The 521,184-nt window shown below is 43.5% G+C and overlaps 3 protein-coding genes, 1 long non-coding RNA gene, 2 other non-coding genes and 4 pseudogenes across 26 annotated transcripts; 4 read left to right on the forward strand and 6 right to left on the reverse strand.

Annotated features, from left to right (window-relative positions):
* Positions 1-705: 705 nt before the first annotated feature.
* MAP7D2 (MAP7 domain containing 2) lies at positions 706-139,599 on the reverse strand. 11 transcript variants are annotated; one of them, XM_089324912.1, is made up of 19 exons: positions 139,336-139,474; positions 82,774-82,927; positions 64,430-64,507; positions 62,844-63,007; positions 49,144-49,255; positions 48,248-48,346; positions 46,174-46,284; positions 44,237-44,359; positions 41,594-41,745; positions 39,006-39,133; positions 19,739-20,106; positions 18,971-19,103; positions 12,030-12,249; positions 10,997-11,101; positions 9,558-9,614; positions 8,716-8,794; positions 8,029-8,215; positions 5,314-5,589; positions 706-2,235 (listed from the first exon to the last, which is right to left on the reverse strand). In XM_089324912.1, exons 2-18 carry the CDS (start codon positions 82,793-82,795, stop codon positions 5,340-5,342), a joined length of 2,388 nt encoding a protein of 795 aa, XP_089181038.1. In that variant the 5' UTR covers positions 82,796-82,927; positions 139,336-139,474; the 3' UTR covers positions 706-2,235; positions 5,314-5,339. The 11 variants fall into 11 exon arrangements, with proteins under 11 accessions (XP_089181038.1, XP_089181039.1, XP_008270651.1 ...); XM_089324913.1 differs by lacking the exon at positions 82,774-82,927 and adding an exon at positions 131,680-131,932 and having other exon boundaries at positions 139,336-139,470; XM_008272429.5 differs by lacking the exon at positions 82,774-82,927 and having other exon boundaries at positions 139,336-139,597.
* Positions 94,077-94,180, forward strand: LOC127485006 (U6 spliceosomal RNA). The gene has a single exon (XR_007912215.1). It is a non-coding gene; the product is annotated as a U6 spliceosomal RNA (small nuclear RNA).
* Positions 139,600-147,819: 8,220 nt separating the features above from the next.
* On the reverse strand, positions 147,820-170,530 carry EIF1AX (eukaryotic translation initiation factor 1A X-linked). Of its 4 annotated transcripts, none has more exons than XR_011385631.2 (8): positions 170,294-170,530; positions 165,695-165,778; positions 162,229-162,332; positions 161,043-161,093; positions 157,960-158,041; positions 154,024-154,115; positions 151,188-151,463; positions 147,820-148,561 (listed from the first exon to the last, which is right to left on the reverse strand). XR_011385631.2 is itself a non-coding variant. In XM_070067186.2 (7 exons), the coding sequence occupies exons 1-7, from the start codon at positions 170,307-170,309 to the stop codon at positions 151,458-151,460; spliced, it is 435 nt and encodes a 144-aa protein (XP_069923287.1). In that variant the 5' UTR covers positions 170,310-170,530; the 3' UTR covers positions 147,820-151,457. The 4 variants fall into 4 exon arrangements, 2 of the variants coding, with proteins under 2 accessions (XP_069923287.1, XP_069923288.1); XR_011385629.2 differs by having other exon boundaries at positions 147,820-149,629; XM_070067186.2 differs by having other exon boundaries at positions 147,820-151,463.
* A 297-nt stretch (positions 170,531-170,827) lies between these two features.
* LOC149119539 (uncharacterized) lies at positions 170,828-183,959 on the forward strand. The gene is made up of 2 exons (XR_016228487.1): positions 170,828-171,224; positions 179,494-183,959. It is a non-coding gene; the product is annotated as an uncharacterized LOC149119539 (long non-coding RNA).
* Positions 172,337-178,493, forward strand: LOC149119540 (far upstream element-binding protein 1 pseudogene; annotated as a pseudogene).
* LOC127485021 (U6 spliceosomal RNA) lies at positions 176,844-176,944 on the forward strand (annotated as a pseudogene).
* RPS6KA3 (ribosomal protein S6 kinase A3) lies at positions 180,941-293,204 on the reverse strand. 8 transcript variants are annotated; one of them, XM_070067183.2, is made up of 24 exons: positions 293,094-293,204; positions 267,392-267,485; positions 266,426-266,526; positions 260,249-260,305; positions 234,258-234,374; positions 225,106-225,187; positions 215,394-215,474; positions 214,535-214,614; positions 213,836-213,942; positions 210,932-210,969; positions 210,599-210,741; positions 209,928-209,998; positions 203,864-203,952; positions 203,622-203,686; positions 203,445-203,547; positions 202,921-203,045; positions 199,588-199,713; positions 195,903-195,992; positions 193,286-193,444; positions 192,454-192,615; positions 190,890-190,966; positions 189,800-189,917; positions 187,007-187,147; positions 180,941-186,493 (listed from the first exon to the last, which is right to left on the reverse strand). In XM_070067183.2, exons 4-24 carry the CDS (start codon positions 260,288-260,290, stop codon positions 186,371-186,373), a joined length of 2,139 nt encoding a protein of 712 aa, XP_069923284.1. In that variant the 5' UTR covers positions 260,291-260,305; positions 266,426-266,526; positions 267,392-267,485; positions 293,094-293,204; the 3' UTR covers positions 180,941-186,370. The 8 variants fall into 8 exon arrangements, with proteins under 8 accessions (XP_069923284.1, XP_069923283.1, XP_008270658.1 ...); XM_070067182.2 differs by having other exon boundaries at positions 266,426-266,462; positions 293,094-293,140; XM_008272436.5 differs by lacking the exon at positions 293,094-293,204 and adding an exon at positions 292,660-293,075.
* Positions 217,859-217,965, reverse strand: LOC127485107 (U6 spliceosomal RNA). Its single transcript, XR_007912281.3, has one exon. It is a non-coding gene; the product is annotated as a U6 spliceosomal RNA (small nuclear RNA).
* Positions 293,205-312,831: 19,627 nt separating the features above from the next.
* Positions 312,832-313,260, reverse strand: LOC100338435 (large ribosomal subunit protein uL29 pseudogene; annotated as a pseudogene).
* A 64,698-nt stretch (positions 313,261-377,958) lies between these two features.
* On the reverse strand, positions 377,959-380,610 carry LOC103351816 (high mobility group protein B3 pseudogene; annotated as a pseudogene).
* Between the last annotated feature and the right edge of the window lie 140,574 nt (positions 380,611-521,184).

A 521,184-nucleotide genomic window follows, 5' to 3' on the forward strand; every position in this document is an offset into this window, starting at 1 on the left:
TGGACAGGCAGAGTGGACAGTGAGAGAAAGAGACAGAGAGAAAGGTCTTCCTTTGCCATTGGTTCACCCTCCAATGGCCACCACAGCTGGCGCGCTGCGGCTGGCGCACCACGCTGATCCAAAGCCAGGAGCCAGATGCTTCTCCTGGTCTCCCATGGGGTGCAGGGCCCAAGCACTTGGGCCATCCTCCACTGCCTTCCTGGGTCACAGCAGAGAGTTGCCCTGGAAAAGGGGCAACCGGGAAAGAATCTGGCGCCCCTACCAGGACTAGAACCCGGTGTGCCGGTGCCGCTAGGTGGAGGATTAGCCTAGTGAGCTGCGGCGCCGGCCAAACCCAGGTACTCCTAAAGTGGGCTATGCATGTCTTAACCACTAGGCTAATGTCTGCTCCTCCACAAGTGTTTTAAAATGTCGGTTTGGGGGTGGGTATTGTGGCAAAGTGGGTTAAGTTGCTGCTTGCGATGCTGGCATCCCATATCAGAGTACAGGTCCAAATCCTTGCTGCTCCACTTCTGATCCAGCTCCCTCTAATGCACCTGGGAAAGCAGCAGAAAATGGCCCAAGTGCTTGAACCTCTGCTACTCACATGGTAGACCCGGGTGGAGCTCCGTGCTTTAATATTTAAAAACACCCACCTGGTTTGGTTTCAGTGTACTTCTTCATGGAGCTTACAGAAACAAACAAGACACTACTAGCAAGCCATTAGACTCTTCAATGAAAATGTATTTCACATTTAGACAGAATGTATACATCATGCAAATGAGGCATTACCACAGTGAAAATGGTACTATGAGGTACAACAGATCACAACAAATGGGACATTTAGCAAAATAAAGCTCTAAGAAAAATGGCAAGGCATATTTTGAAGATCAGACCATGCTATCTTTTCTGTGTGCTTGTCATAAAAGGGATTTTCCCCTTGATACTCATCCAGATCAGTGGCACTGCATTAAGGGAGGCACATGTATTTTTATTTAGTATATACACATACACAGACATACACAAGTTTCCATAACTGATATAATTTTAAACTATAGCTGGCTTTAAGAGCACATGAATAAGATTACTATTGAGACTTCTTCATATCTCCGGGTTGCAAACTTTCCTCAGAACTATAGATCTTTCCAAACTCTTTACTACAGAAGTCAAAAAAAAAAAAGCTTCAATTAAGAAAAGGTCATTTAAGCTGAGTCACATTTCACCAGAAACAAAATTTAGAAAACAGCATTATATGGCATAGAATTTGCAGAGTATACATTCTAGTATAATTTGTATCCCTATTCAATTTTTCTTCATGTTATAGTCTCTCAAAGTGATATACTGAGACAGATTGAGGTCGTCTTCTTCCAGAGCACTGTGATTTTCATTTGTGCCTGGTTTCATCATAGTTGAGCAAGCACAGGAGCAAACAAATAGTTAAAACCCCCAAGACCCAATAGATAAATAGCAAAAACAGGAAAACTAGCCACCTGCACATGAGACACATGATTTGCTCAGTTGGACAGCCACTTGATGGTGTGGGACTATAGCTTGCAGATTTTTAGGTGTGAAATGAAAGGCTTCTGGCTAGATTCAGTTGCCCATGTATATAAGAATACACCTAAGAGAACAGAAATTATTACATACTGCTTACTTCCTTACTCAACCAGACTTATTACTTTAACCCCCAAAAGAGTAATGTGAGGCAATGCATTTTGCAGGTGGCAAAGCTTAATAATAAAAAAGGCTTCTTGATGGCACCTTTCAACAGAGAAACCCCCATGCCAAGGCAGCTTAGGGGAGGGGAGAAAGCTCCTCAATTTCTCCTTCTAAACAAAGACAGGGAGATACACAGCCAAAGTTGAGCATATCTTTAACTAGAGTTTGGGCAAATGTCTAGAATATTTTATGGAAAAAGACATCTAAATGTTTATGTGCTCCAACTTTGGGAAGAAGCATGGCTATAAAGAGAATTTCTGAGCTTGAGTCACTCAGGTTATTCAGAGATCACTACCATAATAGAGAAGTACAGGAGGTGCCTTAGCAGCAGCAGAAGCTTGTAAATAGTACTGTAAAATGAAACTGCTAAAGCCCGACAAGGCAGAAGTCTCAGGGTTTCTACCAAGAGTGGCCAGTGTTTGACATACTACCTAGGAAGACAGTTACATTCCCATCTAATAACTGGGAATCCAGAGGTTAAGGATGATAGCAGCTTCTTCAGATGACACAAGGAGCTTCACAGCTTCCAAACACCACCTGTGTTAATTAAAAAACAAAACCAGGTTGAGTTAATGAAAACACTGAGTATTTTGCAGTTTGTAGCTTCTATTCTCTCTCACTGACACAAAGTATGGTACTTACTGTCTCTCTATTTTCACTGGCTCATACAGTATTTCTCAATAGAGAACAAACAATATTTGACATAGGATTATTCTTTTAGGTGGGTCAAATTTTCCTTGTTTGAGACTTTCCTAAAACCTGCAGATGTTAACGTTTTAAGCTTTGCCTTCAGAATGCCCCCAACCATTGTGACAACAAAACCACCAATACATTTCCATATGCCCCCTAATACACTTGAAAATGTGAGAACTAGATTAAATAAAAAATTAAAATATGTAAGTAGTGTGAATAAAATGATTTAGTCAAGATCTTTTTTCTTTTTGGACAAGCATTTTGCAATTCTTTTAGAGATGTAGGAAATAAATCTGAAGACCTATGGATACTCTCCTAAATTTTGAGGATTTTCTGGTTTTTATTGGATAGTGAAGTAAGTGAACGCAAGGGAAACTAATTAAATCAAGGTATATTAACCACAAAACAGACTTCTCCATAAGCCATGGAACTGTTGGAGAAAAATAATTCTGAGTTGAATCAATGTTTTCAGTATCCAAGAAGGCAGCTGCTTTTCCAAACCAGGGATACAGTTCACCCTAAATTCATTTGTCATGCTTTTCCCTCTCACATATCAAAAGACTGCAACCACCTTCCAGAGAACCAAGAAAAGTATATTCTAAAGTCTGTCAACAGGCAAGAGTTGAGGTCAGATACAAATAAGTACATGAAACACAGTGACCTTGGCAATGGGATCTCCCCAACCTATTTCCTCATCTGAGAATTCAAAAGGTTACATTAAATCATTTCAGGAGTCAAATTTTTCTTACTATAGGAGTAGAGCATCATAAAATATAAAGTGACAAAGAATGCTATGAATATAAAAATGTTTTTAAAAGTTTGACATGAGGGGCTGGTGCTGTGTTATAGCAGGTAAAGCCACTGCCTGCAATGCTAGCATCCCATCTGGGCACTGGTTTGAGACTGGTTGCTCCACTTCCAATCCAGCTTCCTGCTAATGTGCCTGGGATAGCAGAAGAGGATGGCCCAAGTATTTGGGCCCCTGCACCCATGTGGGAGTTCCAGAAGAAGCTCCTGACTCCTGGCTTCAGCCTGGCCTTTGCAGCCATTTCAGGAGTGAACCAGCAGATGGAAGATTCCCCACCCCTCTTTCAAATAAATAAATAAATATTTTTAAAAAGATTGTGACATGGGAAGACCACTTGGAATTAAGCTATAAAAGGATGTGGTGAGGAGCCAGTACTGTGGTGCAGTGGATCAAGCTGCTGTCTGTAGTGCTGGCATCCCATATGGGTGCTGCTTACAGTTCTGGCTGCTCCACTTCTGATCCAGATCCCTGCTAATGCACCTGGGAAGGCAGTGGAAGATAGCCTAAGTCCTTGGGCCCCTGCACCCACATGGGAGACCTGGAAGAAGCTCCTGGCCTTGGCCTGGCCCAGCCCTGGCAGTTGTGGTCATTTGGGGAGTAAACCAATGGATGGAAGATCTCTCCCTTCTCTCTCTCTGTCTCTTCCTCTCTGTTAATTCTGACTTTCAAATAAATAAATAAATAAATAAATAAATCTTTTTAAATTTGAAAGTCATAGTTACACAGAGAGAGGGGCAGACAGACAGATACACAGGGGATCTTCCATCCACTAGTTCACTCCTCAGATGGCCACAATGGCTGGGACTGGGCCAGGCTGAAGCCAGGGGAGCCAGGAGCTTCTTCCAAGTCTTCCACACTTGGGTAAGAGGGGCCCAAATGCTTGGGCCATCTTTCACTGCTTTTCCCAGGCCATTAGCAGGGAGCTGGATTGGAAGTGCAGCAGCTAGGATTTGAACTGGTGCCCATATGGGATGCTGGTGTTGCAGGTGGCAGGTTTAACCCTCTATGCCATGAACAGCCCCATAAATAAATTTTTTTAAAAAGGATGTGGTGATAGACTCCAATTATGTTTTCATCATTCATAATCAAATAAACCCCAAACTCAAATAAAACAAATGTTAAGTATGTTTAACAAAGTCTACATAACTGCAGAATATATGTAATCCACAGATAACTCTGATTCAAATAAGAATAGCTTCTAGAAGCATTTTGGCAGGAAAAAAGGCCAAAGGTGGTTGAAAACCTTCAGGGCATAAACTACAGTTCTCCTTTGCCTCCCTCAGGTATGACCAAAGAACTGATGTCTGCTTTGGAAGAATCAACAGAACAGTAAATCATATGGTTCAACATTCCTCAATGTTTATGAATGATTCTAGAAGAAATGTGGGATATCACTGAGGAAACTAAGGAGGGAAATGTATTTTGCTTGCAACACCATTAGAGCAATCTCTCCTTGGCTTTAAAAAAGGCGCTACTCGGGGCCAGCTGGCGCTGTGGCATAGCAGGTAAAGCCGCAGCCTGCAGTGTTCACATCCCACATGGGTGCTGGTTTAAGTCCCGGCTGCTCCACTTCTGGTCCAGCTCTCTGCTATGACCTGGGAAAGCAGTAGAAGATGGCCCAAGTCCTTGAGCCCTTGCACCCACGTGGGAGACCCAGAAGAAGCTCCTGGCTCCTGGCTTCAGATTGGCCCAGCTCCAGCCATTGTGGCCATTTGGGGAGTAAAGCAGCAGATGGAAGACTTCTCCCTCTCTCTGCCTCTGCCTCTCTGTAACTCTGCCTTTCAAATAAATAAGTAAATCTTTTTTTTAAAAAAAAAAGGTGCTACTCTAGTCAGGGAGTGGTTAAACCTTGAGCCTTGAGCCAGTGCTTCTCAGCCTCCCTGTCCACACACTCCAGAAGACAGGGGCAGGCAGCTCAGGCACAGTGTTGAAGACTCCCATACAAAATGACTACTTGAAAGCTATCTCAGTTCTTATATATGCCACAGTATATGCCACAATATATTTGTGTTTACAGTTTTCACATAAAATTGACCATCCAGAAGGCTCAGTGATACCAATCCTATCTTCACAAACCCCAGTTGGAGATTTAGAATAAGATCAAAAGACTGTACCTTTCATTAAAGGGATGCTGCATTAGTCAACAGAAGGTGTTCAGAGTAGTTTCTTGGCCAGGACTGTTAAATCCTTCAATAAGGTTTTTATTACAGTCATCCAGGCTGAGATTTTCACTGGATCGCTTGGGGAACATGGGGGGCCCAGTGAAATCTAAGAGATCTTGAAGTGCACGGGCATTACCAGTTCCATTTTGGTCTAGAGACACCCCAGGAATCATTTCATTCACTGGTGAAAACTCTGGTATGGATATAAGTTCTTCTTTTGAAACAGGACTAGTAAACAGGACAGAAACATAGACATATACGCCACACACACACACACACACACAGAGAGAGAGAGAGAGAGAGAGAGAGAGAGAAATATGAGAACTAAGTACAACATATTTATCCTATTATTCCATGTGTAATACTGTGTTAAAATACTCTTCTAGAACATATATTTTTTACAGTGTAATACACTGTAAAAAAAAAATCGGGTTCACATTTGAGAAGTTATACCTCCACGGATGAGAACAAGGGAAGCAGATTGAGCAGGGCTGTGAAAGCCAAAGGGTAAAAGGAAGAAACCCCAGGGGCACTAGCATTCTATACGGAGAAGCAAGGCATTTCCAGAACTTTCAAAACGGGACATTCAAACAGAGGGCAAATGCTAAAAGTTCAACAGAAAGTGAGGAAGGGAACAGTGAGGGGCAGGTGGGGTTCATGTGGTGCATTTCTGGCAGTGCCACCTTGGGGAAGCTGCTTTTCCTGGGCGCCCTCCTGGCTGTTTCCTACGTGTAAAATGGGAAGAGTCCTACCATCATTTATTCCTACCAGGGCTCCTGTGAGTATGAATGTGATCACGCTGGAAAGAGTTTATGTGGAACCACCCAAAGGAAGTACTCAGTTAAGGTAACATCCATCTAGTCACCTGCGGAGTGGATCTCACTGCTTCCTCTGTAAAACCAGGCTTTCAATGCACCCTGACTTATCCAGCTCCTGCTCAGCTCAGCCTGGTTTTCTCTGTCCCACCTCTATCCCTAGAGATGAAAGCAGGCATTTCATCCACTTTATCAGTTACAGGCCTACCAAGAGCTAATCCAGGCACAGAATGGTAGGCTGGGAATTGAGGGCCTATCCCTAGAAGTTTCTTAACAGTCAGAGTAAGGCTGCTGCCAGCTTCTTTTCCTCCTTGACAAGATCTTGGAGAAGAATCTAGAAAAACCAGCTGACCTGCAGAAGCTCAGCAGCTCTATCTCCCTGGCACCTACGTCTGGTTAAGGGGCAGAAGCTGACCTGACACCACTGGGCTATCCAGAGGCTGGGCGCACTGCCTCATTAGCAGAAACACCAGCTGCATCTTCCCCTTTCTCCACAATGAACAGTTGGTCAGAGCATGGGGAAGACAGCATGCCTCTAGGAGTTACCTCTCTCTAAATTAAGAGGTGGCAAAAGTGAGAACTTAGTTAACACAGAAAGCCCTTTCACTTTCTTGAATGCCAGGCCAGTGGTGCCATGTCTTACCCCTTTCCCTCCCCTAAAACATAAAATAGGCATGGTTGGCTTAATATGGGGCTGGGGATATGCTGTGTTAACCCTTAAGGTGCCAGAGTTATTTTCTACTGGGGGCAAAGTAGCACCAGTAAGGTAAGCCTGCTGTGATGTCACAATGCGGGGGAATGGCAGGTAGAAGATCCAGGTAAGAGCCGAATGTGCCTGCTCTCAGTCTGCACAGGACTTGCTCTACTGGTAATGGGACTGTTGGACCCTGGATTTTCACGTGTCTGGCTCAAATCCAGGGTAGATGAGGTGGGTACCTAGAAGCAGCATGCTACAGGAGGCAAGCACAGACCTACGCAGGTACAAAGCTGAGAACTCACAGCCAGGAAGAGAAGGTTAAGCTCTAGCAGGCTGGAACTCTGGCAGAGTTTTTACAAAATACTGTCATTCCCTCCTGACTGAGACAGCCAACCCGCACTCCAAATGCTTTGCCCAAAGCTGCTGTTCCAATGTCTCTGTCCCAGTCATTCCCAGGTCATGTCATCTACAAATATAATACAAGTTTAAGAATTCCTGAAGATTGTAGGATCTGGAAGCCAATACTAAGCCTTTACTAAGCCTCCAATGACAAGTTTATTAAACACTAGACACAGGGCACAGTGGACCCTGTTGGTGTCTCACCCAGATGCCCTTTTACCTTTATGCATCCAATACCTACCCCCATTCCACTGCCCCACCTCAGAGAGAACTGACTGCTCAGGACCCAAAAGTGGTCACCTTTCCTCCAGACAACCACCTTTAGCTGATGGGGGACTCTGTGTCCACAAAGTTTGACCTGCATCTCCTACCCTGGGGTGGGGGGTGGGGGCACAGCAATGACAGACACAGTGGTGCAAAAGCCACCTCCCTTATTCTTAATCTGACAATACTTGGATGGAAAGTCATCTTCCAGAGCTCCATATAGGATGTTTGCTTGGTGACTTCCCTCCCTCTCCTTTCTCCTGAGGGTTCTCCTCCAATAAACCACGTGCCTAGAAACTCTATTCCAGGCTCTGCTTCTAGGAAATCTAACCCGAGACACTGGCTTTATACTGCTGATAACTTTCCTGTACTGTCAACCACAACCCGCTTTAGGTGACTTCATTGTGTGAGATGAAGAAACCAATTTAAAAGACAGTGGCAGTGTTTGGAGAAGAAGGAAAACTTAATGAAATATAAAACAAGTTGACATACCTCACATCCATAGACTGAACTTCTTCAGTTGAATCATCTAAACTGTTTGATTTTCCATCAAGGGCATCCAGAAGGACGAGTCCCCCAACTGGTTTAATCCCATTTGAGAAAATGTCTTGAGGAAACGTTTCTGGGGCAGTGTGCCCAATGCCATCAACTTCCTGGCAGGTGTTCAACCCACTGATTTCTGATTGAGAACACAAAGTTCTCATGTCAATCATAAAATATCCACAACAATGAAACAACAGGAAATACACGTCAAGACAGTTCATTTAATCCTTTGCATCACCGACAGTGCAACATCTTTTGTGTAAAGAACCACAAATAATGCACGTCATCACCTTCACACAGGGAAGAGAACCAGTTACATCATCAGCATGTGTGTGGAGGCCCTGGAGAAGAGCAGAGCCACGTCTCAATAAAACCTGAGCAACAGTCGGGCCCCTGAAAAGCACCCTAGGCCAGCAGAGAGCAGGCCTCTGACGCTGGGGTTGTTAGAGTAACTGAGGAACCCTGTGGTTCTCAAATGGAGCTGACAGCCCCTGTGCTAAGGAGATGTCCCAGAAGGGAAAACTGCACAGGCCCTGCTGACAGTCACTCTGGGGATTCAAAGATGCTTTTCCCTACTAGAAATCTTATGAACTCTCACCGCTGAAAGGAAGAACCCAAGCAGCATGCATCGCTCACCTATTTTGTTGGGGACAACTGGTTTTATCTTATTTTCCACATATACAGGAGGCTGAATCTCTACTTTGGGTTCTTCTTTCTGAAACCAAACAGATGGTGGATGACAAAAAGGAAGGCTGATGTTATACAGAATTTTTTGAAGTGCTTTTTTTTTTTAAGATTCATTTATTCACTTGAAAGTCAGAGTTACACAGCGAGAGTAGGAGAGACAGGCAGAAAGGTGTGTGTGTGTGGGGGGGGGGGTCCTTCCATCTGCTGGTTCACTCCTCAATTGGCCACAATGGACGGAGCAGCAACGATCTGAAGCCAGGAGCCAGGAGCTTCTTCCAGGTCTCCCACATGGGTGCAGGGCCCAAGAACTTGGGCCATCTTCTACTGCTTTCTCAGGCCATAGCAGAGAACTGGATCGGAAGTGGAGCAGCCAGGTCTCCAACCAGTGCCCGTATAGGATGCCAGCGCTGCAGACTAGGGCTTCAACGCGCTGCACCACAGCACCGGTCCCAAAGTGCTTTTTAAAAGCATCAGAGTATATTTGGAGCCCTATTGGAGCATCATCCTGTTTTATGGTAATTTTCTTGCTATCATGTCTCTTTTTTATTCATGGGCCAAGGTGGCTCTTCCTGCCACCCTACCCTTATTTCTCTGAGCTCTTTCACATCAGTGAAACTGAAAAATTCCCTTTTAGGCACAAATATACTCCTTAACCTAGCCAGGAACAAAGTAGGTAGAGTCCATTTTTTTCTGGCTAATTCTGAGACCTACAATTTCATTCAGTGAATGAAATCCTGCTCTCCTTTTCTAGTCAGTGCATAAACTATTAAAATGGACAACTGAATTCCTACCTTTACTTCTACAGATACATCACTCTTCCTTGTTCTCTTCATGATTTCATCTATCCTCTGGAAAGCAAAAAGAATCAAGTAAGATGTCCATCAGACCAAAAACATATACAAATAGCTGGATCTATAGGCAATTCCACTTTTCTCAGAAAACTCATACAAGACAAATGTCAGCAGAACACAAAAAGTACAGAAAGGTTTTCCATTGGTTTTTGCAGATGTCCACCTCTGGCCCTACACACACTGTCACATGCTTGAGAAGTGAAGCAGTACATATCTGAGAATCAACATTTAACTCAGCCCATCTTTCTTAGGTTCACTATAAACTAACAAATCATCACCCACTGTTCAAGGGGAACAACCTCCAGAAAGCAAAGTCGGGGTACAGCTCAGGAGGGAAGGCCACAGGCTGGTCTCCCAGATCCTAGACCTACTGCAAAACAAACCCAAAGCAGGGCCCAGGACACATGAGAATGGACCTTTATAATCAGCCACTTCCTTAAACCCAACTTTATCTATACGTACATTAAATTTAAATGGAACAAAGATCCCAATCAAAAGAAAAATACTGTCAAATTAGATTAAAATAACAAATCCTGACAATATATACTGCTTACAGGAGATATACCAATAAAGAAACATAGTTTAAAACAAAAGGATGTAAAAATCTATTATGCAGATACTAATCATAGAAAGGTCGCAAAGGCAAATTTTTTTATTTTTTTATTTTTATTTATTTATTTGAGAGGTAGAGTTACAGACAGTGAAAGGGAGAGATAGAGAGAAAGGTCTTCCTTCCGTTGGTTTACTCCCCAAATGGCAGCAATGGCCGGAGCTGTGCCGATCCGAAGCCAGGAGACAGGTGCTTCTTCCCAGTGTCCCATGTGGGTGCAGGGGCCCAAGCACTAGTGCCATCTTCTACTGCTTTCCCAGACCATAGCAGAGAGCTGGATTGGAAGAGGAGCAGCCGGGACTAGAACCGGTGCCCATATGGGATGCCAGTGCTGCAGGCGGAGGATTAACCTACTGCGCCACAGTGCCGGCCCCGCAAAGGCAAATTTTAAGACAAGAAGTATTTCTAGAGATAAAGAAGGCCATTTCATGATAAAGGGGTCAACTGAACAGGAAAAATATAATAACCTGTAATGTATATTTACTCAACAATGGGGCTTCAAAGTATTTGTATACTTTGAAACAAAAAATGATAGAACTAAGAGGAGAAATAGATAAATCCATAATTACAATAGAGCTTTAAACACTAATCTCTCAGGAACTCAGACCCCAAGATGAGAAGAGCTAAGATACAGAAGATGTGACCACTCTCCACATCCTTGCCTTCATTCCCAATTCTAAGAGCACTCTCTCCGATTACTGCGGAACAGAACTGGATGCCCTTCCTGCTCCTGCTTCATCCCAAATCCTCCTGATCCCTCATCCCTTACCTTCTTTCTCTCCAGTCGCTCCTGCTCAATCTGCAGCATGATCTGTTCTCTTTCCAGACGCAACTGCTTAGCTGCCTCCTGGGCTTTTGCTTCTGCTGCTTCTTTCTGATAGAAACAAGGAAACCAAGGCACAGTAATTCCCTGGACTTTACCTTATCACCTGCTCTGATATTCAATGTGGATTTATACAATCTATTTTGTGACACAGAAGACATAGTTGGGCCTCATTCATGTACCCTTGGTCCACCATGCAAAAGTACCTGCAGACAGTTCCCACAGATGGCTGATATCTTTCAGTGTCTGTGGGCAGACTCTGGCCATAAAGTGTGCATGTGGGTAGAAGTTTCGGGGAGTTAATTCCTTAAGGAGCGACCTTCTTCAGTGAGGGATGGGAGCTACTAAGTAGTCTCATTTCTTCATCCTACAGAGGGACAATTCTAAGCCATGATCTACAGCCTTTTTTTAAAAAAAGGCTTATTTTTATTTATTTGAAGGCAGAATCAGAGAGAGAGAAGGAGAATGAGTGAGATCTTATATCTTGGGCCATCCTCCACTGCCTTCCCAGGCACATTAGCAAGGAGCAGGACTGGAAGTAGAGCAGCCAGGTCTCTAACTGGTGCCCATATGGGATGCACGCATTGCGGGCAGAAGCTTTACCTGTTACACCACAATGCCTGCTCCTATCTACAACCTCTTAAGAGGGTCTCAAAAGGTTTGAATTCCAGCTGCCTATAGTAATCTGCTCACCAGTGCACGGATACTGACTTTTCTTTCAGTCCTCTACCAGCTTCTTAGGACTCCCTCCCCCAGAAAAGTGCTGAACCCAAATTCTTATCCCAGAGTCTGCCTTTGGGGAAACCCAAACCAACAGATGACAAGCATTACCAACTTCCCTTTGACTGTCTCAGTAACTTATATTTAAGAACAAGCCCAGCAGTTTAAGAAAAAATGTCAAATATTGAGTCACTCAAATTTAACAAAATTTTCCTAGTAGTAACTAAAGCCCTTGAAAAACAAGGAAAAGCTGCAGTACCTGCTTTTCAATCATGGCTTTTTCTTGCTTTTCTTTTTCTTGTTCTTCCTGTTCTTGCTTTTCTTTCAACAGCAGCTCCTCCTCAGCCTTCCGCTTGGCTTCCTCTCCCGCCTTTCTTTTCTCTTCTTCCTGCTGCTTCTTTTCCTCTTCCAGCTTACGGGCTGCTGCTTCTAGGCGAAGCCTTTCTTCCTCTGCCTTTCTTTTCAGTTCTCTCTCCAGCCTTTTGAGAACATAATTGTTGTTAGAAGATGACACACTCAAAAGGCAAACTGCCAAAGAACTGTGTGCTGGCAGCAGAGTAATGCTGAATACATCAACAAATACACGCATTTGCAATCGTATCCACCTAATAAACTGATTCAGCCTTCCCAGAAATCCATTTGTCTATACAGTTATCAAAAAATATTAATCAGGCTTGACTTTTAATTGTGTAACACAAAGACTTAAGGATGTATTGATCTGGAAAATATGCTGTAGTGAACACACACATATGCTCTCCAGTCAATCTAGAAATTACCACAATAGCCAAGAAGTCAAGCCCCATTATTCTTATTTTAATAATTCTTAAAGAAAAAAACTAAGCAAAATAAATATTTAACATCAAGTTAAGCTAGATAAAATAGGAAGTGTCACGATGGCCACAAATGTTCTAGTCAGCAATGTAAGAGCAGGGACTATAAAGCACAAAAAAATTCACTTTGGGTTCTAACTGGTATGACTTGTGCAGTAGAAAATGGGAGAAAACACTCAAAAGAAATTTGACATTTAATACAGAAATCAAAGCATGATTTCCAATTTGTTTCAGCAATCTTTAAAATCTATTTTGGCTTCTATTCTTGCTATCCAAAAAAATCAAATGATGTTTATACATTTTCATCTATAGATGAATGGTTCCTAAACCGCAGTGAGGGAAAATTCTGTAAAGTCTAAGCAAGGTTTATTTTTATATTTCTAATGTTCTTCCTGCTCACATATGAGTTACTTTCCTTGGGTGATCACTGGCAATATGATATATGGGTAAGACCTAAACTGCATTCCAACTGTGCCAATTCACTGTGTCATACTTAGAAAGTCACTCAACATTTCTGATGCCCATTTAAAAAAATGGGAATAGTTATACTACTATTCCATGGCATTACTGTGAAAGCTAAATGAAACAGTGAATGGGAATGCCTGGTTCTAAAAGATTCTCAAATGTTAGCTTATTTTATGATTTAAAACAAATCCTCCCTCCAACCTCCAAAGTCCTTAAGTACAATCTAAACATCTGTATGGTTTTTAGAAATTACCTTTATTTGAAAGCATGTGTCACTGACTTATTGGGGTGTCGTTTTATGGTTATAAACAGGTCAAGACTTAAAAAGAATATCCTTCCATCCTAATGGTCAGCTTCAGGAATCATGGAAGCTAATAGCCTATGCATCATCAGAGAAATAAAAGCCATCATGGTAAGTGGTAACATACCCTGTGTTAACAGAGATCACAGTGCCTACAAACACTGCGAAACAATTCAAAGTATTCATAGATATTCTGGAGAAGAACTTTATTGAACCTAATCAGAAAGAAACTCATCCAACACAGGCTTATAAAAAATAATTGTGTTGATAACAAGATTTATCCAAAAGTGAATCACAGCATTGTTTCACTTCTTATCCTTTTATAAAGGATCTGTGATTGTCTTAGAGAAATTAACACACAAACTACTTCACAAAGGATCTGTTATCTTCATCTCCCAGATCTGAGAATCCAGTTTTTTCCACTTTTACCTTCAGGACCTCAGAGGTGCCCAGACACATATACACACAGTATACCCTTATGGCCCCTAAATCTCTATCATTCTCATTATCACCCTAAACATAAATCCCTCCCCACAGGCCTTCAGCCCCTGCTTGTCTTTTCCATGGTACCTCTATGGAAATCCTGTCCTTTTGGAAACTTCTCTCCCTTAACCACACCTTGCTTCTCTCAAATTAAGCAAAAAATTGGCTTTCCCCATGTGAAACCAGGTCCCTCACAAACCTCTCCAAAGATGAACACTGTTTTTCTGCCTGCTTAAGAAACCAGAGAGAATATTATTTCACCATTTTCCCCACCAGCCCTCTGCCATAGGCCACAACCAGTCCACTGCCATTGCCATCATTACTAAGTTCCTTTCAGAGTTCACCAGACCTACATGCAATGCTGTTACCCTCTCCATCCTGACATTCCCCAAGCCCACCCCTGCTTTCTCACCGACTAAGTAAAAAGTACCATAAAACTGTGCATCAGTATCATCATTTGGTACTTAATGGATGTATTCCTTGTCCCTGTCACTGGTGATTAGTGGGGGTCTTTGTATAATGGCCCTCTCGTCTTCACTCCCTCTTCTGTCACACCCTGTGGTACCTTGCTCATATCACTGACACGTGTTCCACTTTGGCTTGTTCAATCTGGTAGATGAGTATGTGGGCTTCACTGGTCTCTTCTTTATTCCTATGTGCTTAAAAGTCAATTTTTAAAAAGGCATAACCATCAACATTAACCTTGTTTAATCTCATCTCACTACATTCTTCCATCTTTTTCTCCTTGACCTTCTCTGGTTAACACCATGAAGTTCACTTGTGTCTACTATGTTCTTTTCTCTCAGTGACCTCCAAGTTTCGGATCCCCTTCCCAGCATTTCTTAGGTGGCACCGAGATCACTCTGATGTTCAACTCGAGGCTTTGGTGGTCACAGGGACAACTCATGCTCTTCCTGAGCTGCCAAGCATTGGTTATAGAAAGGTGCAAACATTGATGCTATCACCAGACCACTTTGTAGAGAAGACAGAGGGGACTTGAGCTGAGTTTCTTAAACCTCTCTTCTCTGTAGGATTACTTTTCAGAAAATCTCCCTTTTCCCTTTGCTTAGATGCAAAGGATCACAAGCGCCACCATGTGTGCTATGAATGCCACATCCTCCTGCCACTCCATGTTCCTCCTCCTAGCCCCCTCTGCCAGCTTCACCTTTCTACTTGCACAATTCCATGGCCTACCGAAATACACAGATCTCAGGCATCCAAATGAACCATCTTCATCTTTTCTCACCTGCTTTCCCCTTATATTCAGGGCCTCCACACTCTTACCTCTCTTAAGCTGCTTTATGTCTCCTCTTCTCAACAATTTCCCTCCAAAATGTTTGTTCATCTCCTGAACTGCAAGACCAATAGCTTTTTTACAGCCTCGCCATGTCTCCTAGGTGCCAAGAGCACTGAACATCCCTCCCATATGGTCCTCTATAGCCCTGTGCAGTGGAATGCCATGTTACCCTGCCTCCCTCCTAATACAAATGGGACGGGCCCTTACCTGCTCTAGGTCACACCAAAACCACCTGTTACCTGGAAGCTCAGCCAGCGAGAAGGTCTGAGCAGCTCTGAGGACTTCTGCCTGCAGTTCCAGAGCTGGGGCTAGCTCTTGCTTCGATACTGAGCATCAGCCTGGCTACATGATGTTGCTCATAGGGGCTGCCTTACTTGAATATTCTCTGATGTGGGCCCCTAGCAGATATTTTGGCTTCTTCATGTCATTTAATGTGATCTTTGAATCCCAGTAAGATCTCTTGCTTGTTAATTTCTGCCACTGCCTTCCCCATGTAGACTTGGAATTTCAGGTTTGTTATCTCAGCTCTAAGAATTGTACTTTATATTTTGGGTCACCCTTAAGTCCAGGGGCTGACCTTGCTCTGTGTGCTTCTGAGAGAGCCCTGATGCCACTGTTAGTTGGGAATGGACTAGCTTTTAGGGCCTAGTTGTTCAGACTCTTGGTCAGTCCTTCTATTAAGGGGAGTGTCTCCTATCCCTGACTTGGATGGCACTTCTCTCACCAGCTGGTGATAATAATTGGGCTTTCCACAGTTTGGCTCAAGTATCTTTATTTTTCACTATATTCTCTCATCTGGCAATCACATTTCTGTGGCTTTAACTATTGCCTCTAAACATGCAACAGGTGTGAGGATGATCTTATTCCAAGAGGAATCCGCTGTGTTCCAGCCCCAGGTTGTCTGGTACTTGCTTTCTCACCTCCCAAGGCTTCATATTCTGGCAAGAGAGAGGAAAACTGATTTTGGGTCAAGTGTATTGCACTCATTTTTTTTACGTTTGTCCCAGGCTTCGATTCCATTTCCAATCACCTGGATATTCTGTAAGCACCTTAAATTTAGTTTATGGAAAATCAAACGGATATTCTGTATATTTGAAAATCAGTTCCTCCTGCCCTTCCTTCCTCTGTTATTGAGTATACCGTTCTCCTAAGTCCTTAGAATCAAACCTTAACATTAACTTAGAACCTGCCAACTTATTTTTTAAATATTTATTTACTTTGAAATTCAGAGTTATGGGGTGAGGTGGGAGGAGAGAGAGAGAGAAAGAGAGAGAATGAATATCAATCCCCAGGTGGCCAAAATGGCCAGGGCTGGGCCAGATTGAAGCCAGGAACTTTATCCAGGCCTCCCATGTGGGGTAGCAGGAGCCCAAACACTGGAGCTACCTTCTGTTGCCTTTTCCAGGCTATTAGCAGGGAGCTGAATCGAAAGTGGAGCAGCTGGGACATGAACCAGGGCCCATATGGGATGCCAGTGGCAGCTTTACCTGCTATGCCGCAATGCCAGTCCCCTGACCACTTTTTTTTTTTTTGAGCTATGGAAGTCAATATACTCCCCCTAATGCTATCCAATAGAACTTGCTATGATGATGAGAAAATTGTTCTATAGACTTGCACCATTCAATACAGTAGCTACCAGCCACATGTAGCTACTGTGCATTGAAATGCAGCTAGTATTCTGAAGGAAATGAATTTTACATAGTTTTCCTTAATTTAATTTTAGTAACCATATGTGCCTACAGGCTATAGTAGTGGACAGTACAGCTCTAGACAGAGCCCAGGCCATAGCCACAGAGTCAGGGAGACATCCATCAATATGCAAGTGTTATTTAGGACCCTCCTTTTCCTAGAAAGTATACAAGGTTTATAAAGTAAGCTGCAATTAGCTTCAGAAATAGATGATATACATGAAGCAAAGGGAAAATGAAGGTATGAAGGGAGATGGGAAGAGTTGGCATAGCACATCAAAGGATTAACAGTAAACTGTTGCATGAGAAGTGACCCTTAGATCTTTTGAAGCCAGAGGAAACTGGCAGCACTACAGAGACAGTGGCAGAGCAGGAGAGAGTATTGGGAGGGCTTGTCAGGCAAGAAGCTGGTCAAGGGCTGAGGGCCAGGAGCCCAGACAACATTTAAAGGGATGAAGAGTGAGGAGAGCAGGGACTGGCGCCATGGCTCACTTGGTTAATCCTCCGCCTGCGGCACCGGCATCCCATATGGGCACCAGGTTCTAGTCCCGGTTGCTCCTCTTTCAGTCCAGCTCTCTGCTGTGGCCTTGGAAGGCAGTGGAGGATGGCCCAAGTGCTTGGGCCCCTGCACCCGCATAGGAGACCAGGAGGAAGCACCTGGCTCCTGGCTTCGGATGGGCACAGCTCCGGCCGTAGCAGCCATTTGGGGGGTGAACCAATGGAAGGAAGACCTTTCTCTCTCTCACTAACTCTGTCTGTCAAATAGTTAAAGAAAGAGTGAGGAGAGGAGACTGAGAGGCTAGAGGAACAATGGCAAGCTTGACATGATCAAGGCCAATCAAGAAATCAATTAGGAGTTCAGTAGATGGAAGAATATCAGGTGTGAGAAACACTGAATTGAACTGAGGAAATAAGGAGAAGATGTACAATCAATTCAGGAGCTGGGTGTGAAGGAAATGTAGTAGCTGGAAGGCAAAGAACTTCACCTTCTTCAACACACAGCAACAATCAAGTTACTCACCTGCTTAGAGCCTGTATAATGTCTCCAAAGTCTGTGATTACCAAAGGCCTGTCACTGGAGGTCCAGTGATTCATCTTCATCTCTTGTGACCCCCCTTTTACACATCTATGGCCTACCCAAACCAGCTGAAATATACTACACAACAAAATAAAAATCTACCAATATTGACCAAAAGCCTGGAATTTGCAGAAGGGAGTTAGTTACCTCTCACTCTTTTAAAGAAATTCATCAACAAACCTGTACTCAGAGACCACAAAGACTTGCCTAGGCCACTAAAGGATTATTCAAAATTTAGTGCTGGCCTTGAAGTGCTACAGTATCACTTGCTATCATGCTGATTATCTAAATAGTACTGACTGTACGCTATGATTATCCTAAGAGCTTCCTTTACCAATTCAATGATAAAAATCTACCTTGTTCACTAGCATGTACTCCTCTCTGAATACAGACACCAGAAAAGGCAAGACTGGACGGTGACGAAGTGCCCTTGTATTAACACCGCAGTGCTTCCCAAGCACGGGCAAGCTCCTGAAATAGGACAGGGTTCAGGCCCATGTATTTTCACTGTGTTCCCTGGGACGATTCTGATACCTTCCAAGGTTTAGGGACCACTGCTATGTCTTTTAGCTTGCTCCAGGATGGCTCTTCTTGGCTCGCTGCTCATGGACTATGAGGTTGACACTGCCCCCCCCCCACACCATCCCCTGTCGCTCTGGAATGCAAAATAGGATAATTGGGGGAGAAAACAATTTGAGGAGCAGAATCAAGACCTCTATATACAGAACGTCCTATCTTTCCAGGGAAAATCTTAATGTGTAAACAAAGCTTAAATCCCCCTAAAAGCTTTTATGAGGACTTTGAGTCTCAAAGTCCAATATTTAGATCCAAGAGCTGTAAGTTTCCAGGTTCTCTGAAAACAGTAAAGTTCCCTTGCTGATCATTATATCTAAGATATGATACAGATTCCCAAGCACCTTCCAGGCAGAGCAGGATTTTAGGTTCCAGTATTTCTGCTCAGGTTTTAGCATTACCGAAACTGTAAAAAGAAACACAAGTTGTTCTTTCTAGCACAGCCTTTACACAAGACCAGGACAAAACTCTGCGCACTCGTGTACCTGTTTTGTTCTTCCTTCTCGAGTCGTTCTTGTTCCTCCTGTTCTTTCTGCAGCCGGGCCTGTCGCCGTTTTTCAGCCAGGATCTTTGCAGCCTCTCCTGCATCAGTGGTGCCTGCTGTGGGCTTCCCCAAGGCTGTGTCAGAGGAGAGGTATCAAGAGCAAACGATCAAGAAAAACAAACCTAATGATTCCACGTACACAGAATGTGCCAATGGGACATGAAAAACCCATCCCAGCGTGATGAAGGGAAACACTGCCAGGACCAGCACAATCAGTCATGGAGCAGGAGAAGCTGCAATAGCTTGGCTGTAGCCCTGGACAAATTTCACAGCAGAGGGTAGTGGAAAGGTGAGAAGAGACAAGGTCACTGGCATGTACCACAGCAGCCACTATCTGAGTCAACTTACTACATCATAGAGGCAAGTGTTAAGGACTAAAGAAGGTCATTATCTTCTTTAGTGTTTCTTTTTGCAGTTTTCATTATCAGGAAGTACAGATGATGGCTGAATGAGCCTGTCTTAACACTCTGTGAGCTTTTACAGCCAAGAGTAGAGTCAGCTCCTAGGTCTCCTCTGGGGGGTTCTCAGGAAACTGCGGAGGACTCAGAAACAACAGGCACGCCTGAGAAAGAAGAATGAGGTAATGAAGTTGTTCCGGGGGAAAATTCCTCTCTGTCCCCAAGTATGAGAGAATGGCCTGTGCATTGTGCCAGAGGGAGAACCATCTAGGATAAGTCTAGGGCCAGTGGTAGCGTCGACAAAAGTCTACCTGTACTAATCTCGGCCTTTCCTCCTGCATGCTTGTCTGCTATGTGCTTCTCACTGATGTGTTTCTCAGCCATGTGCTGCTCGCTGGCACGTTTATCAGCCACATGTTTCTCGCTGGTGCGCCTGTCGGCCACGTGCTTCTCACTGGAATGCTTATCTGCTATGTGTTTCTCTGGGGCTTCCTCCACGTGCAGGGCAGCCACCTGCTGACCCAAGGCATTTTCCCTTTCCTTGTTGCTCTTCTCTTTCTCTGCTTTCTTCTTGAGCACTTCTTGGCTGGGAAGGGCAGGAAAGCGGTATCTCACGGGAGACCCTAGGTATGGTGGCTTCATCGTTTTTGGAGATGGCGGATATGCTTTTGAAGTTGTCCTGGAAAACCAAAGACATGCTGTAAGATGATTACCAGGCCTCACCACAGAGCTCTATGTTCTTAAGACGCCTGGTTCCACAAAGGGGAATAACTTCATCCTTCTGGAGAAACAAATGTAAGGCTCAGCACATCCTCAAAAGTCTTTAAAGTCTTCTTACCCTCCCGGGACATACAGTATTTATAAGATAGCTGTGGTGGAAAGGGAAGTATTGTAGTAAGACTAGCTGGTGAGAACATGTCCTAATCTCACCTAGGTTCAACCATAACCTAAGGATGGGTACTGTGGTTTGGATATGGTTTGTTTCCTAAAGTTACATGTGCTAGAAGACTGGTCCCCAATACAACAATGCTGAGAGGTAGTCAAATCTTTAAGAGGTGGGGCCAACTGGAAGGCGATTAGGTCATTAGGATTAATATCTTCATGAATGGATGTCTTTCTTGAGAGATTCGGCTAATTCTTTGAGAGCTGATTAGGTCACTAAGGGAAGCACATTAGGTCTTGTAGGACTGAGTTAGTTATGAGAATGGGTTTAGGTTAGCCACCCTGGTCTCACACATGCTCTGCTCTTTGGCTTGTCTTGTGCCTACTTTCTTTCTGCTTTCTGCCATGAGATGACACAGCATGAGGCCCTTATCAGAAGCCTAACAGATGCTAGTACAGTGCTCTTAAATGTCCCTGCCTCCAAAACTGTGGGCCAAAATAAACCCTTTTTCTTTGTAAAGTACCCAGTCTCAAGTATTTTGTTATAGCAACAGAAAACCAACTAAGATAGATGGAGTGCCAGGCATTTTTCCACTACTTTTTTCTTTTCTTTTCAAAATTATTTATTTATTTTCACTTTATTTCAAAGGCAGGAGAGAGAGTGACAGTGTTTCCATTAGTTGGTTTACTCCTCAAAATAAATGCAATAGCCAGGGCTGAGCCAGGCCAAAGCTTCAAGCTCAGAATTCAGTCTGGGTGTTCCACATGGATGGCAGGGACACAACTACTTGAGTCAGAGTTTGCTGCCTCCCAGGGTGTGCATTAGCAGGAAGCTGGATCAGAAGCAGAGGGTCTGGAACTGGAACCAGGCACTCTGATACAGAATGTGGGCATCCCAAGTGGTGTCCTAACTGCTGCACCAATTACCTGCCCTTCTTGCAGTTGTCACAGAATAATACGTAATATGTTAACATTATCTTTAGTCACCTGACTACGCAATAGCACACCAGAACTTCTTATTCCTATCTAATTATAACTTAGTACCTATGAATCATCTTTTCTCAATTCTCTCCCATCTTCCCTCCTCAGCCACTGGTACCATTATACTCTTAACTTCTACGAGGCCACCTTTTCAAGACTCCACATATGAGTGAGAACATGTGCTACTTATGTTTCTGTGCTTTTCTTACTTCATTTAACATAACAATCGCCTGTTGCATCCATGTTGCAAATATCAAGATTTCATACTTTTTTTCCTCAGTAATATTCCACTGCATCCCATTTTCTTTATCCATTTGTCAGTGGATGGGCACTTCGGTTGTTTCCATTTCTTGGCTACTGTGAATAGTGATGCAATAAACATGGGAGTGCAGATGTCTCTTCAACAGGGTAATTCATTTCACTTAGAGAAATACCCAGTAGTGGGTTTGCCAATCTACTGGAATGAGGTGATATCTCATTTGATATGCATTTGCTTGATCATTAATGATGTTGAGCCTATTTTTTCATATACCTATTGGCTATCTGTACGTTTTTCTTTGAGATACGTCTGATGAGATCTACTGGCTTTTAAAAATGGGGTTGTTTCAGGCCGGCGCCGTGGCTCAATAGGCTAATCCTCCACCTTGCGGCGCCGGCACACCGGGTTCTTGTCCCGGTTGGGGCGCTGGATTCTGTCCCGGTTGCCCCTCTTCCAGGACAGCTCTCTGCTATGGCCAGGGAGTGCAGTGGAGGATGGCCCAGGTGCTTGGGCCCTGCACCCCATGGGAGACCAGGAAAAGCACCTGGCTCCTGGCTCCTGCCATCGGATCAGCGCGGTGCGCCGGCTGCAGCGGCGGCCATTGGAGGGTGAACCAACGGCAAAGGAAGACCTTTCTCTCTCTGTCTCTCTCTCTCACTGTCCACTCTGCCTGTCAAAAATAAAAAAATAAAAAAAAATGGGGTTGTTTCTTTTGCTATTGAATTGAGTTCTTTGTATATCTACCACCTCTTTCTATATGAACACAAGGGTTGGATCTGGCTTCCACATACAGCAATGGGTTAATGGGTTCCTTTTTTGAAAACTGTGATAAAATATATATAACTTTACTTACCGTTTTGACCATTTATAATGAATTAATTTATTTTGAAAGAGTTACAGAGACAGATGGAGATACAGAGGGAGAGACACACACACACACAGAGAGAGAGAGAGACAGATCTTCCATCCACTGATTCACTTCCCCAGATGGCTGCAATGGCCAGCACTGGGCAAATCCGAAGCCAGGGGCCAGGAGCTTCTTCCAGGAATCCCACATAGGTGGCAGGGGCCCAATTGGGCCATCTTCCACTGCTTTTCCCAGGCCATTAGATGCTAGAGTTTCAGGAGGTGGCCCAATCCACTATGCTACAATGCTGGACCCCCTTTTTAACCATTTTTAATTGGAAAGTTCAGTGGCATTAAGGACATACACAGTGCTATGCAACTATCACCACCATCCATCTCCATTAAATATAAACTCCTCATTCCCCCTACTTCCTGTCTCTATGAAATTGCCTATTCCAGGGGCCGGCGCTGTGGTGCAGCGGGTTAACGCCCTGGCCTGAAGTGCGCCAGCATCCCATATGGGTGCTGGTTTGAGACCCAGCTGTTCCACTTCCCATCCAGCTCTCTGCTATGGCCCAGGAAAACAGTAGAAGATGGCCCAAGTCCTTGGGTCCCTGCACCAGCGTGGAAAACCTAGAAGAAGCTTCTGGCTCCTGGCTGCAGATCCGCACAGCTCCGGCCATTGTGGCCTATTAGGGAGTGAACCAGCGGATGGAAGACCTCTCTCTCTCTGCCTCTTCTTCTCTATCTGTGTGACTCTTTCAAATAAATAATAAATAAATCTTAAAAAAAAAAAGAAACTGCCTATTCCAGCTACCTCACATAAGTAGAATCATACAGTATTTGTCTTTTGGTGTCAGGGTTATTCCACTTAGCGTAATGTCTTCAAGGTTCCCAGTATGAACAGCTCAATAGCAGAAGGTAATGGACCATGATGAACTCACATCTTCAGTGTGGTGGGAGCCTGAAGGTTCTGTTAGATCCATTTAAGGATGAGAGTACTTCAGAAAGTTTGTGGTGAGATAGAATTAAAAGATAAGTTTATTTTGGTACAAAATACATTTTATACCCATGCACAGGTTTTTTATAATATGCATTTTCTATGAACTTTTTGAAGACGCCTATAGATAGAAATGTCAGGAGTATAATTCTAGGGAGAAAAGGTCAGATTGGCCTGAGTGGGGGAGGTTCTGACAGCCTCAAGTCACTATGTCCCTGAGCAGCTTTGCTTCGACTTGTTTTAACAGAACAGTCATGTGTAGGTTCAGTTCTAACATATTGCAAAGTTCTATTCTAAATAAAACTAGGCCAATTACTCATGAACACACATTTAAGAATAACTTCTCACTGAGAAGTAATGGTGGATTATTCAAGATAAAACTCATTAAGAAGTGTTTACATTCCCCTACCCATGAATAACAAAATAAATTCGAAAATACACAAAAAGGTATAGACACTCTTACATACAATACGAGGGGGTCTTCCATAAGCTCATGAAAAGGCATATAATGGAAAAATTACACATAGATTTAAAATTTTTGCACCAAACTAAACTTATCTTTTATTTTCATTTTCCACAAATTTAACGTTAAGTCCCCTTGAACAAATATGACCTTCAAATTAGAGAAGTGTGTACCAAGTCATAGATTTTTTTCTAACAGGGAGTAACTAAAAACAGAATAAAATCTTCAAAGTTCTACAGTTTAGCTACCTATCTGTAGTTTCCTGCTCCTCCTGCCTTGTCATTTGCTTACATGCACCCAGCACTGTGCAAGCTGCCTTGTAAGAGCTGTTAGGCACAGGCATCTTGAACAAGGCAATGTGGGTCTGGCAAGCCCCATGGCTCTCTAGCCAGCCCGGCTCATCCCATCGTGAGCAACTGAAGTCTGGCAAAGTAATTTTATTTTAATTTGCCAGAAATAAGTATCCTGGCTAATGAAAGAAATTAGACATAAATTAATCGGGGTAAATCACTGTGCTTTTTATAGATTTTTATTTTTAAGTACCTTCTTGTCTTTCTGATTGCCACAATAACCCAGTAAAGTAGGTAGGAAATTACTATTAACCGCATTTTTGATGAGAAAAACCAAGTCCTAAGTGCTTTAAATAACCTTTCCTAAGAGATGCAAATAGGCAAGAGTGTCAGAGCTGGCACCCAACCCATCTGTCCTTTGCCTTGGTTTTTTTGGCTTTTCCACTTTAATTCTTCCAGGTTCAATTAGAAATATAACAAAGGGGATTCATAAGGTTAGTTTGGGGTGGTAGAACTAGGCCTTCCAAGAGCATGAAGAAGGATTTTATATCCTTTTAAGTTCCATGAGCAGCAGAAAGTATGAACAAACACTTCTGTAAGCGGAGTGGCAAGACTCTCGGGAGAAGGCTATCATGCTTTTAAATGTGAGCAGACTAACGAGTGGAACCCAAAAAGCCTTTCTTCCTCCATATCCTAGAATCCAGTTCTGTGTTCTCCAAAGCAACATGCTTCCTTCCATGCTCGGTGAAAGACCACCCACTGACGGGAGGGTTCTGTGGCCTTACCAACACAGCTCAGCCAACGTTCTGAAAGTCTACTACTTCCCAGAGAGAAAAAGCAATTTCATAGCTGAGAAACCCTGGGTACCACCTTAATCCAGATCAAAGTTAGTATCACCAGTAATCAAACAAACTGACATCATGGCTTCCTGACATGAGGCCTTGAGAAGGACCCAACATCTGTAGTAGGGGATTCCTGCCTCAACTGCACAACCTGAATCTAATCATGACCAATCCAAATTGAAGGACAGTCCTCAAAATAACTATAGGTCTATGTGCTTTAAGAAGGTCAAAGTCAGGATAAGAGGAACTGTTCCAAGGTTAATGGAGACTAAGCAACCAGGACAACTAAATGCAATGTTGATCCCTGAGTTGGGTCCTGGACCAGAAAAAAAATATGCCAAAAAGGATCTTATTGGGACAACTGGCAAAGGTTGCTTATAGACCATAAATTAAGTAACAATATCATGTCAAAGCTAAATTTTCAGATTTTATAATTTACTATGGTTTAAAAAAAAAAAAAAGTCTTTGTCCTTAGAGGTAAAGGGGCATGATGCCTGTAACTTACTCTCAAACAGTTCAAGGACAACTCTGTATAAGTATGTGTGTCCATCTATGGAGGGTGAATGTGATAGACTATGAATGAGTAATGGGAAGATGGGAATGATGACGCAAATGTGGCTAAATGTTCACATGGGATGGAAGGTGTACAGGAGTTCCAGGAGTTCCCTGGGGTCTAGTCTTGCACCTCTGTGAGACTGAAAGGTTCTAAATAAAAAGGCTCAGGGCTGGCATTGGGGAGCAACACTGGCATCCCATATGTGTGGTTTGGGTCCCAGCTGCTCCACTTCCAATGTAGTTCCCTGCTAATGTGCTTGGGAAGACAGTAGAAGATGACCCAAGTACTTGGGCCCCTGTGACCTACATAGAAGACCCAGATGGAATTTGAGACTCCTACCCCGGCCATTGCAGCCATTTGGAGAATGAACCAGCAGATGGAAGATGCCTCTCTCTAACCCTGCCATTCAAATAAATTAATAAATAAAATATTTAAAAATAAAATAAAGAGGCCCAAAAATTTATTTAAACTCAAATTATCTTCTGATAAAACTGGTGGGAAAAAACCAGCAAGTTGTCAGCACAGGAAGTCCTGAACCACTATAGATGCTCATCTCAGGGAAGCAATAACCATCCCATGTATATACTAGAGAAGCCTATGAGAAGGATACCCATTAATAAGTGATTAAATGTCCTGAGACACAAAGGGAAGAAGCTGGGTCTGGTAAACTTCTATGAGCCTGTGATTTAAAGCAAAGTAGGAGATGCTTATTTTGAGCCATCCAGACAACTTCATTCTAATTTTTCCCTTCAAATGGAGTATCTGTTTTGTCTCCAGCACATGATAAAATGAAATTAAACTTGGTTCCTGATACAAAATTGATGTCAGCTATGAACACTCTCCATAAATCATTGTCTTTGGCACACTGCATTTTTCCAAATATGTATCTCCCATCACAGGTAATCTTTTTGAGTTTATTTCTCCATCCCATTGCACCTGGGTTGGCCCAACTGCTTTGACCAATAATAATATAACAATATACAGCAGAGAAGTAATGCTGGCCTGGCAGTTTCTGCTTCTGTCCTGGGAGATACTTACCTTTGGAGTCACCACTTCCTTTTGGAATTTAGCCACTGGTGTGAGACACCTAAGCCATATAGAGACCATGCAGGCACTCTGGTTGACAGCCCCAGCTGAGCTTCCAGCCAAGAGCCAGTATCAACTGCCAGCCAGGTGAATGGGCCAGCATGGATCTCCAGCTCAGCTGCACCCCCAGCTGACACTGGATTGCAACAGCAAGGAAGACCCTGGGTGAGAACTACTAATGAGCCCAAGTCAACCCGCAGAACTATTGCTCCAAAGACCCCAGGAGGCCCTCTTTCTGTCAAGCCAAGTCATAGCACTGTGATAATTAACAATAAGCTATCATCCTAGAAGGATCAGGCCATCAAGGAGACAGGCACCTTTCTCTGAAGGGAGGAAGGAACCTCCACTGTGATACGGCCTTGACTAAACAAGTTCAGAGTCGGTGAACTCAAGGGGCTTCCATAGCCTGGACAGCTCATAGCAAGAGTCTCGGGTGATTGCTGACGTCATAAATAAGAGTGCCAATTGTTAAATCAACAATGGGAGTCACTGGGTTCATGCTCCCCACGCAGGATCTCTGTCCTTAATGTGTTTAACTATGAAACTCAAAAACAACACTACTAGTCGAACAATACCCTATACCTGGTTCGGTTGTGTGAGTGCAACCTGTTGAAATCCCTGCTTAGTATATACTAAGTTGATCTTCAGTATATGAAGGTAATTGAAAATGAAACGTGATAAAGGGCGGGATGGGAGAGGGAGTAGGTGAGGGGAGGGCCACGGGAGGGAGGGAGGTTGGGGGGGGAAGCCACAACAATACAAAAGTTGCATTCTATATTCTACTTAAAACTATTGGTTGAACTCTAATTAATACACAATTACTCTTAGGTGTTTAATTAATGCTATAACTAGTACTCAAATAGTATTTTACACTTTGTGTTTCTGTGTGGGAGCAAAATGTGGAAATCTTTACTTGATATATGCTAAATTGATCTTCTGTATATAAAGATAATTGAAAATTAATCTTGATGTGAAGGGGAAGGGGAGAGGGAGTGGGAGAGGGGAGCATTGTGGGTGGGAGGGAAGTTACGGGGGGGAGGAAGCTATTGTAATCCATAAGCTATACTTTGGAAATTTATGCTCATTAAATAAAAAAAAAAAAAACAATAAGCTATCATCCTAAGCCACTAAATTGGGGGAGGGGTAGCTTACCATCAATAGATAACTGAAACATTACTCATCAAAATGACCAAACTGACTTAGAATTTGTTTCTAAGAATATAAAACTATTAGATAGGGGCTAGCACTGTGGCGTAGCAGGTAAAACCACCACCTGCAGTGCCAGCATCCCATATGGGTGCTGGTTCTAGTCCCAGCTGCTCTACTTCTGATCCAGCTCTCTGCTATGGCCTGGGGAAGTGGAAGATGGCCCAAGTCCTTGGGCCCCCGCACCTGCGTGGGAGACCTGGAAGAAGCTCCTGGCTCCTGGCTTCGGATCAGCTCAGCTCTGGCTATTGTGGCCAATAGAGGAGTGAACCAGCGGATGCAAGATCTCTCTCCCTCTCTCTCTCTCTCCACCTCTCCTTCTCTCTCTGCGCAACTCTTTCAAATAAGTAAATAAATAAATCTCTAAAGAAAAACTATTAGAGAATAGTTCTCACTGAAGAACTAACGGGACAAGGCAGCAGCAACACTCAAAGGCAGAGGCAGGCTGGGTATATCTACTTGGCTACACTTGATTTCTTCTCTCTAGGTTACAGCAAGAAAGCTATGCTCCATCCATGTCTTTCAGAGTGTTGCTGTAGCTAGTTTTCTAAAACCCATACAAATACCTAACAATGCAAACAATGAAAATAAACTGCAATGCTTAAAAAAGCAATGCTATTAATATGCACAGCCACCCAACTGTGGCTTAACATATCTGAGATCAGGGAGAACAATGTACTGTCAGAGCCTAGGAGTTCACAGTAAAGGGATCATTAATCACATGATCCATCTAGGCTTCTGGATGAAAGTTTAAAGGGGCTATCTACACCCTCTTTGAAAGTCACATCATTTCTAGCGTGCTTTAAAAATCACACACTTTGTATGCAGAGAGGGAGCATCAAAAACGCCAGTTTGGGTGGGGTTTATTTTTTTGTGACACCATTTTAAAAATCAAGTGTATCTTTTTTATTGTCTTTCTTCAATATTGAGTATGCAAAAGAATAAAGAATGATATAACAAATGTCCATCCACCCCCTAGTCCAAAACAAAGACATTATCATTATTCCGGAATCTCTTTTGTGTCCCTCCTTTATTCAACCCCCTTCTCCACATTGGAGGCCATTAATGCCCTGAATTTCATTTGCCCCATTTCCTTTCTTTTTATAAAAAAAACTTAATCACATTTATATTTTTAAATACACATTATTTAGGTTTGCACATCTGAAAACTCAACATAAATGTAATGATTCTGCTGAATTTCTGAAACTTGCTTTTTCCACTCAACACTACTTTGCTGAGATCCACCCATGTAAGTTGTTGGCAATCCACTGTGTTTCACCACTATATAGTTGGAAATTTTTCAGAATTGACATTTGCTCTATTTAGATGCCATGTTTCTCAGAACTGGTCGATACTCAATGTGGTTCAACCACTAATTTTCACCCAGGGAGAAACTGTCTTTCTTTCTGAACATTTTAAAATCAAGAAGTATTTGCATCTCCTCTGACATCTCAACTCAGTAATACTAATTTAGAGGTCATATAGCAACTTCTATCCCCAGATTCTCGTGTTTTTCATGGTACACAAGGAAGCCAGCTCAATGACTATTTTGTCCTGCCTGTATCAGGAACTGCTGAGCAGGAGAATAAGCTGATGATGGCCCAGACGACAAGGAAGGCAAAGGGCCAGAGCCCAGGTTGGGCCCCACCATTTCCCCTATCTGGCAGCTGACCTCATTCCCACCCTCTAGGCTCTCCCTCTTTTCTTGCTTTCATCCTGCAGACACTGCCCTGATCTGAATGTCTGTGCCTCTTAAAATTCTTGTGTGAAACCCTAATGTCTACAGTGATGGTATTAGGAGGTGGCACACTCAGGAAATGACTTAATCATTGGGCAGAGCACTTATGAATGCAGTTTAGTACCCTCATAAAAGAGACTACACTGGGGCTGGTGCTGTGGCGTAGCGGGTAAAGCTGCTGCCTGTAGTGCCAGCATCCCATATGGGCACCGGTTCAAGTACTGACTGCTCCTCTTCCAATCCAGCTCTCTACTATGGCCTGGGAAAGCAGCAGAAAATGGTACAAGTCACTGGGCTCCTGCACCCGTGTGGGAGACCCAGAAGCTCCTGGCTCCTGGCTCTGGATTGGCGCAACTCCAGCTGTTGCAGCCATTTGGGGACTGACCCAGAGGATGGAAGACTTCTATGTTTCTCTCTCTCTCTCTGCAGCTCTGACTTTCAAGTAAAATACATAAATCTTTAAAAGAGAGAGAGAGAGACTCCAGAGAACTCATTTGGTCCTTTCTCCAAATAGGGTACATCAAGAAGACGGTCAATTATGCCCTAGGGCACAGGCCCTCTCAGGACACCAAATCTGCTGGATTTGGATTTCTTAGCCTCCAGAACTATGGGAATTCATTTCTGTTGTTTATAAGCCACCAGGTTATGGCATTTTGTTATAGTAGCCTGAATTTACTAAGACAGACACATACTGAGCACCTACTGTGCAAAGATAAATCAAGACAGTCCCGATCCTCAAGGCAGTCTAGCAGGACCACTAAGCGAATGTAAAATGCTAATGTCGGTATACTGCGATGAGGCACAGATCAGTGTAGCCTGCCCTGTGCTACATGCAGGACTCTGCTCCAACATCACCCATCCCCTCAGGGAAGTCTGCTGATCACAGCAGCTAGCTGCTCACTCCCCTCCACCACTGTGTCCTCTGCACCAGTTTAGTTTTTCTTCATAGCACTTATCGCCTGATATTATATTTGCTGTTCATTGCCACGTAAGCTCCACGAGGGTAGAAACTTGCCACCTTCACTGTTGCGTTGTCAGCCTTTAGAAGAGCACCAGACACAGGAAGGCACTCTACAGGTCAAGTGGATGAACGATAGAGTATGCACATGATGCTATGTGAACACAGAGCAGGGGTAAATTCAAATTTGGAAGTTTCAGAAAGTGTGAGTCCTGAGGGATTAGAAGTCGGGCAGCCTGTTTGTCATGTTGTTTTACTTTGCTGTGTATATAATGTATACATAAAGGGCAAAAAAGTCCTATTTACAACATCCAGCCTTCCTAGATGTTAAAAAGTTTGCTGGTGCATGACAAAAGTAAAGTTGGTAAATGAGTTAGTAACTTTACGTTAAAACTCATAGGAAACACTGTTCTTACAACCACTTATGGAAGTGAAATTGCTAAAATTCCCTGTAAGCATTACAGGTGCTTCTACCTGGGTTGTAGATTTGTCCACTGGGTTGGTAGAGATGGGAAGGGAAAGGTTTCTAGGCCAGAATGTTCTTGTTGAGAAGACATTCACTTAGAGCCTTTGTTACATGTGTGGGTTTTTTAGGGGCTATTGCGTGTTTAGTGGGAAACTGAAGTCCATACTGGAAACCCCTAGTCTCTAGGAGTTTAAACAACTGAGAAGAAGCCATAGCCTTCTTTCTTGACAGGCAGAGTGGACAGTGAGAGAGAGAGAGAGAGAGAGAAAGGTCTTCTTTTACCGTTGGTTCACCCTCCAATAGGCGCTGTGGCCGGCACACCGCGCTGATCCGAAGCCAGGAGCCAGGTGCTTCTCCTGGTCTCCCATGGGGTGCAGGGCCCAGGGACTCGGGCCATCCTCCACTGCACTCCCGGGCCACAGCAGAGAGCTGGCCTGGAAGAGGAGCAACCGGGACAGAATCTGGCGCCCCAACTGGGACTAGAACCTGGTGTGCCGGCACCGCAAGGTGGAGGATTAGCCTATCGAGCTGCGGCGCCGGCCAATTAAAGATCTAGGAGTTTAAAAGTAACACCTGTTTAAGTAGTTTGTTATCTCATAGCAGTGGTTGCATTTTTGGAATGGCATTAAACTCGACATCTTGGAGAGAATGCTGAAGTCACTGGGTGGTGGGCGGCAGCGGCGGGGGTAGGGAGGGTTGTAAGGAAGTATGCATAGAATGGTTACCTTCCTGTTAGATTGCTCCGATTGTCCATTGTCATATACATGCATTTTAGTTATTATTGCTGTGTATTAAAGATACATCAGTCAGGGCCGGCGCCGCAGCTCACTAGGCTAATCCTCCACCTTGCGGCGCCGGCACACCAGGTTCTAGTCCCAGTCGGGGCGCCGGATTCTGTCCCGGTTGCCCCTCTTCCAGGCCAGCTCTCTGTTGTGGCCAGGGAGTGCAGTGGAGGATGGCCCAAGTCCTTGGGCCCTGCACCCCATGGGAGACCAGGAGAAGTACCTGGCTCCTGCCATCGGATCAGTGCGGTGTGCCGGCCGCAGCACGCAGGCCATGGCGGCCATTGGAGGGTGAACCAACGGCAAAGGGAAGACCTTTCTCTCTGTCTATCTCTCTCACTGTCCACTCTGCCTGTCAAAAAACAAACAAACAAAAAGATACATAAGTCCTGGGTCCGGTGCTGTGGCCAGAGGGTTAATGCCCTGGCCTGAAGCGCCGGCATCCCATATGGGCTCTGGTTTGAGACCCGGCTGCTCCACTTCCTATCCAGCTCTCTGCTGTGGCCTGGAAGAGCAGTGGAGGATGGCCCAAGTTCTTGGGTCCCTACATCCATGTGGGAGACCTAGAAGAAGCTCCTGGCTCCTGGCTTCGGATCGGCGCAGCTCCAGCCATTGTGGCCAATTGGAGAGTGAACCAGTGAATGGAAGACCTCTCTCTCTGCCTCTCCTTCTCTCTCTGTGTAACTCTGACTTTCAAATAAAATAAATCTTAAAAAAAATGACAACAAGGCAATTTAAATTTAAAAAGATACATAAGTCCTAATGCCCAAGGGATGTTAAAGGAAGAGGTAATAAGATAATCCCTATATAAATGCCCCTTTTGGAAGTTTTTAGGAAGGACTATCTGCTGGGAGTGACCCTTGCTAGCCCTCCTCTGGGAGGGAGATGTCACAGTCCTGGGCTTGGTCACTGGAATGGTGGAAGGGGAGGGTGAAGGGAAGGGCTCATTACTACTAGTATCTCCATATCTAGAAGATGCTTTTAGATTAGGCCACTAGGTGTATATGTGCATTTTTTGGTAAATACCCATGTTTACTGTGGACAAAGTTCATTCTTTACAACAGCTATACCTTACAGATGTCTTGGGGTGGCAATGTATGATAAAAAGCAGAGCTTCCTGGAAGAAGTTCTTGGCTCCTGGCTTCGGATCGGTGCAGCTCCAGCCGTTGTGGCCATCTTGGGAGTGAACCAGCAGATGGAAGACCCCTCTCTCTCTCTCTCCCTCTCTCTCTGCCTCTCCTTCTCTCTCTGTAACTCTGACTTTCAAATAAATAAATAAATCTTTTCTTTAAAAAAAAAAGCAGAGATGGTGAATTAGGCAGTTTGCATCTTTTTGCTATAATTGATAGAAAAGATGCATCCTGGACCTGGAATCCTTAAACCACCTCTGAGCAGTCAGCATGTATCAGAACTTCCTCACTGGGCCGGCAGCAGAGGGGCAGAAGGAAGTACAAAGCGAGAGGTAGCCTATCTACATTTTGATGATAGCCACTGGTGGATGTGCATTTCTTTTGGCTGTGCTGTAGGAGTACATTAAGTAAGTGAATGCAAACATGCCTTGTTGCTAATATTCTGATAATACCAATGTGATCATGAATTCTCTTAGAAACAGAACACTCAGTACGCAGCGTTGCTGTGTGTATCAGTGTAGGGCAGTAAGGGAATGCAGTGTCTTAATTGTAACTCGGACAGAACTTGTATTTAGAGACCTGTTGCTATTTTTGTCTTTTACAAAATTTTTGTTTCCAAGAAAATCAATTACATTTTTCCTAACAGACTGAGTTGATGTAGTATATTTCTGGTTATCATAATACTCATACAGCTTTGAGATTTTGAATTGGTAAATATTCATGAAGTATGAAAAACCATGATCCATATATTCCATATCTCAGCCACATAAAAGCAGATGCTGTGTGTGCACACACGGGACCCAGAAGGACATGTTGAACTCAACTGCTTGTGATTGCAGATGACTTTGTTCTTTGCTTCTTGTGTTTTTAAGTTTCCTGTGGTGCACTTACTACACTTGAGAAAATAAAGGTTATTTTAACCGCCCTTCCCCCCAAAAAAAGAAGTTGGGAAGCCCTCTGGGCTAGGGCCTCCATTATATTCATTGTGTACATATCTCCCTCCTACCTCAGTCACGATTCTTTCAAATAGAAACAGTTCTCACTCATCTGGGGATTCTCAGTACTGGGCACAGTGACTTGCATTCATTAATTGCACACATATTTAAAGACCCTACTATGTGTTGATTACTATTACTAGATACAATGGAAATTTAAAAATTTTCCCTAAAGTAAACTGTGTACGAAAAATCTGGGATTTTATTGAAGCCTCTTTGGACAGGGAGAGCTTTGATAAAACTCAAATTGTGGGGGGGCAGTGCTGTGGTGTAGTGGGTAAAGCCACCGCCTGCAGTGCCAGCATCCTATATGGGCACCAGTTCATGTCCTGGCTACTCCACTTCGGATCCAGCTCTCTGTTATGGCCTGGGAAAGCAGTGGAAAATGGCCCAAGTGTTTGGTCCCCTGTACCTGCACGGGAGACCTGGAGGAAACTTCTGGCTCCTGGCTTCAGATCAGCCCAGCTCCAGCTGTTGTGGTCACTTGGGGGAGTGAACCAGCAGATGGAAGACCTTTCTCTGTCTGTCTCTCTGTCTATAACACTACCTTTCAAATGAATAAATCTTTAAAAAAAAAACTCAAATTGTCGGGCAGATAATCAGGCATGAGTGACTGGGGATGGGCCACACAACCCTCAACCAGGGGTGAAATCAAGGACCCTGTTCTCTGTAGGGATCTACCCAAGACTGCCCACTTGGTGGTTTACCTTGTGGTTAAGGTGTTCTGATAATACGAGAACTCAGACAAACCAGAGAAGTCTAGTATGGCACGTGTGCAGTGAGGCCCAGTTTGACACTGGGCATTGCGGTTATGCTCCAGGTACTCCCTACCCACCCACCTCCGTGAGCATCGCTGATGCATGCTGTGAAACACAGGCACAGAGAGCTGCAGAGCTCAAGGTATGTAATCCCCAGATGTAAATGAAAGACGCCAATTACGGGCATCAAAGCTGCATCACCAGTCACCACTCACACTTTAGGGATAAAGCCCCAAACCAGGGAAAAAAATTGCCATGTTTCTTCTCAACTGGTCCATTTGTCCCTTGGAATGTACTTTATTTATGTATGTATTTATTTAGTTAGTTAGTTAGTTTTCAAGATGTATTTTATTTGAAATGCAGAGTTACAGAGAGAGGGGAGAGGCAGAGAGACAGAGATTGTTCATCTGTTGGTTTACTCTCTAAATGGATGTAATGGCCAGGAATGGACCAGGACAAAACCAAGAGCCTAGAATTCAATCCAGGTCTCCCACATGGGCAGCATCTTCCACTGCTTTCCTAGGCACATTAGCAGGGAACTAGATTAGAAGCTGAGCAGCTAGGTCTCGAACCAGTGCTCAGACGAGATGCTGTTGTCTCAGGAAGTGCCTTAACCAGCTGTGCCACAGTGCTGGCCCCAGGAATATACTTGAATAAACTTTGCTTTACTATCTCTAGTTTCATCTCTCCAAACTGTAATTCATTATTCTGTTGGGGAAAAAGAACTGAGGTAAGCCACCTGTGGCTTAAAATACAAGATAGTTTTAGAAACACAATCTTCCTTAAGATTTTCAATTTCAAATTCTCATCTCTATTGAAGGCAATAACATCCATGGTTCAATTCAGTGAAATTTACAACAATGATGATGAAATTTGCAAGTTACTATCCACCCTGGGATCCTGAATCAATTTCCAGAAAAAGAGAAGGTGTAAAAAAGCCCCAGGATAAACTAGGTGTCGCTCCCCCTCTTCGTGGAGGAACGACACAGGACCCTGCGCTGTTCTTTCGTCTGCTCGGCCCTCCCCGGGTTTGCTGCTGGTTCTTCCCGGGTTGGCTACTATCCCTTCCACCTCCGTGGAAGGGCAGTTCCCCCTGGCCGCATTCCCCACTTCCGCAGGGGAGCGGCACACCGCCGGCCGGCTTTCTCGGGGGCTGCACGGGTTCCCTTAGATGTTCCCCATAGATGTTCCCTGGTGCATGCCGTCTCTCTCCTCCTTTATAGTCCTCCTCCGCCAATCCCAACTCGGCTGCCCACACGCCGAGTACGCTGCTCTCCTCCAATCAGTAGCAAGTCCTACAGTTTATTAGTTGAACTGGAGGCAGCTGTGCGGAAGCTGTTTACTTCTCTCCCAGCGCCATATTGTGGGAGAGCAGATGCATAGAATAAGTCTTAATTCCAGTAACTCAGTCTAGTCCGGTTGCTCCCCACAGATCCCCCTTTCTTTTTATTTTTTGGCGTTGATACGCGCCTGTCTTCGGTGTCCCGCGGCACACACTCTGCTCTGCTTGCTAGAGTTGCCACAGGTTCTTACAAGTCCTATCAAATCAGGCAAACCGAATCCGGGTCCTCTCTTCGCCATATTGTGAGGAGGTTTTTAGGCGCTGATGCGTGCCTGTGTTCGGTGACCTGCGGCGCATAAGCTGCTAGCCGCCGCAGGTGCTCATCGCCTCACTTAATCAGGCAGACCGAATCCAAGCTCTCTCACTGCCATGTTGAGGGGAGGCCTTTCTATTTCTCTATTTCTCTATCTCCGGGCATTCCTACTTCTCCCATTTTACTTCCATCTTCCAGCATTCCTATTTCTCTCACTTTACTTCTAAACTTCTGTTTCTCTTATCCCCGCAGCTTCCCGCTCTCATTCTTATCCCCGCGGCTTCCCGGCTGCGCCCGCCCCGAGGCTGCTTCTCGGCAGCTTTCCAGCTCTGAGCCGCTTCAGCCCGCGCCTCTTTCATCTGCGCAGCTTCCCGGCTTTGCGCGGCTTGGCTTCGCGCACTCCGCGGTCTCCACGCCTTCGCGTCTGCACCACGGCCTCGCGCCAGCCCCGTTCCCTATCTATTCACGCCCCGTGCTCTCTCTGCACGCGGCGGCTTCCGCGAGTAACACAGCGTAGCTTACGTGTCCGCCACTAGCATTCAATCTAAGTTCCCCGGGCTAGCCTGGCGAATTCAACCCAGCATACGTCTCCGCCCCACGGTTTGGCTTCCCGTCCTTTGCTCCCCGGGCTAATCAGACGGATCCCAATCTGGCTTACGTTTCAGCTTCTGGTTTCAACTTTTCGCCCCCCATTCCCGGGCTAACTTGAGAACCCCAAAGTGGCTTTCGTGTCCGCCTTGGCCTGCCCCCCACGGCTTCAATTTCCCTAACATTTTTCTCTACCCGGTATGTTTCCCCAAACTTTCCTCCAACGATATTCCTCCCTCATTTCTCCTGGCCTCTCCCCACAGTCCGCGTCCGAGTCTGTTTGTTCTAGCTTTCACTTTCGCTTTCGACCTTAGAGATTTCTCCCAGCTTCCCCCCGTAGTCCGTATCTGAGTCTATGCCTAGGCTTTCAATAGCTTCTTCCGGCACCTTTTTCGTCCGGCTTTTCCCTAGGCTGTTTGCTAGTCTCTCTCTCCGGTAATTTCCCTAGGCTGTTTGCTAGTTTCTCTCTCCGATATTTTCCCTAGTTCTTCCCGTTTCTTCCCTCCTAAGTTTTTTATCCGTCCTAGGTTTCCTATCCAAGCTAGGTTTCCTATCCGAGTCACGGCACCATTATGTCGCTCCCCCTCTTCGTGGAGGAACGACACTAAACCCTGCCTAGGCTTCATATCCGAGTCACGGCACCATTATGTCGCTCCCCCTCTTCGTGGAGGAACGACACAGGACCCTGCGCTGTTCTTTCGTCTGCTCGGCCCTCCCCGGGTTTGCTGCTGGTTCTTCCCGGGTTGGCTACTATCCCTTCCACCTCCGTGGAAGGGCAGTTCCCCCTGGCCGCATTCCCCACTTCCGCAGGGGAGCGGCACACCGCCGGCCGGCTTTCTCGGGGGCTGCACGGGTTCCCTTAGATGTTCCCCATAGATGTTCCCTGGTGCATGCCGTCTCTCTCCTCCTTTATAGTCCTCCTCCGCCAATCCCAACTCGGCTGCCCACACGCCGAGTACGCTGCTCTCCTCCAATCAGTAGCAAGTCCTACAGTTTATTAGTTGAACTGGAGGCAGCTGTGCGGAAGCTGTTTACTTCTCTCCCAGCGCCATATTGTGGGAGAGCAGATGCATAGAATAAGTCTTAATTCCAGTAACTCAGTCTAGTCCGGTTGCTCCCCACACTAGGCTTTCCTTTCTGTTAATATAAAGGTCCCAGATTAACACCAGAATACGGCTAGAAGCTGAAAAGGCTCAGAAATAAGACAATGAAAAATAAAGATTGTTGAACCAACATTACAAACTTAAACAATATGCATGAGAGTGATACCATAAACAAAGACAGGCAATACTAGACCAGAAAAGACACAATGAACTACAAACAAACCAACCAACCATACTATTAATTCAGTGATGTGCAATGGAAGGATTTTCCTTTTGGGAGATGGACACACCAATAACAGGTATTTGTAGTGTATTTGTAGTTGAGCATTTGTTGATATCTGCAACCCACATTGGAGTGTCTAGATTCGAGTCCTGACTTTATTCCTGACTCCAGCTTCCTGATAATCTATACCCTGGAAGGCAGCGGGTGATTGCTTAAATGGTTGGGTCCCTGTCACCCATTTGGGAGATTGAGTTCCTGGTTCCCTACTTCTGCCTGGCCCAGCCCTGGTGGTTACAGGCATTTGGGAAGTGAACCAGTGGATGGAATATATCTCTCCTCCCTTCTCCTCTACTCACCTCCCCTCTCCTCCCTCTTCCCCTCCTCTCCCTCCCTCCCTTTCTCTGCCTTTCAAATAAATAAAAATGTGCAAATAAATGCAAATAAAAAACAAGCAAACAAAAACCATAGTGCTGTTCACGACTGACAAATTATTATTTTCTCTGTCTGCCTGAAAGACAGCCAAGGTGATGGGTAGTGCAGGCAGATGTCCACACACAGTGCAATCAATTAATTCCTCACAAACCTGAAGAGAAAATGCTGAGTACACCATCTCAGTAAGAGTCCTATATTTACCAGGCAATACACCCATTAGTAGCTTACCAGTTACCCAGAAGATACACAGTCAAAGGAGATGGCTCAAAGGCCAGCCTTTCTCCCGCTCACCGCCTCTGCCTGGCCATGCCTCATGAGGGAGCAGGAGCCGCAATACTGGAGGACACAAGCCCCACCATGATTCTTGGTCATCAGACTGGCAAAGGGAACTATGCTTACTTGGATATCACAGGAGAAGATGGCCTCTCGGAAATTCCTTTTGGAAAGTCACATCTTCTCAGAGGGGATCCATGGCCACTGGTGGGAACCGAAGTTGTCACTCGTTGCCCTCTCTTCACCTTGTCCACCTGTACGGGACAAAGAACAGGACAGTCATGTCCCATGACTGATAGTACTTTCAAAATTTTTAACAATACTCCCAATGAAAATGGTGCTTAGCTTTTTAAAAAAAGATTTATTTTTATTTATTTGAAAGTCAGAGTTACACAGATAGAGAAGAAGAGGCAGAGAGAGAGAGGGGGGTCTTTCATCTGCTGGTTCACTCCCCAACTGGCTGTAATGGCCAGAGCTGTGCTGATCTGAAGCCAGGAGCCAGGAGCTTCTTCCAAGTCTCCCACGTGGGTGCAGGGACCCAAGCACTTGGGCCATCTTGTACTGCTTTCCCAGGTCATAACAGAGAGCTGAATAGGAAGTGAAGCAGCCAGGACTTGAACTGGTACCCATAGGGGATGCTGGCACTGCAGGCGGCGGCTTCACCTGCTACACCACAGCGCTGGCCCACTTAGCTTCCTTTTATAGGTCTCCATATGAAGCTTCACATAATGGGGAACTTTGCAGGGAGGCACCATGGGGTCATCACATTATGTTATCCAGTTAAATTCTTTTGAGCCTCAAACTGAAAAGATTTCCTTCTCCTTGTTATACTGCAAAGAACTAACAAAAGAACCATATTGTGGTCCAAGAAATATAGGAACTAGAAAAAATACAAAGAGATACAATCCTTACCATGAAAATTACAGATGGGTGAAAGTGTGGTTATAACATGCAAGACAATGAGTGAGCTGTGCACCCTGATTAGCACACATGATATAATGAGGACTCTAAGTCCACCCATTCCTGTCTTTCCCGTTGCCTCCCTCAGCAGAAGGCAGAAGGTCATGGGCATCAGTGCCTGGCCTGAAAAGGCATTCCACATAGCTAGTCCCCTTCCCTCTCTACTGCAGCAGCTTAAGCTGCCACCTGTAGTGCCAGTATCCCATAAGGGCACCGGGTTGAATCCTGGCTGCTCCACTTCCAGTCCAGCTCCCTGCAAATGCAGCTGGGAAAGCAGAAGATGGCTCAAGTGCTTGAGCCCCTGCTGCCAACATGGGAGATCCTGATGAAGCTGCTAGCTTCAGCCCGGTCTAGCCCTGGCCATTGCAGCCATTTGGGAATAAACCAGAGGATGGAAGCTCCATTTCTTCCTTTCTTTCTCTGTAACTATGCCTTTCAAATAAATAAACAAATCTTAAAAAAAAAAAAAACTTTAATTGATCCCACATCCACTTCCACAGCCCCTTTTGGCATCTTTCTATCCTACAATAAAATCTAAGAGTCAGAATATTCACTCCTCTTTGAAGAGCTGCAGGCCCACAATGGAAAAAAATGGTATTATAAAATGCTCAATAGTACAGTGATACACAGAAGTTTAAAAATAAGTCCACGTGTTATTTAATACTTCTCACTTCAAGAAGCAGAGTTTAATTCTTCTCCCCTTGAGTGTAGGCTGATCTTAGTGACTTGTTTTTAATAGCATGTGGCAGATGTGACAGGTTGGGCAAAAACAAAAACAAAAACAAAAACAAAAGGCATTACTGCTTCTCCCACATATTCCTTTCTTGAATCGCTTGCTCTGGGGGAAGACAGTTGTCAAGTCACTTGGACACTCAAGAAGTTTTATGGAAGGCCCATCCAGGCACTAACTGAAGCTTCTTGCCAACAGCCATTTGAGTGAGCATCTCAGAGGAGGCCCAGTCAAGCTTCAGGTGCTGGATGCAGCCCTGGGTCAACATCTTGACCACACCCTCATGAAAGACCCTGTACCAGAAGTCTCCAGTTAGGTCACTCAATTTCTGAACCAAAGAGCCTATGAGAAAGTGTTTGTTGCTTAAATCTGCCAAGGTTTGGAGTAATCTGTTATGTAGCAACTGATAACAAAAGTAGTTATGGCACACAGAATTTCTAAGTATGCATACTTGTATACATAATTGGAGGTACTTGTTCAACATCTATTTTACCTGACAGTGTCAGCATTTCACCAAAACTTTTTTTTTTAATTTTAATTTTAATTTATTTTTTGACAGGCAGAGTGGACAGTGAGAGAGAGAGACAGAGAAAAAGGTCTTCCTTTGCCGTTGGTTCACCCTCCAATGGCCGTCGCGGCCAGCACACTGTGGCCGGCACACCGCGCTGATCCAATGGCAGGAGCCAGGTACTTATCCTGGTCTCCCATGGGGTGCAGGGCCCAAGGACTTGGGCCATCCTCCACTGCACTCCCTGGCCACAGCAGAGAGCTGGCCTGGAAGAGGGGCAACCGGGACAGAATCCGGCGCCCCGACCGGGACTAGAACCCGGTGTGCCAGCACCGCAAGGTGGAGGATTAGCCTAATGAGCCGCGGCACAGGCTTCCAAAACTTCTTTAAAAAGCTTATTTATTTGGAAGGCAGAGTGACATAAAGAAAGGGGGAGAGAAAGAGATTTTCCATCTGCTGGTTCACTCCCCATATAAACCACAATCCAGAAGGGTGAGTAGGTGATTTAAACCTTACCGGGAAGGCCTCTGCTCCCGCGGGGGCTCCTTTCTCAGCATCTCCAACGCCAGATGTATATACAGCCTTCTTCTCAATTGTTCGAGTGGGAGAATATTTGTAAGAAGATTTTAAAGGGCCAGCAGGAGCTAAACGAGGACAGGTAGGGAACACTAGAGAGTTACAGTAAAGCAGCCAGAAAGACAGGGAGTGCAGACGGAAAAAGTAGGGGTAGTTGGGAAGAACATCAGCACTTTATTAAAATGTGACATGAGCAATCCATATTCTCCAAATCCTGTACTTTTTCTATTGCATATGATAGAAATTAATCTTATCCTAAAAAGGCTCCCAATACTAAAGTCAAGTTCATTTCAAGGGTAAAAATCTTTTGCTTTGGAGCCAAACAGACCTAGCACTGTCACATCATAACTGGATCACTTTGAACAGGTTATTTAACTTCTCTAAATCTCAATTTCCTTGAGAAGGAAAACTTCACACAGCAGGCCTGAATATTCTCCTTGGCAAGGTCTGCTTACAAGGCTGGCCCTTGACTGGCATATAGGAACTTCCATTTTGGAAGGCTTCCACTATTAACTGGTAAGTGCCTAAACTGCTGGTGTAAATAAATGGTTTATGCTGAATACCTGCTTTCCTTCTGGGAGTCTGGAATTTAGATATGTGCCTAGCAGCAGGGCCCACATGGCCAGCTCTGAGTAAAACCCCTGGGCGCTGAGTCTCTAATGAGCTTCCTCAGTTAGTGACTGTCCACACACATCACAGTTCGTTGCTGGAGAATTAAGCATGTCTTATGTGCCTTTTCTGGGAGAGGCTTCTGGGAAACTTGTACCTGATTTCCTCTGGACTTAGCTCCATGTGCCTTTTCCTTTTGCTGTATATCCTTCTGCTATAATTCATAGCCACGAGTGTGACTATGGTGAGTTGTCTGAGCACTCCTAGTGAACCATCAAACCCTGGGAAGAGGGGTCTTGAGGAATCACTTACACAAACGATGTCAGGAGAGTGAATCACTAGAAATGATCCTAGAGAATTATTTGGGAAAAGAAATGATAAAGGGGCAGAGAACAATGAACCTGTGGTGCATGGGTGCCTAGAGTCATCTATGGTATAAAATGGAAGCCTATTTACTGTCTGTTTTGAGAGGTAAAATTAGCTACGGAACTTGAGGGTATCTGATGAAACTCCAAGAGACTTGGTTCAAGGGATTCACTGGTTGACTGGCAATGCTAGATAAAATGAGCAAAAAGTGCAGTCCACGTAATGCCCTTGGTTTTTGTTTTGTCCTCCAAGCGGGACACACCCTCTTGGCTTTTTGCCATCAGTGGGTGGGTTGGAAGTTAAACTCCCGAGTATTACAACCCAAAGTTTCCATAACTGATAATATTTTTTGATGACTCTGGCCTAATAGAACCTCTAGAAAAAGGAAGATATGAAAAGTCAGGCAATTTCCAGGCAGAGATATACTTTGAATTTTAAAAATCAACTAGGGACCACTGCAGATATAGAACACCTCTCCACAGGCCCGTAAACTGTGAAAACATCCTGGATGCTGCTGAACTGTCCAGGCCACATGTAAGTGTTCACAGGAAAGGGCTTGCCTTCTGATGGAATCATCAGAAATCAAGATGCTCACTGGTTCTGTATTTCTGATGCAGATCCTCATTATATTCCCAGCTTGCAATTCTTGGAACAGCTGCAAATTAGGCAAGGAACATCGCAGGCAATGCAATCCCTTTATGCACTCCTCACAGACTGAACTCCACCCTTTCTGAGGAGCATGTCCCTGCTGCTGACATCTTGTGTCTGACTTTTTTGAGTGGTTGCAGTTTATAACAACGGACTAAGAGTCCAGCTCTACTTTCTGTATCACTGGATCAGGTTGAAAGGAATGGAAAGTGATTAAAATCTATTTTGAAACGTTTTGAAACTTTGGGATTTTGTTCTAATATTTAAATATGGCATGTTTTGCCAGCGTTTGTTAATCTCAACATACTGATTTGATCCACTTTGGTAAAGGAAGGGCTTCGATGGTATGGTCCAGTGTTTCTCAGACTTCCGTGTGCAGGTCTGAAAGCAAGTCGTCCTAGCAAGCTAAGCTCTGAGAGGGTGCCACCACTGCTGTCTCACAGATCACTATGAGTAAGAAGGCTCTAGACCTTTGCTGAGCTCTTACTCTGGGCCAATCATTGTGTTATCTCATTTACATACATTAGATAATTTAATCTTCACAATAATTTAAAATAACTCTATTTTACAGATGAGCAAAAGACTTAGAGAAGTTAATTAACTTACTGAAACTGGTAAAAGCTTTGAATGGTTCAGTTGTCTATGGGACTTCAGAGACTGGTCTAAAGGCTACACAGCCAAATAATTTAAGAAAAATATACTAACTTCCACAGCTTATCAAGTGAATTTTTCCTCTAATATACATGCCCTCAAGTCACAAAAGAGTTTACTCACCTTTGAGACACTTAAAAGAAATGGTAACAGCAAAAATACTGCTGGGTAAAAAATGTTATTAATCACTGAAGACATTTCACAAAGCCAGAAAATGGGAAGCAAAAGAAAAAACTGAGGAATAAATCCCAGGCCCACCAACACCACTTTGGGGATTTTCCTTGGTGTCACCAGCTTAGCCTCTTTTACCTGAATCACTGGCCTGCTCAGAGAACATGAGTGTACTTCTGCTTCTGGCTAAAGAAGCCTGTGTGGGTGTCAACAGTCGCATAACAAGAAAGCTTTCCATGGAACTAAGGTGCATGCGATGAGCTAAGGGACGGAATCAAATGAAAATTTTAAAAAGCAAAATAAAAATAAAACAAAATGTTTAAATGATATAGTGCAAGATGCAAATTAAATTTGAGGTTGCAAAACAAGTGTGGAAAATAAAAATATCTTAATGAAGGATGGCTATGGAGTCTGACATAGTAAAAGAAGACAAATGATATGTTATTTAGAGTTTGGGAGAGTGCACTAATTCTCTTGGGATGCTAGAATCCATACAATACGCTATTAAAGTACAGTGACCTGTATCAATCAAAGAGAATTAGCCCACTTCCCAAGATGTAATCCAGACTCATGAAACCACTTACTCACCAACCAGATCTAACATTGAAAAAAAAAAAAAAGATTATACCTACAAAACCCTTATTTTAGGTCCTCTGTTAATAAATATTTATAACACAAAATTCTAAAATGAAATGTGTCATCTTATAATAGCATCAAAATACACTCTTTCATACTTTTCCCATGTAAATAAGGGCAAAAAATGAGACGCACAGAACTAGTAACAGCCAACTGATTATAAGCCTTAGTGGAAGATAGTAATATTCCTAATTTAAAATTCAATGACCAAAATATTTGGATGGCTTTGGAATGTATTATATGGCAACAGATTAACTTTTCCATTACTATGTTTTTTTTGAGTGCCTATTAACTAGCAAATAGTTGAGGATTAAGATTTTTCAATTTATCATCCACAAGTAGATAATTCAGTTTTCAATAATATTTAACAGCATCGTTTTTCCATAGTAATTAATGAAAAATGAATTTAATGTCAATCTTTAACCATGTGTTAATGAAAATATCTGGCATACACTCATTAATGGAATATAGAGTTAAGAGTATGTAGGTGCTTTCTCATCCAGCTTTTAATTACTTCAAGGTTCCCTGCATTTACTTATGAAGTGCATTTGAGATCAGCAGCATTGTGACATTCACAGAATATCTGACATACATGTCATGCCTCTGGCTGGGATGAAGGGGCAAGGGCAGTGCCAGTGAACAACCACCAGGAAGAAACGCAGGCCTCTTCCAAGTCACAAACATCCCCCTGTGTGCCCTTGGTGACAGCTTCATTTGCTAAGTTTTCCACTGGCACGTGATACTCCTTTGGTGATACTTTAAAAATATATTTAATGGTAGGAAAGCTTTCCGCCGTTCCTTAACCTACATACTCAGAAAGGGATAAATCCAGACTTTCAGTTACTTATCTGAGCCTCCACTGGAACACAAATCTATTCAAGGTTCTGAACTGGCACATGTCCTATTCTCATCATGTCCTTCCTCAAAACAGAGTGCCTAAAATGGCCACCTATCTTTGTCCTCCTCTAGAGGCCTTATATTAGTTTTGTGCTTGTGTTTTCATCTACAAAACAGCTACAAACCACAGGCAATATCCCCAATTTTTCACGTATCTTTATCTCCCATGTAACTGACTCATAAATTCTGCTCATTCTGGCTAATCAACTATATTTTGCCACTGACCAGCTACTTTATTAACAGTCACACCTCCCCACTGCTTAATGAATTCCTGGGCAGGATAACTCCTAAATGCACTGTGGAAAGTAGAACTGTCTCTTCAGACTGAGAGAGTATCACTATTTACTGTCCTTATTTAACAATGACCTGGATCTAAGGAGCGATGCCACTTTCCAAAGTTCTATTTGTGAGACCCTGGGCTCCCACATTCAAACCACAAGGGTGGTATCTGCAGAAAGCTCAAGAGAGGGCTCTCACAAAAGCCAACGTTAAGACGCTAATACCAAGCAAACTGGAGAGACCAGGTCTACACGTGCACTTGCCTCGGTCTGGGGAATAGGATATTGCCGCAGTGGATGAAGACAGGCGCTTACTCATGGGAGGCTCCGTCTGCTTTGGCAAATTCATAGTTGATGTTGAAAGTTTGTCACATGCTGCAGAGAAACGCATTGAAAACATTGATACTCGTAGCACTGTGGACTGAGAAACACACATCTCCAAGTGTCCTTCCTGTCCTCATCCAGACACTCTCTAACCACCATGGCACAGCACACTCTGCTTCCACCATATCTGTCCCCTGGTGTGCAGCAAGATCTCTAATTTCTCCACTGTGTAAATCTCTTCGATTTCAAATGTTCAACCTTGCTCAAGAGGTCAACTGAAGACATGCTAATCCCACCAGCAAATCATTCCCTTGTATCCAAGGATTTTTGAATATATTAACAATACACAAAAATGAAACTAACTTGGACCCAGAGATAAATAACGGAAAACATTCTATAGCCTGAGTCTGTGTGCTGAAACTGAACTTTTCCTGTAGGTTATCTATTTGTAGCTCAGGTTGGAGAGAGATGTAATTTGTAATGCAAGCAGCTGTATTTACAATAGAATGACCTTTAGCAGTTGGTTTTCCTTCTCTTATAAAAGATGGGGTTGGGGCCAGCGCTGTAGCATAGCAGGTAAAGCCACTGCCTACAGTGCTGACATCCCATGTGGGCACAGGTTTGAGTCCTGGCTGTTCCACATCCCATCCAGCTCCTTGCTAATGCACTTGGGAAAGCGGCAGAAGATGGCCCAAGTCCTTGGACCCCTGTACCCATGTGGAAGACCTGAAAGAAATTCCTGGCTCCTGGCTTTGAATTGGCACAGCTCCAGGTGGCCATTTGGAGGGAGTGAACAAGCGGATGGAAGACCTCTCCCCGCCCCTGCCTCTGCCTCTCTGTAACTCTGCTTTTCAAACAAATACATAAATCTTAAAAAAAATGATGTCATGAATTTAACATTCCTACTTTTCAATTTTCCAATATTTTTAACTACTTTGATGTTCTGGGGAAAAATTAATCATTAGAAATGACACAAAAATATGTATAAAGGAATGCACATTTTCCCTTTTGACTCAGGTTCTGATCTGCACAGGATTGGTCTGCTGAAATTCAGTACTTTGTTACTGGTTGTTTTGCATTAACTTTTTGAAAAATATCACACCAAATTTATTTGATCTGGATTACTGTACTTTTGCTGCCTCCTTAAGCACTCACCTCACCCTGTTCCAGCCAGCAATTCTACTCTACCTGCACTCCTCTGTAGGGGAAATCCAGGGCTGACACTATATTTAACTTGGCCATGCAGTAAAATCTGATCCTAAACAAATTATTCTTTGTCAAAGGAATGCCAGAAACTAAGGATATTTATTCTCACTGCCAATATGACCCACATTGCTGGTAAATACTGCATTCCTAATTTTACATGTTATTTTCTCATTGCCAGCTGAAGATGTGTTGCATTTCTAAAGTCATTATTAAATAGGAACAAAGTTTTGCCAGTTCTGTCCTTGATGTAGACCTTAAGAACTTCCCAGGTCTGTATCCAAAACAGATAGCCTATTAGAGAGATGAAATCAAATACAAAGCCAAATTATCTAATTATTGAATTCCCAGTGTTAGTAGTGATAGTCTCCCTATCACTCCCTCTCAAACACTTCTTCATTCATTACATTAACACCAAGCCCATGTATTCCATTCAGAACTCTGTGATGACAAGTTTTGGTAACCAGAAGTGATGGGAATGTCCTACTACTTAATGCTTAAGACAGATGATTAGTGAGATTATTAAAGAGCTAAATATATAAAAATCAAATACTGACAAGATTTTTCCAGGCAGAAATTATCGAGCTGAGGATGAAATGTCTCCAGGGCACTAAGATGTAAAGCATGCACAGCTCCATAATGACAGAAGAACAAAGAAATATGGGCATGTCATTGACATTTCTAGAAAAAAGTTTTAAGAGATCAGACCAAGAAACCAACTGTATAAGTGCTTTAGGCAGACACAGAGATGAAAGAGGGTGATCAGAACAGTTAGCACAAAACGCCGTGGCACGGTGATGCTGGGATATACCGTTGGCGGACTCGGCAGCGGTGGCAGTAGTCCCTGCATCCGGAGAGGCAGTGCTGGCTGCTAAGCCTAGAGGAGGGGGTGGGGTATTTTCTGATTCACCTACACAGCAAAAAATCAGAGCAAAGAGAGGTAAAAGAAAAATGTTCCAATTTGTTGTTGTATTTTAGTTTCTAATTAGCAAACTAGAAAAGTAACTGAAATGGATTGTTAACTTCTCAAAGAAGAAGAACTAAAGTCTTTTCACTGCCAAAAGGTTAAAAGCACAATTCAGCAAAGTAAAAGAACTGGACTCTAAACATTTGCTCTCAGAAAGAGCTAGTATATAACTCCTGCATAATACAATGCTGAGATCACTGAAATGTAGTCAAACACTGAAAAGAGGAAAAAGCCACACAGAAACTACTTACAGTAAATTAAACATTTGAAAATTTAAAGATGAGTATGAACTGGATAATGAATAAATAAGTCACCTTCAAAACAAAAATCAAAAGAGCAACAGAAATTCTTAATGAGAAAGGAAAAAGCCTATTCCCTGCTCTGCTGTTTCTGGTCATGGCTGGAGCGGTGACTGAGCCTCCTGCCATTTCCTTTCCCTGAAATCAGATCACCCCTGGGTTTGCCCACTGAGTAACCAGGTTCTGCATTCACTTTCTTTACATTTTTTTCTTTGTTTTGGCTCAACCTCAAAGCCCAGTAATTATATCAACCACTGTTTGCTAGCAAGAAGAAATGCATAGTTCCTCTTTATAGAAATGTATACACAGGAGGCTTGGCAGTTTTAAATATCACACCTGAAAATGATACTGTAGAACTGTATAAAAGCATCCCCCAGACCCGAGCTGTGCCCATGGTCTCCACACCAGGGTCCTGCAATGCAGGGATAGCCCTGAACTTACCATCACGTCCTCCAGGCCCTGCAGCCAGGGATGTTCCCCACGAGCACTTCTTCTTCAGCTCCAGCTGCTGTGTGCGCTCCAGGGACCGGCGCATCATCGCCTCCAGCCGCTCCTGCCCAGTTCACACCAAGCGTCAGTGTCAGCGAAGAACAAGCTCGATCACCCAGCCCCAGCACTGCACTGCTGCCTCTGCGCAGGATGAGTCACCACATGAAGCTTTCTGTGCTCAGCCTCCAAACCCAGGCACACGTGCTCCCTCTGCTACACCAGCGCCTTTTCTTAGTGGATGGAGAATAAACAATGCAGTTAGGCTAGCCACTGCTCCTCAATGTGAACACTGTGTCCTGGTCCTGTCCTTTCCCCGCTCTCTGTCCCCTCCCTCCCTAGGGAGAAGCTTCCGCTGAGCCAGGCCTTGATTTGTTTAAGAATAAAGCTGGACAAGCATTAACTCCTTGAGGCCTGTCTCAAGCCAGTTTTGCACCATTCAGCAGAACTGGCATTTTGCTCCAAAATGAACTGCATCCCTTCTAGGTGAAAGCCCAGAACATTCTTATCTGAGAAAATTTAAATTAAAATATAGTTTCAGTTTTTATAGCCTTAAACCTAACTTTTTTGGTGATACTAACTTTGAAATCTATTTTGCAAAGCCCTATTTTCATCTTAGAACTTCTTAAAGGGGAATCAATTGTTTTATATATTGTAACATTTTTCTGCCATAGTTTTCTGGGGATGACACTGCACATTTCAAAATTTAAAAGATACATGAGTACAGAACATTCTGGCCACAAAATAAAGCATTCATGCTTTCCAGAGTTGGGTAGGTTTGAGGACTGAAGGAAGAACCAAACAATCTTAATCAGAAGAGAAAAACAACAATCAAGCTTGCTTTTTAACAGGAATTATCGAAAGCACTCTTGTATTAGCCAAATCGTTACTTTCATAAAGTTGTCCTTGGCCCGGGAGTGAAGGTGCTCTAATTCTGCATTCCCACCCCCTAATGACACTGCAAATACCAGCTCCTCTCTGGGCCTCCACTAGAGAAGGCCTGAAGCAGGGCTAGCAGCTTCACTGACACCACTTAGTCTTCATAAAACCCAATCCTGGGGCCAGCGTTGTGATGCAGCAGGTTAAACCTTGACCTGCAATGCCAGGCAGCCCATGAGCACCAGTTTGAGTCCCAGATCTCTCCTCTCTCGCCTCTCTTCTCTCTTTCCCTTTTTCTTCATAACTCTGCCTTTCAAATAAAAAAAATCTTTAAAAAAAAATCCCGAGGTGCTACAGAACTGGGCTAATTCTGGCCTGACTCTGAAACAAAAAGCTACAACTTGCTCAAGGCTTCAAAAACTAACCAAGCCAAGTTAATTTAGGACAATATCAACTAGGTAACCATGACTTAAGGACAGGAAAAGGCTCTTTCATTTCAGTTACTAGAAACACATACAGGCCACTCATCAGGTATCTGCATTGTCTGGGTTTACCCCCCCCCCTTTTTTTTTTTTTTTTTGACAGGCAGAGTGGACAGTGAGAGAGAGAGAGAGACAGAGAGAAAGGTTTTCCTTTGCCGTTGGTTCACCCTCCAATGGCCGCCGCGGCCGCCGCGCTGCGGCCGGCGCACCGCGCTGATCCGATGGCAGGAGCCAGGAGCCAGGTGCTTTTCCTGGTCTCCCATGGGGTGCAGGGCCCAAGCACCTGGGCCATCCTCCACTGCACTCCTGGGCCACAGCAGAGAGCTGGCCTGGAAGAGGGGCAACCGGGACAGAATCCGGCGCCCCGACCGGGACTAGAACCTGGTGTGCCGGCGCCGCTAGGCGGAGGATTAGCCTAGTGAGCCACGGCGCCGGCCTGGGTTTACCCCTTTTATCTACACTAGAAGGATAAGATGAACATTTTTGCATAATTTTCCTCTGAACAGCACTTTGCTAAAAGACTTTTGCCAAGCGTTGCCCAGGAGCTTGTGAGCAGGAAGGGGAATTTTTCCCTCTTTGGTAAGTCTCAGATTTCTATTGGCTATTACCTGTGCTCTAGTTTTGGGCTGAAGAACCTACCATGAGTTTGCATTTCCTGGCAGGGTCCTCTCCTCAAGATCCTGGCCCATTAAATTCTGATGACCAACCCCGGTTGTCTACCAGACAAAAGTTATGATCTGGGGGCCTGTGTTGTGGCACAGTGGGTCAAGCTGTCTGTGGTACCAGAATCCCATGTAAGCACCAGTTACAGTTGTGGCTGCTCTACTTCCAATCTAGCTCCCGGATAATGGGCCTGCAAAAGTAGTGGAAGATGGCCCAAGTGCTTAGGCCTACACCCACGGGAGACACTTGGATAGAGTTCCAGGCTCCTGCTTTGGTCCAGCCTAGTTCTGGCCATTGTGGCAATTTGGGGAGTGAACCAACTGATCAAAGATATCCCTCTCTTTCCTTCCCCCTCTTCTCTCTGTAACTCTGCCTTTCAAACAAATAAATAAATTTTTTAAAAAAGTGAAAATAAGAAAAAGTTAGAGCTTAGAGTAAACAGAACTTCTCCACCATTTGATGCCTGAAGTAGGGTCACTCAAGACTGGAGCAGAATGGTACTTCATTATATGGATTTAACATAAAAGTATTTAATGAATGGCCTAATACAAATGTTGAAATCCTTCACCCTGGAATGGTTTTAGCATGGGGTAGTTTATGCTCAATTTCCTATGTGCCAGATGGACCTCACAAGATAGTCCTTCATCTATGAGGAAATCAATGAGAACAAAGACTGAAATTCATGAAGCCAGTCTTACCACTGAGTAGCTTCATATCTAAGGGGTTAAATACAATCATTTTGTATCACCTACTTCTGGACAGATGATGAAAAACAAGTGGTAACCAAGCTCTAAGAGAAGGGACTTAGGGAACCCAAAGAAGTCAGAATGGGGTGATTCAAACTCATCTAAAATAAACCTTCCCTACACTCCTATTAGAGGCCAGTTCACTATAGGTCAGTATTGCTTAATGTTTATACCTTTCTGTCTGTGCATGTGATGAAATGAAATATTTATAGATTTAGAGTCAGAAGATCAGATTCAAATTCTATCTCTGTCTGCCACTTTTTTGCCCATAACTTTGATGTAGTCATTTTACACTCTTCAGCTGCAGTTTTCCCACCTATAAAATGGGATGATACATAGATACTTCGAAAAGTGAATTTAGGGGCCGGCACTGTGGCATAGCAGGTAAAGCTGCTGCCTGCAGTGCCAGTATCCCATATGGGTGCCGGTTCATGTCCCGGTTGCTCCTCTTCTGATCCAGCTCTCTGCTATGGCCTGGGAAAGCAGTAGAAGATGGCCCAAGTCCTTGGGCCCTTGCACCCACGTGGGAGACCCGGAGGAAGCCCCTGGCTCCTGGCTTTGGATTGGCGTGGCTCCGGCCATTGCGGCCAATTGGGGAGTGAACAAGCAGATGGAAGACCTCTCTCTCCTGCCTCTCCTTCTCTCTCTGTGTAACTCTGACTTTCAAGTAAAATAAATAAATCTTTTTAAAAAAAAAGTGAATTTAAAAGATACTGTGCATTTTCCATGAACTTTCTGAAGACCCCACATAGTACTTGCACCACCAGATCACTCTAAGGCTCTGCACAGTACCTGATGTGTTCAGGCCCTAAACCAATGCTAATTGAATCTGAAGAGAAGGATTAAGAAAGACAGTTTAGAGTAGTGGTTCTCAAACCTGAACATGCATATATCAGAATCCCATGGAGGGCTTGTTAAAACAAATTCTTGGCCGGCGCCGCGGCTCACTAGGCTAATCCTCCACCTAGCGGTGCCGGCACACCGGGTTCTAGTCCCGGTCGGGGCGCCAGATTCTGTCCCGGTTGCCCCTCTTCCAGGCCAGCTCTCTGCTGTGGCCAGGGAGTGCAGTGGAGGATGGCCCAGGTGCTTGGGCCCTGCACCCCATGGGAGACCAGGATAATAAATACCTGGCTCCTGCCTTCGGATCAGCGTAGTGCGCCCACCGGAGCGCGCTGGCCACGGCGGCCATTGGAGGGTGAACCAACGGCAAAGGAAGACCTTTCTCTCTGTCTCTCTCTCTCACTGTCCACTCTGCCTGTCAAAAAATTAAAAAAAAAAAAACAGATTCTTGGAACTGAAAGATCTCCGCAATGAAAATTATCAAACATTGATGGAAGAAATCATCAAGGACATACAAAAAAGATCTTCCTTGTTCATAAATTGGAAGAATCAATATAATTAAAATGTCTATACTACCTAATGCAATCTACAGATTCAATGTAATACCTATCAAAATACCAGTGACATTTTTTACAGAATTAGAAAACACAATCCTAAAATGCATATGGAATCACAAAAGATCCAGAATAGACAGGGTGATCCTGAGCAAGAAAAATCAAGCTGGAGGCATCACAACACCTGACTTCAAAGCATACTACAATGCTATAGCAAATAAAACAGCATGGTACTGGCATAAAAACAGACACATAGATCAATGGAACAGAACAGAGCACAAAAATTAATCCACTTTTGACAAAAGTGCCAGATCATGTATTAGATAAAGGATTATCTCTTCAAAAACTGGTACTGGCAAAACTGAATGTATCTATGTAGAAGAATGAAATTAGATTCACACCTCTCACCATATAAAAAAAGTCAACTCCAGATGGATCAATGACCTAAATTTATCACCTGAGACTATGAAGTTGCTGGAAGAAAATGTAAGGGAAACACTCCAAGACACTGGTGTAGGGGATGACTTCTTGGTCAAGACTCCCAAAGCACACACAAGCAACAAAAGCAGAAAAAAAAAAACCAAATGAGACTATATCAAACTCAGAAGCTTATACACAGCAAAGGAAATGATCAATAGAGTGAAGAGACAGACAACAGAATGGGAAAAAATATTTGAACTATCAATCTGACAATATCTAGAATATCTCAGCAACTTTAAAAGCTTAACAACAACAAAAAACAACCAATCCAGATAAGAAATGGACAAAGAACCTCAATAGACAATTCTCAAAAGAAGAAATACAAATGACCAACAAATATATGAAAAAATACTCAATATCACTAGCCATTAGGGAAATGTAAATCAAAATTACAATTAGATATTAGCTTACCCCTGTCAGAATGGCTCAAATCCAAAAGACATGAGAGTAACAAATGCTGGCAAGGATGTGGACAAAAGGGAACATTTATACACTATTGGTGGGAATGTAAATTAGTGCAGTGTGGAGATTTCTTAGAAACTAGAAATAGAGGGGGTGGCGCTGTGGCCCCCTTTACTGCAGGTAAAGCCCCCGCCTGCAGTGCTGACATCCCACATGGGTGCTGGTTTGAGTCCCCATTGCTCCACTTCTGATCCAACTCCCTGCTAATGCACCTGGGAAAGCAGTGGGAGCCCTGGAAGAAGCTCCTGGCTCCTGGCTTCAGATCGGCGCAGCTCCAGCCATTGTGGCCAACTGGGGAGCAAACCAACGGATGGAAGAACTCTCTCTCTCTCTCTCTCTGACTCTCCTTCTCTCTCTATGTAACTCTGACTTTCGAATAAATAAATAAATCTTAAAAAAAAAATAAAAGAAGGGCCAGCGCTGTAGCATAGTGGGTAAAGCTGCTACCTGCTATGCCGGCATCCCATATGGGCACTGGTTCGAGACCCGGCTGCTCTACTTCCCATCCAGCTCTCTGCTATGGCCTGGGAAAGCAGTATAAGTTGGAACAAGTCCTTGGGCCCCTGCACCCGTGTGGGAGACCTGGAAGAAGCTCCTGGCTCCTGGCTTCGGATCGGTGCAGCTCCGGAGACTGCGGTCATCTGGGGAGTGAACCAGTGGATGGAAGACCTCTCTCTCTCTCTGTGCCTATCGTTCTCTCTCTGTGTAACTCTTTCAAATAAAATAAAAATAAATCTTTAAAAAAAAAAGAAAAAACTAGAAGTAGATTTGCCAGATGATCCAGCAATTCCATTACTGCCTACATTCCTAAAAGACATGAACATGTGGTATCAAGAGATACCTGCAGCACCATGTTTATAGCAGCACTGTTTACAATAGCCAAAATTTGGAATCAGCCAAGATGTCCATCATCAGATGAACAGATAAAGAACATGTGTGATATATGCAAAGTGGAATACTATTCAGCTATAAAAAAAAACAATAAAACTCTACCATTTGCATCAAAATGGATGCAAATGGAGAACATCATATTGGAAATAAGCCAAACACAGAAGGACAAATATTGCATGTTCTCCTTTATATGTAGGAGCTAAAATGAAAAAAAAAAAAAAAGAGAGAGAGAGAAAGAAATGCCTATATGTATCAATACTGCTGCGAATATAATTTTGTAAAACTCTGTTTTTGAAAAAGAATTATTTATTTATTTGAAAGGCAGAGTTACAGAGAGGCAGAGGCAGGGGAGGGGGGAATCCATCGATCCTCCACCCATTGGTTCACTCCCCAAATGGCCACAATGACCAGAACGTGGCTGATCTGAAGCCAGGATCCAGGAGCTTCCTCCAGGTCTCCCACATAGGCGCAGGGGCCCAAGGATTTGGACCATTTTCCACTGCCTTTCCATGTGCACCAACAGGATCTAGATCGGAAGTGGAGCAGTCGGGACTCGAACCAGCGCCCACATGGGATGCCAGCACTGCAGTCGGTGGCTCTACCTGCTACGCCACAGTGCTGGCCCCAAAACTCTGTTTTAGACCTTTGTCAAATCAATGGTTAATAATGTTATACTACTACAGCTTCAGTGGTCTGTGATTACTTTAGAACTTACTGTATATGGGTGAAATGGTCATTTTTCCAATCAATTAATATTTACAGGCCTCACCTATGGTCCTACTAAACTAAGGTCTTTTTGCTTTTTAATTGTTAAACTTTTTTTAAAGATTTATTTTATTTATTTGAAAGACAGAGTTACAGAGAGAGGTAGAGACAGAGAGAGAGGTCTTCCATCTGCTGGTTCACTCCCCAGATGGCCGCCAACGGCCGGAGCTGCGCCAATACAAAGCCAGGAGCCAGGAGCTTCTTCCAGGGCTCCCACGTGGGTGCAGAGGCCCAAGGACTTGGGCCATCTTCTACTGCTTTCCCAGGCCATAGCAGAGAGCTGTGCCACTTTGATAAAATAACCAGTGTTTATAAAGCTAGCTGCTGTCTTGTTCTGTGTTGGCAACTTAGAGGAAAGAACACTGTATTGGCTGACGCCATGGCTCACTTGGCTAATCCTCCACCTGCAGCGCCGGCACCCCAGGTTCTAGTCCCAGCTGGGGCACCGGTTCTGTTCCAGTTGCTCCTCTTCCAGTCCAGCTCTCTGCTATGGCCCGGGAGTGCAGTGGAGGATGGCCCAAGTGCTTCTGCCCTACACCTGCATGGGAGACCAGGAAGAAGCACCTGGCTCCTGGCTCCGGATCGGTGCAGCGCGCCAGCCGTAGCGGCCATTTGGGGGGTGAGCCAACAGAAGGAAGACCTTTCTCTCTGTCTCCCTCTGTTACTGTCTAACTCTGCCTGTCCAAAGAAAGGATGAGGGAAGGGTAAGACAATTTTTAAAAATTTATTTATTTATTTGAAAGTCAGAGTTACATAGAGAGAGGAGAGGCAGAGAGAGAGAGGTCTTCCATCCAATGGTTCACTCCCCAATTGCCACATGGCCGGAGCTGCGCCAATTCAAAGCCAGGAGCCAGGAGCTTCCTCCAGGTCTCCCAGGCAGGTGCAGGGGCCCAAGGACTTGGGACATCTTCTACTGCTTTCTCAGGCCATGGCAGAGAGCTGGGTCAGAAGAGGAGCAGCCGGGACTAGAACTGGCACCCATATGTGATGCTGGTGCCTCAGGCCAGGGCATTAACCCACTGTGCCACAGTGCCAGCCCCTGACAAATTTTTGTTCCTAAAATTTCCTCCACTGGATGAGGCTTAGTGGAAAGAATGAGAGGGTCTCACTCTTTACCCTTTGAGCTCTGGATCTCCAACTTCCTGGATGAACTTGGAGAATCATAACCAAGGTGACCACTGAGGTGGTCAAGCAGTATAAAAGGCCTCCAACAGGGCACAGCCTTAGACACAGACAGAACTCCCTGGAAGGAGAGCACAGCAGAAGTGGCTGTGCCTTCTCCACTGCATTTACTACACGTGCTCTGGGATGACACTGCAGTGATAAGCCCTCAGGAGTCCTCCGGAGAGCTCCCTGAGGAGCCTTTCTCTCCACAGAGCTCTATGCCTGAGCACAAAGCCAATTATGAATTATTCAGTATGGTACTTCGCCAGCCAGTGTCCTCAGAGACAGTCAGCCTTAAGCTGAGTAATGTTTTTGTTGTCTTGGGTTCAGAAATTTCTCGTTTTACACCTATGAAGAACATGGAGTTGGCTTCTCCAAATTCCATTTCTAGGCCACCGGTTAGAAAGCAACATTTCGCTGAGTGGAGAACATGTAAGCACCGTGTTGTCAGCACTAATTCAGTTAGGTGACAGACAGGAGCTTGTTGTAGTACCTTGATACTGGAGAGCTCTGAGACATGTGAAAGTTGTAGGAATCTATCTTAAGGAGAAGAGAATTTCAGCAAAAGAATGAGTTCAAGGTCAGGTCTCAAGTGGATAGTGGACACCCTTTCCCTCGTATAGGCCTGACCAGCTTATGTTACTGCTACTTCTTGAGACCTCTGGGATCCATGCCATTGGTGATACCCACTTCTGCTGTGGTACAGACATAGGGGGTCACCAAGAGTGACATCATGGCAACCATAATGACATGAAGGCAGGACAGGGCTGGGTAGTGGTAGTAGTTAGCAGTGGTGGTAGTGGGGTCATTGCCCTCTTAGGGGCACCTAAATATCACATGCAAGAGAGGCAGGACTTACTGGGCAACACAAACAATAGCCAACAGGCTAGAGAAGAAAAATGACCCAAACAAGATGCACAATCTTCCTGCTGAAGCTTTTCTCTGCTTGACAGAGACACAGTGTGACAAAAAGAACTCAAATCTGGCACAGACATGATTGAAACACTCCGTAGCCACCAGCTGTTGAGCAGGCAGCAGCCCTCTCAGAGCTCTCCCAGAACCAGGGGGACAGCCTCAGCAAAGGACTTCCACAGTATACACCTAGCTCTCCTTCCTAAATATCACCTATGATAATGCCAAACAGGCCTCTACACTGACAAATACCCACGCCAATATAGTTAAACAGGCAAGCCTGTATGTATAAAATTCTTATGCTACTTCTGAGTCTCCCAAGGCCCTGAACGCAGGAGTAGGTGGCAGAGGAGGAGGATGCCTTGTTGAGTTGCTACACAACCACAGGAGGCCCCAGTTCTCAGTCTTGCCCTGCTGTGCCCAGCGAGAAGAAAGCAAGCTCAGCTTATGTTTGCGTTGATAAGAGTCAGGCAGCATCCACACCAATACCATCACCACATTAAGGGTGCAAGGAAGCCCAACACCAAAACAAAAATTATCTAGAAGCAAAAGCACTAAAGATCCAGCTGCATCGGGACCAATCATCTGCAAGAAGGGGGAGTCTGCCTGCTTAATTTAACATGCCTCAATTACTAATATTCTATAAAAGAAAATGAACAGATAGGAACTACCTAAAAAGGAGACCCCTAGGACACTGTAGGATGTGTGGGAGCACAGGAGGTGCCTAAATGACTTTACAGTGCCCCTTCCTGGAAGCAGAAGTGACAAACTTCCTCTTGAATCAGCAATTTCTATAGGATGTCAAGAATCAAAATGGAAACACAAGAGATGAAGAAGATAAGTGCTAAGTCATCAAGGAAGAAAAGCTGGGAAGAAAATGGGCAAGTCCAATGATTCATGACAAATACACAGACTGGGAAAGAGGTAATCTTTCCCAACGTACTGAAATCATCTGTCACACTATGACTTTTTTCTTACCAATTCTTAAAAATATTTTAAAAATTTATTTGAAATGCAAAGAGACACATACAGAGAGACAGAGATCTCCCATTCACTGGTTCACTCCTCAAATGTCCACAACAGCCAGGAAGGGACAGGCCTAAGCCAGGAGCTCAATCTCTACTGCTCACATGAGTGGTGGGAACCCATCCACTTGAGCCATCATCTGCTGCTTCCAAGGATGTGTATTAGGAGGAAGCTGGAATCAGTAACAGAGCCAGGACTCAAATCCAGGTAGTCACATATGGGATGTTGGCATCTCAAGCAGTACCTTAACCACATCAAATGTCCCTACCCTTCTCTATAGCTGTGCCATTATCTTTTCTAGGTAGCGCTCCTCTTTGTTAAAAAAAAAAGGGGGGGGGAGTGAACGAGAGACAGAGACAGAGGGATTGATTTTCCATCTGCTGATTCACTCCCCAGATGCCTGCAATAGCTGGAGCTTGGGCAGACCAATGCCAGGAGCCAAGAACTCCATACAGATCTCCCATGTGGGTGGCAGGAACCCAAGTACTTGAGTCATCACCTGCTGCCTCCTGGGGTCTGCATTTGCAGAAAGCTGGGTCTCAAGTGGGGGCAGTCAGATATGGGATGCATTTGTCCCAAGCAGCAGCTTAACCTGCTACACAACAATGCCAGCTCAGGTAGCTACCTCTTAATCCTGCCTCAATCAAGGTCAGCTGAAGTAACTCAAGGGACTCTAATATTTCTGTGTGATTACTCTGTGCTAGGTGCTTTACTGGATGCTTTCACAAAAGTCACCCTCTTCAATTCCTGTAACTAACTCTGGGGCAAAGGACAGTTAGAGGGGTTGTGTGATTTGCCCCACGCCACCATGTGCTTAGTGGTGGAGCTGGGATTTGAACTGAGAGATGAAGCCACAGCAATTAGACTGCAGCCAGTAGGTACAAATCACAGCTAAGACTCTTGTTTAGTCCTTTATTCACTAAGAGATACAAAAAAACTATCATAAATGGGTGGCTTCCTAGGAAAAGATGGGCCTAATTTTGTGTATCTACTTTTTAAATTAAGAAAGAGGAAGGAGTAAACATATATGAGAGTTCTTCAAAAAGGTCATGGAAATACATACTATAAAAAAGTATGTACTTCCCATGATGGATCGTTCTCTCCCTTTTTGATTCTATCAGCTAGTATTAGCAGACACTAGACTTGTTTGTGTGATCCCTTTGACTCTTAGACCTATCAGTGTGATCAATTGTGAACTGAAATTGATCACTTGGACTAGTGAGATGGCATTGGTACGTGCCACCTTGATCGGATTGTATTGGGATCCCCTGGCATGATTCTAACTCCACCATTTGGGGCAAGTCCGATTGAGCATGTCCCAAATTGTACATCTCCTCCCTCTCTTATTCCCACTCTTATATTTAACAGGGATCACTTTTCAGTTAAAATTTAAACACCTAAGGGAAGCGGGATACACAGTAGACTCATAGAATGGCAGATGTCCTAAATAGCACTCTGGCCTCAGAATCAGCCCTTAAGACATTCAGATATGGCTGAAGAGCCCATGAGAGTATTTTAGGCATGGAAAACCAAGACACCCTGAAAAAAAAAAGGAATACCTAAATGGAAGGTCTCTGCAAGTGAGATCCCAGTGGAAAGAACAGGGCCATCAAAGAAGGAGGTACCTTTCTCTGAAGGGAGGAGAGAACTTCCACTTTGACTAAGACCCTGTCTGAATAAGATCGAAGTTGGCAACTCATGACTAGAGCCTAGGGAGATTACTGACGCCATAAACAAGAGTGTCAAATTGTTAAGTCAACAACAGGAGTCACTGTGTACTTACTTCTCATGTGGGATCTGTCCTTAGTGTGCTGTCCAATGTGAAGTAATGCTATAACTAGTACTGAAACAGTATTTTACACTTTGTGTTTCTGTGTGGGTGCAAACTGATGAAATCTTTACTTAATATATACTGAATTGATCTTCTGTATATAAAGATAATTGAAAATGAATCTTGATGTGAATGGAATGGGAGAGGGAGTGGGAGATGGGAGGGGTGTGAGTGGGAGGGAAATTATGGGGGGGAAGCCATTGTAATCCATTAACTGTACTTTGAAAATTTATATTTACTAAATAAAAATAAATTTAAAAAAAGTATGTACTGATTTCAAATATTTTTGTACCAAAACAAATTATCATTTAATTCCATTTTCCATGAACTTTTTAAAGTACCCTTAAATAGTGATAAACAACTGCTTATAGATTTAAAAAATAGTAAATCTACATGAGCATGTTCATATTCTATGGTGCTGTAGATTACCCAACTGCTGTTGTTCATACTAAAAGATGAGTCATACCTATGAATAAAAAATGATCATTATCGGATACAAGATATGATCCTATCCTTAAAATGAACTTGTTAAGAAAATATATTATCTAAGAGTGTTAATTGTTAAAGGAACAACAGAAGTCACTGTGCACTTACTCCCCGTGTAGGACCTCTGTCCTTAATGAGTTATACTATCAGAATCGACTGCAAATCTTGTTCTCAAACTGTACTCTATATGTTGTGTTTGTGTGGGTGCAAACTGTTGAAATCTATGCTTAGCATGGAGTTGGTCCTCTGTATATAAAATCAAACTAAAAATGAACCATAATGAAGAAGGAGATGGGAGAGGGAGAGGGAGGTGGGATGGGAGTCAGGGTGGGAGGATGGATATGAGGGAAAGAACCACTATATTTCTAAAGTTTTATCTATGAAAAAATGCATTCATTAAATAAAAACTTAAAGTGATAAAAAAGAAAATGTATTATCTAAATATGTTTTCTAAATACAATTTTGAAAGTTTAGTAATAATAGGATTTTGTAGAGGTAACTGCATTCCATTTCCTGTTAGAAAGGTAACTAGAAAGAAAAGATGATTAAAGCAAGAAACTGCATTAAAATTTAAATACACCTGGGGCCGGCACTGTGGCGTAGCGGGTAAAGCCGCCGCCTGCGGTGCCTGCATCCCATATGGGCGCCGGTTCAAGTCCCAGCTGCTCCACTTCCCATCCAGCTCTCTGCTGTGGCCTGGGAAAGCAAGAGAAGATGGCCCAAGTCCTTGGGCCCCTGCACCCGCATGGGAGACCCAGAGGAAGCTCCTGGCTCCTGGCTTCAGATAAGCACAGTTCCAGCCACCGTGGCCAACTGGGAAGTAAACCAGTGGATGGAAAATCTCCCTCCCTCCCTCCCTCCCTCTCTCTCTCTCTCTCTCTCTCTCTTTGCCTCTGCTTCTCTGTAACTCTTTCAATAAATAAATAAATCTTTAAAAAAAAAATTTAAATACACCAGTACCTTTGTATCTGAAGATAGACTTATTTTCCAGTGGTGATTAACAGGATCATATTCTTCTCAACCTTCATAGCTCTTGTTCTGACCTTGTGTTTGCCCTGGAGGCACAGTCTGCTGGCCACCTCCAGGTCTACATCTACACCACCCAGTCCCTATTCATAATTCCCTATGAACCTTAATTTAGAGTAAAGGTTAGTCCCAAAAGGCTTTGGAGACCAACAAATGCAACCCCCTCACTTCAAAGACAAGCAAATCAAGGCCCAGAGAAGTCAATCAGTTTGCCCAAGGTTACAGGGCAAATTAGCACATGAGCTGAACACGTTAAGTCTCTGTTCCTATTACAGTGCTACTTCCAATTTACTGGATCATGCCGCTGAAAGAAGACATGGTAAGCCACTGGGGAGAAGGTGTGGGAGTCTTTCCCAAACCCCGGAGCCATGCAGGGTGCCCTGAGCACTAAACATGGTGTGAGCTGCGAGATGGCTAGAGTGGGGGTGAGGAGCGCCAGTGACCTCACCTCCTCCTCCCGGAGCTTCTGCTTCCTCTTCTCCTCCACAGCAGCCCTCTTCTGATCCTCCCGCTGGCGCTGCTCTTCCAATTTCCGCCATCGTTCCTCAATTTGTTTTTCATACTGGAGCTTGGCTCTTTTCTGTTTCTCCAGAATCTGTTGTTCCCGGGCAGCTGGAAAAGGAAAGCCAAAGAGATGTGCCACTATCAGAGCACCCCATGCTGTCTGGATTAAGATCAGAAACAAAGAACCAACAGTGGAGACCAAAAAGGAGCCTGGTAGGATCCTAGGATGCACTGATTAAGATAAAGGGCTCTGGCACCTCTGCTCCTAGCTGGGTAATCCTGGTCTTGTTAACTATATAATCCTTCTGTCTTGGTTTCCTACTCTACAAAGTTGAGACAGCCATGTCTGCTACATTACAGTGTTGTGAAGATTGAATAAGACAACACATGTAAAACACAGATTAAGTGCTCCCGTATATGGGAACCATGATGACTACTGCTATCATTAAGTCAAAACAATTGCTGGATTGAGGAATAATATTTGTAAGGGTATATCAATAACCGTGACTTCACCATGCACCAGACACTGATCCAGGCATGGTGGTAAAATCACTATTTTTCTCACAGTACCATGTGGTGAACACTCTACTTATCTGCCTATATCTTGCAGGAGGTAAGATAGGCTTTTTCAAACAGGGCGCCCTGCTCTCTTACAGAAATGGACATAAGTGTCAACTTTCTCAGTTCTCCAAAGGATGGCCTTTCTAGTGCCCAAGAGAGAGTCCAAGTGAGTGCACATGGTAGACTCCTGAGGGCACCACGATTTCCCTAGCTTAGGGTGTGGGGAGCAACTCGGACTAGACTAAGTTACTGGAATTAAGACTTATTCTATGCATCTGCTCTCCCACAATATGGCGCTGGGAGAGGAGAAAACAGCTTCTACGCAGCTGCCTCTTGCCAACTTGAGTGATGACCTCCAGGAGCTGATCCTGCTCCTGATTGGAGGAGAGCAGCGTACTCGGCGTGTGGGTAGCAGAGTTGGGATTGGCGGAAGAGGACTATAAAGGAGGAGAGAGACAACATGCACAAGGAACATCTAAGGGGAACACCTGTGCAGCCCCCGAGAGAGCCGGCCGGCGGTGTGCCGCTCCCCCGCGGAAGTGGGGAATGTGGCAGGGGGAACCGCCCTTCCACGGAGGTGGAAGGGACAGTAGCCAACCCGGGAAGAACCAGCAGCAAACCCGGGGAGGGCCGAGCAGACAAAAGAACAGCGCAGGGTCCTGTGTCGTTCCTCCACGAAGACGGGGAGCGACATTAGGGGAACCAACTGTGTCTTTTTCTTTGCCACCACATCCATGGTCACAAACATAGTGCCTAGAACACAGCAGAGGTTCAGAGCTTGCTAAGTGAGTGAAGAAACTGTTCTGAGAATTATGTGTTAAATATGGCATTTGCAGCATAGGACCACCTACTCTTCATATTCATCCAGCAATTATCCTAATTCTCTTCACATTCATTAATCTAAGGATCTTTAGAAAAGACACTGCCACATCTCAAATCTCTTGGACTTAAACAAAGCCCACAACTTACCCAGACATTTCTCTCTTTCTTCCCGTCTTTCTTTGGCTAATCTTTGTCTCTCATCTGATTTTAAAAATCCATCCATACCTACAAGAGAGAAAATATGATGATTTTTCTTTCTTTTCCCTACATGTTGAATGCAACAGGTAGCTGGGCAGGTACCCTAGGGCTGGCCGCAAGTACATGTCATCCATCATGAACACTTAATCTATAGGAAGTCCAGTCTAACACCTTCCATCACACATAGTCAGCAGCCAATAGCCCAGAGGCAGCAGCCAGGGCTCCATCCCTGCCAAGTTGTGCTGTAGTGGTTCCAAGACCAAACCCAGGGGACCAAGTGCTTTCTCTAATTCTCTGTCCCCTTTCCTAACCGTGCAAGGGTCAGAAAGCACAGAAAGGGATAGTGAAGTCTGACTATATAAAGATCCTCTCCAGGCTTCCCTCAGCTTGGTGCCCAGACCTGAGGCAGGACCACCTTGGGGAGCAGAGAGGCACACAAGTAGACAAAATTCTAAATATCAATTATACACAGATACAAAACATTTCACTTTCTGAAAGGAGGAAAATACAGATAGATACACAAAGGCTCTGAAGGTGAATACTGTGAAATTTAACACTGAAGTTTCCTCCAACATCAATCTTAGTATGCTAAAATCATGAAGAAGACAACCTTACTATGTGAAAATTGCAAAGAAGATAGCAATATAATATACTCCTGTTTATTATCAAATGTCTGCAACAAGTAAGATGGAACAGATGGCAACTTCCTCCGATGGCAACTTCCTCCAAAATATCCAGGAAATATCCTTGAAGTTCCACATCTCTACTGAACCACTGTGGGACTCTAAATGACCGTCAAAGATCAAATGGATTGGGCTGGTGCTATGGCCTAGTAGGCTGGGCCTCCGTCTGCGGTGCCAGCATCCCATGTGGGTGCCCGTTCATGTCCAACTGCTCCTCTTCGGATCCAACTCTCTGCTAATGGCCTGGGAAAGCAATGGAAGATGGCCCAACTGCTTGGGCCCCTGCACTCATGTGGGAGAACTGGAGGAAGCTCCTGGCTCCTGGCTTTGGATAGGACCAGCTCCGACAGTTGCAGCCATTTTGGGGAGTGAACCAGCAGATGGAAGACCTCTCTCTGTCTCTCCCTCTCTCTGTCTGTAACTCTACCTGTCAAATAAATAAAATCTTTAAAAAAATCAAATGTATCTTTATGTAGTTTTTTTTAAAAAAAGATTCATTTATATATTTGAAAGGCAGAGTTTCACAGTGGCAGAGGTAGAGACAGAGAGAGAAAAGAGAGGTCTTCCATCTGCTGGTTCACTCCCCAAATGGCCACAACGGCCAGAGCTGCACCAATACGAAGCCAGGAGCCAGGAACTTCTCCCAGGTTTCTTTTTTTTTTTTTTTTTTTTTTTTTGACAGGCAGAGTGGACAGTGAGAGAGAGAGAGACAGAGAGAAAGGTCTTCCTTTGCCGTTGGTTCACCCTCCAATGGCCGCCGCTGCAGCCGGCGCACCGCGCTGATCCGATGGCAGGAGCCAGGATCCAGGTGCTTTTCCTGGTCTCCCATGGGGTGCAGGGCCCAAGCACCTGGGCCATCCTCCACTGCACTCCCTGGCCATAGCAGAGAGCTGGCCTGGAAGAGGGGCAACCGGGACAGAATCCGGCGTCCCAACCGGGACTAGAACCCGGTGTGCCGGCGCCGCAAGGTGGAGGATTAGCCTATTGAGCCACGGCGCCGGCCCTCTCCCAGGTTTCTGATACCTGCACAGGGGCCCAAGGACTTGGGCCATCTTCTACTGCTTTCCCAGGCCACAGCAGAGAGCTGGATTAGAAGTGGAGCAGCCGGCGCCGCGGCTCACTAGGCTAATCCTCCGCCTTGCGGCACCGGCACACCGGGTTCTAGTCCCGGTTGGGGCACCGGATTCTGTCCCGGTTGCCCCTCTTCCAGGCCAGCTCTTTGCTGTGGCCAGGGAGTGCAGTGGAGGATGGCCCAAATACTTGGGCCCTGCACCCCATGGGAGACCAGGAGAAGCACCTGGCTCCTGCTTTCGGATCAGCGTAGTGTGCCCACCGGAGCGCGCTGGCCACGGCGGCCATTGGAGGGTGAACCAACGGCAAAGGAAGACCTTTCTCTCTGTCTCTCTCTCACTGTCCACTCTGCCTGTCCAAAAAAAAAAAGTGGAGCAGCTGGGACTCAAACCAGCACCTACAAGTGATGCTGGCACCACAGGCAGCAGCTTTAACCACTGCGCCACAGGCCAGCCCCTCTTCATGTAGTTTTAGGATTAGAGATAATTTACTGTGCTCTGTTATAATTGGTCATTCAAGAGGATTATCTACATAATGTATAAGCAAACTTCTCTGGAGAAATCAATTTTAGTGTAACACAATCAGATTCACTTTCCCTGCACCTGGGTTTTCCTCTTTGGAAGCATCTTCTGCTGACTTCACAGTGTGCCTTGCTGTCATAGCAACCTGCACTCCCTCTCCAGGGAGATTCATGCCATGTCCAGGAGAGGGGCCCAGAAATCTGGCCTACACTGTAAATAGTAGGAATGTGGAAGGGGAATGACATGACAAACACCAGATTGTCACAATTTCCCAGATGTCTCTCATTTTACAGCCAGGATTACATATAATGGATATTAAACCTCAAGAGAAAAGTACAAGAAAATCAACCTTTGGTGCCATTCTTCATATTTGTTTTTAGTCAACCATTAATAATTATGATGCTACCAACAATATGAATGTCATCAAGAATTTAAAGACCCCTGGTGCTGGGTTTGTGGCACAGCAGGTAAAGGTGCTGCCTGTGATGCCAGCATCCCATGTGGGTACCAGTTTGAATCTTGGCTGCTCAACTTATAATCCAGCTCTCTTCTAATGGCCTGGAGAAAACAGCAGAAGATGGATCAACTACTATGGCCCCTGCCACCCAAGTGGGAGATCCAGAAGAAGCTCCTAGCTCCTGGCTTTGGCCTAGCCCAGCCTTGGATGTTGTAGAAATCTTGGGAGTAAACGAACACACAGAAGGATGATCTCTCTTTCTCTCCGATCTCCCCCTCCCCTGCCACTGTATAACTCTTTCAGATAAATAAATCTTAAAAAAAAAAAAGGCATGGGCATGTGTGGCAGCACTGTGGTGTAATAGGCTAAGCCTCTGCCTGTGGTGCTAGCATCCCTTATGGGCGCCAGTTCATGTCCTGGCTGCCCCTCTTCTGATCCAGTTCTCTGCTTACGGCCTGGGAAAGCAGTGGACGATGGCTCAACTGCACGGGCCCCTGCACCCACGAGAGACCAGGAGGAAGCTCCTGGTTCTTGGCTTAGGATAAGCTCAGCTCTAGCCATTGTGGCCATTTGGTAAGTGAACCAGCAGATGGAAGACCTCTGTCTCTCCTTTGCTCTGTCTGTAACTCTATCTTTCAAATAAATACAGAAAATCTTAAAAAAAAAAAAAAAAAGAATTTAAAGACCCAAGAACTCAGCTCATTGTAGGTCACCCACAATCTGACTCTAAACCTTCTTTCCAACTTGACCACAGCACTGCCTTTTCTCCCACACACCTACTGGCTCATATCACTCCTTCCTAAACCCCACAATTCCCCCATACCCATTCTGCTTTCCAAAAGAGTTGCCACTCTGAAACTCTGCCTCCCCTAAGGGGATCTAGAATGTGTGGCTGACACATTTCTGTATCTGCCTGAGAGCTCCAGCCACTGGCCCTCACATGGTGGCCCCAAGGTACACACAATGCTCAAAGACAGGCACAAAGTCAGTGGAAGGGGAGCCTGGACTGAAGACTAGGTTTCTCTTTTCTAGTATCTACTAGTTTTAGTATCTACTTCAAGTCTGATTAGTAAGAATTATCTCTGTGTGAAAAGCTACAAAGAGGGGCTGATGCTATGGTGTAGTAGGTTAAAGCCTTCATCTGTGGCACCAGCATCCCATATGGACACCAGTTTGAGTCCCGGCTGCTTCACTTCCAATCCAGCTCTTTGCTGTGGCCTCGGAAAGCAGTAGAAGATGGCCCAAGTCCTTGGGTGCCTGCACTCACATGGGTGACCCGGAAGAAACAACTGGCTCCTGCTTTCGTATTGGCCCAGCTCCAGTCATTGTGGCCATTTGGGGAGTGAGCCAGTGCACAAAAGACCTCTATGTCTCTCCCTCCCTCTGTCTGAAACTCTGCCTCTTAAATAAATAAATCTTATAGAAAGAAAGAAAGAAAAGCCTAGGACATCTGGACGGATGCTGCCATCAACACCAAAATGAACTTGCCCATCCAAGTAGGACCTCAACTTGCTCTGTATTGCCCACGTACCCTCTAGACATTAATAGGCTCACTCCATAATGAAGGTAAGCTTGAGAACTGCTGAGAATGTTCTTCAAGCAGGAAAAAGAAAAGCAGAGAAAAAAATAGTCGAGCACAATTGAAACTGCCACAGCCGGCGCCACGGCTCAGTAGGCTAATCCTCCGCCTTGCAGTGCCAGCACACCGGGTTCTAGTCCCGGTCGGGGCACCAGATTCTGTCCCGGTTGCCCCTCTTCCAGGCCAGCTCTCTGCTGTGGCCAGGGAGTGCAGTGGAGGATGGCCCAGGTACTTGGGCCCTGCACCCCATGGGAGACCAGGAGAAGCACCTGGCTCCTGCCATCGGATCAGCGCGATGCACCGGCCGCAGCGGCCATTGGAGGGTAAACCAACGGCAAAGGAAGACCTTTCTCTCTCTCACTGTCCACTCTGCCTGTCAGAAAAAAAAAAGAGAGAGAGAGAAAGAAAAAATAAAAAAAGAAACTGCCACACTACCTTGATGTCTTTTTTTTTTTTTTTTAAGAGTTGGGGCTTGGCCAGGCTGAAGCCAAGAGCCAGGAGCTTCTTCCAGGTCTCTCACGTGGATAACAGGGGCCCAGGCACTTGGTCCATCTTCCACTGCTTTCCCAGGCCATCAGCATAGAGATGGATTGGAAGAGGAACAGCTGGGACATGAACCAGCGCCCATATGGGATGCCAGCATTTCAGGCAGCTTTACCTGCTAAGCTACAATGCTGGCTCCTACCTAATGGATTACAAGAGTAGGCTGCTTATTCCACAGATATGCATGATTTCAGGTTGCCCCCTTGTGGCAAATGGAAGAGTCACACCTTCAAATCATTTCCAGAAAATCCTTACCATCAGCGCTAGGGATGACACAGGCACTACCTGTAATGCCAGCATCCCATATGGACACCGGTTCTAGTCCTGGCTGCTCCACTTACAATCCAGCTCTCTGCTAATGGCCTGGGAAAAGCAGCAGCAGATGGCTCAAGTTCTAGAGCCCCTGCCACCGATGAGGGAGACCTGGATGAAGCTTCTGGCTCCTGGCTTCAGCTCAAACATGTCATCATCAGTAGCATAACAATAGGAGGTAACAATCAAGTAGTTATTATGGCTCAGCTCAACTACCCTATGATGACAGAGGTACTAATATGATCCTTATCTTAGATAAATAGTCACAGGAACACAGGCACAAAGAGATTAACTTGTCTTATGTTACTCTGTGAGAAAGTAGAAAAGCCAGATGCCAAGATAAGAACCTGAGTCTAGAACCTACATTCTTTAAAAAATATATATATATATATATATATACACTCTTAACTGCTGCTTTCCTTTGGATATTCTCCATCAAAGCAAGAAATGTAACACTGTTTTATTTGTGTTATAACCCCATAGTACACACAGGGAACAAATTCCATCCTGGTCCTAAGAAGGAGACTGCAGGAGCAAGCATTTGGCACTGTGGTTGATATGCATGCATCAGAGGCCATCATTGTGACATAACAGGTTAAGCCACTGCTTGCAATGCTGGCATCCCATAGCAAAGAGATAGTTTGAGTCCTGGCTGCTCTTCTTCTCATCTGTCTTCCTGTTAATGTGCCTGGGAAGGCAATAGAAGATGGTCCAAGTACTTAGCCCCTGCCACTCACATAGGAAGTCAATATGTAGTTCTTGCCTCCTGGCTTCAGCCTGGTCTAGCCCTGGATGTTGCATGTATTTGGGGAGAGTGAACCAGTGGAAAGAAGATCTATCAAATAAATAAATAAATCTTAAACAAAAAGAAGCAGCAGCCTGCATCCCCTGTCAGAGTGCTTGGGTTTGAGTGCTAGCTCTGCTTCTAAGCCCAACTTCCTGTCAATGTACACCCTGAGAGGCAGAAGGTTATGGCTCAAGCGATTAGGTCCCTGCCACCCCCAAAGGAGACCCAGACTGAGTTCTGGACTTCAGGCTTTGGCCTGATTCAGCCCTAGATGTTGCAGGTATTTGAGGGAGTGAACCAGTAGAGAGAAGTTTTCTCTCTCCCTTTCAAATAAAATGAAAATAAACAAATAACTTTTTTAAAAAGGAGCCTGCAAACCTGGAAAGCAGAAGTACAAGTCTAACTCATGAGGTAAGCATCAAGTAAGCAGTACTGTGACCTAAGCACTGGCCCAGCTGGGCACAGACGCCAGGAACTTCCCAGGCAGGCTAACTATTGTTCTTCCTCAAACTGATGCTCAATGACTGTTTGAGAGAGGCTGATGTTCTGTCGTGAAGAACAGTGCCAGAGGACCCTGGGGAAAACTACAGGCCTCCTCTTGCTTATGCCAAGCAATTCAGCTTTGCCCCACTGAGAAGGGTCAAGAGACTTGAACAACCCAACATGAGTAACCACGAATCTCAGTGCTGTCCATTCGTCAGCCGTGAGCCACACAAGACTATGTAAAGTGATCAAGATTACATACAATTAGCAGTTGAGTTCCTCAGTCACGTAAGGTACATTTCAGGCCCTTAGCCACATGGGGCGGGTGGCTACCATACTGCACAATGTTGACTGAGAAGTTGGCAGCTCACTCACATGACTTTTTCCCTTCACATTTGGCTGCTCTGGGGAAGATGTGAACAAAGAAGATCACAGAGTTCAATCAGGATTAAGTTTTGCTGTGTGCCTAAAGCTGAGGTAGGGCTTCCTCCTTTATTCCTTATAGAAACTGCCTCTCATGCTGAACTGTCAAGCTAACATTCCAAGTATGCCCATTCCAAGAAGGGCCAAATACTTAAATCACATTTCCAGCTTTTACCTTCTGATTCTTGATGACCTCTGGAGGTTACAGAGAGGCTCCTGGCTCATTTGGAGGCACAGAAGGTTGGAGTTAAAAAAAGGACAGCCCCTATTTGTTAGGGGACATTAACTTGATTAGTTACTGCCAATTACCACAACATAGACTGACTTATACCAGAGGAAGTGAGGCAGACTATCACGAACACTAACACCAGGAGGCAACCTCTAAGATACAGTATACTCCAGCATTAATGCTGAATTTGGTTCCAAAGGAAGCCTTCTTTCTGTATAGCCTGAAATTCCAAAGAGTTTAGTTTTCCTACCCAATCATTTTTGTCTCATATGCTCTCTTTTTAAACCATGGACCCAATTTTGTCTTTGAACCTGGCAACCAGTGGAGAATAGATTCATGCTTGCAGGGGTCAAGGGGACAGGAGAGACAGAGAACAGATCTATTTTTTTTTTCAGATTTATATTACTTGTTTTCAATTGAAGCACAGACAGAAGGATAGAAAAAGAGAGCTATTCCATCTGCTGGTTCACTCCCCAAAGACCCACAATCGCTAGGGCTGGGCTGGGCCAAAGCTAAGAGCCAGGAACTCAACAGAGGTGTCGTACATGGGTGGCAGTGACCCAAGTAGTTGAACTACTCTATGCTGCCTTCCAAGGTAAGTATTAGCAGGAAACTGGAATCAACACAGAGCTGGGACTTGAATCGAAGTACTCCTGGGATAAGGGTGGCTGAGGGTATCCCAAGTAGCACCTTAACTGTACCAAAGGCTGCCCCCTCTCTAATATTTTTTTTTGGACAGGCAGAGTGGACAGTGAGAGAGAGACAGAGAGAAAGGTCTTTGTGGGGAGCAACTCGGACTAGACTAAGTTACTGGAATTAAGACTTATTCTATGCATCTGCTCTCCCACAATATGGTGCTGGGAGAGGAGTAAACAACTTTTACACAGCTGCCTCCAGTTCAACCAATAACCTGCAGGAGCTGATCTTGCTCCTGATTGGAGGAGAGCAGCGTACTCGGCGTGTGGGTAGCAGAGTTGGGATTGGTGGAAGAGGACTATAAAGGAGGAGAGAGACAACATGCACCAGGAACATCTAAAGGGAACATCCTGATAACATCTGAGCAGCCCCCGAGAGAGCCGGCCGGCGGTGTGCCGCTCCCCCGCGGAAGTGGGGAAAGTGGCAGGGGGAACTGCCCTTCCACGGAGGTGGAAGGGATCGGTAGCCAACCCGGGAAGAACCAGCAGCAAACCCGGGGAGGGCCGAGCAGACAAAAGAACACGCAGGGTCCTGTGTCGTTCCTCCGTGAATGGGGGAGCAACAGGTCTTCCTTTTGCCATTGGTTCAACCTCCAATGGCTGCCACGGCCGACACACCGCGCCGATCCAAAGCCAGGAGCCAGGTGCCAGGTGCTTATTCTGGTCTCCCATGGGGTGCAGGGCCCAAGCACTTGGGCCATCCTCCACTGCACTCCCAGGCCACAGCAGAGAGCTGGCCTGGAAGAGGGGCAACCGGGACAGAATCCGGTGCCCCAACTGGGACTAGAACCCAGTGTGCCGGCGCTGCAGGCAGAGGATTAGCCTATTGAGCCGCGGTGCCAGCTCCCCTCTCTAATATTTCTTATAGGTACATGTGAATTGACAATGACTTCAAAATAGAAAATTATTAAAAACCCCTCCGGGGTAGATATTTGGCCTAGCAATTACAACACCCTTTGGGATGCGTGCATCCCTTATCCTAGTGCTAGGGTATTAATCTCAGTTCCAGTTCCCAATTCCAGCTTCCTGCTAACATGTATCATGGAGGCAGCTGGTGATAACTCAGACAACTGGGTTCCTGCCACCCACATGAGACACCAGGATTGAGTTGCTGGCTCCCTGCTTTAGCCTCAGGCTCAGACCCAGAGCCAGTCATCGCAGGCATCTGGGGAGTGAACGAATGGGTGGGAGCGCTCTGCTTGATATTCTCTTTCTTCCTCTCTCTCTCTCTCTCCCCCTTTCCCCACCCCCCCACCCCCAGCCTCCATCAACTTAAAAAACAAAAAAAGCCAGGATCAAGTGTGAAACCCTGGGAGCTCGCTTTCTCCCTTTCTCCCTCCCTCCCCCCCTCCATCAACTGAAAAAAAAAAAAGCCAGGATCAAGTGTGAAACCCTGGGAGGACCTGAAGACAAACAGCAGGGCACACTGTCACAAAAGTTCCCTACCCAGGAAAAGGACCTGGGAAGCCATGTCAGAGCCACACCTGTACCACAACTGGCACAATAATGCCTTCCAGGGAAAAAAATCAGATGAATGTTCACCTCTGAAGTAGAGGGTTTTTTTCCTGGGCAATTCATTTCTATAGGAAATTGAAAACAGGGATACTGAGAAGGCAAAAAACATTTTATGTTAACAGAATAGCATAATATCTCATACTTCTGCTGAGTTGCTCTTGTTGGAATTCCTGTTTATACTTGGGCTACATTTTTTAAATTAATTTTTAAATGAATTTTATTATACTGAAGCTTTCTCCTATTAGAATATTAATGAGCTGGGGCTGGTGCTGTGGAGTAGTAGGTAGAACTGCTGCCTAGAATGCCCATATCCCATATGGGCGCATATGCCCGCAGAGTCGAGAATGAAGAGCTCCACGCTGTCGCCCGTGTCGGGAACTGGCACCGTCTTCACCACCAAGTCCACCCCCGTCGTCAGGGTGTAGTTCTTCTGGAAGTGGGCCCCGCCACTGCGGAGGGTCTGGGCCAGCACGGTCTTGCCCACCGCGGGGTCTCCAGCCATAGTCTGGGCTCTGCACTCCCACTCTCAGCCCAGGGCCAGCTCCGTCCAGTGCCCCAGTCCAAGTCCAAAGCCTGCCAGGCTTTATCTGCCAGGCAAAGCCCGGTGTCCTGTCTGTCCGTCCCCGGGTGACCGAGGTGCGTCCTCCCTGGAGGCACCGTCACCGTCCCCCACGTCCCAAGAAGCAGCACGTCACAGCACCTCAGGGCGCAGACTCACGACCGATTCCGTCACTTGCTAGCTGTGTGACTGTGGGTCAGCCCCTTAGCCCCTCTGTGCCTCAGCGGCCACAGCCATCCAACGGGCCAGCAGTAACACCCGCTTCCTCAAATTGCTGGGAGGATTCCGTGAGTTAAAATGCACATTTTTTTGGGGGGGGGGGGGTTCTCTGCTCCCTTTATTGAAAGCTGTTGGGATGCTCTGGCAGCGCAGGAGGCGAGTCCACCGTTCTCGTGCCTTCCACGGAGCAGAGCCCGCTGCGGGGTGCCCGGCAGCACTGCCCGGCCGGCTGCACCGTCCGCCCAGCCCTCACACCAACGCCCGGAAGGTCTCCACCTTCTCCCGGTACAGGCGGTGGAACTGCTGGGCCAGGCAGTGGAACGGGGCCTCGTAGTTCTCCTGCTCCTTCACGGAGGTCTCCAGACACTCCAGGCCTTGGCTCAGTGCCCACGCCTGGGCCTGGGCGGGGTCCACGGCTCGTCTGCTGGCCAGGTCTGTCTTATTCCCCACCAACACACCTGGGAGGGAGACGCCAGGGGCCAGGGAGCGTGCCTTCTCCAGCCACCGGCCGCAGCTGTTGAACCACTGCTCGCTGGTCACATCATACACCAGGCATAGGACGTCAGGACTCTCCCACAGCTTATCCAGCATGTCCGAGAACAGCTCCTTGCCCTTTTTTTTTTTTTTTTTAGCTCCAGTGATGTTTATCACTAAGCCTGAGCAGGAGTAACATCAGACAAAAACAGCAGCAGCCTCTGGCTTCACAGAGCCTTTGTACAAGTCTTCTTTGCTTTTCTGTCCACGCCAGGGCAACTGGTGCAGGCAGCCCTGGCCACCCCAAAGTTTTCAAGGGAAGCCAGCTGCATTTAACTTTAAAAGTTAAACGTTACTAATTTGAAAATAATCTTCCCAGTCACACTCACGTGTGTGCAACTGCAATGTCCAGAGAAAAGGCAGGAAACCAATGGTGAAGAGTTTCATCCAGTAGGAAGTGCAATGAGAGCCATGCACCTCATCTGGGGCGCCCTCCCCTGCTCCCACACTCAACCCCCAGGCTTTGAACACTGACTTTTTGTCATCCAGCAATGATGCCGTTTGTAACTATGATGATATTTCTAAGCATATGGAGATTACTATTTCTCAACTTTGGCTACATACGGGAAGATTTTCTTTAAAAGAATACAGATATCTGGGTCTTCCTTCAGATTCTGGTCTCTTCAGTCACAGGTATGGCCTAGGCCTTGGTGCTTTAAAAGTGCCCCATGGAATTCTAATGGATAGGCCTGAGAACTGTCCTGGAGCCAGCATTGTGATATAGAGGGTAAATCTACTACATGAAGTGCCAACATCCCATATTGGTGCCAGTTCGAATCCCCGCTGCTACACTTCCAATCCAGCACCCTGCTAATGTGCCTGGAAAGCAACGGAAGATGGCCCAAGTCCCTGGGCCCCTGCACCCACCTTGGAGACCCAAATAAAGCTCCTGACTTAGGCCTGGCCCAGTCCCTGCTATGGTAGCCATTTGGGAAGTGAACCAGCAGATGGTAGGTCTCTGTCTCTCCCTCTCTCTGCAACTTTTTCAAATAAAATATATAAATCTTTTTTAATAAAAAACTGTCCCAGTCCACTGCTCCACACACTTGAGTGTGCAATACAACTACAAAGAGGGCTTGTGAAAACAGACTTCTGAACATCACCCACAGTTTCTGACAGAATGAGTGTGGGACAAGACAGAAAATCTACCTTTTTTTTTTTTTTTTTTTTGACAGGCAGAGTGGACAGTGAGAGAGAGAGACAGAGAGAAGGGTCTTCCTTTGCCGCTGGTTCACCCTCCAATGGCCGCTGCGGCCGGCGCACTGCGGCCGGCGCACCACGCTGATCCGATGGCAGGAGCCAGGAGCCAGGTGCTTCTCCTGGTCTCCCATGGGGTGCAGGGCCCAAGCACCTGGGCCATCCTCCACTGCACTCCCTGGCCACAGCAGAGAGCTGGCCTGGAAGAGGGGCAACCGGGACAGAATCCGACGCCCCGACCGGGACTAGAACCCGGTGTGCCGGCGCCGCTAGGCAGAGGATTAGCCTAGTGAGCCGCGGCGCCGGCCCTCTACCTTTCTTTTTTAAAAAAAATATTTATTGAGCCGGCGCCGTGGCTCAATAGGCTAATCCTCCACCTTGCGGCGCCGGCACACCGGGTTCGAGTCCCGGTTGGGGCGCCGGATTCTGTCCCGGTTGCCCCTCTTCCAGGCCAGCTCTCTGCTATGGCCAGGGAGTGCAGTGGAGGATGGCCCAGGTGCTTGGGCCCTGCACCCCATGGGAGACCAGGAAAAGCACCTGGCTCCTGGCTCCTGCCAGGATCAGCGCGGTGCGCCGGCTGCAGCGGCGGCCATTGGAGGGTGAACCAACGGCAAAAAAGGAAGACCTTTCTCTCTGTCTCTCTCTCTCACTGTCCACTCTGCCTGTCAAAAAAAAAAAAAAAAATTTATTTATTTATTTGAAAGTCAGAGTTACACAGAGAGAGGAGAGGCAGAGAGAGAGAGAGGTCTTCCATCCGCTGGTTCACTCCTCAATTGGCTACAATGGCTGGAGCTGCACAGATCCGAAGCCAGGAGCCAGGAGCTTCTTTCGTGTCTCCCATGTGGAGACCATGTGGAGGCCATAGAAGAGAGCTGGATTGGAAGTGGAGCAGCAGGGTCTCGAACCGGTGCCCATTATGGGGCCGGTGCCAAGGCTCACTTGGTTAATCCTCCACCTGCAGCACCGGCATCTCATATAGGTGCCGGGTTCTAGTCCCGGTTGCTCCTCTTCCAGTCCAACTCTCTGCTGTGGCCCAGGAAGGCAGTGGAGGATGGCCCAAGTGCTTGGGCCCCTGCACCCACATGGGAGACCAGGAAGAAGCACCTAGCTTCTGGCTTCAGATTGGCACAGTGCCAGCCGTAGCGGCCATTTGGGGAGTGAACCAACAGAAGGAAAACCTTTATCTCTGTCTCTCTCTCTCATTGTCTATAACTCTACCTGTCAATTAAAAAAAATAAAAAAGGAAGTGGAGCAGCCGGGTCTCAAACTGGCACCCACATGGGATGCCAGTGCTTCAGGCCAAGGCATTAACCTGCTGTGCAACAGTGCTGGCCCCTACCTTTCTTTTTTTAAAGATTCATTTATTTATTTGAAAGGCAGAGTTATAGGGATAGAGGCAGAAAGAGAGAAAGAGAGGTCTTTGATCTGCTGGTTCACTCCCGAAATGGCCACCAACAGCTGGATCTGGGGCAATCCAAAGTCAAGAGCCAGGAGTTTCTCTCAGGTCTCCCATGTGGGTATGGGGGCCCACAGACTTACATTATCCTCTTTTGTTTTCCCAGGCCATGGCAGAGAGCAGGACCAGAAGCAGAGCAGCCGGGACTCAAACCAGCACCCCTATGGGATGCTGACACTGCAGGCGGCGGCTTTACCCGCTCCTCCACAGGGCCACCCCGAAAATCTGCTTTTCTAACAAGCTAGCATGTGAGGCTGATGCTCTTGATCCAGGGCCTATACCTGGCTGACAAGTGTTTTAGCCCTCATTGATTCTAGAGAACAAGCCCCTTCTCCCACAGCTCCTCTCTGTATGTCAGAGCCTAACAGCGAGGGTCTCCAAACCTGTCTGCAGAAGGAATGATCAACCAACCTCCTGCCCATACTCAGTCACAGTGTTTCCTGCCCCACATGCTACAGTCAGGGTCTGTTCATTTGACCCTTGCCCTCTAAGCTCTTGCCTTATCTCTCAATCTCTAGCACAAATGAATTGCCCACTAAGTTCCATCAGCACTCTGTCACTCAGGCCTTCTTCCTCTTCATTTCACACTGAGGTCCTTTCTCTCTGGTTCGTGGTCTTCAAATACAGAGAATGCCATGCTCCATGAGCTCGCTCTGCTCACCCTCCTATAGAGCTCACTGATCAATCAGGACAAAAGCTTCTTAAGGGCAGGGCCTACGTCCCATTTCTTCTTGGAGTCCCTAAAAGTCCTGGCAATGTATTATATATACAGTAAGCACTCCACAAACGCCGAGTTCAAGAAGGAGTGACAGTAACACATATTGAGCATCTACTATGTACGAGGCCCAAAGTTAAGTATTCAGACACATTTCCTTATTTCCCACAATCCTGTGACAAGGACTATCACCCCACTGCATGTGTATAACCCCATCCCCTTATTTCAATCTTTGAAGCTTCAGTTTTCCATATTTAAAAGAAGGATAACAGTGCTGCTCTCAAACACTAGCTCTCGGGCCTACCCTCTGGAATGCCTCACTATGCTGTGAGAAGGCCTCATGCCACAGGTCCTGTGGGATTGCAGCTCTGGGAGAACAGCTTCCCTTAGCAGCCAAAGCTGAGTTCTGAGCCAACAGCTACCACCATGGTCCAACTCCCACTGCCACCTCAGGACAGACCCCAGTGAGACTTACCCCGCGAAGTGCAGGCAACACACAGAACCCTGAGAAAGAATGTGGTACTGCACACTGCTGAACCAGGGGTAGTCTGTTACACAGCAGCATGACCAGAAGGCCTGTCAACTGATGAACCTTTTCTTGTTTTAAAGATTTACTTATTTGAAAGGTAGAGTTAGAGAAATAGAGAGAGAAATATTCTATGTGCTGGTTCATCATAATAAAATCAGGGCTTCCTCATACCAATGTGCAATACACAAAAAAAGAAAACTCTAGGAAGTCAATCTAATATATTATTGATCCTTTGAAAATCCCGAATCTCAGAATTCCAGGAAGAGCACTCAGGAGCTCGTTCAGCCAGAGAGATGAGTTTGCTCCATCTCTCTCCCCATCAGAAAGAGAACTCCAGAGGCTAGCATTGTGGCATAGCCAGTAAAGCAGCCACTTGCAGTGCCAGTATCCCACGCAGGCACTGGTTTGTGTCTGTCCTGGCTGCTCCACTTCCAATTCAGCTTCCTGCAACTGGCCTGGGAAAAGCAGAACATGGCCCAGCTGCTTAGGCACCCACATAGGAGACCCAGAAGAAGCTCCGGCTCCTGGCTTTGGTTTGGCACAGCCCCAGCCACTGTGGCCATCTGGGGAGTGAACCAGCAGATGAAAGATCTCTCTCTGTGTCTCTCCCTCCCTCTATGTAACTCTTTCAAATAAATAAATAAATCTTTTTCAAGAAAAGGGAACTCCACCTTTATCTTCTTGGGTTCTTCCACTATGCCCATCTAGGAAGGGGAATCATTCTTGGGCTTTTACTATGCAAAAGGATAATGTGGATAGAAAGTTTCAGGACAGCAAGACGTGAATCAGCTTAAGCAATTGCTGCATGGGTGGAGGAGAGAAGGAAGTATCTATTTGGGATATTTATTTTAGAAACAAACACCAAGACAGAAACTAACCTTAGGAGACTCAGGGTTATAAAGAACTGCAAGTAGCCATGCAGTCCATTGTCTGTCTCTGAAAAGGGTAGAAACAGATGGCTTCCACTTGAAATTTGTAATTCAGACTTAAAAAAAAAAACTGTGTTTCAGAAGGTGTCATTTTTCTTTTACCATAGGTTAATAACTCTCCTGATAATTTTTTCTTGGGGTTAGATTCTTTTTTTTTTTTTTTTTTTTGACAGGCAGAGTGGACAGTGAGAGAGAGAGACAGAGAGAAAGGTCTTCCTTTGCCGTTGGTTCACCCTCCAATGGCCGCCGCGGCCGGCGCACCGCGCTGATCCAAAGCCAGGAGCCAGGTACTTATCCTGGTCTCCCATGGGGTACAGGGCCCAAGCACTTGGGCCATCCTCCACTGCACTCCTGGGCCACAGCAGAGAGCTGGCCTGGAAGAGGGGCAACCGGGACAGAATCTGGAGCCCCAACCGGGACTAGAACCCAGTGTGCCGGCGCCGCAGGTGGAGCATTAGCCTAGTGAGCCGCGGCGCCGGCCTCTTGGGGGTAGATTCTGAACCAGCTATTCTAAAGCTTAAACAAACATCAGAAACCCTTGGAGATCTTATTTAAAATAGATCCTGAGTGAAATAAGCCAGCCACAGAAAAACAAATATTGTCATGTTCTCCCTTTTATGTGGAAGCTAAAATTTAAACAGAAAAAAAGAATCAAAAACAAAAACAGAGAAATGCTTGTGTGTATCAGCATTGTTGCAAATTTAGGTATGTCAAACTCTGCTTTTTCTTTGTCAAGCCAATGTTTAAGAATGAGACATTACTACAGTTTTGGTGATATGTGACTATTTTGCAATTTAATATATATGAATGAAAGCCATATTTTCATTTGATTCCTATTTATAGCCTTTGCCTATATTCCCAATGAACTAAGGCCTTTCTACTTTTTACTTGTTGAACTCTCTATTTAGTGGAGCATGAAGCCTTTGACTATAATATAAATTAAAAATGTTACCTCAAAAAATTAAAAAAGAATGGAAGGAAGGAAGGAGAACAGAATGACAGACATCATTATATATATATATTTTTTTTTTGGACAGACAGAGTGGACAGTGAGAGAGAGAGACAGAGAGAAAGGTCTTCCTTTGCCGTTGGTTCACCTCCAATGGCTGCTACGGCCGGCGCGCTGCAATCAGCGCATCGCGCTGATCCGAAGCCAGGAGCCAGGTGCTTCTCCTGGTCTCCCATGCGGGTGCAGGGCCCAAGCACTTGGGCCATCCTCCACTGCACTCCCTGGCCACAGCAGAGAGCTGGCCTGGAAGAGGGGCAACCAGGACAGAATCCGGCGCCCCAACTGGGACTAGAACCCAGTGTGCTGGTGCCGCAGGACAAGGATTAGCCTAGTGAGCCGCAGCGCCAGCCTCATTATATTCTTTTATTTTTTATTTATTTATTTATTTTTTGGACATGCAGAGTTAGACATTGAGAGAGAGAGAGACAAAGATCTTCCTTCTGTTGGTTCACCCCCCAAATGGCTGCTACAGCCAGAGCTACGCCAATCTGAAGACAGGAGCCAGGTGCTTCCTCCTGGTCTCCCAAGCGGGTGCAGGGCCCAAGGACCTGGGCCATCCTCCACTGCCTTTCTGGGTCACAGTAGAGAGCTGGACTGGAAGAGGAGCAGCCGGGACAGAATCCGGTGCCCCAACTGGGACTAGAACCTGGTGTGCTGGCACCGCAGGCAGAGGATTAGCCTAGTAAGCTGCGGTGCTGGCCCAACTATTTCTCATTATAGGATAGGAAGACTTAATATTGTTTTTTATTTATTTATTTTTTAAAAAATTTTGACAGGCAGAGTTAGACAGTGAGAGAGAAACAGAGAGAGAGTTGAAGACAGTGAGAGAGAGACAGAGAGAAAGGTCTTCCTTCTGTTGGTTCACTCCCCAAATGGCAGCTACGGCCAGCGCTGCGCCAATCCGAAGCCAGGAGCCAGGTGCTTCTCCTGGTCTCCCATGTGGGTGTAGGGACCCAAGCACTTGGGCCATCCTCCGCTGCCCTCTCGGGCCACAGCAGAGAGCTGGACTGGAAGAGGAGCAACCAGGACAGAATCCGGCACCCTGACCGGGACTAGAACCCGGGGTGCCGGCGCCGGAGGTGGAGGATTAGCCTAGTGAGCCTATATTCTTATAACTGTATTTATGAAGTACATTGATTTTGTTCTCTTTGTATTAATGTTACATTAACGTGAGAATTTATGAGAATTATATTGTAGTAATCATTCATTTGCTGTGACCCAGGGACTCTAATGTATTAAAAAATTCCCTAAATAAATTTTTAAAAAGATGAAAACCAAAAAAGAGAGAAAAACAGACACCAGGGGGGCAGACATTTAGCCAAGAGGTTAAGGCTTTACTGGAGATGCCTGCATCCTATGTTGAAATGTTTGGGTTTGAGTCCCAGCTCCATTCCCAATTCTAGCCTCCTGCTAATGTGTACCCTGGGAAACAACGGGTGGTGAGTATTTAGGACCCTGCCACCCACGTGAAGACCCAGAATGAGTTCTGAGCTCCTGGCTTAGGCTTGGCCTAGCCAGGCTGTTGTGGGCATTTGGGGAATGAACCAGCTGCTTTAAGATCTTGGTCTGTTTGCCTGTGTCACAGTCTGTCTCTCAAATAAATAAAAAATAAAACAAAAGCCCAAAACCATATACTGGACTCTACCCCCAAGAGTTTCTGATTTAGCAGTTTTGAGGTGGGGCTTGAGACTTTTTATTTCTAAATATCGAGGTAATGCTGATACTGCTGATCTGGGGACCATACTTTGAGAACCATTAATCTATTTGTCACCTATTATATTTGCTTAAATTCTCTTTGATTTTGAGAAAAAGGCACTATCACCACTCAATTCATTACTTCCAACATACCTCTTTTCAGGAAAGATGTCATAATTTGTACTTTTGAATGAAGTAGGACTGGAATTTGCAGTTGAGTTCAGTAGTTACTGATTACTAAAACAAAGGTGTAGACTGAGGTATCAAAATGCATTTTTGTGAACATGAATACAGATGTCAAAAAGCCCTGGAAAACAAATAATTGGAGAAATAGGGAAGTACTTTAAGAAAATACATTTCAACAGGCATTTGGCACAGCAGTTAAGATGCCTCTTGAGATGCCCACATCCCATAATAGAGTGCCTGGTTTGAGTCCCAGCTCCTCCGCTTCTGATCCAGCTCCCCGCTAATGTACACTCTGGGAGGCAGCCGGTGATGGTTCAAGTATCTGGCCCCCTGCTACCAATGTGGAAGACTCAGATGGAGTTCTATGTTCCTGGCTTCTGCCTGGCTCAGCCCTGGTTGTTACAGGCACTTGGGGGGTAAACCAAAAGATGGGAGATTTCTGTTTGTCTGCCTTCCAAGTAAAATGGAAATAAATTTTTAATGATATAATATTAATTTTTAAAAATATATATATACAAATCAGAATAGGCATTTGGAGTAGCAGTTAAGATGCCACTTGGGGCTGGCGCCACAGCTCAATAGGCTAATCCTTAGCCTGCAACGCTGGCACACCGGGTTCTAGTCCCGGTCTGGGTGCCGGATTCTGTCCCAGTTGCCCTTCTTCCAGTCCAGCTCTCTGCTATGGCCCGGGAGTGCAGTGGAGGATGGCCCAAGTGCTTGGGCCCTGCACCTGCATGGGAGACCAGGAGAAGCACCTGGCTCCTGGCTTCGGATCAGCGCAATGTGCCGGCTGCAGCGTGCCGGCCGCGGCAGCCATTGGAAGGTGAACCAACGGCAAAAGGAAGACCTTTCTCTCTCTCTCTCTCTCTCACTGTCCACTCTGCCTGTCAAAAATAATAAAAAAAAATTTAAAAAAAAAGATGCCACTTGGGACATCCACAACTCATACAGGAGTGCCTTGGTTAAGAGTCCTCCTGGCTCCATTTACAATTCTAGCTTTAGGCTAATGCACACCCTGGTGGGCAATAGTGATAGCTCAAGTAGTCCAGACCCTGATACCCACACCACAGGAATCCCATATTGAATTCCAACCTCCTGGCTTCAGCCTGGCTCAGCCCCAGCCATGACAGGCATTTAGGGAGTGAATTAGCAAATGGCAGTTCTGTCTGTCCCTCTCTCTTTCTAATAAACAGAATATATTAATTTAAAATATACACAAATCTATAACATTATGTTTAATAAAATATGCTCACTAAATTCTTAGAGGTTTCCTTTGAAAACAGCTAACTAAATTATTTTCCAGAAAAACTCAGATGTGTTAAGAGTATTACTAATAATTCAAATGATTCTTAAATCTTTTCTTAAATCATAATTGTACAGTTAAGAAAAGGATGAGGTTTGCCTTTTCCTCCCAAATGTAAAAAGTGAGTCAAGTCAAAACAATACAAAGAGCACAGCACTTTGACATCAAGGTCAAATAACAACAAGAATGGACCACTCTGCCTGCCCCCAAATCTGGCATGCAATCATTGCCTATCTGCCACAAAGTTCTCTGTATAGGGTTATTAGAAAAACACATAACAGCAAAGTCCCCCAAGAACTGCTCTAAGCTTCCTCTTCAATAAATCAGAGATAAGAGTGTTTAGTGAGAATTAAATGAGATAGCTTAGGAACTGCTTAACTGTATCTAGCACACAGTAGGATCTCAACAAATGGAGCTCTTCCAGTGCACATACTCCTACTCATTACTCTCCATCTTCCACCAATAAGTTTTCTGCACACATGCCTGGAAACCAATCAGGCTACCTTTGTGTTTTTTTTTTTTTAAGACCCCCATCTGAGGTCTTCTATCTGCTGGTTCAGCCCCAAGATGGCCATAGCGGCTGGAGCTGGGCTGATTTGAAGTCAGGAGCCAGGAGCTTCTTCTGGGTCTTGCACGCGGGTACAGGAGCTCAAGCACTTGGACCATCTTCTACTGCTTTCCCAGGCTTGGCAGAGAGCTGGATCGGAAGAGGAGTAGCTGGGGTATGAACTGGCACCCATATGGGATTCTCAGGCTGCAGGCAGAGGTTTAGCCCACTATGCCACTGTGCCGGCCCCTAGACTGTCTTTTTCTAATCCAACGGTATCACTCCTGTACATATATATCCTGCTAGGTACTAGCTCTACAAATGTTATATAATGCTCAGAATGATCCTAGGATGTAGGACATACCTTCATGATATAAATGAGGAAGCTGTGAATCAGAGAGGTTAAGAAATCTGTCCAAAGTCATATAGCCATTAAGATCAAAGCTTGGATTTGAGGCCAGTCTGGCTGATCAATACTGAGAAGGAAGGCTGACTAAAGGAAGGAGCACTGACCTAGGGATCTAGGTGTTTGGAGACTGGTAGCTATTCTTATAGGGATGCACAAAGGAAGATATGAAGAAAAATGAACGGGCCCTTCCCAGCTCAGCCAAATCCCTGCTCAACATGTATTAACAGTGTGACTCTTGGGAAAGGTACTAAGCCTCAATTTTCTCATCTGTTAAACAGGGGTAATAATAAAACCTACATCATAGAGTAATGTGAAGCTTGATGATGATAATCATCACTCAGATTGACTCCAGGACACTCTGTGGATACCAAAATCTGAAGATGCTTAAGTCTCTCATACAAAATGATACAGTATTTGCATATAATGTATGCACATCCTTCTGTATACTTTAAAATCATATACAGGTTATTTATAATATCTAATACAATATAAATGCTACATACATGTTGGTTTAAGATACTGTTTAGAGAATAATGACAAGAAAAATATGTACATGTTTATTACAGACACAGTAAAAATATTTTTGATTTAAAGTTGGTTGAATAAACAGAAGGAAGAACTCTCTCTCTCTCTCACTGTCTAACTCTGCCTGTCAAAAAGTAAATAAATAAAGTTGGTTGAATATGTGTTTGTAGAACCTGTGGATACAGAGGGCCAACTATATATGTAAAGCTCTTTGCACATATTAAATTCCAAATAAATGCTAATGCTATCATCATCATCATCATCACTACTGGTTCAGATATGGCTCTTTTTTTTTTTTTTTTTGACAGGCAGAGTGGACAGTGAGAGAGAGAGAGAGACAGAGAGAAAGGTCTTCCTTTTCCGTTGGTTCACCCCTAAATAGCCGCTGCGGCCGGCGCACCGCACTGATCCGAAGCCAGGAGTCAGGTGCTTCTCCTGGTCTCCCACGCGGGTGCAGGGCCCAAGCACTTGGGCCATCCTCCGCTGTACTCCCGGGCCACAGCAGAGAGCTGGACTGGAAGAGGAGCGACTGGGACAGAATCCGGCGCCCTGACCGGGACTAGAACCCAGGGTGCCAGCACCACAGGCAGAGAATTAGCCTACTGAGCCTCAGCGCCGGCCCACATATGGTTCTTAAATGACAACACATATGCCAAGTGCTTAGGACATATCAAGCACTCAGAAAGCAACACCATTAGCATTATCACACCACCATGTATACTACAGTGGAGAGCTAGCCTTTGACCTTCCCTGATATTTAAATCCTGCTTTCATTCAGCATTGTTTTCACTTACCCCAAGTCTCTAGTGAGAGGACTCATCGGGCATCTCAATTTCTGCTTCCTGCCTAGGGCCCTGGCAGGTTGGGCTCCCAACAGTTTGGGGACTAATGTGTTCATGAGGGCCTGGGCAAACGCAACAAATGTATCTGCTAAAACTGAACAGATGGTACACTTAAAATCTGTGCATGGTAGAGTATATAAATTATACCTATTTGTAAAGCTATTAACAACTACAACAGGGGCTGGTGCTGTGGCGAAGCAGGTGAGGCCACTGCCTGCAGTGTGAGCATCCCATATGGGCACTGGTTGGAGTCCCAGTTACTCCACTTCCAATCCAGCTCTCTGCTATGACTTGGGAAAGCAGCAGAAGATGGCCCAGGTGTTTGGGCCCCTGCACCTGCATGGGAGACTCAGAAGGGTCTCCTGGCTGCTGGCTGCAAATTGGCCCAGCTCTGGCCGTTGTGGCCATTTGGGGAGTGAAGCAGTGGATGGAAGACTTCTCTCTCTCTCTCTCTCTCTCTCCCTCTCTCTCTCTCTCTCTCTCTCTGCCTCTGCCTCTCTGTAACTCTGCCCTTCAAATAAATAAATAAATTTTTAAAAAAGGACAACTGCAACAAGTAGAAAAGGCAAAAATCAGGGCCGGCATTGTGGTGCAGTGGGTAAAGCTACCACCTGCAATGCCAGCATCTCGTATGGGAGCCAGGTCAAGTCCCGGCTGTTCTGCTTCCAATCCAGCTTCCTGCTGATGCACCTGGGAAAGCAGTGGAAGGTGGCCTAAGTGCTTGGGCCCCTGTACTCACATCGGACACCCAGAAGAAGCTCCTGGCTCTGGCCCAGCCCAGTCCTGGCTGTTATGGCCATTTGGGGAGTGAACCAGTGGATGGAAGATCTGTCTTTAACTCTGCCTTTCAAATACATAGAAGGAGAGATAGAGAGAGAGAGAGATAGAAAGCAACATTCAGGGCAGGTGATCTACTATCTGTTATTAGTGCCCAAAGCTACAAAGAATAATCCTGCATCTCTTGGGTAATCGTATCTTTATTGTGGATCTATGAAGAGGTAGGGGGATTCAGATTTGAAGAACAGACTGAGAAACAGGAGGTTTGCTCCTTACCAGGGTCAGCATGGGAACCAAATTCATCTACAAAGGCCAGGGATTGGTTGGAGCTATAGTGATTTATAAGATTTATTTTATTTATTTGAAAGGGAGAGTTACAGAGAGAGAGAGAGAGAGAGAGAGAGAGAGAGAGAATGAATCTTCCATCTGCTGGTTCACTCCCCAAGTGACTGTAATGGCTGGGGCTGGGCTAGGCTGCAGCCAGGAGCCTAGAACTCCATCCAAGCAGTTGGGCCATCATCTGTTCCTTTCCCAGGTGAATTAGCAGAAAGCTGGATCTAAAGTGGAGCAACCAGGACTTGAAACAGAGCTCTTATGGGATGCTAGTGCCAAAAACTGTGCCACAATGTTGGCCCTAGCTGCAGTGATCTTGAAGAGTATGGCAAAAAACCCTAACCTTGCTGGTAGAATCCAGGAGATAAGGAGGTCTTAGAAGCTGGTTTTGGGGCCACTGCTGTGGTGTAGTAGGTTAAGCCTCCACCTGCATTGTCAGCATCCCATATGGGCACTGGTTCGAGCACTGGCTACTCCACTTCTGATCCAGCTCTCTGCTAATGCCCTAGGAAAGCAGTGGAAGAGGGCCCAAGTATTTGGGCCCCTGCATCCATGTGGGAAACCTAGAAGAAGCTCCTGGCTCCTGGCTGTTGCAGCCATTTCGGGAGTGAACCAGAAGATGGAAGACTCTCTCTCTCTGTCTCTCCCTCTGTGTCTCAAATTAATTAATTAAAAAAGCTGGTTTCTTGGTTCTGAACCCTTCCTTCACAACCATTCTATTCCAGGGTCACTGTGAATCTGCCTTTCTCATGCCCATGACTATCCTCATACTACATTCCAGTTGCAAATGTCCAGTCTAGTTCTTGCTACAGCTTCCAATAAAACTGTTCCTGAATTGCCTCTCCATGAACCCATAAAGCTCAGCCCCCTTGACCCTGAGGGCCTCTTGTGAGCTCCAACTATATGGCCTATACCCAACTGTATTCCAGTCAAGGGACCTTGGGTAAGTCTTATAACATATCAGAGCTTTCCAGTTTCTCTTCCACAAAACAATAACATTACTATCTACTTTCCAGGATTGGGTGGGATACTGTAAAAATGCTTGGCATTGCAGGAGAATTCATAGTTGGTTCCCTTCCTCTGAAGATATTTGAGAACATCAAACAAGGTGTGGCACATGCTCACTGGGCCCTTGAGTCCCAGGCTACAGAGTCACTTCCATCTGCCCAAGAAGGCCACAAAATTCCCCCAGAAAGCCTCCCACAACTTTCTAAGAGGTTATAGTTTCTGTTCTAAGATTTGCTCTGCCAAGCTTATACCTAACTTAGAAGGTAAGATGAACAAATTCAATGGTAGCTGATGATGACAAAACCTAGAAAAATTGATTATCTACTGGGCACCATGATGCAAAACTTAACTCCTCATCTGGGAAGCAAGATTTACCTAGGTTACTGTGTGTCTACAATAAACAAAATACACATATGTATAATTTCAACAGGGGCCAAAATGCACAGCATACTCTATTTACAGCAAGATTTTCTAGCTAAATGAAATCTACAAAGCTAAGCACAGAGATCCTTAGGAAACTGCAGTAGTTCTAAGGTCATCTCTCTTCTACCTCCTGATTCCCTTGCTCTCTATGTTTATGGTCATCAAAGAATTATTTCCGCATGCCTGTTCTTCAGCTACAAGAATTTGGACTCTACCTATTCTGTTGGGGATGATCACAAAAAGCAGGCAAGCTGGGCTGCTATCAATTAAGGAGTGAATATGGACAGCAGAGCAAATACAGAGGTTTCGGCCATGGACAGAGCATACAGGGCCAAGCAGTCAAACGTGGCCTGAGGTCCTCTTGAGATGGGAATGCTCCAACACATGGGGCTTTGGTGTGAGCATCTGGAGCCTTACATGATGCAGGGCTCTAATCGTGCGGACAGCATGACCTGTGAAAAGCCCTCCCAGAAAGAAGTGGTCACCAAAGAAGGAGGCACTTTTTTCTGAAGGGAAGAGAGAACTTCCACTCTGCTTATGGCCTTGTCTAAATACTGAAGGAGTCTGTGGATTCAAAATGCTTCCATAGCCTAGGCAACTTATGTTAAGAGCCTTGGGTGATCACTGATGTCATACAAGAGTGTTGATTGTTAAATTAACAACAGGAGTCACTGCACACTAACTTCCCATACAGGACCTCTGTCCTCCAAGAGTTGTAATATAATAATGTCTAAGTGCTCACAAAAGATGTATCATTCTCGGGTACCTCTTTAAAGTTAATTAAGTTTCTGGGGCTGGCACTATAGCATAGCAGGTAAAGCCGCCACCTGCAGTGCTGGCATCCCATATGGGCACTAGTTCAAGACCCGACTGCTCCACTTCCATTCCAGCTTTCTGCTATGACCTGGGAAAGCAGCAGAAAATGGCCGAAGTCCTTGGGCCCCTGCACCCACGTGGGAGACCTGGAAGAAGCTCCTGGCTTCTTACCTTGGATCGACACATCTCTGGCCATTGCGGCCAGTTGGGGAGTGAACCAGCAGATGGAAGACCTCTCTCTCTCTGCCTCTCCTTCTCTCTCTGTGTAACTCTTTCAAATAAATAAATAAATCTTTAAAAATAAATTTAAGTAAGTTTCTAAAAAAAAGAAGTGAAATTAATTTCAAGATGCAGTGACTTTTTTTAAATTACAAAATCCCTTTTTTATTAACAAATTATACATTGCAGCTGAAAAAGGTGACATCAGAAATCACTACTACATCAAACACACTAAAACTTGAAGGAGTATTATAGAGCAATTAGCCCAGACCTTGTTTACAGATAAGCAGCTAAAACCAAAAGAAACAAGGAATTCATTCATGCTCTCTCTCAAGTAGTTAATGACACATACAAGTGTGCCGTTACAGTATCAAACTCTTTTATTTTCTTGATTCCCACATACTTCAATATTCTTCACTACAGTAACTGGCCCTATGACAGAACACCTAATCCAACTATAATCGAAATCTCTAGATGAGAGGTCAAGATGCTCAGGTCACACAGCAGAGTATGTGCTCTTCCTTGCAGCCCTGCACGCACTGCAGTTCTGTCTGCACCACCCAACCCCCCACCTTTCCATGCAATGGAAAAGTAAAATGCCCATGGTTCTGCCACTTGGAATCAGCTCCAGCATCCCTGCAGTGACCTTTAACTAACCAAAAGGTTACTATATGAAAATATCATGACTGACACATATTCTCCCATCATGCACTTGATGCCATGACACTTCCAAAGGGCAGGAAATTGGATAGTACTGCAGACATTCCCAAATGCTGCCAATGCAATGACTGAACAGCCCTTGTCTTGACTGTTGAGGAACAGTTTTTTTTCCCCATGCAAATTGTTGAACTCTTTACTTAGTATAGAGTTGGTCTTCTGTGTAGGAAGTTAATTGAAAATGGATCTTACTGGGAATGGGATAGGGAAGAGGAGGAGGGGTGGGACGGCGGGTATTGTGGGAAGAATCACTATATTCCTAAACTTGTACTTACGAAATGCATGAAGTCTGTATTCCTTAAATAAAAGGTTTCTTTGGTGGAAAAAAAAAGCCCTCCCAGGCCCCAGCAGGTAGAGAGAAGGCAGCTGAGTTCAGTGCCTGGGAGCAGACGCTCCGGAGCCAGACGGACTGAGCTCCAGTCTTACTGACTGGACTGGAAGGAGCACTAATGGGGTTTGGGGGGAGTGTGTGTGCACTGCTCATAACACAGTCTGCTACACAGTCACTGACCACCAAATGTTAGACATCATTATTGCTAACCCTAACCCACCCAGTATTTTCCTTCAGTGGTGAGGCAGAGGCTGCTTTCTAGGGAAAATAGTTGCTTACAGTGTGTCATGTGAAAAATACAAGCCTCTAAGTCACCATTCCAAGATGAGACTTAGAAAGGCCTTGGGCTTCTGGAAAAAGGTTCAGACACATGGAAAAGATAACTTTGATTATTTGCTTTTTTCAGCAACAACACACAGGAAACTTGGGAACATTGCTCTGAAACTGTGGACAGAATCTAGCAGGTAATAGCTGCTAAAGAGAAATTACTGTAGCATTCCCATTGTTAATAGTGTCATTTGATTTTTTTTCAGGCTTTTGTGTATGTTTAATGACCATGAAAGTAAAAGATATGCCGGCGCCGTGGCTCACTAGGCTAATCCTCCGCCTTGTGACGCCGGTACACCGGGTTCCAGTCCCGGTCGGGGCGCTGGATTCTGTCCCGGTTGCCCCTCTTCCAGGCCAGCTCTCTCCTGTGGCCAGGGAGTGCAGTGGAGGATGGCCCAAGTGCTTGGGCCTTGCACCACATGGGAGACCAGGAGAAGCACCTGGCTCCTGGCTTCGGATCAGCGCGATGGGCCGGCCGCGGCAGCCTTTGGAGGGTGAACCAACGGCAAAAGGAAGACATTTCTCTCTGTCTCTCTCTCTCACTGTCTACTCTGCCTGTCAAAAAAAAAAAAAAAAAAAAAGTAAAAGATATGTAAAGGGTCCCAAAGGGTCTAGCCAATCTCCATGCTACTCCCAACCCAGCTGGCTATAACATCCCTAGTTCCTATAATAAGTATGGCTGCACTCCCGAGTATGAGCAAGGCAACCGGAGAGGTTATTGTCTCAAATTCCTTATTTTGTTCTTGTTCCAAGTGCTTCTGAACACTTGACATGCTCATGTTAGCATGGGGTCCCGCCATCCTCATTGTTACAGGGTTGGAAAGTCTTCAAAACTCTTCCTTGAGGACAGTCCCTTATTGCCATGCTGACCACTCCTCCTTGCCATTTCTCTGGGGCCCAGATCTGAACTTAAACCACTGCTGAGCAACTCAAACCACTAACCCTCCTGGCCCTGCTGCTCCACTTCAGTTCAAGGCAATTCCAGCCTAGTATCAGAGATGGCCCCAGTTAAGAGTTGAGGGGCGGCTGTCCAGGCTACTGACACAGAATCCAAGTTAGTATGACAATCAGGCCTGTGCCTCCTACCACTGGCCTCAGTTCTAGGATTCCTTAGTTTTAAAACAAAATCCAAAGAAAGAAATAAAGAGGTTCTTTGTATTGTAATTTAGAGACATAGTAAGATTGATATTGAAAATTACAACCCCTGTTCTATTTCTCTCTGAAAAGTATACCCAGAAGAACTACACTTCACCTCAGGACTATGTAGACCTGTGTGTCTAGCATCCTCAGCTCAGCTACAATACAATTTTTTTAAGAAAAGGTTCATCCATTCATTTTCAAAGAGAGAGAGAGAGAGAGAGAGATTCCCCATCCATTGGTTCACTCTACAGACAGCTGCAATGGTCAGCACTGGGCCAGGAATGAAGCTGGGAGCCAGGAGCTTCTTCTGGGTCTCCCACGTGGGTGTCAGGTGCCCAGGGACCTGGACCATCCTCCACTGCATTCCCAGGCCATTATCAGGGAGCTAGATCAGAAGCAGAGCAACCAGGACATGAACTAGCGCCCACGTGGGATGCTGGTGTTGCAGGCTTTACCTGCTATGCCACAATGCCAGCTCCTACAATACATTCCTTAAATAAGAACAACCTTCAAGGACACACTGAGGCCTTGGAGCAAAAGCAGTTTCCTGGCACAGATTCTTTTTAAGCTACTCAACATCATTCATGGCAGTCAGCTAGGCTCTAAACAGTTTTTTAGATATCCCTAATCTTGCCAACTGAATTTAGCCCCACCCTTGCTAAAATCTTCCTTGGAAAAACAAAAGAAGGAATCAAAGTTCTACTTATTGCCACTAGTGGTCAAAAGCTTATTTTGAAAATATAACATTAAAGATTGATGCTGAAGACAAAAGACAAAATGAGGACATTTAATATTTGTTTCTGGTTAGCAGATACTAGACTTGTTTATGTGCTCCCTTTGACTCTTAGTCCTTTCATTATGATCAATTGTGAACTGAAATTGATCACTTGGAATAGTGAGATGGCATTGGCACATGCCACCTTGATGGGATTGAATTGGAATCCCCTAGTATGTTTCCAACTCTACCAATTGGGGCAAGTCAGCCCGAGCATGCCCCAAATTATACATCTCTTCCCTCTCTTATAACAATGGGGCCTTCAGGAGTGAAGTGCCAAGGTTTATGGACATATCTAGGCTTTCTTTTTGGCTATTTAACAGAAAAGGTCCCTGACATTCAAAAACAACACAGAAGAAAAGTACTTTTTGTGCACTATAGTTATGCCTGTGCAATGTGCCTTGACAACTGGCTGGCTGTCACTACTCCTTACCTTGTTTTCCATTGCCAGAAGAGAAAAACTGATGATATACACATTTTCAAATCCTGCATGTTGCCTTTCACCTTTAGAACTCATCATCAGAGGACAACAATATGCTACTGCTATTTAAGTATGCCAGTTTATCAGAGTAATCAGGTTTTGAATTCATCTCTTTATTTTAAATTAGCCAAACTATCACACTTAAATGTTACCACATAAATTTCTGTTACAGCTGACCAAAAACTAGTGCTTTAAATGACCGGTGCCTCTAAAAATTGCATGGTACACAATCCTTTTACGCTAATACATGGTTGTCAATCAGGAGTGATTGTGTAGACATTTTAAACTGTCACAACTGTGCTTGCATCAGCAGCACATATACTAAAATTGGAACGATATAGAGATTAGCATGGCCCCTGCACATGTATGACATGCAAATTTGTGAAGTATTCCATATTTTCAAAAATAAAAATAAAAAAACAAACTGTCACAACTGCTAGGGGGTAGTGTGACTGGCATCTAGTGGGTAGAGGCCAGAGATGCTCCTAAACATCCTATGATTCACAGGGCAGTCCTGCCTCCACTAACAAAGAATCATCCAGCCTGCAAAATCGGCAGTGCCAAAGGTGAGAAAGCCTGCTGTAGTAAGCCATACTGCATGTGACAAGTAGAAAATCTTCTTTATAGCAAACATATCTTATCACAGTGGTAAGCGGAAAGGCTAGAAAATGATAAACACTATTTCCATTAGTACAACTTTGCTAAAACAGTAGCAATTCATAGCAATATCCTCATGTTTTTAATTTCTTTATCAAAAGACAGAATTAATAAATTTCACATAAGTGTTTGATAACACCAATGGGCATAATTTGTTCCCCTAGGAAGGACTATGACTAAATGCTTTAACAGTAGTGGTAATTTTTTTAAACAATCATTATGGGGGCTGGCGCTGTGGCGTAGCAGGTAAAAACACCACCTGCAGCACTGACATCCCATATGGATGCCAGTTCAAGTCCTGGCTGCTCCACTTCTGATCCAGCTCTCTGCTATGGCCTGGGAAAGCAGTACAAGATGGCCCAAGTCCTTGGACCCCTGCACCCACATAGGAGACCCAGAAGAAGCTCCTGGCTTAGGATCAGCGCAGCTCCAGCTGTTGTGGCCAATTGGGGAGTGAACCAGCAGATGGAAGACCTCTCTGACTCTCCTCTCTGTAAACCTGCCTTTCAAATAAATAAATAAATCTTTAAAAAATCATCATGGAAGTAACTGCCCCAACTCCACTTTCCTAGATAGCAATACAGTAAAACTATGGTGGCAATCTGCAATGGAGGATATTAACACAGAATATATCCTTAGTCATAAACCCTATACATGGAAACAATTCACTTTGTGTGTTCTAACAAATACCTGTCCACTTATTTTGGGCACTGTAGAGAAGAAAGGGATGGAAACAGCTTTCATCCTTTAAAAACCCATAAGCATTTGAAAACTGGATTTACTTTATTTGATTATTATGAAAAGGAAGTCTTAAGTGATCAAAATTATTAAAAAGTATAGCATTTCCCCTATGGAATGTTTTTACCATAAAGAATAGGTAAAATGTAGGTTGCTTCACAACTGTAGTCACTGCCTCCCTTTTTATAGTAACAGGAAGGGCAAATATGTTCCCAAGGTAACCTGAGGTTTTGCTCATCAATAAAGCAAATACTTTCATTAAGCATAGTATCAGTCTTCTGACATTTCAAAACTGGGAGCTCTTTGCTAAGGAAAGGGCATGATGGTTCCATACACCATGTATACTGAGATGGTCACCAAATGTAAGGAAAAAAAGATAAAAACAGTTACTGGAGTAAAATACTTTCTTGAGTTTTTTCCAATTGGCCCAATTTACTCTAAAACCTTCATTCTAGGGGTTGGCACTGTGGCATAGAAGGTCAAGCCTCTGCCTGTAGTGCTGGCATACCATATGGGCACCGGTACAAGTTCCAGCTACTCCACGTCCAATCCAGCTCCATGCTAATGCACCTGGGAAAACAGCAGAAGATGGCCCAAGTGCTTGTGCTCCTGCACCCACATGGGAGATCTGGAAGAAGCTCCTGTCTTGGACCTGGTCCAGCCCTGGCCAGTGCAGCCATTGGAGGAGTGAACCAGTGGATAGAAGTTTCATTCTCATTACTCTCACCCCCCCCCTTCTCCTTCTCTCTCTGTATCTCTGCCTTTCAAATAAATAAATACATAAATTAAAAAAAAAAAACCTTCACTCTATGCAGAGTGGAACCCATAGAGGAACATATAAAGGCTAAAGGCATTGCACATACAGAAAGGTTCTGACATATGACATGATCCTTCTCAGAGACCTCTCCCCACTGTCCTTTCCTTGTCCTGCCTCTCACACTACTGAGGTCTACCTTATACTCAATCCTGTCCTCCCATCTGCTCCTGTTGTAGGGCTGGGACCACAGAAACCTCACCCCCCCCCTTTCAGCTACATTGCGAGAAAAGAGTTTATGAGATTCTGAGTGGAAAGGAAAGTACGAATTGTAGCATGGGGAAGTAGACAACAAACAAATAGGCAGCTGAATGGAGGTGGGCAGGACAGAGTCAAAGGAGATGTGAGGTTTTGTACCCGGATAGCTGGAATGCAGGGGTTGGCACCATCTGCAGAAATAGGAAAGTAGTCTCAGGAGACTTGGGGGCAAGATGATGAATTTAGTTGCTGAGGAATCTGGAGAGCTTAGAAAATGATAGATTTCACCAATAGCCAGTTCATATAACAATGATGAAAACAAAAATAATGATGATGATGACAACCCACATCAGTTGTGCCAGGTATAGTCCTTACTGCTTTACATGTCTAAAATTTAATTTTTAAATTTCCCCAACAAATCTGTGAGGTAAGTACTATTATTGTCCCCATTTTTGAGGTGAAGAAATTGAGTGGTTGACATATTCCTGGGGCTGGCATTGTGGCACAGTGAGCTAAACTGCTGCCTGCAATGCTGGCATCCCATACTGGAGCACTGGTTCAGGTTCCAGCTGCTTAGCTTTTTTTAAAAAAAAATTTATTAGATTATTTTTTATTGGCACACAATAATTGTACATATTTATGGGGCAATATGTAATATGTCCATGCGTGCATACATTTTAATGATCAAATTAGGATAATTAACATCCATCACTTCATATATTCAAGATTTCTTTGTAGTGTAAACATTCAAAAGTCTTTCTTCTAGCTATTTAGAAATATACAATGCCAGCGCCGTGGCTCATTAGGATAATCCTCCGCCTTGCAGCGCCGGCACACCGGGTTCTAGTCCCGGTTGGGGCGCCGGATTCTGTCCCGGTTGCCCCTCTTCCAGACCAGCTCTCTGCTGTGGCCAGGGAGTGCAGTGGAGGATGGCGCAAGTGCTTGGGCCCTGTACCCCATGGGAGACCAGGATAAGTACCTGGCTCCTGCCATCGGATCAGTGCGGTGCGCCGGCTGCAGCGTGCCGGCCGCGGCGGCCATTGGAGGGTGAACCAATGGCAAAGGAAGACCTTTCTCTCTGTCTCTCTCTCTCACTGTCACTCTGCCTGTCAAAAAAAAAAAGGGGGGGGGGGCCCGGCGCCACGGCTCACTAGGCTAATCCTCCGCCTAGCGGCGCCAGCACACCGGGTTCTAGTCCCGGTCGGGGCGCCGGATTCTGTCCCGGTTGCCCCTCTTCCAGGCCAGCTCTCTGCTGTGGCCAGGGAGTGCAGTGGAGGATGGCCCAGGTGCTTGGGCCCTGCACCCCATGGGAGACCAGGAAAAGCACCTGGCTCCTGGCTCCTGCCATCGGATCAGCGTGGTGCGCCGGCCGCAGCGCGCCGGCCGCGGAGGCCATTGGAGGGTGAACCAACGGCAAAGGAAGACCTTTCTCTCTGTCTCTCTCTCTCACTGTCCACTCTGCCTGTCAAAAAATAAATAAATAAATAAATAAAAATAAAAAAGAAATATACAATGTTATTGGTTTTTTTTGTTTTTTTTTTTTTTTAAAGATTTATTTATTATTTATTTGAAAGTCAGAAGAGAGGAGAGGCAGAGAGAGAGAGAGAGAGAGAGAGAGAGAGGGAGGGAGGTCTTCCATCCACTGGTTCACTCCTCAATTGGCTGCAACTGCTGGAGCTGTACCAATCTGAAGCCAGGAGACAGGAGCTTCTTCTGGGTCTCCCATGTGGGTGTGCAGGGGCCCAAGGGCTTGGGCCATCTTCTACTGCTTTTCCAGGCCATGGCAGAGAGCTGGATCGGAAGTGGAGCAGCCAGGACTAGAACCGGTGCCCATACGGGATGCCGGCGCTTCAGGCCAGGCCGTTAACCCGCTGCTCCACAGCACCAGCCCCTACAATGTTATTGTTAACTACTGTTATCCTACTGTGCAACAGAACACCAGAAGGATTATTTTTACAATAAGGAAAACATATTTTTAATTCAATGAAAGTAAATCTTTGAGGTTAATTTATATTTTTTAATTTTTTCATTTTTAAGCATTTTTTTGAGAAACTTAATTAACTCTGAAGAATAATCCACGAATGCTATATCTTTTGCAAGCACTTAGACATAACTATAGCTTATAGGACATAAGAATATCCTCTACTTAATATACTAAAATGAGGTAAATCTTTGAGAACAAGTTTTACTTCCTGCATGGGAAGTTTGTGCACAGTGACTCCTGTTGTTAATTTAACAATCAATACTCTTATCTATGACATCAGTGATCACCCAAGGCTCTTAACACAAGTTGCCAAGGCTATGGAAGCCTTCTGAATCCACAAACTCCTTCAGTATTTAGACAAGGCCATAAGCAAAGTGGATGTTCCCTTCAGAGAAAAGTACATCCTTTTTTGATTACCACTCTTTCCACTAGAGTCTCACCCACAGAGGTCCTAAATGTAGGATACTTTTTGCCACAGTGTTTTGGCCTTCCATGCCTGAAATGCTCTCATGGGCTTTTCACCCAGACCAGGATGCCTTTGAGGGCTGCTTCTGAGGTCAGAGTGCTACTTAAAGCAATTGTCATTCTGAGTCTGATGTGTAGACCACTTCCCATGTTGGAACACTCATTCCTTTTTAATTCTATTATTATTACCAAACACTTAATCCTATTTTATATGATCACTTTAACTTTTTTTTAAAGATTTATTTATTTATTTGAAAGTCAGAGCTACACAGAGAGAGGAGAGATAGAGAGAGAAGTCTTCCATCAGATGGTTCACTCCCCATTTGGCCGCAACAGCTGGAGCTGCACTGATCTGAAGCCAGGAGCCAGGAGCTTCTTCCAGGTCTCCACAAGGGTGCAGGGGCCCAAGGACTTGGGCGATCTTGTACTGCTTTCCCAGGCCATAGCAGAGAGCTGGATTGGAAGAGGAGCAGCCGGGACTAGAAATGGCACCCACATGGGATGCCTGCGCTTCAGGCCAGGGCGTTAACCCAGCCCCTTACTTTAAGATTTAAAATGCTATTTTTATCACCCAGCTTAAAGGGGATTTGGGGTCCGATCACAAGTTTTTAAACTGTACCCTTAGAAGTAATTCCGTGGGAATGTATGTGGAATTATGCAGTTTTACATTTACAAACGTTATACATTTCACAATTACAACTTTAGGAACACGGTTGTTTAGCTTCTGATCCAGCTACCTTCCAGTGTGCCTGAGAAAGCAGCAAAGGATGGCTCAAGTACTTGGGCCCCTGCCACCCACATGGGAGACCCAGATGGAACTCCAGGCTCCTGGCTATGGCCTAGACCAGCCCAGTCATTGTAAACATTTGGGAAATGAATGAGAGAAAGGAAAACCTGTCTCTCTGTCTCTCCCTCTTCCCCTTCAAATTAACAGATGAGTATTAAAAAAAAAAATACTCTTTCCTGAGGTCACAGACCTAGTAAATGGCAGAAGTAGATGACAACTTAGGTAGTCTGATTTCAAAATATAACAAATTGGGGCATGTGTGTGTCTGTGTGTGTGTGTATGTGTGTGTCTATGAGGCAGCTGCTTAGAGATGAAAGGTAAGGCCTTGTCTTAAAGGCATAGGTTGCAGAGAAAACTATATTCCACATTCACAACAAAAACCTACAACAAAATACTAAATTGTGAGCCTCTAAGGAAAGGACTTTTAGGACCTGCCTTGGACATTAAACCTTCAAAAAATCTAGCCCTCTTGATTTCTGGAAATTATGGTATTTCAGACACACATGACTGCTGCTGAGTAAAATATTTACAATCATTGTGGAGTTATTAATGACCCAAAAAGTTAAGAAACCTACTTCAGAGGAATGATATCTAGGAAACTGCATTGAAAACTTGATGTGAATCACCTAGGAATACTGTTATACTGCAGATTCTCTGCAGTAGATCTGGGATGGGCCTGAGACTGCATTTTCAACAAGTTCCCAGGTGATGTTGACATTGATCTGTGAACCTCATTTTGAGTAGAAAGGATCAGAACACAAATTGAGGCTGATTTGTTGATATTAAACAGATTTAGGATGATCACTGTTGGAAGGGTCGTTAGCAAAATCCAGCATAGTGTTTCTCAAATGTATACGATTATGAGAACATTCTTGGGGTGCTTATTATAAATATAGCTTCCAATAATTGAGACAATGTGGTATTGGCATAAGGACAAAGATCAACAGAACAGAATGTACACCTCAACTCACAATAGCGAAGATATGGAATCAACTCAGATGCCCATCAATGAACGACTGGGTAAAGAAAATGTGGTATATATACACTACGGAATACTACTCAGCCATAAAAAGAATGAAATCCTGTCTTTCGCAACAAAATGGATGCAACTGGAAATCATTACACAGAGTGAATTAAGCCATTTCCCAAAAGATAAATACTAATATGTCTTCCCTGGTATGTAGTAATAAAAAATTTAATGTATATGAGTGAAATTGGCATTTTGAGAATTGATTATTGTTTACAGCCCTTGTCTTTACTGTTGAAGAACCATGTTTTTTTCCTTCCATCTGTTGAATTCTTTACTTAGTGGAGGGTTAATCTTATGATCATAAAATAAACTGAAAGTATGTCATTGTAAAAATTAAAAGAAAGAGTAAGAAAGAAAGGAGAAATGAGGGCAGGAGTGTGGGTGGAAGGGAGGGTAGGGTGGGAAGTATCATTATGCTCCTAAATCTGTATATATGAAATACGTGAAGTTTGTTCACCTTATATAAATAAAAGAATGAAGAGTCCAAAAATAGATCCACACATAGTATATAAGCAACTGAATATTTGACAAAGGCCTCAAAGGAAAACAATGGTCTTTTCAACGGTGTTGCAACAAGTAGACATCTGTAGGCAAAAAATAAGCCTTGATCCATAACTGTATCATATATAAAAATTAACTAAAAACTGAACTAAATGTAAAACAGAAAGCTATAAAATTTTTATGAGAAAACTCTTCATGATTTTGGGAAGGAAGTATTTCTTAGAACACAACAAGCTCAAATTAAAAAAGTAAAAGATTAATGAATCACATGTCAAAATTTACATCTTCTGCTTTTCAAAAGACAATATTAAAATAAAAAGGTTGGCCGGCGCCGTGGCTCACTAGGCTAATCCTCCGCCTCGCGGCGCCGGCACACCGGGTTCTATTCTCGGTCGGGGCGCCGGATTCTGTCCCAGTTGCCCCTCTTCCAGGCCAGCTCTCTGCTGTGGCCCGGGAGTGCAGTGGAGGATGGCCCAAGTCCTTGGGCCCTGCACCTGCATGGGAGACCAGGAGAAGCACCTGGCTCCTGGCTTCGGATCAGCGCAATGCGCCGGCCGTAGCGCACCGGCTGCTGCAGCCATTGGAGGGTGAACCAACGGCAAAGGAAGACCTTTGTCTCTCTCTCTCTCTCTCACTGTCTACTCTGCCTGTCAAAATAAATAAATAAATAAATAAAAAGGCATACAAAATGAGAAAATATTCACATTACAAATGTCAGAGAAAGAATTTATGTCCAGAATATATTTAAAAATTCTTCCAGAGGTGGACATTTGGTTTAGCAATTGAGACACCAACTGAAATGCTCTCATCCCATATCAGAGTGCCTAGGTTTGAGTCCTGGCTTCACTCTCCATTCCAGCTTCCTGCTAATGTGCACCCTGAAAGGTAGCAGATGATGGTTCAAGTACCTGGGTCCCTGCCTGCCACCCAGATTTAGTTTCAGGCTCTTGGCCTCAGCCTGGCCCAGCTCTAGCTGTTGTGGGCATTTGGGAAGAACCAGAAAGTGGAAGCTACCTTTCTGACTCTCAAATAAAAAAATTTAAAAATTCTTTCCCAAAACAGCACTTGAATCTCACATAAGGAAAACTACTGATCACATTTCTTCTGAGAAAAGGTATAAAAACTGAAATAAATATAAGCAAATAAAAACTATTCAAATAGCCCTTAAGGCATTCTGGTCTGGCTGAAAAGCCCATGAGAGCCTTTCAGGCATGGAAAGCCAAGACACTGTGGCGAGCCGGCGCCGTGGCTCAATAGGCTAATCCTCCACCTTGCGGCGCCGGTACACCGGGTTCTAGTCCCGGTTGGGGCGCCGGATTCTGTCCCGGTTGCCCCTCTTCCAGGCCAGCTCTCTGCTATGGCCAGGGAATGCAGTGGAGGATGGCCCAGGTGCTTGGGCCCTGCACCCCATGGGAGACCAGGAAAAGCACCTGGCTCCTGGCTCCTGCCATCGGATCAGCGCGGTGCGCCGGCTGCAGCGGCGGCCATTGGAGGGTGAACCAACGGCAAAGGAAGACCTTTCTCTCTCTGTCTCTCTCTCTCACTGTCCACTCTGCCTGTCAAAAATAAAAAAAAAAAATAAAAAAAAAAAAAGACACTGTGGCGAAAAATAGCCTACATGAAGGACCTTGGTGGATAAGACCCCAGGGGAAAGAAGTGGTCATCAAAGAAGGAAGTACTTTTCTCTGAAGGGAGGAGAGAACTTCCACTTTGCTTATGGTCTTGCCTAAATACTGATGGAGAGTGTAGACTCAAAAGGCTTCCATAGCCTTGGCAGCTCATGTCAAGAGCCTTGGGAGGCCGGCGCTGTGGCAGAGCGGGTAAAGCCGCCGCCTGCAGTGCTGGCATCCCATATAGGCACCGGGTTCTAGTCCCAGCTGCTCCACTTTCGATTCAGCTCTCTGCTATAGCCTGGGAAAGCAGTACAAGATGGCCCAAGTCCTTGGGCCCCTGCACCCACATGGGAGACCTGAAAGAAGCTCCTGGCTTCAGATTGGCACAGCTCCAGCCGTTGCGGCTAATTGGGGAGTGAACCAGTGGATGGAAGACCTCTCTCTCTGCCTCTCCTTCTGTGTGTAACTCTGACTTTCAAATAAATAAATAAATCTTTAAAAAAAAAAAAAAAAGAGGCTGGCGCTGTGGCTCAATAGGCTAATCCTCCGCCTGCGGCACTGGCACACCAGGTTCTAGTCCCAGTTGGGGCGCCGGATTCTGTCCCGGTCACTCCTCTTCTAGGCCAGCTCTCTGCTGTGGCCCGGGAGTGCAGTGGAGGATGGCCCAAGTGCTTGGGCCCTGCACCCGCATGGGAGACCAGGAGAAGCACCTGGCTCCTGGCTTTGGATCAGCACGGTGCGCCAGCCGCAGCACACCGGCCGCAGCAGCCACTGTGGGTGAACCAACGGAAAAATTAAGACCTTTCTCTCTGTCTCTCACTGTCCACTCTGCCTGTCAAAAAAAAAAAAAAAGAAAAAGAAAGAAAGAAAGAAAGAAACAAACAAACATTGAGTGAGGGGCTGAAGCAGTATCTAAAGATGCCTCTGGGAGGCAACTACTGCCCAGCCCTTGCTACTGGGGAATTTAGCACCCTACTCCTGTAGGCTCTCGGAGCCCAGAGGTCCTCCCAGGCTAAAAGAGACACATGACTTCTATCATCAGAATACTTAGCATTTCCTGTTTTAAGAAATAAAACAGGGCCAGCACTGTGGCTCTGCAGGATAAGCAGCGGTTTGCAGTGTTGCATCCCAATTGGGTGCTGGTTCAAGTCCCGGCTGTTCCACTTCTGATTCAGCTCCCTACTAATGTGCCTGGGGAAGCAGAAGATAGCCCATGTGCTTGGGTCCCTGCACTCATTTGGGAGACCTGGATGAACCTCCTGGCTCCTGGCTTCAGCCTGGTCCGGCCTTGGCTGTTGCGGCCATTTGGGGAGTGAACCAGTGGATGGAAGATCTCTCTGTCTCTCCCTCTCTCTCTGTAATTCTGACTTTCAAATAAATAAATCTTTAGAAAAAAAAGAAACAAAAGCACAAATTTCCTCCCTAAACAGCAGCTTATTCTTTTTCTACCAATCAAAATATAACCTGCAACACAAGGAAAGACAAGACAGATCGTGTATGAAGAGTACACTATGCTTCTCTCTCATTTGGCTCAGGAAGTTCCACAGCATGGGCCTTCTGGTACTTGTTCCAATCCCATCATAATGGAGAGGTAATGGAACGGGAGATATATATAGTATGCCCAAGAACAAACACTGCTGATGTCTTTTTAATACCAAAAGCAATTAGTAGTCTCATTAAGTAGGACGCTGACTACCCTTTTTGATCAAGGTTATTTGTTTTGAAAAAGACAGTTTGGGGGGGTGGGGCAGCGCTGTGGTGCAGTGAGTGAAGCCACTGCCTTCAGCGCTGGCATCCCATATGGGCGCTGGTTTGAGTCCCCGATGCTCCACTTCCGATCCAGCTCTCTGCTATGGCCTGGGAAAGCAGTGGAAGATGGCCCAAGTCCTTGGGCCCCTGCACCCACGGCAGAGACCCAAAAGAGGCTCCTGGCTCCTGGCTTTGGATCAGTGTAGCTCCAACCATTGAGGTCATCTGGGGAGTGAACCAGTGGATGGAAGACCTCTGTCTCTCTGTCTCTTTCTGCCTCTCCTTCTCTATCTCTGTAACTCTGACTTTCAAATAAATAATTAATCTTAAAAAAAAAAAGAAAAAGATGGTTTGCTTCAATTAAAGTCACCAGTGGCAATAGTAAATGATAAAATGTTTTAATTTATGCACAAGAAATTACAATACTGGGGCAGGCATTTGACCCAGTAGTGGACATGTTAGGATGTCCTGTCATATATCAGAATGCCTGGGTTCAATACTTGGCTCTGCTCCTGACTCTAGCTTCCTGCTAATGCAGACCCTGGAAGGCAGTCATGATGGCTCAAGTGACTGGGTTCTTGATGCTCACATGGGAAACCTGGATTGCATTGCTGGACTCTGGTTTCAGCTCTAGACAGGGAATGCTGCATTATTTAGGGGGTGAGTCAGTGGATAGGTTCTTTGTGTCCCTGTTTCCCAAATAAAAAAAAATTTTTTAAATATATACTTAAAGAAGAAATTACTGGCCGGCGCCGCACCTCAATAAGACTAATCCTCTGCCTGCGGCGCCGGCACCCCAGGTTCTAGTCCCGGTTGGGGCGCTAGATTCTGTCCTGGTTGCTCCTCTTCCAGTCCAGCTCTCTGCTGTGGCCCGGCAGTGCAGTGGAGGATGGCCCAAGTGCTTGGGTCCTGCACCCACATGGGAGACCAGGAGAAGCACCTGGCTCCTGGCTTCGGATCAGTGTGGTGCGCTGGCCACAGTACACCGGCCACAGCGGCCATTGTGGGGTGAACCAATGGAAAAAGGAAGACCTTTCTCTCTGTCTCTCTCTCACTGTCCACTCTGCCTGTCAAAAAAAAAAAAAAAAAAAAGAAAAAAAAGAAATTACAGTATTTTCAATTCTAAGCAAGAACTTAATCTTAGCCAAATCTTTCTTATGTCAATGTCTACAATCACCAGTGTTTGTGAAAATTTGTTTGTGATTACTGTACAGAGAAAGCTCAAATTCCATTCAAGGGGCTTTAGTTTATTCACCAAAAACAAAACTGGTGCCTTGTATACAGCAGGCATACAATAAAATATGGCCTCTTAATAACAACTAACACTCAATGAGCTCTTGCTCTGTGCCAGATCCATGTAAAGTGCTCTCCACAACAACTTCATGAGGCCAGATTTATTATTCTCCTGTTCCACAGAGGAGGAGAGATGGCTTCCCGAGAGGTTAAGTGACTTGGCTCAAGGTCATATGATTAGTAAAAGTAGCAGAACCAGGATTCAAACCAACGGATTTGGCTACAAAAGCAAGCAAAAAGCTAAACTGAATCTATATTTTCTCACTACCAATAATAATGCTTCCCATGCCAAATACTGATATTTGTAGATGTTGAAAATACACTTTATTGAACATTGTTTCTGAGAATAATCATGTTGAATTTACACATTTAGAAGCCTTACATTTGGAAAGTGAGCATTTGACTTCTGTCCCAGAACTTGCTCACACCAGACACACACTGAAATATCAATTCATGCTTCCTAGATAATGACGTCAGTGGTCAGTCCCCAAGGTACTTCCATCCCACTCCCACACACTGGCCTAGCTCTCAAAATCTTTACCGCCCATCCAGTGAAAAGAAAGCCAGCCAGCCTCATAATGACAGCATGAAGGCAGATGCATTAGAAGGCCATTCTAAAACTCAATTACACTATCTATTCACCTCTGCTTTTTTGGACAAATTCTTACAGCTGTGCCTTGTCCACCAATTCATCCAGTTGGGGAACTGTTTAGGGAGGATTTACAGCTAACCTGCTAATATAAGAAGAGAGGAGAGAGGGAGGAAGAAGAAAAAGAGAAGAACAGAACAGGGAGGGAAGGAAAGGTTGGAGGTAATATTATAGAGGGGAGAAAAATCACTGTTAAACAAGAATGCAAAAAAGAAAAACAGACCAAAAAAATCTATAAAGACAGAGTAGCTTAGTGGTTGGGCTGCCTAGAGCTGGGGACTAGGAGAAATAGACAGTGACTGCTAATGAGTGTGTGCTTTCTTTTTGGGGTGATGAAAATATTCTGGAATTGATTAGGGTGACAGGTGTACAACTGCATGAATAACCTAAAAACCACTAAACTGTATTCTTTACATGTATAGTACATTTAAAAAGAAAATAAAAATGGGCGGGAGAGGGGGGGCTCTGGTATAGTAGCTAAGATGCTGCTTGGGAAACCCACATCTCATATCAGAGTGTCTGGGTTTAAGTCCCAGATCCACTCTTTTTTTTTTTTTTTTATTTTTTTTTATTTTTTGACAGGCAGAGTGGACAGTGAGAGAGAGAGAGACAGAGAGAAAGGTCTTCCTTTTTGCCGTTGGTTCACCCTCCAATGGCCGCCGCGGACGGCGCGCTGCGGCCGGCGCACCGCGCTGATCCGATGGCAGGAGCCAGGAGCCAGGTGCTTTTCCTGGTCTCCCATGGGGTGCAGGGCCCAAGCACCTGGGCCATCCTCCACTGCACTCCCTGGCCACAGCAGAGGGCTGGCCTGGAAGAGGGGCAACCGGGACAGAATCCGGAGCCCCGACCGGGACTAGAACCCGGTGTGCCGGCGCCGCTAGGCGGAGGATTAGCCTAGTGAGCCGCGGCGCCGGCCCCAGATCCACTCTTGATCCCAACTTCCTGCTACTGTACACTCTGGGAGGCAGTGGGTGGTAGCTTGAGTATTTAAGTTCCTGCCACCCATGTGGGAGACCCAGATTGAGTTCCTGGCTCTGACCTGCCTGTTGTGGACCTTTGGAGAGTAAACTGACAGGTGAAAGATCTCTCCCCTTTCCCCTTTGTTTTTCAAATAAATATAAAAACTTTTTTTTTTGACAGGCAGAGTGGACAGTGAGAGAGAGAGACAGAGAGAAAGGTCTTCCTTTGCCGTTGGTTCACCCTCCAATGGCTGCCGCGGCCGGCGCGCTGCGGCCAGCGCACCACGCTGATCCGATGGCAGGAGCCAGGTGCTTCTCCTGGTCTCCCATGGGGTGCGGGGCCCAAGCACTTGGGCCATCCTCCACTGCCCTCCCTGGCCACAGCAGAGAGCTGGCCTGGAAGAGGGGCAACCGGGACAGAATCCGGCGCCCTGACCGGGACTAGAACCCGGTGTGCCGGCGCCGCTAGGCGGAGGATTAGCCTAGTGAGCTGCGGCGCCGGCCTAAAAACTTATTTTTAAAAAGGGTAATAAAACTGGCCAAGTATCAGAAAAAAAATAACAATACAACCATGCCCAAAGCATAAAACATTAAAAGCACAACTACATGATGAGAAAAAATAGAAAGCAGTGCACCCTGGTATGTATGAATGGCACATAATAGCAGAAGTGGTTGGGTTTTATTCTTTGCTCCAAAGCATAGCAATATGAACCTGAAAATCAAATGTTTAAGGCATTTATTATAAATGACTTTTTTTTTTTTAAATAATTTGTCTGAAAGGCAAAGTTACAGAGAGGGAGACACATTATCTTGCATGTGCTGGTTCACTCCCCAAATGGCTCCAACAGAGGCAATGGGCCAGGCGGAAGTCAGGAGCCCAGGACTCTGTCCAGGTCTCCCACATGGGTGGCAGGAGCGCAAAGCATTTGGGCCATCTTCTGCTGCTTTCCCAGGAGCATTAGCAGGGAGCTGGATCAGAAATGGAGCAGCTGGGACTCAAACCAGAGCTCGTGTGAAACGCCGGCATTGCAGGCAGCGCCTTAACCAGTTGTGCCAGAACACCAGCTCCTAAATGACTTGTTTTATGTTTGGAAATCCAAGTAGCCACAGATTTTGGGATCGGAACCAGAGAAAGAAAAACAACTCCAAGCCAGGGAAGGCCTTCTAACAAAATGAACGTGACATGAAAGCCTCTGTCTGCTCCTACAAGAGGCAACCTTCCAGAACATTGCTGGGCAATCTGATCCATTTGTGAGGTTTTTCAACATCAAGTTCCATAAAACAAAGCCTCATGAGTAGCTGAAAATATGTCAGACAGCAAGGGAGCCTTTCTGAACTTCAGGTCTTTGTAGTGGGTAGAATGTTCTTGGTAAAGGTTGTATGGCACTTCATGGATTCGGTACAAACAAAACTTTTCTTTTTTTAAAAAAAAAAAAGAAACTCATACTAATACTGAAAGCGTCCTTCTTACTCCTAAGCCACTCTCCAGATTCTCTCTCCATCTCCCCCTATAAAAACTAGTGAATGTGTAGATGACTGTACAACCTAGTGAAAACAGTGGAAAAAAGCCACTGAACTGTATACTTTACAAGGGTGAAACTGACATTATGTGCATTATATCACCATAATTTTTGATGTCTTTTTAAAAAATGAAGGCCAAACACAGATTTACCATACAATCCAGCCATTCCACTTTTGGGTACATACTAAAAAGAACAGAAAGCATGGACTCAAAATATATATTTGCATATTCATGTTCATAGCAGCATTACCCACAGTAGTCCAAAGGGGGAAGCAATTCCCAATGTCCACTGACAAACAGATAAGCAAAACACAGTATATCCATACTAGAAAAAGGTATATCCATACAATGAAATGTTAGCCTTATTTTAAAAAGCAATTAAATTCTGATATGGGGGCCGGAGCTGTGGCATAGCAAGTTAACGCCTTGGCCTGAAGCGCTGGCATCCCATATGGGCGCCAGTTCGATACCTGGCTGCTCCACTTCCAGTCCAACTCTCTGCTTTGGCCTGGGAAAGCAGTAGAGGACGGCCCAAGTTCTTGGGCCCCTGCATCCACGTGGGAGACACGAAAGAAGCTCCTGGCTCCTGGCTTCGGATCAGTGCAGCTCCAGCCGTTGCGGCCAGTTGGGGAGTAAACTAGCAGATGGAAGATCTCTCTCTGCCTCTCCTCTCTCTGTGTAACTCTGACTTTCAAATAAATAAATAAATCTTTAAGAAAAAAATTCTGATATGTACTACAGTACGAATGAATCCTGAAAATATTATGCTAAGTGAAATAAGTCACAAAAGTATAAATACTGTGTGTTTCCACTTACTTCAAGTGCCACAAATAGGCAAATGCACAGAGAGATTAAGTAGAATGGTAGTTACCAGGGGCTGGGCACTGTTTAACAAGTATGGAGTTTCTTTTGTTGATAATCAAAACATTCAGGAAACAGATAGTGGTAATGGTTACATCATGAATCTGCACTGTTCAATTCCGTAGCCACTAACCACGTGGGCTACTAAGCACTTGAAACATGGCTAGCACAACCATGGAACTGAGTTTTAAATCTAATTTTGTCATCGCTGAATTATACACTCAAAATGACAATTTGTTTATGTATATTTCTTTTTTTTTAGCGATTTATTTTATTTATTTTAAAGACAGATACAGAGAGAGGCAAAGACAGAGAGAGAGGTCTTCCATCTGCTGGTTCACTCACCAGACAGCCACAATGGCCAGAGCTGCACCAACCCGAAGCCAGGATCCAGGAGCTTCTTCCAGGTCTCCCACGCAGGTGCAAGGGCCCAAAGATTTGGGCCATCTTCTACTACTATCCTAGGCCATAGTAGAGAGCTGGATCGGAAGAGGAGCAGCTGGGACTCACGCCTAAGTGGGATGCCAGCGCTTCAGGCCAGAGCTTTATCCTGCTGCACCACAGCGCCAGCCCCGAGTTTTATGTATATTTCTACTACAAAAAAAAATTTAAAGAACAGGGTCCTCACATCTAAGAATCCACACTTGATACTTTGGAATTCTCCCAGAATGTGTGACCCCAAAGTCTATCTCTCTGGCATATTTCCAGAAACTGAAGGCAGAAACAGCTCTAAAAACTGGTAAGCAACAGTAGCAAATGGAGGTGTTTCTCTTCCATGTTCCACCTTACCTTCCTAAAAGGATCCAAGAAGGATTACCTGGGAATTTTTATATGCATAATAAGACAAACCTTTGTTCATCATGAATTCTTCTCCTCAACCTCTCAGAGCATGTCCTCACTTCTCCCCAGAAACCCCTGGCTTCTATTTTTTTCTTTCTGTAATACACAATGATAAAGGGGCTAGCTCTGTGGCATAGCAGGTAAAGCCACTGCCTGCAGTGCTGGCATCCCATATGGGTGCTGGTTTAGATCCCAGCTGCTCCATTTCCAATCCAGCTCTCTGCTATGGCCTGGGAAAGCAGCAGTAGATAGCCCAGCTCCTTGGGCCCCTGTACCTGCGTGGGAGACCTGAAAGAAGCTCCTGGATCCTGGCTTTTATTGACACAACTCCAGCCATTGTGGCCAACTGGGGAGTGAACCAGCAGATGGAAGACCCCTCTTTCTCTCTCTGCCTCTCTGTAACTCTGCCTTTCAAATAAATAAATCTTTTTAAAAAAACACAGAATGATACATAAACTTCAGCAGTTCGGTCCTTTCTTTGAGTCTCATTTACTTTATCTGTGGTTTCTGTGCCTTCACATGAAATAAATTTCATGGATATTTTTCCTATTAATCTGCCCACTGTCAGTTCAGTTCATAGACCAAAATTATCGAACCTTCAGAGGAAAATGAGAAAATGTATAACTTGCCCATGATACCTGCTAAAAAAAGACTCCAGAGGGCAAGCATCTGACCTAGCAGTGAAGACCTCTGCATCCCACATCAAAGTCCCTGCATTCAGATACTCAGTTCCTACTCTGTCTCCTGACTCTATCTTCCTGCCAATAAATAATAGACTCTTAGAGGCACAAGTGATGGCTCAAGTAATTGGGGTAGTTGAGTTCCTGCCATCCACGTGGGAGACCTGGATGGAGCTCCAGGTTTTGCCCCCTGCTCCTAACCACCATCTGGGGAGTGAACCACTGGATGGAGCTTTTTCTTCCTGTCTAGTAAATAAATATTTTTTAAAGTTTGTGGGAAAATGGAATTAAAAATAACTTCATTTAAAAAAAAGACCCCAGAGGCCAGCACTGTGGCACAGTGGGTCAAAGCCCCAGCCTGTAGTGCTGGCATCCCATATGGGCACTGGTTTGGGTCCCGGCTGCTCCACTTCCGATCCAGCTCCCTCCTAATGTGCCTGGGAAAGCAGTGGAGGATGGCCCAAGTCCTTGCACATGGTCCCTGCATGCATATAGAAGAACCAGAAGAAGCTCCTGGCTCCTGGCTTCGGATTGGCTCAGCTCTGGCCATTGCAGCCATTTGGGTAGTGAACCAGCAGATGGAAGACCTCTCTCTGTATCTCCACCTCTCTCTGTAACTCTTTAAAATAAATATTTGAAAAAACAATCAATGCAGCACAAATGAACTTCTATGTTTTCCTCTGCATTAAGTAGCCTACAATTGTAAGCCAACCCCCTAGACTATGCCTAGCCCATGCAACACTCTACAATGACAGAAATGTTCTGTATCTACATGGTCCCAGTATAGTAGCCACTAATGACATGGGCTACTGAACACTTGAAACATGGCTAGTACAACCACAAAACTACATTTTAAATTTAATTGTAATTAAATAACCATATAAGGCTACCAATATGGTTACCATGTTAGGCAGACAGAATCTAAACTCTTCAACGTAAAAACTTAACAGCACACTATGCAACTCTCTTCTAAGAGCCAAAAGGAATGTGCCGTTTCCACAGTTCTAGAAAGTAAGCTGACTTTCTCTTGACCTCTGGGTCGATGTGAGGGGCAAAGCATCTACCAGTATGTGTGTGACAAAGAGGGATAGGGCAAAAAGTAAGTGTTCCTCCCTTCCCCACATCTGTGGAAATATACTAACTGTACAAAGTAGGAAGAGAAAGCTCAGTTAGAACAATGAGAACTAGGATCTAAGACAAGAGACTCTGACATATGAAACCTAACAATGGAGATGCATTCTGGGAAATGCACTGTTAGGTAATTTCACTGTGCAAACATAAGAAAATGTACTTATACAAATCTAGATGGTATAGCCTACTACACACCTAGGCTATGAGCTATACAGTAAATGGTATATACTGCTGGATCTGCAGTCTATTGCTATGTGGTGTGTGACTGTACATACAGGAAAAGGAAAAGGAAGGCCACTGGCCTAACAGTCTGCTGAAAAGGGCCCAACTGTATACTTTAAGAATTTCAACATATAAACTAAGCTCTGAATTATAGAAAAAAAATCATTCCTATGCAGAAAATGGAGAGCTTGGCCCAAGACATCAGCCTCCAGTAATGATATGCTGAATACTTGTCAAGGCTGTCCCACTAACTACAAGGCACCCAAGTATACATGGCTGTCTATCCCAAAGAAATCACTAGCCATGAAGACATATAAGCAAAAACTGACCCAACTCCTTAAGTCAGAATGAACTGTTTGCTGGTCAATGGCCTTATGATCCTTTTTTTTATAGTCATATATCACAAAATGACATTTCAGTCAATGAGGGACCATATATAATATGGTGGTCTCATAAGACTGTTATCACTAGTGACATTACACCCATCTTAGTTTGTGTAAGTATACTCCATAATATTTGCACAAAGACAAAAATTCCTAGCAATGCATTTCTCAGAACATTTCCCCCTTATTCAGCAGTGCATCACTGTATTTCCATTTATGGAACTCTTCGGTTCTACATTTGGATTATAGGATTATAGTAAATTAGAGACAGCCTATATCACTAGGTCATCAACTACTCAAAAGGCCAGGACTATATATAAACATATCAATATTGATATAAATGTGTACAAAAATATTTTTTAAAGATTTATTTATTTATTTGAGAGGCAGAGTTACAGAGAGATGGAGAGACAGAATGAGAGGTCTTTCATCCACCAGTTCACTCCCCAAATGGCCACAACAGCTGGGGCTGGACCAAAGCAAAGCCAGGAAACAGGAACTTCTTCTGGGTCTCCCAGATGGGTACAGGGGCCCGATCACTTGGGCTGTCTTCTACTGCTTTCCCAGGCCATTAGCAGAGAGCTGGATTGGAAGAGTAGCAGCCAGGACACAAACTGGTGACCATATGGCATGTTAAACATTTACCATGCATTAACTCATATCTTTCCATCAACCCTGGGAGGACTTTCAATTATTATCCCCATTTTACAAGTAAAGAAACAGACTAGAACTGGCCAGGACACTAACTTGCAGCCCCATAACTAGTTAGTGACAAATTAAGATTTTTTATTTTTATAAATCTATTTATTTATTTATTTGAAAGGCAAAGTTACAGAGAGGCAGAGAGTGAGAGAAGTCTTCCATCTGCTGGTTCACTCCCCAAATGGCTGCAACAGCCGGAGCTGGGCCAATCCAAAGCCAGGAGCCAGGAACTTCTTTTGGGCCTCCTACACGGGTGCAGAAGCCCAAGGACTTGGGTCATTTTCTACTGCTTTCCCAGGCCATAGCAGAGAGCTGGATCAGAAGTGGAGCAGCCAGGACTCAAACCAGTGACCATATGGGATGCCAGAACTGTAGGTGGCAGCTTTACCCACTACACCACAGCGCAGGCACCACCAATTAAAATTTTTAGTGGCAAATGCTTAACCAAGAAAGAGGTGAAGGGGCTATGTTATGGGCAATTTGTGTACAGGTTAGAGAAGGGAAACACTAGTGTTGCAGGAATAAATGCCAAACAAAAAGCAACATCAGAAGGGTTTAAGGAACTTGGAGTAATAATAGTCCACAGAAGAGATTTTGGTCACCATGATATAGAGACTGGGAGGGTTTACAAAAAGGACACCAAGTGGTTGTCCTGCCTGTCCACAGAGTGCAGCGAGGGAAGAAATATTTGTATCAACATAAAGAACTTCCTGGGGAGTGTATTTGTTTAAGATACCACTTGGGACACCCCCATTCCATATACCAGTGCCTGTGTTGATGTTCTGGTTCTGCTCCTAATTCCAGCTTCCTGCTAATGTAAGTACTTGGGTGCCTGTTACCCATGTACAAGACCTGGATGGAGTTCCCAGCTTCTGGCTTCAACTCGGCTCAGCCCCAGCTGTTATGGGGATTTCAAAAAATTTTTTATCTATTTATTTGGACGGCAGAGTAAGAGACAGAGAGAGACAGAGAGAGAGAAACAGAGAAAAGAAAGAGAGATATCTTCCATCCACTGGCTCACTAGGAGCCTACGACTCCATCCAGGTCTCCCACATGGGTGTCAGGGATCCAAGCACTTGGGTCATCTTCTGCTGCTTTCCCAGACACATTAGCAGCAGGGAGCTGAATTGGAAGTGGAGCAGCCTGGACTCCAACTGGAACCCATATGTGATTTGACATTGTAGGCGGCAGCTTAATCCACTGTGCCACAATGCTGGCCCCTGTTGTGGGGATTTAAGGAGTAAACTCATGGATGGGAAATTTCTCTCTGTGTATGTGTTTGATGTGTGCCTTTCAAATAAAACAAAAACTTCTTGACCCAGGAGGTGAGGAGCATCTCTCCAGCCTCAGAGACCATGGAACTGAGATCCAACATCTGTCCTGGGGAAAGTGAACACCTACGTATTTACAGGGGGCAGCTCATCCCACATTTTCTGAGGTGCCTTCCAGACCTGGAGTTCACAGAGGTGAGCTCCAAAAGGCCAATCCCTTGACCTCCTGGATTCAAGATGACATGGAGCAAAGAAGGAACTGCTCCAAATCCCGGAGGATCAGTTCTCTGCATGAATGCAGCCACCTGACCTTCACAAGTCAAACACAATACACTGAGAAGAATGAATGTCTAAGTCATAAGGATTCCACAAACATACAGCCACAGTCCAGCTCAGCCTGTCCCAACTCTTGCGGTATGTGTACCCGCTACACAGTACAAGGTCTAGCCATGCCTCCATTCTGGCATGTTTCGGAGCATTCTGTGTGTGAGTCATACATGTAAAATATTCAGATCATTAAAGCCATGACACTGTCAATGTCTTTAAACAGAGATCAATAACCCTGCACAATTCATTAAAAAGCTTTTGTATTGATGCATGCCATTTATTAGTGATTGTCTGCTTTGGTAATTTTGAGACCTAATATTGGTTGTTTGTGGGGAGCAACTCGGACTAGACTAAGTTACTGGAATTAAGACATTCTATGCATCTGCTCTCCCACAATATGGTGCTGGGAGAGGAGGAAACAGCTTCTACACAGCTGCCTCCAGTTCAGCCAATAAACTGTAGGACTTGCTCCTGATTGGAGGAGAGCAGCGTATTCGGCGTGTGGGTAGCAGAGTTGGGATTGGTGGAAGAGGACTATAAAGGAGGAGAGAGACAACATGCACCGGGAACATCTAAGAGGAAAATCCGGATAACATCTGAGCAGCCCCCGAGAGAGCCGGCCAGCGGTGTGCCGCTCCCCCGCGGAAGTGGGGAAAGTAGCAGGGGGAGCCGCCCTTCCACGGAGGTGGAAGGATCGGCAGCCAACCCGGGAAGGACCAGCAGCAAACCCGGGAAGGGCCGAGCAGACAAAAGAACAGCGCAGGGTCCTGTGTCGTTCCTCCGCGAAGAGGGGGAGCGACAGTTGTTTTGTTCATTTTGGCTTTTACAAATAAAAGTATTTAATTTTAAAAAATAATAACCCTGCATAGACCCATCATAGAATCTCCTAACCTGAAATATTTTTCTCCAAAGATTTATTCCCTTTTGTTTCAAATACCAACCAGCCAGGTTTGGTCTACCACACAGATTTCCTGTGAGGAAGGAAGGAAGTCCCCTGTCATACTGCAGTTTCTCTCTCCCCCTCTCTCCCCCTTTCTCCCTCCTTCCCTCTCTCTTTCTCTTTCTCTCTCTCTCACACTCTCACACACACACACAACCACACCCTGAAGGGTCAAAGTAATGCCAAGCCAGGGAACACTGCCAACCTCTGTGCCTGGAAAGATAAGACTAAAGTCCTGAAACCTTATAGTCCTCACGAAACCAGGTGTGTGCCCAGCAAAGTTGAACTAGGGAATGAAACAGACATGGAAAATGATTTCTAACATCAGATGTTCCCAAATGAAATCATGACCTTGTCTGCCTTTTGTCTAACACTAATCCTACCTCCCAGGTTTCTCTTTTGAACACCAAGACATCTGCACCCACCACTATACAGGGACATCAGAAATTCACTTCTACTCTGGTATCACCTTTCGCAGCCATTCCAGCCCTAAGTTTCCCCAAGATGGGTCTAAATCTACACATATTAAACTCCCAGAATCAAAAGAGTACTACTTACCTTGCAGTCTTTTCTTCTGTGAGTGAAAAGCTGCAATGTGTGGCTACATGAGCAGAGCTCAGCAAAAAGGAAACTTTGAGTCCCTAAGAAAGGTCCAAGATCACGCTCCCAGAAGCCTGCCAGAACTGCATTTCCACTCATTTACATATACAGTGAAGTCATTTCCAACCAACGCCCTCAGGAATTGAGGCCCGAGTATCCTTCTAGGGCAGTACTCATCTATACATTAACTTATCTTGTGAAATATAACAAGTGTGCAAAACCTAGAAACCAGTTTCTTTTTTCTGGTCCTATTTTTATTTGGGAAAAACCTTGTCTACCTCAGACCCAGGTGACTGAAGCAGATGAGACTGTAAGCATGGGCTTTAATTTACATCTTTAGCTCTGCTAAAAACTGCCCTCAGTTAGAGCTTGGCATCCAATAAATATTTACTAAATCAGCTACCATATACCCTGTCTCATGAAGCAGGTTCACCTTGACCAAGACAGAGTCACGTAAACAAATATCCGTAACAGAATGCTGATAACCGCCAATAACGCTATTATTGCAACAAAGGAAGATACACTGCCTGGGACTGTGGCCATGGATGTGCTCCCACGTGGGCACTAGAATGCTTATGATAAAAAGATGGATAAGGGAGGCAGCATTGTCACGTAGTGGGTAAAGTTGCTGCCTGTGATGCCAGCATCCCATATGAGCAAGGGTTCATGTCCCAGCTGCTCCACTTCTAATCCAGCATCAGGCTAATGGCCTGGTGTGGGGAGCAGGGTCCATCTCCCGCAACATGGCACGGCACCCGGGAGACAGGTAGGTGCTGAGACTGTGGACTGAAACTAGCTCTATGCGTCTGATCTCCCGCCATGTGGCGCTGAGAGGGAGTAAACAAATCTGGCACAGCTGCTTCATCAGTTGGCTGATTCCTGATCCAACCTCTGATTGGAGGAAGGCGGCGTGCTCAGCGCGCGGGCAGTGGAGCACGGATTGGTGGGAGAGGACTATAAAAGAGGGAGAGAGACAACATGCGGGGCCCCCCTAAGAGAGTAGGTCGGAGAGCTCGTTGGTGCCGCTCCTCCGCTGAGGCGGGGGAGCGGCAGCAAATCCGGGAAGGACCAGGGAAAGAAAACAGCGTCCGGTGTCATTCTCCCGCAAGCCCGCGGAGGAGCAACAGCCTGGGAAAAGTAGCATAAGAGGACCCAAGTATTTGAGCCCCTGCTACCCATGTGGGAGACCTGGATGAAGCTTCTGGCTCCTGGCTTCAGCTAAGCCTGTCCCCAGCCATTACAGCCATCTGGGAAGTGAACCAGTGGATGGAAGATCTTTCTCTCCATCGCCCCTGCCCTCCCTGTCTAACTGTAACTTTGAAAATACATAAATAAATCTTTAAGAAACTGATTAACAAGGGGGCATCATTGTGGCACAGAGTTAAGCCGCCACTTGCAATGATAGAGCCCACATTGGAGTGCTAGTTTGAGTCTCAGTTCCTCTGCTTCCAATCCAGCTTCCTAATGTGACTGTGAAAGCAGTGGAAGATGGCCCGAATACTAGGGTCCCTGCCACTCACATGGGAGACCCAGATGGAGTCCCTAGCCCCTGGCTTCAGCCTGGCCCAGATCTAGCTGTTGAGGCCATTTGGGGAGTGAACCTGCAGACAGAAGATCTCTGTGTGTCTCTCCTCTGTCACTTTGTCTTTCAAATAAAAAACGAATTCAAAGACTGACAATACCAAGTACTGACAAGGATGCAGAAGAACTGGAACTCCCAAGCAATGCTGGTAAGAATGCAAAATAATGGCTGCCCAGAGATGTCCACATGCTAGTACCTAGAACCTATGACTATGCTACTTCGTGACACAAGGGTCCTTTGCAGATGTGATTAAGTTAAGGCTCTTGAGATGGGGAGATTATCCAAGCTTTTCTAGGTGGGCTCAAGGTAATCACAAGGGAAGAAGGAGAGTTAAGCATGAAACATGTGACAACGGAAGCAGAGCTCAGAGACAGAGATTGGAAGATACAGTGCTGCTGGCCTTGAAAACAGAGGGAGAGGACCATGAGTCGAGGCACGCAGGTAACCTCCAGAAGCCAGAAAGGGCAAGAAAACAGATTCTCCACTACAGCCTCCAGAAAGGCTCTGCTAACACCTTGCTTTTAGGATTTCTGACCTCCAGAATTTTAAGATAATAAATTTCTTTAGCTTGAAATCACTAAGTTAGTGGTAGTTTGTTAGAGCAGCAATAGGAAACTAATATAACCCTCTTTGGAAAAGTCTGGCAACATCTGCTAACATATGCCTATTCTATGACCCAGCAATTAACTCCTACATAAATATCCAACTGAAATGTGTTTCTATGGGGGTGGGAGTTTGGCCTAGCACTTAAGATACCTATGTTCCACCTCAGAGTGCCTGGGTTTGACACCTGCCTCTGGCTCCTGACTCCAGCTTTATTCTAATGCAGACCCTGGGACACAATGGTGAAGCTCAGTAATTGGTTCTTGCCACCCACATCGGAAACCTGGATTGTATTCCCAGCTCCTGGCTTCAGCCTTGACCCAGCCCCGACCACCGCAGGGATTGGTGGAATGAACCAGAAGTTGGGGATTCACTCTCTGTTCTTCTGTCTCTCTTTCTGCCTCTTAAATAAAGTTTAAGAAAATGCATTTGTGAGGCCGGCGCTTTGGCGTAGTGGGTAAAGCTACCGCCTACAGTGCTAGCATCCCATATTGGTTTGAGTCCTGGCTGTTCCACTTCCGATCTAGCTCTCTGCTATGGCCTGAGAAAGCAGTACAAGATGGCCCAAGTCCTTGGGCCCCTGCACCCGCGTGGGAGAACCAGAAAAAAGCTCCTGGCTCCCGGCTTCAGATCGGCGCACCTTTGGCCATTGCAGCCATTTGGGGAGTAAACCAGCAGAGGGACAAACCTCTCTCTCTCTCTCTCTGCTTCTCTGTAACTCTGCCTTTCAAATAAATAAATCTTTTAAAAAATGCATTTTTATGGGCACCAGGATGTATACAAGCATCATGTTCATAGCAGTTTTAGACAAAAGAATAAAAAACTTGAAATAACTCATCAGCAAGAGATTCAGTAAAACAAATTGTGCTACAGTCACATTATACTAATACTAGGAAATAAAAAGAAATGAACCACTGATACTTGTTACAACATGGGTGAATATTACAGACATAAAGCTGAGTGGAAAAAAAGGGGGAATGAGGAGCAGGTATTTGGTGGAGCAGGTATTTGGTAGAGCAGTTAAAGACACCACTGACTCCAGCTTCCTACTAATGTGCACCCTGGGAGACCACATGTGAGGGCTCAAGTACTTGGTTCCCCGCCACCCATGTGAGAGACCCAGATGCAGTTCCTTGGTCCTGGTTTTGGCCTGGCCCAGCCTCAGCAGGCATTTGGGGAGTGAACCAGCAGAAGGAAAATCTCTCTGTGCCTGTGTCTGTTTCTGTCTCTGCCTTTCAAATCAGTGAAAATAAATAAATAAAAATTAAACACACACATCAAAGCATATACTTGATGGAAAAGTTGTGGAGATATTATGTGGTAATAGTTGCACAACAATCTGAATGCACTTAATGCCACTGAACTGTACACTTAAAAATGGTCAATTTTATATTATACATATTCTATAATAAAAAAAGTATGGGGGCTGGCGGGGTGGTGCAGTGAGTTAAGCCACCATCTGCAGTGCTGGGATCCCATATGGGTGCTGGTTCAAGTCTTGGCTTCTCTACTTCCAATCCACCTCCCTGATGATGTGCCTGGGAAATCAGCGAAAGATGGCCCAAGTGCTTGGGCCCCTGCACCCACTTGGGAGACCCTGATGAAGCTCTTGGCTCCTAGCTTCGGCCTGGCCACTGCAGCCATTTGGGGAGTGAACCAGTGGATGGAAGATCTCTCTCTCTCTCTCTCTCCCCCTCCTCTCTAATTCTGACTTTCAAATAAATAAACCTTTTTTTTAAAAAAAGTATGTACTATATAAATCTATTTCAATTAAGTTCAAAAACAAGCAAAACTAATCTATGACAAAAAGAAGTGAGAACAGTAGTTACCTTTGAAAGGAAACACTGTCGTGGAGTAGGCACAGAGGAGCCTTCTGAGTACTATAAAATTTAATTCCTTCATCTGGGGTGGTTATATGGATATATACAAAAATTCATTAGATTGTACATGTAGGATTTATGCACTCTACCTTCTAAATGGCAGCCCCAATTTTATTTGCACATGATTTACTTGTATTAGCATAGTCAAAACTGTAATGAAAAATGATGGAGGAGAAAAAAAATCAGAAGTATATGTGATCAGAGAAGTCTTCAGGGAAGAGGTGAGATGTGAGCCAAGTACTGAAAGATGAAAAGTGGAAACAAGGACAAAGATGGCAGACACAGAGAGAGGAAGGGAATTCTGGGCAAAGAGCATAGCACACACATGGGCAGTCATGTATAAGTGGGTGTGAAGCACACTAAACACTTGAGTTGGGGGTGTTTTGTGGACAGGTAAGCAGGTAAGGCAGAGTCTCATCCCAATACCCCAGTAGTTTAACTATATTCTCTAGAAAGCATCATGCGGATATCAGAGGAGGCTAAAGAGAATGACATGACTGATCCAAGACAGGGAAGCGTAACCAGGACAAAGGGGCAAAGATCCCTAAAATTCTTATGATACTGCTCACGCTCAAGATGACAGTGTCTGATATATGGCACTGGCCACAGAGATGAGCTCATGAGAGACAAAGAGGCAGAATTCTCTGCTTGCCTGTGAGAAGGAAGAGGGGTAGGGGTTCCAAACCTACCTGGTTGCTAATTCCACTAACGTGATGCGTTAACGTACATCCTTCCTCAGTCTTCGAGGCTGGCATGACAGATGATAGCATCACAGACTTGGTCATCAATAGTGAGATCACCTTTTGCACCACCTCATTTTAGAAAAGCAACTGAGTCAGAAGGGCCATGGGGGCTGGTGCTGCGGCACAGTGGGTAAGGCTGTTGCCTGCAGTGCCGGCATCCCATTTGGGCACCAGTTCGAGTCCCAGCTGCTCCACTTCCAATCCAACTCTCTTCTATGGCCTGGGAAAGCCGTAGAAGATGGCCCAAGTCCTTGGGCCCCTGCACCCACACGGGAGACCCAGAGGAAGCTCTTGGCTCCTGGCTTTGGATCAGCACAGCTGTTGTGGTCATCTGGGAAGTGAACCAATGGATGGAGGACCTCTCTCTCTCCCTCTCTCTACATCTACCTCTCTCTGTGTAACTCTTTCAAGTAAATAAATAAATCTTAAAAAATAAAAAAAAGAAGGGCCACCCCTGAGGCCACAGTTTGTGAGGAGCAAGCTGAAAGAGGAGGCTGAGGCTTATCTACTTTAGGAAGCACATCCTCAAGAATAGGGAACATGACTAATTCAGCTGTGCTGCTCAATGACTCCAAATGCCTTCACCAATCTCACTTTCCACCACAGGGTTCTCTGGCCTAGGCCCATGGTCCGGTCTTTGTCAGCTGTCCCAGCCAACATATTGCTGGAAAAGTTCTCTTCACAGCTTACTCAAATCCCATATAGTCAATGGTTTCATCTAATGGTTTGGTAAGGCTCTGCAAGTCCATCTGTGTAACCACAGAACCTGTTTTCAGTCTTACTCTTCAGTGATGCCAACTTGATAAGGTGAGACAGGGAGAGAAAAGGGTTGGCTGACTGTGGGCACCCCAAAGTCAGAAAGAGCCAGAAATACATCTTGTCTGATAGTTCCATCATCACCCTACAGACCTGATATGGACCACAGGAGCTAACTGCCAGTTCTGTTCTTGATGGTCTATGAGTATTTACAAGAAGCTGAATGTGAAGTGCCAACTACCAGAGCTCGTACAGGAGAAACCAAGAATAGATGGGTCTGAAGTAACTTGTTTGAGGTCTTAAACTAATTTCTCAGGTCTGATCTTAATCTGGCAAGTTTAGTGAACATCTAGTTAACTGCACAGTCCAATACGGGAACCAATACCACATGTGGCTATAGAAATGTATATCTGTAAAAATCAGAGACCAGTAAGAATTCAGTTTCTCAGTGCTCAGAAACCACTAATTGTCGCTCCCCCTCTTCGTGGAGGAACGACACAGGACCCTGCGCTGTTCTTTTGTCTGCTCGGCCCTCCCTGGGTTTGCTGCTGGTTCTTCCCGGGTTGGCTACCGACCCTTCCACCTCCGTGGAAGGGCGGTTCCCCCTGCCACTTTCCCCACTTCCGCGGGGGAGCGGCACACCGCCGGCCGGCTCTCTCGGGGGCTGCACAGGTGTTCCTTCAGATAGATGTTCCTGGTGCATGTTGTCTCTCTCCTCCTTTATAGTCCTCTTCCACCAATCCCAACTCTGCTACCCACACGCCGAGTACGCTGCTCTCCTCCAATCAGGAGCAGGTCCTGCTGCTTATTGGTTGAACTGGAGGCAGCTGAGTAGAAGCTGTTTCCTCCTCTCCCAGCGCCATATTGTGGGAGAGCAGATGCATAGAATAAGTCTTAATTCCAGTAACTTAGTCTAGTCCGAGTTGCTCCCAGTTGCTCCCCACAAGACACAATTCTTCTTTAGAAAAAAATTGTAACTGACAAAAATAAAATCAAGTGAAGTGGAAACTTAGGTGAGTGAAGAGGCGAGGTAAAGGACAGCAGGAAAATGTTTTCTACAAAGAAAATGGGAGGACTGGTGTTGTAGCCTAGCCACTTGCAATGCCACCATCCCATATGGGTGCTGCTTTGTGTCCAGGCTGCTCTACTTCCATTCCAGCTCCCTGCTAATGGTCTGGGAAAAGCAGCGAAAGATGGCTCAAGTGCTTGGGCCCTTGCCACCCACATGGGAGATACAGATGAAGGTCCTGGCTCCTGGCTGTGGCCTGATCAAGCCCTGGCTGTTGCGGCCATCTGGGGAGTGAACTAGCAAATAGAAAGTATCTCTCTCTCTCTCTCCCTCTGTCTCTATAACTCTGACTTTCAAATAAATAACTAGACCTCAAAAAAGAAGAAAATGGCAATTAGAATTAGTAGTACAAAAGCAGTAACTAAAAGTGCTTAAATACTATTGATTATCTAGCTAAGGAAAATAATCACCATTACATTTTGTTCAAAATACCTATCTCCAACAATGGGAGTCACTGTACACTTGCTCCCCATGTAGGTTCTTTGACCTCAATATGTTGTACTATGCAAATTAATGGTAAAACTACTACTCAAACAGTACTTATACTTTGTGTATCTGTGTGGGTGCACACTGTTGAAATCTTTACTTAGTATATACTAAGTTGATCTTCTGTATATAAAGATAACTGAGAATGAATCTTGATGCTAGACAGTGCTAAGTAGTGTGATGGATGTAAACGAGGTTTTTAGGAAGTGTGGCAGAATGTTGGCTGTGACAGTAACACGGTGTAGTCAGCTGCCTCTGACGAGGCCTTCTCTGTCTGACTTGGTTTAAAGATGGAGTAGAAGGTGGATTTGAAAATGGTTTGGGATGCAATTAGGTTATGCTATTTGGACAATAAACTCACCTTGACCTAAAAAAAAAAAAAAAAAAGAAAATGAATCTTGATGAAGAATGGGATGGGACAGGGAGTGGGAGATGGGATCGTTGCAGGTGGGAAGGAGGGTATGGGGAGAAAAGCTGCTATAATTCAAAAGTTGTACTTTCAAAATTTATATTTATTAAATAAAATTTAAAAAAATAAAAATAAATAAAAAATACCTATCTCCACTGGAGGAAAAATTACCCAAGTTCAAGGAAAGCAACCATTGAGATCTATTATGATATTTTACTACCAAATGTCATCTCTGACTGGTACTAAGAAAACTGAACAGTATGACCAATAGGTAGAAAAGAGCAAACCCCCTAAGAGATGATACTAATCCCATGTACAATGCTTCCCTGCTGGGGCCAGTGCTGTGGCACAACAGGTTAAGCCTCCACCAGCAACGCATATGAGTGCTGGTTCCAGTCTCAGCTACTCTACTTCCCATCGAGCTCCCTGCTACTGTACCTAGGAAAGCAATGGAAGATGGTTCAAGCACTTGGGCCCTGCCACCATGTGGGAGACACAGATGGAATTCTGGGCTCCTGGCTTCAGCCTGGCACATTGCAGCCATTTGGAGAATGGAGAAAGAGATGGAAGATCTCCCTCTTTCTCTCTGAGTGTGTGTGTGTGTGTGTGTGTGTGTATCTCCCTCTCTAACTCTGCCTTTCAAATAACGTAAATGCTAAAAAATAAAAATTAAAAATTATTTTTTTAAAAAATTAAAAAAATATAAATACTTCCCTCCTTAGTATGTGAAGTTCTGAAAATGCACACCTAGCTGTTGAAGGAAAAAAACATACAGGAATCACATTGGGAGACATGGTGGGGAACTTAAAAAAATAAACACAGCAGAATTCTATTTTGCCCAGTTTACAATTCAGATGGTTACTTCAAGTTAATGGCACATATTAAGGTGCAGTTTTGAAGCAGAGATACACAGAACTGCTTAATAAAGGGACTTGGGCATCCTAGTGACAGACTCCAGCTGCAAGAACACTTGTTGGTTTGTATTTATTAATTTCAGGTATTCATTTATGCTCACCCCCCTCCTTGCTTCAACAAGGGATTAATACTGCTGCATAAATAAAACAAATAAATATGCAAAGTGGGTAAGTAAGGGAAAAAAAGAGTAAGGCTGGAAAACCTGAGCTGAGAAGGAAATTAACTCAATGTATCTACCATAGTAATTGAGATATCACACTGGTTGACCTGCTTAACCAATAGCCAATTCTTTTTTTGTTTTTAAAGATTTATTTATTTATCTGAAAGAGTTACAGAGGCAAAGGCAAAGAGAGAGAGAGAGATCAATCGATTGATCGATCTTCCATTTGCTGGTTTGCTCCCCAAACGGCCACAACGGCCAGAGCTGGGCCTACCAGAAGCTAGAAGCTTCTTCCGGGTCTCCTACGTGGGTACAGGGGCCCAAGGACTGGGGCCATCTTCCACTACTTTCCCAGGCCATAGCAGAGAGCTGGATCAGAAGTGCAGCAGCCAGGAATTGAACCAGCATCCATATGGGATGCTAGCACTGCAGGCGGCGGCTTTATCTGCTATGCCACAGTGCCGACCCCGTCCCACAGTTTTTTATAAGAAGCTTTTTTTTTTTCTAAGAGTTATTTATTTAGGGGCCAGCGCTCTGGCATAGTGGGTAAAGCCGCAGCCTGCAGTGTCAGCATCCCATATGGGTGCCGGTTCGAGACCTGGCTGGCTCCACTTCCGATCCAGCTCGCTGCTGTGGCCTTGGAAAGCAGTGGAAGATGGCCCAAGTGCTTGGGACCCTGCACCCACATGGGAGACCCAGAGGAAGCTCCTGGTTCCTGGCTTCAGATCGGCCCAACTCCGGCCACTGCGGGAGTGAACCAGCAGATGGAAGACCCCTGTCTGTCTCTTTCTGCCTCTGCCTCTAACTCTTTCAAGTAATAAATAAATAAATCTTTTTTTTTTAAAGTGCCGGCCCCATAACATGCTTTTATCAAGGACAGCTGAGGGGTTGGCACTGTTGTGTAGCAGATTAAAGCCCTAGCCTGGGCCGGCGCCGCGGCTCACTAGGCGGATTAGCCTTGCGGCGCTGGCACACCAGGTTCTAGTCCCGGTCGGGGCGCCGGATTCTGTCCCAGTTGCCCCTCTTCCAGGCCAGCTCTCTGCTGTGGCCAGGGAGTGCAGTGGAGGATGGCCCAAGTGCTTGGGCCCTGCACCCCACAAAAGACCAGGATAAGTACCTGGCTCCTGCCATCGGATCAGCGTGGTGCGCTGCCACAGTGCGCCGGCCGCGGCGGCAAAGGAAGACCTTTCTCTCTCTCTCACTGTCCACTCTGCCTGTCAAAAAAAAAAAAAAAAAGCCCTAGCCTGAAGCACCAGCATCCCATTGGGTGCCGGTTCGATTCCTGGCTGCTCTTCTTCTGATCCAGCTCTCTGCTATGGCCTGGGAAAGCAGTAGAAGATGGTCCAAGTCCTTGGGCCCCTGCACCCACATGGGAGACAGAGAAGAAGCTCCTGGCTCCTGGCTTCAGATGGGCACAGCTCCAGCCATTGCAGCCATCTGGGGAGTGAACCAGTGGATGGAAGACCTCTCTCTCTGTCTCTACCTCTCTCTGTAACTCTTTCAAATAAATAAAATAAATCCTTTTTTTTAAAGGACAGCTTAGCAAGTAACATGAAATCAAGCCCACCGACAGATCCCCAAGCCAACCATCTGTGTCAAGGATCCTACTAGTCAAAGCGCTAGTACATTCCACTTGCTCACACTGGGGAAACCAAAATCTGCTTCTCCTCTCAGGAGTCTACGGATCTAGGCCTGCATTGTCTCACTGCAGGGGAGTCCATTCTATTAAAGTAATTTTTCATTTCTACTAACTTCACTCATACAAAAGAGATCCAAGTTTGACTTGCTATAACAGCACATGCTATACTTCACACCATAGTCCACAGCACAGAAATCATACTTAAATGTCACAGTACACTAGTGCTCACGAGGCTGAATCTAGGTAACTCAACTCTTGGCCATGATGAAAACTTTCTAGATGAGTGCATACAAGACAGCAACCACTCTGGCCAGTGTTGTGTAGGAGGTTGCTTGCGACACCAACATCCCATATCCTGGGATACTGGTTCAAGTATATACCACTCCACTTCTGATCCAGCTCCCTGCTAATGAGGCTGAGAAGGCAGCAGGTAACAGCTCAGTACTTGTGTTCCTGACAGTGACGTGGAAGACCCAGATGGAGTTCCGTGCTCCTGGCTTCTGCCTGGCCCAGACCTGGCTGTTGAGGCTACTTGGGGAATGAACCAGCATACGGAGGATCTTTGTCTCTGTCTCTACAACCCCCCACCCCAACAATCACCTTTCAAATAAATAAATCAATAGTAAATATTAAAAGAAGAGAGAGAGAGTAGCCACAGCTGACTGCTGAGCAATGGAGACATGGCTAGTCCAAATGGAGACGTGCTGTAAGAGTAAACTATACACTGGGTGCAAAGACTTAGTGCACGAAACACCACCTAAGTTAGTTCATGATTCTTTATATTAATTACACGTTAAAATAATACTATTTTGGATATATTTGGTTAAATGCATTGTATTTATTAATTTTACCTGTTTCCTTTTTCTTTTTTAATGCGGTTACCAGAATATTTAAGATTTACATATGGTGCCAACATTCTATTTGTTTTTTAAGATTTATTTTATTTTATTTGAAAGTCAGAGTTACACAGAGAGAAGAGAGAGAAAGAGAGGGAGGGGTCTTCCATCTGCTGGTTCACTCCCCAACTGGCAGCAAAGGTCAAAGCTGCGCCAATTTGAAGCTAGGAGCCAGGAGCTTCTCCCAGGTCTCCCACATGGGTGCAGGGACCCAAGGACTTGGGCCATCTTCTACTGCTTTCCCCAGGCCATAGCAGAGAGCTGGACTGAAAGTGGAGCAGCCGGGTCTCAAACTGGCACCTGTATGGGATACCAGCACTGCAGGTGGCAGCTTTACCCACTATGCCACAGCGCCAGCCCCAGCATTCTATTTGGATTAGCCAGCAGCAACCTACAATATTATTTACTATTTTTAAAAAGGATTTATTTATTTGTTTGAAAGACAGAGTTACAGAGAGAAGGAGAGACAGAGATCTTCCATCCTCTGGTTCACTTCCCAGATGGTTGCCAACAGCCAGAGTTAGGCCAGGCCAAAGCCAGGACATTCACCAGGGTCTCCGATGTGGACAGCAGGGGCCCAAGCACTTGGGATATCTTCCACTGCTTTCCCAGGTGCATTAGCAGGAAGCTGGATCAGAAGTAGAGTAGCTGGGACTTGAACCCACACCCATATAGGATGCTAGCGCCACAGACAGTGGCTTAACCCACTGCAACAGGACACCAGCCCTATAGTGTTTTTCTTTGAATGAATTTTTTACTTTTTAGTCATTCTACAAATATTCATGACACTATAGTTTGACACATTTACCTGCTGCGGTAAATCATCTCCAAAAGGGCCACTATAAGTGCTCTTATCCCATTAGGTGCATGCTACTCCTTACATCAAGAGGTGGGGTCTCTACAGCTTACAACAATTTGTTATATATTTTATAAAGAACTAGAAGAGGAGTTTAAAGGTTCCCAAAGAAAAGAGATGATAAATGTTTAAGGAGATGGAAATGTTAATTATACTGATTTGATCATTACACATTATATACATGCATCAATCACAGTGTACCTCATAAATATATACAATTGTCCTGTCAATTAAAATTTTTGAAAAATTAAAAACAAAAAGTAGACTCTATTTCACCTCCCATTGAATCCGGTTTTGCATGGTTACTTTTTTTTTTTTAAGATTTATTTATTTATTTGAAAGAGTTACAGAGAGAGAAGGACAGACAAAAAGAGAATGTCCATCCCCTGGTTCACTCCCCAGGTGGCCATACCAGGTCAAAGCCAGGAATCGGGAGCTTCTTCCGGATCTCCCAGATGAGTGGCAGGGGCCCCAGGACATGGGTTATCTTCCACTGCTTTCCCAGGCCACTAACAGGGAGCTGGATCGGAACTGGAGCAGTCGGGACACGAACTAGTGCCCATATGGGATGCTGGTATGGCAGGCATCAGCTTTGTTTGCTATGCCACAATGCCTGCCCCATGGTAACTTGTTCTGACCACTGAATACAGCAAAGGTAATATTCTGGGACTTCTATGCCCTGACCTTAAGACAAATGGCAAGTTCTGCTTCCTTAGCCTTGAAACAGGGCTACCACACTGTGTGGAAGTCCAGGACAGACCTCCTATGACTACACACCTGGATAATGAGATGTTATCTGGGACATTTCATGCCCAAATGAGCTCATAGCTGACTGCAGTAAGTACCATGAGTGACTCCAACTGACCTCAACTGAGCCCAGCCAACCCATAGAATTGGGAGAAATAAATTTTAGAGCGGTTTGTTACACAGTATAGGTAACTGAAGCTTCTCTAAAATGAGGATAGTGTGCAAAGTGTGGCTGTGAGAAAGAAAGTAAAATAAGGTATGACCAGTGCTTATAAAGGTGCTTGGCACACAATTGTTCAACAATTAGCAGCCATTAGTTCTTGGGGAGCTATAATTAACACATGGCAGCATATGACTGCATACTGCTGGGGAAAGTTACACTCAGGCTCGAAGTATTTTTGCAGGCCTTGAGGAGTAAGGATGCAAGCAGGTGAAAAGGCAAGGCTTTGGGGTGAATTCAAGTCTCAGATCTCCAGGATAGGGTGTACAGAATGATGGTTTCTAAACCTATGATGCACGAAGAGCCACACACAGACTTCTAGGTCACTGCGATGTGTGTATGCAAGAAAGGCTGAAAACTGCTGTGACAGCAGCCTAGAGGTCTCTACATACAGAGTAGATCACTGGTTTTGCGGTGATGGGGAATGAGGAATGATGGCTAATGGGTATGGGTTTCTTTGTGGGATGATGAAAACATTCTAGAACTATGGCGATGTCTGTACAACTCTGATTATACTACAAACCACTGAACTATGCATTTTAAATGGGTGAAAATGTATGGAATATGAATTGTATCTCAATAAGGCTGTTACTAAAGAAAGGGGGGGGGGGCACAGACACAAAGAGGTTGAGATGACAAAGGAACACAAAGCATTCCAAAGGGTTATCTTGGGGTTATAAGGCCCCACCCTATTTGGCAGCAAGAGGAAAAGCAGGTATTTCCAGATGGTGAATGAACCCCGTGCTAGCAAGAAGCTATGAATCCTAGGAATAGATCCTGCCGCTCTAAATGATCTTGGGCATTTGGCATGGCTACTGTTTCCGCAAACCCTTGTGTACAGCTTACTCATGACTGTTTTCCTTTTGTTTAAATCACAAGGCTTGGGATCAGTGCTGTGGCATAGCAGGTAAAGCCACTGTCTGCAAAGCCAGCATCCCATGTGGGTGCCGGTTCAAGTCTTGTCTTGGCTGCTCCTTTTTTTTTTTTTTTTTTTTTTTTTTGACAGGCAGAGTGGACAGTGAGAGAGAGAGAGAAACAGAGAGAAAGGTCTTCCTTTTGCCATTGGTTCAACCTCCAATGGCCGCCACAGCCGGCGCACGGCGCCGATCCAAAGCCAGGAGCCAGGTGCTTATTCTGGTCTCCCATGGGGTGCAGGGCCCAAGCACTTGGGCCATCCTCCACTGCACTCCTGGGCCACAGCAGAGAGCTGGCCTGGAAGAGGGGCAACCGGGACAGAATCCGGCGCCCTGACCAGGACTAGAACCCGGTGTGCCGGCGCCGCAGGCGGAGGATTAGCCTATTGAGCCATGGCACCAGCCAGCTGCTCCTCTTCTGATCCAGCTCCCTGCTAATGTGCCTGGAAGGCAACAGAAGATGGTCCAAGTATTGGCTCCTAGCTTAGGAATGGCCCATCCCTGGCTGTTGTAGCCAGTTAGGGAGTGAACCAGCAGATGGAAGACCTCTCTCTTGCTCGCTAGCTCATTCTGTAACTCTGCCTTTCAAATAAATAAATCTTTTTTTTTTATTTTTTGATTTTTTGACAGGCAGAGTGGACAGTGAGAAAAAGAGACAGAGAGAAAGGTCTTCCTTTGCTGTTGGTTCACCCTCTAATGGCCGCCGCGGCCAGCGTGCTGCAGCCAGCGCACCGCGCTGATCCGATGGCAGGAGCCAGGTGCTTTTCCTGGTCTCCCATGGGGTGCAGGGTCCAAGCACTTGGGCCATCCTCCACTGCACTCCCTGGCCACAGCAGAGAGCTGGCCTGGAAGGGGGGCAACCGGGACAGAATCCGGTGCCCCGACCGGGACTAGAACCCGGTGTGCCGGCACTGCAGGTGGAGGATTAGCCTAGTGAGCCGCGGCGCCGGTCATAAATCTTTTTTTTAAAGATTTATTTTATTTATTTGAAAGAGTTACAGGGAGACGTAGCTTTTTTTTTTTTTTTAATGAGGCAAAATAGTCCTAGGCAAGAAGAAAACAATTATTTCCCGTTAGAAAAGTACATCAAGGCTTGCATTCACACTGACCTCAGAGGCAGCTGCAGAGGATCCAAACGTCTAGTCCACCCCAGATCATTAGATGAGACAGCAGTCTCCACAGACGAAGGCTGCCTCCTATGTGAGGTAGACAGCGTGCAAACCCTCTCCTAAGCCAGGAGATCCCAAGGGCAGCCACCTTCAACCACTATCTTCTTTCTTCTTCTGGTTTTAACTCCTTTCAAAAGAAGGCGGAGGGCAAGGCCTCAGGAAGTTCTGAAATCCCAGAACACACACATGGCCCCTAAAACCAGGCAATGCCACTGTATTAATATTAATATCAAATGAACCCAAATCCTGCCAACAAGGCCTAGTATCTAGGGAATATTTAACAACATCTCCTAGAAATGTCTATTTCTTTCTGCCCAAATTAAGCTGTGAATCCTTCCACTTAAGTCTCTCAGTATAACTATTACAGAAGATGAAGTATTCTTTTAAAAAACTAACCATTACAGAAGATGGGCCACCTGAAAGATAGGAAAACATCCTTTAATATTTGAGAGGAAGAAGGATTAGAAATAGAAATGGGCGAGGCCAGCACTGTGGCACCATGTGGGAGCTGGTTCTAATCTCAGCTGCTCCACTTCCTATCCAGCTCCCTGCTATGGCCTAGGAAAGCAGCAGAAAATGGCCCAAGTGCTTGGGCCCCTGCACCCACGTGGGAGACCCAGAAGCTCTTGGCTCCTGGCTTCAGCAAGGCATAGCCCTAGCTGTTGCAGCCATTTGGAGAGTGAACCAGCGGTTGGAAGGTCTCTCATCCTCTCTCTCTGTCTCTCCCTCTCTGTAACTGCCTTTCAAATAAATAAATCTTAAAAAAAGAATGAGTTTTTTTTTTAAAAGATTTATTTATTTGAAAGTCAGAGTTACACAGAGAGAAGGAAAGGCAGAAAGAGAGAGGTCTTCCACCTGCTGGTTCACTCCCCAATTGGCCACACGGCCGGAGCTGTGCTGATCTGAAGCCAGGAGCTAGGAGCTTCCTCCAGGTCTCCCACGTGGGTGTAGGGGCCCAAGTACCTGGGCCATCTTTTTCTTCTTTTTAAATAAAGACTTATTTATTTATTTGAAAGTCAGAGTTACAGAGAAGAGAGGAGGAGAGAGAGAGAGGGGTCTTCCATCCACTGAATCACTCCCCAGTTTGCGGCAACAGCCGGAGCTGCGCCAATCCAAAGTCAGGAGCCAGAAGCTTCTTCCAGGTCTCCCAAGTGGGCGAAGGTACCCAAGGACTTGGGCCATCTTTTACTGCTTTCCCAGGCCATAGCAGAAAGCTGGATCAGAAGTGGAGTAGCTGGGACACAAATCAGCATTGGGCCATCTTGTACTGCTTCCGCAGGCCATAGTAGAGAGCTGGATCAGAAGTGGAGCAGCAGGGACTTGAACTGGCACCCATATGGGATGCCGGCACTGCAGGCAGCAGCTCTACCTGCTACGCTACAGTGCCAGCCCCAATAAAGAGTTTAAATACAACTTTGAAAAAGAACAAAGAACTCTGATTTCTTTTTTTAAAAAAGATTTATTTATTTTAATTGAAAGTCATAGTTACACACACAGAGAGAGGGAGAAGCAGAGAGAGAAAGAGAGAAAATCTTCCATCTGCTGGTTCAGTCCCCAAATGGCCGCAAAGGCCGGAGCTGCGCTGATCTGGAGCCAGGAGCCAGGAGCTTCTTCCAGGTCTCCCACGTGGGTGCAGGGTCTCCCATGTGGGTGCAGGGGCCCAAGGACCTGGGCCATCTCCACTGCTTTCCCAGGCCATAGCAGAGAGCTGGATGAGAAGTGGAGCAGCCGGGTCTCAAACTGGCGCCCATATGGGATGCCGGCACTGCAGGCATTAGCTTTACCCGCTACACCACAGTGCCGGCCCCAAGAACTCTGATTTCTTAGAGATCTAATTCTCAGCCTTTGCTGCTGGTCCCACCCTCCTTGGAACTCCTGGGGGAGATTTTTCTGAACTTCCAGTTTGTATTGCCTACATCCTGTGGCTCCAAGGCAGGGGATAAGAGACATGCTGGTGGAAGGAGAACTGGCAACCTCATCTTGCCTGAAAGCAATTCCCTCCTTTTTTAGCAAACAATGGGCAAATGAGTTTCCCTCAGTAAGAAAATATTATCCCCCCTCCACGCCCCTCTGACCGGAGGTTTTTGATTCTAATAAGTCCTTTTAAATCTCAAAAAAGAAACAAGAAAAGAAAAGAATTACCTGCAGAATGCACTGGAAAGCTCAACAGGCTTCAGAAAACATGCCTGCAGTTCTGTTATCTCAAACTTCTTGACTGACACCACTTCTTTAGTTCAACTCATGGGTATTTACTGAGTACTCAACCCAATGTAGCTGCTCCCAGCATAATGGAATCGGCAAACATCCCACCATGACATAATTATCAAACACTGCACACTTACTGTGTGCAGAAACTCTGAAGAGAGATAGGATGACGATCCAGTCACTCTCTGCACCAGGTGGCACTGAGGGAGACCCTTGTAACTTGGATCCATGCCTTGTCCTCAAACTAATGATCTGATAGAGAAGACGCACGCAGCTAATAATGGTTAACCAGCTTGGACACTTACTATGTGTCACACTATTTTACAGATAATAACTCCCTATCCTTAGGATAGTGCTCTATTTCCCAGTGTTGTTCTGAAGCTCATTTTAATGGTGAGAAAATTGAAGCACAGAGATGTCAAATAATTTCCCTGCAGGTGGCACTGGACAGTGAGGACCATCTGGTACCCACGTCCTTGACTTCACTTCAGGAAGGAATTCAGGACTGAGTTGGAGAATAGTGAATAGCAAGCAACAAGCATTTTATCAAGAAAGAACATACTCATTCCACAGGGTGGAGCCTACTTGGAGAGAAGTGGCACTGTCTGCAAATTGTGTTTAATATTATATGGGTTTCTCAATAAAAGGGGATGTATATTCTAATAATGGAAGGTATATTCTAATGAGGGGGAGGAATATTTCCTGGATTCTAGCTCCCACCCCTTTTGGCTACTTACATGCTCTGACGTTTCCTGTCATGGCAGCTGGTAGGTGCATCATTTCACATGCTAACGTATTACAATGAACATATAATGAGCCCTAGGTCAGTCTAGAACAGTCTTGACCCCCTAAAGTGATGTAAGCCTGGTTTAGCCGGGATGGGGGAGGGGGGGAGGGGGTAGTGTCTGTTTATCTTCAGAGCAAGAATCAAATCCTTATCCTGTAGGTTGGGGAGGGGAATCTTTTGTCTGCCAAGGGTCATTTAGATATTTATAACATCATCCACGGGCCATATAAAATTATAAACTTAAAAATTAGCCTGCTATGGATTTACTGAATTTCAAGTTCCACAGGCAGTTGTCATGGCAGGGCTAGACCAAATGATTTCACAGGCCTTACATGGCCTGCAGGCCAGATGTTCTCCACCCTGCTGTAAGAGCTCGGATACCAGGAAGCGTTATCTCCAGGTGATTCACCTGCTTCCTCTGCCTCCCTGTCTGAAACAGTAGAAGGGGAAAGCTGACATTCACATCGCAGGCTGGACCTCAGTTTACTCAGCTTTAGTGACAGTGATAACCACCAGCACAGTCTGGCATACAGTAGGCACTCAATGAACACCCACCTAGCAGAACTCAAACATTACTGTAACACAGACAGAATAAAAAATATTTTGCTGGAGATACTACAAGCAAAGACAGGAGGAAGTTCATTCACTTCCAGGCTCACTAAGAGCCTAGAACAGGTGAACCCTTGAAGGGATAAGGGGAGAAAAAGGCATTTCAGGTTGAGGAGAGCTTAAGACCTGTGTAACAATGATGTAGTCTGATAGGACAGTTGCCATCTAGCAATCCTATTTGCTGGTTATAGATTTTTTTAAAAAAGATTTATTTTATTTATTTGAAAGAGTTACAGAGAGAGGTAGAGACAGAGAGGGGTCTTCCATCTGCTGGTTCACTTCCCCAGATGGCCGCATCTGAAGCCAGGAGGTTCTTCCAGGTCTCCCACATGGGTGCTTTTTTTCCACTGCTTTCCCAGGCACATTAGCAGGGAGTTGGATCAGAAGTGGAGCAGCCGAGACTCCAACCGGCACCTATATGGGATGCTGGCACTGCAGGTGGCAGCTTTACCTGCTATGCCACAGCACTGGCCCAGGTTACAGGTATTTAAACAGACCAAAACAGGCATTCATTCATTTGTTACACTGTGCATATAAAACAAGTACTAAAAAGAACAACACATTCAGTAATTTCCATCCCATAGGTAACTAAAAGGAAATAATAGGCACCTCCCAGAGGTAATAGGGAACAAGCTGCATGCATATATGTATGTATGACAAGAACCTGATCTTAGAGGAAAAAAATCTTGTCCACAAAAGCACCCAGGAAAATCACTCACCCACTCACACGCCCAAACTGTACCAATATGTCATTCAGCCTAAACATCTCAGGCTTTTCTGTCTTTTGCAGCCCTTATGGCACTCAGCAAAGCCTGACAAACAATAGTTGATCTCTAGAAAGACAGGCTAATTCTCATTAGTAATGGATCCCAAATCTAAGACTCTGGGTGACCAAAAATTATCAGTATCCTGGGCAGATTATAGTAAAACTGAAAGAATCAAGATTTTTCTGAGGATTACATTTTTCTAAGTACCTGAGATTCACTAACCCTCAAAAGAACAAATTGTGGTACTTAAATGCAATGCTCCAATTTTGCCACACCAACCTTAATGTACAGAGAAGTTTAATGCTTTAAACCTTCACACCTTCTTCCATATTTCCAATTTCAAAGAAAGAAAACAGCTTCAAGCTAATCTTAGGATCAGCAGAGTATATTAAATGATTCTATAATAAAGTTTTCAAACCTAATTTAGTAAGAATTCCCCTTCAAATTCCTTTAAACAAATTTAAATTCCAGATAAATTAAAAGTCCAACCATAGAGCCCCCCTCCTCTCATTAGTTTGACAAAAATCTAAATAATCTACTATTTAAATTCTCAACCAAACAAAATTGTGGGGTCAGCACTGTGGCACAGCAGATAAAAGCTCCCACCTGCAGCACCAGCATCCCATATGGGCTCCAGTTCTGATCCAGCTCCCTGCTAATGCATCTGGGAAAGCAGCAGAAGGTGGCACAAGTGTTTGGGTCCCTGCACCCACGTGGGAAACCTGGATGAAGCTGCTGGCTGGCCCAGCCCTGGCCGTTGCAGCCATTTGGAGGAATGAACCAGTGGATGGAAGATCTCTTTCTCTCTGCCTCTGCCTCTCTGTAACTCTAACTTTCAAATACAATAAGTAAATCTTTAACAAAGAAAACTGCAGCCTCTCCTTCCTGATATTTTATTCTATAAGGTCCCTCTGCCAGAGAGGGCTAGCTCTGCTGGGTGGGTTCTGGGTTCTTCCCCAGCAAGATGAAGATCAAGTTTTTCAAGTAAAACAGATGAAAACAGAAGTACATATTTAATAAATAGCTATGTGTACCACTACTCTGTAGTATTTATGGAATTCTGCCATTGGAAAAAATGCAACGAAAAACACAAACTGTAAGTGATTTTAGTCATCCCTTCCTTCTACAAATGATGCAAGGACAGGTTAAATGACTAAAGAACACTTCCCTGGGGCCAGAGCTGTGGCAGAGCAGGTTAAGCTGCCATGCCTGTTCGAGTCCCGGCTGCTCTACTTCCAATCCAACTTCCTGCTAATGCACCTGGGAAGGCAGTTATGGTTACGATGGCCCAAGAGCTTGGGCCCCTGCCACTCGCAGGGGAGACCTAGATGGAGGTCCAGGCTCCTGGCTCCCCCTGGGCTGGGCTGTTGTGGACCTTTGGGGAGTAAAGCAGAGATGGAAGATCTGTCTCTCCCTCTCTCTAGAGTTCTGCCTTTCAAATAAGTAAAACAAATAAATCTTTTTTTTTTTTTTTTTTTTTTTTTTTTTTGACAGAGTGGACAGTGAGACAGAGAGACAGAGAGAGAAAGGTCTTCCTTTGCCGTTGGATCACTCTCCAATGGCCGCCGCTGCAGCCGGCGCACCGCGCTGATCCGATGGCAGGAGCCAGGATCCAGGTGCTTTTCCTGGTCTCCCATGGGGTGCAGGGCCCAAGCACCTGGGCCATCCTCCACTGCACTCCCTGGCCATAGCAGAGAGCTGGCCTGGAAGAGGGGCAACCGGGACAGAATCCGGCGCCCCAACCGGGACTAGAACCCGGTGTGCCGGCGCCGCAAGGTGGAGGATTAGCCTATTGAGCCACGGCGCCGGCTCAACAAATAAATCTTTACAAAATGTATTTTTAAAGATTCATTCATTTATTTGAGAGGTAGAGTTACAGAGAGAGGGAAAGACAGAAGTCTTCCATCTGCTGGTTCACTCTCCAAATGGTCTCAACACTGGGGCTGGACCAGAAAGAAGCCAGGAGCTTCTTCTGGGTCTTCGACGTGGGTGCAGGGGCCCAAGCACTTGGGCCATCTTCCACTGTTTTCCCAGGCGCATTAGCAGGGAGCTGGATCAGAAGTGGAGCAGCCGGCACACCAAATGGTGCCCATGTGGGATGCCCACCAGCCCTTACAAAATGTACTTTTTAAAAACATTTCCCTAGAATCCTTTCCATTCCTCCGTTCACTTTATAAAAAATACTCATATCTTCTCTATGTGATAATTCATCAATTTTCTAAGATTTTTGCAGGTTTTTTTTGACGGGGTGCATGTTAAGACTGAGGTAAAAACAATGTTTAAAAATAGTGCACATTAATTAAAAAAAAATGTTGCCAGGAAAAAAAAATAGCATGAAATTGGTTTCCCCCACACTACCTGCAATCACTTTACAGAGAACCAGAAGACTGGGAGACCTGCTTCTCAATTCTACCGAATTTGGTTTACATGTACTGAAATACTGCACTGTACCCCCATAAAACATCCAAGTACGACTTATTAATCAAAAATTTACAAAACAAATTCTATCGATTATGATCTCAATCTCACCCCGGCCTCGCAGGTTTCTGGGCAGCCAGTACGGGGACCAGCTAGCTCTACATGGCTGCAGCCTCAGCGGCTGGGAGACGCTTCCGCCGCGCTGCACGTGAGGGGGCCGCGGCCGGGCCAGACACCTGGGCATCACACCCGAGACCGAGGAGCGCGCCTCGGCGGGGGCAGGGGGACGCCAGCCCGGGGCACACGCTGCCCGTCCGCGCCGGTGGTGCCCCACCCCCACCCCGCTCCCCGGGACGCCACCTGCGCGGCGGGCGGCGGGCTGCGGCTGCCTCACGTTCGCATTTCCCAGGATGCAGAGAAGGCGCGCGCAGGCTGGGGCGACCCCCTGGAGCCCGCCAGGTCCATCCCAGCCCCCCACACGGCGGCTGCTCCTCGAGGACTGGGGCCAACCCTCCAAGCCTCAAACCTTTAAGGCACCAAGCGTGGGCCTCGACACCTCCATCCCACTCTTGCCCATCCATCCTAAGCCACCCTCAAGGGCACCCCCTCACTCAAGCCACCCCAGGCGGGGACCGCGCGACTCGCACAGCGACAAGAGGGGCCCCTCGGTCCCGCGCCCAGTCGACCCCAGTCAGGGAAAGGACGTTTACGCCCCGCCCCCGCTTCCAACCTTCGAGGACCCCCCCCCCCCGCCCCGCCTCCCTGGGCGCCCGAAGCCCGCACGCGCTCAGGGAACTCTGCGGGCCCTACCAGGTGGCCGTTGGTTGGGAGGCGAGGTTCGCACCGCGCTGGGTTCGGCCAACCTTCCCAGGAGCAAGGTGCCCCGCGCAGCCACCTCAGCTCGGGCTCCTGACCCAACACCGCCACCGCGCTCCATCGGGCTGCGCCGGCCGCACAGGCGCACTGCCCGGCTCTCCGCGCCGCACCGGACCCGCGCGCGCCCGCATGCGCAAGCGCTCTCACACGGTGAGCGCCGTCCTTACACCAGCCCACCGCGGCGCACCGGACCCTCGCGCACCCGCATGCGCACAGCTTCCCACACAGAGCGCGCACAGGGCGTGCATGTGCGATGTGCGTACTGGGTTTTTATGCAGCGCACGCATAGCGTGCATATATTGTGGGCACAGCAGTCCTCACGCAGCGCGCACATGCATCCTTACACACTGCCGAACAAACACAGTGCATATACACACCGGTGCATCCTTCCAGGGTGCGCATCAGTAGGAAACTGGATTGGAAGCGGAGGAGCTGGGAATCAAACCAGGCACTCCAATATGGGATATGGGCATGCCAAGCCATGGCTTAACTGCTGTGCCAAACGCCTGCCCTTCAATTTCTTAAAAATGAAGCTGCAACTCTCAGGAACCAGCATTCGGACTCTCAGTAAAAAGCTTGGAAACAGTTCCTTTCTGGCACAAAAATGTTTCTGTGATTAATGTGTTCCTGACACACCCAGAGGTGTGCCTGAAATAGGGCGCTGTAGTGAGAAAGCCAGAAAGGGAGTTAAGATAGACACAAATTAGCAGGGAAACGGGCAAGTCAGGGCTCGTGCCTGGAGTTGTAATGTTCAGTTCAGTTTCTAACCCAGTAAGATAGAGTCAAGTCAATGTGACAATAGGTACTATCACTTTTCCCTTCCTTTTCTTAGGGATATTGGGTACTAAATTTAATTCTTTCAACTAAAGTTCATGACCTGCTGATATCTCAGTAAATACTACTTTTTTTTAAGATTTTATTTATTTATTTGAGAGGTAGAGTGAGAGGGAGAGAGAGAGAAAGGTCTTTCATCTGTTGCTTCACGCCCCAAACAGCCACAACGGAGCTATGCTGACCCGAAGCCAGGAACCAGGAGCTTCTTCCAGGTCCCCACGCAGGTGCAGAGGTCCAAGGACTCGGGCCATCCTCCACTGCTTTCCCAGGCCACAGCAGAGAGCTGGATCGGAAGAGGAGCAGCCGGGACTAGAACCGGCGCCCATATGGGGTGCCAGTATCGCAGGCGGAGGATTAACCTAGTGCGCCATGGCGCTGGCCCCAGTAAATACTTCTATACTTTTTAGGGAAATATCCCATCTGCTGATCCCATGTGATTCCTCACATGTCTACAACAGCCAAGCACTTGGGCCTTAACCTGCTGCCTGCCAAAGAACAGGAAGCAGGAATTGGGAACAGAGCTGGTACTCCAACCAAGGCACTCCAATATGGAATATGGGCATCTCAAACCAGCAGCTTACCCTTAGACCAACCACCCATCCTCTTCTCTAGCTTTACTTAAAAAAAAAAATCTGCTTTTATTTTTACTCCCTCTCCCTAGTCATAAACACTTTTTCTCATATATGTGAGGCTCTAGTTTTGAAAGATAGTGTTGTGAAGATAGGCATCTGTTTTCTTTTTTAAAGATTTTATCTATTTATTTGAAAGGCAGAGATACCCAGAGAGAGGAGAGAAAGAGAATGCTTCCATCCTCTGCTTCACTCTCCAAATGGCCCCAATGGGGTAGGCCAGGCCAGGCTGAAGCCAGGAACCAGGAGTTTCTTCCAGGTCTCTGTCCTCCCCCACTTTAATTTTTGCAGTGACATTTTTAATTTACATTACAGTCAAGGGCTTAATATTCCACCAAGTAAAAAGTTTAACACTTTTTTCTTGTTGATTTCCAGGAGTTTCCTATATTCTAGGTACTTCCTGTGAGTCTAAGTGTTGCAGATCCTTCACCCTAATTAAGCTTTTATAAGATCAGCAACTTTCCCTAATTTTTTTATCCAAAATCATTTTAATATTTTAATTCCATCATTGGGTCTATTACCTTCCTACGTCTTTTTTTTATCCTCAATCTTTGACAGTATGTTATATACAAATACTTCCAAGTGTTTTTCCTGAGATTAAAGACATTGTCTTACATGACCAACCACACTACTTACCAACTCCACTAAATTTTAAGAGCTAATTTTAGCTGGCGCTGCAGCTCACTAGGCTAATCCTTGTCCTGCGGCGCCGGCACACCGGGTTCTAGTCCCGGTTGCCCCTCTTCCAGTCCAGCTCTCTGCTGTGGCCCGGGAGTGCAGTGGAGGATGGCCCAAGTGCCTGGGCCCTGCACCTGCATGGGAGTCCAGGAGAAGCACCTGGCTCCCGGCTTAGGATCGGCGCAGCGCGCCGGCCGTGGCAGCCATTTGGGGGGTGATCCAACGGAAGGAAGACCTTTCTAACTCTGCCTGTCCAAAAAAAAAAAAAAAAGAGCTAATTTCACCAAATTGGCTGCCAGCTTCTTCACTGCAGAGGTACTGTTTTTCCCTTGCAATAAGCAAGCTCTGGGGAGGCATGTTAAAGTCATCGTCAAAACTTCATCTCGGCCGGCACCGCAGCTCACTAGGCTAATCCTCTGCCTAGCGGCGCCGGCACACTGGGTTCTAGTCCCAGTTGGGGCGCCGGATTCTGTCCTGGTTGCCCCTCTTCCAGGCCAGCTCTCTGCTGTGGCCCGGGAGCGCAGTGGAGGATGGCCCAAGTGCTTGGGCCTTGCATCCCATGGGAGACCAGGAGAAGCACTTGGCTCCTGGCTTTGGATCAGCGCGGTGCGCCGGCCGCAGCACGCCAGCTGCTGCGGCCTTTGGAGGGTGAACCAACGGCAAAGGAAGACCTTTCTCTCTGTCTCTCTCTCACTGTCCACTCTGCCTGTCAAAAAAAAAAAAAAAAAAAGCTTCATCTCAAAGTGATGAGCATTTGGCAATGGTTAAGACACCACCTGGGTGGGAGACATGCATCCCGTATCAAAGCACCCAGGTTCTAGCCCTGTTCTCCCAAATCCAGCTTCTGCTAATGCACACCCTGGAAAGAAGCTGGTGATGGCTCCAATTCTTGGATTCCTGCCACCCCCATTCTACCCCCATCCTAGACTGAGTTCCCACTTCTCAGTGTTGGCCTTGCCTACTTCTGGCTGTTGAGGGCATGTGGGGAGTGAACCCCTTTCAAATAAATGAAATTTCTCTCGGGGCTGGTGTTGTGGTGCAGTGGGTGAAGTCAGCCTGTGACACTGGCATCCCCTATGAACACTGCTTTCAGTGCTGGCTGCTCCACTTTCCATCCAGCACCCTGCTAATGCGCCTAGGAAGGCAGCGAAAATGGCCCAACTACTTGGGCCCCTGCACCCACATGGGAGAACAGGATGGAGTTCCAGGCTCCTGGCTTCGGCCTGGCCCAGTCATGGCCATTGCATCCACTTGGGGAGTGAACCAGTGGATGGAAGACCTTTAACCTTCTCTCACTCTATCTTTCAAAAAAATAAAAAATAAAGCTTAAAAAATAAACTTTTCTCAAGTCTGAACATCCACTGTGGCTCTTGCTTGATCCAATCTTTCTCATGAAAATTATAAAAGGATAAAAACCCATCAAATCTTCACCTTATGGTCTGTGCTTCAACAGGTCTTGTTTAATACACACCCCTTAGCTCCAAGATCATCAATATTTTCCTCCATGTTTACAAATCTACCGGTTTTGTTTTTTTTTTAAATGACGGAGTAGACCTCCTGTCTATTATGGCTTACAAGAGAGCAACCTACTATCTGTTTCCTCTTTGCACTTTAAAAATTGTCTTAGACATTCATAATTCCCATATCCCAAATGTTTTCCTAACTCCCCACTCCCAGATCTGGCTGTAGTATTAATTTGAATTATATTGAAGTAAAAAATTAATTTGGGGAGAGCTGGCATTTTTATAATCAGACTACTCATGAATACGATATCTGAGCCTTTTTAAAAAAATGACATTAAGTAGTTTTCTATTTTTTTTCTATTATACTAACTTCCTAAAAACCGGTAGGTACAGTTAAATAGTGTCTTAGAACCTACTATATCATTTATAGTATAGTGTTAGGCTGCCACAGCAATCTCCAATTTTCTGGTCTCAAAACCACTTAACGGCAGGGATCAGCAACCTAAGGTCCATGGGCCCAACACTGTCCTCTGTTTCTGTCAATAAAGTTTTATCCAAAGTGGCCATGCTCATTTCTTTATGGCTGCTTTTGCACTACAATGACAGAATGGGGTAGTTGTAACACACACCACACATGGCCTGTGAAGCCTGAAATAATCACTACCTGGTCCTCCACCCCAAGTTTGGAAATTCCTATCTTATATTTAAACACTGAGAATCACAAAGAATTTTTTCTATCTGCTAATGGTACACAGAAATTAAAAACTCTAATTTATTTGATAAAGTACAAATATATCATTGGTAACATATGACAAAAATGTCATTTTCTTTGAAATGGTAAGCTCACCTGCGAGCTGTATCAACCTTGACTGTATTAGAAATTTCACAAACTGATTAGTACTTAATAACAAACCCAATACATTAACATCAGTAACACAAAATCATGCATTGCTTGACATGAGTCTATGTCCTGAGAAAAACAATGTTAGGCGACCTCATCCCTGTGCAAACATCATACTGTATTTACACAAACTAAGCTGGCCATGACATCAGCGTGAACTACGCAATACATGATTGTACTTTTAATGAAAACTAATAAAAAACTCAAAATTTGAAATGGCACGGTTTCATATTCTCACAAACATCTACTCTGGCTTAGAAGACAGTCTTAAATCTGCTTTTGGATTCAATTTGTTGTGACATGTTGCTTTGATGAAAACATGAAAAAACTTTGCCTCAGAGGTACTTATTTGGAAAACGGAGTATTTTAACCAAGTCCCAAGTTTTCAATTCTGTGACTATTTCCACGACAGAGTTACTTCAAAGTTATCTTAAGTGCTATATTTACTGCTGTTTAAGTCTTTATTGATGTCTTTGCTATAGGTGGATGGAACATATGGGTGAATAGTTACGTTCTTTGATGCTACAATCTTTTTCTAAGATTTATGTATTTGAGAGGTAGAGACAGAGAGGTCTTCCATCCACTGGTTGACTCCCCAATGGTCGCAATGGCCAGAAGCCAGGAGTTTGTTCTGGGTCTCCCACGTGGGTAGTGAATCGTTGCCCATACAGGACACCAGCAATGTAGGTGGTGGCTTTACCCACTACGCAACAATGCCAGCCCGATGCTACAATCTTGACAAGCGGAGTTTCCTAAATTTGTAGTACTTCCATTACACTTATGGAATCTAATGCTCAATCCATGAACTTTTCACACACTTATATTAAAATTCATTGATCTATGCTTGCTTTAGCAACATATGTACTAAAATTGGAACAAGACACTAGCACAGCCCCTAAGCAAGGATATGCAAATTTGTAAAAGGTTCTATTAAAAATTGCTCTATTTTGAACTTTGAGTGGAATTTCTAACATTGTGCATATTGAAAATTTAGAAAATACTGGTTGATAAGAGCTATCCAAATGTTGACACATTTCATTCTACAACATTAAAAAGCTGCATTCATTACTATCATCACTCATTTCTTCAGTCTGTAAGCTTCTGCAAAGCTGTCAAGCTAATGGTAGCAGGTATTAGTTTTCTAAAACTCAAGTTCAAATTTTATCACCAGCAACAAATATCATACTGTGAATATTTTTTAGAGTGACAGTTTCCTTTAATTTTGGCAAAAATGTTAGCACAAACTCAAATTTAAATAACCAGTGTCGGCTGTCCTCCCAAATAAAAATGGTATTTCATGAAACGTCCACTACTGTTTGCAACGCAAATAATCACACGTTTTTCATTGAGACTACTGTATTTCAGCATGCAACAGAAGTACTTTATGTAGTACCTTTCACTATGTCGCACAAAGTATTAGAAAGATGTGAACCCAAAGTCTGGGAAGCACCCAACTATGAGACTAACCTAATCTCATTAATTAACCTTGTGATATTGCAAAATGCTCTTCATCCCCGTTTCCTGGCATACAACCCCTAATATCCTTGCAATCTTCAAAGCGATGTCTTTCTGTATGCTAGGGTGTAAGTAGGACGGCTGGCAGTCTCTAGGTGAATTGAAGGTGGGCACAAGTCACCACAAACACCAAGGCAAGATTAAAGGTTTGGGACTTCCTGCCACACCTTGCACCTGCAGAGGACAAAGGGCTGAAGATTCAGCTGATCAACGGTGGTCAATGACTTCTAGCCTGAGATAGGGCTCAGAGCTTCTGGACAGTCACCACATAACGGCTCCTGGAGGATATTACACAGCAGAAGGCATGGAAGTGCCACCTCCTTTCCCCCGGATCTCCCCCATCCTTTTCTTTACCTGGTGTCCATTTTTATCCTTTGTAATAACCTCTATTAGAAACGAAACCAAACCCAGCAGTGTTTCTGAGTTTCCAGCAAATTGATCAAACCTGAGGGGTCTGAGGTAACCACTTATTAACCGATCAAAACCTGCAGCTCGCACTGGCATGGGGGTACAGAAGCAGTTGTGAAGACTGAGCCCTCAACCTTTTATTTCCAGGTATATCAAAATCAAATTGAAGAGCCAGAGCTGCAGCATAGTGACTTGAGCCAGTCTGTGATGCCTATGGGAGTGCTGGTTCCAGTCCTAGCTGCTCCACTTCCAAAGGCAGCAGCTTGCCACCCATGTAGGAGACTAGGGTGGAGTTCTTGCCTCCTTTTATCCTGGCCTAGACCTGGCTGTTGTGGGCATTTGGGGTGTCAATCAGCAGATGGAAGATGTCTGCCTGTCAAATAAATAAAAAAAAATCTTAAGAAGAAAAATTGGAGGACCCCCTGACTGCTTGACTGGTGTCTAGATACAAACGTATGCTTACAGATGTCTTCTGTGTTGATCATTGTGGGAAAGCACAGAAGTTTGATTTCTTCCTCATTAACAAACTTTATCAAATTAAGAAAACTTTCATTATACTGATTTTTTAAGATTTACTTGCAAGGCAGAATACAGAGAAGAGATTGATCAATCTTCCATCCACTGTTTCACTCCCCAAATAGCCACAGCTGGGCCAGACCAAAGCCAGGAGCTTCCTGTGGGTCCTCCACTTGGGTGCAGGGGCCCAAGTATTTGGGCCATCTTCCACCACTTTCCCATGTGCACTAGCAGGGAGTTGGATCAGAAGTAGAGCAGCTGGGACTCGAACCGGCACCCATGTGGGATGGCGGCACAGCAGATGGAGGTTTAACCTTCTATGCTACAGTGCCAGCCCCTATCCTAAGATTTTTATGAGTTGTTTAAAAATCGTAACTATGTACTGAACTTAAACCTGCAAAACCCTACTTCATGTCTGACAGTAGAGAGATTAGTAATGGGGTTTGACAGATTTTGGCCCCACTTTTGGCCTACCATTATCAAACTGTGAAGGGAAAAAACACTGCAGGGCCAGCACTGTGGTATAGTGGGTACTGCTGCCTAGGGTGTAAGCATCCCCTATGAGCACAGGTTGGAGTCCTGGCTGCTCTATTTCCAATCCAGCCCCCTGCTAATGCACCTGGGAAGGCAGTAGAAGATGGCCCAAGTGCTTTATCCCCTGCCACATACACAGGAGATGCAAAAGAAGCGCCTGGCTTTGGATCAAGCCAGCCCTGGCCATTGTGGATGGAAGATTCTGTCACTCTGCCTTTCAAGAAATAAATCATTAAAAAAAAATTAGAATGAAGACTGGCCTTTTAACAGTGAGTAAGTTGGCCAGGAGTATAAATATCTACTGCCTCTGGGGCTGGCACTGTGTCACGCCCTGGCCTGAAGCGCCAGCATCCCATACAGGGGCCAGTTTGAGACCTAGCTGCTCCACTTCCAATCCAGCTCTCTGCTATGGCCTGGGAAAGCAGTAGAAGGAGGCCCGAGCCCTTGGGCCCATGCAACTGTGTGGGAGACCTGGAGGAAGCTCTTGGCCCCTGGCTCTGGATCGGTGCAGATCTGGACGTTGCGGCCAATTGGGGAATAAACCACTGGATGGAAGACCCTTCTCTCTCTCTGTAGCTCTTTCAAATAAATCAATCTTTTTTTAAAAAAATCTACTTCCTCCATAGGTATCCAGAGTATAAAAAAGTCTGTTTGAATGAGATTTTGGCAATTTCAGGTTATTCTGACGAACTGATCTACCATTAGAAAATGTCTTCTTCAGCAGAGGTCTGTAGCAAGTTTACTCACCAAGAAAATATAATCCTGTATTTGGAATATGACTAAATGGATTCATTCAGATCAAACAAGCAAAAGGAGACAAAAATAAAAACTATATTCAGCCTCTAAAATCTCAGATTTTCAAAAAACAAAACACCAAGAACAAAATGTAAGAATTTAAAATGTTATAAACAGCTTGTAAAGAATCAAATTGTATACACTGTTGAAAGTCGTTTCATATTTTATTTTCTAATTGCACTAGTTTGCATGTGATTTCTTTACATCATTTCCAAATGATGGGAAAGGAAACTTGCAAATCAGTCAGCACTAATGAGCTGTCATTAATCTATATAGTAAAAGGACATAAAGGGATTCATTAAAGACTTAAAAATGAAAATGTTATCAGAGCTATTAATATTAATAAACTTTAATGTACTATAGAGCAGCTGAAATTCTGGAAAATATCTTCAAGCAACTCAGGAACTTCCATCTGTTAGTCTCATGTTTAATTAAATGAAGCTGGTAGCAATTAAAGATCGTGTTGACATGAATGTACTATATTCCACATGTTCCTTCTTTCACAGGAATCAGACTGCAAATAAACAAATGGCAAAGAGAATATAGAAGACATGCATCTTCTATCACACACAATCGTGGATAACAAGTGAAGAGGCAGACACTGCTGTAGGTGTTACACATCCAAAAAAAATCTATAAATCATGAATCCTCCCCCATAATTCTGTGAGGCAGTAGTGTTCTTATCTCCATCTTACAGGGTTTGGGGTACAGGCTATCTGAGCCCAGGACCCACGTTCTTCTTTCCAGCACACTGCCTCAGAAATACCTGGCAGCTGGGAAGACAAGTCCAATACACTCTCCAAATTGTGGTACTCATTTGATACCTGAGAGCCTAGTATCTTTTCACACTTGCAGTAAGACTTGATTCAGATTTTGTTCTTTTTTGACTAGGAAGAAAAAAAAAGCAAGGATAAAAGGATGGTGGTTGAAAGTAAACCAAAAACAAAGTAGTGAGCAAAAGTTCATGTGCATCCCAAAAGTCTAAGTGAAACTTATCCTTACTAAGCAGGATAACAATAAACATCATACCAACACAAATCCTTTTAATTATGACAGTCAGATAACACAAAGAACCTTTCATTTCTGATACTTTTAACTGTCAAGCCAGTCAATACTGGATGTTAAATCTGTACACAGTAGAAATCTAGCTAGGTATTTTATTCAAAACATGCTTTTATCTATTTGACTACTCAGAATTATTCTGAAGTCAATACTGACAGCAGCTTATACTTATATTAAAGATGTCAACATCATAACTTAATGTTTATGTAAGACAGATGAGATTAAGCTAAAGTACAAGTCACAAAGAGTTTTATAAGCAACTATTTAGTCATGATTCCAGAGATGTGATGAGTAAACCAATGGCCATTCCTCACTAAAAGAGAAGCAATTCCACCATGCATAGTTTACAGACTCTTGAGGATACTTTTTAACGATAAGAAGCCTCTTTAGAAGATGGATGTTCAAGAAAGATTCAACAAACAAATCAAAGTTAAACAATCAAATCTTGGCAAGTCTTTTTACACACAAATGCTTGGTTTGGTTATTTAGTCACTTTAGTTAAACATATTTATATTGTAACTGGAAGTGGGAACAATGCACAAAAAATCCAACCTTCTCAAATTCATGAGTAGTAACTGTTATACCCTCTTAGGAGTAAAACCATCATTCTTAAGATTTCTCAAATATTTTATTCTCTTTCTTAGCATTATAGTATATTATAGGAGCCAAAGAATATAGCTAAAAAAAAGTAAAAACAAATTCTTGAGGACCACTTCCATTCCTTACTTGAAGTACAATCTAATCAATAGAACTATAAAATTTCCACATCAAATATATGTTAGTAAAATAATTCCCCCAAGTAGTGTTGCATGAGCTACAACTTTACCTCAACTATTTTAATCATGATTTGAGATTTTCCAGGATGCAACAGCACTAGACTGGGTGGTTACTACCTAGACAAGAAAAAATATATCACCAGCAAATACATGAATTGGGGTCATAGTCATAATTTTAAAAACTCTCTAGATAAACCATATCTATTACAGGACTGAAGTAGAGAAACTAATGTCCGACTTATATTATCCTGAATAGGAACTGTATCACATATGCAGAGATCAAATACTCTTGATAAAATAACTTGGAAGGATCTATAGATACCATAAAATTTTCAAAATACTTTTATGTACAGGAGCCTAAATATCTTGGCTTTAGGTTGCGGGTGAAGACAATCGCTAAATAAATCTTTCAAGGCTGGTTTTCCATGAATATTAAAAACCAGCCGTTGGCCTCAGATCCATTCCACCTAGGTAAGTGTTCAGACATTCCAAAGAAAAGCAAACAGGTGTTACAACTATACATTCTATTCAAATTGCCATTCTTTAACTTAATGCTTTACAGTACCTCAGATTTTGAATCCAGAGTCTGCACATTTAAGAAATCAGAGCAAGAGTATGATTCAAGAAGATTTGCTTATTTTTTTGAAGGCATGTGAAGGTATTTTGAAGCCATGTATGTGTTTACTGCCTTGTGTATTATATTTCATTACTGAAAAGTTCTTTGGAAATCAAGAAGAAAAATTCCACAATCTATACAATGTAGGTCTTTTTTTCAAGTTGCACATGATTTCAGTGTGGCTGAATAATTAGTCCAACCTTAACTTCATTTTTTGAGTTGATATCTAAAAACTGAATAAGGAAGCGTAAACAGAAATTCCCAATACAAGGGAAAAACAAAAATCTGTCCAAGTAAAATGTATCCTTAGCACAAAGTAAGGGCATAATGTAGTCTGCAGCATAATATTTTATTGTATTTCTCTTCCATTCGGAAACTGGAGACCATTTTTTTATTATTTCCTTCTCTTTCCTTAGCTTAGGGATAGGTTGAAAAAGGTTTAATTTGTACACGTTGTCACAAAATTAAAATCTCATTTATATATACTTTAACTGTTTATAAAGCACTCAAAATTGTAGCTTACATGTATATGACGTCTGAAAAATAACACTTTTAACATAATTTTTTGTTCTGTAAAAATATTTTACATACATGCACATAATCAATTTTTTGGTTGGGAAATTTCCTATCCATAGTAAGTTAAAAAAAAAAAGTCAACAATTATATCAATATTTCCAATGATAACTGTGTGCCACCTAGTGATCAATTTCTGTAACTACCAACCTTACAAATTCAAAATTGTTATTAAAACCCAGTTTCTTAAAAACTACATTTTAGAAATGCTTTTTATAGATATATTTATGGCAAAATAAGATCATGAAAAGAATGTGTATGATACCAAAATTAGTATAAAAATAGCCATATACTACTTAAATATGAAAACCAGACTTATCATTTTTTACTTCAAATGCAGATTTCTGTCTTCCTTACATTTTAGGAAACACCTACGTAACTAGAGTATACAGGAACACACTGTACAGACTAGTCAAAACTAGGGCTTATTCAGAATCCATAATGAGTACAAGACAAATGGCTTATTCAAAACATCTATTTACTTACTGGAAGTGGTCAAAGCAGGATAGGCAGTAATGTATTTTTAAATAGATGTGGTCTTCTACCCATAAGCTCCATTACATCAAAAGAACAAGGTAGCCTTAACATCTCACTTAAGATCATTCAACATTATCAGTTTTCAAAGAAATAAATCAGTCTGCCTTAACAAACTGCAATCATGCTAATGAAATTTCAATCTTCTTTAAGGGTCACGGCCAAAATCCAAACTGCAGGACAATCTTCGGAAAAACTGGAATGTAAAATGCTGAGTTCCACTTAGATCTGAAAGAGAAAGGAACATCATAGTAAAGGAAGAAAAATCCTCACATTCCAACGCTACTACCTATGAGGAAGACTTTCACCATCGTAGGCTATCTGGGAAACAAGTCCATGCGCCAGGTTTGTCTAAGTCCCAGCCTGCCATCAATAATCTGTATCATCTCCTTGCTCATGTTATTTCTGATCCGCCTCCCTGCTAATGGCCTGAGAAAAGCAGCAGTAGATTGCCTAAGTGCTTGGGCTCCTGCCATCCACGTGGGAGACTCAATGAAGCTCCTGGCTTCAGCCTGGCTCTGCCTTGGCCACTGCCAGGCATCCGCAGAGTGAACCAACAGATGGAAGATTGACCTTCACTCTCTATGTAATTCTAACTTTTGAATAAATAAATAAATAAATAAATCTTTAAAAAAAGGAAAAGAGGGGCCAGCGCTGTGGCATGCTGGGTAAAGCTGCTGCCTGCAGTGCCGGCATCCCATATGGATATGAGTCCCGGGTGCTATACCTCCAATCCAGCTCTCTGCTATGGCCTGGTATGGCAGTGGAAGATGGCTCAAGTCTTTGGACCGCTGCACCCATGTGGGAGACCCGGAAGAAGCTTCTGGCTTCGGACTGGCATAGCTCCGGCCTTTGTGGCCATTTGAGAGGAAACCAGGGGATGGAAGACCTCTTTCTCTGCCTGTCTCTGTCAGTCTATCTTTCAAATAAATAAATAAATCTTAAAAAAAGAACAGGACAAATGTGATCTAATTCTTCCTAGGTCAATCTGGTTACAGCGATGACTAGGATGCCTATAAACCATCTGGAGAAATAGCTTAGGTTCTCAGGTCATAAGAGAACTCCCCAGATGGCCATAATGGCCTAGGCTGGTCCAGGCCAAAACCAGGAGCCTGAAACCCAGGTTTTCCATGTGGGTGGCAGGGGCTCAGGTATGAGTCACATTCTGCTTTTCCAAGAGCGTTAGCAGGGAGCTGGATTGGAAGTGCAGCAGCTGGGACTGGAACCAGGGCTCCAACATGGGATGCCAGCACAAACTGCAGCTTAACTCGTTGTGTTACAATGCCAGCCTTGTAGTGTTTAAAACTTTAAAATGCATATGCACACTGGGGTGTATTTATGATTATTCTAAATGGTTTAGAGATGCATCAAAATACAAAACAGGATGGGGAGTGGGGATCACTGTGGTACAGTCAGTTAAGATGCTACTTGGGATGCCTGCATACCATATCTGAGTGCCAGGTTCAAGTCCTGGCTACTCTGTACTTTCAATCCAGCTTCCTGATGAAGCACTTGAGAGGCAGTGGGTAATGGTCCAAGTGTACACGTTCCTGCCATCCACATGGGAAACTCAGGTGGAATTCCTGGCTCTAGGCTTTAGTCTGGCCCAGCCCTGGCTGTTGTGGGCACTGCTTTCAAATAAATAAATCAGCCTCCCCACACCCTGCCATGTTCCTGAGTTCCACATCTGCAGACTCAACCAACTGGGAATTATACAGTATAACAACTATTTACAATGTGTTATGCATTATAAGCAATTCACAGATGCAATTTTATTTATGGCACTTGGACATTCTTGGATTCTGGTATCAACAGAGGATTCTAGAATCACTCTCCCTTGCAGACTACACAGCAAAATGTCAATTGCAGAATTTCGGTAGCTCTCACATGTGGTGACTACATCCTATTCCCCCAAGACCAGGTGTGCATTTTTTGAAATCTGGTAATTTTATTGTACAATGTTGGTCAGGAACAACTTCTTTAGGTACTGTAAAACTTCAACTTTGAGGCAAATGAAACATTATTGGAATATATAAGGAGGTGGCTTGTGAACTACATTTTACGTAGAGGGTTGAAACCAAGGACCCAATACAGATCTAAGAGTAACTTATGATATCATCGTAATAATCAAATATTTTATACCACCAGATGACCAAGTTACAATTTCATTCAAATATAAACTTCTGTGAAGCAGAAGTACAGTGAAACATTCACTCCTATGGGCACTATTGCTTTACTGTTAGGAAAAATACTTTCCTCAAAGTAAACACACTAACCAGAAATCAAGAGGTTGCCAACAGTGCATACTCATCAGATACACTAACTGGCAACAGGCCACCATTTTAACAAGGATTTCAGTGTATGTTCTAATTCAATGCTTCATATCAAGTTGAAACAAGATTTTTCTTTCAATATACTAACAATTCAATTGTGAAGGAATGCCCCTTTGATAAGATCTTGTATTTCTCAAGTGCCTACTAAATTTAACAGCTATCTCTTCAGATATTTTTAATTAAACAAGTTATGAATAAAGGGCTTGACATTCATACTGCCAAAGCAATAACTAAGATTTTTCATGAGAAACACTGAATAGGATTTTAAGAATTCTAAAAGTAACAGACTGATCAGCTGGCCTCTAAATACTTTGGAATATTTCAATTCTTTGATAAGACTCAAAATATAGCAGGAAGTCTTTAATTCTTAGAATTAAAGGAATTTAGGGAAAGAGCAGGTTTCTCTCTGGATTTCCACGAACAGAAAGCAGAAAACGTGAGGTATATCTACTTACATCATCAATGTCTTCATCATCATCTCCAATGTCATCAAACTGGATTTCATCATCATCTCCAGGGCCAAATGTATCAGTTTCATTGATTTTCGCTAAAGATACAAACACATGCACTCATATAATTAAGATGTTATTAAAACGAGCATCTGCCCACTTTAAGAAGTGGGTCTGATACTCAATGTCATAATCCTAAAAGGATGCTCTCATCAGCCAACTTGTAACAGTTCACAGTTTCGTTATAAGGAAAGCCTTCCTGGGGCCGGTGCTGTGGTGCAGCAGGTAAAGCCGCTGCCTGCAATGCTGGCATCCCATATGGGTACCAGATCGTTTCCTGGCTGCTCCACTTCCAATCCATTTCCCTGCTAAAGGCCTGGGAAAAATGGCCGAAGATTGCCCAAGTGTTTGAGTCCTTGCCACCCACATGGGAGACCTGGATGAAGTTCCTGGTTCCTGGCTTCAGCCTCACCCAGAGCTCACCATAGTGGCCATCTGGGGAGTAAACCAGTATATGGAAAATCTCTGTCACTCTTTCAAATAAATCTTAAAAAAAAAAAAAAAAAAAAAAAAAAAGTAAAGGAAGAAAGCCTTCCAACATCTACTCATCAACCCTACTATACATAGCAATATACTATACAACAAAATTTCCTGGAAGGTCACTGCTATGTCAAATGGACAGCACTTGTGCTATAATTTTCTTTTGTTCACAAAGACATTTTTGGTAGCTTCCAATTACACTAATTCTGAAGCTTTCACAACTTCCAGGTGGGCTTCAAAGTTTGAGCACATGCTAACATTTTCTCAAGAGAATAGCTAATTCATTAATCAGACTCATCAATCACAAAGATTTAAACAAGACATCTATATCCATAAGCAATGAAAATGAGTAAGGACATGCTAGTCCTATTGCCAATATACTAACTAGCATTTTCTAGAACAGATATGCCAAGAAAATAATTTCATAGTTAGGTAAAACCGTGCTTTTCAGTATATACAAGAAGGGGCAGGCTTTATGGCACAGTGAGTTAAGCTACTACCTGGGATACCTGTATTGTCTCCCTATCAGCGTGCTGGTTTGAGCCCTGGCTACTCTGCTTCCCATCTAGCATCCTGCTAGTGCAATTGGGAAGGTAACAGATGACCGGCAAGTACTTGAGTCCTTGTCATCCATACAGAGACATGAATGGAGTTCTGTGTTTCTGGCTTTGCCTGGCCCACCCTTGGCTGCAGCGGGCAACTGGGGAGTGAAGAAGTGTATAGAAGATTTCTTTCTCTGGCTCTCCCCCTCTCTTATGGTCATTCGAACAAAATTTTTTTTTTGAAAGCATACAGAGTGGAGTCAAAAATATTTGCCAAGTGAAAAATTCAGGCTCACAATATAGTATAAAGTACATTTCCCCTTTAATGAGGTTATCAGAAGCATTTTTGTTTTATGTTTTCTGTATTAAAAATGTATTACTGGGGCCGGCATTGTGGTGAAGTAGGTAAAGCAGCCATCTGTAATGGCAGCATTCTATATGGGAGCAGATTTGTGTCCTGGCTGCTCTACGTCTGATCTAGCTCCCTGCTGATAGTCTGGTAATGCAGAAGAGGATGGCCCAAGTGTTTGGGCCCCTGTCACCCATGTGGAGACCCGGAAGAAGCTCCTGGCTTCGGATCGGTGCAGTTCCAGCCATTGCGGCCATTTGGGAAGTGAACCAATGTCTTTGTCTATAACTCTACCTCTCAAATAAATAAAAATCTTTAAAAAAAAAAAGTTTTATCCAAAGTAGCCATGCTTTTGCACTACAATGACAGAACGGGGTAGTTGTAACACACACCACATGGCCTGTGAAGACTGAAGTAATCACTACCTGGTCCAAGTTTGCAAATTCCTATCTTATATCACAGACTTTTTTCTATCTGCTAATAATGGGATACAGAAATTACAAATTCTAGGGGCAGCACTATGGTGTAGCAGGTAAAGCCTCTGCCTGCAGCACTGTACTTCACTTGTTTTCCCCACTTGGCCACAACGGCTGGAGCTGCGCCAATCCAAAGCTAGGAGCTTCCCACACAGGAAAAGGGGCCCAAAGACCTGGGCCATCTTCTATTGCTTTCCCAGGCCATAGCAGAGAGCTGGATTCGGAAGTGGAGCAGGCGGGACTCAAACAGGCGCCCATATGGGATGCCAGCACCGCAGGCGGCAGTTTTACCACAGCACCGGCCCCTGTACTCCACTTCTGATCCAGGTCCCTGCTAATGTGTCTGGGAAAGCAGCAGATGATAGTCCAAATACCTGGGCCCCTGACATCAATGTGGGAAACCCAGATGGAGTTCTGTACTCCCAGCTTCGGCCCAGCCCAGCCAGGGCTGTCGGCAGCCATTTCAGGAGTGAATCTGCAGATGGAAGATTTCTTTCTCTGTCACTCTGCCTTCTAAATAAATATTTTTTTTTAATTAAAAAAAAAATACTACATTAGTATTTGGAGGGAGAAAACAGAAGAAAACCCTATGAGGGGGGCACTGTGGCACGGCGGGTAAAGCCTGGAAAAGCAATAGAAGACAGCTCAAGTCCTTGGGCCCCTGAAGTCATGTGGGAGATCCAGAAGAGGCTCCTGGCTTCGGATTGACTCAGCTCCGGCCTTTGCGGCCATCTGGGGAGTGAACCAGTGGATGGAAGACCTCTCTCTCTCTGCCTCTCCTTCTCTCTATGTCTAACTCTGACTTTCAAATAAAAAAATAAATCTTTAAAACAAACAAACAAAAAACCCTATGGAGTATGGGTATTTGGCACCACAGTTTATCTACTGGCTGACACTCCTGAATCCCTGGGTCTAAGTGCTGGCTATGTTCCCGATTCTAGCTTCTTTCTAGCGCACACCCTAGGAGACAGAAGGTGACAGCTAAAATATCTGTGTTCCTGCCACCCATACAGGAGACCTTGAGTTCTGGGCTCCTGGTTTCAATTGGATCTAGCCCTGGCTGATGCAGGCATTCAGGGAGTAAACCAGGGGAAGGAATGTATCACAGTCTGTCTCTTCCTTTGCCTTTCATATAAAATGAAAATAAATAAGTAAAATTTAAAAAAAAACAAAACCCTATGGGGGCCGGCACCGTGGCTCTCTAGGCTAATCGTCCGCCTTGCGGCGCCGGCACCCAGGTTCTAGTCCCGGTCGGGGCACCGGATTCTGTCCCGGTTGCCCCTCTTCCAGGCCAGCTCTCTGCTGTGGCCAGGGAGTGCAGTGGAGGATGGCCCAAGTGCTTGGGCCCTGCACCCCATGGGAGACCAGGAGAAGCACCTGGCTCCTGCCATCAGATCAGCGAGCGCAGTGCGCCGGCCGCGGCGGCCATTGGAGGGTGAACCAACGGCAAAGGAAGACCTTTCTCTCTGTCTCTCTCTCTCACTGTCCACTCTGCCTGCCAAAAAACAAAAACAAACAAACAAAAACCCTATGGGATACTGATACAAGGATATGATGGTTTGAAAACTATAAAAATCAACAATACGTAACTGTTTTCCTTCATTTTTAACACAGATGAACACTGACAATCTCTTGAGGAATTTTAAAATAAGTACCACAAAAAATTATTTCTTTGGCACCACACCAAAGTCCAAGGCTTATAAAGTATAACTCCTCACCAGAAGTACATTTATTATGAACAGAATTCTAGCAGTGAGGTACTGTAAGAAAAAAGCTTAGTTTGCTGATCCTTGCCATAAAGGGCTTTTGAGACCAGAAAATTGGAGAACTACTGTGGTAGCCTAACACTATACTAGAAATGATATAGTAGGTTCTAAGACACTATTCAACTGTACCTATTGGTTTTAGGAAGATGGTGTAATAGGCAGTCTTGAAACTGATCATGTTTAGTACAAAAATAGACACGCAAAATCCACAACATTCTACCAATATTTTTTCACCTAACCACAACATGTTAGTATAACTCAGACATTACCATGCTCTGGAAGCTCGCCATACGCCTTCAGACTTCTAGCTTCATCCGCATTGTATTTTAAAATTACGTCAGCTTTGTTATCCTTAAAGAGAGACAAGTAACAAGTAAAACTGATCATGATAAAATGCTATATAAAATTATTTTCAGATTGACAAAGCCTTTTCCATATTTTAAAGTTTCTTCATAACCTCTGAAAAACATCCTTGGATTTAACCAAGAAAGAAGGTTACTATACATGATTGAAAGATGGAACAATAAGCTGAGGAAAGATATTTACAGATCTCATTTTAATAAGAACTATGCACACTCGATCGTTTTGATTATTAACTATTATCCTTTGATTATAAGTCTTTTGAAACATCAAAGTTTCCTGGGACTGTAATTTGCAGGGTGATCAAGCACTGCAATTAAAAAAACCTGAGACTACTATAATGCTCTAAGGAAATACACTTTTCCATGTCTCTGTGCTGCTTAGGGTATGTCAATCAGAATTTCCTGTGGAGCTTTTATATCTCCTGAAGACACATTAGTACATGTGAAGTAAAGACAAGAATCTGTGCTTTAAAAACTTCTTCGGGCTTCTTGACACAAATATTCCACTCAAAAATAATGCCTTAGAATACCCACACTTCCTTCACTTGAAAAGAAAAGAATCTAAGTTGGCCAGTGCCGCGGCTCACTAGGCTAATCCTTCGCCTGTGGCGCCGGCACCCGGGTTCTAGTCCCGGTCGGGGCGCCGGATTCTGTCCCGGTTGCTCCTCTTCCAGTCCAGCTCTCTGCTGTGGCCAGGGAGTGCAGTGGAGAATGGCCCAAGTGCTTGGGCCCTGCACCCCATGGGAGACCAGGAGAAGCACCTGGCACCTGGCTTCGGATAGGTGCAGTGCGTCGGCCATAGCGGCCATTTGGGGGGTGAGCCAATGGAAGGAAAGGAAGAACTTTTTCTCTCTCCCTCACTGTCTAACTCTGCCTGAAGAGAAGAGAAGAAAGAGGAGAAAAAAGAAAAGAATCTAAGTTACCAGAAAAAAAAAAAAAAGATTACTTTAAATTCGAAGGCAGTGGGGCCAGCGCTGTGGCATAGTAGGCTAAACCGCCACCTGCAGCTCTGGCATCCCATATGGGTGCTGGTTTGAGTCCCGGCTGCTCCACTTCTGATCCAGCTCTCTGCTGGATCAGCCTGGGAAAGCATAAGATGGCCCAAGTGCTTGGGCCCCTGCACCCATGTGGGAGACCTGGAAGAAGCTCCTGGCTCCTGGCTTCAGATCAGCTCAGCTCTGGCCTTTGTGGCCATTTGCGGGGTGAACTAGTGGATGGGAAGACCTCTTTCTCTGTCTGTCTGTCTTTAATTCTACCTCAAAAATAAAATAAAATCTGAAAAAAAAAAATTTTTTTTCAAAGGCAGTGGAATTCAGATCAGTACTTCTTAAACTTGTAAAGTATATAGAATTCCATGAACATCTTGTTAAATGCATGTTCTAAATAAGGAGGCCCGGGGTGGGGTTCAATAATCTGCATTTCTGGGGCTGGAGCTGTGGCGTAGCAGGTAAAGCCACCAACTGCAGCGCCAGCATCCCATATGGGCACCGGTTTGAGACCTGGCTGCTCCACTTCCCATCTAGCTCTCTGCTGTGGCCTGGGAAAGCAGTAGAAGATGGCCAAAGTCCTTGGGCCCCTGTACCCGTGTGGGAGACCTGGAGGAAGCTCCTGGCTCCAGATTGGTGCAGCTCCAGCCATTGAAGCCAATTGGGGAGTAAACCAGCAGATGGAAGACCTCTCTCTGTGTAACTCTGCCTTTCAAAGAAATAAATACATCTTAAAAAAAAAAAAAAAAAAAAAAAAAAAGAGGCCGGTGATGCAGCTCAATAGGCTAATCTTCCACCTGCGGCGCCGGCACACCGGGTTCTAGTCCCGGTCGGGGCATCAGATTCTATTCCAGTTGCCCCTCTTCCAAGCCAGCTCTCTGCTGTGGCCAGGGAGTGCAGTGGAGGATGGCCCAAGTGCTTGGGCCCTGCACCCCATGGGAGACCAGGAGAAGCACCTGGCTCCTGGCTTCGGATCAGTGCGGTGCACTGGCCACAGTGGCAATTGGAGGGTGAACCAACGGCAAAGGAAATCCTTTCTCTCTCTCTCTCCCACTGTCCACTCTGCCTGTTTAAAAAAAAAAAAAAAAAAAAAAAAAAAAAAACCACACACCACAACCCCTGCATTTCTAACAAGCTCCCAGGACACAGTGATGTTACTTATCACCAGACTACCCTTTAAATGGCAAAGACACAGAAGACCAATCATGGGAGATTACAAATCAAAAGACTTAGTGCTGGCTGTACTGTACAGCTGGAATGTTACTCCTTTCACAACACTGCCGTCCTTACTGTCAAACAACCGTTCTTACATTGTTGCAATCAAAAGAAGAAAATGAACATTAAAATGCTATGAATTTGAAGCAGGCCTTCTCAATGTTGGGACCACTGATTATTTTGAAGGTCAGAAAATTCTTTGTTGCAGGATGTGATACTATGCATTGTAAGATACTCAGCTTCATCCCTGGTCTCCATCCACTACATATGCTGGCAATGCTTCACCCCTCCCTCAGTTCTGATAATCAGAAATGTCTCTAGACACTGCTAATGTCCTCTGGAGGGCAAAATAACCCATAGTTGAGAATCAGTGATTTAAAGTGAAGCTTTTCATTCTTTATTCTGGAATATATATTTAAAAATCAAAGTAGAATCAAGACTCTAAAAAGAGATAATTACATGGGGATGAATTTTAGCAGGTGGAAATCAAATCGAGTTCAGACTCTCAATGAGTCAGGGTAGAAACCACGAAGGGCAACAACCCTTTTTTCCCTAAGTGCTCATCTAAACTCATAGCACATACTTACGCCAGAATGTACATGATATAATTACTTGTGCCCTTGTCTTATTTTCTCCAATACCAAGCTGTAAGACTAGGTAGAATGAGAGCTTTAAACACTCATCTGTATTGCCTCAAGTAATGGTTCCCAAATTTTGATTAAAGATAACCAAACTAGCTCTTAAGAAACGGCTCTAGTAAACAATGAAAAATTTAAATATAGTATTTACCTGATAGTCTCGAAGACCAACCAATATAATGTCTGAGGTATTTATCCAAACCTATAAAAGAAAAGCCACTGTATGTTATACTTAAAAACAAACATTGGAGCTGGTGTTGCGGCAAAGCAGGTTAAACCACCACCTGCAATGCCAGCATCCCATCTGGGCAACAGTTCAAGTCTTGTCTGCTCTACTTCCAACCCAGTTCTACGTTAATCTATTTAGAAAAGTAGGGGAAAATGTCCCAAGTCCTTGGGACCCTGAACCAGTAGACGTGGATGAAGCTCCTGGCTTCTGCCTGGTCCAGCCCAGCCTTTGTGGCCATTTAGGGAGAGAATCAGTGAATGGAAAATTTCTGTGTAGCTGACTTTCAAATAAATAAATAAATCTTTTTAAAATAAATAAATAAAAACAAAGAATCAAGAAATTTCAGAACAATGACTGGTTTATAAATTAAATTATTTGTGAAGTGGTTATTATCTATTTCATGAAAACAAAACATTATGTGTTTTTATCTTCCCTTTCTTCATACTCCCAACCCCTACAGCTTCCAAAATCTCTTTAGATTGGAAACAGAAGGATTCACATACTAAATTAATGTGTGTGTGTGTGTGTGTGTGTTGGGACTTTCAAACAATCTGATAAATAAATAACACCTACTGTGACAGTGAACTAATCATTACTTTACCAGGCAACCCATTCATGATCACATTCAGGAAATTTAACATTAATTCAACATTTACTTAATATAATTCATAGTCATATTTTCTTAATATCCTTTCCTGCTATCTCCCCAGTCTCCACACCAGAACTGAAACAATGGTCACATACTGTAAACCATCAAATTTTAAGTCTCCTTGAGGCTGGAATAGCTCTCCAGATGTTTTTTCATGACATTTTATTAAAAGCTGGGCTATTTGTTTTATAGAATGTCTCATTATTTTGGATTTATTCCTTCTCCATGATTCAGATTCAGGTTAAACCTTTCAGGCAGGGATACAACACAGATAACGCAAATGATTTTCTAAACAACAGAATTAACACTAAAGACCTTGCTGTTTAACATTATAGGTAAGTCAAACATAGGTAAATCCTCCAGGAACTTACAAAAATGAGGCCCTTGTCCCATAAAACCTATAAAGCATTTTCACCATAACCAATTTTATACTAGAATAAAGCAAATCTCCACACATACCTTTTTTCTCAATTTCCCTCTGATGTGACACAACCTCTTTACACCATCAAAACACATTGCTTCTAATCGTCCATTTCCCAACATTTTGATTACTTGAGCATACTCTGGACAGAGGGCAGGAATAAAAGAGTATGGGATACTGTTCACTTCTGATAAAAGCAACTAAATAACCCAAACAAAACTGACAAGTAAGAACACATAGGTATACTGAATGGGAATAAATATATATAGTAGTAAAAGCATAAATAAATACAACAGAGTTATAAACACCAAGTTAGTTAATGTCAGAATTAAAACCAAGACTCCAGTAGTATTTCACATGTTTGAATTATCTACTTATTTTTAATGAGTAGACTGGTAGTTGTCTTCATGACTGTATTCTCTACCCAAGTCAAGGCGGCTAGTCCAAAAAATGTACACTATACCTCATCAGTCTGTCACATTCAAATCCCTGGCCAGGTACGGGTGTTTGGTGCAGCAGCTGAGACTGCTTGAATACCCACATCCCCTAGGTTCGATCCTGGCTGTTTCTGATTCCAACTTCCTGCTAAGGGAGGCAGCAGGTGATGGCGGAAGTACTTGGCGGGAGATCGACAGAGTTCTGCACTTTTGGCTTCAGCCTGGCCCAACTCTGGCTATTTTGGGCATTTGAGAGTCAACCAGTGGACAGAAAATCTCTCTGCCTCTGTCTCCCAAAAATTTGGGCGGGCGCTGTGGCTCACTTGGCTAATCCTCCGCCTGCAGTGCCGGCACCCCGGGTTCTAGTCCCGGTCGGGGCGCCGGATTCTGTCCCGGTTGCCCCTCTTCCAGTCCAGTTCTCTGCTGTGGCCCGGGAAGGCAGTGGAGGATGGCCCAAGTGCCTGGGCCCTGCTCTTGGCTTCAGATCAGCGCACTGCGTCGGCCATAGCAGCCATTTGGGGGGGTGAACCAACAGAAGGAAGACCTCTCTCTCGGTCTCTAACTCTGCCTGTCAAAAAAAAAAAAAAAAAAAAAAAAATTTAAGAACTCTGCCCAACTGTGACTGGCCTTTTTCTCAGAACCTTTAGAAGAAATCTTACAAAATTTCAATACATTTGGCAAAAGAAAGGGGTGTAAACTTTTAACAACCAAAATCTTGCTAAAAGGGTACCCAGGAATCCAAAGGGTTGACATTTGGAAGTAAATGACTCAGAATACACTGAGCCTAGTACCCTCTCAAGTGCCTTAACGTGGTTGGTGAGAGGGGCCAGTGCTGTGGCATGGCAGGTAAAGCCACGGCCTACAGTGCTGGCATCCCATATGGGCATCGGTTCAAGTCCCAGCTGCTCCACTTCCAATCTGGCTCTCTGCTATGGCCTGAGAAAGCAGAAGGCCCACGTCCTTGGGCCCCTGCACCCACATGGGAGACCCAGAAGAAGCTCCTGGCTCCAGATTGGCCCAGCTCCGGCCATCGCGGCCAACTGGGGAGTGCACCAGCGGATGGAAGACCTCTCTCCGTCTGCCTCTGTTAACTCTGCCTTTCAAATAAATAAATAAATCTTAAAAAAAAAAAAAAAAAAAAAAGTTTGGTGAACTCAGAGGGGAAACTCTTGCAAAGTGGGGAAAAAATATCAACAATTATTAGCTGTCCCACTAAAGACAAATGCTAATAGAGGCAAGAATGACTAAGGCTAATCAAAGGTCTTTTAGCCTAAAAATTTGTTTCATTTTTAGTGGTTTATCTGTACAGCATGAATAAATTCACCAAAAATTCTGTAAAGGGAGTGGGCATGTTTCCTGACGGCTGACATCTATGTCCCCGTATCGGGGTAGCTGGATTTAACACTGGCCTCCAGTTTCTGTCTCGACATGGCTTCCTGCAAAATGCAGACGCTGGGAGGCACTGGTGATGGCTCCTCAAGTATTTGGGTTCCCAGCTCCCATCTCCAACCCCAGCAGTTAGTCATTTGGATATGAACCAGTGGACGGGAGCTCTCTCTACCTCCACTCCAATCCCCCCCTCAAAAAAATGAAAAATACAAAATCAGTAACAAGGTAATACAGTTCTTTGTTAAAGTGCTGAAAATTATTGGGACAGCAGGAGAAACAGGGATATGGGCTATACCATAGATGTAGCTTTAAATTGCCTAAGTATGGTACACAATACATTGAAGTCATGTGCTCTGAGGAGACCTATGATGAAAGAAGTAGCAGGTCTTCAACTAAACAGAACCACATACTGGCACTGGAGAAGGGGGAGGTTTTCAACAACCTCGAAGTCATCCTTCAAAAACCCATGGTCTAATGAACACACTGTGTAGCACCACTTACCAACAAAAAATCCCATCATTATTCCAAATAACAGAATTGTGAAGTACAGCTTTGCAGGCTTAATTCCCTCTGAACTATACAATTAATTCTTAGTTATAATTCAAGTGTCTATAGAAAACAAGGAAACTTGGCTGGCGCTGCGGCTCACTAGGCTAATCCTCTGCCTAAGGCGCCGGCACACCGGGTTCTAGTCCCAGTCAGGGTGCTGGATTCTGTCCCGGTTGCTCCTCTTCCAGTCCAGCTCTCTGCTGTGGCCCAGGAGTGCAGTGGAGGATGGCCCAAGTGCTTGGGCCCTGCACCCGCATGGGAGACCAGGAGAAGCACCTGGCTCCTGGCTTCAGATCAGTGCAGTGCGCCAGCTGCAGTGCGCCACCCGCAGTGGCCATTGGGGGGTGAACCAATGGAAAAGGAAGACCTTTCTCTCTGTCTCTCTCTCCTCTTTGCCTGTCACAAAAAAAAAAAAAAAAAAAAAAAAAAAAAAAAAAAAAAAAAGGAAGGAAGGAAGGAAGGAAACTTGCATGTTTCCAGAAATACCACCAATCCTCAGTACAGACTGAAAAGATCAGGAAATGACCAAGAAATAGAGAAGAGCAAAAGGGACATGAGATTTACTACTAGGATTATTTACAGATTGAAATTCCATACTTAAAAAAGATATTTCTAAAAAAAGTCTTAACAGGGCTGATAGAGTGGTGTAGCAGGTTAAGGTAACACCTGCAATATTGCCATCCCATATGAGCGATATAGTTCAAGTCCCAGCTGCTCCATTTCCAACCTAGTTCCCTGCAAATGCACCTGGGAAAGCAGCAGAAGATGGCCCAAACACTGAGCCCCCATCATGATGTGGAGACCTAGATGGAATTCCTGGCTCCTGGCTTTGTTCCTGCCCAGCCCCAGCTGCTGCAGTCACTTCAGGAGTAAATGAGCAGAAGGAAACACTCTCTTTCAAATACAGAAATCTTTAAAAAATTCCAGAAGGTGGCTCATGTTCTTGGGTCCCTGCCACCCACGAAGGAGACCTAGATGGAGTTCCCTGTTCCTGGCTTTGGCCTGGCCAAGTCCTGGCTGTTGAGGGCATTTTGGGGGTGAACTAGCAGATGTAAGATTTTGGTCTTTCTCTGCAACTTTGCCTCTCCAATAAATCAATCTAAGAGTCTTAACTTGTGAAAAAGCTTACCTTGTCCGTCCTCTTTGAATACCAGCTCTCTTTTTTCAGATTCGTTCTCGTTCTTACCTCTGCGCCTGTTTTTACCTCCTTTACCTAATGGTTTAAAAAAATTAAAGAGGAAGACATTAATTGTCTGCAAAACAGTATGAGGCCGGCGCCGTAGCTCAATAGGCTAATCCTCCACCTTGCGGTGCCGGCACACCGGGTTCTAGTCCCGGTCGGGGTGCCGGATTCTGTCCCGGTTGCCCCTCTTCCAGGCCAGCCCTCTGCTGTGGCCAGGGAGTGCAGTGGAGGATGGCCCAGGTGCTTGGGCCCTGCACCCCATGGGAGACCAGGAAAAGCACCTGGATCCTGGCTCCTGCCATCGGATCAGCGCGGTGCGCCGGCTGCAGCGGCGGCCATTGGAGGGTGAACCAACGGCAAAAGGAAGACCTTTCTCTCTCTGTCTCTCTCTCTCACTGTCCACTCTGCCTGTCAAAAAAAAAAAAAAAAAAAAAACAGTATGAAAAGAAACTAAATTAAGGATTACAAAAACAAAAGTTCAACTAATTTGGTTTTTACCTAATTTGGTTATTTAATCATATTAAGATTACATTCACCAACCATATTAAACATTAATGTATTATCATCCTTCTACCCTCCTTGGAATTTCCTTTTGGGAAGTTTCTGACATAAAATACAACAGCAAGTATTACATAAAGTTATATAGAAAAATATTCCACTTTAGCACCCTCCTTTCCAAAAAAAAAAAAAAAAAAAAGTACAACTCCATACATACTCTTCTAAGTTGAAGTCTTACTATGCCTTTTTAAGATTTTATTTATTTGAAAGGCCAAGTTACAGAGAGGGGAGGAGGTGGAGAAAGAAACATTTCATGCACTGGTTCACTCCCCAAATGGCCACAAGGGCTAGGGCTGGGTCAGGCAGAAGCCACAATCCAAGAGCTTCACTCAGGTCTCCCACATGGGTGCAGGGGCCCAAATACTTGAGCCATCTTCTGCTGCTTTCCCAGGTGTACTGGCAAGGAGCTGGATGGGAAGTGGAGCAGCTGGGACTCAAAATGGTGCCCATATTGGACACTGGCACTGCAGGCTACAGCTTAACCTGCTGCCCCATTCCACCTCCACCTTTCACTCCCTCCACCTCCACCCCTTAGGTGTCTTCTGAAGCCAGGTCCTATACAAAGAACCTGATGCTTCCAAAATAAAGTGAAGGAGTGTCTAGACAAAGAATTCTGGTTTTCCAAACTTTCAGTAGCAGGGTACTATAAATACTGAAATCCCTACTCAAAACAATTTATGCATGAGTGTTTAGCACTTGGGACACTCATATCCCATATCACAGGGGTTCCATTTGAGTCCCAGCTCCACTTCAGATTCTAGCTTCTTGCTAATGTGCACACAGGGTGTTAGCAGGTGATGGTTCAAGTGTAGGGTCCCTCTGATCCATGTGGGAGACCAGACTGAGTCCCAGGTTGCTGGTTTTGGCCCAAGAACCAAACCAAGCATTCTGGGCATTTGGGAAGTGAACCAGCAGAAGGAAGATCTGTCTGCTTGTTTCCCTGCCTTTTAAATAAAAACAAAAAACTTCTTTTTAAGACAAATTTAGTCCTTAATATCTGTTTGTGTTACATGACCACACTGACAACACCCTTAAATACTATGCAATTACAACCTGTGTTTACTCAGTCGGCAAATCAGGGAATATCACTTATTCCTGCCTTACCAACTGAGTTCACTGAAGCTCCGAAGTTAAGTAACTCATCTAAGACTTGTCGATGAGCAGGGATGGCCAGATTCACTCCTAACCCCTTTCTGCTTTTAGCTCCCACCATGAGGGTATTTTGTTCCCATTCCAGAACCTAAGCCACATTGGTAGCCATTTCCAAAACGTGGGAGAAAGCCTGTAAGTGGGAGTGATACCAAGGGACTCATGTCAAGAGCTTGGAAACAGAAGAAATTCACAACTAGAAAGAATCAAGAATATGGAACTGGAAGTGGGTGTCTGGCCCAGGGGTTGATATGCATGTGCTACATGGGAGTCCAGGGGTTAGGTTCTGGGCTCTGGCTCGTAATTCCAGCTTCCTGCTAATGGAGATCCTGTGAGGCAGCAGTGATGACTTACGTGATTGGGTTTCTGCCACCCTTGTCAAAAACTTGCACTGAGTTCCCGGCTCCCAGGCTCTGTGGGTATTTGGAGAGTGAACTAGCAGATGGGAGCTCTGTCTCTTTACATCAATTAATTTTAAAAAAACCAATCCAGATACTACTCAAAAAAATAAAATAAAATAAAATAAAAAGTTGGGCAGGAACTTGGTGTAGCAGTGGGGTGGCCTGCATCCCATCAGGGAGTGCCTAGATGGAGTCCCAGCTAAGCACTTCCAATCCACCTTTCTGCTAATGTGCACCCTGGGAGGCAGCAGATGGGAGCCCCAGTACTCGGGTTCTTGTTTCAGTCAGGCGTAGCCTTTGCTGTTGCAGGCATTAGGGAAGAGACCCAGCAGATGGAAGATCTCTCTCCCTCTTCCTTTCAAATAAAAAATAAAATTTAACTGGTTACTACACAGACAGACAACACCTTGAATCAAGTGCACCTACTCTCTCCTGGGCAAGTGTCACATTGCTCTATGCTACTGACCAAGAAAATTAAGAGTCCACTATCTAAGGCATTCTTGGAGAGAGAAATGTATTTCAAGCCATTATTTTTATCAGATCTTCAGACTATAGAGTAGATGCTCCAAATAGGGGCAGGATTATTCATAACTGCTGTTTATTGATTATATATCCGAATTTAACAATTCTTCAAATGAACCACCTATGAGCAGCCCAAAGGATTGGTGATTTTAAAATTATATGTAGTGGGGGCCGGCACTATGGCATAGCTGGCTCAGCAGCCATCTGCAAGGCTGGCATCCCACATGGGTACCAGTTCTAGTCCTGGTTGCTCCTCGTATGACCCAGCTCTCTGCTATGGACTGGCAAAGCAGAAGATGGCCCAAATCTTTGGGCCCCTGCACCCGCGTGGGAGACCTGAAAGAAGCTCCTGGCTCCTGGCTTCAGATTGGCACAGCTCCAGCCGTTGTGGCTAATTGGGGAGTGAACCAGTGGATGGAAGACCTCTCTCTCTGTCTCTATCTGTAACTCTACCTCTCTAATAAATAAATAACATCTTAAAAAAAAAAAAAAAAAAAGTCCTGTTCCCTTGGAACCAAAGGGGAACCTATTAATTACCTAAGGGTGGAGTCAAAAGAGGGGTGACTCGGTGCAACAAATATTTATTGAGCATCTCCCAGGTGTCAAGTCCTAGCAACTCAATGTGATTAAGACAAATACTATTCCTGCTCTTTAGAACTTATACTGGAAAACTCATCACCAGAAAGAAAGCGAGGATAAGATACCTATTGATGTTAGAAGAAATCAGGATTGCATGGATTAAAAGAAAATTATAAGGCTTTAAAAATACTGTTTATCATCTCATCTTTCCTAGAAATATTAGAAGTCCCTGTCACAAAAAAATCTGCAAGTCAGATTTGTGACGGCAGCAAGGTGGCAATGTCCTGTGGGAACCACACGTGCACAGATCTTCAAGTACCCTCAGGGACAGTGGGTAGCGACAGCTGCTTAAAGGAAATGTCAAGTAGGACAGAACCAAGGAGGCCTGGGGCAGGGGAAGAAGGTCCTAAGGATGAATAATCAAAGATGCCGTCCTGTGACTGTGCACTATGCCCCTCTCCCATGGGAAACACAATGGTTTTCCCACTTCGACGAGCACACTTGTCTTCAAGAAACTGTAAGTAGCATAAAATGACAACCACTACAACTACGGAAAGCATTTCTTTTAGGAGCGCTCTGCTTGTAAAGAGTGGCCCTTCCACTTTGGAAAACACAAACGTCCTGCAGTCTGACCATTCGTGAACGTTTCGCTTCAGAGTGCAGGGAACTTAAAGGTCTTTGTTCCCACGATATACACGTGATCGAAAGCAAAAGTGGAAAACTTGCCTTAAATATGGAGCAAGTCTTCTGGGGGGAAAAATAAAGTTAAACACTGGGAAGGGATGGAGGAGAGTAAATCTCCAAAGACGAAGCTTTTCAAAAACGCATCGAGGTTTCGCCCACGGCTGACAAGGGGCAGGGAGCAGCCTGAACAATACGGAACAAGTGCCTACAGCGAAGCCGATGGAGGAACATGGGATGGTCGCCAGAGCAAGCAACCCCCTTTTAAAGTTCAGAACTGCTCCCGGGGCTGGACTCTCAGGCCCCGTAAGGACACAAGGGCGGATCGGGAAAGCCCAGGCCGCCTCGGGAACATCCCGCCCCTGGTCCCCATCACGCCGCGGTCAGGCTGGCGCGAATCAGAAGCAAAACCCCACGTTCTCCCTCAGGAGGCCCTACAAAAATGGCGTCGGCTCCACCCCACTGTGAGCAAACTGGGAAATACGAGTAACTTTCCTGCTCCTCTCCCGAGCGGAGAGCAGCGTGCGGGGCACCCAGCCTCGGGCACGGAAGGCGAGAGGGAAGGTCACTGCGGCTTGGGCCACCCGGAGGCCGAGGGCAGGCCGGGGGAGGCTCGGCCGAGCGCAGCCGCGGTCCGGGGTCCGGGCGGCATTACCTTTATTCTTTGGCATGGCGGTGACGGTGGCCTCGCGGCGTTTCTACTTTCTTTCCGGATGGCTGTAGTGCGGCGGCGGCGGCGGCGGCGGCGGCGGCGGGGTCTTCTCCGGGGGGCGCGAGGGCCGGCGAGAGGGAGCGCGCGGAAGGAAGCAAGCGCTGGGGAGCGTGTCGCGTGCGCGGGTGTCTCGCGGCCGAGTTCTTCCCAGATCCACCGGCGCCCACGCTCGGCAGCAGCAAATGGCGTCGCCGCTGCTTGCGTAGCTTTTCCCCGCCTCCCGCCGCCGGCGGAGACCGCTGCTTGCGTAGCTTTTCCCCGCCTCCCGCCGCCGGCGGAGCCCGCCTCCTGGCTCTATGGCGCAGGCGTGGCCGACTGACCTTTATTGTTAAGGCCGAGTAGACGCGTTCTGGGAGGGTTCGCAGAGGGCGGGAGAGAACGTGGGGGGGCGGGGCCGGGAGCCCAAAGGAGGAGCAGTCGCGGAGGAAGTGGGCGGGAGCTGCGTCATAGTAAAGGGCGATTTGAGCGGGCGCCCTCTGCTGGCTACCGCCGGCCTCCTGCCGCTTTGTAATAAAACGCGACTCCGGGGCTGACAAGTTGCTGATTCATTAACCTCAAAGTTAGTTGAGTTTTAACGTAGCTCCCAATCTGGGAATTTGACAGCAAGGGCAAGGCCTTTCCTGTCACCCATTACCAGAGCGTTATGCGTGACATTTGTTACTGCTTTTGAAGTTTCTGTCTTCCCTGCCTCACTGCACAGCATTCGAGGCGGAGACCACATCTATTGCTTATCACTGCTAGCACTTTGCAGAGCGTGTGGCACGTAGCAGGTGCTCAATACACACCGGAGGAAAGGAAGTGAGAGGGGAAAGAAGACTTAAACTCGGTGTTCTCGGCTGAATCCTGTCCGGCCCAAAATTCATATGTGGAAATGGTAAGGAATGTGACTGCGTTTGGAGATGGGGTCTTTAGAGAGGTGACTCAGTTGCAATGAGCTCATCAGGGTGGACCCTAATCCAGTCTGACTGGTGTGTCCTCCTAAGAAAACGCTGTTAGGACACAGGCAGGGAGGGGGAACATCACGTGACCAAGAAGGCAAGCCCAGAAGAGAGGCCTGAGAAGAAACCATCCTTGCGGACACCGTGATCCTATAGATTTCTAGACCTGGAACAGTGAGGAAAGAGATTATGTTGCTTAAGCCACTCACTCTTGTGATGCGTCTGTCACCTGTCACGGAGGGGAGGGCAGTTGCTGGAGCGAGTCTCATGGGTTCTTTTGCTCAGCTTAGTATAGAAAGAAAAAGCCTGGAAACAATTTGCAAAGAGACAGAAACTTTTATTCGATCGGCAAGTGACAGAGAAAGCGTCTGCTCCGAGAAGAGCCCAGGCGGAGTGCCCGAGCGGGACACTGGCTTCCAGGAAGTGTCCCGGGTTTTTAAGGCATTGCTGTCTGCCCATTGGGTCATCCTATCGGGGTGCCCATTGGACAGGGGGTTTCACATACATATGTTGATTGGCTTGGGGCTCACGGAGATGGGGGGGAGTCTCCTGGAGACTGTCTCCTTAATGACTCAGACCCCTCCTCTGCTAGCTCTGGGTGAAAGACTGCAGCCGCCCTGAAGGTGTGATTTAAGGCCACAAGGTCACACAAGATAGCCTGGATCTCCTGGAACCAGCCTGACTCTCCCCAGGGGCTCGGCCCCTTCCCCTGCCAGCTGTGGGTGAGACTGCACCCACCCTGAAGGTGTCATTTAAGGCCGCAAGGTCACACAGGCATCACAAGATGCTGTTAGTGGGGGAGATCCAGTTGGCCTGGAGACAGGCTTTGCAGCCACAGCTGGCAGCCTGCTTGTGAAGGACATTCGACCTGTGTGTGCAGGGGCCCACAGACTCCCAGCCCCCCTGGCTGGCCTCAACTTTGTTATGGGAGCCCTAGCAGACTAATACAGCTGATGATGCTGGGCAAATTGCTTCACTTCTAACAACATTTGCTTTATTAAAAATGTGTTCATTGGGGTTGGAGTTGTGGTACAGTAGGCTGCCTGAGATGTCGGTATCCCATATGAGTGCCAGTTTGTGTCCCAGCTGTTCCACTTCCGATCCAGCTCCCTGCTAATAGCTTGGGAAAGCAGCAGAAGATGGCCCAAGTGTTTGTGTCCCTGCCATCCATGTGGGAAATCCAGATGTAGCTCCTGGCTCCTGGCTTTGGCCTGGCCCAGCCCTAGCCATTGTGGCCATCTAGGGAATGAACCTGCAGATGGAAGATCTGTTTCTCACTCTCTTTCTGTAACTTTGATTTTCAAATAACCATGATGAATACATAGATAGATCTGCTATCCCTAAAGACCCACAACAGCCAAGGCTGGGTCAGGCTAAAGTCAGAAGCCGTGAACTCAATCTAGGTCCCTCACATGGGTGACAAAGATCCACTTTGGGGACCGGTGCTGTGGAGTAATAGGTTAAGCCTCCACCTGTGGCACCAGCATCCCATATGGGCACCAGTTGGTCTCCCTGCGGTTCTTGTGATCCAGCTCTCTGCTATGGCCTGGGAAAGCGGTGGAACATGGCTCAAGTACTTGGGCCCCTGCACCCATGTGGGAGACCTGAAGGAAGCTCCTGGCTTCCAGCTTCAAGACCGGCTGTTGTGGCCATTTGGGGAATGAACCAGCAGATGGAAGATTTCTCTCTCTCTAACTCTGCCTCTCAAATAAATACATAAATGTTAAAATAAAAAGAGAGAGAGAGAGCGCCACTTTAGACATCAAATGCTGCCTCCCCGGATACATATTAGCAGGAGCTGGGATCCAGACTCTCTGATAAGGCAGTGTAGGTGTCCCAAGTGGCAACTTGCCCATGGCAGCCAATGCCCACCTCATAAATTTATTTTATTTATCTTTTAATTTATTTTAAAGACACAGAAAGAGGTGGAGAGTGAGGGAAGGAGGGAGAGAGATCTTCCACATGCTGCTTCGCTCCCCAAAAGGCTGCAAAGGCCATGGCTGGTCCAGGATGAAGTCAGGAGCCCAGAACTCCATCCGGGTCTCCCATGGGGTGCAGGGCCCAAGCACTTGAGCCATCCTCCACTGCCTTCCCAGGCTCATCAGCAGGGAGCTGGATCGGAAGTGGAGCAGCTGGGACTGGAGAAGGCACTCTGTGAAATGGGATACCAGTGTCGCAGGTGGTGGTTTAATCCACTGTGCCACAATACAGGCCCTTGTTTTTTTTTTGTTTTTTTTTTTGTTTTTTTTTTTTTTGACAGGCAGAGTGGACAGTGAGAGAGAGAGACAGAGAGAGAAAGGTCTTCCTTTGCCGCTGGTTCACCCTCCAATGGCCGCCGCTGCAGCCGGCGCACCGCGCTGATCCTGGCAGGAGCCAGGAGCCAGGTGCTTTTCCTGGTCTCCCATGGGGTGCAGGGCCCAAGCACCTGGGCCATCCTCCACTGCACTCCCTGGCCATAGCAGAGAGCTGGCCTGGAAGAGGGGCAACCGGGACAGAATCCGGCGCCCCAACCGGGACTAGAACCCGGTGTGCCGGCGCCGCAAGGTGGAGGATTAGCCTATTGAGCCACGGCGCCGGCTAGGCCCTTGTAAATCTATTTTAAATATGTCACCTTTCTACAAATATCATCAGGGTTTTAACATCATCTCTTTAGGGAAATGGACAGACTACATGACAGAGAAATAAAAATATAATATCTAACAGTGGTTCTCTACCAGAGACATTGTGCGGTGTCTGGAGACATTTCCGGTTGCCATAACTGGGAAAGGGTGACAGTGATGTTCCCATCTACTGGGCAGAGGTAAAGGATTCTCTACAATGCACAGGACATCCCCTGTCTCCCTACAAAGAATTACCCAACCCAAAACATCAATAGAGCTGAGGTTAAGAAACCGAATGACAGATGTACTTCTTTTAAAAAAAAAAAATTATTTATTTATTTATTTATTTATTTATTTATTTATCTGAAAGTCAGAGTTACAGAGAGAGAGCGAGGAGAGGCAGAGAGCTTCATTCCCCAACTGGCCGCAAGGGCCGGAGCTGTGCCAATCCAAAGCAAGGAGCCAGGAGCTTCTTCTGGGCCTTTGCACGTGGGTGCAGGGGCCCAAGGACCTGGGCCATCTTCTACTGCTTTCCAAGGCCACAGCAGGGAGCTGGACTCGAAGTGGAGCAGCCGGGACTTGAACCGATGCCAATATGGGATGCCGGTGCTGAAGGGTGGGCCACAGCGCAGGCCCCAGTAACAATGACTTTCAAGTGTCTTTTTAAAAAATCAATTTTGCTTCAAGGACAAATGCTTATGAAATAGGGATTTGGAACTAAAGAGCCCTGCGTTCAGATCCAGGCTCTACAGCAATGCATTACTCTGTGTTCTTGGCCAAGTTATTTAAGCTCTTTGCAGGCCTCAGTTCTCATCTACAGACTAGACGTAGGAATAGCACTTACCTCACTGGGCTCTTGCAAGAATTAAATTGATCTAGGCACTTGTGCTTAGTACATGAGTAATCAGACTCCATGATTAAGAGGCTTCTTAGGGACCCACATTCCACGCCCATGGAGTGCCTGGCTTTGGGTCGTAGCACAGCCTGGGAGGCAGCAGGTGACGATGGTTCAAGTAGTTGCATTCCTGTCACCCATGTGGGAGACCTGGATTCTGTTCCTGACTCCTGGCTTTCTCCTGGTCTAGCCCTGACAGTTGTGGACATTTGGGGAGTGAACCAGAAATGGAAGATCTGTTTGTCCCTGTTTCCTTTGCTTTTTAAATAAAGGGATAAAATGCAAACCCCTCAATACGATTGATGATGATTGATGCCGCCTTCGGTGACCTGGCCCCCGCCTGCCTCTTGAGCCTCTTGCCTTGCTTCTTTCCTTACATGTTAACCTCCAGTCATACCGAGCGTTTTCTCTTCTGAGTGCCTCCAACTCTGCATCTCTGTACATTCCGTTCTCTCCTGCCCCCTTTCCCTTTAATGTCTCCGTTTCATCATGCTCTCCTTAGCTCTGTCCCAATTCCTAGGCAACCCTGTTAACATATTTCTACGGTACCCTGAATTTGCTTTACCTAGCTTTTCCAGCGTGCGTCTGTTCTAGCAATGTCAGGTGGCCTCACACAGAGCTGCAGAAGCATAACCATGGCACATAGGACCCCTCTGTGTCAGCCTGGCTGAGGGTGATTCTGGCAGGCACACTGATGAGCCGCAAAGATGTCCCTATCAGAATCCTTGGAACCTGGCAAAAAGGAATCTAAGCAGCAGATGACTTTTTTTAAAATCTATTTATTTGAAAGTCAGAATCCTCTATCCACTGTTTCACTCCCCAGATGGCTACAATGGCCAGAGCTGAGCCAGAAACCAGGAGCTTCACCTGGGACGCCGACGGTGGCGGAGGCCCAAACACTTGGGCCATCTTTCACTGCTTTGCATTGGAAGTATAGCAGCCTGGACACAAACCAGCGCCCATATGGGATGTCTGTGTCAACGACGGTGGCTTTACCTGCTAAGCCACAACACCGGTCCCCTGCAGATGCAATCCATCACTGATCAGTTGACCTTGCCATGAGGAGATTATTTTCAGTTACGTAAGTGGGGCAGACCTGACACAGGGGAAGCGGCAGAAGGGCTGATTCAGAGAGATGCACACGATGAGGCCTCAACCCAAATTGCTGAATAGAAGGTGATGAAGGGGGTCACCCTTCGAGAGATGGAGGGGCCTTTAGAAACTGGAAAAGGCAAAGAAACCTCCTCTAGAGCCCCCAGAAGTATTGCAGTCTTGCCAACACTTTGATTTTAGGTCAGTGACCTCTGGACTTCTGACTTCCTGAACTGTAAGATAATAAATTGGTAGGGGTCAGTGTTGTGGCATAGTGGGCAAAGCGGCCCCTGCAACACCAGCATCCAATTTGGGCACCAGGTCCGGTTCCAGCCTCTCCATGATCCAGCTCCCTGCTTTGCCTGGGAAAGCAGCCCAAGATGGACCAAATGCTTCGGTCTTTGCCACCCACAAGTTCCAGGTTCCTGGCCTCTGCCTGGCCCAGCCCTGGCAGTGGTGGCCATTTGGGGGAGTGAACCAGCAGATGGAAGCTCTCTCTCTCCCTCTGCAACTCTTTCAAATAAATAAATAAATAAATACATCTTTAAAAAATTAATTGACATCGTTAAAACAATGTTAAATGCTAAATTTGTGCTTTTTTACAAAAGCGGGTCGAAAACAGAGTGCTCATTTTGGCAGCACATATACTAAAATTGGAATGAGGCCGGCGCCGCGGCTCACTAGGCTAATCCTCCGCCTAGCGGCGCCGGCACACCGGGTTCTAGTCCCCGTCGGGGCGCCGGATTCTGTCCCGGTTGCCCCTCTTCCAGGCCAGCCCTCTGCTGTGGCCAGGGAGTGCAGTGGAGGATGGCCCAAGTGCTTGGGCCCTGCACCCCATGGGAGACCAGGAAAAGCACCTGGCTCCTGGCTTCAGGTCAGCGTGGTGCACCGGCCGCGGCGGCCATTGGAGGGTGAACCAACGGCAAAGGAAGACCTTTCTCTCTGTCTCTCTCTCACTGTCCACTCTGCCTGTCAAAAAAAATAAATAAATAAAAAATTGGAATGATACAGAGATTAGCACGGCCCCTGCGCAGATGACACGCAAATTCGTGAAGCATTCCATATTTTTTCCAAGGTTTGCTGTTGGCATTGTTATAGGAAGAAGCGGAGAGATGATCAAAAAATACAAAGTGATGCTGGTGTTCAAATTCAGTTTAAGCCTGATGACTGAGTAACACCTGATAGAACAGCACAAATAACAGGACCTCCGGATCCCGGATCGACGCCAACGTACTGCAGAGATTACTAGGGACCTGCTTCAAAGTGTTCAGGCTGGGAATCCTGGTGCACCTGGACCTGGTGGTCAAGGAAGAAGTAGAGGGCAAGGCAGCTGGAACATGGCACCACCTGGTGGACTACAGGAAGTTAATTTCATTGTGCCAACTGGGAAAACTGGAATAATAATAGGAAAAGGAGGTGAAACTTTTTTTTTTTTTTTTTTGACAGGCAGAGTGGACAGAGAGAGAGAGACAGAGAAAGGTCTTCCTCTTGCTGTTGGTTCACCCTCCAATGGCTGCCGTGGCTGGCGCGCTGCAGCCGTCACATTGCGCTGATCCGAAGCCAGGAGCCAGGTACTTCTCCTGGTCTCCCATGGGGTGCAGGGCCCAAGCACTTGGGCCATCCTCCACTGCACTCCCGGGCCACAGCAGAGAGCTGGCCTGGAAAAGGGGCAACCGGGACAGAATCCGGTGCCCCGACCGGGACTAGAACCCGGTGTGCCTGCACCGCAAGGTGGAGGATTAGCCTAGTGAGCCGCAGCGCTGGCACAGGAGGTGAAACTTTAAAAGCTTAAGTCGGGGGCAAGAATAGAAGTTCAGAGAAACCCTCCACCTAATGCAGATCCCAATATGAAGTTATTTACAATTCATGGCACTCCACAGCAAATAGACTATGCTCAGCAACTCACAGAAGAAAAGATGGGTGACCCAATAAATCCTTTCAGGCTGCCTGTACCCCATGGGCCTTGAACCCCAATGGGACCTTATAAACCAGCTCTTCATAATCCAGGACCACCTGACCCAGCTCCTCATGGTCCTCCAGCTCCATATGCTCCCCAGGGGTGGGGAAATGCATATCCATGCTGCCAGCTAAGGCAGGAACGGATCCAAATTCAGCTTAGAATGCTTATGATGCTATTATCAACAACAAGCACAGCCACCACCTGCAGCTCCTGCAGGTGCACCAACTGCAACCCAAACGAATGGACAAGGAGATTAGCAGAATCCGGCTCTAGCTGGACAGGTTGATTATACAAAGGCTTGGGAAGAGTACTACAAGAAAATGGATCAACAAGGGCAGACGTAAGACTATTCAGAGGCTTGGGAGGAATATTACAAGAAGCAAGGTCAAGCGGTTCCTGCTCCTACTGGTGCTCCATTAGGTGGTCAGTCAGATTATAGTGCAGCCTGGTCTGAGTGCCATAGAGGACATCTTACTATGCTCAGACAAGTCCCCAGGGAATGCCACAGTATCCTCCAGCACCTTAGGACCAATATTAAGTGGACAGTACAGTATTTGCTTCATTGGGTGGGGCAAAAAAAAGTTTGTTAAATATACGGATGCAGGGGCCAGCGCTGTTGCGTAGTGGGTAAAGCCCTGCCTTCAATGCCGGCATCCCAAATGGGCGCCGGTTCAAGTCCCGGCTGCTCCACTTCGGATACAGCTCTCTAATATGGCCTGGGAAAACAGTACGAGATGGCACAGGTCCTTGGACCCCTGCGCCTGCGTGGGAGACCCGGAGGAAGCTCCTGGCTCCTGACTTAGAATCGGTGCAGCTCGGGCCATTGTGGCCATCTGAGGAGTGAACCAATGGATGGAAGACCTACCTCTCTTTCTCTCTCTCTGCCTATCCTCTCTGTGTGACTCTGACTTTCAAATAAATAAATCTTTTAAAAAAATGGATGCAGATGACTTCATGATCTTTTTTGTTTCTGGTTTAAAAGTTTTTTTTAAGTGTACAAAATATCACTACTGATAGGTGGTTAATATTTCTGTGTAGAAATGAAAACGGTGTTAGTATTTAGTATAGATGTACACGTTCCAGCAAATATCTTTGCAACTATTATGTGGTCAGTGCTTTGTGGTATAAATGTACTTTTTCAACGTATACTTTCACTTTAAAATGCTTGTTTTGTGCTTTACAACAAATGCTGTGAAACCTCAAAAAAAAAAAAAAAAAACAAAACCCAATAGAATCAACAGTCCTCCATTGCTTCAGTATAATGCCAAGTGGAGCCTGAAGCTTGCCATCCGATGCCTGCAATCCAAATTCACCCAAGTGGATACCCCTTAACCAGGTGTTCTGAACTGTGTCCTCCAATCCATATGCCAAACTCCCAACCCCCACACTCCAGAATGTATTTACATCTCTTAAAGAGGTGACTGAATTAAAATGAGGCAGGAAGTGGGCATTAGGCCTAGCTCTTAAGAAGCTGCCTGGGACATTTGCATGCCTTTGTCAGGGTGCTGGGCTTCAGCGGCCTACTGCTAACGTGCACTGTGGGGGTGGGGGTGGGGCCTGTCACCTGGAGTGCCAGGCTCCTTTAGCACAGTCACAGCTGTTGCAGGCATTTGGGGAGTGAACTAGCACGTAAGAATTTAGTTTTTTTTACTTTTTAGACGAGGATGTTAAGGCGAAGCCCTAATGCAACACGACTGGTGTCCTTATAGACACCCGAGGACTTGACATGTGAAGAGGCAACAAGACTGGCTAAAATGCAAGCCACGGAGGTCTCAGAACTCAGCTCTGCAGGCACTTCCATCTTGGACTTCCAGCCTCCAGAACAGTGAGGATATACGTCACTGCTTAAGGCACTTGGTGGTATTTCATAATACTAAAAGACATCAACTGGGCAAGAGCGAGCTAACTTCAGGCCTAGATAACCCATTCCCTCTCTACCAAGAATCAGTTTTCCTTTCAAATATTCAAAATATATTTATTAGAGGAAAGAAAATGAAAAGCTGTTCTCTCTGAAGTGCTTTAAGTAAGAAGTACTTGGCCTTTATAGCTGGCTTACTATACAAGAATCTGGATTTTTTGCATGGCTGGCTAGAGACTAGGGGCTCATCACTTAAGTCATATAAACAACAAAGTATAAAAAGCCAATGTTTGGTTCTATTCATGGCTGCTCTGCTTCCAATTCAGCACCCACTACTATGCATGGGAAGGCAGCAGATGGTACAGTGCTTAGGATCCTGCATCCATGTGGGAGACCCAGATGGAGTTCCAGGTTCCTGGCTTAGCCTTGTCCTGGCCCTGGCTGTTGTGGCCATTTGGGAAATGAACCAGCAAACGGAAGAACTCTGTTTCAAACCGCTAGCTAACAAATAAATAAAAGGCAATGTTGCAAATGACTCCCTTTGTTTGATCAAGGTCTCCACATACAGTGCTCAGAAGGAACTTGCCTTTTAATTCTAAATAAAAAAAATACACTGTAAGAGGGAATTAAAACAAGGCCAGCACTATGGCATAGTGGGTAAAGCTGCTGCCTATGGCACTGGCATCCCATATGGATGCCTGTTCATGACTGGGCTGCTCCACTTCTAATCCAGCTCCTTGCTCACGCACCTGGGAAAGCAGTGGAGGATGGCCCAAGTGCTTGGACCCCTGCATCCATGTAGGAGACCTGAAGGAAACTCCTGGCTCCTGGCTTCAGATCAGCCCAGCTCCAGCCCTTGTGGCCATTTGGGAAGTAAACCAGCAGATGGAAGATTTCTCTGTCTCTGCCTTTCTTTCTCTGTAATTCTGCCTTCCTAATAAATCTTTTTTTTAAAAAGGGCAGTTTTAGACATCTCCAAGAAAAAGAAAATTTCATTTCTGCATGTGATTATCCTTTGAATCATTCATCAATTTGATATTAGGAAAGATCTATTATTTATGTGAGTCTCATTTGACAAACCCTTTGAGCAAACCAAGATTATGCACAGAAAAACTTTGCACGTCTTACCTTGGAAATTCCCTTTTTTAAATTTGATCAATCCAATTTCATAAATATACTTTGGACAGAATCTCTTATTATAGAGGGATAAGCATATAATGGAAATGATGTGATAAAAGTGACATACATGCATTTATTTCAAACTTTATTATATAAATTTTCATTTCTTTTAAAGATTACAAAACCTGTTCTATAACAGGAATACAAGCAATATTGTTCCAAGATTATTCATGGATACATCTGAGAAAGCTTAGAATACACATTAATAATATGATTTGCAAATTTCCCAGATTAGACTTTTAAGTAAAACAATTTAAACTATTCAGTGATATTTGATCCTTTACAAGCATTTCATAATTATGGCAGCAGTGCCAAGCATCTGATACGATTTAACCACCAATAAAAGGTACAATACATAAGAACTCATGATACGGTAACTTGGGCTTCTGGCATGCCTTACCTTGAGAGAAACTAGTATAAAGTAAGATCATATATAATAGTAGAAAAATATTTGTGATTTTTTTCTTTTTTAAAAACTGTAGACCCCGCCCATTCCCACCCATGGCCAAAACTGCAAAATAATTACATCCCTTAGGTATATGCCTTCCTTTTTGTTTAGGACAAGAGAAAATAAAGTATATGTCTATAATTTTAAGAGTAAAAAAAAAACCCACAATCATTAAGGATGCTAATGAATGGCAATACTTGAAGCCTTTTTTTTAAATTAAAAAAACAAAAGCTTTATATGGTAAACCACACTTACAGAAACACAAACCGAATTCTTTATCCTTATGCCCTTGCTTGTGTTTAGAAGTTCTATCTTAAATCCTTGTCTGAAAAACTCAGTATACAGTTCATTCAGTACAATAGTGATAATAGGAGTAAAGATGTTCACTTCCATTAGATATTGAACTAATCTACTTAGGACTTTTACAGCAACTCTCTTCTCATATACATTTACATATACTGTACTCACATCGTATGTGCTCTAAAGAGGTGTCCACCTCTGGAACTTAAATCTCTTAAATTTTCCTTTCCACTAATCTCTATTCAAAATGTCATAGGCTTTGCTAATTGCTCTGGGAGAAGTCATGAACATTTGAACAGCTTATCATGCATTTCAAGGTTATATGGCAAAATAATAAGGAAAGTGCCTTAGGAGGTAGGAAGTAGGCTCTCATCCCAACCTTTGCTATGCCCTGTTACAAACAGTTGAAAGACTGGAATCAAAGTGGTAAATGTGAGACTGACAGTAATACTAGGCTTAAGGAAATTGAGTTAGTTACTAGAATTCTTTGAGGACACTTAGTCACATTGGAACCACAGTCACTGGATCACAAAGAATACAGCAGTGTCAAAAATACATAAAGTACACTGTAGGTAAAAATTCGTCTTGGCCATCCACATTTGGGTATTATCGTTCTGTAGATTCTTCACTGAAAAAAGTGGTTAAATGTGGCTCTGTAGAATACCACAGTCCCAAGAAAGTGAATTCATTCCTTCATTACCTGGTCTCCACCAATGGTCACTTGGGGAAACCAGCAAAATGTAAGCAACCTGGGGTTGAAAAGAGGACTATTTTCATTAATTGAAGCAATAATTCCGAATGCAGTCAATTTATCTGTGAATTAAACAGGGCTCAAAGTGTATATCCAATTTAAAGTTAAGTCACAGGGAGCTGGGCCTTTCAGAGGGACAGAACTCTAGGACTAGACTGGAACCTCTAGCTTTAAGCACCAAGGTCAGCCATGGAATCCATAATGTTTGTTAATCACAGAAAACAGACCTTTTCTAACCCTTTATGCTCCTGAGCTATCTGTCCAACACAGCTTCATTAATTTCAAATGCTCAATACCGAAAGACAGAATTTTCTCTACTAAAAATACAGTAAATCTCGCTGACAATTTTAGGCCAATGATAAAGGCCAGGAAATAGAGAGGATCAAAGCCATGTTGAGATGTGTACTGCTGGCCTCCCTTGGTGATTGCGCACATGTGTACCAAGGCCACCAAATATTTCCAATTTTAGTATATGTGCTGCCAAAGTGAGCAAGGCCCCCAAATCTTGGAAGGCTTTTTTGCTTTCACTCCAGACTGGGCTTTCCTACCAAACACACTCTGCCTTCTTTTGAAGCCTTTACACCTACCAATCCTCTATTTAAATCTTTCCTGGGCTGAGGGCATAGGACATAGTTAATTGGACAGTCCCACCTCCCCAGGCCCTAGTAGCAGCCACTTCTTAAAAGTTGATGGGGACTGGGTTGACTCAAACTTGCTCTTTGGATCACACTGCATGTGAAATCTGGGAAATCTACCCTAAACACAGCAAACCCACTCTCCAGACACTCAAAAGTGACTCTTGCCATACATTACTCTCCTGGCATCTTAACTTCATGCTTTGTCAAATTCATTACGTTTCTGGACTTTCAGGGCTGCTTGTGAGTAAGTGCATTCATATCAAATTGGTTGAGGTCAAGGGCCTACAGTATTTAGAAGACATCTCTATAAACTAGAAGGAGCTGAAATGATTAAAAAAAAAAAAAAGACAAAAAAAAACTTACCTTAATTTAACATCATCACTCCAAAGGGAAAACAGAAAACACACAGTAGTGTAACTTGCACTTTTCCCAATATATGCCTGGCAAAGTTAAATGCAATCTATCATTTTGGATATTATTCTGGATTATAAACTAAGAGGATGTTTGTAAAAGAGACCTGATAGTTTAGTTCCTTCTTTCACAGTGAAGTATCTTTAGGACTGGACATCTCCTGGGAGAAGCTCCAGGAACTGGCAGCACTAACTGGTGACCGGCAAAAGCCATCAGGTGCCTCAATACCACAACCCAGTGCCACAGAGTTAGACTCTGAGAAATCAAGGAAAAGTTAACCTAACACAAGCACTACATTTCCAGCACAATGCTGGCCAGGTCAGTCCACTGCAAATCAAAAGCACGGAGAACATCAGAACCACAGATTAAAAAAAAAAATTACTCATAAACTTGCTTTCCAGGCGCAAAGTTTTCAGCTCTGTGAACCATTACTTTTCTCCAATAAAACTGGCAGCTTGACTAGACAAAGAAGGCATTTAATTCTGAAAGAAAGAAACTGGGCACTCTGTACCACCAGCGGACTGCCCCAAGAAATTCATAGTCCTTGAACCTCAGTTACTGGTCAGGCAAAGGTAGCACGGTTTTATGAGTTAAAAAAAAAAAAAAAAAGCTAAATGAGAAGGATCTAGTCTTTAATTTGGGTCTCAGGCTCTTTACATGCAGTATGACCACGTTGGGCCAGATAACTTATTAAGATTTAGGGTATTGGGGCCAGTGTGGTGGAATGGCAGGTTAAGCTGCCGCCTGAAATGCCGGCATTCCATATGGGCTCTGGTTTGAGTCCCGGCTGCTCCACTTTCAATCCAGCTCCCTGCAAACGCACCTGGGAAAGCAGTGGAGAATGGCCCAAGTCTTTGGGCCCCTGAACCCATGTAGGAGACCTAGGAGAAACTCCTGGCTTCAGCCTGGCCCAGTCCTGGCCATTGCAGCCATTTGGGAAGTGAACCAGTAGATGGAAAATCTTCCTTTCTCTCTCTCTTCCTATAACTCTGCCTTATAAATAGAAAATATTTATGGTGTTGACTTCTAATCCTATTATGGACAACATACCTAAGCAATTATGGAATAGCTTCAGTGTCAACAACCTGAAACTAGGTATCTTTTTTTCTGCTCAGCATTACTTTAACATTTAAAGAGTGCCAAGAATTTGGGATGACCATGGTTTGAAACACTGAGTAGTAGAGGGGGAAAGAAAAGCTTCCACCTACATCTTCTGATTTCTCTCTTCTCATACATTTTTCATTTAGAAGGTAAGTTAGATTTTTATGCAATAATCATTTGTGTCACTTGGGTAAGAGGAATGTTATAGATGTCCCCCTTTCTGTTCAATTGCATTGGAGAAATTTAAGAATGACAACTTGCTTTCAAGACATTTAGATGAACCACTCTCCTTCGGCTTTGGGAAGATTTAAAGCTTCTGGCTGGAAAAAAAGACTTCTGATGTAAATGGTTTAGTACATGACTAAGAAAGATCTGTTCGGGCACGTTCTTGATTTGGTAAGTTAAATGACTCTTTCCTTGCTCATATATCTTTTACATTACGTATCGATGTATGCTAGGTAGATTGGCAAAGACACAGGTAATAATGGGCCCAAAAGTTTCTTTCTTTCATTAGATAAAACTGTGGAAACTACCAGATTAGATGAATGTAACAAATACTGCCATCTAAGCAGACCCAGTGGCCATTACGAAACGGAGGTTTTCTGAAATCAAAAAAAGTAATATATGGCTAGAAGTCATCAGGAGGAATCCAGAAAACGCTGAATGTTCACTCAGACTACCTTAGTCAGGAGTTCAGGTTCGAACAGATACTGTTTTGCTCAAGAAAGTTTTATTCCCTAGATTAAGAAAGTTTAAATCCAATTTCATAGAGAGGCCTGTGGCCTTTATTACAATCAAATTAGTGTTTAATATGGAATATCTATTTAAACATGAAATATCCATTAGGACTTCAATTACCTGTGGCTAAATTTTTCTTCACCAATCTCTTTACGATGACTATTAAAGGCTTTTTATGTATATTGGCAAAATCTCAAATAATATGCCAAATACTAAGTATGGATACAGGATTAAAAGTGCAAGGACTACTTCTTTAATTAAGGAAAAAAGAACCCAAAGGAGTTGCAAAGTATATGGGCTTACTTCATAGATGTACTCTTGATTCCATGCCACACATGTATGATAACTTTCTCTACCATAATAGCTCTCTAGGTTAGTCTGACAGAGCACCTGACTTTAAGAAACAAACAAACGAACAAACCAGTGAAACAGACACAGGGAAGATATGTACATTTTGAAAGTTTACATTCAACAGCTGTTTCACAATCTGGCCATTTTTTAGGGCTGTCCAACAATACTGCTAATCCAGGTGAACTATTTAACCAAATTTAATAGTCAATTGGTTAATAATAATAGATTCCAAGTTAAACAAGGCATGTATACATTAAAGAAAGCAGTACAGAAATGTACTGTGTATGAACTGTTTACAAAAACATACAAAATGTTGGATGGCACAAGGGATACAGTGCTAATATAAACGGATTGTTTAAGCTAAGTGCTTAACATAAACTGTCCATCCCTATAACTAACAAAGAATATTTAAGGGACATGAAATATCTCCTATAAAAATAATGCTATATGGTGTAGAGTACTTTATTCAGTGTATTTTAGGTGGTATTCATATGTTCATTGTTTTTCTCATTGATTCAGTGAATATATCTTCATCACGTTTCCACTTTCATTTCATCCGGAGCTCCAGGAAAATCTAACTTGCTAACGATCATTGAAAGCGAGAAGAGACGAAAGCAGGAGCAGCAGCAGGGGCAGCAGCATTATGGGTACCGGCTGGGACAGTGTGTGCTTGCAGGTGTCTCTCAGATATGTGCTACCTGTCGCCAGAACTTGTGCTATCAGCTTACACCATGGTACCAAATCTCTCACTGAGGTCACTTCACAGGGCTGTTGAGGTGATTTTTTTAATACCTCTCCGCTGAGCAAGAGTGGAGCGGCCTACCGGTTCCAAGACTGGTGACTGATTACGGTTTAAAGCAGAGTACGTAGCTGCCATGGCACCCTGAAAAAGGAAAGAAAGGCAACAACAAAAATGACATCGCATAACCATACCTACGAAAATGGGAAACGAAGGCAGTTTTCAGGTAATTTTTTCATATGCAAAATCATATTGGTCACACTCTTTGCTTTAACTGACACCGCCAATGTGGGAGGTTGAGATTCTTATCAGAGAGGACAGGAATGGACTCCTAACAAGCAGTTCTCACTTTTCTCAGGACACACACTTTTTTTTCTTCCTTGAAAAATTCTTTGACACGAGAGGCAGAAAGATATACTCTTTAAGTTGGGAAATCCATGAGTTATTCGTCCTGGCAGTCTCCTTTTATGGAGGCTGCCAGAAATTCAAAAGTCACTCTGGACCAAGCTTTATTGTTGACTTTTTGGCATACCTCGCCTTTCACACTGCAACTAGGAGGAGGCTGAAAGGGAAAGGCTGCTGGGGCACGGAGAGGGCTTTCTGGAGTTTCGGGTGGCCTGCCCCTCCCGGAGACGGCGACCGAACGGCGCCACGCACCTTTACTAGATGTGGCGCATCCTGTCTGTTCAGTTGGTATTGCGGCAGTTGGTCCCAGTGGACGATCCAAGGATGTCTGAGCACCAGAGCAGCAGTCAGTCTCTGATGAGGGTCTACGTGAAGCATCTTTGACACCAGGTCCTATTATGGGGAGAATAAGAACAAACGAAGTTTCAACCTTTTCTCCCCCCTCCTGTTTCTACGGTGCCTGATGCTAGTAAACACTCTTCCTTAGCCGGGATGACCCCATGTTTTCTTGAGGGCAGCCTCTTCAGCTCAAAACAATTTGATAAACATGACAACCTGGGGAGAGAAAACCACTCAGGTCTCTGTCTTTGGCTCTCTCAGTAGCAGTAATTTTTGTGCATGACGAAGGGCCATATTTTCTCTATCTTTATGTACTCTGGCTCTATTTCCCCTTGGATTTTCTTTTTTTCTTTCTAAAGATTTTATTTATTCGAAAGGCAGAGTGATAGAGAGAGAGAGAGAGAGGGAAAATATGAATATCTAATATCTTCTATCTCTGTCTGTTGCTGGCTCTCTCCAAATGGCCACAACAGCTGGGGCGGGGCCAGGCTGAAGCCAGCAGTCAAGAACTCCACCTGAGTCTCCCATGTGGTGGCAGAAACTCAAGTACTTGAGCTATCGTCTGCTGGTTTTCAGGCACATTAGTAAGGAGCTGGATTGGAAGTGGAGTAGCCAAGACTCAAACTGTACACCACGGAAGAGAATTACTGCTTTATGGGGGTGATCTTTAAAAAGAAAAATCTGATAACTGCACTGCTACATAGTTTTAAAACAGTTCCACAATACTCAGAGAAAGCCTACAATCCTGAGCTCAAGCCACAAGGATTTCCACAATCTGGGTTCATCAAGTACCTTCTTCCACGCACTCTGCACTAGTCTTATCAAATGCCCCTCCTGGAGGCATTCTGCTATTCTCATACTATCGTCACCTATATGTATGTGCTACTTCTTCAGCTTGGGACAGACAATATCTTTCTCCTCCTCAAGTGTGCATGGCAAACTACTTCACTGCTTCTAGAAAGTTTTCCCTGAAATCCTTCTGACTGAGCATCATCTGTGAACTTCTTTAGTACAGAAACTGTTCTACTGTTAATTGTACATGGGAGCTGCTGGTGCTGTGGCGCAGTGGGTTAACACTCTGGCCTGCAGTGGCGGCATCCCATATGGGCACTGGTTCAAGTCCTGGCTGCTCCACTTCCAATCCAGCTCTCTGCTATGGCCTGGGAAAGCAGTGGAGGATGGCCCAGATCCTTGGGCACCTGCACCCGCGTGGGAGATCTGAAGAAGCTCCTGGCTCCTGGCTTCAGATCGGCGCAGCTCCAGCCGTTGTGGCCATTTGGGGAGTGAATCATCGGATGGAAGACCTCTCTCTCTCTCTGCCTCTCTTCTCTCTGTATAACTCAGATTAATAAATAAATCTTTAAAAAAAAAAAAAAAGAATGGTGCTATGCTGTGCATATCCTTAAAAAAATAGTACATGGGATACTATACTGTGCAGTTTCTGGTTTTCTCCCACCTAGACTGTGAGCTCCCTGAGATCAGGAATTCTATCTTCATCACATACTTTATCTCTGGGGTCTTCATTTATTAAACATATTGTAGGTATTAAATAATGGCATTACCCAAAGAAACAAGTACCCAGAGAAATGATTATCTGGTTTACGGAATTTTATTGTGAGAAAAAGACAAAGCCAACATTTCACTTTAAATTTGGTTATAAAACCCAGTATTTACAGACATTAAATTTGTTAACTGAGTTTCCACACATGACGCCAAAAGAATCTATATAAATGTTTGCTGTCTTCCTTTTTCCTTCTAGAATCAGCTCAACTCAAGCTTCTGCCTCTAAAAAGTCAGCATTTTTACTAGCATGAGAGCATTTCAAAAATTTCATGGAAAATGTATTTAAAAGATATGTTTGCTTTGGTGTAAAAAGTTCTAAAAGGTATGCATAGGCTTTCGTAATAAGCATTTACATGAAGTTTTTGAAGACACCATGTATGCATGGATTTCAAAACTTTTTGTACCAAAGTAAATTTACCTCTTACTTCCACCTTTCCACAAACTTTTTGAAGCACCTCATAGGTTTCTTATCTCCTCTATGTGTTTCTTATTTTGAAGTGGAAAACTGTAGTCTTTTCAAACAAGAAATTTCTATAAATAAGGTGAAAATGGAGAACAGGAAAGCAAGTCAGGGCTGATTAGGAAATGGCAGATTTTTTTCTGTGAGAAGGACTTTTCAAATTGATTTCAGGTAAATGCTATAAACTCATGGCACTGTTTACTGTGAAAAAGACAAGACCTCTTACTTCATAATATGAATAAGAAATAGAAAATGATGTATTTATTTTGGGGAAGGAAGGTTTTGGAGTCAGATATGTAGTTTGAGACGCTCAACACATACCTGGCATGTAACCATGGACAAGTTTCCACTAAAATTCAGGGCCTTAGCTTCCTTCTGTGAAATGGGGATGCTACCATATCTTCTACAAGGTGGTTAGGAGGGTTACATGAGGTAATGCAGTTAAAGTGCAGAGTGAGGCACACAGTAGGCAGACAAATCATTATTATTCATCATGTTTGTGTCTGTAAGAAAGAGCTTTAGATGTGTAGATAATAAGGCAAAACTAATGTCTTCTGGGTAACCAAAGAACTGTTCCATTTTTGAGTTCAAATTATACATAAGTTTTGAGCTGATAGCATTTTTCCCACTATGGCTCATGAAAAGTTACTCTCTCAGAGACTTGTAATAGAAGTCATGCTTACCTTTGCTGTGTCTGAAACGGAATTCCAGTAACCACCACTGAGTGAGAATTTTCCGCTACCTATTCGTGCCAATATTTCCTCTGGTGTGTCATCAGGACCATTTGCAAATGGAGTGTAGCTAATTTATAATAAAACCAAAATGTTAATGAATAAAACTTCTTTTTTGGTTGCTGATCTTTATATTTATTTACAGTGTCCAATGTTCTCTGTACTCAGTCAATGTAATACTTTACTGAAATCTACCAAAGTGAAAAATATCTCATTAAAATAAAGATCCATAAAGCACCAGGTCAAGAGATAGGGTTATAAAATGTTAGACTTCAGGCCGGCGCCGTGGCTCACTAGGCTAATCCTCCGCCTAGCGGCGCCGGCACACCGGGTTTTAGTCCCGGTCGGGGCGCCGGATTCTGTCCCGGTTGCCCCTCTTCCAGGCCAGCCCTCTGCTGTGGCCCGGGAGTGCAGTGGAGGATGGCCCAGGTGCTTGGGCCCTGCACCCCATGGGAGACCAGGAAAAGCACCTGGCTCCTGGCATCGGATCAGCGCGGTGCGCCGGCCGCAGTGTGCCGGCCGCGGCGGCCATTGGAGGGTGAACCAACGGCAAAGGAAGACCTTTCTCTCTGTCTCTCTCTCTCTCTCTCACTGTCCACTCTGCCTGTCAAAAAAAAAAAAACAAAGAAAAAAAAAGAAAAAAAAAGAAAAAAAAATGTTAGACTTCATATATATATAATATAAATATTTTATGATATGAAACATTATAAAAGAAAATGCCCATATGGGATGCTGGCGTTTCAGACAGCAGCTTAACCCACCACAACACAGTACCAGTCCCATGTACACTTAAGACATAAAAAAAGTAAAAAAGAGGTATGGAAAAATCAATTTAAGACCTCAAGACATTAATATATTATATCATAAAAAATCAGTAATGATAAAGATATAAATGTAGTATTACTGCAGGAAAGTACACACTAATTAGCTTGAAAAAACATGGAAAGAAAGATATTAGAACATAAGGATTAAAAATAGCCATCTGGATCATTTAAGCAAAATATTGAAGAAGAAATGCTTTTAACACATGGCATATACTTACCCAGTAAGCATTGTATAGAGGAGGACACCAAGACTCCATATATCACAAGCAGCATCATAGCCTTGTCGCTTTAAAACCTAGAAGAAGCAAAAATGTAGTATTATGAAACCTCGTTGTTGTTTTTTAAGATGCCAGGTGAAAAGCTTGCATGCCAGGCTCCAGCTTTCTTCTGATGCAGACCCTGGAAGATGGAGGTGGCATGTGGGGATTGAACCTTTCTCAAACAAATAAAATTTTTAAAAAATCACACTAACGTAATACAGATGGCATAGTACAAAATATTATTTTTATAACAAAAGTGTGTCTGAAGTACTATAGGCATAAAGATGAGGAAGCCATTTAAAAATTATTATTTTTTTATTTATTTGAAAGGCATACAGAGAACTCCCATCTGATGTTTTACTCTCCAAATGTCCATAAAAGCTGGGGCTTGGTCAGGCTGAAGCCAGGAGCCTAGAACTCCACATGGGTCTCCGAGAGCCATCACCTGCTGCCCTCCAGGGTACATACTAGCAGGAAACTGGACTGGAAGCTGAGACTTGAACCCAAGGACTCTGATATGGGATACAGACATCTCAAGTGGTAACTTAACCACTGTACCAAATGCCTACCCCATATTTATTCTTTTAAAAAAGTTTTTAACTTGGCTGGTGCTGTGGCTCACTAGGCTAATCCTTCGCCTGCAGCACCGGCACCCTGGGTTCTAGTCCCGGTTGGGGTGCCGGATTCTGTCCCGGTTGCCCCTCTTCCAGGCCAGCTCTCTGCTGTGGCCCGGCAGTGCAGTGGAGGATGGCCCAAGTGCTTGGGCCCTGCACCCGCATGGGAGACCAGGAGAAGCACCTGGCTCCTGGCTTCGGATCAGCGCGGTGCGCCGGCCGCAGCGGCCATTGAGGGGTGAACCAACGGAAGGCCTTTCTCTCTGTCTCTCTCTCTCACTGTCCACTCTGCCTGTCAAAAAAATTTTTTTAACTTATTTACTTACTTAAAAGGTAGAGAAACAGGAAAAAGAGGCACAGAGAAAGAGAGACTGACACAGAGAGATCACCTAGCTTCCTTCATTAGCAGGAAGCTAGAATTGGAGTGGAGCCAGGATCTGAACCCAGGCACTCTGATATGAGATGCAAGCATCCAAAGTGGCATCTTCATCCATGTGCCAAATGCCCACTTTGAAAGGGAAGGCTAGAAGATAGCTAGTCTGCTTACATGGGACCTTTAAGTTAAGACTTCAGTAGCTAAAGGAAGGAGGTGTGGGAGAGTAGAGGACATTCAAAGGGCAGAGGAGGCAAGGAATGGTCAGAACTTCACCTAAGGAATACCAGAGAGATACAAGGGCCTTTATAATATATTGTCAAGGAATTTAGATATTTCTCCTGATTATTTGTTCAATAAGCCTTCAATTAAACAATTACTAACTGTTCTATATTAAACACAAACACGGTTTTTTTCTGTATCTTTTAGGATGCAGGTACCACAGGAGGCTTAGCCTTCTACACCACAGTGCCAGCCCCAACAAACAAGTTTTAAAAGATACTGAAATATTGTAAGAAAACTCTCACACGATTACCTCTGGTGCAACAAAATTTGCAGTATAACAGGGAGTCATGAGAAGACCATTTTCTGCTCTCAGCTGTTTTGCAAAGCCAAAATCACAAATTCGAATAGATTCTGGATTACCAGATTCATCCACATAAAGAATGTTGCTAGGTTTCAAGTCTCTGTGAACCACCTAATTGAAATACCAATGAAAGAACTGCATTAACAATGCATTTCTATTACTCAAAATTCTTTATTCACAAATTGTCCAGCAATTCATTTGAAATGATGACTGCTGAGCTTTAAATTATCCCAACATTACAAAATGCTGATAACATAAGCTAACTCTAATATATATCTGGGGAGAGGAGGAAAAGAATAATATTTACTTACATCCTCTTTGTCTGAGTAATCAAGTTAAGGAGAAATGCAAATGGTATTAATATCTATCTACAGGTTAGTTACCCATTTAGCAATATTTAGTCTATCATGTGCACAGTGTTATCCTTTTACATGAGAATATAAACCAGGATTCTCTGGTTCTGCTTCTAACCTCAAGTGGGCCTGGTTTTCAAGGGTAGAGAACAGCCTAGCAGAAACTGTGTTATGTTTTCTAGGTCAGAATATCTCATGCACTTTTTCTTGGAAAGCGTAAGAATTAAATTCTTATGTTACATAAATAAGCTAGGACTTCCAAGTAACATTTAAAGCTCATTGGGAGAAGTTTATGCAAAGGACAACCTGTAGATTGATTAAGCTAATCACGCACAAATAACTACATTTATAATTTTAGCTCAAGAAAAAGGTATGTGCATTTATATATGCAGACATACACACACACATAAGCTGTTAGGAAGACTTACCCCTTGTGCATGAAGATATTCGACAGTTTTGGTTATGGTAAACAGGACAGCACTGGCTTCTCGTTCAGAGAAAAATTTCTGTCTAAGAATTTTATCCAGTAATTCACCTCCTTTCATAAGTTCTGTTACTACATACACATATTTTCCATCATCATATACCTATAAAATTTGATATCACAATGTAATAAATTATTTGAAGCTTTATGTGTACCTAAAAGAAAGTTTAGCATATTAAGTGGAAATTAAAACATTCAGGAGAAATTTTACTTGCCACAATTAATGGATGATATAACATTTGTAAACAATTTTATACACCTAAGAATATTAAATGAGGAATTGATGGGATTGTCAGAAAAATAACCTGTAATTTCCTTCTGTGAAACCTAACTCATGGCAATCCAAGTAACAATGGGCACTATACATCAATGAAAGGGTCCTGAACTTTTGCTGTTAGGGTTTGTTCCCTTCTCGATCTCTTACTATCTACTGTTAATGACAGAGACAAGCGTAGAGGTAACACTCTTGTGATTTCCTGGAATTTCTGCAATGACAGAACTTCTGTATTGATATACATAGAACTAATCAGTTACTCTGGTTGTGATTAAACCAAGAATTAAGGACAATGTTAAGTAGTAAGAAGAATTCCATCCAAACATACAGAAGTGTATCAGTGAACCTCTAATGTAGAGACATAAAGCTAGGTAGCATTTTGGACTTGTACTCCAGGCAATGCTTAATTGAAATAACCTCTGTATTATTCAGTTCTGGGGCTAGTGTTGTGGCATAGTAGGTAAAGCCATGGCCTGGGAATCAGGCATCCCGTATGAGTGGGGAGCCAGTTCATGTCTGATCTAGCTCCCTGCTAATGGCCTGGGAAAAGCAGCATTAGATTGCTCCTCAAGTGTTTGGGTCCCTGCCATCCACATGGGAGACCTGGATGTAGTTCCAGGCTCTTGCCTTCAGACAGGCTCAGAACTGGCCAATGCAACAACTTGGAGGAATGAACCAGTGGATGGAAGATCTCTCCATGTCTTGCCCTCTCTCTCTTTATCTCTGATTTTCAATTAAATAAATAAGTGCCAATCACCATAGTGTTACTGGAAACCTTTATTTAGTTCCTTAAGAGGTGTCAGGTACTATATATGTGCTGGGGTCCCAAATATGGAGAAAACAAAGGATCTGTCCTCAAATTTTTAATTTTAGTAGAGAAAAACAGATATGTAATTAAAAGTAAAGTGTTGCAGATACTGTAATAAAAGTTTGAGGGTAACTTTTAGAGACCGGAATTTGAAATGAAGGAAGAAACTAAGATGGAAAAAAAATACAAAAATCAAAAGTAACAACCTATGCAGTTTTCAAAGTAAGGTTACAGTTCATTTTTAATTTTCTGTTGGATTCTTTGAGAGTATGTTAATTAAAGAGACACTTATGTTTGCTTCATAATTTAATGTGACTAAGTTACCATTCATCATCTAATAATGAACAGTGATAAATTAAACTGAGGAAACTGGAGTGTTGATAACAACTAGATATGGTCTTTGAGCCTATGTGAACTCTATCAATAAGAGAGGACTTGGGGCTGGCGCTGTGGCGCAGCAGGTTAAAGCCCTGGCTTGAAGCGCCGGCATCTCATATGGGCGCCGGTTCAAGTCTTGGCTGCTCTTCTTCCAATCCAGCTTTCTGCCTGGGACAACAGTAGATGATGGCCCAAGTCCTTGGGCCCCTGCACCCGCATGGGAGACCTGGAAAAAGCTCCTGCCTCCTGGCTTCAGATCGGCGAAGCTCTGGCCATTGTGGCCATCTGGGGAGTGAACCAGCGGATGGAAGACATCTCTCTCTCTGTCTCTATCTTTCTCTGTAACTCAGTCTTTCAAATAAATAAAATAAATCTTAAAAAAAAGTTTAAAAAAGAGAGGACTTAATACTATTTGGGGAGTTCATGTCCTTTGCCAAGACTCTGTTGTAATAATAAAAGCCACAGGAGACATAGGTAGTAGGATAACAAGACAGCCCAGGAAAAGGAAACCTCACTAGTCCTGGGGGTAGCAACAGGCAGGGCAGGCCTCTTGGAAGAAGTGGTAACTTAGCAAAGTCTTAGATGTGTGCTATTCAGCCAGGCAAGGAAGGGAAACGGTGTGTCCAATCACTAAGGGAACCATACCCTCAAAGAGAGCAGCATGAGAAAGTGAAGCATACTCAGAAAACTGTACACACGAGAGCATGGCTAGAGAACATGGTGTGTGAGGAAGTGTGAAAACCACCAAAGTAGCAAGGGGCTGAGGGCCAGGAGTATCATCTGCAGGCAGAGAGTGACCTGGGTAAATATGAGGGTTAGATCTTTCAGGAAGTAAAGTGAAGATAGCTTGGGGAACATGCGAAGAGTAAGACTATTTAGTACTGAATAGCAACAGTAATATTAATATTGAACGTTGGACTATATGTCTAAGTAAATGCTGATGCTAAAAGCAACATCAGAAATACTTTTTAAAGCAGAAGTAGAAAAATGATATATTTCCTTTATAAATGGTACTAAACTTACTACATTAAGTTCTACCAAATGGTATTTGGGAATATTCCAAATTTTGAGACAAAAGATCCCCATGAAAGATCTACTTACGTCCTTTAGGGTAATAATGTTTGGGTGCTGTCCATAACGGAGAAGAATTTCAATTTCCTCAGTTGGATCTCTCTTGCTTTTATCAATAATCTAAAAGGTAAATATTGGTTACAAAACACCATGAACTATATGGTTGTCAACCTTAAAACAGCTATGGACCTGAGGTATTACCTTATACAAATACTGAAAGTATGAGCCATTTATCAATCAGTTTTACTCAGCTACCTGGCCAGACTGTGTCATTAAAAAGTCAGTTGTGGGGGGCTGGTGCTATGGTGTAGTGGGTAAAGATGCCGCCTGCAGTGCCGGCATCCCATGTGGGCCCAGTTCGAGTTCTGGCTGCTCCACTTCTGATCCAGCTCTCTGCTATGGCCTGGGAGAGCAGTGGAAGATGGCCCAAGTCCTTGTGCCCTGAAATCACATGGGAGATCCGGAAGAAGCTCTGGGCTCTTGGCTTTGGATCAGCCCAGCGCCGGCCATTGTGGCCATCTGGGAAGTGGATCAGCAGATGAAAGACCTCTCTCTCTCTCTCTCTCTGCCTCTCCTTCTCTATGTAACTCTGCCTTTCAAATAAATAAATAAATGTTAAAAAAAATTAGTTGTGGGGGGCTGGTGTGGTACAGCGGGTTAAGCCACCACTTGGAATGCCAGCATTCCATGAACGAAGGTTCCAATTCTGGCTGCTTCACTTCTGATCCATTTCCCTGCTAATAATGTACCTAGGAAAATAGTGGAAGATGCCCAGAGTATTTGGGTCCAGCCACAGCCATCTGGGGAATGAACCACTGGATGGAAGATCTATCTCTCCTTCTCTCTAACACCACCTTTCAAATAAGTAAATAAATAAATACGTAGAAAGAAAGCAAGCCAGTCTTATAGATGGAAAGCTGTGAATTCTAACCTATGAGGTTATATTCCTACCAGGTCTCTACAGTGTAAGTTTGGAATAAGTTTAAAACTTGATTAAAGACTCAAAAGCTTCAAGAGAAGGTACCAGCAACACAGTTAACATATATTTTCCTCCATCCTTGAATGTCATAAACATCTGGGAATTTAGTCAACTTCTTTTTGCTATCAATACAGATAATTAAGAGCTTTCTGTTTATATAACACCATCACTAGCATCTGTTTATTGAATTAGCTTTGCTTCATATAAATGCTGTAATGGAATATCCCATTAGTTGTAAGCTATTTATAAAAATTAATAGCTAAGTAGAACTTATTTTTGAAGCTAGGCAGAAAACTAAGCAGAAAAACCACACCTAGAAATTTCCCTTGGCTAGAATTAAGTTTAATTATTGTAATAAAACCCTTTAAAACACTAGTGTAGCTTTTTAATCCCTTTATGTCAGCTGCTTCTTAAAAATATTGCTCGATGTTTTGTTCTGTTAAAGTAACATGACATTTTTAAAAAGACGAGTTTTACTTGCAATTCAAAGGGTCGTCTGAAACAAATTCTGTGACCTCTGCATACTCAATTTTAAAACAGCTTAAAAATTAATGTGTGAATTAAATACCCAAACACTCTAGCAACCTAGAAAAGAGCTTACAACACTCACTACGAACCCAATCATTTATCTGAAATGGATTTAGTTGTAAAACAGTTCTGTATTTGGAGAACAAGGAAGACAAACACAGGTGTCCACTGTAATCAACTGCAAATGACAGTGTGGAATTTGGCAAATGGATGATTATGAGTTGCATATGGAATAAGCTAATTCAAGAGAGATGATCTGGGACTAAGCTTTTGAAAACAAGAACACTCAGGGAGGTGCTATTTTTGGCAACATTTTCTGATCTGCTAATCTGAGGCTCAGAATACATTATCTTCATGACTTATGCTTGTGGGGTCCACATTTATAATAATTTCAATAGAATCCAGTTGTGTTGGGATTGGTTTTATGAATCTAATTTAAATCACAAGAATCTACAAATAGCTTGGAGGTATTCTGAAGGCTTTGGGAATACTGCTTCTGGTTTCTGTAATCCAAAGGGAGCCTAAGACGTTGCTGCTTTTTCAACGTGTTTATGGAAAAAGCACATAATAAAACTCGCCCACCAAGTATGTTATTCTTCTTCTCTCCTTTCATGTAAGCAATTTGGAAATTTCTATGTAATCTGGAGAAAAGAATAAGAGCACAGAAACTTAAATGTATTTCTATGATTCATCATTATATGTGGCAGAAAGCCTTATGGACAATGAAGACTTTCTAAAGTAATTACATCCAATTTTAGAGTAATAACAATGAATGTCACTCTCTCACTAACTAAACATGAGCTACCCATATTTATGAACTAGCCTTAAGGTTCCAGATAAGTTGAAATCTACAGAGAAGATTTGAATTGCTTGAGATGGGAAAGCAGAGGTTACTACCTTAAGAATTCAAAAGGCAGAGACTTGAATATACTATTTGTTCACTTATAGCTAATGGTCTAAATTCAAACTTTTTCACAGAGCTAGGTGTCTTGGTTTTTGGCTCTTTTAATTTCACCAGGTATCTCAAAACAGACATTCTGATGAGATACCTGATGAAATTGAAACAGCTAATAGTGATAAATTTTATGACAGTGGTTTTAATTCTTGTATTGGTTCACAGAGCCTTTTAGATATGAAGGTATGAGCTTTTTGTCAAAAAATATAAACATACACCAATTTGTTATACAGTTTTAGAAATTTTCTGACACCCTGACCAGAAAACGGGAACTTTCAAGTATAAAAGGGGTATTATTAAAAATCATGTGAAAAAGAATATCATGTCAGGGGATAAGTGCCTGAGTTCAAGTCCTGGCACTGCTCCCAATTTTGGCTTCTTTCTGATGCACACTGTGGGAGGCAATACATGATGGTTCCAGTGGTTGGGTCTCTGGCCCCCATTTGGGAGGCCTAGATTGAGTTCCTGGCTCTTGCCTTTGCCCTGGCTCATCTCCAGCAATGGTCAGCATTTGGGGAGTAAACCAGCAGCAGAGAACACTGTCTCTGTCTCTCTGACTGGTCAAATAAAAAGAAATTTTGGGGTTGGCGCTGTGGTATAGTGGGTAAAGCTTCCACCTGCAGTGCTGGCATCCTATATGGGCTCCAGTTCAAATTCAGGCTGCTCCTCTTCTGATCGTACTCTCTCCAACAGCCTAGGAAGGCAGTGGAGGATAGCTCAAGTGCTTGGGCCCCTGCACCTGCGTGGGAGACCTGGAGGAAGCTCCAGGCTCCTGGCTTTGGATCGACGCAGCCCTGACTGTTGTGGTCATTTAGGGAGTGAACCAGCAGATGGAAGATCTTTCTCTTTCTCTTTCTCTCTGCCTCTCTCTCTCTCTCTCTCTGCCTCTCTCTCTGCCTCTCTCTCTCTCTCTCTCTGCCTCTCTCTCTCTCTCTGCCTCTCTCTGACTTTCTCTCTCTGCCTCTCTCTCTCTGCCTCTCTGTAACTCTGCTTTTCAAATAAATAAATAAATCTTTACAAAAAAAAGAAATTATGTGAGGCATACTGGGTATATGGCTACTTCATTTTTAGGCTAGAAGGGGAATCCACGCTTCTAGATCTCTGAAGATCCCTAGTCAGATATTTAAATTTACATTGACTTTTTATAACAAAAGGTTTAACAACAATAACAAAAAAGAGTGTAGTTCTCAACTGGTACTTACATGCATGAGTAAGAACTGTGAGAGTTGTATTTTAAATGTAAAAACATTTACCTTCACTGCAAACTCCATGTTTGTGGCTTTATGTATACATCTCTTGCAAACAGAGTATGATCCAACTCCAATATCTTCTTTTACTTCATATCCATCAGTAAACTGGATACTGTTCCTGTGCAATTGCTGCAAATGAAATGATAAATTGATGAAGAGTTCCGTACTCTTTCTTTTTAGCATACTTGAAAATAGAGGAATATGTTACTGAGTATGCATTGCTGATATTAAGTTAAAATAGAAATGAGTATCAGTAAAAATAAATTATAGCACTAATTCTTTACAAGGGCACTTTTTAGTAAGTTTCTACAATAAAATATTCAGCAAAAAATATACATTTAAAACCACTTATTTTTTTTTTAAGATTTAGTTTTATTTGAAAGGCAGAGTTACAGAGAGGGGTGGGAGGGAGATCAATCTTCCATCTGCTGGGTCACTCCCCAAATGGATGAAAGGGCCAGGGCTGGGCCAGGCCAAAGCCAGGAGCCCAGAGTTCTTCCGGGTCTCCCACTTTGGTGCAGGGGCCCAAGCACTTGGGCCACATTCCTCTGCTTTCCCAGGTGCATTAGCAGGGAGCTGCAATTCGAAGTGGGGTAGCCAAGTCTCGAACAACTGCCCATATGGGATGGTAGCTACAGCTGGCAGCTTTATCCACTATGTCACAATGCCAGCCCCCAGAACGCTTATATTAAAAAGAAGAAACTGGCGGGGCTGGCACTGTGACGCCACGGGTTAATGCTCTGGCCTGAAGCGCTGGCATCCCATGTGGGTGATGGTTCAAGACCCAGCTGCTCCACTTCCAATCTGGCTCTCTTCTATGGCTTGGGAAAGCAGGAGAAGATGGCCCAAGTCCTTGGGCCCCTGCACCCATGTTGGAGACCCAGAAGAAGCTCCTGGCTTCGGATTGGCACAGCTCTGGCCACTGCAGCCAATTGGGGAGTGAACCAGCAGATGGAAGACACCTCTCCCTCCCCCCCCCTCTCTAACTCTGACTTTCGAATAAATAAATAAATCTTTAAAAGAAGAAGAAACTGCGGCTAGCATTGAGGCATAGTGGGTAAAGCTGATCCACTCTCAATCCAGCTCCCTGATAATGATCTGGTAAAAGCAGCAGAAGATGGCCCACCTCTTTGGGCCCCTGCCACCAACGAGGGAGATTCGCATGAAGTTCCTGGCTCCTGGCTTCAGCCTGGCCCAGCCCTAGCCATAACAGCCATCTGAGGAGTGAACCAGTGGACTGAAGATTTCCCTTTCTCTTTCAAATAGTAAATAAGTCTTTAAAAAAAATAAAGAAGAAATTGAATATGTACACCAGAAAAAGCAGAGTTACTTGATAAGGGGTCCATAGCTTTCTCTGTAATTTTGCCCAATTTGACTTCTGAAGCACCTTTGCAAATGAGAAGTCTAATGTCTCTGGTATAGAAGAAAAAGATTTAGGAGGATTCAGAATTAGAATATTTTCACTATTGTTTCAGACGTATCACTTACAGACTGTGTAACCTATTGAGGATTAAATACAAATGGTGTAACATCATTCTGGACTTTCTGTAGTCAGATTCCCTCTTTTCTTACCCTCAGATCACAGCTTTATGCAACTTCTGTTGAAGAAGCTATTCATGGGTTAGGGACAAACAGTAAAATTATTGGTTCCATAAGAGGCTGAGAAGAAAGTCATGCTGCCCTTAACTTTGCTGACATGAGACTCTCCAGACCTATGAGCTTTGTACAGGTTAAAACTTGAATTCTGGAGAATAGGTTTGTGGTTTCTATTTTAGGTATAGAAATTGTAATTTAAAAACTTTCCATATATTCATGTGCTTACTTGGTTAAAGGGACAGACTACTCATACTTCAACATGAGTTTTGCTTAACACTGAAGTTGGTTTTCTTGGATAGCAAAATGAATGTCTCACATACACAAAAAAGATAAGAGCAAAAGCAACTTAATCATGAAAACACTAATGATATCTTAAAAACAATTCAATACTTCAAAAAATTGATGCCATTCCCTCTCTGATTAGAAAGATGAATTAAATTTATATTTCTATAGTATTAGAATGGGAAAAATCAATCTAGTAGACTGTAGTACTTGTGCTCCTATAGCATTATGTACCACTCCAGTCTCTTGTTACGCACTTACCCTTTCCCCACTGCCCATTCCCATCCACATACCTACAATCTGCCCCTTTGGCCTATTATCTATTTTTTTTTTTTTTTTGCCAATTCTGATAAACAATAGGAAAACGAAGCATGAGGTACTCAGCCACTTCTTCCTAATGACAGTGGGGGTTCCAAAGGAATGAAGATGCAAAACTATTATAAGGCATAAAGGAGCCAGGAGACCTTAATCCATCACAGCTGGACTAACAGTCAGAGGATAAAATAAACCAGGCCTGACAAACACTGAGGCACAGGAGGCAGAGAGGCAAGGCAGTGATTTTTATCTCTATTTTCATAAAATTACACTTTCAAGTCACATAGATATCCAGGATTTTGGTTCATGTAACCTTGTCAATGACATATGAAAAGAATTTCTAAGAGTAATATTAGGGGCCGGCGCTGTGGCATAATGGATAAAACTGCCGCCTGCAGTCCCAACATCCCACATGGGTGTGCCAGTTTGAGTCCTGGCTGCTCCACTTCCTTTCTTCTTTCTTTCCTTTTTTTTTTTTTTTTTTTTGACAGGCAGAGTGGACAGTGAGAGAGAGAGACAGAGAGAAAGGTCTTCCTTTGCCGTTGGTTCACCCTCCAATGGCCGCCACGGCTGGCGTGCTGCGCTGATCGATGGCAGGAGCCAGGTACTTATCCTGGTCTCCCATGGGGTGCAGGGCCCAAGGACTTGGGCCATCCTCCACTGCCCTCCCTGGCCACAGCAGAGAGCTGGCCTGGAAGAGGGGCAACAGGGACAGAATCCGGCGCCCCAACCGGGACTAGAACCCGGTGTGCCGGCGCCGCAAGGCAGAGGATTAGCCTAGTGAGCCGCAGCGCCGGCCCTGCCCTGCTTCCGATCTAGCTCTCTGCTATGGCCTAGAAGAGGAGTGCAAAATGTCCCAAGTCCTTCGGCCCCTGCCCCTGCATGGGAGACCCAGAAGAAGCTCCTGGCTTCGGATTAGTGCAGCTCTGGCCGTTGCGGCCATCTGGAGAGTGAACCAAAGGATGGAAGACCTTTCTCTCTCTTCCTCTGTGTAACTCTGACTTTCAAATAAATAAATATTTTTTAAAAAAGAGTAATATTGATACAAAGTGTATTTTAAGCTGTCTAGCTCATGAAATATATTTATACAATGAACTGTACCTCATAACATTTAAAATTTAAAATTATTAGACACGCACTCACCTGAACAATTGAATGTACACCAACTGTCTGCATTGCTTGGCTTTCATCGTCTGAGGTAATAGCAACAAAACTAAACCCCCGAAAGAGCTGGTGTGCATTAGCACTAGGTGGAATGCCGGGTGAATCTGAAAAGAGCAAAAAATTTTATGAAGATTCTTTTGAAAGGTAATTATATACTGACTGCAGTCCAGGATACCTCAGTACTGTATTGGATATGATCTGATCACTTATTGCCACAACAATTCTAACTTCGTTCCCTCAGGGACTAGAAAACAGCCAATTCATTTGAGGAATATAATAAATAGTTACTGGGTTAATGGTATTCAAACATTAACCCTATCCCATCAAACTTCCTAGAATGAAGGAAATTGTCTTTATCTGTGCTGTCCAATATGGTAGCCACTATACACATGTCAATACTGAGCATTTCAAATATGCCTCGTCATCTTGGAAAACATTTTCTGATCAACAAGACAAACATGTATTCATTGTCTTATATTTGGGTTTTCATGTTTTCTCTTTACCTTTGGGAGTTTTTGCAGTAAATTCAGGATCAAAATAGAATGTATCTTCAGGCCTACCAGTTGCAGGTTTAAAAGGTGGATGAATTTCTCTCCTATATAGTTTCTGGAGAGAAAAAAGAGACTTAGACATGTGTTAATTATAAAAATATTTCAAGCAAAGTTCCATTCCATACTTACATTCCAGTCTATTGTTGAGAAAAATGAATGTCTCTTAATCTCTTCAACTCCATCTGGTCCTGCGCCTATCAAAAATTGATTGGGAATTTTTATTTCAAGGATAAATGTATGTGAAAACACTGCACAGAGTTTTACTACTTGTTTGAACATTTAACAATCTCATCACAAAAACAAATATCTATCACCCACCCCTCAACAAAAAAAATCAAAACATGAAAGAAAAAATTAATTAAAATTTTTACCTAATCTGTTGGCTGGATTTCGTTTGAAAAGCATTCGTAAAAGACTCTGGGCTTCAGGACTCAAAAACTGTGGCATCCCAAGTTTGGCTCTAAATAACAAATCCATATAACAAAGTTTCATTTTTTGGAGGTGTATGTATTTTTATTTTTAAATGCTTTGAATTAAATCTTCTGAGATACCTGTAGATAGCCCCAGTTGTATTTGCCATGTGTGTATGTATTTAGTTCTAAGCCATTTTTTAAAAAAGATTTATTTATTTATTTGAAGGCAGCTACAGAGAGAGGGAGAGATAGAGATTGATCCTCCATCACCCTTTATTACCCAAATGGCTGCAATGGCAGGGCTGGGCCAAGCCAAAGCCAGGAGCCCAGAATTTCTCGTCTCCCACTTGGGTGGCAGGGGCCCAAGTATTTGGGCCATCTTCCATGGTCTTCCCAGGCACATTGGCAGGGAGCTGGATTGGAAGTGGAGCAGCCAGGACTCATCATATCTGTGCTCATATGGATTGCTGGTGTCACAGGTAGTGGCTCAACTCATGGTATCACAATGCTGGCCCCAAGTTCTAAGCCATTTCATCACACACATACCGGCTCTTCTATGCAAGTATCACAGTTTATTCAGAAATCTGCCTATTGAAGGATATCTGGATTGTGTCTGGTTTTGGACTATCATGAATAAAGCTGCTATGAATATTCCTGTACAGGCTTGTTCGAACACACAATTTCAGTCCATAATCTAATGAACTTTTTCATTTTTCAGCTTTCTGCAAAGAGCACTACTGTGAAAGTAAGATCATCTGAGTCTTAGCTCTTAGTTCTATTATTAAGAACTTTGTGACCTTTGGAAAGTCAATCCTTTTTGGCCTGTTGCCACTATTTCATAAGAGGACTGGATGCTATGCTAATGGCTCCCAAGCTGTAGCCTTGGAACCCCTTTCCAAAGGGAATTTAAGCAATCCAATATTTACAACTCGTAAGAGAACATGTGCTTCATCTTCTAATTCCCCTTCCTATTTCCTTTCGTAGTTCCTGAGGGAAGGGCAACTGGTGGGAGAAGGGTTTGTGGGACATTCGAGACTCTGACACACAGTCTGAAAACCAGTGGCCTGGATGAGCTTGAAGGCCTCTTTTAGCTGCAATATATAATTTTACTCTTTTCCTAACCTACAAATTAAAGAAACCAAGGATCCTGTAAGTATGACAATAATAACAGAGCTGCTGAAGGTTCCTATTTCAGAAATGGATTCACTTATTATTCAGTGAGCTGTTTCTGCGCTCCTACACTACTTAGTGCTCAGGATGATTCCTGTGGTCAGGGGAAGGTAGATATAGATAGCTCTAGCACAATGAGAGACAAACTCAGAGAAAAATGTGGCAAAAGTGTCAGGGGGTGGTAGGGGTTATCTAATTTAACATGAGAGATCATGACAGGATTTAAATATAATGCAAAAGTTGAAAATGAACATTTATTTACTTGGCCAGCACTTTCTAAAATTTTACTGAATAACATTAATCCTTCTAGATTTTTAGCAACAACAAAAATATTTCATGAGCTTATCAATTTATAGACTGTTATCTATTCTAATCCTTGTTGTAGACAGGAAATAAAATATGCTGCATATAAAAGGCCAAAAAAAGCAGACCCCCCAAAAATGTATTTTCTAAACATGTGCTTGCAGTACCTCTTTTTTAGACAACACTTATTAACACTTTGTAGAATTTAGGGTTCTGCTGAACAAAACTGGGGAAACACTACTGTATTAAGTAACAGGAATGTAGCAGAAGTCTTGAAGCAGGCGACTAACATCACCAAACTGATTTTCAAGAAGGTAATTCCATGGTTGTTGAGAGCAATCTGGAAGGTTAGGTGGTTTGGGTAAGAGGTCACCATGGCCTGAGCAGTTAGCAGTACAATGAGGAAGAAGGGCTAGAACACTGAAACAGTTCGGGATAGGATTTGGAGAGTACCTGGATATACAAGAGTGAGGATGGGCCAGCGCCGCGGCTCACTAGGCTAATCCTCCGCCTAGCGGCGCCGGCACACCAGGTTCTAGTCCCGGTCGGGGCGCTGGATTCTGTCCCGGTTGCCCCTCTTCCAGGCCAGCTCTCTGCTGTGGCCAGGGAGGGCAGTGGAGGATGGCCCAAGTGCTTGGGCCCTGCACCTGCATGGGAGACCAGGAGAAGCACCTGGCTCCTGGCTTCTGATCAGCGTGGTGTGCCGGCCGTGCCGGCCATTGGAGGGTGAACCAACGGCAAAGGAAGACCTTTCTCTCTCTCTCTCTCTCTCTCTCTCTCTCTCTCTCTCTCTCTCTCTCCCTCCCTCCCTCCCTCCCTCCCTCCCTCCCTCCCTCCTTCTCTCTCTCACTGTCCACTCTGCCTGTCAAAAAAATAAAAATAAAAAATAAAGCTGCTGGGACAGCAGCTTTAAAAAAAAAAAAAAAAAGAGTGAGGATGAAATCAAGAATGATGTCCAGATTTCTGGATTGGGATAGAGGGTACACAGAAATGCTGCTAATTGGTGGTTCAAAAAGAGGAAAAGAACATCAAAGTGAGATCAATTGAAAGATGTGAAGTCATGCATGCTGTGTGTTTTGGGACAGCTAGGCAGGCAGGTGGGTAATGGGAAATGCAGGTCTGGTGCCTGTAGATGGAAGAAAGAATACATGTAACCTTGAAGACAGAACATTTAAAAGGTGAAAAGGAACAATTTGGGCATGAAAAATAATAAACGCAAACATATTCACATTGATCACTAAATTCCATGAGTTCATCACAGTAAAAAAAGAAAAAAGGCAAAACTAAATTAAAAACCTAACTCACTGGACATTGCATTCAATGGGAATAACTAGGGCCCAAACGATCAGAATTAACTAAGAAAAGGTTAAAAAGTATTTGTTCTAATTTTCTTTTAACTTGAAATTTATTTTAAGTTAACTAAAAAGACCTGTTGATGAAGGAAAGTTCATTGTCTCAGAAAAATAACTGTTATTTTAATTAAAAATTATCATTTTTAATTCCTTATAAGTGTTTCAAATAATGATTATGAATGAACGAAACCTTAGTTATAAGGCTGACCGAGAACTTTACAATGGCAGGAATTGCCGTAACTACTGAATCCCACCACTTAAGAGTCAGACGACTAGATACTGTAAGCCTCCTGATGGAATGCAACAGGGAGCACAGAACTGAAACTATAAAATAATCTTGCCAAAAAGTTTAACCAAAAACAGGATAGAGGAAAAAGTTAAAATCACAAGAATAAAAAAGTTTCCACACTCCTAGGAAAAGACTGTTATGTAACCATGGTAACAAGAAAACCACCAGCACTGGTTTTTAAACTTTTGATTTATTTAATTTGAAAGACAGAAAGAGACAGACAGACAGACACCTCCTATTCACTGGTTCCCTTCCCAAATGCCCGTGGAACTAGGAACACACTCCAGGTCTCCCACATGGGTGGCAGGGACCCAACTACTTGAGCCATCAACTGCTGACTCCCAGGTTGTACATGAGACAGAAGCTGGAATCAAGAACAAAGCTGAGACTCCAATCCAGGCACTGATATGGGGTGCCAATGTAACAAGCAGAGACCTATCTGCTCTGCAAATACCTTACCCCAAGAATTGATTTTAAATCCTTTCAGTTTTTCTTATTTATTTATTTATTTTACAGGCAGAGTGGAGAGTGAGAGAGAGAGACAGAGAGAAAGGTCTTCCTTTTGCCGTTGGTTCACCCTCCAATGGCTGCCACGGCCGGCGCACTGCGGCCGGTGCACCACGCTGATCCGATGGCAGGAGCCAGGTACTTCTCCTGGTCTCCCATGGGGTGCAGGGCCCAAGTACTCGGGCCATCCTCCACTGCACTCCCGGGCCACAGCAGAGAGCTGGCCTGGAAGAGGGGCAACCGGGACAGAATCCGGCGCCCCGACTGGGACTAGAACCTGGTGTGCCGGCGCCGCAAGGCGGAGGATTAGCCTAGTGAGCTGCGGCGCCAGCCAGTTTTTTCTTTTTTAGATTCATGCCAAGAGGCAGGAGCCAGAACCTTCTTGCAGGTCTCCCACTTGGGTAGCAAGGCCTCAAGCACTTGGGCCAGCTTCTGCTTCTTTCCCAGGTACATTATCAGGGAGTGCGACTAGAAGCGGTGCAGCCAGGACTCAAAGTGGCACCCAAATGGGACACTGGTGCTGCAGATCGTGGCTTAACTCACTGTCTACAGTGCTGGTCTTTTCAATTGGTTAAGTACACTGAATTGGTCAATGATAATTTTTGCCTGGTAAACACTTTTGTAGGCCAACCAGTGATTGTTCTTTGTCTATGAAAATTAGCCAGATAGAAACGGACTCACTTGAGCACACCTGAGTGCCAACAATTCCATCCAAGTAATCACATTCTTACAGATCATGTCAAATCCCTTATGGACCTGAAAATCTGCCAATTTTTGAGCTCCATCCTTCATTAAAACCCTATATAAGCTTGGAGGTCTATACTGCTTCGAAAGACTACCAGAACAGCAGTGTCCTCCGTTAACATTAGCATCAGCAGCAGTAAAATCAGCTTTCTTACACTGGTATACACAGTATCCTCTTGGAAAATTTCACTTTCTGTTGTGTATTAGCTTTTCGTTACTATACCTGAGGCAGGCTACTTAATTAAGAAAACAGGGCTATTCTGGCTCATGGTTCTGGAAATTCAAATTCTAAACAGCATGACAGAGGCCTTAGTGAGGGTCCCTCTTGGCTGCATCATATCATGGCAGAAGCATACATGTCTGTCTCTGTTGGTCTCTTTCCCTTTCCCTATAAAACCACTAGGATTCACTCATTGGGGCTGAACCCTAATGAATAAATCCAATACAATCATTTTCCCACAGTCCCACCTATAAACCATGATTGGATTAAGTTTCCGGTGTCTTAGTGTCATTAACATAAGACTGGGGACAACACTCCTGCTTGAGAGGTGGGCAGCCAATCTTCAAATAGCATGTTGCTATTGTACAGACACGAAACAGATTTTTGTTTATTGACTTTGTAACAATGAATTTTACTGAACTCTTAACTAATTCAAAAAATTTAAATGCTGATTGGATTTCTATGCAGTCATGTTATCTAAGTCATGACAATTTTTCTTTCGTTTTTAAGAAAGACTTAACACCTTTTTTTGTCCACCTTACCAATACTGGCTAGCACCCCACAGACAATGTGACAGAATTAGGAGCATGACTGTTGTATTCCAAATCTCAAAGGTAAAGCCTTTAATATTTCACCACTAACATAAAAATAATATATCGAGTACTCTGAGTCTATGCAGTGTCCTAGTGTTTAAACATGTAAAACCGACGAATTTCTTAATTATGTCTTTTATTACTGCTGATATTCTAACACCTAATTTTTCAGTCCAAAGCATTTATTTTTAAAAATATTATCTTTTGGGGGCTGGCGCTGTGGCACAGTGGGTTAAAGCCCCAGCTTGCAGTGCCAGCATCCCATATGGGCGCCGGTTTGAGTCCCGGCTGCTCCTCTTCCGATCAAGCTCTCTGCTGTGGTCTGGGAAAGCAATAGAAGATGGCCCAAGTGCTTGGGCCCTAGCACCAGCGTGGGAGACGTGGAGGAAGCTCCTGGCTCCTGGCTTCAGATCAGCTCAGCTCTGGCCATTGTGGTCATTTGGGGAGTGAACCAGCGAAATGGAAGACAACTCTCTCTCTCTGGCTCTACCTCTCTCTCTGTAACTCTTTCAAAGAAATAAAGTAATTCTGAAAAAAAAATTACCTTTTGAGTCGGGGAGAACATAAGTACATGCTCCCATCCACTGGTTCACTCCCCAAATGCCTGCCAGGCTGAAGGGAACTCAATCTAGGTCCCCCACCTGGGTGACATAAATCCAAGCACTTAAGCCACTGCTAATGCCTCCCAGTTCGGCAGAAAGCCAGAATCAGGAGTTGGGCATTGAATCCAGGCATTCCAATGTGAGACATGACTGTACCAACTTGCACCTTATTTGCTAGGCCAAATACCTGCTGCTGGAGCATTTAAAATCACAACAAAACATCTCTAATAGAGAGTACTTACTTAAGAATCATAGTCATTGTTTCTTTTCGATCTTTTCCTTGGAACGGTAATGTACCAGTGAGCATTTCAAACTACAGAAAGGCAAAATAATCAGAGTTATTTAGCCACCAAGAATAAAATCTCTAGGCTAATAGTTAAAAAAAAACTTAATTATAACCAAATCTTTTAAAATTGCTACATAGTAAAATAAGTGTTGTATATTTCCATCATATTCACTGCTCAATTTCTTGAGAATTCCTAAAAGATATTTGGGGTATATAGCTCTTTTTCAAAAATCAATTATGTTTTAAATGGCAATTACAGTGTATATAGGTGAATAATTTGAGAGATATGCCAACTTCATACAAACTTATTTTAAGGGTTACTTACTATAAATTTCTGGGGTACGTTCACCCAAACAGTAAACAACATTAATACTTTATATTGTTACTGTTAGTAAAAATTCTAGGTTAACCTATTTTTGCCTTTTCCAATCAGGAAGAAGATAGAACCTATTAATAGGTTCCAGAGTCCTCCATGGTATGCAAGAATTTTTCTTGGTTATTTATTACATAAGCTATAAGATTTATAACATAAAACATCAGTTTCTCTCATAACATTCACTGCTGATTCTCATTTAAGAAACAAAACAATAACTCTCAAGCCCCCAAAACCAAAAACCTAAACCTTACCATTAACACACCAAATGACCACCAGTCAGCACTCTGAGTATGACCACGACGATTAACTACTTCTGGAGCCATATATTCCACAGTTCCACAAAAAGAATATGCCTTCTTTTCATGGTCAATAGACTCTTTACTTAGGCCAAAATCTGTCAAAGTAAATATTTGATTCATAAATATCCTATAGTAATTTACATGGGTAAATTTTCAAGTTTGAGTTCTAACATTTATATTAATTACTAAAAGAACAACTTTTAAGATAATGTATTATTTAATATTTGTACCACAATCAGGAAACTATAGAGTAGGAGAAATATTTTAATAAAATGAGAATTCTACCTGTTAACTTGATGTGACCTTCTTCATCAAGAAGTATGCTGAAAAAAAAAGTGAGATCTTTTGAAACTATTAAATACATATTTTAGAAGCTAAAATTGAAGCCACTTTAGAATCATTCTAAAATAAATGACTTTAGACTCAAAAAAAAAAAAAAAAAAAAGGCCAGGGTAAAACAGGGAAACATTTTAGGCACACATTTATAAAAAAAAGCTAAAGGTAATGCTATAAACCTCTAGGAGCACTTAAAAACTAGTATGCATGAGGCCAATCTGCAAAGGGCTTATAGGCTTCTTCCTTCAGAAAAGGTGTACAGAAATGGAGGGTAAAGACAATCAGATCTGCAACTTAAGAAAACACCACAGGGTAAATAAAGGGCATCTAGTTAGCTCTTTGGCTCATGGTAAAGATCAACAGGAGAATGATGTCCAGGTTTTTGGCTTGAGTAGATACTTGAGCGGAGAGTAATACCATTAAGTACTAAGCTGGGGGCCAGTGCTGTGGCACAGTAGGTTTATCCTCCGTCTGTGGTGCCGGCATCCCATATGGGCACCAGTTCTAGTCCTGGCTGCTCCTCTTCCAATCCAGCTCTCTGCTGTGGCCTGGGGCGGGGGGGGAAGCAGAGGATGGCCCAAGTGCTTGGGTCCCTGCACCCACATGGGAGGCTGGGAAGAAGCTCCTGGCTTCTGGCTTAGGTGCAGCTCTGGCAGTTGCAGCCATTTGGGGAGTGAACCAACGGAAGGAAGACCTTTCTCTCTGTCTCTCCCTCTCACTGTAACTCTCCCTCTCAAATAAATAAATAAAATATTTTAAAAAGTTATTTGTATAAAACTACTGAAATTTGACTTAAAAAAAAGTACTAAGCTGTAGGCCAGTAACTGTTTCTAAATAGGTATTTTACTGTAATGACTTGAAAGGTCAAGTAATAAACTGTTTCTCATGTATATATTTTAAAGATTTACTTATTTGAAAAGCAGAGTGACAAAGATAGAGTGACAGGCAGAGACAGAGTATGAGAAAGATCTTCCATCTAGTAGTTCTCCAAATTCCCATAGCAGCTGCGGCAGGACCAGACTGAAGCCAGGAGTCTGGAACTCCATCCATTGCCTCCCATGAGAGTGGCAGGTATCCAAGTATTTGGGTCATCATCTGCTGCTTTCCCAGGTATACTAGCAGGAAGCTGGATCAAAGCCAAGTAGCTGGGATTTAAATTGGCACTCTGATCTGGAATGTGAGTGCCCCAAAAGGTGGTTTAACCTGCTGCACCACAATGTGTGCCTGCCTCTGTTTGACTTACATTTAAAGCTATCCCATTATACAGTCATTTCCTTTTAATTCTAAATAAAAATTGTACAAGTAAAATGACTTAATACAATTTTACTATGATAAAAAAATACCAACAACCTTTCTACTTTATCAATTCAAACATAACTACTAAAGTTTACCATTGAGGGTAATTCAGTAGGGGCATACTTTCAAATCTCTTTAAAACAAAGAACTTATTTTTGAAAACAACAACAACAACAACAACAATCTGGATGATGTTTGATTAAGATGCAGACCAACACATTTAGGGGAATATAAAGGGCATTATTGGGGCCAGCACTATGGCGTAGCAGGTAAACCTGCTGCCTACAGCGCCAGCATCCCACACATAGGCTCTGGTTTGAGACCTGGCTGTCCCTGCTCCCTGCTAATGGCCTGGGAAGATGGCCCAAGTAGTTGGACCCTGCCACCCACGTGGGAAGACCTGGAAGAAGCTTCTGGGTCCTGGTTTCAGCCTGGGCCAGCCCTGGCTGCTGTGGCTATCTGGGGAGTGAACAAGTGGATGAAAGCCCTCTCTCCCTCTCCCTGTGACTCTGACATTCAAATAAATAATCGATTTTACAAAAAAATAAAAGTCGTGGGAAAAATCACAAAAGTAAAGATTAACACCTGACAGAGGGGAAGAAAGTGAGTAGATTACAACATAAAGTTAAAAATAAAGAGTGGAAAAATATATTTTAAACACATGTCAAATGCCTGAAATCCTTAGTTTGTAAAGTTCTCTTATAAATCAATGAGAAAAGCAATATTCTAAAAAAAAAATGAGCAAAGGACATTTATGAACAGCAAACCTGCCCAAAAATACAAATTGCCATCTAGTCTACTTGTTAAGATGCCACTGTCTGCCGGCGCCACAGCTAGATAGGCTAATCTTCCGCCTGCGGTGCTGGCACACCAGGTTCTAGCCCTGGTTGGGGCACCAGATTCTGTCCCAGTTGCCCCTCTTCCGGGCCAGCTCTCTGCTGTGGCCCGGAAAGGCAGTGGAGGATGGCCCAAGTGCTTGGGCCCTGCACCCCATGGGAGACCAGGAGAAGCACCTGGCTCCTGCCTTCGGATCAGCGTGGTGCACGGGTTGCGGCAGCTATTGGAGGGTGACCAACAGCAAAGGAAGACCTTTCTCTCTGTCTCACTGTCCACTCTGCCTGTCCAAAAAAAAAAAAAAAAAAAAAAAAGCCACTGTCCCAGATCAAAGTGCCTAGGTTCAAAGCTCGCCTCAAGTAATTGGGATCCTGCCACCCATGTGGCAGGCCTGAACTGAATTCCCAGTTCCTAGCCTTGGTCAGGGCCACTGTGGGCATTAGGGAGTGGATGGGAACAACTTCTCTCTCACTTTCTTTCTTTTAAATAAATTACCAATTTACATAGATTTCAACCTCATTAAAAATCAAAGAATGTAAATGGAAACAAGATATTTTTTGATTAACTGAAATTTTAAAAGTCTGAGAATACATAGTATTAGTACAGATGTGAAACACAGGCCCTCTAGTGCAAAGCTGTGGGAAGTTCTATGAAGTTACTCTATTTTTTAAGACATCCAAAATAATATTACATTGTAGTCAGCTTAGTAGCATGATTCCTTACTTTTCTGGCTTTAAGTCTCTATAGATTATTCCCAGGCTATGTAGATGGTCTAAAGCAAGTGCAAGTTCAGCCAAGTAGAATTTGACATCTTCTTCTGTGAACATCACCTGAAATAAAATATTTTTTTTCTGAGTTTATTTTTTCTTTGTGTCTGTGATTTTTATTTAAAGCTTTAGAGTTTAAACATTCATTGAATTTATAAATATGCTAATTATTCACAGCTTTAGCCACAACTTACTTATGAACGGAATTTGCAAAAATTATTTACTCAGTCAACCACAACGATCTACTAAACACTAACTATGCACAATAAGGGGAAATAAGTTTACATATTAAGTAACAATCATATTCAGGTTGTGACACTGTTGGCCCACCACAGTAACATTTCAGAAATTAAAAGTGATGTTGAAAATACTGAATTTCTGTTACTAATTGTTTAAAGATACCTTATCGATATATTATGGCTTTTCAGACAACTATTACTAAAGCTGGGCTAAGACAATGATAGTTTGTCAATTTAAAGTCCTGCCTTCAGAAAAGGTTCATAAGGTAGGAAATTAACTCCTTCTGGGTCAGGTTCTTCAATGTAAGAATCTTGTGTCACTAGAGAACACAATGGCTGTAATACTGAAATACAACAAAACATGAGTTGAAACAGGATGAGTATAAACAGATTAAAAATAGAGATTAATTACATACCTCTTTGGATAATCGTGTAAACAAATCTCCTCCCCTGAGAAAATCCAAAATAAGATACAACTTTCCTTCAGTCTGAAAAGCTGAATGAAGAAATGAAAATTTCCATTTAATCCACCATAGTTTATTTTTCAAGGTTTACATTAGGTTAGTTCATAAATGAGTATTATTTTTAGAAAATTAATGATAATATTATAGATTTAAACTTATTTTTACTTAAAAGGAAACTAACCATTGATTTCCCCTAGTTTGTTCATGTGGAAACACTAAATTAAGTTTTTTTTAAATTTCAGATTTTCTATAGGCAAGAGTCTCTCAGGAATACAATAGCTTTGAACATCATCAGTAAGAAAAACTTGCAACAGAAAGACTTATTTAACTATACAACAAAATAAAAAAAAAAGAAAAGGCCACTAACCACAGGGGGGAAAATGTGAGTTGGTTAGATTTAATCATACACACTAAGGCTCACTAGATCTTTATCCACTGAGAAAAAGCATAAGGCTTTCGGGAAAAGAAAAGTGATAGTTTTACAACTTCCAAATTAGAGATCTTTCTTGCCTTTAGGTTGGGCTAATATACGTGAACTATAATATGCTGGAATACTATTATGATGAAAAAGCAAAGATGATCATTACTTATTCCTACAACTATTATTCAGACAATTTACAATATTTAAAAGGAACACAGTAAGTTTTTAAAGTTTGTTTAAAAAGTAATGGCTTAATTCCCATGAGTTGTGTATCCAATAAACACATAAAAATATATGCAAATATACATTGATACACATTAGTATATCTGAATGCACTTAGGAGTGGGGGATGAGATGAGAGGATTAGGCGAGAGGTGGCTCATAACTTACCATAATGTAACTTGACAATAAAAGGATGATTAACTTCTACCAAAATATCACGTTCCATTTTTGTCCGAACACGGTCTCGAACTATAAAAGATTGTACACATGCTATATTGCAGTATCTGTCAAAGACAATCTTTAAAACAAATTCTTTTTGCGCTTATTTTAAATAAAATTTTTCTTATGCTTATAGAAATGTGAACATTTTGTTTATTGCCACTGAATGTACAAAATAAATACATCTTTTACTACATTATATAATTAAAAGAAACTGTATACTTATAAAGTTATGGAGAGTGGGAAAAAGAAACACGCAATTAAAAAAATCTTAATGAAATATGAAAATACAAAAAGCTAGAGTAGGTTTCAATACTCCAGTAACCCAGTCCAACAAATATTCATTAAGCAACTATAAAATGTGGCAGACATGGTGAAGAATGGATACCCCTAAAATGTCTATTTTGCAGAGAAAGAAGGAAGGAGGAGGAAAGAGCTACCGTGGTACAGCTCAAAGAGCAAAGGTTTTATTGGAGTTAGAAATGTTTGGGTTTAGATATGTGGGATCTTTAAGCAAGTCACTTATTCAAACTCTCTGACCTTTAGTTACCTCTCAAATATAAAAAGGGGGCAACACTACTGTACCTTTAAGGGATGTGTGACCATTTGAGATAGTTTGTATCTAAGTCTGATCTGTAAAGGATATTCAATTAAATGGTAGCTATCATTATTATATAATGTAGCAGTGTGAAAATGATTAAGAGATAAAGTAAATGGTCAATTTAACAATTTATTATCAGTAATGAATAGTACAAGTATCAGTCTTGTATAGAAGGCTAGAGAAAAGAGGTGGATTTAGGGGACAAGATTTAAGACAAAATTTAAGTGGAATTTTAGATGAGTGGGAGGGATAAGGCTGGAAAAGAGGAGTCCAGGTCTGAATTACCAACACAAGTAAAGACACCATGATGTGAATGGCCAAAAGGAAGGAGCCAAATGAGTGTGCAAACACAGGCTTTCCACAAGGGGCCAAGCTCCCTTTCAACAACCAAACACTTCCTGAGTGAAGTCTATGGTAAGCACTAGGGATACAAATACAAATAAGATAATCTTTAAGGAGGAGGTAGGTGTTTGGCATGGCTGTTAAGACAATTGCATTCTATATCAGAGTCCCAGCTCTGGATTCCTGCTTCCAGCTAACGGGCTCCCACCCACTGTGGATATCTGGAGAGTGAACTAGCTGATGGGCACCCCCAAGCCCACCTCTCAAATAAATGAAAATTAAAAAAAGATTTAATCTTTAACATGGTATAAGTAATCTAGCAGAAATGACAGGCAAATAAACGGTTAAAATACATTCTAAGTATTCCAAATAATTGTGTCAACAATTAAAATAGAAGGAATAGGAGTCTTTTGTGGGGTGAATTGGGGACAGTAGGACAGTTGTGTTGGTTTTATTTTCAATGCAAGGTGACCACAGATATTCAAAACACAGAAATAAGACCCCTGGGGAAAATAAACAAAAAACTAAAAAATATCCTATTTTCCCCCATTCTAGCAGTTTTCCACAACCAACTGGGAGGATTTTAGTACCAATTGCCCTTGATGTCCACAAAGCTCTATTTTTTAACTGACTTGCTTAGTTATCATTATCAAATTCAATATCATTCTGTGATTTCATTATATTTTCCTGTTGCTACAATTCTGGTATCTTCCTTATTATATCTTATAAACCCTATTTATCATGAATAAAGTTAATCATTAAGGCTCCTGATAATTATCTTCTAATCCAGTCTAAATATGCCTTTTTTCCATTGTTATCCACACAATCTTGGGTTAGTTCCTATTACCTTAAAGCTGGATTCCAAATTTCTTCCTCTTTCTATAAATATGAAAAGTAAATCCTTTAAAAATCACTCCCTTGCTCAGGAAGCAGTATAAATATGTGCCAACATATTTACTATATACATCCCTCTTTTTTTATTCTACCACAATGAAAGAACAAATTGTTTGGGATTCAAGAAGTATAGTTTAGTGGCTGTACTAATAACTATATGAGTTACTCTGGTCAAGTAATTTCATTAAAGACTTCCTGTTTCCTCCTTTATAAAATGAAAGGCTGGACCAAGATGATCTTTTGATTTTTATCAGCTCGTGAGACAGTTTTCAACATTTCCTTACATGTAACATTGATGAAACCTTGTTGAAAATAAACAGTGAGATCCACTCACTAAAGAATTCCTTGATTTTGCCTGAGGTAGGACTGCATAACAATCCTAATCTGGTTTCTTACTGCTTATGTAAAGACCTAATGGTAAATACAAATTATCTCAATATCAAGACTTTTGATTGGTATATACTAGCTCTTTTTTTTTTCCACAAAATTTGTATTTGTTTATTTTGAGTAAACTTATAATTTATACATTTATATTCCAGAGTGTATCTCTTTTGATAAGCAGAGTTTTTAAAAACATAAAAATATGGAACGCTTCATGAATTTGCATGGCATCCTTGCGCAGGGGCCATGTTAATCTTCTCTGTATCGTTCCAATTTTAGTATATGTGCTGCCGAAGCGAGCACTGTACTAGCTCTTAAGAAGGCATGTTTTATATTGGTCAACTTCTAAGCCTTAAAACAGTTTGTTAATATTGACTCATGCTGGCAAGGCAACTACATTCCTCTAAAATAATTTGTCTTATATAATAGTTATTGGATTTAATCCTTCCTTGACATGAACATGAGAGTGAACAAGAAGAAACGTTGTTTATGTTTCTAGAACTATGTATGAAAAGTTGTTTTACACAATGGTTTATAAAAACATTGTAGGCTGACAGACCACTTAAGATGGCCACAATATCCCACTAACTTGACCTTAATATCCCTGAGTTCCATTTAACTTGATTTACTGTATTAACAGGAACTCTAAAATATAAAGTCTTCTGGTTAAACACAGATGTTTTATTTTTTACTTTCTTCCAAAACCCCAGTGAAATGACAGTAATCCAGTAGCTACCCGTTATCTACAAGCACTAAGTTCTAAGACCTATAGTGGATGTCTGAAACTACAGATGGCACCGAACCCTATATATACTGTGTTTTTTCCTATATATACATATCTATGAAATTGTTTGATGTATAAATTAGTACCAGTAAGAGATTAACTACAATACTAATAAGATAGAATAACTGTAACAATGGACTATAATAAAAGTGAGGTGAATATGGTCTCACTCTCAGAATATCTTATTGTACTTTCACCTTTGCTAAAGGAAGCACTTTATGGCTTCTCTTTGGCATATCTGAATTGCCAGCGTTGTCTTTACTCCTGTGCTTTGGGACCATGCAGTACCATGACAGTCAATCTGATAACCCAAATGGCTATTAAGTGACTCACAGGCTGGTAGCATATAGAGCACAAACTGGACAAAGGGATGATTCATGTTCTGGGCAAGACAGCACATTTCATCACCCAAAATGGCATGGAATTTACAACTTATAAATTTTTAATTTCTGGAATTTTCCATCTAATATGTTCAGAATAAGGTTGACTGTGGGTTAACAGAAATTGTGGGTGGAGGTGGGGACTACTATAGGCATAAACCCACAAGTTCAAAGAGCAGGAGAGGGAGTAATAGAAGATGAGCAAGTTATAAATAACACAACAGGTCAGAAAAATCTAAAATCTAAGCCCAAGGAAGAAAGAGAAATGTGAAATAAGTAAATTCTTGCAATAGAACCCTTTCCAATTAGTTTTTAGTACCTCAGTCTTAAATGAAAAGACAACAAAGATTCCCAGGCATGTGAAGAAAGGCTCTAAATGTGAAAAGCATGAAAAATCAACAGAAAAAAAATAAAAAGAAACAGGAAGAAACAAAACTCAACCTTCTAAATTTCAAAGGTTTATTTACTTATTTGACAGTCTGAGTGGGAGAGTGAGAAAGAGAAAGAGAAAGAGAAAGAGAAAGAGAGAGGGAGAGGGGGAGGGGGAGGGGGAGGGGGAGAGGGAGAGGGAGAGGGAGAGGAGAGATAGAGATAGAGATAGAGATAGAGATAGAGATAGAGATAGAGATAATCTTTCATCCACTGGTTCACTCCCCAAACAGCTGTAACAAGGCTGGATTGCACAGAAGCCAGGAGCCTGGAATCCATCCGGATCTCCTGTGTGGGTAACAGGGACCCAAGTACTTTGGCCATTCTCTGCTGCTTTCTCAGGCACACTAGCAGGGAGCTGGATTGGAAGCAGAGCAGTCAGAACTTGAATTGGCTGCTCTGATATGGGATGCTGGCATTGTAAGCAACACTTAACCTGCTGTGCACAATGCTGGCCTCTATCCTTGTAATTTTAGTGACAGAACAAAAATGATATGGCACTCACGAAATAGGAAACTTTAAATGGAATGGGGTAGGGGGAAGGAACAAGTATTCTTGACAAGTAAACAAGGAAAAAAACAAGAAACAGAGATAGAGTGCACAGATAAAAAGACTTAAAGAGAGATGGCAACCAATTGTAAAGTATAACTTACATGTATGGATCCTGATCAAAACAAATTACATGAAGACAATTAGAAATTTGAATACTGACTCGGCATACATATGCTAATTTTACTGATATCATAGTAGAGCTGTATTATTTTAGGAGTCTATCTTGGAGAGATGTATACTAAAATATTCATGACAGAAATAGTACAGAGTCTGGGATTTGCTTCAATTACCAACAGGGGAAGGAGAATACAGATGAAAGAAGACTGACTATAAGTTGATAAATATTGAAGCAGAGAGGAGGGTATATGAAGCTAACTATATTCTTTAGTTTCTTCCTTAAATGTTTGACACTTCCTATAATGATAAATTTTAAAACATTTTTATTTATATAAGGTGAACAAATTTCATGTATTTCATATACACAGATTTAGGAGCATAATGATACTTCTTCCCCTACCCTCCCTCCCACCCAAACTCCCACCTGAACTCCTCCTTCTTTTCTTATTCTTTTAAATGTTACAGTGACATACTTTCAGTTTATTTTATAATCATAAGCTTAACCCTCACTAAGTAAAAAATTCAGCAAATCGTAAGGAAAAAAACCTTTTCCTGAACAGTAGAGACAAGAGCTGTAAACAATAACCATATCTGAAAATGTCAATTTCACTCATATATATATTTTTTTGTACTCTGTTAGTCACCAAAGATCAAGGAAAATGTATGACTGCTGTCTTTTTGGGACTGACTGATTTCATTAAGTAAATGGTTTCCAGTTGCACTAATTTTGTTGTGAAAGATAGGATTTCATAAAATTCTTAAAAACTGCATAATCAATGATAGAAAATTAAAAATGATGGTAGAAATAAAAGTTTCTAAAAGACCCAGAAGACAGTTGATTATATTTTCCAGAAGTAGAAAAAATAAAATACAGGAGAGAAAAATAAAGAGTAAATAATAATCTAGAGGGTCCAACATGTACAAAATCACAAAATTGAGAATGACAAAAAAACTTTCCGAAATGGAAGAAATGAGTTTCCACATTGAAACATATCACTCTGCTTCCAGAATGACAAATTAAAAAAAAAAAAACACTAAAGAATATACCAAATACGTTTCAGAACACCAGGAATTAAGAGTTATCCGAAGACTTTCAAAGAGGAAAGGTGACTTGACACAAAGGATCAGGAGTCAGAATGGCCATAAGCTTCACCATCACAACACAGGAAACTAGAATACAATGGAAGTAATCTTTTCAAATATCTGAGGGAAAATTACTACGCTCTGCCAAATTACAAATTCAGTGAGGGGAGCCAGCGTTGTGGCAGAGCCAGTTCCAGTCCTGGTTCTTCCACTTCCTACCCAGCTCCCTGCTAACGTGCCTAGGAAAGCAGCAGAAGATGGCCCAGGTGCTTGGGCCCCTGCCACAAATGTGGGAGCCCCAGATCAAGTTCTTTGCTCCTGGCTTTGGCCTAATCCAGCTCTGGCCATTGCAGCCATCTGGGGAGTGAACCAGCACATGATGATCTCTCTCTCTCTGTGTAACTCTATGTATGTGTGTATTAATTTATGTACATATAGAAATTGAGGAGACAGAATACAACTAATTGTACATTCACCTTTTCTGAGGTAACTACAAGAAGATGTGTTCTACCCAACCTAGAAAGTAAACTGAGAAAAAGACACAGACTTTGGGGAATGCAACTGATCAGAGCAAAGATGTAAAGGAAATGTGATTCTGTATACCATCAGTTCTGCTAGGAACATTTATAAAGCTGTAATAATGAAAAGATTCCTGGGAAGATGCCAGAAGGGAAATTGTATGTACGTAGCAGTATGAGATAACTAAAATCTAATATTCTATGTTATAAAGTAAACAGATTATGTCTCCAAATGAAAAGTCAAATCAAGAATTGTATTAAAAGACTGTTGAACTGAGGTACACGGCAAAAGCAGCAGGTAAGGATGAAAGTCCTTGTCATTGGGGGGGGGGGGTCAAGAACTAGCATGGCAGGAGGCTGGCACTTGGAAAGGCAGAAGAAGATGGCCCAAGTACTTGGAATCCTGCCACCCACATGGGAGACCAGGATGGAGTTCCTGGATCCTGGCTTTAGCCTGGCCCAGATCTGGCTGTTGCGACCATTTGGAGCATGAACCAGCAGATGGAAGACATTTCTTCTCTCTCTGTCTCTGTATATCTGTCCCTATGCCTTTTCAATTAAACAAATAAAATCTTTTTTAAAAAAGAATTATCCAGTAGTCTATAATTCCAAAAAATAAAATACTTTCACTATTCTATGATCCCTTCCACAGTTTGTATCTATATAATTCTACATACTTATAAAAGCCCAATCTCTTTTAATTTTTTACTGATACATTTTCATTAAGTTCACCTGTAATTTTATTTAAGACATAGTACTTCATTTTAGTACTATCCTTATATTAACTTTATTCTGAAATCCTTTAGGCAGAGGTTGTAATAGTATTTCCTTTTTCAAAATTTATTTATCTGAAAGATCAACAGAAAAAGGAGGACAGACAGAGACAGATTTTCCACCTGCTGGTTCACACCCCAAATGGCCACAATAGCCAGGTCTGGGCCAGACTGAAACCAGGAGCCAGGAAATCCATCCTGGTCTTCCACATTGATGGCAGGGATCCAGCTACTTGGGACATCATCTGCTGCCTTCCCAAGTGCATTAGCAGGAAGCTGGATTGGAAGTGGAGCAGCCAGGACTTGAACTGGCACTCTGATATGGGATGCTGGCAGGCATTTCAAACACTGGGCCACAACACAGGCCCATGGTATTTCTTATTAACTCTTCATTCCTTCAGCCTTTTAAAAAATGTTTATTTATTCTTCATCTACTTGAAAGGCAGAGTGACAGAGACTGACAGAGACAGATCTGCTGGTTCACTCCTCAAATGTTTGCAACAGCCAGGGCAGGGCCAGACCTAAGCCAGCAGTCAGGACCTCTATCCAGTTCTCTCCCATGGGTGCAGGGGCACAAGCACTTGAGCCATCATCTGCTACCTCTCAGAATGCATCAGCCAGAAGTAGGATCAGAAGTGGAAGAGCCAGGACACAAACTGGCACACCATATGGGATGTGGGTATCACAAACAGTGGTATGATATTCTGTACAACACCTGCCCCTTTTTTTACATTTATTAGTTAGAATTCTACCGCAAGGAAGAGCTTTACCTTATTCCTCATTAACTAACATATCGTGTAACTAATGGATTCTTACTTTATTCAACGTGTTATAATCTATCACTTCCATATGGCAATGTTCAAATTGTCCCAAATTTGGTTAGTAGGAGTCTTTCTTTCTTTTTTTTTTTTTTTTTTTGACAGGCAGAGTTAATGAGAGAGAGAGACAGAGAGAAAGGTCTTCCTTTTCTGTTGGTTCACCACCCAAATGGCTGCCACCGGCGCACTGCGTTGATCCGATCCGAAGCCAGGAGCCAGGTGCTTCCTCCTGGTCTCCCATGCGGGTGCAGGGCCCTAGCAATTGGGCCATCCTCCACTGCACTCCTGGGCCACAGCAGAGAGCTGGACTGGAAAAGGAGCAACTGGGACAGAATCCGTCACCTCAACCCGGACTAGAACCTGGGGTGCAGGCGGAGGATTAGCCTAGTGAGCCGCGGTGCAGGCCCAGGAGTCTTTCTTAGTCAACTTCTATATATTAATATTATATAATATTTGAGAAAGATATTTTCTTTTTTATACTATTTTTCATTGTATGAAAGGTTCAAATTTTCTGTATGTTCATCTACTTGCTTGCACTTTGCTTAATATTTCTTCACAAGTTTCCTAGAGGTGGTAAGTTACATAAAATTCGGTTTGGTTGAATTGGCTACAGTGTAGGCTTTAAGAAGACTCTGATTGTTCTCCTGATTGCTCAGGGGCATTGCAAACAAATTTATAAAATCATTACTTAGATTTTTCATTGCAGTGTATATACTTGCTTTGTCACATAGCACAGCAGGTATTCAATACCTGTATAATAAATACATTAAAGTTAATATATATGTTATACTCTTTTGTTGCACTGGTTTCTATGCCTATGTTATTCCCCACCCCCCAATAACACATTAGGTTACTATTGTTTTAAATAAATTTTCACACCTGGCTAAGCTTATTCACTTCTTATTTTTCTTTTCCAAAATACTCATTGATGTATATGTTTTTCAAATAAAAGTTTGACTCATTTTGTTATTTTTTAAGGAAAATGCAAGTGAAAAAATGATATTAAGCTAACTGGTTGGCTAGAGAAGTGCTGACATTTTTAACAGCAGCGTTCTTTGGTAGGAACTGGGCAATTAGTTCTATGCCTGCTATCTTTTAGGTTTCTCAGAGTGCTCAGCTTCTTTTCCATATATTGTATACAACACAAATCCCATAAAAACAAACTACTTTTGTTACTTTTGTGAATGAATTCTGAGTTCCATCAATGCAGTTTTATAACATAAGATTCATGAGTGTAAAATCATAAAAGTGGTGATAGAAAGTTAGGGTATTAAAGATATAATTTAACTTCCTTGTCTTAGAAAGAATCAAGTGAGTGGTTAATGCCACTGGGGTAGAGATTGGATGGGAAAGGAAATACAATGAGAAAGGGAGAAAGAGATTAGAAACAAAAGATTGTGGAATTTCTGAGGATGGTAACATCCACAGTATATGACTAACTACTATTAACAGAAATAATAAATGATCATTGTAAATGTTCTTTATAAAATATTTTAAAAGCTTTATAAATTAGATATAAATTGAAAAGGAAAAAACTGACATTGGATTCAATATGTAATAGAATTGGAGGTTATTGGTAAAGTAAAATCGTACATTAGATTTTAAGATTATAGCTCAGAATAAAAACCTAGAAACCATAAATCAAGATGATAAAGTCCTTTATTCTATTATTCACCCAGTAAGTTTTTAAAAACATCATAATAATTATATTAACATGGAGATGAATCAAATCCAGTTTTAATCTTCTAAACTTCGACTTGCCTAAAGTCCAAGATAAATTTACAATTCTTCTCTAACAAGTCAACTCCTATTCCTACTTAGCTGTGCAACTCTCAGTGCAGCAAGAATAACTGACTGAAAGTCTGTCTAAATTTAAAGCAGGTAACAGGAACGCTTCAGAAGGTAACCAGACTTCCCGAGTCACATGAGTTCTGCGATCTTTTAGTTTGTTACTAGGACACCAACATTACAAATGGCAGCAGCACTTACCTTTCAGTGTGGCCTTCTTCAATACCTTCATGGCATAAAGCTGTCTAGCATCAGAGCCTGAGATTTTTTTCACCAAGAAAACCTGTATTTAAATAAGAAAAATCAAATAGCCAAGTGTAACAAACTATATCTTTATTAAAATAAGATCCCTGCTGTAATATAGTTTATAATACAGATTCTGATGTAGATTATTTCCTTTAAAATGTATCAATTATAAATATGAAGTGGTTATACTTTTAACAGAGGTATCAACATAAGTGAATACATTTTTTTAGTTTTGTTGTTTTGCCAATTCCCAAAGAGTATACAATACTTTATGACAGAAAATTTAAACTATATACATAGCATTTAGAAGGCAAAGAGCCCAAAGTGTTTACAGTGTAGCACAGTTGGGGATGGTTGTGCTTTTAACAAAACAAAGTCTTCTGAGCCTCAAGACCATTACACAGGGATTCCTTTTGACCAGTTCTCTGTTGATAGAATTATTCACTGATGAAATGTCTTTTCTATGGATAGACAGATGAAAACTACAAGCACATACCACTGCTGGGCAGAAAAACAACACTTAGATTGAAGAATCCTAGTCACAAATACTTGATGTGACTTAAGCCAGAACCCACATCCCCACTTTTATACAATCAAATTATTATATAACCAGAGCATTTAACAAAGTTTATAGGAAAACAGAATTATTTGGTGGAAAAAATTCTGAAATCCATGCAGTTCATGATAAATGTTTTCCATGATCTTTTTAAAGACCCCACATATCCCTAAATATAAAGAGCATAATTCTCAGGTATGTATATTATGCAGTTGTTGATTTTCTAAATACTTTTTATTACTTTCAAGATTGAGTGTGTGGGATTTATGCAAAATGAATAAATTCTGCTATAAATAATTAATGGTCATGCTATAACATGACTCCAAATACCCTTTGCTCATTTTGACCATTAAATTCATGATCCTTTCCATCAAACCTTTAAACAGACCTCCTCAGTGGGTCCAAATTTCAAGTTTCCCCCATAGCCATTCTTTTGTATCAGTGTTCTTGAGCTGCTATAGATAGCAAGGAGAGAAGCAATAACCTAGAATTAACTTTAGAGTCCATTCACAATGATCTGACTTAGCATGTTAGACTATTAGTATAAAATCTATAAAGGATTAATTCAACCGATTCTAGGGCAAGGTAAAGTTTCTCACTTTGAGAAACTGTGCCAAAGCAACGGGCAATGTCTCTAAATCCAGTGAGGAAAACCACAACATGCAGAAACCTTGATGTAGGGGTGATGCTCTCCTCCAATCACTCCCTTCCCCCTTTACTAAGCCCCACTCTAGCTCCTCTCAGCCAATTAGCTGGGAGCCAATCTAAGGAAAGAAAAACATTCTTAGGGCAGTTCTAAGGTAGAATTATGTTCAAATGTTAAAGTCAGAGATGAGTAATATTTTTGAACAGGAACAGATTGCAATTAGGTGGAGATAATTAGGATTTATCTGATATTTATTCATCCTGAAGATTTCCTAATTGAGCTGCTTTGTTCCATTCTGTAAGAAAAATTTTCTAAACTGTCAACAGTTGTATGAAAGTACTCTCAACACTTTATAGAGTGTTTAGTTTGCGAAGTACCTTCAAAAGCTTTGTAACAGAGTATCACAACAATTTTGGGAGGCAGACCTACTATGCAATGCCTAGTTTATAGTTGCCTAAACCAGGACTTAAAGAGGTTAAATAATTTGCCCTGTGTCACAGTGGAGGTACTAGGACAAGAGTTGGGTCAGCCACCCAGTACGGTGCTTCTGCTCAGGCTGTTCTTTTTCTATCTCCTTTGGCTGGTGATCAGCCAAACCCAGCAGGAGCAACAGCAGTCCAGGCTGCCATGGGACCTTCCCCCATCACAGCATTTCTGACCTTTCTTACTCCCGCATGAAGCTATTCTAGGCAGTGACAGGTTATCCATGCTTCCTTGGCTTACAATGTTTTTTTAGGATGAGTAAGAAAGGAGTTGCCCTATTTTTAATGTTTGCTATTTATAGTAAGGTATTTAAATTACTTTTAAAGGAATAAAGGGAAAAGCATGCTAATTCCTAGGAACTTAAATATTGTGTTCCCTGACTATGTATTATATAAAAATAAACCCAAATATTTGGCCTTATGAAGTAAATGATAATACAATTTAATACCAGACCTTATGTACTTGACCTTATATCATTTAATTCTCACTACCACTCTGTAAGGTCACACAATAATTCTTTTCAGAATTACATGCTAGGAACTACACTACTGGTTTGATGCTGAGACAGTCAGTACAAAGCACGGCTCCTGCACTCAGAGATCAGACAGTCTACTGAAGGAGACAGTCAATAAACAAATAATTACACAAATGAAAAATTGAAATTACGCTAAGTGCCACGAAGATGACATACGTGGTGTTCTGATGGTGTAACACAGGAATAGGAGCTGGGCGGGATGGTAGGAAAGGCCACAGGTACCAGAGGAGCTGAGGGGAGCAGGGGCGGGCTCGTGTGTCAGGGGAAGAGCATGCGGAAAGGCTTTCCAGCGGGTTTGAGCCTGGCATGCTTTAAGGACTGGAAAAGAAGGCTGATGCGGCCAGAACACGGAAGGTGGAAAAGTCTATGAACTGGCACTGGAGTGGTAGCGGGGGTCTGACGGAGGGACTTCCAGCAATCTTAATTATTTTCCTTACATAAAAGTGAAGGGAGGCTACTACTGATGGGTTAAGGGGTGGGGGTGGGGCTGTGTATGAGATTAGCTCATGCTGGGTGTCATGTAAATACTGGATTGTACAAAGAATAAATTTAGGGTATAGACTTAGGAGATTCCTTTAACAGACAAAGAGAATGGTGCGGCATATTCTGGAAAGGGGCAGTAGTGGAGAAGACAGGCATGATTTCAGAAATCTTCCCCAGAAGATACAGGAAAGGGACAATGTACACCGAGTAGGAGATTAAAATTTTTGAGTGGACAAACTTTTAGTAACCAAAAATGACTAAATCATCCCAAAAGTCATTAAGGGATGGGAACAGAAAAGAGTAATGGGGAAAAACTGCTGAGCCCAAACTTGTTAAAATGTTTATGTGTGTGCTTGTGTGTGTCCATCCCATCCTTCTCCTCATACACCATGATTGTTTTGCCACACATTTAGAGATTACTCTTTATTACATTTTATTTATTGAATTCTATTAGCTTTCATTTTAAGCATCTGCATGTATTCATTTGGTAAGTTAAAATAAAGTACGGTTTGATGTTCCAAAAAAAAAAAATCTTTACTCAATCAACAGGACTTGGTGACAGATGAGATCAGCCAGGGTGGAGGAGGGGGAGTACTACAAAGATATGTCAAGTATGTCTCCCAAATTTCTGGATTGCTTAACTGCAGTCATAGTGACAGAGAAAAATGAAATAGGGGTACAGTAATATCATGAGTTTGGTCTTAGATATGCTGAATTTAAAGTGCCTTTGAGGCATGCAAATAGGATGAAAAATAAGCAGCTCTACATGAGAATTCAGAGCATGAAGGAGCAATCTAGATTGCAGATATAAATCTGTTACATCATGTGTATGTGAGTTACAAGGAAGATAGTGGGCACAGAGAGGAAATCAGTTAGCAAAGACTGCAGAGGAGATGGAAGCCTAGAATGAAAACTCGCCAACTTCAATGTTTAATGACTGGCTTGAAAAGGAAAACAGGGCTTCAAGAGGTTAAGTAACTTGTTCAAGCACACACAGTGAATAAACAGAATAAAAACAAAAATAAACTGGATCCAAGTCTGGCTTAGGGTCCAAACTTGCAACCATCATGCTCTGCTGGCCGCTTAGTCTAGAGCTGGATTAAAAGCATTGCTTTGGGTTTGAAAGAGGTTAACAATGGTAACAAATTACTTATGTTAGCCAAGAACTGCGGAATAGGCCTCTGGACTTCTCTGGGGCCAGCAGCCAACCGACTAGGGCCCCAGGGCCACAGGCTCAGCTGATGACCATGAGCTCAGTGTCCAACCAGCAGTTTGCAGACGGCTACACCGAAGCAGCAGAGGACATGGCCTGGTTGGCAGATGAGCTGCAGGGACTTCAGAGGGCTGCCATCTGTAAGTGGTTCAATGTGTGTGCAGACTGGGTTTGGCTTCCTGTCTGTGACTGCCTGTGCTGGGGTCGTGCTCAAGTGTGCACACATAGTAAGCTGAACGTGGAAAGCTTCCGGAGCCTGAAGGAGGGTGAAGCAGTGCAGTTCACCTTCAAGAAGTTTGCCAAAGACCTGGACGCCATCCTTGTCACTGGGTCTGATGGGGTATTCTGTACTGGGACTGAGAGGTGGCCAGAGGGGAAGAACATGCAGAAGCGCAGGTCTAAAGGAGACAGGTGCTACAACTGTAGAGGTCTAGATCACCATGCCAAGGGATGCGAGCTGCCCCTGAAGCCCAAGAAATGCCACTTCCACCAGAACATCAGCATATGGTGGCCTTGTGCCCCTTGAGGGCCCAGAATGCCCCCAGCTGCCTGGGAAAGCCAGCCTACTTCCGGGACGATGAAGAAGAGATCCACAGCCCTGCCCTGCTCCCTGAGGCCCAGACTTGAGCCACAGTGGGTGGGGGCTCTTATTTTGCTATCAGGAAGTTTCAAGGAGCAGGCATCAACCACACAGTGGAGACAGGGGGGACAGGGTGTGCTGGGGGGTAGCTGGCACTGCCATGAATCTCAGGCTGGGGTTCATAGCATCATCCCCTTTTCCCCCTTACTGGGAGAAAGGGTGAGGCAAAGGAATTCCAAACCAAGATCTATCTAAATACAAGTAAGGGCCTTGAGGGGGACATCAACCTATAACCTGCATGCTTTACTGGAGGCCCCACATTCAACATCTAGAAAGCAGTAGCTTTAGAAAGTAGCCTGGATGGGAAAGTCATTTTCCTTTCAAGGAAGACATGGAATAATACTTCCCTCGCCATGATGAAAAGATTGGTTGATGGCCCAGATTACTGGACTCAACCCACAAGCTGCTGTATTCTGTAGGAGAGAATCTCTCAGGAGTAAGACAGGGTTTTCCACATCTCGTTTCCTCATAACACAATTCTGGGACAGTGTGTTGGGAACTGTCCCAGACAAAGGGATTGATGACTGGCAAAAAGGGTGGTTAGGGCAAATGCCATAGACCCGCTGCTGCTAAACCCTCTGCCACCCATTTTTGACCAATATGATTTATTTATTTGATCCCCTAGATAACTGTACCTAGGGTGTCACTTTCTCCAGGAAGCCAACTGCACTGTATGCAAATGACATATCTTGTACATTTTAACTTTTTTTCTTAATATAAATATTCTGGTCTTGTATTTTTATATATTTTAACATAAGGCCCTCATTCCTGCACTGTGTCCTCAGGCACATGATAATTTCAGGGATAAGTCGGTAGCAGCTCCAGGTTGCACAGGAAATACTCCCCCCCCCCCCCATGGAGAGCAACAATTTGGAATGCAGTGTGCCAATTCGAGCTGGCTTTTTTTTTGGGGGGGGAGCAATAGTGTCCTCTTGAAACTCCCACCACCTTGAAAATGTTTCATGGAAGATGAGGTGTGAATTGGGTTGCCCCATGACTTGATCTCCTCCTGGAAGACTGAAAATTAGTCTATGTTAAATCAATAACAGGAGTCACCGTGCACTTGCTCCCCATGTAGGACTTCTGTCCTTAATGTGTTGTACTGAGAACTAACGGTAAAACTAGTCTTCAAACAGTACTTTTATACTTTGTGTGCCTGTGTGGGTGCAGTCTGTTGAAATCTTTACTTAGTATAGAGTTGATCTTCTGTATATAAAGATAATTAAAAATGAATCTTAATGAAGAATGGGATGGGAGAAGAAGTAGGAGGTGAGACAGTTTGGGGGTGGGAGGGCGTGTATGGGGGGGGGAACAGCTGTAATCCAAAAGTTATACCTATGAAATTTATATTTATTAAATAAAAGCTTTCATTTAAGAAAAAAGAAAATTAGCCTAAACAGGAAGAAGTGACACAGAGAAGTTAAGAGGCCGAGGCAGAGAGGAAACCATGGTTCGGGCTGCCTGATTCTAGTACACAGGTCTTTTGCTTCACGTAACAGAAGCATCCTTCACCAGATTAGGCCAGGCCCACTACGCACAACAGGGTGTGTGTATGTGTGTGAAAAACGTGAGCTGGTAAGGATGAGTTTGAAGACTAAGACCTCTGTACGTACCCACATGAAGCAAGGATTAAAATCCTTAACCTATCAAAATTCTTGGCTTTCAGGCAGACCCATATGTGAAGGTCTCGCAGCGTAAGGAGCCAGTGTTTTGTCCTGTGACAGTAGTGATTACTGTGTCATGGTAACTAAAGGAGGAAAAGAGGGTTTGTTACATGCTGAGAGATCACCAGAAATCTACCTCACTGTGTTGAAATGGGACAGATGCAACAGAACACACTGGGTGGTGTGTGTCTAATCCTGGGTTCCTCCTTCCCCAAACGCTGCTCCCCTCTGGTTATTCTATTTGTCCGGGCTTTGTAAGACTTCACTGAGTCTCTGAGTTGGTGATTACTAGGTGGCTTTGTTTGTGTAAATGTGTGTTGGTCTTTCTCCATGATCTTTTCGGGCTTCATTGTTTACAAACTTATTTTATATTGTGAGAAAAATAGCCAAGCATCTTGGTAAATTTTGTACAGGCAAAAGGATCTGAAACGTAAGTTGGAGGGGGGGAGGTTCTTCTTGAAGTGGGGACCTTAAGTCATCTTTACTTTTGTGTTCCCCTTCCCCTCTCCTATTTTGGATTTACCCTTAAAACTTGACTCCTACCCTACCCTCTTCTCCATACCCCTTCCACAAAAGGAAACCTACACATCACACCCACACACATAAATGTTCAGTTCTTGAAATATCTCCACAACTCTAAAAGGATTTGTGCAAAATTACTGAATGGGAAACCTTCATCCCTTGTTCCCAATGTCCTGAGGCAAGACTATTTCTTGATGTGATTTATGCCAAAAACTTAAGATACTGATGTATTTGGATAGTTCAAATCTACTTAATTTGTATCCTAAAGAAGAGAAGCAAATGGGGACCTTCTGAGTAGAAAGTGGGGTTTGGAGACCAAGGGGACTATGAGTGTACATCCAAGTCACTCAGGAACTCTTATGTAGGTGGAAAAACTTATGGTAAAGTGGCCACAAGGCTGTTTGATAGGAGACAAATTAACTCCATGTTTACTGCTAGAAACCAAAGCTTTGTATGAAATTTTCAAACATGGGGAGGGAGGAGGGTACGAAAGCTTGTGCCTGTTTCTTCAGACTCCTTCCCATCAGTCCTGAACTGCAAGAGACTAAGCCTCCTTGGCCCCATCACTGGGGTGTGTTTGCTTGATGGTTGATTTTTCTGTACTGGGTACTTCCTTTTCCATTTTTTAGTCACTCTGTAATACATCATGCTAACTCTCGCAATCCCTTTTTTTTGGGGGGGGGGGAGATAATACAATGAATAAATCAAGACTTCTTTGGTACTGAAAAAAAGTAATTGATAAAGAGGCCCACTAAAACACACATCAGAGTTAACTTGGTGCTGTTTTGAATCTGGCAAAGCCTATCTTCAAATGTTTTCTTACTGAGAAGTGATAAGGAATCACTGCACTGTGAAAGTTGAGTGCAATCTTATAATTTCCATCCAGCTGAGAAACGACTAGACAGATCAGGTAGCAGTGATTATAATGGTGTACTTTTCAAAATGAAATGTCCTGAATGTGTGTAGCAGGGCACAAGGACTGCTTAAAGAAAACTGACAAAGATGTTGCATCTTCTGGAGCAATGTTACTTATTTGGGAAAATATTTTTTACATGAAAACAAGAATGTTATTAAATAGAGTGCAAACTTTGCATTCATTTGGAAGACAAGCCATAAGCTGTGGGCATTTGATGAGCAGATTAAGTGCCACTTGGGACACCCATATCCCATATCAGAGTGTCTGATTCAAGTTTGACATACTCTGATTCTGATCCAGTTTTCTGTTAATGAACACTCTGAAAGGCAATAAATGATGGGTCAGGTAACGGACTACTCTCACCCACGTGGGACAATCATTTTGAGCTCCAGGCTCCTGGCTATTACGGACATTTGGGTAGCAAGCCAGTGGGTGAAATATCAAGCTCTCTCTCTTTCTCTCTGACTTTTGAATAAAATGAAAACTAATAAAAATTTTTAAAAAATTCTAGTTGCTGGCATTGTAGCATAGTGAGTAATGCTACCACCTGTAGTACTGACATTCCATATGGGCGCTGTTCGAGTCCTGGCTGCTCCACTTCCAATCCAGCTCTCTGTTACAGCCTGGGAAAGCAAGTCCTTGAACCCCTACACTCATGTGGGAGACCCAAAGGAAGCTCCTGGCTTCAGATGGGCCCAGCTCCAGCCGTTGTGTCCATTTGGGGAGTGAACCAGTGTATGGAAGACCCCTTTATCTGTCTCTCCATTTCTCTCTGCAACTCTGCCTTTCAAATAAACAAAAAATCTTAGATAAAATGAGTACGAAGTGAATACCACCAGTTCACTAAAATTTCAAACATACTTTTCTTTTTTTTAACTTTTATTCAATAAATATAAATTTCCAAAGTACAGCTTTTGGATTACAGTGGCTCCCCCCCTATAACTTCCCTCCCAACTGCAACCCTCCCATCTCTCATTCCCTCTCCCATTCCATTCACATCAAGATTCATTTTCAATTATCTTTATATACAGAAGATCAATTTAGTATATATTAAGTAAAGATTTAAACAGTTTGCATCCACACAGAAACACAAAGGGTAAAGTACAGTTTGAGTACTAGTTATAGCATTAATTCACATTGTATAACACATGAAGGACAGAGATCCTACATGCGGAGTAAGTGCACAGTGACTCCTGTTGTTGACTTAACAAAATGACACTCTTGTTTATGGTGTCAGTAATCACCCTAGGCTCTTGTCATGAGTCCAACATACTTTTCAATGAATTTCTTCATTATCCCACACTTACTCATAGTGAAAAATGTAAACAACATAGAAAATACCACCGGTAGGGAGAATAATAGCATTTCATAAAATATTTGCTCTCCCATTTGTACGAAACATACATAAACTACAAAAACAACTTTAAAAAGCATGCATACATGACTTACCTTTCCAAATGATCCCTGTCCTAATACTTTTAAAAGCTCAAACTGGGAAGGATCTGCCTTTTCATGACCTTCCTTTACATGATGTGTGATTGCAATTTCTTTGATACTGCCTTCTTCCTGCAGAGGCAAATAAACAGGGATAAAACAGACTTAAAGCTACTTTCTATTGCCAGAAATTAATTAATAATTTAGCATAGCATACTAGAAATCCTCAAACTGATATACAGAAGCCACCTTTTACTGACCCACCAGGCAAATAGAAAACATACACCAAGCAAATACACACGCTCTTTAAAAAAAAAAAAAAAAGATTTATTTATTTATTTGAAAGTCAGTTACACAGAGAGAGGAGAGGCAGAGAGAGAGAGAGAGAGAGACAGAGGGGTCTTCCATCTGCTGCTTTACTCCCCAATTGAAGCAAAGGCTGGAGCTGCACTGATCCAAACCCAGGAGCCAGAAACTTCTTCCTGGTCTCCCACGTGGGTACAGGGGCCCAAGGACTTGGGCCATCCTCTGCTGCCTTCCCAGGCCATAGCAGAGAGCCTGATTGGAAGTGAAGCAGCTAGGACTCAAACCAACACCCATATGGGATGCCCAAACTGCAGGCAACGGCCCTACCCCCTACGCCACAGCGCCGGCCCACAAATACACTTTTAAGCAAAATGTCAGAGAAAGAATGATATCAGCTCACTATGCAGGCCAATTTAACATACACATGACACTAGCACTTCCAATTATTTCTTCATACTCCTTATTGGAGATCATTAAAATAAGGACAAGAAGTCTGAAAATAAAAGATCAATCTGTGGTGCTCTGTTGTGTGGTTGTATTAGGAAAAAACAATGCTATATTAAAGAAAAACTCTGATGTCCATCAACTGGTGATTGGATAAAGAAATTATTATATATGTGTATGTGTACACACACTATGGAATACTACTCAGCTGTAATAAAAAAATGAAACCCTGTCTTTTCCAACAAAACGGAAACTGGAAACCCACTATACTCAGTGAAATCAACCAGTCCCAAAAAAGACAGATACTGTATGTTTTCCCTGATCTTTGGTAACTAACAAAGTACCTAAAATGTATGTATTGGAGTGAAATTGTCATTTTGAGATTTGATGACCTTTCACAGCCCTTGTCGCCACTGTTGAGAAGGGTGTTTTTTTTTGTCCTTCATATTATTTTTTTTTAAGATTTATTTTATTTATTTGAAAGACAGAGTTACAGAGAGAGGCAGAGACAGAGAGAGGTCTTCCAATTGCTGGTTAATTCCCCAGATGGCCGCAACGGCCGGAGCTGCGCCGATCCAACGCCAGGAGCCAGGAGCTTCTTCCGGGTCTCCCACGCAGTGCAGGGGCCCAAGGACTTGGGCCATCTTCCACTGCCTTCCCAGACCATAGCAGAGAGCTAGATCAGGGGAGGAGCAGCCGGGACTAGAAGCGGTGCCCACATAGGATGCCAGCATTTCAGGCCAGGGCTTTAACCTGCTGCGCCACAGTGCTGGCCCCTACTATTTGTTGAACTCTTTACTTAGAGTAGGGTTAATCTTAAGAGTATAAAGTAAACTGAAAATAGATCTTTGTAAAAATTAAGAATGGGAATGAGAGAGAGGAGGAAGAAGGGCAGGAGTGTGGGCAGGAGGGAGGGTAGGATGGGAACAATCAATATGTTTCTAAACTTGTATATGTGAAATACATGAAATTTTTATACCATAAATAAAATTTAAAAAATCTGAAGGCCAGTGTTGTGGCATAGTAGATAAAGCTGGTGCCAGTTCGAGTCCAGCCTACTCTACTTCTGATCCAGGTCTCTACTGATGGCCTGGGAAAAGTACCAGAAGATGGCCCAATTACTTGGGCCCCTGCCTCCCACATGTGAGACCTGAATGAAGCTCCTGGCTTCAGCCTAACCCAACCCTGGCCAGTGTGTCTACCTGGGGAGTGAACCAGCAGATGGATCTCGGTCTCTCCTTCTCTCTAACTCTTCCAAATTAATAAGTAAATCTTAAAAAACAAAAAAAAACAAAAAAAAAAACAAAACAACTTGTTCAATCAGGAGAGGGGCTGAAAAATACTCCAGGGTAAACTTGGAGACTTCTATGCTCAGTACAGCCATTTAATTAAGTACACTGAATCTTTATCTGCTTGGAATACTTTCTGTTACAGAATGACCTGGGATCTGCGAGGAGAGAAAGGAGTAACTCCAAAATACAAAATCAGAAAGATTTAACATTTGGATGGCACAGAAGAGAAAAAAAGACTGTTCAGTGTGGTTGAACAGTGAAGGTATCTGGGTTAAGAGGATTTTTGAGGGAGGGTGTTGGAACTCATAGAACAAAATACATATGTATATAGGATTTTACTTATTTTTGTTGAGATCAGAAAATTAAGTAGACCTTATTTACATGAGACACATACCACGTGATAGCCAAAAACTACAATAATGTGAAACCAGAAACATAAGCCTATTAACTAAAGATGATCAGCTCTATTTTTTGAGTGTAATGTTATCCTTTCCTAGGTACATCAGTACTATTAGTAGTATCTAAACGTGTTATACAAACTATTCTGGCTACTATTATATTCCATCCAAACACTTGAGCTCAATTAACATTTTCTGAGCTACTCATAGAAAGTTGGTAATCTAAGGAATTAGCAAGAGTTTTCAAAAAGATGTAACAGGATATCTTACCATGGTAGCTTTAAAAAAAAAAAAAGATTTATTTGAAAGTCACAGTATCAGAGAGAGAGGGGGCGACAAAGAGATCAATCTTCCATCTGCTGGTTCACTTCCCAAAAGGCTGTAATGGCCATGGTTGGGCTAGGCTGAAGCCAGGAACCATGAGCTTCATCCAGGTCTTCCACATGAGTACAGGGGCCCAAGGACTTGGGCCATCCTGCGCTACTTTCCCAGGTACATTAGCAGGGAGCTAGACTGGAAGTGGAGTAGCTGGGACTTGAACCAGTGCTCATACGGGATGCAGGTGCTGCAGAAAAGTGGTTTAACCCACTGTGCCACAGCACCAGCCCCCAACATGGTAGCTTTTGAACAAGAATAGCACAAGGGAGGAAAAAAGCTTCCAGAAGAGGAAAAGAATCCAAGGGTATCGTTTTACTTTCTAAAAGGCTGGACATTTATAGATAATTTTACTATTTAACCTAGGCAGCTTATTCATTCTGAACTCTCTCAAAACTATGGCAACAATAATGAAATAATATTGGTTTAGCTCTTGGTTTTGTGATTTCCCATTATCACCTTTAATTTTCAATAATCCTGTACAGTACATATCAGGGTAGAAACAAGCACTAGCTGAATCTAAGATGTTACCTCTTCCTGGGTACTCCTCTCAAAAAGGGGAAAATGGAGGAGGAGAGGGAGGGAGGGAGGGATCTTCCAACTATTGGTTCACCCTCCAGATGGGCCGAAAAGGCCAGGGCTGGGTGAGGCTGAAGCCAAGAGTCAGGAGCTTGTTCTGGCTCTCGATGTGGGTACAAGGGCCCAGTCACTTGAGCCCTCTTCTGATGCTCTCCCAGGGCATTAGCAGGGACCTAGATTGGAAACAGAACAACCAGAACTCGAGCCTGTGCCTATATGGGATACTGGCATCGCAGGCAGCGGCTTTACTTGCTATACCACAGCACCACTCCCCACTTTTTTTTTTTTTTAAGATTTGTTTTCTTTATTTGAAAGACAGAGTGACGGAGAAGAAGGCAAAGACAGAAAAAGAGATCTTTCAATTGATGGTTCACTGTCCAAACGGCTGCAAGAGCCGGGGCTTGGCCAGGCTGAAGCTAAGAGCCCCTAATGCCATCTGGATCTTTCATTAAGTGGCAGGGGTGCAAGTACCTGGGCCATCTTCTACTGGTTTCCCAGGTGCGTTAGTAGGAAGCTGGATTGGAAATGGAGCAGCTGGGAGTGGCCCCTCTGTTTCAGCTCTCTGAAAATCTTATTTTAAAATAAATTTCAAAAAAGTATCCTTTTTCTTAGTGCTTTTTTTCTTTTAAAAATTTATTTATTTTATATGAAAAGCAGAGAGAGAGCAAGAGCAAGAGACTGATCTTTTTTTATTTTTTTAATTTTTTGACAGGCAGAGTGGACAGTGAGACAGAGAGAGACAGAGAGAAAGGTCTTCTTTTTGCCGTTGGTTCACCCTCCAATGGCCGCTGCGGCCGGTGCACCGCGCTGATCCGAAGGCAGGAGCCAGGTACTTATCCTGGTCTCCCATGGGGTGCAGGGCCCAAGGACTTGGGCCATCCTCCTGCACTCCCTGGCCACAGCAGAGAGCTGGGCTGGAAGAGGGGCAACCGGAACAGAATCCGGTACCCTAACCGGGACTAGAACCCAGTGTGCCGGCGCCGCAAGGCGGAGGATTAGCCTAGTGAGCCGTGGCGCCAGCTAGAGACTGATCTTCTATTCACTGATTAATTTCCCAAAAGCCTGCAAACAGGATGAAGCTGGAGGTGGAAATGCAACCCAGCTGTCCCACATGGGTGGCAGGGACCCAGCTACCTGAGCCATCACTTGCTTCCTCACAGGGTCTACATTAGCAGGAAGCTAGAATCAGGAGCTGGGATTCAATCCCTGGCACTCTGATATCGGAGGCAAGTATCCTAACTGGCATCTCAATCCCTATGCCAAATGCCTGCACTCTCTTTTTCAAAGCATCTTCCTCTATTCCCTACCCTCACCCTCCAAAATTGTTCTGATCATGCCAAACATCTTTGAGGATATAAACCAGAATTAAAAAAAAATATTTTCTAAACTGAGGTTCAGGAGCACAGAAAATTTTCTTGGAGGTAGAGAGATTAATTCCTGTGGCAAGTTTGCCATCGGCCCAAGTTCCAAAAACTTGCCACTACTTTATCCTGAACCTATCTCAATGCCCAGACTATGCTTCATGTCATTAAGTCATTGCCTCATTAGGATTTTAGAAATGTATCTGAGGCCCAACTAGGACATACTATTCATGCCTGGGCAATCTTGGACAACAGGTGGGAAAACAGCAATGTGCTCTTCTAGCTCATACCAGGAATCCAATGAGATGGATGCAGAAAGAACTATCAAGTTTCTGAAGACACAGACCCAAGAACAGACTGACACATGCATGTGACACACATATCTTATGTCACCTGATCACTTGTTCCCAAAATAAATTTGCCACATGAAAACAAAAACTACAACTTGACAGTTTGGAACACTATCGTTTTATCTTTAGTACATAGTGAAGCAGCTACAATTTTACAGAAAAAGAATTTTGTCAAAGTGAAGCATAGATATGGCACATACATATTAATTACTCTGTGAGGCGCAGATGATTTTATATTCTCTGGTACAACTGTATTTTATTTTTTGAAAAGATATATTTACTTATTTGAAAGAGCGTTACAGAGAGACAGACAGATACACACACACATATACACACAGAAATCTTCTGTCCACTGGCTCAACTCCCAGATAGTCACAACAGACAGGAGCCAGGAGCTTCACCAAGTCTCCCATATGGGTGGCAGAGGACCAAACTAAGTAAGCCATCTTCTTCTGCTTTCCCCAGGCTAATAGCAGGGAGCTGAATCAGAAGTGGAGGAGCTGGGACATGAACAGGCACCCATATGGGTGTCACAGCTGGTGGCTTTACCTGCTACACCACAATGCTAGCCCCCAGTGCAACTATAATTTAAATAGTACTTTTTTGGGGGCCGGCACATCCCATATGGGCGCTGGTTCAAATCCCTGCTGTCCCACTTCATATCCAGCTCTCTGTTATGGCCTGGGAAAGCACTGGAGGACAGCCCAAGTCCTTGGGCCCCTGCAGCCCCGTGGGAAACCCGGAAGAAGCTCCTGGTTCCTGGCTTCTGATCGACACAGCTCCGGCCATTGCAGCCATCTGGGGAGTGAACCATCAGTTGGAAGATTGATCTCTCTCTCTCTCTCTCTCTCTCTGCTTCTCCTTCTCTCCTCCTCTGTGGCCAACTGGGGAGTGAACCAGCGGATAGAAGATCTCTCTCTCTCAGGCCGGCGCCGCAGCTCACTAGGCTAATCCTCCGCCTAGCGGCGCCGGCACACCGGATTCTAGTCCCGGTTGGGGCGCCGGCACACCGGATTCTAGTCCCGGTCGGGGCGCCAGATTCTGTCCCGGTTGCCCCTCTTCCAGGCCAGCCCTCTGCTGTGGCCAGGGAGTGCAGTGGAGGATGGCCCAGGTGCTTGGGCCCTGCACCCACATAGGGAGACCAGGAGAAGCCTCTGGTTCCTGGCTCCTGCCATCGGATCAGCGCGCCAGCCGCGGCGGCCATTGGAGGGTGAACCAACGGCAAAAGGAAGACCTTTCTCTCTGTCTCTCTCTCTCACTGTCCACTCTGCCTGTCAAAAAATAAAAAAAAATAAAAAAAAAAGATCTCTCTCTCTCTCCTCCTCTCTGTGTGTAACTTTGACTTTCAAATAAATAAACAAATCTTTTTAAAAAATGGTACTTTTTAAAATTTTTAATTTTTTTGTTTTTATTATTTTTCATTACAACTGCTTTTCACCACTTATAATACACTCCAGATTGTTATTTTTACAGAAATTGATAAAATCTAATTGTAGGCAAAATTTCTAAGCTGGCCATGTGTCGCTCCCCCTCTTCGTGGAGGAACGACACAGGACCCTGCGCTGTTCTTTTGTCTGCTCGGCCCTTCCCGGGTTTGCTGCTGGTTCTTCCCGGGTTGGCTACCGTCCCTTCCACCTCCGTGGAAGGGCGGTTCCCCCTGCCACTTTCCCCACTTCCGCGGGGGAGCGGCACACCGCCGGCCGGCTCTCTCGGGGGCTGCACAGGTGTTCCTTCAGATAGATGTTCCTGGTGCATGTTGTCTCTCTCCTCCTTTATAGTCCTCTTCCACCAATCCCAACTCTGCTACCCACACGCCGAGTACGCTGCTCTCCTCCAATCAGGAGCAGGTCCTGCTGTTTATTGGTTGAACTGGAGGCAGCTGTGTAGAAGCTGTTTCCTCCCTTCTCAGTGCCATATTGTGGGAGAGCAGATGCATAGAATAAGTCTTAATTCCAGTAACTTAGTCTAGTCCGAGTTGCTCCCCACAGCCATGGATCTACATTATGATTCTATACCAGGGTAGGCTTTATTAAGAAGGTGCTATATGAGCAAAGATCTGAAGGAGGTGAGGAAGTCAACCACCTGGGAGAAGCACATTCCAGACACAGGAAGAAGTCAGGGCAAGGGCCAGAATGGGAACACATCTGGAGACCAGTGTTTGGATCAGAGTGTGAAAGAGGAGAAGAAAGAAGTTAGAGAAGGAACGAAAACTCAGGAAGCTCTCATGCTTTGCTTCCTCTTGATTGGCTGGTTCCAATGAAAATACTTCTAACCTATGACATATCATATTGATAGCATTCCTTTTTCTTAGACGGCAATTCAAATTACGAACAAGGTGCTCTACTAAATATTAGAGACACTAAGATAAAGAGTGTCTTGGGGCCGACGCTGTGGTGTAGCGGTTCAAGCCACTGCCTGCAGTGCCAGCATCCCATATGGGTGCCAGTTCGTGTCCCGGTTGCTCCTCTTCTGATCCAGCTCTTTGCTATGGCCTGGGAAAACAGAAGATGGCCCAAGTGCTTGGGCTCCTGCATCCACATGAGAGACCTGGAGGAGGCTCTTGGCTCCTGGCTTTGGATTGGCTCAGCTCCAGCTTCTGCGGCCATTTTGGGGGTGACCCATCAGATGGAAAATCCCCCACCCCCACCTCTGCTTCTCTGTAGCTTTGCCTTTCAAATAAATCTATGGACCTTAAAAAAAAAATAGAGTATCTGCCTTCAGGGGCGGGCATTTGGCCTAGTGGTTAAGCTGCTGGTTAGGATGTCCATGTCCCATATCAGAGTGCATGGGTTCGATACCTACCTCTGGCTCCTGACTCCAACTTCCTGCTAATTCAGACCCTGAAAAGCAGTAGTGATAGCTCAAGTAGTTGGGTTCCTGCACCTATGTGAAAGAGCTGGATTGAGTCCTCAGTTGACAGCTTTGGCTCTAGCTCTTTGTGGACATCTGGGGAAGTAAAACAGTGGCTGGGAATGCTTACTAGCCCACTCTTGTGAGTGCTGTGTCTCACAAATAAATGATTTTTAAAAAGAATACCTACCTGGGGTTTCAAACATTATTATCTAAATATCTATGGAGATATGACCCCTGGTAGGTAAAACAAAGTCAGTTAAGGGAATATAATTTTAGGAATTCTTTTTAAAATGTCAGTTTAGACATTACAGAAAGAACAGAAGGAAATTCATGGACAGGTAGATCTATTAGTATTCTTCCAGTCACAGAGAGGCTACCCTGTGTGATTCCCAGGACAACAAAAATGTCCTTATGTTCATTCTTAAATGGACCTTAAAGCTAACCCTTTAATGAGGAAAAACTAATGCTTCTTTTTCAAGCTGTGAAGAAAAATACAATTTTTACCCTAATATGTGAAAAGGATTAGAGAAATGGAACTACAATTAATGCTGTCTGAGTTATAGGAAACTTAATATTGTAACATGCTAACTAACATTAAGAAAACAAACTGGGTGATATTAACTGATTTTAAAGAATGATTCAACATTTGGCATTATGCCCTGCCTTGTATACATAATTTCCTTTTTCCTCCCCTCCCTTGAGTCAGGAAGTGTGTTCTTGAGGCATTTGTATTTTCTAAATTGTTTTGAACGTCAGAAAATATTATTGAAACTTCACGTAAAATATTTAAATATTCTTTGGTAGAAGTCAGCAAATCAGTATTTTTTATCCGTGGATGTATATTGTTTTTGGGGTTGTACAAATGAAAAATATATACTTTACCTCTTAAATATAATTCTAAATTAAATGTCTAAATTAAAATGTCACTCATTATACAAATATCTGCAATTCTGTAATACATAGTTTTTTATTTTAAAAAGATATTTTAACTTCCTCTTTTTAGATGGTTTAAGATATATAAAAATTACTTGGCTGAAACACAATTAAACTGGTTATTTGGGCCATGCCGCGAAAGCTCATTTTAATTTATCCCAGATTACGATTTGACCAAACGTACTTATTGCTAACGGAATGAAAATATGTACAGCACTTTTCATTTAACCAGAGTCTTTCAGGGCAGGCTATAAGTCAGCTTCTTAAATCTATGTTTGAAAGATAGCATTGCTGGGTCTCCAAACCATTAATTGCTGTGAAAACAGCACAGTTTTCTACCAGTCAGGAATCTCAATTAGCAACTTTAATTCTCCTTAAAGACTGTGAGATAGACCAATTCTCACAGCAAAATAACAGGTTTGATTTTGGCAGGATTTTAGATTAAATGTAATATGAATCATCATCCACTAATTCTATTTTAACGAAGTAATTATTTCAACACTGTGCCTACTCTAAGTCAGATAAAATTACTTCCTTAAGGTTACTTAAACACAGAACTGCTGAAAAACTTTCAAAGTTTTATAGAAACCAATTCCAACAAAAATCTAATTTTAACTTCTTGATGCTTAACACATTTTGCTACTTGCCAAAATATTACTTACATTATAGTAATCCCCTAAACATTAGTAGCTTTGCAATTTTTGTCATGGTTGGTTTAAATACGGAGAGTTAGTCATTTGTTTTGCTTTGTTACACAAAATTAAAAACATTAGCAAACTAAAAATTACTCCAGCATTAAAAATTCAATGTAAAAGTAAAGTGACAAAACAGAGATGAAATGTATATTTACATATAATTGGCTTATTTTTAGTAAACAGAAATATTATCCTTTAAAAGTTCTATTAACACTGGTTTTGAATTTTAAAAAGCTTCTCAAAAGAACATATAAATGGAATAACTAACATTATAGGTAGCTACAACTAAAACATTTCATTCCTTAAGAGAAGTTCAGCAAATCTTACCTGTATAGAGCGAACACGAAAAGACAAAAATTTAAACATGGCTACGAAACCATGACGGTGATAAAGTAATTTCTAACGGTAAAACTTAAGTTAGAAAGGAAAGGCCAAGCCCCTGTAAAGTTTTCTCCTACCAGCTGTTCCGGCAATTAGAAAATTTCCTGTCAGGCGGGTCCTGAAAATGCTAGAAAAAGAGGTCGGACAGTTTTCCTGTGGTAAAAGAAAGGAGAAACCTGCCGGCAGGGTCACTAATATAGCTGATAGGTAGGGAGGCCAGAACAGGAAACAAAGATTTGTTGATAGCCAAATCCTGTGGAAATGTTCTTTTCTCCCAGTCCCCACCAACCCAGACAATTTTCACAACCAGCAACACGGATATTATGATCTTAAAATCCCGAGAAATACTAGTATTTCTCAACTATATGGGCCTTTAAAGAAACGGAAACTAGCCATCACTATTAAAATAATACAAGTTGCCCATGCACATGCAGAATTCTACCCTTTGTAATGTTTATACGCAGATTCAAGACATGGTCTCAAGATGGTTATTATACACAGACATGTCATGAGTATTCCCTGTTAATGAGGAAGCTGTATAACTGGGTAGAAAATGAGTATCACAAAAAACTTTCATTGTGATGGAAGGACACATTCTTCCTATCTTAAGTAGAAGTAAATTATATTCAAATTTTCATTGTTTACAAACATCAATTGTCAACCAGGTTAAAGCCTTTAAGGCTCATAGCTAAAACTCATTCAAATAAAATCTGAATTTTAACAAAGTCCAATCCCTGGGATACTAGTGAGCAAAAAGGAACATTTAGGAAGCCAATTTGGAAAAGAAGGGGGGAGGTCAAACTAACAAAGAATCTCTTACTCAGTTTCATCATCTAATACTACCTTACAGAAATTCTTTCAAGGTCTTTTTGTTTTGGAAACTATTTTTTTCAGGTATGTCAATATTCAGAACATGATCGCTGTAGCAGGAGCACTTAACGAAAGAACAGCACCTTCAAGAGCTAGGGAAAAATACTTAACATAGATTTAACCTGTGTGGAACCCACAAAAGCTCAAGGGTTAATCTACTTAGCTTTTAAGAATTTAATAAAACCACTGATTTTTCATAACCTGAAGAGACTCTAGAGAACACCAAGAAAACCAGATAACTTTATAGACGAAGAAACTACTGGAGCTGACACTGGTACAGTGGGTGAAGCCTCTACCTGCAGTGCCATCATCCCACGTGGATGCTGCTTCATGTCCTGGCTACCCATCTTCTGATCCAGCTCTCTGCTTATACTTGGGAAAGCACTGGAAGACGGCCCAAGTACTTGGGCCACTGTATCTGCATGGGAGACCCAGAGGAAGCTCCTGGCTCCTAGCTTTGGATTGGTCCAGCTCCAGCTGTTGCGGCCATTTGGGGAGTGAACCAGTGGATGGAAGACCTCTCTCTCTGTCTCTCCCTCTCTCTGTAACTCTGCCTCAAATAAATAAATACTTTTTTTTTTTTTAAGAAAAAGGAACTAAGGTCAAGGTAGAACATTCTTGGTGAGAGAATTATCCATAATGGAACCTCAGTTTAGTACTCATTTTTTGAGCCAATTATAGTGTCCATTATGTGCTATAAGTACTATATGAAAAGCCAAGGCTTTTGCTACTATACCAAAATTTTATGGCAAGGTTCTATATAAATAATCCAATGGAAATTGAATACCAAAAGCATTACTTAATTAAAAAAATTATCCTTGGCAGGCAATTTGGTGAGTAGTTAGAATACTGATGGGGGGGGGCAGCGAATATAAGCAAAAGCATGTTCTGTTAAGAATATTTATCGGGGCCAGAGCTGTGATGTAGCAGGTAAAGCCGCTACCTGCAGTGCCGGCATCCCATATGGGTGGCTGTTCAAGTCCCGGCTGCTCCACTTCCGATCTAGTTCTCTGCTGTGGCCTGGGAAATCAGTAGAAGATGGCCCAAGTGCTTGGACCCCTGCACCTGCATGGGAGACCCAGAAGAAGCTCCTGGCTCCTGGCTTCAGAGTGGCACAGCTCCGGCCATCGTTGCCAATTGGGGAGTGAACCAGCAGATGGAAGATATCTGCTTCTCTGTCTCTCTTTCTTTGTGTGTGTGTGTGTGTGTGTGTGTGTGTATAGTGGGAAAGGCATTCTGTTCAAGTACCTGGGCCCCCATCATCGATGTGGGAGACCCAAACTGAGTTACAGGTTCTTGGCAAAAGATCTAACCCAGTCCTGGCTACTGAAGGCATTAGGAGAGTGAACCAGCAGATGGAAGATGGATCTATGTGTGAGCATGCACATGAGCTATGTGCATGTGCTTCTCTGCCTTTCAAATAAGTAAAAATTCATAAATAAAAGATTTTTTCAAAATGCAAGCCTTACAGCCGGCGCCGCGGCTCACTAGGCTAATCCTCTGCCTGCAGCGCCGGTTTCTGTCCCGGTTGCTCCTCTTCCAGTCCAGCTCTCTGCTGTGGCCTGGGAAGGCAGTGGAGGATGGCCCAAGTGCTTGGGTCCTGCACCCACATGGGAGCCCAGGAGGAAGTACCTAGCTCCTGGCTTCGGATTGGCGGAGCATGCCGGCCGTAGCAGCCATTTGGGGTGTGAACCAACGGAAGGAAGACTTTTCTCTGTCTTTCTCTCTGTCTATAACTCTCTCACTAACTCTGGTTAAAAAAAAAAAAAGGCAAGCCTTGGGGTAGGCATTTGGCATAGCAGTTAAGATGCTGTTTGAGACATCTGCATTCCATATCAGAATGTCTCAGTTCAAGTCTTGGCTCTGCTCCTGATTCTAGCTTCCTGCTGATTTAGACCCTGGAAGGCAGTGGGAATGGCACCAATAGTTGGGTCACTGACTTCCATGTAGGAGAGGAATTGAGTTCTAGGCTCTAAACTTCAGTCTGGCTCAGCCCTGGCTGTTGCAGGCATTTGTCTCTCTCACTGCGTTCCAAATAAATAAAATAAATCATAAATTAAAAACTTTTTAAAATGCATGACTCAATTTTCCAGCAAGGAAAGCACTAAGAAAGTTTCCCATCAGAACTGAATTCTCCCATCCCCTCAAAGGAATTCTTTACAATGTTCCAAAAGGGCAGCAAGGTTAGCACAATCATGTATCCCCAACTGCAGTCTGCGCACGAGGCAGTTCTTCAGACTGTGATAGGCAGAAGTGAGGATCACGCTGAATGTGGGAAGGATTAAAGAGCACCTCTACAGAAAGCAGTCAACTTTATTCAAGCAATGCTTTTGAATGGAAATCATGAAATAACTTTCAAACCTAAAGGATTAGTTAAAATTGGCTTTAATTACTATTAGTGCTCAGGTTAGTAAATCATATTTTTAGTGTATGCAATTGATAATTATAAAATTTAAAAAATTCTTTACATAAAAAAACACCATAAACAGAAAGACTAGCTCATGTCACTGGAATTCTTTGTAAGCATAACTCATCACAGAGTGGTTGCTTTATTTGGGTGCGACCATCTCCTAACCAAAATGTAAGCTGTTAAAGTCCCTTGATTCATCTCTTAAGGGCATTTATTATACACAATTACTAGTATATTCCACTGCCTGTATTCCACTGGGAACAGGAATTAAACTTACTGTAGTATTCCCATAGCAAATAGTACATAGGAAGAACTCAAATAGAGGCCACATATGTAAGTATAATATGCTGATATCTGATAGGGACGGTACTTGTTCAGTAGTATACATGAAACAGAGGTACTGTTACTCATACTTTTCCCCACCTTTGTAACTTTTAAAATTTCCTAACCTTACTAGTTTTTCAGCTAATTTTTGTTCATGTTCTATCTTATTAAATTTAACATTTATCATATTATCTACAAAGCAACTTTTTCAATAAAATGATACATGGCCATTATAGATAACTTAGATAATTAAAAAAGAAAAATGAAAGAAAAATATCACTATTTTGGTGAATTTCTTCCCAGTCTTTTTTCTATATACCAGACATACTTGGACCATAGTATGCAAATTTGATTATCATTTTTTCTGTAAAAGCCAAGATAATAAATTCTTTCAGCTTTGTAGGATAAATGGTTTCTGTCAAATTTGCCAGGACAGTGGGAAAATAAATAGGGACTGTGTTCCAGCAAAAATCTACCTATAAATATATGCAGCAAAATAAATTAATAAAACATGTGGGAGACCTGGATTGAGTTTCCAGCATCAGGCTTCAGCTGGGTCCAGCTCTGGGTGTGGTGGCACTGGGTAGTGAACCAGTGCAAGGAGAACTCAGTCTGACTGTCACTCTCTCTCAAACGGGACCATGGTATAGTTTGCTGACCCCTGTTCTTTATTACTAAAAAACCTTCAAAGTATTACTAATAACTAATGCAAATTCTACTAATATAAACCCCCTTTATGGGCATTTGATCTTCTATACCTCTGTGATATCCTAGCCTTTGTGCACAAGCACAATCATTTAGAAATCATTTCTAGATGTAAAATTGCACGGTAGGGGACTGGCACTGTGGTGCAGCGGGTAAAGCTGCCATCTGCAGTGCTGGAACCCCATATGGGTGCCACTTCTAGTCCCAGCTGCTCCACTTCCAATGCTGGTTAGTGTCCTGGCTGCTCCTCTTTTAATCCAGCTCTCTGCTATGGCCTGGGAAAGCAGCAGAAGATGGCCCAAATCCTTGGGCCCCTGCACCCGCATGGGAAGACCCGGAAGAAGCTCCTGGCTTCGGATCTGCATAGCTCCAGCCGTTGCGGCCAATTGGGGAGTGAACCAGCAGATGGAAGACCTCTCCCTCTCTCCCTCTCTCTGCCTCTCCTCTCTAACTCTTGACTTTCAAATAAATAAATAAATCTTTTTAAAAATTGCATGGTAAAGAGTATGCTGCATTAAGATTTTTGATCCTAAATTACTTGCCATGTTCTCTTCCAGGAATAACTTGAATAAAAAAGACATGAACCCATATCTCTTGGGCTGGGGCAAACAATGGCCAGACCTGGGCAGCCAAGGGCCAAATTTACATGTTACCTTTTGCTCTTTTTGCTCTATGATGGCTACCACAAGTAGTTGTAACAGAAACCAATGACACACAAAACCTAAGATACTTATAAATTATGTAGACATAATATGTCTGTATATTATAGACAAAGCTTGCTGGCCCATGATCTAAAGCCCTCAAACAGAACGAGCAGGAGATGTGAAAAGTCCTAAGATAGGATTTAGTTAGATGAATTCGACACAGAAGAAAGATCAGGGTAGCTAGAATGTAATGAACATAACGGAAAGAGAAAGGACACAGGTAGTTTGGTTTCATATTAAGCAAGATCTGCTGATTTAGGCCATCAGATTCAGATTTTATAAAGCTGTACGTATAATCCAGATACGTATATTCAGAAAAGCTCTGAAATCGCAAACATTCCTGGTACAAAGCATTTCAGTATCAAGTTTAGGTTTGGGGCTGGCAATGTGGTATAGTGTGTAGAGCTGCTGCCTGCTGTGCCAGCATCCTGTGTGGGCACCAGTTCAGGTCCTGGCTGCTTTACTTCCCATCCAGCTCTCTGCTGATGCACTTGGGAGGGCAGCAGAGGACGTCTTGGGTGCTCGGAAGACCCAGTCAGGGGAGGGAGGTGCTCCTGGCTTCAGCCTGGCCCAGTCCCAGCTGTTGTGGCCATTTGAGAGTGGACCAGGGAATGGAGGATTTCTCTTTCTCTCTCTCTCTCTCTCTCTCTCTCTCTCTCTCTCTCTCTCTCGGTGTGGGTGGGTGGGTGCAACTGACTCTGTGTTTCAGATAAATTTTTAAAAAATTTTACTTCAAGTGTAATGGGAGTCAATCTTCCCCATTTTAGATAATAAAATTTGTAATATACCCCCCATATCTGCAAATTCTTTTTGGCTCTTTCCTTGCTTATAAAATTTCTTCCCCTTCAAACTTAACCCTTCAACAAATTCTAGTGATTTCATCTCTGATATAACCTTAAAACTATTTCACTCCCAATACAAATTGTCACCATCTATCACCATCAACTTGGTTTTTCTGCTTCCAAAATCTCCCTGCACATTCTTTTCTCTTCACAGCAGCCAGAATAATCTTAAAACAGAAGTCAGAAGAGGTTATAATTCCTCAATGACTTCCCATTACAGAACAAAATCCAACATTCTTATAGGCTATGGAGCTTAAAGAAAGCACCACTAAATGCTACCTTGACCCTGACTTGGGAATATACTCATTAAATGATTCAGATATGATGTGAATATTTGATTTCAGATATAGCATTTTTAAAAAATTTTAAAGGATTTATTTATTTGAAAGACAGAGAGGGGGGAGAGACAGAGAGGAATCTTCCATCTACTAGTTCACTCCCCAAGTGGCCACAATGGATGGGGCTGGGCCAGGTCAAAGCTAGGAGCCAAGAGCTTCATCTTGCTCGGAGGCCCAAGCACTTGGGCCATGATCTGCTGCTGTCCCAGGAGTATCAGCAAAGAGCTGGATCAGAAGAGGAGCAGCTGGGACTAGAATCGGCGCCCATGTGGGATGCCAGTGCTGCAGGCGGAGGATTAACCTACTGCGCCATGGTATCAGCCCCTCCAGTGGTTATATTTTCATCTGCTTCCTATCTGTAGTTATATCCTGTTTGGCTTTCCTAATGTTCTGCATTTGCTTTTTCTACCCAATTTTCTAATTCACTAATTTTGGAATTTATATTGAACTTCTTCCTCTTGATTTTTCTTTGAAGATTTATTTATTTGAGAGGCAGAGTTATGGCGGAGCGGGGAGGGGGGAGGAGACAAAGAGTGAGATCTGCTGGTTCACTCCCAAATGGTCACAATTGCTGGAGCTGAGTTGATCCGAAGCCAGGAGCCAGGAGCTTCTTTCGGATCTCCCACATGGGTACAGGGGACCAAGCACTTGCAGAATCTTCCACGGCTTTCCCAGGGCATTAGCAGGAAGCTAGATCGGGAGTGGAGCAGCTGGGACTCAAACCAGCTGCCCATATGGGATAGCTGCACCACAGGTGGAGGCTTAACCTACTATGCCACAACACCAGCCCCATTCCTCTTTATTTTTATAGGTTTCCTTTGTACTTCTTTTCTAGCTTCTTTCGTTGAGTCTTTACTTGATGAATCTGAATTCTCTCACTTAAGTTTTCTTTCTCAGTTAATTCTCGCCACAGTGAGGTATGTACTATATTAGAGCTGAAGGGACTGAGGCTTAGAGAGACGTTAAATAGCCTGCTGCCCAAGTTCCTACAGTTTGGAAGCAGAAATGGTCATGAAACAGACTTAGTTCAAAAACCAGAGATGCTAAACTCTTTGACAGATTCTGAATTGAACGATTTGTGAATATCTCAATAAAAACTTTTTTTAAAAAGATGCTTGTGTAACATAAACAAGGCACTGGTTAAAAAAAAAAAAACCTGAAGAAAGAATGCTCAGTAGAGTCCATAGAAGAGTTTCTGAAAACTTTTCTATATCATACATCACACACATCTGGCAGAATCCCAAACAGAGTCAAATCCAATTACTAGCCACCGTCATGGCCCCATGATAAGCTGAATCCTGCTGGAAAATCATCCCATATGATAAAATCTAACACTGACATGTACTTAATTGATTCCTATGGATACGTTTTTGTATGGAACACTCAATTATTCAGATACTAAAGGGTTTCATATCTAACGATTTTCATCTAAATGCACACATACATCAACAGTTAAGTGTTAAGGGTCCAAAAGTTTTTAATTAGAAATGGGAGGGGTCGGCGCAGCGGCATAGCAGGTAAAGCCACTGTCTGCAGTGCTGGCATCCCATATGTGCGCTGGTTTGAGTCCCGGCTGCTCCACTTCCTATCGGCTCTCTGCTGTGGCCTGGGAAAGCAGTGGCAGATGGCCCAAGTGCTTAGGCCCCTGCACACACATGGGATATCCAGAAGAAGCTCCTGGCTCCTGCCTTTCGATTAGCACAGCTCCAGCCGCTGTAGCCATCTGGGAGTGAACTAGCAGATGGAAGACCTCTCTCTCTGCCTCTGCCTCTCTGTAACTCTGCCTTTCAAATAAAAAAAATTTTTTAAGATGGGAAATACGCTTCAAGAAGATGGTGGTTTCCTCAAGCACTGAAAAGTGTTGCTGCTTTTTTTTTTTTTTTTGACAGGCAGAGTGGACAGTGAGACAGAGACAGAGAGAAAGGTCTTCCTTTGCCATTGGTTCACCCCCCAATGGCTGCTGCGGCCGGCATGTTGTGGTTGGCGCACCGCGCTGATCTGAAGCCAGGAACCAGGCACTTCTCCTGGTCTCCCATGGGGTGCAGGGCCCAAGCACTTGGGCCATCCTCCACTGCACTCCCGGACCACAGCAGAGAGCTGGACTGGAAGAGGAGCAACCAGGACAGAATCCAGCGCCCTGACCGGGACTAGAACCTGGTATGTCGGCGCCGCAGGCGGAGGATTAGCCTACTGAGCTGCGGCGCCAGCCTAAATGTTACTTCTAAGGCCCTGTTGCTCACAGCACCTCCTGAGGTGAGGGGGCAGTGGCATCGTTACCAGGGGCCTGGATCTTTGCAATAAGCAAAGGGTACTCTAGGTGCCACTGCTCCACTCTGTCCACACGTTTTTTTTCCTGTTCAGCTTGAAGTGCTTTTTATTTAGTTATGTTCATCTAAAACAGCTAAATTATAATATTCATTTGAGTAAAGAGACTGATTTTTGATACGCCAGTGTTTTGGGTTGACTCAACCAACCATTCATACTTGAATCTAACTTAAATCATGTTGCTTTCTCACCAAATATGGAGATCACTCAAACTGAAGGAATGGGTATTACGAGGAACAAACCAGAGCAAAGGCACCACATGAGGGAGGCGAGCCATGATAAAAAGGGGGATTATTCTTTTTAATGCTCTTAGGGATGGAGGAAAGGGGCACTAAGAAGTGAAAAAATATCTCTGAAATAGAGCTAAAAATGCAGCAAAAGTAAACTATACGTGATTAGAAATTTTCCCTGTGTACACATGATCTATTTAATACCACATGCAGTGCTAATTATAATGCTATTTATCTCAGAAATATTTTTCTAAATGGTACATTCTTAAATTTATTAGTTTTAAGCTCTGAGTGCAAAAACACAAATTTTTAAAAGCTTTTATTTAATGAGTGCATTTTTCATAGGTACAACTTTAGGAATATACTGGTTATTTCCAATATGCCCACCCTCCCACCCCAACTCCCATCCCATCTCCTGCTCCCTCTCCCATGCCCTTCTTCATTATGGTTCACTTTTAGTTTAATTTTATATACAGAGAACCAACTCCATGTTAAGTCAGATTTCAACAGTTTGCACCACCCCACACACAAAACATACAGTACAGTTTGAGAACAAGTTTTGCAGTTAATTCTCATAGTACAACTCATTAAGGACAGAGGTCCTACATGGGGGAGTAAGTGCATAGTGACTTCTGTTGTTCCTTTAACAATTAACACTTTTATTTATGATGTCAGTCATCACCCGAGGCTCTTGCCATGGGCTGCCAAGGCTATGGAAGCCTTTTGTGACCACAGACTCTGTCAGTATTTGGACACAGCCATAAGCAAAGTGGAAGTTCTCCCTCCCATCAGAGAAAAGTACATCCTTCTTGAAAACATAATCTCAGAGAGTTAGAATGACAGACAATAATCTATACAATAAGTCAATAAGTGGTATGAGCACTCTACTGTATTTTGCTCTGTGGAATAACTAATTCATGGCCTGTTGTATACTCTGCTGGGCTTTTGTAGTAGGAACCATGTTGCCTTCAAGAGATGTGCAAGTGGATGCTCGACTCATGGTTCTACGTTATCACTTTGGATGTTCAAATTTTAAGTTTTAAGGCAGTTCTAGGAAACTTTCAAGGAAATGGAGGATAAAATCAACAGGATAAATTCCACCAGTAACTTGTTAAGTTCCCTATGCATCACATACACCCTGCAGTCTTATGGTTTCTTTACGAATAGCAGCTGGAATAATGGTATGAAAGAGAGATGGAAAAACTACTACCAAAAGCTCAACTTCAGGGGATTGAAAAAGAACAAGGGGTGGATGTTTGGCCTAGCGGTTAAGATGCTGGTTAGGGGTCAGCACTGCAATACTGGCATCTTGTATGGATGCCAGTTTGAGTCCCAGCTGCTCTGCTTCACATCCAGCATCCTGTTAATGGTCTGGGACAGCAGCAGAAGATGGCCCAAGTCTGTGGGCTCCTGCCACCTGCTACTCATATAGGAGATCTAGAAGAGGCTCCCGGCTCCAGGCTCCAGGCTCCAGGCTTTGGACTGGCCCAGCTCCGGCCATTGCAGCCATTTGGGGAGTGAACTAGCAGATGGAAGATATTCTCATTCTCTCATTCTCTCTCACTCTCTCTCTCTCCTTCCCTCCCTCCCTTTCCCTCTGTGTGTCTATCCCTTTCTCTTCCTGTAACTCTCCCTTTCAAATAAATAAATAAATCTTAAACAAAAAAGATGCCAGTTGGGATACTGGCATCCACATTAGAGTGCCAGGGTTCGTGTCACCTGGCTCCACTCTCAATTCCAATTTCCTGTTAATGTGTCTATGGGAGGCATGGGAGGCAGCCAGTGATGGCTAAAGTGGTTGGGTCCCTGCCATCCATGTGGAAACTCTATAAATGGCTCCGGCCATTTGTAGAGTGAATTGCCGAGAAGCTCTGTTGCTCTGTCACCCACATACATACATACATACAAACATGGTGGGCGGGGGAGAGGGAAAGGGAAAAGGGAGGGAGGGCAAGGGAGAGAAAGGAAAGAAAAGGACAGGGCACTGTTTATGTACTCCTGCCTATTTCCTTTATAGGGGTGCTGTTCTTTAACCTGACATTTTAGATAATCTATAACCTGTTTTTAAATCACTTTATCACCATTACTTTGAATAAGTTTTCTCCAATTCTTTTTTTTTTTTTTTTGACAGGCAGAGTGGACAGTGAGAGAGAGAGAGAGACAGAGAGAAAGGTCTTCCTTTGCCATTGGTTCACCCCCCAATGGCTGCTGCAGCGGGTGCGCTGCGGCCAGTGCACTGCGCTAATCCGAAGCCAGGAGCCAGGTGCTTCTCCTGGTCTCCCATGCGGGTGCAGGGCCCAAAGGGCCCAAGCACTTGGGCCATCCTCCACTGCATTCCCAGGCCACAGCAGAGAGCTGGACTGGAAGAGGAACAACCGGGACAGAATCTGGCGCCCCGACCGGGACTAGAACCTGGTGTGCCGGCACCGCAGGCGGAGGAGTAGCCTATTGAGCCACGGTGCCTTAACAATCATGCACATGACTATGATATGTAAGAGTCATGAAGACTGAGTTGATAAATATAGTATTCTGGATTAAAGTAATATAAATTTACGAAGTTGATGTTATGAGCAATTAATGTTTCATGGTCATTTAGAAACAAATGATGAAGGGAACAGAAGGGTCAAAGGATCAAGTTAAGGAAAAGTTAACTCATTTCACAATTTAGCCTGGGGCCAGGCCTATTGTTAGGCACAAAATTACTGACTACCATCACCCTAGCTCCTCAGGGGGGTACTTTACCCCATGAATAGTCTGAGAAAGCAAGACTAGCCTATGGAAAGGAGGGGACAGGAAAATTAACACTTATTAGGCTCTTACATTGTGCTAGGTACTTATTTGCCTCCATTTTTCAATCCTCACAATGACCTTTGCCTGGTACTGCAAGAACTTTAAAAGAATTATATCCTCACTAAGGAAGAACTGCTTTAATAATTCTTTGATGACTAAGTAGACCTCAATAATCAAGACCCCCTCTTTCTCCATCATGGATCATGCAGAGCAAGGAGTCCTCCAGTCAGCTGAGAAAGGACAGAAAACTCTGGAGTCTAGAAAGCTATCTTGAGGTGCTATATGGGACATTCTACCTTCTGCTAGAGGCAGTCGCTCTCTCTCCCCAGCCCCATGGGGAATCAAGGGTAAAAAAATTCAGTCTCTCCAGTAGGGAACAGAGAACAAAAGATTCTGGCTACAATAAGTTACTAGTGTGAGAAATTCAACAAATTACACATAAGTGTAGAGTAATAAACATTCCTGGGAGGGAGATAAAGTAAGGTGATGAGTATGTGTCAATCTTCTGGTATGGATCAATTTAATTAGATACACTTTCTTATATTTTATGAGATACAATGAGGAAGTAAAATTTTTATATTTTGTGAGCAAAGACAGGAAAGTCAAGAGGGATAACAACATTGAAATTCCAGAAGAAGGAAGAGAAGTGGATCTAAGATACAAGAAAAAGTCAAATTGCGGGATAAAGAACAAAGGTAAGAAAGAGATGAGGCATGAAAAAAGGAAAAATCCAACCAGAACAAAATGGATGTACCATGAGTAAGACAACATAGGGGATATATTCAAGAGACTTCACATGACTAAGTCATATATCTAAAGGGTTTCCGTGTAGGCATTTTATGTTCAGGAGAAATTAGTTCTACTTTATGACTATCCTGGTTAGTTCAACCAATTTAGCTACCTCCAAAACAGCTCAAAACCTCCCACCCCTTTAGTTTTTGTTTATAGCACTTTCCCAGAGAAATGCCCTCCCCCAAATGTTGATATTTACTTCTCAGAATCCTGTACCAATTTTTCAAAACTCAGGTCAAGTTTCATGTCTTCTGTGAATTTTTTTTTTTTTTTTTGACAGGCAGAGTGGATAGTGAGAGAGAGAGACAGAGAGAAAGGTCTTCCTTTGCCGTTGGTTCACCCTCCAATGGCTGCCGCGGCCGGCGCGCTGCAGCCAGCGCACCGCGCTGATCCGATGGCAGGAGCCAGGTGCTTATCCTGGTCTCCCATGGGGTGCAGGGCCCAAGCACTTGGGCCATCCTCCACTGCACTCCCTGGCCACAGCAGAGAGCTGGCCTGGAAGAGGGGCAACCGGGACAGAATCCGGCGCCCCGACCGGGACTAGAACCCGGTGTGCCGGCGCCGCTAGGCGGAGGATTAGCCTAGTGAGCCGCGGCGCCGGCTCTTCTGTGAATTTTTACCTGATCACACCAGTTACAACTACTTAAGTTTTGTATAAAATATAAGTAAATAATAAAGGATCAAAAAACCACAACGGTTACAATGAAAAAGTAGCAATGCCCTGTGCTTTTGCTATCCCTTTTCAGCTCTTTGCATTTCCATTGTTCCCTCTAGTGTTTACTTGTATATGATGAAGAATAACCTTATGCTACTTTCTTGTGGATAGCCCATTACAGACTTAGTTCTCATATCACAAATTTTGGTTAAGTCAATATTTAAGTCTTTACAACTATTCTGATTATGTTAAACATAATTCACTGCTGAAGTAAGGAATGTACTCTAGTTATATCCTTCAGGTACAACTTTTGTTTCTTAAGTTTACAGCTACTTTGTTTTTGAACTGGTTTATTGTTTGTACATATTTTAAATTCCTCCCATTCTGCAACTGCCTCTCAAGTGAATTTTTAATACTCAAACCTACAGGATAATTTGTAACTTCTATTTCCCATACCCCACTGTGCCTGGAGACAGTTTTTCTCGAATCATGATGCTTCAGTCTGGAGCGGGCATTCTGTGAGCCTGCTGAATAAGCTAATCTTCCGTAGCTTCCTTTATTCATTATAATGGAGAGGAACTTTTTCCATCATGCTTGCAGTGTTGTATCCTTTGCTTCCTGAATCTCATGTCTCTTTTTCTTACTTAACAACCCTCTAGAGTTCATGGAACCTATTTTCCAGCAACTGCCTAATATAGGTACGTGTTTGAAAATATCTTGATTGCAAATCATTTTCACTAAGAATTTTAAAGGTACCATTCCTTGTCTTCTAAACTTCAGGTTGAAGAATTGGATATTATATTTACATCTAATTCTTTATATACAATTCAAAAATTGTCTAAAATTATGAAAGAAAAAAAAAGTGGCTAGAACTGCGGCATAGTGGGTTAAGCTGCCGCCTTCAGTGCCGGTATCCCCATGGGCACCGGTTCTAGTCCCAGCTGCTCCACTTCTAATCCAGCTCCCTGGGACAGCAGTAGAAGATGGCCCAAGTTCTTGGGCCCCTGCACCCATGTGGGAGACCGGAAAGAAGCTCCTGGCTTAATATCAGCCTAGCTCCAGCAGTTGCAGCCGATTAGGGAGTGAACCTGCAGATGGAAGACCTGTCTCTCTCTCTGCCTCTCTGTAATTCTGCCTTTCAAATAAAATAAATACATTGTCTTAAAGTTTTAAAAATCTATTTGAGAGGTAGAATTACAGAGAGAGGGAGAGACAGAGAAAAAGGTCTTCCTTCCATTGTTTCACTCCTCAAATGGCTGCAATGACCAGAGCTGGGCTGGTCTGAAGCCAGGAGCCAGGAGATTCTTCTGGGCCTCCCACGTGGGTGCAGGGGCACAAGCACTAGGGCCATCTTCCACTGCTTTCCCAGTCCATAAGCAGAGAGCTGGGTTGGAAAAGGAGCAGCCGGGACACAAACCAGCGCCGATATGGGATACAGGCGCTGCAGGAAGAGGCTTAGCCTACTATGCCACAGTGCCAGCCCCTGTCTACAAGTTTTTTTTAAAAAAAGATTGACTGATTTGATTGATCGATTTATTTATTTATTTGAAAGAGTTGCAGAGAGAGGAAGAGAGAGAAGAGATCTTCCATCTGCTGGTTCATTCCCCAGATGGCTATAACAACCGGGGCTGGGCCAGGCTGAAGGCTGAAGCCAGGAGCCTCTTCAGGTCTCCCATGTGGGTGCAAAGTTCTAAGCACTTGGGCCATCTTCCACTGCTTTCCCAGGTACATTAGCAGGGAGCTAGATTGGCAGTGGAGCATCTTGGACAGGAACTGGTGCCCATTTGTGATGACTGTGTCACAGGTGGCAGTTTTGGCCACTATACCACAACGTTGGCCCCCTGTCAAAAAGCTTTTATGGCCTTCCCTATATTCTTGGTGTTTTGATAATGTCATAAAAGTGGGCCTTCTTGAGAGCATGGCTCTCTTTTACAGGCTTCTGGTGGGATGTTTTAATCCATAGATTCATTTTCTTCATTAGGGAGAATTTAATTTTGGGGTATTATAGTCTTTGACATAATCCTAACAGCATAATTATCACTATATAATTATGAAAGAAAAAATGCTGCCAAATAAAATGTGTCACACCATTAATTATAACAAGCATTCTGATTTCAGGGGTATTAAAATGTGGAAAAAGGTGCAGGTGTTTAGCCTAGCAATTAAGATATTTGCATCCCACTTTGGAGTACCAGGGTTCAATACCTGGTTCTGGCTCCTGTCTCCAGCTTTCTGCTAATTTGGACTCTGGGAGGCAATGATGATGGCTCAAGTAGTTGAATCTCTGCCACCCACGTAGGAGATCTAGATTGGGTTCCCAGCTTCTGGCTTTGGCTTGGTCCAGCCCTGGCTATTGCAGCATTTGAGAAATATACCAATGGATGGGAGCTGTCTGTATCTCTCTCAAATAAATAAAAAATAAATCATAGTAAAGTTAAAATTAAAAACTTAAAATACAGGATTTCCATAAAACAGAATACTGTATAACCATTTGAAAAAGAACTAGATGTATATGTACTGTCATAAAATTGTTCAAGATCTAGAAGGTAAACAGATTAAGGTGCAGAATATACATATTTCTTAAACATAATAACTGTCTTAAATACTCAATAACAAAAGGACTATAACTGAGCTATTGTATGCCAGGCACTAGTGTGATAGAATTCACGAGTGACCAAAAAAAAAAAAAAAGATAAAAAAATGGTAAATATTCACTTTCTATATTAAATATTTCTGTAAAGTAAGACCTTTAAATTTTGAGTTCAACAAATTTATGCTCAATTTAACCTTTCAAAATAAGCTTTAAGGCACTAATAAGAAACTTTCAACAATACAAAGCAATTCATTTTGTCATTCTCTTAAAATCAGTCTCACCAAAAAGTTTTTAGAAGCTCACTGACATATTAAAGGATGTATTTTGGTAAAATTAAAGTAGAAACATCAACAAGTTTCTAAGACTATAAAAAAAAACATTAATTTGTTCAGTTTAAAAACAAGAATAATTTTACAGTATCTGATTCCTCTATACCCCTTGTGATATAGTATTTCACTTACAGTTTGTAGATTAATCTCCTCCTCTCCCATAGGTTCATCCATAATTTGCTGTCCATTCTGTGAAAAGCACAGCAAGTAGCAAGTTACTAAAACAGATTTCATATCAAAGTTAAATGACGATAGATGAAAAAAAACTTGCTGAGGAATATTTTCACCCATGAAGGGCTCTAACGAAGTCGAACCACTATGCAAGTATGCAGTTTGAAATCTACAGCAGGTTGTGCTTCTAAAGTTAATCTGTAAGTTAATTATTTGAGACTATGAAAACATTTTTCCATGGAATTAATATAATAAATGATGATTACCTTTCTAGGTGAGCATGTGAGTTTAATAGTTAAATGCATTACAAATTATCTTATTTAAGCCTCACCAAACATCATTTACACTACTCCATATGCCAAACACATTCTAAATTCCAACTCCAATGATAATTAATCAGGGCAACTGATTAATTATTTCAGAGAAAATTTTTATCTCTACATGAAATTCAAGATCGATTAAACATTTAAATGTCAAAAACAAAGTATTAGAATATATGTGAGTAATACTCATAGGGTCAGAAGAGTAGAAATCATAAAGAGAAAAGTGACATTTAAATGCATAAAAGTTTAAGACTTCTTCTGCCAGACACAAAAAAGATAAAAGACAAACTAACTACAAAAAAAGCAACATATGACAAATAGTTGTTATCCTCAATACATAAAGAGCTTTGTTTTACAAACCTGTAAGAAAAAACGATGAACCTCAACAGAAATGAGCAATAAGGGAAAAAAGAGTTCAGCCTTAGTACTAATCAAAGAAATGCATTTAACTCAAAGATTCCTTTTGTCATTCAAACTGGTAATGATTTACAAAAATAATTAAATAAATAATAACATCCAGTGCTAATAAGGGTATGAGGAAAAGAGTGCTCTGGGTATACTACTGGAGAAAGTGTAAATCAGCACATTTCAGGAAGGCAATCTGAATCTGTATTAAAAAACAAAATCACTACACATAAAATTGTGAAAAGTCCTATCAATTCAACTCCTTTTTAAAAAAACTTACAAGTGTACAAAGGTGTACATAGAAAAATGCTCACCATATTTTTTTCCCAGAAAGTACTCCAAATTGGAAACCTAAATTTCTAACAGAGATCTAGTTAAATATATTAAGGTACATCCATATAATGGAATACTATGTGGTCATTAAAAATGATGATAAAGATGTAAACTTATTGACATGGAAAGACAGTCACATGTAATAAGTGAAAAAGCAGTTTACAAAACAATATGGATTGTAACAATCCCATTTTAAATAAATATATACATATTTCAATGTATATATTTGTATGGGAAAACTCTGGAAGGATATACACCAAAATGTTAACAGTAGCTATCTCTAGATGACATAATTTTAGAAAATTTAAATGTTGTTTTTGCTTATTTGAATTTTCTAAGGTGTCTATAATGTCTTCAATGAGTATGTACTGCTTGTGTAATTAAAAAAACCAAACAAAAAAACAGAAGTCAAGAACACATAAGGTCTTCTTTTATTCTGTCATTGGAAAAAGGAGTAGCCTCCTGATTAGTTGTTAATTCAATAGGTACACAAAGATCTAAACTAACCACCTTTGGAGCATTATTAAGCAGGAAGTAAAAGGCAGTCCATCCATCAGTCCATATTCCACATGAGGCAGCTGCTCTGAATCTGAACTCTCTCTATCCTTCCTATCCCTACTCACTATCCATTCATTCCATTCTGTTCCATTCATTCTGTGTTCTAGGTACTAACCTGGAGATAAAAGGTAAGTAAAACATGGCCCCTATCCTAGAAAGTCCACTGAGCTGTATATACAAAGGGTATTTTCATTTTTCACCTATTCATGCAGCATGTGCCTGGTTAGAGAATGCCTATACAACACTACAGAGCACAGAAACGGTGCCAAAATGCAGGTAAAGGGGGGAGGCAAGTATAAAATCTTCATTTTCCTAAGACACGTTCAGAGACCAGAATATTGCCCACTCCTATGGTAAGGAGACCCAAATGTCTCTAGGATGCTTCTCTCTCCTAAAAGCTACAACCAAATGTTCAACTGACTACTGATTATTTTCATCCAAATGTACCAAACAAAACTTAAACTAGCTTTTAAGAACACTGGAATCACGCACATATATTCAAATTCCTGTTCTTATACTACTAGTTATGAAGCCTCAGACAGGTTAAACCATCTTAGCTTTAGTTTTTTTCATATGAAAACAGAGAATATTATAAAGGCTTATTATCAGAGGGTTTTTGAGAAGACTAAAATATAAAACCCTAATCATAATGTTTGGCACTTAATAAACCATCAATGTTTACTATTCTTATTGTTTAACATTCAATCACCTCATCTGTGGCCCACCAACCTGCTACCTCTCCTATATTTGTTATCTTACTTAATAGTACCATCATTCATCTAGTAGATCAAACTAGATTTTCTCATTAGTTATAAATAGTTATCTTTCAGTAACACAGATATGATCAATGATTCCCCTTTAGTGGGCTTATAGAACTCCTGGTCTAATTTCAGCTATCCTCATATTTTCCATAGGAATAAAATTTGAGAACCATCTGTTCCTTCTGATTTTCATGTATACAACTCAAGTATTTCAACTTGTAACTTACTTTTAAAGCAAATTGGTATAGCAGAAATAGCCCTGAAGAGTTAGCAAACCAGAGGTAGAGCCCTAGGTTTTCTACTTCTAAGCTTTATGATTTTGAGCAACTCAGATATTCTTAGCCTATCACTTTATTCAAAATGCAGATATTTGCTAAGTCTGTCCAAAAGGTATTAGGCTCAAAACAAGTAATTCATAAGAATGCACTTTGGGAAGTGTAAAGAGCTGTGCTAATGCAATTTTCCATTATTAGCTTCATGGGGACAAAATAAAATCCTTTTGATCTTAGAATTAAAAAACTTTAGGATTGATAAGGCTTTTTGAAAGTCTTCTCTTCCGGGGCTGGTGCTGTGGCGTATTGGGTAAAGCTGCTGCCTTCAACGATGCCAGAATCCCATATGGGTAGCTGCTCCATCTCCCAGCAGCTCCACTTCTGATCCAGCTCCCTTCGATGGCCTAGGAATGCAGCAGAGGATAGTTCAGGTGCTTAGGCTCCTGCACCAACGTGGGAGACCCAGAAGGAATTCCTGGCTTTGGATTGGCTCAGCTCCACCTGTTGCGGCATTTGAGGAGTCAATCAGCGGATGGAAGATCTTTCTGTCTGTCTCTCTCTAACTCTACCTCGCAAAAACAAACAAACAAACAAACAACTCTGTCTCTAATTCTGCCTCTCAAATAAATAAATCTTTAAAAAAGAGAGAGAGAAATACTAAAAAGTGATGACTATCATGCCTGTATTCTAGCTTCAAAGTCACTGGAAGTAAATCTACATCTATGACTATAAACCACTCCAAGTCTTATCTTTTCTAGATAACTAAAGCTTATTTAAATATTTCTCTAAGACAGATGAGATCCATCATCATTCTCTTTCCTGAGCATGCTATAATTAAACCTTAAAGGGCAGTAGATGGAATTGGATAAAAATTAACAGTCCAATCTTGGTAGGACCAATGCAGAGTAAAGAGCATATCACCCCCTCCTTGTCCTAGATAATAAATTTATATTAATGCAGTTCACATATGCATTGTTTTTGGGATGACCACAATACACTAATGACTCAGATACAAGTTTTCTATCTTCTTTGTCATTGTCATCTTTACTTATACTGCAACTAAGCTCTGCACCCTGTATCCTATACCTATTATCACTCCTGGTTCCATGAATAAAATCTTGCTTTAAAATTTTGCTTCAACTTTTCCAGTTCTGATCCACTGCCTAGTATCTACTAGACAGATTCTACAGTTGACCTTACCCAAAAGGCCAAGAAGTAATACAGATTGGATTCCAAATCTATCAGCTAGACTACTCATTCTGCTACTTAATAGTATAAGTATATACAAAGCAATCTGAGAAAATAAATTAAGTTAAACATGACCGAGATGGTGTTTTATGTTCTATTTTTTGCAAAAAAACATTGACGTCCTTCCTGAATTTAGAAAAGACTTAAAATTTGAACATATTAATTTTTTTAAAGGCTGTATCAAGTTTTCGGGCTCTGGTTGATGGCATTCTTTTTTTAAAAAGATTTATTTATTTGAAAGGCAGAGTTACAGAGAGGCAGAGGCAGAGGCAGAGGCAGAGAGAGAGAGAGAGAGAGAGAGAGAAAGGGGGGGTGTTCTATTTGCTGATTCACTTCCAAAATGGTTGCAATAGCAGAAGCTGGGCTCATCTGAAGCTAGGAGCCAGGGGCTTCTTCCATGTCTCCCACGCAGGTGCAGGGACCCAAGAACTTGGGCCATCCTCTACTGCCTTCCCAGACCATAGCAAAGAGTTGGATCGAAGTAGAAAAGCCAGGACTTGAACCAGCATCCATATAGGATGCTGGCACTAGAAGCTGAGGCTTTTCCAGCTACACCACAGCACCAGCCCCATATTTTAATTTTTAATGCAGGAAGATATAAAACCTAATGTTATCTTACATACCAGTGAAACTTCACAAAGCCTTTTCTACCAAAAAAGCACCCTTATTCAACAAACCTTTAGGAGAGTCTCATCAAAACAAGGATTAAAATGTAATTTATTAGAAATGAGCATAATATTACTTTTGCAGTTAAACTTCCCATTTGAAAAATGACTCCTGGTTTCATTGGAAATTATCAGTCTGACTCCATATTTGTACTTCGTATAGTTCCCAGAGTTCAAGGAGTAGTACCAGTAGACCAAAAAAAAATTTTTTTCTTCTACTTTCAAGAAACAAACAGATGCATGTGTTCCAAAACTGGCCAGTACCAGGCTTAAATCCCAACTATGTCACCTACTGGTGTAGTGCCCTGAACATGAGCAAGTTACTTAACTTTTTGAGCACTAGTTTCTTCATTTATAAGGTACACATAATATCTACCTCACAGGGCTGCTGTAATGAAGAGGATCCACCAAGGGACAATGGATACTCAGTTAATACTATTTCTCTTTTCCTCTTCTGCCTCAATTGATTGTTATTGTGTAATATTTGCATTTCTTCATATAAACTCTAAAGATGCAATGCAATGAAGTATAGGAGGATGTTGAGACACTTGTTCCACCATTTACAGCGTTACCTCCAGCCACGCAAGGTGGAAGAGATCATTCATAGCTGTATTATAATTTTATACAATGTAGCTAAAGAATGAGTATGGACAAAAAATAGCTTAGGAATGAGGCAAATGTATTTATCCTCTCTCATTCCACCATAATGCCTGCCAGCCAAAAAACTGTGGAGCTTGGCAGATTGTACATATGTAAATCTGATGTGAAATACTGGAAAAGGTTAGGAAATGCTAATCATGCTTTACTACGTTAGTCTGAAATGTGTAAAAAGTCACAAATAGGAATAACCTACAATATGGGTCTTATCCGAGCAAATCAGATAAAGGTGACTGCTTAAGTTTCAGCAGGAACTGTTCGCAAAATAACTTTCAATGTTACATACAATGATGAATTAAAAAATCATCTTCCAGGTTTAAACAGGAAGAATGATTCAATCAGTAATTCTGAGCCAATGTTTCAGGACCTCTAGAGTATTTCCAAGCATTTGAAGGGAAATTCTAACCTGTTAAAATAAGAATAGTGATTAAAAATTCCCATTTTAAGCAACCCTATTAAGCAGATTGTTTTGTTGTAACGACATGTTACAATAATGTATATTTCCAGGCTGCTGTCCAGTACCTCTTAAGAAAATATGAGAATTTCTAACAGAAAACAATAGCCTGAAATAACAAGGGGGAGACAAAAAGGGTCCAGAGCCCTAGTATATTAATAAGCAGACCCAAATTGTAGGAATGAGCAAGGACCATACTTTAAAAAAAAAAAAAAAAAAACAAGCCTCAAGTTTCCGCAAGTAAATCTCTGTCTTCCAAATTCTCTGATATCAGTAGGTTTTCCTGCCCAAAGTAAGAGTTTCATCATGAAGGTGCTGAGTATGAGGCAATAGAAACCTCTCTCAAACTGATTAAGGTACCACCAAATTTTTCAGAATCCAAAGAATCTTCTATGCAATCACATTGAAACAATAAGAAACAAGCATTTTATATTCTTAATAAGGAATGTATATAATCCTTACCAATGTGACAGGATTAAGAATCAGCTCCTCATTTATCCTAAGGAAATATCAGAGATGTGCATAAAGACTTATGTACAGTGATAGTCATCATACTCATTATACTGAAAAATAGAAAACAATCTAAATGACCAACAGGGGACTGGTTAAATAAAATCAAAAGACATCTATTCAAATGTAGGAATACTATGCAATGGTTAAAATCAGGGCCTCAAAGAAAAAAAAGATGCAAAAAATGCTTGCAAGATAGTGAATTAGAAAAGATACAAAACCATAGAGTATGACCACAAGTTTGCACTCCCCTCCCAACACGGGTGCATGTAACTGGCAAAACATACAAAATCTTATCAGTAGTTACCTGTGCCTTAGATTTTTCTTCTTTGAATTGTATTTTCAAAATTGTATGCATTATAATGTATCATTTTCAGAAAAACAATAAAAGTAATTAAAAAATCAGTTCTTTTCTACTTAAGGTACCCTTATGCCTGCTTTGCTATTCGTCTGGCTACAAAAGGCTCTTAATACAAAACTGTTCTATTTTCTAGACTAGTCTGTATCTACAGTTTTAAGAGGGCCCCTTCAGAAGCTTTTTTTTTCTGGTCCTGTGGTTGAGGCCTCAGAAGATAGATAAGTTTCAGGCCTGACTCCACCTCATGATTTTTGAAGTGTACCCCTAAGCGGAATTCTGCTTATGAACAGGAGTATGTTGAGATAAGTATAAAGAAATTAAAACACAGTAGCTAAAATTAAATCTGTGTTGTGAATAGCAAATATTAGAACTGACACTACAGAAAACAGAATCCATGCCACAGAGGACAAACTTGAGTAATGAAAAAAAAAGTAAGATTAAAAAACTATGGAGGACAGACACGGAAATTATCTATGAATAACAGATGTTCCTAAGAAAAACATAGAGCAGTTTAGTCAATCAAAAGTATAAGAAAATTTTCCAGTTCTGAAAAAAAATACCTGAGACTGAAGACTGAGAAGGTTCAACAGAGATCATCAACACCAAGACATGTCCTGGCAAATGTTTTTAAATTTCAAGGATAAAGATATAATCCTATAAGCATACAAGCAGAAAAAAATAGGTTATTTCAAAGGAACTAAAATCGATTGACCTCAGATTTCTCTTCTGCAACAATAAAAGGCCAGAAGACAATGAAGTAATGACTTACAGAGAATTGAAAGGAAAAGTTAGGATCTAAGAATTTTATACCTCATCCTAGTTTTTCATGTACAAAGGTCACAAGAAATTATTCTTAGATCTGTAAAGTGTTATAAAATTTCACCATCCTGGTAGTATTTTTGTTTATATACAAATTGTTCAAAGGTATGTACTTCCATCAAAAGAAAATCAAAGAGCTCAGAAATAATGAGGTAGCAGGAAAGAACTGGTGAAGTATACTGATACCAACTAAATATCTAGAAATAATTGAATAATTAATTCCACTAAAGCAAAAACAGTTACCAATGAAGAATATATATATATATATACACATAAAAGTATATAAGCAATTAAAACAAAAAACATTTTAGGATATTAGGATTTGTAACTTCAAGCTAAATTAATGGGAACTCAAAATAAGAGGTAGTGGGAGTAGCAAAACTTCTAAATTCTGCCTTTCCTAAAAGGATATTTAAAAACCAGTATTTTCAATGATTATCCAAAATATAAATATGGGAATACTTTGAAAACTCATACAATGATGAAGAACATATTTATTACAGTCCAAATTGCTAAAGATAACTGGTGAAGATTAATAGTAATTTATGCAATCATTGCATTCAATCCTAAGAACACAAAGTAGGTCTAATTATCCCTATTTTACAGTTGAGGAAATCAAGGCTCAGTGAAATTAACTAGTGAATGGCAGAAGGATGCAAACTCATGTCTTTCCAGCTTCATAATTCCTTCTACATTTCACAACCTCCTCAAACAAAACATTCCATGCAGCAAGGAAAAGAAAAAAACACAAGAATTTAAATGTGAAATGACAAAAATTCATTCCAAAAGTAGTAATGTAAATAATTCAAAAGTTTAAAATATATAATTAAAAGAAAGTGACTTACTGGATATCAGATGATATTATAGAATTATCGACATTTTATGAACAATGATGGTGTGGTGGTTATGGGCTTTTAAAAGTTGTCATCTTTTAAGAAATAAAATGCAAATAATTGTATCTCAATTGATATGTCTAGGATTAGCTTTAAAATAATCCATGGGGGTTCGGTGCTATGGCTAAGCGGGTAAAGCCACTGCCTGCAGTGCTGGCATCCCATATGGGCGCCGGTTAGAGTCTCAGCTGCTCCACTTCCTATCCAGCTCTCTGCTATGGCCTGGGAAAGCAGTAGATGGCCCAAGTCCTTAGGACCCTGCACCCGCGTGGGAGATCCAGAAGAAGCTCCTGGCTCCTGGCTTCGGATCGGCACAGCTCCGGTCATTGTGGCCATTTGGGGAGTGAACCAGTAGATGGAAGAGCCCCCCCTTCCTCTCCTTCTCTCTCTGTGTAACTCTTTCAAGTAAACAAATCTTTAAAAAAAAATAATCCATGGGAGCTGGGAGTAGGGAGTGAGTGTGAGTGCTGGGTGGGTGGGGGTGGGGTAGAGAAAGGGAGCAGAAATGAAAGAAGATTGTCCATGAGCTGACAGTTCCTGAGGTGTGTTATGAAAATATTGTTGTTCATTATACTACTCTATCTGGTTTGTGCCTGAAATGTTTGATAATAAAAAACTTTGGGTCATGTTACCATTTTCAGAAAGTAAACAATTATGGATTCAAAGAGAAACTCAAACAGGTAAGTAACATAAAGAAAGTGTTTATTCTTTTATGTCAAAAATCAGATGTAAGGCAAAAACATTAAGCTGATTAAAAAGATCATCTTATTGGACTAAAGATATAATTAGTGTTGAACATACATAATAATAATTACTACCATTTATTGATCTCTTGCTATACACCAGGCAAATGCTAAGCACCATTAATCATCTGTGATGCTTCCCACAACTCTGTGAGACATTATCACCAATTTAATAAATGAGGAAATTAAGTCATGATGAGTATGTCAATCTTTTTAAGCAATTATCCCTAGCCCCTAGAGAATGCCTGGCACACAGTAGTTGCTCAATAAATATTTGCTGAATACATGAAAAAGTCCAATATCCTGCGTAAGGCTAATAAGGAGAGCCTAAATCAAACCCAAATCTAACCCTAAAATCCCTACTCTTAATCACATAGAAACCTTTCAATAACATTTCATAGTAAGAGTACAGATATTAATTTCCATCTATGTTTCTCTGATTTTCAGAAATTTCTACAAGTAGCATGCATGTTTTTAACAAGTCATTAAAATAGTAATAATTGTATTGTACAATTCAACCACAGACTAACTACAAAACACAAAAGCAGATGCTTTTGAGGCTGTACACATGGAATAAATGTAAATAAGGAAACTTTAGCACATTAATATTACCTAGCATAATGAACAAAATAAGAACAAAGCATTTGAAAAAATTTATATTAGAACAGACATTGAATTTTATTAGGTAAAAATATGGGTTCAAGCATCTATGAAAATTATAAAAACTGACCATGGTTTAGGCCATGAAGCAGACCTAAAATTCCTAAATACATAAATCATATAGATGACATGATTATGAATAATAAAATTAGTAAGGAATTAAAGCACTCACTCAGAAATTAATATTCTTTTAAATAACTACTGGGTCAAGGAAACTAAAAGTTATAATTTATTCACTTCCTATTTTGTTCAAACTGCAGTGCTATGTTATATATATTCTCTCATTTAATCTCAATCATTATTAAACAGTGAGGTATGTTACAATGTATACTGAAGAAGAAAAAGTTATGTTGAAAGCTAATACCTTGTCCAAGATTATAGTTAACTTTGCAGATAACTGGACTTTAGTCCAAATCCAAACCTCCTACTATTTGCACAGAAATGCTATTAAACCTATCACTGCTAGAATCTACATACAGGGATCCAGCTATAGTCATTTTTCCCTATTCATAAAATAAAAATTTTTAATAAGAGAAAACTTCCTTAATATGTTTCAAAAGTGTCCATCTGTTAAATATGCACTTCTAAGAAAGCTATGGCTGATTTTTCTAACATATTGATCAGATATATTTGAAAACACATTATCTCCTAAAAGGAATTCCTTTAAATATGTTCATATGAGCTCAATAGGACACTGAAAAAAGAAAACACGAAATTAGATAAACAGGGTGGGCATTTGGCACAGTGATTAAGACATCTGCATCCCGTATCACAGTGCCTAGGTTCAAGTACATACTCTACTTCCAATCCAGCTTCCTGCCAACGCACACCCTGGGAGTCAGCAAGTGATGGCTCAAGTACTTAGGGCCCTGCCACCCACTTGGGAGACGTGGATGGAGTTGTGGTAAACATGATTTATAAGGTAAATGATTTACTACTACATTTATTTCTAAAAACCAGTATGGCTTTAGAAAAGACACTTTTTTCCAGGCATTTATTTGCAACCCATAAGAATTTCATGGAACCCTGGCCAATATGGATTTGACTTTCTGCCACTAATTGTGGCCAGGCCCCTAAGCCTCTCGGAGTTGTGGTTTCTTTATCCATAAAATATGTGGCTATTTAAGAGCTCTCCCAGCTTGAAATTTTTATGATCCTGTGACTTTAGGGATTAAAGTTTTAAATTAAGGTTATTTAAGACTTTGTGGGAGTTTTTACACCTGAGGAAATTACTGAGTCTATGTATAAACCTATTTTTATGTTTTTTTCCTAATTCTCTCTCTTCTGCATTCAAAATAGCTTTATGTATACCCATTAGTGGTGCACTTGTTCCACAGTGTAAATAAAGATAATTCCAAAGAATTTATCGCACACATGCTGTCACCTAAAAGAAAAATAACAATAAAAGAAAAGTTTTTCCATGCAGATTAAGAAACCTAAATCAATTTTATGGTTTCCACAACTGAATCTTACTCTTCCTATTGTTACTAACAGAGAAGAGTAAATGGTCAATTCTTTCTAAGCTCCTCTGTCTACTCCTGATCCTACTCCTGTCTCCTCACCTCTTTAGTACACAATGGAGTTGGCAGTATTTCCCAAACTTGTCTGATGATTAGAATTACTTAAAATTCCTGTTAGAGGTATGTTACCTGGCTGTAACCCGGATTGAAACTGAATCAGAATTTCCAGAAATTCTATGGCTTGATATTTTATTTTTCAAACAGGCACCTCAAGGGTGGGCATTTTGTGCAATGGTTAAGAGATCACTTGGAAAACCCACATTCCAGTTCAGAGTGCCCAGGATTCAGGTCCTCGCTCTGTCAATTCTGGTTTCCTGCTAGGGCACCTGGGGAGGGGTGGTGGTGGTGGTGGTGGCAATTCAAGTAATTGGGTCCCTGCCACCCATGTGGAGACTTGGATTGAGTTCCTAGCTGCTGGCTTCAACCTGGTCCAGCCCTGACTGTTGTGGGCCTTTTGAGAGTGAACCAACAGACAAGAGATCTCTGTTTCTGTCTCTCTACCTTTCAAATAAATAAAATAAAAACAGACTCTTTAGATGACCCCTATGATTAGACAAGCCTGGGAAATCACAGGGTAGTGAAACAATCATAGGCTTTGGAGACTGACACATCAAGTTTCAAAACTTGGCTTTGCTTTTTACTATAAGTGTGACTTTGGGCAAGTGACTTAAATATGAGTCTTGGTTTCTAATCCACAACATTTAGATATTAGTTACGTCAGATGTTGTGGTATAGTTCAGGGTATCTAGCCATTTTGACATTTAGTGTTAATTTCTCTTTACTCTTAGTCATCTTTCCAGGGAAAATGGCAAATTTTGAAGAGTCCCATGCTCTATGCAGGGGTGGGGAACATCTAGCCCGCGGGTTTTAAAAGGACTGTGAAATCATTTGGTCTGGCCCTGCCAAGGCAATCACAGGCAGGACACGAAATTCTATAAATCTATAGCAGACTAATTTTTGAGTTGATAATTTTCTATGGTCTGCAAATGATGTTATAAATATCCACATGGCTGTTGGTAGTAAAAAGGTTCCCCACTCCTGCTAGTGGGTCCACTTGCATTTCTACAGCTACAAATGTGAGTTCTAAGATAATCCATGCAATACTTGGGTTGGCTACTTCAAGAGTCTCAGAAACAAGCCCAACGATTTATTCTGGTTGGTTTCCAGAAGTTTTAATGAAGCCTTTCTATCCAAAACAGATATATTATTATGCTAGACTTTGAAATCCAGCTTTTATTTGCTGTTACTGTGGCAAAACCACTTGGACCTCTGTTTTTTCATCTTTAAAACAAGTGATGTATAATTGTCTACTAAAGTGAACTTAAATGGAATTAAAAAATAAGCTCTTTGGGTGCAAAACATTTTTGAAATCCATGCACGTTTCTGAGGTGTTTCCCATGAATGCCTAGAAATACTCCTGCACACAGTCTTATAAACACTCTTATGAACAAAAGACAGCATTAATTAATACAAGTAAAACAAGACAGTGAGATTTGCTCCAATGCATAGTAAACCAGTCTATTTAACAGCATTTGTTCATGTAGTATCAAATATATCTCAATACAAAGTATTTTAGCCAAGTTTTGATATGAATTTACTTAAGAAACAATGCTAATTACTTATTCTAATAGAAATATATACTTAAAAATCACCCTAGAGTGTGCCAGGATGGTCGCACAGTCTAAGGTGCCAGACTCACAATCACCCTAGGTATAAACATAATCTGGCAGTTATAACTCAAGACTTATTTCTAAAAAGATAATCATGTGTAGCTTTTTTTTTTTAAAGACTTATTTATTTGAAAGGCAGAGTAAGAGAGAGGCAGAGGCAGAGAGAGAGGTCTTCTATCAGGTAATTCAACTCCCTAAATGGCCACAATGGCTAGAGCTGAGTTGACCTGGAGCCAGGAGCTTCTTCCAGGTCTCCCACTTGGGTGAAGGAGCCCAAGGACTTGGGCCATTTTCTTACTGCTTTCCCAGGCCATAGAAGAGAGCTGGATCGGAAGTGGAGCAGCCAGGACTCAAACTGGTGCCCATATGGGATGCCAGCACTGCAGGCAGTGGCTTTACCCCCTAAGCCATAGCACCATCCCTGTATGCGTAGTTTCTCAATACAGCTCTGTGATTAATTTTAGCTATATATTTAAACACTAGTAATAGAGCATTTTACTAAAAGTTGTTAGTCTTAACTGTTCACTAAGCTATAAAATAATTTAGAAACTTAAAGAAAAAAATTTTTTAAAAACAAAATTTCTAGCTGTATTAACTCAAGACAGAAGAAAAAGTTACCCTCAATAAATAAAATAAATCTTAAATCCCACCGAAAATAATTTAAGAATCATAGCTTTTCCCTCAAATTTTCAATTATTTTTTAAAGATTTTATTTATTAGAGAGGTTAACAGTGGAAGGGAGGGAGAGACAGAGACAAAGGTCTTCCATCCACTGGTTCACTCCCCAAATGGCTGCAATGGCCAGAGCTGCACCTATCTGAAACCAGGAGCCAGGAGCTTCTTCCAGGTCAAAGGCAATAGGCCACAGCAGGGAGCGGGGTAAGAAGAGGAACAGCCAGGACTTGAACCAGAATCCATATGGAATGCTGGCACAGCAGGCAGAGGCTTAGCCTATTACACCACAGCATTGGCCCCTCAAAATATTCTTTAACGTAATTCAGAAATTTTCTTCATTTAGGTCTTGTCCTTTGCTTGTTATTTTTATTTCCATACATTTAATAATTTTGTTGCTACTTTAAATGAGATTTTTCTATTCTAATTTCTAATTAACAATTGCTAAACAAGAAAACTCATTGACTTGTGAATATATTCTGTGTAATGCTGCCTTACTGGAGTTTTAACAAATCTTTTTAGATTTCCTTAGATTATCTAAGTAGACAATTGTATCATCCACGAATAATCTTTTATCCTTCTTTCAAATACTCTGATTTTCTTGTCTAATTGCATAAGCAAATTTCTAATATGTAAAACTGAAGTGAAAATAGCAGGCATAGCTTTAATGAGAGTGACTATAATATGTTCCCATAAAGTATGATACTGAATATTGGCTTTTTTTAAATATTAAGGGCATACCTTTTTATTCATATTAGTAAAACTGTTAGGACTAAGTTCTTAATTGAGAATGTACAATTGGGGGCTGGCACTGTGGCGCAGCAGGTTAAAGTCCTGGCCTGAAGCGCCAGCATCCCATATGGGTGCTGGTTCTAGTCCCAGCTGCTCCTCTTCTGATCCAGCTCTCTGCCATGGCCTGGGAAAGCAGCAGAAGATGGCCCAAGTCCTTTGGGTCCCTGCACCCACGTGGGAGACCTGGAGGAGGCTCCTGGCTCCTGGCTTTGGATCAGCGCAGCTCCGGCTGTTGCGGCCATCTGGGGAGTGAACCAGCAGATGGAAAACCCCTCTGTCTCTACCTCTCTCTGAAACTCTTTTAAATAAATAATTCTTTTAAAAAAAGAGAGAATGTACAATTAATTTTATGTAATGCTAAACTTTTTTTTCCTTACCTCTTATTCAGAAATGATCACAGAGTTATGAGGACGTAAGTTTTCATTTCTCTTCAGTAAATGCCCAGGAATGCAACTGCTGGATCATACAGTATTTATTAATAAATGGCCACACTATTTTCCAGAAGGGTTATCATTTTGAATCCTCACCAATGATATGAGGTCCAGTTTTTCTGCATCCTCATCAACCTATGATATCGTCACTAGTTTAACATCCACTTGATCACAATATGTAATTCTTATGTATCACTGGATTTGTTTTGCTAATATTTTGAGGATTCAGTGCCTATATTCTTTAAGGATATTAGTCTGTGGTTTTTTGTACCATCTTTGGGTTTTGGTATCAGGGTAACACTAGCCTCATAAAGTGAGCTGTGAAGTGCTCCCTTTCCAGTTTTTAGGAAGAAACTGTAGAGTTCATGTTATTTTTATTCTTTATTTCTGATGTCCCTAGCTTATTTTTCCTTTCAGTTTGAAGAACTATCTTTAACCATTATTTCAGGGTCTTCCATGAACAAATTTTCTTATGAGACTCTTGATTTCATCTTCTTTTCTGAGGATATTTTTCACTTGGCATAGAATTTTGCCCTTCCCCCGTCCTCCCGGAAGTTGAAAAATGGTATGCTATTTCCTTCTGGCTTCTATTGATTTGGATGGGAAACCTGCTCTCATGTAAATCATTCTCTACATATAAGAGCTTGCTTCTTTCTGGCTGCTTTAAAGATTTTGTCTTTGGGGCCAGCACTGTGGTGCAGCGGGTTAAAGCCCTGGCCTGAAGCGCCAGCATCCCATATGGGCGCCGGTTCAAGTCTCGGCTGCTCTTCTTCCGATCCAGCTCTCTGCTATGGTCTGGAAAAGCAGTAGAGGATGGCCCAGGTCCTTGGGCCCCTGCGCCCATGTGGGAGACCTGGAAAAGACTCCTGGCTCCTGGCTTTGGATTGGCGCAGCTCCGGCCGTTGGCGGCCATCTGGGGAGTGAACCAGTGGATGGAAGACTTCTCTCTCTGTCTCTACCTCTCTCTGTAACTCTGTCTTTCAAATAAATAAAATAAATATTTAAAAAATTGTGTTTAATTTTCAAAAGCATCATTTAAAAAATTAGAAAATATAAATAAAATCCACTGTCAATCATTTCAAGTGTACTTTGAAGCAACCACTACCCAAAACTTTTCAGTCTACAATACTGAAACTTTATACCCTAACTCTCTATTTCCAAAAGTTTGATTTATGTGAATAGATTACTTTGTGTTTATCTCATTTGGGGTTCAGTCAGCCTCTTGAATCTGTAGGATTGATTTCTGCCAAATTTGGAAAATTTTCAGCCATTGTTTCATTAGATCCACTATTTTCTTTCTGGGACTCTGATAACATTAATGGTAAGTCTTATGTGGGGCTGACACAGTGGCGTAGTAGGTAAAGCTGCTGCCTGCAGTGCCGTCATTCCATATGGACGCCGGTTCAAGTCCCAGCTGCTCCACTTCCAATCCAGCTCTCTGCTATGGCCCGGGAAAGCAGTAGAGGATGGCCCAAGTCCTTGGGCCCTGCAGCCACATGGGAGACATGGAAGAAGCTCCTGGCTCCTGTCTCTGGATTGGCACAGCTCTGGCTGTTGTGGGGAGTAAACCAGCGGATGATGGAAGACCTCTCTCTCTCTCTGCCTCTCCTTCTCTCTGTAACTCTTTCAAATAAATAAATAATCTTTTTTTAAAAAGTCTTGTGTTAATGTTTTCCAGGATCTTCGAAGCTCTGTTCTTTTTTTCCCAGTCTATTTATAATTATTTATAATTTCTATTGTGCTATCTTCAATACTATAGATTCTTTCCTGTCATCGCCATTCTTCTATTGAGCCTGTGTATTAAGCTTATTTCAATCATGGTTTTTCAGTCCTAAAATTTGATCTTATATCATTTCTAGTTCTTTTCTGATACGTTTTCATTTAATTGACTTCGTGATTGTTCTCTGAAGTACTTTTGATGACAGCTGCTTTGAAATCCTGATCTGGGATGATTATTTGATCTAGCAGTTATGATGCCCATTGGGTATCTGTACCCCACACTGGAGTATCTGGATCCCTTCCCTGGCTCTGGGACATCATTTCCTACTGGTCAAGTCCCTAGGAGGCAGTGCTGATGGCTCTTGTTGGATTCCTGCCACCCGTGTGGGAGACTTAGATTGAGTTCTCAGCTCCTGGTTCTGGCCTGGCCCAGTCCTCATCATTGTGGGTATTTTAGGGGCTATGCCTCTCAAAAAAAATTTTTTTTAATTATCCTCTTTTAAGAATATCTGTTGATGGGGCCAGCGGTTCGAGACATGGCTGCCCCACTTCCGATCCAGCTCTCTGCTATGGCCTGGGAAAGCAGAAGATGGCCCAAGTGCTTGGGCCCCTGCAATCACATGGGAGACCTGGAGGAGGCTCCTGGCTCCTGATCGTCATGGCTCCAGCCATTGCGGCCATCTGGGGAGTGAACCAGCGGATGAAAGACCTCTCTCTCTCATCTGGGAGTGAACCAGCTGTCCTCTGTGTAACTCTGACTTTCAAATAAAATAAATAAATCTTTAAAAAATTAATAATAATATCTGTTGACTATCTTTTCTCATTCATGTGAATTTTAGAGTTCTTGGTATAAGTGACTTTTCAATGTCTAGTGGACATTTTTGAGATTATAAGACTCTGGACACTATTTAGTCTATTTTTAGTAAGCAGTCCCTCTGTTGAGGTGCAGTGTGAAGGCAAGGTGGGTGTATATTTGTATGCTGAACTTCCTCTGGAACCCACCAACACCACCCTACCAAAAGTAGAGCAATGACTCACACTATTTTGTTGCAGATGGGTGGGATGGAAGTTCAGCTCCACTCTTGGTCCCAGTGAAAGTGGGGCGACATTACTTTGTTGCTTCTGTGTAGGGGTGTAAGCTCAGCTCCCTACTGGTTCCCACTGATGACAGGAACGGAGAAAGTGCTAGACTGACTCATACTTCTTTTTTACTGCACGAGAGAGAGTTCAAAAGCTCAGCTCCTCTAATGGTCTGGCTAACAACAGGAAAGAGGAGAGGGGAAGTAGAATACCAGCCTTCTCTGTCACCCACCACTTTAAAGATAAGGCTCAGCTCTCTATGGGCCCCACTAATACCAGTGGTAGTGGGAAGCAGTGTTCAGTATCTCATCCATCTTGTTATGCTTGGTTGATACTGAGGGAAGGTAAAGGCTTAATGTCGAGTAGCCCTGCCTCAAACCGTTTTGTATCACTGCATCTTCCTTCCAGTGGAGGCTTAATTTGCTGTTAGACCCAGCTGACACTACTCTGGCAAGAACACAATCTCCTTTCTGGGGCGAGAGGATCGACTCCCTGTACCATATGCCAAAACCACCAGCAGGGGGAACCAAAGCACTGCCTGCGCTTTCTAGGCAGGGAATGGATAAGGTCCCTGATAACCCAGGCTAATACCATTGGGCTGAGGAGTAAGAGCATGCTTGATTGTTTTTTGGGGGTGAAGTAGGGTTTTTCTGTTAGTATTTGGCTAGGGTAGGGAGGGTATTGCCAAAAAGATTTAGTCTTGTTATGCCATCCTTTCCCTAGTTGTTTAAAGAGAATAGGCTTTTCTTTGAACTTTTTGTCTGTGCCTATTGGTTGCTTCTTGACTGGAGGCTTTCACAACATCATGTCCAGGATACACGGAAGGTAGTTAAGAAAATTCAAGGAACTCACTACTTGTGTTATTCCATGAGGCCCAAGATCCACAGGCAGTCTTTCTTTAATCACTTTTAGAGTACTATGTTATGTCTAAGGTGTTTTAGTTGTGAGGAAAAACCTAGGAGGATTTCTCCAACTTGGCAGAACCAGGAATTTGTGCCAAGTGATTAACTTTTACATTGAAAATAACATTTACTTTCTCATTTCCCACAACATGTTGAAAAATGCACTATGGAAAACTGCTATAACGTTAAAAATTACAATTTTCTCCTGAACATTCAATTATATCTGTTCATATTATCCCTAACTGTCGCAGTATTCAACTGCATGTCCACTCCTGTACTTTTAGACTACACTATCCCAAAGGAAAGAATTGTATTTAATTCATTATTACCTGAACTATTCTATAGATACTTGGAAGAGCCAGGGAGAAAAGATCACTTTAAAACTCATTTATGTGCTCTTATTAATTCAAGGCAAATCTTACTTTTAACTTACTATGACATTTCTCTATTTAAGTACCCTCCCCCTTACTGATATCAATATACATAGTGAGAGTTATTCCTTGTGAATTATACCAATAGCAGGAATCTGAGAGAAAGGAGGCAAATAGGGTTTTCTGTTGTCAGCATTTTTACTTCAAACAAAACACCTGTCTATCTATTCGAAACGTACTCTTGAAAAGAATTCATTTATGTGTATATTTACATTTAAGAGATTTTAGACCTTTTATTTCGATTGACCTTCAATTAATTCCTATACTTTTTGCTTTAAATAAGAAAATAGAGAGTGGGTCTGGCTTTGTAGCACAGCAGGTTAAGCTGCAGCCTGTGACACAGGCATCCCATATGGAAGTGCTGGTTCAAGTCCTGGCTGTTCCTTTTCCCACTACACCACTCCAGCTCCATGCTAATGGGACTAGGAAAACAACAGAAGGTGGTTCAAGTGCTTAGAACCCTGCCACCCATATGGGAGACGCAGATGGAGTTCCTGGCTCCTGGCTTCAGCTTGGCCCAACCCTGGCTGTTGCTACCATTTTAGAAGGGAACCAGCAGATGGAAATTGTTTCTGTATTTTCCTCTCTCTCTGTTACCCTGCCTTCCAAATAAAGAAAGAAATATTTTTTAAAAAAGAAAATATAGGGGCTGATGCTATGGCACAGTAGTTAGGCTAAACTTCCTCCAGCAGCACCAGCATCCCATATGGGCACCGGTTCATATCCTGGCTGTTCCTCTTCAGATCCAGCTCTCTGCTGTGGCCTGGGAAACAGTAGGAGATGGCCCAAGTCCTTGGTTCCCTGTACCCGCATTGGAGACCAGCAAGAAGCTCCTGGCTCCTCGCTTCAGAGCAGCCCAGCTCCAGCCATTGTGGCCATTTGAGGAGTGAACCAGCAGATGAATCTACACCTTTCTCTCGGTCTCTCCCTCTGAATGCAACTCTCTCTCAAATAAACACAACCTTTTTTTTAAAAAAAAAAAAGGAAAGAAAATATAGAGTAAGAAGACTGCAGACACTCTAAGGAAAAACATCATTGTCTTAATCTTTGTTCTCTTTCTCTAACTTTCTATAACCAATCTTTAACTCCTTCTTATGTTCCTCAAGGAACTCTTATCTAGTGGAGAGGAGGGGTGCCCCAGGAAATGAGGTATCCTAAGGCACTTTCATAGAACCTATGGCTCTATTGACAGATGGAAAACCACTATTTTAGGAAAAGCTTGTATTTATCATGTAAAAATGTAAAAAGTCTTTTAAAAGTACATGCCCAAACTAAGTTTTCTAAGAAATAAATATATAAAGTAAGGAATTTCTGTTATCAGCATTAGAGCAAAACTCTAAGTCACCGAATCATTAACAAAATAAGCACACAAATTATGAACACAAATGGACAATAAGCACAGAAAAAGATCCTTAATATTAGTAGCATCAGGGAAATGCAAGATAAAACAATGAGATGCCACTTCATACCCACGATGATGATTAGAGTAAACAAAGAAACACATTGGCGAGGATGTGAAGAAACAAATTCTCATACACGATGGCTAGTAATGTAGAAGGGTGCAGGTGAACTGGAAACCAGTTTGGCAGTTCCTCAAATGTTAAACATAGACTTACCATATAACTCAGCAATTTCACTCCTAGGTACATACACAAGAAAATTAATAACATATATTCACATAAAACATATAAATGTTCATAGCAGCATAATTTGTAATTGCCAAAAAGTAGAAACAACCCAAACATCTATCAACTGATGTATGAGTCAATAAAATGTGATATATTCATGTAATGGAATATCATTCAGCCACAAAAAAAGAATGAAACATTGATATATACCAAAACACAGATGAATCCTAGAAACATTAACACTAAATGAAAGAAGCCAGACACAAAGGCCATATATTGTAGGATTCCATTAATATGAAATGTCCAGAATAGGCAAACTGACAGAGATAGAAGGTAGATTAGTTGCCTTGGCTGAGGGAAAACAGAATGGGGAGTGACTGTTTATGAATATGGGCTTTCTTCTTGGAGTGATGAAAATGTTCTAAAATTAGAAGAAAGTGCTGACGGATGCACAATTTTGTGAATTGTTAACCCCCCTGAACTTTACAAGTGCCATTTTTATGGTATGTAAATTATATCTCAATTAAAATTTTATTTAGGGTTAGTTGACTTAAGAGTTTACAGTTTAAAAAAAAACCCTCAATTATTGTGTAACTTTTCTTTGCAATTTCTTTTTCTTATATTATAGAAACATAAGTGTTAACTTTTAAGGATTGAGCCACATTCTGTTTCCTGGTACTTTGAGGGAACATCATATAGATTTTTCTGAAAAGATGCAAATATAAACAGGCAGTGACTTAATAAACAGCAAGGAACAGATCTCATTTGCTCAAGCATACATCTAGGTACCTCTGTAAGGAGAGCTGCTGTTCCATTTGTTAAGACAGGTGTTTAGATATCTCAAAGCATTTTCCCATACAACGTCAAACACTCCATCTAAGGCCAGCTCACAAAAGCCTATACAACCCACACTGTACTGGGATAGTATTATCAACTCTACTAACGTTTCTAATAAACCACGTCAACCTTGTCTCTATTGTGAGCACCATTCCTAGTTCATGCCGGGATCACATCTTCTTCACGAGAGCTTCCTGGTGCACATATACAAGAGAGCACTTACCTCTCTAGGTCATTATCCTCTACATTCCCACACAAATAGCTACTTAAGCAAACCACCTGGTTGCTTTCCCCCCTGCAGCAGATTTCATCTGGACAGTCACTTATCTAGATGTTGTTCTTAACTAAAGCAGGGCAGTCTAGTGGAAAGTCAATGGGAATTTGGAATTTGCAAAACCGCAAGACTAGGGTTTGAATGCGGGCTCCTCCATTTATTAGCTCTGCAACCATGAGCAGTTTACTTCATTTCCCCAGGCTCTAATTCCTCACCTGTAAATTGAGGACAATTATGTCTACCTCATTCAAGTTACTGTATACAAAGGCATTCAGTAAATGTTCAGTTCCTTTTCCTCCTCACCTGAGAAAGAGCGAGCAATGGTCTTGACATCCCCTGCTACTCACCACTTATTTGCAGGTAGGACTCTTCTCAAGTTGTTTTTGTAAACTAAGAACCAACTGTATTTTTCAGATTTATAAATCAAACTTAAGGCAAGGCTGTATATTACTTTATTTTGGATTTGGGCACTTTGATATAGCAAATGAGGAATTGAAAACAGAAAGAAAGCAGAGGAAATGTAATATTTGTGCTTTTAAGCACTGTGGCTCTTTCAGAATTTGTATTTAAGATATCTGATAAAATCATTTCAAAGTTTTATTAATATATTCTCAATGGCAAAATAAGTTTTAGTGAAATGAAATGTGTTGCACACCCTGGCTCTGACTTTGTCAACACATGACCTGGGGGTGGGTCTGCCTCAATAGGTTCAGTTTTCAAATAGGACAAGGCTAAATTGTTCTTGGCTCTAAAATTCTATGCCTAATTTTAAAAAAAGTCTTTCACATTCCAAGATATATCACTCTACTTTTCCAGTTTTAATTAGCACATTATAGTGAAAAGAACATATTAAACTTACCATGCAATAATTTATTCATCCAATAACACAGAATATAATTATGTTTTTCTATCATAAAATTATCCTGTTTCATGCCTCTGTCTGCAAACTCAGCCCACCAGAGGAAACTTATTACTGCAACATTTTTCGATAGTTGAATTTCTGCCTATGCTTTGGAATTACGTGTCACTGTAAAACCAGTGAAGTTGTAGGAAGAGCAGAATGCTGATTTGAGGAGAACGTATCATAGAGCAAAGTTTACCAAAATCTCCAGGGAACGAAAGAAAGAAACAAGACAAACCTGACTACACATCATTTGAGAAAGCATATGAAAAATTAAAAAAAAAAAATTATTTATTAAAAGGCAGGGTGATGAGGGGGTGGTGGTGGAGCTGGTTCGCTTCCCAAATGACCACATCAGCCAGGAGCCTGGAACTCCATTCGGGTCTCCCATGTGGGTGACAGAAGCCCAAGTACTTGGCCACCTTTTACGCCTTTTCAGGCACCACCAGCAGGGAGCAGGATCAGAAGAAGAGCAGCTTGGACTGAAACCGGAGCTCATATAGGATGCCGGAGCCACAAGTGGCAGCCTAACCTGCCCACCCTTCAAATATTTTTGTTTAGAAAAAGCCTTGGCCTATTAATTTCAAAATACAAGTAATAAAATGTAGAGTTGCAAATACAATAGCATAGAAAAAGGGAGCTCAATTTGCTTAAATTCTGTAATTTAGAACATGGTAGCTAAGAGCCACTGGCAACTACTAAATTTAAATTTAAATTAAATAAAAAAGTCAGTTCCTCAGTCACACATCAGGTGTCCAGTAGCAACATTTGGCTAGTGGCTAAAGTATTAACAATGATGATAAAGAAGCTTTATTTTGTTTTCTGGTAGATGCCTCTGTCTTTAAATGTGAAGAACTGAAATAACATTCTAAGTAGCTAAGGTTTTTAACTATAGGTTTTACAAGATTTCTGGAGTTTAGATTTTTTGTAAACCACTGCACTTGAGATGTACTTCAATCTATTAATGTCAAAATGATCTTTTGCTTCAGGCTATCATTTGACATCTGCTTCTAACACATATCAAATGACTGAACCAAGATTCCTGTAACAAGCGTTGTGGACCAAAGGATTAGAGTTAAGCTCACAGAACTCTAGATGACCAGGTCAGATTTGAAGATGAGATCATCGTCATATGTGAGATTATAAAAATCAATTTATGTGGCAGACAAAACATAACTAATTTTTACAGTGTGTAAGAGACCACAGATCCATTAGTTGAGAAGAGGAAATTTCACTTATGCCATGGATTTAATTCTATTTATACTAATAGAGAATGACAAGACATCTAAAAGTGCTTTTGGATTTTCATTTGAGCAGAGTGTACCTAATATTTAGGAAACTAGCACTATTTCATGAGAATAACAAAAAAGGACTCACAACATAGAGCTCTGACCCCGGCTGGGATAGTCAGCTAGCTTTCTACCTTACAGCTGCCTGTTCTTTAGTTCATTCACATCTTACTTTCTCGCTGACATCTTCAAGAGAGGAGGCAAATGTGCAGAACAGGTAATCCCACTACTTCTGCCATTTTGCTATGATACAACAACAACAAAAAAAGTCACTGTTTATTATTAGGTAATATGCCCAGCAAAATACCCTTGATGCCAGAGCTATGTGTACATGATGGGCAGAGACCAAAAAAGGGGTGATGATGCTATTTTATATGATTTGGAAAATTGCGGCTTTTTCTTAAAGATGAAGTCAAAATATTTCCAAGTTAAAAATGGTTGCACTGTGGCTGGCACTGCAGTGCAGCAGGTTAAGTTGCTACTTGGGACACTGACATCCCATGTTGGGAGTGCCGGTTTGAGTTCTGGCTACCCTGCTTTTAGTCCAGCAATCTGCTCATGTACCTGAGAAGACAGCAGAGGATGGCCCAAGTATTCGGGCCCCTGCCACCCATGTTGGAGAGACCAGGATGGAGTTCCTGGCTACTGACTGAGGCCTAGCCCAGAGCTTACTGTTGAGGGCATTTGGGGAACCAGGGCATGGAAGATCTTTTGTTCTCTCTCTCTCCTCCTTTCCCTCCCTTCTCTCCCTATGCCTTTCTGTCACACTGCCTTTCAAATAAATCAATCTTTAAAAAAAAAAAAAAAAGTTGGGCCAGCACTGTGGCACAGCAGGTAAAGCCACCGCCTGCAGCGCCAGCATCCCATACGGGCACTGGTTCATGTCCTGGCTGCTCCACTTCCAATCCAACTCTCTGCTATGGCCTGGGAAAGCAGAAGGTGGCCCAAGTCCTTGAACCCTGCACTCGCATGGCGGGGGGGGGGGGGGGGTGTCGAAGAAGCTCCTGGCTCCTGGCTTCGGATCAGCACAGCTTGCCGCCAACTAGGGAGTGAAGCAGTGGATGGAAGATTCTCTCTCTCTCTTTGCCTCTCCTTTTCTCTCTGCTTAACTCTTTCAAATAAATAAACAAATCTTCAAAAAAAAGTTGCATCAAAATGTACTAATCCTAGCTATCTTCCTTCTAATAACGTCAAGTTAGAAGCAATTAGTTTAAAAAGGAGAATGGGAGAGGTAGGCATATTGATATCATATGATAAAAGAGAATTTTTAAACAGTATTACAGATAAGATACAGAACAAGTCAATATAAGGGACATTTAGTAGGGGCAACCAGTATGACATTAAAGTAAAATATGACCATTAATGATCAGGTCAACCAAAAATGTTTAAATTTTTAATTTCAATTATTATATTTAAATTTTCAGATCACTATTAAGATAAAAAATTATTACATAATTAAACTTAGATTTCAACTCAAAATGAAACAAAAACTCATAAAAGTTAAAGAAAAAAGCCGCAATATAGTAAATCAAAGGTAACAGCCATTCACAAGCACTACTGGATCATGTTACTGTAGTTATGACTTTCCAAAACTGTGTTCTGCAAAAACACCTGTGTTTTGAGACCTCAATAGGTGGTTCATGAAAAAGAAGTTCTAACACTGAGTCTCAAGTGTTGTGTACTACATCTATACTCCAGATTTATTGTGTATAATATTGCCTTAAAGCTTCTAAGAAGTTATACAGTGAAGACACTAGTTAAATCTTGTTTCACTCCACATTTCCCAAACACTTGATTATAACATGCTCTCTTGTTTTTCTCAGAAGGGAAGATGGTTGTTGGAGGACACAGATACACTTTTAAATATCACATCTCCAGACACTTCTTGGTTTGAAAAATACGTACTATTTTGAATTCATTAAGTACCAACACTACCTAAGAAAGACAAATAGCACCACAAAGTCATAAGGATTACATTTTTAGACAGGAAAATCCAGATATTCAAGTCAGATTCAAGTGTGTTTATTGCAAAGTAGAGAAAGGTATGTCGTATTAATTTCTGTCCCTAAAACTGAACAGAACTGATTGATTCCAAAATATAAAAAGATATGCACATTTTATTTTGGTATGTTTCAGAAAAAAGTTACAATCTTATCTATTGGAGTTATGTATTGACTTTAGCCATTTTAGAAGGACATATTACCTTTAAGAGGTTGACACACAGGATATACCATATTTTATCAATTGTAAGACACTCCCTACGAAGTTTAAGATAAACTACTATTCTATATACTGCTAAGAAAAAAACCCACCAATTAAACTATGATATGCCACGGACTGTTTAACCCCTTCCAATTTGAGTGGTGTTAAAATGTGGGCATATTTCCCTTTCCCCCTCCTTCTAAACATATTCTTCACAGCATTATTTATCTGTTTTTCCCCTTTAATGTTAATTTTGAAGGGAACAATACCAAAGCTCAAGATTTAAGAGATATCTCCTCATGTTAGCCTTACAATTGCATTCACAGATTACAGTGATTCTGTTTAAAGGAATCATATAAATCATTTTTAATTGTTTTGCTTGGGTCTAAAAAAAATTACCTCAGAGGAAAAACAAAGAACTTTCTCAGACAGTTCTGTAAGAGAGGATTGATTTTAACTATTATTTATTAAACACTTTAACCAGGTACCGAATCAAATGTTTTACATTTATTAAAATCTCATTTAATCCTCACCATAACCAGAAGAGGTAAATATTATTTTCATCCCTAGTTTATAGATTAAGATGTTGAAGCAGAGACATTAACTAATTTGTATAAGGTTACAAAGTTATTAATTAGCTGAGCTAGAATTCAAACATCTTTATGGCTCCAAAGCTTATGTTAACAAGGTCCTTCTAAATTTTAAGGTGATAAGTAAAATTGAAATAATTATTAGTAACTAATGTATTTGCTAAATATAGGCCAAAATATACATAAATACATCATTTAAGGATAGATTTAATTATCTTTAATGATAGAATAACGTTTAATTATCTTTTAATGATAGATTTATAATCTGTACCAATTTATGACTAAAACAAAACACGAATTGACTATATAGGGGCTGGCACTGTGGTACAGCAGGTAAAGCTGCTGCCTGCAGTGCCAGCATCCCATTTGGACTCCGGTTCGAGTCCCAGCTGCTCCACTTTCAATCCAGTTCTCTACTATGGCATGGGAAAGCAGTGGAGGACAGCCCAAGTCCTTGGACCCCTAAACCCATGTGGGAAGACCCGGAGGAAGCTCCTGGCTCCTGGCTCCAGATCAGCTCAGCTCTTGCTGTTCCGGCCAATTGGGGAGTGAACCAGCGGATAGAAGACCTCTCTCTCTCTCTCTCTCTCTCTCTCTCTCTCTGCCTCTCCTCTCTGTGTAACTCTGACTTTCAAATAAATAAACAAATAAATATTTTTTAAAAAGTAGACTATATACATTTTATAAAACAGGTACAGGACAAAATGCATCCATGTAATACATCTATATCAAATGTGTCATTTAATCATAAATAATTTAATGAAATTGTTTTATAAGATGTATATAGTCAATTTGTGTTTGTTTTGTTAAAATAACACATTTTACTCAAGAATTAGGATTTATGTCCTCTAAAAAAAAAAGATTTATGGGGTGGGCACTTGCCTTAGCAGTTAGGACAAGATGTTTACATCCTGCACCCTGTAACAGTGAAGTACAGGATTCATACCTGGCTCCAAACCCTGACTCTAGCTTCCTGCTAATGCAGACCCTGGGAGGCAGCAGTGATGGCTCAAGTGACTGGGTTCCTGCCACCATTGTGAAGGACCTGGGCTGAGTTCCTGGCTCCTAGCTTCAGCCCCAGGGCTGGTCCTTGGAGGCATTTTGGGAGTGATTCCACTGCCGGGAGCTCTCTGGGTGCCTCTCAAATAAATTCATTTTAAAAATTTATGGTTTTCTTGTATGCTTTTTCACATGAAATTGATAACCCAGAACATTTGAGATCTAATAACTATTTAAATTGATAGAGGTCACTATCTTAACTACAAAAAAATACCATTGGGGGGGCATCTAATGTTAGGTATTAACATGCAGTTATTTTTCCTATGAAAACTGGAGAATGGGATGTGTAACATATATTGTACATATTGCATTCCAATGCTTTAAAACTCGTTCTCCATCAAAACATCTAACTGAGCACTAACACAATCATGCATTACCAGTGAGACCACCAAGATGTCACTGCTGTTCGTTATAACCTGAACTACTGGGTCTAAAGCACCCAGTGTGCACTGAGCGCACCGAAACACTTTCACCTCACCCCATCATTTACAGCCTGGCAGATCACATGTGTCTCAGCATGGAACTATAGAGCAAGTCTTGTTAACTATCACAATGTCATGAATGTTTCAGTGGATAATTAAAAAAAAAACTTCAGAATAATTCTTTTGCAATTCAGACTTCTGGATAAGGGATCTAAATTTCTGATCATTTTATAATTTACCCAGTGTCAACTCCTTGGTCAGGAGTGCACATCTCAACTATGCAATCTTCTAACATAAATACAGGATGTAGTTATTGGGATTTTCAGAAAAGGCAAAGTTTACCTAAACTCGTTTCTTTAATCTGATAAGTTTATTTATCTTAAAAATTTAAATGTACCCAGTCAGTTTTACAGTTTGGATCTAATCTGTAAGTACAGGGTCAAGCTGCCAAAATAAAGCAAATTTTCCTAGACTAAAATAAAAAAAATGACACATGATAATCACTGAAATCGATGCCCTGTTCAGGAATGTGTCACAGTTCCTTAGTAGGTGACATGTAACGAGCCCTATCCTCTCCCCACATTTTCATTTTGAGGAAATGAAAACAACCCTGAAAAGTGGTAAAAATGAAAAAGGTAAAGAAACTTAAGAAACTTTTTTCAAAATCAAGGATCATACTTTAATAGATTTTCGCTACAGATAAGAAACTTTAATACTGATGCCAGAAATACTATAGAATCTATGTACTATGTTATATATACACTATACTTGTACTACAGGATATTATACCATGCACATTCTCTAAAGAGGAGCTTTAACACAAGGGTCTCACTTTTTCATAATAAAAGATTTATAGTTAATATTTTTCAATGCATTGTGGGTACTAGTTATTTAGAGGAAGTCAAGGTGGCTATTTTTATACAACACATTGTATACAACACATTATTGTGACTATTTTTATACATTTCTATAGCGCAAAAATAACCCCCCTTAATTTTATTAGTTTGAAAATTGCTCATACTTAGATTACCATTTAATCTACATTATCGCTACTGAGAAAAAAAAAGAATCATCTGGTTCAAGCTTAGGATCTAGTAAATATTGTCTGACAGATCGGAAGAGTCACAATTCTTGATATCTGTCTCAAACAGTCAAATATCCAGAAAACAAAGGAGCATCTTTAAATATCTCATCAAATAGCTCTGAATTCACCTAGACCATTTAGGAAGCGATTGTTTTTTTATCTTGCACCAACCCTTACTTTGCTTACATAGTACTTCCTTTATTATCCTAAATTTGCTTCTTTAAACATTCGGCCTAGTTTTAGCCTCTCATGTTATAACCCACGTTTGAGTTCAACCACAAGGGTTTTTTTGTTTTGAACACCATGAGACTCCTGTGAGGTCTCAAAGCAGGAAGGTCGGTGCAGAGGAATGAAGAAACGGCCTGTGTTTTTAGTGAGACACTCAGGTCTTTTAAAATTGTTCATATTTCAACATGAGATCAAAATGATAAGAAGGGAGATAAGATTCCTAAGTACCCTATTCCTGACCTTCATGATTCATTCAGCAGATATTTTGCGAGTCCATAATACGTATGTGCCAGGCATGGTGTTAAGTGCTGAGGATTCGGACAGAAAAGAAAGTATCTGCTTTCAAGTGTTCTTGAAAGTCTATTAGGATTGAGATCATAGATGTAAATGTCTATACAGACCAACCCGGAAATCTTTTAGCCTGGAGAGAAAAATTCTGATGTACTTACTCAAGTAAATGACTATTAAAAACAAAAACAAAACAAAACAAAAACAAAACCTCTGATGTTATTCTGGTACTGTGCAATTGTTCTCCGCCAGAAGCCTGTTGACGAGGAGACGGCATAATAGCGGGTATCAATATTAGAGCCTGGAGTGGAAATTCTCAATTCTTTCCTCACTGGTTCTATTTTTCCAAATGGTATCAGATCATGAACAACCAAAGGAAACAAAATATCGAAAGGAAATTAGTCAAAATCTAGTTTTAATAAATCTAGGCAACATTGGCTCTGTTTGACATACTTTATGACAGAATAACAAGAAAATGGCAAATTGTAGAATTCTATCTGCCAGGTTTGGGAAAACATGACAGTAACTGCAATAACAAGGCTTTAATAAATGAGACTTGTTTCTGAAAAATACAGGACCTCTGACTACTGCTTATGTACTTATAGCCCAAAGTTTTCCACAAAGGATTTGAAGTAGTTATCCTAATATAAAGCAAAGCACCTGAACTGTAGCCACCTGGCTTCAGATGATGGCTCTGCCATTTCCTATTTATAATCTCTGTGCCCTTAACTTCTGAGACTTGGTTCCCTAATTTCTAACAATGGAGACCATAACCTTGTCCTACCAGGTCATATGAAGGAAAAGATCAAACAGAATGTAGCATAGTACCTGGCATAGAGTAGGTGCTAAGTAAATTAATACTAGTGTTGTGCCTACCTCATCCAAATGCATGCTATACAGAAAAAGGATAAAGTAGAATTTGAAATAATCTTTTTTACATATTGAAACATGCCAAGCAGAAATGTGGATCTGAGTTGTAACTTTTAATGTCTATCTAAAAAAAAAAAATCAGTCTGAAGGCAAATTCAAGTTCTTTGCACAAGTTCAGTGCTTTGAGAACATTTATTAACCTTTGCCTATATTTAATGCAAAAACATTTTTGAAGTTAAAGGGAAAAACCAGCCCTCTGGCATACTGTTTTGCACACTATCCATTCAAACGATGATTACACATTCCAAATTTGGCTTGCTTATAAAAGATTTCTAGTATTAGGTGAGCTAACAATTTTAAATGAAATTCTTGTAAATCTGCCAGTCCTAAAAAATGATTTTCTTTTTCTTTCTTTTAGATAATAAGTATCATTGTGTTTCCAATGGAAGAGCAGCTTTTAGTTTAGGTTCTGAAGTACGATCCAAAACACAAAATACTAAGCACCGATCGGAAGCATTATTACAACTCTGCTCGCCTTAAGGAGAACAAGTTAACATTTTTATACAGCAGCGGAGGTGACTGGGGGAAAAAACTGAAAAGCAATTTGAACTGATCCCCCTCCCCCTCCATTATACCGGAGAATGCAAGTGTCCCGCATCTCAGATCAAACTGAGCCTGGCTTTTACTGACGTAACCAGTAACCCTATCCACCTCTCACACTGCAGGGCAGCGGCTGCCGCCAAGTACACCACTCAGAGCCTGCCCCATTCCACCCCCGCGTTTCAGTCATGCTTTCCAGAAATGGGGTCACTCACTAACTATTACACACACGCAGCCTATCATCCTGTAATCCTCCAAAGTCCGCTGCGGAGATAGTAGACAGCAAAAAGTCAAGAAGGAAGAATCACAGACGCGCCACCATCAGGAATTGATTTTCCACTCCGGAGGGGAGCGCGGATACCCAGAACAGCTCTGGTCTGGATTACTGTCGCAGACCCCGAGTTGGTTCTGGGACAGGGGCGGCTGCGCTGCGTCCGGGGAGATTCTGCTCTGCCCCCTCTTTGGGTGTACTGTATGGGTTCGTGGCACTTGGTTGAGTGTCTCGGGGACGGTCACCAGCTCCCGGGAGAGGAAACCAGAAAGCCCTTTACGGCAGCCGCTGATCTCCTTGAATATCACCCTCTCACCTCCATGCCTCCACGCACGGGGAACTCAAGTTAAACTCGCAGGGACCTCAGAAACAAGGGGGAAGGGGGAGACAGAAGACCTTAGGCTTCCACTTTGTCCCCTGCCGCAGCAGAAAGCGCTGGAGCAGAGGAGGAGAGGCGAAACCCTTGGCTGTCCGGCACCCCTTGCCGAAACGCCCTAGGGTCGACACTCATGCCCCGGTGCGCCAGTCTGCCCGCAGCAACCCCCTCCCTCGGCCAGACTCCCTGCTCCCCGCTGAACCCAATCCATAGCCTACCCTCGGCCCCCCGGAAAGTGGCCAAGATCCAAGGAAGCCCCCGACCCGGCAGGGCCAAACTTCCCAACTCCTCGCCTGCCCCCCACTCCGCCTACCGCTTCCCCCCACGCAAAGTTGATGATAATTGGCTTCTTGCACACCCCACGCGCCGCCACACCGGCAGCCCCCCGAGCGAGGGAGGGAGGTGAGGGTGCGAGTGGGAGGAACAGACAGACGGGCAAACAGACCAACCCCAACAACCCAAACCGGAATCCTGGACCCGGGGGAGAGCGAGCGGGAGAAGGGGCCAAGTGGCCAGCTCCGGGAAGGGAAGCGAGACGGCGGGGGCGCGCCGACCCCGGCCGCCCCGCTGCACTCACCTCAGCGCTGTCGGACGGGCTCTCCACAGCCATCTTCTGCCACGGGTCTGCCAGCTGCGCCAGCGGCATCTTCCCCCCCGGCCCGCTGCCTTCACCGCCTCCTCCCTCCCCGCCCGCCCCGCTCCGTCGCCGCCCGAGCCCCACGGCAGCGGCAGCGGCGGCAACAGCAGCAGCAGCAGCGGCGGCCCCGCAGAGGGCTCGACGCCGACACCGATCGCCCGAATGCCTAGCGCCTGGCTGGAGACGCCCGCACGCCGAGCGAGAGCCTTGCGCCGCCGCCGGGCACTGGGTCTCGCCCCTTTCTTCCTCTCCTCCTTCCGCCGCTGGGACTACGGCTCCGCCCCCCGCCGCCGGTTCCCGCGCCCGCTCCCAGCAGAACAGCGACCGCCGCGCGCTTCCCCACTTCCGCTCACAACATGGCGCCTAAGCGATACCTGTCTCTCAGAGCAAGGCTGGGCCGCCGCCGCCACCGCCGCGCGCACCCAGGGGTGGGGCTAGCGGAGAACACGCCCCCGGGCAGCCACACTCCGCTCCTCCCCTTTCCCACCCTCCTCGGTCTTCGCCCCAGCCTCAGCTTCTGGGCCTCGCCTACTTTCAGGAAGGGCGAGCCCAAGAGATCTGGGGGCGTCGGCCGGAGGCGGAGGAAAGAAATGGAAAAGGCAGGAGGGGGCGAAAGGCTGGGAGCTATCATGGGTCCTAGCAGGTCGGAGGTGCCTTGGGAACGACAGAGAACAGTGGCCCTCGCCCAATTGGAAAGGGAGATAGGCAAGGCGCCTGCCAAGGACCCGGGATGCGGGCACGGAGTATCTTTTCATCCTGTCTCCTCCGAGGGTGCGTGCGGGCGCGCCTAGTCAATGGGCACATCCCATAATGACCCAAGACTCTCCCTCCCCAGGGTCACACGCTGGGCATTCACCTGCCCGCTCTCCCCAATGGGGATCTGGAAGGCTTAGTGCCTCGGAACGGCTCCCGGTTTGATACAAAGCTCTGCAAGTTGGTGCTGTTGTGTTAAATTCTTGAGCTTTAGAATTCATTTCTCCTACACAAGTCGTCCTCCACCCCTCCCGCCCCGTCTCCGGCCAACTCCCCTCCCCAAGTGCGCAGAGCGCTCAGGCTTCTGCCGGAACCCTCGAAGCGTCCTACTCCCTGCTACCTAAATCTTCAAGGAGAAAACAGGCAGGCTCCTTAAGGCTGCCCCTCTCGGCAGAGGTTGGGGACTTATTAAAGAATATCTTGTGGGCAAGAGCGCAGGATTCCTGCTCCTCTGTTGACTTTAAATAAAAGATTAGATTAAAATCGGGCTGGCGTGGGTGGAGGAGGAGGAGAGAGAGAGAGGGAGGGGAGGGGTTCTGACTCCTCCTCCTGTCCAAGATGGGGAAGCCCTGCGTTAAGGAAACCCAATCCTCAAACAGCGACAGAGCCTCAGAAGACCCAGAGAGCTTGGAGGGGCAGAGGCCCGGGCATCCAGAGTGGATCCCAGGGGGCTGCGACTCCGTGTTCACCTCGCCAGGTGCTGCGGGTCGCACGCCTGGGCAGAAATGTGTAAAAGTCACAGCGCAGAGTGGAAAGCTACTGCAGCCCCTGGCTAATCGCCCTGCAAGCGGAAGGAAAAAAGCGAAGGGAGATCTCCACGTCGGCCTGCCCCTTCAGTCCCTGAAGCTTCGGCCCAAGCATCATGGTCCTCCCACGCCTGGCGACCACAGCGCGTCCCTGTGCTGTGCTCTGGGGGCACGCCTCTTAACAGCTTCCTTTCATCCTCCCGGAACCCAGACACCTGGAGAGCCCTCGCCTTCCTCCCTAACGCAGGTGTGAGACAGAGATTAGAGCCCACACCCAGTCGACCAGCTCTAAGAGGGCGGTGCAAGGCTTCTCGCTGGGCCTGCGACCAGCAGGTGTTGGGCTCTTTCCGCTGCCTTCACCAGAGCGCCCCTTGGCACAGACTCCAACCCCAGGAGCCTCGTGGTTATCTGAGGAGGCTCCAACTGCTTAAGGGAGCCCCAGAAGGCAGCCGGAAATCCTTGTGGTGCGTCCACTCTCCCAGCCTGGACTCAGGGGGACAGCTCAGGTTGTGCAACATCTGGGCAGGCTCAGCGTGGTCTGGGGACAGATGAGGCCACTTAGCTCCTGCTTTTGCTTCCCGTGACATACTTGATTCAGGTGCTGCAAATCCAGTCTGGGCCCAAACTAATCTGGCTGCACTTTCCCTGTGTAATTCCCGTGCTTGCAGAAATTGGGAGATAAGGAGTTGTGTGTGATTTTGCTTTCTTGTGCAAATTGCCTAATCTTTCATTTACATTGCAGAGCCACATTGCCACGCCTTATAACGAAAGAACTTCACCAGTTTAGTGGGTTTCAGGTAAATTAGCTCCCCAGTGATCAATTGTTCCAGCTAGTATTCTTGCTTTAGTGAAAACATATGTAGTTGAGGAGAGACAGTTACGTGTCTGTCCAGCGCTAATTACTCCCCGCAAAGGATGAATGAACCTTTTAAAAATAAAGCAAACTGCATGTTTTCAGTATCAACTTGTATTCATTTCTGTTTGCCCTGAGAACCCAGAGGAATATGTTTTCGAGCAAAATTAACTGATCTGTAGAAGTAATATGGGCAGTGGTCACAGTGTGGGAATTATACATCAAATGAACTGTGAATAATGAGTTAAAGTGCCACTACCAAAGATATCTTGCACGGAGGATCAACTGGATAAGAATTTCTGAATTAATTTAGAAAAAAACTGTTCTCCTTCCTTGTGCCTCAAAAGAAAACCAAGGGGTGCTTTTTGTTAACAATAAACTTTTTCCCTTTTCTATTTCCTTTATTAAATCTGAGTGGTGCAATCACTCTTTGGTGGGGAGAATTTGGGAAAATCAAATGAGCCTGGAAGATTTTTCTCGCAGGTAGCAGCCAAAAGTTATTTAAACATAGAAGCTGATCTTCCTCTGAACAGCAATACATTTTTTTTCCTGTTTAACAAAGGAGGACTCTTCAAGGGTAGCTATTCAAAAAGCTACCACGGATCTCTAGACCTGGACAGGCTAATATGGTAGCTGCGAGCCGCAAGTGGCTACTGAGCACTTAAAATGGGGCTGGGTGGTTGAAACTGAGATGTGCTGTGTAAGTGGAGAGTTCATATCAGATTTCAAAGAGTTAGTTAAAACAAGAATGTAAAGTATCTCATGAATAATTTTTATATTGACTACATGTTGAAATGATATTTTGAATGAGTATTGCTTTAATAAAATATTTCATTAAAATTATTTTACTTCTTTGAAACACATGAAATCTGTTTTCTTCATATTAAGAAATATACACATTGAATGCCCAATATTATCTTACACATTTTCTCACAATAAAATGCTTGTTTTAAACCATTAAAATTATTTTCTCTTAAGAACTTTTTAAAGTGGAGCCGGCGCCGTGGCTCAATAGGCTAATCCTCCACCTTGCGGCGCCGGCACACCGGGTTCTAGTCCCGGTTGGGGCGCCGGATTCTGTCCCGGTTGCCCCTCTTCCAGGCCAGCTCTCTGCTATGGCCAGGGAGTGCAGTGGAGGATGGCCCAGGTGCTTGGGCCCTGCACCCCATGGGAGACCAGGAAAAGCACCTGGCTCCTGGCTCCTGCCAGGATCAGCGCGGTGCGCCGGCTGCAGCGGCGGCCATTGGAGGGTGAACCAGCGGCAAAGGAAGACCTTTCTCTCTCTGTCTCTCTCTCTCACTGTCCACTCTGCCTGTCAAAAATAAAATAAAAAAAAAAAAAAAAAAAAAAAAAAAAAAAAAAAAAAGAACTTTTTAAAGTGGCTACTGTAAGTGGACTCATACTCACATATGTGACTTGTCAAGGCTCTGTAGGACAAACTGTTCTACAACGTTCTTTTAACACTGAACTTTTTATGTCCTATAAGTCCTATAATGTTAAGTGATATCTTCAGATTCCATTGTCTTTTTGGCCTCCTCAGTGCAAAATCAGCAGAAAGGGCTGATAACAGTTCCCTGTTGTTCTGCTGTCCCAAATCTCTCAGTCAGAACCCAGATACTGGAAAGTTATAACTTGAAACTACAGCAGAGGGAAACAGCAAACCTCAGTAGAAAATCTGAACTAGTATTCCAAGAAATCATTCCTAATGTATGACAGGACAACTAGATTTAACTTCCTCTGTCCCCAACAATTTCCTGCTATAATTATAACCTTTGCATACAAGTTTAAATGGACATTTATTTAACAAAATAACATTTGTTTTAAAATGGAGTTACATCAGTCTGTAAAAGTGGCAAGATGACTAACTATGGCTCATGGGACGATCTCTACCTCATGGACATCTGAAACTCACAGCTCTATACACACAAAGGGGCTTCAAAGTTTCTATGAAATTTGTGTTATCTTTAAACTCATTTTTTCCACACTTTTTGAAATCCATTTGTGTAGGTTAGTTACTACTACAGGAAACCTGTACATCAGCTGGAATCATCATCACCTCCAGAAAAATACTTTCCTTTCACGTTATCTGAAGCATATTTATCTTTCGCAAAAAGAGTAATCACTAGACACTATTTAGCAATTTGTTTCCAGAGAGAAAGAAAGATAAGATTTAGGCTTAACTTTTATCTCATGTTTGACAACAGTTTAACAAAATGCATGATGACATACCTTCTGCACATTTAAATGTTATTTTTCCCTTTGAAATTCCTCAAATAAAAAGTATTAGGAGTATTTTCCTGACTGACACACATCTCAGGAAAGAGAAGTTTCTAAATATATTTGACCATTTTACCTGAGGAAATACAAATTTTGGAAAATATAAGGATTTTGGCTAGGTTTCCCTTCAGATACAAACGTCAATGATTTCAGAGTTGCATGTGATGAGAGACGCTAATAATATCTATAAGGAACTAAGGTAAAGGTATTCTCTGATACAAACGTGTATTTTCTTGAACATTCTTCCCAGTAAGGCAGGATGGGGTCATAGGAACAGAGACAAGCCTGTGTCCAAACTCTGGGCTCTTTATCTCTCAAGCTTCAGTTTTACCTAGTACAGGGACTATCATATAGTATTTGCTTCACAAATATTTGCAGGATAAGCTTTGTTTTCCTCATTTGGAAATAGTGATAACAATACCCAGTTTGTAGGATTGTTGGGAAGATTAAATGGAGATAATGTCTGTAAAGCATTAAACACAGTGTCTTCCACACAGGAAACACTGAGTAAACGGAGCTATTGTTAACGGGGAGTATTTCTGTGTGTGTAATGTAGTTCAGATACCCCACGTTTGAAAGTCATCTCTTTCCATTTGTTTCGTGAGCATTTTGTTGTAGTAATATCAATTTCTTTAGGACACTCTTATATCACAAAAAACACTGCTGTGAGTAACTTCCTGTGGAATTCAAATAAAAGAGCATGTTTTTCAAGCTACATATGAAATGCAAATGATTACAGGTCGGTGCCTCATAGACTATGATCAAAACCTTGTTTATATAATGCTCAAAAGAAACTAACAAACGTATGATTCAAAGTTAACATTACCTGACTCATACTTGTGTAGTGAGGATGGGAGGGACAAGGAAGTATGGAGCCTCTGTCAGACATGCTTTAATGGTTTCTTCTTTTATTGGTTTCCAAAATGTTTAATCCTTAGAGGTGTCATTTTGTTTTGGAGTCATTTGAAGCAAAAGAATTATGGGGCTTTGAGACTTGACAAGGAACTGAGAAGCTATCCTGGGAGCTTTAATAAGCTACTGTTTTCCTTCAGTTTTCATTTTACTAGAACAGAAAAGACCCTGTGAATGTTCTTGCTTATAAACACTAATTCATAAGAGGGAGATAATGCATTAAATTTTCATTTTAAAACTGATATTGAAAACGGCTGCTTTAACATTCAGCAAAAATCATAGCATAAAGTATTCCTTCAGAGGATAAACATTCCCATTTTATAACTATCAATTTACTTTGGTTGGTTAAAACAGTGGTTCTCAAATTTTTTCAGTCCACAAACCATTTTGAAGCAAAAACCAAGGACCACCAGTTCCTACTCAGCATCATAAAACAAAACAAAACAAAACAAAACAAAACTTTGTGGAACTGTAGCTTTAGAGCATGGCTGTTATTGTGGTTATATTTTTTTAAGTTTGTATTTGTACTTTTGAATGTAGGTCTTAGTCTGCAGCTAGAAAAAATACTTTAAAAATTCTGACTCTTTTTTAGTGACTTGTATTTGAGACCAACCATACCCAAACCTCAACTGGAAGTGACTTTGAGGCACTCTATGGAATTAAATGAAACTCTCTTTTGTGTCTACCAACTAAATCCCAAATCTCTATGCTTGGGAAATCTGAAGATTTAATCACAAAACTTTTGTTCATGCAGCAGGGTCAAATTAAGTCCATTGGTGGAAAAACTAGTTGTGGATTAATAATTCCATATTTGTAGATGAAGTACATTTTCATTACATAATACATTGACTATGATTTCAGCAGCTTATTTGCAGGCCATATTGCTGGTAACTAGTAAAAGAAAAATAAATATCTTAGGGAGGGGCTGGCACCGTGGCTCAGTAGGTTAATCCTTCGCCTGTGGCATTGGCATCCCATATGGGCGCTGGTTTGAGTCCCGGCTGCTCCACTTCTGATCCAGCTCTCTGCTGTGGCCTGGGAAAGCAGTGGAAGATGGTCCAAGTCCTTGGGCCCCTGCACCCACGTGGGAGACCCGGAAGAAGCTCCTGGCTCCCGGCTTTGGATCTGTGCAGCTCTGGCAATTGCAGCCATCTGGGGAGTGAACCAGTGGAAGAAAGACCTTTCTCTCTTTATCTCCCTCTCACTGTCTGTAACTCTTATCACTCAAATAAATAAATAAAATCTTTTTAAAAATATCGTAGGGAGCACAAACATTAAGGAATTCATTTTCTAAAGGGAATTTTTGAAAGTTTTTTTTTTTTTTTATCTATTTGAATGGCAAAGAGAGAGACTGACAAGCATCTGCTGTTTCACTGAGCCCCTCTCTGCTAAATACCTCAATAGCCAGGACTGGGCCTAGCCAAAGCCACAAGCCAGGAACTCCGTCTGGGTCTCCCATGTGAATAGCAGGGACCCAAATACTTGATCCATCATCTGCTGCTTCCTAGGGTGTGTGTGAACTGGAAGCTGGATCAGAAGGGGAGGTGGGACTCAATTCCAGGCACTTGGATATGAGATACAAGGGATGGCTTAACCTGGTGTTCCATAGGACCCACCCCAGCAATCTGAATTTAAATGATTTATACCTGCCTACTAGATAAGGGATGGATTCTATAGACTAAATCGCTTTTTTGAAATTTTAAGAAACTTCATCATCTAATAAAATTATATACAAATAGTGAGTTCATGTTTAAGTAAGAATAAGCCAATTAATCAAAAGTAGCATTGGCAATTTTGAACACTTTACCATCTTATTTTTAAAAGACTGATTGATTTACTTATTGATATAGAAAGGGGGTGGGGGAGAGATCCTTCATCTGCTGATTTACTCCCTAAATGGCTAAAACGGCCAGGTATGTGCCAGGCCAAAGCCAGAGTCAGGAACTCTATCCTGGTCTTCCACATGGGTGGCAGGGGCCCAAGGATTTGGGTTATCTTCTACTACTTTCCTGGGTGTGGGCAGCTGGATCTGAAGAACCAGAATCAGTACTCTGATATGGGATGCAGTATCACAAGTGGTGGCTTAACCCTTGCACTACAACAATGAGCCTCATTTCCCCATCTTGTATAATGATGTTTTTTAAAAAAGATTTATTGATTTATTTGAAAGGCACAGGCGTTACAGAGAGGCAGAGGCAGAGGCGGAGGCGGAGGCGGAGGCGGAGGCGGAGGCGGAGGCGGAGGCAGAGGCAGAGGCAGAGGCAGAGGCAGAGGCAGAGGCAGAGGCAGAGAGAGAGAGAGAGAGAGAGATCTTGCATCCACTGGTTTACTCCCCAAATGGTTGCAATGGCAAGAGCTGCGCCATCCAAAGCCAGGAGCCAGGAGCTTCTTCCAGGCCATCTTCTACTGCTTTCCCAGGCCATAGCAGAGAGCTGGATCAGAAGTGGACCTGCCAGGACTCGAACTGGCACCCATATGGGATGCTGGCACCGCAGGCTGTGGCTTTAACCCCTAGGCCACAGTGCTGGCCCCTTGTATAATGATTTTGATAATGATAGTTGACTCTACTTTCTAATCTGGGCTTTGTCAAAGTGTGTCCCACTCTACCACTCCCACCCAAAGTAGGACCTCACCATCTCTGGCCTGAATTAGGACAGCTCCTTTTGAAGCTTTCCTGACTTTCACCCATTCTCCACACTATGGCCAAAGGATATGTGCTAAAATGAGAATATCATCTTGTTCATCCCCTGCTTAAAACCCACAATGGCTTTCCATGGATTAGAATCAAACCCCAACACCTTTGCCGAGATGCAAGACTCTTGCATTTTTTGCTATCCTTCAATGGCAATTAAAAAGAAATAAGGAATATGTTGCCCTTTCTTGTATAAACTGCATTTCAGGCTTCCAGATAATATTAATTAGTGAGAGAACAATCTTTACAAAAGAATTCTGGCTTACAAATGTAGAAAGAATGATAGGCTTAGAAAAATATCATTTTGAAACCAGTAATAAAATAACTGATTCAGGCAACAATCGTAAATGAATAAAGCCATCAGATGAAAGGTGGATGGAGAATTTGAAATTTAAAGGATCCTACTGATCACTCTTAGCATCAATAAAGTGGGACCAGACATTATAAGCATTTTATATCATGTAATAAGTATATGAGAGGTCTTAAAAGTTCATGGAAAATGGAATTAAAAGATAAGTTTATTTTTGTGAAAAAAAAAAAGAAAATCCATGCATAGGGAGGTCTTTAAAAATTTTATGAAAATGCATATTATGAAAAAGCTTTGCATGAATTTAATTTTTTACACCAAAATAACTCTGTCTTTGAATTCTATTTTCCATGAACATTTTGAAGTACTCTCATGTAGTACTATCTGTGAATCATTCTTTGAAAAAAAAGTCTGAAGATGAATTCAATTAGGCCTCTAGAGTTGCACTGTCCAATAGGCTAGATTCTTTTCACGTATAGTTATTTAAATTCAAATGGCAGCATTCTATTGGACAGTAATGCTCTCTGTTAGGCCGTCACAAAACACACCAAACACTGGAGTAAGGGAAAGGGTTTATTGGGGAAAATCCAGCACAACAGAAGAAGAGGCAAAGAGGGAAAAAGGGAGAGAAGGAGAGTATGAGAGAGAGAGAGAGAGAGAGAGAGAGAGAGGAGAGGAGAGGAGAGGAGAGGAGAGGAGAGGAGAGGAGAGGAGAGGAGAGGAGAGGAGCTACCGAGGGGAGAAGAGAGACGAGAGAAGAGAGAGCGAGCAGGAGAGAGCAGAGAGCAGGAGAGAAGAGAGAGCCACATGTTCAGGAACAGGTCCTTTTAAAACTTTGCTGGAGGGTGGGCAGGGAAGTAGGAGCAGCGGATCCCATTAGGATGGGAGTGGAGCTTGACACGGGTGGTTGGGCCATGTGGCCACCTGACTTCCAGCAATGGCGGCGGGGGCTAGAGCTTAAGATGGTGTCAGGGGGTAGATCATGCCATAGATAAAACTGTGCCATTTTCCTAACACTCTCCAGCTAACATCCATGTTTTGGGAAATTGAGGGCCAGAGAAAGAAATGAAATGACACTAGAAGGTCATTTATACAAGTACAGAATGTGATGTATTCTCTAGGATTAGTTGACTTAGTTTCTGCAACAAATCAACAAATTAATTAAAAGAAGGGAGTAATTCTTTCAATGACAAGAGGCAACCAGATGTAATGTGTGACTCTGTTTGGATTCTGACGTAAGAAAACCAATTTTGTCTACCTTTTTAAGGCAACCATGAAAATCTTATTATGAACAGAATTTTGTTGGTTCTAAAATTTCTGGCAATTTGGTATCTCATCTGCATCTCAGATCTGCCCATTTCTCCAAGTTTAACATCTGTGGCAGCTTCAGGTGAGTTTTTTTTTTTTAACTTTTATTTAGTAAATATAAATTTCCAAAGTACAGTTTATGGATTACAATGGCTCCCCCCCCATAACTTCCCTCCCACTCGCACCCCTCCCATCTCCCGCTCCCTCTCCCATTCCATTCACATCAAGATTCATTTTCAATTATCTTTATATACAGAAGATCGATTCAGTATATATTAAGTAAAGATTTCATCAGTTTGCACCCACACAGAAACACAAAGTGTAAAATACTGTTTCAGTACTAGTTATAGCATTACTTCACATTGGACAACACATTAAGGACAGATCCCACATGAGGAATAAGTACACAGTGACTCCTGTTGTTGACTTAACAATTTGACACTCTTATTTATGCCATCAGTAATCTCCCTAGGCTCTTGTCATGAGTTGCCAAGGCTATGGAAGCTTGTTCAGTTCACTGACTTTGATCTTATTCAGACAGGGTCTTAGTCAAAGTGGAAGTTCTCTCCTCCCTTCAGAGAAAGGTATCAGGTGAGTTCTTCAGGTGTGACCACAAGACACCCTGAATATCATGAGCGAGCAAGCAGAGAGCAACTAGAACCAGTCAAATGTAAGCCTACAGAACGGCAGGAGGATTATGCCTTGCCTGGCAGCCAAAGGATAGCCCCATAGCAAACAAGTCCCTAAGTGTGGAATTGGTCACCAAAAAGACCGAGCATGATTAGAAACTTGGGAACTTTCAGCCACCCTCATCCTCCAGTGAGAAGAAAGGAATTGGAGACAGGGTTAGCAATTGATCATACCTACATGACAATGATTCCATTTAAAAACCCCTAAACTGTGGAATTTGGCAAGCTTCCAGGTTGGTGAAATAGCCATGTACCAAGAGGATGGTGCACCCCAATTCCAGAGACAGGAACTCCAGTGCTTGGAACCCAATGTATCTCCTCATCTGGCTATTCATCTGTATCCTTTGGATATCCTTTATAATAAATCAGATGCATGGACTACATTTCGTTTAACCATTCACCCATCAGTGGACATTTGGGTTGCTTCCAAATATTGCAAATATTTCTGCTATGAATATGGGTGTGCAAATCCAAAATTTTATTGTAGACTTTGTGATAGATTGCAAAATAGCCACAAATTAGTGGCCTTTCAGTATCCTTATCTCTTGGCAATGTGACTTTGCAGTTTCTCCCATCACAGTATGTAGTTCATTTTCCTACAATTTACATTTGGGACAGCCAGGTGACTAATTTCAGCCAATGGAATGTGATGGAAAGTAACATGGTACTGGTTCCGAGTCTGAGCCTCAAGCAGTCTTCCACACTTTTGCTTGCTGTCTAAGAATTTGAGTGAACAAGCCCTGGTAAGACTGTTAAAGGATGAGGGAGCGTACGGAGCAGGTGAGCCATCTCAGATGAGGCCTGAAAGATGTGAGTGCTCCACTGAAATCAGTGAAGCTGCCCTCCCAGCTGACTGCTGACATACTAATGGGTCCACAAAAAATCATTACAAACATCCAGTTGAACTGAACCCAAATTGCCAACCTGTGGAATTATGAACCAGATAAGGTTGTTGCCTGAAATGTTTGTGATTTGCTACATAGCAATAGATAACTAATACATATTATTTCTCTTTCAACTGCTAACACTCCTCTTTGGAAATCAATCTAATTTCATATAACTTCAATGGTCACTTCTATATTGAATGACCCAAATTACTCTTCTTAGCCTTGACTCTGACTTTTCACACAGCTCCATTTTGAAGCTGGAACTCCGTCTGGATCTCATCTTAATGAGGGGCAGGCACTGTGGTGCAGCAGGGTTAACATCCTGGCCTGAAGCACCAGCATCCCATATGGGCGCTGGTTCAGGACCCGGCAGCTCCTCTTCCAATCCAGCTCTCTGCTATGGCCTGGGAAAGCAGTAGAAGATGGCCCAAGCCCTTGGGCCCCTGCACCTACGTGGAGGACCTGGAGGAAGCTCCTGGCTCCTGGCTTCATATCGGTATAGCTCTGACTGTTGTGGCCAATTGGGGAGCGAACCAACAGATGGAAGACTTCTCTCTCTCTCTCTCTCTCTCTCTCTCTCTAACTCTGACTCTGACTCTCGAATAAATAAATAAATCTTTTAAAAAAAGTTTCAAACACAGTATATCCAAAGCTGACTCTGCCATCTTCTACCCAAAGCTATGTCTTTCACTGATATTTCTATTTCTGTTGGTGATATTACTATTCTTTCAGGAAACTCTACTTGAAACCTCAGTGCCATCTAATCTCTCTTCTCTCCGTGGTCAGATCATGTCTTTCAAAGTATCTTTTTGGCAACTTTCCTTTCTTTGTATCTATAGAGCCATTGACCAATCAATTATTCCTTACTGTCCTCCCACCTCTGGCCTCTATATTATCAAAGTAATTTTGTCCACTGATTTAAGATTCATGTTTTTAAGATTTATTTATTGCCAGTGCTGTAGTGCCGCAGGTTAAAACCATGGGCTGCAACACGTGCATCCCATATGAGCACCGGTTCAAGTCCCAGCTGCTCTGCTTCCATTCCAGCCCCTTGTTGATGTACCAGGGAAAGCAGTGAGGAATGGCTCATGTCCTTGGGCCCCTGCATCCACGTGAGAGACCCAGAAGAAGCTCCTTGTTCCTTGCTTATTCTGACATTTGGACCATCTCCTTTGATTTGCTTTGCTTTTGGGTCTGGGTCATGTTTTACCATTTCTTCATATGATTAATAATTTTGGATTATATACATCCTGGATGTTGTAAATGAGCTATTTTTAGGGATTCTGCCTTCTCTTCTGTTCCTTCTAAGGAGTATTGGTCTGTTTGTTTCTGCAGGCAATAAACTTGGCTGAGCAGAAATTTCAAACTCTATTTCCCCCATCATGGACAAAAGTTGAAATCTTAGTCCATTTTTTTTTTAATCCTTAGATGGGCTTCTTGGAGTTTGCCCTGTATATGTATCCTTCCAAGAGCAGCAGGCAACAGTTAGATACAGAACTTAGAAGTTCTGTGTGCCTCTTTCTGGCTCCTTCCTTTCAGATAGTTCTGCCTTCTCCCCAATCTCTGTCCGCTGGTTCTTCAAGGCAGTAAGACTGCCAGTTTTAACTACCCTGCTCTGTGAAGACTGGGACTCACCTTGAGGCAAAATGTTATAAAATAAATATGGGAAGCTCATAAATATTGACTCCCTCCAGTATCTGCCTACTTTTATTTGTTTCTCCAGTGCCTTCAGGTAGGGTTTTTTATTTCTTAAACTTGTCCAGTGCTTGAAATTGTTCTCCATAGAAAAATGGTCACATATAGTAGCTACTTAGACATTTGCAAAAAGAGAACCACTCTACACATTAAAAACCTTTCATAAATCTCCACTGGAGTCTATAATTCCAAATCTAGGACCTGATATCTATTATGGACTCTCCCCTAAATGGGTCTACCCATCCCTCCCTACTTACACTAAGCACTTTCCTACATCTGAACTGAAAAGAATTGTTATTTATTTGAAAGATAGGTTGAGATCTTTCATCTGCTGGTTCACTCCCTCAATGCTGGCAACGGCTAGGGCTGGGTCAGGCTGAAGCCAGGAGCCCAGAACTCAGTCTGGTTCTCCTGTGTGGGTGGCAGGAATCCAGTTCCTCAACTCATCATGTGCTGCCTTCTAGAATGTGCATTAACAAGGAGCTAGAATTGGAATCAGTGTGGAGACTTGAACCAATATGGGATGCCAGTGTCCCAGTGTCTCAATTGCTGCACCAAATGCCTGCCCTCTGTCTCTGAGTTTTTGATTATTCTGTCCCTTCCTATTAAATGCCCTTTCCATCTCTCCCTATCAAAGCATTATCCATCTTCAGGTGCCCCAGAACTTGGTCTTAGGTCTCTTTCCTACTCTATCAGCACTTTCTCCCTATTGCTCTTATTTGAATGCAGGACTTCAAGTACTATCTATATGCCAATGATTCACAAATCTCTATCTTTGGTCCTTATGCGTCCATCAAGCTCCAGGTTTGTATATGTAATGGTCAGCAGCTTGGTATCACCATTTGGATGTTCAAGAAGCATCTCAAACTTTATTAACATGATCAAATTAGAATTCTTGTTCATCTGTCCCTCAACTCCACACTCTCTGAGGCCTTCACAATTTCTGTAAATGTCACCTACATTTGTTACCGGGAAAGGGTGGTGAAAGTAAAGTAGGATTTATTTAGATTAGAAGCCTCCTGCCAGAGCGGCAGCAAAGAGGTGAGTTCCAAGAGAGGAAGACCTGCAGGGCTGATGGTAATGAGCTTTTTAAGTGCAATCTTGGGAACCAAACTGTCAATCAACGAGGTGGGAACAAACTCAACTAAACACCCGATTTACAATTCTCCACCCTGTCTGGCTTGCTTATGATAAAAACCATCCCTAAGGGAGGGGGAGGAATCATCACTTTCTTGCCAATCTCATGGTAAATTTGTAAATTTGGGCATTTCTAAGGGAGCAGGACACTTTGATCTGCTAAAAGATAACTGGGAGATTCCTAAGGAAGCAGAATACTTTGATCTGCTGAAGATGAACTTTTTTGTGGGGGAGGGCAAGGCACCTCGAAATCCCAAATTTCTACCTGGGGAACACCCTGACTGCCTACTGCCCATTTAATTCCTTACACATTCACAAGCCCAAAGCCTTCTTAATTCCTGCACTTCTGTTATATCTCACATGCACTCCAATAGGAAGTCCCTTTGGCTCTAACTTCACAATAGATCTCAAATCTATTCACTTTCTCTTGTTTCTTGGCTAGCACTGGGGTTTAGGTCACCACCATCTTTCACCTGGACCCTTTCAATAGCCTCCCACCCTTGGCTCTCCACCATTCGTTCTCTGACCATCAGCTGCGGTGTTCTTCTAAAAATGCAAACCAGGGCCAGCTCTGTGGCACAGCAGGTTAAAGCCCTGGCCTGAAGCGCCGGCATCCCATATGGGCACCGGTTCTAGTCCTGGCTGCTCCACTTCCGATCCAGCTCTCTGTTATGGTCTGGGAAAGCTGTAGAAGATGACCCAAGTCCTTAGGCCCTTGCACCCACGTCGGAGACCCAGAGGAAGCTCCTGGCTTCGGATCGGCACAGCTCTGGCCATTGTGGCCATCTGGGGAATGAACCAGCAGATGGAAGACCTTTCTCTCTGTCTCTACCTCTCTAACTCTGTCTTTTAAATAAATAAAATATATATATTTTTTGGCCGGCGCCGCGGCTCACTAGGCTAATCCTCCGCCTTGCGGCGCTGGCACACTGGGTTCAAGACCCGGTTGGGATGCTGGATTCTGTCCCAGTGGCCTCTCTTCCAGGCCAGCTCTCTGCTGTGGACCGGAAGCGCAGTGGAGGATGGCCCAAGTCCTTGGGCCCTACACCCCATGGGAGACCAGGATAAGTACCTGGCTCCTGCCATTGGATCAGCGCAGTGTGCCAGCTGCGGCGGCCATTGGAGGGTGAACCAATGGCAAAGGAAGACCTCTCTCTCTCTCTCTCTCTCACTGTCCACTCTGTCAAAAAAAAAAAGTAAATATTTATTTTTTAAAAAATACAAACCAGATCATGTGACCCTCCCATTGGTGGTTTCCCAAAGCACTTAGAATACAATCCAAACTGTCTTCTATGACCCTCTAAGTCTTGTATGATCTGAATTATACTTATCCCTTTGCTTTCATCTGTTATTGCTCCTTTTTTCATTGCACTCTGCCCATATTGACTCTATTTCTGTTTCTTTTAAAAATATTAATTTTAATTAAAAATTCAAATTAAAATGTATTTGAGAGAGAGAGAGAATCTCATCTGCTGTTCCACTCCCCACATGCCTACAACAGCCAAAGCAAGGAGCCAGGAACTCAATCTGGGTCTCCGACATGGATGACAGGGACCCAGGTACTTTAGCCTTCACCTACTGCCTCCCAGGGTGTGCATTAAGAGGAAACTGGAATCTGGGAGTGAAGCTGGGACTCTGATCTGCACTCTGATGTAGATGCCCTAAGCAGCATTTTAACTGCTACGCCAAATGCTCACCCCGTTTAGGTTTCTTGATGTCACAAATCTCTTTCTCTTTCCCTGGAACACTCTACCCCCAAATTTTTATTTGTTCATTGTCTGTCTGCCCTGTTGGATTGCACTTTCTGCAGTGGCAAGAACATTTCTGGTAAATTTTTCTTGAAGGAATGAATTCAGCATCCATACGCTTTCTCCACAAAGCTTTTTCTTTACCTCTCTGGTGGAAATACACTATTACTCTCCTTGAACTTTATGCCCATGTCTCTTTTAGCATTCATCACTTCGTATCTCATGATATAGTCCTTGTGTATGTGCTTTATTGTCCCAAGTTAGAAATGACATGAAAATGGGCAGAGTCCCTGCCTGATTCATTAGAGTATTTCCCCCATAACCTACTACAGAGCTTCGCACAGAGCAGTGCTGATAAATGTTGAATGAATGAATAAATAACCAAGTAAATGTTTATTTCTATTGGAGGGAAGTATTAACATGAAAAACAGTGCTAACAATGCCCTTAGTCAGGCTATTGCTAAATTCTTTTTGAATTAATGAAATATAATTTGCTCACGTGAGTCTGTCTTATGAAATGTTTTCTAAGTGGTTCTTAATATTTAAGTGCTTAATTAGAAATGGTGGAAACTGCTGAAATATTCCAATTAAGGTACAGTTGAATAACACTGCCTGAAATGTTCTTGCAACCAGTATATCTAAATGTTATAAAAACACACCAATGAGTCATGACTAATTCAGCCAGCAGAATGCCATGGTTATATTCTGTATAATGGATAGGTAGCAATGATGGGCTCATACTCATAAAGTATGAATGGTGAGTTTTATCAAAATCCATTTAAACAAAATCCTAGTACCTGAAATGGAAAAGTTTTCACTTCAATTACACAAATCTCAGACATGAACCTTAAATAAACTGCTTTTTTATGACCTCATCTTCCTTCTTGGCTTCATTTTACTTTTTCTTTGTTGCTGGACGATGCTTTTTCCTGGGACCATTTCAAGTTTCTACTCAGCATCTAAACTCTTTCACCAAACCCACAATGTCACAACACTTTAACCTAAGAGAGAAATACTCTTTAACATACTTTCATCTAATAAAATTGTTCACAAGTTTGACTGCCAGAATTCTCTGGTCATTTTTGGCCCTTTGAAGTTTTAATTTTATTTGAAAGGTAGAAAGACAGAGTGAGATACAGAGAAATCTCCCATCTGCTGGTTTGCTCCCTAAATGCCTGCAACATCCAGGACTAGGCAAGGTCGAAGACAGAACCTGCAACTCCATCTAGGTCTCCCATGTGGGTGGCAGGGTCCAAAGCTCTTGAGCTATCACCTGCTGCCTCCAGGGTGTGCATTAGCAGGAAGCCAGATAGAAGTGTAGGATGTAGAGGATCTGGAACTCAGACACTCTGGTATAGGATGTGGGCATCCTAAGTGGTAATTTAACTGCTGCATCAAATGATCATCTACCTTTTAGTTCTTTTTACTTGTTTTATTAACGCTTTGTATAGAAAGATCAATGTTTTAGATTGTGGATTATTTATTTCACTTATTTTCACCTTTTCTACTTTTATATTTTACATGTATGGGGGGTCTTCAAAAATTCACGGATATTCCTTTCATGAAAAAGTCATGTAGGGGTTTCACTTTTTTTTGCAACAGAATAAACTTATCTTTTAATTTCCCCATAAACTTTTAGAAGCTTTCTCATGTTCTGTTATATTTTGTACAGTTTCAACCCAGATTTCAATAAACTGAAAAGAGAAACTGGAGCACTGCTAATGTGGGAAAATGTCTGATTTAAAACTATGTGACCAAGGTAAATCAAATGCAATGTTAAGATGCTTCTAATCTTGACCTGCAAAAGACATCCCTCATAACTGACAGTATGGAACAAAGTATTAAATAATTCAAGACCGTTGATGTCATTGTTATCTGCACAAATACATTTGACTGAAGATGAGTAATCTTTCCTCTTTAAGTTATTTTGTAGAAAGGATTTTCTCCTAATACAAAATTTCGATTCTATTCATCTTTTAATCTCAGTGGTTAAGCTTTTATAGAAGTGCACAAAAGCTAATGTGAAATGAAGCTGAAGTATCACCCTTTTGTATTTATACAAGGGGAGCCTTCTCAATTAGGATGTTTTTGACTGTCAAGAACTGAATACCCAACTAAAACTAACTTAAAGAATAGGGCATTTATTTTCTTATATAACCAGAAGACTAGGGGTAGACTAACTGCAAGGTTAGTGAATTCAGTGACTTAGCAATGTCGCTGAGAGTTCAGGATCTTTCCACAGTTTTTTCTTGCCATTCTCAAAGGATTGGATTGGTCCTCTGGTTTGTTCCATCACGGTTGCAAGTTCTGTGCAACAGATCCATATGTCATATGCAGACAAAACAGTAGCTCAAGGAAGAGTAAGGGCATTTCCCCCCTTAGGCCTTTTTTCATGCAGGAAAAATTCCCTTTAGAAGTCTCACAATGTACATATTTCTCCTCAAGTCCCATTGGCAAAGATCAGACTACATGTCCGTGCATTAGTTACAAAGGAATTTGGCAAAGCAACTATCTGTTGTTTGCAGCGTCCATGGCCCTGGATAGTTCTCTGTAGCTTCATTTCCTACCCCTTTCTCCTTGCTCTCTCTGCTTCACACATACTTTCAACCTTGCTGTTCCTTCAACAGGCCATGCGTATATTAGGGCCTTTGTGCATACTATTCTCAGTATTTGGACAGTTCTTCCTCAAGATATCTGTATGACTGGCAAAGGGAAACAAATAGTTGCTGAAGCGAATTGAAACAGAAAAGGTCTGCTAAACTAAATGGGATTTCCTGGTGTCCTATGTGTTAAGTGTTAATTATTGTAGATCATACATGTGTCTGACATTTCAAGTATATCTAATAATCACCTTCCCCATCTGTAGCAGGGAACATGGCCACCTAAGATGAATAATACATTTCTCAGTTTCCCTTGCAGCTTACTGTAGCCCATGAGATAACTGGCAGAAATAATGCCTGGCAGTTTCCAGGAATCCTTCTTAAAAGATAGCTGGTGTTGGGGCTGGCGCTGTAGCATAGCGGGTAAAGCCACCACCTGCAGTGCCATCATCCCATATGGGCAGTGGCAGTTAGAGTCCTGGCTGCTCCACTTTTGATCCAGCTCTCTGCTATGGCCTGGGAAAGCAGTGGAAGATGGCCCAAGTTCTTGGACCCCTGCACCCACATGGGAGACCTGGAAGAAGCTCCTGGCTCCTGGCTTTGGATCGGCGCAGCTCTGGCTGTTGCGGCCATTTGGGGAGTGAACCAACAGATGGAAGACCTCTCTCTCTCTCTGCTTCTCCTTCTCACTCTGTGTAACTCTGACTTTCAAATAAATAAATCTTAAAAAAAAAATATCTGGTGTGTATCCTTTGCCTCTTGTTTCCTTTTCTTCATCTTGCTGCCCAAAGCATAGATGTGATGACTGGAATTCTAGCCACCATTTTAGACCATGAGGATGAGGATGAGGGCCATGTCCTAGAGATGTAAGGCGCTTCGGTTCTTGAGGACTTTGTGAAGCAGGGCTGCTATAAGAGCTCTGGATTGCTTACTTCTCAATTTTCATGGAAGAAAGAGAGAAAAACTTTGTCTTGCTTGCGCTACAGTTCTTTTGAGTCTTTGTTACTAGCTGGTAAATTGAATCCTAGTAGACAGAAGGAGCTTATGCAGTCAACTACTCACTTGACAGCTTGTGACCAGAGAAGCTCCATCACAAACCAAAGCCACCAAAGCAGAATGGGGGTAAAGCCCAGTCTAAAACCCAGTTCACCTCAGATCTGTGTTTCCTATCCTGTGTTTGACTATAAACTACTAAAGTGGTTTGTGACCTGATTTCTATTTTTCCAGTGACTTTACTACACTATTACAGGTATCACCAGTCACAAGTAAACCATCTTTTAGTGAGCTGACTTCAATATTTGCTGAAAAAGGAGATGTTTCTTCTGTCTGTTGATCCCTTAACTGCATGCTTTAAAATTCCAGAATTCTGCTGTTGTTTATGAGGACATTAAATTAGGCTAATACAGTGGATTGTAAGATAATGCTTCACTAACTGGTGGAGCTGTATACAATATGACCTACTCTAACTTGAATATATATATTTTTTGCGATGGCAGCCGTTTTGTTTATTGGCACCACGGGCTCAGGCCTTGACCGCGTACTTCCGCGGGGGGTACAGCCGCTCCTTCCGCTGCTGCTTCTTGGTCTTCAGGCTCTCCTCGTGCTTGTTGAGCCGGTGGCGCATGGCGCGGGTCTTCTTGGGCCGCAGGTCCAGGGGCTTGTACTTCTTGCCCTTGTAGAATTTCCTGAGGTTTTTTTTTTCTGGGTCTGGTTAATGACGGTGAGAACGCGGGCGATGGATTTGCGGACAACTCGGATCTTGGAGAGCTTGGACGCCGCGCCGCCTGTCACCTTGGCCACGTGCAGCTGGGACAGCTCCACCTTCAGGTCGTCCAGCTGTTTCAGCAGCTCCTCCTTCTTCTTGCCGCGAAGGTCCCAAGCCTTGATCTTGGCCATGGCTGCACAACCCCGCCGCCGCGCCGCTCGGAGGGAAAGAGCTTGAATATTCTTTAGGTATAAGTTTAGCCTGATGCCAAAAAAAGCTTCTTATTTTCTCTGTGCCAAGTTCATCAATAAAGTACGTTTTGATGGGCTGCCTAATAAAGGCTAAACAACAAAGTCATGAGAGTTGATGCAGTTTTACCTTACAGAGAAGCTCAGAAGAAGGTATTGGAAGAAATCCTAAACTCAAATATATCAACAATAATCAAGGACAGATACAGGCACTTCTCTACTGAGTTATGATTTTCAGTTTGAAATAGTTTATGCTCCACTTTTTACTGGCATAAATCTTGTACCATCATCGCCAAATGTTTATCAAAGATCACATAGACAATGGTGACTTTTTCCTAATCGAAGACATGATTGGTGCCTCCCACTACAGTAAACGGAACAGTAGTGTATAACTAGAAAAACAAATGTTGCTAAGAGATTGACTATGGAATCCATTTGGGATTATAAATTTGTTAGTTTGAATTGTGATTATTTAGGATTTCTGGGAATTTTACTTGTGTTTAACTTGTACAATTCTTATGTAACAATGTACTGTAGATATATTGAAGGGAATGTATGTTTATCTGACCTGGGACGGGAGAATGCGTCAGGACATAAGCTTTACTGCGGCTGCAGTTTAAGCATTTTGAGGTCAGGACCCTATGAGAACTGTTGAAATTTATGGATTTATCCCGAGCAAGCATGTATACCTAAAGCAGGCACATTTAGGATTGTCTGCTTAGAACCTTCCTTCTGGGAACTGCCTTTCCACCTGCTTGATTATCATAGGAGTCTCAATACTGCTACAATATGAACTCATCCCTGGACACATCTGATTGGTCAGCAGATGACCACCTGTCCCAAGTCAAGCCAATTAGAGTCTGAGCCTCAGACATTTCAGAACTGAAAAGGAGAAAGGAGGGCCAGTCTCTCCTGAGACACCTGAAAAAGTAAGACATAAAGCTCAGAAGCCATTGTTGGTAAGGGGGATGAAAAAAATCTGTTCCTCACCTATAGGTAAGTTCATGGCTTAGACCCACATAACAACAGAGATATTAATAAAAAAAACAAAAAAAATAAAAAACATGCACATTTAATGTAAGCTTTACATGTCATGAAAGGCTTCATAAAGAAATGAGAACTCAATGAAATAAACTCGTGTATTTCTAATGCCATGTTTTTTTGAAAAGTGGATAGTTGTGGAGCCATTCGTTGATAAAAATGTATGGCCTAAACTTAGCAAGGCCTGTTTGTTCTGATTCTTCTCTGTGTTTCTGTGTCCTCAGAATAAGACACATATACAATACGTTTCTTACAGTTACAAGGAAGGCAGCTCTTGCAGAAGGGTCTTATGACCTAGTTCCAGGAGAGGGCAGAGAGCTTGTCCCAGATTCCATGACCTGCTTAAGGGAAGGAGGGCAAGTAAAGGTCAGAAAGTGACCTTCCTGCTTGTGTGGTTTGCTCAAATGCTAATATGCCATATTTGGGAGTAGCATGCCTTGAGCCCCATCATTAGCTGTGTTTTCTGTCACATGGAGGAAGTCACTTTGCAGTAAGGAAGATGACTAAAGCCAATTAGTGAGAGAATTATCAGAGAACACGCCAAATGTGTCTTTTATTCTAGTAGTTTCTAAGGCATATCCAACCACAGATCTGATTTGAGATTTTGTGAGAAATCTTTATCCTAACTTCTGTTTTTCTGCCTGAGCAAGTTTGAGTATTTTTTTCACTTGCTATAGAAACACTACCTAGTATACACAGATACATGTGAACTTGTCCTTGCAATATTGAGGGATTCCCCAGGGGCCAAGAACTCCTCCATGTATTAATGTAACTACTGGTGATCAGATAGATCAGATGGATTTTGCTAATTAGACATGAACAATCTATTGACTGAAGTGAGTTCAACACATCTCATATTTACAACACATCTGTTAGCAGGTTAGGTTATTATATACATTTATGAAACTGTTTCATTTGCAATGTTCTACCACCTAGATGTTCCCTCATTTCAGACTTCTCTATCCACATTCATCAAGATTTTAAGGGCTGGCGCTGTGGCATAGCGGGTACAGCCACCACCTGCAGTGCCGGCATCCCATATAGGCGCTGGTTTGTGTCCTGGCTGCTCCACTTCCGATCCAGCTCTCTGCTATGGCCTGGGAAAGCAGTGGAAGGTGGCCCAAGTCCTTGGGCCCCTGCACCCATGTGGGAGACCTGGAAGAAGCTCCTGGCTCTTGACTTCGGATCAGCGCAGCTCTGGCCCATTGCTACCAACTGGGGAGTGAACCAGCGGATGGAAGACCTCTCTCTCTGCCTCTCCTTCTTTGTGTAACTCTGACTTTCAAATAAATAAATAAATCTTTTTAAAAAAGATTTTAAAACAGTTCCAAGTGCTTTTAACATCAGTGTATTGATTTTTGTTTTGAATATGAAATGAGAGAGAAAAGAAACAGCATACCAGTTTATTTCCTCCTGCTCTGGGAAGCAATCAGGTCTCTGCAAACCATAAAATCAAATTTATAGGTGTCCAGTTTGTGAAGCAGAATGAAAGTTTTATTCATTTAGAGAGGGGGTGTAGACTCTTCTAGGGACTTGAATCAAAGTCTTTTCTCCAAGCTACGTCCTTCCTGATATACCTAGAAACCATCTTATTTATCAGAAGGTCAAGCTGATGAGGATGGAATTACAGAGAGGAAATTGAATGATGATAAGCGATATGGTATCCAGGCTTTGCTAGATGCTAATGAATACTCTTTTCAAAAACAAAATTGTAGTCCCTGGGAAAGTTCTTGATATCCTTATTACTGCACTGAAATGTTTTTTCTTGACAGCTGTTCTGCTTGAGTGATCCTGAATATCATCTTGAATTTTATTAATTTTTATCAGAGACTTGACTTTGCCTTTGTGCAGACTTCTGTCTGATTCACTATTCACCTATTTCTTGGCTTCTGCCTTTACCTACTGTTCCTGTAGTTCTTTATCACTCCTCAGTCCAGAAAGTTTGATCAGAAGAAGGTCTACAGAAAGTTAAGTACTGAGAGCTACTGTATTTCTTATAATAAACTTAATAAAATCAAAAGAAGGTGGAACAATAACTTACTCAATTGTAGGATTGCAGCCTGAGCATAAGCTTGTAACCTAACCCTGAAAGGAGACACTGGGCTCTTGGAGGCTGGAGTCATTCTTCCCAGCCAAGTCTGCTCCCATTTCATTGACATGAGGCCTCCCCTTCTATTAATAGGTGGGTATAATAGCCTCTCCCCACTAAGGGGTATTACTTTTATTATGTTTACAATAGAACAGGCAGCACACAGTTTTTAATTGAAGAAATATACTCAAAATCTGAAGGCTCCTTGTATTTCCTGTTGGAAAGTGTTCATTTTTCCTTTCTTACGATCCTCTTGACCTCATGAATCCTATTGTGTTTCCAGAAGAGAGCACTTACGGCTTTACAAATGTACATGGGCTGTGACATTTGTAGCCAGGTTTCTGACATTTAGATGGGTTCAAACTGATGCCATAGACAGGAGTGTCAATTGGTAAAGTCAACAACAGGAGTCACTGTGCACTTACTCCTCATGTAGGATCTCTATCCTTAATGTGCTGTACATTGAGATTTAATGCTATAACGAGTACTCAAACAATATATTTCACTTTGTGTTTCTATGGGGGTGCAAACTGTTGAAATCCTTACTTAATGCATACTAAACTGATCCTCTGTAAAAAAAAAAAAAAAAAAAGAAAAAAAAAAAAAAAGAAATTATCAATTCCCAACTTGACTCTCACTGGGATTAAACATGACAATAGGTCTGCTCTGATTTCATCATCATTTAAAAAAATCATCTATTATTTTTCACTTTATGTTTCTGTGTGGGAGCAAACTGTTGAAATCCATACTTAATATATACTAAGCTGATCTTCTGTATATTAAGATAATCGAAAATGAATCATGATGTGAATGGAAGGGGAGAGGGAGTGGGAAAGGGGAGGGTTGTGGGTGGGAGGGACGGTATGGGGGGGAAGCCATTGTAATCCATAAGTTGTACTTTGGAAAATTATATGCATTAAATAAAAGTTTAAAAAAAAAAAACAAAAAAACAAAACAAAACATGTCTTTCAAAATTAGCATAGAAGTCAAGGAAATATAGTCAGATAAGTAGCTTTGGAGTTTGACTTCAGGCATTAAAATAAGAATTGGCTTGGGATGTGTGAAATCACAATGTCCACAGCAGGATACTTTGGGGCATTCCAGTCTTACCAGTGGACCCTCCAGCCCCAGTCAAACCTTCAGATGCCTGAAGCTCTGGCTGACATCTTGACAGCAACCTCAAGAGAGACGAAGAGCCAGAATCTCCTAACTAAAAAAAATTCCTAATCCACAGAGACGGTGGGATACCAAATGCTTGTTGTTTCTTCAAGTTGCTAATTTTGCGACAATCTGTCCTGCAGCACTGAGTAACTGACAAAGCGTTAAGGTACTATGTAATCTTGCCCTAGGCTACTTTTCTTCCTGCATCTTCTACCACTGTTTCCATTGCCCACTGTCTCCAGCCATGGTGAGAGTCTTAATATCGCCAAACAAACAGAAACAAAAATACCCAACCAAACCATGAGAAATATAACAGAAAAATAATAAAAATGATTCAGGGCCAGCGCCATGGCTCAATAGGCTAATCCTCCACCTAGCGGCGCCGGCACCCCGGGTTCTAGTCCCGGTCGGGGCGCCGGATTCTGTCTTGGTTGCCCCTCTTTCAGGCCAGCTTTCTGCTATGGCCCGGGGGTGCAGCGGAGGATGGCCCAAGTACTTGGGCCCTGTGCCTGCATGGGAGACCAGGAGAAGCACCTGGCTCCTGGCTTCCGATCAGTGCAATGCGCTGGCCACAGCGCGCCGGCCGCGGCTGCCATTGGAGGGTGAACCAACAGCAAAAAGGAAGACCTTTCTCTCTCTCACTGTCCACTCTGCCTGTCCAAAAAAAAAAAAAAAAAAAAAAAAAGAATAAATGGCAGCTTGGGGCTGGAGTCGTGGTGCAGTGGATTAAGCTACCGCCTTGAAGCCAACATCCTAATAAAAAAAAAAATGATTCAGAACTGCCATGAAAATGCTATAAATTCGAACTGAAGGTCACAAAACAAGATCTGGCCAAATGGAAAGAAATTTCAAATCTTGAGGAATAAGGCAATCAAAAACCCTTCATTCTCTCCAAATCAACATATTCATTAATTCAAGTCACATTTTAAAATGTCTTTTTTTTTAACAAAGAATAAAATACCCATTTTTATTGACTGAAAGAATTTCTAAGGAGAGTTAAAGGTTTTTAGAATATCAGAATAGGAGACACATGTTTTGCCAGATTAGTGAATATAAGGATCAATAAATGATAATTAAATAAGAATAGACATATAGCTTGATAGAAAAAAACTAGGGAGTCCAGAAAAAGATCTCAACATATATGAGAATTTAATATGTCACCAGTAATTCTGCAAGAGGCAGGGATTTGTGGAAAATACAGTGCATTATGGGAAAGAACACAGAATTGGAGGATAAATAAGATAGGCAATTTTGAGAAAGGAGAATTATGAGAGAGACAGGGAATTATGGGAGAGGAAAATTCCTTAAGAAAAAACTGTGGAATAGAACAGAGAATTATGGGAGACAGTGGGAACTGTGTGAACGAATTGCATAAGACAGGGAATTTTCTGAGAAATACACAGAATTGTGAAAGAAACATAGGATTGTGTGATAGACAAGGAGTTACGAGCAAGATCAGAAAATTGAAGGGAGCCAGGAATTGCAGGAGACACACAGAACTGGGGAAGAGACAATGAACTCTGGGAGATACAAGGAATTGTGGTTGAGAATGGACACTTGTGGGTAAGATAAAGCGTTGTGGGACAATTGGACAATTGTGGGAGATGTAAGGAAATGCATGAGTGACAAGGAATTGTATGAAGTACTGGGAGAGAGAAAGGAGACCTGTGGGAGATATAAAGAATTGTTGGAGAGAATGAGAATTATGGGAGAAACCAGAGAATGTGGGGGAGAATGGGGAATTGTGAGAAAGACAGGGAGTTGTGGTAAAGACAAAGGATTGTGGGTGACAATGTAGAATAGCGAGAGAAAATAAAGAATTGTGTGAGAAACAAGGAAAGGTGGGAGCAAATGGAGAATTGTGGCAATGACAGGAAGTTGTAAGAGACAGAATTGAGGGGCCGGTGCTGTGGTGTAGCGTGTAAAGCCACCACTTGCAATGCTGGCATCCCATATGGGCACCAGTTGGGAGTCCCAGCTGCTCTACTTCCGATCCAGCTCTCTGCTATGGCCTGGGAAAGCAGTAGAAGATGGCCCAATTGCTGGGGCCCCTGCACCCACGTGGGAGACCCGGAAGAAGCTCCTGGCTCCTGGCTTCGGATCAGTGCAGCTCTGGCCATTGTGGTCAACTGGGGAGTGAACCAGTGGATGGAAAACCCCTCTCTCTCTCTCTGCATCTCCTTCTCTCTCTGTGTAACTCAGACTTTCAAATAAATAAATAAATCTTTAAAAACAAAGACAGCATTGAGTGAGAGGCAGGAATTGTAACAGAGACTATAACATTGTAGGAGAGACAAAGAATAACAGAAGAAAATGGGGAATTGGGAGAATGTAAGGCATTCTAGGAGAAACTGGAGTGTTGTGGGAAAGAAAAGATTTTTGGGAGAGACAAAGAGCTGTGTAAGAGACCAGGATTGTGGGAGAGAGAAAATGGTGAAACGTGGAAGAGAGCGAATTACAGGAGAAAATACAGTTGTGGGAAACCCGAAGAGCAGCAGCAGGGATACGGGACTGCACGTGTGACGAGAAGCTGCAAGAGACTGGGGCTTGGGAGAGAGAATGGAGACTTGCAAGAGATGTAAGGAGTTGTGGCAGAGGAAAAATGGAGAATTGTGGGAGAGAAAACAGTGACTTGTGGGAGAAAATGCAAAACTCTGAGACAGGAAATGGAGAACTGTGGGAGCAAATGGAGAGTTGTGGAAGAGACAGAGAATTGTGAGATAAAATGGAGGAATTATAAAAGAGAAGGGAGAAGTGTAGGGGAAAGATGGACTATTAAATACACAGGGCAGGCACCAGTCGCCTGAGCATTGTGAAGGAAATAAAGTCGGACCTTATACATTGTAAATACATTTAAAGTGGGTTAAATGCTTAAATGTGAAAAACAGTCTGTTAGGAAATAAAAGAAACTGTATGTGGAGGTTGGAGTGGGTAAACCTTCTTAATCAGAACCCTGCTGAGGTATACTTGCCTTTACAAAAATGTAAAAATGGGAGTGGGCATAGTGGCACAGCTGGTGAAGCTACAGTTTGGGATGCCTGCATACCGTATTAGAGTGCCTGGATTCATGTGCTTCCTCCTCTTCTGATCCAGCTTCCTGTTAATGTGCACTTGCAGGCAGCAGAGTTTGGGCCAAGTGCTTTGGTTTTTTGCATCCATATATGAGACCTAGATAGAGTTCCTGATTCCTGGCTTCTGCCTGGCCCAGCCCTAGCTGTTGAAGCCATTTAGGGAGTGAACTAGTGGTGGAGGATTCTCTCTCTCTCCCTCCCCTCAGTATGCCTTTCAAATAAAATAAAAATAAACAAACATTAAAAAAAGAAAACTAGATGGGAGTGTTTCCACTTTAGAAATGTAAAAACAAAGTCCCACGAAGTTAATGGGCAAATGATATATTTGGTAAGACATTAGCAACATCAGACAAATATAATGATATTTTTAATAAAAGAATTTTTTTTAGGGCCGGCGCCGCGGCTCACTTAGCTAATCCTCTGCCTGCGGCGCCGGCACCCCGGGTTCTAGTCCCGGTTGGGGCACCGGATTCTGTCCCCGTTGCTCCTCTTCTTGTCCAGCTCTCTGTTGAGGCCCGGGAGTACAGTGGAGGATGTCCCAGGTCCTTGGGCCCTGCACCCCCATGGGAGACCAGGAGGAAGCATCTGGCTCCTGGCTTCGGATCGGCGCAGCACTGGCCGGAGCGGCCATTTGGGGGGTGAACCAACAGAAAGGAAGACCTTTCTCTTTGTCTCTCTCTCTCTCTCACTGTCTAACTCTGCCTGTCAAAAAAAAAAAAAAAAAAACACCTTTTTTTAAAAGATTTATTTATTTGAAAGTCAGAGTTACACAGAGAGAAGGAGAGACAGAGAAACAGAGAGGCAGAGAGGCAGAGAGAGAGAGAGAGAGAGAGGTCTTCCATCCAATGGTTCACTTCACTCCCCCATTGGCCGCAATGGCTGGAGCTGCGCCAATCCGAAGTCAGGAGCCAGGAGCTTCCTCTGGGTCTCCCATGCGGGTGCAGGGGCCCAAGGGCTTGGGCCATCTTCTACTGCTTTCCCAGGCCATAGCAGAGAGCTGGATTGGAAGTGGAGCAGCTGGGACTCAAACTGGTGCCCATACGGGATGCTGGTGCTTCAGGCCAGGGCATTAACCCACTGTGCCACAGCACCAGCCCCAATAAAAGAACTTTTGAACTCAGTATAAAAATGAGCAAAAGATCTAAAGAAGCAATTATTTAAAAATCACTCAAGAAAATAGTTTATTAACCTATGCTCCTACTGGACAACTGAAAAACATTCTTAATCTAGATCACCCTGTACTTTATATGTTTCAATTATGTTCTTTGTAGAATGGGCAATTTGAAGAAAACTATTCAAAAATTGCAATATGTATCCTAATCTTGCAACATTTCTATTTTATGCCTCTGATTTCTATGCAAACTGAAAAATGGGCCGAAAAGCAAACCCAGATGGTCAACAATACAGAAAAAGATGCTCTTAGCAAAGGGAAATATGAAGTAACAAAATATTGCCCTATGAACAGGTACAAAATTTAAAAGGCTCTATAACACTATTGCTGGTTGGATGCAGGGAGCAGGACACTCTTACTCACTGCTGGAGGAAATTTGCCCTGCTACAGCGTTCTTCAACACACCTTGGCAACGTCTACTAAACCAAAACTATCAATAACACTTGTCCCAGACATCATTTTCAGATTATTCAACTCCTAGAAATTAAGAAAAACCGTGAACACACACACACACACGCTTGCTTATAGTGATAGAAAATGGTTACCAAAGTAAATGCCCAATACTAGAAAATGGTTGAATAAACTATGGTATATCCATCCAAAGGAATATTGTTCAGTACACTAAAATATGAATGAGAGGTATACCAATGTACTTGAAGACTTACAGATGGTATTTTTGAATGAGGGAGGATGCAGAAAATATGTATAATATAATCCCATCCTTCTAAAACCACCACCAAAATAACTCCTTATATGCGTATGTGTATGTGCAGATACATTTATGTATTTGTATATATACAATTATATGAGCTTGGAGAAAATATATATGGCTAGAGATTACATTGCTATTATAGATTGTTTGGAAGGGAGGTTTATTTGGGAGAAGGAAGCAAGGGAAAGGAAGTGGGTAGCCAACCTGAACAGGAAAAGAAGAAAAAAAATCTGAATGTGTATTATATTATCACGTTTATGCATTTCTTCAAAACAGTATTTGTGGGTAGAAGTGTAAAATGGAAAACATTTTAAATGTGAATACCAGATATTTTAAAAAGGAAACTAAGTGCTCTGAGCTCAGGGCATAATTTGAAAATATTTTTATAAGGTGAATTCCTGCCATGAAATTCCTTTCATTTTTTTCTTGCCTTTTCCTCTTTTACTACAAGCCAAAGGCCAGAAAAAGTGCTCATGCAGAAGTTCTCACTGAGTTCTGGTTATCAGAAACTTTCCCTGAGGAAACAATTGCATTTACCAATATGCCCTGAGATGCCGTTTTGCAGAAAAGAATAAATTTATATTTTTCCAATATGTTCATTAGTATGTCCATGAAATGAGCTTATAAAAATAATCAATGAAATCATTTAATATCTAGTTAATTCTATTTTGGTTGCGATCTTGCCTGGAAACAGATGACACATTCAAACTGGGTAACTGAGGAGGGTTTGATAGAGGGACTACTAACAAAAACATCAGCAGGGATTGGGGAAACCAGGAAGGGATAATATACTATCTAGGGAGTAGGAATATTGAGGAGCAAAGTTTGGGGGGGAGGGAGCTATCAGGATCCAGTCATCTGGAGAGAGCGGTCTTTACCTTAACCCTGGCATTCCATAGAGGGTTGTAGCCAACCCATAGAGATCCTGAGGAGACAGAGTTGAGGGAATCAGTGTCCGAACCTCCTGTACCACCTGGCCTCTGACCTCCAGTTGGTGCCCCCTGTTTTTCAAACCCAGCAGGATGCAATCTGTACAGATCAGCCTCCAGGAGCCCAGAACTGGGTAGAGAGCAGATCTAAAAGGCAAGGATGTTCATCTCTCTCATCCCCAACCGCAGTCTTCAGAAAATTTGATGGTGAAGATGAATCACATTATTTAATCTATGGCTTAAATTAACCTATGGCATTTGGTCTTTACCTGATGGGAATCCTTATCTGAGAAGTTTCCCATGAAGCCACATGATATTACTATCATATAAGTTACTGAGAAGGTCCTCAGTTCAGGACCCAGGACAGGTAAACACTGATAGGGGATGGGAAGGAAAATAGGGAAAGAAAATCTTAAGTTTTTATGAGGAGGAAGGGCATAGGTAATAAAGTTTGGAAGATTAATATAATAATTCTGCCTAAAGTTAGTCTGCTCAGATTTATGTAGTCTTCATATAATCTAAAGATTGCTTGTCCAGGAGTGAGAATCTATCTGGCTTTGGATCCCTGTTACCCCTTCGATACGTGACCTTGGCAAATCTTTTTTTTTCCTCTGGGTGTGTTTCATCTTCTGTATAAGCAGAGGGTAGTACTAGTGATCTCCAAGCCTCCATTCAGTTTTCCACTCTCTGATGATTTTGTTTCACCCAATCAGAGTACCTGGGTTCGGTTCCCAGCTCTCAGCTCCTGACTTCAGTTTCCTGTCAATGTAACCCTGACCAGCAGCAGGTGATGACTCAGTTAATTGGGTCCCCACCATGTGGGAAACCAGGACTGCATTTCCAGCTCCTGGTTTCACCCAGGCCTGGCCAGGGCCTATCGCAGACATCTAGGGAGTGAACCAGTGGATGGGAGCATGTGTGTACTCTCTCTATGCCTTCCAAATAATAATTTTAAAAAATCCAGACTAAGAGTCTAATTAAAATTATGACTTCAAGTAACTCTAATTTTCCCGTTAGGGTACTCACCATAGAATTCAGCCCACTAAGAGACAAGAAACCTCTCTGTTCAAGGAATGCTAAGTTGAAAGTATAATATCCTCAGTTAAAACCATATCATAACATCGGATAATGACAATGAAGTGCTTTAGGAAGAGGCATTAAAAAGGAGGAGGTAATCTCCTTGTATTGTAGCTAAAAACCATTGACTAATCTACATCCTATGTCTTGTAGTATTACAGAGAAATCTCAGAAGAACAAAACTGGGAAGAGGCACAGTCAACCAAAGCCAAAATTAACAAATGCAGTTACATCAAATTGAGAAGCTTCTGTACTGCCCAAAACCCAGTAAATAAAAGAATTATCTGCACCCCCATGTTTATTGCAGCTCAATTCACAATAGCTAAGACATGGAATCACCCTAAATGCTTATCAATTGAAGACTGAATGAAGAAATTATGGGATATGTACACTATGGAATACTACACAGCGGTAAAAAAAAATGAAATCTGGTCATTTGCAACAAGATGGATGAATCTGGAAAACATCATACTTATTGAAATAAGGCAGTCCCAAAGGGACAAATACCTTATGTTCTCCCTGATCTGTGAGAACTAATAGAGCACCTAAAACAAAATCTGTAGAGGTGAAATTAACACTTTGAGAAGGGATGACTTGAGCGGCCTTTGTCTTGACTGTCGAGGAACAGTTTCATTTTTTTTTTCCCATATTTGTTGAACTCTTTACTTAACAGAGTTAATCATGCGTATAAAGTCAATTGAGAATGGATCTCATCAAAAAATGAGGGGGAATAAGAGAGGGAGTAGGAAGTTTGTAACTGTAAAGCTGTATAGTTCTGCACACATTGCTACAGACTTACTTTTAAGGGTACAGTTTTAAAACTTGACATGGGACCCCAAATCCCATTAAGCTGGGTGGTAAAAAAATGCCATCTTAAGTGTTAAAGTGATCATATTAAGTGTTAAAGTGAACATATAGATAGGATTAACTGTTAAAGTAACCATATAAACAGGATTAAGTGTCTGATAATAATAATAGATAGAATTAAGGAGAGACTGTTCCAACATGGGAAGCAGTCCACACAGCAGACTCATAAAATGACAATCACTTTAAGCAGCATGCTGACCTCAGAATCTGCCCCTAAGGCATCCTGGTCTGGCTTAAAAGCCAGTGAGAGCATTTCAGGTATGGAAAGCCAAGACAATGAAGCAAAGAATGTTCTACATAAAGGATCTCTGTGGGTGAGACCCCAGTGGAAATAAGTGGCCATCAAAGAAGGATGTACTTTTTTTCTGAAGGGAGGGGGGAACTTCCACTTTGCTTATGGCCTTGTCTAGATACTAATGGATTCAAAAGGCTTTCATAGCCTAGGCAGCTCATATCAAGAGCCTTGGGTGGTCACTGACATCATACATAAGAGTATTAATTGTTAAATCAACAATAGGAGTCACTGTGCATTTACGCCCCATGCAGGACCTCTGTCCTTAATGAGTTGTATTATGAGTTAACTGTAAAACTTGTTCTCTGTGTATGTGTGTGTGCAAATTGTAGAAATCCTTACTTAGTGTAGAGTTGGCCTTCTGTGTACAAAGTTAATTACAAATGAATCTTAATGGAGAATGGGACTGGGAAGTGGACAGGGAGGAGGAGGAGGGGTGGGAGTGTGGGTGGGAGGATGGGTATGGTGGGAAGAATAACTATATTCCTAAAGTTGTACTTATGAAATTTGTATTCATTAAACAAAAGGTTTCTTTGGGGAAAAGAAAGAATTTGAGGGAAAACAAGCTTGATATTTTTAAGATATAACAGTGAAGAAATAGTTCTTTAGTTTTAGAAACAAAAATTACGATTTTTCAAGCTAGTTCTCAGAATATGAAGCTTAGGCACTGAGATCTCTTATCTTTTAAATGCATTGTTAGAAGTATAGGTTTTGCTTAACTTGAAGAAAATGATTTCTCACTAATAAATTCATTTGTATTTGCTATGACATTCTAAATATGAAAAATTTAATGTGCTTGAATGAATGTAATGCTAAAATCAGTGCTTGGGTACATGGGAAATATGTATATTTAAATACTAGTCAAAATTTAGTCTTTATACTTTTTGTTGTACATGTATATTAAATTATAAAATCAAGGACTCCACTTTACCAAAGTGATCCTGTTTTTGATGAACAAACAAAATGAAAAGAAGAAAAAGAAAATGTTATCAGTTAATGTATTATGGGAAATATATCTTAAAAGGCATAATGTATGTTATAAAGGAATATGCATAATCTAGCCGGCGCCGTGGCTCAATAGGCTAATCCTCCACCTTGCGGCGCCGGCACACCGGGTTCTAGTCCCGGTCAGGGCGCCGGATTCTGTCCCGGTTGCCCCTCTTCCAGGCCAGCTCTCTGCTATGGCCAGGGAGTGCAGTGGAGGATGGCCCAGGTGCTTGGGCCCTGCACCCCATGGGAGACCAGGAAAAGCACCTGGCTCCTGGCTCCTGCCATCGGATCAGCGCAGTGCGCCGGCTGCAGCGGCGGCCATTGGAGGGTGAACCAACGGCAAAGGAAGACCTTTCTCTCTCTGTCTCTCTCTCTCACTGTCCACTCTGCCTGTCAAAAATAAAAAAAAATAATAAAAAAAAGGAATATGCATAATCTGAATAAGTTTCTGTGAAAGAAAAACAATATATTAGAAAGGAAAAAAGTGCTTTTGAAATACAAATCAACCTGCTAACTCTTGTCATTTCTGATTGAGGGTTTAGATTGATATTTTAATTTTTATGTTTTATTTAATCATTTGTTCCAACTTCCCTACAGTGCCTAAAATTCTTTTTCTAATAAAGCAAACCTGTTTTTTGTAAAAAAAAAAAAGTTATCAATATACAAGTATGTTTATTTTAAATATATGAAGCCTAGGAATAGATAATATCTGGAAAGCCAATAGTCTACGACAGGTGATAGTATATGGAGGGAGATGTTTTATGATACAAATACAGCATGACCTGTTACCTTTTTGCTTCCCTAACTTGTCTCTGCTCTGTGAGATTCTTCACATTACCTTTAATAATTCAGGTGAACTCTAAAACAAAGTACTTTAGGTTATTCTCCTTTTAGATTTCTCTCTCACCTCCAAACACTGAAATGTAAAAACATCAAGAACCCCAAAAGAAACCAGGGGCCCACACCAAACGCCAGTGCCACTAGAAACGCACCACTAATGCAGTTGAACAATCACTGTCATTATTCCTCCAGAACTAGCTTCACTCTCTTGAATGTGATATATATTTTATTTGAAAGTTATGTATATAAAAATGCTAGTGGATTCTTGATGATTAGAAATGATTCTTTTCCTTTGGCTCTTACTTAAAAGTGAGAATTACCAAAGAATTTCTCAGGACTCTGTATTGTTGCTTAATGAAACACAATTACTGGTAGAGATGTCCTTGATTTGAGATCAAACAGCACAAAGTGGTAAGCAAGAAGGATTACATCACCCTTTCTGCCTGCTCATGTTTATTACTGAACAATCTGCCTTACATGGAATGTAAATGGGACACCTAAGAAATGGTTTTAGTATCATGCAAAGGAAGCAGCATATTTGCTTGTGGCTGCTTCTACAAATGTTTCTCTATGATCTATGCACTGGATTTTTATTTTAATCTTCTTTTGTTATTTTGTAAAGAAATTTTGGTAGTAAATAAAGGAATGTACACATGAAAAGCAATAATAAGCAACTTGCTCATGAAGAAAATTGAATGCCAGTAGAGACATGTTACTATGGATAATTCGACTAAAGTGTTTCTAACTTACCATCATTCCTTATTATGAAGTGCAGTGACATTTAACTGTACCAGTTTCATTCTCCTGCTTCTCAAAGAATTTCTTAAGATAAATATGCACATATGATTGAAAACAAATTTTTATGTAACAGTAAAACAGTTAAAAAAGATACATCCAAAGAGAGTCTACTGGGATGCTGGAATGTTCTCTACTTAATTTAGTTTATTTTTTTACATATACTTCTATGGGAGAATATAGAGTAATAATTAAGGCATTTCTAAGGAAAAGAACATAATTATTGATTTGCAGTGTCATTTATGGAGAAACCACTAGCAAAATGCATTTATGTCTAGAGTTTATTTTTGTCTAGATTAGGAAGTAACCTCATGAACTTAGTGCTATCACAAATGGATTGTTTACCTCATTTGTCTACTGAAACACTGGTTCTTTGTGGACATGGACTTAATGGGCATGGTAAGTCCCCTTCCTCCTACTGATTAAAGCCTAGAGAATCAAGATCAGTTTTAAAGACATTTTTTTCTCTCTGCAAGAATTGAGCCTCTGGACTATGCTTCCATTTTTGTCTTGTGGAAAAGCAATATGTATATATCATGAGTTAATTTTAGTAATTCATTTATTATTTATCATATTTAAAATATGATTGTATTTTCAGAAGAGTTTATAGTGATTTTATTTTGCAACTTCATCCAGACTCAGATTCATATAAAATGATTGAAATTCTCTGTATCCTGGGGGAAAAAGGCTGGTAAGACATTTGTAATATGTTGGGGGTGTGTGTGCATGTGGCATTAAAACCACAAGATTATAATTGCTGTGACCTCTTTGACTTATTTAGGACACTTACGTCAGAGAGAAGCTACTTCTAGGGTTCAATAGAACCAATGCTGATTTGAAATTCAAAAGGATATCATATAATTTCTGTGGCGGATGTGGCTCTCTCCCTCTTCCCCACCCTATACTCATTTTTGATTTTAAAACTTTTTAGGGGCTGGCGCTTTGACATAACAGGTAAAGCCACCGCCTGCAGTGCTGGCATCCCATATGGGTGCAGGTCTATGTTCCGACTACTCCTCTTCCGATCCAGCTCCCTGCTAATGTACCTGGGAAAGCAGTGGAGGATAGCCCAAATTCTTGGATCCCTGCACCCATGTGGGAGACCTGGAAGAAGCTCCAGGCTCCTGGCTTCAGATAGGCCCAGCTCCGGCCATTGCAGCCATTTGGGGAGTGAACCAGTGGATGGAAGACCTTTCTCTCTCTGCCTCTGCCTCTCCGTGCCTCTGCCTCTTTGTACCTCTGCCTTTCAAATAAATCTTTTTTAAAAAATTTATTTGACAGGTAGAGTTATAGACAATGACAGAGCGAGAGACAGAGAGAAAGATCTTCCTTCCGTTGGTTCACTGTCCAAGTGGCTGCCATGGCCGGTGCTGTGCCTATCCGAAGCCAGGAGCCAGGTGCTTCCTCCTGGTCTCCCATGTGGGTGCAGGGGCCCAAGCACTTGGGCCATCCTCCACTGCCTTCCCAGGCCACTGCAGAGAGCTGGACTGGAAGAGGAACAGCTGGGACTAGAACCCAGCGCCCACATAGGATGCCAGCGCTGCAGGTAGAGGATTAATCAAGTGAGCCACGGCGCCGGCCCCCTAAATAAATAAATCTTTTTAAGAAAAACCGAATTTTTTAACACCTAAGCATGTTCAGAGAAAAAAAAAAACAAAATTCCTAATACCACTACTATTATTTTTATTTGTTGCCTTCTGTTCTTCGCCACACACATTTATATTTTAAACAAATAGCAATTGTAGTATATATAAAATATCATGTTCTTTTTTATTTAAAAATGTTTATTTTTCATTTATTTGAAAGGCAGATAGATACAAGGTTGGGGAGGGGTGGTGGAGAGGGAAAGAGAGGTCTTTCACCTGCTGGTGCACTCCCCAAATATCTGCATCATCTGGAGCTGGGTCAGGCTGAAGCCAGGAGTCTGGAATTCAATCTGGGTCTCCCACGTGGGTGGCAGGGACCCAAGCACTTGAGCCATCATCTGCTGCCTTCCAGGGTGCACGTTAGCAGGAGCTAGGACTTGAAACCAAGCATTCCAATATGGGATGTGGGCATCCCAAGCAGCATCTTAACTGCTACACCAGACACCCATCGCAACATTTTATTTTTTAATTGACGAATATTTATCATGTACATCATGATGTTTTGAATTATATAGGGGCTGGCACTGTGGCACAGTGGGTTAATCCTCTGCCTGCTGTGCTGGCATCCTATATGGGTGCTGGTTCTAATCCTGGCTGCTCCTCTTTCGATCCAGCTCTCTGCTGTGGCCTGAGAAAGTGCTAGAAGATGGCCCAAGGACTTGGGCCCCTGCACCTGCGTGGGAGACCTGGAAGAGGCTCCTGGCTCCTGGCTTCAGATCAGCACAGCTCTGGCTGTTGCAGCCATCTGGGGAGTGAACCAGCAGATTGAGGACCTTTGTTGCTGTCTCTCCCTCTCACTGTAACTGTACCGCTCAAATAAATAAATGAAATCTTTAAAAAAATGAAATATAATATACATTGTACAATGGCTAAATTTGGCTAATACATGCATTATCTCATGTAGTTACCATTTTATGGTGCGGATACTTAAAATCTACTCTCTCAACATTTTTCAAGAATACAATATGTTGGTATTAACTATAGTCTCCATGTTGTACAGTAGAGCTCTTGGACTTAATCTTCTTATCTAAGTGAAATTCATATTGTGATTTTTTTGTCAACTGCTTTGAGAAGAGATCGGGGATTTCTATAAGGAGGTTGCAAAATAAGACTAAGGAAGTTATGTCACTGTTGCTAGGAAAAAGAGAGAGAACATGTGTTGAATGTGTGAGTTTTAGGCTTTTCAAAGGTGATGTAACATTTACCTTAAATTTTGTTAACCAGAGATTTGAACCCGAGTATCTTGGCTTGGAAAAGGGTATGGAATATAATTAAACTAAAATTTGTGAATGAAAGTAGAGCAACATTTTCTTTCTGCCAGATTGCTAATTAAATGCCACAGAAGACTTGCATATTTAATTTTAGCCATATAAAGACTGTGTAATAGTTGGTAGGCAAGAGTTTTGGCCAGAAAAAAAAAAGTATATTTTTAGATCATTTCATTACCCCTGTTAATGTATTATCCGTGATGTAGCTCAAAGAGTAGAAATGGAAGAGTTAGGACTTTGCTGGGCAAAAGGGAAAGGTACTTGAGTGTATCTGCAAAGAATGGCTGGAGTAATGGGCCTTGAGTTCTAGGCAGAAGAGGGAAAGAGATGGAGGCAGGTGAAGGTTGATAGATGAAGACAAAGTAGGGGGTGTCAAGGGGCCGGAGTGCTCTGTAATAAGAACCGACATAGTGGTAAAAATAGAACATGAGAACTGGAAGAATGGAAGGTTGTTCAGCAGGTTTATTAAAACCGAAATAAAATCTGAAATGCTAGCGAGTTGGCCTATTTAAAAAAGAATTTTTTTTTAATGTTGTGAAACATTAGCACAACAAGAGAGAACAAGGTATGGGAACTGAAATCTATCCATTAAGTCACTCATGGATTAATTCAACAAATATGTGATTAGCCTCTCCTGTTTTCCTGACACTACTTTGGGTGGTGGGAAAACAGTAGTGAACAAGGCAGAAACATTTCTGATAGTTTGGAATTTATACTCTACTGGAGGAGCTAGATACTTAATAAAATATCAAGTTGTAATAAGAAAAAGAAATTACAGCCAGGGTGTAGAGGCGTGAGGTCTGGGAAGCTATTTTAAACATGATGGTAAGAGGAGTGAAGCAGAGAAAGGGAAGAGGGGATGTGAAGGAAACGAGGGAGGAAGCAGTGCCCTCACTGGGGAGAAAACATTGTAGGAAATGAAGAACAAGTGTAAAGCCCTGAGAGGGGAATACAGCGGGCAGACCTAGCTCTGGTAGCCAGGAAGCCCATGTGCTCTATGTGTAAACAGCAACAGCTATAAAATACACTGTTATCTTACCTCTTAACTCATGAACTGCAATTTTGATCTGAAAAACTAGGTCCAGATTTAGAATTGTGGGCCTCTTCAGGATTCTGCGCCAGAATCAGACTTCGACTCCCTCCCTGAAGTCACTTGCCCTTTCTCTTCTCACCCAGGACCCTGCCACCACCTGCAGGGGTCTTGCTTGATGCAAGCGCACATTCATGACTTCTGGTCTCTGGAAGACAGACCAAAGAAGGGGCCCGCACAGGCCCTGGAAACCAGCTCTTGCTCATCTGGGCAGTGCATTCTGGAGTTCTGGTACCCAGAATGTGATGTAGATGGGGCACAGCCTCATGACCCCAGTGACTCGTGCCCTGTGGGGCAGGGTGTGCCTGGATGGGGAAGACGGTCACAACAGGAACCTTAACATCTTGGGGTTCAGGGCAAGAGCCCCTTTTGCCGGGACTTAAGGTGGCACTTTTGTTTGTCATGCTTCAGGAGGAACAGGAAGCTATTTGTATATCCTCAGGATTTGAACTGTGATGATGGAGGAGATTCGAAGCTTCCGTTCTGTGGAGGGTCTATAAAAAGTAAAGGAAGGAAGAAAAGGAAACCAGAACGTATGGAGCATCTGTGCTGAGTCTGGCTGCATGAAATACGCTTTTGCTTGTGTGATCTAATTTAATCTTCCAAATAACCTCGGGAAGTAGCTTTGTACCCTCCTGCGTAAGGTTAAGAAAATAAAACCCAGGAGGTCACTTCCTCGTCCGGGGTCCAAAGAGCCAGTGAGCCATGGCTGAAACCCAGAGCTATAGCTTTTGCCACAGCCCATATTCTGTCCACTGTACCACATCACCTTTGGGAGAGAGAGAGATCCTCAGGGTAAGACTTTATCTGTGATGAGAGTGAAGAGCTACACAGAAAGTAAAATCCTGTACTGTTTAACGATGAAAATGACTGCAGGACTGGTTCCTGTCTGGAGGTCCTTAAGTCTCCTGGGAGTCCATGAAGATAGCTAAAGCTGATAAGCCTACATCCTATTTTTAAAAATTGAGGTAGAGGTGGGGGGATAAGAGGGGGATAAGCCGCCACTCGGAATGCTGACATCCCCCTTTGGGATATCTGTTTTAGGTCCCAGCTATTCTGCTTCCAATCCAATTTCCTGCTAACATGCATGGGAGGCAGCAGATGATGGCTCAGGTGCTCCAGTTCCTGCCATCCATGTGGGAGACCGGGATGGAGTTCCTGGCTTCAGTCTGGTCCAGCCCTGGCTGTTGTGAACATGTGGGGGAAGTGAACCACCAGATAGAAGATTTCTATCTCTGCTTTTCGAGTGGATGAAAATAAATATACCCTTTCTAAAAATTGAGTTAAATTTTATACATACTAAGTGGACAAATTCTAAATGTACAATTTAAAGAGTCTAGTTCTTTTGTTTGTGTTATTACAAATAGAAATGCCCATGTAACTTCCACCTCAACCAAGAGGTTTCCTCAAAGAACGTCACTCATGGCAGAAATTTCCCTGCACCTGTTGCCAGGCAATCTCCCTCCTCAGTGAGCAAGCTACTCCCATTTCTATCACTGTGGATTTGCTGAGTGCCTGGTTTAGAACTCTATGTAAACAGAATCACACAGTAGATACATTTGTATCTGGCTTTTTTTTGCTCAGAATTTTTTTTATGTTCATCCATATCATTGGATAAAAGGAGCCCACATCTTTTTGTGGCTGAATAGTATTCCATTGTGTGAATAGTTGCACATCACAATTTGTTTACTGCTTCACCTATTGACAGGCATTTGGATTATTTCCTATTCTGAACTATTATGAATAAAGCTATCAGAAACAGTCTTGTACGTGTTTTTTTTTTGTATTATGTATTATGTTGGGTTTATATCTAGGAAGAGAATTGCTGGGTCACGTGGTAGGTATAGGTTTACAATTTTAAGAAATTGCTGCCAGCGCTGTGGCTCACTTGGCTAATCCTCCACCTGTGGCACTGGCACCCCGGGTTCTAGTCCTGGTTGGGGTGCCAGATTCTGTCCCGGTTGCTCCTCTTCCCGGCCAGCTCTCTGCTGTGGCCCGGGAGGGCAGTGGAGGATGGCCCAAGTCCTTGGGCCCTACACCTGCATGGGAGACCAGGAGGAAGCACCTGGCTCCTGGCTTCAGATCGGCACAGCGTGCCAGCCGTAGTGGCCATTTTGGGGGTGAACCAACAGAAAAAGGAAGACCTTTCTCTCTGTCTCTCTCTCTCTTACTGTCTAACTCTGCCTGTCAAAAAAAAAAAAAAAAAAAGAAATTGTCAAGCTTTTCCAAAGTGGTTCTATTATTTTAAACTCCTACCAGTTATGTATAAGAGTTTCAGTTGATAGGCTTGTTTTTAACTGAAAGTATTTAATTTTGGGATATTCCAAACATAAAAAGAAAGGATAATATTATTAACTGACAGCCACAAACCTATCACTCAGATTTAACATGTTAACAATTTCCTGTGTGTGTGCCAGCTCTTAATAAGTGAGATGTTATAGACACACTTGAAGACTGTCTCCCCCATCTCCTTCCTTTTCTTCCTCTCTGGGGATTAGCATCATCCTGCAGCTGGGGGTAGCCTTCCCATACCTCTCTATTTGTGAACATACAACATGGTATGTGAACCATTTTCACCAAGTCTAACAAAGATGTCATCTTTTTTTCCTGAGATAGAAGTCTGGGCACAGTATTTGATGCAAATGCCATTAAAATAACCAGTCAATTTAATCCATTACACATTGATTTCTTGCTTATTGTGGTTATTTTTTGGTCCATATATATATATGTATATATATATATTAGGTTGTTTACACCTACAACTAATAGAAAATGAGGAATGCTGATTTTTGTTCTGAAACGCAGCTTATAAGACAGATGAAAGTCCTTCAAAGTTTGGAATCTTTGGAGGCAAAGCAATGAGAAGTCCTCAGCAGTTGTGCAGAAAGGAACTGTCGGGCAAATATAGCCTTCCCATATTACGGATAAGGAAACTGAGTGGCACACTAGTTGCGAATTGCTAGGCATTTGTGGCCAAAGAATGCTAGGGCAGTACCAGAACCAGGTCTTCTGATGTCCATTCTAGAATTCTTTTGACCATACTGTGATGACAATCAAGGATGGAGAAGGAGAGAAAGAAGAAAATGTGATGTGGAGGTGGGAGGAAGGAAAAACTTCATAAAAACAAGACAGCAGAAATGTGGTATTTTAAGGAAGAGGTTTGCCCTTCATATGAATGATTCTTGGATTTTGGTGTATATTTTTGGTAGCAGTATGCGGTGAGTCACTAACAAAGAGCTTAAGACAGATGAGTTAACATAAATGGACCAAAATAAGCTGTGGTCTCTAGGCTGAGCAGCTGTTGAACAAACCTGCCAATATTTTATTTCCCAGAGACACTTGCAACAGATTAAAGTGAGCAGGCGGCAAGTGCTTCATTAGAAAATTCTATACCTTTCAGAGTGGCCTGTGCCTGAGGTGTGGCTATGCGAGAGGAAGGGGCAAGCCCTCAGCTGCCCACTGAAGCCGCATTTGTGGAAGGGGTGGCAGCAGGGCGTGCTGCGGGAGGGTAATGCAGAGTACCTGGGCGATCGGGTGCACAGCCCCAACTGTGCCACCAGCTGCGTAACCAAGGGAGACTCCTTCAGCCTTCTCTGTGGCTCTTGTTTTCCACCTTCTGGATGAGGGGTTGGGGTTGGATGACCTCTAGGTCCCTTCCAGGTAAACACTTTGTGGCTCACATTTACTGACCTCTTGCTTTGTGCCTGGCACCTCTGTCAGACCTCTTAGGTTATTGTACTTCCATTTTCCAGATAAAGGAATTGAGGCTGAAAGAGGATAAGAGACCTACTGGAAGTCACATAGCAAGCAGTGGTAGGTCCTGGGCTGAAACCTGAGATTCTCTTGGAAACCTGGCTTCTTAACTATCATTCTGCATTGCCCTTCTCCCTAAGCAGGAAATGAGCAACGAGTTGCCTACATACCCCTCTTCCTCTTCACAGCTTTATATCTGCTTCAAATTGTTATGCTTCAATTGCACTGGAGTGGATTTTTAGGAGCCCCTTGCTGTAGCCACACACTATGCTGTGGGTGAATGGTGTTAAAGATAGTAAATCAAATTCAGGACACACACCTCACACGAAGCAGAAAGAGTGGTGAGTGGGGCACATCAGGGCCACTTGATTCACAGGATCTTCATCAGCATGAATATTTTGTCCCTTCTCGCTAGTGGACACTCTGTACCCAATGTTCCCGGTGATGTCACTGGCAGAGATTTCTTATGAGGTGACACCCTGTTTGAAGAGCCATTTCAGTAACCTCCTCTATCTTGATTTAATATGATATGGCCATGGCAACAGCAGTAATAGTGGCAGCTCTTTTGTCCCCTATTATAAGTGACGCACAATCTAAGCACCTTCTCACACTGCCTCTCTTCCAATGAAGACATCAGATGTAGGAAGAACATCCTTCTCTTGAATATAAGATTAAATGAATAAACTCTAAGACCGGGGATGATGTTATCAAGTCTGTGATCAGCATGAGTCTTTAGTGGTGACTGGTACTCCTGTTTTTAAAGTTTGCTAGATGTATTTATAAATGAAATCATACTTTCCATTGTTCTTTCTTTGATGCATACAGAAATGGAGAACTGAAGCAAATATCTAATAGTTCAAACCAACAAAAGTGGTGCTGCCTATGTTATATGTAAGCACTTGGATGTCTTCAGGCACAGAAACTTGGAAGTGAAAAGGAAAGAGGGACAAGTGTTGTGGTGCAGCAGCTTAAACCACTGCTTAAGATGCCCACATCCCACGTTGGAGTGCTGGTTTGAATCCTGGCTACTGTACTTCTGATTCAGCTTCCCGGGAAGCCGTAGATACTGGCTGAAGTCCTTGAGCTCTTTGCCAGCCACACAGGAGACCTTAATGGAGTTCCTAGCTCCTGGCTTCAGACTGGCTTATCCCTGGCTATTGTGGCCATCTGAAGAGTGAGACAATAGATGCAAGTGTTCTCTCTCTTGCTCTCTCTTTTTCACTCTCACCTTCAAATAAATAAATAAATCTTTTAAAAAGGAAAGAATACATATGAAATCCTTTAAAAAACTTTTAAAAAATTATTTGATAGGCAGATAGAGCAAGTGATCAAGAGTGAGCAAGAGAGACCAAGTGATCAAGAGAGAGAGAGAGCTCTTATCCACTGGTTCCTTCTCCATCTGGGAATGGGATGTGCCAAAGCCAGGAACTCAATTCGATTCTCCCACGTGGGTGGCAGAGATCCAATGACTTGCTGCCTCTCAAGATACACATGAGCAGGAAACTGGAAACAGGAGCAGAGCTGGGGCTTGAACCCAGGCACGCAGACGTGGGATGTGGGTGTTCTGACCTGTAGCCTAACTCCTATACCAAATGGCTTCCCCTGAAAAGTTCTTTACTGATATATGATTGACATACAAAATACACTCAATCTTCTAAGTCAAAAAAAAAAGCAACGTGTGATAGATTGCATACATGACTATTTCTTCATTCCTTCTTGTGTCCACATCCTTTACCATGTGACCTTAATATTTCATTTACTATAGAGGCAGAATCTATTTTCCTTCCTTTGATTCGGGACTGATCTTTGGACTTGTTTTGGGCAGTAGATTGTGATGTAAGTGATGGTTGGCAAGTTCCAAATCTAGGCCTCGAAGGGCCCCGAGTGTTTTTACTTACTGGCTCTTCCGTGTTTGACATCAGAACGCTCTCAGATTATCCTGCTGGAAGATGCAAGCTGAGGACAGAGCTGAGTCACCCCAGTCATCTCAGCTGAGTGTGTCCTAGATCAGCTGAGCTGCTGCTGACTGTAAGACCTGTGAGTGACTCCGGCTGAAATAAGCAGCACTGCCCATCTGAACTCAGCTTGAATTGCCAACCCACAAACTAGTGACCTAAATAAACACTTATTGTGGAGCCGGCGCCGTGGCTCAATAGGCTAATCCTCCACCTTGCGGCGCCGGCACACCGGGTTCTAGTCCCGGTTGGGGCGCCGGATTCTGTCCCGGTTGCCCCTCTTCCAGGCCAGCTCTCTGCTATGGCCAGGGAGTGCAGTGGAGGATGGCCCAGGTGCTTGGGCCCTGCACCCCATGGGAGACCAGGAAAAGCACCTGGCTCCTGGCTCCTGCCAGGATCAGCGCGGTGCGCCGGCTGCAGCGGCGGCCATTGGAGGGTGAACCAGCGGCAAAGGAAGACCTTTCTCTCTCTGTCTCTCTCTCACTGTCCACTCTGCCTGTCAAAAAAAAAAAAACACTTATTGTTAGAGATACTGAAGCTTGGAGTATTTTATTACACAGAACTATGTGGCAACGGATGACTGATAAAGTGAGACTTCAGTTTGTCAGGAAAACACTCGGGAAATATCTAAGGATTGTTAAGATTGCAGGAAGTAGCAAGAATCAAATTGTGATCTAACAGCAATCAAAATCCTTCCAAATCAACATGGTTATAGATCCCCTACCAATGGTAATTCTGCATGCATGCATATACAGAGTCTATTTTTGGCAAGACACCATGCTTGGTAGAATGCCTAGTGAATGGAAGCCCAAGAGAAGCCAGTGTAAATGGTGGAGCCAACTCAGAGAGGCTGGCCCTGGGAATGAAGTTGGGTCAAATGGTTGGTGCTATTTAGGGTAGTAGAGAAGGGTGAATTTAAAGACCTGGCTGTGGGGCCAAGGATAAATGAGATGATCAATACAAACAGGATGAAGTTAAAAGCCTAGATAAAGTAGAAGGCATTGCATCTGTCATGGAAGAAAATATCTATATTAGATAAAGAAGTACAGGGAAATTAACATCTTCAATCCCAATCTACCAGCAACAACCCTCAAACAACAATGAAGGGGTTGGTATACAGCTACTTAAGCTCTGACTCTTGCATGAGATAATTCTGAGGAATATATTTCAGGGCCGCTGCTCTGGCATGTTGGGTAAAGCCACCGCCTGCAGTGCCAGCATTCCATCTGGGCGCCAGTTCAAGTCCCAGCTACTCCACTTCCGAACCAGCTCTCTGCTATGGCCTGGGAAAGCAGTAGAAGATGACCCAAGTCCTTGGGCCCCTGCACCCACGTGGGAGACCTGGTAGAAGCTCCTGGCTCCTGGCCGTTGCAGCCATTTGGGGAGTGAACCAGCAGAGGAACACCTCTCTCTCTCTCTCTCTCTCTCTCTCTCTGCCTCTGCGTAACTCTGTATTAAAGATTTATTTATTTGAAAGGCAAAGTATTTTTTAAAAAGAATGTATTTCATACCTTCCCCATAATGTCCTCCACAGAATTAAGCCCAATCATCTACTATGGTATCTCGCTTTATAACACCCCCTTTATCTGCTATCTTCACTTCCCCCTCACTGCAAGGCCACCAACTCTTCTTTGTTCCCTAAACAAGCCAAGTTACTTCCTACCAAGGGCCTTTGTGGTTCCACTGTCTGCCATGTGCATGGCCAGTTGATTCTTGTCATATAGGTCTCACCCTTAAATTTTAGCTTATTTGAGAAGCCTTGCCTGGCCACCAATTATAAAGTAACTTTATTATCCGATCTTAATTCTTCTCGTTGCTTTTTTCACTTTCAGATTATTTATTTATTTATTCATTCATTTTCCTATGTTTTTTATGAGAGTGGAAGTTGGCAGAACCCATCTAGGAAGGTTTTTGGGCCATATCTACTATTTAAATCCAATAAAGTCTCATTGTATGTCTATTCCATGTGCTGTATATTATACGGAATCAAAGGTGCCTCAATCTAAGAAATATACAACCTATTATAAAAAAGGTAGCATGTAACTAATGCTGTCAAAACAAAAGTTAAAGTGTTAACAGAGCTAGAAAGAGGAAATATTTCTGTTACAGCTTTGGGGAAGTGAGATTCGGTCTAGCCCTGGAACTATCTCTGTAGGTAGGGCTGGAAGAGGAGACAAAGGAAGGGGTGGGCACAAGTAGCAGAGAACAAAGCCCATGAGACAGGAAGCTCAGGTAAAATTCTGGAAATGGAGAAATCGAAAGCAGCTGAAGCAAGGGGTGGACGTCATCAGGGAGTGAGAGAGGAGTGTCTGTCAAAGCAGGCTGGGGCCTGCTCAGAAAGGGCCTAGATGGCTGGACACAGTCTGGCCTTCCCTGCATGCATAGGGATGATGTTTTAAAGCAGAAGAGTAATCTTTTAGGGAGAATTTTTATCTTTCTTAAATTAATATTAAAAAAGTTGTTCATGGGGCTGGACTGGTGGTCTAACAGGTAAGCCTGCCCCCTATGATGCCAGCATTCCATATGGGTGCCAGTTTATGTCCTAGCTATTCCACTTCTGATCCAGAGCCCTGCTAATGGCCTGGGAAAAGCAGTAGAAAATGGGCCAAAGGGCCCCTGCCACTTACATGAGAGACCTGGATGAAGCTCTTAGCTTCTGGCTGTGGCCTGGCCCAGCCCCGGCCATTGCAGCCATCTAGGGAATGAATCAGCAGATGGAAGATCTCTCTCCCTCTCTTTCTCTTCTAGCCTCTAGCTCTGAAACTCTTTACAAATAAAAAAATTTGAATCTTTAAAAAATGTTGATTAACAGAAAAATCTGGTCAGTGTATGTAAAGGATACAACCTGACATAATAGCAGGTATCAGTTCCACATGTCAACTCAGATAATTTTCAAAATGCAGATAAAATTTTCAGATCATCAAATTTACCATTTTAAAGTATGCAGTTTAAAAAAGTTTACAGTTCAGTGGGTTTTAGTGTAGTCACAAGGTAGTAAAACATCACTGCAAAAGAAACCCCATACCCATTAGCAGTCACTCCTTATTCCCCTCTTCCTAACCCCTGGCAACCACTCATCTACTTGGTCTCTATGGATTTTTCCATAGATTATTTTCCATGTGTATATGTACAAACACACACACACATACACACACACGTGTTTCTCTCCCCTCTTCCCAACAAATGAATTTGCATGCACTGCTTAATAAGCTGTATTGACTCGACAGTGTATCAGGAACATGAGGTTAGTTTGTGGAAAATTCGTCTGTGTGGCAGAGCTAAGGAAGGATTGGAAGAGAGGTTGGAAGCAGTGAAATTGCTTAGCCAGGCCTGCAGTAGAGGAGGTCATACGGGCATGAACTTGGACCGAGCGGTGTAGAATGCTGTGCTGTGCTGTGCTGTGCTTCCAAGACGCCCGTTGCAGGACTGTGACGCTCACTACCTCCATGGCAGGAGATGTTGATGATTCACGGCTCTTAGCTGAGTCTCCTTCTGGAGCGTACCCTCACCTGCAGAGGGCTTGCCAGCTCCACATCACACTCCTTCTTAGGGGCAGCTCACATCTAGCGCTTGCTCAGTGGTGGTACAGAGGCCTTGAACTCGTCCTATTTTGGAAACTCATCAAAGAGCCATCTTGCCTCTGGAAATCCCCTTAGGGCCATCTGGGGCTTTTATTGCGACTGTGTTGTAGCCCAACTTTTCCCTCTACCCAATCCTGCTGCCCTGACTCCTGAACAGGTGTTGTTTGTGAGAGCATCCCTAACAAAATTCCTGCATTCAAATCCCTTTCTTAGAGTCAGTTTCCAGGAGTCTCAATCCGTGACAAGCAATGAGGATGGACGAGATGGTGGCATATAGAGATGTCTTTGTGGAGCAATTGAGAAGATAGAGCTTGGTGAATGATTAGAGATGTGGGGTGGGATGGGGAGAGTGAAGAGAAGCAGCAACACAGATACGCATAATTAATATTAGATCATATGCATAATATATATACTCACATACATTATATATATGTCAATATATCCTCAGGCACTTACTCAGTGTCTACTTTGTGCCAAAACCAGTTCTGGCAGTTGAAGATGCATGATGAATTAGTTCTTGGGCTTTTATTCAAAGAATACACAATGTTTTAATATGTACAGAGAAAGCAATTAATTCCAATGTAATTGTTAATATAACTATATTAATATAATTGCATACTATGGGAAATGATAGGGAAAAGTGATAGGAAAATATTGAGGGAGTGAAGATAATGCCAAGGTTTTAGGCCAGGGTATCTAGAAAGATGCCAAAGCTATCATTTGCCATGATAAATATAAAATAACTATCAAGGTTAGTATGAGAGGTCTTCAAAAAGTTCATGGAAATGTGTCTTATGAAAAAACTGCGAATGAATGTCAAAATTGTTTTGCACTAAAATAGACATGTTTTTAACTTGCTTTTTACACAAACTTTGAGGTACCCTCAAATGTCCCTCCAAGAGTTGTAAATACATTTGGAGCTCCCAACAGGTCACGAATGTTTAGGCGGTGTCTACACAGAAATGACAGTTAACACCTCAGGAGTGGATACTACTGACAAGAGAGATCATGGAAGAGTTAACCTTGGGAAATTCTGTAGCAGAGCTGACCAACGTGCGAACTCAGCCCGATCTGTGCTAACACCCATCTCATAGCCTTACAGCCTCTGAATCCTTCTCCATACATAAAGACGGGCAGCTGCCACAGTTAAATCCACTTACCGTTTCTGCTTTCTTCTCCAAGTCTGGGAGTGCTGACCAGGAGCAATTGTAGGCCTCCACGAAGAGTGGTCTGCTTGGTTATGAGGTACAGAGAGAGCACCTGGGAAGACAAGTGAAGTATGAGAGGAGGGGATTCCAGAAAGAAGAGGGGTCCAAGAACATCTGGCAAATGATTAAGTTGAGGACATGAGGAGACAGTGTAATTTGAAGTGGGAGGCCAGTGGTGACATTATGAGGAGTGCTTTCAAGAGAAGTGAGATGACAGACCAGCGAATGGGAGGTTTTTCCAAATGCCAGTCTATAAATGGACTGCTTTGAACCCAGCAGGGGAGCCTGATGAAAATGCATTTGCAGGGTGCAGCCCAGAGCTGTGACTACAGGCTGTACTCTGGTCTCCAAGGGGCATGCTGTTTAGGGTCAGCCACGTGACAGAGTGCTTGCAGGCCACTGGGAGGTGCTCACCGCGGCAGGTGCTCTTGGCGTCCCTTTCACATGCATTCGGCACTCACCATCCGGTACACGCAGCTTCCTTCCCACATCAGCACACGAGGTTCTGCCTGAGGACTTTCGCTGGCACTGGATCACGTTTGGCCTGCTTGCCAGAAATGCCAGAGAGTTCATTTCCCAGTGATCATCCCTCAACCACTGAAGAACAGCAGTTGGTGGATAAATAGCTCCGCTTCTTCCTCTCTCAGGTGGAAGGACTTGGGGCTTATTTGACAGACTCCCAGAAGTCTCGTGCAGAATTGAGCCCGGCATGCCCAGAGCACACTCTGTATTGGCTTCCTCCCCTTCCCTGGTTCACTCTCCTACTGTCCTCTTGACATTGCCCAAGATCAGCTTTCACCTAAACTGTGAGCACCCAGCTCCCTGCCTCAGAGTTGGCTCTTGGGGGAGCTCAAAACCAGTGATGCTTTTCATCTCGTTTTCTTGTCCTGGGCACACGGAACAACTGCCTAACCCAGTGGCTCGTGCCGTCTGGCTGAATCCCTGTGACTGAGTACGATGCATGGGCAGATGCGATATACCCGCCTTCAGGCCTGGCTGCACAGCTCCTGGTGCGATCATCCCTCTGTTTTCCGTGGCGGTTTCTGAGGCCATGTGTTTAGGACGCCAATATCACAAGGTACAGGCTGCCTGGATGCCCGACCCGCCAATGGCAAGAGACCGGCAAAGGCGAGCTGCCCCACCTGTACCACATCAGGACGTGAATGAGGACAACTAGATCTCGCCCAGGTGGAATCACTGAGCATTTTGGGGCTACAGCAGCTAGCACTAATTACGCTGAGTAATACACCTGCTCTCCCGTTACTGCACTCCCTCCTCCTTGAAAAGTTTCCATTCCCTCAGCAGACCTGACAGCATAGCCCAAAACAGCCAGGTGTTAAAAGCAAGGCCAAAGAGGAACGGATTAAAGTGCACTTAATTGTGATAATAAGTACTAAATTAGCTTCTGAAAGAGTTCTGTTTTCCAAAGGATTCCTGAGTGGTAGGGCCTATGGAGAGATTTCTCCAAACATTAGAGCCTCCTCAGCGTCCTTGTCCTTGTGGACTGCAAGCCCACCCCCAGCTGTGTTGTCTAGAAGTCGAAGAAAGAGGGGTCAGCACTTCTGAGAGGTCCCTGGCCCCTAGCCTCTGGAGTAAGGTCCAACCTCCTTAACTTAGCATTTCCAGGGGTCTCCAGTTGGCCCCAAACAGTTCTTACCTTGACCTTTGTCCGATGCCCGGGAAACCTTGCACAACACACTGCTCCGGCTGGACTGTGCTCTTCCACGCAGCCCCTTTGCCTTGCCGTCCCCTCTCTACAGCTCTGCAATTCCAGGTCTCCTACCCATCTGGCTGTCAGCATTTGCTGCTTATCAGCATTTCCATCTGTTTCTGTGTTGGTGTCCTCTGAGTTGGAAATGGACTATCGAGTTGAAGAAAAGATATGCTTATTTCTCTCTTCAATCTCTGTAGTGCTGGGGACACAACTGCTGAAGATACGATAGACAGATAGACAGATACAGCAACGGGTCAAATGCCACCAATGTAAAGTTTTGTCAGGCATGATTTCAAAAAATTTTATTCAGAAATAATTGCAAGAATAAAAATAGTACAAATGACATCTGTATATGTTTTATCTAGAGTCACTTAGTATAAGCATTTTAACCTCATTTCCTACCTGGTTTTACAAACACATGCACACACACACACACACACACAATGCTTTCTTTCTGAAGCCTTTGAGGGTAAGTTAAATACACTATGCATGTTCACTTTGAAATACTTCCACGTGTTTCCTAACAATAGAGGCTGTCTCAGCTAATTGCAATACACTTACCAACTTCTATCAGTTTAGTATTGACACAACACATTTATTTAACTCTTTTAAAAAGTTTTGTCTATTTGAGCAGCAGAATGACACACACACACACATACGCAGAGAGAGAGAGAGAGAGAGAGGGAGGGAGGGAGGGAGGGAGGGAGGGAGGGAGGGAGGGAGGGAGGAGAGAAAGAGACCTATCCACTGGTTCACTCCTCCAAGGCCTGCAACAGCCTGGCCTGGGCCAGGCGGGAACCAGGAGCTGGAACTCTATCCAGGTCTCCCATGTGGAGGAGGAGCCCAAGTATTCTGGCCATCCGTTTCTGCTTCCTGGGATGCAGGAAGCAGGGAGCTGGATGAGAAGCGCAGAGCAGCCAGGACTTGAACTGGCACTTGGATGGGGGACATGGGCATCCGGAGCAGTGGCTTAATCTGGGCCACAATGCGCACCCCACATTTATCTAGCCATTTGTTCTCATTCTAGTTTTGTCAAGTGACCCAGTAATGCCCTTTATATAGTCTTTTCCCTCCACCTCAGGCTACGGGATGGGTCAGGTGTTGTCTCTGGTTGTCATTGCTCTTCAGGCTGCTTCAATCTGGAACATTTCCACAGCCTTTCTTCGCCTTTCATGACATTGTTATTTTTGAAGTTAACCCTTACTCCCCCACGCCTTTTTAAAGAATGTCACAATTAAAAGAACAATCTTCTAGGTTTGGCAGACTGTTTTGTATCTGTACTTGAGGGTGGAGGTGGAGTTTCAAAGCAGTGTCATAATCATTTCCAGCACGAGACTCCAAACCTGCACCTCCTTTTCTTCTCATTCTGAGCTTATAACCAATGGCAATATTTTTAATGCTGCTATCCAGGAACCTTTATTTTATTTAATTGACAATATATTTCTCCTAGTTAAGTGGCATTGGAGTGGAAGAGGAAATTGCAAATCTCTTTCCCCTCCAGCTTCTGCTGGGTTGCAGGCTGCATGGGAGGAAAAGTCGATAGAGGAAGTGAGAGAGTAAACTGAGAAGTCAGAACCGAAGTGGTGGGATGCTGAGTCTCGGCCGGCCGGGGTGTATCTTTCTCTGAAGTCAAAGCATTTTTACAGACAGCATTCAGCCGTAGTTAAATAAAATCCCTGTGCTGGAGAAAGGGAAGGTATTAGCAATTTCCGTTGTCTATGAGTGGAAACAGAGACTTTGCCAGGCTCAGTGGTTTTTCTACTTTGAGTCTGCGAGGCAGTGAGGAATCACGGGAAGAGAACTGATAAAGGGATGAATCCATTCAGGAAATTTAAATCTATTTCTTACCATTCTGCCAAGTTGTTATGTAGTTCAACAAATCACATCCTCCCTGCGTGTTGGTGTCATTATCTATCAAAGAAAGAGTTTGGCGTGGACTGGATTACCTCTGTGCTTACTTCAGTGATTCTGAAATTCCCCACTGATGAATTTCAGCATATATTCAACGCACTTTTGTGGCTACTGGGCCAGATGCTGTAGACATAACAATGGATAGAGTCTAGATTTTGTGCTCAAGGATCTCCTAGTATAGTGGTGGTGGGTGGGTGCGGGGCAAGGCATGTAAGCAAAGAATTGTGATTCAAGGTGAAACGGGACAAGTTCAAGTTACAATGCTCTTACAAAGAAGACAGCAAATGACCCTAGGGAGTGCTTCATGGAGGAAGTAACAGTGGTTGTTGAACTGAGCCTTGGAGCAGACAGGACATTCCAAGAAGAAAGGTACATAGCTGTTTGTGGAATGTACTTTGGGGCTGCTGAAGCACAGTGTGCCAGAAGTCAAGTCAGGGTAATGAGGCTAGAGTGCTAGCTATGCAGGAGCCAAAGTTAGGAGGGCCACTCTGCCAGGCAGAAAGGTGTCAGAGGCCGGGAAGCTGGCACGGGGTTGAGGCTCATGGCAAGCAAATCAATGGGAAATCTGTTGTAGAAAGTAAAGGAATGGGAGAAATTGAGATGAGGTTGCAGCGGGGTGATTGGAGACACGTTTAGGAGAAAGACTGGAGAAGGCTTACCAATTGGTTGTGGGCATTGGAGGGAGAATGTCATAGGAGTTCCTAGTTTCTGATTTGCCCAGTGGACTGCATTGTGGTACTATTGCCTGCAGTTGGAAGTCTCTGAGAAAAGCAGGCCTGGGGAATGGATAATGAGGTCATGGTTAACATGTCATGGGTGTGAACACTATCACCCCAGGAGAGTGTAACTTTAGGGAAGAACTGTGACAGAAAGGGAAGAACATGGGTTTTGTTGTCTGCTGGATCTGGATTCTTAGGAGTATTTGCTGGTATCTTATTAGCTGTATAATATCAAACAAGTGACTTTGAATCTGTTTCTTTAACAATGACTCTAATTTGTAGACTTGTGAGAGAGACCAGAAAAAAAAAAGTCCAATCGATACAAGTTATAAGAGGAGCAGGAAGGGCACCTGGGAAGCATCCTTAGGCTGGAGCTTGATTCATCTGCCCCCTAAAGGTGGCAGGAAGAGCCCTTTGCTGAGTTTCTTGCCATATGAATTTGTTACCAGTCGCATCATCTCTCTGAGCCTTGCTTTCCTCCTTTACAAATTGGAGACAATAACAACTCTTCTGGTGATTTCAGAGAGTTCTTTCGAAATTCAGTGAGATAAGGTTTGTGTGAACCTTGTAAACTGCAAACTGCGATATAAATGCTAGTTGTTATCAATATAAATGGAACAAACAGACTGTCCAATTCGTCAGCATTTTCTATGTTGTTACCACTGTGGAGTATCTGTCAGCATGAACACTGAAGAATGTTCGAACTAGTCAGTGGCAAAACTGGAATAAAACCAAGGGTCTCTGACTCTCGGCCATAGCTGTGCTAATCACTGTGTTAGGCTCTCACTGGGCTGGGATTTACCTTCCAACAGATTAGTGATTGTGGGTCAGGGTAAGTGTAGGTGGACAGGAGGAAACAGAACCATGGATAGAGACCACGGTTTGTGAGACCACCAGGGGCCTGGAGTCCTGCTGATCACTGCTTATTTCTCTGCTGATCCCACAGTGGGCAAACATAAAGACAGTTCTACCCTTAATGGTATGGTTGCAATTCCTCCTAGAACTCCAAATTCTTATCTCCAGGTGGTGAAAGAAAACCCCTACTGTACATAAACAGCAGCAGTAACACACCAAATGTGCTATCCTAGAGCAGCTAATAAGGCATGCAGAGGATGTAGATGAGGGGAGAAGGCAGAGATGGTGATGCGGCTTCATAGTACTCGCCTTGCTTTTCGTACTGATCGTGGCAGTCTGCAAACAGTGAGATAGGCCAGAGGAGCCCGGAGTTGTGGGCTCGCTGCCCATTCAACTCCTTTAAACTTGTGTCAGCATCCAGGAACAACTCAGACAACCAAATAAGGCAGTGGTCTGGCACTCAGCAAGCTCCCTTACTCAGGCCTAAAGCCTGGATTTAGTCCCTGCAGTTCTTGCTGGGGCATGACAGGCAATCGCCTCTTATCTGTGTGTGTTCTGTGGGCCCTAGGAGCTTTTCATTTGTTTACATACAGATTTTCCACAGCAGGCCTGGCCATGATCTGCTGCACAGAGGTAAACCTTACTTCTTCTTTTCCTTCCTTGCCCTTTCCCCTTCCCATCTTTCCTTCTTTTTTGAAACACTCAAAATTTTAGGAACAGTTTTATATTTACAGAAAAATTGAGCTGATAGTACGAAGAGTGCCCATAGGCCTCATTCCCTGTCCCCACCCAGCACACAACCCCTCTATTGTTAACATTTTATATTGGCATGATGCATTTCTTACAATCAGTGAACAATTTTGACACATTGCTAGCCAAAGCCCACAGTTCATTTGGATTGCGGATTTCCTTCCTTCTTACCTAGTATCTTTCTTCTATTTCAGGATCCTATCCAGGACACCACATTCTGTTTAGTTGTCACATCTCCTGAGGCTCCTCTTAGCTGTGACAGTTTCAGACTTTCTTGGTTTTGATGACCTTGATAGGTTTGAGGAGCACCTGCCAGATGTTTTATAGGATGCACTTCTATTGGAATTTGTCTCATGTTTCTTTTGTGATTGAACTGGGATGTGGGTTTTGGGGAGGAAGATCAGAGAAGCAAAGTGTGTCTCCATCACATCATGTCAAGGGTACATACTATCAAGTTGATTTTTTAAAATAATTTATTTGAAAGTCAGTGTTACACAGAGAGAAGGAGAGGCAGAGAGAGAGAGAGAGAGGTCTCCCACCTGCTGGTTCACTCCCCCATTGGCTACAAAGGCCAGAGCTGCACTGATATGAAGCCAGGATCACCTTCTGGGTCTTCCATGCGAGTGCAGGGGCCCAAGCACTTGAGCCATCTTTTACTGCTTTCCTAGGCCATAGCAGAGAGCTGGATCAGAAGTGGAGCAGCTGGGACTCGAACTGGTGCCCATATGGGATGCTGGCACTGCAGGCGTTAGCTTTACCCGCTACACCACAGTGCCGGCCCCTCAAGACGATTTTTGACTTTTGATGTGAACCTTGGTCATTTTGCTGAAGTACTGTTTCACAGTTTTCTCCACTGTAAAATTACTACCCCTCACCCACAAAGCACTTTCTATTCTGTACTGTTTGCAGGGGCAGTTGCTATGCACAGGCCATCTTTAAGGAGCAGGGAGTTATATGCCACTTCATTTAGGGTGGACTATCTAAGAAATTAATTTGGAATCTTCTGCATGGGAGATTTGTTTCTCCTCATGCATTTATTAATTTATTTAATCATGTATTTATATCACTATAGTCTCATGGATATTTATTTTATATTTTGGATTATAATGCAATACTACCTACTTTTTTTGTTCAAACTGCTCCAGAATTGGCCACAGGAGCTCTTTCAGCTGCTTCTATGTCACTTTGATATACTCCCATCATTGTGTGTGTGTGTGTGTGTGTGTTGAACACTTCTTATTTCCTGCCACCACAAGTCTCTTTAAAAATAATGATTACTTGTTTATTTACTCATGCAAGACACAATATGAGTTTACTGTATACCAGGCAGAGAAGATTCAAGAATAAACAAGACCTGACCCCCCTTACTTTAAGGAACTCTTGGTGGGAGTGGCAGAAGGGAGGAGAGGTAGGCAAGAAGAGATCACGACAAGACCACATGGTGAGAACCTTAGCAGAAGGCAGAAGCTCAGGATGCTGACTAAGTTCCAGGGACTCTTTTTCCCAGCCTCTTCCAAGCATCTCTGACTGGTTCTCTTAGGAGGAATTTAAGTCCCACACTCTGGGCTATTTTCTTGTTCTTTCTTGGTCCCCACTCAATTGCTGCACTTTTCTAGGCCAGGCAGTAGTGTGGAAAGAACAGTGCCCACTGCAGATAAATGTTAATGAGAATCTATGGTGACATTTAATACATGCACGATGGTTCCCAACTACACCAAAGAAGGATGATGGCAGCCCTGTATGAGTGCTTTGCAGCTCCTGAGGGAATGGGGTAGGTGATGACGGTTAAGGAGAACAGGAAGGGAGAAGTGAGAACTGTAATGGCAGCATTTTGATTTTATTCCCTCCCAACCTGCAGCCTTCTTGAAGCTCATGGACCCAGAAACCTTTTCTCTTAGCCCCCAGTTTCACATTTCAAAAGCCCAGCTCGTGGCCAACCCTTGGTTAATCGACATCTGAGCAGTAATTATTTTTAGATTGCCCACTATATGTTCTGCTACTCAGTGTTATGCGATCATGTAATGAAATCCATGCCCTAGTGCATTAAGTAACCTTTTGAAAAAAACCTTTCAATAGCATCCCCCTCCCTCCCCCTTCACAAAGAGCTGGCAAAAAAAGCTCCTGGACTTGAGTGCTCAATGTTGAACCATTAAGGAGGCTGGTGAAAGCTATGAAGTCATCAAGTATTGACCTGAGAGAACATTTAGCACCATCTGATTTCTCCATCCTGACATCAACATGAAACGGACCTTACATGCCAATGAATCACTTTCCCTAGTTAAGTTCACAGGGTTTGTCTAAAATAGCTCCCCTGGTACAAAATGGAAATTCAGCTCAGGGATCATAATGGTGAGAGGTGGAGTCAACTTTTATTCTTTCATCACAAGAAAAAGACAGTTTACTAAAATTAGATTTTCTTTTTTGGTGGGGGAAGGATGATAGGAAGTGCTGTGTTATTCACAGAAGCCATCGGGAAATAAGAAATCCCACTTTTACTACATTTTCTCAATACTTGATGTTTTCCAGCTGTATTGTGAAGAGCTTGTCCAAAAAATTCATTATTTTGTGGGGCAGGCATTTGGCAGTAGTGGTTAAGATACTGCCTGGGACACCTGCATCCCCTATTGTCGTACCTGGTTTTGAGTCCCAGCTCTGCTTCCAATTCCAGCTTTCTGTTAATGCACACCCTTGAAGGCAGCAGGTGATGGCTCAAGTACCTGGGTTCCCACCACCCACGTGGGAAACCTGGATTGAGTTCCCAGCTTCTGGCTTTGGCCTGGCCCAGCCCAGGCTTTTGTAGACATTGGAGGAATGAACCAGTGCATAGAAGATCCATTTTTCTCTCTGTTGTGGGCATTTGGTGAGTGAAATAGCAGATGGAAGACATCTGTTTGTCTGCCTTTCAAATAAGCAAAAATAAATAAATAAATGTAGATTCCAGCCCCATGCTGAGACATATTGATTTAGCTGATGTAGCAGTTGAAGTCAGTTGTCTTCAATCCTTACCATCTCCATGTACCCCATCCTGACCCATAATTCCCAGCCCCTGCAGATTTTTGCCAGTGAACTGTGATTTTGTTGGCCAGAAGTGTCAGAGAATTCATGCCACTTACGTGCAGCTTCAACTAATAACTGAAAGGTGTTGGTGTCCAAACACCTCGATTTCTTGTCTTCTTGAGTGGCATAACTTTGAGATGTGAGCATTCCTAAAGCTCCCAATGGGATTAAGCTCCAGTGGCCCAACCATCTTACTGCTCCAACACTTGGTAGTCTTGGGCTTTTCCTTCTCCACCTGTCATGCTCCTCGGCATAGCTCCTTCAGGGATGGTCCCATTCAATTTGTCTCCAAGTTCTCTTCAAATACTCTGATTTCATAGAGAAACCTAATGGGACATAATCTGGCTTTCTACCTCACTCCAACTTGGGCTCTGGTCATAATTGGCATGAGAGTGTACTTTTTTCCCCTAAGATTTTTGTTTTATTTATTTGAAAGGTAGAGAGGGGTGGGGAGAGAGGGGAAGAGAGAGGGGGGGAGAGAGAGAGAGAGAGAGAGAGAGAGAGATCTTCCATCTGCTGGTTCACTCCCTAAATGACCACAACAGTCAGGGCTGGGCCAGGCCAAAGCCAGGAGCCAGAAACTTCTTCCAAGTCTACTATGGGGGTGCAGGGGCCCAAGCCCTTGGGCTATCCCCCGTTCCTTTCCCAGGTGTATTAGCAGGGAGCTAGATCAGAAGTGGAGCAGCTGGGACTTGAACTGGTGCCCATATGGGATGCTGGCACTGTAGGCAGTAGCTTAACCTGCTATGCTACAACACAGACCCTGAGAGTGTACTTTTTTTTTTTAAACTTTTATTTAATGCATATAAATTTCCAAAGTACGACTTATGGATTACAATGGCTTTCCCCCCATACCGTCCCTCCCACCCACAACCCTCTCCTTTCCCACTCCCTCTCCCCTTCCATTCACATCAAGATTCATTTTCGATTATCTTAATATACAGAAGATCAGCTTAGTATACATTAAGTATGGATTTCAACAGTTTGCTCCCACACAGAAACATAAAGTGAAAAATAATAGATGATTTTTTAAAATGATGATGAAATCAGAGCAGACCTATTGTCATGTTTAATCCCAGTGAGAGTCAAGTTGGGAATTGATAATTTCTTTTTTTTTTTTTTTTACAGAGGATCAGTTTAGTATGCATTAAGTAAGGATTTCAACAGTTTGCACCCCCATAGAAACACAAAATGAAATATATTGTTTGAGTACTCGTCATAGCACCAAATCTCAATGTACAGCACATTAAGGATAGAGATCCTACATGAGGAGTAAGTGCACAGTGACTCCTGTTGTTGACTTTACCAATTGACACTCCTGTCTATGGCATCAGTAATCTCCCTATGCTCCAGTCATGAGTTTCCAAGGCTATGGAAGCCCTCTGAGTTCTCCGATTCTTATCTTGTTTAGACAAGGTCATAGTCAAAGTGGAGGTTCTCTCCTCCCTTCAGAGAAAGGTACCTCCTTCTTTGATGGCCTGTTCTTTCCACTGGGATCTCACTCGCAGAGATCTTTTGCCAGAGTGTCTTGGCTTTCCATGCCTGAAATACTCTCATGGGCTTTTCAGCCAGCTCCGAATGCCTTTAGGGCTGATTCTGAGGCCAGAGTGCTATTTAGGACATCTGCCATTCTATGAGTCTGCTGAGTATCTCACTTCCCATGTTGGATCACTCTCCCCTTTATTTACTCCATCAGTTAGCGTTAGCAGGTACTAGACTTGTCTATGTGCTCCCTTTGACTCCCAGTCCCTTCACCATGACCAACTGTGAACTGAAACTGATCACCTGGAACAGTGAGATGGCATTGGTACATGCCACCTCGATGGGATTGAATTGGAATCCCCTGGTATGCTTTTTTTTTAAAAAAAAAAGATTTGAAAGGCAGAGTAACAGAGAGGGGAGGGGAGGAGAGAGAGAGAGAGAGAGAGAGAGAGAGAGAGAGAGATCTTCCATCTGCTAGTTTACTCCCCAAATGCCTGCAATAGCTGGAGCTGGGCCAGGCCAAGCCAGGAGCCAGGAACTCCATTTGGGACTTCCATATAGATGGCAGGCACCCAAATACTTAGGCTATCATCTGCTGCCTCCCACGGTGTGTATTATCAGGAAGCTGGATCAGAAGTGGAGTAGCTGGGACTCAAACTGGCACTTGGATGTGAGATACAGGCAACCCAAGTGGCAGTTTAACCCACTGTGTCACAATGCCCACCACCTGAAAACTTACTTTTTATTGGCTGCTTTCCCTTCCCATCTCATTTATTTATGCGATTACCAGTGTTTTCTGGGACCACCTTCCAAATGTACTTTCTGCAGTCCAGTCCTTTTCTGATTCTGGGGGAACCTCAACTCTAACGGTTGGTCTGGAGTTGAGGCCAGTAATCTGCATTTTCATTGCACACTGGATGATTCAATGCCATGTGGCCTAAGATAGGAAATTTTGAGATGTGTTCTCTGAGACTTAATGATGATTAAATATAATTGCATTTCCTGCAAGTCGTATGATAATTTCCTCCAGGGTCCAAGCTGGAGCAGGGTGGAAAGCCAGATTGTGTCCAGTGAGATCTCCCCAGGAAGTCAGAGTATTTGAAGGGGACTTGGAGACGAGTTGAAGGGGACCATCCCTGGAAGAACATTCCAGGGCTGCATGACAGGTAGAGAAGGAAAAGTCCAGGACTTCCAAGTGTTGGAGCACTAAGGCGGTTGGGTCACAAACTGGAAGTGCTAAATCAAAATAAAGTCAAAGATGTGAAAGAATGACCTGAGGTCAAAGCAAGAGGGGATAATGAGATTGAAGGGATTAATCATATGAGTGCCACTGGTTTACTCTGTATGTTTTTCACATTCTTTGCCTTGGCTGGAGGCAGACCAGTACAGATGACCCCTAAACTCATCCCTCCACCCCCATGAATACCCTGTTGAAGTATTTGGATATTCAGAGACAATTTGGGCCAGTGCCACAGCTCACTTGGCTAATCCTCTGCCTGCGGTGTTGGCACCCCGGGTTCTAGACCCGGTTGGAGCGCTGGATTCTGTCCCGGTTGCTCCTCTTCCAGTCCAGCTCTCTGCTGTGGCCCAGGAGTGCAGTAGAGGATGGCCCAAGTGCTTGGGCCCTGCACCTGCATGGGAGACCAGGAGGAAGCACCTGGCTCCTGGCTTCGGATCGGCATAGTACTGGCCACGGCGGCCACTTGGGGGGTGAACCAATGGAAGGAAGACCTTTCTCTCTGTCTCTCTCTCTCACTGTCTAACTCTGCCTGTCAAAAAAAGGAGACAATTTGAAGAAGACATCTGGAGAAAATGTTGAACTATGTTGGCCTTCTTTACACTCATTTTCTGGATTAGTGTGTGTGTGTGTGTGTGTGTGTGTGTGTTTAATGTCACATGTCTACATGTCTTTTCAGGGTTTGGAGCCTCTGTCTTAAACTGGCCCTGAACACACTCTGAAAATACTCCACAGGTAGCAACCCCATAATCCACCTAATTTCCCTTTGTCCCGAGTCCAGTCTGGAGTGTTCATCCTAGCTTGTGAGCTGATTTTTGTTCCTGATACGGGAGTCCCCAAGTGAATGCCAACTCGTTTGACAAAGATCCTACCCTCACCAAGGACTCTTTTGTGAAGGAGTTGGACTTTGTCCCTTGTGCCTCCAGCGACTGTCAGAGATTGGATTCTTTCTTGATTCTACTTAAATCAAAATGCTGCCACTCTTATTGATCTTGTCTAGACCCTTCTGCTCTTGAGCTCCTTCCCACTAAATTATCAGATAACCTTGCCTGTTGGACCAGCTGGTCAGGCCCTGGAAAACTGCAATATAGATTGCTGGTCATGTTCACTGCGACTAGCCTATGGAGCACTTACGATATTTAGCCAAGCCCCACTGAACACTGCTATGATGCTCCAAGATCCCAGCACGCTTTGCAGCTGAGCCTGCACGGTTAATTGAAATAGAAAAAAGAAAGCTTTAAAAAGTAACAATTACAGATGTAAGCTCCACTAAGGGATCTCCATCTGCTTTTCCATTGGTGTTTCCCCACCCTTTGAAGACTGCCTGGCACAGTAGGCATTCAATCAAACTTTGTTCAATAGATGAATGATACGATGTTGACAAGGAAGAAAAGAAATATGGCATGTCACATAGGGAGCTTTTCAATTAGTTCAGATATGGATGTATTATAAATGGAAGGGGGCCTAGACATAACTGTTTAATGAAGAGTCTCAACTCAGTGGGGAGAGAAACATGAAAGTGTTTTATTTAGCTTTAATCCCTGCTTCCAACTGTGCTGTCTTATTGCCCTTCCTGTTTCCTTAATAACATTTGGGGCAGATTCTATAACTTTCTGGTAACTTTTAATTATTAGATGTTCAGTTTGAAAATCTCAATCTCAACTGTTATCTCAATCTCATTTCCTCCTCTTGCCCAAGTCCACAGTTGAGCTCTGGAGCAGTGGCCTGACCTAGCTCTAAAATATATCCAATGCCCATTTCCAGGCCTAGCTCATCAAGCATTATTGGCTATAGGGAGATGAGAGAAGAAAAGTGACCGAGCCTAATGGGTGGCTGTTGTCACTCTCTCTGGTGGTTGTCGCGGCTTCTTTGGGGCACACTGCCAGGCTTCTGTGCCCTCTGGTGGCGTCCTTCCAAATGCTGGCTTTCTTGTGGGGCACATATGAGTTCCTAAGGGCAGTGGTTCCCAGAAATCCTTTCTTTGGTCTGTGAGATCAAGACTATTTTCATGTTAATAGTTAGATATCATTTGCCTTTTTCACTGTGTTGGCATTTACAATAACGGTGGAGAAGCAGTGGTGGGTAAAACTGCCAGTGTCTTGCCACGAATCAAAGCAGTGATACCAAATTGCTAGTATTCACGGTATTCTTCATTGCTGTGTACTCCTGCTAACAAACTGAACCAAACCTGAATGCAATTTCAATCCAGGATGTCCTTAATTAAACAATAGAAACGACTAGTTGTATTAAATCTTGCCCTTTGAGTGCATGCCTATTTTACTACTCTGGGTGAGAAAATGGAATTGTGCACAGAGCACTCCTACTGAATACTGAGATATAATGGTTGTCTCGAGAAAGATTACAAATATGATTAAGTGAGTTGCAATTAATCTGAACTGGTCACTTGCTTTCATGGAACCACATTTTCACTTAAAGTCTGATAAATGATGGTTTGTGTGTGTGTGTGTGTGTGTTTTTTTACATTTGGGTATTTGGTACCCATTTTCGTACAAGTGATTGAAGTAAGGTTTATATCTTCAAGGAAAACAATTTACAGTAATTGTTATAATGTTAAAATTTAAGCTTTCAAGCAACAATTACAATTTTGGAAGACTTGTCTCCATCACTGTGAGCTTGAAGGCTTCCCATGTTTGAAAACTTATCTGGGGAACTGACTGGTGAGATCAGTGGTGATATTAACAAATGCAATTTTTTTTGAAATTCTATTATGAAACATGTCAACTTTTGGAATATCTGCACAACTCAGTAAACCAATATTTTAAAATGACCAACACACATTAAAAAATCATCAAAAATATCCATTCAGTGTTCAAGATAGAACAAAGAATTTTAATGTAACAGGCTGCACAAAGTTCACTGTTATGCTTTCAGATTCCACATTGTAGTTAAGCATTAAGAAATGATCTCTTATCTAGTTTTTGATGTAGTATCAAAGAAGAGTATTTATAATGATCTGAAAAGGCTCTTTTAAATACTCCTCCCTCTTCCAACTACATATTTATGTGAGACCAGATAGTCTTCACACACTTCAACAAAGACTATAGATTGCAATGGACTGAATATAGATGCACATGTGAGACTCACATAAAATAGAAAACAATGACATGTACTGTTTTGGGTTTATGAAACATAGTTATTTTTCATAAAATATGCTACTTGACATGTAATGGGCTTTACTATTATTTTTGAATGAATCGATACATATTAAAGCTATTCGCTTTTGAAAAGATTTTTAAATTTTACTTATTTGAAAGGCAGAGCTACAGAGAGAGGGGGAGACACAGAGATCTTCCATTTGCTTCCCAAATGGCCCCAACAGCTGGAGCTAGGCCAGGAGCCAGGAGCTTCATCTAGGTCTCTCACATGGATGCATGGGCCCAAGCTCTTGGGCCATCCTCCGCTGCATTCCCAGGCTTATTAGCAGGGAGCTGGATTATAAGTGGAGCAGTCAGGATTCAAACCAGTACCCATACAGCATGCTGGCATTGCAATCAGTGGCTTAAGAATTTGTGCCACAATGCCGGCCCCCAAAAACTATCAGTTTTAATTCAAATGGAGTATTGATAGCTGTAACCCACACAAACCAAAGCTCTTTGGCATCCTTGATTATTTTTAAGGGTGAAAAAGTATGCTGAAACCAAAGAGGCTTAAACATTGATTTGAGAAGCAGAAAGATAGATACAGACATTAGAACTCCCATCTATTGGTCCACTTCCCAGATGCCTACAACAGCCTGATGCTGGGCTGGGGCTAAAGCCAGGAGCTGGTAACTTAGTCCAGGTCTCCAACATGTGTGCCCCCAACTATTTAAGCCATCACTGCTGCCTTCCAGGATTTGATTCTGCAGGAAGCTGCAATTAGGAGTCAGAGCAGGAATCAAACCCAGGTACTCGGATGTGGGCATTCTAACTGGCTTCTTAGCTGCTAGGACAAATGCCTGTCACCCAAAGAGTTTTAGAACTACTGATAAAGAACTCTGCTCTTCCACACTGGTTCTGACCAGCAGAATCTCAGCTACTTAAGATCTTGTTAGAAACATACAGCCCATCCCAGACCCAAACAAAATCAGACTGTAACAAGATCTCCAGGTGATGCACAGGTATCACAAGTGTTGAGAAATACTGTCTCAGGGACCTAGAGGGGTTCCCACTCTGTAGGTTCCTGATGGGGTTGGTCTGGCTCAGCTATCACCACTCCCCGCTGAAGCTACCTACATTGGGCCTACGTTTTGGGCCCCTTGCTGCCACTGCCTCTGCTACTGGGGCTGGGGGAGAACTTTGTCTAGCAGGCAGCCCTCTTGTTGGGATGCCAGCATGATTGCCCCAGCTGAAATCTTCCTCCTCAATGTCTCCTTGGTCTGTGGGAAAGGTGCTCATTCTTGCCTTGCCAAATTGTGCCATGCAGGTATGTCCCCTGCCATCCCTCTTCCCTGACCTTTCAGCACAGGCTATTCCAGCATCTACCTTGCCCTACCCCAGTTCTATACTTGCAGGCCAGAAGCAGGCACCGGTTTGCATGTTAAGCCTCCAAACTGCCCAGTGCTCCCTCACCATGTTCGGATATGTGCGCTAGGATGAGCTTGCACATTCTACCCCTCAGCGAGGAGCCAGCTGGAGAAAAGTGCCAGTCTTCTCCTCCTCCTCCACCTCCTACTCTTCCCCCTTCTAATTTTGCAACAACTTTATTGAAGTAATTAACATACCATATAGTCCACCTATTTAAAGTATACAATTCAATGGCTTTTATTATATTCATGAATTTTGGCAATCATTGACAAAATCAATTTTAGAACATTTTCATCACCCTAAAAAAGAAACCCTGTACCGCCTAGCTGTCATTCCCAACCTTCCCCTCCACCCAGCCCTAGGCAACCACTTTTTACATTCTGTCTCAATGGGTTTGCCTATTCCAGAAATTTCGTATAAATAGGATCATATACTATGCAGTCCTTTGTGATGAACTATTTCACTCAGGAAACATGCATTCTGAGTTCAACCATGTTGTAGCATGCATCAGTATTTCATTCCTCTTTATGGATGAATAATATTTTCATTGTATGGATCAAACATGTTTTGTCCATGGGACTGTTGATGGACACTTAGGTTGTCTATGTTTTGGCTATTATGACTACTGTTGCCAAGAATGTTTGTGTATGCTTTTTCGTGTGGATATATGCTTTGAATTCTCTTGGATATATATACTTACGAGTGGAATTGCTGGGGCATGTGGAACTCCTTATTTAACTTTCTGAGGAGTTATAAGACAGTTTTCCAAAAGAGGCTGCACCATGTTACATTCGCAGCAGCTGCATATGAGGGCTCCAGCTTCTCCACATCCTTGCCAACACTTGTTACTGTCTGTCTTTTTGACCACAGCCATGCCATGTGAAGTGATATCTCACTGTGGTTTTGTAGTTGACACTTCTTGCAGGCACTACTTTATATTGCCTACGGCTGTGGGAACACAGGGCACCCTCATCCTCCTTCCATGGGAAAGAGATGGAATTCCTGACTTACCACCTCTGTTCCCACAAGAGGGTTTAGTACAACTATGGTTCCTGCATCTCCTTCCCAAGTATTCAACCTAAAGAGTTGTGAGAGAATTATGCCTCTTTTGCCTCCAGGTATGGTGATGGGGGTGAGGCCCACTCTGTAGGGTGTGGGATGTGGTCCCAATAGTTCCAAGATCTCTTTAGAATGTAGAAGTACTTACCATGAGGGTACTTCAAAAAGTTCTACATTCAAAATAGAAATTAAAAGCTACGTTTATTTTGGTGCAGAAAAACAGGAAATTCATGCATAATTTTCTCATAATCTGCATTTGCATGAACTTTTGAGGACCCCTCATAAGCATGGATTTCAAGTTTTCTTGCACCAAAATAAACTTAGCTTTTAATTCCATTTTTCCATGACCTTTCTGAAGTCTCCTCATACTTCTCTGCCTCCAGCTTTAGGCCTTGAAGTCCCTTCAACATTCCCTAATTTATAAAAAAACAAACACAAACCTCCAAAACTATTATCGGCACTGCTTTAACCCCAAACAAGTCAAAGGTTTGACCAAAAAGGCCAATTCTTTTGGGGGGTAGGTTTTTCAATTTATGTTTTGCTCCCCCAAAGTAGGGCTGGGATTAGCCTGAGTGCTTGAGTCTGATGGTATCATGTCAGTTGGTAGTTGAGAGAACATGGAAAGGTCAGAATGCATTTGGCGAAGAGGAATTGAAGCCGGAGATAAGTGAGGCGACCATAAGAGCTACAGCTGCTATAAATGGACGAACGTCTTCCGACACAGACAAATGACAATCTGAGCGAATTTAGACAAATGCTGATGAAATTGCTGGGCTACTGCTGGTAATTCTGAGGAACTGTGGGAAGAGGAGAGCGAGAAGACTGGAAAAGGAAACTGTCCCAATTTCCCAAAAACTCTAACCTCACGCTGGAAATTGAATTCACTAAAAATTCTAGAATGAATTATTAAATTGAGTGGTTTATAGGTACTTCAAAAAGGAAGAGGGTTTGGCTAGCGAACAGCATGGAGTCCCTGAGTCATGCCAGGTGAGTCCCACTTCCACGCAAACAGAGTTAGTGCTCAGGCAGATTAGGGGCATCTTCTAGAATTCTGAGTCTACAGCTAGATTTTAGTTGGATTTTGTCACAGTATTTTTTTCAAATAAAAATTATTTTCATTTTTAATTCAAAAAGCAGAGACACACATGGAGAGAGCTCTTCCACCTGCCGGCTCACTCCCCAGATATCCACAACAGCTGGGCTGGGCCAGGCTGAAGCCAGGAGCAAGGAACTCCCTCCAGGTTTCCCACATAGATGGCAGGGACCCATGTACATGAGCCATCGCCTGTTGCTGTATTGGAAATTAGGTAGCCAGGACTTGAACCAGGTACTCTGATATGGGATGTGGTCATGCCAAGCAGCAGCAACTAAACAACTGTGCCAAATCTCCTTCCTTGTCACTTTTTTTTTTTAAATCCACTTCCATAGGATGGAGAATTACAGACTGGATGAAAAACAGTAGGGGATGGTATGTATATGAAACTGATTGAACAACCCTACTTAGAGAGTGCTGAATGATGAACCAGATGATCTTTATTAAAACCAGTAACAATAATGATAACGGGGGCTGGTGTTGTAGAGCAGTGGGGTTTAACTGCTGCCTGCAGTGCCAACATCCTATATGGGTGCTGGTTTGATTCCTGGCTGCTCCACTTCTGATCCAGCTCCCTGCTAATGTACCTGGGAAGGCAGTGGAGGCTGGCCCAGTGCTTGGATCCCTGCACCCTATGTGGGAGACCTCGATGAAGCTCCTCGCTCCTGGCTTTGGCCTGGCCCAGCCCTGGCCACTGTGGCCATTTGGGGAGTGAACCAGCAGATCGAAGATTCTCTCTTCCTCTCTCTGTAACTCTGCCTTTCAAATTAAATAAATAAATCTTCAACAAAATAATAGCAATGATAATTATATCAACAGTGGTTGTTTCTTATTGAGTTCTTACTATGTTTAAGACGTTGCATCAAATGCTTTGCAAAGTATTCATCTATTTAACCTGCATACTTATGTTATGAGGTAGGAACTCTTATTATGGCTGGGTCTCCAGATGTGGAAAGTGAGCAGTTAAGTTATTTGCCTAAGGCCACATGGTAAATAGCTGATCTAGGACTTGAATCCACAGCACACTCACTACCCTTGAGGACAGTGGACATGTTGGTGTTTGGATGCAACATGTGGCTAAATAAACTCCAGCTCCAAGAAGTAGCATTTAATGTCTTTCCTGGTATGTCTCCTCTTCTGGGTTTGCCATTTGTTGGGGATTGGAGTCTGAGTGGGAATGTAGACAATGCAGCCACTTCAGGCTCAGGCACTGCAGTTGCTTCCTCCTCGCCTAGCAGAGATTACTCTTGCTGGCTTCCATGGGAAACCAAGCCTGGTGCTGGGAAAACTCAAGCTGTGGAGTCTGAGCAGGCAGGTTTGTTTGTGGACAGTGCCCTTTCTCTCTCAGAAGCTTTCTTTTCTTGAAACTTCTGATTGTGGAGTGAAATACTGTCACTCCTATTTAAGGGGTGTGAGGTAACTGCTTGAAAATGGGCATATTTTGGGGTCCTTCCTGAGCCACTGAATCCCCTCCAAAAAAGGCTCATTGCACTTGTGCCTCTGTGGGAACTGTTGTTCCTGTCTTTTTAAAAATATTTTATTTCTTTGAGAGGCAAAGTTACAAAGAGCAGAGAGAGAGAGAGAGAGAGAGAGAAAGTCTTCCATCCACTGGTTCGCTCCCCAGATGGCCACAACAGCCAGAGCTGGGCCGATCTGAAGCCAAGAGCTTCTTCCAGGTCTCCCACATGGGTGCAGGGGACCAAGTACTTGAGCCATCTACCACTGTTTTCCCAGGCCATAGCAGAGAGCTGGATCAGAAGTAGAGCAGCCAGGACATGAACTGGCTCCCATATGGGATGCTGGTGCTGCAGGCAGAGGCTTAGCCCACTATACCACAGTGCAGGCCCCTAGACTGTCTTCTATTTCAGAGCTTCTTAGACTTAAATGTGCTTGGAGCCCCCTGGGGATCTTGTTAAAATGCAGATTCTGATCTGGTAAATCTGAGAATCTGCATCCCTAATAGGTTCCAGGAGAGCGCTGATACCTGTGGCCCATGACCCATCTCAAGTAGGGAGATTGCACATTACCCTTCAGAGTGTTGAACCTGTCAGTAGCCCACAAATGCTTAGTAACCTATAAATTGGTAATGACATCTCTCTTCTTTGGAAAAAAAACTAATGTTTTTCATTTGTTTGAAAATGAGAGACAGGGAGGGAGGGAGGAGGGAGGGGGACGAGAAGGGAAAGGGAAGGGGAAGAGGAAGGGAAGGGGAAAGGAGAATCTTGCCGCTTCACTCCCTGACGCCCATGATGGCAAGGCTGGGTCAGGCTGAAGTCAGGAGCTGGGAACTCAATCCAGATCTCCCATATGGATCAGGGATCCAACTACTTGCACCATCACCATTGCCTCCCAGCGTGAGAGCAGAGCCAGGAATCCAGCACAAGCACTCTGACGTGGGATGCGGGCATCCCAACTCGCATCTTAACTGCTATGCCAAATGCCTGTCCTGACATGTCTGTTCTTTAAGAGCGTTAGTCATCAGTTACCAGGTATTGAAAAGCAGTGAAATATAAGACATACATGGATGGCTTGGGTGGGAAGGAATACCTCAGTTGCAGTTCAAAGCAAGATTTGTTTGACTTTCTGACTTTAGTCATTTGACAGCTCAAAGATGACTGGACTTGAAGAATCGAAATATCACTATTAAATAGATGGGCAACATTGGGTTCAATTTTCATGATAAAGACAGAAAAAAAGCACGGCAGAAATTCACCACTTAGATGATGACTCAGTGGTTAGGAAAACCCACACAGATGATGTCATCTACTATTCTCAGTCTATATTTACTGCAAAATCCATAGTTCCTTTCTCCTCAATACCATCTTAATCAGTTTCAGCTTGTGAAAGTTAAAAAGAGGAAACTTCTATCAGGACAGTCCTTTCATATTTGCCACTCTGGACAAATACTCTTCATCATTCTTTTCAGTTAATAAAAACCTTCTCAATGTAAGGTCTAAGTTTGCTTGTAAGTATTCTCCTTTTCTACCTTTTGCACAATAGTCTTCTTATCCCTTCTAAAATGAGCTGGTCTTCCTGCCTACCTCTCCAGAGCAAGGAAAATTGAATAGGCCCTGTAAACATGAAGCACAGCAGAAAGGAAGGCCTGCAAAGATTGCTGGATGAGAGAAGTACACAGAGAACACGAAGTACAAGTTCATTCTCCCCTTTTAGATCGCTTTTCAGCAAGTCCATTCTAGGGTGAGGGTAAAAGGCGAATTCAGAGTATAGAGCCTAAGGTTAAGTTTGAAGCTCTCTCTTGTTGCATTTTACTTTTTTTTAAAAAATGTGTAAGTAGTGTGCCAAGATGATTATTAGCATACATTTAGGTTTTCAATGACCTAATTGACTTGTGTTTCCCATCAGGGGCCTTAATGGGCTCATATTTGCACATTAAATGTAACGAGGAAGTTAGAAACATACAACAGCAGATGCCATAGGACACTCCTGAAAGCTCCTTTATTTAATATCCCTTTTGCCTTCTGAGACCAATTTCTGCTCTGGTGTGGAGATTTCTGTAAAAGGTCAGTTCAGATACTGGAAGAGAATATTTAATAAAAAAAGTATGTAAAAAGATAATGCAGAGATTGCATCACGTAATAACCTTTATTCTCTCTGACATAAACCAACCATTACCAAGTTGAAATGCAAAGCTATTGTGTGCTGAGTCACAGTTTGAGAATTAATGTTAGTTATAAAGTAGCTATTATACAGAATATTACAATGCAAAAACATTGTGTTATATTTAGAGAATTAGTATTAACTATGACAAAACTTATTTTGTATATTATTAAAGTTAGCAAATGTTCTTGTTTCATTTATTTGAGGCAATGCATCATTTAGTTATTATTTATACTCTTGGTAAAACTGTCACTGATTTTTAAAACTATATCTCATTTAGGTTCAGAGGCACTATGTTTCATTTTAGAAGGAAAACAAGTACAATAAATTTTTAAAAATCTTTGATTTTGACGATTAAAAATCTCATGTTGTTAGTATGAAACCATGCAAAAATTATGTGTACATGTGTACTTTTGAACACTTTATTAGGAAAGACAAGCTTAATGATTTAGAATATACACCAAGATGAAAAGAATATGACCTTAATGAGAACTCATAGGCACCAATATTGTGTGGTGCCTTCGGAGTTTTAGACTTTTGCAGGACGACAGTTGAGAAGTTCAGACTTGCGTCTGTCGTCATCTTCATGGCAATAAATCACTCTACTGTCTAGATCTGGCTGGCCCGAGATTCCTAGTGCCTCCGTGTTCCCAGTCAGTCATTCCTCCTTTGCACACTTGCACCTGGTCCCTCCTCATCCAGGTTCAGTGGCTTTCTTCAGTCTTGCAGTAGTTGCAAGTGTATGAGTTAATGGTGGACCGCTCTGGGTTCAGAATTCAGCTCCGTCACTCCCCACATGTGTGCTTTAGACCTGGGAAAATAGTATTTCATTGTCAGGGTGACTGCGGGAACCAAATGGGACCATCTATGTCAAGCACTTGTGGGTGTGCAATAGGCCTCCATTTGACCATACCCTTTCCTCTCCATTTCTTCTCACTTGTCAAAGTTAAGTACGTTCTCCCCATCTGGTACTGGCTCTGTTTTCCACCCGCTCTTGGTCTCACACCAGTCTCCACAAGTGGGTGCAGTATAATCAGAGCCTTGAAATGGCTACTACAGAATCCTGTAATTAGACCTGTGGTGGGACATGTGGGTAGTTCCAGAGGCTGCAAGTTCTGGAAGCTGGATAGTGAGTTCTACCAAGGAAGGGAACATGTGTTATTCATCCTCAACACAGCCCAGTACCTGAAATGTAATAGGTACTGGGTAAAGTTTATGGAATATAAATCCACTGCTGCCGCCTGCCCTCATGGGTAACAGATTGGTCTTGAGGGGAGAAGGGAGGGCATTCGATTGTTTAAATGTAGATTTCTGGGGTAATTTATATCAGGACTCACAATATTTCTGTTGTGAATCATCTTTACAATTTATATTGTGCTTGCATATCCAGAGTTTGATTAATAGAAGATTTTACTCCAGCCTGCCTCTCATTAGCTTTCAGAATAATTTTTGTAATATGAATCTAATCTTGGCACTTTCTTGCTTGAAATCTTTTAGGGTTGACTGGCTGACTTCAAGATAAAGTTTAAATTTCTTTATGGGGAGTGCCCAGCTATTAAAGACGTAATCTTGGGGGCCAGCGTCATGGCTCACTTGGTTAATCCTCCGCCTGCAGCGCCAGTATCCCATATGGGCGCCAGGTTCTAGTCCTGGTTGCCCCTCTTCCAGGCCAGCTCTCTGCTGTGGCCTGGGAAGGCAGTGGAGGATGGCCCAAGTGCTTGGGCCCTGCACCCGCATGGGAGACCAGGAGGAGGCACCTGGCTCCTGGCTTCGGATCAGTGTGGTGCGCTGGCCGTGGTGGCCAATTGGGGAGTGAACCAACGGAAGGAAGACCTCTCTCTCTCTGCCTTTCTTCTCTCTGTGTAACTGTGACTTTCAAACAAATAAAATCTTTAAAAAACAAAAGATGTAATCTCTACTCAGTTTTCTTTGTTATCACCTGCTCCGTCTTCCCTTTAGATACATAGAACTCTCTCTATATACACAGAATCTCCTGCTGGTCCCACATTCACTAGTGCAATGCTGCCTTCTGGTCACACTGTTCCTTCCACCTAGCTGACACCCTCATCTGTCTACTCATGGTTCCCACCCATCTGTGAACATTAACTCATCGGTTACTATCTCATGAAAGCATTTTCTGGCTCTCAAGGACTAGATTCCCCTAGAAGCAAGCTCTTGTGGATAACTGGTTAACAGTGACCTTTGATGGATGACACCTCTCTGTGTCCATGCCCCTTTGCAGTAGGACTGCATCATTCTTCCCAACAAGGGGGGCAGTGTATTTCCCCATCCATTACCTTTGGGCTGGCCTTGGGAGTACTTTGGCCAATGGAATGTAGTGAAAATGACATTCTGGCCCTCTCAAACCTAGGCAGTAAGTGGTGTTGAAACTTTTGCTCTTGCTGTCACAACCCAAATGCCATGTAATGAAGTCCAGGCTATCTTTACGGAGAGCATTAACGGGAAGAGAACATGGTGGAGAACAGAGATGCCACAGTCAACAGCTGGTGCCAAGGTCTCAGAACCTGAGTGTGACCATCTTGGATCCTCCAGCCCCAATTACGATACCCTAGATGGCACCACTTGGAGCAGAGACAAGCCATCTGTTTTGGACTGAATGTTTGTGTTGTCCTAAAATTCATTTAGAAGTGAAGATTTTGGGAGGTAGTAAGGTGGAAGGTGGAGCCCTCATCATTGGGATTAGTGCCAATGTAAGGAGAAGCCAGAGAGCTAGTTAGTTCTCTTTCCACCATACGAGACCATAGCAAGAAGATGGCTATCCATGAACCAGATTGAGGGCTTTCACTGAGAACCCAACCCAGCTGGCACCTTCACCTCAGACTTGCAACTTCTAGAACTGCAAGAAATACATTTTTGTTGTTTAACTCCCCCAGTCTAGGGTAATTTGTTATAGCAGTCCAAACTGGCTAAGATACCAAACTTGCCCAGTCCTGACCAAATTCCTCACCCTCAAGAGTCATGATCAGCAAAATAAGTGAACTGAGTTTTTAATTAATTTTTAAAATTCAGAATAATTTTTTTTAATTTAAAAGAATTTCAAACATACCTCCACCCGTTTTCACTCCTTCCATGACATTTTACATGGCTGTTATTTTGAGCCACTAGATTTGGGATGATTTGTTACTCAGCAATAGATAACCATAATACCTGAAGGCAAAGATTTGAGTAGAATTATTCTATTTGGGAGGGAATCCTGGAAAGAGTTGGTTGGAGGGTGGGGAAATGAGACAATAAAGGATGTGTTAGTGAGCAGGCTACCACTATAGGAATCTGGGGCTCAGTCCTACTGGGGATCCGTGGGGGACTATGGAGAACTGGCCTGAGAGTTGTCTCTGCCATAGGACCGGGAAGCTGGATTGTAGTCTTGGTTGAAGGTTGTTGGGGGCATTAGATCCCTGGCTTTTCTGATCCATGGACAGGCTCAGATAGAACTTCAGAGGTACTTGCAGGAAGAGGCTGCCATTGCATAAGGACTTTAAGATCTGAGGGGATTTGAGTTGCTAATTAAATTCTGAGAGAATTGTATCTGCACTGGTTAACACCCAGTGAGGCACCTTTCTTGTGGGATCCTAATATAACACCCCATGCTGACCTCTATTACAGTATTTGTTATACCAACTGTATTCACTAATTTTCCCTACTGTGTCCTCCAGACTGTGAGCTCCTCTGCAACAGGTGCTGTATCTTATTAGTCTCTGATCTACTAGAGCTCAGCATAATATATGGAAAAAAATCACATGACAACAAATACTAGGCATATGTTGATTTTCTCATAGCAACTTGATATATAGGCAGCTAAATGGAGCTACAGGACCCTGATGTGTTATTCATAATCTCAAAACTGAAAATATTCTAAAGAAAAAAAATTTCCCCCTGAAATTCGTGTCAAAAATTACTTGATGGCAAAACTTGCCCTGGACTGTTACAAGAGTCATTTTAGGCTGACACAGTAGGAATACTCATATTTGTGATAGAAATATTGGGGTATTTGAGTACTGGGTGCTTCTCAGATCCCATTAGGGTTGTGTGGAGAAGATAGCATGGACACCATATTATATTTATAAAATTGAGGAAATTTGGAATCCTGAAACAGACGGTTTTGGGGAACTATAGCTTGCTTTACTATTTCCATTTTATAAAGGCAGAAACTTGTTCAAGATAATGATTAGAAGGAGAACTACACAGACGGGCTTCAGAGAGCTCATGAAAAGTGCACACTATCTTTCAATTTCGTCTTTGAAGCCCCCTTGTATTTTGAGAATTTAGGCTTCTTACTCCTGGGAGAACACTTATTCCATTCTAGTAGTCTGGAAATGGGGAGAAGACTGATGGAGGGATGGAAGAACATTTGCTTTCTACTGACTCAATATCCAAAGCCTGTTTTTGAATACTTGGGAATGATTCTCCAACACGGTGGCCAGCAGAAGCCCAGCCTATGGACCGGTCTCTGAGAATCACCCGTCACCTCCAACCTCAGCCCCTGCTGATGGGTGGTCCGAGTCCTCATGTTAGCACTGTGGGACCACCCACCACCTTGGCTATAGGAGCAGGAAGGGGCTCTGGAGTGAGACAAAGAGATCCTAACTGCTCAGTGTTGGACACTGAAGGTGCTAGGTCATGTAAGCTGCAGCTGGAGGGGCCTTCTCTTCACACTGCCCCTAAGGCAGAGTCTGACAGCCCTTACAGAAAGCCTGACACCGCATCTGCCCGGTGACAAAGCATAAGAGCCCCTGTGGACTTGGAGAGCAGCTGCAGGCTTCATTTCTTGTTCCAGGCCTTCTTGAGACTTAGCTGGGCTTGTTACCTTGGAGCTCTGCGAGGTACCTTTTTCCTCTTTTCACTTGAGCTAATTTGTGTGTGTTTCTGCTTCTCTGCAATCTGAGCAGGAAGGGGCATTTGCTGGAAGCATTTCATTTACACTGGTGATCCTTCCACTCTACTCTGCGGCTCCCGGCAGGTTGGGCTTGGGCTCAGGGGATGCAAAAGGCATTTGAACTCTATCTAGTGTGTGTCAGGGAGGGTGAGGTTTGTGCAGTTGGGGCTCCATATATTTCCCTCTAAATTGTCTTTATGGTTGGCAATGAGGGGAGAACTATCTTCCTAAAAATATGCAAGGGCAATAATTGAGAATCCAGTATGTAAACAAATTAGAGGTTTGTTTTAGGGGCATTCTTTTTTTTTTAACTTTTATTTAATGAATATAAATTTCCAAAGTACAGCTCATGGATTACAATGGCTTCCCCCCCATAACGTCCCTCCCACCCGCAACCCTCCCCTTTCCCATTCCCTCTCCCCTTCCATTCACATGAGGATTCATTTTCAATTCTCTTTATATACAGAAGATCAGTTTAGCATACATTAAGTAAAGATTTCAACAGTTTGCTCCCACACAGAAACATAAAGTGAAAAATAATAGATAATTTTTTAAATGATGATGAAATCAGATTAGACCTATTGTCATGTTTAATCCCAGCGAGAGTCAAGTTGGGAATTGATAATTTCTTCTTCTTCTTTTTTTTTTTTTTTTTTTTTTTTACAGAGGATCAGTTTAGTATATATTAAGTAAAGATTTCAACAGTTTGCACCTTTAGGGGCATTCTTAAAATCCTGGATCACTCGCTGGCATTATTCTAATAAAAACGGTCACAGTCACATATAAATAATGTATTAGAAAAGACGATGCCTTTCTGGGATATGGTTGTTATAAAATTGACTGCCTAAGTTATTAAATTTTTCAAAATGAGGTAAAACAATTTAAAACTATAAAATGATCTAGAAAGCTACATGTGTATACAAACACACACACATATAATTTTTCTATGAGATCCTGGATTCTGACCAAAATAAAGTTCCTTCATAATTGTTGTGATAGACATAAAATTAATTTTTAACAAATTTGCCTATCACATTAATCTATACAAAGTCCAAGTACTACATGGGGCTATCATAGCAATGATGGAAATATGAGGCACTGTTGACTGAGGGAACAGGGAAGAGAGGTATTTTTAGAGTACCTGTTTCTTGAATACAAGGAAGGCATAGAAATAGTTGGATTTAGGAGGAATTTGCAATTTTTTTAAAATTTATGACAGACAGAGTTAACAGTGAGAGAGAGAGACAGAGAGAAAGGTCTTCCTTCCATTGGTTCACCCCCTAAATGTCTGCTATGGCCAGAGCTGGTGCCAGGAGCCAGGTGCTTCTTCTTGGTCTCCCATGTGGGTACAGGGGCCCAAGCACTTGGGCCATCCTCCACTGCCCTCCCAGGCCACAGCAGAGAGCTGGACTGGAAGACGAGCAACCAGGACTAGAACCCGGTACTCATATGGGATGCCAGTGCCGCAGGCGGAGGATTAACCAAGTGAGCCACGGCACCAGCCCCCATCAATTTGCAAGTTTGTAGTCAAGCTGGAAGTATCTGTTTGAGGCCAAGGGAATGTTTGTGGCAGAACACCTTCTTCACACCAAAGGCTGGGAATTCCCACAGTGAGGTCAAGTTGGGATGAGGGTACAACACATGTATGTTGTCTTAGTTTGGGTTTCCTTAGAAGCAGACTCAGTTACAAGGATCGGAATGCAAGCAGTTTCTGTACAAAGTTTCCAGAAAGAATGCATAGGGAGGTAGAAAGAAAGGAAGACAGTAGAGAAGTTATTGAGCAGCACTGCTATGGGCACCTGGAGTCAATCCATCTGGGGAACCATGGGAGACAGTATAGAATATGCTTCATATTCTACCAAAGAGGTTCGGGACCTGGGGATTTATCTACCAACTTACATCAACCACTGGTTGAAGGCTGTTCCTGGGTATGTTGGGAAGGGGTGCTTGTAGTTGAGAATTGTTTGGGTCAGCATGGATAAGAATAGTGAATTTTTATGGACTGGTGCTGTGGCATAGTGGGTTAAGCCACTGACTGCGATGCCAGTAACCCATATAGGTGCCAGCTTGATTCCTGGCTCCTTCACTTCTGATCCAGCACCCTGCTGATGGCCTGGGAGGGCAGTGGAGGGTGGCCCAAGTGCTTGGGCCCCTGCACCTATGTAGGAGACACAGAGGGAGCTCCTGGCTCCTGGCTTCAGCCTGGTCCAGCCCTGGCTGATGTGGCCATTTGGGGAATGAACCAGAGGGTGGAAGATCTCTCATTCTCTGTCTCTCCCTCTCTCTTGGTAACTCTGCCTTTCAAATAAAATAAAATTTTTTTTAAAAAAGGTCAATTTCAAGGGGATATAGGCAAGGCTTTGATAGCACCTGCTGCACACTTACACATGGTGGTCAGAGATGAGACAGTAAAACCAAGGGAACATGATTCTCAAAGACAGTAGGGCCAAGAATGTTCAGGCAAACACTCAGGAACCGCAAGATTGGCTCCTTATGGAAGATCACGGTCAAGCAAGCAGGAAAATAATTGTCAGAGTTCTTCTGAGTTAGGTGGTGGGAGTTCTGAGTCAGTCTCTTCTCTATCATGTAATTCTCTATCTGTAATGTTCCTGGTCAGATTACTAGAATCCTCCACATCTCAGTTTCCTACAAGAAAAATGTAGGAGGGAGAGAAGGAAGAAGGGAAGTCTGGTTATCTCCTTAGAACTGTACCTGTGAAATACATGAAATCTGTTCTATTTGTATTAATTAAAATAAGAAAGAACAATGTAAATAAGATCTGTCAGAGAAGAAAAAAATGAAATAATTTATAGGAAGCTCTTGGAAACTTGCAACACCAAAAGGAATTAGATGAGAAACAAATGAGGAAGTTTGATTCTAAAATGAATTTTCTGTCTCCAGCTAATCAGGCATCAGATGACTGCTATGAAGGCAAATACAAATGTCGAGCGAGTTTGAACATGGAGTTGTACACATCTTACTGGGGTAAGACTCGTGGACAGGTTCCAGAAGTTGTATCTGGCAGCAGGGTGCTGTTAGCGCTGCCACTGAGACCAGCAAAAGCCCACTGCACGCAGCACTGTCTGGCAGGCGACACTAGCCACCTGGAGAAGGGTGCTGGGATAAAGATAGAGACGAGGCTTGCAGATGTTAAAACAGGAGGGCTTGAATCTTAAAAGGACTGAAGGTCAGGGTGGTCCCAGTGGAATCTGGGGTATAGAATGCTTGCTTCCCATCAAAAGCTTATCTTTAGCAAGAACAAATTGACCCATCCGCCTTTCCTTAAGACTCTCCCAATTTACCAAGAAAATATCAAGGAAGTAGTGATCACAGTTTGTTGTGAAAACAAGTTAGGTATCCCACCCTTGTGGGAGAAGCCAGACAGGATGAAGAATTGTAAATCAGGTCTTTTGCTGGAGCTGTCCCCACCTTGTTGATTGACAGGTAGGTCCCCAAAGTTGTACTTAAAAATCCCAGTGCCACAGGGGTCCCCTGGCTATTGCTTCTCTTGGAGCACCCCTCTATGCTGCTCTGGCTAGAGGTCTTTGACTCGGATAAATCCTGCTTTTAAACCTGTAAAAAACTAAAAAAAAAATTAAGGAGTGAATGTAATCTAAACATTAATACTTTTCACTTGAATACCAAGTTAATCACCTCCATTGCATTTCTTAAATAAGGCATCCACTAGAAATGAGCTTTTCCATAAAGCAGGGGTCAGACTATTGGTTGCCAGAACTGTGAGGGTAGGGTAATCAGTCACATTTCCACATAAAATAATCTCTGAAGTGGCTCTTGCTGGGTGTAATTGCTCCTGGTGCAAGTGTGAACTTTCAAAAAGGAAAATAATAGGGTTGTCGCAGCTACTTGAGGAAGGCTGCCATTTTCACCAGGATGTGTAATGGCCTTCGCCTCAAGGGATTTTGATAATGGTATAATTTCCAGGGCACATTGTTTAATGGAGGGCCTTTTGTGAGGATTTCGCAAAATATAAAGGCTTGACTTGCTGGTTCAGCCCATACGCTGGGGTTTTCCAAACGTGGTGCAATAGTACTATTAAGAAAACCAGTGCATGTTGCCTGCGATAACAGAGGGCAGGCAATAATGCAGTTTTGAAACAGTCAAGGAGACAAAAATACCATGGTGGGTCCATCTGGGAATCCCCTAATTCTGGGAACAGGAAGCTACGTAGCTAGTATTTTACGAATAATATTCTGCCCTCACCTTAGAGGGAAGTCTTTTGTACCTCACTTTGTATTTGCCTTTATTTTTTCCCCTCAATTATTAGTTTCCCCCATTTCATTCCTGGTTGTTAAAGTATCATTGACATGTGGCTTATTTTCAAACAGACAAGAAGGTATTGGAGTTTGCCCAGTGAGGACGCAGTAAGTTGTAATCAAAAGCCAAAACTCCTGGCATCTGTGCTGAGCTCGTGAGAGATAAGGGCTTCCACACACCTTGATGTGGCTCACAACCAGCCCCTCTGTGTAGCACTACCTATACTCCTCTCAGAGGGCTAAGAAGTCTGTGTTGATTTCCAGATTTCCCGAGTTCCTCTCCATCAATTCCAGCCTATTTTAAGCTGTTTCTCCCCTCCTTTCACAGGAATGCCTGGATTTAGCAAACCTGCGTGGAGCCCCTCCTCCTGGCCCCTTCTGCAAACAGGTGGAAGGACTCCTGTTCCATCCTTTTATGTCTGTTAGCTTAGCCACTGTCTCACCTCAGAGAGGTTGCCCTGGAGGATTCTTTACCTTCACAGGAAATGACTTACCCTTCCTTCAAAGATCTTAGTCACTCACTCCTTTTTTTTTTTTTAAATTTCTGGGGCTTCCTGCTCAAGGTACATTCACTTCTCCAAGATTCTCTTATTAATTTATTTGACCAGGAAATGTAACTGGTACTTTAGGAGGAAACAATTACTGTGCCTCCCTGACTGCACTCTCTGAAGGTTTGACGTTGGAGTGTGAAGTTACTAAAACCAAGTCTGTGGGACCCCGTTTCTTCATCTGCCTCCATCTCCAATCTGATCTACTACTGTCCCCATCCCTTGCCTTTTATAGCCCATTGATTACTCTTTGGGGAGATTAATTAAGAAATGTGATTATAGAAGCTGAGTGCATCCGATATCCCCAAACATATTTGTGACAAGAACAGACCCCCAGGAGATAGACAATTATTGCCATACCACAGCCTCGTTCTTTTTGAAGGATAAAATGCCAATCAAAAAGGTGGTTAGTGGGTTGCAAGAGAGGTGATTAGAAGAAGCAGGTACTGCCCTTTGCAATCAAAAGCAGGAAAAAGGAATCGGTTGGCATTCCAAGAACACATCCTGTAGGCCCAGAAAAAAAAATCAAGCTAAGCCTAAGCCTTAGGTGGTAACATCACACCACTTACAGCATCTGGGAGAAGCTACAGAGCATCATTCCATTAGTGGGGCAATCTCATGACAGTGTACACATATTAGCATAGTGGCCCCGCTGCAACTAATGGGCCTAGTGGCCTCAACTTCAGTCTCTGCAGAGCTAAATGCTTAATCAAAGATTGCTTAGTTCAACAGCTTGCCCACTTCTGTCTAGCTGCTGTGGGAACCCAAAAGAAGGTCACCTCCTTCCAGCCTTTTGCCTCCCGTGGTTGGCATATCCAGTTACAACCAGATTAGAGGGCCAGTACTTAGCGAGAAACTACAGCTTTGGAACTACAGGTTGAGCCTTGCTTCTGTATTTGAGCTCCCAAATCTTGGCCTGACATGTTCTATGTAGGGCAGCAGAGCTTTAGCCCAGAAAGCCAAGTGACAAGGGCATGGCTGAAGCAAGAGGGGCAATTCTGGGACAAGAGCCTGTGAACAAACCTCACTGCCAAGGGTTTTTACATTTGTAGCCATTTTCCAGAAAAAAAAACAAAAACAAAAACAAAAACAAAACTAGAGCAACACATTTAGCCAAACAGTCCTGATGCGAGAGGGAATGGCTACGAATAGAGAGATAAGGCTGCGACCAGGACCATGACTTGTACCCATCCAGAACCTGACAGGATGGAGAGGATACCGCCTCTGGACATGTAAAGGTTCCAAATAAGAAATTTTATGGAAAAACTGGTTTCTCTTTAAATTAATAAAATACAACAGAAACATTCCTATGTGCTTCATAGCTTGAACCTCACACATTGCAATGTTAATGCCAGACAGCACTAACTCATTACTGCACAGTTAAGGTATATGCTAGTGGCAGTCTGCAAACATCACCATTTGCCATGAGACCATCACCCCTCACCCCAACCTGGACAAAGTGTTACACCATCCACTAATGCAGGCAATGAAATACAAAGCAAGCTTCTTCCAGTTTAAGAACATTGAACAACCACCTACATTGCTGATGAATGAGCTTGGATTGTGGGAAGACCATTCTATTTGTCATGAGACGTGCAGGGCCTGGAAATTCTATCAGCCTGTCCTATAGCACAGAGGAGCCTATGATGCTTTCAAGTGTTTGGTTTTGTTGAAGTAGGGGCAAAAAATATGAATATTGTCCCCTAGCCCACCACCCCCATCTTTCCTCACTAGGGTCCAGGAGAAAGAAGCAACAGCCCAGGACCTCAAATGTTGAACACAACAAATAACTACACATTCTGCTACATGCGCTGGGGTGGGTGTGAAAGAGGAAAAACAAGGCCTACGTTTTTAACGTATCACACACTCTTTATATTTTTGCTGTTTAGCAGTGTGTTTGGCCACCCAAAATATGGGATGAAGGTAGGAGGCAAGAAAAACATTAAATCTAGACAGTAGTTGGCTCAGGGCCTAACCACACTCCTTCCTGCACCTCTGAGGGCTGCTAGACCTTTGGCTATGTCATAGCTTAGCTCTTACAGTCGAAAGTTTAGACATCATCTTGATGCCGGACACAAAGCAAACCACGCAGTGGCTCTGAGCAGTCCTAAGTAAGCTGGCCTCTGAGTTTGAGAAGCTAAATACAAGGGAGAGGGGTGTTTCACTGAGAGGACTGTTATGAGTCAGAAATTGAGACTGTGGTCATAGAGAACAGTTTTAAAAATACAATACTGTTTATTTGACTTCAGAAACATTTCAGCGTTCTAAACATCCAAGAAATAACAAAATATTGCAAGCTGTGTTCAAGTACAGAAGCTCTTGAACTTTCATCAATGCAGCAGCTCTTCATTTTGCTGACAATGGAAAGTTCTAGAGCTTATTTCAAAGCTGCAGTTAAAAAAACTCTTACCAGAAAAAACGCAAACCCTTCTCATGCCAGCTGACCCCTCTTTGTTTCACAGCTACGAATGGCAGCACACTGCTCATCACTACATACAAAAACCAGAGAACCTGGAGTGAGATGGGTGCCCGCCACAGTGCCAGTGGGCCCAGGCTCCAGTGCACACCCTGATCTATAGCCACTTCTGAGGCATCCTCCCCACGGTCAACACCACGCAAAGAGCATTAAGTTTATCTCAGTAGTTTTGCTCTTTTTACAAACTACAGCTATGTACAGTTGCTAACTCAAGACTGCTAGCCAATAACCATGGAGTTAATAGCACCCTACAAATTAAATGACAATGTCAGCAACATCTTAAAATGCTTTGTTCCCCCAACAGCAAAGTGCACAGAGGAAGAGATTATGAGAGTGCCTGTTCATTTAAAAAATGTCTGGGGGGCTGGCACTGTGGCATGATGGGTAAAACCACCACCTGTGATGCTGGCATCCCACATGGGCACTGGTTCAATTCCCACCTACTCCACTTCTGATCCAGTTCCCTTTTAATGCCTAGGAAAGCAGTGGAAGGTAACACAGGTACTTGGGCCCCTGTACCCATGTTGAGAGAACTGGATGAAGCTCCTGGCTCCTGGCTTTGGACTGACCCAGCTCCAGCTGTTGCAGCCATTTGAGGAGTGAACCAGTGGATGGAAGACCTCTCTCTCTCTGTTTCTGCTCCTTACTCTGTACTTCTGTCTTTCAAATAAATAAATAAATATTTTTAACATATTTGAAAATATGCACAACTTTGATGCATTTTCAAGCTACCCAAGGCCGCTTCAAATAAACCTATGGCCACATGATGTAAAGCACTGACAATTTCTAGAGCACTTTGAGAGACCACGATATGATTGTGGTTGCATTTTGTCATTAAATGTGTTGCGGGCAATAAACCCATCTCAAACAAGAGATGTGTCCATCATGGCGCTCTCCTATCTAAGGGATTCACCAGAGACAGAGCGGCAGGTTTTATTCCTCCTCCTCCAGTACCATTTTCTGGACAACTTTGGTGAGACCCTGGGCACCATAACACTTCCCTTTAGACTCGAGTCAGCCACATCTCGCTCAGACTTCTGCAGCTTTGCCAACTTAGTGATGGGAGGCTGCTTTTCACTGTCACATCAGTGAGTCCACGTCTCGCCCAGCTTTTTGGCCACGTCTCCAGTAGACGTGCCAGGGTTTGCAGATGAGATCTCAGGGTCAAGTTCTGACCAGAGTAGGAAGAATCCAGATGGTGGGCTTTTAGGGGCGCTGCTGGCTTTTCCCCCTCCCTTAGCTGGCCCATAGTCGTTCATTTCCTGATCATGGCATACTTTATCCGCCTTTGCCATTTCTTCAGACTTAGACTTCTCTTTCCCAGACACTGTCTCCCACCTCTTAGGGCACTGCTGGAAAGCTGACAGGGGCCTCTGAGTTTTTCTTCTTATGTTCCTCTCTGCACGTCTAGAAAGAAGGCATAAGCAGACATCTTACCAAAAGATGTCCCTTCACATGGCATTAAAAACATTTATCTATTTGAAAGACAAGTAAGAGAGCGAGAGTGAGAGCGAAAGAGAGAGATCTTCAATCTACTGGTTCACTCCCTAACTGGCTGCAATGGGTGAGGCTGGGCCAGGCCAAAGCCAGGAGCCACCAACTCCATCGAGGTTTCCCACATGGGGGGCAGGGGCCCAACTACCTGGCCATCTTCTGCTGCTTTCCCCAGGCTCATTAGCAGGGAGCTAGACTGGAAGCAGAAGAGCCGGGACTCTAACTGGCACTCTTATGGGATGCTGGCATTGCAAGAGGCAGTTCAACCCACTGCACATCTTTAGCCATTTTGACTGTACTAGGCAGTGCAGGGTCCCACATGCATCTCAGAACTCCCTAGTCTCACAACAGTGGCCTCTGTGAGAGCTGCCTCACTCCCATTTTGCTCTCTATTCTCCAGGGTACTGAACTCTCTTCAGGATCCTGAGTTTGCCATAGCCTGTTTAAGCTCTGCTGTAAACAGTAAAACCCACTTGTGCTAGTTAGGGTAATGCTAACTGCTATAGCAAATAAATCCTCATGTCTCCATGGCTTTTACCCAAAGAGAAACCCATTTATAACTCTCAAGAAGCCCACCTTAGTTCTTTTGTGCTGCTATAACAGAATACTTGAGACTGGGCAATTTATAAAGAATAGGAATTTATTTCTTCCTAGTTCTGGAGGCTGGTAAGTCTAAGGTCAAGGTGCGGGCATCTTGCTGTGTTGTCCCTTCACATGGCAGATGAGCAGAAAACCATGAATCCTCTCTGAAAATCCTTTAAACACCAACATGTATGAGGGCACTTATGACCTGAACAGCCTTCCCCGCAAAGGTCTCACCTCCCAACACTTTTGCATTAAGAATTAAGTCTCCAACACCTGAAGTTTGAGGGGGCACATGAACACCATAGCAGAGCCCAGAGCAGATGTTCTGGACTTATAGATGGCCTTTCAAGTGGTCATGCAGGACCCAGCTTCCTTCTCTCTCATGCCTTGGAGCTCAGCATTTTCCATCTCCAGCTAGCAGAGGTGGAAGAGGCCGCAAGATGATGCACGGGAGGCTTTTATAGGCTGGACCTGGAGGTGGCCATCCTTCCATTGGTTTTCACTGCCTGAACTCAGATGCATGGCGACATCCAACTGCAAGGGAGGCTGAGAAGTGTAGCCCTACTGTCTGCCAGGAAGGAGAGGTTTGGTGAGTAACTACTAGCTACGCTCTACCCTGCTACTCTAGCTTGTTCAGGTAATTTCACATGGAACATTTAGTGGCTTGGAAAACCTTGTGAGGCTTAGAGAACCTGGTTTGGATGAGAAACTGCTTGGAACAACACCCGAGTTACACCACTGCACTCCGCCAGCGGAGGTCACGCTACCTTACTGCTGTCATTTTCAGACACAGTTATCCTAGTCTCTTATTGTGCTGTGTTGCATGGAATGTCACAGCCATCGCTCCGCAATGCTTTCGGTAATGCACTGCCACCCGACGTGCATGATGACTCTGTGTCATGTCTACTTTCTCATCCTGCTACCTTCAAAACCAGAGTCTCATACAGGTGCATCTGATTAGCGGAGCTTACGACAAACAACTGTGCCCAAGCTGAGAGGGAGGCTGGGAAAGCAACGTGGGTTTCTACCTCTGAACGTGGGAACCTAGTGTGGGAATTCCTCAGATGTCAGCACGTTGTCTGAAAGGTGCTGGTCAGAACAAATACCCAGTGATGGCTTAGCTTGGACTCCCTTGAAAGCAAACTGAAAGGGGGACTTGGTAGCTTGCTTGGGAGAATGATCCCAGGAGCAGAGATGAGGAGGTGGTGCGAGTGAGGTAAAGAAGCACGCAGAACCGAGTGCACGTGTCTCATTGAGCTGGTTATTCCTGCAGCTGACTGGAGTCCTACATGTCAGAGGTGGGTGGAGGGGGCCCTCCTCTTTCAGTTAATTCTATATTCATTAGATGATAAATGTACAATTGTAGCCATACCGTTCTTCTGCATGGTAACTTGCAAAGTCCATGCCTGACCTTACAGAATTTTCTGGTGTTCTCTCAGTACGTGAGGGCACACCATGGTGTGCCAGGAATTTGATCTCTCTGAAGCCAGCCATAAAATGAGGCATGTTGCTGAAATCTGATCATAAGGTTGGTGTCAAAGGACACCAGCCGTGGCTACATCAGGCTAGCATACCTCGAGCTAGCAGGTCTCCCTTCTCTGAAAGAAGAAACTGGACTCAGGATGATGTAAGCAGGAAAAGATTTAGTGAAAAGATTTTGTGTAGCTTACAAAATGTCTCCAAGATGACTGAAACCCAGCTTAGATAACTGGCTGATGCAGCCAAAACTTCACTAAAAAATGACATCCCAGTGTGACATTCCTGCTTCCAGGAAACACTGAAAGCCACCGCTTGTGTCACTGCACCGGCGGCATTGCACCAGGGATGCTGACATCTCTGCCCTGGAATCCTGATGTGGCTGCCAGTGCTGTTGCCAGCACCAAGATGGATCCTCCGGTGTCCCTTGCTTCTCTGTTTCTTTGGCTCCCATCTCCAGTCTGAGAAGAATGCATGCAGTTATCAGAGTAGCCTCCGACTGGTAAGGAATGTGAAATAGTAAATGGAATAAGACATTATCCACCTCGAGGCGTCTTCTCCCCATTGCCAAACTTCTTGCTTTCAAAAAATAAATTGCACAACTTGGTCTCCATAATACCCGACGAGCTCTAAGGTCCCTGTTGCCTCTGAGAGCTGTGATTTCCTCATTTTCTATTGCTAACTAGTTTTTCAGTGGCAGATTTATTCTCCAGGGCAAGGCTTTTACAAAAAACTATGGACTTCTTTCTTGGCTCATTTACTTCAATTTTATGCTACCAATTTTTGGTTCAAACTCGAGTGGAAGGGCAGGATCCACATTTTTTTTCAGATCAGTAGACTGCATTAAGTTAGTGTCTCAGTATTCTGAGACAGTCAAAGGGCTGTGTTACAGATATTTAGGTTTCTTTAGTCCCATAATTACACTGGCTTAAGCAATGTGGGTCTGATCTCTCAGGTGCTCTCATACAGTTGGAAATATGAAACTGCCTTTCAAACATGCTAAAAGCCCCTCAGAGTTTCTGCAGTATGATAATGCTAATCCTAGCTTGACATAAGTGCTAGTTTTACAGATGCACATTCTGTAAAAAGTGTATTTTAGCCTGAAGAAAATGCCAGTGTTCAGATAGTTTTGACTTTATTTTCTCTCTTGGTCTGTAATGATCATGTTTCATTTGGACACATTAAGTTAGACATCCCGAAACCCTAAATGCTCTGTTACAGTAAGAGGACTTGGAGCTGGACTCAAATTTGTGTCATTTGTGGAAGAATCGTATCATTTCTGGAGAAAGTTTAGCCCTGTACATTTTGTCACTTAATTGTATCAAGATGTAAAGATCAGTCATATTTCTATTAGGTCTTCAGTGGAGGATAAAGTAATGGAATTGTGGAATCTCTAGTTGGGTAAGGGTTGTTATCTTGCTATCACCTTGTCCTGGGTTTCATGGAATCATTACTGGATATTCTGTGAAAAAGCGTGGTTCTGAGGTCAAAGAACTATGGGGGATTCTACACTCTACATCTCTTTTGGAGGGATCTTCATAATGTCTGCTAATACCTTAAAGTCACAGAGAAGATCTATAGTAAAGAAATCCACTTGCTTTTGCAGTGTGCTTCTTAAACTTGACCATGATACTTGTCTTTTGTGTATGTATGTATGTATTTTTTTTTTTTACAAAAATCTATTGACCTAAGGAGATAACCAAAGGTTCCATGCCATTTGGGAAACACATTTATCCTAGCCTCCAACACCATTCTACCATCTTTGCCAGACATACAGTCATCCAGGTTCTGTTGGATGGTTACTTTGGGAAATGCAAAGATAGCATTAAAAAAGTAGATCTTGGTACTGGGGAGAGCAACACCATGACTCTGATTATTCCATTGGGACCTCTGGAGAGTGAACTCTCCTAAACTATTAAGTTATACAGGAGCAATTTAATGAGCTAAAAAAGGGCAGTTTCTCAATATAGCTTTTATCAAAGTCTTACCATCAAATGTTATTCTTAGAAAAATTGTCCATATAAATTCTAGTTGAGTGTTGTCCTCAAGGTGTCATCTCATATTCTTTAGTTTTTTAAAAAAATTTGAAAGGCAAAGAGACAGAGGGAAAGAAATCTTCCATCTGCTTGTTCACTTCCCAGAGGACCGTAACAGCCAGGTCTTCGCCAGGCTGAAGCCATGAGCAGGAGCTGCATCCGGGTCTCTAACTTGAGTGACGGAGGTCCAAGCACTTGGGCCCATCTTCTGCTTCCTTCCCCAGGTACCTAGCAGGGAGTTGGATCAGAAGCAGAACAGTCAGGACTTGAACCAGCACTCCAATAATGGGATACTGGTGCTACAAGCAATGGCTTAACCTACTGTGCCCTCATAACACTGGCCCCTCATATTCTTGATTTTTCACTTTATTTTCTTTTGGTATTACCACTGCACTGTACTTAGTCATAATTGCCACATGCCCATAATGTGTGACAATTTTGTGGTCCTGTGACCAAATAGCAACTTGTCATGTGAATTGAGAGGCATTTTCACAGATACGTAGCCATAGAATGATGTTTGCCCTCCCTTGTTACATTTGGAAATGGAAGGTGTGACACTAATACATTGTTTTTTTCCTTGAACTCTCTCCAGTTCTGGGATATGGCTCAGGCCTGTCAAGTCAATGTAATTTTCCCCATTGGCCACAATGATGGATTCAGGGGTGAGTATGTGACACATGGCAAAGCATTGAATTCCATTCTGGACTTTTGTATTGGAAGACAGTTCTGAGTCTTTGGCTTTTCTGTGCATCTGTGAAAGCCCCTACTTTTTTCTGAACTATGCTTTTAAGGAGGTTCATATACCCAAGAACCTTGGAAGATGGCAACACTGTTCCCTCGAGAGCAAAACATGGGCTGCCTCCTGTTCCATATAATACAGCTAGGGCCTCTTCCTAGGCCAATGGGCAGGCATGTGTTCTGCCCATTAGAAAAGATGTAGGTTTGTTAAGCTCAAGGTTCCTTTCTTGGTGTTGTCCTATGGAAATTGGGTCTTGGGGAAGCAGCGTAGGATTGGGTAGCTGATACTCAAGCTACCGCTATGTCTTTTCTGATCTCGAATCTCATGTCTTCTGTCAGCATTCATGGAACACTGACAAAGGCCGAATCGCACCTCCTCCACAGTTGTTGACACTTCGCTTGTAACCCTTGTGTTTCTCTTGATATTTCTGAGGAGGTTGGTTACAAACTTGAACCTGCTTGCAGCCATCTTGCTAGCACAAGAGGCAAGCGAGTTTGCCTTGGATTGGGACCAACAGAGAGGAGAGTGAAGCAGACACAGAGGAGGGCGTAGGAGAACAGTGTCACAGGGGCCACTTAGTGATCATCTACTGTGTGCCAGGCAGCATCAGCATTGTTTGTACTTTTGTCACTGAATCTTCTTGAATTACAAAGTTGGCATTTTACTTCCATTTTGCAGAAGGGGCAACTGAGTAACAGCAGAGTCTTCTTAAAACCAGGCAGCAAAAGAGACACAAAAATATCATTGTTTTTTCTGTTTCTTTAAGCTTTTCCTATTAAACTATTTAATAGTAACGTGAAGATTTTCCAATAATTTTTATATATACAAAAGAGCGACTTTCCAAGAGAAACATAACCTTCAGTTCAAAGGGTGCATTTTCCCCCCTACAGTAAACAAAGTGCGATCCACTCCACCTAAACCTAGGTGTCTTTTGCCCTCAGAATTCTTGGGCTCAGAAGAGCAAAGATCCTGATGAATTATTTGACCTTTGTGTACCTCAGTTGCCTCCTCTATAAAATGAAGATTAATAAGAGGACCCACCTCCTAGGCCTGTAGCGACTAAGTGAACTGCTACATCTGAAGTGTTTAGCAGCACCTTGCACACAGTAGGGCCACAGTACACAGTAGGGATTACTGTTTGCGCTGCTGTTGCCTTGCTTTCAGAGGGTGGGAATGGAGGAAGCATAGGGAGGGCTCCAGAGAGCCGTCTTTTCTGGGAGAGCATCCTGCACCTGCTGGCTCTCCTTTGTTCCTTTTCTTACTTCCATTCAAATCAGTCCAACAGGCAGGGCAGAATATAACTCTATCCAACCTTTTGATCATTTCCCTCAGAGCAGCCTCTGAGGTTCGGGTTTTAGGTTTCTCTTTATTAATATTCATAACTTTGTTATGCTCTTTAGTTTTATTATCTGTTCACATGGCAGCTATTTGCTTAGGCAGCTTTACCTGTTCTCTAGTCCTGATTTCCAAAGCTCACAGGAACAAAGCAGTTGAAAATGTGTGTACATGTGCCTTCCTCCTGTTTGATTCTCACTCTTTCGCAAGGCAAGGAAATCCTACTAAGCCTAAACAGCTTGAAACAGATACTTCTTTAGACCTGTTTTTGTTAACAATTGACCTCAGATACACAAGTGCATAGCTCCCCACTCCATAATTTGTTTCTGAATGGCTTATTTTAATCTGAATCGTGTTAGCAGCCGGGGATTCACACGTGATCCCTCCCCTGGTGTCACACTCCTTGGCTTTCTTCCCCTTCCCCTCCGGACTTCAGTTTCTCTCTCAGGTGCAGAGGGAGGGGTGGGTTGGTGGACAGCAGCGATGGGCTGGGAAGGGCATTTTCCGCTGTGCTCTCCTCCTTGCCTGCTCCTCGGCTTCTGGGCAAGATGTTCATCTCCTTGCTTCCAAGTGGGACGACAGGGCTTGTTCTCCTCTTCATGCCAGTCTCATTCTACAGTGGATTTGAGATGAGATGGGGACACTGGCGGCATCTGGGCTGGGGCTAGTCTCTCTTATCTAGCGGTAAGCATGTGTCAAAAACAAGAATAAGAACAATGATGGCCAGTGACATCATTAACACTAATAACATAGCTTGGCAGTGCTGACAGGTTTTCATTTGTTTGTTTATTTTTAAAAGATTTATTTGAAAGTCAGAATTACACAGAGAAGGAGAGGGAGAGGGAGAGGGAGAGGGAGAGGGAGAGAGAGAGAGAGAGGTCTTCCATCCGCTGGTTCACTCCCCAACTGGCTGCAACACCTAGAGCTGGGCCGATCTGAAGCCAGGAGCCAGAAGCTTCCTCCAGGTCTCCCACGTGGGTGCAGGGACCCAAGGACTCAGGCCATCTTCCACTGCTTTCCCAGGCCATAGCAGAGAGCTGGATTGGAAGTGGAGCAGCCAGGACTTGAACCGGTGCCCATATGGGATGCTGGCACTGCAGGTGGTGGCATTACCTTCTATGCCACAATGCCAGTCCCTTATTTATTTATTTAATTAAAAGAGTTTCAGAGGGAGGAAGGGAGGGAGGGAGAGAGATCGAGATGGATATTCCATCTTCTGGTTCACTACCCAGATGGTTGCGACAGCTGGGGCTGGGCCAGGCTGAAACCAAGAGCCAGCAGCTTCATCCGGGTCTCCCACAAGGGTGGCAGGGGCCCAAGCACTTGGGCCACCTTCCACTGCTTTTACCAGGCCATCAGCAGGGAGCTGGATTGGAAGTGGAGCTGCTGGGACACAAGGCGGTGCCTATAGGAGATGCTGGCATCGTAGGCAGTGGCCTTACCCTTTTTACCACAATGTCCCTCCCTCTTCTACCCTCTTAAAAATAATTGAAGCCCACAAAGCACTATTGTTTTGTGGGTTATAGAACTATGTAAACAGTTCTGACATTGAAGATCCCCTCAAAAGGGCCTTGGGGACCCCAAGGGATCTCTGAAGTCCACGTAGAGAGCAGCAGACACAGATGCACTTATTTTAAAAGTAAATGGGGCAGTGAAAGTCATAGAGGAACTGAAGGATGATAAAGACAAAGCCAGATTCTGTAAGTAGAAAATGGTTTTTTTTTTTCATAGATGACTCTAAGAAATAAGACTGCACCCACTGCACCAGATTCTCGACCTGTAGTGTGTAGCACAGTCGAGTGGAAAGCATTAATATTGTAGCTGAAATATTGTTATGGTGTAATGAGTGTTAGTTGGGACTTGGCGATCCCAAGGTGAAACAAATGTTTTTGTCAAAATGGTCTTCATATTTATGAAATTCAACCTGGTCTGATCCTTTGGGGTCCTGAAAGATGTTATTTACTTCTTAGTACCTGGTTTTGGGAAATATTTTGACTTCTCATAGTAAACACATTAAAAAATTATTTATTTGAAAGGCAGAGTTACAGAGAGGCAGAGGCAGAGGCAGAGGCAGAGGCAGAGGCAGAGGCAGAGGCAGAGGCAGAGAGAGAGAGACTTCCATCTGCTGGTTCACTCCCCAACTGGCCGCAACGCCTAGAGCCATGCCAATCCGAAGCCAGGAGCCAGGAGCTAGGAGCTTCTTCCACGTCTTCCACGTGGGTGTAGAGGCCCAAGAACTTGGGCCATCTTCTACTGCTTTCCCAGGCCATAGCAGAGAGCTGGATGGTAAGTGGGGCAGCCGGGACTCGAACCGGCTCTGCAGGTGGCGACTTTACCCACTATGCCACAGTGTTGGCCCCTGTAGATACTTTTAAACTTGAAAAAAAATTGACTCAACTCTCCTTTTAAAAACAGCACACACCTTTTAAAATTTTATGTTTAAAAATTGTTTATATTTTTGTGACAGAAAAGAGAGACAGAGATCTCATCTGTTGGTTCACTCCCTAAATGCCCATGACTACTGGCCAGGGCTGAAGCTGGGAGTCAGGAATGCAATCCAGGCAGGAACCTAATTACTTGAGCGTCACCTCTGCCTCCCAGGGTCTACATTTGCAGGAAGCTGCAGTCCAGAGCTAGAGCAGGGCACCAAACCTAGGTGCTCTGATGTGGGATGTAGGTGTCTTAACTGTTAGGCCAAATGCCCACTCCTAACTTCCTCTTTAATTTTTTGCAGCCCCTAACTGAAATAATGATAAATAGTTTCTCCTCAAAAGAAGGTAGTGTGAATATTTAAAAAAAATCAATTTCCTGGAAATGAAAAATTATACTTTTAATGAGGATAACCTAATTAGATTAGAATGACTCTCATGGCATCGTGACTGGTTTTCTGCGTGTTTCCTTTCCTTTTTGATACAGCAGTCCTATGTGGCCTAAGTTACACCTGCAGGTTCCAAGGTGGTTTTTTCAGTTCACTTAAAATAACACTTTGCTGTTAATTTCTACAGATGTTACACCTAAGCAGATTGCAAATGCAGAGAAGTGTTACGGATACTGTTGCCATGAGCAGGGAAGTTGTAAAATGTTAATGGAAAAGAGTTTGGTTGTCATCTGGTATTTCAGAAATTTGGACTTAAAAATCTCCAGTCCTACATATTCTCTCCTGCAAATGCAAACTACAAGTAGTGGTTGTCGCCTCTGTAGTCTAACCAGGTGACCTTAGGCAGGGAGAAGGGGCCCACTACACGGGGGAGGCATTTTCACGGCAAGAGCCCTTTCTGGGTTTCGAGAGGAGCCCACAGCAGTGACAGACACTGAAGAGTCACAGACTTTTGTGAACAGAATTTTGAGGCAAAACACGGAAAACAGAGAAAGCATGTCATGTTTTATCCATGTGCTCAGTTGTGACAATATCGGCTCAATGTCACGCAACAGCACTGGAGCTGCGCTTACTACAGCTGTCGTTCAAGCAATGTGGCAGGATTGCTCGACTTCAAAGTTGTTGCCGCGGAAAATTCCAGTTTTAATGTAGGAATTTTACTTGGGAACGGGGTGGGGGGGAAAGGCTGAGAAAAATGCAGAGTTGGATGTTTCCTGCCATTTGCCTGTCTCGTGCGTCTTCCCCGATACTTGGTTGAGGGGTGGGCACAGCTGGAGCAGGGCCCCAAGGGATTGGATGGGCTTTCCCCAGTGTGTGAAGCTGCTGGGCAGGAAACCAGAAACGAGTGCCTGGAAAGGACTCGGGGAAGCAGTAGTAAGAAAGCGAGCCCAGGGAGTCCGGGGGCGCGAGGATCTCGGGCACTTGGCCATCTAAGCGGCCTTTTGCTCCCCTTGCTCTTCGCAGTCCCTTGCACGAGTGGAACACTGCAATCTCTAAGCTCACCCATCTGCAGTGTTAAGGGGCAGTGTCTAGATAGCAGGGGTCTGATGACACGGGCGAAATGCATCTCTTTTTCCTCAGCATTTTCCTCCTTTTATTGACTTGTTTTTTCAAGAATTGTTGTGAAACATACACAACCTACTGTTCACCATTTTAACCATTTTAAGCGTACAGCTCAGTGGCACTAAATAAATTCACCATGGTGTGCACCCATCCCCACCATCCAACTCCGAAACTTCCCAAGCAGAAACTCTGTGCTCATTAGACACCAAATCCCCCACCTCTCCCTTCCAGCCCCTGGCAAGCACCCTTCAACTTTCTGCCTTTGTGAATTTCACTGTTCTAGTTGCTTCCTGTATGAGGGGCTTTCAAAATATTTGTGGAAAAATGAAGTTAAGTTTATTTCAGTGCCAAAATTTTGAAATTTATGGGTAGTTTTTTCATAATACACATTTTCATAGAATTTTTGAAGACCCCTGTATGCATGGATTTCAAAAAAAGAATGTTTGGTACCAAAATAAACTTATCCTTAAACTTGATTTTCCATGAACTTTTAGAAGCGTCTTCGTATGTGGCCTCATCATTTGTTTTGAACATAAAAAAGTCCTCCATAGCTCTGACCGCCATGTGCCTGCTGCCCCAGGGCTTGTATTTCAACGTAGACACCACTGGTGGAGACAGACGTGAGGGTGTTCGTGCAGTCGGGCGTACAAGTGTCTCTGTATTTCGATTACTCACCGGTAGACAGAGGAAGCGAATTGTAAAGGCTGTGTAAGGAGGGAACGGTGAGGCCTGGGCAAACATGATTAGTCACAGCGCTCCAGGCCTAGGTTATTTATTCTCTGCAAGAGCCCAGGGCCCATGAGTGGGATGGATTGCTGACTGGGAAGCTGAGTCAATTTGACCAAGACAGCGAACTCGTCTCTTTATGAGCTCTGTTGACACTGAATAGAGATGTGGACTTAATTCCAATTTGTTTCCTAGCAAAATAAATACATAACTATCAAGGGAACTTCCTTGTTTTCAGCAAGAGGAAAGAGTTGAAGTTGTTCTAAGTGTAACAGGCCAACGAAAAGGAGATGAGTGGTTTTGAGGATACGATAAAAATATCTTGGTAGGCAGTTACATGGGAGTGTAAAAGGATACTCTGAAGTCTTTCCCGGCTGCAAGGACAGAGGAGGGAATTACAGTGGCCAGCAAAGTTGTGGGTGTGACTACATACTCACAGGGTGCTGGGCCTGGACACACAGAAACCTCAAAAATAGCGCAAGTGTCTCTTGCCAGAATCAAACTCATCTCTCTTCCAGTGCCAACATTATCTTGGCAGAGTCCAGATTCAAATATGCGTGTAAATATTTATTAACTGAATGAGTGAACAACATACGTAATTTAGAATGATAAACAGTTGCCACTTTGAAGAAATCCTAGGCATTGTAAGATACATAGACAGATGCCCCCTTTCCTGCTAACATTTACCTCTCACACGGCTCCACATTCCACTTGCTTTCAGTCTTCCCTGTGAGGCGCTCAATTGTCATGATCACCACTGCACATTGCAAGCATAGAGCAGTTCGTCTGTGGGCAGTGTCTGTCAGTTTGTGTAAGAAACCCAGCATTTAAAAATGACCTGAGAATTTACAATGTGTCACACTTCTAGTTTCTAATAGCATTTCTGTTAATTTTTTTGTATTTTCATGTCCTGATATTACACGCATATGACAAAATTTAGGAGACAATTACAGTAAAAACAAAAATCACTGGTAATTCATCATTCAGAGATAAATATGGCTATATTCTAATGTATCTTCTCTAGCCTAATTTTATCTCTATGAAGAGGTACAATTTTATATCTTCCATTTTCCTTTGACATTTCTTTGTGCCCTTTTTTCTCAGCTATTAAGGAGTTTTCAAAAGTTTGACTCTTTCCCTGATGTCAGATATTTAAATTCTTTCCCATTTATGTTATCAGAAATGGCTCTTTTTTAAAAAAAATATTTATTTATATATTTGAAAGTCAGAATTACAGAGAGTGGGAGCGAGATCGATCTTCCATCTGCTGGTTCACTCCCCAGATGGCCACAACGGCCAGCACTAGATTAGTCTGAAGCCAGGAACCAGGAGCTTCTTCTGGGTCTCCTACATGGGTGCACAGGCCTGGGGACTTGGGCCATCTTCCACTGCTTTCCCAGGCCATAGCAGGGAGCTGCATCAGAAGTGGAGCAGCCGGGTCCAGAACTGGTACCCATATGAAATGCCAGTGTCGAAGGTGGACACTTAGCCCAATGTGCCAAAATGCCTGTCCCAGAAAAGGTTCTTTCATTAACATTCTCTTACAATAATCTTTGACTTTTCCTTGGATAGGAATCCTTTGGATTGGGCATGAATGGGTTTTAAATTCTTAGAAAGTTTTTGTACATTCCTTCTCCTCAAACTCGTAGTAGTTGTAGTAGTTATATTCTTATGAACAACATTATGAGATGCCTGCCAATATTATCATTAAAATAAGCGTAAGAATTTAAAAACCAACCTTTCTGCTTTGGCAGGTATTAAAATAACTATCTCAGGGTTGTTTGTATTTCTTTGATGGCTAATTAGATGAAAAACTTTAATATGCTAATTAGTTATTTGTTCTTCTCCTGAGGATTGTCTACTCATGTCTTTTGTCCATTCCCAACCCCCCCCCCCTTTTTAAATCTTTTCTATGTTTGATACGATTTTTTTGACATGAAAATGATCATCCTTTGTCACCGGTGTTGACCAATAGAAGACCCAACAGGACAAAAAGGTGTTGGTGATAGCCATATGAACTACACTACAAAGTTCATGGACATATTATTTGGAGAAAATTGTCAAATTTTAAGGAAGGACCTGATAAAAGGAAATTTACTGTTTATACTTAGCAAGACTTAACAGCCTATAGATGTAAATGCCCCTGAGGCTAAGTTACAGATGAAGTACAGTTAAAAACAAACAAGGGGGCCAGTTCTGTGGCGCAGTGGGTTAAAGTCACTGCCTGCAGTGCTGGCACCCCATATGGGCACTGGTTTGAATCCCAGCTGCTCCACTTCCGATCCAGCTCTCTGCTATGGCCTGGGAAAGCAGTGGAAGATGGCCCAAGTCCTTGGGCCCCTGCACCCACGTGGGAGACCCAGAGGAAGCTCCTGGCTCTGGATCAGCACAGCTCTGGCCGTTGCAGCCAATTGGGGAGTGAACCAGCGGATGGAAGACCTCTCTCTCACTGCCTCTGCATTTCTGTAACTCTGCCTTTCAAATACATAAATAAACCTTTTAAAAACAAAAAACACATCTACAGGAATTTTTTGGGGACTTCAATAGTAAACTGACTTAAAACTTAATATGAAGCAATAAAATGTACAAAAATCTTAAATATTTTCGAAAAATAGCAAAAGAGTCAATATTGTGGCGCAGAGGGTTAAGGGACCACTTGAGACACCCATATCCCATACTGGGGTGCCTGGTTCAAGTTCCAGCACTCTGCTTCCAATCTGGCTTCTTGCTAATGTGTCCTGGGAAGCAGCACACAATGGCTCAAGTGCTTGGGTCCCTGCCACCCACATGAGACACCACAGTGGATTTCTGGGCTCCTGGATTTGGCCTGGCCCAGCCCTGGCTGCTGTGGGCATTTGGGGAGTGAACCAGTGGATTGAAGTTCTCTCTCTGTCTCCCTCTCTCTGTCTTTTCAGTAGATGCAAATAAATAAATGGACTTTAAAAAAAAAAAAAAGAACAAAAGAAAGTGGAGCAAGGAAGAGATCATCCTATTAGATAGTATAGATAGTAACACATATCAGAAAATGGTAATGATTTGAAAGGAATGGTGTTGACACAGGAACAGACTAATCCATGATACAAAGTAGGGAGTTCCCCTAAAAAGACTCATTGATGTATAATAGGGCTTTTTTCACAAATCAATTGGTAAAATACCAACTATATTTAATAAGCAGTGTTGGGATAATTGTTTTGCCATATGGAAGAGAATTAAAATTAGATTCTTATCTCATATCCTCAAATAAATTCTGCTAGACTTAAGTTCTAAAAGGTTAAAACACCACCACCATAAATGACAAACAATAATAGATAAAAAGAAAAACAACGCGGGTCAGGCGTTTGGCTTAGTGCTTAAGGTGCCCCATATCAGAGCTTCGAGTTCGAGTCCCGGCTCTGCTCCTATCTCCAGCTTCCTGCTAGTGCAGATCCTGGGAAGCAAAAATGATGACCAAAGTAGTTGGGTCCCTGCCACCCACGCGGGAGACCTGGATTGATTTCTTGACTCTTGGCTTTATCCTGGCTCAGCATTGGCTGCTGTGTGCATTTAGGGAGTAAACCAGTGGATGCAAACACTCTGTCTCCGTCTCTCAAATAAACTAAATAAAAATATCAAACATCAGTAAACAACCGTCCAAAAGAGAAGAAAATATAGAATGCTGATCTAATACATGCTGCTCCTATCTCTCGCCTGGATTCAGCAGTTGCCGTCCAACCGATCTCCTACTTTTTCGTAGGCCTCCCTTCACCTGTCCTCTGCCCTGCAGACCACAGTGATCCTGTCAAGTTGTAAGAAAGATCCAAGAGTACTTCAAAAAGTGGGAAATGGAATTAAAAGCAAAGTTTCTTCTGGTGCAGAAATCTCTTTCAGTCCGTGTGTACTTTCAGGGTCTCTTTTCTGCCTCACTAGCGTGGCCTACCTCTCTCACTACCTTTCCTACCCCTTGCCGACTGTTTCTCCACCACTGCCCCTCTCAGGGCCTGTTGCCTGCCTTGCCCTTCACCTGGAAGGCTCTTGCCCTTGCTGCTGTTCAGAGTGGCATCCCCTGGCTCTCCTAGGGAAAGGAGCTCTCTCATCCCTGTCTCTGTACTGCATACCTTGTTCACTCCTCTTCAAAGAAACCTCATTTCCTGAAAGTAAGTGCTTTGTTTGTATAAGCTTCAGAAGGGCAGAGGCCTTGCATTCTTACTTATTGCTACAAACACTAGTAAAGCAAAGAACAACTTAGATACTCAATAAACATTTGCTCCATTAGGAAGAAATGAAAATTTTTTAAAGATTTATTTATTTGAAAGGCAGAGTTACACAGAGAAGGAGAGGCAGAGAGAGAGAGAGATGTCTTCCATCCGATGGTTCGCTTCCCAGTTGGCCGCAACAGCCAGTGCTGTGCTGATCTGAAGCCAGGAGCCAGGAGCTTCTTCTGGGTCTCCAACGTGGGTGCAGGGGCCCAAGGACTTGGGCCATCTTCCACTGCTTTCCCAGGCCATAGCAGAGAGCTGGATCAGAAGTGGAGCAGCCAGGTCTCGAACCGGTACCCATATGGGATGCTGGCACTGCAGGCCAGGGCGTTAACCCGCTGTGCCACAGCACCGGCCCCATGAATGGATAATTTTGTATTATGTTCCTTCCTCCCTTCATGTCTCTGTCTTCTTTCTTCCTTCGCTCTTTCAACAAGGTATAAATATTTCAGATCATAAATTTAGAATTGATACATTTGTATACCAAAATATAAAGACAGCTTTACATTTTCCCTCCTAAGATGTTTGTTTTTTATTCCCTTTTCTTTATTTCCCTGGCTAGGACCTTTGGTACAATGTTGAATAGGAATGGTCAGATTGGGTGTCCTTGCCTTGCGCTAGACCTCAGGGGGAAAGCACCCTTTTCCCATTAGTGTATTATAAACTGTAGGTCCTTCATAGATATCCTTTGTCAGGTTACAGAAATTGCCTGTGTTCCTAGATTGCTAGGAGATTTTATCATAAATGGTATCGAATTTTGTCAGGTATATTTTTGGTAACTCTTGAGATGACCATACAGGTTTTCTGCTTATCTCTTAATTGCAGCATTTTTTTTTATTAGAAACAACTGAAAGGTATCTTAATAAACAAATCATGTTCATTCAGTAAAATAGTATATAGCACTATAAATAACCCTTTGTGTTTATACCAACATGGGTAGATTTCAAATACTGTATGGGGAAGCAACAGGATAATACATGTAGCAGACATTTGGGTTTTCGAGGGGGTACTAAGCTCCCAACACTCTTCTCGATTTAGGGGAATTTCTTGTATCAGCCAGTGGACAGAAATCACAGCAGTAATTTTAACAGCGAGTGTTCAGTTTAAAGGATTGTTTACTTGGTATTGGAGAACTAAAAGCAAAAAGGAGACACTAAGGGCTACCACTCCCAGGGATGGAAGAAACAAGCACAGAGGTTGGGTTTTTACAAATTCGGGGCTTTGAGGAGGAGCCTCATAGGGCTTGGACTTAGGCCTTGGTACTGGTATCTTGGAGCATAGAGCCGGCATGATGGGCTGGTTCTGGCCGTGACACAAAGACTGCAGACTGGAATGTACGGCTCTCACTGGCACGAATCTCCACTGCTGGGGTGAAGAACAGCAGAGCAGCGCTAACAGGCACAGGAAGTAACCAGGAAGAAGCCTTGACCTTTCTTGTCCGGATTTCCAGTTTGCTTCTAGAGTCCTCTATTGGCAGAGTCGATATAGGGAGCAGGCGGTGGGGGAAGAGCGAGTTCACAAGTCTCAGCCTCAGGATCAAAGTGGTTGCTGTAAACGACAAGAACAGCAGCTTCGTACTTGGAGGTCCTCTACTGTGGGAGGCTTGTTTGGGAAACAGTGTTGTGACTCTACAAGGGGTGGCTCTACCTTCTCCCCAGCCTTGGCAGCTGGAGTGTGACCTAGGCCGTTGGAATTGACTTTGGAGCTTCAGAGAGTGATGTCAAGATTCAGGAATGGTGGAAAAATTATTCGCTGTTGAAAAAACCATGCTGACATGCCAGAGACTGGCAGTGGGGCCAGGACCAGCGGTGGCACCTAATCAGAACCGTCCTTATTGCCATAACTCGGTTGTGCTTGTTGTCCAGCTGCCCTTGCACTTGGCTATCTTATGAGACTGTGTCCAGACTAGCCTTCTTTACACTAATGACAAATAAATCCACAAATCCTTCTTTTGCTTGTATCCAAGCATTCAAACTGATAAAAATTGTGCATGCAAATTTTAATAAATGACTGGAGGAAAATATTGTACATGTTAATTTGGAGCCAGCATTGCGTTGTAGCAGATTGAGCCTCTGTTTGTGATGCTGGCATCCCATATGAGAGGGGTGGTTCGAATCCCAGCTGCTCTGCTTCTGATCCAGCTTCATGCTAATGGGGCTTGGGAAGTCAGTGGAGGATGGCCCAGGTTCTTGGGCTCCTGCCAGCCATGCGGAAGACCTGGAAGATGTTCATGGCTATTGACTTCAGACTGACCCAGCCCTGCCTGTTTTGGCCATTTGGGGAATCAACCAGAAGATAGAAGGCATCTCTCTCTCTCTCTCTCTATATATATATATATATATATCTATATATAGATATATAGATATAGATATAGATATTAGATATGCCTTCAAGTAGATTAAAAATCTTCTAAAACATTAATTTTGTTAATAATGAAATTGTTAATTCTAAGCAATGAGGCTAGAATTTTTGCTTGTATTTTTATAACTTTCAAGTTCTTCAAAAGCACCAAAAATTAAAATTTATCACCTGTGTATGAAAATTACTTTTAAAAATCTCATGAAATACAGAAATCAGCTAAATGCTCCCATTTTCGTCTACTTTTCCTATACTTTAAAAAGATGCATTTAACTCTTAAAGATATCTGAAAATTATTTAGTAGATACCGGAAGCAAAGCCTCTATATGGAGTATTTTCCAAATACAGTAATACTCCTAGAGACTAGTTTCCTAGCCTGTCATCTGTCAAGCAGTCCTTGCTTGACTTAGTTTTTGAAAGTTGTTCTGCATTTCTAGTGCTTTATAAACCTGCTTTTAATAGGTCTGGGCAAGACCCATGAGTGCCAGCCAGGGCCACATACTACTTAACACTCCAAATTCCAGCTCTTTCTTTTCGTATTCTCCTGTTGAGGGCTGGGTTGTCTGGGAGCAGACTCAGAGTTCATGGGCAGGCTGTTTATCAAGTGTGCCCTTGGGGCCAACACCTGTGAAAGGAAGAAGACGGAAGCAGGAAAAGTCAGCCTGCAAGGGGGGCTCAGCCACAGCTTAGGCCAGCTCCACAGGGAGCTGTTTGACCAAAATGACCCACCTGGGTTGTACTGTGTTGAGCCTAAATGGTCAGGCTTTCTAGTCCTTCCTGTCCAGCAGTGAGGGTGACAAGCCCAGTGCTGAAGGGGGCTTGGGGTGGCAGGGCTCCATGTCCATAAGCGTGTTCTCTGCTGGCGCACGCTTGTATTCGTTATATCACAAAATTCTCCCAGAACTCTGAGGTATGCATTGTGTTTTGCATGTTACACATGAGCAAATTCAGCTTGTGTTTGTTTTGCCTGATGAAAACCCAGCATGGGGCAATATTTCACAGGTGGCCAACTACTGGGAGCAGTGTGCCTGCTCCTAGGGGAACAGGGCCAAGTCCTTAGTGGGGAGTTTCAAAAATTCAGACTGGATGTTCTGCTTTTCACTTCCTCTTGTATCTTTGGGTCACCACTCTTCTTTCCTTGCTCCCATTACCTCTTGCATTCTAGCTGGCAAGTTTGAAAAAGGTGTACAAGCAAAGCAAGACTAGTGGGAGCTGTAAGAGAATTCTCAGTTCTCTTTTCCTGATTAGGTCTTTTGCCATGAGGTGCATTTTCTTGACCCGATAGGTATAGAAGGATTGTACCCCAAGAATCAACATCTAATCCTCTGAATTGTTGCCCCAGAATTGCTTCCATGCCTTTCATGGAATTTCTGCTTAGTTAGCAACTGGGTATCCCAGCCACACGGGACATGGAGGTGACTCAGTGTGCTATCTGCTAATCTGCAAAGTTAACACCAGCAGGGCGGTGCTTAAGTTTTAGTAAGAGAAGCAAATGGGTACCTGTTAGAACTCGGGGAGATGTTTTTGCTAGGGAAGTGGTGAACACAGCTTTCTCTTTGACCAGTTTGACAGGGAGACTGAAGCAAGCTGTACGAGAGGCGGAGGCAAGTGGGAGTGAGGCCAGCCCCGAGCTGCCTGAGCAGGGGCACGAGCAAGAGGACAGGCGGGGATGCTGGCTCTGGCATCCCAACGACCCGTGAGCCCAAGGCCAGCTCTTTGGGTCTCAGTTTCCCTTTCTGTCAATGTTTCTACAGTCCCTTGGAAAGAGAGGCAGAAGCCATAATTTGTTTGGTAACTGCATAAAAGCTTGAGAAGGTGAAGTGAAGGGATTGTACCAAATGCTCCTACTACTTTGGTTCTTTTAATCATACGAAGATGCTAGGGTAGGCAAATTCACTTCATACTAAGATTAGATGAGCATTTCAACAGTCTGAGGGGGTTACTCAGTGTTTCAGAAAAGGAAAACCTCAAGTCAATTCTCTTTTGGCAAATCTTATGAAGCCGAGTCTTCAGGTGGCCATCTTGACACCTGAAAAGGTAAAACCAGAGTGGGTGTTGGCCTACAGGTTAAAACATTTGTGTCCTGGGACTAGCGCTGTGGCGCAGTGGGTTAAAGTCCCAGCCTACAGTGCCAGCATCCCATATGGGCGCTGGTTCAAGTACTGGCTATTCCACTTCCGATCCAGCTCCCTGCTAATGTGCCCGGGAAAGCAGTAGAAGATGGCCCAAGTGCTTAGACCCCTGCACCCATGTGGGAGACCCAGAAGAAGCTCCTGGCTCCTGGCTTTGCATTGGCCTAGCTCCAGTCATTGCAACCATTTGGGGAGTGAACCAATAGATGGAAGACCTCTTTTCTCTCTCTCTTGCTCTGTCTCTCTGTAACTCTTTCAAATAAATACTAAAACTTAAAAAAATGGATTTTTTTAAAAAAAGACACTTGTGTCCCAGCTGTGCCTTGGTTCAATTCCCAGCCCCAGCTCCTCACTCCAGCTTCCTGCCAATGTAGGCCTAGGGAGGCAGCAATGATGGCTCAAGTATTGGGTCCTGACTATCCACGTGGGAGACCTGCATTGTGTTCTTAGCTCTTGGCTTCAGCTTGGCCCAGCCTGGGTTGTTGTGGGTAACTGGGGAGTGAACTAGAAGATGAGAATTCTGTCTGTCAACCTCTCAAGTAAATAAATGAAAAAATTAAAAAGGTAAAATTAATGTGTTTATAATGAAAAGATGATTTTGAAGAACTTGACATGTTCTTCCTGGAAACAGTGGTTTGTGGCTCATTACTAAAAACTTTGCTGCCTCAAATAAAATGATGAGAGAATAGTAATTCAGATGAGCAGAGGCACAAGCGGTGGAATTAATTTTAAAAATGTACAGAGCCCGGCACTGTGGCATAGTGGGTAAAGCCTCCACCTATAGTGCTGACATCCCATATGGGTGCCAGTTCAAGTCCCAGCTGCTGCTCTTTCTATCCAGCTCTCTGCTATGGCCTGGGAAAGCAGAAGATGGCCCAAGTCCTTGGGCCCCTGCACCCACATGGGAGACCTGGAAGAAGCTCCTGGCTCCTGGCTTCAGATTGGCTCAGCTCCGGCCTTTGTGGCCATCTGGGGAGTGAACCAGTAGATGGAAGACCTCTCTCTCTGCCTCTGCCTCTCAGACTCTGCCTTATCAAATAAATAAATCTTTAAAAATGTGCAAAGATGAAGACTCAACAGAAACTCTCTGCTATAATAATTGGAAGAAAATGGAGGTCTCTACATATTATTTGGTAAACACGATGTCATTGAGCTCAAGGAAATCAGTGGGGCACCCTCGATTCAGATTTACCAGCTCTTAATTGGCTGGCTTTCTCTGGGAAATCTACTGAAACCTCTTTGAGCCGCAACTTCTCAGCTTTAAAGTGGAGATAATAATAGTACCTACCCTTTTGAGAATTAAAAGTGCCCACATAGTGCCTGACATAAAATAAAAGCTCAAAAATAGAAGAATATAAATCAGAAGTAAATGCGTTCATTTTTACAAAGCCATTCTGCAAATGATAGCAATTACCAAGTAGATAGAGATGCAAAGTGAGGACATCTGATGAGTGTAACTAATGTCATCGGCAAACTCAACTGTGGATTTTAGCACCGGAAAGGGAAGCCAAGACTCGAAGTGCTGTATTCTAGTCACGAGGCCATTTCATGCCCAAACTCCACCACTTCATTACTATTTCCTGCCACTAAAAATGTCCCTAATTACGATGGCCTCTGAGAATGAATTCACAAAACTGCATCTACACTCGAGTGTAGAAATCCTCTTATTTTATAAAGATTTTGAATGGTTACATCAGGAGCAGCTAAGCCTACAGCAGGATAATCATGTAATTGATTCTCTTATCTTAGGAAAAAGGTTCATCAAATGCCCTGTTTGATAAAGAGGTAGAAAACAGTCTTCACTATTTGTGCTGCTTTAGAAATGCTTTCCTGGCACTATCAGTTGGTTGACTCAAATGTGACCTTATCCTGTGGGCAAGGAACCAAATCCCTTTCTCTTTAATGCAAGAGATACGGGTGTGTGTGTGTGTGTGTGTGTGTGTTCCCCCGTTAGGGTCATTTTTTGCTATGAAATTCCAGTAATTCTGTGCTATACCTATCATTCAGAGAATGATCCAGAATGCAATAAGTTTCTTTTGGCTCCTTCTTTTCTCCTTGTTGCTCAAGCAGTTTTTCTGGTATATAAATATGTATGTATGACTGTGTATGAATCAAATATTATAATAACACTTCACATCAAATCAATGCAGTGATGTAGCAACCTGACCTTTCAGGAAGCTGGTGGAGAGCTACAGAATAAGTGCAACAGAGCTGAGCAGTAGCTGACCGAGCTATCCCCCAGCCCCTGCACCAAAGCCGACGCGCTTCGTCACAGGCAAGCTTCCCAGACCTTGACTCAGAGCTTGCTTGTTTGCACTTAATGCACAATTCTCATTAACAGTTATCTGCTCTCACCCCGACCCCTCACCAGTTCACAACACATTAGAAGCAGCAAATTAGAAGTGTTGCTTTGGGAAAATATCTCCAGAGGGGGAGTCATTGCTGAGAATTTCGAGAAAGCAGGGTTGATGGAGGGGATCACTTCTCGGCCTTTTGGCCAAGACCAAGTGTAGAAAGGGTGGGGAGAAAGAAATTATAAATCAGCCCCAAAGGCTAAAAATATCACAGTGACCTGGAGCCTTTCACATAGGTCCACACAGGCTCTGAGGGTGTCAGTTTTACACAGAAGAGACAATTGTTAAACTAAATGTCAAAAGTGTCAATTTTAACTTTTTAATTTCAGAATAGTTGTACATTTACAAAACAAAAATTGTGAAGTTGTACAAAGAATTCTCATCTATCCCAAACCCAGATTCCTTCCACACCTTACACCAGTGTGTTTGTCACAATCCACAAACCACCCCCAAGTTTTTAGAAAAAGGTCAGATTTTATGTAGATGTAGAAAATTCTGCGCCGTGTGTAATGAAATTTCCAGAGATTTCTTTCTGAATTAAAAAAATTTAAAGATACATTTATTAAGGCATAATTTACATACAGTAAAATTTATTGTTTTTAGGTATGTTCTATTTTTTAAAAAGATCTATTTATTGTTTGAAAGAGTAACAGAGAGACAGAGAGAGAGAATCTTCCATCTGCTGGTTCACTCCCCACATGGCCGCAATGGATGGGGCTGAGCCAGGTCAAAGCCAGAAGCTAGGAGCTTCATCTGGGTCTCCCATATAGATGGCAGGGGTGAAACACTTGGGCCATCTTCTGCTGCTTTCCCAGGCATTAGCAGTGAGCTGGATTGGAAGTGGAGCAGCCAGGACACTAACTGGCTCCTAAATGGGATGCTGGGGTCTCAGGTGGTGGCTCTACCTGCTATGCCACAATGCCAGCCCCTATTCTTGGAATTTTGAGAGCATGTACATTGTGTGATGTAGCCTTTAAGTCTGGCTTCTTTTCATAAACATAATGCTTGAGATTCATGCAGGTGAAGTGATTGAAATCAAAGATAGTTTTATGCTTAAAACTGGAAGAACTTGTTCAGCACCCAAGGTTGCCTGATAACAGAGATGTGCTCTACAGATAATATAAAAATGGTGAATTCTTGAAAGTCAGCCCAGGCTGTGAGAAGATAGGAAGCAGCATTCACCATTGCTGGGGACAGTGAGTTGGTGCAAGCTGTCTTATTCTTTTCTAGGTTTTTCCTTCTTTCCTATTCTTGACACGCAAACATACCCAGAAAACTTAGGGTGTGTGCCCAGCATATTGTCTGGTATTCAGTAGGTGTTCAGTTAAGTAGTTATTACTTTGCCATTTCCCTTTCTATTTTCTGTTTATCTCACTTTCCCTTTTCCCCACATCCTTCCATGCTCTCCTTTCAGGCTGTTTTATAGGTCAGCCAAGGTGAGTCATTGTGTTATGAGTTGCTCATTATTGTCCTGATTTCCTTGACTTCGAAGGTGTGCCTTGCTAATGTCTGCCGTTTTCCAAGCTGCAGGGACTTTGTCATCTGTTGAAAAGTTACATAAAGAGAGCTAGGGCCCACAGTCTTGGCCTTTCGTACTGTATGAGTTGACATATCTCGTATGTGTCAGACCTATTTGGGGATGCCAACTGAGCTCACTCTTCTTTGAAATTGCCCAGGTAACCCTTGGCCTCAGATGATTGAGCTGGGAGTGGACACCTGACTCAGGGCAACCCATCATAAGCCGGACTGGCTGAATCGGCTCCTCGCTCGTAAAAACTGAAATGGAGGAACCCAAAGAGAACTCCATGAGGGACTCTCAAAATGGAAACTCACCTAGAGCTGCCTCTCAAAAGTGATGGCTGGGAGAATCCACTGCAGTTCCCACCAGGCACGCTGTGAGACCTCTGAGCCCACGAGAGGCCCCAGAACTGGTCTGCATTCTCGACAAGCTGCTGTTGCCTTCTTGGATGTCTACCTGTGGGATGGCCAGTTACAGCCTTATTATCGCCATTGCCCTTCTACTCATGGGGACACGAATAGCTCCAGGTTACTGTCTTCTTATAGCAATGTACTTTTATATAAGAGAGTCTTCATGGAATCACTCAGAGATTTAAATTTTTTTCAATTTAATGAGTGTTTTGGTTTCTTATCGCTGCTGTAGCAAATTATCACAAATGTAGTGGCTTTAAAACAATATAATTCTTGCCGTTCCAGTGTCAGAAGTGTAGAATCAATCTTACTGGGCTAAGGTCAAGGTGCTGGCCGAGTTGTGTTACATTTGGAGGCTGCAGGGAGAGAATCCGTTTCCTTCCCTCTTTTGAGTTCTATGGGCCAGGTGTTGTGACACAGTGTGTTAAGCCACCACTCGGTATGCCCACATTTCTGATTTGACTACCAGCTACTCTGCTTCCAATCCAGCTTCCTGTTAACATGCCTAGGAGGAAGCAACTGGAGGCCCAAATACTGCTACCCACAGCAGAGACTTGCATAGAGTTCCTGCTTCCTGCTTCCTGGTTCTGGCCTGGCCCAGCCCCAGCTGTTGTGGGCATTTAGGGAGTGAACCAGCACACGGAAAATCTGTGTGTTTTTTTTTTTTTTTTTTGACAGGCAGAGTTAGACAGTGAGAGAGACAGAGAAAAAGGTCTTCCTTCCTTTGGTTCACTCCACAAATGGCCGCTACGGCCAGTGCATTGCGCCGATCTAAAGCCAGGAGCCAGGTGCTTGCTCCTGGTCTCCCATGCGGGTGCAGGGCCCAAGCACTTGGGCCATCCTCCACTGCCTTCCTGGGCCACAACAGAGAGCTGGACTGGAAGAGGGGCAACCGGGACAGAATCCCGTGCCCCAGTTGGGACTAGAACCTGGTGTGCCGGCGCTGCAGGCGGAGGATTAGCCAAGTGAGCCATGGCGCCAGCACTGCCTTTCAAATAAGTAAACAAACCTTAAAGAAAACTTGCAGAGGTTACTTGCATTCCTTTCTCACATCACTCTAGCCTCTTCTGTTCGGCAATCTACATTAACAGATTCTCCAACGAATAATATTTACTTGGGAATAGTAGAGTGTTGCAACGGAAACAGAAAAGCTCTGCTATGGAAGTCTGCACAGCACAGTAACCTGGTGGTGGTGGTGGGGGGGGCGATAATCAAAGAGGTTGAGGCAAGACAAAGTTTTTCAAGGCAAAACCGACAAGGATTATATTAGATATTTTAAAACAATAATCTTTGGCCACAATGATGAATAACCAGGGTGACATTAGTCCAAAGTTGAAGACAGTTCCTGGGCAGATGTCCTTATAGGAGGAGTTTGTAAGGTTGCAGTGGCCTCCATGTAATGTGGTTCTGGCAGAATCTTTTGTGACAGGCAATCATGCATAAGAATCCTTCTTTCATAACCTCCCTGCTTTGTTTGTTTTTTGTTAGGGTTGCATCTCAATTCAGACAACTTTCACATTTCTTTCACACTCTCGCTCCAACCTCATGTTTCTATTGTCACAGCTCCTACGGTCTCTAGCCTTTTTTGCCATTCTCTTATAAGGACCCTCGTGATTACATCAGGGCCCACTTGGCTAACCCAGGATAGCCCCCCATCTCAAGAACCTTAGCTCAGTCACATCTGCTAAGTTCCTTTTGCTGTATGAGAGGACATTCCCAGGCTTGTGGATATCATTAGTCAGCCTGCCACGTGTAGTTTTCTTTTAGTCTTACAAGGTCAGGGTATATCAGGAAGAAAGATGTATTAGTGGCGTGTCTGAAGGTGAGTGAAAAATGGAGAAGGAATTATGGGACAAGCAGTCAGTGGGCAGATAAGGACTCTTGCAGATTCCAAGTCCCAAAGGCCAGGAGGTGGGACATGGAAGTGTGTACTGCGGAAAGACTCTTGTACTACATGTGAGGGGGGATATTCCTTGAAGGTAAATTGTGATAAGCTGAAGAGGTATACTGTAAACTCTAAAGCAAATACTGGAGTAATAAAATAAAGTTTCAGCTAATAAGCAAACAAAACAGAGCAATCACAAAAACTCTCAATCCAGAAGGCGGCAGAAAAGAGGAAAAAGGGAATAGGAAAATGGTAGATCTATACTCAGCTGTATCAATAAGAAGGTTAAATGCAAGTGGTCTAAATATCTCAAATGAAAGGCAGAAATTGTCAGATTGGATAAAAAAAGAAACAAGACTCTACTGTATCAGAAACAGGAGATGGTTTGTCAATTCACCTTTTATTATGATTTGATTTTCTTTCAAAATATCTTATGTGCATTTTATATTAAAAATGTCATACTTAGGTGAAGTATAAATGTATATTACAAGATTGTAAAATCTGACTATAATAATCATTAAGAACCCTACAATAGCTGAAGAAATAAATGTACAGATTGCAGGAATATTAAGACAGTATGTTACCTCAATAACTTTGGGAACTTCATTTTATCCTTGTTAAGTCAATATTTATAAAGTTGTAAATACAAATAAAGCTGTAAATAAAAGCAGAAACTCCAAACTCATATAAAACAGTAATCACAATATATCACCATTCATCATATATCCTCAAACCCTACGTAATGAGAAATACAGAAAGCAAGAAGAGGAAACTCTTGGGAAAAATTGAGTTAAATGAAAATCTTGCTCTTCTACTAGGCTCAGCTGGAAGTGAGCATTCATTGAATATCCCAAATTATTGTTCCTATGCTTGTAATGGTGACTTAAGAATTTTAACTACTAATTTTTTTATTAAAATTGTAATTATACATTTTGGATAAAGATCCTGATTTATTCTTTTTAAAAGATTTTATTTATTTTATTTGAGAGGTAGAGTTACAGACAGTGAGAGAGAAAGGTCTTCCTTCCTTCTATTGGTTCATTCCCCATATGGCCGTAACGGCTGGAACTGCGCGGATCCGAAGCCAGGAGCTTCTTCTCGGTCTCCCAAGCGGGTGCAGGGGCCCAAGGACATGGGCCATCTTACTTCTCTCCCAGGCCACAGCAGAGAGCTGGATCGGAAGAGGAACAGCCGGCACTAGAACCGGTGTCCATATGGGATGCCGGCACCACAGGTGGAGGATTAACCTACTGCGCCACAGTGCCGGCCCCCTGATTTATTTCTTGTATCCCAGAAGTTCATTCTGTGATGGTGAATTCACTCGCAGCCAAATGTCAACATTCATTTAACATTCATCCAGAACATACATTTAGTGAGACTCTGTATGTGTGTGCATGTCCATATCCTGCTTTTTAAATTCAACATAATCATATGGATATGAAGTGCCAAGTCACTAATATTCTTTTACAATCTAAATTTAACTAGTTTTAGAAGAATACATATTTAAAATTTTTATTTTTTATTTGTCGAAAGGCTGAGAGAGAGAGAGAGAGAGAATGTTCTTCCATCTGTTGGCTCACTCTCCAAGTACCCACAACAACCAGCTTGAAGTCAGGAGCCTGGAACTCATTCCGGCTCTCCCACTTGGGTGGGAGAACCTGTGTATTTGGGCCATCACCCACGGCCTCACAGCGTGTGCATTAGCATGAAGCTGGAATCCAGAGAAGAACCTGGGATTGAACCCAGACACTCCGATATGAGATGCGTGCATTGCACTGCACCAAAAACCTGTCCCTTATAACAGAACTTAATTGTACAAAATGAAATCGTTAGACCCTTATCATGGTTTAAAATCCTTTAGTGTTGGCAGCTCAGTTGTTTTACAGGTTTTTGAGTGATTATAAAAGTGCTGGATGTCTTGCACAATATATCTTTGACTTCATTTCTAATTTCTCTTCCCGCTAGAAACCTTGTGCTAATTTCCACTCCTACATGTAATGTATAAGAGTACCATTTTCCTAAACCTTTGCCAACGCTGACTATTATTAGATTTATAATTTCTGACAATTTGATAGGCAAAACTGGCACCTCATTATTAGTTTAGTTCGCAGTCTCTTTGGTTACTTGGTCTAATGTCTCCTTGTGTGAAGGTTCTACTTAGATCCTCGGCCTGCCGGCCAGTTGGTGCTAGTGTTTTCATGCTTATTTACAAAAGTTCTCTGTTTATGTAGTAAGGACATTAACATGTACTTGTTAAAAATGAAAAATGTTGGCTCAGAAATGCCTTGCATATTCTCATGCGCTAGCTACTTTGGTAGGCTTGGATGGAGGCGGTGGAGAAAGAACGTGCGGGTGTTTATTGGGAACATTATTGGTGGGGAGCACACCAGAGCGAGCGGAAATTCAGTTCATCCTTTATGCTCCTGCACGCCCATTTTCCTAAAATAATACTGTCAACACGCTTTCTTCTGCTCAGAATCTCCCCACTTGTCTTTATCAGCCATCTCCCGAAGAATAATTTTCATCAGTCATTAACATTCCTCCATATTTCAGCTCCAAATATTTCTTTCCAAATCGTGTCCAGACCAACCCAAACTAACCTAGCTCGCCTCCAGACTGGTGTGATATGTTGATGTTGAGGGCATGGAACTGAGTGGTCTGGTCAGGGTGACGGCTTTAGAAAAATCATCCTGGCTGCCCCTGCCGAGCCAATCTGAGAAGGAATATTTACTGTCCAAGCCTCAGTTGGCCTTAGTCGGTATTGATTTATACCTGCTGTCCTGGGATTCTTCCCAGTGTAGCACTCTTTCTAGGCGTTTCATTTTAAAATCAGGTGTTATTATTAATTAGCATTAAAGTAAGTCAGGGTGAATGTGGTAGAACTCATTCCACATACTCAGCTCCTGTAATGGTCTTGTCCAGCGAGATGAATATTTACTGAGCAGAAGTCTTACTTTATCAGATTGGTTTTAATCTAGATTAAAACCAGTGAGCCGCCTTCTCTTTTTGCAGCCCTTTCCAAATGCAAGCAGCTAACACATGCCTTTCTATGCATTAGCCTGAATGCGGCCTGCTCCCTGACAAACCCAAGTGGGTCTGACTTTAGCAGCTTGTGTGTGGGGGGTGGTGGTGGTGGTGGGAATGCCGCCCTCAGGGCGTAGTGGGGGAAATAGTAGAAGCTGCTCTCCCTGAGACATGTGGCAAGCTGCATGGGCCAGCTCTTGGCAGTGTCAGTGGGAAACATGGGATGTCACAGGTGAGACAGACGTCAAGTACGAACAAGAGAAGCTCACGCAGGCTGAGCAGAGTGGAGGATCGGAGTTGTCTCAATGCTTTGGCTGCAGGGCTTTGGTCGTTTGTTGTACAGCACGACGTGACATCTACTGACTTATTGTATTGCTAGCCAAAGCTATTTTTTTTTCCAATAAACCTTCTTGGCAGCAATGTTAAATGAAAAATTAATCCATATTCTGTACTTTGGAAATTTATATTCATTAAATAAAAGTTAAAAAAAATAAAAAAAAATTAAGTACTGAATTTTCCCCCCTTAAGAACACGGTTGTTGAGCTACAACACCAGCCGAAGTGGCTGGGGACATTTATCATTTGCCATGGAGGCCATAGAGAGCTCACCAACCATGTGGCAAACAGCAGACATGAAGTTGCTGAGAAAGTTATCATCGGCTTCAAAGCGCAGTGGCCACCAGGAGAAGAGTGTGTGTGTTCTGGCCGCGCCCGACGCTTGCCGGCCTTCAGCAGGGCCACAAAGGAAAGCTCACATTCCATTAGGTTTAAATATTTACAAGTTATAAATCAAACGATCAAGCTGTTAAATTAAATATGGGCTAGGCTCCTACCTCAACAAAAACGCCTTTATTATCGCAAAATTCTGAAAATGTGGACGGCTACGGCTTTTATGTGGAGTTGGCAAAAATCCAAAGATGACTGAACTTCAATATTGAACATGTCTCGTAGTGTTGTCTGGATGGGTCAGCAAAGTTTAGACGAACACTAGAAGTAATGTGTAATTCATAAATTGTTATCTACTCCATCCCATGTAGTGTTCTCTCCTTCATTTCTGCATAATCATTAATTATATTTTTGTATTCACAAGTAACTTGTATTCTACTGACAGTAAAGGTCTGGAGGATTAAATAAATTCTGACTATGTTCAACATGTAAACTAAAGTGAATATAAAATATAAAAATTAAATTACTTTTCACATTTTCAAAGCTGGTGTTTTTCTTCTAAGATGTTCAAAATATCAAATTAAAATGTAAAGACAAATAATGAATATCAGACATTTAAAATCAAAATTAAAGGCAAAAATTTCAATTCATATCTTGAAATTAAAATCCAGCTATATTAAGGAATTTATAAAATAGAATCAATTCTAGGGTTTAATGTATATTGTCAACCTAAAAAATTTGAAGTATGTTTCACCCATGATATAGCTAGGTTTATATGTGCTTATTTGTATGAGTGAATACACACACACACACATAAAACTAAATAAATATGAGTAGGTTTTCAAAAAGTTCATAGAAATGCATATTATGAAAAAATTACATGTTGCTTTCAAAAATTTCTCTGCTAAAATAAACCTATCTTTTCATTCCATTTTCCACAAAGTTTTTGAAATTCCCTCATATGAGTAGATAAATGGTCAGACATGAATTTAAGAACAATGTAAATTGGGACTGGTGCTGTAGTGCAGTGGGAGGCCCTGGGTGGAGTTCTGGGCTCTGACAGCTTTGCCCAGACTGGGCCACTGGGGCCACTTGGGGAGAGAACAAACAGATTGAAGATCTCTTTGTCTCTGTCTCTCTCTCAACTCTGCCTTTCAAGTAAGTAAATATATCTTTAAAAACAAATAGGTCAGAAATCAATGAAATAGAAAATTTAAAAAGTAGAGAAAAATCGATGAAACTAAAAGTTGGTTCTTTGAAAAGATCAACGAAACTCTAGCCAGAGTGATCAGGAATAAAAGAGAAAATGCAAATTCCTTACATTGAGAATGAAAGTGAAGCTATCACAAAAGATCAGACAGATATTAAAAGGATAATGTGATACTGTTGTGGATAGCTTTATGCCCATAAATTTGATAAACCAGGTGAAAACTCTGGAAAGGTACACATCAAAAAGTAACTCAAGAAGAAATTTGAAGGGTCATCCAAAAGTTCTTGGAAAATGCCTATTGTGAAAAATTCTACTTGGATTTCAAAAGTTTTTTTTTTTTGCACCAAAATTAACTTTTCACTTTATATCCCATGAACTTTTGGAAGTACCCTTTGAGATGACCAGGGTTTACCTTATCGCTTTGAAAACTGCTGGCATAGTGAAAAGCCCTTCTCTCCCTCACCTCCTGAAACACTTTATTGGTTGATGCTACCAAACAGTTACCGAAACAATATCATTGCTATAAAACCTATTCAATCCAATAGGAGAGGAGTCAGCATTTCTCAACTTATTCTATAAGGCCATGATTATCTGGGTACTAAAACCACAAGAAAACATAACAAGATAAACATTCCTCATGAATGTAGATGCAAAAATCCTAACACAATGTTAGCAAACCCAGCCCAGTGACATACAAAAATGATACCACACGATGAAGAAGTGAGGGTTAGCCCAGGAACACAACATTTGAAAAACAATCTATGCAATTTACTATATTAACAGACCAAAACCAGAAAAAGATCATTTCGATAGATGTGAATTATTTCATAAAATTTAACACTAATTTTTAACTTTTATTTAATGAATATAAAATTTCCAAAGTACAGAATATGGATTACAATGGCTTCCCCCCCATAACGTCCCTCCAACCCGCAACCCTCCGCTTATCCACTCCCTCTCCCCCCCTTCCATTCACATCAAGATTCATTTTCGATTCTCTTTATATACAGAAGATCAGTTTAGCATACATTAAGTAACACTAATTTTTGACAAAAAAATTTCAAAAAAAACTAGGAGGAGAAGGAAATGCCCTCAACCTGATAAGGGGTGGTTATGAAAAATCTACAGCTGATCTTAATAGCAAAAGACTACACTTCCCTCTTTGGGTCAAGAGCAACACAAGTGTATTTGCTCTGACCATTTCTATTAAACTTTGTACTGGAGGTCTTAGCTAGTGCAAAGAGAGGAATTCGAGAAGACCTAAGTAAATGGAGAAACATATTTATAGATGAGAATATTCAATATTAAAATGCCAATTCCCTCTGTTATAGACTTAATGAAATCCCAATCAAAATCCTTGCAGGATTTTCTTGGTTTGAAAGTTGATTCTAAAATTTGTACGGATGTGTGCTGTAAAACAAAACAAAACAAAACAAACAAACAAAAAAACCATCAGCCTTATTGTTAGATAAAATAATGCTAGAAAACATTTATTGAATGCTTAGTGTGTCTCAGGTATTGCTTCTGGTACTTTGTACTGAGAAACATAATTCTCACAACAGCTCTCTGAGGAAAGTAAAATAATATTATCCCCATTTTATGGATATGCAAACAAAAGCCCAAATAGTGCAAGTAACTGCTCTGAGTTTATCAGCTTCTGGTTTGGAGAGTTTGCCATTTTGCAGACTGGAATCCAGAGACTCCAGCATTTTTTCCCCCAAGAGTTTGTTTGAAAGAGTTACAGAGAGAGAGGGAGAGACAGAACTTCCATACACTGGTTCACTCCCCAGATTATAGCAAAGGCCAAGGCTATGCTAGGCTGAAGCCAGGAGCTTCTTCTGGGTCTCCCACATGGGCAGCAGGGGCCCAAATATTTGGGCCATGTTCTGCTGCTTTCCCAAGCCATTAGCAAGGAGCTGGATCAGAAGTGGAGCAGCTGGGACACGAACTGATGCCCATGTGGGATGCCAGCATTGCAGGCAGTGGCTTTACCTACTATGCCACAATGCTGCCTCCCAGACTCTAGCCTGTTAATCACTTGTAAGAGGGTACTTCAGAAAGTTCTGAGCAAAAGGAATTAAAAGATCAGTTTATTTTGATGGAAAAGATTTCAAAAGCCATTCAGTTGTTTCATAATGCCCATTTTCCATGAACAGTTTCAAGTATCCTCATAATCAGCAATCTCTCTTTCAATTAGGTATTGTTGCAAAGAATCACAGAATTGCAGGCGGTGATAGTAAGCATTTAGTTTCTGTGAGTGTGTGGATTGCTTATTGCGACGGTGCTGGACTCAGCTCTAACTGTAGGTTGAGTTGAGATCTGGTTCGCAAGACTTACTCTCCTTGAATTATTTGCTTAGTCATGGCCTCTTCTTATCCTGGTGATAACAGAAGCAAGATGATAGCCTACCATTAGAACTAGCCCCACATAATCCTTTCCAGTAGTTCCATCTCAAGTTGTCCAACCAAAGGTTGAGCAAATGGAAAACTATAGGTTTTTGTTTTTTAAATTTGTACTCATTTTATTTGCAAGGGAGAGAAATAGAGACAGAGACAGAGTGAGATCTTCCATCTTCTGGTTTACTGCCAAATGGCTGAAACAGCCAGGGTTGGGCCAGACTGAGAGCAGGACTTCAAAACTTAGTGGAGGGCTCCCGCACGGGTGGCAAAGTATAGTTCTCTTTTGCAGGTCAAGGAAGCCCACCCTAGTGCGCTCACAATGGGGAAGAGCAAACAAGGCCTGGAAGCTCGTCCCACGGTCAGGTTGTCTCAAGAAAGTCGAGTGTGGGGCTGACGTGTGGCACAGTGGGTTGGACCGCTGCTCGAGACACTGGCATCTCATAGCGGAGATCGGCTTCACATCCTGGCTGCTCAGCTCCCTGCTGATGCACCCTGGGCCCCTGCCACCTCCACGGGAGATCTGGGTGGAGTTCCAGGCTCCTAGCTTTGGCCTAATCTACCCCCAGCCACCTGGCCACTTGGGGAGGGAGCCAGCAGATGGAAGGTTTCTTTCTCTTTTTAACTCTGCCTTTCAAATGCATAAATAAATCTTAAAAAAAAAGACAAGCACAAGAAGAGAAGCCATTTGTGTTCAGTGACGCGCCCCCAGATGGGAGATAAATGGATGTCAGACTTTTATTTGTATTCATTGTGTCATGGGGAAAGAGTGAAGGAGCAAGCTTCTGTCCACCACTTCTCTGATGACCTTTCTATATAAGGGCCAGGGAGGAACATAGACAGGAGACCCTTTTCTCCCATAGAAGGTGAGGACTGGGTTCTCTTCTTTCTGGCTTTCCTCTTCCAGTATCTAACCCAGAACTATTAACAGAAGTTTCTCAACAAACATGGTTGAACAATAAGAAACTGTTGCATTTCTCACTCTTGAAGAACCTCCAAAATTTCCCTCTCTCAAATCTCTTTTCCTGGGGCTTCTGCTTGGCTTGGCCACAGAAACACGTGTTTACATTCTGCGGAGTATTTTGGCCATTTGTTTTGGTTGCCCCGAGTTACTCCAATATAGTCCAGAAGAAGCTTGTCCTGCTGGATTGCAAAACTAATCCTGGCTCGAGAAACTGGTGAATTCTGCTTAGTGTGTGTGTGTGTGCTTGTTATATTTGTGATATGAGTGTGTGTGCACACACTTGGAGCAGAGTTTCCATAGGAAAGAGAAAGCCAAGATATCGCCCAGCTGTATTGCTCTGGCTGGCCTTCCTCACATGATTCCCCTGGATGTTGTTGCAATACTCTTCCCCTTTTCTCTTCCTGTTTCTATAGCACTGCAAAGATTTCCGGAGTCTCCCAGCTTAGCCTGAGCTCATGGCTGAGACAGTTTCAGGCTGCTCCTTCTGCAGCGGGAGGTGGACAGGCCTGTGCCCTCATCTTAAGCAACCATTAGTGAAAGGAAGATAACTAACCGCACCAGAAATGCTAACATGTTGGCTTTGATCATGCTCTCAGAAGCCGGCACTATTGGTCTGGGTCAGGTGCGATAGCGTTTCTCCCAAGTCAGTTTTTAGCCTCTTTGGAACCCTCAGCAGCGCAGAATTTTAGGGCCTTACTACAGTGGAACTTATTTGAAGTGGCTTCATGAATCGTCCCAGAAGAAACACATGGACAGAAATAGGTGTTCTTGTCTCCAATTCAGGGTGGGAGATATTTACTCTTATGACTATTATAAAGAATAGTCCAGAGATACACACAGTGATTTAAACTGTGCTCATTTATTCCAGTTCTACCACTCTATGAGCACCTTCAGGTCAAGGAATATGCCTTGTTGTAGTTAGTACTTAACAGATGCCTGGAAGAGACACTTCCTAATTACGAGCTCAGTGAATGCATAACATAATGAAATATCTTGTTTTCCACAAGGCTTTGCATTTCTGGGAATTTTGTCATTGAAAAAAACTCCACTTGAATTGCCAACTAGCCTATCATTTATAAAATCATTATCACTCATTTTGATGATCTAGGCCTGTGTTGTTCTTAGTAGCTTGAAATTACAACCATTTTGGTATGTCTCGTGATTTTCTGGGTTGACTGGGCTCTGCTGGGCAGTTCTTCTGCTGCATGTGCTATTGACTGGGCTGGCATCACTGTGGCTCACTAATACGACTGGAAGTTGATGCCGGCTGTTGGCGAGTTCAGTCAGGACTGTTGAATGAAACACTAATCATGACATTTTCATGTGCGTTGAGCCCGTTGGCAAATCACTTCCAAAGGGGAGTGTCATAAGTGTTTGAACAGAGAAGAAACAGAAGTGGAAGCTGCCAGTCCTCTTACAGGGAAAGCCAAGAATCTGCTCAGAGTTATTTCTGCTGCATTCTATTACCTAAGCATCAACAGAGCCAACTCCGATTCAAGGGGAGCAGAAACAAACCCCCCTTTTGATGGACAGTGGCAAAGAATCTGTGATTATCTTTAACCCACCATATTGTCTTTGTAATAACTGACACAGAAGACAAAACATTGGTAAGAGGAACAGTAAACTAGGATAGGTGAAAGTATTGTGTCAAGAAAGCTCATTAATTAGTTTGGTTCTTGGAAAGCAATCTGGATTAAATAAAAATTGAACCAGAGGTGAATACTATAAAAAGAGATTTCTGAATAGTCAATAAAATTCTTTGAGGAATTGTGGAAAGAAGGGACGTAGATACATGTAATCTAGAGAAACTCAAACACAGGTAAATCCCACTATCATTTTCAAAGATAGGAAAAAAGTGGCAAAATTTGATTTCAAGCAAGATGGTGAAAGATTATATTAGGTTCAGCTGCATTTGTTATAAAATTGAGATAACAGAAGTATAATAGAACAAAGACTATTTTTCCTTAATAAATAAAATCTGTTAAGTAGGCAATAAATGGTTGGTATGGAGGCTTCACAAAGTCATTGAGAATCCATGTTCTTTTTAGCTCTTTATCATCCCTTGTCCTCATGGTCTAAAATAGTGGCTAGAATTCCAACCATTACATCTACATCCCAGAATGAAAAAAAATAAAATAAAAAAACAACCAGAAGGGGACATAGCCCATCTCATCTTTTAAAAATTTTTCTGGAGGCTGCCACAGACTCTACTTATTGGCTAAAACTTAATCGTAGAGTCATGTCTACAGTAGAAAATGTAGTTTTGAGTGGCTATGGGCTCTCCTAAGAATTGAAGGGCAGAATGGATTTTGGAGTAGACAATTAGTAGGATCTGCTCCAGATGTTTTGTCCCAACGACTAGAGTCCAGCACTAGTCTTCTAGGAAATCATGACAGACATGCTAAGGTTTTAGAAATGGAGATGTAGGGAATGGTGCTGTGGTGTAGTGGGTAAAGCTGCCGCCTGCAGTGCCAGCATCCCATATGGGTGCCAGTTTGAGTCCCGGCTGCTCCACTTCCGATCCAGCTCTCTGCTATGGCCTGGGAAAGCAGTAAAAGACGGCTCAAGTCCTTGGGCCTCTGTACCCACGGGGGAGACCTGGAAAAAGCTCCTGGCTCCAGATCAGCCGTTGCGGCCAATTGGGGAGTGAACCAGCAGATGGAAGACCTCTCTCTCTGTAACTCTGACTTTCAAATTAATAATCTTAAAAAATAAAAAAAAATAGAAATGGAGATGTAGTCTGCGCTCTCACCTGGTTTTCGGTCAGTGATGTAGACAAGCTCACCGTGCACCAAAGCGGGCTCCCTTAACCTCATTTGTCTCTGCTACTTGTGTCGCGGAGGTGCTCGTGCTTGTGGGGGCCCTCAAGCGCTCCTTTCCTTGAGGCTCCGTTCACACTTCCCAACTCAAGTTCAACCTCGGGCGATGGGACCTGCCTGGTTTTCTCTGTGGCCAGCAAAGAACATGCAGGATGTCCCAGGGAAGCGCAGGGGAGTTAGGTCCACACGGGTGGACTGCGGCGCAGGGGCAGCTGGAGGCAGAGTTAACCAAGAGCTAAGTGTGCTTTCCATTCCTCCCTTCCCTGACCCAACGTGAGACATGACTGCTTTTTCTATCTGCACGTAGCCTGTCCGGAGCCGCGTTGTAGGGCTAAGTGACTGCTGTGCTCCTTTGAGAGGCGACCTTAGCTTAGGAAGGCATCACGCCTACATTCGCTTCCACCTTTCCCTGCCTCACTTCCTCTTCCCCCTCTCTCACCGTGCTGGAATTGCACTTCCTATCCAATCACTAGCATGCCAGCCTCCACTCTGGCTCTGTTTTGTAGGGAGTATTGATTGAGATAGTACTACAGTCCAAAGCTTCTGCGATCTCCTAACCAACAGCAAGGATTCTGATGAATTGTGTGGCTAATGGAGCTTAGAGCCGTGGCTTCATGGCTTCTTGCCTCCTGTCCCAAATGTATATGCTTCGGGGTGCACTTTCCAATACGCCCGTGAAGGTACAGCAGAGCCTGTAGAGCAGACCCGACCATCAGCTGCGAACGGAGGGCTGCCTCTTACCTAGCCACAGGCTGGACAGAGTGCGGGACAACACACGCGTCACCGTGCGGATACCATGCTTGGTGTGCCTTCTGCGGGAAGACAGCCCGTGAGAAGGTGGGCGAGAGCTGGAGCAGCCCACAGGCCCGAGGAAGAGAGTCAGGCGAGAGTCCCGCTGGGTGGGCTGGCCTCAGTGAGCTGGATGGTCCCCCCGGCCACGCCACGGAGCAGCAGCAAGAGGCGGCGTGGAGCTGTGTTCCGGCAGCACAGGCAGCGCCCTGCCCATTTGCTCCCCTCCCCTCAGCCGCTCCTTCTCGTCCGGAAGGAAGCAAGAGATTAACACGGAGAGCGGAGAGGGCAGTCCAGTCTGGGGAAATGTGAAGACGGGCTAAGGAAGGTTCCTCTCCAAAGATATAATCTCATTTCTCTTTAAAATGATAACCAGAGCTTGAACAGTAAGAGCTTTGTGTGGTTTCAACTGGACAAGCGACAGACTCTCTCGTGACACCCAGAGACCAGGGTTTCTCCAGCTGGGTGCCATTGACCCTTTGGGCAGGGCAGCTCTCTGGACGCAGGGTGGGGCTGGCAGCACCTGTGTAGCACAGTGCTTCATGGAAGCCCCTAAACCACTGATTGCCAGTAGCACTCCTCTCCCTTTGTGACAGTGAGAAATGCCTCCAGATATTGCCTAACATCACCACCAGTGCGAAGTGCCCCGGCTGACACCCTGTGCTTCAGGTGTTGATGTGCCCGCAAGCATCACGCGTCCCGTTTTCTCTGTGTACACTCTCCCTCTCCATGGTTTATTCGCACCTTTGGCTTTGAAACCGATCCCTCCATGATGACTCCTCTATCCGTCCTCCCGGCCCAGGCCTTTCTTCTGAGCCCCAGACTTTTCACACCGACTCTTAGTAGATAGACGTTTGCCTAGAAAACAGACCGCAAACTGTGCCCAAAAGGAGATGGCCTGTTTTCTTCCTGTGTCCCTTCTCCGTGGATGGTATCACTGTGCTACCCAGCCACGCAAGTGGAGGGGACAAGTTGTGTTGCACATCCTCTCCTTTGTCACCGCCCTTAGTCATCACACGTTCAATCCCGCCCCCTTAACAGCTCTTTGAGCACCCATTGTTCTCTAGCCTCAAGACTGCTGCTTTAGATCCGGCCTTTATAATTTCTTGCCTTAATTAAGCTCCCTGCTGCCAGTCTTACCTCCTTCCTATTAATTCTCTACAAACTGACAAGAACTGTTCTTCAAAACCCTGAGTTCTTGCTTAGGCTTCTTCAGAGTTTCCTTGGAGCCACCAGGAAATAATTGCAGCACATGCTCTGTAAACAAGGCCTCTTGTGCAGAACTCGAAGTAGGGTAAGGCACGCAAGTCCCCTTGAGTACAAGACTTCGCAGGCACGAACTCCAGGGTGACGCAAACCCAGGGTTGGCACTTGGCGGTGAGCGTGCCACTTTAAATGTTATTCCCTAGGCGGCTTCATTGCCACAGCCTAGTTGCTTTGTTTCTGCACTGACCTCTGCCATTCTCTCTGGTCTCATCTCTCATCACGTCCCTGCTCAAAGTCCTAATTAAAAAGTATTTGAGAGGGAAGCCAGGAGGTGGGAACATATTCCAGGTCTCCCTGGAGGGGAGATGGCAGGAACCCAACCACTGGGGCCACTGCTGCTGCCTCCCAGGGTGTGCACTGGCAGGAAGCTGGAGCCAGGCATCAAACCCAGGCCCTCTGCTGCACAAGGCAGGCGTCTGGACTGCTTGGCGAAGCTCCTGACCCCGAGTCCTCAGTTGGGACACAGAGGGCTGCTTGCGGACCTCTGGGCTGCTACTACAGCATCTGCTTTAGCAGGACTCTCCCGGGAGCCCCAGGGTAATGACAGAGGACAGAAACCCAGATAATACTGGCCTCATGATGAACCACAAACACCAAGGAAGAGACAGATGTGATGGTTTTTTTTCCCCTTTTTTTGTTGTTGTGGTAAGACACATCTGTCATAAAATCCGCTATGTTAACCATCTGTAAGTGCATCATGCAGCGACACGGATACATTCATACTGTTGCACAACGGCCTTCGTCCGTCTCTGCAGCGCCTCTCATCTTGCGGAATGGTAACTCTGCATCCACAGAAAGCAGCCCCCCAGGCTCCTCCCCAGCCCCTGGCAACTGCCACTCTTTTCGCTTCTATGCTTTTGACTGCTCAAGGTCCCTCAGATAGGTGGAGCCAGACAGGAACTGCCGTTTTGTGCTCGACTTGTTTCACTTAACATCATGTCCTTAAGCTTCACCCATGTTGCAGCGTGTGTCAGAACTTCCTCCCCTTTTAAGGCTGAATAAGACTTTTTGCTTATCCTGTCATCTGCTTACGGATACTGGGGTTGTGTCCATGTTTTAGCTATTGTGAATAACCCTGAACATGGGTATACAAATATCTGAGATTCTACTTGCAATTTTTTGAGTATATACCCAGAAGTGGAACTGCTAGATCATAAAGTAATTGTAGCAAGTGCTGTATTTTAAGCCTAGCTCAAAAGGTATTTATTTTGGCAAATGCTTATACATGTAAAACAAAAATCTTAAAATCCATCTTTTATCATAGTCATCGCCCTAACATCATATCTCACAGCATATGGTTGCTGTGGTGTGATTTATTTTAAAACACTTCAGTAAGGATAGTTTCAGGAACTGTATTTGTGTGCCTGTTGGTTTTATTTTTTAAATTTTATTTTTAATTTGAAAGAGAGCAACAGAGAAGGTGGGGGAGGGGAGAGGGAGAGGGAGAGGGAGAGGGAGAGAGAGAGAGAGAGGTATCTTTTGTCCACTGATTCACTCTCCAAATGGCCACAAGTAGGTCTGGGACTGGCTGAAAGCCAGGAGCCATGAACTACACCCTGGTCTTCCATATGGATGACAGAGTCCCAAGCACTTGGTCCATCTTTCACTCCCTTCCCAGGTGTATTAGCAGGAAGCTGAATCAGAAGTGGAGCAGCTGGGACTCAAACAGGCACTTCGATATGGGATGCAGTGTCACAAGTGGCGACTTAACCCACTGAGCCACAATAGTAGCCTCTTATGTTAGTTTTAATCTACATCCCATGGGCAATGGGTTAACATTTGAAATCCTCTGATTGAGGATATTCATTCACGTGATTACTAGCTCTTGAAACACCCTAATCAGGAATCAACATTCCCCAAGAAACTACTATAAGCCTTCAAATGTCTTAAGCTCAGATCAATATCACAAGCTTTGTTAATTAGCCTACGGGATGTTATAAATGATTTTTTCATAGGTGAAAATAGTGGTATTGTCTTAGAAGGCCTAACCTTGTGTAACAGGGTTGAAAGAATTCAGTGAGGCCAATAGCCTGCAACCATATAGAATGTTACTCTAGATTTGGGATTCCAGACTGACCCCTTGTTTTGCCGTTTATTGGAAAATTTGGTTGAATGATTATTAGAATTGTACATTCACATCTTCTGTGAATCTGTCACATGAGCATCGGTAGGAGCACCAAAGTGGTCACCAAGATAAAACTTCATTGAACTTGTAGGACATATTAGATGGCTGTCCGGGTGTCTCCTTGCATGGTTTGTAAATTTCAGCCTCTGTTTTGATGTTTTTTTCTATTATATAACACACTATCTGATAGGTGAGTCTCTCTCCAATGAGCTATTTCAGTATTCCTATCCATCCCAAACATCCTAAAATGTGTGAGTCACCAATTTTCTTGGGTCAATGCTAAGTGTTAGTTACGTTTGGGAAGCAAATGGAAGGATAAACCCACTTCCCATGTAATTTCTATCTCAATTTGCTTGTTGAGGACATCTCATCTAGGAATCCTGCCTTCCTTTGGCTCTTGGCATCTTGTAATGTATCTCCTGCCCAAAAGACCTGGAAAAAAATCATCTCCACATAACTGAGCAATCCTACACCTTCATTACTGGCATTTCACTTGCTCCCATACATTTCCTCCCCAATGTCCACTAATAAAGCTCAGATAGTTAAAAAAAATTGTGTATTGATGAAATGTGAAGGCAGAATGCTCTATCATGTTTCCCGTTTCTGGCCTTAATCCTAGGAAGTGCAAGATGTTAGACGTACCTAACCATAACTGAAAAGAAAAACTGTATTAAAAGCAGATCTGATAGAAAAAAGAAAAACCAGACACATTTCACGGCGACATAGCCAAGGAGCATTTACTTATTTAGACAGAGAATCATGGAATTGTTGATAACAATTAAATGGGGAAGAAATATTACGATTTGAGTAATAGCATTTTCTTTAATTGTTTAAGCAGCAAAGTAGACTGAAAATTCCTGATGTAATTACAGAGTGGGAAGATTGATTTTCATATATTGCTCAGAGTAAGTCTCATGGATTACTGTCATAATCAAATAGAACTTGAAACCATATCATAGGACACATTTTCATTATACGTACATAATTGCTGTTGTGCTAATTGGTAATTTAGCTAGAATACTGAACATATCACATAAATGATGTAATTAATACTACACTTAGAGAATTGAGTCAACTTTTGTGCTTTTCTCACTCTGTTGCAGATTATAGACTTTGGAGAATCACGCCCGTCTGCTTTTATCTTTCAGTTGTTTCATGTGAACATACTCCACAGCAACCACTTAAAGCTGAGGCTGTGCTTAAACCTCCCAACACGTGGGCTCCCGTTCTTCTTCCTTCGACACCTCTCCAGGCCCAGGCTCGACGGGAGGTTCTCAATGTTTCCTAACAGAGTACCTATGCTGCCACTCTCCACCCAAGGTCCTTGTACAGCTTTCTGCCTGGGCGGTGGCATCAAGGAGGTTTTAAGGCTGTGAGAGCGTTAGGTTATAGATGGTGGATTTGAGTGTGGTGGTAGTGTAAGGAAGATGACATACCCCAGCGGTATAGGAACTATTGCTTATTGCTAAGAGAAGGGACAGCTTGAGCAACAGTTTTTCTTAATGGAAAATGGGGCTGGAACTGGGAATGGCAGAGGGAGGAGGAGGTGGGGTGGGAGGGTGGGTATGGTGGGAAGAATCACTGTATTTCTAAAGTTGTACTTAGGAAATTTGTACTCATGAAATCAAAGGTTTCTTTGGGGAAAAAAAGGGAGAGCTGGAGTTCAGGCATGACTCAAGTAGGCCCTCTCTTCTTCTAATTCTTAGTTTTGTTTCTTCCCAAACCACCTCTGTGCCCAGGGCAGGGGAAACGGGGTGGGACTGAACATTCAGCGAACTGGTTTGACACCAGACTGCTACAGAAAGCTCTCAAAGGCTAACTTCTGTGTCAATATGGTCAATATGTTTTAACAGTTACTTGTGGATAGATTAAGTCTCTGGGAAAGTTTTTGGGGATGTCAGTTCATTAAAAAACAACGTTTTTTCCTGGTGGCTTTTTTGGACTCCTACTCAAATGTTGCGGACCCTATACCCTGACGTGTCCTCTCCTCCTTCCAGATGGCTAGTCTAGACTTTGCACTTGTAGCTCAATGGCCCACTCTGGGACTCTCCACAGCCTCAAGCCCTCTTTGATGCTATCACATGGGCTGAAAGCTGATTCAAGAACCTGAAGGTGGCGAGTGGAAGTGGAGAGGCCCCTTTGAGGCATATTAAGTGTTTTTATCCTGGGCCATGGAGGTTGGGGAATCAGGGACAAGTGATGCCCAGACCTAGGCGTGTTTGAGTGGGTGCTATTTTTTAAATTATTTTTTTAAAAATTTATTTGAAAGGCAGACAGAGAGAGAAAGAGAATGAGAATATCTTCCATATGCTGGTCTATGCCCCAAATGGCTTCAATAGCGGGGGTTGGGCCAGGCTGAAGCCAGGAGCCAGGAACTCCATCTGGGTCTCCTACACGGATGGCAGGAGTCCAAGTACTTAGGTCATCTTCTGCTTCTTTCCCAGGAACATTAGCAGGAAGTTGGAATGGAATTGCAGCACTGAGATCTCAAACTGGCACTCATAGGGGATGCCCTTGTCACCAACAGTGGCTTAATCCACTTTACCACAGTACTGGCCAAGTGGGTGCCATTGTGTGTGTGTGGAAGTGAGTGAATTTGGTGCCTGGAGAAAACCAGATGAGATTACCTTTGAGATGTGAGTTGTGGGAAGTCCTGGAGCAGAAGATGCCAATATTGGGGTAGGGGCTAAAGTGCAGAGGAGGGATGATGAAGGGTATCTTTGTTTTGCTCTTCGACCAGGGAACACGAAAGGGAAACACCCAATGAAAACATATCCAGGAACTCAACTCAACTGCACATTCTGAAGTTACTATGGCATCCTGTGGTTAGTGGATTGAGCACGGCCTTTGGATTCCAATGTGACAGAGGGACTTTGGGATAGTTTAACCTCAGAAAACCTCCCTTTGATCATCTACAAACTGGGGTTAAAACTGGATTTCTGTAGTAAGAGAATATATTAAAGCAGCTAGGACTCTAGAAGGACAGCTGTGGCAGTTTCTCATGTCCATCCATCACCCCCATGAACCGTGTCTGCCTATACCCTACCCTTGTGCAGTCACTTCTCCTTGTGACTCACTTTAATTATTAGAGTGTGTTGTTCAGGGCCCAGGCCATATGGAGACCCAGTAGTTTCTGCTTTGTGCTCTTGGGAGCTCCGACCACCTTATGAAAAAGTGTGGCCATTCTGCAGAAGAGAATATGTGGAGAGAGAGAGAGAGAGAGAGAGAGAGAGAGAGAGAGAGAGAGGCCTTCAGACGACTTGGAGGGGGCGAGAAGAGGAAGGGAGGGAGGGAGTGGGGAGGGAGAGAGAGCCAGGGATCGAGAGAGCAAGCAAGCCCAAGGACCTGTGTCCCAGCTGAGCCCCGCCTCCACACCACCTGGCAGCTGAATGTAGGCACGTGAGTGATTGCTAGAAAGACCAGGGCAAGAACTGCCTAGTTGAATTCAGCCCTGATTGCAGAATTGTGAGCAAATAGAATATTTGTTGCCTCAAGAAATTAAGGGCCACTTTGTTTTGTAAGACTAGATATCTGAAACGGGGTGACTGCTTCATAAATGCTGCCTGGGAATAGGGAGGGACACATGACGTCTACCAGCTGATAACTATCAGGCTCCCAGTGTTCACCAAAAAGAAGCCAGCTTGGCTAAGTGGCCAGGTTGGACCATGTATCCGGTAGTAGACTAGTGTCATTTGAGCTGTTCGTCCCAGGCACTTGTAAAACATACTATGGCATTTGAACTCGCTCATAAGATGCAGGCAGGTAAGACCGAAATATCTGAGTGGCTCCTTCATATTTAATCATTTTTAAAAGATTTATTTTCAAAGATTTCTTCACTTATTTAAAAGTCAGAGAGAGAGAGAGGGAGAGACAGAGTGATCTTCCAGGTACCAGTTCACTCTCCAGATTGGCCACAATAGCCAGGGCTGGGCTAGACTGAAGCCAGGAGCTTCATCTGGGTTTCCCATGTGAGAAGAAAAGGCCCAGACACTTGGGCCACCTTCTGCTGCTTTTCCCAGGCTGTGATCAGGGAGCTGGACTGAAAGTGGAGCAGCCCGTGTGAGGAGTTAAATGGGAAATAGGCAGTCAGAGTGGTCTCCTGGTAGAAATTTGGAATTGCTAGGCGTCTGCTTCCCCTCAAAAAAGGGTTATCTTTAGCAGATCAAAGTTGTCTTGCATCCTTAGGAATCTCCCTGTTATCTTTAGCAGATCAAAGTGTCCTGCTCCCTTAGGAATCTCCAGATTTACAAATTTACCATGAGAATGGCAAGGGAGCCTGATTCCTCCCCCTACAACCTCTTTCCAGATTTTTTTTTATCATAAACAAGCCAGACAGGGTGGAGAATTGTAAATCAGGTCTTTAGCTGAGTTTGTCCCCACCTCGTTGATCGTGTGGTCCCCAAGATTGCACTTAAAAACCTCATTACCACCAGCCTTTTGGTTCCTCTCTTGGAAGCCCAGTCTTTGCCGCTCTGGCAGGAGGTGTCCAACTTGAGTAAATCCTACTTTACTTTCACTGCCATGTCCGCGTGAGAATTCTATGGCGAGACAGCGAACAGAGGCCGTCTCTTGGCCGCCATTTTCCCATAACACCAGGACATGAACCCGTGCCCATATGGGATGCTAGTGTCCCAGGTGATGGCTTTACCTGCTGTGCTGCAATGCTGATCCCATAAAGATTTATTTATTTATTTATTTATTTGAAAGGCAGAGTTACAGAGACAGGGAGAGACAGAGAGGGAGAGAGAGATCTTCCATATGATGATTTTTTAGTGTGGTGTATTGGTGGCCTAAAATCTTGCCGCATCTTCCGCTTCAAGCACCATAGGCTTGCGTTGTGACACAGTGGGTTATGCCACCACTTGCAATGCTGGCATCTCATATCAGAGTACCAATTTGAGTCCTGGCTATTCAGCTTCTGATCCAGTTCCCTGTTGATACAGGAAGGCAGAGGATGACCCAAGTACTTGGGTTCCTACCACCCACGTGGGAGACCATGATGGAGTTCCTAGCTCCTTGCTTTGTTCCAGCCTTGACCGTTGTGTGGTCATTTGGGGAGTGAACCAGTAGATGGAAGCTTGCTTGCTTGCTTTCATTCTCTCTCTCTCATTCATTCTTCCCTTTAAATAATTATTTAAAAAATATTTTCAGGACTGGCGCTGTGGCATAGCTGGTTAAAGTTCCAGCCTGCAGCACTGGCATCCCATATGGGTGCCGGTTTGAGACCTGGCTGCTCCTCTTCCGATCCAGCTCTCTGCTATGGCCGGGGAAAGCAGAAGATGGCCCAGGTCCTTGGGCCCCTGCACTCACGTGGGAGACCCGGAAGAAGCTCCTGGCTCCTGGCTTCGGATCAGCTCAGCTCAGCTCTGGCTGTTGCGGTCATTTGGGGAGTGAACCAGAGGAATGGAAGACCCCCCCCACCCCGCCTCTCCTTCTCTCTCTCTGTAACTCTGACTTTAAAATAATTGTTAAAAATATTTTCAGCCACAAGTTTGCAGGTTACTTTGGTGAATGTTTATTACACTTGTTACCAAACCTCATCTCTTCCTAGATGTGCCTAAATGTCACCCCCCCCCCCCGTTTATTCACAGCAACTGGCACTCTGGAGTATTCCACCCACCCAAATCGCTTCCCATCCATTCTGCCCTCCCATGCCTCCCCACCACACACACAGAGAAACACATGGTTTGTTACATTTCTGGAAGCATCTGGATGACTGCTCGCTTCTGTAATTCTTTTGGCTTGTTTAGATTTGAGTGTTCATCTCCTACTAAATGTCAATACAAATAAGGTTTACCCTGCTTAGCGCTACCAGGCAGCTTTGAATTAGTCTGGACGACAAGGGGATGAAGCAGGCACACTTGTTATATTCTCATTTTCTCTTACTTAGCACAGAACATTTTAGGTACCTATAGTGCTGAGCAGCTTTCAGAAAAATATAAACCACTCCTTCAACTATGGCAGGCCCGAGGCCAGGAGCAAACTGTCAACCTCTGGTGGAACACGTACAGGGTAGAGAACGGAAGTCATCCATTTGACCACTTCATTATGCTCCATGCGTAAAGGGTGGCGATAAAGAAGCCTCGGTGAAGCACTTATTTGTACTTATTTGTTACTGGTTTTGACGGGAAGAAATGAGGAATTGTACTTGGATTCTAGGTTATGCCTCTTTGGACTCATGTCTCTATCAACTTCGGGAGGATTTGATGCAATATTTCACCTGTAAACACACGGTTTGGTCTTGTGGGCGACCACTTCTGGTCACTAGGCCTCCGGCAAGTGCAGCGTTTCCACTCCACAGAGCTCTTTCAGTTTCAAGGGGTTGAGTGACTCGTGCACGTTCTCTTTTGCTATGTACCATTTCTTCTATTAAGAAAATGACTTCAATTGTATTCAGCTCACCTGGGAAAACATAGTATAATAGTGCTTTACCTGTTGACAAGCAACAATTTCCTGAAGCAAGCTATCTGATGCTACCTTACTGCTTAAAATGTTAATGGGTGGCTCCTTACAGCACAAGTCAAACGCATTTTCTTATGTTCCTGCTTCTCTACCACCTGTCCCCAGGAAACCTCTCCAGTGTCACCATTACTAACCATTTGCTCTTTTTAAAATATTTTGAAAGGCAAAATGATAGAGAAGGGGGTGGGTGGGAGAGGGATATCTTCCATCTGCTGGTTCACTCCCCAAATGGCTGTAACAGCTAGGGCTGGGCCAGGCCGATGCCAGGAGCCTCATTTGGTTCTCCTACACGAGTGGCAGGGCCCCAAGCACTTGGGCCAACTTCCACCGCTTTCCCAGGCACATTAGCAGCAAGCTGGGTTAGAAGTGAGCAGTCAGGACTTGAACTGGTGCTTCAGCTGCTGTGCCACAGTGCCAGCTCCTCATTTGCTCCAATGCAATGGTCTGAGTGTGCCTCGTTCATCTGTCTCCTCTCCCTCCCTCCCACCCGTCCTGTTTCTTTTTCACTCTTCCCCTTCCAACTCTTTCCTTTCTGTCTTCCTTCCCTTCTCCCTCCCTCCATCCAGCTTCCTCTTCCTACCCTCCCCCTTTCCTCTTCCTGCCTCCTTCCAGTGCACTCATTAAGCACCTACAGTACAACATGCTTGTGAAATCGGAGAAGACCCCCTAAAATTTACCCTGAAATGTGGCCCCTTAAAGTTCCCTAGAAATGCTATCTGGGGTGCCACATGCACTACCGGAATTTGGGGTGCCTTACGATTTTACCATGGGCTTATTACTAAATCCCCGATATTAATAAGCCCAAGAGGGTTCTTGCCTAATATTTAGAGAAGAATTCTAAATACCGGCACAGATAAATGAGGCAGCATGGTATGTTTTACGCTTTTATTTGGTGAGAAAGATGCATAGGAGAGTGAGAGCTTTATTTAAGATAGAGAGGTAAATGGGGGTTGAGCACCAGGAACCAGCCACGTGGAAGAGCATCTAGGCCAGGAAGCCTAGAGCACATGGCCCAAAGGCCATGCACCCTGGAGACTCAGGGCTACAGCAAGCCCCTTCCTAGCAAGAGGCCAGGGAAGAAGAGCAGGCCGGGCCACAACGTGGCCCGGCTTTTAACCCACTTCCAAAGGGGAGTGGTTAATCAACCTGATTGGCTGGTGGGCACCCAGGTGTGGCCAGGTAAGGGAATGAGGCCACACAGGGGCATGGCAAAGGCATCAGGTAGGGGCATGAGGTCACACAGGGGTGTGGCGAAGGCGTGGTCTTCCAGTTCACAAAGCTGATCAATTTTAACCTGTATGCCTGCCTACCTGGCCTGGTAGGAAGGAGGAAACCAACGAAGCTGCTCCCAACATTTCTGGGGAGAGGGACATAGGCAGCAGCCCGTACAGGATTTGCAATGGTGGGTACATCTCCCAGCTTTGCCCAAGGAGCTCAAAGAAGCCTTCAGGGGAATGAGTGTGGAGGACACTTGGGGCTTACCAGGTAGACAAAGCCAGGACATTTATTATTGGCAGAGGCAATGCACAAATGGAAGAGCAGAGGCAAGAAATGCTTCATCCATCCAGCCTCCCCCCTTGCACGCATGCTTATTGAGTGTCTATGACGTGGCAAGCACCACGGTAGCTGTCAAGACATAGCACTATCCAAGAAAGGCAAGTTCTCTGCCCTTAAGCAATGTATCTGTTAGTGGTAAACTGATTCATGATTTTCTGGGACTTTCATGTCCCCCATTAGGGTGTTCAGGAACACCCTAGTTCCATGAGGCACTTCTAAATAGGTATGGCAAGTGCAGCACTCTAAATACTCTCATCTGGAAATTTGCAAGGCACAGTTTCACAGTCAAGGCCCTGGCAAGTCCTCCATCAAGGAGCCTGTTATTTTCATTTACTCAGCATTTCTCTAGTGCTTTTAACCAGGGAGCCTTATTTTAAGCAGGAATTATTAATATGCAAAGCTAGTTTTCTCAGGGAGTCTCTGCAGGAAATGTTGGCACATTCCATTTTCCCAATCTTTTTGCTTATTCTATCAGTTACCTATTTTCATAATGCTGCATAAGAACAGTCACCAAACCTCAGTGGCATACAGTGATAAGCACTTAGTGCTTGCATCCCTGGGGGAGTTGGTTAGGTGGCTCTCTGACATTGGCTGAGCTTGCTCTCGTGTCTGGTGTCTGGCTGGCTCCCGGCTGGGACAGCTAGGGTGCATCCGCTATGCTGTGCTTGTCACAGCCTCCACCAGACTAGCCTGGGCCCATTTTCCTGGTGCTGGCTGAGGGATCAGAGGCAACTAGAACTGTGTAAGCCATTTTTCAGACTCCTGCTTAATCAAATCTTGCAACATCCCCATGTCCAAAGCAAGCCACGTAATTGAGTCTAGAATCAAAATGGTGGGGAGGGAGGTGTTGTGGGACAAACTTCTCTAGCATGGGATGAGGATACAGGGGGTAGGAGGAGAAGCTGGGCCAGTTTAATGCCCAACCACACCTACCTAAGGCTCCAATTCCTGTTCCCGGAATTCCTTGCCGACTCTCAGAGCCTTACCCAATTTTCCAAGTTGAGGAACTCTTGAAGGCTCAGCTTGCCTTACATTGGCTCCCCGAATCAGAAGACAGATTCCTGGAGGGTGGAGACCACAGTTGGGACTTTATTTGTGCCTCCGTGAGCACCTGGCACCGGGCTAGGCATGCAGGGGATAGTTCCTGAAAGTGAACCGATTGAGGTCTGAAGTCTGAGACACAGGGGAGCCAGGGCCCAGGTCCGGCTGACTCCCGAGGACGGCCCCTGAGCTGTGGCGCCCAGAGTCCCCACACCACGCTGCTCCGAGCCTACCTACAGGGGGCAGGAGACCGGCTGTAACAGCAGGGGACTCCTGCAGAGCAGCCGGAAGTGGCGCCTGGGTGTCTGCGCTTTCCTGCGCTTGTTGCCTTCTCAGCCCTCGCAGGCACTCTAACCACTTCCCTTGAACTTGAAGCTACACGGGACCTCACCTCCTGTGGCGGTGGTCCTGCTAAATTTGGGCCACTTGGCTCATTCCTTCCTGTCTCGTGTGGGCTTCCTGTCTCCCCTGGCTGCAGAGGCTGCACATCCGATCTCGCGGCCAGTGGTCAGAGAGGCCAGTGCCACGTGAGGAGAGCACCGTGGCTTCAGCTCCTCCACGTGTGCTCCTGGACTGTCGAGTGGGCTTCACGGGAGAGCCGATTGGACATGCAAACTCTTCGGTGCCACCCCTGATCGCCTGACCCAGTTGCCAGAGTCAAGCAGCCCCCCAGAGGGAGGCACGGTCAAGTCTAACAGGCACTGGTATCTGGTCTGGCTCCTAGCCCTGAGCTCTGCAGCCTGGCAAGTCCCTGCTGCTTGCTCACTTGGAAACCGGGGAACGGGACACACCGTTCTCCCTGGGGTCAAATCTGATGCACTGAATTCTGCATGTGGCCGCTCAGGTTACTTTGTCGTTCTGTCAGGGAAGCACAAAGGTGTGGGAAGTGGTAGAAAATGCTGTTTTACCCCAAATCCAGAACTTTTAGAGCTGCAAAAATCCTTACCGCCCATCTCCTCTGGCTCCCTCCTGTTTTACGGCCACTTCAGGTCCAGTCTTGCCTGGAGAATGTGTGTCTCCTGCTGTATGGACCCTCACTCCACAGTGTGGGTCCTGGGCCAGCAGCATCGTGGGCAGACCTGCGTGCTTGTGGGAAGTGCAGATTCTCTGGCCCCAGTCCTCACTCAAGGCAAGTGACCCCTAAGCACCGCCCAATTAGGGGACCCAAGGACCTGGGCCATCTTCTACTGCTTTCCCAGGCCATAGCAGAGAGCTGGATCAGAAGTGGAGCAGCTGGGACTCGAACCAACACCCATATGGGATGCCTGCACTGCAGGCAGCGGCTTCACCTGCTATGCCACAGCATGGGCCCCAGACTTGTGGTTATGAGAAAGGTATTTATTTAATCCTCTCTGAGCTTCAGTTTCCTCATCTGCAAAAATGTGTAAAGCACTTAGCCCGATGCCTGGCATTTGGGAAGTGCTTAGTAAATGATAGCACAACCAGGCTATCACACAGGTTCTGAAGCCTGCCTGCCTGCCTGGGCTCATAATACAGGCTCTGTTAGGAAAAGAGGCGCAGGAGAGAGAGGAAGCAGCTTACAAACTTACAACCAGACCGAACTTAGAGAAAATAAATTCGTAGAGGTGGGTGACCAACTGCCCCCATGCACATGATGGCCTTTTTATAGGCTAGGGATGGGGTGGCGGTAGCCAGTAGCAGGCAGAGGTGAATTCCTGGAACTGGGCGGGGCCTTGGGGACCTGGAAAAGAATGTGGGGGTGGGATATGCAGGCAATAGGCTGTGAGACCCAACTGAGATTCAAGGGCAAGGAGTACATTCCAATGTTCCTGGATCTTTTGGGCATTGGTCAAGAACAACTGGGGCTTCTGTCTTTGTTCCATCAGGCTCTGCCACTTGCTGTGTGACCTTCAGTCTGTCACTTAACTTCTCTGGGCCTAGCTTCCTTGGCTGCAAAATAGGAATAACAGCAGGTTTGTTTGGCGAGCTCATGAATTAATGCATGTCAATCATTTGGACACAGTCTGACCCGTGGTGAGAGCTAAGTGGCTGTTCAAAGTGATCATATTCTGTTTCACACACTTAAAGAAGGAAAGGCAGGCCGACTTCAGTTAAGAGGAGTCCCTGTCTCCCACGCATGGGGGACGGCAGGAAGTCCACAGCCCCACACCGGCTTCCTGCTACCATCAGCACCCAGCCACTTCTCCGTGCTTTGCCACCCTCACCAGTGGAGGGGCAGAGGAGGATGGCTCCTGCAGCTGTGGGCCTCCTCCACAGGGGCCAGGCCAGCAGCATGAGGAAGGCGAGCAGAGTCAAGGGGCTCTGTGGGAGGTATGTTTTGCTATACAATAAATTCTGCCTACACCTGGGGGCTGGAAATAATAAATATTTAACATCTCATCATTTCCGTGGGTCACCGTCGGGAGCAGTTTAGCTGCGTGGTTGTGGCTCAGTGGGGCAGGATCCTCTTCCTAGCTTCACCCCTGCAGTTGTTGGGAGGCCCGGGAAGGCCCCCTTCTAAGCTCAGCCAGGTTGGCCCCTCTGCTGGGCTGCTTCCCCCACTAGCAGTCAAGGGGAAGGGATAGCACGGGGGCCTGGAGGCCAGGAGGCCAGGAGGCAGGCACCCTAGAGCCGGCCAGCCCGGCTCCTCCCGGGGAAGCCAGCTTCCTTCAAGCAGCCTTCCGGGAATTCCCATACAAGCCTTTGGCTTAAGGCTCTCCTGGCAGAACCTCCTCATGTGGCCACACCAGAAGTCACGGGAGAGGTTGAGAGGGACAATCTTCCAGCTAGAGGCATTTCCAGCCCAAGGAAAATCAGGCTCGCACTGCTAACGAAGAAAGGGAGTGGCTAGTTTTGTTTTTCTACAGCTTTACTGGAGAGCTGTGGTTCTCGTCTTCTCGTCGTCTGGTCTCCAGACCACCAGCAGCAGTAGCAGCAGTAGCAGCAGCAGCACCTGGGAACTGGTTAGAACTGCTAATGCTCTGGCTCCAGGCCAGGCGCGCTGACTCAGAAGTTCTGGGGGTGGGGCCTGGCCAGCTGTGTTCACAAGCCCTCCAGGGGATTCCGAGGTCTGCTCCACTGTAACACCCACTGCTGTAGAGGACAAGCTCATGGACATTCCTGTGAATTTTTAAACAAGAGTGTTTGTTTATTCAGAAGGCAGAGTGATGGGCCTGGAGGAGAGAATGAGCTTTGATCTGCTGGTTCACTCCCCAGGTGACTGCAAAAGCCAGGGCTGGGGCCAGGCTGATGCCCAGAGCCAGGACCTTTGTCTGGTTCTCCCACAAGAGTGGCAGGCGCTCAGGCAGTTGGGCCACCACCTGCTGCCTAGGGCATGGATTAGCAGGACGATGGATGGGAAATGGAGGCGGCTGGACTTGGGACTACACCTGCCTCTCATCTGGCTGCTTTAATAAGACATACAGTTTGCTTACTAGAACCAGCAGTTTGGTGTTGTCTTTAGTCAGCAGCATCCTGAAGAGAGACTTGGAAAGATGAGGTGTGCACTGCCTTATACTTCAGTTACAGTCCACTTGGTCCTTTCCATCCTGAAGCCGCACGGGTCATGAGGTGCTAAGTTCAGGTGTACAGATAGAGTTGGAGAGTATGCTTGACGAAGGAGGCCATAAATGATGCTTTCTTTGTGATGAGTGAAGTTTCAGTGGCTGGAAATTCCATGTGTAAGTACTAGGACCATAGTAGGATTATGAAATGGACCATGTATGTAATCGAATCTGGGCAAAGCTAACTGTTTGAATCAAAATTGAGGGAATGATGACTGAGGGTGGGCTGTGAAAACTGGGAGAACTTCCAGAATCCACCAGCAGGTTATTGGGAGGCAGCCACGTGGTGTGGACGACGGATTATGGAGTCTGCAGCCCAGTGCCATTTGTTCATATGCCCAAATTTCAGGGAGACTCAGGATTTCTGAGGTTCAGTTTCTTCCTAAAATAGGCATGGTAATAACTCCGTGGTCATTCGGCAGATGAGAGAAAATTCACTGATGTCCTACCTGTAAGGCAGGGAACCCGATCCCTGGCACATAGTGGGGTCAGTGATGCGATATGGTCTCTTCTTTCCCTTTACGTAAAGACTGTAGACATGAGTTATGGCACTAATGCTTTTTAAGTAGTTTCAGAAGTTATGAGAAAACAGTATTCTAAATTTGGTTCTGATTTCCTTGAAAATATATTTTCTTTTGTCTTATTCCAGTTTTCCTCATTATGCCAGTTTACATCGAGTTACATAAGCCTTCTCCATTTGGTGTTTATTGTCAATCGTTATTTTTTCCTCATTGTTGTTACACCCTCTTTTGCAAATGGGCTTTGTAATTTAAACACTCTGGTTCTTTTTTGTTTTAGTTTGGTTTGGGCTTTTGGCTTTCCTTTTAATCCAACATCCCTAACAACTTCTTGCTTTGGCAGAGCTGAGGAAAGCAGGCAGGAGCCAGCACTTCCGGTGTGCCTGTACCCCAGGAGGGGACTGTCACCACCTCACGCCGAGAACAGCCCTGTGTCTTTTCACTCCTGGGTCTGTGTGGAGGTTTCTGCGTGCTTTAACTCCCAGCCTCCCTCTTCTCCTCTTTGAGCTCCTTGTTAGAAATGGGGGGACGCTCCCCACATACCCACTCCCACCCCCGAAGGGGCCTGATCCTTGGGCTGAGCACAGGCTCTTTTCTCAGAGCAGGACTGGATGGTGGCACCGAATTGCAGGAGGAGGAAGTGCACCAGTGAGAAGTGACAAGGCCACAATCCAGAAGCTTCTTTGCTCGGCTGTCCTCTCTGCCCCCATTTCCTGCGTGGCTTTACCTTTGGCCCTGAAGCAGAGCTGGCCAACTGGGGAAGACAGGGCCATTCCTTGGGGTCTGGCCTGTGCAGTGTGTGGTTCTCTCAAGTCTTTCCTTGTGGCAAGAAGTGTGGAATAAAGCCATCAGGTCAGCCTGTGGGAGTGGCATGTCCGAGGACTAGTTCTGGTTTATCACTGCAGAGTCTGGTCTGGGGACAGAAGCCACGCCAGTTATCTGAACAGGGAAGTTTCCTATAAGAACATTTTAACGAAGTATACACTTGCTAAGTCGGTAACTGAAAGGGCAAAGGGAGAATGCCAAGGCATTGTGGAGACACACCGTGCCTGCAGGAAGCTGCTGCCACTCCAGAGGCTTAGAGGACACAGGAAGAGTTTAGAAATGGAGAGGGTGGGCCCCATCTTGCTGAAACTCCTATCTCTGAGGCTGATCCTTGCTCATCCAGTGCTGACATCTCTAAGCCCAGAGAAGAGGTCATGAGGCTGCACACAAATCCCTGGGAAGCAGATGTTTGGCTGGCAGAGGCAAAAACAGTGCAGCTGGCGAGGCAGATAAACGCGCTCCGTGGAGCCCCAGCACCAGCATCGCAGAGCAGAGTCTAGCAGGGAGCTGCGGGAGAATGAATAACTAAGTGGACAACTTAAGAGGCAGCACAAAACCTTTTGTACCATTGGGCAGGCCCTAGGACAATACTCCTCCACTTTAATATGCGCAGGAATCATCCGGGGATCTTGTTAAGGCACAGCTGGGCTGTGGGGCGGCCCGACTCTTCCTGCCTAACAAGCTCCCAGGTGCTGCACGTGCCCAGCCTGGGAGGCTTCGAGGAATATGGTGCTGGCTCCGAGCCTTCCTGGTAGGTGGGGAGAGCAGCCCTTTCGCAGCCCTTCTGGCTGGGTTAGCTCTGTCCCTGTGACGGCCAGAAGGCAGGCACGTGGCATGCCACTTCTCCCACGGTCCGTACTCTAGGACTTGCCCATCGCTGTCCTTCACATCCAATTTGCCAAGATTTTGCTACTTACCGGGGATTTCGGGTGGTCACAGGTTAAAGCCTGCCTGGCCTTCTTCTAAGCAAACGATCACATTTTAACCAGAGGCTTTTCCTGTGGAGCTCAAGGTGACACTCTGTCCACAGCCACCACTGCTTGTTTATTCTCCCATTTCCTGCTTAAGAGAGGAGTAGTATATACTGCTTAAGAGCTAGAAGAAGGGACTTTGAACATTTTCTCCATAAGGGAATGATAAATGTTTGAGGAGCTAGATATGTTTACACGGCTCTGAACATTACACAATGCATCCATGTGTCAAAACATCACAAGGCACCTCATCATAAGTGCAATTTCTATGCTTCAGTTAAAACATTTTTTAAAGCCGAGGTGAGGAAGAATCTCAAAATCGCGTACAGGCTCCCAGGGCCATATTCATGTTTTCCCAAGGGGATTATCTTGCCAGATCAGTGAGAGGAGAAACCACGCTGTCCTCGAACAGCTTGAATGGCAAGCCCAAGCTTCATAAATTGAAGGTACGACAAGCAGGGTGGCAGCCTCAGCCGAAGACGGAAATCTGGGAACATCCCGAGCAAACAGCCAAATAAACTGCAAGCAGCCATGGGCACTGTTAGCCTTGGGCAGCTTGCTACAGGCTCTCGCGCTGGGGCTGGGCTCAATAGCTCCCTAGGTGGACTCAGCCACCCAACTCCCTGTGCAGTGGGTATGCGAAGCTGGCCTCATGCATCTTTATTGCAGATGAGGGTGCAAAGGTGAGCAGGCAGTTGAAAAATAAATACTATGATTCAGATACTCCAAGTTGCAAAGTGGAAGATCTACTTCCTATCTAGATCATGTATGCTTTTCATGGACAGTGTCTATGGCAGAGCAATCCTCTTGGTATCTGAAGTTACTATGTCTCAATACATTTCCCCATACATTGATAGGAGTTTACATATAATCACTATGAGCTTCTGAAGGGCCGGTTTTGAAAAGGAGAAAACTGGAGCAGAGCTAGTAATGAATTGTTCAGGGTCATAAGGAGGCAACATTTTGACCCAAGGCCTGGCCTGGCCGGCTGTGTGCTTCAGTGACCCTGGAAGCAAGGCTGCTGGAGCCTGGCTTTGAGGACCATACTGCAGTCAGTACGCTTTCTCCATAAAGGGCCAAATAGTAACTGGTTTTTGGGCCATATCGGAGTACTTTTAAAAATTCATGGAATAATGGAATTAAAAGATCCCTTTATGCCAGAACGCTGGCCCCTAAAGTTTAAAGCCACCGCCTGGGACACTGGCATCCCATGTGGGCACCAGTTCAAGTCCCGGCTGCTCTACTTCCCATCTAGCTTCCTGCTAATGACCTGAGAAAGACAGCAGAAGATAATTCAAGTGCTTGGGTCCCTGCACCCATGTGGGAGACCTGGAAGAAGCTCCTGGCTTCAGCCTGGTCCAGCCCCGGGGCCTTTGCAACCAATTTGGGAGTGAACCAGCAGATGGAAGGTCTTTCTCTTTCCCTCTCTTTCTGGAACTCTTTAAAAAAAAATCAATCTTTCAAAAATCCTTTATTTTAGTGCAAAACAATTTTGTAATTCATGAATAATTTATTTCAAAATATGCATTTTCTATAAACTTCATTGTTGGGCCGGCGCCGCGGCTCACTAGGCTAATCCTCCGCCTAGCGGCGCCGGCATACCGGGTTCTAGTCCCGGTCGGGGCGCCGGATTCTGTCCCGGTTGCCCCTCTTCCAGGCCAGCTCTCTGCTGTGGCCAGGGAGTGCAGTGGAGGATGGCCCAAGTGCTTGGGCCCTGCACCCCATGGGAGACCAGGAAAAGCACCTGGCTCCTGGCTCCTGCCATCGGATCAGCGCGGTGCGCCGGCCGCAGCGCGCTGGCCGCGGCGGCCATTGGAGGGTGAACCAACGGCAAAGGAAGACCTTTCTCTCTGTCTCTCTCTCTCACTGTCCACTCTGCCTGTCAAAAAAATAAAAAAAAAAATAAAAATAAAAAAAAAAAATAAAAAAAAATAAAAAAAATAAACTTCATTGTTATAAAATAGGTATTTAATCATCCTAAATAATTCCTCTTAAGGACTTCAGTTTTCGCAAAATTACCTATATCTTTAGAATTGGCAACCCAGCATCTAGAAGGTTTTTTGAATTTTATTTATGTAAAGGCAGCAAGTTTCATGTATTTCATATGTAGTTTTAAGGACATAATGATACTTCCCACCCTTCTCTCCCTTGATCTACCCTCCCTCTTCCTGATTTTTTAATTTTTACGATGATATACTTTGTTTACTTTATAATCAAACTTCATTTTCTGTCGCTCCCCCTCTTCGTGGAGGAACGACACAGGACCCTGCGCTGTTCTTTCGTCTGCTCGGCCCTCCCCGGGTTTGCTGCTGGTTCTTCCCGGGTTGGCTACTATCCCTTCCACCTCCGTGGAAGGGCAGTTCCCCCTGGCCACATTCCCCACTTCCGCAGGGGAGCGGCACACCGCCGGCCGGCTTTCTCGGGGGCTGCACGGGTTCCCTTAGATGTTCCCCATAGATGTTCCTGGTGCATGCCGTCTCTCTCCTCCTTTATAGTCCTCCTCCGCCAATCCTAACTCGGCTGCCCACACGCCGAGTACGCTGCTCTCCAATCAGGAGCAAGTCCTACAGTTTATTGGTTGAACTGGAGGCAGCTGGGTAGAAGCTGTTTTCTCCTCTCCCAGCGCCATATTGTAGGAGAGCAGATGCATAGAATAAGTCTCTTTTTTTTTTTTTTTTTTTGACAGGCAGAGTGGACAGTGAGAGAGAGAGACAGAGAGAGAAAGGTCTTCCTTTGCCGCTGGTTCACCCTCCAATGGCCGCCGCTGCAGCCGGCGCACCGCGCTGATCCTGGCAGGAGCCAGGAGCCAGGTGCTTTTTCCTGGTCTCCCATGGGGTGCAGGGCCCAAGCACCTGGGCCATCCTCCACTGCACTCCCTGGCCATAGCAGAGAGCTGGCCTGGAAGAGGGGCAACCGGGACAGAATCCGGCGCCCCAACCGGGACTAGAACCCGGTGTGCCGGCGCCGCAAGGTGGAGGATTAGCCTATTGAGCCACGGCGCCGGCTTAGAATAAGTCTTAATTCCAGTAACTTAGTCTAGTCCGAGCTGCTCCCCACAGAGGAGAGCAGATGCATAGAATAAGTCTTAATTCCAGTAACTTAGTCTAGTCCGAGCTGCTCCCCACAATTTTCCACTAAATAAAGAATTCAACAAGTAGAAAAAGTTCCTTAGTATAGACAAGGGCTACAAACAACAACCAAATCTCAAAATATCAAGTTTCACTCATACATTATATTTTTTATACTTTCTCTATTAGTTACTACATGATGGAATGCTACTCAGCCATAAAAAGAATGAAATACTATCTTTTGCAACAAAATGGATACAATTGGAGATGATTATGCTTTGTGAAATAAGCCAGTCTCAAAAAGACAAATATCTCATTTTCCCTGTGAACTTTTTTTATTTGAAAGGGGACGGGAGAGAGAGAGAATCTTTTATCCACTTGTTCACTCACCAAATGCCTGTCACCAGCCAGGGTTAGGCCAGGCTGAGGCCAGGAGTTTGGAACTCAATCTGGGTTTCCCACATGGGGGACAGGGACCCAGGTACTTGAGCCATCACCTACTTCTTTCCAGGGTCTACACTGACAGGAGGCTGGATCAGAAGCAGAGCTGGGACTCCAACCCAGGCACTCTGATATGTGATGCAGATTTAAAAAAAAATTTATTATTTGACAGGTAGAGTTATAGACAGAGAGAGAGAAAGGTCTTCCTTCTGTTGGTTCACCCCCAAAATGGCCGCCACGGCTGGCACTGTGCCCATCTGAAGCCAGGAGCCAGGTGCTTCTCCTGGTCTCCCATGCGGGTGCAGGGCCCAAGCACCTGGGCCATCTTCCACTGCCTTCCCGGGCCACAGCAGAGAGCTGGACTGGAAGAGGAACAACAGGGACTAGAACCCGGTGCCCATATGGGATGCCTGCGCTGCAGGCGGAGGATTAACTACGGTGCCAGTGCCAGACCCATCGATGCAGATTTTTTTTTTAATTTTTTGACAGGCAGAGTGGACAGTGAGAGAGAGAGACAGAGAGAAAGGTCTTCCTTTGCCGCTGGTTCACCCTCCAATGGCCGCCGCGGCTAGTGCACTGCGGCCAGCACACCGCGCTGATCCGATGGCAGGAGCCAGGTACTTCTCCTGGTCTCCCATGGGGTGCAGGGCCCAAGTACTTGGGCCATCCTCCACTGCACTCCCGGGCCACAGCAGAGAGCTGACCCGGAAGAGGGGCAACCGGGACAGAATCCGGCGCCCCAACCGGGACTAGAACCCGGTGTGCCGGCGCCACAAGGGGGAGGATTAGCCTAGTGAGCCACGGCGCCGGCCACGATGCAGATATCTTAACCACTGCACCGAACACCTGCCCCTGCCATGAACTTTTTAAAGACCCTCCTCATGTGCTCAGGTTTCAATTGTTTTGCACCGAGTTTCCCTTTTAATTGCACTTTTCGTGAACTTTTTAAAGTCCTCTCTTACGGTCTCAGTGACAACTAGTCAACAGTAGAGTTGTAGCGTGAAAGTAGCCACAGACAAATTTGGCTGTGTTCCAACCAAATCTTATTTATAGAATCAGGCAGAGGGCTGCTGTTTTCTGACTCCTGCTTTATACCCATGGCAAAAGTTGAAAACATGCTTCAGGTACCTGGTTTAGTTCTTCTAGAAATTAAGAGGGATAAAGAATATGAGATAACGAGAATGACAGCAGGTGGGAGTAGGGGAGTTAGATGAGGAGTAGGAGATAAGATAGGTAAGGTAGATGGAAAGACAGATGAAAAATGAGGAGGATTTTATAATAAAGCAACTTCAATGTTTTTTGAGACCAGTAAGATAAAATAGAGAGTTTGAGCCTCATGGGCCATGTGGAAGCCACCAAAACTTTATCATAGTTTTTCTGTGCAGGATAGATTCACTTTCCTGCAGCCATTTTATTTTCAAATGGCAAACTTAATCAGAGCAGGCACAATGAAGTTTGCAATATTAAATCACTGTCAAGTTATGCCTCTAAAAATAATTGTCCAACAGACTCTGTCAACTGAGTAACAACAATTTAGAAAGACAAAATTTACGACCAGGGATGATGAAACTTAAGATATTTCCCAGCAAAGAATTATGTTTTAGTTGCCTGATAGCAAAACAAGTCCTTTGTTATTAATACACTGATGCCTGTGACGTCATCACTATCTCAGATTAAAGACTTTCGTGGAGATGTCAAGTGCCTGGTATTGCTAAAGCTTTCAAAAGCTTTGGAGACTGTTCTTATTGTTTTGCAAACATTTCCCTTCTACGTACTTTGAAAGATGATTTCAGATCTCTTTAAAGAAGCTTTGTTCTTCATAGTTTCCTATTGGCTTTATTGCTTTCCTGTGCCAGCAAGAAAACTATCTGAGCCAGTAGCACAAAGACTTCAAAACATTTAAAGAAGCAATTCATGTTGCCACTTTAGGGAGTTCAATTTTCCAAAAAATATGGGAGCATGGGGGCTGGGAAATTGCATGACTGAGGACAGTGAGCCAGATCAAGTAGGACTCCTTTGCAACTCCAGAGGAAGCACTGTGTCCGGAAGGCCTTGTGGGCGTTGATCTCTCTCTGTGGGGGCACGTGGGGCAGTGGTCCTGGGTACCGACTTTTGGAAACAGACTGCCTTGGCTTGACTCAACAGCTCTGCTGCTCACTGGGTGGCCAATCTTAGACCCGTTATTCAATCACTGGCTCACCTTTCTTCATCTGTGAAATAGATATGATAATGTAAGTACTGATCTCAAAGAATCTTTCCAGAGTGAGTGAATTAAAACACATGGGGACGCTTAAGTGAATGGATATAGAAAACCATCAGTGATGTTTATTATTGTAATTAGTGAGGGGTAGACAAAAACTAATGAATCAGGTTTTCTTTTAAAAGTTTGTCACCTATGGAAAGGGGGGTGGTGGTGGTGTGTCCACTAGGCTGTTAAATATTGGCAGTGTACAGTTTTATAATGTATATATAAAATGCAAAGTTATTTTGGCACAGAGGTGATATTGCAACTAATGAGATCTTAGTTTAATCACAATCATTGTTGATTGATTAAAAGTTGTCACAACTGCTAATGTTAGGTGGGACTGATAATATTATAGTGTCAAACTAGACTCCTTCTAGATATTAAATATTTCTCAAATTCAACATACAGCAAGCCCATCTCAAATTTGGTCCAATTCCAGCATGACCAAACTCAGTGAATGTATCATTATCTATCTAGTTTTGCAAGCCAAAAATCTGGCATTGTCTTTGACCCTTCCCCATCTCTTATCACTATGCTCATTTTTATACCCTGCTACCACCATCTGAATATTTGTTTCTCCAAACGTTTATTTTTTTTGGACAGGCAGAGTTAGACAGTGAGAGAGACAGAGAGAAAGGTCTTCCTTCCGTTGGTTCACCCCCCAAATGGCCACCACGGCCGGCACGCTGCGCTGATCTGAAGCCAGGAGCCAGGAGCTTCCTCCTGGTCTCCCATGCAGGTGCAGAGGCCCAAACACTTGGGCCATCCTCCACTGCCTTCCTGGGCCACAGCAGAGAGCTGGACTGGAAGAGGGGCAGCCAGGACAGAACTGGCGCCCCAACCGGGACTAGAACCCGGAGTGCCGGCACCGCAGGTGGAGGATTAGCTTAGTGAGCCGCGGCGCCAGCCCAATATTTGTTTCTTATAAGCTGCTTTGTCTATAACTTGCTACAGCAGCCCAAAAGGACTGCAAAATCTCCTAAATGTCTCGATTTTGGGCATATCTTTCCATTATAAGTATGCACATCATTCTAATCCAAGCTACCAAAAATCTCACATAGGCTTCTAGGATAGCCTTCTAATTGGCCCATAACCATCCATCCCCTCCCCCCACCAATTCAATCTATTCCTCTAAAAACCCACATTCAGTTCAATTCCTTGAACTGACATCCACTTAACCTGCTGCACTTGCTAGGATTTTCCATTTATTCCTTGTGTAAAATATACAACTTGTGCCCTTGGCACATTGCATTTCATTGCTAGCAGGCTAACTTTCAGGATGCTCACATAGTTCTGCGTCTATCTATGAAGCCTCGTGTTTACTAAAAATCCCTAACCTGTTCCCATCAGTTTTTGAAATAATGACATAACTTCATGAAGTGTTATGTAAGATGATGCAACATGAACACATTCGTAATTCAGGGGGTTTTCCTATGGAAATTAGGTTCAATGCTTTGGGAAGATTCAATAAACCAGGTTGCTATAAAGAAAACTGCTGTTCAATTAGGTATGAGGGAGAAATCTGCAAAGTAAAACTGTAGGAGGATTCTGCACTCAAAATGCCTGTGAGTATATTTTCGTTCTTTTTCAAAGAAATGGATATGGAAAATCGTAGATAACACCTTATGGACAAGAAAGAGGCCAAGGAAATACATTAATGTAACCCACACTTAAAGACAAAGTCTTATCTCTACATGGAGTGATTGGTGAATGAATGCACATTTAGAATAAAGTGCATGTATTGTCTTAATGATTCTTATTTTATGGAACTTCTCCAACCAGCTGCTTGATTATCGGTATGGATTACATACAAGGGTAAAGAGTTCATTGAAAGTGAAAATATTATTTTGGCGCAAAACATTTTGCAATCCATGTAGAGGTTTCTTCAAAGATCCATTTTCTATGAACTTTTTGAAGACCCTTTGCATGATCAAATCATGTCATACCCTGAAGTTATTGTTTTTGAATTCTTCAAAATCTTTAAAATGGCCGACAAGGTCTGGTGTCAACTTCAAGGTTATCTTGAGAGTTGCTTCCCTGTGCCCCGGCCGCTGTCAGTACCTGGTAGGAACGTGCAGCCTTCTCTCACAGGGGGTTTGACGTGATGCTCCCTCTGCCCTGAGAGGGCGCCCCTTCCCTCTTCCTCCTTCGCATTATGCTCTGGTCTTCCCCAGCAGGCCAAGTGCCTGTGCTGTCTGTATTTGCCACATCACCTAACGGTTTTTAGCACAGTTGCAATTCTACATTGGTTTTGGGGTTATCTGGCTAGTATCCACTGTAGTGAGATTCATTGAGTTACCACTGAAGATTACCACAAACTTGGTGGCTTAAAGCAACAGAAATTTATTGTCTCACCATCCTGCAGGCCAGAAATCTGAAATCAAGGTGTCAGTAGGACCACGCTCCCTCTGTCAGTTCTAGAGGAGAATCCTTCCTTGCCTCTTGCAGCTTCTGGTGGCTACTGGTGCTCCTTAGCTCGTGGCAGCAGCACTCTTGTCTCGGCCTCCTTCTGTCCGCGTGATCCTCTTCTCTCTCCTATAAGCACATTCATCGGGTTTAGGGCCCACCTTAACTCCACGGGCCCACCTTAACTCCACGTGATCTTTTTTCAAGAACCCAACCGTAATTATATCTGCAAAGACCCTTTTCCCAAATAAGGTTATAGTCACAAATTCTGGGTATACGTATCTTTTGGGGGCTGCTGCTCAACCCACTACATCTAGTTACCCCACTAGACTCTGGATTCTACAGTAGTAAGAATTATATCATTCTTTGCCTATACAATGTCTGACACATAGATGGTGCTCACCAAATATTTATTAATTGAATGAACAAGTGGATACTCCTGTGTAGCCTCTCAACTGACTAAAATTATTAAGACTTCCAGAAAAATGGAAGTCTTGGGCTACCAAAACACAGATCACATTTTATGTGATCACTGTGACATATCCTTAATCTCTCTCAGATTCAGGTATATCTTTCCATTACCAGTATATGTAATCATAATGCAAGTTACCAACATCTCACATAGTCAACAGGTTAGCTTTCTAATTGGCTTATAACCGTCCATTCTTCTTCTCTCCACTAAATCCATTCCTTTATTTTTTAGAAAGCTTTTATTTAATAAATGTAAATTTCATAGGTACAGTTTTAGGAATATAGTGATTCTTCCCGCCATACCCACCCTCCCACCCCCACTCCCGTCCCACTTCCTACTCCCTCTCCCATCCCATTCTTTATTAATTATCTTTACATACAGAAGACCAACTCTATACTAAGTAAAGATTAACAGTTTGCACCCACACAGACACATAAAGTACTGTTTGAAGACAGGTTTTGCCGTTAATTCTCATAGTATAACACATTAAGGACAGAGGTCCAACATGGGGAACAAGTGCACAGTGACTCCTGTTAACAACTGATGCTCTTATTTATGACATCAGTGATCACTTGAGGTTCCAAGGCTATGGAAGCCTTTTGAGTCCACAGACTCTGTCAGTATTTAGACAGGGCCATAACCAAAGTGGAAGTTCTCGCCTCCCTTCAGAGAAGGTACCTCCTTCTTTGAAATCCATTCCTCTTAAAACCCAGATTCAGTTTCATTCAATTAACTGACACTCAACCTGGACTTATCACATTTTCTTTTCTTTTCTAGTTCTTTTCTTTACCTTAGAAACCTTTTATTTAAGGTATTCAAACTTGACACATTTCATATGTACAAATTAAGGAATATAGTGATTCTTTCCACCCTACCCTCCCTCCAACCCATACTCCCACCCTTCTTCCTCCTCCTCCTATTCCCATTCTTATATTTTACTAAGTATGCTCATCCATTTTAAAGTTGACATAATTCAACAATTTCTACTAAAAATTCTGTTCTGAAAAATAAGTTCCTATTACTTTTTAACTGCTCCTCCAACTGACCACTTGTTGCACAGTCCTTTAAAATGAAACTTTAAGACCTAAGAGCTAATTCCTTCTGGAATGACAAATTTTATAATTCCTTTGAAATTTGTAAGTTTTTTGCATATTTGACAGATACACATGCGGTGAATCAGACAGAGACCTTCTATTTGCTGGTTCAATCTCCAAATGCCTGGAACCGCACCTGGAAGCCAGAAACTCAATTCAGATCACCCCCAAGAGTGGAAGGGACCCAAGTACTCAAGCCATCATCCGCTGCCTCCCAGGGTGCGTATTAGCAGGAAGTCAGAATCAAGAGCAGAGTTGGGACTCAAACCCAGGCACTCTGACATGCGATGTGGGCATCCTAAAGTTCATCTAAACTCAGTCAAATGCACCCCACCTCCTCTCAAAATTTAAGACAGGGTCTACTTACATCCCTCCAGTGAGCATTTAGTGGAAAGAAGTACCTAGGGGGCTAACAGGAGAAAAGGAATGACAGGAAGCAATGCAAACAGCTGGAGCCATACTCTTCTGTCTCATTAAATAGATGCTCCCTGAATTAGGGCGATTTGACTCATGATTTTCAACTTGAGGATAATGCGACAGTGATATGCATTCCGTAGAAACCACACTTCTGATTTGAGCTTGGACTTTTTCCAGAGCTAGCAACATGATTCCATCCTCTCTGGCAATGTTGGCAACAGCAGCAAGCACAGTTCCCGGTCAGTGCCAAGGTCATGAGGGAAACAAGCAATGCTCTACAGTGTGCTATTGCTCACTGCATGCTTGCTTGGTACATTGGGTGTATTTAATGCATTTTCTATTTAGGATAGTATTGGGCATAATCCCATTGTAAGTCAAGGGGCAGCTGTACCCAAAAGCAAAATCCCCTTACATATAATAGCTTAGAGTTATACATTGCTTATTATGACTACCCCAGCCTCTAATAATAATGGAAATTTCACTTAGGGACAAGGGAAAAATATCAGCAATCTCAAAGTACACTGCCTCTCAAATGTTTGCAGCTCAGGTCTCCCATCTTAGTAAAGCTTTTGCCTTGACTCACCTGCGGCACAGGTGGATTTAGCACGGGATCCCTGCATCCTATGATCATAGGAAAGTCTAGTTATACTCTAAGCTACCGTGCAGAAGCTGTGCCTAGATCTCTTGACAAGACTCGGCACTCTGGGATTGAAGAAAAAACAATCAGAAAGGCGGCAGAATAGTAAGCATCTCAGAGGCATTGCTTTTCATCCCCTTCCTAAAACCAGTCCCTGTCAGGGCGAGATTTGGGCCGACTGAACGTCACTCAGTGGGTCCAGGGTCCTGTCCTCTTCCTGATGAGAAGCAACTACTGATTTGTATGATGTCTTCTTTGGGCTGGTGGATATGGGAGTGGGCTGTTAGCTTTGTCTTCTTTCTAAAGACCTACAGAGAGGAGGCACTTGGAAGCTAACCAGGAGAGGCTATAGTGTCCACGAATGTAATACAACCTTATCATTGAGTACCTAGGGGGGCTGAAGCATTTCACCTATGTTGCAGAAAATCCCCACAATGCCCTGGTGTGGTACAGATTCCTAGCCTCAGTTTACAGACAGGGAAAGGCAGGCTCGGAGTGGTTAAGAAGCTGGCCCTTAGACACACAGTTCATACGCATTTCTTAGCATTCGAATGCAGACTGGCTGGCTCCAAAGCCCACACATTTTCCACTTTGCCAAGCTGCTTCACAGAATTTGCTCTCAAAGGAGAGGAGCTAGTATTTGGTGACTTACCACTAAGATAACCTCAGATGGCACTTGAATTTCTTGTTTTTCAAACTGAGCTATTTGCATCACTAGGCATATGTGGTGACATGCCAGGGTAGGCAAAACCACATAATCAATTTGATGCACCATTTATGTCAAGCCATTTCGATGGAAATACAACTTTTAAGATGAAACTAGAGATTGAAAATCTATGTTTTGCTTTTTGGAAACCACTTTCGCTCAAACAATGCGATGTGTCGGGAAAAAAGAAATCCCATTTCCCACTTCTACCTTCAGATGGGCTCTGAAAGGGAAGGTGAGAACTACTCCAAGAGTTTGAAAAAATTTCGTTGTGTGAGTGTGTCAGTCTGGGACCAGAATCCACTCTAGGTATCTCAGAGGCGATTTAATACTGGAAACTGTTTACAGAACTGTTGGCAAGGCAGGAGGAGCAGAACGGGGGGAGGTGGGGGACCCAGGGAACAGTCATGCAGGAAGGGACTGGAGTAGCCGAAGAGAGATGTTGTTACCAGAGCCCAGGAGCACATTCGTCACTGAAATCGTCCACAGCTGCTGCTGCTGGAATCCTGTCACTCCTGGAAACACCAAAGGCCACTGGAGCCTGTGGCTGCCCGTGATGTCAGATCTGCTAATGTCACCAGCACTCAGCTGCTGGCAGCCGACAGCAGCTGCCCATCGCTACAGCTGCTCAGAAACTCCAGCCATCTGCCGAGTCAGAGACACCAGACGCAGTAGAAACACGTCTCCTCCTCCTTCCACTTCTCATCTCCTCTCATTCTCTCCCCATGGCAGAACCAACCAGAGGCCACTGGGCAAGGGAATCCGAGAAGTGTAGTTGCAGGTTTTTTGCAACAGGGAGGTGAGCAAAGAGGGTGGGAGTGGAGTAATTGGACAGTTGGCCAGCCATGGTCTATTATGGGGATTAGTAATCGAACCACTTCCACGAAGGCTTACCTTAAATGTCTTCCCCAAGGAAGTCAAGGGATACATGTCTGCTCTGAGAGAGGTATATGCAAGTGTTGCTTGCTTTCCCACATCTGGTAGGTTTCTGAGGTCAGATAGTGAGAGTTTGTACAAGTTCAGACAGTGAACTATGAGCAGCCTTTGTTCTATGTTCCAGTGCCAGTCTTCCACACGGAGGATCCTAGAAGTGTGAACACATCCTGTGGATTCACTTCTGGGCCTGGCAAGCGATCACATTGTAAGCCTATGGAGAATCACTTCTTAATGGGAGGTTTCACACCATCTGCCCCCTGCTCAATATGTATTCTATAAAAGACAATTTCCTGTGCCAAAACTTTTTTTTGGTAGATTATGTATACTACACTGGGTTCTGCCCCCACCTTTTAGAGAAGTTTAATTCATTTGAAAGGCAGAATATGAGAGAGAGAGAGAGAGAGAGAGAATATGAATGAATGAGAGAATGAGAATGAATGAATCTCCCGTCTGTTTCACTTCCCAAATGCCTGAAATAGCCAGGACTATGCCAAGCTGAGGCCAAGAGCCTAGAACTCCATCTGGGTCTCCCAAGTGGGTGGCGGCATCAGAAGCTGAGGAAGAGGTGAGACTCAATCCCAGGCACTCCAATATGAGTTACAGGTGTGGCTGTCCCAAGTGCTGGCCGAACCTGCTATGCTGCAAGGCCCACTGCCCTAGAGCTTAGCAGTGTATACATACATTAGAGACTGGAGCGGCTCTGCAGGTAACAACCAAAAGTTAACCACCTCATGTTTGATCCTGGAAGCCTCTTTTGCTAGGAGCTGGCAGGGCCCGGTGACCTGCTGCTGCACGGAACCATGAGGGCCGCCTCTGTTTGCTTTCAGGGAAGTGGAACATGAGCTCCTCGCTTTGTTAATTTCACTGCTGATGGTGATGGCTCATCTGCCTGGCCTTGCCGCTCGTGTCCCTCCTAAGCGTCCTAGTCACCCTTGCAGAGATAGCATCTTAAAAACACATCTGTTTTCTTCACTCTCATGCTTAAAACAAAACAAACTTCCATGAACTCCCTCGGCAATCTAGTGTTTTGTAGGGAGAGAGTAAAGGCCTTTTTGTAGTTCTATCTGCTGCTCATGCCCGGCACCCAAGTGCTAGTTGGATAGCCTGCACCTTGCTCTCTACCAAAACTGAGAAACCTGAGGTCAAGTTCGGGTAGAGCCACCTATAAGCTGTGTGATCTTGGACATGTTACCTCTCTGTGCCTCAGGTTTTCGCCGCTGTAAAAGGAGATACTTATTTTATGGAATTGCTTTCGGGCTTACATGAATTACTGTATATTAAGTTCTTAGTACAGGGTTTGGCATTAAGTGGTCGAGAAACGAAAGTTATTTACTATTCGCATTCTTACTATCCGCACCTTACTGTTTCCGTTCTTTTCTGTGGTTTCCCCAACCCAAGTTGCCCTTCTTTCACCTCCACTGCTTAAAATCTTCCTCATTTGCTTTTAATGTAAGTCCAGCAAGTCATTTAGACTGTCTCAGCCTGTTTCTTTGTTCATTGCGTTGAAGACTGGTCTTCGTACTTCATTGGATTCTCCCATGGGATGAATGAGATCATAGGAAAGTTCTATGGCAAACTGTAAAGTGTCTCACACGCCTTGTCTATAGGCTCTCTTCGACCCTTCCCGGGTTACTCATTTCTGCTTTGATGCTCCCCGAATATGATACTCACAGAGCTTGGGACAATTCTTGATTATTGTCATATAACTTGCTTGTTATTTGCTTTGCTAGTCGTGTCCACATGTGACCTGAATGCATCTTCTAGCTAAGTCTGTCCGTTCAGCTTGTTGCTGAATTGAATGAACTAAAACCCCCGATTCATAAGACAGCTTCAGTTGACAACAGGGGTTGCCATGTTTTATTTACACATTTCTTTACCCCAGGAAAGCAGTCTCCAAAGGTGCTATTTCAGCCCTAAATGAATAGGCTTCCTGGTGTAGACCAGTGCTATTCCAGGGGTGGTTTCCAGACCAGCAGCAGCAACAGCTGGGGGCTTGTTACTGCTGCAGATTCATGGGCTCCACCCCAGACCTACTGAAGCAGACTGTCTGCGCTGGACAGGAATCTGTTCAGCTGCATCAGCCTCATGTGTGCAGATATCCAACAAGCACTGGTGTAGACCATTTGGAGGAGGAAAATCTCAATTTTATCCATTTGACATGTGATAGGCTATTACAAATAGGCACTCCCCTGTTTACTCAAAGGCAAGTTATTTCTAACAAATGGTGTCATGTCTTCCAATAGGCCTGGAATCCATCTGAATCTTTGCTGGTCTCCCAAAGTGTGAGGAGTGGTTGTTTTAACTGGCTTATTATATGTACGGCAAATTTCAGCTTGAAGAGAAAAAAAGGCTAAGGGGACAAAAAGGGCACCTATGGGTACTTCGTTAATCAAGTCTATAAACTGTGACTTGTTTTTTGCAAAAATGAGAGGCTGTTGACTGTATCCTCCTTAAGAACAGTGTCATCAAGCCGCTAAGTGGAGAAAAGCATCTTAAATTCTCGTCTTTTTACACCTTGAAAGGTTTACCCTTCCAGAGGTGAGAATGTGGATTGTACATTGTAAACAGTAACGGTTTGGTTCGTGGTTTGCGCAGTTCTGCGGTTCACGGTTCACGCAGTTCACGGCTGGAGCCTGTTACAAATGTTGTCTTCTTGGCCGCCAGGGTAAACACTTCCGAGTTTAGGTACTAATTACTGTCACATGAAAAGCACGGCGACCTATACTGACTTCTCGCCTGTCAGGAAAGCCTTCTTGCACATGGCAGCGTGTCACAGGGACTTGTACAAGGTATAGTTTCTAATTTTCATGGCTGACCTGTTATTTTAAAATACCAACAGCAAGATAAAGAGTGTGGACAAAAAAGCAGCACCAACCAATGCCCTTTGGCCCTCCTAAACTGGAAGCCGAAAGCTCCCTTGCCTTTTAAGGAAGATTACAATCTGCCAAAATAGAAAGAGGGGTTACAAAAGGATTATGTTCTATAATAAGTTTTGGACAATCCAGTTTTTTCCTCAAGCAATTGAAGACTACAGTGTGATTGCATTGTGTGTTTGTCCTGAGGGAGTAATTTGGGCATGGATTATTTCAGCTAGCTGTGGAACAGATTTGGCCTCAAAATATGATGTGTTCCTAAATTCTGGACTGTTTTGGGGGTCTCGTTCCTTGGGGGACTGCCCATAGGATAAATCATACATGGCTTTTGTGAAACCATGTATGACCCCAGGACACTGGGACTTCTCTAAGCAGGTAGAAGTGAATGGGATTAAGTGAATTAATATTTGCATAATGCCTGCCACCCAGAAAATGCTATACAAATGTTTGCTAAATAAGTGAGATGTTTTATTGAACCAAGGAAGCTCTCATCTGTGCTTCTGAATATTTTTGGATTGGAAAATGGTGGATCTGGAAAGAACGGATATCCTGGGGCTTGGGCTGTAGAACCCCACAACCCAGTGGGCAGCAATTGCCATTTTTGCTTGTGACTTCCATCTATGCCACATTGCTTCCTAGGATTCCTTGCAGCAAGGCAGAGTAACAGACAGCATATTGCATTTGGGGTCTCATTGTCAGTTTTCAGCTGAGGACTTTGGGTAAAGCTGCCGCACTTCTCCCTGCTCTTCAGTTTTCTTAGATGTAGAAGCTCACACTCAATATGTCAGCTCAAGAGCTGTGTGAATTCAAAAGCACTATTTGTACAGATGGTTTTGGCCTTAGATATTCAGTCCCAGTACCCGTGTGCAGGGCAGCTGATGTATTCGGGGAGTCACTGGGGATCGATGGCTAACAGTGGATGTATGTTCCACAAGAGTGGGGAGATGCTGCAGCAGGAATGTGAGAAGACCCTCTCTGGGCGAAATGGCGTGGGATTATCCAGAGCACAGCAGAAGTGTCTTTTCCACTCACAAAAGTTAGTGGACAACACTTCCCGTAATTGTCACTGCTTCTTACCCACCCACCATTCATCCTGCTGTGTTTTCTAACAAAGCCGTGCCCTTTTTTTTAAAAAAAAATATTTTATTTACTTGAGAGGTAGAGCCACAGACAGTGAGAGGCAGAGACAGAGAGAAAGGTCCCCCGTCCGATGGTCCACTCCCCAAATGGCCGCAATGTCTGGAGCTGTGCCGATCTGAGGCCAGGAGCCAGGTGCCCTCCCCCCCCACCTCCACGCGGGCACAGGGGCCCAAGGACCGAGCCATCTTCCACCACCCTCCCAGGCCACAGCAGAGAGCCAGACCAGAAGAGGGGCAGCCGGGACCAGAACCAGCGCCCACACCGGACGCCGGTGCCACAGGCAGAGGATCAACCCACGGTGCCACAGCGCTGGCCCCCAAACCGTGCATTTTTCTGGTGTGTGTTCTGGCAGAAGTTGATCCTATCTACACTGTAAGGGCTAGCCTGGTTGGCTTAGGTTATCCCATTCCCATTCTCCTCAAGGGGGCACATGACTCAACCATGGCCTGTGAGACTGAGGAAAGACTACCGGGGGCTCCTGGGAGGTCTTCTCACTCTCAAAGGCGGGTTAGCAAAAGAGGTATACTTGGCATTGCTGTGTGTGGCGGAGCTGGCTGGAACCACTGCAGCCATCTTTCTGCTTGCCTGAGGCTGAAGTCAACACTGAGGCTGTTAAAATAGAAAGATGCGGGTGAGGGGGGTGGGGGGTGGGGTAGGTGAGGTTAAAGGCGTGCTGCGCCGACACCAGCGCAGCTGCCGCGGAAGTTCCCATATGTCGTCTCGTCAATCTCCACGGCCGTCTCCGAGGTAGCTCGTGTTATCCCTGCTGAATGGAATGAGGAAACCAAGAGGTTAAACTGCTCAGGGTCACCCAACACGTAGGTGGAAGATTTAGAACTCAGACGGAGGTCGGCTCAACTTCAAAGGCTGTGCGCTCAAGTTGTCGTGGTCGCCTTAACCTTATGTCAGATGAAAAATGATCAAGAGGCAGTCTATTTACTGTGACCATGGAGCTAGTGGGGCCTGGGAGTTGGATGGCCTGCGGGGTGTGTGTGTCTGTGTGTGAGTGAGTGAGAGGGAAGGAGAGAGAGAGATGGAGAGAGAGAAAGATGTTGGCTTTGCTGCCCAGCATCTGACCTTTGTGGACCTCCATTTCATCATGAGTAAGATAGTTGGACCAGATGTTTACTGAGGTTCTTTTTGGCTCTAAGATCTTTCGAAATGCTTGGTAAACCACAGGGAGGGCTAAGAGAAAATAAATAACATGCATTTGGTATCTAGAGGAAGGGTGCTGGGTAGGATTTCTCCTTCACCCTGAGGTTCAGGGAACCTGAAAAACAGAGGGTTCCATGTGGCATTCGATGGGACAAGCCCAGACCAGCTAAGGATCCTTGCTGGAGGAAGAGGAAAAGAGGCCAAAGGAGGGGCTCCTCAGCGTAGCCCACTTGATTACCGAGTCCCTGAGGAAGGCCAGCGTTTTCTCTTCGGGTTTTCACTTCCTTCTGTTCCTACAGTGCTTAAAACAGGGCTGAGAGTGGGAATCCAAGGCACCTTTAAATACTTGACTCCTGTTCCCTCGTTAGTGCTAGAAGCGTGTTCCTGTGATCTCATCACCGCAATTAACAGCACTGCTTAGAGAATGGTCAGGGAGGAGCCCCTTGCAGGAGACACTGTAGTCCTGGTGTTGAGCTCTGAAAGGAGCCGAAACTGTTAGACAGCATGTGTCCATTAGGTCCCTGTGTTAGTTGTCTGGGGCTATCATAATGAAGCACCACCAGGAGTTTATTAACTCACAGTTCTGGAGCCTGGAAGTTCAAAACCAAGATGTCGGCAGGGCCACGCCCCTGTAAAACACGTAGGAGAGAATCCTTTCTTGCCTCTTCTAGCTTCTGGTAGCTGCCAGCAATCCTTGGCATCTGTTGGCTTGCAGCTGCAGCATGCCATGCTCTGTTACCATTGTCACATGGCCGTCTTCGCCCGGCATGGCTCTTCTTATAAGGACAGAAGTCATATTGGATTAAGCACCCACCCTACTCCAGAATGACCTCATCCTACTAATTTCGTCTTCAAGGACTGTTGTCACATTCAGATTACATTCTGTGGTACTGGGCGTAGGAATTCAATGTATCCCTTAGAAGGAGACAGTTCAATCCCCAACAGCATCTATGCAGGCAAAGCACTACCCACACTAAATTGAGTTCTTGCTATCCGAGATGGCATGTTTGTCTGTCTGGGACTGCTTTACTTCATCTAAGCCCCTTTTAGTGTTTGTTAACAATGGATTCTGTCCTCAAGAAATTTGGGGGAGTGAAAAAGGAGCTGGATGTTCCCGGAGCAGCAGCCAAACGATGTGGTCCCCCAGATGAGCACTTCTCACATGTTAGTGTGCACGTGGTCCCCATCCCACCCTACCCCTCTGCCCTGAGGAGCAGCTGAAAAAGCAGACTGAGTGCAGCAGGTCTGGGCTACGGTTTGAGGGTCTGCCTTTCTCACCAGCTCCCAGGTGCTGCTGCCACCGCCGCCGCCGGCAGCCTGCACAGGAGCAAGTCCCTAGATCTCGAGTTAATGCCGGTCACATCTTTGCAGACAGACCTTGCACAGTGATCCTTGTTGGGTGATTTCAAGACTTTAGCTGAATATTAGCCAGCAGGAGTCCCAGTAAATGAAGTCAAAACATTCCAAAATGGCAAAGAGCAATTCAATTATCTTTTTTGCTTGTGAAAGTGAAGTTCAAAACATCTGTGTGCATTCATCTGGGTGGATACAGTGTGTCTTACTCCCTGGCCCATGGTGAGCAGTTGAGTTGTACGTGTCAGAAGCTGTGATTCTTAGGGAGAGACCAACTTCAAGGTGTAGGACAAGCAGCTTCCTGTCTCAATGTGTCAGCAAAACTTCATTTGAAGCAGCTTCAAGCCATTTCTGACAAGGACTGCTCAACTCCTGCTGTGGGAAGTCAAATGGCCCCATTTGTTTGGGTTCAAATCCTGCTGGAGGCTCAGTCCTAGGGCCCAGCCAGATGATCCCTGAAGACCACATCTGTGGCTTTGCTCCCCCCCCCCCCACCCATAACCTCCTCATTTGCTGCTTCCCTCAGACTGTCAATGACTCCCCGAAGCTCCCCAGCCATGCTAGCCTGGGGCCAGACCAGCATGTAGAAGGACCAGGAGGAGGAGCCAGGCTGTATCCCTTGGAGGGTCCAGCCTCTGGATGAACTTCTGCAGAGCAGGTTCCAGAGAAGTGCAATCCTTGTGTGATGTCAGGGGCTGGCAATTTGGTTTTCCAGATTCAATAATGACCTGATTATTTCCAGCCCGAAAACACCCATGCACTGCTGGCTCTTTTACAATACTTAGTTGGAAGTTTCTAGGAAGATAGCTGTCCCTTTGGCACAGTGCATCTTCTAGGTCAGAATGTCAGTTTGTTTTCATGCACAGTATTGTGACAATAAGACTAATAAAAAGCGATGTGTCAGACTCCAAATCCCCATGATGTCTTCTCATAGTAGAGAAAATGGGGAGAAAAAGAACAGCACAGGGTGTTGGTTACCTGTTGCTGCAGCACCAACCACACCAAAAGTTAGCAGCTGAAAGTACAACTGCAGTACGTGCTTATGATTTTGTAGGTCAGGGATTTGGATACACAGTCGGGGTGGCTTCTCTGAGCCTCAATATTTGGGTCCTTGGCTAGGTATCTTGAATGGCTGGCAATTGGTTGAGGTGGTTCAGTTGGGGTCATGGGTCTGGGACCTCATTTTTTTGCCATGTGGCTTCTTCACACAGCCAGTGTGCTTCCCATGGTGGTCTCAGGATAGTTAGACTTATAATCAGACACTGGTGGCTGCCAGGCTTCTCAAAAGTTTGGCATGCATGGGCTTGGCTCAGAGCAAGCATCTTAAAAATGTCATCTTAAAAAATGTTTATTTGAAAGCAGAGGAAGAAGGGAGGGAGGGAAGGAGGGGAGAGAGGGAGAGAGAGAGAGAGAGAGAGAGAGAGAGAGATCTTTCCTATGCTGGTTCTCTCTCTAAACACCTGCAGCATTCACGACTGGGCCCGTCCAAAGCCAGGAGCCAGGAACGCCGCCCAGATTTCACATGTGGGTGGCAGGGACTGAAGTCCTTGACCCGTTCATCTGCTGATTCCCAGGGTGCGCATTAGCAGGAAGTTGGATCTGCAGCAGGGGTACTCCAGTATGGCATGTAGGCATCAAGCAGTGGCTTAACTCACTGTACCACAACGCATGTACCACCTAACCTTTCTGACATGTTCTACTGGTCAGAGCTAGTTGCAAGCCCTGCCTAGTTTGGGTGGGGGTGGGAGTGGGGAGAAGAAATAGACTAGCTCTTCCTGGGAGCAGTGACAAAGGATTTGTAGATACATTAAGCAACCACCAAGAGAGGTGGAAAGAAACATTTGTATTTGTGTTCTATCCAGGTTCTGATGAGAGTAAGCCAAGTCCGGCAGTCAACAAAATTCCCAATGATTCCTGGCCTCTTCCTTCTAGTGGCCAATTTTTAACTTTATGGTGGAGAGTCAGCAACTGGTCTTTGAACCTTGTGCTACACACACTTTGAGTCTTTTTTTATTTTTCAAAACTTTTTTGCTTTCCTGCCTTCCAACAGCAAGTCCTTTCTAGTTGAAGACTTTTCAAACAAGTCTTTTATCATGTATTTTTGCTGTTTTATAAAAAATCATTTAAGCTAAACATGAATGTCTTTTCATGTGCAAAATGATGCCCATGTTGCTGTGCACAGTAAAATGTAAAAATGCCTCCTCATGGTCTCTCCACCGACTCATCATCTCAGAGGCAACAACTACAGATAATCTATTTTGTCTGCCTTTATACCTTTGTCCATATGCATTTAAGTACACGTGGAAATGCTTATCTATCATTCTTCCTTAAATGAGATCCAACACTATGTGTTATTCTGTGAGTTACCTTTTCCATTTAATATGTGTTGGTGATTATTCCATATTAATATATCTACACACAGCTTTTTTAAAAATGCTACATATTATTCCCTTGAACAGAAGTGACATAATTTTTGTAATGACTCCTCACATAATAGACCTTTAGTTTGTAACTTTATTTCTAAGATTTATTTTTATTTGAAAGCCAGAGCTACACAGAGAGAGGACAGGTAGAGAGAGAGAGAGGTCTTCCATCCGATGGTCAACTCCAACTGGCCGCAATGGCTGGAGCTGAGCTGATCAGAAGCCAGGAGCTTCTTCCAGGTCTCCCACGTGGGTGCAGGGGCCCAAGGACCCGGGCCATCCTCCACTGCCCTCCCAGGCCACAGCAGAGAGCTGGATAGGAAGTGGAGCAGCCGGGACCCGAACCGGTGCCCATATGGGATGCCAGCACCTCATGCCAGAGTGTTAACCAACTGTGCCATAGCACCGGTCCTAGTTTGTAACTTTTAAACAGTATACATCAACTTTTAAACAGTATATATCAATTGAAATATTCTTATATCTGTACCTTTTTGTACTTGGGCAGATGTTTCCATATGCCTGGCGTTTAATAGCTGGGTCAGAGAGCATGGGCATTTAACTTCAATAGATACAATTGACTCTTGGAATCTGGAGTGCCAAGTTCCACTCTTCCATCTCATTTATTCATACCCATGACAACAGTGGGTATAACTAATGTTTTTAATTCTTCTAAGTTGACCAGTGGGTGAAAATGTTATCTTACCATTGCATTTCTTTCCTACAATTATTGGTTATTTTTCTTTCTCTGAATTGTCCTGTTATCATTTGCCAAGCAAAAAGTATGTCTTTTATAATTTTACTAAATATCTGTGGAAGCCCTTCATATGTTAATCCTTTGTTGTTTCCTAAAATGAAATTTCCAGATGTAGAATCAGCGAGTTGAAGCGTTGACTTGTTAAGGGAAGGCCTTTGGTTGTCCTAGCCGAATTTCAGGGAGTCCGAGTCATCCTTCAGATTATACTCTTGGAAGGGAGTCATCTTATCCTATTGGCGAGTTGAGTTTCATTGCTTGACAGTATACAGGCCCTCTGTATAAAAGAAATATGGCTGTGGACTGGATACTAACATGCTGTAAGGCTTTTGAGGCCCAATGAGGCTTAGCTACTTTGACAATAATTAGCAAACTTCCAGAATGTAGTTAAGCCAATAGGTGGCTCATTAACCATGACCAGAGCCACAGGAGACCTTTCACTCAATGATTGTACACATTTTCTCATTCCTGAAGAGTTAGGAGGGGAACCAGACTCTGGTTAGTGACTGAGCCATTTGTTGAGTACCTGCTCCGATCCAGGCAATGCTTTAGGTGCCACTTATTCTTAGGATCTGGACTCCCTAAAGATGAGGTCAATTTCTGAATACAGCTGTACAGTCGAAGAGGCCATTTGCATCTCCAGATTTTTTTCAGCAATTTGAATACTATGTCTTATGCGGCTAATACAGCTATACAACTGTATTATTTAACCACTAAGGTTAGCTGGCTATTTCACCTCTGAATCTCAATGCAGCTCTTGTGCACTCAACTGCTTCATACCTAATTTAAGTAAAGTTTTTTTTCCAGACATAGCCATAAGTAAGAGAGAAAACATTGCTAAAAGTTGAAAATGCAGATAACTTGTGGTGTGTGGACATGCGCAGGAAGTTAAGTTACTCTTAAAGGAAATATGATTTAGGAGATAGCCAGGAGCTTGCACAAACACTTCTGTCATTTGAGAATTTAGAAATCTGCAAAGGTCACGGATGTACCTCAGCAGTCATCTGCACACAATATATTTTAGGCACATTTTATTCAAAACTGGTGCTATCGAAACACTTGTGGTTAAATGATTTGTGTTTCAGTTATGTGAAGTCTAAAATTCTGAACACTGCATTTTGTATCATGAGTGACAAAGTGTTACAATCAGAAAGTTTTTATTGTTGTTTGTTTGCTGGGTAGACTAGTAACTTGTTCTGGTGAAGATTTTGACGCCAATGGGGGCACCTAGTGTGAGCATAGCCTGGATGTATTTGCTGCCACTGCTTTCAGTAATTGGACAGACATAGCTGACCCTAGGTTTGGGCACGCACGTGGGACTGAGTGCGAAGATTTTATTTGAGGCCTAGCTGTCTTCCTAATTGATTCTGAAACCTTTGGGAATTCACCTAACCTCAACGGCTCATTTTCTTGTCTGTATAGATTCTGGCTATAAAATTTCGTAAAAACTACCTTTAGATGGGCACAAAACAACTTTAGGATGGGAAGATACTTAACAAATGTAACAATGATCTTGCAATATGAGTTCATTATTCTGCCATAATAGAAACAGGAACTGCATCCATTCACTCTCATGCCTTCCTTCATCTATTAGCAGTTTCTAATTAGCTGCTGTGAGCCAGGTATTGTAGCAAGTGCTGGAATAATCCAACAAACCACACCTGGTTTCTGCCCGGTTTTACAGGCCAATGGAGATGGTGGCCTAGCCAGTCGATGCTGTCCTGGAGCTGGCTCATTCAGGCTCACAAGAGCCGATTGTTAAATTTTCAGTGATCCTGCAAGTGGGTTGTTAAACATAGCCATTACTCAAACTTATCTAAGTTGATTCTTATTCCTCAATTCTCTATTTGTGAATTTTCATATTCAGTAAAATTTGTAAGCCCCCAATCGATACTTTTGGTCATTTGTGGACATGTGTATGTGCAGAGTCATAAAACATTCAAGTTGCCCAACGTGTGCAGTCCTGGCCGAGGTTGAACAAAGCTTTCTTGTTTCAACTCTTGTGCTATAAATGTGTCCTTTTCATGGACTATTTAGTGCCAGGTCTTTCCCACATTTTTGTGTTTTTTTTTTTGTGGGTGATTTCACTGTTGCAAATGGCTCTCGGGGAGGGCATTTGGCCTAGCAGTTCAGATTCCTGGGTCCCATATCGGAGTGCCTAGGTTTGAGTCCTGGCTCCAGTCCTGCTTCCAGCTTCCCGCTGATGTGCACCTTGGGAGGCAGCAGGTGATGACCCAAGTACTTGGGTCATTGCCACCCACATAGAGACCTGGATTGGGTTCCTGGCTCTGGGTTTTGGTTTGGCCCAGTCCCGTCTATTGCTGGCACTTGGGGAGTAAATCAGTGAATGAGGGCTCTACTTGTCCCTCTATCTCTCAAATGAATAAAATAGTGCCCAAGAACAATACTGATGTGCTGTGTAGTGTTTCTAAGTACAAAAGGGCTGTAATATGTTTCACGGAGAAAGTAGTATGTCAGAAAAGCTTCATTCTGGCATGAGTGAAGTGCTGTCTACCATGAGTTCAATGTTAATTGTGGGGAGCAACCCGGACTGGACTGAGTTACTGGAATTAAGACTTATTCTATGCATCTGCTCTCCCACAATATGGCGCTGGGAGAGGAGGCAACAGCTTCTACACAGCTGCCTCTCACCAACTTGACAAGCTGCAGGACCTGCTCCTGATTGGAGGAGAGCAGCGTACTCGGCATGTGGGCAGCCGAGTTAGGATTGGCGGAGGAGGACTATAAAGGAGGAGAGAGACAGCATGCACCAGGAACATCTAAGAGGAACATCTAAGGGGAACACCTGTGCAGCCCCCGAGAGAGCCGGCCGGCGGTGTGCCGCTCCCCTGCGGAAGTGGGGAATGTGGCAGGGGGAACCGCCCTTCCACGGAGGTGGAAGGGACGGCAGCCAACCCGGGAAGAACCAGCAGCAAACCCGGGGAGGGCCGAGCAGACGAAAGAACAGCGCAGGGTCCTGTGTCGTTCCTCCACGAAGAGGGGGAGCGACATAATGGTGCCGTGACTCGGATATGAAGCCTAGGCAGGACTTAGTGTCGCTCCTCCACGAAGAGGGGGAGCGACAGTTAATGAATCAGCAATATATATATTAAAAAGCTGTCTTTGAGTAGAAACATAATACAAGATGACCTATTGATCAGCTGATGAAAGTGTTTATCAGAGGCTCACAGGAACCTAACCTTGTATTTTCCCCAGGATCATCAATTCAATATTTGCTAATTCAACGTTTGCAGTAACTTTATAGAACATTATTGTGAATAATGAAAATTGACTACATAAGCTTATAGGATTGTATTACACAAAAAGTACTCAAATCCTCACTTCCTGACTATTGTGCTACATATTCCTAATATCCATGCTCTTTAAGTTATTTAAAACTATTGGATCTGCATAGAAATACTACGCAATAGTTATGCTATTGTGCATTTCTTTCCAACCCTTCCATCATGTTCAGTGGTGTCAAGTCAGTAATTTGACATGGACCATGGCACACCTGTTTCTACCACAGTAATGGCCAAGTACTACCAATCAAAGCTTTTTCTTCCTAACTCCCACCCAGTTGTTAAATGTTTACTAGTACACAACTGCCTTGAGCTTTCTCCAGAGGACCCATTCTGCACTACTGGAGTCAACTTTCAGAGCCTAGGAGAGCGCCCAAAGATACACAGTTCCTGCTCTCCTGCCTCCACCCCAGGTCCACTAGCCACTACGGATTGGTGCTCTCCTGCCTCTAGGTGGGATTTATAGTTCAGAGCTCCCCGTGAGAAAAGGTGTGCTGAGAGCTCCAAATGCCTGAGTTGAGACCCTTGTTTGGCTCCCTCCCCTTCTCCTTTCCGCTTCCCTCTTATCCTTAGCATTTCTCCTGGGAGCTCCTTCTTGGTAAGTCACTTGCACACAAATTGAAGTTGCAGGATCTGCTCTTGGAGCAGCCAATCTAAGACAGTACTATAGCAAATCCTGGAAGAAAGTCATGGGGTCAGCAACGGATTGCGTGTGTGTCAATTTGGCCCTGAAGATCTACTTGATAGATATTTTCTGGTTCCAATTCCTCAAGAAGCCATTGTGTTCTAATTTTATCCTTTAGTTTAAATGTTCTAATGACCTGTAAATAGGTGTCAAGTAAAAATTCTCTAGGTTTTGTAGTGTTTAACGTATCCATTTTGATCAAATATGAAAGATTACTGGAATGTCCTTTATCTGGCCTAGCTTCTTGGTGGGTTTGCCTCTGCTGAGCTCAGCTAGTGGCCTTGAACTCTGACACCGAATAATAAATCAAGCTTTCATCAAGTTCTTCTTTGCCTGTTGAGAAACAAAAACCCATAAGCAATGCTGCAATAACTTCCTTTGAAATTCTAATTTGTTTCACTGTGATAAAAAAATGTGATAAGCATAAGCAGCCAACTGTGTTGTATATACCTAGAATGTGATCCTCTAAATAGTTCTATTTTCAAATTATTCTTGCCATAGCGTTAGCAAGTGCCAGTTCAGATACATGGTCTGGGTAATTGTTCAGTAATTAAATGCTTGCTTGGGAAAACAATTGTAGTTTACTAAATTGCTTTATTGCATTTTGAGAGGCTGAAAGGGGCATTCAATCAGGTAGAGACTATGTGTTTGTCTTCTAAACAAGACGTTGTAAATTATTCACATGGGCAAAGACTGAATTTGAAAAGGAAGAAACTTGGGGCACAGGGCAATTATTGCTCCGACAATCACTGTAGATTTCAGTAGGCCTCATAAAAGGAGGCCTGTCTCCACAATTCCTGGCAAGGTTTTGAGGTCAAGGGAGAAGTGCCTTCTTAGCTAATCTGGTTTTTATAACAGACCACTCACTGCCGGGAGATTTTGCTTACTCTCCTGGATGCCGCCCTGTCTCAAAGGGCCCTGGAGGAAAAAGAGTTCCTGTCAACTTCTGTTCAATTACATAATTCAGGGGAAAGTATAAAAATATGACTTAACTAAGTATGACATAGGTGAGAGAAATATTAGTATAAACATTGAGCATTACATGTATTAGTGCACAGGAGACAAATGCCTCACTGAGGCTTCTAACCTTATTTATGACTTTATATTTGCCCTGGAATGTTATTTGTGAGGACTAATTTACTTACAGTAAAGCACACATATATTCTGTGTACAGCTTGATTTTTTTCTATGTACTTACATGACTATTATTTTTTAAATATTTATTTGAAAGTCAGAGTTACAGAGAGAAGGCATGCACGTGTGCCCATGAGAGAATGCGAGAGAATGCGAGAGAATGCGAGAGAATGCGAGAGAATGCGAGAGAATGCGAGAGAATGCGAGAGAATGCGAGAGAATGCGAGAGAGGTCTTCCATCTGCTGGTTCACTCCCCAATTGGCCCCAATGGCCAGAGCTGTGCTGATCTGAAGCCAGGAGCCAGGAGCTTTTTCTGGGTCTCACACGTGGGTGTAGGGGCCCAAGGGGTTGGGCCATCTTCTACTGCTTTCCCAGGCCACAGCAGAGAGCTGGATCGGAAGTGGAGCAGCTGGGTCTCGAACCGGTGTCCATATGGGATGCCGGCACTGCAGGCAGCAGCTTTACCAGCTATGCCACAGCGCTGGCTCTATCACATGACTATTATTAAAATAAAGATATAAAACAATTCCATTACTCTCGAAAATTTCCTCACGTTCCTTCCCAGGAGCATAATCCTCCAGAGGAAACCATTATTCTGATTTCTTCTTAAAATTAAGAATTTATTCATTTTCACTTTACTGAAAGGCAGAGAGGAAGAGAGGTCTTTCATCTACTGGTTCACTCTCTGAATGCCCACAACATCCAGGGCTGGGCCAGTAGGAAATCAGGAGCCTGGACCAATCCATGTTTCTCACATGGGTGGCAGGGATTCAAGTACTTGAGCCATCCTCAGATGATTCCAAGAATGCACATTAGCAGGGCGCTGGAAGAGGAGCTGGGACTTGAACCCAGATACTGCGACGTGGGATGCAGTCATCCCAAGCGGTGACTTAACTGCTGTGCCAACCACCTGCCCCATTATTCCGATTTCTGTAACAGATTAATTTCATCTGTCCTTGAAATTCATATAGATACACTATTTTTTGGTCTGGCTTTTTTCATTATCGTAATACATTTGAAATTCACCCATGTGGTACTATGCATTCATAGTTCATTCCTTTTTATTACTGGGTAGTATCCAGTTGTTTGGAGGTACCGCAATCTGTCCAATCTCTAGTTGATGAATCTTTCCCTTGTTTTCGCTTAGTATAACCTGCTATGAATATTCTTGAATAGGTAGCTTTGCTGATAATGTACAAAACAGGGTGGTTTGGGTATTTTTTTTTTCAGATAGATAGTCGAGTGGTATTGCTGGATCTGATATTTACAAAAAAAAAAAAAATAAAGACGCCAATTGGAAGGGTGAAGAGTAATTCTCTTCAACTGCTGTTCTAGGCAGGATGAGGACGAAATTTTGTTCTTGCTGTTGGTAGTTTTCAGCATGCAGACTTGGACTATCTCAAGACATTGCTTGACCATGAGGGAATGGAGAGAAATAGAATTCAGGTTCTTTCTTGATGCGATGAATACAGGCACCATGTGGTGGAAGGGATGGAAGTGTACAGGAGAACACTTGTATAGGAGTGCTTGATACCTTGGGAAATTGGGTTAATTTGAGACTCATCACCAGGAAGCATGAGAATTTACTTCACTTTAGAGTCACCTATGACCGCCGATAGTCGAACTGTATTAGGGAAAGGGTGCAGCCAAAGTGCCACGAGGACACTGGAGTTAACCTAGTTGGTCTCACATCTTACATTTGAGATTTGTTCTTTGCCAACAACCCTCCGATAATGGAACTGGGCTGCAGACCAGTCTAACCGCACAGGGAACAAAGGGCTGGTAGACTTGTGAAGGGGTTATGGCGCCCCCTGGGGGACGATGACATGTTCCTCTTGTAGACATCTCTGTGTGAGGTCAAGTCCAAGCCATATTGAGCACCGGTTCAGTCACTCTTCAAAGGTTTCAAAATAAAAAGTCTTGGAGTTTTATTGGGAACAATTCAATTTAGGGGAAGCTTAAGAGAAGTGTATACGGCATTTACACTTTCACAAGAAGCGAGGAGAAATCCTTTTTGGTTTATTTCTCGTTTCTGGTAGAAGTGCTTCTGGTGATTGGATAATGTCTAATGTTTGCTTCGTTAGTGAAGGTGGCAGGATAAGATGACAACTTCATCTGCAGAGTTCTGCAGGCAAAATGACTCTATAAGATGGCAGTGAGCCTTCTGTGTCTTGCTTGCTCAGAGTGTAAAATGAGCGATTCTCAACCCACGTTTGGCCCACTCTTCCAGTGAGCATTTAGAAATGCGTGGGAGCATTTTTGATTGTCACAGTGACTAGAGGGCGCACTACCATTTGCTGAGGTGGGGGAGTGAGAGGAAAGTCTAGCGTGAAGGGAGTGGTCCCATCTACAATGCTTGTAGGGCTGCTGAGGTGTTTGCCCCCTCAAGAGACTGGAGATGGTCATCTGTAATTTGTATTTAAAAGGTTTAGATACCCAAACAAAATATGCCAAGCAAGTGAAAGTTAGCAGGCTTAGGGAGCTTCTTGGGACAGGATGAAGCATGTTCTGGGACATTTGGAGTATGATCACTTTACCCAAAGCAGAAACGGAGTCCTGGCCTTGAGTGGCATATAGAGGTGGGGAAATTGGTTTTCCAGGCACCTCGTCATTTCTTTCTTCAGCCTTTTCCAAGAATTCACTGATCCTGCTCTCCTTCTCCGATGTTTCTTAGAATAAGGAAGCAGCTGATAAATTCATTTAGTCATAAGAATTTATTGTTACTCTTTCCAGCAGAGTATCAGGAAGGGAAGACTCTCAATGTTAGAGCTGCAGATGTGGGGGAGGGAGATAGATGAAATATTTCTAGGACTTCTTTGTATAAGAATTATATTTTTATTTACTTCAAAAGGGGAACAGAGAGAGAAACAGACACGCAGAGAGGAATCATCCATCTGCCGGTGCATTCCCCAAACACCTGCAGCAGCTGGGGCTGGGCGAGCCTGAAGCTTGGGGCTGGGAACTCAATCAGGGTCTCCCACGTGGGTAGTTGGGACCAAAGTACTTGAGCCATCACTTGATACCTCCTAGTGTGTACATTAATATGCAGCTGGAATTGGAAGTGGAGCCAGGACTAGAACCTAGACACTCAAATGTGAGGTGTGGGCATCCCAAGTGGCATCTGAACCATGTGTCAAAGGCCTACCCCTAGAACTTCTTAACTTACTCCTAGGCAAGTAACAGCCCACTTCCCTGGGAGGCAGGCTTCAGACATGGAAACCCATGTTAGCATTTTTCTGTAACTATGGTGAGAGAGGAAAGAAGAATGGACATTTTTTACATTTATTGGAATATGCACATATTGAACAAGACTCTAAATGGAGTTGTGAGTGGGCCAAGTTTGTGACATTGCTGTGTACACTTTAAAGTTCTATGCAATTCTGATGTATTCTCATTATATCAAATCGTTCTTGTATGTCTCCTAGCACTTCACTTAGATTCTTACCCAAGATGACTCAGTGAATATGTCCTAAGTGAAACGAATGATTAGGCATGAAGAGCTACAGTTGAGGGTCTCACGTCGCCATGTTTATGAGTGGGTGGCCTCAATCTGGATGGGGTTATTCACTAAGAAGGAAACCTTGTTGCAGTATTCTTTTGCTTCCATTAAATATTGACTGCAAGGCAATTATCACTTCTCCTTTGTGAGCAGGATTCATTGTAGCTCTCCCTCAGGCTTCCAAATGACATGGAATTATTCTGTATCTATTTCATAAACCCTTAGGCAGGAAGGAGTAGGCAACTACCAATAGTGCCATCCTTATTCGGAGCCCTGCACACAAGTGCCATGAGGATCCGACTAGAAGAGCCATTGGGGTTGTTGGACTGGCATCAGAATGTTAAGGATATTGCAATCACTTCCATTCTTGACTGGGAAAGAATGAGGAAGTGACAAGATCATAAAGATCTTCCTTCCTTCCTTGAGAAACTTGTGTGCCAGTCACTATTCTATGCACCAGAGACGTGACAGCGAGTATGCCACTGTCACAGCTTTCATAGTGCTCCTAGTCTGGGGAGAGTGTCGGACTGGGGGGGGGGGAGGTTCTCAACCTTTTCTGCAGATCAGTCACCTCGAAACTCCCCTTGCCTAAGCCTTACTCCAAGTTCAATAAGATCAGAACCTCTGGGGATAGGACCTATACTCCAATGTTTCTTGGAGCTCCCTGAGTGACTCTGAAGTACAGCTGAGGTTAAGAACCACTGGGGAAGCGCGAAAGACACAAATACGTAGCAGGAAATCTTAGATGATGTGTGTTCTGTGCAGGAGAAAAGAAACCATGGCTGGAGGGGCACAGAAGACAAGAAGTGAAGTCTTGGGCTCAAGAGAAGCTCTGTCAGCAAGAAAATTAAAAGAACAGTGGACAACGGTGAATTCTGGAAATTAGAGTGTAGCTTCCGAATCACCTGCTGCTGCGCCCTTTCCCTCGGCAAGTGAATACTGACTGATGGGGGGAGGTGCTGTTGAGAACGAGAGCTGATCGTGTGCTGCGCTTCCTGCTCCTTTCTTCTGGTCTCACTGTCCTCTACAACCTCTGGCACACACAAGGTACACTGAATGCTGGGAGATGTTTGCGGTTGCGAATATGCTGAAATGAAAAGGAAAAATGAAAGTTTACTGTTTCTCTCAGCTTCGTGGAAAAAGCACATGAACACACATGTGGCCAAGCATAGACCTGCAAATACTACTTAGAAAGTCTCATTTAATATATTAAGCTGCTAGCTGTAAATACATTAGCTGTGATGCCTGCAACACTCCCTGAGAAAAGAACTGTTATTTCTGGTTAATGGTTGAGGTGGCCGAGGCCTGGAGAGGTTGGGTAACCTGACAAAGCCCCAGATCTATTTGGTGGCACATACGGGATTCGAGTCCATGGCAGTCTGAATTGAAAGGGCTGCTTTCTGTTTTGCATTTGTGCTTGTTACACCAACCACGTGACCTGGTTGAAGCAGGCATGTTGGTAGGGCTAAGGGAGCTATCTGAAGATCACAGGGAGGCCTCCAAGCTGCTGATGAATGTGGCGATTTTGACACCACCACTGCCATACCCCTACCACCATCACTAGTGTGGGAGTCTGTTGGATGAACTATTGAATAAATCAACAGACTGGGGAGATATCTTATAAGGAGAAGTGACTTGAGGATTCACTGGGCTGTGAGATTATAAAAACCAGGAGAATTACAAAGTATCTGAGCTCTTAGTGAAATAAAAATTTAATTGTGCATTTTAGAGGAACAAGCTTCTGAAATATGAAACCAACTGGCTACAAAGTAGAGACTCTATGCCACAAGATCATAAGTGCTCTGAGGTTCTGAAAATCAAAACAGAATGAAAAGCAATTGAAACCTTAAAAGGCAAACAAAACACTGAAGCCTAGAGATTTCTTCAAGAGAAAAAGAGGGGCCGGCTCTGTGGCATAGTGGGTAAAGCCATTGCTTGCAGCACTGGCATCCCATATGGGTGCCAGTTCGAGCCCCGGCTGCTCCACTTCCGACCTAGCTGCTCCACTTCCGACCCAGCTCGCTGCTATGGCCTGGGAAAGCAGTAGAACATGGCCCAAGTCCTTGGGCCCCTGCACCCGCATGGAAGATCCACGAGAGGCTCCTGGCTTTGGATCTGCCCAGCTCCGGCTGGTGCGGCCATCTGGGGAGTGAACCAGAGGATGGAAGACCTCCCTCTCTGCATCTGCCTCTAACTCTTTCAAATAAATAAATAAATCTTTAAAAAAGAGAAAAGGAGAGAGAGTAAACCAGAGAATATAAGTTTAAAGCTTTATTTTAAATTCTTTTAGTGGAGGGAGGACTATTTAGACAGCAACGCCTATGTTATCTACCCACAGGGCTTGCATTCACCTCTCACACCATTGAGGCAACAGTGAAACCTTTCTGTGCAGATTGTCCACGAGGTAAAGTAGTTATAGCAGGCACAGAGAAAGAAACGATATTCCACAGCTTTCGAGTTTCTAAATTGATTCACAGGAAGTTTTGAGCGTCGCCAGCATGGCCTTTAAGACTAGCAGAGCCAGAGTTGTGCACTAAAGCAGTTCTCGATCATCTCCTTGCATCACAATCATCTGGAGTGGTCTGAAACTCACCCAGTGCCTGGGCTTCACCTGCAGAGTTTTTTTTTTAGTGGGCATTCATTGGTATGTATTTTTTAACTGCCCATGTAAGGCGCATGTGCAAAGAGGGTTGTGATCCAGTATGTTAGAACAGTTGTTTCCAAACCTCCTTGCATGTTAGTATCACCTGGGGAGCTTTAAAAATTCCCCCATGGCAAGGCTACACCCACACCCAATCCCCAGTCCAAGGTTACATCCAGACCCATTCAACTAGATTGTGTGGGGGTGGGAGCTAGGTGCTGTCAACAAGATTTGGGGGGTATTCCTGATGAATGTTGTGGAACTTCTAAGTAGAATGCAGCAAGTTGGCAAGCGAGAGCAAGGTAGAAAGGGGGTGGAAAGGGAGAGCTGGAGCAAGCTTAGATGTCAGTGTGTCCTTGAGAAGGGGCTCTGTGGCCACCTCCCCACCTTGCCACGCTGTGATGTTGTTATGGGCAGCAGTATACTAGGAAGCGTTCGACAGATGGCCATCCCAGGGTCAGAAAGCCTTGAATTGTAGTGTTTGCCAGTTTCTGCTGTGGAAGCACTCGCTGCGGTCAATTCCAAGTTGCCAGTATGACATTATTGATTCTGAAGCTGGAGAGATGTGGATGCACACAATTGGTGCTAGGGAGCCTTATGAGCTGACTCTGGGCATGTCACTGGATATGAGCATGATCAACCCACAGATAAGTATGGTGAGCTGAGTGCAGGGGGTCTTGAGCTTTATTCCCAGGCCTGAACTTCCCCATAATGTGTCATCTAGAGTGGAAATGGGAGCACATCTAGGAAATTCTGGGTACAAAGAACAATGAGATCACTTCCCAAGTCTCCCGTTAGTTCCCAGTAGTATCAGGGATGATCTAGATTTTTCTGTACCCCTGAGAGCATTATGGAAGTGGCTGAGCATGGGTTGGGAGAGTTCAAGGGGCTTTGAGGTTATAACAAGAAAGCCATGGAGAGTTTTGATTGATTGCTACTGATGGGCACACAGAAAACAGCTGCAGATGCAAAATACTGGAGGCGACCAGACCAGCGAGGATAAAAGTCAGGAACAGCTGAGACTCAGATGCCTTCTCTGGATGCTATAATGCTTCTGACCTGTGTGACCTGAAGTCAGAAGTAATAGGAAGGCCTGACAAAACTCAAAAGGTAGTGGCTGTTAATCATTGCAGCAATTAAACGTTTATTACAGGCAATGTAGCCAGAATCTTTTTCTACTTTCTTGCTGGAAGCCAAAAAGGAAACAACTCAATTCTAGGTTCATCTTGTGAGACCTACTGAAAGCATGCAATACTTTTTTTTTTTTTTAACTTTCTTGCTTCTGGTAGAAGTAACAGACAATATTTTGCAAAGTCACTCTGAGAACAGCATGTCCCAGGTTCATTGAGGCAACCTTCCTGAAGGTTGTTATAAGTAGGACAAGACGGAATGCCTCATAGAAGTTCATGTGCAAGCGATCTACTAGGGATAGAGGTGTTATGGGAGACTGCATTATTCGCGTTCTGCTCTGCGATTCGTGGATGCTCAATGCATGCTGTTCATTGGGTGCCCGGTGCCGTTGAAAATCGTGCTGCTCTTGGTACGTGAGAAGCACAGAGCACAACAGTGCTAGGAGCCCATTGTATTAGGAGAGACTGAGTAGCAGAAAGAACACCAGAGTGGAGATCAGAAGATGCGAATTCTCCTGGTTCTAGACCAGCTCTGTTATCATGAGCAAATCACCTAGCCTCTTAGTCACTCACTACATTATCAAGATCCCTTGCTGCCATGTGCCTGCTGAAAAAGCTCATGAACCTATTTACTATTTTGATGACTCTCCTTTTGACCATTCATCCCACTACAGCTGTGGACCCATTTCTCTGTTCACGTTTGCAGCAATACCCTGAGAGTATTGTCTGTACTTGGTGTCTACTTCCTCACTCAGCTTCTCTTTAACCTCTTGGTCTAGCTTTGTTCTCCACTATGCTGAAGGCACTCTTTGGAGGTCACCAATGATTTGATCTTTGCCCAATCCATCAGTCAATAGGCCTCATTTTATTATCTCATTACCTTTAACTCAGTTATTGGTTCCTGTCTTCTTGAAACGTCTGTTAGCTGGTAACACCAGTCTCCTGGTTTTCTTCCTACTTCACTAGTGGTCTCTTAAGCTTGTTGGTTCTTCCATTTCTTCAGAACTTCTAAATGTTGGGATGCTCCAAAGCTGAGTACTTGGACCTCCTCTCTTTTCTGACTGATCTCCCATCCCAGGTGCTCTCAGTTCCATGACTGTTAGTGCTATCTGTGCTCATTCGTGTCAAACGATTATCTTGCCCTCAGCCTCTTCTTGAACTCTAGATTTACATAGCCAACCCCTTACCAATCACTTCCACTTGCATGCCAAATAAGCTGTCTAACATGAACACCTGATTGTCCCGTCAGATGTTATCATTGTTCCTAATTATTCACTGCTTTTCCTGTAGGAGCATTTGCCATTCCTGCCCCCTGCCATCTGACTCTCGGAGCCTCCCAGGGGAGTGAGTCTGTCTTCCTGTCCTGTCTGTGGCTGGTTTGGCCATGGGACTTGCTCTGGCTGATGAGATGCGAGTGCAGGTAACATACCATGCCTGAGCAGATGCTTTAAAACGCGCAGCACTGTTCTATAATCGCTCTCTGCCCCCGCCACTAGGCTGAAGAAAGGCGGCGTTTTCTCAGCTGGGCCCTGGAACACAGAAGACATGAAGCAGAGCTGCTTTTCTGCAGCAAGCACAAGGGGAGTCGTGAAGTTCATGGGAAATGCGTATTATGAAAAAACTCTTCATGGACCTCGAAGTTCTTTGCACCAAATAAACTTTGAATTCCACTTACCATGAACTTTTTGAAGTACTGTCATATAGATGAGCAACAAGTAAAGGTTTGTTGCTGTATGCCACTGAGATGTTAGATCACTTATCATGTCTCCTAAGTGAAAGCTCACTATTAAAGCCCCCGTTTCAGGATCCTTTGTGGTTCAATGCTCAACAAGTTATTTGCTCACAATATTTAAATTTGGGAAAAGGTTTATGAAGACAGCCCATGTCTGCTCTATATGGCACTAACTGGAGTGGCTAATGGGGCTGAAGGCACCACTTAAGATGGCCTGCTCATAGGCTGGCCACTTGATGATGGCTGTTGGCTGGGAGTTCAGCTGTGGGCATTGTCTGGAGGTCTTATTTTCCATGCAGGCCTCTCCACTGGCTTCTTGGGCAGCCTCACAGCATGACACCTGGGTTCTTAAAGATGAGTATGCTAGAGATAAAGGAAGGAGCTTCAAGGCTTCTTATGTCCTGGTCTTAAGGCACACAAGCATTACTTCTGGCTCATTCCATTGATCAAGCAAGTCAAGAGGCCAGCTTAGAGTCAAGGGAAGGGTAAACAGACTACTCCTTGAAAGGGAGGGGCAAAGTCACATTACAAGAGAGCATACAGTATGCCATATTTTGAAACATAATCTGCCACATGCCACTTACGCCCCATCCTGAATAGCCTGCTGTCTTTTTCATCTAAGCAAGGCATGGCAAATCTATTTTTGTAAATAAAGTTTTATTAGAACATAGCCATGCTCACTCTTTTTACTTATTTTCTATGGCTGCTTTTACATGACAACAGCCAAGTTGAACAGTTAAAACAGATTGTGTGGTCTGTAGAGACATGCAGACCATCTGGCCCTTTATAGAACAAGTCTTCTGATGCCTGATCCAAGTTCATAGGATTACAGCCTACCCAACAATTACAGATTGCAAGCTGGAGTCATGTTGCCCCTCTCTGACTTCCATACTCAATTCTTCAGGAATTCTCTCATCTGTCTTAGAAAAACAGAATCTGGTGTCTCTCATGTCCACCACCAATGGCCCAACCTGTCGCTCCCCCTCTTCATGGAGGTGCAACACTAGACCCTGCCTAGGTTTCCTATCCGAGTCACGGCACCATTATGTCGCTCCCCCTCTTCGTGGAGGAACGACACAGGACCCTGCACTGTTCTTTTGTCTGCTCGGCCCTCCCCGGGTTTGCTGCTGGTTCTTCCCGGGTTGGCTACCGACCCTTCCACCTCCGTGGAAGGGCGGTTCCCCCTGCCACTTTCCCCACTTCCGCGGGGGAGCGGCACACCGCCGGCCGGCTCTCTCGGGGGCTGCTCAGATGTTCCTTCAGATAGATGTTCCTGGTGCATGTTGTCTCTCTCCTCCTTTATAGTCCTCTTCCACCAATCCCAACTCTGCTACCCACACGCCGAGTATGCTGCTCTCCTCCAATCAGGAGCAGGTCCTGCTGTTTATTGGTTGAACTGGAGGCAGCTGTGTAGAAGCTGTTTCCTCCTCTCCCAGCGCCATATTGTGGGAGAGCAGATGCATAGAATAAGTCTTAATTCCAGTAACAGTCTAGTCTGAGTTGCTCCCCACACCAACCTACCATCATCTCTCCATCTTAACCATATTTATGTAACCATTTTTCTTAGCATCCCTTGCTTTTACTCATTTCAAGATGGCAGAGGAGGTGATCTTTTCAAAATACCAATTAGGTTTTGTCACTGCCTGGTTTCCCATTGCATTTTGAATGAAACAGAATTCATGTCATTTCCTCTGAGGCCCTATCTTTTCTCTCTAGCCCCCAGCCTGTCCTGACCTCCTCTCCCCCAGCTCTTCCATTCCTTCTCTATCCCAGCCACATTGGCCTCTGTGCTGCCTAACTCTCCAAGTACATTCTTGCCTCAGAGCCTGCTTGCTTTTCTTTCTGCCTAGACTGTACTTGCCCAGGTATCCATGGGCTAACTCCCTCTGCTTGAGTGGCATCTTGGGAAGACTCCTTTCACTGTTTTGTCTCAAACAGCACCCTGCTCCTTTCTCCCTCATTCTGCTTTTTCTTCAGTGCAATTCTCTATTTGGTTATTGTCCACTTTCTTTGTTAGAATGCAACTCTAGGTACTGTATCCCAAGCACAGTGTTCAATAAATATTTGTTGAGTGAGTCTGTTGACTGAATGGGCCTCAGTTTCCTCAAGTGTAAAATAAATGAGAGGGCCATCTGGCCAGAGCATCTGTCCCTGAACTGGTTGCCAGGACGGTTTCCACTGATCTGACTAGGTTAAGTGGGCGTCCCTTTCCTCCTTATGTCATTCTCTTCCAAAGCTAACGGGTGGAATGGCACCTTCCTTTTCTTTAGTCAAGGGTGTGTGCATGCTGCAGCTTGCTCGCTCTAACCTCAAAGCAAGTTCTCTTCTCACGAGAACCCAGAATAGTAATGCTTTTCTGCCTACCTGTGATAAGCATTGTAAAAATCAAATGCAGTAATATATTTGAAACCTTAAAACTCCATGTACATGGAACGAAATAGAATGTAACGTAGATGAGGTCACTCACAATCCCTTCTCCCTAGCCACCCCACCACTCCCCAATATCCTAGAGACTAGTTTACTTGGGGTATGTGAGACAAACAGAAGTTGAAAACAAACTAGAGCAGCCTTGGGAAATTAACTTCAACATGATATTTATTAAATTAGTGGAAGAAAAGATTAAGGTGCTGCCAAGCCCCGGGTTGGGACTAATCTCCCTACCTGCTGGACTACCACCGAACAAAAGCAACATCCTCTTCCAAAGAAACCAAAGCAAATCAAGCCAAAACCACTCTCGTTATTGTAAGTCCACTGCTTATGGAAACACTTAAATGGTAGTAACTCAAAAGCTCAGAATTCTCATAGGATTTTGAGTATCAGAACACCAAATTTGGGGTCAGCACTGTGGCTAGTAGATTAAAGCTCTTCCTGCAGTGCCGGCCTCCCATATGGACGCTGGTTCAAGTCCTGGCTGCTCCACTTCTGATCCAGCTCTATGCTAAAGGCCTGGGAAAGCAGTGGAAGATGGCCCAAGTGCTTGGGCCCCTGCACCCACGTGGGAGACCCGGAAGAAGCTCCTGGTGCTTGCTCCAAGTCTGCCTCTCAAATCTTAAAAACAAAAAAAACTCATTCTCCTCTGACTCATTAATCAAGCAAAGGTACCTTTGACCTTGTTCCTAGTAGGCCCTTTCCTCTCATGCATCTCATGAAAGTGACAAAGATTGTCTCTGGGTGTTGCAGGAGAGCCCAAAAATATTGGTGTATTTTCAGCCCAGCTTTCTGCTTATTGCTAGTGCAGGCAGCTAATGATCATTTAACTCAGACATTTTTCACCTAGGTAACAGTAATATATGTTTTGGATCATAGCTGTTGGGCTACATCTGTCCTAGAGAAAAGGCCGAGTATTCCGAGTACGTAATGGGATGGAAGTGACTGAAAGCTACTTTAGTTTCACTTCTGATGTGAGCTGCGTCTGGAAACAATAAAGAGGCACCAGTAAGTGGGAATACAAATGCCACCTCTGACATTAGGGGACTTGTGCAAAGACCAAGAGTTGTGGCCTTCTGAGTATTTCTAGGTACCCAGGGCCAGTTTTTCAGGGCCCTGCCTTTTGTTGCCTTCTAGCTTGAAAATGGTACAAATTCGTATGAGGAATGATCACCGGACATACACCATTGAAAAGTCCTGGTTAAAATGACTTTATTTTAAGGTTTTATTTATTTGAGAGGTAGAGTTACAGACAGTAAGAGGGAGAGACAGAGAGGTCTTCCTTCCGCTGGTTCACTCCCCAAATGGCCGCAAGGGCCGGAGCTGCGCTGATCCGAAGCCAGGAGCCAGAAGCTTCTTCCGGGTCTCCCACATGGGTGCAGGGGCCCAAGGACTTGGGCCATCTTCTACTGCTTTCCCAGGCCATAGCAGAGAGCTGGATCGGAAGAGGAGCTGCTGGGACTAGAACCAGTGTCCATATGGGATGCCGGCACTGAAGGTGGAAGATTAACTTACTGCGCCACAGCGCCGGCCCCTCTATTTTCATCTTGACCTTCACAGCATGGTGATTAAGTGCATGGGATGTGGAATCAGGAAGAAGCATTAAACTCAGTCTGCCATTACCTAACCTGATGAATTTATGCAAGGTACTTAATTCCTTGAAACTTCAATCTTCTAATCTGTAGAATGGAGAATAATTTGTTATGCAATTTATAGGGCTATTTTGAGATTAAATCAGATAATTGCATGTAAAATACTTAGTCCCATGCCTTACACATTTAGAAGCTGATAAATGTGACATAATAATAATGATATTATTCCTTTTAAATTTAGGATAAGAGGATTGCCCAATGTATATGTTTTCTAGAGCCACTAACCAAGTGTTAGCATTAGAATCCAGCGTCAGAGGGCCCTGATGGCTCTAGGGGAGGGTCCTTCCTGCTTCTTCCTAGCTTCTGGCAACCAATTATTGGCGATCCTTCCTGTTCTTTGGCTTGTGGATGCATCATTTCAATCTCTGCCTCCATTGCCGCACAGCTTTGTGTGTGTGTGTCCAAATTCCTCTCTTCTACAGATCTCAGTGCGTGGTGCTAACTTAATAGGACCTCATCTCAACTTGAGGACATAAGCAATGACCCTTTTTCCAAATAAGGACACATTCTGAGTGGATGTGAATTTTCAGGGCACATTGTATAAACCAGCACCCCCAGGATGGGAAGGTATTGCATGCTGGGAAGGGAAAGCCAGCTTGCAGAGTTCACCCAGAGCTAAGCAGAAGCTGGGCAGGGAGAACAAGGATGTGACCGAAATGAGTCATGGAGGGGTCCGTCTTCCTCCACCCCAGGAGAATGATGCATATTTAGTGGTTGACTACTTCACTTTGCTGAACACAATCCCACCTTTCCTGCTCAACTCTGGAGTCCAAAGTTGGGATCAGCTAGGAGCAGTTATATGATAGGGGAGACGGATGTATGGCAGTGGGTGGATAAACCAGAGGCTGAGTTCTGTGGGCTCAGGGACTGAGTGCCAATCCTTTTGGGCACAGAACGGGGGCACATCACTGCACTGGAAACTGGAAGGCACGAACTGTTGATGCTCCTGTCACCATACTCTCTAGTTGTTTCCCACAGAGCAGACAAATGCACTGCAATAGCACTTCTCATACAGCAGTGTTTATAGGAGCTGTCCAGAGTGGGTGGGGGGAGCAGCTTGTTGAAAAGCAGATTTTGAGTCAGTGTATCTGGGGTGGGGCCCAAGACTGCATTTCTAACAAGTCCCCAGATGCTGCTGGTCCTGGGAGCTTGGCTTGTGCTGCGCACCACTCTAAAAGACATTCCCAAGTGTGCCCTTAAAAAAATCATGGGCAGGGGCCAGCACTGTGGCACAGCAGGTAAAGCCACCGCCTGCAGTGCTGGCATTCCATATGGGAGCTGGTTCGAGTCCTGGCTGCTTCACTTCCAATCCCGCTCCATGCTAATGGCCTGGGAAAGTAGTGGAAGATGACCCAAGTGCTTGGTCCCCTGCACCCACATGGGAAACCCAGAAGCAGCTCTTGGCTTCTGATCTGCTCAGCTCTGGCCATTGTGGCCATTTGGGGACTGAAGCAGCGGGTGGGAGATCTCTCCCTTTCTCTCTGTAACTTTGCCTTTCAAATAAATAAATCTCTTTAAAAATAGCACAATCACACTTAACATCAAAATTATCCCCACTTAATGCGATCTAATATCCAGTTGATGGTGAGAATTCCTCAGTTGTTTGAGACCATCCTTTACTGAAATAAAATGCATTTCAGATGAACTTATTGCATGTAGATATTTCCCATAAATCTTTTTTCCCCCTAAACAGTCTGGTTTTCATGATCCTGACTTACAGGTAGATAAGTTGTCCATAAAAATATATAACTTTCTAGGTGGGAACTGTGGTACAGTGGGTTAAGCCATTACTTCTGACAGCTGCATCCTATGGTGGAGTGCTGGTTCAGGTCTCAGCTACTCAGTGCTGCTAATCCGGCTTCCTGTTTTTTTCCCCAAATACATTTATTTGAAAGAGCTACAGAGAGGGTTTAGGTCTTTTTTCATTGCACCCCAAGGTGCATCAGCAGGGAGTTGAATGGTAAGCAGAGCAGCTGGGACTCAAACTGATGCTCATATGGGATTCTGGCATCACCAGCAGTGGCTTCACTGGGTGTGCCCCAACATAGGCCCCCAATCCAGGTTCCTGCTAATGCATCTTGGGAAGCAGTAGATGGTGACTCAAGTACTTGGGGCCCTGTCACCCATATGGAGTTCTAGGCTCTTGGCTTTGGCCTGGCCCAGCCCTGGCTATTGTGGGCATTTGAGTAATGGACCAGTTGATAGAAGACCTCTCTGTCTATCTGTATCACTCTGTCTTTCAAGCAGGAGAAAATAAAAACATTTAAAATAAATTCATTTTATGGATTTGTGTGGTTGCATCCTTGTGGTGTCACCTTGCTGTATTTAGCTGCCTTATTTCTTATGAACTGCAAATTGACTCTAAAAGCTTGCTGGGTATACATTAAATATTTGCAGCTAGAATTTGTCACAGATGGGTACATCATAATACATCACATCAGGTGATGCGTGACAGCTCTTTGTCCTTCCATTCATGATGCGAACACCGGGTCCCGGATTAGAACGGTGACCGCTTGATCTTACTCCTAGGGACCAGAGAGTAATCAGTTTTGTTTTTCTTTGGCACTATATGAATGCCTCATTGCTCACCAACCATTCCCCTGATATTTTTTCTAAAAACAAAACACCAATTGATAATCCTTGCCCAAATCAATGCTTTCTTTGGAGGTTGCAAAATCATGCTTGTATAATTCTAGCATTGTATAATTCTAGCATTGGCTGCCATAGTTCTGGCATACAATGTCTTAGACACACCCGGTGCCTTCTTTACCCACCACTTGGGATCAGCCGTCTCTCTCCGGAGCCCTGGGTCCTTTTAATGAGGAACGGAAAAAAGTTTCAAGGTTGTGTATTGTGATTGCAGTGACTACTTCTAGGACATTATAATGCAGAACACACACACATATGTTTTTCCATAAATGACTTCATATTGATACAGCCAACTCACTTTATATTATTCTTTACTTGATTTTATAATTCTTTTACTCTGAAAACCTTAATTCTTAATATAACTTGTTTTATTTATATCATAGGATATTAAAAATAGTTTGAGGACAGTGTGTGGTGCAGATTAAACCATCCCGTGACACTGGCATCCATATGGGCATTGGTTCCCTGTCCCATCTGCCCCACTTCTGATCCAGCTCCCTGCTAACGCACCTGGGAAAGCAGTGGAAGATGGCCCAAGTACTTGGGCCCCTGCACCCACATGGGAGACCCAGACGGAGTTTTAGCCTCCTAGCTTTGTCCTGGCACAGCTGCAGTTGTGGCCATTCGGGGAGTGAACCAGCAGATGGAAGGTCCCTTTCTTTGTTTCTCCATCTTTATTACTCTGCCTTTCAAATAAATGAAATACATCCTAAATCATAACATTACTGAATGACTTAAAAATTGTTTCTAACTCTGACTTGAGTTAAATTCTCTGCTTACACGGAGTTCTTTCAGCTAAGAATTGAGTTTTGGTCAGATATTAGAAGCACAGTAAGTGTAACTTGAATGAATATTTGGTGGAGAAAGGAAATAGTTCAGATTCTTAACTATTCCATATAGCAGAACAAAAACGTATTAGGAACACATAGTGCCTTATCCAGTGGATTCTTTAAAGTCAACTCCACTTGAGAAGCAGTCAGTAGCTATCTGAAACCTAGGAATCTGTTTCTATAAAAATTTTCATTTCCCATTTTAAGTATATTGATACAATTTAAGAAGATGCTTTGTATAGTCCCGAATTTGGGTTGGATGTGGATTGGAACTCTTCTTCCCCTCCTCTGTTCCCATTGTAAGGCATAAAGAAAAGAGCAAAGGAATCATGGGAGGCTGTACAAGAATGAGGCAGGGTTCTTCCCTTCAAGGAACATGTGTGAAGCATCGTGAATGATGCCAGCCCATTTGTGATAGTTCTCCATTTCTAACTTCACAAATGAGTTAATTCTTGTCTTACTCCTTGTCACAAATGAAGATCAAACATTTCAACATTGAGCTTACATAGAAATATTAGCTCTCACAATAAAGCAGGAGATGTGAACCTAAGAGAAAAGGATTTCCAGGAGCCTATCTCTATGAGAGAGAGAGAGAGAATGAGAGCTGGGATTGGGCCAGGTCAAAGATAGGCGCCCAGAACCCATTCCAGGTCTTTCACATGGATGGTAGGGACTCAAGTATTGATCCATCTATCTGCTGCCTCCTAGCATACACATTAGCAGGAAGCTTGAATTAGAAGTGGAGCCAGAACTCAATCCCAGGCACCCAGATGTGAGATGTGGGCATTCCAAGTGGCCACTGCTGTGCTGAATGCCTGCCCTTTTGCAGGAACCCTTCTAATATCATTGGGGTGTTAGGAATTATTCTTCCTATCCTATAAGAGGCTGTTACTATGGATTTTTAAAAAATTTTACTGAATCAGGAAGGACTTTCATAGTCATCATTCATGCTTCATTTAGCAATAAGGTACAAGAAAGGGATGCCAGTTAAAACATGTAATTTAACTCTGTTCCTGAGAATAACCAGTGAGTGCAATATATTCATCACACATCAATACTCCTAACTCCTAAGGTTACCAAGGAGAGTCATTTGAGAATTAAATGAGTCTATACATGCTGACAGAACAAGTAGTTTGAAGCATTTTATGTCAATTTACCACTGACCCAATGGTTCTTTGGAAAATCCCCCACTCAGCAAAAAAGAGGGAGATGTGAAAAAAACAATACGTGGAGCCAATATAGAAGCTCTTTCACACTGGGAGGTTTGGGGTGGATTTCCTGGGCTCGAGGCAGCCCTACCTCTTTCCAAATTCCCATTCTCTTTGCTTCCTTTCATAGCTTAACTTGGAGTGCATGGAGTCACGAGCCATGCTGCTAGCTGAAGGGTAAGAACTCATTTTATATATCCCAGCATAAATGGCAGAGCCTGACCAGGATCAAAATATCCCATATTTTTTTTTCTTTCTTAAAAAAAAAAAAGCCCACAATGTGTGTATTGTGTGTCAGGGCTGTTGCAATTTGATTAAGCACATTGCTTGCAAAAGGCAGGAACTCTGTCTATTTCTCATGCTTTTGGTGTCCTTAGCATGATGATAGGTCACATAGTTGATGTTCAGGGACTCAAAGGTTCCAAATCGAGAAGCATCTCAAAATTTAAGGACAGATAGATCAAGTGCTATCTTTTCTCCTGGAGACTAATATCTACTCAAGGCAGGATTTCTTATTCTAGAAGTCATTCCCTAGGAAACTCCTCTTTATGGTGGGATCTGGAGATGGCTTACTGATGAGAATGCAGCACTTCACTATATGTATTGTGACCATATTTTCTGAGTGAAAAATAAGGCTGGCTCTGGCAAGATGAAATATTTGAAATCAAGAACACTCTAGAAATTATTTACATATGGCTGCCATACTTTGATGTCTTGAGAAAACCCACACTTAATTCATGTTTGATGTCATATGGGTATCATGCGATAATCATGTTCTTTGAATCTCCCAAAAAGGAAATTCAACATTTTTTCTAATTTGAGGGTTAGCTGCCATCATAGAATTTGCAGTAGACTATGTCTATAATGTCCTGAAATTTAGTTTTAGGGATTTTTTGGTGTATTTGTTATGTTTTCAATTCTATCTCAAAATTCTCTTGCATCTGCTGCAGATACTAGAGTGGTACTTACTGCTTGCTGATTTCATTTAATACACATCATTTCAGAACCTGTCCTTCATCCCAAATCCTCAGTAACCAGACTTTCTAGCCAGAGCTGAGTTTTAGGCCATCATCCTCTTCTGATGTAACTTCACTATGGCACAAATGCAAGCAACTTGGAGAGATGGTGATAGGAAAGTGGCACTTAAATTCAGGCTGAAAGGTTATTTCTTTGATAGGAAAGATTTTTGCGTAGACGATTAGGCCTTTGGGGAAAGTAGTCTTTGAATAAATGTCCTTGTCATCCCCAGCAAATGTACTGCTTTCATAATAATACATTGATGGAAGAAATGGGCTAAAGCTGTTAGTCATCCATTTAGGGCTTTAGGCATTTAGCTGTGGCAACTATTAGTGCAAGGTTTTTCTATTAGGTGTTTTGAAATGTCAGACACAGGTGGAAGGCAAGGTGTGGCACACCTGCCTCCATTTATGCTTGGCACCATTCATTGCTTTCATTCTTTGCAAGAGATAGAATGAGAAACTAACAGTCGTATAATCTGCTTTCCTGCTGATAACTTGAGCCTGGATGGGACAGATGAAAGAGATGGGAATAAAAATTCATGTCTGTCATGCAAGAAGAAAGGTTCAACATGTATAGGAAGGATTCACCGAGCTCAAGTAGCAATTTAATGTTTCTATCAAACCTTCACTGAAAGAGATGCGACTTGGGCTTACTTTGCCTTCTATTCCTTGTGTCTTGGATTATGCATAAACTTTGCTGCACTACATTAAGGTTAATAGGAATTCAAGATTGTGCAAGGGAGCACAGCTGCAGCTTTCAGAGAGGGAGCTGATGAGCACAAGAAAGGGGTACAGAGGATGCTAGGAAATGTCATTGGAGCCATTTAGATTTTGTGAAAAGGCAAAGTGAAAATTAATACTTTTCTGGTTATGTTGAGAACTGAATTCATTTTTTTACACTTTCAGAAGGCGTGAAAATACTCACCACCTCACCTGTCATTAGCCTTTGCAACAAGAAGCACCATCCCTACACAGGGGTAGACTCCTTGACCTCGGTGGGCAGGCACATTTTCTTTGCTTTGCTCAGAGCTGAGTGATGTTTCCATGGAGAACATTGATTGATCTTTGTGCGATCTTGAGAAAGCAGCGTGGGTTTTATTTGCCCCATAAAAAGTACCAAATGTGGAAAATGTAGTTAGCATATGTGGATGAGCGTGCAGTCTCAGTGACTTGGTTTTCAAGTCATAGCAACTGTATTTAGCTCTCGGCTTTCTGTGGTTGATTGGTGGCTTCATCTGTGAAGTCAAGAAGCCCAAGCAGACCCCAAGCCACATCACACATGTGCTCGAAAACCTCTAGTGTTGAAAAGTTAGTTCAGGGAAAGGTGCTATGTAAATCGGGCAATGGGAAAAACCGAACATATTATTAGGACCTTCCCAACAGTGTTCCTTTACCTTGGCAGTAATGACATTTGAGCCTGATTCATTCTGTGGTGGGACTGTCCTGGGCATATGGAGGAGGTTTAGCAGTGTCCTTGGCTGCTACCCACTAAATGCCAGTAGCATCTCCATTCTGCCAGTTGTGACAACTAAAAATGTTCCCAGACACTGCCAAATCTCCCTTGGTGTGTGTATGTGTGTGTGAGGACAACTGATTGAGAGTTAGATACAGAATAAATGTATGCTCCCAAGGGCAAGTGACTCACCTAAGAGACTGAAAGTTCGGAAGGCTTGTTTAATTGATGATTAGTGTTTGTCCTTGCCAAACAAGTCTCTTGCCAAGCATAAGTAAATAGATGAATAATTTTCTTTCAAGGACTGAAAGTTGACAAGAGGCTATAGGGTTCATTCGGCAAGGGCAAAACCTCATGTGGTTAGGCAGATGATCATGACAAGAGCCCTGAAGGAGCGAAAGCTCACTTCTGCTCTGTGCTCAAGGTGAGAAGCAATATTCACCATGGAAGCACTTAGGGAAACAAATTCTCTTGGCTTGCTCATTCCCCTCACCCACTTTAAGTTGCACTCTTCTTCCCAGCCTCTGTTATCTTCATGAATGAAAACTGAGGGCTGTGTAGCTTGCTTCAAGAAGTGTCGTCTCACCTGCTCGACTTTTGTAATCGATGTTATGGTTCTGCGTCTCAGTGTTGTTCCATGGTTTCCCAGACTCTATTCTCTCTGCACTTTACTCTCCTCTCACCCATGTCTTTCTTCTACCACATGTCGTCTCCTCTGCAAATCCACGAGCAGGTGCATAAATGCATTCTTCATCTTTTCCCCCCTCTCACTTTATAGAAATCAATTTTTTTCTTGGTGGTGGGGTGTTGGGGGGGTCATCTGATTATCTTTCCATATTGCAGCTAAATACACTTCTTTTTGATACTAGCAACATCTGAAAACTAAGATTAACATATCAAATTATGTCTTTCGGTACACAGTTCTATGTACTTTATATAGGTATAGGTTTGTGTAACCACTACTAAAGTTAGAATAGAGTACAGTTCCATTACTTTCCAAAAATAAAGCCCTCAGGCTACACCTTTGCAAAAACTCTCCTCTCTGGCAACTGACAATCTGTTCTCCATCCCTATAGAGTTTCTTCTTTTTCCAGGCAGTCATGTAAATGGAATATAGAAAGTACACTTTGAGAACAGCTTCCTTCACTTGATACAATGTTTACATGGATATGTCATTTCTCTTCTTGCTGGGTAATCGTCCATGGTACTGGGAGCCACAGTGTATTCATATGTTTGTGCACTGGGGGAAATGGCGATTCTGAGTAGAGCTGCACTCCTGCACATGTCTTTGTGGCAATGTAAGTTTTCATTTCTCTTGGAAGGGGATTGCTGGATCTTACAGAAGTGTGCCTTTGTGTTGTCCAGGAAAAGTCTTACTTAAAATACTTAGTTATTGAACTGTAGTAACTCTAAGCGTGGAATTTCAGGTTGTGCTTTGTGATTTGGAGTAAGGTCGTGGCGTGAGTGTGTGTGTGTGTGTGTGCATGCACAATGCAGGGTTAAAAGGTTGGGAACACTGGAAGTACTTCAACCCAAATAGGTGGGCTACTCTTGTCCACCTTGTGCTGTGGGTGAACATGTCAAGTTTTCTCCCACTGTTTTGATCCTGACCTATGGTATCAGCACAGGAAGAACTACTTAAATTGGATGAGTGTTTGACAAACAACCGTCTGTTCCTGATGAGTGGATTTCCTTCCATCTCTAAATCCCATGACTATGACTGTGACTCTTATGCTTGACTCATTCTCTAGCTACATCAATTTCATGGTTGTCAGCAATGTCTAATCCATCTTCCATAGTCTGGAACTACTCAGGCGGCAGACTCCCTTGAGGTGGGAGCACTCCGTATACTCATTAATGTTCCTGCCATCCTTAGGATGCCTACAGTTAGTATGTGAATAGAACTATTTAATTTTGGCTTCAGGAAGAGTCTTTGGTGAAGGAAAATATCAATGCAAACAATTCCATTGATAGCCATTAAAAAAGGGAAATAGTAAGTCCATTCCCTGAGCTTTTAATTTTACGCATGAAACTATTGTTCATCTTAAATATTGCCATGCATGCCTTAGAGTATGTGTTCAGCAAATGTTGAGCTGAATATGTTTAGAAAGTAATTTAGTGGAAAGGACAAGATCCATAATTATAATTTTGTTCTAAAAAATCACTATTTATACTATATGAAGCCCTCTTTTTTTCTAGGCAAGACTTGAGTTTAGATGCCAAAAATGTTTAACACCGGTGATTTCTGAATTTTATATTGGTAAGTTCTGAAATTACTAGTCCAGTAAGTTAGTGACCTCTCTGGATTCTGAGAAATGTTTTTTGATGATGCAAATTGGGATAGTCATGTAATTACCCCAGAGTGACCAGGCAATGCAGTCATCCTTTAAACTCCAGATAAAATGCCACCTTCTCAATGAAATGTTACCGAACCACCCCATGCAAAATTGTTCTGCTTTCCACACACCACAACTCTAGTATAATTTATTGGAATTCAAGCTCATTGCTCCCAGTGTTCTGTAAGCAACTTGAGGATGGGACAAACCTTATTCTCCTTTGCAAGCCTAGCATTTAGCATAGTGTCTGGCACATTTATGCTCAAGGAATACTTGTCATATTGATTAGATTCCTGAAGTCCGACAATAACCTTGGCCAACATTTTAGTTTTTCCATGTATTCATTTAAGCATGTATCATACACACATTATATATGATGTTTTGAAAACAGCGTGGTGGAACTGATTGAAAACAGAACCTTTTCCCGGAGTTATATAGATGGGTAGGTGAATTTCTAAAGAAAAAAGGAGCAGATAACTCATCGGAAAGGAAAAAAGTGACTGTTAGAATCGTTTGTTATTAGAGAGGGGAAGTAGGCCTTCTTTGATCAATTTGAAAAGACAAGGGCCCCAATTCACTCTGTCAATTCAATTTCAAGAGCTCTCCGAGTGTGCCTTGAGCCAAAATTTCCTCATGAAACAGCCTTTAAATAAAAAAAAAAATCTGTTGCCCTAACTTGAAACCACTCTGGAAAGAGATGGAAAAGATAGCTACCTGGGAAACTTTGCACAGAAACGGGTTGGCAGGGAGGTTGGCAGTCTTTCCTTAAGCTTTATTTCACAGATCAAGTTCACAAAATTGCTAATGAGATCATATATCGAAGAGCTACATCAAATTATTTCAGCTGAAATGAGGTGGGAACTGTAACAATTTAGGCCAACACCTGCTTGTTATTGCTTTTTATTCTAGATGGAGGTTTAGCTTTTAGCACTAGCTTTGCCCAAGTGGCTTGCTATGATGTAGACATCTGTCTGATATGACCTTGGCCTGGCAGTGGGGCTGTCTGGGTAGCTATGCTAGGCAGCTGGCCAAGTCATCTTGAAGAAAAGCAGTCTGGTCAGATTCCTTCTGAAAGGAAAGGCCACCCTCGGCAAGTGCGTCTCTTGCTGGAGTAAGACTGTTGCTAGCATGCTGTAGATGCCCTTCTGGTAGCCCATTTGCTGGGCCAGGGCAATGTACTGTGTGAGCTGGCTGCTTGTTGTTGCAGTTAGTACGTAGTCATACTCTTCCTTGGACAATTATTCTTGGCCTGTTGGAGCCGCTTTCCTTGGAAATACCTGAGAGATTATGCCCATCCCCTGGGAGCTGCCCACAGCCAGTGAACGAATACTTTGAGGGGAAGGGTATAAAACCTGTTCCCCACCCCTTGCCTCAGGATTGGGTAACTTGGTGCCACTCATGTGCCAGAGCTCCTTGTGGGGTCAAGTGAAGTGAGGCTAGACTTCAGCTGTAACTGCGAATTCACTTGGTTTCCTCTGCCTTAGCCTTCTTCCCTTCCTTTCTTACTCCCGAGTGTTCCCGAGAGCAGTTTTTCAATAGATCACTTCTACAAAAATCTCCATTTAAGATCATTTATTAGAGAAACTAAGACACATGCCTCTGCCTAGATGAGCAGACACAACAGAATACTGCAAGTATCATTTGCATGGATCCTGAAATTGCTAAGGATTAAGATGGGAGCACGTTGGAAAGAAAAAGAATAATCCTGGTGTTAAAGTCATTGAAGATGAGGCAGAGACTTGAGGATCACAACAGGATTTTGCTCACCCCATATCTGTACTAAGAAGCTTAAAATGGTTGCGGAAATACCCATGCCTATGTGTTGCACTGAGTTTGTGAGTACAAAATCTTTTGAGTGCTAAGTGCAGCCTGGTCATTGTACTGCATTTCCCAGTCAACTTGCTCTCTCAATTGTCTGCTTTCATTAATGCTATCCTTGTTTCTGAAAAGACTAGTTTCTGTATCAGTGGCTTAATCCAATAAAAATCCCTTTCTTTCTTCTTGTATAAGTCCTAAGAGAATGTTCCTGATTGGCAGGTGGCTCTACTCCATGTGATGATTTAGGGATCCAAGGCTCTTACCATCACTGCCTCATGGTTTCCAAGGTTTCAATTTGGGGAAGGAGCATGGAGGATCACAATAAGGGAATTTTATGGATGTATATCATTCTTACATTTCATTGGCTAGACGACAACATCTTTTAGCGGCTGCATGATGGTACGTAAGTCTCCTGTGTACTTGACATAGCCCTAGGGAAGGGGTTGTGCTGAACTGACTGGATTTAATTTTGTCATTGAATGAATGGAAATCCACAAAAGAAGTCACATTATAGAAATGATACATGGAAAGGTGATTTTGGAGGTGAATGGAGGAACTGAAGTAGATAGTATGGAATTGAAGAACCTGAGAAGGAGGCCAAAAATTTCATCTCCTCGGAGGACAGGACCATGACCTGGTGAATTTCAGACAGGGCTCCACTAACCCATTAAATGCTTTTGTGAGAAAAATGACACAACCCTATCCCAGGGTGTGAGGCTTTGGGGGAGTGGATTCGGACTGAATTCCAGCACCTGAGACATCTTTTACCAGATGGTGTTATGGAGGATATGCTTGTGGATCAGTGTGAGTCTGTTCTGATCTCAGTGTAGCTGCCTCTGTTCCTCTCCTGCTTCAGAATGAGTTAATTTTTTGCTCCTTTCTGTATTGACACTCTTTGCCATTAAGACTTTGTAGTTCCTTGCACTAAAGGGGTGGACTGTATTTTTCTAATGCTTGATTTCCAATTTCACCATGTGATGAGCTTGGCCAGTGGAATGTTAGCAAGTGTGATTACGACTAAAAGTAAAATCATGTGCATGACTGCCTTTCAAGTAAATTTTTAAAAAGGGGCAAGCCCAGAGTTACAGAGAGGCACAGGGAGAGGGAGAGAATCAATCTTCCATCCGCTGGTTCACTCCCCGGATGGCTGCAATGGCTGGAGCTTTGCGGATCCAAAGCCAGGAACTTCTTCCAGGTCTCCCACGTGGGTGCAGTGGCCCAGGGACTTGGACCATCTTCCACTGCCTTCCCAGGGTATAGCAGAGAGCTGGATCAGAAGAGCAGCTGGGTCTCAAAACGACACCCATATGGGATGCCAGCACTGTGGGCAGTGGCTTTACCCATTACGCCACAGCACTGCCTCGCTCTCTTATACCTCTACCAATGTCTGAGGCACACATCCAGGCTAGCCTATTGGTTCCAGAAAGAGGATGAGAGAGCCATGTACAGCAGAGGCAAGTCACTCAGCCTAATCCAGTCTATAACATCCCAACCCCTGTCAACTCATAGGCTCATGTGCCAAGTAAATTCCTATTGTTTGCCACTGAGATTGTGTGATTGCTTGTTCCAAAGCATCATTGTGGTCATAGTAGATTGGTACATCCTCTTTCTCCCCAGAAGCCCTAGGACAATGAAGCACAGGCAATTGTTAATTCTGCCATGACCATCCTATCCCAGTAGGAATTTGAATTCCTTTTCAGAATCAATCTCTTCCCACCTTTCCAGCAGCATTGTTTAAAAACATGAGAAAGAGACTTAGGGATGCTTGATTGAAGTGGCTTTGATGAGAAATCGTCCAAGCTAGTACTGGGTCCCAGACCTAGAGGAAGATTCTGGTCAGATGATTCCGACTGCAGAGGTCTGGAATTGTGTAAAGCGGGTGGCAGGGAAACAGGTTAACTTTTTTCTTCTTTGTGATGAAGAATTCAATACAAGAGCCTGCCAGTTCATAAGTTTTCTTCCATTTACAATTCTGTTCATGTAGGTTTTTGGATAAATAGTTCAATTTTTCTGGTCATAATTTTCTAACAATAGATGTCATCTTTCACCTTGATAGAATATAGGAGGTGAATATATGCATCTAAAGCCCCTACATGTAATGAAAAGGAAAGGGACTCAATAATGCTTGGCAAGTGATGCATTAAGGTGCTTTTATTGCCTTTTTTCTCTGTTTGCCTATCCTTGCAAATGAAACAGTTGACAGTTTTCTTGTAACTATTCACATTAAAATATATCTCTATCTTTCTATCAAATGACATTGACTAATTTTATCAGCTAAATAAACATTTTAGTCATCAGTGAAACTTCCAGCAGATCACTTTGATTCGATTGTTAGGTCAAAAGAGTGCATATGTAATAGCTGTCACCACTATGGAAAATTTCAAATAATGACTATTTTTCTTTTTTAATCTTGAATACTTTGGGGACCAAGTATCAAGTCCACCCACAGCTATTGTCAAGCATATTTCTTTTTTTAATCAGTAATGAAGATTGATCTATTCCCTGCCTAAATTTAGTCACCTTAGAAAAAGATCTAGATTCAAATTGCAATGCTGAATTTCTGGTGTTTCATTTTTCTTATTCTTGAAGTCTCATGGTTTTTCATCTTACAAGAACCTCTGAGCCTAATTAGCGATGTCTGTATCTTCTAACCCTAAATGTGTTTACCACCCTGAACTTACTTTCCTATACAGTTTCATTTTAAAATGCATCCTTACAAATTCCAATTTCCCCATCTTTTCTGGTTACATTAGCCCATGTAGCTCATGAGAAGTGATGGTTCTGTTCATAAAGGACATTGTGTTCTTCTTAGCCAGCAAATACCTTGGATTACATCTTCCCCTAAGTCTTAATAAAGTCTGATCACCCTTAGGTGGCATCATATTTAAGCTGAATGGACATGAACATACTCATTTCCTTGTGCTAGGTGGTATAATGTACATTAACAATGCTGCAGGTTGTTTCTCCTGGGAGGCAGGCTCTGACAAAGCTTATGGGGCCAAAGGTTAATTAAGTAGCATCCTTGGGACCCTCACATTGTGATTGTTTCTCACTCTATCCAATTCTGCTTTCCCAGCACTCATGTCTTTAGTTTACATAGTATTTAAGGTTGAATACCTACAATTATGTGCAGAATAAGTGTATTCAAGAGCAAAACCTCAATTTTTAAAAGCATGTAACTTAAAAGATCAGCTGGGGCTGATGCTGTGGCACAGCAGGTTAAAGGCTTGGTCTGTAGTGCCAGCATCCCATATGGGCACTGGTTCAAGTCCCAGCTGTTCCACTTCCGATCCAGCTCTCTGTTATGGCCTGGGAAAGCAGTGGAAGATAGCCCAAGTGCTTGGTCCTCTGGCCCCCTGTGGGAGACCTGGAGGAAGATTCTGGCTCCTGGCCTCAAATTGGCCCAGCTCTGGCTGTTGCAGCTATGTGGGGAGTGAACCAGCAAATGGAAGATCTGTGTAACTCTTTCGAATAAATAAAATAAATTTTTAAAGATTGGAGCTGGACTGTGTAGGCAGATGAGAAAGGAGCCTGTTAGCTGTGGACATCCCACGTGTCATGGGCTGGGGCCACCTTGTTATACAGAGGAGTTAGGCAGAAGAGCTAGAAGGGGACTTCTAGTTTACTGCTGTTACAGAAGCGAACTATGCTGTCTTCATTTATACTTATGCTTGGGTACAAATAAGGTACTCATAACACAATCTTACCAATTTCCAAAATATTAGTAATTAGCATTTGCTACTATTGAGCTGGAATTCTTGAGTTAAGAGGGTTCTAGGATCTGAGCGGGCCACTGAGTGGAACTAAGAGAAGCAAAACATTTTGTGGGGAAAGGCAGAATGGGGTAGACTGATAAGTGAGTGATGTTCATAGGTTTTGGATTGAGCCGAGTAGCAGGGCAGAGATGTGTAGGAGTTTAACGCTGGAAGAACCATGGCAGGTACCCAAGAGGGTGTTGTATTTGTGGGTATGTGGGTGGAAGGTGGCTTGTGGTGGAGAGACTTTCATTTTTAATTTCATTTACTTTTAAGCTGTTTGAGACTTTTAAAATGGTAGCCATGTTTAATTACACTTACTGAAAAATACATGTTGACTTGAGAACACCAAACCAAGAATGTTGAGTAGAATTCTTGCACTGGTTTAGCAATGGGCTATAATGGTATTATGGATATACATGATTTGATTTGTTGAATGCATTTTCAAATATGCGTTTAAATTAACTTATCAATACAATCATTTTACTACTGAATATTATCTTAGAGATGTTTGTTGTGAAAACCAGTGCCCAAGAAAGCACAAAATTGCACTAAAATTTTCCTAAAATCACAGAAGTCTTCATATTTCATCAAGTTAGTTCTAATTCTTCACTGGGAATGTATTAACACGAGGGTCACAGTGTGGGGCTGTTCGGGCAGTGATGCTTTTCCACAAGAGGAGGAGAAAGGGCACCATTAGATAGAGGAGCACTCATTGCTCTTTGTGTGTGTGTGCGCATGTGTTTCTTCTGTATTCCAAGAGAGATGCTTTCAACAGTTTTTTCCCCTCAGAGCTTCCTTCTCACTTTGTGCCCTCTTTGAGTCATCTTCTTCCCAGGTGGTGGAGCTATATTAGCAAAGCATTTCCTCTATACTTAGTAGAGGTGCATTCTTGACGAGTTCACTCATCTTCCGCTGTAGCAGCAAAAAAGCAGCAAATCTAGGAGAGGCAGAGTGGCAAGGGTACAGCGAGCAACAGCAGAGGTGAATGTAGGTAGACATGGAGCGGAGGTAATATCGTATGCATAACTTTGCATGTCATACCTTGAACTTACTTTGTTTCATTTAATCTGAATCTCGTGATCTAAACATTACCCCTACTTGCATAATGAGGGAAATGAGCTTCAGAGCTCTGAAGCCAGTTTTCTGGGTGTACAATAAGCATTCCAGTAACCTGCTGTAGATACAAAATTTCTAAGCCAGGTGGATGTGGCCTCTAACTTCAACAGAATGTTCTGGGTAAGACACTGAAGGGAGACTGCCAGGTAACATGTGGCTATCTGGGGCTGTGCACTGGGCTGTACCTCACCCAATGCTGCTGAAATGTCCAGTGTTTTAAAAACATCAGCGAGGCTAAACTGAACACACCTGCAGAGTGGAATTTGCACCAAAAATTAGCATGCAACTTCAAGATTTGAGAGAAAAGTTATAAAGGTAAATGCCACACTCAAGTCTTCTGGTCTTAAACTACTTAAGGAATAAGATGGGAATGAGGAATAACTAACTACCCAGGCAAATTAGACAAGGCAGCTTTCACAGGACAGAAGTTTCTTAGTACAGAATTACCTGTCGTATTTTGAACAGCCACTAAGTAATATTGTACAGGTTAATGGAAAGAGGGTGATGATTTCCAAGTTGCTGCCAGTGACTTCCTTACTTTAGGGACCATTTGATGAGTCAACGTTTAAAGTATTAGTTTGACTTATGGAACTTGTAGTCAATGTGACTTAAACCAATCAGGGTTACTCAATGTGTGTTCTTAGGACTAGCCCTGGTTCAGTAACTGTTACTGGTCAGTAAGTATGGAGAGATTGAGCATAAACATGTAGAAATTTTAACAATTTGACATTACTGTACCATAACGTGATCAGTGGACTTGTATTTGGTATACTTTAGCACTTTTCTAATGTTTTATGAAATTATTGGTCTGTGGAAGTAACGGTTTAAGGAGAGCTGACCCATGGGACACGTGAGTTGAGGGTATTAAGTTCTATCCTCATGCACATGAAGTCACATGAAGATGTATGGCTTGTGCCTCCGATTTTTAAACTCGAGTTATTTTTCTTTGAAGGGTCTGCTTTCCATTGACTGATTTAGTGTCTGCTGTGATCATACTAAGAACAGCCTTGTTGGCATCCTGCAGGCAAATATGATGGGTAAATTGGTTCTCTGTGGGAAGCTCTGCTTTTCAGAACAGAGTGAGAACAAGCGACATGCATACCCTAACAAATACAATCATGATAGCCTTAATTTAAAAATACTGTGACAATGAATATTCTGACTGTTAAGCAACTCTCAAATGCCTTGAATGGTTATTGTGTTACAAGTTTTTAACAGGAGTTTATTTATAGCTTGAGTTTACCTAGTATAAATACATAAATTTTTAAAAGTAAAAAAGTAAACATAAAGGGCACAAATTTCATGTATTTTAAAGATTATTTTTTGAATTTATTTGAAAGGCAGGGTTACAGAGAGAGCAGCAGAGTAATATCTTCCATCCATTGGTTCACTCCCCAAATGGTTGCAACAGCTGGGGGATGTGCCAGGCCAAAGCCAGGATCCCGGAGTTTCTTCCAGGTCTCCCACAAGGGTGCAGGGTCCCAAGTACTTGGGTCATCTTCTGCTTTCCCAGGAGCATTAGCAGAGACCTGGATCTGAAGCAGAGCAGCTGGCTCTCAAACCAACACCTATACAGGATGCTGGCATTGCAGGTAGAGGCTTAACCTGCTACACCACAGCACTGGCCCAAGTATTTCATATGTACAGTTTTTTTTTTTTAAAAAAAAACGATGATTTGAAAGTCAGAGTTACACAGAGAGAGGAGAGGCAGAGAGAGAGAGGGGGAGAGAGAGGAGAGGTCTTCTATCTGCTGATTCACTCCCCAGTTGGCTACAATGGCCAGAGCCTCACCCATCTAAAGCCAGGAGCCAGGAGCTTCTTCCAGGTCTTCCCACATGAGTGCAGGGGCCCAAGGACTTGGGCCATCTTCTACTGCTTTCTCAGGCCACAGCAGAGAGCTGGATCAGAAGTGGAGCAGCTGGGACTCAAACCGGTGCCCATATGGGATTCTGGCACTGGAGGTGGTGGCTTTACCCTCTATGCCACAGTGCCAGCCCCTCATATATAGTTTTAAGAGCATAATTATATGTCCCAACCTACTCTCCCTCTCTCAATTTTCTTATATTCCAAAAATGACTTCAAAAAACATAAATAAGGCCTTTTGCTTGTAACACAGAATTGTGATTCCAAATGATTATTTGATTCAATTGATAGCCAAGTGGTCCCTAATTATGTTAAAAACTTATAACTTAAATACATACAATGTGAAATAAAATATTTAAAAAATGACAAATTCTTCTGAAGCATGCCTATACCACTGAAGGGTCTCTACAACCATCTATCTTGCCATAAGATTCTAGAGCTATTAGCTGTTGCACTGTCTGGCAGGGAGAGAGATGATGCAGGCAAAGAAAGAGGAAGATGGCTCCACCAGAGGCTCTTGGGCCACAGCGAACTTTGTGCTTGTTCTTTTGCAGTTGTGAAGATGTCCAGCAAGGTCATGGATCAGCCATTAGTTCTGCCTCTGGGTCCCTTTTAAGGGGCACCATATATTGCACTGTAGATTGCTTGTTTTCTAAAGCCTTCCTTTCCTTTATAATTTTAAAGTATTTATTTGGGCTGAGGTGGGGGGTGGGACAGAGGAAGCATACTCCCATCTGCTGGTTCATTCTCCAGATGTCTGCCACAGATATAGCCAAACTGGGCTGAAGCCAGGAGCTGGGAACTCAAACTAGGTCTCCCACATGGATGGTAGGGACCAGTATATTTGAGCCAGGGTCTACACTAACAGGAAGCAGGGGTGAGGAAGTGGAGTCAGAGGCCAGAGCCAGGTACTCCCATGTGGGACATGAGTGCATTAACCACTGGGCCAACACCTGCCCCCTCTCCTTTACAACCATTTGGGGGGCTTCTTGACCAGTCTCTCAAAAATCTGTTTGAGGGATCAGGTGTCGTCTCCTTAGCTTCCCACTTCCTTGTTATTCTTGAAAGTAAGCACTTGGGTTCTTCACACTTAGAGCATCTTGCCTGTCCTGGAATGCATTGTGGAACATTGCATAGACGCTGCAATACCTCCCTCTGAAGTTCCAGCTCACCCACTTCTCTTCCTCTACAAAGTTTCTATTAGTGCCTTCAATCTGCATGTTTTCCTGTTCCTTTTTCTCAGAGTTTGTTTATTTGAAAGAGTGATGGTGGGGAGGGAGAGGGAGGACAGAGGGAGGGCAGAGGGAGGGGATCTTCCATCTGCTAGTTCACTCTTCAAATGGTCACAATGGCTGGGCCTGGGCCAGGCCAAAGCCAGACACCTGGAATTTCATCTGGATCTCCCACGTGGGTGTCAGGGGTCCAAGCACTTGGCACATTTTCTGTTGCTTTCCCAGGCACGTTAGCAGAGAGCTGGATTGGAAAAAGAGCAGCTGGAACTTGAACTGGTGCTCACATGGGATGCTGGGGTCATAGGCAGCAGCTTAATCTGCTGTGCCATGATGCTGGCCCCAATCTGTGTTTTCTTACTAAAATAATTTTATGCTTTGATATGGAATCAGTTTTGACTGGTGATATTAGCATTACTGCTATACACACACACACACACACACACACAAGTGTCTTTTCTGACACCAGTCCAAAGGGATAATACACCTGTTTTAATTTTGCCAGGTGCATGCTTTTGTAGAAATACTTTCTAACTACATTTCTAGTCTATTAGCTTTTTGATGATGCACCCATGACAAATTTATAAGGTATGAGCCATTTACCAAATACTGTGGTATTTGCAGTATTTTAAAAATGGTTACAACTGCTAACAATCAATGGGCATATTTTTAAAAACTCTCTGGAAGGGCATGTATGAAATCTGATTGTATTTAACCTGGCTGACTCATCCGGGTGAAGGAGACAATTACGCAGAAGATGTGTGTGAATCATGGGTCCTACTTTCCGCAGGCGAACACCCTGGTCAAACGATTCTGACCTTCAGACTGTCATGTTTTATTTACAAGATCTGAGTGTGGCATACTTAGCCGATATTGCTTTAGGGACTGCGGGACCTGAACACATGAAGACATAACACAAAGGATCTCTTCTTTCAACCAATAATCTTTGTACTCTCAGAAAGCGTGGCCAGTGCTCACAGCTCTCACAATTTCTCTGGAATCTGCAAAACGAGCCAATTCCATAATTTAATTAAGAGGAAAAATGTCTGTTTAACATACAATCACTTAAGTCAGACTAGAATGTTCATCTTTGGGAAGTCATTTTTCCCCTCACATTGAAAGTCTCAGCATTTTAGAATCTAAATTCCTGGGTTTCCTCGAACAATCCTTGTATGTAGCATAAATAATTGATTTCAAGGCTTTATGCAGCCAGTTAGACTACATAATCCATGATGTGCATTATTCTTTCAGAGGTCTTAAGCAAACTCCAACATATGATTTGAAAATAAAGGTTTTTTTCCTGAAGGGAAAATACCAGGGTTGTCACCAGCAGAACTGATCACAGGGCGAGGTTTTTTTCATCTGGGCTTTTTCAAGGGGCTACATTTTGTGATCGTTCCTAAAAGCTTCTACCGTGAACATTGTTACTTTAAACGGTCTGCTTGCTATGTTTAGCTACAAGATGCTTGACAAAGAACAGTGCACACACTTGATAAACTCCTCATAAATTTATTATAAAGCAGTATCTACTTGTCAGTTCTTGAGTCATTACTTTGGACATCAAACTAAGATACAAATGGAAGGCGAATGTAAAGCCTGTGCAATTACTTTACATGACTAATATATATCATAAAGAGGGGCTGTTAGTGACAAGAAATAAAATAGTATGTGCTGGCAATGTGACGACTGCTTTTATAAAATCAAGGAGGTAGTTAAATTTTAAAGTTGATTGGAATTTTCTAAACCACAAGTGATGAAATGCTATTAAAATAAATCTAGATTAAAAACCCCTTTCACTACAACTTTGTCTAAATAGCATTATGTATCTTTTATACCAGATTTAATCAGATTTTTCATTTGCAGTTGCTGTTAAAATTACATTCAAGTAATACTCTGACTCTCCTTGTGCTAGGCACCACTAAGGATATGATCTAATGATCAGCAGAAGGAATTTTAAATATATGCGATCATATGTTTGGTGATCTAGGGAAATGACTACATTCCTGTTAAAATTTAACTCCCATTAAGATTGGATTTGATGGTTTTTCATCAATCACTTTACGGATTATGGAGTTAATGTGGGCACATCATATATTATCCACCTCCACTGGTCTCTGCCCTCCAGGATCTTAAATATAACTGGGAAGACAAAATATACAGGCATGTAAAGTTAAATAATCCTTCTCAGACAGTGATATAAGAGCTATCACAGGGCAATAACATGACCGAGTACCAAATAATGCCTCCCACCTCTGCACTGGTGACATTTATTGCTATATGCAGAAGAGATCAAGCTCAGAAGTGCTACGGGAGTTCAGAAGTGACTAACAGGAACACGGCCTGATGTACACAGAGAAGGCTTCCCGAAGGAGGTAGGACTGGAGACGTTGCGTGGATTTTGCCAAGAGGAGAGAGGAGGCACGTGTGGCTGGTAGCATTGTACTTAGACCCCAGGTTCTCAGTTGTCTTTCTGCTCGATTTTATTTTTGTCTTTCTGCCTACTCCTGTGGAACTACTTGGTAACATCCATGTTCTCTTCTTTCTGGCCTAGCTACATTTCCTGTCCTCCTTTGAAGTTCTGTATAGCTACCTGGCTGATATTCTTTCTATCCAGTCAAGTGAGTGGCAATGCATTATCTACAGCTACATAACAAACTAACATGATACTTGGTGACTTAACAAACATCTATTATCTCAGTTTCTAAGGGGCAGGCATTCAGGAACACAGTATGAAGGCCCTTCAAAAAGTTCAGGGAAAATGTGTATTATGAAAAAAGTATGCCTGAATTTCATTGTGTTTTTTTTTTTGCACCAAAATAAACTTGTTTTAAAACATCTTTTACTCTTAAGTCAGAGTTGCGATAATGAAGGAGAGAGAGAGAGAGAGGTCTTCCATCCACTGGTGTACCCCCCAAATGGCTGCAACGGCCAAGGCTGAGTCAGGCTGAAGTCAAAAGCTTCATCCAGGTCTCCCATGTGGGTGGCAGGGATCCTAGCACTTGGGCCATCCATTTACTGCTTTTCTCAGGCCATCAGCAGGGAGCTGGATCAGAAATGGAGCAGCTAGGACACGAACCGTAGCCTATATGGGATGCATGTCACAGGCAGAGGCTTTACCCAATATGCTACAGTGCCAGCCCCTAAGACATCTTTTAATTTATTTGAAAGGCAGAATGATAGATACGGAGGGGGACACACACCAACAGTAAGATTGCCCACGGGCTGCTTCACTCCCCAAATGACTGCAACAGCTGGGGCTGGGCCAGGCTGAAGTCAGAAGTCAGGAACTGTATCTAAGTCTCCCACATGGGTGACAGGGACCCAAGCACTTGGGCCATCACCTTCTCCCTCCCACAGTGGGCACTAGCAGAAAGCTTGAATTGGGAGCAAAGTCGGGACTCAACCCAGACACTCTGATATGGAATGCAAGCATCCCAAGTAGCAGCTTAAATGCTGAACCAAACGTCCACCTTAAACTTTTTTTTTTTTTTTTTAAAGATTTGGAACAGCGCCATGGCTCACTTGGCTAATCCTCTGCCTGTGGCGCCGGCACCCAGGGTTCTAGTTCCAGTTGGGGTGCTAGGTACTAGTCCTGGTTACTCCTCTTCCAGTCCAGCTCTCTGCTGTGGCCCGGGAGAGCAGCGGAGGATGGCCCAAGTGCTTGGGTCCCTGCACCCGCATGGGAGACCGGGAGAAGTACCTGGCTCCTGGCTTTGGATTGGCGCAGCGCAGCTGGCCATAGCGGCCATTTGTGGGGTGAACCAATGGAAGGAAGACCTTTCTGTCTTTTTCTAACTCTGCCTGGCCAAAAAAAAAATTTTGAAAGAGGTTTTCCATCCGCTGGTTCACTCCAATTGCTCGCAATGGCTGGAGCTGCACTGATCCGAAGCCAGGAGCTTCTTCTGGGTCTCCCACGTGGGTGTAGGGGCCCAAGGACTTGGGCCATCTTCTACTGCTTTCCCAGGCCATAGCAGAGAGCTGGATCGGAAGTGGAGCAGCCGGGTCTTGAACCAGCGCCCATATGGGATGCTGGCGCTTCAGGCCAGGGTGTTAACCCACTGCGCCACAGCGCTGGCGCCTTAAACTTATCTTTCAATTCTACTTTCCTGTGAACTTTTTGCAAGCCTCTCATAATTAGGTGGTTCTGACTCAGTCTCTTGTGAAGCTGTAGTCAAATTGTGGGTTGAGGCTACAGTCATCTGCAGACTTGCTCAGGGTTGGCGGACCCATTTCTAAGATGCTTCACTTACAGGCATGTGGCGGGAGGTCATATGGGCCCTTCTGTGGGGCTGTGTGTGTGTCTTCAGGATCTGACAAATGGCTGTGCTGTGCTCAGAGCAGGCGATTCAAGAGGGTAAGACTCAGACATGTCTGCAGTCTCACTTGTCACACGGGTCAGCTCCATTCAGTGTGGGAGGGGCTGGACGTGATCACGAGCAGCAGGAGGCGGGGCTCAGTGGGACCATCTTGTAGTCTGGCTACCACAGGGAGGGCCATGTGCTACTTTCATGCTTGGTCCATGAAAGTCTCCCATGTGCTCCTTTCATTTCTTTCCCCCTCCAGCTGGCTTAAGCAACTCCCAGGGCAACATGGGGTTCCCATGTTACAGGTGGTAGCACCTCCATCGGCACGAGTCCTGCTGCACAGAGGAGGGCACCAGTTGATCCATGTACTTGTTAAGGACTAAGTGAGCAAGAAAAACTATGCTTCAAGGGCCTCAAAAAATGTGTGGCAAATGCATGCTATGAGAAAAACAATGCAGAAAGCTCTAAATTTCCTACACCAAAGTAAACTTATTTTTGGTTTTGTCTTTCTGTGAATTTTTTGACAGGCATAGTTAGACAGTGAGTAGATAGAGAAAGGGCTTCCTTCTGTTGGTTCACCCCCCCAAATGGCCGCTACGGCTGGAACTATGCCGATCTGAAGCCAGGAGCCAGGTGCTTCCTCCTGGTCTCCCTATATGGGTGCAGGGCCCAAGTGTACTTGGGCCATCCTCTACTGCCTTCCTGGGCAACAGCAGAGAGCTGGACTGGAAGAGGAGCAACCAGGACAGAACCGGCGCCCCAAATGGGACTGGAACACGGGGTGCCGGCACCACAGGTAGAGGATTAGCCTAGTGAGCCGCGGCGCCGGCCTCTGAACTTTCTAAAATACCCTTGTATTTGAGCCATTTTACAGTTTCGGTTCTGTCTGTTTAGCAGTTAGTCCACCGTAACTAGCATAACGTCTACTCTGTGACTTTACAATGTCCTTCAATGAAGCAAAGGCAAGCGCTACAGCATATTGAGGCCATCTGCATAGTGTCCATTTGTCCTTTTCCTTAGGCTATTTTTCAACAAGTGTAAGTTGGATGCCTACCACATCAGGCCTTGCTAGGGGCACAGCTGCAACAAGACAAAGTCTCTGCTACCTGGAGCTCACAGTCTAATGGAATATCGAGTGCAACAGCTCTTTGTGAAGGCACCAAACAAGTTTGTAAACGTTCTTATTCAGGGGTTCAAAAACTATGAAGGCATTAGTGGACTCCCAATTTCATGGGGACCTCATAGATTAGTGTTTCCCCTATTGTGTCCCTAGCCAGAGCTGGCCACCTCTTGAATGTTAGTGTGCACACAAATCACCTGGAGATCTTAAAACTGTCAAATCCAATGCAGTTGGTCTGGGGTGCTGCCTGAGACTCTGCATTTCTACCAAGCTCTCAGGTGCTGCTAATGCTGCTGGGGTCCATGGGCTGACACTTTGTGCAGCAAGACTGTAGAGAAAGTTCAAGATAGCCTATGGAGAAAGGATTTCAGGTCCAAACAGGCACACAGAGCCAAAGTGAAAGGCCACGTCAAGTTTCCCCGGTTCCCGACTGCATTTCAATTCCTGGTGCCAGTCTTATCGGAAGCCTAACATTGCTTTCTACCTTGGCTTCTGTGAGATAACCCTCTGAATCTTTACAATCAAGTCACCATTATATATTTTAGCCAGTTTGAAAAGTTCCTGTAACTTGTGGCAAAAAAATAAACAGGCAAAAAGAAAAAAACCCAAAACTCAAAAACCAAAACAAAAACAACCTTGAGTAAAGGCTCAGAGAATGAAGCAGAAATCTAGCCATGCTGCAGAGCTGGGCACAAGGCCAAGAACAATCAAGCTGCAGGGGTAACATGAAGCAGATGCCCCAGAAGTCTAGAATGTTCTACAATCTCCTGCTCCCTGTAAGCCTCAGTTTCTTCACTAATAACCTAAGAATCGCTAGAGGACCAATTGGGATAATTTTCTCCAGTTACACAGCAGTGATACTTGATGAATATGACCATTATATTCTTCGGTAAATTACTTGCATGACAGGGGTTTGTGAGAATAAAGTAAAATAATGACCACAAAGCAATGAGCAAGTGGTCAGGCACTCAAAGGTTAGCTACAGGGAGAGCCTCACTGGATTTGAAAGAGATGTAGCGAATTTTCCTTCTGCTGGAGGAGACCTGGCATGCTGAAAGACAGAAGTGCAGACTTCCCTGGAGAAGTTAGTGAGGGTCATTGACAAGGGCTGCAGCAGAGAGTGGGCAATAACGGAAGGAATAAGATTATCTGTGTCCCATCCTAGAGCTTGCACCTTCAGGGTACCGTGACAAAGTCAATTCCTGAAGGACCACCCCACCTTTCTGGGGCAGCACTTCAATTATTCTTCAAACATACGTCAGTGAATATCATCTAGTATAATTTGTCCATCTGTATGAGCCCCCAGGTAAAGACTAATATTTAACTATTTTCTGATTCTAGATCTAGAAGAACAGCTCAATTAACGTAAAAGCGTATACTTAGCCGAACTCTTATGGGGTAACGTTCACTATCTACTATTGCTCCGACCCTCTGGTAGAGGCCATTTCGGCTTTTGAGTGAGAACTTTATTTGCCATGCTTGTGTCTTAGCTTCCAACTTTTCAGCAGCGGAAAGAAAAAGGATAAGGTGTACTCAAGGATAAAGTCCTCAGGGTGAGGAAAATGTTTTGAGTTTGTGCAGGTTACACAGCCACGTTTATCAAAATTCTTAGAACTGTACATCGAAAAACCAATGAATTGACTGTATGCAAGTGAAACCTTAACAAACCTGATTTAAACAAAACCAAAAGGAAACACAGAACAGACCCTTGAACATGGAGTCTGATATCGTAGGAGGGCACATGACTTTGGGACAGAAATAGGAAAGAGAAGTTATAGGGTTAGGATCTAAATGACTAGAGGGAAAAAAAATATCTAGACTGCCTTCTCTGTCACAGCCCCTTGGCCGCTCAACCCTGACCAGATAGGCAGAGCACAAAGGCAGGGCCCTAGCTGTTAACCTGCAGGGCAAGACCAGCCACAAAAGGAATACGTCCCTTAGCCACGGGGGCAACAGGAAATCTGCTCAGATACAATCTCCGAAAACACGATGTTTTGCAAAGACTCAGATTTTCCAGACTCCTTTGGTTGTGCTGGACTCATTCTGGCCCAGGGTTGCACCTAGCTCACACCTTCACTTCATCCACGTCTGCTGCCCCAGTGTCCCTTTGTACAAAGGCCACCCTTGTCAGCCCTATTGCTATGAGCACATCTGTGAATGGGCTGTCTTCCTGGGTGGATTGTCAGCTCCCGCAGGGGCTCTTTTTCTGATTCACTTTTGCAGGCCCAGAGCCAGGGCAGTGCTTGGCATATAGCAGGTGCTCAGGTGCTACTTGTGGAAGAAAATGAAGAGAAAAAGTCAACTAGCACCCGAATCCAAGCCACAAAGGCAGGAATAAGCAGACCGAGAGTCGCAAATGCACTCAGGTTGGCTGTGGTTGCTTGCATGGCATTCTCTGGTGTCCTCCTCCTTCTCACAGCGATCCACACAGTGGCTGCCTAGTAAGTGCAGGCTTACCCGTATCCCAGCTGCACAGCCACAGGGACGGGATCTCTATCCCTCTCAGCTCCAGAACACTGCAAAGTGTTCTGATGGAACTGCCTCCCAGTGACCTGCACACGGGCCAGTGTATCTGCCCTTTCCTCATGTACCACCCTGCATTCCTACCGGCCTTGTCTTGGTGCTATTACTTCAGTTTGCATCACGATGTTTTAGTGGGTAGCGAGGTGGTTAGAGCTCCGCTCCCTGTCTCTTTAGATCCTCCAGCTTTTTTTGCTCACACCTGCTATTTGCAGGCATTCTTGCTCAATAGTAGCCACTAGCAGATCCTTGCTGAAGGCTGCCCCGGGCTGCCAACATTGGCTTTGTCTGTTTAAAGAGAGGTGGAAGTGCCCCTAGGCATAGCCCTTGAACAAAGGCTGACAGTCCAGGAATATGAACCCTAATCCCTGTGCTCAAGGACAACTTTGACATGTCCCCAGACCCCCTCAAGGACTGAGCCCAAGCTACCCTCTGTGGGCCTTTGCTGAGCGCTGTAGTCTTGGCTCCACTTTCTTCTCTTCCCAGTCCCACCTCCCTCTCCCTCCCTGGAAATAACTACCAACTTCTTTTACACAAATTCTCATCTTAATATCAATGTTTGTGGAACCCCACCAATAACAAGATCCATCTGGGCCTCTGGCTCTCTATTGGTCAGATTTTTTTTGAGGGGAGGTACCTGGGTACTGATTCCTGTCCCCTTACATGCATGTGCACTACAGAAAAGTGTTTGCTTTTAATATATTCTTACCCTCCGTTTTTCCCCTTATTTTTCATGTTTTACCTTGGGATGCTTTCATGGCTTTCAGTTCATTTTCAGTGGGACTTGGAATAATTCTTATCTATATGTACACCATTGTTGGACATGAAAAATCCCAAGTATTTTTGAGTCCACCTCAGTTAAGAGCCATGATTGACACTGAAACCAGAGGCTGTAAGTTTCAATTAGCAGAAAATGAGAAAACATACAAAAACTGTAAGATGTGGACAAGAGTCTTTTAGACAATGCAAAAACATTGGATTAACCATTGCCCTTTGCTGAGACAGATAAGGAAGTTTAGCAAATATTTACACACAAGTTTTCACAACATTCAAGCTAAATCTTTACTTCTATATATTTGTCATTGTTAAGTTGAATTTCTAAGACTGTTAACTCAAAAAGGGCAAAGACCAGTGCAGAAGTGTTGCAAGGCTTGTTTTAATAACCCCAAAGACTGTTGGCTTGTAACCCTTAGACTATGAACGTTTATTACAGGAAACTGCATGTTAGAAAGTCTGGGGTAGAAAACTGCCTGTTTGCTTAAACTCATACACGGTGTTTGTCATAGGAGTTTGATCACACTCACCCACTCTTTGATAATTGCCCTGCCATTTTTGACCTCACTAATCCAGCTCTAATTAACTCAACAAGTAAAGGAGAATGTGCAGATTATCTTGGAAATAAGGACATAGCTGAGGGCATTCATTGGGAAAAGTGGTTTTACCAACAAAATAAGTGACTCTACATAAAGAACATTAGAACACAAATACAGATCGCAGCCTTCTTTGTAAAAGCCCTAAACCAGAAACTATCCAAATACTTCTTAATAGTATGCTGGATAAATATGCCGTAGCCTATTTATACAATGGAATACTACAGAGATGAGAATGGACAATGATCAGACATAACACAGATGAGTGTCATAAACAAAATGCTGAGTGAAGGAAGCCAGGCACAAGTAAGAACATACATATGATTCCATTCATTTAAAGTTCAAAAATAGGCAAAAGTAGTTTTGTTATGATAGTGCATATTTGGGGGCCACAATGCCTGCAAGGGGGCCACTGGGGAAGAATTTCAGAGAGCTGGTCCTGTTGAATTTCTTGAATTATACGTTTAATCGTTCTATGTTATCCTTAAGTAACTGCTTTAAAGAAACATGCAATACAGAATCTATTTTCAATGGCATTGTGTACTTCCCAGAGGAATTTAAGTCATCTTTCAGATCCAGGAAAGATGCCAGGCACTGCGAACACCGAGATGAAAACAGATTCTGTCCTCCAAGACCTCATGGTGTGATGAGGGAGTGGCTCCCACAAAGGGTGAGGGAGGTAAACCTACAGTGCTCAGGTGGGACACAGGTCGATGTTTTTGCCGGGGGGGGGGGGGTGGGGGGCTCACAGAAGGCTTCCAGTAAGAGTATACTTGAGCCATGTCTTAAAGGTTGCACAAGCATTAGCCAGGCAGAGAAGGAAGCAAAGGGGGAATTTCAGAGTGGGATTCTCGACAGAGAAATCAAACAAACCCATAGTTGGATATGGTGCGACTAGCAAAAGGAGTAAGGAGGTAAAGCAAGGGCTTGGTCCACAAGGAGACTGCTCATGAGCTATGGGGATTTTGGAATAGGAAGTCACAAAGGTTTTAATCAGATGTTATGATATACAATTTTCATTTTATCTGAAATTCAGAGAAAATGAGACTCTTCTACCCACTGGTTCACTTCCCCAATGTTGCACATCAGCCTTGGCTGCGTCAGATCTAAGACAGGAACTTGGAACTCAATCTGGGTCTCCCACACAGGTGGCAGGGACCCAAATAGTGGAGCCATTATCTGCTGCCTCCCAGGGTGCATAATGGCAGAAAGCTGGATTAGAAGTAGAGGAGTTGGACTAGAACCTGGCACTCCATCTGATATTGGAGGAGGGCATCCCAAGTGGCGCCTTAACTCCTGTGCCAAAGACCCAGCCCCTTTTATTGATATTTTTGAGTGATCCTGTTGACTGCTGTGGGGAAAAGGTGGGTTTTCCCAGGTGGGTGGGTGAAGCCACGCAGATAAACCACCACCACCACCATTCAAACACGAATTAAAACAGTATGAGACAAAGGGGTGTGTAGTTTGAGGCTGGAAAGGTTGGAAACAATTATTGAGTCTTTTACAATACAAAAAAAAATCACTTTTCTAAGTCTGTCAAGAGATTGGCAGTCCACGAAAGCCTACCAGTTGCCACCTAATACCACAATGCTGCAATATTTCATTGTTTTTGTCTTAAACCCTTAACAATTTACTCAAATACATCCATGGGTGCTTTCATTCCACCATTTTCCCATAGGTGCATCTGAACATTTTTTTTTTGACAGGCAGAGTGGACAGTGAGAGAGAGACAGAGAGAGAGGTCTTCCTTTTTGCCGTTGGTTCACCTTCCAATGGACGCTGTGGCCGGTGTGCTGCGGCCGGCGCATCGCGCTGATTCGAAGCCGGGAGCCAGGTGCTTCACCTGGTCTCCCATGCGGGTGCAGGGCCCAAGGACTTGGGCCATCCTCCACTGCACTCCCTGGCCACAGCAGAGAGCTGGCCTGGAAGAGGGGCAACCAGGTCAGAATCCGGCACCCCAACCGGGACTAGAACCCAGTGTGCCTGCACCGCAAGGCGGAGGATTAGCCTATTGAGCTGCGGTGCCGGCGCATCGGGAAATTTTCACCACCAGAACTGCAAGGCATGTCAGCCATCTCCAGAGTGTTCAGCTGTGATGCAGTAGAGCTGCTTCGAGCATCTTAGGAGCTAGCAGAAGCATTTAATCGGGTATTTGCCCACTCTAGTAAAGGGAAGCATCAACTCACCAAGATTGGGTTGTGAATCCCGGGGGCTTAGATTCAGGCTAATGGTTTGGCGCAACAGTACTTAGCAAGTTATCTGTAAGAAAGTCTAGATGAAGACGATTCCTGATTTAAATGGAGGGAAGAGCAGACTAGAGAATAACTTCTTACCCAAAGGCAATGTTAGAATTTACAGTCAGATGCTGTCAACATCACGTTTAGTAAAGGTTATTCATTTTTTTTTTTTACAGCATAGTAAGGACTAACCCACAGGGTTTCAGCTAAGCACAATAAAGCAAAACAGAAATTGTTTTGAAATCCAAGGCAAATGATGTTTTGATTTGAATGCTTTTGCTTACTTCTATACACAGAAGTGTTTGTTGAGAAATTAGAGGGGGAAAGAAGTGTCTGCTAGGTGTTAGCACAGGAGTAATGTGGCCCTTCTAGGATGCCTTGTTCCTCTTAGTCTATAAAGTTTGTGGAGTATCTAAGCAATTCTGCAATTCTTAATGTGCCAGCAAGCAAAATCTGCATGGAGAGGTGTGGTGTGAAACAGTGTCTTGGGTAAGGAGAATCTACTCCATGCAGTCATCTTTAAGCTTTGTGTGCAGTCAGCGTTTAACATACAGAATGAGAAATAAGCCGTAAAGTTGGTTCACAGCAGTCAACTTTTGAGCTGTAGCTGTTCTAGAGATGAAGAATCAAACTTCTAATTTTTAGATGAGAATACTCAGGCCCAAAGAGGTTATGTCACATGGGCCCAAGTTGACAGTAGTCATGGGAAAGCTTGGGCCCTGATGAAGTGACCGTGGGGCACTGGGTCATCAGGTATGCAGGAGTGTTACCAAGCTTGAATTCAAGACGGACTTCCCCTGCTTCGTTTTACTCTTTTCTCACAGCTTTGAGATAATTCACATATCCCTAAGTTCATCCACTTAAAGTTTAAAATCCAATGGCCTTTAGTATTTTCTCATGACTGTGCAAATCATTATGTTGAACTCCAGAATTTTGCCTCACCCAAAAGGAGACCACGCACCCATTACTTTCCCTCACTTCCCAACACCTGGAAACCTCTAGTTTGCTTTTCAGCTCTAAATATTTACCTCTCTTGAATATTTCATATAACTGGAATCTTACAATACTTTTATATGGTCCTGTGATGGTCTTCTTTCACTTGGCACACTGTTGTCAAGGTTCATCCATGTTGTAACATGTGTCAGGGCTTCATTCCTTAAGATTTGTTTATTTAAAAATGAGAGCGAGAGAGAGTGAGCGAGAGCGAGCTCTCCCCAAATGGCTGCAATGTCCAGGGCTGGGCCAAGCTAAAGCAAGGAACCAGGAGCTTGGGCCATCTTCTACTGTTTTTCCCAGGCCATTAGCAGGGAGCTGGATCAGAAGTGGAGCAGCTTTGACATGAACCAGCATCAATATGGGATGCTGGCATCACAGGTGGTGGGTTTACCTGCTATACCACAACACTGGCTCTAGGACTTCATTCCTTGTTAAGGAGGAATATTCCAGTGTGGATATACCACATTTTCATTTTGGTTGATTGTACTTTTTGGCCATTATGAATAATGCTATGAACATTGGTGTACAGTCCATAGCTTTGTATGGACATAGGCTTTCAATTATCTTGTATGTATCATGGGGGTAGGATGGCTGGGTCTTATAGTAATTGTATATTAAACTCCTGAGGAATTGCAGTTTTCCAAAGACATTATATTTGCACCAGCAGTGTTTGAGGGTTCTAATTTTTCCACATCCTCTCAAATTTATTATTACCTGCTGTTTTGGTAAAGGCAAGTTTATTATTACCTCTCTTTGATGTGAAGTGGTATTCCATTGTAGTTTTGATTTGCATTTCTGATGATTAAAGGATAGAGCATTTTTTATGACTTTTTTTAAAAAAAATTATTGTATTTGAAAGAGCTACAGAGAGAGGCAGAGCCAGAGCCAGAGGTCTTCCATCCGCTCCCCAGATGGCTGCAACAGCCGGAGCTGCACTAATCAGAAGCCAGGAGCTTCTTCTGGGTCTCCCACGTGGGTGCTACTGCTTTCCCAGGTCGTAGCAGAGAGCTGGATCGGAAGAGGAGCAGAACTGGTGTCCATATGGGATGCTGGTGCTTCAGGCCAGGGCTTTAATCTGCTGCACCACAGCGCTGGCCCCCTTATATGCCTATTAGCCATTTATATTTTTCAGATTTATTCATATCTTTCACCCACTTAAAAGTTGCATTGTGTGTCATTACTATTGAATTATAAGTTCTTTATATATTCTAGACAACAAGGTCAATATGAAATACAGTTTGCAGAACCCTCCCCCCTTCTGTGGGTTATCTTTTCACTTTATATATATAAAAAAGGATGGGTTTATTTACTCAGTAGAAAGGCCGAGAGAGAGAGAGAGAGAGAGAGAGAGAGAGAGAGAGAAAGAGAGCACGCTCTTCCATCTGCTAGTTCACTCTACCAGTGCTTATACCATGGCCAGGGCTGGTCCCGGGCTGGAGCCAGGAACTCCATCCTCATCTCAATGTGAGCGGCAGGGACCCAAGCACTTGGCCATCCTCTGCTGCTTTACCAGGCACATTAGCAGGGAGCTGGATTAGAAGCAGCAGAGTCAGGACTTGAGCCAGCACTCCGATACGGGCTGTCCGTGTCTACAAGTGGCATCTTAACCAACTCTGCCACCATTCTGGCCCCTATCATTTCATTTTCTTGATGGTGTCCCTTTGAAGTACCAAAGCTTTTAATTTTCATGTCAGATTTCTCTTTTGTTTCTTGTGCTTTTGTTATCACATCTAACAACATGTTGCCAAATCCAAGGTTATGAGGATTTCCCCCTAGGTTTCATTCTAACAGCTTTGGTTTTACCTCTTCTATTTAGGTCTTTGATCCATTTTGAGTTAATTTTTGTATATGATATAGGGTACAGATCCACCTTCATTCTTTTACATGTTCAAAGTTAGCCATCTCAGGGTCAGTTGCTGAGAAGATTTCTCTCCACTGAGCTTTCTCGGCACGCTTGTTGACCCCCTGCTTCCTCTGGGTCATACACTAGGTTCCTGGAAACTTGCGAACAACTTCCTGCAAAGTGATTCCCTGGGGTTCTAATGAGACCCCAAGTCATCAAGCTGCTGCTAGGCAGGAAGTTCAAAGGCCCACATTCCCTGAGGTTCATTCCTGGCACAGTTAAGAGCTGACCATTCCTGGTGTCAACCCCTGAGATGGTTTAGGATGCAGCATATATAGGTTCCTCATTCACTGAGGACATGAGGTAACTAGCATCTGGGGTACCCTCAGAGTACCTCTATGCAGCTACTGCACTTATTAAGTGACTGATTTCAGGATTTCCCAGTTGTCATCTCAGATTTCTCACCACCAACATGTGATCAAATCAGCTGACTATACTAAACATTGTCCAATTCCACTTTGTCTCATCATCTCACCTCCATAAATTTATCCATGAATTACTGTAGCCCTTTTAACCTACCTCTGTAATAACTCACCCTTCTAATCCCTTCCTTGCACTTCAGAAAGTTTTCTTTCTAGAACACATTTAGTAAAATTGTATCTTAATAGTTACTTATTGAGCACTTACTAGATGCTAGGCCCTTATGCAAAGAACATTTTGTTTTCTTGTATGACCCTCATGACAACTCTGAGTTGGTTACTGTAATTTCATTTTACAGATAAGAAAACCAAAGTTTGAAAGTTCCACAGAACCTACTGAAAAATGCTTAGATTGTAACAGGATTTACTCAAGAGGACTCCTCTATGTGGGTCATTTTGTTTAATAGAGAAGAGGCTGGTACATTTAAAATTATAGTCTTGAGATTTATCCTTCTGTTTCTCCTTGAGTTCTTGTGATGCTCAAGAAATCCATCCCTCTGAACTTGAACCCTTCACTTCTCATGAAACAGACCAGCCAGGGTGACTCTGATCAAATTCTTCCACATGGCAGGGACCGAGAGTCTCTCCAGATTTAGAATCTGTAGGAAGATGGCCTTACTTCTCTACACACAATCGATCTCTAGTCAAGACTAATTTTAAGAGCTCAATTAAAGAATGAAACTAAAGGAGGTTCAGTGTGGTGACTTGATTTCTTTGAGTAAATTTTCATAGAACTGGTTTGAAAGACAGTTCCTTTGACTAATCTCTTCAAGTTCAAGAGCATTACAAGCATATTTTTATAAGAATAAATTAGATTTGAGCCAATCACTGAAGTCATCTGGTCCCAAAGGTCTTCATGGAGAGGCGACGAGATGTCAAAGTGACAGTGGAGTTGCCAGTCTTTGAGCTCTCGTCTAGCAAAGGCAAAAAGGAAAAGAAGCCAGAACATTGGGATCACTGTTGGCTGTCACTCAACTCACTCCTGCCTCCAACAAGCTCTACAGCAGTCCTAGAGCTTCCCCTAGATCTGTTGAACTTAGAGTTCCTGAGAGATGTGCTTAGGAATCTTAATTTAACAAGCTTCCCAGATAATGCTTTCCTCTATTAATATTTCAGATGCAGGAGTTCAGAGGCTCCATACCCCTTAATAAGAGCAGTCAAACAGGCACCAGAGGAAATTGACACTCATTGGTCCAATGCTACTGCTTGATATTAGGGTATCACCTTCTGCCACCCATATTCCTGTACTACATGTGCTCAATCTGGCTTTTTCATGCCAAAGTTGTGGTTTGAATTTAAATGGGTGACCCATTTGGCAAAGTGTTAACTATGTAACTAGAATTTCACCTGTGTAATTTTCTTATTGAACTCATTTTATGATTTGATTTCTCTTTGAAAAAATTGAATATTTAATATTCCCCAAATCTTCAAAAGATGCCAAAGATTAAAATTTGACATTCTCTATAGTCCCTTAGTTATGTCACTTTTTTGGATCATTGAAAAGTAAAGGTATGAATGATTCAGACTATCTGAACAGAATAAGGTCCTCTCTGGTGTGAACAGGAGCTGGAATGCAGAGTTGTGCCATCTGGCACACAATGGACACCAAGAACTTCAGGTTTCTCAGCCTTCCCCATGCCCAAGTGAGCACAGCGATTCTGATGAAATGAGTTCTGGTTCCTGGTTTCTTAGAGTCACACGAGATAGTGATAGTGATATCTCTTGCTGCTTGGTTTGGCATATAACTGTGTAAGTCAGAACAGGCCAGAGTTAGGTCGGGGAAATTTCATTTTCATCTCTCAGTAGGAAGACATACATAGTTCATCACCCTGTCTATAGCAAATGGAGTTGAAAAATGGAAGCAATTCCAGTTTAGAAGAGAAGATTTTTCCCCCACTAAGATTAAGGGTGTGCAAAAGCACCAAGAAGCTATTTTTGGGGGCCCTCAAAAGAACCGAGAAAGCCACTAAGCTTGGACTTGTAACCTTGGAGCCAAAAGGTGGCAATTCAAGGCAGGAGAAAACTGGAGGCAGAAAACAAGGGTGGGGAGTACATTACAGACGGGGAAACTTTAGGAAGCAGAGGTATCTTTAAGACCAGGGTTGTGAGAATGCGTTTCCACAGACAACATGTAGATTTAATGTTGATGTTGCTGTCTGCTAGTTGAACCTTTCTCTGTAGCTTTGAGCAGAGGAGACGTTTTCCAGGAGCTGTGCACCTGCCTGAGGAAAGGGAAGCATAAGTTAGAGTCCCTTTTTCCACAAAGATAGGGCAGAGCTTTGGTGCCAGAGGATTGTCAAAGCCAAGGGTTACTGGTAAGCTGTCTCGGTGCTTCTGCTCCCAATTTCAATCCTTTGTCAAAACACATTTCTTGGAACGGTTTCTGAAACCCATCTGCCCCAGCCTTACTATTTGACCTAAATCATTCTTCTGGCTTTGGGAGAGCGCAACCATTCTCTCTCTCTCTCATATATATATATATATATATATATATATATATATATATATATGACAGACTTACTGGCTCATCTTGAAGAGATTCAGACTGGATGAATAATTGCCTTGAAAAAACCAGAAGCGGTGACTCATCATTCTAAAAATCCATACAGCTTGGCATTTACAGCACTCCTACTCTGTATCACAGGAGATGAAAAAAGAATTTGCTGTTTATGCCCTCTGAAGAATTAGGCTTGTTCCCATCTCTGGGACAGCCAATGCATTATCAATGGAGCAGGTCATTTCAGACAAGAGCACCAGTCCTTTCAAGGACACTGGCAGCAGGAAGTACACGTCACTACAGACTCGCTAGCTTCGGCTCACAAAAGATCCTGAATCCATGTCTTTGGGTACAAGGCTAGGGGCCCAGTAAGGACTCTGGTGGTCGTGCCATGATCACAGGCGGATCTTTTGCCCTCTGTCCCTCATCATTGGCCTGTCCTCCCGCCCTTCTCAGAATCCAGAGGGATTAGCAGAACTTAAAAAGCACGAGAAAAGGCACAGGTGTTAGAATTTGGCGGTGGGCTATAGTGGGGTTACCGTGCCCCAGCTGAGAGGCTCACAAGGACTTCCTGCACTTCAGATGAGGTGGAGGGAGGTCAGTGGGGAAGAGGAAAAGAGATGGCTGTCAAGTTACATTTGTGGTAGGCATTGACTAGCCCTGCAGCAAGTCTTTCTCTTCTCCGGGTACCTGTCTGGACAATACCTGCTAGCCTCTTCTGCAGTTAGGTGATGTCATCTGACAGTTCTGGCTTGTACAATGTGGGCAGAAAAGCTGCCTAATGCCGCTTTCAAGCCAAGTCCCTGCAAAGTCTCCTATGCATGCAGCATCTCTCCCTTCCTTTCTCTCTCCCAGTCTGTCTCCCTCCCTCCCTGCCATCTGCTGATGGAATGCGGCTCAGGGGAAGTTAGGAAGCCACATGTTGAAGATTGTAGAGCCTTCTTCAGCCTAAGGCCAAATGACTGTGCAAACAGAAGGCTCCAGCCCCAACTCTTTATACCAACTGTACTTTCTATTAAGAAATAGACTTTTGTTGAGTCACCAGGATTGTGGGGTTTCTCTACTGTAACAGCTAGCTGTACCTTAACTGATATGGGATTCAACAACATGCAAATATGGTCTGAATTTTTAGGTCTCTCCAAAATTCATGTTGAAACCTAATTACCAATGCCAAGATATATTATAAAATCTAACTTTTGGGCTGATTAGATCATGGAGGTGGCACCTCCATGAATGGAAACAGTGCCCTTAAAAAAGAGGCCCTAGAGAGCTAGCTGCCTTAGCCTTTCTACCATGCAAGGACACAGCAAGGAGAGAATACTGCGAACCAGGAAGTACGGCTTCAGATACCAGATGTGCCAAGGGCCTCAATTTTGGGTTTCTCAGACTCTAGAACTGTGAGAAATAAACTTAGTTTTTTTTTATTGGCTACTCTGTGGTATTTTATTACAGTAGTCAGAATGACAGCAAGGAACACTTGTGTGGCTATAGACGTTATTTACATAGACTCAAAGACCTATTTAAATTGCTCTTTCTTGTTTTCCACTGTGATGACACAGTTCTAAGGACTTATGACTCCCCAGAAAGAATGGACTTCAGACACAAGGCTAGACCCAAAGCCTTAGCACCTGGAAGATGAGCAGAGTTCCTTTGAACACAATTACATGCCAGAAAGGAGGAAGACATGGGGTGACCTAATGTCTCTTGGTTATAGGGATACAAGGAAGAAAGGATGGAAATCCATTAAAATTTTAGGATTATTCAACTTGAAACAACTAGGTTAACAAAATCCCACATAATTAAAAACATGATCCTGACTGATCCACTGCAAAATTAAGCTGATATTCAGAATAGAGGTTTTGTATTGAATTCCGAGATTTATATAAATCACATGTCTCCATTTCATACCATCCATTAGAAACTAGATTCTGCTGCTCTGAATTGTCAAACTCGGCCTCATTTGTGGGCCCTGCCCTGCCAGCATGTTGAAGCCAGCCCATCACAACATCATCAGAAGCTACCCAAGGCATCTGCTGCTTATTGGGGGCTTCTCTAGGCAAGGTGGATTGTTCTATCCATTGTCAGTTTTCTCGGGTTCTTGGACACTTTGTTTCCATTTTCTGCCTGGTTCCGTTGGGCCTGTCATCTACCAGAATTGCACCAGAGGCCAGACAGGTACACTAAGATTAAGCTCAGCTGTCAACCAATGTCTAGTTGTCAAAGCCAGAACACAGGGTAGGCCAGTTGGGACAGAAGTGCATGTGACAGAGGTGCTGGTTACTGTGAGCTCAGAGCATGGTCAGGCTGTTGTCGTTTCTATGGAGACGTGCCTGGAGGTACATCAGTTCTTTGCAGAGGTGCCCAGGCCTCATTTTGTAGCCACTACTTTTCTCCAATAGATGTCACTGACCTTTCACCAGTGTTACAGAGAAGCAGAAGGACTCCTTTTGCGTTTTCTGGGATATGCCTTTTCATGCCTCACTTTAACGGATACTATCAGCATCCTTCCCAGATCTCCTTGGTATTACTACTTTGAGGTAGTATTACTTTGAGGGCATTTTTATGGCTGCAAGGCATACTGAGTCTAGAGTATTGAAAAATAATGCCTCCAGAAGTAGCCCTCAACAAACAGCCATTGATGAGTTTGTCCATAAATGCTCTAGCTTCCTCAGCTTTCAGGGGGAATAACTTGGTATGTCCCACAGAGTCTCCTAGAGTTCCCTGGTAGGACTCAGTTCTAGTTGCCCATGGTGGTAGCTGGTTTGCTAACATGCTAACATGCCACTAACTAACTTTCTCACTTTCTCTCACTGCTGCTTTCTGGAGTCACCTTTCAAATAAAACACTTATACCCAAATATTTGTCTGAGTCTGCTTGCAGGAGTACTGAAGCTAGAGAAAATTGATTTTATAGAAGCAGAGAGTTAAATAGCGCTCACTAGAGGCTAAGAAGGCGGGGGGGAAGGGATAGAGGGAGGCTGGACAACCGATACCAGAACAGATAAGAGACATGAATTCTACAGCACAGTAGGGTGACTATGGTTTATAGTAGCCTACTGTTTGTTATAAGAACAAGAATATAGGAATTTGAAGGCTCCCAACACAAAAACAATGTTTAAGGAGACAGAAATGTTAATTACCATGATTTGATAACACATTGAATACATGTACCAACTATTACACCATATCCCCAAATAAGTGTCAATTAAAAATGATCAAAAAACAATTTGAAAATACCCAAACTCAGAAATATTTTCTCTAACAGCTGTAAAATGAGGACAGAGAGATGACCCCTGAAAAGTTGGCAAAAGAAGGAAGCAGCAATGACAGAGGTTTACAGGTGTGTGTGTGGGGGGGGTGGTCAAAGCTTTTGGAATCTGCAAATCATACATCACAACAACAAAGGAGGATAAAAATATGACCATCTATACTCATAGAAAAACACTTAATTCAGCATGAATTCATGATAAAAACTTTGAGCAAATTATACCTCAACATAAAGTGATTTTATATAAATTATATATGAAATCACTAACTCCAGCCAACATCATATCAAATGAGCATTGCTTCAGATCTACAACAAAAGATGTCCATTTTCACCATTCTTATTCAATACAGTACTGAAAGTTTGAGCCATTAGGCAGGAGGAAGAAAAGGCATACCAGTAGGAAAAGAGGAAGTAAAATTATCACTGTTTGCAGATGACATGATTCTATCTGTAGAGAAACCTGAAGATTTCACCAAGAGACTATTAGAACTGATAAACTAACAGCACAGTTGCAAGATATAAAATTCACTGCACAAAAAGCAGTAACTTTTCAAAAAAGATTTGAAAGGCAGAATCACAGAGAGGGAGAGGAAGAGGCAGAGAGAGAAAAGTCTTCCATCTGGTGGTTCACACCCCAGATAGCCACAATGGCCAGGGCTGGGCCAGATGGAAGCCAGGAGCTTCTTCCAGGTTTCCCATGTGAGTGCAGGGGCCCAAGAACTTGGGCCATCCTCTGTGGGGAGCAACTCGGACTAGACTAAGTTACTGGAATTAAGACTTATTCTATGCATCTGCTCTCCCACAATATGGCGCTGGGAGAGGAGAAAACAGCTTCTACACAGCTGCCTCCAGTTCAACCAATAAACAGCAGGACCTGCTCCTGATTGGAGGAGAGCAGCGTACTCGGCGTGTGGGTAGCAGAGTTGGGATTGGTGGAAGAGGACTATAAAGGAGGAGAGAGACAACATGCATCAGGAACATCTAAGGGGAACATCTGAGGGAACACCTGTGCAGCCCCCGAGAGAGCCGGCCGGCAGTGTGCCACTCCCCCGCGGAAGTGGGGAAAGTGGCTAGGGGGAACCGCCCTTCCACGGAGGTGGAAGGGTCAGTAGCCAACCCGGGAAGAACCAGCAGCAAACCCGGGGAGGGCCGAGCAGACAAAAGAACAGCGCAGGGTCCTGTGTCGTTCCTCCACGAAGACGGGGAGCGACATAATGTTGCCGTGACTTGGATATGAAGCCTAGGCAAGGTTTAGTGTTGTTCCTCCACGAAGAGGGGGAGCGACATAATGGTGCCGTGACTCGGATAGGAAACCTAGGAGGGAAGAAACAGGAAGAAGTGGGAAATTACCGGAGAGAGAGACTAGCAAAGAGCCTAGGGGAAAGCCGGACGGAAAAGGTGCCGGAAGAAGCTATCGAAAGCCTAGGCATAGACTCGGATATGGACTGTGGGAAAGAAGTTAGGATTGAAAGCGAAAGTGAAAGCTTTCATAGACTCGGATGCGGACTATGGCGGGGAAGCTAGGAGATTGAAAGTGAAAGTGAAACCTAGAAACTTAGACTTGGATACGGACTGTGGGGAGAGGCCAGGAGAAATGAGAGGGGAATATTGTTGTTGGAAGAAAAGTTAGGGAAACATACTGGGTAGAGAAAAATATGTTAGGGAGGATGAAGCCGCGAGTGCAGGCTGAAGCGGAGACGTAAGCTATCTTGGGATTCTTCAAGTCAGCCCGGGGAGCAAAAGGCAAAAATCTGGAACCAGAGGCAGAGACGTGGGCCGCCAGGTTGGAATTCGCCAGGTTAGTCCGGGGAACTTGGACTGAATGCCGGTGGCAGAGACGTGAGCTACGCTGTGTGATTCGCGGAAGCCGCCGTGTGCAGAGAGAGCACGGGGCGTGAATAGATAGGGAACGCGGGGCTGGCGCGAAGGCCGTGGTGCGGGCGCGAAGGGTGTGGAGACCGCGGAGCGCGCGAAGCTGAGCCGCGCAGAGCCGGGAGCCCGCCACAGGGCGGGCACCAGGAAGCCGCGCAGATGAGAGAAGCACGGGCTGAAGCTGCGCAAAGCCGGGAAGCCGCCGTGGGGCGGCGAGGCGCCGAGAAGCAGCCTCGGGGCAGGCGCTGGGAAGCCGCGGAGATAAGAGAAACAGAAGTTTAGAAGTAAAATGAGAGAAATAGGAATGCTGGCAGATAGAAGTAAAATAGGAGAGATAGGAATGCCCGGAGGTAGAGAAATAGAGAAAAATAAGGCCTCCCCTCAACATGGCAATGAGAGAGCTTGGATTCGGTCTGCCTGATTAGGGAGGTGGTGAGCACCTGTGGGCGGCTAGCAGCTTATGCGCCGCAGGTCACCAAAGACAGGCACGAAGACAGGCACGAATTAACATCAATAAGTCTCCCCACAATACCGCAATGAGAAGGCTTGGATTCGGTCTGCCTGATTAGTAGGCGATAAGCACCAGCAGGCAGCTCGACCAGAGTATGAGCTGCAGGTCACCGAAGACAGGCACGAATCAACACCAATAAGTCTCCCCACAATACCGCAACGAGAGGGCTTGGATTCGGTTTGCCTGATTGGTAGGGCTTGTAAGCACCTGCAGGCAGTTCTAGCAGAGCAGAGCATGCGCTGCAGGGCACCGAACACAGGCACGCATCAGCACCTAAAAACCTCCTCACAACATGGCAAAGAGGATCCGGATTCGGTTTGCCTGATTGATAGGGCTTGTAAGCACCTGTGGGCAACTCCAGCAAGCAGAGCAGAGTGTGTGCCGTGGGGCACCGAAGACAGGCACGTATCAACGCCAAAAAATAAAAAGAAAGGGGGATCTGTGAGGAGCAACCCGGACTAGACTAAGTTACTGGAATTAAGACTTATTCTATGCATCTGCTCTCCCACAATATGGCGCTGGGAGAGGAGAAAACAGCTTCTACACAGCTGCCTCCAGTTCAACCAATAAACAGCAGGACCTGCTCCTGATTGGAGGAGAGCAGCGTACTCGGCGTGTGGGCAGCCGAGTTGGGATTGGCGGAAGAGGACTATAAAGGAGGAGAGAGACAACATGCATCAGGAACATCTAAGGGGAACATCTATCTGAAGGAACACCTGTGCAGCCCCCGAGAGAGCCGGCCGGCAGTGTGCCACTCCCCCGCGGAAGTGGGGAAAGTGGCCAGGGGGAACCGCCCTTCCACGGAGGTGGAAGGGATGGTAGCCAACCCGGGAAGAACCAGCAGCAAACCCGGGGAGGGCCGAGCAGACAAAAGAACAGCGCAGGGTCCTGTGTCGTTCCTCCATGAAGAGGGGGAGCGACAATCCTCTGCTGCTTTCCCAGGCACATTAGCAAGGAGCTGGATCAGAAGTGGAGCAGCTGGGACTTGAACCAGCTGGGATGCTGGCACTGCAGGCAGTGGCTTAATCTGCTATGCCCCAGTGCTGGCCCCTATGGATGAGAAGTAATGAATGACAGCAAGGATGTGGAGAAAACGGAGCCCTTACACAGTGTTGGTGGAAATGTCAATTAGTACAGCCATTATGGAGAATAGTATGAATGTTCCTCAAAAAGTTAATAGATCTACCAAATAACCCAGTTATATCACTTCTGGGTATCTATCCAATGGAATTCATAATATACGAAGAGGATACTTGCATTCCTATGTTCATGGCAGCAATATTCACAATAGACAAGATGTAGAATCATTGTAGGTGTATATCAGTGGATGAATACAGAATATGTTACATGTGTACAGTGGAATATTATTCATCCATAAAAACTGAAACCATCACTTTTGGAGCAACATGGATGAAACTGGAAGTCATTATGTTAAGTGAAATAAGCCAGACACAAGGACAACATATGTTTTCTCATATGTGGAAGTTAAAATAGTTGATCTGAATTTAGATCACCGTAGGGTGGCCCTAGTTCACAGTAAGTTACTTACAAAGAACCGGAACAAACGAGCTATAGGCAGGCTCCAAACACAAAAGATAGGGTATGGAAAAGGATAGTTGTCTGGTTTCATTCACTTATGCTGTGTATTTGTGCTGAAATATTGCACTGTGATCTCCCCACCCAAGTCTACAGGTATTACATTGACCCATAAATTTGAAAAGTTTTTATTCTGTGATCCACAAAATTTTAAAAAGTTTATCTTAGAGCAAATGTTTTGAAATCCATGCAGATGAAGTGGTCTTCAAAAAGCTAATGAAAATGCATGTAATAAAATTATGTATGCATTTCAAAATTTTTTGCAAATTTTTTTTAAACTTTTATTTAATGAATATAAATTTCCAAAGTATAGCTTATGGATTACAATGGCTTCCCCCCCATAACGTCCCTCCCATCCGCAACCCTCCCCTTATCCACTCCCTCTCCCCTTCCATTCACATCAAGATTCATTTCGATTCTCTTTATATACAGAAGATCAGTTTAGCATACATTAAGATTTCAACAGTTTGCTCCCACACAGAAACATAAAGTGAAAAATACTGTTTGAGTACTAGTTATAGCATTAAATCTCAATGTACAGCACACTAAGGACAGAGATCCTACATGAGGAGTAAGTGCACAGTGACTCCTGTTGTTGACTTAACAAATTGACACTCTTGTTTATGGCATGAGTAATCACCCTTGGCTCTTGTCATGAGTTGCCATGGCTATGGAAGCCTTTTGAGTTCACTCACTCTGATCATATTTAGACAAGGCCATGGTCAAAGTGGAAGTTCTCTCCTCCCTTCAGAGAAAGGTACCTCCTTCTTTGATGACCCATTCTTTCCACTGGGATCTCACTCGCGGAGATCTTTCATTTAGGTTTTTTTTTTCCCCCAGAGTGTCTTGGCTTTCCATGCCTGAAATAGTCTCATGGGCTTTTAAGCCGGATCCGCATGCCATAAGGGCTGATTCTGAGGCCAGAGTTTTGCACCAAATTTTAAAAATTTGGGGGGTTGGTGTTGTGGCATAGCAGGTAAACCTGCCACCTGCGGTGCACCGGCATCCCATACAGGTACCAGTTCATGTTCCTACTGCTCCACTTCTGATCCAGTTCCCTGCTAATGGCTTGGGAAGAGCAAAGGAAGATGGCCCGTGTTTGGGCTCCTGCCACCCATATGAGAGTCCTGGATGAAGCTCCTGGCTTTGGCCTGGCCAAGTCTTGGCTGTTGTAGCCTTCTGGGGAGTGAACCAGAGGATGGAATATCTCTTGTCCCTCCTTCTCTCTGTAACTCTGACTTTGAAATAAAATACAACTGGGAGAGAGACAAACACTCCCATATATTGGTTTACTCCCCAGATTCCCACACTGCCTGGGGCTTGGCTGGGGCCAAAGCTGGGAATGCCACCCAGGTTTCCCATATAGGTGGTATGAACCCAATCACTTGAGCCATCACTGCTGTTTTTCAGGGTCTGTACTGGCAGGAAGCTGGATTCAGGAGCCAGAGCCAGAGCTTGAACACAGGTACTCTTGTGTGGGATGCAGGCAGGCATTTTAAGAGTTAGGCTTGGCTGGTGCCGCGGCTCACTTGGCTAATCCTCTGCCTGGGGCACCAGCACCCCAGGTTCTAGTCCCATTTGGGGCACCGGTTCCGTCCCGGTTGCCCCTCTTCCAGTCCAGCTCTCTGCTGTGGCCCGGAAAGGCAGTGGAGGATGGGCCAGGTCTTTGAGCCCTGTACTCACATGGGAGACCAGGAGGAAGCACCTGGCTCCTGGCTTCGATTCGGCACAGCATGCCGGCCATAGCGGCCATTTGGGGGGGGTGAACCAACGGAAGGAAGACCTTTCTCTCTGTTCTGTCTCGCTCTCTCACTGTCTAACTGCCTGTCAAAAAAAAAAAAAAAGTGTTAGGCTAATTGCCGACTTCCAAACTTAGCTTTTACTTAGATTTTCCATGAACTTTTCTAAGTTCTCCCATATATATGAATATTCTGTAGGACAAACGATGGAGCTCTTTGATAGATTGTTCTAGACTTGGGCTATCTGATACAGTAGCAACCAGCCACAAGGACTCAGGTAGCATTTTTAGTGTGTCTAAAGCAAGTGAGGAAGTACATTTTAATTCAAGTTAATTTAAATTTAAGTAGCTATGTATGGCTAGTGGCTACTAGATAGGAGATACTGATTATGTGACACTTCCATCATTTCAGAAAGTTCTGTTGGATAGCACTGGTGTGGAGACAGGGGAGGAAGATTTTCCTGTGACGAGCCATGTAGTAAGTATTTTAGACTTCATGGCCCATACCCAATTCTGCTATGGTAGTATGAAAGGGGCCACAGACGACATAACAAATGAGAACGGCTGTGTCCACGGAAAATTTAATGGACACAGATTCCAACTTCACATAATTTTCACATGTCCCAAGATACATTCCTTTGATTTTTTCCCCTCTCTATTGGAAAATATATAACCATTCTAAGCTCATGGGACTGTACAGAAACAGGTGATGGGCCACTGTTTGCCGAACCCTTGTTCATTGTGGATCCTTGTTCAGTAACTTCGCTGTTAACTGTTACAAGAGAAGTTATTAAGATGCTCCAATAATCCAATGCATATTATAGCACTGG

The sequence above is a fragment of the Oryctolagus cuniculus genome, chromosome X, assembly GCF_051225735.1.
Source record: "Oryctolagus cuniculus isolate XC-2025 breed Fujian yellow rabbit chromosome X, ASM5122573v1, whole genome shotgun sequence".
Taxonomy (NCBI): domain Eukaryota; kingdom Metazoa; phylum Chordata; class Mammalia; order Lagomorpha; family Leporidae; genus Oryctolagus; species Oryctolagus cuniculus.

Bases quoted from the DNA above. Each gene is read 5' to 3' on its own strand.
- MAP7D2 (XM_008272429.5), bottom strand. From the start codon at position 139,462: ATGGAGCGCGGTGGCGGTGTTGGGTCAGGAGCCCGAGCTGAGGTGGCT. The intron at 64,508-139,335 runs GTAGGGCCCGCA...TCTCTCTTGTAG, and splicing joins TCCCAACCAACGGCCACCTG to GTATGGATGGATTTTTAAAA. The intron at 44,360-46,173 runs GCAAGTGCACGT...TCCGTCCCTTAG, and splicing joins ATCCTATTCCCCAGACCGAG to CTCATCGCATGCACCTTAGT.
- RPS6KA3 (XM_008272439.5), bottom strand. From the start codon at position 292,728: ATGCCGCTGGCGCAGCTGGCAGACCCGTGGCAGAAGATGGCTGTGGAG. The intron at 199,714-202,920 runs GTGAGTGCGTGT...TTTCATTTGCAG, and splicing joins GTGTACATTCAATTGTTCAG to CAATTGCACAGGAACAGTAT. The intron at 187,148-189,799 runs GTAAGCATGACT...TCCCCATAATAG, and splicing joins CCGTTTCAGACACAGCAAAG to GACCTGGTGTCAAAGATGCT.
- EIF1AX (XM_070067186.2), bottom strand. The intron at 158,042-161,042 runs GTAAATACTATA...TCTCTCTTTAAG, and splicing joins TTGGTCTTCGAGACTATCAG to GATAACAAAGCTGACGTAAT. The intron at 154,116-157,959 runs GTAATGTCTGAG...TTGTATCTTTAG, and splicing joins TGGCGAGCTTCCAGAGCATG to CGAAAATCAATGAAACTGAT.